Source organism: Lepidochelys olivacea (assembly GCF_965140295.1).
Source record: "Lepidochelys olivacea isolate rLepOli2 genome assembly, chromosome: 2".
NCBI lineage: Eukaryota > Metazoa > Chordata > Testudines > Cheloniidae > Lepidochelys > Lepidochelys olivacea.
The window spans coordinates 75,453,367-75,891,565 of record NC_140412.1 but is presented as its reverse complement, the minus strand read 5'-3'; the positions used below and the strand labels follow the sequence as shown (position 1 = coordinate 75,891,565).

The 438,199-nt window shown below is 42.3% G+C and overlaps 1 protein-coding gene, 1 long non-coding RNA gene and 1 pseudogene across 7 annotated transcripts; 2 read left to right on the top strand and 1 right to left on the bottom strand.

The window, feature by feature from the left end:
• The first annotated feature begins 25,594 nt into the window (after positions 1-25,594).
• On the top strand, positions 25,595-25,902 carry LOC311517290 (histone H4 pseudogene; annotated as a pseudogene). The gene has a single exon. The product of its transcript is annotated as a histone H4 pseudogene (transcript).
• A 67,219-nt stretch (positions 25,903-93,121) lies between these two features.
• Positions 93,122-101,679, bottom strand: LOC311516651. The gene is made up of 4 exons (XR_014710469.1): positions 101,493-101,679; positions 96,849-96,909; positions 94,903-94,972; positions 93,122-93,433 (listed from the first exon to the last, which is right to left on the bottom strand). It is a non-coding gene; the product is annotated as an uncharacterized lncRNA (long non-coding RNA).
• A 16,736-nt stretch (positions 101,680-118,415) lies between these two features.
• DTNA (dystrobrevin alpha) lies at positions 118,416-433,699 on the top strand. Of its 5 annotated transcripts, XM_084620950.1 has the most exons (23): positions 118,437-118,452; positions 181,987-182,055; positions 295,912-295,979; positions 302,606-302,686; positions 328,531-328,744; positions 340,787-340,872; positions 342,253-342,407; positions 357,349-357,454; positions 359,406-359,572; positions 362,153-362,277; positions 367,598-367,678; positions 370,155-370,244; positions 378,517-378,594; positions 379,271-379,363; positions 390,678-390,765; positions 393,613-393,713; positions 396,966-397,079; positions 400,434-400,530; positions 409,771-409,930; positions 412,552-412,641; positions 413,255-413,423; positions 414,415-414,547; positions 432,039-433,699. In XM_084620950.1, the coding sequence occupies exons 3-23, from the start codon at positions 295,913-295,915 to the stop codon at positions 432,195-432,197; spliced, it is 2,454 nt and encodes an 817-aa protein (XP_084477076.1). In that variant the 5' UTR covers positions 118,437-118,452; positions 181,987-182,055; position 295,912; the 3' UTR covers positions 432,198-433,699. The 5 variants fall into 5 exon arrangements, with proteins under 5 accessions (XP_084477075.1, XP_084477076.1, XP_084477077.1 ...); XM_084620949.1 differs by lacking the exon at positions 181,987-182,055 and having other exon boundaries at positions 118,416-118,452; XM_084620951.1 differs by lacking the exons at positions 118,437-118,452; positions 181,987-182,055; positions 378,517-378,594; positions 379,271-379,363 and adding an exon at positions 185,620-185,817.
• Positions 433,700-438,199: the final 4,500 nt, after the last annotated feature.

The window sequence follows — 438,199 nt, the reverse complement described above, 5'->3', positions numbered from 1 at the left end:
TGTGTAGACGTCTCCAAGGAGGCTCTTTCCCTGTTCTTTGTTTAAAATGCTTGGTGGTGGCAGGATACTGTTCAAGGACAAGGCAAAGTTTGTACCTTGTGGAAGTTTTTAACCTAAGCTGGAAAGAATAAGCTTAGGGGGTCTTTCATGTGGGTCTCCACATCTGTACCGTAGGGTTCAGAGTGGGGAAGGAACCCTGACACTCACCAAAGGCTCTTAGGCAAAATAAGCCATCATAGGATAAGAGGAAAGGTCCTCTCTTGGATCAGTAACTGGTTAAAAGACAGGAAACAAATGGTAGGAATAAATTGTCAGTTTTCAGAATGGAGAAAGGTATATAGTGGTGTCCCCCAGGGTTCTGTATTGAGACCAGTGCTGTTCAACATATTCATAAAATGATCTGAAAAAAGGGGTAAATAGTGAGGTTGAAAAGTTTGCAGATTATACAAAATACTCAAAAAAATTGAATCCAGAACAAACTGCAAAGAGTTAAAAAGGGATCTCACAAAACTGGGTGACTGGACAACAAAATGGCAGATAAAATTCAATGTTGATAAAGGAAAACATAATCCCAATTATAGATACAAAATGACTGAGTCTAAATTAGCTGTTACCAGTCAAGAAAGAGATCTTGGAATCATTGTGGATAGTTTTCTAATAGTATCTGCTCAGTGTGCAATGACAGTCAAAAAAGCTAAAAGAATGTTAGGAACCATTAGTAAAGGAATAGATAATAAGAGAGAAAATATAATGCTACTATACAAATTCATGGTACGCCCACACCTGGAATACTGTGTGCAGTCCTGATCGCCCCATCCCACAAAAGATATATTGGAAATGGAAATGGTACAGAGAAGGGAACAAAAATGAATAAAGGTACAGAACGGCTTCCATAGGAGGAGAGATTAAAAAGACTGGGACTATTCATTTTAGAAAAAATGACTTAGGACAGATACAATAGAGATCTATAAAATCATGAATGGTGTGGAGAAAGTGAATAGGGAAGTGTTATTTACCTCCTCACATAACAAGAGTACCAGGGGTCACCTAATGAAATTAACATGCAGCAGATTTAAACAAACAGAAGGAAGTAACTTCTTCACACAACACACAATCAACTTGTGGAACTTTTTTCCAAAGGATCTTGTGAAGGCCAAAACTATAACTGGGTTCAGAAAAGAATTACATAAGTTCATGGAGGATAGACCCGCCAATGGCTATTAGTCAGGACGGTCAAGGATGCAACCCGATCCTCTGGGTGTCTCTAGGCCTCTGACTTCCAGATGCTGGGACTGGACAACAGTAAATGGATCACTTGATGATTGCCCTTTTCTGTTAATTCGCTTTGAAGCATCTGGCATTGGCCACTGTCAAAAAACAGACTATTGGACTAGATGGACCCTTGGTTTAACCCACTACTGTCATACTTATATTCTTATTCCAAATTCTTGTAATGGTGGCAAAGGACAGACCAGCTAACTACAATGTTGTTTAAAATAATTTAAAGAGATCCAAGGCATGGACTACTAGGTAGAACAGAGAATTATATACAGAGAGATGGACATTAGTTTGTGAGGTTATAATTATTATTTGAAAACAGAGAATAAATGACTAGTTCCAGTTTTAGGTTTATCTATTGAGTCATGCTTTACACTAAGCAAAGCCTAAAACACCAGTTAAATCTAAGCAGCCCTTGAGTACTTCTGTACCTTTCCAAAATCTAGGGATAGTACATTTCATTTTCATTTCATTTTCATTTCAGATACTATCTTCCTTTGTGTTTGTACAGCATCCAGCACAATGAGGCCTGATCACAATCCTGTTTAGGGTCTTCGAGCACTACCAGAATATATATAAATAAAAATAAATTAGTCTGAAGTATACATATTTTCTTGTTCTCTAACACAGTGGTTTTTAAAACTTTTTTTCTGGGGACCCAGTTGAAGAAAATTGTTGATGCCTGCGACCCAACGGAGCTGGGGATGAGGGGTTTGGGGTGTGGGAGGGGTTCAGGGCTGGGGCAGAGGGTTGGGGTGTGGGCTGCGGAGTGGGGCTGGGACTGAGGGGTCCAGGGTGTGGGTGGGGGCTATAGGACTGGGATAGGGGGTCCCCCCAGCCCTTCTGCTGCCTATGCATATATGCACTTACAGGCCTATGCACTTACAAAGCCCTGGCTGGGATGATTTAGTTGGTGTTGATCCTGCTTTGAGCAGGGGATTAGACTAGATGACCTCCTGAGGTCTCTTCCAACCCTAATATTCTATGATAACCTGAGAGGGAACACCCCCAAAGGACAACTTCATGAGCCTGATTACATCCAGCCAGGGCTGGACAGGTGAGTCCATCATTATTCCTCAGTTGGGTGCCAGAGGATGACATTGGGGAAGCAGAGCTGTTTGCCAAATTTCTTTTCTCCTGCCCATGTACAACTCCTCATTCTCCCCAAATAAGAGAATGGAACCTTCTCCTAACTCTCACTGCAGGAGTTCCAGTGGTTACTAGGCCTCTGGTAACATCAGACACCAACAGGCTCCACATATGTCTGCTCAGGAAGAAGGAGGTAACTCATTTGGCTGAGCTACGCTCTTCCAAGAAACTCGACTCCTCCTTCTCACAGAACAGACAGAGACCCCTTTCTGAGTCATTTCCACATTGGAAATTACTGGCCTCCTGATCTTTATCGGGCACAGTTCAAAGCCTGATGAATAGTACCCAGGTATGGTCCTTAAGTGTAAGGGACCCTATGAAAAGAACATGAGGATCATGGTGGATAATCAGCTGAACATGCAGTGTGGCTGTGTGGCCAAAAGGGCTAATACAGTCCTTGGATATATAAATGGGAATATCAACAAGTAGAAGTAGGCAGGTTATTTTAACTCTGTATTTGGCACTGATGTGATAGCTCCTGGAATACTATGTCCAGTTCTGTTGTCAACAATTCAAAGATGTTGATAAATTGGAAAGTGCTCAGAGAAGAGCCACAAGAATTATTAAAGGATTGGAAAATAGGTTTTATAGGGAGACTCAATGAGCCCAATCATTATAGCTTATCAAAGAGAAGGTTAAGGAGTGATTTGATCATAGTCTATACATTCCTACATAGGGAACAGAAATTTAATATTAGTGGGCTCTTCCATTTAGGAGACCAAAGCTTAACGAGATCCAGTGTCTGAAAGTTGAAGCTAGACAAATTCAGTCTGGAAATGTGGTGCAAATTTTTAAACAGTGAGGATAATTAACCATTGAAACAATTTACCAAGGCTCGTGGTAGACTCTCCATGACTAGCACTTCTTAAATCAAGATTGGATGTTTTGCTAAAAACAGACTGGGAATTTATAGGGCCTCAGTTGTACAGACTAGATGATCACAGTGGTACCTTTAGCTTTAAAATCTAGGAATATTAAAAATAATATCAAATAGTTTGTGTAGAACAGCTTGTCCTGTGTTCTCCTACTGTCATTAATGAGGGTGACTCATACAGTTTTCCCATTATTTGCATGAATTCACTAGCTTTTTCTTTAGAAAATTTACAGTACACATAAAGTACTATACCTCTACATGTCTGATGTTTTACATGGCATATAGACTCGTATGTTAAAGCCAGAAGGGACCATTTTGATAATCTATCCTGACTTCCTGTCTAACACGGGACATAGGATTTCCCACAGTTATTCCTACGAGTCCAGTAATTCTTGGTTGACCTAAAGCAGTGGCTCTCAACCTTTCCAGACTACTGTACCCCATTCAGGAGTCTGATCTGTCTTGCATACCCCCAAGTTTCACCTCACTTAAAACCTACTTGCTTACAAAATTAAACACAAAAATGCAGAAGTGTCACAGCACACTATCACTGATAAATTGCTTACTTTTTCATTTTTATCATATAATTATAAAATAAATCAATTGGAATATAAATATTGTACTTACATTTCAGTGCATACTATTTAGAATGGAATAACGTCATTGTCCATATGAAATTTTAGTTTGTACTGACTTTGTTAGTGCTTTTTATGTAGCCTGTTATAAAACTAGGCAAATATCTAGATAAGTTGATATACCTTCTGGAAGACCTCTGCATACCCCCAGCAGTAGATGTACCCCTGGTTGAGAATCATTGGCCTAGAGCATCTATTTTGAAACAATATCTGGACTACAATTTTCTAGGGTGCCTATGGGAGTTAGATGCCCAATTTCTATTGCATTTCAGCTGGAGGTGAGCACTTAACAGCCTTAGGCTGCTTTATAAATCATAGCCCCATGCCTGATTTAGAGGGTTTAAATCCTCACTCTATTGAGGTCAAGGGAAGTCTTGCCACTGACTTTAATGAGGCCAGGATTTCATTGAATCAAAAAATGGAGAATTTGCCACATCCCTTAGTAACCTATTAAAATGGTCAATTGCCCTCACTGTTAAACAATTGCATTTATTTCCAATTTGAATTTTTGTAGCTTTCACATCGAGACATTGGACCTTGTTGCCAACAATTTTGTTTCACTCAATCACAACTCTTTTGTTAAATATACAGGTTGGGGTGTGCAGTAATAATCAACATCAATTTAAATTAAAGATGAAGAAGCAGTAGAGACTCTGTGAAGTAACCTAGGCTCATAACTGAATTACTTCAAAATCATTATAATTTGCCATGGAATAGTCTCTGGCTGCTAAATATCAACTATTAAAAAATATGCATCTTCATTTCGAACACTAATTAAAAAGACCCCAAATACCCAACAATCTGTGAGTGTAGGGCACTTTATCATTTATTTGTATTATGGTAGCTTCTTAGACCCCATTATGCTAAGCACTGTACAAACAGAAGAAAAAGGGTCTCTGCCCCAAAGGCTTTACAGTCTAAGCCCTGGTCTACACTAGTTTAGGTTGTTTTTAGCAGCTTTAGGACCCTGCACCCGTCCACGCGACCAAGCCTGTTTTGTCAACTTAAAGGGCTCTTAAAATCGACTTCTGTACTCCTCCCCGGCAAGGGGTTTAGCACTAAAATCTACTTCGCTGGGTCGAATTTGGGGTAGTGTGGATGCAATTCAACAGTATTGACCTCCGGGAGCTATTCCAGAGTACTCCATTGTGACCGCTCTGGACAGCACTCTCAACTCAGATGCACTGGCCAAGTAGACAGGAAAAGCCCCGGAAACTTCTGAATTTCATTTCCTGTTTGGCCAGCATGGTGAGCTGATCAGCACAGGTGACTATGCAGAGCTCATCAGCACAGGTGACCATGGAGTCCCAGAATCACAAAAGAGCTCCAGCATGGACTGAACGGGAGGTACTGGATATGACCGCTGTATGGAGAGAAGAATCCGTGCAGGCAGAACTCAATTCCAAAAGACAAAATGCCAATATATTTGCCAAAATCTCCAAGGGCATGATGGACAGAGGCTACAACAGGGACACAGAGCAGTGCCACGTGAAAGTTAAGGAGCTGAGGCAAGCCTACCAAAAAACAAAGGAGGCAAACGGTCGCTCCGGGTCAGAGCCCCATACATGCCGCTTCTATGATGAGCTGCATGCAATTCTAGGGGGGGGGCTATCACTATCCCACCACTGTCCGTGGACACCTGCAAGGGGGAAGTCTCATGCAACAGGGATGAGCATTTTGTGGATGAGGAAGATGAGGAGGAGGAGGAGGTTGAGGATAGCACACAGCAGGCAAGCAGAGAATCCCTTCTCCCTGGCAGCCAGGAACTGTTCATCACCCTGGAGCAAATCCCCTCCCAAACGGTCTCCCAAACAATGAAGCCGGAGAAGGCACCTCTGGTGAGTGTACCTTTGTAAATATAATACAGGGTTTAAAAGCAAGTGTGTTTAATGATTAATTTGCCCTGAAGACTTGGGATGCATTTGCGGCCAGTGTAGCTACTGGAAAAGTCTGTTAACTTGTCTGGGGATGGAGCGGGAATCCTCCAGGATTCTTTGCCACATGGTGGGGGGAGGCCCATTCATGCTGAGCTGTTTGTGTTTGGCTGAGAGGGATCTTCCCTGATACTAGCCACACGGTGGGAGGGGGGGAACATGCGGTGAAGCACATGTGCTATGTAAAGTGAAACGCTTGATTCAGTGTGAAATAGTCTTCCCTTTGTTCTCTAAAGTGCATCTTTTTAAATACTACTCTCCCTTTTTTCCCTCCCGCAGCTGCAAATGTTTCTACGCTCCCCGTATCATCTCTGACCCAGAAGCTAGCACAGATTAGAAAGTGAAAAAAAACTCACTTGTGATGACATGTTCTCAGAGCTCATGCAGTCCTCCCACACTGAAAGAGCTCAGCAGAATGTGTGGAGGCAAACAATGGCAGAGTCCAGGAAAGTGTTAAATGAACACAATGAGAGGAGGGAGGAGCACACTGAGAGGAGGCAGGATGCAATGCTGAGCCTAATGGGGGAGCAAATTGACATGCTCAGGTGTCTGATGGAGCTGCAGAAAAGGCAGCAGGAACACAGAACACTACTGCAGCCCCTGTATAACCACCTGCCCTCCTCCCCCAGTTCCATATTCTCTTCACCCAGACACCCAAGAATGCGGGGCAGGGCAGGGGGACTATGGGCACCCAGCCACTCCACCCCAGAGGACTGCCCAAGCAACAGAAGGCTGGCATTCAATAAGTTTTGAACTGTAGTGTGGCCTTGTCCCTCCCTCCTCCACCACCCCACCTGGTGCTTCCCTTCTCACCCACCCCTCCTGGGCTACCTTGCGAGTTTTCCCCCTATTTGTGTGTTGAGTTAATAAAAATTGCATGATTTTGAAATAATAATGACTTTATTGCCTCTGAAAGCGGTGATCTAAGGGGGGAGGTCGGTTGGCTTACAGGGAAGTAGAGTCAACCAAGGGGGCGGGTTTGCAGCAAGGAGAAACACACATAACTGTCACACCATAGCCTGGCCAGTCATGAAACTGGTTTTCAAAGCTTCTTTGATATGCAGGGCGCCTAGCTGTGCTCTTCTAATTGCCCTGGTGTCTGGCTGCGCATAATTGGTCGCCAGGCGATTTGCCTCAGCCTCCCACCCTGCCATAAATGTCTCCCCTTTACTCTCACAGATATTGTGGAGCACACAGCAAGCAGCAATAACAAGGGGAATATTGGTTTCGCTGAGGTCTAACCTAGTCAGTAAACTGCGCCAGCAAACTTTTAAATGTTCAAATGCACATTCTACCACCATTCTGCACTTGTTCAGCCTATAGTTAAACTGCTCCTTACTACTGTCCAGGGTGCCTGTATATGGCTTCATGAGCCATGGCATTAAGGGATAGGCTGGGTCCCCAAGGATAACTATAGGCATTTCAACATCCCCAATGGTAATTTTCTGGTCTGGGAAGTAAGTTCCTTCCTGCGACTGTTCAAAGAGACCAGAGTTCCTGAAGATGCAAGCATCATGCACCTTTCCCGGCCATCCCACGTTGATGTCAGTAAAATGTCCCTTGTGATCCACCAGTGCTTGCAGCACTATTGAAAAATACCCCTTGCGGTTTATGTATTGGTTGGAAGGTGGTCCAGTGCCAAGAGAGCGATATGCATTCTGTCTATCACCCCACCACAGTTAGGGAACTCCATTGCAGCAAAGCCATCCAGTATGACCTGCACATTTCCCAGAGTCACTACCCTTGATAGAAGCAGCTCAGTGATTGAGTTGGCTACTTGGATCACAGCAGCTCCCACAGTAGATTTACCCACTCCAAATTGATTCCCAACTGACCAGTAGCTGTCTAGCGTTGCAAGCTTCCAGAGGGCTATTGCCACTCACTTCTCAACTGTCAGGGCTGCTCTCATCTTGGTATTCTTGCACTTCAGGGCATGGGAAAGGAAGTCACAAAGTTCCATGAAAGTGCCCTTACGCATGCGAAAGTTTCGCAGCCAGTGGGAATTATCCCAGACCTGCAACACTATGCAGTCCCACCAGTCTGTGCTTGTTTCCTGGGCCCAGAATCGGAGTTCCACATCAGGAACCTGCCCCATTACCACCGTGATGTCCAAATTGCCAGGGTCCACGCTTTGAGAGAAGTCTGTGTACAAGTCCTCATCACTATCATGATCGTGCTTTCGTTGGCTCCTCACCTGCTTTTGCAGGTTCTGCACATACTACAGGATAATGTGCGAGGTGTTTGCAATGCTCACAACAGCAGTGGTGAGCTGAGCAGGCTCCATGCTTGCTGTGGTATGGCGTCTGCAGGAGAGCAGAGTTGCAGTGGAAGCGATGGATGATGACGGATGCCACAAGAATAGATGAAAGGACCTGCGAGGTGGATTCATGGCACCAGGAGAGCAGAATTGCAGCGGAAGCAGTGGAGGACAACGGTTAGCACCGTGCACATTTCCCAAGGAAGAACACAAGTACCCGGGAGCACATGACAGACAACATGGTGAAATTCACTATTGAGACAAGAGCAGCAGAGCAGAGTTGCAGCGGAAGTGGTGGATGACGAGGACGGTTAGCAGTCCTATTGCACCATCTGGTCTGCATGGAAAAATGGCACAAAACGATTGTCTGCCATTGCTTACACGGAGGGAGGGGTGATTGACGACATGGACCCAAAACCACCCGTGACAATGTGTTTGCCCATCAGGCATTGAGAGCTCAACCCAGAATTCCAACAGGCAGTGGAGACTGCGGGAACTGTGGGATAGCTACCCACAGTGCAATGCTCCAAAAGTTGACGCTAGCCACAGTACTGTTGACGCACTCCGCCGACTTAGTGCGCTTATTGTGGACATACGCAATCGACTGTATAAAATCAATTTCTAAAAATTGACTTCTATAAGATCAACCTAATTTCATAGTGTAGACATACCCTAAGTAAGCACTTTCGTAGTTTTGTTTTTCAGCAAGTCAGTCAGTAATGGAAGAGCAAGTTGGCAAACCCTATTCTGAGAGCTGTGCTATCATTATTTTTACATTATTGTGATACTAAAGAATGTTGTGATGAAAATATATATTGGCAGAAAAGATACTGACTTTTAAAGGAAAAGGGAAGTCTTTAATAATTGCCAAACAGGAAAGGACTAAGTCAAGAGGGAAAAGTGTTAGTTCAGGCCTTTAGTTATTTATTTTAAAAATTAGGGCATCAAGGATTCACTGGGAGTATCAAAAGCTACTTTTTGCTGTTCCTTGGTAACAGTGTGACCCTGGGGTCAAAATTTCAGAGCTCTAGCCTTAAATTAAATCTGTGAAGAGGAATATTTCTTGTTGCATGTGCTCAAAATTATGGACATTTGCACATGCAAGTAGCTGACCTGCATGCACAAGTTCCCAGTTTGTCCACACAATGCAGATCTTTCCACCCAGTTGTCTGTGTGCACACTGTTTTGTGGATGGAAATCTGTACAGGGGTCAGATTGCCCCCTGAAAACAGCATGTGAGAGTCCCCTTTGTGTGTTTCTTATCCTTTTCAGTGGAGGGGTAGGCCAAACATCTCTGCAGCCTGGTTTCCCCTTATCTCTGGATCTTCAGGTGGGTTGTCTGGGTCCAAGGATCTGTATGTAAAGGGGGTAAAAAGGGGTGGGATATGCACTATCTCACCCCAGCAGCTAGTAGTGAAATTGCTGAAGCTAGTACAGCCTGAAGCTGTATTAATATTTCTGTAAGCCCTCTTGGCATTGTGGGTCAGGGACGCTGGGGGAGGATGGATGAGGGGTGGAAATCCCTTGCTCTTTCTGAAGGGGAGAGGAGCAAGCTGTGCCCACACTAGCATTACTTAAGCAAAGCTCCCCTCAGGCAGTTTGCCTCCCACCTGAATGCTCTTTCTTGTGAGTTTTTTCCAAGGGAGGCTGAAGTCTCTGGTTTGCTCACTTTCAAGTCAATATCCAGAACACTCAGCAGCCTTGATAACTTGGCTCTGGTAATGGAACAGCATTTCATATCCAGAAACAAGCTAGCTTAGACTACTCATTGCCACCTGATAGCTAGGGTGACCACCCATCCCAAATTGGGCAGCACAGTCCCTAAATGCAGAGTTCAAGTCCCAGTCCAAATGACTCCGGGACAGCATCTGTCCTGGATTCCCTGTGGCACTGCTCTGCGTCTGCATCTTCCCAGGGCGGGGAGGGGGGCTGAGGTGGGCCTTAGCCCCCCATTGCCACAAGGCCCAACCCCCTACTCCTCTTCTCTCCCCCCCAAGGCCCTGCCCCTGGCCAGGTCAAAAACTGGAGCCAGGCAGTAGTAAGAGCCACCCAGGGAGCCCAGGCTGTTGAGCCTCAGATCTTCCACCTGCCCTAGGCAATGTGCCCCGGGGTGGTGGGGACATGGGCTGGGGGCTACTCTTGGGCACCGTGGCCCCAACTCAGGGCAGGTGGAGGATCCAAAGCTCCCCGCAGCAGCCTGGGCTCCCTTGGCAGCTCTTAACCACGGCCCAGCTCCAGCTTCTGGCCTAGCCAGGGGGCAGGGCTCCTGCATGTGTCCCGCTTTTGCCTTTTGAAAAGTGGGTCATCCTATTGATAGTGGGCTGATGGCATATGTAAAGTTAGTCTGCTGGTCTCAGTCTAGCTCTTAGAGTCCACATCACAAAACTCATGCTCACAATTAACACCCTTATTCACAGCCTCAGTGGGTAGGGTGAATGTGGGGAAGTTTGCACTGCCACTGCTCATACCATTGCTGTTCAACAAAACAAGCAGAGGACTTCAGTCATTGAAGTTGTCAAGCCAGAATCTTTCAAGAGCACCAAGTTCATTTATGACAGGTTTCAGAGTAACAACCGTGTTCGTCTGTATTCGCAAAAAAAGAAAAGGAGTACTTGTGGCACCTTAGAGACTAACCAATTTATTTGAGCATAAGCTTTCGTGAGCTACAGCTCACTTCATCGGATGCATACTGTGGAAAGTGTAGAAGATCTTTTTATACACACAAAGCATGAAAAAATACCTCCCCCCACCCCACTCTCCTGCTGGTAATAGCTTATCTAAAGTGATCACTCTCCTTACAATGTGTATGATAATCAAGTTGGGCCATTTCCAGCACAAATCCAGGGTTTAACAAGAACGTCTGGGGGAGGGTAGGAAAAAACAAGGGGAAATAGGTTACCTTGCATAAACACTTAGCCACTCCCAGTCTCTATTCAAGCCTAAGTTAACTGTATCCAATTTGCAAATGAATTCCAATTCAACAGTTTCTCGCTGGAGTCTGGTTTTGAAGTTTTTTTGTTGTAATATCACAACTTTCATGTCTGTAATCGCGTGACCAGAGAGATTGAAGTGTTCTCCGACTGGTTTATGAATGTTATAATTCTTGACATCTGATTTGTGTCCATTTATTCTTTTACGTAGAGACTGTCCAGTTTGACCAATGTACATGGCAGAGGGGCATTGCTGGCACATGATGGCATATATCACATTGGTGGATGTGCAGGTGAACGAGCCTCTGATAGTGTGGCTGATGTTATTAAGCCCTGTGATGGTGTCCCCAAATAGATATGTGGGCACAGTTGGCAACGGGCTTTGTTGCAAGGATAGGTTCCTGGGTTAGTGGTTCTGTTGCGTCGTATGTGGTTGCTGGTGAGTATTTGCTTCAGGTTGGGGGGCTGTCTGTAGGCAAGGACTGGCCTGTCTCCCCACATTTGTGAGAGTGTTGGGTCATCCTTCAGGATAGGTTGTAGATCCTTAATAATGCGTTGGAGGGGTGTTAGTTGGGGGCTGAAGGTGATGGCTAGTGGCGTTCTGTTATTTTCTTTGTTAGGCCTGTCCTGTAGTAGGTGACTTCTGGGAACTCTTCTGGCTCCATCTATCTGTTTCTTCACTTCCACAGGTGGGTATTGTAGTTGTAAGAATGCTTAATAGAGATCTTGTAGGTGTTTGTCTCTGTCTGGGGGGTTGGAGCAAATGCGGTTGTATCGCAGAGCTTGGCTGTAGACGATGGATCGTGTGGTGTGGTCAGGGTGAAAGCTGGAGGCATGTAGGTAGGAATAGCGGTCAGTAGGTTTCCGGTATAGGGTGGTGTTTATGTGACCATCGTTTATGAGCACTGTAGTGTCCAGGAAGTGGATCTCTTGTGTGGACTGGACCAGGCTGAGGTTGATGGTGGGATGGAAATTGTTGAAATCATGGTGGAATTCCTCAAGGGCTTCTTTTCCATGGGTCCAGATGATGAAGACGTCATCAATATAGCGCAAGTAGAGTAGGGGCATTAGGGGACGAGAGCTGAGGAAGCGTTGTTCTAAGTCAGCCATAAAAACGTTGGCATACTGTGGGGCCATGCGGGTACCCATAGCAGTGCCGCTGATTTGAAGGTATACATTGTCCCCAAATGTAAAATAGTTATGGGTAAGGACAAAGTCACAAAGTTCAGCCACCAGGTTAGCCGTGACATTATTGGGGATAGTGTTCTTGACGGCTTGTAGTCCATCTTTGTGTGGAAAGTTGGTGTAGAGGGCTTCTACATCCATAGTGGCCAGGATGGTGTTATCAGGAAGATCACCAATGGATTGTAGTTTCCTCAGGAAGTCAGGGGTGTCTTGAAGGTAGCTGGGAGTGCTGGTAGCGTAGGGCCTGAGGAGGGAGTCTACATAGCCAGACAATCCTGCTGTCAGGGTGCCAATGCCTGAGATGATGGGGCGCCCAGGATTTCCAGGTTTATGGATCTTGGGTAGTAGATAGAATATCCCAGGTCAGGGTTCCAGGGGTGTGTCTGTGCAGATTTGATCTTGTGCTTTTTCAGGGAGTTTCTTGAGCAAATGCTGTAGTTTCTTTTGGTAACTCTCAGTGGGATCAGAGGGTAATGGCTTTCTAGTGGTGTTGGAGAGATGCCGAACAGCCTCTTGTTCATATTCCGACCTATTCATGATGACAACAGCACCTCCTTTGTCGGCCTTTTTGATTATGATGTCACAGTCTCTACGTAAGAGAATAAATGGACACAAATCAGATGTCAAGAATTATAACATTCATAAAACAGTCGGAGAAGAACACTTCAATCTCTCTGGTCACGCGATTACAGACATGAAAGTTGCGATATTACAACAAAAAAACTTCAAAACCAGACTCCAGCGAGAGACTGTTGAATTGGAATTCATTTGCAAATTGGATACAATTAACTTAGGCTTGAATAGAGACTGGGAGTGGCTAAGTCTTTATGCAAGGTAACCTATTTCCCCTTGTTTTTTCCTACCCTCCCCCAGACGTTCTTGTTAAACCCTGGATTTGTGCTGGAAATGGCCCAACTTGATTATCATACACATTGTAAGGAGAGTGATCACTTTAGATAAGCTATTACCAGCAGGAGAGTGGGGTGGGGGGAGGTATTTTTTCATGCTTTGTGTGTATAAAAAGATCTTCTACACTTTCCACAGTATGTATCCGATGAAGTGAGCTGTAGCTCACGAAAGCTTATGCTCAAATAAATTGGTTAGTCTCTAAGGTGCCACAAGTACTCCTTTTCTTTTTTTGCAAGTTCATTTAGTTGTTTAAACTGCCACAATTCTCTTGATGCTCACAGTTGTGATGTGTTTCACAGCAGCATTGATGTCTGGGAACCAACTGAAAGGTTTGGATGTGTTTTTAGTTGCACTGAATTTTCTTTTATTATCTGAATTGTGGAAGTACCTAGGAGCCCTAGTGATGGACCCCACTGTGCTAGGCACTGTAAAAACAGAACAAAAAAAGAGGGCCTGGTGACAGTAAGCACAAGCTGCATTGCACCCTATAAGGTATCAGGCTAGAGTGTTGACATGAAATAAGTTAAATGGTTTGGCTTTGCCCATGCATAAAGTTATTTATATTCTTCTCTCAGAACCTTGAAAAATCTAGAAGCACAATTTACAGTTATTCTTGTTTTAATTTGAAAAATTAAATATAAAGTAAGATGCCATTGGTTATCGCTGACTTGAGGCCTAGTGTTTGCCTTTCATATGCATGTATAAAATAAGAGGGGAAAAAGCTACCATGATAGGAGACACAAAATAACTTGGTCTTAACACTTGTCAGAGACCTTAACAGCCGTTTAATTGTATAGTACTGTTTAAATCAGGCACAATAAGTATCTCTATGTAACATATGATGTGAATGTTACTTGATCTGGAAAACTCCTGCTCACAAGGAAAATGAAAAACTCTAAGAAAGTACTAAGGTATATTGACAAGTATCTGTCTGATGGTAAACTATGGATAGCTACTATGAAGAGAACTGCTAATAAACATTAAATGTATCTATCTCCTAGAAAAGTCATCATTTTATGCTATATGTAGCTATGTCTTTACATCAGTTCTACCTCAGAATGTCTCTCCTAAATACTGTTAGTATGATTAATTTACATACCTTTATTATACATCCCAGCTCAAATGCATAAGGGCTGAAATGGTCGTACATACCTGGTAAAAAAGGGTTCCAATCAAATTTTCAAAGCAACTGATTCTCGGATCTATTTTATAAAGAATGAAATGCCATAACTATTTAAAATAATGCCCCTGCTCCCCACATAAATACTAGTAGTTTGGAATAATGTAAAATATAGCAATAATAAGGGAGGTAAGATTAGTGATTGAGATCCACAAGCTAAACTATTCATTTCACTTACCTACCTCACAGATGATGTCTCTGTATACATGTTATACACAGGCAGGTTGAACCTGTTTGCTAGATCCACCTAAGGGTGCTCAACCACCTATGGGGTGAAAGGTCAGATCATAATGAATTTGCTCTAATTCACATCATACACTGGGAAATGTGCTGTAAGAAATCAAATAATGGAGAAACATAAAAAAAAGCTATTGGGTAAAAACTTTCAAGGAAAAAACTCTGATGGGGAGACGGCCACGTTGTTTTCTTAAACTTGTCTTTATTGTGCTTCCCACCACAACTGCACTACAATTGCACAAAAGGGGTCTAACATTCACTCAAAAGTTTAAAAGAAAATGTTTCCCAATCAAGTCTTGTGGTAGCAAATCAAAGGAAAATCTGGCCTGATGTCCAACAGAAAACTATCAAGTTCCAAAATTAAACCAACAAATGCAAAAAGGCAGTATGAGAAATAATCTTCCTCCACACAATTTAGATGTGAGAACAGCCTCACCATGCCAGAAATGAAAAATATTCTTCTGTGCTCACACCCTTGTCTGCAGACCACAGGCTATTTGTTTATGGAATGGCTTTGATTTAGGACTGTATAGATTCTGGGGCGTTGCAAATACCTTGACTCAATTTGCACATATACCAAGTTTCTCTGGGTTCAGAATGATTCAGATACCAAGTCCAAAAAAACATAAACATCTCACTTAGTCATCTGATTAACACCTATGTGCATTAATAGGCAGAGATTGTTCAGTCATCTTTGTGAATCTCTACAGGGCACAATGAGTGATAAATTAGAGTATAGTAAAGCATTAGAGGATTGGGGGGGAAATTTTTCCACCACTAATTGTGGTTCAGTTCCACTAGTAGCAGCCACTTTGGAAGCCCTAGAATAGACAAGGACCCCAAAGTCATGTGTGTTTGTAATACTGGGTCAATTATACCTAAGCAGGTTAAAGGCCCACATCCACAAAGGCACTTAGAAATCTAAGTCCTGGATTCAGGTGGAAGATGATCAAGAAGGAGACCAAAAGACTTGGTACATGGACTGGATATCAGTGGATCTCAGACCAATTTGCATGACAGCCTGGCATACAATCACAAGTTTTGGAAGAAAGCTATAGAAATCACTCATGCTGAAAAGAAGTGGCAAAAAAGGAGAGATTTCAATAGTTATTGGGTGAGAGATTCTCTAAGGCACTCATGTGGGAGGTAGGAGAACCACAGTCCAACTCCAATGACTTATTATCTACACACAGGTTTCAGAGTAGCAGCCGTGTTAATCTGTATTCGCAAAAAGAACAGGAGTACTTGTGGCACCTTAGAGACCAACCAATTTATTTGAGCATAAGCTTTCGTGAGCTACAGCTCACTTCATAGTTTCAACAGGAGAGACTGGCTAACTGCCTACTGTGCTGGCTTTTATGGATCCTATTCTTAGATGCCTTTCCCTGCCCAATGTGTTGTTTCAGGAGCCTAGGCACCTAGCCCTGGGTCTGATTCCAGGAATTTTCTAGGTGCCTACAATCTAGGTTCCTTTGGGGAGCTGGTTGAAATGATTCTACATAATTGTTTTATTGGAAAGTCCTGGGTTTTTAGATGATGAAAAGGAACTCCTTTCATGACATCTGACATGTCCTGGTTTTTCATTTCACTCGGTCAAAGCATTTTTTATAATTTAAAAATATTAGTTCAAGACACACTGCTGTAACAAATAGAATTTGCTCTGTGTTTAACAAAAACAAACAGCCCAGTGGAAAGAGTATTCAATGTGATGAACACAATCTGGAGTGAAGAGGTAAGTTGAATGAGTGTAGATACTATCAAAGCTGTTCTTTTGCTCAAAGTGAAAGTTAATGACACTTGTTTAGTTTTCATGATAAACTCATCAGAACACAGAGTTACTGGGGCAAAAAATCATCCATTCAGAAAAGTGTCCTTGTGGTGCTATTGAATCAGAAGCTGGTATTAGTATTTGAAAAATTCCTGGGTTTTTTTAACCTTTTGTATGACTATTTTGCAACCTAAAAAATTATCACTAGTAACGTGCCCCAGTTTTTGATTTAGAAATTATCACCTTAGTTACAGGCAACACTGTAAGAAAACGATGCTGGCCATTTGTGCCTTGACTGCCCTGGGACTCCTAAAAGTGCTACCACTGGTGGAACTGGCATGCTGTTAGGAATTGTAGGAATTTTTTTTGAATCAAAAATCACGAGTGCAGAATAGGCCAAGGGAGTTCCTTGGTGAGGAAGAGTAACCATTCTGAAGCTGAAGATACTTACTGTAATGATGGAATTTCTTAAGGGAATACTATGTCTGGCTACTTTGCACTAGCTATGAGAAAGTACGTTGAAATTATGCAGCCATCATTTATAATTAACATGCTGAATAATGGCAATCTAGCCACAAACACCTAGGGCCAAATTTGCAGAGAAGACTTAAACTATATAAAAAACTTACACCTTTCTATGGCCTCGTCACTGTGTAAATCAAACCAATTTCCACTTCCCTAAACTCACCTACTGACATATAATTTACACCACCATAATCTAAAATTAGCCACTGAATCTGACTGAGTCAGAGTTTGAATTGATGTAATTTACACTCAAATCCCTCTTTTCTGCCCCCTTTATCAGGAGGAATAAAACCTAAAAATAGGTCAGATTCGCTTAAATTTACATCTTCCATTTCCTCAGCATGTTACACCAACATAAGTTCCGATCCTACAACAACAGAACTCACACAGGGTTGTGCCTGGTCAGAGCTTGTTACTTCAGTGATGAGTGACTCCGGTGCCCAGCCATACACAGAATCAGGACCTTAGACTCCCTTTACTTAGTTGCTATTATGCAACATAGCTCCTTGTCTGTCACATCCAAACTTGGCTCTTAGTCATGCAGAAAACCATGGAAGAGTCTGTAGCCTGTAGGAGCCAAGGGAAGCCTGATTATCCAGAGTCCAAGATCCATATTCCCCTGGTAGAAATGATGATCAGCCAGTACCTAGAGTGGGAGATTTGGTCTTTAAGTAACTACTGAGACTTTTAGAACTTCAGTACAATACCCCATCCCATCCCACAATTTTTCTAATACTGTAATCCAGATATGAGTAAACTCACTTGGAAATGATACTGTCATATGTAGATGTCACAGGGTTTACACACCACTGTGGCACCTCCTGCTGGCCATCACAGGGATTAGCTTTGATAACAGGCAAAGCACCACCAGGAAAGGGCGCACTGGCTGTCATCACCGCCTGCAGACCCACCTCAGTCCCAATACTGCAGCATCCTCTTCATGACTTAGCCCTACAGCTATATCACTGTTCATGTTTTCCCCCTTCTGGAGGCGGTGGTGATGGCATCTCAGTTCTAGAGCCTAGCCAGTTCTCCAGTGGCAAGTCGGGGGTCCCAGGCCCACCCATTACTCCAGGTTCTGGTCCAGGGACCCTGTAGCTAGCAGCCTCCTGCTGCCTCTCCTTAACTTCTCACCAGTGCCATTTCCATTCCCATGACCACTTCCCTGCAGCCTCAGCACCTTCTTCACCATCTTCTCAGGGCCTCAGGCCTACAAGTCCCAGCAGCCAGCCAAGAGCTCTCTCTCTATCTCCCCCGGTCCCTGCTAGCAGCTGCCCTGTCTGAGGTGTTATCTTCCTACAGTCCTCAAGCAACCCAGTCCTCTCCCTTGGGCTTCCTACAGCAACTGACTACCGCTGGCCCTCCAGCTTTTTCATATGAACCTGCTGACTCCAATGTCTAAAAGCAGCCTCTATTGGATTGGCTGCTTTTAGACATGTGACTGTGGGATGATCAAGTGTAGCCTTTTCTTGGTCTCTCAGCCCACTTATTCATTAAAGATTTCAAAAGATAATTGGTGGTTCTTAATTTTGAGACTTCTGACAGCACACATACAGGAACCATCATACAGGATACCTTTCTAGCTTGCTAAATAAATGTCAGACTGCCAGAGAGAGCATCATCTCAGAAAGTTACACAGATACTATGAAATCAGCAAAAGGCTTTAATGACTGGACAGTGTCCAGATGGGCTTCTTTATTCACATCCTAGGCTTTGGTATTATTAATGATGCTTTATTAAAACAAGCCTTAAAGAGAGGCATGGTCAGCCTGAAGCTGGTCAGCCATGTTAGGCATTATTCTGCAGCTGTTTTTAATCTTCTCAGGCTAGAAAAGCAAGACTGGGCCTCTCTTAGAGCTATTGATCAGAAGGCATAGCCATCATGTTCAACCCCACATATATTACATGCTGAAAAGCCTGCTGAAGAACAAACAGGCTCCAATCATTTTCTGCTCAAAGCAAGCAAACAAGGATGCTGCCTTGGGCAGACTGGAGCAGGGCAGAAACTCTCATTTACATTCTTAAGGCATCTAAGCTACTAAACAGAATTTCCCAATGTGGAGTTTGGGCCCTCCAAAGACCTTGCCAGTCTGGAAAGATGTGGAGCAGAGAAAAGAAGCAGCAGCAGTGTGACATCAAATCTGTTCCACACGCCGCCTTGGCCAGGTGCAACTGAGAGCTGAGGCTATGAGTAGGGCTCTGTGTCTTGTCATGGAGGTCCATGGAAGTCACAGATTATGTGACTTCCTGCGACCTCTGTGACTTCTGCAGCAGCCGGTGTGGCTGACCCCAAGGCTGACCAAGCAGCTTGCCCCAGGGCCAACTACACCAGCCGCTGCTGGAGCAGCCCGGGGCTGGCCACTGCTCCAGTGGCTCTGGGCAGCTGGCCCTGGGGATTGCCTGAGCAGAGGTCGCAGGGGCAGTGGGAGCAGCCACAGCTCGGTGGCTCGCAGCAGTGGTCCTGGGGCAGCCAGAGCAGCCACTGGCCCCCCGGGACTTCCTCCCGGCAGTGTCCGGAGTGGCCGCTGACCCCCCCAGGGCTTTCCCCTCCCCCTGGCAGTGTCCAGAGCAGCTGCTGGCCCCCTGGGACTTCCCCACCCCCCCAGCAGCGTCCGGAGCAGCTGCTGGCCCCCGGGGCTTCCCCCACCCCCCAGCACTGTCCGGAGCAGCTGTTGGGCCCCCCAGGGCTTCTCCCTCTCCCCGGCAGTGTCCAGAACAGCTGCTGGCCCGCTGGGGCTTCCCCGACTCCCCGGTGGCGTCCGGAGCAACCGCTGGCCCCCCAGGACTTCCCCATCCCCCAGGAGCAGCTGGAGCAGCGGGTTCCCCAGGGCTTCCCCCCTAGCAGCTGGTGCCACGGTCCCTGGGCTCCCCAAGATTCAATCAGGGGTATTTATGGTATAAGTCATGGACAGGTCAGGGTCGTGATTTTTTGTTTCTTGCCTGTGACCCGTCCATTACTTCTACTAAAAATACCCGTGATTAAATGGTAGCCTTAGCTATGAGTGAAGGAACAAGCAGTTCCTCAGAAGCCTTCCCCTACTCCAGTGATTCTCAAACTTTTGTACAAGTGACCCCTTTCACATAGCAAGCCTCTGAGTGTGACCCCCACCTTATAAATTAAAAACACTTTTAAATATATTTAACACCATTATAAATGGTGGGTGCAAAGTGGGGTCTGGGGTGGGGGCTGACAGCTCACAACCCCCCCATGTAATAATCTCATGACCCCCTGAGGGGTCCCGACCCCCAGTTTGAGAACCTCTGCCCTACTCTCATAGCAGCCCTTCATGTAGCTAGCCACCGGAGCATCTCACCCATACAGGGCTGCAGGCTCAGGCAACAATCAGCCAGTTCAAGCTTTTCTCCTCTGCCCTATGGCACTCAGCTCAGCCACCAGAGCACAATTTCTGAAAGTTTTGTGTCATAAACAAAGGCAGCATAGACAGAAATATACATTACAAACAACACTGAAACCTCAAACTAACAAATATTTAGCAACTTCTGTGAGAGTTTCAGTTTGTGCATCAGTGCAGGCAGCCCTCAATACAAAGTAAAGTACTTCATTTAAAAATGCCCACAGTTACAGTGTCAGAATAATGTTATTACCTCCTAGGCAGGTCATATTTAAAACTCAAGTGCTTAATAGCAAGGAAGAGAATGATTTAAGAACATCAAACCTTACACTGCCAAGTAATAGTTACATTTCTAGACTTTTTAGGCCGGAAAGGACCATTAGATCATCTCTGACCTGGCCTGTAATTTCACCCAGTTTTCCCTGTGTTGAGCCCAATAACTTGTGACTGACTAAAGTATATCTTCCAGAAAGGCAGGCATTGTTTTTACCAAGTCTGAAAAGTTTTATGTCACAGTGTCAGATGGCCCTTTAAGGAAGCTAGGCTCAGTCTCAACCTGTGACTTATCAGCCGCCTCCCAGCTGGTGAGATAAAAGAGGAACAAGCAGCTTACTTAAGGGAGAGAGCTACAAGGGAGTAAGGAAGTTATTGCAGGAGACTGGGTCAGCAAAATGAAAGGGGCTTACAATGCCAGTTAGGTGAAAGATCTTGTTGGGGATATCTGCTGCGTAGGCCACAGCAGCAGCAATAAAAGCCACCCTTAGGAAGCATGGTTTGTCGGTCTTGATTGATATTGAACTGTGTGTTTGAACAATAAATGCATCCCTGGGAAGCTCCACCATTGATGGTGGTGGGGCTTCAATTAATGCTAGTGAGTTGGCCCACCAGCTTATAGGAGAGTGGGAAAACTGAGTCAGAGGCTGGGCTGGGGAGACCATGCTACAGGTCACATTTCCTCACAATGCAATAGTCTTAACCCTGACACATATAGTTTTCTGCTAACTTGATTCTGGTATCGATAATCTTTTAAGGGATACTGTTAAATAGGAAGTATCAATCACTTTACCTGTCATGTGACAGTAGTAATGTCTTATTAGAATAGTCAGCCACTGTTTCTTAAGAGTCATGTTACATGTGTAGCTTAGCAGGAAAAAATAGCATTGATTTAAGTTTAAAAGAGTTAAAATGCTGTATGGGGACTTTCATTTGGAGCTGATTAATAGACGATAATTACACAACTTCAGACTGATCTGGACAAACTGGACAAATGCTCTGAATTAAATAGGATGAAATTCAATAAGGACAAATGCAAAGTACTCCACTTAAGAAGGAACAATAAGTTGCACACATACAAAATGGGAAATGACTGCCTAGGAAGGAGTACTGCAGAAAAGGATTTGGGAGGTCATAGTGGATCACAAGCTAAATATGAGTCAGTGTAACACTGTTGCAAAAAAAAGCAAACCTCATTCTGGGATGTATTAGCAGGAGTGTTGTAAGCAAGACACGAGAAGTAATTCTTCCGCTCTGCTCTGCGCCGATTACATCTCAACTGGAGTATTATGTCCAGTTTTGGGTGCCACATTCAGGAAAGATGTGGACAAACTGGAGAAAGGCCAGAGAAGAACAACAAAAATTAATAAAGGTTTAGAAAACATGACCTTTGAGGAAAGATTGAAAAAACTGGGTCTGTTTAGTCCTTGTAAAAACATAAAAGGTTGTTACAAGGAGGAGGGAGAAAAATCGTTCTTCATCTCTGAGGATACGACAAGAAGCAATGAGCTTAAATTGCAGCAAGGGTGGTTTAGGTTGGACATTAGGAAAAACTTCCTAACTGTCAGGGTGATTAAACACTAGAATAAATTGCCTAGAGAGGTTGTGGAATCTCCATCATTGGAGATTTTTAAGAGCAGGTTAGACAAACACCTGTCAGCAATGGTCTAGATAATACTTAGCCATGCCATGAGTGCAGGAGACTGGACTAGATGACCTCTCAAGGTCCCTTCCAGTCCTACAATTCTAAGATTCTATGAACTTTTGTTTGCCCTTCAAAAGGATTGTTTATATTTTGAGTTGATTGATGAGAATTTATTTATTTATTATTTCCTTTGAGGGCTCTGGGAATTACTGCAATCAGCCTTGAGGACTTGTTGGGCTAAGTGTTGTACAAAGACATGGTCTCTGCCCCAGAAAATTCCATTTAATCAAAATGTTAAGAAAAATATTCCTGTTGTCTTAATCCTGCAAATGTAAAAATTCCATACTACATAGGTTCTTATGCTGCCCTTATCACCACAGTTTCTGAGCACCTTCCAGTAGTCATGTGACTACAATCTGTCTAGCAGGAGATTTTTCCTTTCTTTCCCTTTCTTGTAAACAAGAAGAGTCAAAATCAGCTTTATGATGGGAACCATAGCTGCAAGCCTAGCTATAGAGGGGTTATAATATAATACATCAGATGAGCTGGAACTTTTAGGTCTCTAGCTTAAAAAACATAAACCTCTGTCCATGGATAGAAATGAAGTGCACAGTTAGTTGCCAGTTACAAAAATACCTTTAATGCATCGAAGCAAAGCAACTACCTTCTCCTCCTTCAAATCTCTCCTCAAGATTAACAGAACTCACCTAGTGAATGGCTAGGCTGAGGGAGATAGTTGACATTTTATATTAGACAAGTTATTTAAGAATTGTAAATATGTGATAAAAATGAACAGATTGAAGATCTCCTTCCCACCCACCCCCCTTTTAAAGTTACAAGGCCTATTTGTAAACTCTTTAGGGCAGGCTCACATCTGTGCATGTGTTTGAAGAAGTCCTGGCCCAACTGAGCCTAGATCCTGACTGAGGCATTTGGAAAGTATGGTAACATACAAATTGCTTTTATGTTGCAACTACTCATTAGAGGAAAACATTCTCACACCACAACATTTTTTGGGTGCTAAGCTTGAGAGACCTAGAACCTAATTTCCAAAAATGCCAAAGACCTCCCACATGCACAGCAAAATCAGATCCAAGAATCTCAAGCAGGACACCTAATTAGAGACCAAGTTTTTTTTAAATGTTGGCTTTATTGTCCAGTTGAAGGCAATGGCTAAGAACTCCCTTTGATATGGACAGTTTCCCACTCAAACTCCATTATATAACTGGCAGTGTGTTATGCTGGAAGTAAAAGGCACAGTGGATAAAGATTCTCAGTTGAATTGTAGGAGAGGGGAATCTGTGATGTGTTGCAGTTTTGGCCATGGAAATATCCTGATTTCCCAGAAGACAAGATATAATTGCCACAGAGCTCTCAGTGAGCATGGAACAGCTCAAACATTACTCTGTACTATGTGGCACTGATACACACTAGAATTTCATCCTCATCTTGGCCAGGTAGACTTTCAGGGCATGGGACCTCCTATAGCTGCAGTTTTGGCTGCCAAATTTTAAATGGAATTGTGAAGGAGCAGAGAGACTGAAGCTGGGCACAGCAGGGGTTAAAGAACACCTGTGGGTTCAGCTAGCCCCGCCCCATTATACCTGAAGCCAGTGCCAGGCTTGGAGGGGGGAGAAAAGAAGGGAGCCTGGCTCAGTAAGGGGGTGACTGGTAAAGAGGCAGGAGCTCTCTCTGTATGCCTGCCTGAAGGCACAGACCAGCAACCTGCCTGCCAGTGCAGCCACTGGAAGCAAGTAAATCTTCCCCGGCCAAGAAGCCATAACTGTGGGGCAACTGGACTAGTGGGGCCACAACCCAAACTAAAAGGACTTGCATAGGGAGGAGGCCAGGAAAACAGTCCCTGAACTCCCCCATCCCCCAGCTGGGAGAAAGATCCATCTCACCTGTTTAGGGGTTGAGCAACCAGGACCCTGGGCCAGGACCGGAGGGAGAAGGAGGGGTCAGGTCCCCCTACAGCCCCCCAACCAATGATCTAGTTACTAGGCTGCCTGGCCACTGAGGACCCTATCACAGGCACTTTCTGGAGCATCTACAACCATACTGGAGCTGCCAGAGAACTTTGGGATCATTAAAGAATCATTTAAAAAACGATATTTGAAATTTAGTTATGTGCTAGGTGTCCCCTTCCCTTACCTCTATGCCATCTTTTCATTGCCATTAGTGAAAATATTTTCATGGCTAGTTAAGTGTTATCTTCAGAAGGCCACCTTTAATATACTTGGATCTAGCCTCTCACTGTCATGATTAGACTATTGTTCGTTACAAGCATTGCTGCAGACATCACTCAGATTAAATAAATATGAATGACAGAATGCATGCTAAACAGAAAGATCTGGAGAAGGAATGAAAAAAATGCCAGAGAGCAACATTATCTTCACTCTCATCAAAGTTACATGTTTGCGAGTGAACAATTAGAATTTCCAAATTCAGAATAGTGTTCAACTGATTGTAAAGCAACATTTTGATTCACACAGCGAAAGACTGATCTAAATGATGGACTCAACAGAGATATGGTATTTGATTTTTAGTATTAGATGAGTAGTCCCAATCAGCCATGAATTCTGTGTTGCTCCATTTTCCCATTAGTAAGTTGCTGAATGCAGCACCCAAGAAAAAGGGAGGGAGCCTCACAAGACATGTTCCTCTGTGTCACGGGGTCCACTCACCGCTAGGGGCACCTCCTCCTGGCCACTCTGAGGATTAGCTCCTTCCAGATCTGGGCTCCCTTTTGCTGCTTACCTCACGCCTGACGGCCGCTCTCTCTCTCAGTCTCTGTGACCATGAGTGCTCCTTCTTCATGACTTGTCCCTCCTCCAGCCAGGTCACTATCTGTGTTTCCCCCATTCTGGAAATCAAAGTCCTTTCTAAAGAACAGGCTCACTACTTGGATAGGGCCAGACTGCAATTCCCTTACATACATTGACTTCAGTGAGACTGCTGAAGGTACTATTCAACATGGTTAAGAGTATCAGTCTGGTCCATAGTACAATACTACTCAAGGCAGCCTCAGGCAGGCTTCCTATTCACTGCCCAACCAGTGACACTTCCCCCGTGGTTGGTAGGGGAACCTGGGCCCACCCTCTACTCCAGGTTCCAGATCAGGAACTCTCTAGTCACTAGCCAAGGTCTGTTCTATCCTATACCCTACTGCCTTTTCCCCTGAGCCCTTCCCCTTACCTTCTGGTTCTCCCCACTTCTCTGCATTTGCCAGCCCCACAACCCCCTTCTCCCAGGGAGTAATTGTAGGCTACTTGCCTCTATAGCCCCCAAATACACCTCCCTTCTTCCCGGGAATGACTGCAAACTACTTCCCTGCAGTCCCCTCTGTTATCAGCTTCCTGCCTTTATAAATCCAGTCTAACTCGTTCCTCCTCAGCTGGGCTCCCTCATTCAGTCAGTGGATTACTTAAGCCACCCGCTTTGTCTGTACACCTAGCTGACATGTCTGCTTGTGGCAAGGGAGGCAAGGGGCACAGAAAAGGAGGCGCCAAGTGCCATAGAAAGGTATGGAGGGATAACATCTAGGGCATTCTGAAACCAGCTATTCGTCATTTGGCTTGCCATGGGGGTGTGAAGCGTATCTTCGGCCTGATTTACGAGGCAACTGTGTGTGGGGGGGTGTTTTTGGAGAATGTGATCCAAGATGCTGTCACTTACACAGAACATGCCAAGCGGAAGACTGTAACTGCCATGGATGTTGTCTATGTTCTAAAGTGCAAGGTCGTACTCTGTGTGGATCTGGAGGCTAAGCCCATGCCAATAATTCAGCTGTGGCCTGTCTGGTTAATTGGCCCCCTACTTAGCCTACATTAACTCTTTCAGGGCAAGTGTGAGGTGAACACCCCATCTCACCATGGCAAATGACTAATATTTTGTGTCCGCTTTTACATACAGCATATGCCTAGTGAAGTCAAACATCATATCAAACTACACTTGTATAGTTTCTTTCATGCCTTGTATCCTAAAGCATACTACTAGAGTCTGAAAAATTAATAGCTCAGATATTTAAAAATAATAAGTCAACCTGCATTTAAAAGATGGAGCTATGTGAATATCTCAAAGTGACCAAGGAAAGGGATTCAAGGTCCTAGTACTGGGGAACTGACAAATATTTAGACGTTGTGAGACCCTACTGTAAGGCATACACTGAAGGGAGTGCACTGTGGTTGAACTTTTTGGACAACTCCCCACTACGTTTCCTGGGGGTGATAATTGTTAGTCTCTCCCTGGCCTTACACGCTGTGGTTGCTGTGGTATGGGGGTAGATTGTTTGTGTTGGAGCTCTGTTTTCACACACACCCTGGAGCTTCTGCTCCCTGTTACAGGTGCATGCTTACCTATGTCTCTATTGGTTGAGATAATAAAGAATCCTGTGTTTTTGGAGGACAGAATTTGCATTTTGAAGCATGTTACTCTAACAGACTGCTTCATACCCCCCTGAACCCACTAAAGCCACTGGGACTCTGTGCAGTGGTCTGTTCTCAGTGCAGGACAGGCACCTTAGTGTGGCATGGCTAATTCCACCACTGGCGTAATTCTGAACATAGGGCTCAAGAAGATATAGGATGGGCTTTTCCAAAGTGCCTAATGGCCAAATTTTCAAAGGTATAACAGTGCCTATACATGCAGATAGGTGCCTAACAGAATTTTCAAAAATGCCAAAACAGATTAGGTGCTTATCTGCCTAAATACCTTTGACAACTTGGCCCTAAGTGACTTAGGCACAGAAGTGAAAGTCAACAGGACTTCTGTGCCAAAGTCATTTAAGTGTATTTGAAAATCCTGCCTAGAACATCCATTCTTTCCCACTATCTGTGTCAAAACTGCAGCACTCCCCTTAGCAGTTTCCTTCATTGCTCATATCATGCAGATTTACTGCGGCAGCATGCTACATCACAACAGGTTTTAATTCTCTTTTTGTAGAGTTATTGCCAGACGGCAAACTGGTATCCTAGATAATTGTGTTGAATAATGCGAAGTTACATTTGATTGAAACTCAGTAAAAGCAGTTTAAAACAAAAGAAGATCTAGTATAGTCACCGGTTAATGTGCTTTTGAAAAAAAGCTAATAGTTAAAGAAACACTGTGGTTATTCAGCAAGATATTCCCTCTAGGTTTGTTGTATATCAGCTTCCATGTGATGAAGCAACATCAAAATATAACTACTAAAAACTGAACCACTATAAATGGACAATATTCAGTCTGCTCAATCCCTTAAATTTGTGCTCTCCCATACCATTGTGTCTCAAGGTGGATATGTGAAATTTCAATTAGTTACTTTTCAGCTTTCTTCTGCATTGACGGAAATAAATCAAAAAGGTTTTCATGAATCTATTCTGAAGACAAAGCACTGCAAATTCTCCGTGCAAAAGCTGCTCTCTCTTAGGCGCACAAATATGCACAAAGTTAACTAGAAATATCTCAACCTTTTCCACTTAGAAAGGATTGTTTCCCCACGTCTGTGCATATCACATGTACATGTAATGTAATGAATCAGCTCTGAAGAACTTACAGCTACTTATACGAGAGGGTTGCTCTTATCAGAAGGCTGCTCATGCCTCTGCAGTTATGCACATTTCTGACATGAAACTCATGGATATTTAGCTTTCCATGAATTCTAAAAAGTGCACTTACATCTAAATCTCAAATTCCTTAGCATGTGCATGTATTCCAAACTTATGGGCTGAGGATCTTCAATAGTACCCTGTCCTGATTCAGGCTTATTTTTTCCCTGACCTTCACCAAACAAACACTTTATTTTTGAGAAACTACAAACATTAAACAGCCTGGAAATACTACATTTACACACAAACATTTTTTTAAATGAAAATGCCACGAAACCAACCTTAACTCTGCCCCATATCAGGGCTACCTAGAACAAGAGAAAGCCGGAAGACAATCCTAGCCTCAAACCCATCCAATCCTCCCACATGCATCTTAATTTCATCAGTAATTTCCCCAAAAGTCAGGTAAATGATAATATCTGACAAAAAGAAAAACCATAGCTGTGCAGCAGCATTAAAACTGAGCTGCACCTGTCTATATGTTGCTGTAGAAAAGTATATCTGCCTTCCTGAAGGTTATATGCAGTCGCCAGAAAGAAGCAAGATTTAAAAACAACTATTCACCAGGAGGAGCATGTTTGGGAAAATTTCCCCAACGTGTGCATGGTTTCAAACACAAAGTGTGTTCAGACTTTAAGACGCACATACCTGCTACATCTTAAACTACAAACTTAATGGCCAGAGTAAATATTATTGCTTGTAAACCAGGAGCACAGGGTGGCAGGATATCACACTTACCAATCACAGGCATGTATTTACAAATCCAAAGTCACCTACTCCAGGGAAAATACACAAATAAAGTACTTTTCAGATGTCCACTGCCAGAGGCTGCAAACTTCTCAGAGTCCTTCATCCAAATGTCTCCACCTCACACAGAAGGCATGTGCACAAATTGGTGGGAGAGGATGGTAGAATGAAGGTGGTTTGGGTCAGGGATCCTCAACCTTTTTCTTTCTGAGCCTCCACCTCCCACCATACACACTGTAACCAGAGTGATCACTTAAGGTGCACTATTACCAGCAGGGGACGGGGGGACCTTTTGTAGTGATAATCAAGGTGGACCATTTCCAGCAGTTGACAAGAACGTCTGAGGAACAGTGGGGTGGGGAATAAACATGGGGAAATAGTTTTACTTTGTGTAATGATCCATCCACTCCCTGTCTTTATTCAAGACTAAGTTAATTGTATCCAGGTTGCAAATTAATTCCAATTCAGCAGTCTCTCGTTGGAGTCTGTTTTTGAAGTTTTTTTGTTGAAGAATTGCAACTTTTAGGTCTGTAATCAAGTGACCAAAGAAATTGAAGTGTTCTCTGACTGGTTTTTGAACGTTATAATTCTTGACATCTGATTTGTGTCCATTTATTCTTTTACACAGAGACTGTCCAGTTTGACCAATGTACATGGCAGAGGCACATGATGGCATATATCACATTGGTAGATGTGCAGGTGACCAAGCCTCTGATAGTGCGGCTGATGTGATTAGGCCCTATGATGGTGTCCCCTGAATAGATATGTGGACACAGTTGGCAACGGGCTTTGTTGCAAGGATAGGTTCCTGGGTTAGTGGTTCTGTTGTGTGGTGTGTGGTTGCTGGTGAGTATTTGCTTCAGGTTGGGGGGCTGTCTGTAAGCAAGGACTGGCCTGTCTCCCAAGATCTGTGAGAGTGATGGGTCATCCTTCAGGATAGGTTGTAGATCCTTGATGATGCGCTGGAGAGGTTTTAGTTGGGGGCTGAAGGTGACGGCTAGTGGCGTTCTGTTATTTTCTTTGTTGGGCCTGTCCTGTAGTAGGTGACTTCTGGGTACGCTTCTGGCTCTGTCAATCTGTTTCTTCACTTCAGCAGGTGGGTATTGTAGTTGTAAGAATGCTTGATAGAGATCTTGTAGGTGTTTGTCTCTGTCTGAGGGGTTGGAGCAAATCCGGTTGTATCGTAGAGCTTGGCTGTAGACAATGGATCGTGTGGTCTGGTGTGGATGAAAGCTGGAGGCATGTAGGTAGGAATAGCGGTCAGTAGGTTTCCGGTATAGGGTGGTGTTTATGTGACCATCACTTATTAGCACCATAGTGTCCAGGAAGTGGATCTCTTGTGTGGACTGGTCCAGGCTGAGGTTGATGGTGGGATGGAAATTGTTGAAATCATGGTGGAATTCCTCAAGGGCTTCTTTTCCATGGGTCCAGATGATGAAGATGTCATCAATGTAGCGCTACTTAGTCTCTAAGGTGCCACAAGTACTCCTTTTCTTTTTGCGAATACAGACTAACACAGCTGCTACTCTTCTTCCTTTCAGTAACTGGTATTTACAACTTTAACTGTCTTAATAAAACATCTTGCCTGGGATATAAAAATAATCTATAAAAAAGGCAGTGTTATGGGCTAAGTAGATGTGCAGTCTCTAAACTGCGCTGATCAGCATGTTCCGAGAGAGGCCTCGTCATGGCTCGGTTCAGCTGCTCTGAGTTCACAAATATCACCACATACTAGAAGCCCAACAGCAGGAATGAGGGCATGAAACCCCTTGTGAAGAGCAACAGGGTCCTCCTTCCTGAGAATGGTAAGTGTACAGAAGATGTCCCTGTTGTACCGGCCAGGGGCAGAGTTCACGTGTCTAGTCTTCAGGGCATTAGCAAGAGAAGCACTCACTGTTGTACGGAGGCCATCACCAGGATTACGCATTAAGCAGGATTGATACAGACTTTACTACACTGTAGACTGGCACTCTATGAACAAAATACTCTCCATTTAGACTAAAGAAGTTGCTTACCTCTAATCTTTGCATCCATAGTTATACAGCAAAACCTGGCTAATTTGAACTAATATCTTTGAGGCACACTGAAATTTACAGAATTGTGCAAATGAGCTAGTAAGTGAATGAACATTACCTTAAAAAAAAGAGGCAGAGATGATGTATCCCGAAATGTATTCTATATTTGGCAAGAGTGGCTTAGTTTTATTATATATAAAATTGTGATTTTTCTGTATTGTATTGTGTATTACACACACTTCACTGGCTGGGCAAACCCCCACTACAGCTCTGCTGTTAACTCTTTGCTGTGAGCAGGTGGTAAAAACTCCTTTATGTATAGATTATGGACTGTGTAGATTAGTGAACTTGAGCTAGCAGAGTACATGCAACACACATACATGTATATAGTATGCATTGCATACATATATATACAGTTTATTATAGGAGATGCCGTTGTCCACTGCTACATATTTTAAGAAAGAATGAATTTGATGAAAGCGATCATCAGACTGAAGAAACTGCAGTACAGTTTGTGATAAAGCCTTAAATTACATAGCTACTTCTAGTCCTTGTCACCACATACAATTTTACCTATCTGCAGTAGTGCTGTGAAGAAAAAAACAGCTGCATGTGGACTTGAGTATCACTGTTTACATTTATTTTCAGGTGGCAAATGGCACTAAATTATTTGAATCCCCTGAGTGTTAAGTTAACTGAATCTAAAGCAGGCTATCGTTGTATGAATTTTAGTAGAAAATGCTTGCTTGCACTTAGATATTGAGGGGGAGAGGAAATCAGCTGCAAAGCATGACATTTTATACTCTGCAAGTCTATACCAGCTTCTCAAAAGCCTTTGTAAATATTAGATCTCAAAACATCTGAGAGGTAGGTAAACATTATCGTCCTCATTTTCCAGATAGGAAGAAAGGTGAAGAATAGAGATACAGAAGAAGTAATGGAAGTGACTTGCCCAAGCTTATTCAACAAGTGTGCATCAGAGTCCAAAACCAGAACCCAGATCTCAACTTCCCATCTCGTGCTTTAACCACAAGACGAATCTTTGTTCTTCTTATCCCATCAATCTGTTTTGTGGCTCTTGTTCTTCATCTCCAAGTGTTCTTGTCAAGTTTATCTTCCAACAACCTTCTTCATATCATCCAACATCTCAAATCCTCTTTTCTGGGTCTTCCTTGTGATCTTTGTCCCATGACTACTAGCTCTGTACTCTCTGGCCAACGATCCCACATCTTGTAATCTCACGTGATCAAGCCATCTCAGTTGATATTTCCTCAACTTTTCTGTGATGGGGGCTACTTGTACCATGGCTCATACTGTTTGGTTGTGTAGCCTGTCCACCTGAGCATTCTCATGCTGGCAGTGTAAAGTAGAAGTTCTTCTCTTCCTCACCAGCAAGCAGTCCAACCTGTACCTCATAGTTGGCCTAGTCATGGTCTTATAATAGAATTCCCATCAACTCCCTCCATTTGCACTGAGTGCTCTTCATGCAGTTCCAAACATCCACATCCACATCCCCAACATGGCTCAAAACTGAACTGAGGCACGTGAACTGTTGCACAGGCTAACTCTATACCACCTAGTTTTACTGGCTTCTCAATGTCCCTCTTAATGAAAGGATTGCATGTGTTCTCTCTTTTGTCAACTGATTCATAAACCATTTTCGTCTAATGCAGCCCTCCATTGTTCTAGATCCCTTTCCAGTTTGTATTTATCTTTGTAACACAACACAATGTCATTAGTGAAAAACATGCACCAGAAAGCCTTTCCCCTTATCCATGTATCAAGGTGTCCATTACAGACACAAATAGGAATGGGCTTAAAGCTGATCCTTAAAGTAGACCTACCTTCATAGTCAATGACTCACAGTAGCTGCAGCTATTTCTCCCTGTTGTTGTGCTACCCCCATACACGTCCATGATAGTCTGAGCAAACCTCCAGCAGCCTGCACAACCACAGGCACCATCATATCAATTCTCTAGGAACTCTGTCATAATTCTTCTCCAAGTCTACAAACACTAAACATAATTCTTTACATTTCCACCTATACTTCTGCAATATTCAGTCTGCAAATTCTGCATCCATTCTGCATCCATTGTTGCTGTTAAAGGTTATATATCACACAGGCCACATGAGGCATTTTCTAGGCCGTGAGATCTCATCCTCAAATCCACTTGGGCTATGACAGCTCTTTAAGAGTTAAGGCCAATCTTTCTGTTCATTTTGAAAACTAGTACTTACTGTGTATGATCTTCTCACAAGCGACAGAAATCATGGATCAAGAATTCTGCACAAAGATGAAGACCAAACAAAATCAGTCTGAGAAACTCAGCCCTAAGATTTTATTTTTTATGATCTATTTGTATTTATTTTAAAACATGTACAAATATAAGAAATATAAATTGAGAAGGCATATGTCTAACTTTCATTACTTCGCTAAGACCTTATCTCCTCTTGATTTTTGGTTAAATTTATTTTATTAACTGTTAATGCCCACATACATTTCAGACCCTATTCGGAAACTTCTGCATGCTGAACTCCTAATATCTAAGGCTCAGACATTAAGTAGCATTTCTGATAAGCTTGTCTACCCTCTGATCCACACATACAACTCTTATTACATTCAGTGGGGGCAGTCTGCATAGATTGGAAGGCAAAAGTTTTCTCCGTGACTAGCAGTCACTTATAGATATTTTTCAGTGGCTCATATTTTATTTCACTTTATGCTCCATCAGTCATCTAAATTCATACACAATTATCTGTGGTACATATATGGGGACAAGGTACAAATTCTTACTGAAGCCAATAGGATTGCACCTATGAAAGGAACTTGTCTCAGACTGTATTTTCCAACACTGTGGATATCAAATTACTGCTCATCGCCATGCTCATAAGAGAATATACCTGCTAGACATATTGCTTTTTATAAACTACCAAAATACAGAAGCCCCATCTTCATAAATACCAATACAAGTCCATTTCTCTTCCACCATTAGGAACAAACTCCTTCACCCTCTAAGGGGGATTGTTAAAGAAAAATTGTTAAAAAATGTAACTGTCAGTTTACATGTTCATTTACTTGATTTGTGCATGCAGCTACAGCAATTGCATATGCGGATAAGGCATAGAATTGCAGATGTATTTTTGAACACATCATTTTGCACTTTTTAAACTTCAGTCCCTGTGTTCAAAGGTAAGAGTCAGATATAGTACAGACTGTTTCTAGGTCATCCATGGGCAGTCTGGGGCAACTCCTTCAGTCATCCTAGGAATGTCTTTAATAGGCTGTGAAGCAAAACAGATCATGGATATAAACTTTTGTTGCGGGAGGATTCCAATTAAGAATTTTTCCTAAAGTTGACCTCACAACAGGCTTCCCTTTCTATAATAAAGAAGACGTCCTCTGCTTCATGACCCCCCCCTTTTTTTTTAGCAGTTAGTATCTATATGCAATGTACTACTGAGCTGTAAATTTTACATTCATATTGCATTGTGTGCAGGAGCCCCCACCCCTAATGCAGCAAAAGCAATAAAAACCCACCCACAAACTTATGACTTCACACCCAGAGGGAAATTTCATCTCAACAAAATCATCACTATAAAAGAAGATAACCTCATCGTACTTGGCTCCAGTATTAGCAAGGAAGCAAATGAGACCAGCATTCACAAGTGGAGTAAAAAAGGTAAGAATCATTTTGTAGCAGGTCAAATATCTGTTTTATTTTCAATACACCTCAAATCTCTATTGGGGCAGTTCTCAGACAAAGGGTCTCTTAGCCACTGTCCTCTGAGACGCAATGGTCTAACATGGCAATTACAGCAGTTAGTTAACACTATATAAACCGCAAAAAACACCTGTAAAAACAACCCTATTCCCAAAGACCTGTGGAAAGGGAATAAGCTTCAGCATCAGCTTACACTCCTCACCTGATATTTCATATGAAAAGGTAATTACAAGTTCACTCACCAGTAAGACCAGTACACCCTTTTCACCTTCATTGAAATCCTAGCTCCACTGAAGCCCACAGGAGTTTGTCACTGAGTTCAACAGACCAAGATTTCAACGCTTCTCTTTTTTCACCACAGCCCAAAATGGAAACAGATTGGAATTCAGAACAATTTATATAATAAACATTTAATACTCCTACTGTGCTTTCCATCCAAGGATCTCAAAGCACATTACATTAAAACAATCAGGCCTGACAACACCTCTGTGCGATAGGGATTATGCTACATACCTATTTGATGGATGGGAAAACAGAAGCATGTGGGGGGAGGGGAGAGAGGAATTACTTGCCCGGTGACACATAGCAAGTCAGCAAGAGCGCAAGTAATAAAAATCCAAACTCTGACTCCAAAGCTTCTTTAATCACAACACTATTCACCAAGTATAAGCCAGAAGGGACCATTAGGCATCTAGTCTGACCTCCTGTATATCACAGGCCATAGAATTTCATCCAGTTAAACCTGTATTGAGCCAAATAACTTGTTTGGCTAAAGTCTAACTTCCAGAAAGGCATCCAGTCTTGATCTGAAGACACACGAGATGGAGAATCCACCACTTCCCTTAGTTTCTTCCAATAGTTAATCTCCCTCACTGCTAAAGATACATGCCTTATTTCCAATTTGAATTTGGTTGGCTTCAGCTTCCAGTCATTGGTTCCCACTATCAACGAGATTAAAAAACTCTTTACTACCTAGTATTTTCTGCCTGTGAATGTACCTACACACTGAACAAATCATTTCTCAATCAGTTTGATAAACTAAACAGACTGAGCTCTTTAAGTCTCTTACCACAAGACATTTTCTCCAGCCATCAAATCATAAGGCTCTTCTATGCACCCTCTCCAATTTTTCCAACATCCTTGTAAATAGGTGGACTACAGAATTGGATGCACGTATGGGTATCCCCAATGCTGTATTCAGAGGTCAAATTGCCTCCTTTCTCCTACTCACTGCTCCCCTGTTTTTACATCCAAGGATTGTGTTAGCCCTTTTTGGCATAGCATTGCACAGGGAGCTCATGTCGAGTTGCTTGCCCACTATGACCCCTAAATCTTTTCCAGCGTCACTGCTTTCCAGGATAAAGTTCCCCTTTCTCTAGGTATGGCCTGTATTCCTTGTTTTTCTATGAGTATTCCTCACTTGTTTAGATGAGCTTTGCATTTGGCTATCTTAAAATGCTTTTTGTTTGAATGGGCCCAGGTTACCAAACAGTCCCCTAGAATATCTCCTCTAACTCAACCAAGAAAATGTAAAAGCCTGGTTTTCAGAAAAGCTAAGGATCTGTCACTCTCATTGGTTCAGCACTTCTAAAAATCCTAATTAGCATCTCCCTTTTGCTTTCAGAAAGATGGATTTATATTCTCCAAACTCTGAATCAGACACTAAATATCTAATTTACACTAGGATTAGGAGAACCAGTGTGCATAAATTACAAAAGAAAGTGCTATGGCACAACAATCAAAGAGAAAAATATGCCCAAATAGAATATAACTACATTATTAAATAAGTACACAACTGATGACAAAACGACTTACAACTATCAACACAAAATTGACTATCTCAGAGCTAAGTCTACCTGAGAGAGAAAAAACTCCATGTCATGAGCAGCACATGAATCAATAGCACAGCCATTGACACTAATTGGTGTCAATTTTCTGCTGTTACTTAGAAATCATTTATATAAATGAAGAAAACATGACTGTAAATTAAATCAATTATACTGCAAAGGTTAAAGAGCATCCATCACCCTTTAATAACAAATCAGTATCAAATCATGTTTAGATAAAATACATTGATTTAATTGTTGATCAGCAAGTCTCAATAACACCCAATGTCCTGATCCTTTGCACAGGTAGGGCCCTGCTGAAATCAATGTGCTTCTTCTTAGCGTATGCGCAACGTGCCTCAGGTGACACGTGGCCAGGATTCATCACCGTTAGTGCAGGTGTAAGCAGAGTCAGGATGAGCTCCACCCTGACATCTGGTGGTGAGGTGTGGCAAGTTGTGGGGAAGAACTTCGGGGGCTGATCTCATTTGCATAGGCACACCCACCCCGCCTAGAATGAGGCCGTAGGTGCCCAAATGGTCACTTTGGCTGCTCTGGGATCCCCAGTGTCTCCATTATTGGGAGAGGAAGAATAAATTGTTATTACCCTGATTATGGGAATCAAGAACAGTGGAACTGTACTTGGCCTTTTGTTATGATAGAGGGACTCGCCATCAACTAAGTAACACTCGCTAGGCAAGGGACATGGGTTCAAAACTGTTAATTGAGAGAAGTTGGAGACAGGTATTAGTACCTGATGGTGTGGGCCCCTTTGTGAGGGCCTGAACCATCAATTGCACCTCTGTCTCTCTCCAGTGTGGAATATCAGAGCTAATTTTGGGTCTATTAGGAGTCTAGCTACAGGTACTGAGCTGAATTCACTTTGGCCTTATGGTGTACCAGCACTGAGGCTCCCCCTACTACAAGCTGAAATCCCTGAGCACTGTGTTAAGTTTCATAGAATATCAGGGTTGGAAGGGACCTCAGGAGGTCATCTAGTCCAACCCCCTGCTCAAAGCAGGTCCAATCACCAATTTTTGCCCCAGATCCCTAAATGGCCCCCTCAAGGATTGAACTCACAACTCTGGGTTTAGCAGGCCAATGCTCAAACCACGGAGCTATCCCTCCCCCAAAAATGTTCATGGAGAATGCGGGCATCGATCCTGCTACCTCTCACATGCTAAGCGAGCGCTCTACCATTTGAGCTAATTCCCCAGCTGTGAAGTAGGGGGGAGCCTGAAGATGCGGAGCAGAGCAGTTCGTGGGATAGCTGGATGGGCTGGCGGAGCAGTTCGTGGGATGGCGGGAGTTGCTTGTGGAGTGGTCTGTGGGACAGCTGGTGAAGCGGATTGGACTGGTGCCCTATGGATCTGCGGGGCAGTCAGCTTCAGATCATGTAAGGTGCCTCTTACCTCTTTCCCCGCAGGCACACATTTTCACCTGGACTGGGGAATAACACTCTGCAGATGAACTTTTGAACTCTGGGGCTGCACTTTTGGGTTGTTGGACTTTGGGTGACTTTTGGGTTGCTGGACTCAAGAGACGTTTGGGTTGTTGGACTCAAGTACCCGAGGGAAAGGACATGGCCCAATTTGCTGGGGTGGGTCTTTGCTCATGGTTTGGTTGATGAACCCTAGTTGTGGTGTTTTCCCAATTTAATGCTGATGTCGTTTACCTCATGTTATTAAAGATTCTCTGCTACACCGAGACTCTGTGCTTGCGAGAGGGGAAGTATTGCCTCTTTGAGGCACCCAGGGGTGTGCGTAAGATTTTCCCAGGTCATTGGGTGGGGGCTCGAGCCAGTTTTGCATTTGCTTTGATGAGAGGGAACCCCTGTGTACCGAACCCAGCCCTTGCTACTATCAACTCGGCCTGGCAGAAGGGTTACACTTCAACACTCTTAAATGTCTACACGAGCGATATGCGTGGAACAATAGTGCAAAAGTTTGTGTATGTTGGTGATTTGGCACTCACAACTCTGACCTGTAGTTTTAAAGACCTTGAAGTGACCCTTACATCTGACCTTAAGATCATACCATATCCAAGCAAATCGGTTGTCTTGACTTTCCATCTTAGCAACAGAATTGCACAAAGCACTGTCGAGAAACTGCATGATGACCCAAAGCCATCCATAGCTGAGTGTCATTCTTGACCGCACACTTACCTTTCATGACCACCTCAAGAAAGAAGCCTTGAAAGTAAAGACTCATGTACTCATTGGATAAAATTTCATCCAAAAATTAGTGGGAACAAGTTGGGGCTCAACTGCCCCCTGTGCTATGAGCATCAGCCTTGGCCCTGGTGTACTCAATTGCATAGTGCTGTGGAAAAGTGTGGACAAGAATCTGCCTTACCCAATTTAGGGATAGGCAGCTAAATCAGACCATGTGAATTACCCTGGGAACTTTAAAATCAGTGCCTCTGACATGGCTTTCTACATTAGCAAACATTGATTCTCCAGCTATCCATTGAGATGCAGCCACAGCACAAGAACTTAAAGCACCAAAAATTATCCCAAACTTCCCACCCATCAGGTTATGAACACCATACCCCAACAATACCAGAAATCATTAAAACCTCTGTGGACCACATAAGACCACCTCATGTCTCTGGATCTGGCCAGCAAATGGCAATGTGCTTAGACCTCACTGTTCCAAACAAGCACATTATCACTGACTCCACAAGCCACCCTCCCAGTTTCAACCTGCCACACAGGCTTTGTACCACACTGAAATGCATCCAAACAAATAATGGAAGATGCAACTACTTGATGCACAAGTGGAAAAATCAAAGACTCCCCTTTGTGCAATTGCAGTGAGAACATCCAAACCATCGAACACTTCATAATGCAGTGCACCAAATATGGATTCAAAGGTGAGATGGATGATATCCACAACATCACAGAGGAGGCCTTGAAATGGCTTATGGGTATACAACTGCATCTATACAATGTTGCGCTGCAGATGCCATATGTGAGAAGCCAGAGAGGATTCTCCATGCAAGGAGAATCCTCCACAGTCCAGTTGAGCTGGAAAAGCAATAGTGCAAAGCAGCCTTAAACTTACCAGAGAATCTTGTCACATAAAATAAATTATCTAGATTCACCCATTCTCACTGTATTAAAATTGTGAAGATATTTAAGAATTAATCCCTCCATCCTAGGCTTTCATTTTGTCTTTACTTATTACTTGCTTTGCAAGTCCCCAAGACCACAAATGCCGTCACAGGATTCTGCCTGTCCTGAAGTGCACTTGTCATTAGTGACTCACAGAAAAGTGAGTTGGTGTTCTGCCTTTGCAGTTTCCTTGATTCCAATGACTACTAGCAGAAGCTGTGGGCTTAGTTACCACTTTTGCTTGTCTAATTTTACAGTAGTCAAATTAATTTTCAACTTAAGATGATCATATATTCTACAAAGTAAAAAAGAAGTCTTTCATTGACTTAAACAAAAAGGCACAGTCACATTTAGGCTCTGGCCAGGCCTGGCTTCTAGGGTTCAGACAGGTGGAAGACGCTTCTTCTTTCCCTCTCTGTCCCAGTTTCATCCAGAATTGGACTCTGTCAGAGGTAGACAGCCCTTTTTATCTGGCCTGCCGGACTCTGATTGGCCTCTGACTGCTTCCAGCCCTTCTAGCTACTGGAGGGACAAATCCCACTGCTCCACAAGCAGCTGATCCTGAAAGGCCTCTCTAGCAATCCCTGGAGGTCCAAACTCTCTGCCCTTCTCTTCTTAAAAGACCGCTTTCTCCGGCTTGGTGTTCAAGTGTAAGGGAACTGTTGGCCCCTACTGAAACTTAGTGTGTGGGGGGGAGTTGGTTGACCCTCTCTCAGAACCAAAAGAAAGGGGAAGGGCCAATGAGAAATCAAGACCCTGAGACTGACAGTCCCCAGGGCCAATGGGGAGAGGCCAATGTGCCATGTCAGCCTGATTGACAGGGCAGGCAGGCCATTGAGGGTACCAGGAGGCCAGGGTCCCATCCTCTGTGTGAGCTGGAGCTGCCTGAGCCAGAGCAGGCAGAGCTAAGGAGAGAGCAGGGGTCTGAGCTGAGCTGGGAGTGGAGTTGCAGCAGCCCGAGCCAGAGGGGCCAGAGGGCGGAGCGGGGGCAGAACAGCAGCAGCGCTGAGGCAGGGTGGAGCTGGAACTGGAGCAGTCTGGAACCAAGTGCAGTGAGCAGTTGGGGAGAGCGAGGGGGGGCCCTGGGCAGCGAGGGCTCAGCACAGGGAGATGCCACCAGACAAGAGGTCTTGCAGGCCAGACTGGGAGGGGGATCATAACCCTGACAGGAGATTTAATGCTGGGAAGAAGGATCTTGCAACTTAGAGCCTGAGGGCATGTGGCCACCTCCAGAGCAAGTGTCCGACTTGCTGCATCCCTGCAACGCAGCCAGGGCCTGGGAATGAGGCCTGGAACAATGTGAGGAACAGACTGAACTTCCCTTATATTCCAGAAACTGCTGTTTGTTGTTCTCCACACCCACAGAGTGTGATTACTTGTTTCCTTTCACCTTTCCCATTTTTTCCTTATTTTTTTATTAGTGGCTGTTTAATATATTTTATTTGCTTTGAACTATATGTAATGGTCAGGGAAGCATCCAGTGTGGAGAGAGCACCTTGGCGTGGGGACACCCTAGCCCCTGTCCTAAGTGATCATTACAAGATTGGGGGTTGACCCCCACCCAGCAAGCCTGGGCCCAGCCTTTTTGGGGTTAAAAGGACTCTGCCACACGGGAGAGCAGAAGGGGAGTCCTCAAGGTCCGGAGGGCCTCTGGATAAAGGAAATTGGAGTGAGGACTCAGATCCTTCTGCTAGTCAAGTCCACCGGGGTATTGTATAAGCCAGGACAGTTTTCCACAATAGCGGGGACCATTCTCCCGCTTACACAAGGCAGTGAAGTCTCCAGCAGTGGGCAGTGAATGCCTGGTACTGCCAGGCGCAATGCCCAATTAAAGATATCTCAGACCTAATTCTGCAGGTATTTCACAGCTCCACACACTGAACTTCAGTGGGAGTTTTATGCACAGTGATAGTAGGACTTGGGTCTATACAGTATATGGGGCAGATCTTCCACTTTGGTTCAGGTGCTTGTGGTCGAGTACCACAAAGCAACCCTAAATCTAGCTAACCAGCCATCTGAGGAGTTTCCTAGCCTAGGGGAATCTCTAGGTGGTGTATGCCCACTATGTGACTCCTTTCCCAACCCATTCCCACTGCAGTTGCTGATGGTGGAGGGATAGCTCAGTGATTTGAGCATTGGCCTGCTAAACCCAGGATTGTGAGTTCAATCCTTGAGGGGGCCATTTAGGGATCTGGGGCAAAAATTGGGGATTGGTCCTGCTTTGAGCAGAGGGTTGGATTAGATGACCTCCCGAGGTCCCTTCCAACCCTGATAGTCTATGATTCTATGTGGGGCATGGCTGTGGAAAAGAGGGCTTTCCCGACTACCAAAACAACACCAGAGTATTATGTTCACAGTACACACACAGACATTAGAGAAAAACCTTAAATGCTCTTACTGGAAGGTTGTAACATAACACTAGAATTCAGGATGATAACACACAAGAACTTAAAAGCTGAGACACAAAATAGGCTGCTCCCTAAAAAGAGAGAAGCACAACTCATGACCCTACCTTACTCTAGACAGGGTTTCTGAAGACTGACTGCTAGGCCCATATCACATGCTTCCCTACAGAATCCCCTAGCCTGCAAGCTGGACCAGGAAACCCCACTGAAAATTTAAAGTGATAGATCACAATTTTGACAGTTTTCAATACAGCACATTTGGGCTAACAAGGACAGCTGGCATAAGTTGCAGCAGCCCTGAGGCTGATCTGATTTATGTTGAAGACCGGCCTAATGGCCAAAGGGCCCAGACCTGGAAAGTTGGTGGGCAATGCAAAGGTGGCATAAAGCCCTGGTCACAGCCTTCTGTGCTGGTCTTCCTGAGCAGCACAGCAACAGAATCTGGCCCCAATACTTTTATATTGTTTTAATTAGCTTGGCTATCAATGACACCTTAGACATTTAAAACTAAAATCTGTTTTCAAATCAAATTTACCTTTCCTAGTGGATGTTCTAGCAGACTCCACTGGAATCCTTCAATTGCTCTGTGAGTTTCTGCTGAAGAGCCACTAGCTCCAGGAATCTATCTGATCTAAAACCTACTTACCGGATGGGAGCAGTAGACGCCCTCTGTAAATTTGCAACTGAGATTTCAACCTCTGCTTTCCCAGTTGTGAAGCTCTTGTGCTACAAAGTGTTAAAATGGAAGCAGCATTGCTGACATCTTGATACTCTCTAGTTCACATGTGCCAGAAAGGTGATAACAGATGCACTCCTCTGGATTATATTTTTTTATTCCTTCTCCACTTGAACTGCTTAAAGAAGCAGTTTTTGATACAGTAGAATGACTGTTGATACTTCAGAGATGTGAATGTTTAATGCATTGTATGGCTGCAATGTTATCCAGTAATGCTGGGTAAGTAGGATGTGTTAATGAAGTTATTAATAACATTCCACATGCTTGTTATGTACTGCAATTACAACAGAATAACAGCACTCTACAGCTATGATAGCCCTCAACAGCTACACTCTCCTGGAAGAATGACATTGACAACAGCAAGCGTGAGACTAGCAAATGCTAGAGACAGAGCTTTCTTGGCAGCAGGCCCACCACAACTGTGGAGCTCCCATCCGGCACACATCAATGAGCATGAGCCTTCGGAACAAAATGTAAAGCACACTTCTTCAAGCAGGCTTTCCTGCAATAACCGCACACTCAGGGTAAGAGGCAAACAAATTTCCCTTCGCCTTGGGGACAAGTAGAGATCTTACATGTTATTTTTAAAATTTGTCAGGCACTCACACTATGGTGAAGAGAGCAGTATGAAGAGTAAACAGAGGCTTGGGCCACCTGCTTTAATCTAGGAACATTAATGGGGATTATGTTCGTACACAGTACTGACAAATCCGTATGGTCTAGTGCCACCTAGCTAACTCCACAAGGCAGCATGCATCCCTGCAATTTCTTCACGTTTTACTATGGTGCAATTTTAAATATAAATTAAATTTAACAACTTTATCTCCCCGAGCAGCATCAGTTTGTCTCCATTCCTTAAATACCAGTGACCCTGTTCTCCCTAACCCTGGCTGACTTCCTCCTCTGTCCTGAACACCCCCTTTCCTGTATACACTCAACTTGGGTGTTTCCATGTACTTCAGTGGGAGTTGGATTGAGCCCAGGGTGCAAAACATTCAATTATTGGCTGTAGCATTAAAATACAATCTTGCCACAATGTTGTGGGTGGCTTGTTCAGCATGCCGCTACTTCTGGCACCAAAGAATCTCTTCCTTTTAGTGCAGTTACAGCCACACGCTCAAATAGCACAGCGATGGGTGCTACGTTGGTACCTGAAGAGTATAGTACCAATACCTAAATAAATAGTTAATGCATGTATACCATTTTCATGCAGCATTATTGTTCAGGATCTCCCTTTCATTTACATTGTCATTACCTGTTTAACATTTCTCTCTCTGTCCCCCTTGAACTGGAAATCTTCCTGACCTCACTCAATGCTTGTTCATCGTTCTTCCTCCCCCAGCCCTATCAGATTCACTATTTTCTGTCAGTCTTTAACCCTCATTCTCTAGAGCTGCTTGTCCTCAGTCACTTGCTGTCACTCTCCCACCCTGTCTTAGTATGTTAGGACATATCCTGTGCGGACATACTGAGTTAATCTTTAAAACTGACATCTTATATTCAGGCTAGTAGTATTAAGTGAGAGCAGTCATTTGCTTTCAGAAACCAGCTAGAGATGCCAAGATAGTTACTGTCTCTCCATGAGTTACTGAAATGAGTTTTTACACAAGGTTTTGCCCTTTGACTTTTGATTTTCTGCTGTAAAAACTGCTAGGTTCCAAAGAAACAGTGAGTATTGCCATGACGTCTTTTTTCTGTTACAGGAATTTACTACTTGAAATATCCACTTCCTTTTAGGGTTGCCAATTTTGGCTGGATGTATTCCTGGAGTTTTCATCACATGACACTATCTTTAATTAAAGATTAATCTTTAATTCCTGGAGACTCTAGGGCAATCCTGGAGGGTTGATAACCCTATTTCCTTTGCAGAGAAGTAGGCTTAGAATACAGGTGGAGAGGAGCAGCAATGCAGTCTCTCCTCCCTCCCCTCAACAGGGGCACAGCAACAGCAGGGACCGACTCCAGCAGCCCTGCAGGTGGCCAGTGCTGCCAGAAGTAGCAGGGAGGTGCCACTAGCCACCTTTCACTTTTTGAAGATTTGGAAACAGAAATGAGGGAAATTTTCTTAAATGTGGAAGTGAGGCTCTGACTCCTCCCTAAAACCTGTGAGGCTGCTAAAGGGCTGTTGTCTTACAAGGAAGGAGTCCTGAGCCCCCTCCTTGCTCTTGCAGCCTCAGTGCCACCTTCTGGTCAGGAGGCCACTTCACAGCTCTAACAAGACTAAATGGCAAGAGCTCTCCCACCTCTCCTCTCCACCTCCCTGCTAAAGCAGGTAGGAGCAACAGGGGCATCATGACAACAGCTTATTTCAAAGAAATGGATGTCTGATGCCATTGGCACTTCCTCTTGCTCGGCTCAACCCAACCTATCACAGTCACTGTTATTACCCTTTCCATTGCTGTTATGCCACCATGCTTCCCTTATGACATCAGGAACACACTGCACCAGCTCTCTCCATTCCCAGGACTCAGCTAGGTTCCTGCTCCAAAAGGTATTCAACAGACCTACCTTTCTCATGGCATCTGGCAAACCAGACAACTGTTCCTCCCCTCAGCCCATCCACTTCATTGTCTACTGCAGTTGAAATTGGGAGGGACTATCCAAGGAAACAGAAAAGCAGACATAAGAAACCAGATTCCACACATTTAATACTTACACGCTGCACCAGCCCGTTACTCAGACATAGTCCAGAAGCAGACAACATAAAGCATCGTGAACTAAAGTTGATGCTGATCTATGCAAGATCTACTGCCAACAAAAAACAAACAGTACACAACCTCCTCACCAGTGAAACACCCAATAGAGCCTGACACCTAATCAGTGTTGGTAGGGAAATACCCAAGACTTGTCCTCAGATTTCAACGTGCACACAGACAAGGCAGCGGATGTCAAAGCCCAAAGCTCATCTCCTCATTTGCCTCCTTTGGACTTTCATAGATTATGGTCTAGTCCACACAGCTGGTCACACCCTGGACCTGATCGTCAGCCTAGAAGTCAACACCAGAGGTACCACAGCTCAGCCACTGTCTTGCACAGATCACCATCTCAATAAGGCAATCTGAAAATAGACGTAAACTGCAGAAGCAACTTCTGCAATCAAGTAATGCTTTGTGGCCATTTATTCACCACTACCTAAAGATTTGGAGGGCTCAATGATTCATTGCTAGTATGTTGTGTGCCTCTTAAGGTTGTTATTGAGTATGGCTGCTTAGGAGTGTTTACAGTGTCGTGTCATACTGAAAAATAGTAACTCACATCCAGCTGCACTATTTTGCTATATAGTAGCTACTATCCAGCTTCATTTGTGTTAGGAAGCATTATTAATTAATTAGCAAACATCTTTTTGATGATAAAAACACAAATTAATCCAAATGAACTGAGGGGCCTGAAGCCACTGCCTGGCTGTTAATGATTACACCTTGCCATGTTTTAATACTGTCTCATGAAGGACTGTATCAGAAACCTTGGAGACCTTGGTGTTGGGCTTTATACAATTTTCTTTTGAAGTTTCCACTCAGTTAGTAACTGGATGTGTGGCCTAAACCCATGGCCAGAAGGGAGAGGGTAGCAGATCCCTGTCCAAAAAGAGGTGACGGCTAGAGGCCTGAGAGGGCATTCCTGGAGGAGACCATGGAGGGCATCAAAGATGCAGATACCCTGAAACTCTGACAATGGCTACACAGATAAATGAATTTGTAAGTTTGATGTGACATGTTATAGACTGCACTCACCACCAGGGCACCCATCATGTCAGCTTACAGAACTGTAGGGGCTTTTCCTCTCTAGCACTAACCATGTGTTGCTTCTGTGGCCTAGCCTTCCAGCAAGGTCAGCTTTCAGTCCATTCCCCTTCCAGGGCAGGGATGGCGTTAGGGGGTAGGAAGCAGGGCAATTGCCCAGCACCCCACACCACAGCGGGCTTATGGGGGTGGGGCTTAGGCTTCAGCCCCACACAGTGGGGCTTGGGCTTCAGAAATGTTGCAGAAATCCAATGTGTGAGCAGGTACGGGAGGCAGGGTGGGGGCCCAGTCCTTAGTTTCTCCCCTGGGCCCCAGTGAGTCTAACGCCAGCCCTGTTCCAGGGTTAACAGAAAACAAATTAAATCTCAGCTCCAAATAGCCACCTGGGTGTTAAGTCCATTATATCAACACTAGTCCTGCAAGGACAGCCACGGCTAGTGTTGTCAAGGCTAGGACCCTGACAAGGCAGATTCCTTTGGTTAGAACAGTGAGAACCTTCCTTCCCTGTCCTGGCTTCACCCAGAACTGGCCCCCAGTAGAAGCAGCCAGCTTTTTATCTGATCTGCTAGGCCCTGATTGCCTCTGCTTCTTCTTGGCCATTCTAGGTGCTGGAAAACCAACTCTCACTGGTTCTGCCTGCAGCTGATCATGGGAAGCCTCTACAGGCATCCCCTGGAGGTCTGAATTCACTGCTCTTCCCTTCCAGCAGGGCATTTCCTTAGGGAGTGGTGGGCCAAGGTAGTAGGGTTGCCAGCCATCTGGTTTTCGACCGGAACACCAGGTTCAAAAGGGACCCAGGTGGCTCCGTTTGCCATTAAAAGTCCAGTCGGCGGCCTGCCCTAGCTCCGTGCAGCTCCTGGAAGTGGCCACCTGGTCCCTGCAGCCGCCAGGTGCATGGGTGACTAGGGAGGCTCTGCATGCTGCCCACACCCCAAGTGCTAGCTAAGCAGCTCCCATTGGCCGGGAACCACGACCAATGGGAGCTGCGGGGGCAGTGCTTGCAGATGTGAGGGCAGTGTGCAGAGCCTCACTGGCCACCCATGCATCTAGGGGCCTCAGGGACCTGGCGACTGCTTCCTAGGAGCCGCAGTAAGTGCTGCCGGGACCCCATACTCCCTCCTGCACCCCAACCCCCTGCCCCAGCCTGGAGTCCCCTCCCGCACCCAAACTCCCTCCCGGATCCTGCACCTCACAATCCCCACACACACCCCAACCTCCTGCCCCAGCCCAGAGTCCCCTCCTGCAACCGAAACCCCTCATCCCTGGCCCCACCCCAGAGCCCGCATTTCCAGCCAGAGCCCACACCCCCTCCTGCATGCTGAACCCCTCAGCCCCAGCCCAGAGTCCCCTCCTGCACCCCAAACTCCTCATTCCCAGCCCCACCCCAGAGCCTGCACCCCCATCGCAGAGCCCTCACTCCCCCCAGCACCCCAGTCTCCTGCCCCAGCCCAGAGTCCCCCCCTGTACCTGAACCCCTTGTTTCTGTCTTCACCTGGAGCCAGCACCCTCAGCCAGAGCCCTCACCCCCTTCTCGCACCCCAACCCCTGTCCCAGCCCAGTGAAAGTGAATGAAGGTGGGGGAGAGCGAGTGACAGAGGGAGAGGGATGGAGCGAGCTGGGGACAGGGCCTCAGAGAAGGGGCAGGGCAGGGGCATGGCCTAGGGGAAAGGGCAGGGCAGAGGTGTTCAGTTTTGTGCGATTAGAAAATTGGGACTCCTTCAAGGCAGCAGGAGGCTGTGAGTGCCTGGTACACCATCACACATGTACAAAAGTGACACAAAGATAACAGTCCCCCATGTCAGCTGATGTGGGTTCACAGGGCTTGGGTTGCGGGGCTGCAAAATTGTAGTGTAAACAGTCGGGCTCAGGCAGGACCCTTCCCCCTCGTGGGGTTCCAGAGCTCGGGCTCCAGCCCAAGCCTGAACATTTACCCTGCAGTTTAATAGTCCTGCAGCCAGAGCCCTGTGAGCCTGAGTCAGCTGACCTGGGCCAGCCGCAGCTCTTTTATTGCCATGTAGACATAGGGCCAAACTTAGGGCCAAAGTTTTTATTCAGTCCTTATTGAGACAAACTCCTTGTTACTTCAGTGGGTGTTTGCCTGAGCAGGGATTTCAGAATCTGGTCCTTAGAAAGCAAATTGGAGATCAGACTTAATTTCCGCACTCATTATTCCAGTACTGATCCTAACAAAAGGGGCAGCCGTTGAAGAGGCTTAAGTTCCATTCACTTCAATGGACTTGTCTCAGATGTTAGCTGCTAGACAAGAGCTATAGGACATTATAGTGAGACTGGTGCCTTCACAATGTGGTGGGACTGTTCATAAAGAAAGATGTTAAATATCTTTCAGCTTTAAGAGCCTGACCCAAAACCATGTGATAACCTGTCCATTGACTTCAGTGGGCTTTGAATCAGGCCCTAAGTTAAGGCAGTTCCATCTCACAGCTCCTGTAATCAGATTTTTTATATCCCCTTTTGCTAATTACAGTTTCTGGTGTAGTTGTAAGAGCCCCCTTGCTGTACTTTGGAAAACATGGCTTTGCTGGAAATACCGAAGTGAAGCAGAAGCCCTTCTCCTATAGGAGAGGGCTTCTATTGTTCTAAATGCAGAAAAGGAGAGAAACTCAGAAGGAGGGGTTAGGAGCATCATTAAACCGGTCCCCTGTTGTTCACCATTGGACAGGCACTGCTGCGGGAAGAGTGGCTGTGGCTTCCTATTCAGTGCACCAGTGGCTGCAACCATGGGCAGCAGAGAAAAAGCTTCTTGCAGCCCTGTCAGGCTGTAGGGGAAAGAGCACGGGGAGAGGCAGAGAAAACAACATTAAAGACTGTTTCCCCATGACACATGACAGATTCTAGGGGAAAGTGGATGTGTTTTTACCATACTGTGAGGAATTTGTTTCATTAAAATGAAAAGACCATTAATTTGTGCACAACCAGAGCGCCACCATGTGGTGCTTCTTTTCTGAATTCCTGTATCTAGAGGAAACAAAGAACGTATATTAGTGATGTTACTACAAACATGCATGCTTTGCAAATTAACTCTTGGGGGAAGTCTGACACAAAATGACAAAAGCCCCAAAATCTAATTCAAAAGAGATGTTCCTTTCCTTAACTCATGCCAGATTTTTAAAACAGCATAGTAGTTATGATGTGAATTACAGACACTAACTTTGAATGTCTTGGCTTTTGTCAGTCTGCCACAATCTCTATATATGAATATTTCAGATAAACACACATATTTCGCCTTTTACTCTTTTAAATAAAGGGTAATAAAACATTTTAGAAACTATGTACTACATATTCAAGCATTATTTCCCCATTTCATACCTTGCTAAAATAAATGCTACACTATTCAACAACCACAACTACTACAAATAATAACTAAAATAAACTTCCATGTTATTCCTTCCTCTTGGTCTCCTAGTGTGTTTTGTCTTCTGTCAGTGTTTTAGGGCTGGATCCTGCCAGCATATGCATAAATAGCTTTACTCACATAAGTACCACTCCAGCTGAAGTCAATGGGGTGTGTCATGTGAATAAAAATGTGACTGAAGGAATGAACTCTTGTATGGAAAGCTCTCCACGACCGGAGCAAGTTTTGTTTTGTGGCATGTACAGCCCCGAGCACACTGTCAGCAATTAATAAATAATGCTCACTCCATAGCAATGAGCTAAACCACAGCAATTTAGAATAGTATTTCTAGAATGATTATAGTTGTTACTTATTTTTATAGACACCAGGAGGACACAAGGACCCTATCCCACACCAACCATTCCCTTGCAGGAGCCAGTCAGAATTACAATTCTTGAGCCTTTCTCATCACGGTTCCCTGCTAGCTCTTTCTCTGGTGCAAGACACCCCAGAAGCAGTGTGGAAGTATAGGGACCATACTCCACTCATCACCCTTTTATATTTATATTGTTCACGTTTCCTTTCTAAGCAGACTTGTTCCAATGGTCTATTCCCTCATTGTCTATCTGTATTATACCAGATTGTTCAACTATCATATTAATTAATCTCTTTAAAAGGTATGGATTTTATATACTAATAGAAGTTTTAGGGCAAAATCCTACAGAAAGCAAAGCCCAAATAAAAGGGGTTTGCTCCCCATAAAAAATGTTGCACGGCTGAGAGGTGGCATTCTCAATTCCAAAGAGCTAGCCTGCCTGCTCAGTTGGCTACATCTGATATTGCAAGATATGAACACCAGGTGCCTGCTCTTACTCTTTCCTGCCTAGGGCTAGATCCAGTGGATTCACACATTGCAAATGAGAGGCCAGCAGACCTATGCAACACCTCTGCCCCACTCACCATTTTCCACTTTGTGGGCAGAGATTGAGCCTCCTTGCAGATAGTATTTGGTGTGTTCAGTTTCTCCCCACCTTTCTCAGATGACATGCTTGCCTGAAGTCTCATTGACACTAAGATTCCTTAAAGTGAGTATAAATAATGTAATATAAATAATGTATACTTTAAGGTCCCTTTACACTGCCTGCATGGTGTAAAGGAGACAGGATATGTCTACACTGCAATCAGAGGCGTCACTGAACAAGCCTGCCTGGGAACCAAGAGACTTAGTTGGGCAGCTAGCCAGTGCTATGCCACCACAGGTTGACTGCTATTGTTATTTGAGCTAACTCCATCCAAGCTAGCACAAATCTGTCAACTCAACAAGTCACACCTCTGACTGCAGTATAGACATACTATTAGTGTAAAAATGAGAATCGGGCATGTAGTAAGTCACTTTGTGGTCTTCTTTGGTTGTGTAGGATACCCAAGGATTGCTCCAGGGCTCCAAGTGAATATCATCCTGGCACTTCTAGAGGTCCACCACTCTGCAGAATTTAAGCTTTCATTTAAGTAAGGTGTTCCTATGGAAGTTGATACAATATGATGAAGTGCTGATTAATATTCATTATGTCTCTTGGTGATCAGCATATCTAAGAGTTGCCTTTGGAAGTATGTATGGTTAAAATCTCTGTTCCCTCCCCTCAACTTTTAGTGGAAAGACGACCTTGTGGGGATCGGATTTTGTAGTCAAATCCAATTTCTTTACAAATGCAATAAAAAAGAAGGGCCTGCTTGGGGCGGGGGGGGGGGGAGGGGAGGGAATTGTGGATAAAGGCAAAGCTTTGGGGCTCTTATCTTTGACATTCATGTTATGTTGTATCATGTCCTTACATGACATTTATGTGGCAGAAAAATAAAGCAATCAATTGAGAAAAAAGGTTACAAGGATTCTTCAGGCATGAGGTCATATCTAAGTAATATAGAGCTGCTGCAGTTTATAAACAGGATATATCATCATCCAGCTGCATCCAGCTTTGATTTTTCAGTCTAATAATAGTGTTAAAATAGGGAAATGGGCCAACTGCTAGATTTACAAACTTAAAGACAGAATAGACCTTCCTAAGGGTGATGTTATCAGATTAAAATATGACAATATAGATCATTGTTGCAATCACTATTATATATTTGCAACAAATCTTGTACAAACTGTGGCATGTACGGTATCTATGAAAAGGTTATAATTTGCTGGTTATGATTATACTATCGATATGCATGTATCATTTTTGTATTTTAAGTTATGAATATTAGCTCTATACCTGGATTTCAAATATTTGCTCCTGGGGTAATGCCCCCAAAGTAGTTAGCCAGCACATCTTGGAGGGACTATTCAAATTGAGTGACCCATCAAAAGAACATTTAATTGACAATGGACCATGGGAGACGCCTATCTACACTTAATGGAATTTCAGCTGTGACGAGGCAAAATGCCTGGACATGTGACTTGCCTATGTGACTCCAAACTCCATCTTGTTGCTGAACTTTGGTGACTGTGTCCTCACCCATGACTATTTCACATTTGGGGACAATGTATACCTTCAAGTCAGCTGCACTGCTATGGGTACCCGCATGGCCCCACAGTATGCCAACATTTTTATGGCTGACTTAGAACAACGCTTCCTCAGCTCTCGTCCCCTAATGTCCCTACTCTACTTGCACTACATTCAGGGTCGGCTCCAGCTTTTTTGCCACCCCAAGTGGCGAAGAAAAAAAAAAAGAAAAACCCTATTGAGTTGCTGCTGAAGTGCCGCCAAAGAGGAAGGGAGGGAATGAAGGACCCACCGCCAAATTGCCAATGACGACCGGGACATGCCACCCCAATAACTGACAGTGTGCCGCCCCTTTCTATTGGCTGCCCCAGGCACCTGCTTCCTTCACTGGTGCCTGGAACTGGCCCTGGCTACACTGATGACAGCTTCATCATCTGGACCCATGGAAAAGAAGCCCTTGAGGAATTCCACCATGATTTCAACAATTTCCATCCCACCATCAACCTCAGCCTGGACCAGTCCACACAAGAGATCCACTTTCTGGACACTACAGTGCTAATAAGCGATGGTCACATAAACACCACCCTATACCGGAAACCTACTGACCGCTATACTTACCTACATGCCTCCAGCTTTCATCCAGACCACATCACACGATCCATTGTTTACAGCCAAGCTCTAAGATACAACTGCATTTGCTCCAACCCCTCAGACAGAGACAAACACCTACAAAATCTCTATCAAGCATTCTTACAACTACAATACCCACCTGCTGAAGTGAAGAAACAGATTGACAGAGCCAGAAGAGTTCCCAGAAGTCACCTACTACAGGACAGGCCTAACAAAGAAAGTAACAGAACGCCACTAGCCGTCACCTTCAGCCCCCAACTAAAACCTCTCCAGCGCATCATCAAGGATCTACAACCTATCCTGAAGGATGACCCATCACTCTCACAGATCTTGGGAGACAGGCCAGTCCTTGCTTACAGACAGCCCCCCAACCTGAAGCAAATACTCACCAGCAACCACACAACAAAAACACTAACCCAGGAACCTATCTTTGCAACAAAGCCCGTTGCCAACTGTGTCCACATATCTATTCAGGGGACACTATCATAGGACCTAATCACAACAGCCACACTATCAGAGGCTTGTTCACCTGCACATCTACCAATGTGATATATGCCATCATGTGCCAGCAATGCCCCTCTGCCAGGTACATTGGCCAAACCGGACAGTCTCTATGTAAAAGAATAAATGGACACAAATTAGATGTCAAGAATTATAACATTCAAAAACCAATCGGAGAACACTTCAGTCTCTTTGGTCACTCGATTACAGACCTAAAAGTGGCGATACTACAACAAAAAAGACTTCAAAAACAGACTCCAATGAGAAACTGCAGAATTGGAATTAATTTTCAAACTGGACACCATTAACTTAGTCTTGAATAAAGACTGGGAGTGGATGGATCATTACACAAAGTAAAACTATTTCCCCATGCTTATTTCCCCCCTCCTACTGTTACTCACACCTTCTTGTTAACTGTTGGAAATGGGCCATCCTGATTATCACTACAAAAGGGTTTTTTTTTTCTTCTGCTGATAATAGCTCACCTTAACTGATCACTCTCATTATTGTGGGTATGGCAAAACCCATTTTTTCATGTTCTCTGTGTTCTACAGTATCTTCCTACTGTATTTTCCACTGCATGCATCCGATGAAGTGGGTTTTAGCCCACGAAAGCTTATGCTCAAATAAATTTGTTAGTCTCTAAGGTGCCATAGGTACTCCTCATCTTGTTGCTGTAATTTTCCACGGTAAGAACAATGGGTTTCCCTCCACATGGCAGAGGATATAAAAGGCCCTGGAAACCCCTCCATTTTGCCTGTATCCTGCTCCAGCCTCTGGACTATGAATTTATACTAATGTCAGCATTCTAACCAATGGTCCGAGGACCTCGCAATGATTTGGAAGCAACCAGAGACTTGATTTAAGTGATTTAAGTCCATCACTGCTGAAAGCCTGATCCAAGAACTTTGCAATTACTGTATGTATTTGCAAAAAGAAAAGGAGTACTTGTGGCACCTTAGAGACTAACCAATTTATTTGAGCATAAGCTTTCGTGAGCTACAGCTCACTTGTAGCTCACAAAACCTTATGCTCAAATAAATTGGTTAGTCTCTAAGGTGCCACAAGTACTCCTTTTCTTTTTGTGAATACAGACTAACACGGCTGTTACTCTGAAACCTGTATGTATTTGATTCCTTTAATCAATTTTAACTCTCTCCTTTCTTTCTTTTTATGATTAAACCTTTAAATTTTAGATACTAAAGGATTGGCATCAGCATGATTTTGGGGTAAGATCTGAGTTAAATATTGACCTGAGTGTATGGCTGGTCCTTTGGGGTCAGAAGAACCTTTTATTTGAAGAGACTGGTTTTAAAAATCCACTCACCTTTAAATCCAATGTTTTCGGTGGTAATACAAGAACTGGAATGCCCAAGGAAACTGCCTGTATGACTTCTTTTTAGCCAGTGTGGTGAAACAGAAGTTTACTTTTGTTGTTGGTTTGGTATATCCTCTGGGGATTTGCCACCAGTCTTGGGGTATATCTGCCCTATTTCTCAGCAGTTCACCCTGAATTTGGCATTCTCAGTTGTGGCCCACTGAGGCACGGTTACACTAGGCCAATGTCTCTGTTATCCTCTCTCGTACACCCCTCCTCCTCATCCTGTGTATGGAGAGGACCATTTATTTTTGGGATCTTAATGCTTCTCTATGCAATGAAGCCTAAACTGTACCTGCTGCACTGTTTACTTTCCCTTCTCTCCCCATTAAGCATTGCAAAGTCTTTCTGTGACTCCTGACAGTAGTGGAGGTGGAGATTGGGTGGATTGAGCAGGCTGCAGGCAGAACCGGGTGGGATGCACACAGTTACTCCACCTCTGAGCCACTCATTCACTGGAGAAGGTAATCACATTGTCACCATACCTAGGCATTCGAAAATCATGTGTCAAGTCCCCCCAAATCATAAGATTGGCTTAAATATCATGAGAATTTTTTTTAAAAAGTTTGGGGGTTTCTTTTTGTGCTATCTGGTTCCTGAGCCTTTAGGTTGCACTCAGGTCATGTTTTCAGGGTTTTCTCCTCAACAATAAGGGGAAGAAACTGACTTACTTTTTAAAAAATTAATATCAGAATCTTTTGCCATCTCTTTATTCCAGAAACTGAGGCCTTAACAAATAGTCCAAAAACGGCAGGACTTTAAATAAAAAACAGGTGAGTTGCCTATACTGTAATCCCCATTAGTGGTCTCAGGAGCTTCACAGAGAGGGGGACTGTCACACTGTCTGGAGTGGCTCATGACTGTGAGTGTTAGCCTCAGGGCAGACTGTCAAAAGCAGGGCAGAGACCCCAAACTGGTGGTATATTCTATAATTAGAGTACACCAACCCAGTAACAAATGTGAATTCCTGGATCGCTATAAGAGGCTTCCCATAGAGTCACAGACAGTGCCCTCGGGCTCTCCAGTGTATCTTGCCACCCTGGCAAGCTGGACTTAGTGATAATTGGTCACATATACCAAAGATCACAAGATATTCACGTTACTTCCAGTCCCAAGGGACCAGTCACATACTCGGATCAGTTTGTACCTCAAATCTCACACCAAAGCAAACATTGTAGCCAATTCTGTAATAAACTAAGTAAGGTTTATTAACGAGGAAAAAGAAACACAACAGTTATTTACAAGTTAAAGCAAGCATGTACACACAAATGAATTACCATCTATGGTTCCCAAAGATGACATAGATGTAGTAATCTGTCAATTTAAAATGTCTATCAGGGCAGACCCCGGGGTAACCCCTGGGATCTCTGCCTTAGTTCAGTGTCTCTGGCCTTGTGAGAGTTTAAACAGCAAAGAGATTACAAATTTTCTTGTGACTCTGTTTTATCTTTTTACATTTAGCCTTCCAGTCTCTGAGTCCCTGGCACATAGCATTTCCAAGGTATGATAGGACTATTCACCAATCCTTTGGTTAGTGATGTTCCTTAGTGGCCCCTTTAATCTCGTTAGGCCTCCTGAATGGACCGGGGGATGATTCCTGTGCCTGGGTTCACAAGTTTAGAGCAAACATTTTCAAAGTTATAAAGAAAAACATACATAGTTCCTTTTAGCATGGAATACAGATATTACAAGCGAGATTAATGCATGCAGAAACGTACACACATTTCATAGAGTCTAAATACTAACTACATTCTAATAAGACGAACACCTATTCTGAACAAAACTAACGTACAGGTGAGCTGGTCTGGTTTCCAACTCTGAGTTTGTCAGTGCTCAGCTGATGCCTACAGATTTGGCAAGAGCTGGCACCTGGTTTGCCAGTGTCACAGGAGCATCCAATAGAGCCACACAGCCAGGAGAAGGGCCTCAGCCCTGGGCTAGAGTCAGTGGAAGAACATGGAGCCTCTATGTGGATGGCTCTGGCCTTCTGGGGATCCGCCAGGATTTTCTAGGTTTGAAGGCTGGCACTATGGCTTTGTCCACAATCTCCACCCTCAATGCGTGAATGTGGGGAATCTCCCCACGCGAACCCTCACAGAGATTTCCTCCACAGAGGCATGGGTTTTACCACAAGAGGGGCTGATCCGTGCCAGTCTGAAGATTATCTTTGGGCCAGTCCTGCAGATCTTGCACAGGCAAGGCTCATGAGAAAGAAATATCAATCCAGCTGGACTGTGGAATGGTTTTATCAACTCTTGGGGATGTTTGGGCAATGGACTGCATCGCTTGAAGAGCCAAGGGCACATCCTCCCCATGGTTCTTGCACATTAAGTTGACTCTGCCACATACAAGAAACAGAACAACACTAGCACTTTCAAACATACTGAATGGAATATGCCCTTCAAAGAAACAATGGCAGAGTAAACAAAGAATTGTTCATTTTACCTTATGCATAGATAATGAAAACAAAGGGATTGCCTTTGTTTGTGCGAAAATAGAATTCAGTTGTTCTGAGGCTCCAGAAGTCATCTGACTTGCGAACTAAAATAATCTTTAGAGTTTTTCATAATACTGCATTTCAACACAGGATTAGAAATTTCTTGATTGTTTTAGCCATAGTTCTGTCTGCGTGCATATCTGAGAGTATCACTGCCTATAAAAAACATGCCTCTCGGAAACAGTGTCTGCTTGTTATGCAGTGGAATGACAGTCAGAATCTAGCAAAACAAGAAAAGCTTTTCATTTTTCAGATCTGAAAAGCAAATAACACATTGTGCATGGTGTAAAATCTGTGCTTCATTGAAATCTAACACACAACATGAGTTTTGTTTATAAACAGACAGCAGTACAGACACTTATGTTTGAGCCTGCTGCAGTACCAATTAAAACTAGCTGTCCTCAATTTTATATTGAAAAATACTATTCCATTCCATTTGGGAGTTTGTACATTATTTTTTAAAGGCTTTCTACTTCTCTTTTTGGCTTTCATTTCATCCTTGAGGGCCCTGTATAGTCTCTCATACAATTAACGATGCATAACATTTCTTCCTTTGCATTTCATATAGAGTCTGAGCCTGCAGCCTTGACTCACATGAGTAATCCTTACTTAAGTAAGTACCACCTGATTACTTACAAAACTAGGGATTCTCAGTAAAGGTTACATACCAAGTGTTGCCCTTAATGAATGACAGATACAGGTAAGGAAATCCAAGAGCTGCTAACCATCCGTTATATTTGTGACAATTTCAAGCAAAACTCATCCATCTGATTCTAAATGAAGAGTCCCTAAAGTGATACAAGCTTGAATGTTTGGAATCAATTTAAAGGTTATACGTAAACCTTATGGCCTGAAGCACCAGAGAGGAAAGAGGTCTCTACTCCATTTTTTAGTGGAAAAGTGCAGCCATAGAGAGCTTCATTTGCATAGGCTACCTACCCACCACTTCTTAGTAACATTTGGCAGATCATCATAACAATATATAAGCTTGGATTTGTGGGTCACTGGGCTCTCAGAGAAGGAGAAAGAGCTCTTACCTTGTGGTAAAGAGCACACTTCCAAACAATCAGGATTTTGTTCAAGGGTCCTAACCTCTTCTTAGCTTCCCTTCCATGTGGACTTCATGGTGAGAGATGATAAAGACTGGGGACTTTGCAGCAAGAGATGACAAAGAGGACAGCAAAAGAACTGAGCAGAAGTTGACCTGGGCCTGCCTACCCAGCACTTACAATAATGTTGAATCATTAAGCTGAATTAGGTGATGGTGGGGCCAGATGGTGAATCTGGGAAGTAGCTTCCCTTGGAAATGGAGACAGATGTACATGGAGACCACATGACCTTACAAAATGACACGTTTTTATTTCAAATGAGATGTATTTTGTGAAATTTATCTCAGCACTCTGGATGCACTCTGGTGATTGAGCTGTTTATAGAGGAAATATAATATCTGCATTTCAGTGCTGCAAGTCCAGATATGCCATTCAAAGGAACTTCTCACTAATGACTCCCAGACTAACAGGCTGACTCCAGCTTAACTGCATTGTGTTAAGTAGGAAGTGGTTTATTTATGAGTCAAAGTGCACAGTCACTGCGACAAAGAAAAAATATTTATTCTTTTAGTCTTTGATTCAGTAGTCTACCTGGTTTTGGCAAAGTATTTAAGCATGTGCTTAACTCTCAATGACTTCAATTGGACCGAAGCACGTACTTAAATGCTTTGCTGAATTGGGGCCTCAGGATTAATCCTGCAAGGTGCTGAGCACCTTCCACCACTACTGATTGCAGTGGAAGTGGACAGCATTCTGCATCTATCCAGAGAAATCAGCAGTCACAACATCAGGCTGTAATAGAACAAAGGAGATGACCTAAGAATAGTGACACTTACGTATGAAAGGGGGAAAAGAAATGGACATACTATATGGTTCTGTTGAGCAAATGCGGTGTTGAAATGCAGGGCTTTATTAGTAAGGTTTGCGCTATTATACATTTGCCACTAATATGTGATATTAGTATGAGTTGCAGTTTGTGGAAGGTGTTAGATGAGCTAAGCAAAAAGCAGAAACAGGGTCAGAGAAAGCATGATACTACAATTTAAGATACTCAGCAAGTTACATGGTATAAGATATGCAAATAACATCAGGAAACAACGGTGCTCATGAAACCTGAGGGGCTGGAAAGTGAGCACCTCTGTTTGCTCATTGACATAACAGGCTGCAGGCAGTCGTGTAATGTGATTTTGCCTTATGGGTGACCTTCTTCTTGAACTAGGGAAACCATCACCTCTCCAGATGATTCAGTCTTCACTCTTGTCCAGCCCTGGTCATTGCATCTACAGAGACTATCATCTCTAAAATGGTTTTCATGCTTTAAAGTGCAAGGAACTGAGTTGAGACCACGGTACTTATTTTACTGATGTCCCCAGGCTGGACATGAATCATGATGACAGTTCTAGCCTGATAGCCATCTTGAGATTCATACTTTTTGTTTTGAAATTACCTATAAAAAATGCCCAGACACCCCTTCAGATCTTGAAAGGAGAATACAATATGTCAAGACTTAATAATTTATCCTAAATAGGACCCTGTCATTAAATATATATAGGTTCCACTGCTTGGTACCCTTACAGTATTGTAGAATTAGAGCTGAGGGAACAGCAAATGGACAGTCAGAATATAGTTGAAAGTTATATTACAAAATTGATTAAATGAATGATGTGATGAGTATCATCTCACCAGCTTGACAGATCATTGTAAAACTTAGAGCTGGAAAGGAAAATACTATAATTTTGTTATTTTACTGATTAATACCATTACAGTACAGATCACCATATTTGGGGTCAGGAAGGAATTTTCCTCCAGGGCAGACTGGCAGAGGCCCTGGAGGTTTTTCACCTTCCTCTGCAGCGTGGGGCACGGGTCACTTGCTGGAGGATTCTCTGCACCTTGAAGTCTTCAAACCACGATTTGAGGACTTCAGTAGCTCAGACATAGATTGGGGGTTTGTTACAGGAGTGGGTGGGTGAGATTCTGTGGCCTGTATTGTGCAGGAGGTCAGACTAGACAATCATAGTGGTCCCTTCTGACCTTAAAGTCTATGATTCTATGATACAGTGTATCATAAGCATGGAAATTATACTTTAGTTTGTAGTCAAAATACTTCCTTGTTCTACTTCTTTATCAATAACATTCTTAGAAGGAATAATTAAGGCTAGAAACATAACATCTTCAGGCCACAGGCTCAAGATAAATCCAAAGGTAAGTGAAAACCATCTGTGTGTTGGCCTCTGGGAAATGAGTTGGGGTTCAGTCCAGTTCCTAGTATGCAGGTGTCCACATCACACAAAGTACCATCATAATTGGATAGAACGGCTAGCCTTTGTTATAACAGCTGAATTGGCAGATAGACCAACCTGAGTAGAGAGCAGGCCTATAAGCGATGTTTATCCTGCTGCGGCCTTTTCTGGGTGCACATACAGAGCACTTCATTTTCCAGTTCTATCAAGCTGGCATCTCTCACGAATACTACCATCATTTTTTAAAATGCTGATAGCTACAGTATCAGAGGGCAGAGTTCCTGGATTCCTTGCTGCCAACAGTCCTCATGCATTCCCATGGCAAGTTCAATACCCTGTGCTTTATTTACAATGTGCTATACATGTCCTGTCCCTCCTCCCCCCCATGTAAGGATTTTACCTTCTTCCTAGACACAGGGCAAGAGAAAGAAGGGATTTCACCTCCCTGAGATGCTGGGTGTCTCTAGCCCTTCTTCTGTCTCTAGCCCTTCTTCTCTAGCCCTCTCTCCCCCTTCCTGTGTGTCTTTTAACCATCCTCAGCACATGAGCTTGTTGATTGCCTAGAATCTGGTGCTTCATCAATTATCGCTTCAGCGCATGTGGGGATGCTTAGCCAGTGCACAGAATGGCAAGTCAGCCTTAGGCTACTCAAACTCTGTCACTAATGGCTATGTAGATTCTATTGGCTCTTCACCACAGAGTCTGAGAACATCATGCACGTTACTGAATCCATCCTCACCCTGTGAGGCAGGGAAGCATTTTTACAGATGGAGAACCTCAGCACAGAAAAATGAAGGCCCCAATTCTGCCAACACTTATGCATGCACTTAACTTTAACTATATGAATAGTCCCATTGAAATTAAGTACATATGTAAGTGTGTGCAAGGTTGGGGCCTACGTGACTTGAGAGTGTGGTTGGTTAATGGAGGTGGGGGAGATCCTGCCATTGATGAGGAAGGAGCTGGATGTGTTAATTCACAAAAACACTGAATAGTATAAGGGAAATCTAGCTACAGTTCTAGGTGCATATTAACAAACACTTTCACAGACACAGCCAAAATGCAAATTCAGCTTTCCCCACAAATTCCACGTGCTCAGAATACCTCTTAAAGTGCCGGGAGCGCTTACTTATTGCCCCACCATCTCTTGTACAAAACGACCAGTTACTTGTCCATAAAACACATCAACATTCAGTATACATGCTTGTACAGACTTCATACTACATTAAAAGGGGTGATTGTTGACTATATTAACTGTGGCTTATTTTTCATCATTTTGACAGCTGTTAACTAAACAGAAACATTGCAAATTCAGTTTCTCATGCTTAAAAAAGACTCGCATGAGGAATGGGAAGCTTGGCCAAATTGTTATCTGTGGTTTCTTTTTTGAACTTTGTAGATTATTTTGACAAATGTACGCTGGAGCTACACAGCTTCATAGTGTAAATGTGAATTTTATTCACAGGCTGAAAACTTTGTGAAGGTAGATTTTAGACTGTAAATAAGTAGACATGGGCTCAAGTCAAAATTTTAAAGCAAAGTTGGGGGATATTCACATCTAGCATTTTGGTTTGGCCCATTAAAAAGATAGACGCCATTTCCAGAACTCTGAATTTGGATTTTTAACTGTCCCAAAGTTCAAGTGGGTTTGGCTCCAGTGCTTTGGTTTGGGCCACAGCCTATAAATAAATGTGCATTAAATCATCACAATGCTGTTACTCTAAAATATAGTTTCAGAAAATGAGGAAATTCATAGTTAAGATTCCACAAACAACTTCAATTCTGGATCATAGCCACACTCTGCCTTCACCTCTGTACAAAATCTCATATTTATTTCCAATAAAGGCTACAAGAACAGGATTTTCAAAACTGCCAGGTAAATTAGGAGCACTCGTCAATAGGAGTTCTCCTTAATCACTTAGGTACTTTTGAAAATCCCACTCCAACCCTTCAAAAGTTACTGTCCACTCATCGAATATTGTCCACAAACTTAGCCTCACCATCCTCCACTTAACCTGGCCTTGATGGGCAAGACACACACACATTTCCCTTGTGCAGATCAGAGACTTGATTCTTCCACATCCCACTTCCTACTATGTCAATAGATCACAACATATCACATCTTATTTTCCATGTCGTTCATCAGCTACACCTTCTTCCATTCCACTCTGAGGCAGCCCGAATTACTCTATTCTTCTTCCCCATACAAATCAGAAACCACACAATACCTTCCATATTCATCCCCAAGCTTTTCACATGAATCAGCAATGCCTGCAAGTTCCATGCACCCTAACTACTGGTCATGTGGAATGTATAAATTCTTGAAGGCTTTGCCAGCAGAGTTTGGAAGTTCCAAATTTGAAATATTGGGATGAAAGTATTTACCAGCTGCATTAACATCACCAAGGAAGCTTACAATTTTTGTCATCCGTAGGTATTGGCCTCCTAGAATTTACAACATACAAGCATTGTAAATTCCATGAACATTCGCTATGGAGCTTACAGATTCCATGATATCAGCAAAGTATGATGTGTGAATGACTCAGAGAGATTAAAATATATTATTCTGATCTCAGTTACCCCAGAATAAAGCCAGGATATCACTGAAGTCAATAGAGTTATGTTGGATTTAGTATGACAGAACCAAGGGCAGAATCTGACCAAGGGTTTGCTTGCTCAGTTTGTGTGAGACACTGATGTGAATTACAAATGGTGCCAGTTTCCCAGAAGAGCTTCTAAACTCGATGAACCCTGACGTGATAGAGGGTCATTATAAATTTCACCACATTAGTGAAAGAATTTACACATTTAGTGAGCCCTGAAATGGAAGAGTTGTGGGGATCATACAGGCTTCTGTTTTGTGATCCACCAGTGGTATGTGTGGTCTTACAAAGCCTCAGAGTATAATATATCTGCAGCTGAAATTGCCACTCCCTCATTTTCTCCATGTGTACTTCCCTTGCCATTAAGATGCACTCCTTCTGAAGTATCATATAGTTCAAAGATTATTCACTAGACAGAGGGATCCACTGAAAGTTTTCAGCTTCCCTACTACAAGTTCCTTTTCTTCTCATCAGCTGGAAAGCATCCACCTGAATCACTTTCAGTCTGTTCACCTGAATTTCACTCTGATGGAGGATGTGGGTGGTAGAGGTATTGGAGTAAGGGAGTGGGCAAAACACTTGTCTGTTTGGAAAATAGCCATTTTCAAATAAAAGCTGAGTTTTAAAATGTAACTGTGCCAATTAAATTATAAATTCAGCTCCAATATTAAAATAGAAAAGGCTTTTTAAATACAAAAAATAGACACATTGTAAAGTTAAACATTCACTGCTAAACCACAGAAAACAGCAAGTAGAACTTTTCTTTAAGGATCCTTAAAGCACAATAGGCACTAATTGTGCAAACTAAATTTTTATAATGATTTTATAATGAAAACATAGTATGTGATTATGTCAGGACTGTATCGTATACATAAAATATTTTTAAGTGCAGTTATACACATCAGATTGTGCAGTTGCCAAAGAGAATTAGCAGCCAGCCCCATGCCTCACAGCCATCGTGAGCTTATATGACATACACACACACACACACACACACACAATGTTTAAAAAAGTTCTTGAGGTTGCAAATTTCAGCACTTAAAAGTTAGGATTTGCCACAATTAACACTGGCTATGCAACCTTAATTTGGCCCCCTTTTTGCATAAGCATTATGATACAGTCCTGACACGATCACATACTATGTTTTCCCACAGGCCTCTTGCCTCATTCAATGCACAGAATGAATGATGCTCACGCGCACTTATTCAATATTTTGTTTATCCTCATTGTTAAACGTGTAGCCCCTGGCCTTATTTACTGCACAGTGTTCAAGTCCTGCTCTGAATACAGAATTATTAATTTTCTGTGGTGCTCATCACTATAGTATCTGAGTATTTCACAAACAGTAATGAATTTATTTTCACAACACACCTCATAGACTTTAAGGCCAGAAGATCATCTAGTCTGACCTCTTGAACACTGCAGGCCACAGAACCTCACCCACTCACCCACTCCTGTAATAGACCCCTAACTTCTGGCTGAGTTACTGAAGTCCTCAAAGCATGATTTAAACACTTCAAGTTACAGAGAATCTGCCATTTACACTAGTTTAAACTTGCAAGTGACCCTGCCCCATGCTGCAGAGGAAGGTGAAAAAAACCCAGCGTCTCTGCCAATCTGACCTGTGGCAAAATTCCTTCTCGATCCCAAATATAGCGATCAGTTGGATCCTGAGCATGTGAGCAAGACCCACCAGCCAGACACCTGGGAAAGAATTCTCTGTAATAACTCAGAACCCTCACCAGTGTTCCATCACTGGCTGTTGGAGATACTTGTGGCTAGCAGTAGCAGATGGGCTACAAGCCATTGTAGGCAGTCCCATCAAAACATCCCTTCGATAAATTTATCAAGGTCAGTCTTGAAGCCAGTTAGGTTTTTTGCCCCTACTACTCCCCTTGGAAGGCTGTTCCAGAACTCTGACGGTTAAAAACCTTCATCTAATTTCAAGCCTAAACTTGTTGGTGGCCCTTTGTTCTTGTGTTCACATTGGCGCTTAACTTTAATAACTCCTCTCCCTCCCCGGTATTTATCCCTCTGATGTGTTTATAGAGAGCAATCATAACTCCCCTCTGCCTTCTTTTGGTTAGGCTAAACAAGCCAAGCTCTTTGAGTCTCATCTCATAAGGCAGGTTTTCCATTCCTCAGATTATGCTAGTAGGCCTTCTCTGTATCTTTTCAGTTTGAATTCATCTTTCTTAAACATGGGAGTCCAGAACTGCACACAGTACTCCAGATCAAGTCTCACCAGTGCCTTGTGTAATGGTACTAACACTTCCCTGTCTCTACTGGAAATACCTCACCTGATGCATCCTTGGACTGCATTAGCCTTTTTCACGGCCACATCACATTGGTGGCTCATAGTCATCCTGTGATCAACTAGTACACTCAGGTCTCCTCCTCTTGTCACTTCCAACTGATAAGTCCCCAGTTTATAGCAAAAATTCTTGTGGTTAGTCCCTAAATGCATGACCTTGCATTTCATCCCATTTATATTACTCCAGTTTCTTCTTGTATGATAGTCCGGTCCTGCTCCGTACTGGCAATACTTCCCAACTTTGTGTCATCTGCAAATTTTATTAGCACACTCCCACTTTTTGTGCCAAGGTCATTAATAAAAAATGTTATATAAGATTGATCCCAAGACCAATCATTGAGGCACTTCACTAGTAACCTCCCTCCAGCCTGACAGTTCACCTTTCAGTTTGACCCACTGTAGTCTCCCTTTAACCAGTACCTTATCCATCTTTCAATACTCATATTAATCCCCATCTTCTCCAATTTAACTAATCCTTTCCTATGTGGAACTGTATCAAATGCCTTATTGAAATCCAGGTAGATTAGATCTACTGCATTTCCTTTTCTAAAAAATCAGTTACCTTCTCAAAGAGGGAAATCATGCTGATCTGGCACGATCTACCTTTTGTAAAACATATTGTATTTTATCCCAATTACCATTTATCTCTACGTCCTTACCGACTTTTTCTTTCAAAATTTATTCCAAGACCTTGCATACAATTGAGGTCAAACTAGCAGGCTTGTAGTTTTCCCTTTCTTAAAAATAGGAACCATATTAGTAATTCTCTAGAGCAGGGGTGGCTAACCTGAGCCTGAGAAGGAGCCAGAATTTACCAATGTACATTGCCAAAGAGCCACAGTAATACGTCAGCAGCCCCCATCAGCTCCTACCCCCCGCTACCAGCATCTCCCACCTACCAGTGCCTTTCCCTCCCTCCCTGCACCTCCCGATCAGCTGTTTCGTGGCATGCAGGAGGCTCTAGGTGGGAGGCGGGAGGAGCGAGGGTATGGCAGGCTCAGGGGAGGGCAAGGGAAGGGGTGGAGAGGGGGCAGGGCCTGTGGCAGAGCCAGGGGTTGAGCAGTGAGCACCCCCCGGCACATTGGAAAGTTGGCGCCTGTAGCTCCAGCCCTGGAGTTGGTGCCTAGACACGGAGCCGCATATTAACTTCTGAAGAGCCTCATGTGGCTCTGGAGCCACAGGTTGGCCACCCCTGATCTAGAGGGTACAACCCCCGAGTTTACAGATTAGTTAAAAATCCTTGCTATTGGGCTTGCAATTTCATGTGCCACTTCCTTTAATATTCTTTGACGGAGATTATTCAGGCCCCCCAATTTAGTCCCATGAAACAGTTTGAGTTTGACTTCCACCTCAGATGTGGTAATTTCTATTGCCATAACCTCGTTCTCATTGCTCCTTATTGCGCTTATTAAAAACTGAGGCAAAGTATTTGTTTAGGTGCTAGGCCATGCCTAGATGATCTTTAATCTCTACCCCATCCTCAGTGCTTCTCTGTCCTACTGCTTCTTTCCTTGTTTACTTTTTATTTATATGGCTATAGTACCTTTTACAGTTGGTTTTAATTTGCCTTGCCAGTTCCAACTCTGCTTGACTTTTGGCAGTTCTCACTTTGTCCCCACACTTTCTGACCTCCAAGAGATAGCTTTCCTTGCTGATCCTTCCCATCTTCCATTCCCTGTAGGCTTTCTGCTTTCTCTTAATCACCTCTTTGAGATGCTTGCTCATCCGTCTTGGTCTGAAATCCCTGCCCCCACCCCCCCCCCCGCCCCGGTTTAGGATGCAGGCTTCAGATAGCTTCTACAACTTTGACTTAAAGTAACTCCAAGCCTCTTCCACATTCAGATCCTTGAGTTCTTCAGTCCAGTCCACTTCCCTAACAAATTCCCTTAATTTTTTAAATTTTGCCCTTTTGAAATCAAGGGCCCTCCTTGCAGATCTATTTTTGTTTATCTTTCCATGTAGTTTGAACTGAATTAGCTCATGATCACTCAAGCCAAAATTGTCCCCTTACAACCAGCTTTTCCATGAAGTCCTCACTACTCACCAATACCAAATCTAAAATGCCATCAGCTCTCTTTGGTTCGGTGACTATTCGGTGAAGAAATCTGCCTGCTATCACATCCAGGAAAATCTGGGCCCTATTATTATAGTAGCACTTGTCCTTCTGTGAGATCAGGAAGTGGCATTAGCCCCATTTTACAGATGGAGAGCTAAGCCTCAGAAAGATTAAGACAAAAAGTATTCACTAATTTTGGGGTGCCCAATCTGAGATACCTCGGTCTGGATTTTTCAGAGCATTTAGCATTATATAGCACTTTATCTGTTCAAAGAACAGCTCACATTGACTTCAGTTGCAGCTGTGAGTGCTCAGCTCCTCTGTAAATCAGACTTCAGTGTCTGAAGTTAGGGACCCAGAAAATGAGGAACACATAATTTAGGGACGACTTGTAAAAGTTTGGTTTAAGTGACTTACCCAGCATCACACAGGAACTCTTTGCTAGAGTCAGGGCTAGAATCCAGTTCCCCTGAGGCAGCATTCAGTTGCGTTAACCAAGAGAGCAACCTTTCTCTTCCTCAAGTCCCTGCCTCCTCATTCACCACATACTTTCCACCTTCAGCAACAAATGAGGCAGAGGTCCTACAGACAGCCGTCTCCATCACTACACAACCTTGATTCATCCCCAGAGCAGGTCCAGTCCGTGCTTCTAGTGAGGCAGGAGTCCTATGGAAAAAATAGTATGTGATCATGTAATTAAAGACAATATCATTATGTACTTATGCACAGTCAGCCTTAATTCTGGCATTTCCTAACTTCTCAGTGCTTGACTTTGCAACATACTAATGTTCTTTTAACACCGTTTTTTGTGTGTAATTTCCTAGGTTTCTATACAAGCAAACTGAAAAAACCCCAGCAGTTCCATCATGTGGCACCATATTAACACATACATGGGTCAACAGCAAGGCTGGGCTCTTTAAAGCCATTACACAGACCTGTGCCACTTGAGCTGACGGAGTAACTGATAGCAATAGCAGGTGTCATCCAGTCACAGTTTCCACACACACACCCCAAGCTCCTTTTCCCATTCTACTCCCCTCACCTTCCGCTTAGGTCCAGCTCTTGTCCCCTGTGCATTCAAATCAGGCAACTTCCTCCTTCTCATGCCTGAGTCGAACAGAATACTCAGTGAGATCAAAGGAGACACAGGTTTCCTGCTCTCAGTTCACATGATTGGACCTGGAGTTGGCGCAGCCCAGAGGTGCAAGTAGAGGGAATGTCCTGCTCAGCCCCATGCTGGAGCATGCTCAGTGTAGATGGGCTCTTTGGGGGAATTTAGCTGCTAAAATCTAAGTGTTTTTGAGAATGTGGAAACTACAGTTTTTCAGAGGCTTATAACTTGGCCAAATGTGAACAGATTTTCACAGGGATGACAAAAGGCACATCCCAGACACAAATTCCACCCTCTGCCAGATTTCAAGGCTCTGCTCCAAAGCCTGGGGGCACTAGAGCATTTCAAGGAAATTGTCACCCAATTTTTTTTTAACATGGGCAAAACAATGTCTTTTCCCTAACCTCGTTCTCAGAAACATCCAAAACATTTTCACTGAAATTTTCCACGCAAAAAAATTCAGCCTGAGGCAGGAATTGATCATTTCAGTCCAAACAGTTAAAGTCTGACAAAGTTATAAGCCACTGAAAGCAGGGTCTCAGAATGGGAACAGTTAGACCACTTTAATAGGTGGTTCTACCAGCCCTGTCTATAATATCTGTACACCCTGTTGTGTGATGTTGTTCATTACAGTAAAAACCACCAAAAAATGTATGTAACATTTAAAGGAGAAAGTGCTTATTCCTTTGTCTGTGTTTTCAGCTCCTCAGAAAACAGATATCAGTTCTTGTCACCAGGCAGCTGTTATGCGGAAGGGGCACTACTAAGCTTTACAACACTTCTATCACAGAGTGCAATGGTTTATTTCCCTGGGTTTCCAGGCATACCATGTTATCTCTGCAATAGTGGCTTCCAAACTGACAAGTCCCTGTGCATGCCTGAAATTGGTCTCTGGCACAACTGAAACTTGCCTTTCACATCCTGCTTTTTTGATTTAATCATACCACAGTTAGCAGTGTTGGAAAGTTAATGTGACTGGAGTGCTGGCTGCCACTAGCTCAGAGCAGGTCCAATCAATATGGTGTGTAAAACAGTGTCTGTACCTGCCAGCCCGTCCACAAGAGCTCCCGCTGTTGCTAATAGCATCGGAGCTCAACCAGTCTTTATAACAGTGAGGATTTTTTGAAAAATTTCCCTTGTGAACATTGAAGCTAATCAAACCACCAGAGAGCATAGGCCTAAGTAATAAGTGGAGATAGTGGTTCAGGTAAAATGGCACCCACACCGGAACGAACCCTTTGTCCACCTCTATTAGTAAAGAAGTTTTTGTTAATGCAACAGGCTTACAGCATTCTTACTAGAGCTGGTTGGGACATTTTCTATTAAACAAATAATCTGTGGGAAAGTGTCAATTTTAATGAATCTCTCTCAGGCCCTGTATGGAATCTCTGGTCAAAATCAGGGAGGGAGAGAGAGAACTAGCCAGAATCCCAGTAATTACAGAACTTACCTGGGTTCGTATTCATGCTCCAAGTGAGGAGCTGATCCTGTGACAGCCACGTTGAAGCCCTGCCATGGTTCTATTGGCTAGCCTTATGGTGCTGTACCCAGCGAAAGGTCTCAGTTTTGTCCTCAAAAATTTTCTTGGGCTGGGAAAACCATTTCCTACCTAGCTCTAATTCTCACTCCCCTTCCCTGGGCCAGGCAAAGTAGCTTGCAGATAGATGATTCAGTGGTTAGGGGATAAGCCTACAGCTCAGGAGGCCCAGGTTTGAGTGTCTGCTCTATCGCTAACTTCCTGAGTGACCTTGGGTAAGTCACTTAGTCTTTCTGTGCTTCACTTGTGACATGGCAATGATAGCCTCCCCTACAATGCTGTTGTGAGGAGAAATGCACTAAAGGGCTCAGAGCAGCACTGTGTGGTACTCTGATCATGGAGGCCCTCTGAGAGAAGGGCAGTTATTATAAACTGTGAAGGTGGGTTTCACCCCTCATTACAAATATGAAGTAAAAACTGGAATCCTGTCCCTGTATCTGCTTCTCTAGGTTTATTGGTATAATTCATTAATGTCTCAGTCAGCCCCAAACAGAAGGTAGTATGACAGCACTTCAGTGCATTCCTTGCGGAAACACAGCACGATTTATTTAGAAGAGATCCCTTTAGATAGCAAATTAGTTCTAATGGACAATAACAGAGATACTGGAGATATTTTTAAAGAAAAACTAAATTCCCTTTCCACAACACATTTGCCATCTCACACCAACAAATTTCTTCGGGAATAACAAGAATATTTGAGAAAATACAGTAACACTTATGCTGAGTTCCCCCTAGTACCCTTCCTTTACTTAAAAACCAAGGGCTAGATTCTCAAGTGATGCAAGCAGTCATGCTGACATTGATTATAATGGAGCTATGTTGGCTTATAACCGCTGAAGATATGTGCCCCCATCCAATCTTCACAACAAATGTTAACATTACATCAGGCTTTGTTTTTTGTGTTAGTCAACTCAGAGCAAAATGCTGTCATGGTATTTAGTTAAAATTGGCCCAGAGAAGAATTTAATTTAGAAAGGAAAACAAAAAAAATCAGCCATATTAAAATCCATGCAATATCTTCAAATTACAAAGGGTTAGCTCTTTAAACTGGCCAGTTAAACAAGACACCAGTTCTCTGATCTTCTGTGGAGTTGTTTCAAAGTAGCAGCCGTGTTAGTCTGTATCCGCAAAAAGAACAGGAGTACTTGTGGCACCTTAGAGACTAACAAATTTATTTGAGCATAAGCTTTCATGAGCTACAGCTCACTTCATCGGATGCATAGTTGTTGGCTCTGATGTGGGAGACAACATTAAACCAGTGTCTTGTTTTCACATCCTGCCAAAGGTATATAGCACTCAGGCCAAAGAATAAAACAATAAAGGCCCATATACATATTTCCCCTAACTACACTGCAATCTTTCCTTGCAAGCTTTGGTAAATTCCCTTCAGCTCAGTTATCTCCATTTGTGAGGTGGTAGACGTATTCTGCTGCGTTCTTGGAAGACAGCCTACTCAACCCTGCTTCTTCCCTATGCCAAAATCTTTAAGATTTTTGTCCCTTTGACCTTAGGTTCAGGTCTGGGAAGAGTAAACCCTGCCAGCCTGAATCAGGCAGGGGTTGTTCCCTACTTAATAGCTTTCCCATTATTTCTTCAAGGACTCTTGGTGTTCTCTAAACTGTAGCTTATCTTTGACAATGGTTCATTTCCTGTTTATTTTCTCCCTAACACTCTCCTTTGATTTAACCCCTTGCTGTAAGACAGGGTAATATCACACAGGTGTACTGTAGGGCATATGATATTTATAAAAAAAAAAAGGCACATAAACTCCCTCATTCTCCATAGGGGTCGGAGGATTTCCCACTAAAATAAATTGGCCTCTTTTCTTCTCAAGTGTTTGTGAAGAAAAATTATTTGCAATGGTATGCAGCCCTCTTCTTTCAGAGCCATTATTCTTATACTCTTGAACACTGGACAGCATATACATATCTATCTGCCTTATTGCCATAAGAATTCACTCAAATCTTCAAAGTGTTCAGTGGTAGTATCCTTCACATGAGGTTACTGCATCAGCTTGTGTCTATTGCTAAATCAATGAGAAATAAAACTCCAAACACTACCAGACTGATGTTTCAACCAATAAAGATTCACTCTGGTTTGCTGGATCATCCTAATTAACAATATTAATAAAAATAAAGTAAGTAGATCTGATTTATCAGAAAATCTTTTTTTTCTCACCAAAATGGGAACTTGGTAATGCCTGGAGTTTTATTTGTCTGTGCTTTATTCTTTAATTGAAATTGACCAGCTGAGCCCCTGTTCATAACTACAGCTCTCCCCGTAACAGAACATCCAAAAGGGCTTTGAGATGTACTGTGGTAAACTGTAAGGTACTGGAACCAATCACTGAGGCAAGGATGCAATTAATATCCATTCCTGTGTCCTGGAGTGTTCAGAAAAGGATTGACTGGTAATGTTTGTTGCCTTTCCTACCCTGGTAAAGCTACTGGTGACAGATCTTGATCGTGCTCCATCCCCTTTTTGACACCCTGGAGGCTCTAAGGTGATGAAAAGCTGGTTTCAACAGCTGGCCAGCCTTACATAAGGGAATACCTGGGCAGCATAAAGCTGCTGTAGCTTGCAAAATGCCCCACCCTCCACCCCATAGACGGTCTGTCAGTAGTTGGGAGGACACATGTCCAAAATGCTCTGGCACTTCTCTCCAGCGTAATGGCCCCCGTGGAGCTGTTCCCCATCAGCAGAATTTAGCAATTAATAGGGGCTCTTTTTTGAATCAGAAAATAGCCAGATCCCATCCTAATGCAGGCCTATATTTTAAGACGAGGTCTTTGAACTGAATCTAAAATCAAACAGGGAGCCATTAGCGAGCAGGAGGCATTAGAGCTCTGCTCCCATTTATCTTCCTTGCTCAGTAGGCAGACTGCTGTATGTTGTACTAGCTGCAGTTTCTAAATTAATTTGCCCAAACCAAAGAGATTGCAATAACCCAATTTAGAGCATACAGAATTATGGAGATGGGTCCTCATCTGAAAGGAGCAGATGCCCAGACAAAGGTGAAAGAAACCATTTCTCATTGTGGAAATTTTGAATCCAATATGACATCAAGACTGGGCACCGCCATGACAAATGATGAGCAGATGTCCTCAATAGAAGTTCAAGTCAGTGTTCTGGAAGTGCTTCTCCCTTCCTACCAGCATAACCTCTATCTTCTCCAAATTCAGTTTACTCCAACTGCTGTCTTCACCCATGTGAAAAACTAAGTTATTGTAACAAGTGTGCGACAGCCAAGAAAGTGATGTAGCCTTGGGTGCTATTTGTATATTGGTGCACATGACCTAAATCTTGTGAGGACAGCTGGTCTTTTAGCCAAAGATGGAAGAAATTTTGTTAGATTTCTGCTCTTTTGGGCTCAAATCTGCACATTCTGCTTGTAAGTTTTCAGTGCTAGCCAACCTGCACAGAGACCTCATTTGCCTTGCACTTCAAACTGGCTTTATAGTTGGCCTGGAGCAGCCAACCTCAGGCCTCAGAACCTTCACCTCAGGCTACCTTCAGTATCAATATAATATATCACCCAGAGAGAAGGGTTCACTCTTATTGAAATTATTAAGAGATTTTGGGTGAGACTTTCAAAAGCTCTCAGCATTAGCCAAACTTTACTCCCATTGAAGTCAATGGTAAAACTCCCACAGATTTTGAAGGGGGGATATTTACATCACCATGAAGCACTTTTGAAAAGCCCATCCCTTATACCTCACAACCTGTTACATGTCCTGTAATATGAGCTGTGTACATAAGGATTTCAGGAAGAGTTCAGTGTCAATGTCACTTGGTACTTTGTCATAGCTCAGCACACTATGCCAGGTATTGTGAGATTTTTCATGTGAAGCACCATTTTCCCATTAGGATGCAGGCTTATGGGGAGGGCATACATAAGTGTAGTAGTATACTTGAACTTTTAGATTTCTGGAAGCTCTTGAGAAAATCGATCTTCCTGACAGTAGATCCCAGTACTGAAAACCTAATCATCCAGACAGCCCACACATAATGTCTTTTGTACTCCAGAGTACCAGGAAACATTTAAAAGCCCTCCTGGGTATTGTGACTATTCCTAAATTATTCAAAGATTATTATTTCAAGGAAGACACTGAAAGTAAGAGGAGGAGGTCTTTTACCCTAAGAATGTTGAACGTGCTGGTTACTTTGATTTTCATTTCAGTTTGGTTTAAACTGCAGATTTACACCAAATAAAAATGATGGATCGGAGCGTGGCAATAGAAGCATCATTGAGAATCAGTTAATGGAAGTGATTTTGTAAAGGAAGTGGCAAATTCTGGAGTCTACAAAATAACTTTAAAGGGTAAAATATGCATGAAGGCATAATATTTTATGACAAGACTAATTACTCGGGGTACCCATACAGCCTCACATTAGTGATGCTACAGTAACAATGGGGGAAGCACTTTCATTAGAAGCCCCTGAGACTGGGTGCTTATAATTTTTTTTTTAATTATACTTTGAGGAGAAGTGTCTCATTCTTATTCTGAGCGCAGAGTAAATCTTTTTAAAAGTTTGCTAATAATTGGTGGTTGAGTTAGCAATGTGTGATTTATTTGTTTTTATTTTATATTTACAGTGGTTTCTACACATTAGGACATTTTTAATGCTTTTCTTTGTACCCACATAAACAAAAATGGCCAATGAAATGAATGTAAAGACTGCCTTGTACTCTGACTGCCATTGTAGTTTCTTTTAACAATTTGTACACTTCCCTACAGTACAAATTTCTGGGCCTCTCTCACATTCTGGGCCTCTCTCACATTTTATTTTTCCCCTCACTATATGGACAATGGTTATGTAAACAGCAGAAGATCAAACACATCTGATCTGATGAGTAGGAAGTGTATTTTGCTGGAGTTTTACTGGTGATGTAGTTCCCATTCAAATTGTTTTTTTAAGCCACTTTGCGGTGCTAAACCTCAGGAAAAAGAAGCATCCTCACAAACCAGAACTATCTTTCAAAACCCCACGAACACATGCCTTTGCAAAGGTTCTAACACAAATAAATCTTTGCCTCCATATACTTTCATTCAGATGGATGAGGAAGGCTCCGATTCACTTCATAACTCTGGACAGTGACCCTTTAAGTAGCTATAACCTGCTCTTATGATACTTTCCCTCCAGTTCCTTTCCCGCTATATGATTTTTACTGTAAGGTGATTCAGCCCTTTATATTTTTAACTAATTAAATATTTTTAATATCAACTTTCCTTAGGGGGTGGATTTGGGCCTTCCTGAACAGTAGGAAAGTAAATAATAATTTGCAGTGTGACACCATTGCCATCAAATCCAAAGGTATACTTCTATGTACTTATAAGGAGAATCAAATGTAAATCTAGAGGTAACGGTATTCTGCACAGCTCAGGTACAGCCACAGCTGGAATATTGTGAGCAGTTCTGAGTCATACATTTTATATTTAAAAAGCAGGGCAACAAAAATTATACCAGGACTAAAGAATAAAATACATGAGGAATGCTGAAGACAGCTAAATTTATATAGTCTAGAAGAGAGAATACTAGGGAAGACATGAGAAGAGTCTATAAATACCATCAAGCTGATAATATAAATGAAGGGAATTATTTAGTCTCAGAAGGTAGTAGGTCAAGGAGAAAAGGCCTGAAGCTATGGATGGGAAAATTTAGGTTAAACATGAGGAAAAAGTTCTTAATAGAGCAATTGGGCAGTGAACTACAGACATAGGAAAGGAAGGCCTGTCTTCATTAAAGAAATTTACACCAGTGTAACTACATCAGTGCAAGCCCCTAATGTAGACATACTGCATCAGGATAAAGCAGGGTTTACTCTGGTGCTACTTAATGAAGTAACACTCTGAAGTAAGCTGTCTGAAGTATGGGCTCAATTCATGACTGCCCTGCACATCATGTAGTCATTTACACCAGTGCAAAGTGGGTGTAAATCACTCCTCAGTGGACTTACTAATGTTGTACATGCATTTTGCACTTACTTTACACTGGTGTAAATGGCTGCCCAGAGTGGAAGGCAATGGTGAATCAGACCCTGTCACTGCAGATATGCAAGTGCAATTTAAATTAGATGGTAGTGGAAATGATGCAGAGAGTTGTTCATCAAAGTGCATAGGGTAAGATTAACTGTCCCGAGTTCTGACACAATATCTGTTCTCCCAGGGCATGCCTGTACTGCAGTTGGGTGGGAGCCTTCCTGCCTGGCTAGACAGACTCATGCTAGTGGAGCTTGAATTAGCATGCTAAAAATAGCAGTATGCCCATTGTGGCTGGGGTACTCAAGCCCACCTGAGCCCCTAGGCTCACTCCCAGCCGCAGTGTAGACATAGCCCAAAAACCTGATTGTTACAGATGCAAAGCTCCCAGTGAAATCAATATAGATTTTTCTTTTTCTTTTTTCCCCTCTCTGTTTCTTATGGACATAAACCCAAACAATTCCATTGAGTTTTCTTCCTTGTTTTCATGAGTATCTGTGATGTAATTAGTAACATCAACAGGGGCTCTGGAAACAGAATTTACAGTCTTATCCGACACTCCTGGATCAGACAAAATTCCTATTTAATTAAGTGTGAGTTTTGTCTGAGTAAAGAATGGGGGATTGGATCCCAATTTGTTAATTTGACTTTTCTCCACCTGGATAGCTTTCTCTCTCTCTCTCTCTCTCTGCAAAAGCACAACAAAAATCATGCATAGAATGACTATTGTGTCAGAGCTTATTTTATTTTTCAGAGACAAAGTAGGGAATTTAATAAAAATTAGTTATTTAAAACCTAGAGCACATTCCTCAGCACATTAGAATGGTCTTAAGGCATTTGGTTTCAGACTATACTGGGGTCCAAGCTTGTGCTTTAAGACAGGTTCAAGCTTTGAGTCCAAACTGATAATGTTCCTTTAAGCTCAGTGTTAATCATCATAGTCAAAACGTATCCTTTTGCATAAGCATGAACTTTTCCATCTCCCAGATTCTCAAGATATGTACATTTTGATGGGATCATTTTTAATAAAAACTGTAAAATAAAGATACGAACAGCTCTGTAATGTAGATATAGTTTGAAACTATTTATCAGAAATTAATAATGAAGCATGTAGCATTAGACCATTTTCTTCAAAGTTAGCAGTGCTAAAAGCTCTAACTTGGGTCTTAAGAGTCTCTGAACTGGTTATAAGGTTTGGTTAACTTAATTGGCTCCAGAAGACTCCCACAGGCATTCATATGTTTTAAAGTGGAAGAAATAAAATACATTCAACTAATTCTACAGTTCTAGATTCAGTGAAAGATGAAGATATATGTGCTACCTCTGGTCTGAAAATATTTCTGAAGAGTTAATTTTACTGATGAAAAGATATAATGGGTCTGAGTCTCCCTTCATTTGCACCAGCATAAATCAGGACTAAATCCACTGAAGCCAGGCGATTTATACCAGTTTAAAGCCAGTGTAAATTAGAGCAGAATAAGGATCAATATTACTCCTTTCTCACATCTGGTCTCCTAAAATAACTCTGTCAGTACTGTCAGTTCAGATTAGCCAATCAGTACTGGCCAGATACCTTGTTTGTAAATTTCACTCATTATAAATTGTTAACTTCTACTGCATTAACTAAAGGATTCAGTATTAATAAAATTATCAGCTGTCCCAGGGTCAGATGTCAGATCATCCCATAGACAATACTGGCATCCATCAAACAATGAAGACAGATAAAAGTTGGCATGTGAGATTATCTACTTTGATAAGATGCTAGTACCCAATTTGTAACCAAACGGAAATTCATTACAAAGATGCTAGAGAAAGACAGATTACCTTGAATTTATGAGACGGTAATCCTGTTCATTTAAGCCCTTGTAATGAACAACCATTTTCTTCCTTCTTTTACTCTTTTAGCTCACTCTGAAGTTTTAAAGAAAAAGAATGGGTTGTAAACTGCAGTGGTGGTATTGCTTAGGGTAGAATTGTCCCCCTCTCTTGCTTTTTAATCCTCTGAGCTTCATGCAGGGAAGTCTTGTTTATATTCATTCTTACTGAGTCTTTAGCAAGTATTTTATCAATTAATTATATAGGACAACATTTTAAAAAATGACAATTGATTCTGAGTGCCACAAAGGGGCCTGATTCATACCCACTCTCTGAAAATCACAATCCCTTAACAGTGTATCAAATTGGGGACCCAAAATCCGTTTAGAGGAGAAGGGGCGGAGGGAGATTGGAAGGTAGCTGGAGAGACAGATGGGGACAAGGGCCTGATTTTTGAAGGTGCAGGAAGTTAGAGTATATTTGTATGCATAGGGGAAAGAGCCAGAAGAGAAGGAAAGGGGTTGGGTGAGGGAGAGGGAAGGAGCAAGAGAGGAGGCAAGTTTGACAGTTAGAGTGGGAGATGGCAGCAAAGCTAATAGATGGCAGAAGATTCAAATAGCAAGCAAAACTGGGGCTCTCAGCAAACAAAATGGTAGCAAAGTTGTTAGTACTGTTGCAGCAAGCAGCAAAGCAGTGACAGTACACAGAACAACTGGACCCAAGATTCAGTCTGGCCCACAAAGAATTAGGGATGCTTCCATGTATGTTAAAGCAACCTTTATTTCACATATTCTGTTAGATGTCTTTCCTGCTACCACCTATCCCCTACCAGTGGGGGAGGTTTAGGTTGGATATTAGGAAAAACTTTTTCACTAGGAGGGTAGTGAAAAACTGGAATGCATTACCTAGGGAGGTGGTGGAATCTCCTTCCTTAGAAGTTTTTAAGGTCAGGCTTGACAAAGCCCTGGCTGGGATGATTTAGTTGGGGATTGGTCCTGCTTTGAGCAGGGGGTTGGACTAGATGACCTCCTGAGGTCCCTTCCAATCCTGATATTCTATGATTCTGTCCTCTTCCTGCCCCCTTAGTGTGAATCCCTGTGGCCTGCTGCTGATCTCATTTTTTTATCTCAGTTTTGCATCATGACATTATTGTTATTATTTATTATTAATTATTATTATTATTTGAATTACTGCAGTGTCTAGGTGCCCTAGTCATGGACCTGTGCTAGGCACTGGACAAACACAGAACATGCTGCTACCACCCTTCACATTTCTGCATCACTTCAACACACCCTCTCCCAGAACTCTGCCCCAAGGTGTGAGACTCGTGGTTTACCGTTTAATTCTCTCACAAGTCATACGATAGTTGTGAAGCATATAACACAAAGACACTTTGTCCATAGTCTAACATGCTATTTCTCTTTTGCTTAATAGATAAAGTATAAGAGAGTACAGACCATTTAGAACACAATAAACATCTTAAAAACAATGCCTCTCACTAGGTCATCCTTCCCTTGGGAGACTGTGTTGAAAGCATGTAGGGTCCCTGCTTCAAGCAAGCCCCTATGTGTTGGATTGCTTCTCTGTTATGGAGTACTCTTCCCCAGCTTGCCTTCTCTCCTGTCCAATGCTTCCTGTCCCAAATCTTCCTTATGCCAGTGCTGCTCTTGCCTGACAGCTGCTGTAAGTGCGCTGACGTCGGCCCTTAAGATCAAGGGGCTGCCACAGACCTCCTGGTGCCCCGCTTCCTCCTACACCAAGCAAAGCTTTGGCACAAGAGAGAATCTAACTCTTGTTATTTTTCTGCCTTACACCAATATTTCAGCCAATTTGCACCCTCCCCCCTCAGAATAACATTATCCCTCTCAAAAGTGGCATAGAAACCTGCCCTGGCAACATATTTGTTTAGTCAGGTCACTCCTTTTTCACACAGGCCATTAAATCTTCCTCTGTTTGGCTATGAATCCTAGTCAAGCCCCTCATCACAATATCCTGTCAAAGAAAGAGGCAACCCAGAATTCAAACACTCAGCAGCTAAGGGGAAGATTTTTCCTTTTCCTTGTTATCGTTTGTTGCATATAGGAATAATTTTCTCTCTCTCTGCAGTATGCTGGCAACAAATGCTTTTGGAGATTGATTAAATGCCTCATCTTTGCTTGGCCTATTAATCTCAGCAGCCATTTATTGCTTCGTATAGTACAGTGCATTAGGGATTATCCCTTAAGTACTGTGTGTAGAATGCATGTACTAGTGAGATATAGATCGTGTGAATTGGAAATGTTCCTCTGGAAATATGGAAATGTAGTTGCCAATAAATGCTCTGCTGCCTGGATGCCTCAATCTTTTGTGCCTTGTACTGTCCCCACTCCCCGCCTTTGATTTGGTTAACAATTCCAGTCAACAGTTTGGTCAACAAGAGCAGGAATTAAACCACCCCAATCTCCAGTGAAAGCTACAGCATGAATAAGTGAGAAGTGGTGTGTACCAGCTGGTACAGCTGAGTTCTTAATCTGGTAAACTCTTACAGTTACCGCCAAAGTTTGGGAACCACTGTCATCGTATTAAGTATATGTATTGTGGTAGTACCCGAGCACCATTTTGCTAAGCAATGTACAAAAACAAAGTAAGAGTCCATCTTTGCACTGAAGCTACAGGTCTGAACAAACTAGAATCTAAATTGATCCCGCTATTGGACCTGGAGCCTTTGACTAATATTTTTTATTGTCTCGAACAACCTGGGCTAGATCCTCATCTGGTGTAAATCAATATTAACTTCAAGTAAGCTATGCCAATTTACACCAGCAGGCTCCCTGTTTCTGGGCCACTTATCAATGCCTTTGAAACCTCATCACCTCAATACTTTGTCTAAAACCTTAGGTGTCCAAAGCAATTATGGCTGGTTACAGCTAAGTTGCCTTACATTTCACCAACACAAAAGGGGATAGTCACATGGGTCAGGCATGAATTCCCTCTCCTCATGACTGATAATGTTAATTTTTTATTGTTATTTGTGTAGCACACATGGCATGGTAGGCACTTTTTGGGGAGAGGATACCGTCCCTGGCTCAAAGAGCTTACAGTCGAAACAGACAACATGCAGATAAGGAAGGAGAAAAGCCAATGTGACTGAGCAGCGACATTAAGCACCTGGTCTTGTAGTTCCAACATCTTTGTATTATATTCCCTCTGACGCATCAGGTATTGTCCAACGCAAGGCAGGCTCATGATATTAATTATCATTCCTCAGGTAATATTTATATTGCAGTGGCAACAAGAGACCCCCATTAGAAACTGCACCACTTCGTGCTAGGAGCTGTACAAAAACATGCTCCATAACCCCAAAAGCTTACATTCTAGGAAAGCGATGAGCCAATGGCCTCATCTATTGTCACAGATCCCAAGAGAATGCAGGAATAGAGGGATAAGTCTTCAGAAATGAAGGGACAGAGTACAAAATGTGCATTGGCTTTCTTTTCAGAACAATCAGATGGCGTTTTGCATTAAGTAAGTAATGATTTTGCTATTTCTTTCCCTAGCTCAGTAGATCTTTTGGATGATAATTACTTTTTGTGCTTGATTAGAATGGCTCACATTTGCTGAAACCTTTGTTGGGGTAATGGATCAGCCAGTTTGCATTTGGTAGAAATAATCACTCCACGGTATTCAAAGCATCTCTAAAATATTTTTTGGGGGGTGGCTTGTAGTAGGGAGATGGGGTATAAAAGAGGGGAAGAGGGTTTTGAATCCAGTCTGGAATTTAACTGTCTGCTGATGAAGTCTCCACTAGTATGTCCTATACTCACAATATTTGTTAAAGTTATTTACCTAAATCAAGTTGCTGTGATGTTCATGTATCTTTACAATGGCATAAGTGTATGCATTCAGGCCAATAGCAGTAACTCAGGAAATCAGCAGCCAGTTGTCTCTGTGACTACATCAAGCAGCAAAAACCCACACTTAGCTCTGGGACCAATCTTTGCTTCCTCAAACCATGCGGCCTGGTAACCACCATTATTTTAAGGTTTTAAGGGAAATGAAATAGCTTAAAAGTGGCTAATGTGATGCATATGACACAACCCACATTAACCCGCTTGAAAGCTGTTTACTTCCCTTCAAATAGTTTAAAGCAGTGTTTCCCAGACTTGGGACACCGCTTGTTCAGGGAAAGCCCCTGGTGGACCGGGCCAGTTTGTTTACCTGCTGCGTCCGCAGGTTCAGCCGATCGCGGCTCCCATTGGCCGCGGTTCGCTGTGCCCGGCCAATGGGGGCTGCAGGAAGCAATGATACAGAGTGGAAGACTGAAACCAGATCTAAGTAGGGGTCTTTGCTTCATAGGGCTTGTTTACACAGCACCAGCAAAGCTCTCTAGAGGGGTGTGAGTTGAAGAGCATGCTAACATGTTGCACTCTATCTGCCCCATGTAGGCCCTGCTGGTGCTCTCTAAAAGGTACCTAGTTCTCATTGATGTGGTCCTGTTTCAAACATGAACTAGGTACCTTCTAGAGTGCACCAGCAGGGTTTCCACAAGGCTGCTAGAGTGCAGCACATTAGTGTGCTTTACCAGTCATACCCCCCTGACACACTTTGGCGTGGAGTGTAAAAAAGCTTTAAATGTGTCTGCATAGAGACCGCTAACTACGTTTGCAAGAGCTAACTGTAGGCTGAGTGACCGTACTTATGGCTTTTTACGAACATAATAACACTGCAGCAACTTCATTGAGATAAGGAACTTTGACTAAGCAGTGACCAGTACAGTGCATTGCAAAATGAATACATTGAGAAAATCCCTGCAAAATCTCTGCCTACATTGTGCTACATGTGAAATCCCCACAACTGCCTGAAAACCTGACAATCTTTTTCTGTGGTCTTTGGTTATTATTTACTGAACACTCTAACAAGAATTATTCAATTATAAAAACACTTGGGGGTATATTTTGTGTAAAATATGAATTATTAAGGGTATTAGAGCAGGTCAGTCTTTAACATCAGGTTTGTTATATTACTTGAGTTCTGATACTTTTAATGGAGCTTTAATTGAAGCAGCCTGCTAACAAATTTGAAAGATGCATTTTTATAGAGAGATCAAAGATCAACGTGATTTAACCCACTGCCCTGGTGTCTGTGCTCCCATTCGGCTCACCATAATAATTGAAGCAGTGCTAGGGCTTTGTCTTTGTTAATGGGATTCAGCTAAAAAGTAGACTAATACTAGCTTAGGCCTAACATTATTAAAGCCTGTTATTTCTGTGCCTTCCTTGTCCCTAATTTGTAATTCACACTGGTCAGTATCCAAAGAGCCTGCTGGGAGACTTTCTAAGTACACTTTCTTTGAGAACCATTTGCTGCTTTATAACAGAATGGGGTGGAGCTGGATCTGCCAATCAATTTGAAAGGGCTTTTTGTAAGAATGTTATGAACCACTGCGTCATGTTTAGATCTGTCATTGCTTTTGAAAGGATTGTTTTTTCATACTAGATTCCATTCTGTCAAACATTGTCAGAGCTTACTTGTTTTCTTGAAATACTATTATCCCTAGGGTTCTTGATGTGGCAACTGTAAAAAGACTAAATGAAGCTGAAAACATATCAACTGATCAGCTGATGCAGATGATTTCAGCCGCATTATGTCATGTGATAGTATTGATACTACTCTGCTCCAACTCTATAATTATCTGTGCTGCTGTTGGTGTGGCAGGCAGCAGTCGAGAAGGGGTTAAAGAGCTCCTCTGGGCTCAGTCAGCCCCAACCCAGGGCACTTGTAAGGTTTGTCAATGCTGGAGAAGGGCAGGTCCTTAAAAGGGAGGATCCTGGCCTAGACTGAGTGGCATTCAGGAGCAAACAGAGGAGCAAACTGAGGAGCAAACAGAATTAGTGCACAGAACTCCCCGGCCTCAGGGAACAGGGTCTGTCTCTTGTGGAAACTGCATGACAGCACCAGCTTCCCCGAGTCCTCTGAGGAAGCAGAAGGACCAGATTTTCCTTACTTTTATTTTTGGAGCTCTGGGACTCAGCCTTGGTGGTTTGGACACACAAGGGACAAGGAGCCAGACCTTCCTCCCAAGGACTATTGGTCTGTACCCTGCATGAGACCATGGGGAACCAGCCCTCTTCATGGACTGTGGAGGTATTTTGCCTTTTTCTTTTGGACTACTTCAACACACACCCCTTCCCTCTACCAGAAGGGGGAACTCCCTAAGAGGTACAGCTGGAGGGCTGTACCCCAAGTCTGGGACCCAGACCACAATCATGTTGCTGTCCAGAGAAGGACATCCAAGACAAGAAAAGTGCCGCACTCAGCCCAAGGGGGAGCCAGAGAGGTAAAACCTATCACAGTTGAGGTACTGATTAGTTTAATTATTCTGCTTAATCTGTTTGCTGTCTTTAATGCAATGGGTTCCCAGATCTTTTAAAGCTACCTGCTCTGATTATTTAGCTGATCAGTAGCAATGATAGGTAGGTAACCTCTTTCTGTAGGTAACCTCTTTTCATCAGCTCTTAGCTCAGTTGTATTCTGGGTTCTTCATGATTTAGTTGTGGGTCACCTCGAGACCGGACCCACATTATGCAAGCACCTGTGCAAAATAAGGTTGGTCCCTGTCCACTCCTTCTGTCACTGTAGTTGGGCCTGTGATTTTCTGGCTGTTTCAGGGTGTGCATACAGAGTTTGGAAACGAATGGATTTCTTAGGTAGCATAAGGCCGTCACTGGATAAGAGAACAGAGCTGTGCATGCTGGATCTGTGATCACAACATAAATGCTCAGCTATTTCTTTGTGGGACCTGGAATTGAAACTGTGAATGAGTCAGAAAATATCAGTTAAAAATTAGCAAAAAGAATTATTTTTTTCTTAACGCCATCTTAAACATTTTTTGTTGATTTGTCTATGTAGCACGTTAAATTGTTTAGAACATCAGACCACACTGCTGTTGACAAGGCTGCATGGATCTGACCCAAGGTCAGATAGAAAATTGCCCTAATACTACTTGGTGAGATTTCTTTAAAATATGTCATGGCTATGCAGGCAACATACAAATTTAATTGCTACCAAATACATGTAACTTTACAACTGACTGTTTTTATAAATAAGAGGCACCTGGAGATTGGTGATGGGTACCCATATAAATATCTCAGGGGCCCAACACTTTCTCATGTTGAGTCCTACTGTTGCTAGTGGTCCCACTGTGAGACTACTCACCAGAATAGGTACCACTCAATGTAAAGGTTGCTGAATCAAACCCAGATCCTTAATGGTATGTAGGTCCCTAACTTCCATTGACATTAATGGGAGTTAGGTGTGTAAATACCTATGAGGATCTTGACCTCAGTCCCTAACTAAATAATGCCCAGCCTCACTCTTTTCCTGAGTGTTTAATTTCAGACTGACTCTTGAAAGGCAATTATATTCTTGAAACTGAGCCCTGATCACAATGTGAGTCTAACCATGGAGTTTACTCACAAACACTTCTCTCTTATCATTAAATGGGTTCAGTTTTTATTTGCCTCTGTTGTTAAAGACCATGGGATAATTATGGATTCCAATTTAATGCTCTGTGAACACAAGGGCTGTAACTAACTGCATTTTTTATCATCTCAGAAATGTAAGTTGAAATAACATTTTTGTTCTGCTAGTTACCAAAGCTATTTACTGAGATTATTTGCTGGTTGGGCTATTTAAGACCTAACCCAGCAATGATTTAATAGGCTACTACTGGTATTAACACAGGAGTGGTGTGCTATCCATGTTCTCAGTGTGCACAAATGTAAAGACACAGGCCTAGCAGCAGCAAGGAAATCACAGTATAAAACCTGCAATGGTCCAGATACCCTTGATAATGCATGTGAATCAAGGGCTCAGCATAATCATGATGCATTATTTTAGGTAGTTCTTATTATACAACTTGTGGAAGAAGAGAGCTTCAAGGAGGAATTTAAATGGAGAGGAAGGATGTTTGGTAGTAAGTGGGAGATGCATGAAGAAGAGTATAAATGGGCCTCTCATATCATATCAGCCAGCGAAAGGAGTCAGAAGTTGGTAATATTTTGAACTAAGCTTAAAGTTCTACTGCTCACCTTAAGAACTTTTCAAGCACTTGTTCCTACCATGCTCCCCTTCCATCACATGATATTTTAATTGTTAACACTAATTCTCCAAAGTGTGGTTTTTTTATTGGGTTTTTTGGTTGTTTGTTTTTTTATTTAAACTCCCTGAGCACTAGTCAAATCTTGGAAAAACAGCATGTACCTGGCAGTTTACTGGTTATTTAAGCTTTATTTCAGCTTTCTAGCCTAAATTACAATTTAGTAAATTCTGACTTGGGGGAAAAACCCTATCCATCATAGTGAAATAATATTCTTTCGTATGGCAACTTGAAAAGCAACATTAAATTCAACATCCAGGTTTGTCATCTACTCTATGGCTTCCAGTGACATGGGATGAATCAAGGCTGTCCCTCTGGAGAAGGATTTTAGAGAACAGCAGTTCACAAGATGTCCCATGGTTTGGCTGTCTTCTCCATATTCACATATTGAGCTGTCCATGTGTGTGGTAGATAATTGTAATGCCTGTCCGAGGTTCTGATGTAGTTCTCTGTGATCCATATCTTACATGGTATGGTGAACCCAGGTGGTTGGTCTACAGGATCTGTGATCAGGTCTTGATTCTTGACCCCATTGTTTTCCCACAGCCTCTGCCATTTGTCTTTTGGCGACAATCTTTGACTGCTAATTGGAAGGGGTTCCTAGATTTAAGGTGGCATCTCAGGAGCAGAAGAGAAGTTGGAGATCTTCATAGATGGGCAAGTCTGCGTTTGTTCTCTCACAGTCATATTCTTGTAGTATTACTGTTTCTCTTTTGAAAGATGATGGTAAGATATGCACAAGGATGGCAAGCCAGACTGTCAGTGTTGACTTCAGCACACCTGTGACAATTTTCATAGAAGTATTCAGTTGCAAATCAACAAGTTTCACGGGTACACTATTTGCCATACTGGCATGCAATATTCAGCTGCGGAGAAGATGAGGGCCAAGTAGGCTGTCTACAAGGTGTGAGCACCTGCTCTCCAACTGATCCTGACTAGTTTGTGGATTATATTGTTCCTAGCTTTTATCCTGGCAGCGGTGTCATCAGATGTTGGTGACATGTGAGACTATGATCCAGAACCACTCTAATATATTTCAGGAAATTCTTGTGCCTGAGTTTGATGTTGCAGAAGGTGACATTCAGGCACTTTGTATGTTGGTTGTTCAGGTGAAACATGGAGACAACTGTTTGAGTGTTTGGTTGGAGTCACCATAACCAGTAGTACTCCAGTTTTTTCAGATCATCTCTGAGGATGCATTCCACTTGGGTGAAAGTGCTCATTTGGATGGCTACCATGAGATCATCCACATATCCAGATTTCCATGACTGGATCAATGGCATGTTGTTGATATACATATTAAAAAGCTAGGAGGCCAAGATGGATCCCTGTGGGAGCCTGCTGTTCGATTAAAAAAGTCTGCTGGTCTGTCCCATTAGATGTACATGAAACTTGCGACTGGCAAGCATAACTGTCTGGAAGCATAGCGGTGTTCTTCAATCCACTATTTTTGACACTTTCAGAAGTAGGCCACCCTGCCAAACTATGTTGTATGCCAAAGGACACGTACACAAAGACAGCTGCTCTTTTGAGCCCATGGTGATGGCTAGCTTTGATGTAAGTCATCAGTACTATTACCTGACTGGGCATGCGCCATCCCAGTCTAAACCCAGATTGCTTTTAAGGGATGTAGTCCTCAAAGATGGGTGTACGTCTTTGGAGTATTATAATTTCCAAGAGCTTGAAAATTACACATAGTAATGATGTCAGCTGGTTGTTTTTCAGATTGTCAACTGTCTTCCCTGGTTTCTGGAGGGTGGTCACCTTTGCTGATGCCATATCTTAGGTGTTTAGCAAAGGGCATGCATGTTGGCCAAAGAAGCACATCATACAATTGCAGCCATGCTGAGCTAGGTTTTTCAGAAATTCTGGGAAGTTGCCATCTGGGCCTGCACCTTGCCAAGTTTGTGAGTGTTATGGCCTTCTCCACTTCTTTTCTAGTGAATGGCTTTGATGTTTTTGGGCAGTCAGATAGGGAGTGATAAAGCTCTTTCTTCATTTTCCTTTTAGGATGACAGTCTGTGTGAGCCTTGGAATTCAGGAGCGTTTGGGTGGGATGGCATCAGCTGTAACATGTGGCACATTCCTCTGCGGAGGGTTAGCATCACCAAGACTGTGGAGAAGTCTCCAGGCTTTTCTGCTTGACTGGGTGAAATCTATGCTCTGCATTGTTATTATACCTCACTCTTGTCTCATGAAGTTCAGTGATTCCAGGAATGTGATTGCAGCAGCCGGGTTACCTGTTGTCCTGTACTCTTTAGGAGTGCCTCACTCTCTGCCAAGGACCGAGTGTAGGCTTTCCTGTAGCCACAGTAGATGTCCCTTTTCACAGCCACTTTAAGGAGGTTGATAAAGTTGTCATAACTGGCTATGTTCGCAGGTATTCGCTAAATCACTTTTTCTGTGGTTTCCATGTGTCCATTCCAGTCAGCCTTCCTAATGTCCCAATGCAGGTTCAGTAGTGATGTGATGAGGAGGAACTTGGAGACCAGTGTGTATGACAACAGGGTGGTGGTAACTATGCAGAAAATCACCAAGGACAGTTTCTTCTGCCACTAGGGGCCGTGAGTTCTGGTCACAGGACATGCAGCACAAGTCCAGCAAATAGTCTTCTCCATCTTGTGGAATGGAAAGTTCCTGGCTGCTTAGAATCAAACAGGTTCTTGTCTGTTCAGAGTTTATAAATAAGGAAGGTAAGAAATCATCCTCCTTATTTCATTTAAGGCCAGATTGTGGGGCGGGGGGGGTTGTTTACTTGAATGATCTGACTGAAATCAGTGGGATTATTCATGGTGTAAGTGCTCACCAACAATATGACTATTTAAAAAAAAATCCAACTATTTTTCTTGACTAAAGTAGGTGGAAGAATACTAAGACCAAAAGGAGTGATCAGTATCACAGTAGATAAACAGATGTGGCTCGGATCATAATTCTCAATCAGTCATGCTCTAGAGTAGAGCCAATAAATCACTGTTGTAACCAACTGGATATCTACATTCAGGTAATAATAATACTAACCAGCATTTCCCTGCATGATTATTAGGGAGGCACAGCTGTGTCTTATCTTTGCCTTGCTATTTTTATCCATTGTTTCCATGTAATTGTGCACAAAACTTTAACCCATCTGCTTGTTCTTTCTGTTATCCCTAACCCTATGGGCCCTGTCTGTCTATTTCTGTCCCTTTCCTCACAAGATAAAGATAAATACATCATATAATACTGCACTGCAGCTGTCACTTGACTTTGTAGATTCCTGGACATTTCCTTATGCTATTCAGTCTGTTCTAGTAACATCTAAAAGCTATTCCATAGGGAAAATAACCTTTCCGTGTACGTGACTGTGTATGTCTTATATCACACACTTGGCATTAATGTCTAACAAGAAAAATTTTAATGATTGGTACATCAAACTTCACAATCCAATTTCTCCCCTCGTGTCCAGCTAACTGTTTCCATCAAGAGCAATCCTTTGGCAAAATTATATCCACTTTATTCAGTTCCTTAACTAGTTCTGCTTTAAGGTTGTATACCTTTGATACTCCACTCTCACGTCTCACTCTTCTTCACTTGCTTTTGCAGTTCCAATGTTTCAAGCTTCTACTGCAAGAATTATATTTCTATCAAATAATGTTTGACTAGCCAAGATCATTTAAACCTAAATGTTCAAGTGTTCAGCTGAGCATAGTCAGATTGTAAAGACTCTATTTTAAAGTTCCAAATTTACTCTGTATAATCTCTCTCAATCTGCATTTAAAGATACTGAACTGTATTGAGTAGAAAAACATGCCAATGTACTTACATGGATATTTCAAAACAACTCATGAGTCATGTCTTAGTACAGCGGCCAGTACGAAGGAACTGGAACACTGATCTGATCTTTCAGCTCTATGGCAATACAAATACGCTAATATTTATAAATATTTTTAAGCGTATACCCTGTCATCAAACTTTGCATTCTTTTTGCAGAGGAAGATGTAAAATCAAGGACAAATGAAGCGTGCTGGGAATAAGGCTTTAAATTTATTGATGTTTACGTGTAGACAGTTGCTTTAAAAGAATGCTCAAATGGTGCTTTGAAATAGATTACTTTCTTATATCCTGGTTTGTCTTTAAAGTATAGGCTTTAAAAAATTGACCTACCTTGAAAATTGTTCAGTTTTTTTTAGATTTCGATAAGTTCAAAATTAAAATAGATCAACCCCATAAACAAAGGTTTTGTGAATTGTCAAACCACCTTTGTAGTGCCCCTATTTAACAAGGAATTTCAGAGTGGATAAAAATTTACTTTAAAACATCAGATTTTTAAAAATTTAAATATCCTTTTTCTTTTTAAAAATAAACCTATTTAAAATTTAATTTGAAATTATAACAATCTGTGTTATGGCCTAAACTTACTATAACCTATTGAAATCATTTAATTTAAATTTAAAAATTAATATTCAGCAGTACATGGTTGCTGCTGAACTTTAATTAAAAGTCAACGCACTGAACTGGTAGAAGTCATGGCTAAGCACCTGGAACCAGAGTTTGTTGAAGTGCATGTTAAATCAACTTTTGACAGCAGTAAACTCTTCTTCAGGTGCAGAGAGTATATTTTCTTCTTTTCACTTTATTCAGCTAGCTCCGTTCAATGCCTCGCTCATTCAGTTAAGAAACTGATTGGGAGCTGACACAGCAGAAAAACTTGTTTTCCTCTCACAGTCTGTGAATAAAAACTAGATGTGAGAGGATGGCATCTATTAGTTCTAAAATCTTGAAGGACATGGTGACCAGAAACACTCCATTCAATTAGTAATTAAAGATAATACTTCAATTGTTTAACAGATCAGTTAGTTTAAAATGCAAAACATGTTTTGAAAAACTTTTTCGTATGTATTCAGCATACTTAAGATAGTTTTTATTTAACTATTTTTTGCATGCTGTCTGCACATTTTTAATTGCATTCCAATTTTCATCCAAATAGATCTTTTACAAATCACAAACAAAAAAATTAATTCAGTAAATAAAGGCATCTGCCATTTTCTAACTTAACAGAGAAATGTAAAAATTATGAATCTGAATAAATTTACTTAAACAATTATATAGCATAACATACACATGGATAAATATAGGACTGGTTCACACATACAATTTAGGTCAACATAGTTGCAACACTCAGGAGTGTGAGAAGTCCACATCCCTGTGTGCCATAGCTATGCCAACCTAGCCCCCAGAGTACATGCAGCTAAGTTAACGGAAGAATGTTTCTGTCAACCCAGCTACCATCGCTTGGAGAGGTGGAGTTTCTACAGTGATGGGAAAAACCCTTTCTGTCGCCCTAGTCTGCATCTACACTACGGAGTTATGGTGGCTATGGTACATAGCTTTGCTGCTATAGAACCTGTAGTGTAGACATGGCCATGTCTACATCATCCTGGTTAGCAAAAAGAAGTACCAAATTTAGTGTAAAGGCTATGTTTAGTTGCAAATCAAGCTGAGGACTGACTGGCTAAGCAGCAGTTCTGCAGAAAAGGACCTGGGGATTACAGTGGACAAGAAGCTGGATGTGAGTCAGCAGTTGCCAAGAAGACCAACAGCATATTGGGCTGTATTAGTAGGAGCATTGCCAGCAGATCAAGGGAAGTGATTATTCCCCTCTATTCGGCACTGGTGAGGCTACACCTGGAGTATTGTGTCCAGTTTTGGTCCCCCCACTACAGAAGGGATGTGGACAAATTGGAGAGAGTCCAGCGGAGGGTAATGAAAATGATTATGGAGTTGGGACACATGACTTATGAGGAGAGGCTGAGGGAACTGGGCTTGTTTAGTCTGCAGAAGAGAAGAGTGTGGGGGGGTGCGGATTTGATAGCAGCCTTCAACTACCTGAAGGAGGATTCCAAAGAGGATGGAGCTCGGCATTCTCAGTGGTGGCAGATGACCAAACAAGGAGCAATGGTCTCAAGTTGCAGTGGGGGAGGTCTAGGTTGGATATTAGGAAACATTGTTTCATTAGGAAGGTGGTAAAGCACTAGAATGGGTTACCTAGGGAGGTGGTGGAATCTCCGCTCTCAGAGGTTTTTAAGGCCTGGCTTGACAAAACCTTGGCTGGAATGATTTAGTTGGTGTTAGTCCTGCTGTGAGTAGGGGATTGGACTAGATGACCTCCTGAGGTCTCTTCCAGCCCTAATATTCTATTATTCTATTCTATGATTCTATGTTTTAATGGTTACCAACCAATGAGAATCAACTCTTCCTTAGGAAAATAATGAAAAAGTACAAATGCCAAATGAGATTAAAATCAGTTATTTAAATCAAGGTTTCCTGCTTGCTGATTTAAATCCTGATTAAAATCTGATTAAAATTGCTTTGATTTAAATCAGTCCACCTTGAGGAATTTTAAGGCAAAAATCACAATAAACCTAAAATGAAAGTACTCTTTTTAGTATAGACAGAGCAAAATATAGAAAAGTGATCTCGAACAGAGGTGAATAACTCATTTTGTCTAAACTAATTATCTTTCTAGACGTTTCTAATGTATCTAACACCTTGGTATCTGAGCAAGGTTTGAGATATATTCCCCACATCCTCAACGCTTAGCCACAAATTTATCCAAAACAAACCAACAAAAACCCACACTTTCTGGAGATTTTTTTTTTTTTGTGTCTGACCAAAATTTGCTCTTTAACCTATGCTTTTCTAAGAGCAACCTGACACTGACCCTTACCTTGAAATGGAGAAATAATACAGATTGTAAGTACTGTTGGAGACTGTTCAATCCTGGCTACTGCTCATTTCTCTTGTACCATACATGCACTGTTTTAAAGATAATTTTTCTCTTAAGTTCAGAGGTATTTTGAAACAAGGAAGACAAGTTTTAAACATCAAAGGACAGTTGTCTGGCCCTTACTCTGTTGCTGCTTTTCTGGTTCCATGCCACAAAGGGGCCACAGGGCTGTTTTAAGGCAGCTGGGCATTCCCCTTGTGTAGGGGACTGCATGGGAGATGTTGCCCTCTCCAGCACTGGTGGGGGATGTGTATGGACCCTTCCACCATTGGAGGGTGTGGGTGGGTATCTGCCTGTCTCTCAGGGGCAGGAGTGGGGGAATGACCAGAGTGCTCCAGCAATTCGTACTGGGGTAACAGTATCTAGGGCCCTGTTACACACCAGCATGTGTTAGATGAGCAATCTCAGGGCTACAGCTTTTGCTGGGGGCAGAAGTGGCTTCAGCTTATCCAGGGCTGAGGAAGCACGAAAACCACCTTTGCCATCCTTCCCACCCCTATCAGGAGTGCAAGAGAGATGACAGAAAGAAAGGTGTTTATTTAAATCTTACCACTTAATTGTGAAGATTGAGACCGGGTTTACATAGGAAATGATTTCATAGTTCATATGCTTTTAAAAGTATAAACATACACAAGTCCACAGTCAGAGTGTTTTGCCTGTTTTATTTACCAGTGAAAAGATGGGGGGTGGGTGGCATGCGTATGCCATGCTTCTACAAATTAGATTTAACAGTCTGGACAATGGGGTGTGTTCATTCCTTATTGACAGAGCTGGAATTCTCCACAAACCCTGATTTATGGTGGTAACAAAATAAAAACTTCGTCCCTTTGTGTTCCCAAAATAACTGGCTAGCATGAAAGGAGGGAGAAATTGGAGGAAGAATCAGCATCTCACTGCAGCCTGGTTGCTTTTGTGCCACTGAACAGTGACATCATTTCTGCTCTCAAGTCATGGACACTGGAAAAGAAGGGAAGGAAGATACAAGGATACAACAAAATATGATTTTTCCCCCATGCACATATGCTTTTATGACCGTGCTATCAAAGCAGTTTGAATGTAAGGCCAGATCCTCAGCTGATGTAAATAGCTCTAGTGAACTTAGCAGAGCTGCACTGAATTATTCTAGCTGAGGCTTTCCCCACCATTTTCACATTCAGATCTCCATGGCCAACATTCTACAAAGCAGCAGCTTGCTATGAGCATTAAATACATCACAAAAACAAGCGTTTCTAACATTTCATTTCATATATTTAATTTGATCCAGATTTGGGTTTAGACCAATTCAGTCAACAGATATTGACAGAAACAAGTCTTGAATATATTACTGCTTTGTTAATTTATTTAGCACCTCAAGGTATGTCTACACTGCACACTAAGCCCAGGGTTGTGTGACCCTTTCCTACAGACTTGATGTTTCCAAGCCTGTGCTTGAGCGACCACACTGCACTGGACATGCAGGCCTCACAACCGTGCTGGGGCATCCATACTGCGCTACACAAACCCAGGTCGGAACTTCAGCTTCTGTGGGAGTATTCTATAGTACCCCAGGGTTTCTAGCACCTGTGCCAGCTGAAGCCACTCTAGGGCTTGTTTCATAGTGCGTTGTGGGAGAACTTATCTGTCCCTCCTATGGGAGGTGACCAGAAGTGCTTTGGGTGGTTTTAGCCTGGGAACACATCCAGCCGAGTTATGTGACCCCGCATGCTCCCAGCAGCTGGAGCCATCAACACAGCTTCTGCCCCATGGAAGAACTTCTCCACCTCATGCTCTCAGTCCTATTTTGGGAAACAAAGCGAGATGCTCCTGGACATTTTGGCAGCTGTTTGTGAACTGTCGAAGGCATCTCTGGAAAGAGCATACTCTGACACAGCTGATGCTGCTCATGCCTGTTGCCTTAGCTGCAGATTCCTCCCATGTAGACTGGTGCTTCTGGAGCAAGGCCATAAGCACAGACTAGGAGGATCCATTGTCATGCAGACCTGGGATGACTAACAGTGGATCCAGAACTTTCACAGGAAGAAGCAGATGTTCCTGGAGGTTTGTGACTAGCCTGTCTCCACCCTCCAGTACAAGGACACCCACATGAGGGAGACGATGCTGGTCCAGAAGCAGATTGCTATAGTTATCTGGAAGCTGACTACCCTAGACAGTTACAGGTCCATGGCTAACCAGTTTGTAGTTCCCAAATCAAATGTGGGAGGTGTTGGGGCAGAGATTTGCAAGCAATCAGGACTGTGATGTACCCACAGTGTTAAAAATGTTCCTGAAATTACTGGTGGCTTTGAGATAATGGCCTTTCTAAACTGCACCAGGAAATCACATGCCTATAGTTTGCCCTCTGCAAAGAGCACATAAACTGCAAAGAGTACTGCTCCATTGGTGTGCAGGCCCTGCTCAACCACAGGGACAGTTTCATGGTCACTAACCTGGGATGCACTGGCAGGGTGCATAATGCCAGGGTGTTCTTGAGATCGGGACTTTGCCTTCATGGACAAGCTGGGAATGAATGACATTGAATGACATTGTTATAAAAGGAGTCATTGTCCCCACTGTTATTCTAGGTAACCCTGCTTACCCCCTGCTGCCACTTCTTATGAAAACATACTCTGAGGATGGGGTGGATGTGCATATGGCAGACTGAAATCCCATTGGCTCTGCCTTCAGAACCATTTGGATGCCAGTGTTAATGTAGTCCACATTATTGGGCCTGCTGTCTCCACCAACCATGCGCAGAACACTGGGGGAAACTGACTGGTGCTGTAACCATGTGCACGATGGAAATCAGGGAATGAAACAATATTTGAGATTGTGCTGTGTATGGGTATGGGGCAGCTGCGGAAAGAATTTTGTAAATGTGTTGGTAACATGAATTCCATAAACACGTGGATAACATCTTCATAAATCTGATCACTACTGGCCATAAACTCAGTTTATAGATTATCATGATGACAGTGTATACATTTTTATTACAAAAAATATTGAGAAGGGCATGTGATGACATTCTTTACAGTTGGTGCCACTTTTAACATTACAAATAATAAAACTTGCTGTTACAGCCTTGTGTAAAATCAACCCCATATTTTATATAGGTATTTACTTACCAGCATAAGAACTCAAAGCACAGACCAGTTTCCATCAAAACAGAGTTTAATAAACAAACTCAGTACCAAAATAATGAAAGGTTCAGGTTCCCAAATAACATGTCCAGCTATTCCTGGGAGTCCCCTCTGTTCCCCTTGGCCTTTCTTGTGTGTTTTGTACGTACAGGTATGATAAGGAGTGTTCCCCATACTCTCCCTGAAGGGGTTAATGTAGGCCAGAGGGGCCAGTTAACCTATAAGGTTGCAAGAAAGCAGGGGGATAGGTAGGCTGACAGGAAAGCCTTAATGATGGAGCCCAGCTGGAGAAAGGACTTCTATAAAGCCAGGAAGCTGTTAGCAGAAAGGGAATGCGGGGAAGTGGTATGTAGTCAGTGCCTGGGGGAAGGGAGGTGTGTTTGGGGATATGGAATTTAGTCTGCAGTTTGGGCTGGCAAACCCAGAGAGTGGGGGAGCCAGAAGGTGTAGGAAAGATTCAGGAAAAAGGCAGCAAGGCTGAGGATGGTGCAGACCGTGGTTGCTGATTAGAGGGTCCCTGAGCTGGAAACTGGAGCGGAGACAGGGCCTAGATTCCCCTAACAGCCACTGGGGAAGTGGCACTATCAGGGCAGTGAATGAGAATTTCCCTGAGACCATTTGTAAGGAAAGACTTTGATACCCCCGTAGGGCAGGACCATAGTGACCTGGCCAGAGGGCCAAGCCACAAAGACAGAGCACCCTGAGTCACAGAGAGTGGGAGAGAGACGGCAGGTCGTGCAGCAAGCAGCGAAAGGGGGCACTGGATCCAGAAAGGGCTGATCCCCTGTGTGGCAAGGAGGAGGCTCCCCTAGCAGTGAGTGGATCCAGTGAACAGGCCACAGCTGGACTGGGTCAATGAATGCAGAGGGTACCTTTTTTTTAATTCCACGTGCTAGTAATCTTTGCCTGTGACGTGGTCCAGCCATCCTCTGAATTGACAAAAGGCTGCATAGTCTGCAGCACATGATAACATGGAAGGTACTCAGGGCATTGGGCGGGAGCAGGAGCTGAAGGTTGCCCTAGAGCCCATAGTCTGGTAACCCTGAGCACAGGTAATAGCTCAAACAGCTTTCTACTGCACTCTGTTTCCTCCCCCACGTGGCAGTCATGCTCCATGAATCCATCTACCGATATCTCCTCACACTGTGCAGCCTCTCTCGCCACCCTTCTTGCATCATTGTCCTTTTGTCCATTTGGCCCTTCTTGAACTCTTATTTGCCAATTCATTTTATCTCGCAACTCTCCCATCAGCTCACCTTGGACTCTTTCTCTTTGCTTGCAGTAGGTGGGTCTACTCCCCCAGGCTGTCTGTTTGCCCTATGGAGGTGGAGGGCATGGAAATGAGAGACAGAGCACATTATTGTCAGACCACGGATAAAAAAAACAAGTTACATGTCCCACTTTCTAACAGGGGTTGCTTTAATTCAAGGTAAAAAAAATGAAGAAACTTTTTAATCCATTGGCTGTATTTTAGTCACACAAGACACTGGCCACTTCAGCCATCTTATGGAGTAGCACTGAAAACCATCACCCATCATGGTAAGGCATGCCTTAAAACTCAGCTGAAATGATTTTTATATCCTCTTCATTTTTTCCTGAAGGAGGTAGGTGGAACTTGAGGTAACCAGGATCTGAATGAATTCTTCCCTGACAGCTAGCTGGGAGGGGGGAGAGACTTTAGGTGTGTTCATGCAAATACAGTTTGCTCCTGCTCTCCTTAGATATCCAGCAGATAGAGCCGTGTTTTGCTTAAAGTGATCAACCCTGGCTGGTGTTGGGTTACAAATCACTTTAGTACTGAGTGCAGGGGTAGTGAAATGCTGTTATCAATGTGTTGTCGTTATGGTGTGAATGAAGAGGAGCAGAACTGTGCTTAACCTCTCCCAAATGAGGGGGTCACCCTCAGCTGAAAGTACCTCATTAAGCCAGGGGCTCAAATGCAACAGCCCTGGAAAAGCAAGAGGGGGTAGGGACATATGTTCTAGCTAGGTAGTATACTCTCCCTCAAGGGTCCTCCCTGGACTCCTTTAACCTGTTCTTTCATCCCCCTTCCTCCCTCAAAGAAAAAGCTAAATAGGCTTCATTAGAGGCCTCTTTGTTATGTTAAATGCTCAATCAGAGCTAAAATCAGTTGTGGTAGGAGTGGGTTTCTGCCCTGCCTACAAAGAGCTGAAAATTACAAAGAGACTGATGTGAAGAGATCACAACAGAGAAGCAGGTGGCATCAGAAGGTGACTGACAGCAAACTGGAGAGGTGCAGCTGGAGAGGCATGGTGAGAAAAGTGAGAGGTGGCCACCAAGAGCAGCTGGCAGAGGGGGGCAGTGCAGGCAAGCAGCCACCAGGGCAGCTGGCAGAGAGGGGGTGGCAAGCAAGTGCCAGAGAAGCAGAGCAAGTAAGGTGCCTCTTTACCTCCCCTGGCCCAGGGGTGCTGGGAAGGTAAACATCTGCAGATGCACCTGTGAACTCTGGGTCTGCACTGACCAAGGACAGCAACTGTGAGTGGGGTGCAGAGAAGGGTTGGGGATATAAAAGGGACTTTTGGATTGCTGGATTTAAGAACCTGAGGGGAAAAGGACACTCCCCAACTTACTTGGGGGTAGGTCTTTCATTTATGAACCCTGTTTGCAGTGTTTTCCCAAATTAACACAAAGTTACTTCCCTCCTTTTATTAAAGTTTCTTTTCTACACGCAGACTCTGTGCTTGCGAGTGGGGAAGTACTGCCTCTCAGAGGCACCCGCGGTGGTGTAATTTTTCCAGGTTACTGGATGGGAGCTCAAGCCAGTTCTGTGTTGTATCAATGGAAAGGAACCCCCTAGATATTGAACCCAGCCCTGGTTGCTGCTGGCTCCAGCTGGCAGAAAGGTTACATTATGAGTAAGGCTAAGATTTTGTCATGGTTATTTTTAGTAAAAGTCACAGACCGGTCACGGGCAATAAATAAAAATTCACAGAAGCAGTGACCTGTCTGTGACTTTTGCTGCTGTGGTTCCATGGTTTCCCCCACCAGCACAGTGGCTGGGAGCTGTGGGGTTCCCTCTCCGCCCACAGCAGCTGAGAGCTGCAGGGTGACCATATTTCCCAAAGAGAAAACGGGACACCCCCAGCCGCTCACCTGAGGCAACCCCCGCCTCTCCCCCCACACCAGGCTGTTGCTCGTCGCTGGAATCCTGAGGAGCAACCCCTCAGGCAGGGCTGTCCTTAGGATTTATGGGGCCCTACGCAGTATTATTAAACTGGTGCCCCTATGCCGGACAGCAGCCTGAGCTCGCAGCCCAGTGGTGGGGGGAGGGAAGAGGCAGTAAAGGATAACAAGATGCCCGGCCCGCATCATGCTGGTGGAGAGTCACAGTTACCCACAGAGACCCCCGTACCCTTTCCCTCACGCAGAATGGACATGCAGAAGGTACCTAATTAAACTTGGGAATAAAAAAATGTCAGTCACAGGTTTTTTGATATGCCCTGAAGTTTGCCAGACATTTATTTGCAAAAACTTTGTAGTAAGGGTGAGTCAGCTGTCTTGCTAAACACAACATTAAATATTATGGAATACATGATGCAGCTTTTCTCTGTTTTACATTTTCTTAATCAGTATTTCTAAGCTGATTTTTATATTTTAAATGTACTCTTAAACCTTCATAAAGTAATCATTCCAGATTACTACATATTTAACTCACTGAAACAAAGACATAATTTTAAATTAGTTACAGAGGTTTAGTGTGTTTATAACAATGTTCATTGCTTTAACACGGCTGCTACTCTGAAACCTAATTGACTTTGTGTGATCTCCATAACAATAGACATGTTTATGAAATTTCACCAACTTTAAAAAATGTTTCTAAAGATTTTAGGCATAACAAAGGATTTTATATCTTACTAAGGTACTGATTTTGCTGGAGAGTTCTCTTAAAACTAGTTCATCAGATAGTCAGAACTAAAGAAAGGGAAACTCTTTATCCAGCTATCTGGAAGGAAAGGGGTGTTGTCCCTTTAAAGGCTCTGTTTAATGAGGGAGACAGGGATGGACAGGAAGACTTTGGAAGTAAATTTGTTTGTTTTTGTTTTTTTACTATAGTAATTAAAATGTGTATTTTAGATAAGGGTGGTCTTTTGAAAGATTTTATTTAAAAAACTATAGGTCTGAAAATCCAAGCACTTAAGGCTAAAGATGATTGTGCATCTAAAAATCTATGCAAGGATTTTTTAGAGATGTGATTTTATAATCTTCAACAGACTAATTAAATATTTTTAAAGCAAATTGTAAACTAAGGTCCTGTAGACTGCCATGTTCTGAGCAAATATTACAGTAATGCACAACTGTTTTTTGTCAGTAAATTCAGAAACTGACAGTATATACCTGGGGGTTGGCAAATGCCTGTTAAATGGCTTCATTACTTCTTGAATGGCTCTTTAACAGTTTCAATGTTGTGCTAATAGGTCTGGCAGGCTGGAGGCTTTTTCACTTTTAACTACTAGATCCCCTCCTGAGGAAGACTCCCCAGGCTGCAGCAGCCAGCTGTGGGAGCCTGCAGGAAGGGTCAGAACAGGGATAGGAGAGCCAGGAGGGTGGACACTAAGACCCAGCAGTTCCCCAAATTTTCAGGGGCCCTACGCAGCTGCATATGCCTAAGGAGGCCCTGCCCTCAGGAGTCTGTCACCTGTCCCTGGAACATTGCAGGGAGTTGCCTGTTGCTAGAACGCTGCCAGGGCCCTGCTGGCTGCCAGCTCCAGAATCCTGCAGCCCCTGGGGCTGAAGCAGAGAATGTACCAGAGGTCTCTGGAAGTCATGGATTCTGTGATATAAACAGGTTTCAGAGTAACAGCCGTGTTAGTCTGTATTCGCAAAAAGAAAAGGAGTACTTGTGGCACCTTAGAGACTAACCAATTTATTTGAGCATGAGCTTTTCGTGCATCCGATGAAGTGAGCTGTAGCTCACGAAAGCTCATGCTCAAATAAATTGGTTAGTCTCTAAGGTGCCACAAGTACTCCTTTTCTTTTTGTGATATAAACGTAACCTTACTTATGAGTGGTCTAGTTACTAGCTATGGTTCTTCCATCTTCTCAGGCAGGGCAAGCTTTGGAGAACATTGATATTCTGGAGGTTCCTGAGTGGAAGCATAAACTTCTGTTCCAGGCCAGCAAAGGACAGACATCTGTGTATGGTAAGAAGATGTTTAGCTGTCTAGTGACAGCATATCTCAGAATGGAGGGGGCTCATAAGTTAGAGGCAGCCCTAATAAATATGCCCTGCCTCAGAACATAACCAACCATCTGGAGTTCCTGCTCCAGGAGATGTTCACTTTCATCACCAGCCTTCAATGGATGAAAAATTCATTGTAAAAGCAACAAAATGCTGATTAGAACAGATATGCAATACAGCCTCCTTCCAAGCACCTGCGTCCATGCACAAACTCAACTTCTTGCCAGCCCTGGGGTATTTTAACACAGACTGCCACCCTCCAATGTAATTGGGACTCTTTAAAGCCAGTGATGGACCAAACACACACACTCTAGTCTTATTTGGACTCATACCAGCCAGATTTTATTGGGACTCAGTTTACAGGTGGTCCAGGACAGTGCAGGCAAGGCAGATTTACAAGGTGTGCTGTATTAGACCGGAGGGGTCTGTACAGCTAATTGTGACACCACAACCCAAACTCATATCCATGAGGAACTTATAAAAATGTCATAACTGCATGTTTAACTTTCTTCTTCATTCCCCGGTGTCCATTTTGAATCTCATGTGGTGCAGGTGGGGGCACTAGGGAAATGGCATAGGTTCTGCCATGGACAGAGGCGCATCAAAAACCCTGCTCATATTAATAACTTTATAGGCCCATCTGCCAGAAATCCCCCCCAGCCATATATTAATCATAACAAACTTGGTGGCAGAAACTCACCAGGCACTTGTGCTTGCTCTGATGCTGGTTCTGCAGCAGGCTGCTCCCCAAGGCCATTCCCAAACAGCTCCTTTGATTACAAACCTAAAATGTGCTTTAGCTGCTCCAGCAGCATAGCCTCTTTGGGTACTGGCCTCAGCACCAGGGTCACTTCTTGGCCTTCACCTGGTGGCTCGCTCTCCTCAGGTGGTGCCTGGAACAGGGGGTGGGAGTTATAAGGTTACTATCCCTGTGCAGTAGATTGTCTTGCATCAGTCTGGGATCAGTGCTTGCTACCATTCCCAATAACCAGTCCAATTCCTTGTAAAAGAGGCAGGAAGACTGGGAGTTCCCAGAGGTGTCGCTAGCATCCTAAACTTCGTAGTACTTGATTTGCAGCAGCTTGTTTCACTCTCTGCATTTTTCTGCTGTCTGGTCGATCCCCAGCACTTCCAACCACTCAGATATAGTTATGTAAAGATGATGATGATTTCTTGTGCTATTGCTGAAGTAGAATGGCTTGCTCACCTCAAACCAGAAGTTAACCAGAATCCGGCAGTGTTCCTCTGGCCAGCTAGCACTTGATGCAAAACTTCTTAGAATTAGCTAGGCTAAGGCAAATGAGGGTTGACTGTGTTCCCAGTTGACCACGCCACATGGAAATGAAGGTTTGAATGCTGAGCAGCTGCATTTAAACCAGGAGGTTGTTTTTACTTTCCAGGAAATGAGTGGGAAGTTTTGGGATTGAAAGACTGGGAAGCACAGTCCCAGGAGATTGTAACGTAGTGTTAATGGACTCAAGATCTGAGTCTGGCGACCTGACTTGAGTCCACATGGCAAAATGCCTGAGCTTTGTCACACATGACAGTGGGACTCTGGTTCTGACCCACCTCCCTTGCAGTTGACTTGAGTCAGAGGGGTTTCTGGCAGAGTCTGACTGATTTCTGTGTGGGCTTAAACCAGAGTCAGAGTCCAAGTTTAGTGTGCTGTGTAAAGAGACAAACCTTTACCTGCTAGTAAGAAGAAAAGGAACCTGTAACAGAGTACACTAACTGAAGTGCAACCTCTTCATGGCTGGGTCTGGAGATCAGCTATCATCTGGTCTAGAGCCCTCTTCTGTCACTCGCTCATCCTGTGGCCCCTTCTCACTCTCCAGGACTCAAGGTGCTCTCTCTTCATGACTCAGCCCTCCAACCAGGTTACTATACAGTCTGTTCCGTGCACCCCCTCCCTTCCAGGGTATCAAAGCCCAGCTAGGTAAACTGTCCATATGCCATCTCAGGCAGTCCTCCGTACCAATTCTAAGTCCGTGCTACTTTCCCAGTGGCTGGTAGGGGAACCTGGGGCTACCTGCTACTCAAGGTTCTAGTCCATAAACCCTATAATCAGCAGCCAAGGTCTCCACAGTCTCCACCCTCGCTGTTCTTTTCCTGGGCTTCTTCACACTCTACCTTCCACAGGCTTTCTTCTCCACAGTATCTCTGGGTAAAACCTTCCTGCAGGGCTAGGATCTCAGGCCTTTTACCCTCTGGATTTCCTCCTACCCACCTTTCTGTGCATGGAGATTGACTGCAGACACTCTCTCTCTACAGTCCCCTTCTGCTACAAACTTCTTGGCTTTGTACTTGCTCAGCCTGCTCAGACCCAGCTTCATCATCAATAAGCCTTTTTCAATCCCTGGCTCTCCCCAATGTCCAGCCTGTATGGTTAATAAGTCCCTTCTGAGCCAGCTTGGCCCTCTTCAGGGCTGGGTGTGGGTGAACATCCCATCACAGAATCTGATACTGAAAATTCTTACTGACAGGCTTATGCTAGTGACCCCAATGAGTAAGGACTACTAATAGCGATGGAGGTTTACAGGCTTGAACCCAGATGAGAAGAGAAAAGAAATGACAATATCTCATGACAGGTACTGGTAAGTCAATTTATTAACTTTCCACTATTGTCCTCAGCTATGTTGTCAACACTGCCTCAAAAGTTAGCTGACTAGAGTTGATTAAAAATTTCAACTTTTTAATTTTAAAAATAAAACATTACTAATGAGTCCCTAGAGTTTAGACAGGATTTACTGTTATATACATTTACCTTCATTTTCCCTTATCAAATGTTGCCTTCTATTTATCTGGCTGGCTCACCTGTGGCATGCAAAATAGCAAGGTTCTAATGAAAGGCTACATGCAGCCCCATATTGTTACTATTGATTATTTCAGTGCTTAAATTGTAAACTGGGAAAGGGACTGTGTCTTTTTAGTTTGTGTTTGTATACCATCTAGCACAATGGGACCCAGATCCTGATTGAGACCTCTAGAGGCTTAGTACAAATAATAAACAATAATAACAATATACTTACACATAGATTTTCAATAACAATTGTATGGGTCTACAGAGTTCTTGCTCTTTTAAAAATGACATGGATCAGTCATGAGTGTCTTATTTCTTGAAGATAAAATGCAAAAGCAAGTAAGTCTTGAATAACATTTCTAGTTAATGTATCCCTCTTAAAAATATACCCTCTTGGACAAGCTGAAATCTAATTGTTTTAAAGGAAAATAATTTAATGAAACAATCTGTTTTCTCACAGCCACTTGTAACTCTGTGCTTCCAGCTTTGTGCTCTAAGTTTCTAATTGCAAGGGTTAATATTTATTTTTTTCTACAAAACATTTTGAGTGTCCTTTATCCTCCCCTGAGAGTCTTTATTCTCTCTGGCACCATGGTAGAACTGGTGTGGCACAGGAGTGAGCCTTTTATAACTGAACTTGGGGTAGTCACATAACTACAACATGAAACAGAAGACAGGGATGTCTCTTGGTTTTTCCACCTCCAAGAAATATTTAAGAACTCACACAGTTTTTAAACATTTTAAAAACTTTTCTTGGAACAGAATAGGCAATACTTAGAGCAGCTGCTTGATATTTCCTAAGTAGGCAACTGTAGCCTCACACTGCAAGCAAATAACTAAATGTCCATTGCAATGTGGTTTTGATGCCCTCTGCCCTCTCTGGAGGCTGCCATAATCTTCTGCATAAATCTCATACAGCTGCTGCAAAGCCATTAGTTTGGTAAGACTATTTAAAGTTCCTATTCTAACTCCCACAGCTGGGAGAAAGCCTTAGATCACACTGGTTACTGATGCAATCTGCACATATTAACCCAGCCAGACCTTTTCATTTTGGGGAGAGAAAAATAAAATCAATGGAAAGATTATAAAAGATGTCCTTGTTTTCTTGCTAACATATTATCAATCAAATTCTTAAATATCCACATACTAATCAATTCTTAATGTTAAATACTATAAACACTTAGATGGTAAATTCCCGGGGACAGGGGTTGTGCCTCATCCTGTAGTCTTCAGAGGAGCAGCCGTGTTCGTCTGTATTCGCAAAAAGAAAAGGAGTACTTGTGGCACCTTAGAGACAAACCAATTTATTTGAGCATAAGCTTTCGTGAGCTACAGCTCACTTCATCGGATGCATGCTGTGGAAAGTACAGAAGATCTTTTTATACACACACAAACCATGAAAAAATGGTTGTTTACCACTACAAAAGGTTTTTTGTACTGTGGTCTGTACTGAGAAAAACAAACTATTGGCACACTAAAAATAATATAGCTACTTTAACTGCTAATATGTAACAAAGTCTTAGGCCTTGTCTACACTTGCAAGTTTCTGTACAGTCAAGGTGTGCACACTGCCAAGCCACTTAGTGTGGAGAAACTGCGCAGCTGCAGCACTATAAAAAAAAAAAAAAAACACTCCGACGAGAGGCCTACAGCTTTCTGCACCGGGGGTACAGCGCCGTGGTGCCGGTGTAGACACCTTGGTCGATTACAGTGCTGGAATTGGCCTCCAGGAGGTGTCCCACAATGCCTGTTTTCATCTCTCTGGTCATTGGTTTGAACTCTACTGCCCTGCCCTCAGGTGACCATCCGTTATTCCCACCCTGTAAATTCCTTGGGAATTTTGAAAATCCCCTTCCTGTTTGCTCAGTGATGCGTGCAATGGTCTCAGCGCATCTTTCCAGGTGGCCATGCCTGCTCCACGCAGCAGGCGATCCCCCGCTTGAAGCAATGCTGAGCTGCTGGACCTCATCAGCATTTGAGGAGAGGAGGCTGTCCAGTCCCAGCTGCGCTCCAGCTGTAGGAATTATGATACCTATGGACAGATTTCATGATGCATGACAGAAAGGGGCCATGACCGGGACACGCTACAGTGCAGGGTCAAAGTGAAGGAGCTGTGGAAGGCCTACCACAAGGCACGGGAGGCAAACTGCCACTACGGTGCTGCGCCCACAAGCTGCTGGTTCTACAAAGAGCTGGATGTGATTCTCAGTGGTGACCCCACCTCCACTGTGAAGGCCCCTGTGGATACTTCAGTGGCTCATGTGCTGGTGGAGTGGATGGAGCCAGAAGGAAATCTTGGATGAGGATGTGGAGGGGCAGGCGGACCCAGAGGCAGAGGATGACTCTGAGGTCAGAGATGCAAGCAGCCAGGAGCTCTTCTCTACTCCAGAGAAGGCTAGCCAGTCACAGCTGTCGGAGCTTGGCAAAGTGCAAACAGGAGAGGAGGCCCCTGGTAAGTGGATTTGATTTTTTGAATCACTGAAGCGAGTTGTTGGGGGCAGGAGGGTTGCAGACTGCAGGCTTGTGTCTGTATGATGTGCCTACCACCACATGCCTAGTCTGAGTGGTGGAACAGGTTGTTGTCTGTCTGCCTCAGAGACCTCCAGGAAACTCTCTTGGAGATACTGGGCAATCCACTGCCGCAGGTTCTTTGGCAGAGCTGCTTTGTTTCTTGCTTCATTAACGGTAACTTTCCTGCACCACTCTGCTGTCACTGGGGGTGGGGACCATTGTGGCACACAGGCGAGTCGCAGAAGGGCCAGGGCGGAAGCCACAGTCTTGGAAAAGACCCTCCCTTGATTCCCTGCTCACCCTCAGCAGCGAGATATCTTCCATAATGAACACAGCCTGTGGAAAACGTGGAGACAGGAATGATTATAAGCCCCTCCCCACCCCAGTGCTGGCTCTCTCCAAGAGTCAGATGGCCAGTGTCCCGTAGGGTCTGGAAACAATGATTTACCCTGCCCCTGCGGCTACTCACCATTTTGGGGGGTTTGCGGTTCATGTATCCTTGCCTGAGGTCAGCCAGTTAGTGACCGGTATGTGAATAGTGGCTGTGTTTTAAATCATTGGTCTGTGTGTTGCAAACAATACTGCTTCTGTAAAATGTTATGTTTTGGCTTCACAGATATGACTTTGACAGCCCAGCCTCCCTCTTTGTTATCAGCGGCTGAATGGCTGCGCAGAATTAGGAAGCAGCCACGAAGAACTGAAGAGGACTTTGTCTGTGATGTCATCACTCCGTGGCCAAAAAACAAGAATTGAAGGAGTGGCAGGACACCGAGAAGAGGGACCGAAAGGAGAACGCAACGCACCAGAACGAAGCCACGGAGCGGCTCTTAAACGTTATGGGGCGCCAAGCAGAAATCCTCCAGGCTCTACTAGCACTGCAAACCGAGCAGCTCAACACCCGTCCTCCCCTGCAGCCGCTGTCGCAAAACTCTTTCCCATGCGTCCCCCCAGACACACTCTTCTCAACCTCCTGGCTCCAGTCTGAACCCACTGCATTCCATTCCTGCCCTGTCACAGTCCAGCCCTGTGGACTCCCAGTACCCACTGCACTCATCACCCGTCCCTCTGCAGTGTAGCCCTGCTGAAGTACAGTAACCTCTGCACTGTACTCCAAAGGAGAAGGCTGGATAGGATACCTGGCTATACACAAATCTTTAACGGTCCCAGGACCCCACCTCCTACTGGCACCCTCCCTTCCCCCATCCCCCTCAGTGCTGAAGTGTTTTTTTTTTTTGTCTCTCTCCTCTGTTGTTTTTTAATAAAAGAATTGTTTTGGTTTGAAAGCAATCTTTATTCCACTAATTCAAAGCAAATGGAGCCCTGCAAAGCAATAGGCAATTTTCTTACACCTTCATAGTGCACCATCTGCACCAATCACAATCACCTCCTAGCATTACAAGCACTGCACTACTGAGCATAACAACAAATATTAGTGGCTTTCAACTTCAGATTGCTGCCTCAAAGCATCCCTGATCCTTATGGCCCTGTGATATACCCCTCTAATAGCCCTGGTCTCTGGCTGTGCAAATTCAGCCTCCAGGCACTGAGCCTCAGCAATCCATCCCTGAGTGAAGCTTTCACCCTTCCCTTCACAAATATTATGGATTGTACAGCATGCGGCTATAAGGATAGGAATATTGTCATCAGCCAGATCCAGCCTCCCATATAGGCGGTGCCAGTGGGCCATTAAACGGCCAAAAGCACACTCAACAGTAATTCTGCCTGTTGTTGAACCACTCCTTGCTGCTGTCAAGGTGCCCCGGGTATGGCTTCATAAGCCACAGCATTAAGGGGTAGATAAAGTCTCCCAGGATCACAATGAGCATTGCGACTTCCCCTATGGTGATCTTTTCGTCCAGGAAGAAAGTCCCTGCTTGCAGCTTCCAGAACAGGCCAGTGTTCCGAAAGATGCGTGCATCATGCACCTTTCTGGATGAGCCTGCGTGAAACGCCCACGGTAATCCACAAGCTCCTGGAGAACCATTGAGAAATACCCCTTGAGATTAATGTACTCGGTGGCTAGGTGGTCTGGTGCCAGAATTGGAATATGCGTGCCATCTATTGCCCCTCTGCAGTTAGGGAAGCCCATCTGTGCAAAGCCATCTACAATGCCATGTACACTGCCCAGAGTCACAGTCTTTCGGAGCAGGATGCAATTAATGGCCATGCACATTTCTGTCAACATGAGTCTAATAGTCAACTTTTCCACTCCAAACTGGTTAGCGATCGATTGGTAGCAGTCTGGAGTAGCCAGTTCCAAAGTGCAATCGCCATACACTTCTCTGATGGCAGGGCAGCTCTTATTCTCGTGTCCTGGCACCGCAGGGCTGGGATGAGCTCATCACACAGTCCCATGAATGTGGCTTTCCTCATCCAAAAGTTCTGCAGCCACTGCTCGTCATCCCAGACATGCATCACGATGTGATCCCACCACTCAGCGCTTGTTTCCCAAGCCTAAAATCAGCATTCCACTGTGGTCAGCACCTCCGTGAATGTCACAAGCAATCTCGTGTCATAGCTACTATGTGTGGCGAGATCAATGTCGCACTCCTCTTGCCTTTGTAGTTTAAGGAATAACTCCACTGCCACTTGTGACATGTTAGTCAGAGCGAGCAGAATTTTGGTCAACAGTGTGGGATCCATTCCTGCAGACCAAAAAGGCATAGCAGAGTGTGCAGTATACAAACCGTTGAAGGATGGTGCCAAATGCAGACAGAAGCACAGGGATTGCGGGGATGCGAAGCAATGCATCACGGGGCATTGGGACAGGAGCCAAGATGCCCCGCAACCTCTTCTGCCTTCCCACAACTCTTAGCGGCAGAAGAGGAAGAGATGCTCTGTTGGATAGCTGCCCAGAGTGCACCGCTCCGAATACCACTGCAAGTGCCACAAGTGTGAACATGCTATTGCACAGGCAGCTGACAGTGTGAACACACAACAGTGGTTTCCCTTCAGTGCTCTCTGAACGGTGCTGTAACTCCGCCAGTGTAGACATACCTTTAGTTAAAGAAAGGAGTAATAAACACATATTTCAATCGAAAAAAACTCTGTTTACAGCTTGGTTTCACAGACTGTTGATCTTATAAATTGAGGCCTATCTGTCACAGTGATAGGAGAACTAGGAATATTTTAGATGCATTAACTCCAACTCCAGTTAAAACATGAAAACCAAAATATCCAAGTGTGGTTCACAAGTAACGCACCTAACTTCACATCTAGGCACCTATGTAAAATGGCTTGATTTTTAGAGGTGTTGAGAACTTGCAGCTCTCATTCACTTTTGGGGGTGTTGCGAATGCCCAGAACTTCCAAAACTCAGGCCACTTTTACACAGTTTCCTAAGGATGGAGTTAGGTGCTTTAAGCAACACTATGCGAAAAATTTGACCTTACATTACACCCACAGCAGGTGGGAGAAATAAGGGCGCATCCGACACAGAAGATGTACTACATGCAGTGGGAGAGGGAGTCGGAGGACACTTCCAGCAGAGAGAATGACACACGCAGTCTGAGGGTGGAAAATAAGTAACTTCTGGAACAGAGGGGAGGGTAACTGGGTGGGTGTAAAATACGGACAGCTCCAGCACAGAATATGTCAGATGCTCAGCGTGGGAGAAATGAGGCCATCTCCAGCACTTTTGCAGAGACTGAGAACCTGATCCTCAGCTGCTGTCTATTGGTGTGTGTGTGAGAGAGAAATCAGGGCACCTCCAGCAAAGAGGCTGCAGATAGCACACACAGTAAGTGGATGCGGGAGAAATGAAATCCTGGTCGGTGGATCCTTAACTCAGAGGGAATCCCCTCCACTGTGCTGCAGCTGCCAACATGTGCTGTGCTTAAGAGAGACCCAAAATGGGGGCAATGCTCAGAAAAACAAAATCACTCCTTCGAAGCCAGGCAGAGACTGCAAAGCCTTTGTGCAGGTGGCTGGGGCTGAGCTGGCTCAGGCTTACCCCTGCTTAGCACATAGTGGCACTGTGAACTGGGAAGGTGCCGGGGCCCCTCCATTAACACAGCACACACAGCTGATCCAGGAGATGCAAGGAGGACAGCAGCAGGAGTGAAAGAAGGATGGAGGAGGTAATGCAAGGCAATGTACAATAATTGGCAAAGTCAGCAGGAAACCGTCAACCCACCTTTTGCACCTGCCTCCAAATGTGCCTGTTAGCCATCTTAGCTTCTGGCAATAAAATCTATGGGTTGCAAATTCTGAGGGCTATAGGACACCCTGAAATCTATGGGCTGTAAATTGTGAAGGCTGACATACCCTTCGGACAATGCCTACGCTTCAGTTTGCTCCCTTGAGCCCTGATTTACAGCTGTCTGATTCCAGTTTTATGCTAGTGTATTTTCACTTAAATAATTGTTTTCCACTGAAATCTATGTAATTTACCTATGTAAAATTGGAGTAAAGCAGTGGTGAACCAGGCTCTTGGTCCATAAGTAGGTACACATAGTGATGTACAATGGTGTACAATTTGTACACCACTCAGGAAATACCCACACATCTGTTTTCAACTCTGTTCCACAGCAAGGCACTTTCTGAGCTGTATCAATCTAATATTCTTCCTAAATGTGATCCTTCATTTGATGTAAACTTTTTCTGGCTTTGCATGCACACTTCAAACTGAAAACAATCACTCTGGGCCAGACTGAAATACCCATTCTCAAAGGGAGTAATACTTTACTCCATAAGTAGTGTCATTGATTTCAGTGGGACTACAGCTGGAGTCATGTGTTATCAGTGTCAAGGCTGATTCCCCACTCTGGCCCTTTGAGTGCAGAAGGTGGGGGCCCGCAAGGATTCTAAAAAATAATACTGGCCACTCCAGGCGTGTATTAAACTCCCAAGGTTACAAGTTTTTTCTGACCTTGGATGGGTAGATGCTGCTACCACCCAAGTGCAAAAACCCCTTTGAGGACCCAGGAAGGACACTTGGGAATTCCTTCCTGTGGGGTACCTTCAAGCCCTTTCACCTCCCCTCTGGGGAAGAGCTGAAAAAGAAAACAAAGGAAATCAGCTGTTGCCACCAACTAATTAAACAAGATGTGCACAAACCTCTTAGGGACACACAAATCCAATCCTGTTCTTAAAAAAGATAAATTTTAGTAACAACAACAAAAAAAGAAAATACATCCTCTAACTTAGGCTTTTTGCTAGATTTGGAAAAAAAACAATTACAAGGATTAAGCATCAAGATAGCTTCTTGAGGTCCAGCTTAAAGGTTACAAGCAAAACAAAAGCACCTAGGATTAGCACAGAGGAGTCCACAAGCCATAAAGAAATAAGAGAGAAATCTAATCGCATCTTCCTAGACATTTCCTGATCTACTTACATATCTGGGGTTTCAAATGAGTAATTTCTAGGTATGACCTGGTGATTTTTCATAGCTGGCCCAAAGCTTTTTACAGCATAGTTCCAGCCCTGTCTCTCTCGCCAGGAGAATAACACAGACAGCAAAGGGGAAGTTTTTCCCCAATTTTAAAAAGTTCTAGCCTTCCCATTGGCTCTTTTGGTCAGGTGCCCACTGCCTTCCTTTTAGCTATGGGCTTTTTAACCCTTTACAGGTAAAGCAAGTATAGAACAGCTACTAACAGGGGTTTTATAGCTAACTGGCTGGCTAGGTGTCCATAAAAGGGAGCTCCCCCCCATTCATTTATCAAAATCTGTTTTTCAGTTTTCAGAATGGAGAGAGGTAAATAGTGGTGTCCCCCGGGAATCTGTACTGGGACCAGTACTGCTCAACATATTCAAGGGGTAAACAGTGAGGTGATACAAAGTTACTCAAGACAGTGAAGTCCAAAGCAGACTGCGAAGAATTACAAAAGGATCTCACAAAACTGGGTCGCTGGGCAACAAAATGGCAGATGAAATTCAATGATCATAAATGCAAAGTAATGCACATTGGAAAACATAATCCCAACTATAATACAAAATGATGAGATCCAAATTGGCTGTTACCACTCAAGAAAGAGATCTTGGAGTCACTGTGGATAATATTTTGAAAACATCCACTCAATATGTACCAGCAGTTTAAAAAAAAGGGGGGGGGGGCAGGAGAGGGAACTGAATGTTAGGAATCATAAGGAAAGGGATATATAAGAAGATAGAAAACATCGTAATACCACTATATAAATCCATGGTATGGTATGCCCATACCTTGAATACTATGTGCAGTTCTAGTCACCCCATCTCAAAAAAGATATATTAGAATTGGAAAAGATACAGAGAAGGGCAATAAAAATGACTAGGGGTATGGAACCACTTCCATGTGAGGAGAGATTAAAAAGACTGGGACTTTTCAGGTTGGGAAAAGGGACGACTAAGAGGGGATATTATAGAAGTCTTTAAAATCGTGAATGGTGTGAAGAAAGTGAATAAGGAAGTGTTATTTTCTTCTTCACATTACACAAGAACCGGGGTCACCCAATGAAATGAATAGGCAGCAGATTTAAAACAAACAAAAGAAAATACTTCTTGTAGCGGGACAGATACCCTACTCCTGGGAGAAAAGAGTAGGCTGATTGGGGAAGTGGCCACAGAGATGGGCCTAACTACCTGGGAGCACAGGGTGACGGAAGCAGAACAGTGCTGGGGGAGGGTGAGCAGAGCTGGGGAGCTCCAGCCTGGCAACTCCTGTCATAAATATAAAGGGAAGGGTAAACCCCTTTGAAATCCCTCCTGGCCAGGGGAAAGCTCCTCTCACCTGTAAAGGGTTAAGAAGCTAAAGGTAACCTCGCTGGCACCTGACCAAAATGACAAATGAGGAGACAAGATACTTTCAAAAGCTGGGAGGAGGGAGAGAAACAAAGGGTCTGTGTCTGTCTGTAGTCGTCTTGGCCGGGGATAGACCAGGAATGGAGTCTTAGAACTTTTAGTAAGTAATCTAGCTAGGTATGTGTTAGATTATGATTTCTTTAAATGGCTGAGAAAAGAATTGTGCTGAATAGAATAACTATTTCTGTCTGTGTATCTTTTTTGTAACTTAAGGTTTTGCCTAGAGGGGTTCTCTATGTTTTTGAATCTAATTACCCTGTAAGATATCTACCATCCTGATTTTACAGGGGGGATTTCTTTATTTCTGTTTACTTCTATTTTTATTAAAAGTCTTCTTGTAAGAAAACTGAATGCTTTTTCATTGTTCTCAGATCCAAGGGTTTGGGTCTGTGGTCACCTATGCAAATTGGTGAGGCTTTTTATCTAACATTTCCCAGGAAAGGGGGGTGTGTGCAAGTGTTGGGAGGATTGTTCATTGTTCTTAAGATCCAAAGGTCTGGGTCTGTAGTCACCTAGGCAAATTGGTGAGGCTTTTTACCAAACCTTGTCCAGGAAGTGGGGTGCAAGGTTTTGGGAAGTATTTTGGGGGGAAGGACGCGTCCAAACAGCTCTTCCCCAGTAACCAGTATTAGTTTGGTGGTGGTAGCGGCCAGTCCAAGGACAACGGGTGGAATATTTTGTACCTTGGGGAAGTTTTGACCTAAGCTGGTAAAGAGAAGCTTAGGAGGTTTTTCATGCAGGTCCCCACATCTGTACCCTAGAGTTCAGAGTGGGGGAGGAACCTTGACAACTCCCCAGGCTGAGGCCTTGGTAAAGGCCTAGGGAGGTACCAGGGCTGAAGGGAAAGGCAGCTGGTCCAGCCCCCTTGCCAGTGATGAGTGGCCATTACAAACTGCATTTTTACCCCAGTGAAAGAGGGCTAGATGACAACTGGCAGTAGCCACAAAGGCAAGGTGGGCCTAGAGGGTTTGGGGTTCCTCTGGGAGGGGAGACCCAGAGTGTGGGGGTACTGCTGGGGCAGAACCCCAAGGTAAAGGGCACCGGGATCCAAGACAGACATGGGGCCCTGAGGCAGGCGAGACACTGGCCAGCAGAGGGTGCTCTGAGGTTGGAAAAGAGCTAGTGCCCAGATGACCAGCAGGAGGTGCTGTGCCGGTGAGCGTTGATCTGCTACACTTCTTCATTCAACGTGCAGTCAACCTGCAGAACTTGTTGCCAGGGGATGTTGTGAAGGTCAAAACTATAATAGTGTTCAAAAAAGAACTAGATAAATTCATGGAGGATAGGTCCTTCAATGGCTATTAGCAATGTGATATTTTCTGCCTTATTATCTATCCTTATGGCTTTTTTGACTGCCGCTGCATATTGAGGGGATGTTTTCAGAGCACTATCCACAATGACTCCAAGATCTTTCTTGAGTGGTAACTGCTCATTTAGACCCTATCATTTTATATGTATAGTTGGGATTGTATTTTCCAATGTGCATTACTTTGCATTTATCAACACTGAATTTCATCTGCCTTTTTGTTGCCCACTCACCCAGTTTTGAGAGATCCTTTTGTAGTTCTTCGCAGTCTGCCTGGAATTTAAATATCCTGAGTAGTTTTGTATCATCTGCAAATGTTGCCACCTCAGTGTTTACTCCTTTTTCCAGATCATTTATAAATAAGTTGAATAGGACTGGGCCCAGTACAATCTCCTGGCGGACACCACTATTTACCTCTCTACATTCTGAAAACTGACCATTTATTCCTACCCTTTGTTTCCTATCTTTTAACCAGTTACCAATCCATAAGAGGACCTTCCCTCTTATCCCATGACAGCTTACTTTGCTTAAGAGCCTTTGGTGAGGGACCTTGTCAAAGCCTTTCTGAAAATCTAAGTACACTATATCCACTGGATTCCCCTCGTCTACATGCTTGTTGACTCCCTCAAAGAATGCTAGCAGATTGGTGAGGCATGATTTCCCTTTACAAAAACCATGTTGACTCTTCTCCAACAAATTATGTTTATCTGTGCCTGACAATTTTGTTCTTGACTATAGTTTCAACCAGTTTGCTTGGTACTGAAGTCAGGCTTACCGGCCTGAAATTGCCGGGATCACCTCTGGAGCCCTTTTTAAAAAAATTAGTGTCACATTAGCTATCCTTTAATCATTTGGTACAGATGCTGATTTAAATGATAGGTTACAGACTACAGTTAGTAGTCTTGCAATTTCACGTTTGAGTTCCTTCAGAACTCTTGAGTGACTATCATCTGGTCCTGGTGACTTATTACTGTTTAGTTTATCAATTTGTTCCAAAACCACCTCTAATGACACCTCAATCTGGGACAGGTCCTCAGATTTGTCCCCTAAAAAGAATGGCTCAGGGAATCACGGCTGGGGATGTGAGGGAGAAGACCGATGCAAAGAATTTATTTAGTTTCTCCGCAATGGCCTTATCGTCCTTGAGTACTCCTTTAGCAGCTTGATCATCCAGTGGCCCCACTGGTTGTTTAGCAGGCTCCCTGCTTCGGATATCCCCCCTATGCCCCCTAGGTTCTGCCAAAGAAGAGCATAACACCAGGCTATCCTCTGTGGTATCTGCCATGCCTGTATCACATCCTTTTACCATTCTCACTATGCACCTTCTTTCATTGTGTCTCCTATTGCCTTGGACTCCTCTCTTGATTATGGACCCGATTCTCATTTACACAAAGGATTTATTCACAGGGTGTGGTTTTTGCAGATTAAGCTAACTGTTTCAAAACAATTGCATTCACACAGCTGGGTTTTACCCACTTCCCTCTGAATCAGTGCATACAAACAGCACTGACATATTTAGAAATAAGTGCTCAGCATTCTGGGCAAATATCCCATTGTGCTTTGTCCAACTGCTGGGATCTATGAATTGTGGGACACTAGAACGGTGTAAAAGGGCCATTAAATTGAGTGTAAAGGGTTCTAAAGGTAAATGAGAATCAGGCCCTCAATCGCTAATGCCTCCCCTCTCTCCTCTTTTACATGCTTTCCGTAAAATTGCTCTTTTTAAGGTAGAGCATCATATAGACTATTCATATATTCACATATATAACACCCCAAAATACCTCACAACCCATATTTTGGCCTGCAGCATAATCATACTTCCCCTCAACCAGTTGTCAATGTGCTTGTGCTTGTCATTGTGTTGTCATTGTGCTTGTATTAATTAAGCCCCCAATCCTACAACAAAGTACACTTAGCACAGACCCTTCTGCCTACAAAGAATCCCCCTGAAGTTGTGTGAGGAGTAATGACTGGCAGCATCAGTCTCTCAAGTGTTCTTTGTTCTGACATAAGCAGTGGAGCTAAAGAATTACACACAATGTCAGTTAACAATTTTCATGTGTAGCCCAAAGCAGATGGGAAAATCTGCAAAAGCAGAACAGAAACATCACTTTCAAATATTATTGTTTGAAACACTGCATGTATTAGATCTGTCATAAAGATAGCTGCTTCTAATTTTCAGGTAATGTGTGATAGAGGAAGGAGATGAGCACTTTAGAACCCGATCCTGCCAAGTGCTGAGCCTTGAGCACCTTGCAGTATTAAACCCCCACACTGAATGGGTTCCGAACAGTTGGACAAGCCATGTTTGGGGAGCATGGGAATCACATTACTTTGATACTAGGGCCAACATTTTCAAACCTGAATGCCTAATGTTAATTCTCCTAAAATCATATTTAGGCTTCTAAGTGTAAGTGTCATGATTTTCAGAAGTGCTGCAGTCAATAGAAGCTGTGACTGGTTCATCAACATCGGGCTACTTATAGTGTGAGGCTGCAATCCTACACTTATACACATGCTCACCTTTCCTCATATGAGCAGTCCCATTGACTTAAAGGGAACTGCTCATATGAATAAAGCTAAGCACACACGACTCCCTACAGGAGCAGGGTCTAAATCTGTATGTAGGTTCATGCGTTTAAAGTTGGGAAATAGGACAATGTGGTTCTATACATACTGTAATTCAATGTACTAAGGCTTAAATCTGCTCTTCCCACTGTAGCTCAAATAAGAGGGCTATATGAGGACTGAGTGTGGAGGTGAAAAATGTGATTCAAAATACATTAGCACTTAGGAAAGAAAATACATTAAATCTTCAAGGTTCTAGTACTATAAGTGGCTTCCCTCTCACAGGAAAAATTCTGTTCAGGAAGGGTTGTAATATTTTTTGTTAACTAATGTCATGAAAATAGCTTATCTGTCAATTTAAACAGACACAGATATTACACATCACCAGAACAGGTTTATAAATTTTTGCAAAATAATGAGGTGGAATTGACAAAGTACTTCATTAGCAAAACAATTACTAACATTTATACAAGGTGGCACATTTTCTGACATTAGTAGAACCATTACTAATTAGGGAGACCACATGCAAATTAGCAAACAAATATTAAAACAGCCAAACATTTGAATTAATAGGTGACCAGGAAGTCACTAAAAAGTGAACCTCTTTCTTCTATAGCTTTACTGATTCCCTTGTACAATGCAGGTTCTAAGGCCCTTGGAACAAAACCTGCCCCTCCTGGGAGGTAATGTTCAAGGGGAAACAGGGTGACGTCACTGCCCAGCTAACAATGGATCAGAAGAGGGGACGAACTCGGGTTCCAGCACAAGGGACATTTCCTACGTGATGCGCTGTGACTTTGTATGTCACTCCGCATTTGGGTTCGGATACTGACAATCCAGCCCCCCCACCCCCAGTATGTGCAGCCCCCGCCTGATCTGCTGCTCCTCCATCAAGCCCCCCACGCTCGGGCTCTGCCTCTCTACCCGCGCACCCACCCCACAAGCTGCGCCCCCCTCACCACCCCCCCCCCCGACATCCCCAGCTGATCGGCCCCGAGCTGCGATCCTGCCAATGCGCCCCACTGACCCGCTCCTCCCCCGATCTGCTCCTGCGCCCCCCGCGGCTCCTAAATCCCCCGCACCTGAGCGCCCATCCCCCGACCGCTTGGCCCCCGATTTGCTCCCCCCACCCCCAGATCTGCTGCGCTCCCTGCCCCCAGTCCCACCTGCTCCCCCATCCCCCAACACGTCCTCCCGCCGGCCCCTTGCTCCGCTCCGCTCCAGCGCGGCTCCGGCAGGGCCACGGTGCGTTCGGGGAAGGGCGGCGAGACTCCTCCAGGCGCAGGGCCGGGGCCGGGCAGCGGCTTCCCCGTGGCTTCCCGGGCCCACTAGGCATGTGCAGAGGCTGCGCACACGCCCATGATGAGGGCGAGCGCGGGGGCCGGAGCATGGGCAGACGCGCGATGGGCACCGTCTGAGGCAGGGCAGCTTCGGCCCTGACACCTGCCGCATGTGCCAGGAGCTGCAGCCGCATCAGCAGCCTGCGCGCGGTGCCGCCTCTCGGCTCGCAGCGGGAAGCGGCGGCAGCAGCTCCCTCTCTCTGCCTCTCTCCTGCTTTGCACTCTATTTCAGTGGGTGCATGGTGACCTTACAGAGTGTGCATTACCTCACAGGTAAATATCAGCTGATCCGCTGTGACAGCAGCAGCAGCAGCAGCAGGAGCAGGAGCAAGCATCAGCCCACAGAGCCTTTCTGGAGGTAGCAATTCATTCATTCCTTCACTCATCTTGTCCCTCACCTCTCCTTTCCCTCCCCCCCTTTTCCCAGGCAAAAGCCAAAAGGCTCGCAGAGGATTCTGAAGCCTCCATTAAGGATGGTTCCCACCACTGCAAAGAGCCTGAGGAGTATTTAATATTGGAGGGAGGGAGGGAGGGATGAAAATTTCTGAGCCAGAGGCGGCTGCTAGTGTTGCAATGCACTGCGGTGTCAGTGGAAATGGCTAAGGGGAAGGATGTGCTGGCAGGGAGAGGGTTATTCAGCCTGTTGCCCACTTAGATATAAATATATTTTGGGTGACTCATATTTGCATTGGTACGTTGTTATGCATTCATTTTTCCAATGTATGAAATACCCAAGCTGGAGTTGCCCTGCTACACAGAGAGAGGGATGCTGATACTGAATTCTTGAGGTGGTAAGAAGGGGGAAATGGGGGTGATAACTTGGTGTCTGCTATTAAGTAGGTCCCGGTGGGAGAGCTCCCTTTTTGATAAGGTCTGATGGTTATTGGCATCATGCATTCCATTACCAAACATTACCAATATATACATTCATGTGCAGAGAGGGAGAGTGTGTATGTGGGGAGACGGGGGGAGCACAGGGAATTTTTCATAGGCCTGCGACATATGTTATTTGACTTTTACTGTACTTCAGCTTTTCTGTGGGGTTGGGTTTTTTTCAATGGTGAAGGTGCACGTTGCCGGTCACTGGGCTTTAAACGTACTTGCCGTTCCATTGATGATTCTGGCAGTTGTAAGATGTTTGTGTATGTGTGTACATACAGGCCGATTGGAAGAGGGACAGATGAATCTAGCTCTGATTAATAAAATTCTAGCATCTTTAAACACCAGCTCTGTAAGTTTTTTCTAGAAATTTAACTTAGTGGAGTCTATAATTTTTACCAAATGTATCAGGGAGCACTTTCACGGGTGTGCTATGAAGTATTATCATCAAGTAACTGAAAACTGGCTAAATAAATGATTGAAATATACTTGATAATGCATTATTTTTGTATTTGTAATTGTCTGTCCACTTACTTGCTAATTCACAAACTTTAATAATTTGCAATGAATATCCTAGTCACTGCAGAATAGTTAGATCATACTATACTGTAATAGCCTTTACCCATAGAATAATTATTACTTAAAAATTAAATTAAGCTTTTAGAGGTACTGTGGTCAGATGAACCTCATAAATGTGCATAGGAATTCATTTCTTAGTATATGCAATGTTTCAGATGGTGTTTAAACACTAGTGTGAATAAATGTCACTTGATAAATCCTGATATTTATCAGTGACCTAGAAGGTTTTGAAATGAGAGGTTCATGAAATAGAATGTGTTGAAACAACATCATAAGCTTATTATTTCTAGACTTTCAGTCCTGTCTCAAGCTCAAAGTTGTGTAAGTTACTGTTCTCTTTTGAACACTTTGCTACCATTTTTCCCTATTATTCCAGCATTGGGGATGGTTATATAATATTTTTTTAAAAAAAGGAAAACGTTTTCAGCTTTAATTCCATCATTGCTGTAGAATCCAACAGTATTTTTCTAAGCTTTCAGTTGAATGTTAGCATATATTGCATATGTATCACCAACACCATGGGACAAACACATTATGGGGATCTGTCACACTTTTGACACCCGGTACACTATTCACTAATGAAGTGATAAAAAGTGTAAAAAATTAGTGCTGTGTCCTTTTTTTTTAAAAAAGGTAACCTGTTGACAAAAGATGTGTTAGTGTGTGTTCAAATTCAGTTCCATAACTTATGACTTTGTACCACCTCTTCAATGATAACCACTGCCAACTCTTAGAGCTTGATCCTGCTCCCACTAAAGTCAATGGCAAATTTCCCATATTTACCCAATATCAGCACTGAATGTATTGGTAGTGTTTATTGTTTTACCACAAGAACAGAATTTATGGTCAAGTTATGATTATGATTGCAATAAAATATGAAAATGAATTCCTCATGTTTATAAACAGCAGTGCATAAAGTGCAAAATTCTGTACTGTCCCATTAGAGAGAGATTTAGTTATAACCAAAATAAGTAGCTACACTCATGCAAGAGTAGGAGTAAATACAAAATTACCCCTCACCCACTGCCTGAGCACATAAATTATGAATGTGACACTGTGTATGTGGCCCCCCAATTGTGTCTCATTGTAATCTGCTCCATGTACAGTTTTTGTGTGTTATAATGTATACCAACAATAGTTTACATCAATGTTATGCATACGCAAACATTCCTGATTCTGCTCTCACTTATAACAGTATCAGGCCCTGATCCTGGAAGGAGATGTGCTGGTGACACCCACAAGGAATCCTCTTGATTTCACAACCTAAAAACTGCTGAAAAACAAGAGAGTGGTTTTGGGAATCTGTTAGAGGGAAATTTATTAAATCTTTTAGAAGAAAAACAAGGGGACTTTTTTGTTTTTGAGACCTTTGTTCTTCTCAGCTAGTTTCCTCTGAATTTTATTTGTGCATTGTAAAAGGCTGTACAGCTCATTTTCCCCTCACACCATTTTTACACAAGTATAAAATTCTGCTGACTTCAGTATGTAAAGGTCAGCACCTGCACATCTGTTTCCAGGATCAGAGCCTTAATCAGCTATAAGTGTAATGAAGTCAGTGGAAATACACCGATGTAAAATTGGTATGACCAGAGAATCAGCTCCATAATCTTTTACTCTTGTACAGTTGAAAGTCAGAAGGAATTAGCAGTGAAGAACAAAGGCCACAAACAAACACACCATGTCCTTCTTTAAAAAGTTTAATAAATTGCCATCTAACAGCTGTCCAGAAAGTTCCTCTCTTTTATTTTCAGCAGTTTTCTGAACTACAGTCTTGGAGTTAACATTGTTCTGGAACAACTTTTTGTTTAAACTGATTAAGCTCCATGCCCTTAATTTTGTGGTGTTAAGCATAACTTGCAAACTCATTATTAACAGTTGGCAAAGACTGTTTTTCTTTAAAAAGGCTGCCTAAGTATACTGCCAAGTGTATCATGGTAAATCCTAATGACTATGTTTTAAACTATTGTTTTTTACATTAATTATATAAGTCCCCACCCACTCAGCACAGTTACAAAATGTAAGTATTGTGGACTGTTACAGACTGATTAATTGTGCTATGAGATTTAACTATTCATTAACGTGGGCTACACAGTTCATGACTAGCTGTGTGGGGTACTCCGTGAGTGTTTCTACCAGCTATGTTGTAGGGGGGAGAGAATCTTGGGTTTGAGTCACACAGGTATAAAACTGGTGTACTGGAGTCATGAGTCAGGCCCTTTACGTTTAAGTTTCATACTACTGGTATGTATGTACTGTGTGTATGACATTCATTATGAATCCAGGCAAGAAACTAACATAAATGCAGTTGAAAAAGTTACTGAACACTTAGCCTTAATGATGAGCCCTCATATGGCATTTCTTTATGGGCTTGATCCTGCTTCCATTGAAATCAGTGGTGCAAGATTAGGCCTTATGTCATGATATATTAGTATGTCAAATATTATACAATACAATAAAAACTCCAGTTTCTTATACAGTCTGATGTGCCTAGCACTTATATTGCACTGGCTGACATGTAGATATCAAAAAGAAAAGGAGTACTTGTGGCACCTTAGAGAAAAGTACTCCTTTTCTTTTTGTGAATACAGACTAACACGGCTGCTACTCTGAAACATGTAGATATCAGTGTGCTTGACAAAGCTGGGTCAGTCTCTTTATCACCATTTTAAAAATAAGGACACAGATTACAGAAAGGTTAAATGAACTGTCCAAGGTTGCATGCAAGTCAGCGGCAAAAGTAAGACTAGAACATAGGTATACTGACTCCAAACTCTACCCATCTATCAGCCATACTATAATATTCAGCTGAGTTTGTCACTGAATAGTACTTTCTAAAATAAGCCTTGATCCTGGAATTTCTCTGCGGGTGGACTGCTTCACCTGCTTGGAGCCCTATTGATTCCAGTGTAAATTGCCGCTGGGACATTAGTTAGGTTGTACTCATCATTAATAAAATCACATTTAAACATGAAACCTTAGCTCACTTTTAAAACATCTTAGATACCAGGGGTAAAACTCCTGGCTCCTTTAAGTCAATGGCAAAGCTCCCATTGACTTCAATGAAGCTAGGATTTCTTCCCAGTGAATGTCTGCAGGGCTGATGCCAGACACTTGTGTGCCCTAAGTAATGTAACATGAGAGAACAACATTGCCCTACAGTTTCACTTTTCTGTCACCCTTTCTCATACCTTTATTGCCTTGTTTCTTTGAGGTCTGTGCCTCACTGCTCTTGCTAATAGTGCTTAGCACATTGCTAACTTTAACTAATTAGTAGTGTCAGCATCCCTAAGAAGTAAGTAGTATTAATTTCATCATTTAACAGCTGGGGAAATTGAAGTAACTTGGTCCAGGCCACAAAGGAATTAGAATGCAGGAATTCCTTGCTCCAAAATCCCAGACCTCTGCTTAGACCATTAGACCGGGCTGCCTCTCACAATATTGAGTGGTCTCTCCTTGTGGCCTGAAGCCACATTAATTGCTCTGCAGAGGCAAGCAACTGGCTGGCAACTGTGACAGAGCTTTATTCCTGGGGGAATTCTGCATCACTGCACAGGCACATAATTAATGAGCTCCGCATATTTTACATTTTTTGCACGTAGAAAAGCTTCTGCTGAAAAGTTGCTGCAGTTTTGCCTTTTTACACCAGAGGGTGCTGTGGGGATAGAACACAGCAGCCACTCCCAGCCAGCAAAGGAAGAGAAAGAGTCTGCCTTCTTCACAGTGCCTGTCAGGCTAGATCAGGAGACAGAGAGCGTGGGGTGCTGCGGGGTCAGACAGGGGCTCATAAGGACTAGTGTGGGAGGACAGACTGGGGCAGGGGCTGAATGGGAGTGGAGGTGCAGGACTACAGGCGGGAGGGAGGTGCAGTGCCACATGGTGATGGGGAGGGGGTACAGGGCCACATAGGGACAGGGGTAGCTGAGTGGGGGCACAGAGACACATGGGGATGCGGGGAGTGGGTGTCTGAGTGGAGGTGGAGGGACACATGTGCCTGACTGAATGGGAGAGGCTAAGGGTCAGCCAGAGTCTGCATGGGGGAAGCTTCCTAACAGTTCCTCCCTGCCCCCGCCCAAAAAAACTATTCCATACTTTTCCCACCCATACCCAGAAACCCTCCAAGTTCACACCCAAGCTCCTTCCCAGCAATTATTTCCCTCTCCCTCAGCTCCTCTGATACCGCTGACTCCCCCCAGCCTTTGCACTGCTTCTGGGGAGTATGGGAAATATGGTTCTGTATTGTAGTTTAAATGAATTATTATCTCAGAGTTCTGTATTAATATGCCTAGTAAGGAATCTATTTGTCAAAAAACATTTTCTGAATCTTTTTTGTTGTCTGTATTGTTACAGACATACTTGCTGACAGGTATTTTGGAATAAATGACCAAAAATAATTGAAACTGGTGTGATTATATTGTGTTATTTTAACAAATAAAATATGCAGAAATTTGTAGAATTTTAAAATATTGTGTGCAGAATTTTTAATTTTTTGTTGCAGAATTTTTAATTTTTTGGAGCAGAATTCCCCCAGGAGTAAGTGCTTGCTGCAGTTCAGAGAGGCCAGTTAGAGCATAGCATATAGTTTTTAGTTGATCTAGGGTCCTCCAAGAATGTAGGGAACCACGGCTGAGTGTCTTTCATGGGCCACAAAGGCCAACGCTGGAAGCTGTGTATGTGACCATGAGCAGTATGAACCTGAGTTTTCAGGAAAAATCAGTGACAGACTTTCACAGAGTAAGCAGTTTACATGAGGCTACATCTTCAAGGCTAAGAGGCGTAGACTGAAATTCTGGGTCTACTTTTGCCATTGACTTCCATGGAGCCATGAGTTCACTCATTTTGTAAATAATGAAATTGGAGACTGGCCTTAAGACTTTTTACAGTTCCAAAACTGGACCCAGGAGAGGAGACGGACCCAGGCCCCAATGGTTGACTCTGGTAAGTGACTTTGATCTGTCTAGGTGATGTTAAGAAATGACAGCTTTGTTCCTCTCTCCAGGGGAAACTGATATTAGTTCTAAATTAAAGTAAATAACACCCAAGTACTACAGTAACGATAGCCTCAGCAATATGTAAAACAGTGACAGGGAAGATTTCACACTAAGCTGTATTCAAAAACAAAACAAGACATCTACAGTACAGTTATCTTGAATTAGAAATGTATTCTGAACTTGCTATGGCACTTATCTTCAACAGATAACAGAGCATGTGAGTTCCTTGATTTAGAATAATTTGGGAGTGGCTGTTTGAAATAAATTTTACTGATACAAATACCACAACAATGCAATTTTGTAAGAATCTGTGGAAATAGAACCTACAACTGTAGAGCCTGGGGCAGCTGATATTGCCACTTGGAGACTATGTAGGTTAATTAGGCACTGCAGGAAGTACCACCCAAAGGATCCAGAGTGACAGCACCCTGTAGCCCATGCTCTCTATTTAGCCCTGGAGGGTGGCCCAGGATGTTGTCTGGGTAATCACATAGATTTTTGGCTTGTTCTGACTCTAGACCTCACCTTGCTTTCTGATCTCCAGTCTCCAACCTCAGCCTGACTCTTGCCATCTGAGTCTAGCCTAGTAGCTACCTCTGATCTCTGGTTGTGAGCCCAGCCTGACACTGACTCTTGTCTCCTGATTCCAGCCTGGCAGTTACCTCTGGTTTATGATCCTGGCCTGGCTCTGACCCTGACTCTTGCCTATTGATCCCAGCCCTAGTGATTACTTTGATCCCTGCTCACTGACTACTGCCTTGTGGCCATCCTTGACCTGTGGACACCAGCCCAGTTATGACTGCTGGGCCAGATAGCCTAGGCCCCAGTCCCTTACAGATTATAATTGAAAATGTAAGGAAAAACAATTGTTTGGGGCAATGAGAATTAACCGGGAGAGTCTAATGTAAGGTAGCTCTCTCCTTATTTCACACAACTGATTCCCCTCTGCAAGCAAGTTGGGGAACCTAAATTACAACAAGAATTACCAGTCATAAGTCTAACTGGTTTGGGTTGTGGTTTTTTTTAAACAACCCCAAAACTTCTGTTTTAATTCATAGTAAAACATTACTGATCTGTAAATTTTAAAATATATTGTGTAAAATATCCAACTGATTTCTGAATCTCACAATTATCAACCCAATTCTTTTTATGCATGTTTTGTAAATCAGCTTCCTTTTGAATTTGAATCCATTTCTGGGAGCTCTCGGAGAAGAGGAGAGCTGTCTTTTGAAAGCATCCTAAACCTGTAGAACTTCAGGACTAGACTGGTTTAGAAAATGTACAGTAAGGAAACGTCTGATTACAGCATGGTAATTACAGCATATGAACAGTATTGATTTTTAATTGATAAAATATACATATTGTAGTCTCTGGATGCATGTATATTGTAGAATTGCATACATTAAAAAAGTTAACCCAATATTGGCTGAAGAGAACTCAACAATCTCCCTAAGAGAGGAAATGAAAAGTTTTGTTAAACATCCCACTCAGGAAAAAACCCACATTAGGGTATGTCTGCACAGCAGTTGCATAGTGTAATTTCCACCCTGAGTAGATGTACTTTTGCTAGCTCTGCTTGAGCTAGCGCACTAAGATTTGCTGTGTAGCTGCACCTGTGCCCAGGGGTTGGATGGGATTGTACTCAGGTGGCTAATCTCTCTGTTGTACTAATCAAGATGGAATATATGTGGGCCAAAGGTGTTAAAATAACTCAGTCATTGTCCAGCTTAAACACTGTTAACCAAGGACTGGGGTTTGATATACAGAGACCTTAGTGTGTTTAATACCATGACAAACACACTGTAACACTTGGACCAAAGGTTAGAAAGTTATTGACTGAAATACACAAAAGGAAAAGAATCAAAATGAGGTAAAGATCATTAGAACTGAAACTGTTTCTGCAAAACAAACAATCAAAACTGATTAAAGTCCTTTCTGGGGACAGTGAATGTTGGTTAAAGTCTCTTATTCAGTCAAACAGTCCTTCTTGGTGGGGAAGAAAGGGTTAGTTTCTGAATTGCAAATGACAGTCATTTTCCTGCCTTAGACAAAACAGACAGACACAGAAGGGAGAGAAGAGAGAGGATAATAAAGATGAGTAAAATACGGCTTTTACTGCTGATCTCAGTATACGGCGCGGCTGGTCAGTCACGGATGGATGCTTTGGGCTGGCAGGTCAGCCACAACAGCTGTTGCTCTGGACACTGACTCACCTCCCCATCAGAAATGTATCAACTGGTTGGCTAGTCAGGTCCCTCTCCTTCACTGGTCCTTCTCAGTCTAGGCAGAGCTGGATGGACTGCCTTATCTGAACCGTACAGTTGATTTAATGATCCAGTGAAAAGCTGAACAGGGTGGGGGGAGGAGGGACAGAAAGAAGCACACAAAGGAGGGGAACACAGAGCAGGATCTCTTGTGTATCAGGTTGGGTTCCTCACTGGTGCAGCGATGATGGTCAAATGTCGCCGGTGGAGTATCAAGGTCTGGTGTCATGACAACAATCCTTCTGCTGCAGTGATGGTAAAAGGTCTCCTTGTTCTCCCCCATGGTCTCTTTTTAAAGACACCGAAGGGAGTGATGAGCGAAATAGCCATCCTCTCATTATTTTGACCACAAAGTAGGCCTAATTTCCAGAGTTGGTTCCTTGATTTTTGGTTTTCTGCTCTTTTGTTTACCAGTCATAATCTTAACATAGTCTTTGAGTGGGATCAGTAAACCCTCTTTATTCAGTCTTTGTCTCCTCACATCTTTTTTTAAACAGATTTATACAAGTGATCATTGTGAAAATTCATGAATCTTTATCTGCTTTTCACCAGTTGAGTTTACAATTAGAGTAAAGTTGTAGGCCCACTGATCACAACATCTCCTGCTGCGCAGGTAGACATAGCTACACTGCTAATTTTAGTACGCTAGCAGAGCTAGCCCATGTATGTCTACCCAAGAGATGGGAATTACACCTCCCAGCTGTGTATAGCTATACCTCTTCCAGTTTGTTGCCAAAAGCAATCTAAGGGTATGTCTACACTGGCAGAGTTACAGCGCCGGTAGTTACAGCATCACTCAGAGAGCACTGAAGGGAAACTGCTCTTGTGTGTTCACACTGTCAGCTGCCTGCGCAATAGTGCGTTCACATTTGCGGCACTTACAGTGATATTTGGAGTGGTGCAGCTATCCCACACTCTTACTCTTCTGCCGCCAAGAGTTGTGGGAAGGCAGAGGGGGTCGCGGGGCATCCTGGGTTCTGTCCCAATGCCCCGTGATGCATTACTCTGCAACCCAGCAATCCCTGTGCTTCCGTCCACATTTGGCACCATATTTCAATGTTTTGTGGATCCCAAACTGCTGACCAATATGCTGCTTGCTCTGACTAACACGTCACGAGTGGTAGTGGAGTTATTCCTTAAACTACAAAGGCAAGAGGAGCGTGACATTGATCTTGCCACGTGTACTAGCTACGACACGAGATTGCTTGTGGCATTCGTGGAAGTGCTGACCACAGTGGAACGCCACTTTTGGGCTTGGGAAACAAGCACTGAATGGTGGGATCACATCATTATGCACATCTGGGATGACAAGCAGTGGCTGCAGACCTTTTGGATGAGGAAAGCCACATTCATGGGACTGTGTGATGAGCTTGCCCCAGCCCTGCGGCGGAAGGACACAAGAGTAAGAGCTGCCCTGCCATTGGAGAAGTGCATGGCAATTGCACTGTGGAAACTGGCTACTCCAGACTGCTACCGATCGGTCACTAATAGTTTGGAGTGGGAAAGTCAACCATTGAACTCGTGTTGATGGAAGCGTGGAGGGCCATTAATCGCATCCTGCTTCGAAAGACCATGACTCTGGGCAACGTGTATGACATTGTGGATGGCTTTGCACAAATGGGCTTCCCTAACTGCAAAGGGGTGATAAATGGCACAGATACACCAATTCTGGCACCAGACCACCTAGCCACCGAGTACATTAATCGCAAGGGTTATTTCTCAGTGGTTCTCCAGGCGCTTGTGGATCACTGTCGGCGTTTCACGGACATTAACGCAGGCCGTTCCAGAAAGATGCATGACGCATGTATCTTTCGGAACACTGGACTGTTCAGGAAGCTGCAAGCTGGGATTTTCTTCCTGGACCAGAAGATCACCATAGGGGAAGTCAAAATGCCCTTTGTGATCCTGGGAGACCCCAACTAGCCCTTAATGCTGTGGCTTATGAAGCCTTACATGGGACACCTTGACAGCAGCAAGGAGCAGTTCAACAACAGGACAAGCAAGTGCAGAATGACTGTTGAGTGTGCTTTTGGCCGTTTAAAGGCCCGTTGGCGCTGCCTATATGGGAAGCTGGACCTGGCTGATAACAATATTCCTATGCTTATAGCCACATGCTGCACACTACATAATATTTGTGAAGGCAAGGGTGAAAGCTTCACTCAGGGATGGACTGCTGAGGCTCAGCACCTGGAGGCTGAATTTGAACAGCCAGAGACCAGGGCTATCAGAGGGGTGCAGCGCAGAGCCATAAGGATCAGGGATGCCTTGAGGCAGCAATTTGAAGCTGAAAGCCACTAATATTTGTTGCTATGCTCAGGAGTGCAGTGCTTGTAATGCTAGGAGGTGATTGTGATTGGTGCAGATGATGCAATATGAAGGTTTAGGATAATTGTCTGTTGCTTTGCGGGACTCCGTTTGCTTTCCATTAATAGAATAAAGATTGCTTTCAAACCAACACAATTCTTTTATTAAAAACAACAACTGGAGGAGAGAGACAAACAAAAAAACACATCAGCACTGCGGGAGATGGGGGAAGGGCAGGTCCCAAGAGGACGTGGGGTCCCGGGACAGTTAAAGATTTGTGTACGTCCAGGGATCATACCCAACCTTCTCCTTTTGAGTACAGTGCAGTGAGTACTGTTCTTCAACGGGGCTAAACTGCAGAGGGACGAGTGTTGAGTGCAGTGGGTACTGGGAGTCTGCAGTGCTGGACTGTGACAGGGCAGGAATGGAATGCAGCGGGTACAGACTGGAGCCAGGAGGTTGATAAGAGTGTGTTCGTGGTGTCTGGGGGGACATGGGAAAGAGTTTTGTGACAGCGGCTGCAGGGGAGGGCTGGCGGGAAGCTGCTCAGTTTGCAGTGCTAGTATCTCCTGGAGCATTTCCGCTTGGCGCTCTATAATGTTTAAGAGCCACTCCGTAGCTTCATTCTGGCACGCTGCGTTCTCCTTTCAGTCCCTCTTCTCGCTGTCCTGCAAATCCTTCAGTTCCTGTTTTTCGGCCACAAAGAGCATCATAACCTCACGCAGAAAGTCCTCCTTAGTTCTTTGTGGCCGCTTTCTAATTCTGTGCAGCCATTCAGCCAGTGATATGAAAGAGGGAGGATGGGCCCACATGGTCATCGCTGTGAAGCCAAAATGCAACATTTTACAGAAGCAGTATTGTTTGAAACTCACAGAACACTGATTCAGTTATTTAAAACAGTGGTTTTCAAACTGCAGGTTGGGTCACAGAATGTAAGGCACGGGTTGCGGCGGCTCTGGTCAGCGCCGCCAACCAGGCCATTAAAAGTCCCGTCAGTGGTGCTGCCCAGCTAAGGCAGACTAGTTCCTACCTGTTGTGACACTGTGCTGTGCCCCAGAAGTGGCCAGCAGCAGGTCTAGCTCCTAGGTGGGGGGTCACGGGGCTCCACGCACTGCCCCCATGCTGAGCACTAGCTCCGCACTCCCATTGGCCGGTTCCTGGCCAATGGGAGCTGGGGGGTGGTGGTGTCTGTGAGCAAAAGCCATGAAGAGCGCTTATGCGCCTCTGCCTAGGAACCAGACCTGCTGCTGTCCGCTTCCAGGGCGCAGCACAGTCCACGGTGCCAGGACAGGCAGGAAGTCTGCCTTAGCATCCCTGCTGTGCTGCTGACTGGAAGCCACCTGAGATAAGTCCATGCACCAATCCCACACTCCAATTGCCTGCCCCAGCCCTGAGCCCCCCCAAACCTGAAGCCCCTTCCTGTACCCCAAACCTCTCGTCCCCAGCCCCACCACAGAGCCTGCACCCCCAGCCCAGAGCCCTGACGCCCTCTCATACCCTAACCCCCTGCCCTAGCCCTGAGCTCCCGCAAACCCAGAGCCCCCTCTTGCACCCCAAACTCCTCATCTCTGGCCCACTTCAGAGCCTGCACCCCCACCGCAGAGCCCTGACCCCCTCTCATACTCCCCCAGACCAGAGCCCCCTCCCACACCCTGAACCCCTCATTTCTGGCCCCACCCCACAGCCCTCACCTCCACACCCCAACCCTCTGCCCTAGCCCTGAGCCCCTCCCAAACCCCTCATCCCCAGCTCTACTGGGTCGCGGGCATCAACAATTTTCTTCAACTGGGTAGCCAGAAAAAAAAGTTTGAAAACCACTTATTTAAAACATAGCCACTGTTCACATACCTGTCACTAATTGGCTGACCCCAGGCAAGCACACATGAGCCACAAGACTCCCAAAATGGTGAATAGCTGCAGGGGCAGGGTAAATCAGTGTTCCCGGACCATAATGTACACTGGGCATGTGGGAGGGTCTTCTCCAGGACTGCGGCTTCTGCCCTGGCCCTTATGCAACTCTCCTGTGTGCAGCAACAGCCCCCCCCCACCCCAACCCCACCCCGTGATGGCACAGTGGCACGGGAAAGTTACCATTAATGGGGCAAGAAACAAAGCAGCTCTGCCAAAGAACCTGCAGCAGTGGATTGAACTCAAGTTGCAGTGGGGAAGGTTTAGATTGGATATTAGGAAAAACTTTTTCACTAAGAGGGTGGTGAAACACTGGAATGCGTTACCTAGGGAGGTGGTAGAATCTCCTTCCTTAGAGGTTTTTAAGGTCAGGCTTGACAAAGCCCTGGCTGGGATGATTTAACTGGGAATTGGTCCTGCTTTGAGCAGGGGGTTGGACTAGATGACCTTCTGGGGTCCCTTCCAACCCTGATATTCTATGATTCTATGATTGCCCAGTATCTCCAGGAAAGTTTCCTGGAGATCTCTGAGGCAGATTCCTGTGAAGTGAGGGAGTCAATCAACAGCCTGTTCCACCACTCAGACTAGGCATGTGGTGGTAGGCACATCATACAGACACAAGCCTACTTTCTGCAACCCTCCTGCCCCCAACAACTCGCTTCAGTGATTACCAAAATCAAAGCTGCTTACCAGGGGCCTCCTCTCCTGTTTGCACTTCGCCGGGCTCCGACAGCTGTGATTGGCTAGGCTCCTCCGGAGCAGAGAAGAGCTCCTGGCTGCTTGCATCTCTGACCTCTGAGTCATCCTCTGCATCTGGGTCCCCCTCTCCCTCCACATCCTCGTCCAAGATTTCTCCTCCTGGTTCAGTCAATTCTGGACTGGCACGTGAGCCACCAAAGTATCCACAGTGGGCTTCTTAGTGGAGGTGGGGTCGTCACCAAGTATCACATCCAGCTCTTTGTAGAACCAGCAGCCCATGGGTGCAGCACCAGAGCAGCGGTTTGCCTCCCGTGCCTTGTGGTAGGCATTCCCCAGCTCCTTCACTTTGACCCTGCTCTGCAATGTGTCCCAGTCATTGCCCCTTTCTGTCATGCATCATGAAATCTGTCCATAGGTATCATAATTTCTACAGCTGGAGCGCAGCTGGGACTGAACAGCCTGCTCTCCCCAAATGCTGATGAGGTCCAGCAGCTCAGCATTGCTCTGAGCTGGGGATCAGCTGCTGCGTGGAGGAGGTATGGCCACCTGGAAAGATGCCCTCAGACCATTGCACACATCACCGAGCAAACAGGAAGGGGACTTTCAAAATTCCAAAGGAATTGACGGGGTGGGGATGACGGTTGGTCTCCTGAGGGCAGGGCAGTAGAGTTCAAACCGATGGCCAGAGAGGCAAGAATAGGCATTGTGGGACACCTCCCGGAGGCCAATCGCAGCGCTGTGATCGACCAGGGTATCTACTCTAGCACCGCAGCGCTGTACTCCCGGCGCAGAAAGCTGTAGGCCTCTTGTCGGGGTGGTTTTTTTTTACGGCGCTGCATCTGCGCAGTTTCTGCGCACTACGTGGCATGGCAGTGTGTGCACCTCGGGACTTAAAAGGTAGAAAGCTGCTTTACTGCGCAGAAACTTGCCAGTGTAGCCAGGGCGTAAGTACGAAAATTATTTTTAAAGATCATCTTGTGGTGTATGCTGGTGGTGATGGGGGAGTTAAGAGAGTTCCACAGAAGTAAAGTAGGAAGTTTAGGTTAGAATTTTCTCGGGTAGTATCCTAGAGTTCTCCCCTCACAATGTTTAAAAACAAATTTGATCTAAAAAACACACTGATTTTTCTGTTCTCTTGGTTCTGACAAATTCTGGCTTGGTTTTGTTGTCTAAAATGGTAACAGCAATTAAAACGTGATGTGAAAGCAGCTTCTAGAAACTTTTGTGATGTAAGAGTCATAATATGAAATACTCCTGACAGGATGAGAATTAAGTGAAGAAAGGAAATCCCTCTGCATTACACAGGGATTTTCAGATTTCTCAGGAATTGCTTCCCCATTACGAAACCCCATAACTGTGGAGTCCAGCTTTTGGTTTTAAGTTAGTATAGCTGGTAAAACCCTGCCAGAAGTAACTTTGGCCATGTCACTTTAAACTAACAGCCTGAATTTCTCCCCTGCCTTTGGGCCTGCTGGGGACAGAGCAGCTACTAAGTTAGTACCAAAACTGGCTCATCCCACTTATGCGCGAATAGCTCCATTGAAGACTCTGAGAAACTTGGAGCCATTCATCTTCATGTGTGCAGGAGAGTAGAACTACTTTTGAACTACACTAACTCCAGCATGGAGCATGGGCAAACTGTTTCTTATTCTCTTTGCCCACCGAGTAAGAGAAGAGCCATCATGATAAGTGGTCATGAGGCAGCCTCCTGCCTCATGGTGATGGAAGAGAGATAAAAGTAAAAAACAAACAATGCAACACTTTCTGGTGTGCCCTTAAAAACCAAACCACTATCCACCTTTTTTTTCAAAGACTAAAAAATGTGTGAAAAATAAGGACCAGATTTAATTAAAAAAATGCGTGGATTGTAGGAGCAACTCCTTGTAATGTGCTCTCTTCCTGCACATGATTTGGGATGAAATCAAGTTCTGATACTGGTTGTGCCTGGCTCAAACTCCAGGCTCATGGAATAACTTTTGCCTTCTCCCTTTCTTTGCCCTGCATTAAGCACAAAGTTTATCACCTCAGCATGTACATGCATGAAGGATTCTGATGGGCTCAGGCTAACTCATGTAAGTAATTGTATGCCCTTGTGTCTTATTAAACTGCTCTTTAGGTTGGTGGTCCATGTGTATTGAGCTTTGTCAAATCACATACAGTAGAACCTCAGAGTTATTAACTCCAGAGCTACGAACTGACCAATAAACTACACACCTCATTTGGAATCAGAAGTACGCAATCAGGCCGTATCAGAGACAAAAACCAAACAAACAGGTGTTCACATGGCACTGTTGTAGCTGGCGTTGCAAAGTATTTATGTGCCAGATACGTTAAACATTCATATGCCCCTTCGTACTTCTACCACTATTTCAGAGGACATGCCTCCGTGCTGATGACAGGTTATGCTCGATAACAGTCCAAAGCAGTGTGGACCGACACATGTTCATTTTCATCATCTGAGTCAAATATCACCAACAGAAGGTTGATTATCTTTTTGGGTGGTTTGGGTTCTGTAGTTTCTGAATCGGAGTGTTGCTCTTTTAAGACTTTAACAGCACGTTCCACACCTCATCCCTCTCAGATTTTGGAAAGCACTTCAGATTCTTAAACCTTAGGTCAAGTGCTGTAGCTATCTTTAGAAATCTCATATTGGTACCTTCTTTGCATTTTGTCAAATCTGCAATGAAAGTTTTCTTAAATCAAACAACATATGCTGAGTCGTTGGTATTCATTCAAGAGTTCTGAAGGAACTCAAATGTGAAAATGCAGGACTACTAACTGTAGTCTGTAACCTATCATTTAAATCATCTTCTGTACCAAAAGACTGGAGGATAGCTAATCTGACACCAATTTTTAAAAAGGGCTCCAGAAGTGACCCTGGGAATTATGGGCCGGTAAGCCTGACTTCAGTACGAAGCAAATTGGTTGAAACTATAAGAAAGCACAAAATTCTCAGACACATAGATGAACATAATTTGTTGGGGATGAGTCAACATGGTTTTTGTAAAGGGAAATCATGCCTCATCAATCTCCTAGAATTCTTCGAGGGGGTCAACAGGCATGTGGACAAGGGGGATCCAGTGGATATAGTGTATTTAGATTTTCAGAAAATCTTTGACAAGGTCCCTCACCAAAGGCTCTTAAGCTAAGTAAGCTGTCATGGGATAAGAGGGAAGGTCCTCTTATGGATTGGTAACTGGTTAAAAGATAGGAAACAAAGGGTAGGAATAAATGGTCAGTTTTCTGAATGGAGAGAGGTAAATAGTGGTGTCCCCCAGGAGTCTGTACTGGGATCAGTCCTATTCAACATATTCATAAATGATCTGGAAAAAGGGGTAAACTGCGAGGTGGCAAAATTTGCAGATGATACAAAACTACTCAAGATAGTTAAGTCCTAGACAGACTGTGAAGAGCTACAAAAGGATCTCTCAGAACTGGGTGAGTGGGCAACAAAATGGCAGATGAAATTCAATGTTGATAAATGCAAAGTAATGTACATTGGAAAGCATAATCCCAACTATACATTTAAAATGATGGGTCTAAATTAGTTGTTACCACTCAAAAAAGAGAACTTTGAGTCATTGTGGATAGTTCTATGAAAACATCCACTCAATGTGGATGCTGCAGCTAGCCAGAGATGTCAAGAGTAACAAGAAGGGTTTCTTCAGGTATGTTGGCAACAAGAAGAAAGCCAAGGAATGTGTGGGCCCCTTACTGAATGAGGGAGGCAACCTAGTGACAGAGGATGTGGAAAAAGCTAATGTACTCAATGCTTTTTTTGCCTCTGTTTTCACTAACAAGGTCAGCTCCCAGACTGCTGCGCTGGGCATCACAAAATGCGGAAGAGATGGCCAGCCCTCTGTGGAGATAGAGGCGGTTAGGGACTATTTAGAAAAGCTGGACGTGCACAAGTCCATGGGGCCGGACGAGTTGCATCCGAGAGTGCTGAAGGAATTGGCGGCTGTGATTGCAGAGCCACTGGCCATTATCTTTGAAAACTCGTGGCGAACCGGGGAAGTCCCGGATGACTGGAAAAAGGCTAATGTAGTGCCAATCTTTAAAAAAAGGGAAGAAGGAAGATCCTGGGAACTACAGGCCAGTCAGCCTCACCTCAGTCCCTGGAAAAATCATGGAGCAGGTCCTCAAAGAATCAATCCTGAAGCACTTGCATGAGAGGAAAGTGATCAGGAACAGCCAGCATGGATTCACCAAGGGAAGGTCATGCCTGACTAATCTAATCGCCTTTTATGATGAGATTACTGGTTCTGTGGATGAAGGGAAAGCAGTGGATGTATTGTTTCTTGACTTTAGCAAAGCTTTTGACACGGTCTCCCATAGTATTCTTGTCAGCAAGTTAAGGAAGTATGGGCTGGATGAATGCACTATAAGGTGGGTAGAAAGCTGGCTAAATTGTCGGGCTCAACGGGTAGTGATCAATGGCTCCATGTCTAGTTGGCAGCCGGTATCAAGTGGAGTGCCCCAAGGGTCGGTCCTGGGGCCGGTTTTATTCAATATCTTCATAAATGATCTGGAGGATGGTGTGGATTGCACTCTCAGCAAATTTGCGGATGATACTAAACTGGGAGGAGTGGTAGATACGCTGGAGGGGAGGGATAGGATACAGAAGGACCTAGACCAATTGGAAGATTGGGCCAAAAGGAATCTGATGAGGTTCAATAAGGATAAGTGCAGGGTCCTGCACTTAGGACGGAAGAACCCAATGCACAGCTACAGACTAGGGACCGAATGGCTAGGCAGCAGTTCTGCGGAAAAGGACCTAGGGGTGACAGTGGACGAGAAGCTGGATATGAGTCAGCAGTGTGCCCTTGTTGCCAAGAAGGCCAATGGCATTTTGGGATGTATAAGTAGGGGCATAGCGAGCAGATCGAGGGACGTGATCGTTCCCCTCTATTCGACATTGGTGAGGCCTCATCTGGAGTACTGTGTCCAGTTTTGGGCCCCACACTTCAAGAAGGATGTGGATAAATTGGAGAGAGTCCAGCGAAGGGCAACAAAAATGATTAGGGGACTGGAACACATGAGTTATGAGGAGAGGCTGAGGGAGCTGGGATTGTTTAGCCTGCAGAAGAGAAGAATGAGGGGGGATTTGATAGCTGCTTTCAACTACCTGAAAGGGGGTTCCAAAGAGGATGGCTCTAGACTGTTCTCAATGGTAGCAGATGACAGAACGAGGAGTAATGGTCTCAAGTTGCAGTGGGGGAGGTTTAGATTGGATATTAGGAAAAACTTTTTCACTAAGAGGGTGGTGAAACACTGGAATGCGTTACCTAGGGAGGTGGTAGAATCTCCTTCCTTAGAGGTTTTTAAGGTCAGGCTTGACAAAGCCCTGGCTGGGATGATTTAACTGGGAATTGGTCCTGCTTTGAGCAGGGGGTTGGACTAGATGACCTTCTGGGGTCCCTTCCAACCCTGATATTCTATGATTCTATGATTCTATGTGTAGCAGCAGTCAAAAAAGCAGACAGAATGTTGGGAATCATTAAGAAAAGGATAGATAATAACACAGAAAATATCATATTGCCGCTATATAAATCCATGGTACACCCCCATCTTGAATACTGCGTGCCAATGTGGTCGCCCCATCTCAAAAAAGATATATTGGAATTGGAAAAGGTTCAGAAAAGGGCAACAAAAATTATTAGGGGTATGGAACTGGCTTCGGTAGGAAGAGAGATTAATAAGACTAGGACTTTTCAGCTTAGAGAAGAGACAACTAAGGGGGGATATGATAGAGGGCTATAAAATCATGACTGGTGTGGAGAAAGTAAATAAGGAAGTGTTATTTACCCCGTCTCATAACACAAGAACAAGGGGTCGCCAAATGAAATTAATGGGCAGCAGATTTAAAATAAACAAAAAGGAAGTATTTTTTTACACAACGAACAGTCAACCTATGGAACTCCTTGCCAGAGGATGTTGAGAAGGCCACAACTGTAACAGGGTTCAAAAAAGAACTAGATAAATTCATGGAGGATAGGTCTGTCAATGATTATTAGCCAGGATGGGCAGAGGTGGTGTCCCTAGCCTCTGTTTGCCAGGTGACAGGGGATGGATCACTTGATGATTACCTGTTCTGTTCATTCCTGCCGGGGCACCTGGCATCGGCCACTGTTGGAAGACAGGATACTGGGCTAGATGGACCTTTGATCTGACCCACTATGGCCGTTCTTATGAGTCTGCTATTACGCGAAATATATGGCAGAATGCAGGTAAAATCACAGAGCAAGAGACATACAATTCTCCCCACAAGGAATTTAGTCACAGATTTAATTAATGCATTATTTTTTTAACAAACATCATCAGCATGGAAGCATGTCTTCTGGAAAGGTGGCCGAAGTATGAAGTGGCATATGAATGTTTAGCATATCTGGCATGTAAATACTTTGCAATGCTGGCTACAAAAGTGCCACGTGAACGCCTGTTCTCGCTGTCAGGTGACATTGTAAATAAGAAGTGGGCAACATTATCTCCTGTACATGTAAACAAACTTGTTTGTCTTAGTGATTGGCTGAACAAGAATTAGGACTGAGTAGATTTGTAGGCACTAAAATTTTACATTGTTTTGTTTTTGAGTGCAGTTATGTAACCAAAAAAAAAATAATCTACATTTGTAAGTTGCACTTTCATGATAAAGCGATTGCACTACAATACTTGTTATGAGGTGAACTGAAATATACTATTTCTTTTGTTTTTCTTTTTTACAGTGCAAATAGTTGTAATAAACAATAATAATATAAAGTGATCACTGTACACTTTGTATTCTGTGTTGTAATTGAAATCAGTATATTTGAAAATGTAGAAAAACAGCTAAAATATTTATAATAAATGGTATTCTATTATTGTTTAACAGTGTGATTAAAACTGCAATTAATCACAATTAGATTTTTTAATCTCATGATTAATTGCGATTTTTTTTTTTATAATTTGACAGCCTTAGTTTATTTCTCTGTAAAGGGATTACTTTCTCTCAGAAATGGTGTAGTTAGTGGTGCATCTGTTTTGCCACTGAATCATTTCCCACTGTAACCACAGCAATGCCATATGCCTTGATTCCAGGCAGAAGTGCCTGTAAACTCTCCTCTTTTCTTTCACTCTTGAAATATTCTTTGGATGGGCTGAGTGTCAACAAGTGCGATCATGTGGCGTGGTGCACAAGCTTCAGTTCTGTTGCCGAGGAGTGCCTCTCTAAAGAAAGAAATGGCTGTTGGCTGCCCATCCTGGTTTGGCAGTCATGCTTTCATGAAATGGTCTGACCAACTTGTCAGTGGGCAGAATGCCATCCAAACAGAGAGATATTAGCGAAAGCAGTCAGCCAAACATATATGTATGTCATGCATGTATGTACATGTATTAATAATTGGGGATCCTTAATGTGAAAATGACAGCTTCTGAACTGAAAGGCTGACCTTTTAAACTATGCGCCAAAATAGACTTTTAGCTGTTAAATTGTTCAGGTGAAGAGATTGGTCCCTCTTCTTGTTGCTTTGCGTTATTTGTAATAAAAAAATAAAGGGGCTCTTCGGCTTTTTGAATCCACGCACTCTTGTCACTACAACTGGGAGAACATGAACATAGAAAATGGCATCTACTTCAATGAATGTCCTTCCTTAAACCTGTATGAGGCTTGCTAGTAACTGGGAAGCTATCAAAGCATTTGCTAATCAAACATGAGATCTGGGAGAATCATTGCTTGCCAAGATCTTGATTATGAAGTAATCACAGCATAAAATATTTCGTTGAGAGAGCAAGAGTTGCATAGAAATTGCAGACACTTGTACAGGATATAATGAGCCTTTCTCGTCTGTTTGCTTTTCTGTCCTAGCAAGGTTACTCATACATATGTGTTTCTCTGCCAGCAGACAGTGACAGCAAATAACTAGCAATTAAAGAGTGGTCATTGTCCATCAGAGGAGAGTTGGCTTGCATTCCTTAGTTGCCACTGTCTACCAAGTAGAACAGTATCCTTTTTGGATAAACTCAATCTGTTTCTTTGGCTCTTCAGTCTAGATCCCCAAATGTCTTTAGGCACTGAACTTCCACTGATTTTAATGGGAGTTAGGCACCTAAACACCTGTGAGGATCTGGGCCCTAGAGCCTAAGTTCCATTGATATTAATTAGACTTAGAAGTCTAAATTACTTTTCAAAATGGGATTTATGGTCCTTAGTCACTTAGGTGGTTTTGAGAATTTTACCCAAAGTCAGCCTGAGCATTTTTGAGTGGGTCTGCGAACAAATTCATTTCTCTATGCTTTCCCAAAACTTGTGAACAACTCTGCTCCACAATGATCACACCACTGTATATGGGTTTGGCCTAAGAGTTTGGGTGGGTTACTAAAGTGAATGTGTGGGTTACACCACAAAATGAACAGATTTGTTTTATATATATAGTATGTGTGTGAGAGAGAGACCATTTCTTCTGCCACAGTGCAGCCCAGATACTTTTATTGGGGTACATATGTAGTTGCTGATATTTTAAAAATTTCTGCAGTGGACAGTTGTTAAAATACATTTGTGCATGCATGTGTGTCTGGGAACCACTAGCCCCAACCATATGGATGCTAGTGACTTTTAGCATGTGTATAGGCTCTGCAAACATTGGGCACAATCATCACCAACCCCTCTTCTGAGGTATTTGTTTGTCCGTCCATCTTAAAATGAGGATAACAAGACAGAAAAGTTAACGACTTGAGGGAGTCGTGAGAGCTGGGCTTAGAGTGCAGCAGTCCCTGAGTCCTGTGCCTAATCTACTAGATCAGTGGTATGGACCTGCCTATCTATGTGCCAGAGACCACACTGGCATCTTGGTAGAAGATCCAGCACTCCTGCTGGGAGAAAGCAGTAGGGCCACTACAAGCTATCAGCTGCAGTCTGCCCCAGAGCCGCAAATTGATCTGGGATCCTCCCAGAACTCTGATGGGCCTGGGACCATAGTTTGCACTGGCCCTAAAGGTATCTGAATAAGCTGTCATCCTTAGGCAAAATCAAGCTTTGACCTCTAGAATTAGTTGAAATAATTTTACCTTTCCAAGGCTATCTTCACAACGAGAAGGCCAACAAACATCTTCTGTTTGTCAGAATGAAAGCTGAGCTTCTCCATTATATTTCTAGGCCCAGAACATTCAGGGGGACCCATGGCTGCTGGTTTCATGGGTCCAAAGTCAGGCTCTCTCTTCACAAAGATAGGCTGAGCTGATTCGGAGTAGCAAACTCTCTCTCCGAGTCTTGGGGGTAAACTGCATCTGCGGGACCTGAGGTCACCCTTTTTGTTTAAACGGAAGATGTGGCAGCATTCTGTGTGGCTCCGGAAGCAATCCAGCAGTTGCAGCCTTCCTTGTACAAACAGAAGCTTTGCAAGCCAGTTTATAAAGCCAGAAGACATCCAGGCCAGTATGTTTCAGTCTTCAGTGAAGGATCAGGCCTTTGATGGAAGGTGAGACTTCCCTCCATTCATCAGTGGTGGCACCGAAGCATTAGTTACTTTAATAGACATTATGCATTATGTCTAATGCATTGAAAAGTAAAATGAAATAACCATGCTTTTGTCTGAATTCAATGAATTATACAATGTCTGACATAGGCATATTGTTATTGATGCTAATGCTGTAAGATTTATATAACTCGTCTTTTAATCTTTCAGAAACATTCATCATGTGGTTCTGTTCTTTTATTTATACACACGTGTGCACACACACTTGCACATACATAGTAGCTCTGGACAGCAATGATGACACATCCAGAACAGGCAGTGTAATTGTGGTATGCATGTTAAAGGAAGTTACACAGATTTAAATTTGGTGCATAAAGATTCTGCATTTCCCTGCCTCTTTCATCACCACTCATTGGCCTAATTGCTAATATTCCCTTGTGGGGAGTACAGGAGGATCACATTTGTGCTTCCTGCGCTTAGTGCTTCCTCTACAAACCTGGGAGCTTATGGATCCTATAATTTTTATCAGTTTTCTTATCAATTTCATTCAGCTGCTCCTGGTGGCATTTCTAGGGAAGAGCTTTGTTTAGTAAGCAGAGGCACAATCCTTCAAAAGGCTGGGTGAGGGTAAGGGAAGAGAAAAACAGGACGGAGGATGAGATGTTAGGAGAGGAGACTGATGTAGAAGATCAAAAACAAGGATAATGGGATCTGTGGTGGAGAGGGAGAGGGAAGGCAGAAGGAATGGTAGAGGGAAAGAGATGGGAGGCACAAAACAACAACAAAACCAAAGGGAGAGAGAATGAGCCGGGACAGACAAGAGGCTCATAAAATGAGTAGTGCCTGGTGATAATGAATACTAATGTGAGCCCAAACTTGGTTCCATTCTCTGTAGGGCCTAATCCTACAAAACTCCTTAGGTGAGTAGCGGCATTACCTTGACTGGGACTACTTGCCTGAGGAAGGGTTACTCTCTTGAGGAAAAGCTAATGGAATCTTATGGGCTTAGTGAAGCAATGGGCTAAAGTTACGGTGAATGCAACACTCTAGCGTGGGAATATACTGTGTCCTATCATAAAAAGGCACTGTCTGTGCGATAGATCTTATGAGGAATTTGTAGAGATACTTGAAAGGATAAAACTGTATAAATTCCTCAGGATCAAAGAGAAAATACCATTCAGGGTGAAATGGGGAGCTCAGCCCAGCGGCAGCTTAACCGTACATGACAGATCCAGTGCTAATTCCTGAACCATCAGTGTACCTGCCTGTGGAGCTCAACAAGGAGCCCAATGGAAGAACTAGGAGAAAGCCTTCCAGAATTCCGTCTTTTCGGGTTTAGAGAGAAGCAACTGTGTGCCGTACATGTGGTTCTGATCCTGCTGGCAGAGGAAGTATAGGGGGAGGAGAGGTTTAATGCCTTTGTGTAACTACGGTTTGTTAAGTATTTTGTGAGAGAATTACTTTTAATCAGATGAATACATATTTTTGTAGGCTGCGCCTGATGTAAGTCCGGAACAGTGGGTGTATTAATTTAAAATAGGAACATGGCGTACAGGGCTTGGGTAAAAAGAAAAGGAGTACTTGTGGCACCTTAGAGACTACCAAATTTATTTGAGCATAAGCTTTTGTGAGCTACAGCTCACACAAAAGCTCATGCTCAAATAAATTTGTTAGTCTCTAAGGTGCCACAAGTACTCCTTTTCTTTTTGCGGATACAGACTAACACGGCTGCTACTCTGAAACCTGTCATTATGCAAGGGCTTGGGTAGTACTTTTGAGAAGTGGTGCTTTGTGCAATCATAGGCACATCAAGTGCATTGGGACAGTATTGCCAGCTCTAAAGAATTCAAAAATCATTAGTTAGATCTCCCCAACAAATCGCGAAACTGGCTTAAAAATAATGAATCTTGGCCTGTGCCTGTCTTATGGTGTTTTCACTTTTAGGGGACGCTGCCCTCCCATGACCTGTGTGCAATCATTTTAGCTGCAAAAGTCAACCTTAAATACACACAATTCAGCCTTCCCTGTTTGCTGCTGTGTTACCCTATCCTATCCCTTGGGGCGTGGGGAGCTGCCGTTCTGTTCCTCTGCCCAGCTTTGCAGAATAGGCAGCTGGCCCATTCACATCCTACCTCCATGTTCCCCACAGTTTCCTGGCCTGCACCTGCACCTCACACTCATTCGCTCACTGGCACACTCGTCCACCATATTTTCCTTCACCAAAACATTCCAGACAGAACTAGAGATGAAGGAAGCCCAGAAGCATATTCACACGTAGAAACCAACATCTAAACAAAGAGGATGATGAAGTGATTGTCCCTTCTGGAAAATTTGCTGTGTTTTTTCTGTAATCCCAGTACAGCACCTGGACCCAGTCACCTCCCACCCAGCTTCCCCTGAAGCTCTCAGTCACCCCCACCTATCCCAACTTCACACCCAGATATCCTCAGCAACCAAGCACCTCCGCCCCGATTCCTTTCCTGGCACTCCCAGCCAGCACCCAGCTCGTCCCACAAACACTGTCCAGAATGCACCCTACTTCCCCTCCCACCTCAACCATAGTGCCAAATTTTGTGCAGCTCAGTGTTTTACCTCCAACGCAGCTTGGGGCAGCATGTGGTGAAGTTAAATTGAAGTGCATAGTTAAATGCAAATGGTTCACAAAGATGCAAATCAGCATATAAAATAATTTGCTTAAAATCTCCCATGGAGTAGCACTAACCTTAGCAGCTGTGGCAGTGTACTGTTGTTGTAGGAGATGTGCAGGGATAGCTGCTGTGATACTCTGAGGCAAGGAATTATACAGAAGCATTTTAGCAGTCTTATTGACAGAAATCACAGTGAAACTGTGGACAATGTTTCAGACTATTTATCAAAGCATTTGCAGTTACCATTTCAAGAAAGATGAACAGTTTGAAGTTAGAAAATGTATCCAGAGTATTTTAACATTAAATAAAATTAGTATAAAGACACTGAGCGAAATGCAGTCTTGGTAAACTGGGTGTTGTAAAACCACTGCTCGGTGAAGTTGCACATGCGTGTAGGCCTCAGTTAGGACTTTTGGATCTTGCTAGCTTGTGTGGGCCTTCAGTTTTGATTGTAAGTGAGAGAAGGGGCATGGATTTACATCTTTTTATTTTGAGGCTAAAGTAAAGGTTACATCAAGTTTAAGGGTAACTTCTTAGCTTTTTTTTACTGTTTTTTTGCTTCATTTTTTAAAAGTCTGTGCAATAATGTTTATTGAGCATTCACAGCAGATGAAAAATGACTGCTATTTTGTCTGAGAGTCAGTATCAGCCAGTTTCAAGGACATGATCTAATGCAGTCCTTTGAATCTTCTCTTATTTAATTAAGAAGGCCTCAGGACCTTTTGCATCCCACTGAGGCACGCACATTAGCTGCTCTTTTAACAGGGAGTACAGCAAGATCCATTTCTTCATGTGTGTGCTATTTTGGTGACCAGTTTCTTTATGTATTTCTAATGCACCCATGACTATAGTCATATATGCAATTAAATATGTAATTAAGAAACACATTAGTTCTGTCCAAACAGGATATAAACAGAAACAAGCTAGGGTTGGCAGGTGTCCGGTTTTCAACCGGAAAGTCCAATAAAAAAGGGGGCCTGGCAGCATCCAGTTAGGTATACTGACCAGACACCAGAAGTCCAGTTACCACAGGTGAGGGAGAGTGGGGAGGTGCTGGGTCATCAACCCGCACCAGCCCCTGCTCACCTGGGGCCACCTCGTACATGTATCTTGTGGGCAGACAGGCAGCAGGCTCTGTGTCAGGCTTCAGCTCTGATCCCAGCCCCAGAGCAGAGGGAGCTTAGCTGGCCAGTGAGGGAGGATCAAGCAACAGGGGTAGGGGAGAGGGGACCAAGTGGGGGGTGAGGCCTTGGTTGGGGGAAAAAGAGGTGGAGAAGGGGTGGAGCCTGGGGGGGAAGAGGCAGGGCAGGGGGATCTGTTTTTCAAAAGTTAGTAAGTTGGTAACCCTAGAATCAACTCTAGCAGAAACCTTAATATTCCTGCTCCATGAATGGATAAGGTGTCTTGTTTGTTTCTTCAAAACTAAATGGAAATTTTTAAAATGTAAATTAGGGTCTCTCTGGTGCCAGGTTTTGTGCCTAAAAGTTTCTGTTCCTAATGATTAGCTCTTGGGGAGATTTGTCCTTGAAACCTGAATTTCCCCTCCATGAACTGACATGCATTTTGCAAGACCTTGAAATTCAATTACAAAACAAAAGCAGAAATCTGCAGCCAAACCTACTAGATGGTCATGGTTATTTAGAACTGACCAGAAGCTTTAATTTCATGCACTGGTGTTCTTCAGATTGAAAACTCCGGAACTGCCATGCAGGGCAGTAATTGAGCAGAGCACGTTTTGGTGCCTCCTTGGTCATGCTGGGTAATGTAGCTTTGCCAGAGAGAACAGGACACAGATGCATCATTACTTCAACTTGAGCAGATTGTTTAATCAATTTTGTCTTAATGAATCCAGAGTTTATTACAATATGTGCTCTTTATGTCAGTGTCGTCACAGGTATGGCTCATCAGATATTGAAACAAACGCCGCTACATTTAGTTGTGTGTGCATGTCGCCATACAAATGGAAGGATGCGTGCAAGTATCTGGGTAACTGTGTTGAGTATGTGCATAAATCACTGGTGTATTAAATCAAAGTTATGTAGTCCTATTGCAGTGTTTGTCTGAAACACCCCACCCTCTTGCCAGATGATGATCTTGGTAGGAAAGGATGCATTAGGGTCTGCTGTCTCAATGGCGCAGGTGCTCACTGTCCCATTCAAATGGAAGGAAGGTGGGAAGGGCTGATGAGAGAGAGATAGAAGATCAAAGACTTGCACTGAGCAGTCCTGAGCTGGGAGACCTAAAAGCAGCCAAGTCTGGGAGAAGGCTTGAACTGAACTTTGACAGTGTTAGTTTTTGTAATAAAGCCAGCCCACCAAGAAGGGCTGAGTATTGGCTGGTTTTAGAGGAGGATAGCAAAAGCACCCACTTACTCACTGATTAATGAATCATATCAATAGTGTTCGTTTCAAGGTATTGAACTAGGCTTTTATATCAAGCCCCTCACCAGGTAGTCTGAGCATCTACTTCTATAAATGTTTTCTCAGCCACTGCTTTTTTCCTTCTAGCAAATCATAATCTCAGGTGAGAGCCACTTACAGGGGCTGCTATTAAAAAAAAAACAACTGTGGTAAATAGCTATCACGCTAATCCCACTGTGGTTTTTTTTTCTATTTTTTTTTTTAATTTCTTTTAAAAACAAAACAAAAGGAACAGTTAACAGCAGATGCAGCAAAAAGCCCCACAATCCAGAAAACTGTATGGTAGAATACAAAGCAGTAAAGCTATTGTAATTCCACAAATACAAGTGCTGTATGACATATACTTATGTTCTATGGGACAGACCCTCAGCTGGTGCAAATTATCATAGTTTCACTGAAATCAAAGTGAGCTGTAGCTGACGAAAGCTTATGCTCAAATAAATGTATTAGTCTCTAAGGTGCCACAAGTACTCCTTTTCTTTTTGTGAAATCAATAGAGTTTGCCCTGGGTCTCATGCTGTTCCCACCGAAATTATTAATGCCAAAACCCTAGTGAGTTCAATGGAGCAGGACTGGAACCTAAGTACATCTCTCAAAATGAAGCAGGGAAATGAACACCTGGGTGTCTGTACACGGATGTGCGCACACAGACACGATGATTGGGTGGTGGTAGAGTACAGCATTAGTGATGAAAAAGGGAAGACGATCATACATTTTAAAACAACTCATTAAAATTAGGGATAAATATTCGAGCTGCCTCTTTGAAATATATTCTCTTTGCAGTGAATGACAAAAATGAGGTCAAAGTCTGAAGCATGATCTTCTTTGAAATGGTAAGAGGCCCTTTCAAATATATGCAGTCCAGTCCCATATTAATCCCCAGCCAGCTTGTTAAAGGGTGTAAGGATATTTTGATTTCCAAGGAATTGTTATATCACGTTGGCCGTCAGTAAAGATAAATTAAAAGTACACTTGTGTCAGATGGAGACATGTTTGAGAAGAAAGTTAATCAGAATTGGTAAAAACAAAACTGGAAGACATTTGACAGAATTTTTGATTTCTGTCGATTTCAAACTTTTTGAAAATTTTCAACCAGATCTAATGTATTTTAAGTGTAAGGGAAAACAGTGATATCACAGATAATGCTGTTTGATAACTTGTCAAATACTGATTTTTAATGACAATCATGGTACATTTCATACTTTATAAACTAAGCTGATTTGGAATGATCCAAATGCAAAGAAAGCAGGGTGAATGGTAATACGTTGGCAGTTTGCACATTTCATCCAGTGATTTCTTTTTTCTTTTTCTGGCCCCTCAAATAACCAAAAATAGCTGCCAAACTGTTTTTGAAAGACACCTTTTGAATTGACAACAAGCATGGGGTTTTTTTCATAGGGTTAAAAGCACAAATGCCTTAGCCATAGTTTCTCAGCCCTGGTTAAGGTGTCATGTCTTTGGTGCTCTAATATACTTTAGGACCATGGTGAGCCTGAGTTTACATCAGTTTGTGCTGGCTTAAGTTCACGTATAGACCCCAGTGGTACAGCAGGAGGAGGATTGTGGCTCTGCAAAGTGTTTGAAATCTCCCTTCCACCAGCAGACCAGCAGAGCTCAAAAAGTGAGTGGCGCTGGGTGGGAACAGGACATGGCCAGGGCAGCTAAAAATCCCTGATTCAAACACACATAAGTCAATGGGAATCTTTGTTGATTTCAGTGAGCTTTGGATCAAATTCTTAATGTAGCCTCCCAGCAGCCGCTACCTGTAGGGCTCCTGTGGAGTCAGCGCTGGAACTGGGGGAGCAGCAACACCCCTCTGACTTGAAGTGGTTTCCATCAGCGTTTACAGTTTGGTTCAATGGCTCAGCACCCCCACTATAAAAACTGTTCCTGCACCCCTGCTTAAAACTAGCCTCTCCCAGCAGGAGTAACCCAACATAGAGTATTGAGGGAGGGGGCAGGCAGTCGTTTCACTGCTGCCTTCCTTTTGGGTGAATCTCCCCTGGGGAAAAGGCCAGGCTGGGGCAAGGAGGAGTAATTCGCATTTCTTACCATATCGCTGAATGTGGCCCTTTTTCTGTATGAAGGTACACTATGTAACTTATGGACAGGGGGAAATACTTTAAAGTTCTAGGATGAAAAGGAACTGTAAAATAACAAAGATAATCAGCAGAAACCATGGTTATTTACCCTGTTAATTGACCAGTGCTCTTTTCCTTCAAGTCTTTTGATTTTGATTGCCATATTTGAGCTTGTGTTACCCAAAAGTGTATGAACTCTGTGAGTAATTCTCACCTGGACTATTTACAGTGTGTGCCCTTCATCCTCCTACACACAAAGCAATCATTAAGTCTCTGCTCTTAACCTCCAGTAAGTGCAGCAGAAGTGTTCCTGAACAAGTACAGCTTGCACTAAAGGTCAACCAACCATACAGTATGAACACCTAAAGAAATCCGTTAGTGTCCCCCACTGCAGAAGTGTCTTCAAAGACTGGAGTTTAACTACTACAATTAGATGAGTCATTTGTGGCACTTATTTTCTAAAAATTGTATCGCTCGTTTTCAAAGCAGAGAAAGAAGCAGCTGCGATGAAAAGGAAGGAACAATCACACACAGTGGATTTTAAGATACAGAAATACATTGTGGTGCTAAAAAAATTGCCATGTCTTTATTCTTGAAAAAATTAGATACAGAGTTGTTGTTTAGAGGTGTTACTCATATTTTAGACCAGTAGTTCTCAAACTTTTTTTTTCCCCACAGACTACTTGAAAATTGCTGAGGGCCTCAGCAGACCACTTAATGATCTTTCCAAATGTTGTTTGTACCATTAGCTAACTATTATAAAGCACTTTGGATAAAAGCACTATATAAAAAACCCTATAATAATTAACGTTTTTTGTTCTACAAATAAAAGCACACAACTCATATTTTAATATCAGTAGTCTTACCTTTCTAATGTGATGGATGTGCCCTCTCTCCCCCGCCGAAGCAGCCCCTGAGCTAGGCTGGGAAGGAGGGGGGTCTCTCCCTCTCCCCCACCGCGGCAGCCCCTGAGCTGGGGCTAGGAAGGACGGAGGTCTCCCCCACCACAGCAGCCCCCGAGCTGGGCTGGGAAGGAGTGGGGGGTCTCTCCCTCTCCCCCACCATAGCAGCCCCTGAACTGGGGCTGGGAAGGAGAGGGTGGTCTCTCCCTCTCTCCCGCACCATAGCAGCCCCTGAGCTAGGGCTGCGAAGGAGGTGGGGTCTCTCCCCTGCCACAGCAGCCACAGAGCTGAGGCTGGGAAGGAGGGCCGTCTCTCCCCAGTAGCTACAGCTCTGGAGCTGGGGAAAGTCGCCTCTTTCTCTGGCTGCCGCAGCCCTGCACATCCCAAATTCTCCCCACCCCCTCTTCTCACCCCACTGTACCCTATTGCCTCCTACCCCCTGATGCCCCCCAAGGCCACTACCTCACCTTACATGTGCATCTTCTCCAGGGTCCAAGCACCTAATTAGTGGAGTCACGCCTGCGCTGCAAGGGTGGCCCTTCATTCTCTTGTGTGCGGCCGCCCAGGTGCGCACCTTAGAGGGAACTATCCGCGGACCACCTGAATGGAGCTTGCAGACCCGGAGCACAGTTTCAGAACCTCTGCTTTAGACAGTTAATAGCAAACATATGCCACTCTGAACATACAGAGTTAAAGTTCTGTCCTAAGTTATGTTCCATTGCCACACTATTGATTTCCACTGGGATTCACTGCGTATAAACAAAAGTAAAATTTGTCCCACTGCATATGAATATGGTTTTATGTTTAGTTCTGGAGATTTTCAGGTATCTTGTGTTGTTACTGAAGTAAATATGTTGCTTTTTGGTGTATGAATGATCAGAACTGATAGCCCAAATTTTTCTTTTATACCTCTGAAAATGAAGATTAACTCCATTGATTTTGATTTTACATTAATGCAATTGGCAGCAGGTTTTCTCTGAATGAGTGCAGCGTAGAGCTGGTTGAACTGTTTGACAGAAATTTGAGTTTTCAACAATATGACATTTTCAGGAAAAATGCCTACTTTTTGCAGAAAATTTCAACTTTCTGTTGAAAACACAACACTCAAAAACCAAAAATTTCAGCTGAAAACTGACACTTTCACTTTGGAAATGTCAACATGTTTCATTTTGACTAATTTGATTGAAACAAAACATTTCAGCATTCCCGAATTAAAATGTTTTGTTTCAGCTCGGTTTGAAATTAGACTGTGGCCTTCTGAGCCACTGTGGTGCTTCATGGGAGTTGTAGTTCAGATACCTCATGCTCCCATTTTCCTCTGTGGGTGGGCTTCCCAGTCAGGCTATATTTCCTATGATGAACCATGGGCATGAGACTCCCATGGTATACACCAATGGCTCAGCAAGACAGGAGACTGCAGTGCATCACAGTAGATGTAGTCTAGCCAAGAAGCCCAGCCCATGACGGAGAATGTGGCACCCAAACTCCCATGAGGCACTGAGGCAGCACAGGCTGATACAGTCGAGTGTGGAACTGCCCCAGAACAAAACATTTTGATTAAGTTTAACAAACCAAAATGTTCCATTCTGGTCAAACTGACTTGGAATGAAATACAATAAAACCTGCCTTACAGAGGCCCCCTGTCACGAGCGACTATTTGCAGAGGCCACGGAACACCACCACTCTCTGGTGTGCAAACCTTTTGTCAAGGTTCCTCCCCCACTCTGAACTCTAGGGTACAGATGTGGGGACCTGCATGAAAAACCTCCTAAGCTTATCTTTACCAGCTTAGGTCAAAACTTCCCCAAGGTACAAAATATTCCACCCGTTGTCCTTGGACTGGCCGCTACCACCACCAAACTAATACTGGTTACTGGGGAAGAGCTGTTTGGACGCATCCTTCCCCCCAAAATACTTCCCAAAACCTTGCACCCCACTTCCTGGACAAGGTTTGGTAAAAAGCCTCACCAATTTGCCTAGGTGACTACAGACCCAGACCCTTGGATCTTAAGAACAATGAACAATCCTCCCAACACTTGCACCCCCCCCCTTTCCTGGGAAATGTTAGATAAAAAGCCTCACCAATTTGCATAGGTGACCACAGACCCAAACCCTTGGATCTGAGAACAATGAAAAAGCATTCAGTTTTCTTACAAGAAGACTTTTAATAAAAATAGAAGTAAATAGAAATAAAGAAATCCCCCCTGTAAAATCAGGATGGTAGATATCTTACAGGGTAATTAGATTCAAAAACATAGAGAACCCCTCTAGGCAAAACCTTAAGTTACAAAAAAGATACACAGACAGAAATAGTTATTCTATTCAGCACAATTCTTTTCTCAGCCATTTAAAGAAATCATAATCTAACACATACCTAGCTAGATTACTTACTAAAAGTTCTAAGACTCCATTCCTGGTCTATCCCCGGTAAAGACCAGCATATAGACAGACACAGACCCTTTGTTTCTCTCCCTCCTCCCAGCTTTTGAAAGTATCTTGTCTCCTCATTGGTCATTTTGGTCAGGTGCCAGTGAGGTTACCTTTAGCTTCTTAACCCTTTACAGGTGAGAGGAGCTTTCCCCTGGCCAGGAGGGATTTCAAAGGGGTTTACCCTTCCCTTTATATTTATGACACCTTTGAAGAGAGAACCTCTTACAAGAGATCACTTTTGCTAACTCCCATGAGTGGTCGCTCTTGGCAGGTTTTACTTTTGTTTAGATTTTTTGTTTAGATTTTTCGAAGGGAAACTTAGTTTGCAAAGTTTCAGAGTAGCAGCCGTGTTAGTCTGTATTCGCAAAAAGAAAAGGAGGACTTGTGGCACCTTAGAGACTAACCAATTTATTTGAGCATAAGCTGTCGTGAGCAAAGGAAAGTTGAAATTTCCCACAAAAGAAAACCGCCGTTTTCTGATCAGCTCTAATCTACCGACTTCTTATCCTTCTTAAAATGGTTGCACGTAAAAAAGTTCCTTTTGTTTTTGAAAGATTCTGCTCTTCTCAGAGGTGTTCCCTGTATCTATAAAACGGGGAACACTGACAGAACCAGTGCCATCTCTCAGAATGGAAGAAATGTTTGAAGTGCAAGCACTGTATTTTACTAGATTTCAGAGTAACAGCCGTGTTAGTCTGTATTTGCAAAAAGAAAAGGAGTACTTGTGGCACCTTAGAGACTAACCAATTTATTTGAGCATAAGCTTTCGTGAACTACAGCTCACTTGCTGTAGCTCACGAAAGCTTATGCTCAAATAAATTGGTTAGTCTCTAAGGTGCCACAAGTACTCCTTGTATTTTACTAGCAACATGCTATACAGTTATTGAAAGCCTTGGCCAAGTCTGTGTTCAAAGAACAAAAAATTGCAATGTGTGTGTGAGAGAGACAAACCCCACAGATGAGTCATAAATACTGCATTACTAATGACTCTGCCCACACCACAGCTGCTGAACCCTTCTGCAAGGCAAAAGCTCCCTGCCTCCCGAGCTGCTGAGCACCTCTCTTCAACATCCCTTCCAGCTAACTAACTCTGACAGGCATTCAAACCTGGTCCTAGCCTTCCAGCTGATGAGCCTATTCACAGAGACTTTCAGAGCTATCTCCTCTGCATCCACACTATCAAACAAATCTTACATGAGCGTTCTCACCTAATTACTGACCCAGCCCACAGCCCTGATCCAGCTTTCCTTGAGTTCTACCCCCCACGTGTTGAACCCTTCTTAAATAACAATTCTGACGCCAAAATCACATGTAAACTGTGAAACTGGGGAGAAAGAAAATCCCAGGGAAGTATGAGAATGTATAAAATTACAATAAACCACCATAGAGGATATGGAAATTCACAGTGATTCAGGCAGGGTTTTAATTATGTGGTTATATGCTTAATATTATACTTTGATGTGATAACTTTGCTTGGATAAAGGAAGTTGAATAGCTTTGATGACCTTTACATGGGCATGTTATTAAACGAAGGTCAACTATTAAAATATTCTTTTGAGTTGGATAAAATTTCTTTCAACTGTACTCACTAAACAAACAACTTTTCTTCCAGGACGGGGAAATGTGAGTGGAAAACAGGATGGTAGAAGATAAGATCCAGAGAATAAACAAAGTAAATTTTCAGCCTGGAAAGAAAAGATCAATAGATACAATCGATATGAAATATTTGCTGTATAACAAAATGTAAATAGTGGAAACAAATTTCAGTTTGGTTTAAAACATTCATTTTTTGTAGCATTAAGTTTGTTTGAGGTTTTAAAAAGTAAAGCTCCTTTGTAGGAGTGATATTTCATTCACAAAAGCTTATGCTCAAATAAATTGGTTAGTCTCTAAGGTGCCACTAGTACTCCTTTTCTTTTTGCGAATACAGACTAACACGGCTGCTACTCTGAAACCTTTCATTTGCTGTGGATGATGATTTGAAAAATAGATATAAGTGGGGGTTTTGTGCCTCTGTAGACTTTCACCCATATGACCATATGTTCTCTCTCCATGTTTAGTCCAGGCGTGGTACTGAGTTCTTGCCCCTTTATTTTAGGTTTATATTTACCTTATGTGTGTTTTAGATATTTTATTTAGTGTCTGAATTGTTGCATGTCTTAAATTCCCAGACCAACCCTGCTCTTGGTTCCAGTATCATCATGACTGATCTGGGATCACAGAGAATGAGTTTAAGCAGTTTGCTTTGTGACCCTTCACGTTCCTAAAGTCAGTTCTGTGCACACCTGCTATTTGATGTGTCTTGAAGAAGGCTGTTCCCTGGTTCTGTGTGCCAGGCCATTACCCAAAAGGAGGACAGGCACGCTCCACTTCACCTGACCTTCCTCGTGCTGGAGGCCATGAGAGCCTGACCCTCAAATCCCTGCTAAATTGAAGAAGCAAAGTCCCTCAGTGCAGCAATAGTAGCTCCAAGCATACTGAGCTCCGGTTAGTGACTGATAATCAGAGAAGTCCCTGACACCAAAAAGAGCCAATTCTGGTGCCTTAGAGACCAACAAATTTATTTGAGCATAAGCTTTCGTGGGCGACAGCCCACTTCATCGGATGCATAGAATGGAACATATAGTTTACTATATGTTCCATTCTATGCATCCGATGAAGTGGGCTGTATGTTCCATTCTATGCATCCGATGAAGTGGGCTGTCGCCCACGAAAGCTTATGCTCAAATAAATTTGTTGGGGCACCTTAGAGACTAAGTACTCCTGTTCTTTTTGGAGATACAGACTAACACGGCTGCTAGTCTGAAACCTGAATTCTGGTACCGAAGCCCTTCATTGCATTCTGCTCCCAGAGTGGAATCCACCAGTGTGAAAGGACCCTTCAGTCCCAGAGGTAGATTGGAGACATGGATGCTGACCACCTCCCTCCCTTCTATTTAACTGTAGAATCTTAGGTTAAACCCATCGATGTAAGTTTGTTTGTTTTTTCCATATTTGTGTTGAAGAAATTACGGCCAGAATTTATTCCGTTTCTTCCTTCTAGCACGCTTATCTGAAAAGAGAATCACTTTGGTTTTCAAGGGGCACTGGGCATCTAAAACCAAAAAGTAGTAATCATATTTTAAAAGGCATATGAAAATCACTACCAGCTCCACTTTCTGCTGATGGAGCTGAGCTTTGATTATTATATATTGTATATGGGATGGTTTGAATTGCAGGTTAGAGCAGCAGAGAATTATCTTGTGTGTTTGTGAATTTATTTAGTAAGGAGAGCTGGGAACTGGAGAAGGGAGTGGTGAGCTGGGGCGCTGGATTTCAGTTCTGTCTTCAGAGAAAGCTCCCACAGCAAGAAGAAAAATGATTTTCCTCTGACATTTTTTAGTTTTAGACAAAATATCAGTTTAGAATGATTTCCGATCTTGGCTAAAGATGGATTTAGGAGGAGGAGAGCAAGGGGACTTGTAGGGAGAATTGTTGTGCAAGGGCAGAGCTGTGTGGAAAAGCCTGCACTGTGTCTGACCTTACCAGTGCTATCAATCTGTCATTTTTCATGAACATTAGAGACACCATCAACTTGAAAAATCACATTTTAAAATTTGTGTCCACTGTTGGTTACAGATGATGCATAAGGTAAATATAGCCAACAGAGATTAGAGGAAAGGGTTATTTCCTGTTTGTGTCTCTCTCCCCTCCTTCTGCGTGTATTTTAGTTTGTGTATTTGGCAGCACTTTGTGCCTAGTCAGTTTCATTTCCCATCTCATGCACTCACATGATGACATCACTCTCAGGGACTGCTCTGGGGTGAGCACACATCCCAGTAACAGCAGCAAAACTGAAAAGGGTAGCACAGGCAGATAAGTGACTAGAGAAGGAGAGGGGGTCAGAGCAGGATTGGTGGTGTTCTCAGCACTGCCCTATTATCCCTCGCTGTCAGAACCTTTATAAATATCAGCAGATGAGCAGAAAAATCCTTATCATATTAACAATGACAAGCAAACTACAGGCTATTGAAGGAGCCCCTATTAGAAGCTTGAATTTTTTCAAACACAACAGTTTTCAAAGGCAATAAAAAACTAGACAGTTTGAAAAATTCAGTGTGTGCCTTTGAATATACTTAATTCACCTGAATATTTAGAATACTGAAAAAATATTCATTGGACTTGGACATGAGCAGGACAAACAGAATCTAGGCCCCAATCCTGGAAAGATCTACAAACATGCTTAACTTTATGCAGTAAATAGTCCATTGACCTCAGTGGGACTACTCTTAAGGTGTCACATTAAGCACATGACTATTTCTTTGAAGGATCGGGGCCAGGTGTGTAGCTGAACACCTTTATCCCTATTTTTGCAAGCAGTTGCTTGTGCAGAAAAATGCCACTGAAGGATATTGTGTCTGATGCCTTTTAGATGAAATCTAATATTGGTTTTTTGCTGCTCTTCATTAGAGATCTTACAACTGGATTGCTATTGATTGCCTTTTAAGCCTGATTCTGCATTTAAAAAATGGCAGTGTTGTATATCTGCCCTAATAGCCTTGGTCAGATATAAAAGCAAAAGCAATTCATCAATGACTTGTTAACGTCCGAGGAGTTAATGACAGTTCACTACCCAGGGCTCTGATCCTGTAGACATTTAAGCATTTACATGTCTTAGTCTTTGCTCACACGAGTAGCTACTTTGAACACTCTGGGAGTGCTTACATGAATAAAATTATACATATGCTTAAGTGTCTGCACAATCAGGACCTTAAATACTACTCACGTGTCAAAAAACTATGATCAGGTAATGAAAACCAAAGTCATAGGTTAGAGTCTTGGGGTTTAGTATGATGATAGCTGTCATAAACGTAAAGATTCAGCTGTTCTTTCCATATTATAAAGCAGACCGTACTGGCCAAATTGCAAGGATAATGCATAAATGATGTAAAGCTTGCAGGGATTCATTATTCAGAGTTTATTGCCAGGATCATGACTAGTTAAAGACCCTGGGGATAATCCGGCTCCATTGAAGTCACTGCGAGTTCCGCAATTGACTTTGATAAGGTCATGATTTCACCCACTGTTGTGTATTCTATACCTGGTCATTGTATTATGCGTGCATGATCTTTTCACTATTGCTGGCATGGGTGACATCTCTCTTTATTTTACCCAGCAGTATAATAATATCAGACACATTCTTGGAAAATGCTGAATTTCCTTCCATTCCCAATGCACCCAAAAGGAGATGAGAGACAAAGGGGATGAGTTAATATATTTTATTGGACCATCTTCTGTTGGTGAGAGAGATCTTACATAGAAAACTTAAGTTTTCCAGAACTGAAGAAGATTGCTGTGAAGTTGGTCCAATAAAAGATATGACCTCACCCACCTTGTCTCTCTAATATCCTGGGACCAATATGGCTATAACACTGCATACAACAAAAGGAGTTAAGGGCATTTAGCACATCTCAGGAGGTATTCAGCATCTTGCATGATCAACTCATTCTTAACTTTCTTTTGTATATATATACACACACTATACTAGAGCTGGTCAAAATTAGTTACTGGGAACATCGTTTTCAATGAAAAATGACTTTTTTCAAAAATGAAAATTTATGAAATATATAGAAAAATGAAACATTTTTAAATTTCTTCTTTTCTGGAATTTATTTTTTCCTCCTTGGTCCCCTTTTTGATCTCTTCTCCCCACCCCCTTTTCCATCTGCAAATTGGAAAAGGAAGAAGAGGAAGGGGGGACAAAAACTGAAAGATTTTTGTTGAAATTTTTTTGACAAACTTAAGTTGCATCAAAATGTGAAAAACTGAAAAATGTTTCTTTTTTAAATCTGTGGAACAAAATGTATTTAGAAAAATTTAAAAAGTTTTTGCAAAAAAAGCAGCATTTTTCATTTACATGTAATATATTCAGTTTTATTGATTGGGTAGTGAATTATTGTTAACAACTTTGAAAGCTAAAAATGCTCTTAGATCATTAGTTAAATCTCTGAAGGCGTTAGGTTACATCAAAGTTAAATCTTTATGCTGTGATTCCTTAGTTAACCCTTGCTTATGTTTTCAGTTGCAATTTTTACTTTCCCAAAAATGGTGTGATGCTACAGGCTGGTTAGAGAACTATTCTGATGTGTGAATGCCACTTAATTGTTAGACTCTAGAATGGTTTCAGAGGGGTAGCCATGTTAGTCTGTATCAGTAAAAACGAGGACTCCTTGTGGTACCTTAGACTAACAAATGTATTTGGGCATAAGCTTTCATGGGATATAACCCACTTTATCAGATGCATCGAGTGGAAAATACAATAAGCAGGTATAAACATACAGCACATGAAAAGATGGGAGTTGCCTTACCAAGTGCGGGGGGGTGGGGTCAGTGCTAACGAGGCCAATTCAGTTAGGGTGGATGTGGCCCATTCCCAACAGTTGACAAGAAGGGGTGAATATCAACAGACGGAAAATTATTTTTTGTAGTGACCCAGCCACTCCCAGTCTTTATTCAGGCCTAATTTGATGGTGTCAAGTTTGCAAATTAATTCCAGTTCTGCACTTTCTCGTAGAAGTCTGTTTTCTAAGTTTTTTTGTTGAAGAATGGCGGCTTTTAAGCCTGTTATTGAGTGTTCAGGGAGATTGAAGTACTCTCCTACTGGTTTTTGAATGTTACGTTCTTGATGTTTGATTTGTGTCCATTTATTCTTTTGTGTAGAGACTGTCCGGTTTGGCTAATGTACATGGCAGAGGGGCATTGCTGGCACATGATGGCATATATTACATTGGTAGATGTGCAGGTGAACGAACCCTGGATGGTGTGGCTAATGTGGTTGGGTACTATGATGGAGTCCCTTGAATAGATATGTGGACAGAATTGGCAACAGGGTTTGTTGCAGGCGTTGGTTCCTGGGTTAGTGTTTTTGTTACATGGTATGTAGTTGCTGGTGAGTATTTCGTTCAGGTTGGGGGGGCTGTCTGTAAGGAAGGACTGGCCTGTCTCCCGAGGTCTGTGAGAGTGAGGGATCGTCCTTCAGGATAGGTTGTAGATCCTCGATGATGCGCTGGAGAGATTCTAGACTCTAGAATGGTGTTTGAGTGCAGAGGGCCAGGATTGGGCAGATTTAGTTCAAATAGCACTTGTCTGCCCACACTGGTGTAGGCAACACCTGAAACAACGTGGGGAGAATGAAAAAAAGAAGTGGGGAAAAATTGGCTGCATTTCCTCCTCTCACCTGACTTCTGTTCAAAATCATTTAAATCGTTCTGAATGTGTAAAGGCAAATTATTGTTTTACACTACACAATCCTAAGAAGGAATTGAGTAAGAAACTTGGGTGGAATAAACAGTGTAGCACATGACCAAGCTCTCTCACCTCCCGTTGCATGCATGTGGTTATCTCACAACCATGGCAAAGTGTGTATTTTCTTACTTTATAAGATTACTTGAAGAATGACATCCAAAAATAACCATTCGAGCTGGTCAAATATGTTTTTTCACCACAGAAAATTAAGACTTTTCAGTGAAAAAAATCAAAATCTGAAATATTTTGACTGAAACCAAAATATTTCAATTCTACAAGGCCACTGCAGTGCCTCATGGGAAGGGAGTCATAGTTCAGGTGCCTCTTACTCCATTCTCTTGTATAGGCCAGGCTCCCTGGTTAGACTACATCTCCCATAATGAACCATGGTCTTCCCTGTTAATGAGAGGAGGCATTTGCGCTCTCTCTCACACACACACCCCTCTCCCCCCAGCAAGTGTAGCTCAGAATTTTGTTCCGTATGGTCTGTCAGCTACGAGGGCATAACATACTTACTATTGTCTCAGTAAAATAAGACTACATCTGTTACAGTAGAACCAGCAGTGGATGTGGTGTTGTTACGTTGTTTTTCTTTTAAAGTGAAGCCTCATTACATGAGCTCTCCATAGACTTTAAACAGACACTTTAATGTTTGTATTTATGGTTTATCGCATATAAAAAATTGGCTCCTCCAACCATTACTAGCTAGTACCATGTGACAGCCTATCTGTCTGAATTACCATCCACGCACAGAGACTACATTGAAAACCCCAGGCAAGCTCACATGAATCAGATGTTAGAGATGGCAAAGACTTAGTCATCTAGATCATTGCCCTGTCTGTATAGAATTATTCTATATTGTAGAATTACTATTTTTTTGCTAGAGTAGTTTTAAGTGATCAAAGTGATGTGGCTCCCACCACTTCCCTTGGGAGACTGTTCCAAAGTATAATAGTCCCACTGTCAAGACATATTTGTTGATACTCATTTTTCTTTTTATTAATTTAATCCTTCTTCCCCATAGTACCCCATGTGAATTTTTCCATGACAACTTAGGATTTTTTGAAAGGCTCAGTTCTGCTAATATATGCATATATTTGCAGTAATTTTATATGCACATACATATAGGTGTACAAATGGATCTCTATGGTTATTACAAATGTGGCTTGTGTCTAGTGGTCATGGATAAGTAAAGCCACTAAAATGAATTACCTCATTTTAGAGCTGCATGTTTTAATGACAGCTCTAGAAGTAAGTACAAATGATGGCTAACATTTTCAAAAGTGTGAGCCAAAAGTTAGTTTCCTAAGGCCTTGTCTACACAAGACAGTTGTCAGTTTAAGTTGATACAGTTAAACTGATGTAAACCCCTCTCTAGACACCAGTATTTGTTTTAGGAGTGGCTTTTTCCAGTTTAACTTAAACCTGTACCCAACTGATTTAAGTTAAACCATTAAAAGGCACTCTTACATTGAAGTAGAAGTGTCCACATAGGGCTTGCCCTAGTTTAACTATATTCGTTTTAAAACTGATTTAAGTTAAACTGGTGCAACTTTCCCATGTAGATAATCCCATGTTCCTACGTAGCCATGTAATTAAATGGTTTGTCATCCAAAAGTGCTCAGCAAATCTGATTTCTCTCCATCCCATCTGTGGAACATGTTCACATTATCAGCCTCATGACAAACTCTAGATCTTCTGTCCCTCCTAGCCTTGGCCTTTCCTGCCCTGCAAAACTTTCCTCCTTGCTGCCAAACCCTCATTCTGCATCTACTGTTCACTCCCACACCAGTCTCTAAGTTGTGACTTTTCCCATGCTCCTAACTAGGCAGCTCTTGACTCCTTCCATGAAATCCCAGTTTCTAGCTACTCCCAGTTTCCTCTCTTCCCATTCCAACAAGGAAGTAGTCTTGATGTCTTAACCTTGGAAATAAATCTGGCTGGCAGGTGTCCTTCAGTTGGAAAATAGGTATTGTTCTAAGAGGTAAAGCTCAGCAGTTTTATTCTTGAGCTACGATGTTTGCCTTGTGAAGTGATTTTATCTTTTATGTGATTTAGATTTCTCTAGAAAATTCTTACAATAACAATGAAGAATTTAGAAAAGGGTATATTGATAACTGTGGCTAAAACTGAGCATTCAAATAAATGGAACTTGATGTTATGTGACATCTTCTCTAGTTACAGCATCCATCTTATAGTGAATGAGAGAAATACTGGTAATGGAGACTGGGAAGGCAAATACGGCTGCTCTCATATGCTCAGCAACAACTCTCACATAGCCCTGGAACTTTAGAACTTTTTAAAGGCCTGATTAAAAGCCGATTGAGGTAAACGGGAATATTCCTACTCGTCACAGGGTCGCTCACCACATTGGCGCCTCCTACTGGGCATTTCAGGAATTTGCTCAGTCCCAGCGGATGCACCCTCAGGGTGGTGGTGGCTCTCCTGTCCTTGCCTCTGCCTACAGACCCATTATGGCTCCTTTCTCTCAGCATCTGCTTCATGGCACAGCCCTCCGGCCATGTCACCATCCGGTTTTTTCCCCGCTTCCGGAGGACTCCTCTGAGAAGAGTCAACCCACTCCTCGCAGCAGCTTGGCAGTCCACAGTTGGGTTGCTCCTTCAGCAGCTAGTCAGGGGGGGACGAGTGGGGCAGGCCCTGCCACTACTCTGAGCCCCAGCCCAGGGACCTTGCAAACAGCAGTTTCCTGCTGCCTCTTCCTTCCAGCTCACTGTCTCTAGTCCCTGGGACACTTCCCCACAGCCTCAGTTCCTTCTGCTCCTGCCTCTGGCTCCAGCTCCTTTGCCTTCTTTCCAGGGCCTCGAGCCTGTAAGTCCTGGCAGCCCGTTGGGAGCTCTCCTGATCCCTGCTAGCAACTTCCCTTCTCTGGGTGCTGGTCTCTCTGTAGCCCTCTAGGAAGCCAGTCTTCTCTCTAGGGCTCCCTGCTCTGGTTTGCAGCTTCCTTTTATATGGGCAGGCTGGGCCCTGATTGGCTGGTCCAGCCGCCGCCCTAATTGTCTGCAGCCACTGTCCTAATTGGCTGTTTCCCCTGTAGCCACTCCTTTGGCTGCCTGCCGCTCAGGCTCCCTAGCTGGTTTGAACCCTCTCAGGGCCAGTGCGGGGCAGGTGCCCCATCACACTACTGAATTCTGTTGGCTTTGGATCCATTCCTTGCTGAAAATGGGAATGTTGGTAAGGGCTGAGGCCTACTCGTTGTAAATGTTCTGAGCAAGCTGTGCCATGGACCCCGGAGGTAGGTAGAGGGGACTTCAGTTTCGTTCAAATGTGAGAGAGGGCTCTGAGTTACTACAGAGAATTCCTTCCCAAGTGCCTGGCTGGTGGGTCTTGCTCACAAGCTCAGGGTTCAACCGATTGCCATATTTGGGGTCGGGAAGGAATTTTTCCCTGGGTCAGATTGGCAGAGACTGTGGGGGGTTTTCATGTTCCTCTGCAGCATGGGGTACAGGTCACTTGCAGGTTTAAACTAATGTAAATGGTGGATTCACTATAACTTGAAGTCTTTAAGCCATGATTTGAGGACTTCAGTAACTCAGCCAGAGGTTATGGGTCTATTACAGGATTGGGTGGGTGAGGTTCTGTGGCCAGCAATGTGCAGGTCAGACTAGATGATTGTGATGGTCGATTCTGGCCTTAAGGTCTATGACAACAAGTTAAAAAATAGAACATCCTAGCTGTCTCAGTCTACTTAGCCAGGGTACCAGCATAAGCTGTATTACAAATGGAAAATCGCTCTTCTGAAACAATAACAATGGGCCTAATCCTAAAGTGCTTGCTTAGTCTTTATTATGAAGTCAGCATATGTTTGACTGAGCAAAGGCAAAGTAAAAGCGAAGTGAAAAGTGAGTAAGGCCTTTTGGGATTTGGCTCAATAGCTGTTCAAATTGGGACTGCTAAGGTTAGTGTGAATATTGTACAAAAACTACAATAAAATGTTCATTGTTTGAACAGGATTTCCCACAGCTTAGCTGCACATGCTATATTTACCTAGACTATGATCATGTTGTCACTGGATGATCAGACTGTCCCTTCTGTTAACTAGAGACATTATTTAAAAGGTAATTGTTCTTTTTACAAATTAATTGGATCTTTAAACTTTATCTGATATAGCTGACTGTACAAATTGCATACAACAGCATTAGTGTGTACAGTATAACTGACCAACCATAAAATTCATGTAGTGAATTAAATCCTGATGAATGATTCTTCAGTCTCTTTTCTTCTAATTGAAATCTGGTTGTACATAATATATAATAACTCCAAATACTTACAGGCTTAATAGGATCCATGCTAAACTTTTAAAAAATACATATTTTGGGATTTTCAAAAGCACTGAGTGTTGGCCTAACTCTGCTCCCACTGAAGTCTAACGTAGGCTTCAGTGGGAGCAGCTAGGCCAATGCTGAGTGCTTTTGAAAATCTCAACCATAATGTAATTGTTGCTCACTGGAGTTGTTGCCAGGCAAGGATTTACACATAGCAAATTTGATATTGAGCCAGGGTGAATCGGTTTAGAAGATGACGGACAATTTGCTGGGGTGCACCTTTTTCTGAAAAGAATGTGCTGATGAAGGATGAGAAGAAGGAGTTGGCTTTGTAAGCCACGAACATGGCCCCCAATGGTGAAAGTTACTCCAGTGCAATGGGCTTGCACAAGCCTTATGCAGCACTTCAATCCAACTCAAACTTACTACCATCTTCAGATCTATACTGGGATCTTCAGGATTTTGCTCTTTAGGTTTCATTATCTGTTCATAGCCTCCATGTATATTCAAGGATATGTCTGTGTTTAGATAAGGGTAAATCTGAAGACCTGCAGGAATTCTGAGTTTATGTTGGTACATGAGTGCAGGTTAACAGGATTGGGTCTAAGTTTGAATCTTTGAACAATGGCAAAAATTAAGAAAAATATGTAAAAGTCAGTGTAACAGTGAAAGAATAAAAGTGGTAGAACTGGCTCTATAATAGTCTGCAGGATAGAACCTTCTACCTGTGTTGAAAGTAAATATTCTCTTTTGATAACACATCTTCCCTACCAAATAGATTCTGTAGTGAAGCCATTATGGTGAATTTATGACCGCACAGTGAACTCCATGGCAACACACTAATGTCCAGGATTATGAAAGTATTGGAAGATTAAGAGGAAAGTTTGAGTTTGGAACAGCGATTGTTCAAACATGGCAATCTGCAGTCTAAACTACAGAACAGTTCAATGAAAAATTACTTGCAAAGTAATTTGCTTGCTTAGTTTGCTCCAGGAAAATTCTTCTTCAGATATTGGCGAAGAGTTTAATAGAACAATAATAACAATTTCCAGTCCTATTTGATTCAGAGAGAGCAAACTTTTTTTAGCATGTGAAAAAGCTCCTTCTTTCATGTACAAATGAAGTGACATGTTTTTAAAGAGAGAGAATAGTTCTTTTATTTATCCATGTCTTTCCACAAAATTACAGATTGAGGTAGATTGCACATTCTTGACAGTTGTATGTCAGAATATAGAGCAGAAATTCAGAGATTGGCAAATGACTTTAATTCAGCCATTTGGATACTTTATATGCAAATAATCCATACAATTAACTGTGTGTAGCACCTTCTGTTGGTACTTCTGTCATGTCACTAAAACATTGACCCTCAGCAAACAGGGTTAATTATTTTTGGTGTCCTGATGCCTTTTGTATAACAGAGATATCAAGTAGAGCAGTGGTTCCCAAATTTGTTCCGGCGCTTGTTCAGGGAAAGCCCCTGGCGGGTCAGGCCAGTTTGTTTACCTGCCGTATCCCCTTGTCCCGCGCCGGTGCCAGCAGCTCCCATTGGCCTGGAGCAGCAAACTGTGGCCCGCGCCACTTCCAGCAGCTCCCATTGGCCTGGAGCAGTGAACCGCAGCCACTGGGAGCCGCGATCGGCTGAACCTGCGGACACAGCAAGTAAACCAACTGGCCTGGCCCGCCAGGGGCTTCCCCTGCACAGGCGGCGGAACAGGTTTGGGAACCACTGAAGTAGAGAATTACTGAATAGAATTTTCAATATGTTCTGGCTGGATTATTCAAAATGTTTTTACAAAACTCAGCAAATAAGCTTTCTTTAGGCAGCTGATACAAATAAACCATACCGCCGTCTTCATTTTCTTTCAAGAGCAAACTATTTGTGTTTTGGTGAAAAGACCTTGATTCAATCACATCAGAAATAACTATTTGAAGTAGTTAGTAAGCTACAAGTAGATTTTTATTACTAGCACAGGGTCATAGTAAATGATGGGAAAATAAAAATAAAAAAATGTCTTGAATATAAATCATTATCTGATAAAAATGACTAGAATATCTCCCTGGAGAATACAGACCTGATCTTCTACTCACACCTTAGTAAATAAGTCCACTCAAATAAAACCTATCTATCTGAGAGAGAACTGAATCCTATGAATGCTATGGACAAAAATAGAGGTAATAAATGCACTAATTTTTCACCCTACTAGTCTAAGGAATTCAGGGAAGGGTCCCAAATTGATGTGTGTCAAATGGGGTGGATGTAGGCATATGGGTGGATTTACCCCTCCAATCAAAGCCAGAATAAATGGGCTTTATATTGGACATTAAGCAGAAAATGGGAGAGATTATATTTGCATACATCCCAGTCCATGGGCAGGACTCCCACTGCTACTGTTTTGTAGTCATTATCATTACAAATGAACATGAATAAAATAATAATATTGTGGTAGGGCCTAGGAGCCCCAATCATGGGCCAGAACCCCATTGTGCCAGGCACTGAACAAACACAGAACAAAAAAACAGTTCAGAATGGAGGCGACTGCTGCTATGCATTTGTGGGACAGTGGGTCCATGTTGTCACAGATCCCATGGCGCTCCCCTTAGCCTGGTCCTAAATCTTCCTACATGTCAACTTGTTTGTGATTGGCAAGGATCCTTCCTTTGTGATGTATGAAGGGCTGCATAGTGCCTCCCTGTGTGGAAGCTCTGCCCCTTATCTTCCTCTGCACCACCCCATTCTTGGTCTTATGTGACGCAGGAGGCCTTGTGCAGGCCTTGAGAACCCTGCATTAATGGGAATGACACACATACATTTCTTGCAGAATTATTGCCATTGACATTTGTGTGCTATGTAGATAAATCCTCTGGACATCACTAGGGAGAATATAACCTTAAGCATACACAAGTGGAATTTAACTGTGGCTGTTAACCCATGAGACGCAGAGTCCCTATGCAGATTGCTACTTTCCCTATTTTATCTACTCTTTCTATATCTTGGATTTGTTTCTGATATAAGGGCTTGTTACACAGGGAGTTATTCCAGAATTGCTATTCCTGATTAACTGCATGTGTGGACACTTGTATTCTGGAATAAAAGCACCATATTCTGAATTAGTTGAATCTGATATGGATTAAGTTAATTCACAATAAGGCGCTCTTATTCCAGAATGTCTATACATGCAGTTAATCAGAAATAGTTAATTTGCTTTAAAATCAAACCCTGTCATATTCTGGATTACCTTTAATGTGCAGAGAACTCCTTGGATACACAAAGACATCTTTCTTTCAGTTTTGTGAAATCTGGACACAGGCTTGTGTGCTTGAGATCCAAACTGAGCCTTTATATTTGTTGGGCAATGCAGTGTATATCAAAGGTAAAAACCCCATCTTCTGTTGATATTGCTGACATACAGGTTGAACAATTCTTTTAAACAAATTGATAGCCTAATATGAATCATTCAAGTCTTTTTTTTTAAAGGTAATGTTATATTCTTTTGTTCTTAAGAAAACTGGCATGAATGAAAGGAGTTGTCTCCATTTATGGTAATCCTAAAGCCCTTGAATTGTATTGCATGGCGTCATCATTACAGGTTTCCTCAAACTCTCTTGTTAATGCCTCAACATTCTGACTTGGAGACAACACCACCTTTAGGGATCTGGGATGGTGGGGAAGGAGTGGATGGGCTATGGGGATGCATATCACCCCCTAACCCCAGCAATAGTATGCACTGAATGTTTGAGGATAACTTCTCTTACCTTCCTCTAAAAACATAATGCATGAGGCCAATTGTGCAATGCCTTACCATTCGCGTAGAGCTTGGTAGCCCCCTGCTAGCAAAGCGTTTGTGCCCTGAAGCATAAAGTTTGAAGCTCTTTTTAACCTGCTGGCATAACTGCAAATATTACTGTTTTCACATAAAGATACAAATTCACCCATGGGCCCATGCAAGCCCCTTCATACTGTAGCAAGGCCATGCGTGATAATCACAATGGAAGGGAGGGAGGCCATGGTGGAGTGGTGACCCAGTGTAACGTCTGCACTGACTGCATGCCAGAGAGGTAGGCTTCATGTTGGCTTTGACTGTGATGAGACGGAGATGTGCATGGAGGGTATGCTTATAGGAGGGGCATGAATGTGGGCTTTGTGGATCCATTGCCTGGTGTAATGGAGGAACAGCAGGCTGAGGGTCTGTGCAGCAATCTATAGTCCTGCACAATGGGGGGATGGAAGGAGCTGTGCAGTGGAGGATCTCCTGGCCCTACCCATTAAGGCTGTGTGCTGCTGCTGCGCAAGGAGGATACATGGATAAGGTTGATGTAAATGGGTGCTTTGGCACTGAACTCAATAGAGTGCCTGTCTATCTCTGGCAGAATTTGGCTCTTTATCTTCAAATGCTGCTAGACATAAAGGGATCATAATTTCATGGATTAAAATAATGTATTAGAAAACAGTGCTTCATTTTGCACCCATAGGACTGTAACTTTTCCTTGAAATTTAGGAAACAAAGTTTTATAAATAAATCTTTTTAGATGAATGTCACTTCAGCATTAATTTAACTCAAAAATTTATCCATAAAATGTTGCTGAATAAAGAATCTTTAAAAAAGGGAAGAAGGAGGATCCTGGGAACTACAGGCCAGTCAGCCTCACTTCAGTCCCTGGAAAAATCATGGAGCAGGTCCTCAAAGAATCAATCCTGAAGCACTTGCATGAGAGGAAAGTGATCAGGAACAGCCAGCATGGATTCACCAAGGGAAGGTCATGCCTGACTAATCTAATTGCCTTTTATGATGAGATTACTGGTTCTGTGGATGAAGGGAAAGCAGTGGATGTATTGTTTCTTGACTTTAGCAAAGCTTTTGACACGGTCTCCCACAGTATTCTTGTCAGCAAGTTAAGGAAGTATGGGCTGGATGAATGCACTACAAGGTGGGTAGAAAGCTGGCTAGATTGTCGGGCTCAACGGGTAGTGATCAATGGCTCCATATCTAGTTGGCAGCCGGTATCAAGTGGAGTACCCCAAGGGTCGGTCCTGGGGCCGGTTTTGTTCAATATCTTCATAAATGATCTGGAGGATGGTGTGGATTGCACTCTCAGCAAATTTGCGGATGATACTAAACTGGGAGGAGTGGTAGATACGCTGGAGGGGAGGGATAGGATACAGAGGGACCTAGACAAATTGGAGGATTGGGCCAAAAGAAATCTGATGAGGTTCAATAAGGATAAGTGCAGGGTCCTGCACTTAGGACGGAAGAACCCAATGCACAGCTACAGACTAGGGATCGAATGGCTAGGCAGCAGTTCTGCGGAAAAGGACCTAGGGGTGACAGTGGACGAGAAGCTGGATATGAGTCAGCAGTGTGCCCTTGTTGCCAAGAAGGCCAATGGCATTTTGGGATGTATAAGTAGGGGCATAGCGAGCAGATCGAGGGACGTGATCGTTCCCCTCTATTCGACATTGGTGAGGCCTCATCTGGAGTACTGTGTCCAGTTTTGGGCCCCACACTTCAAGAAGGATGTGGATAAACTGGAGAGAGTCCAGCGAAGGGCAACAAAAATGATTAGGGAACTGGAACACTTGAGTTATGAGGAGAGGCTGAGGGAGCTGGGATTGTTTAGCCTGCAGAAGAGAAGAATGAGGGGGGATTTGATAGCTGCTTTCAACTACCTGAAAGGGGGTTCCAAAGAGGATGGCTCTAGACTGTTCTCAATGGTAGCAGATGACAGAACGAGGAGTAATGGTCTCAAGTTGCAGTGGGGAAGGTTTAGATTGGATATTAGGAAAAACTTTTTCACTAAGAGGGTGGTGAAACACTGGAATGCGTTACCTAGGGAGGTGGTAGAATCTCCTTCCTTAGAGGTTTTTAAGGTCAGGCTTGACAAAGCCCTGGCTGGGATGATTTAACTGGGAATTGGTCCTGCTTTGAGCAGGGGGTTGGACTAGATGGCCTTCAGGGGTCCCTTCCAACCCTGATATTCTATGATTCTATGATTCTAATTGCTCTACGACTTTAGATCAGTGATCCCATCTAATTCAGTTTTTTGTCCCTGACAGTGACTGGGGTCAGATGTTTCTAAAGAAAGCACAAGAAACCTTGTAATGGGCAATTATGGAATAACCTACTAAAAGGGGAAGTTTCTTCATAATCCTTGACAATTAGTGGTTGGTTTATGGTTGGCTTTCTTAAAGCACAAAGATTTATATCCCATCTCTTTAAAAAAACTAAAACCAAAAGTTTATAATATAATCCTTGATGGTCTCATGATCCATATAAGTGTCTAACTTTTTTCTTAATCCTACTAAACCTTGGTTCCAATGATACCTTGGTGTGGAGAGTTCTACTAAGCTCTGTGTTTTATTTTCTCCATTTTAAAATTGTTGTCTTTCAATTTCATTACACATCCTGTTGCTCTTGCATTGTGAGAGGGTAAACATGAACATTTAATCTCCCTTTCTTATAACATTCATTATTTTGGATACCTCTGTGATATTCCCTCTTATTTGTCTCCTACCTAAACAAAACGGTACTAATCTTTGTTCATACAGAGGTCTTTCTATGTTTCTAATGATTAATGTCATCCATCTCTGAACTCCTTCTATTACTCCTCTGTCCTTTTTGAGCTAGTGTTGCTAGAACTGAACATGGTATTCCAGGAGAAGGCATATTAGATTTCTAGCCATTATTTGTAAATGATGAGAATTTCCATACACCCCTTAAATGCAGAGCTGTACACTTTACATTGTCACTATTATCACCAATGGTATGTATTCGAGTTAAAACAGGTGGTATAGTTGGTCTGCAATCACGCCGGGAGAGGATCGTACATTCATTCTGTCTCAATGATGGATTTGTCTGACTTGCTCCAACTAGAGCTGACTTTGTTCCCACACAATGAAAAGTCTTAAAATAGAAAACAAAAGAGAGCAAAGAAGAGTTTTCATTATTTACCAGGCAGGTAGACTCCATCCCTTTTGTAAGGAAGCTTCTTTTGTCTTCTTTGATTTATTCACTTTTCATTCAGCAAAATTTTCATCTTTGTGCTTGCCAGTGATTCAGATGCTGGGGCTGATTAAAAAGACTTATGGATCCCCCCTTCTTTTCTCTTAAGTTAGTTGATTTCCTGTTCAATAGACTGAGTAAAAGCTACTCTCCAAGCTATTTTGCTTATTATTTTCATGACAGTAGCGATTAGGTCCCAGCCAAGATCATTGTCCCGCTGTTCTAAGCACTGGATAAGACATAGTAAGCTAGTCCCTGAGTCCCTGCCCTAAAGAATTTACAGTCTAAAGACACAAGGCAGACAGATGGTGGGGAAAAAAGATGTGTTGTCCTCACATCACAGATTGGGAATTGAGGCAAAGAGCCTTCACCAAGGTCACAGAGGAAGTCTGTGACATTGCTGAGAATTGGACCCAAGTATCCTAGGTCCCAGTGCAATATCTTAACCACAGACCCTCCTTCCTCTACTATATTCAGCCACATTTGTAAGAGAGCCACTTTGATTACAACACAGCCAGCGTTGAAGCTATGTACTTATTTGGCTGACCGTGGTGCCCAGTAACTGCCTGCACTTTGGAACGGTATTGCAGTTACACAAATGTTAAATCTCACAAAACAGCCTTCAAATCACTCCAAAGGCATTGATGGACATCCCAGCCTTCCCATGAAAGCAGCGGAGATGTCTACCGTTTTGTGACCCCTGAGGAGTTCATACAGTGCATACAAAGAAAGCAAGCTAATCTAAAAAGGGATCCGTAGATTACTATAAACATCCACTGCTGACAACATGAGAAAATGAGGAGTCCTGGGCTACAGTGCAGGCTAAAAATTTTGTATACAGCCCTTGGGTATTGTATATTGGTTATATTTTTAGGGCCAAGTTGTGACATTTAACTACTGGCCTGCACTGGGCGGTGAGGTAAAGCTGCACAGCCCCAGGTGGAGCTCAAGCAGAGACACTTCCTCCCAGGGCACAATCCCTATCACAGTTCCATGGCATGCAGAAGGAGTGTACAGTCTGCACCAGCCCCTTTGGGTGATGCAGCCTGTCTCGCCTCTTCGTGACCAGCTGGTGTCAAGTCTGTGGACAGCCATACGTAGTGGTCAGAGTCAGAGCCCACAGCGAAGAGTCAGCTTGGTCAGGATAGCAGGAGATCAGAAGCCGGAGACAAACTGGAGATCAGAACCACAAGTCAGAGGTCAGGAGTCAAGCTAGGTCAGGACACTGGGAAGTCAAGCCTGGGGAAAAGGAGGCACAAGATACACAGTCCTGAGCATGACGGATCCCACTTGTTCAGACAGCTTCCTGTTCCTGGCTTAAATAGGGCCAGCAGGCTAATCAGTTGCTCTGTGACTCTGCCAATAGTATCTCAGGGCAGAGCCTCAACCTGGGGCTGGCCTTCATGGGTCCTGGGTGAGCAGTTGGCAGCAGGTTGCCAAGTGGAGGGTTGAAGCGTGGCTGCTCCTGTGGACCTGGGTTTGAGGCCAATGGGTCACCATGACAGCTAGCACTGTAGTGTGATATAGAGTGGGGCTGGCTCCATGGACTCTCTTCCTTCCCATCCTTCTGGGAGAAAAATGTACCACCCAGGAGTACATGAAGGGAATATCCCCTTGTAAAAGGGCAAGAAAGGAACAAACAGAAAGGGAAGAAGGGGCAGCAGGCAGAAGGTTTCTTAGGTTCCACCCCTTTGTGCAAGCATATTTAAACCCAGGGACAACCCTGAGCAGTGTTGGAAAAACAATTCCCTTTGTATTCTTAACCTGAAGCTCATATTTTATTTACTTTGAGTACCAATATCTGCACGACATGTATGGTTTGAAAAGCTGTCTCCTGGATTGCATGACATGCCTCGAGGAACCTGAATGCCTATCAATATTGTCATGTCATCTCTTTTTTTTATAAAATAATACGGATAACCGGAAAAGTGAAATATGATGGTGTCCTAGAGAAAAGTCCTTTCATTATCCTCACCATCATTGTGCCTGTGGATATGTTAACTGACTACTGTATGTATGGGAAAGCATGCCTTTAATAAATCTATCCCAGCTGCCTTTAATTTCAACTCCCCACGGCATTCAGTGTTCATTCACAAAGTCCTGGGGCAAGGGTTCTGTAGCAGAAACCATAATAGTTTACATTGTAGTGTCTAGGGCTCTTATATCGACTGTACGGTATTCAAAGCTGAGAAAAAATAATTCTTTCTTTCATTTGGGATAAAAACACCACTGATTTAGGAAACACATGATGAAGCGCTGTAATACAGGAACATGTTCATTCAGGACAGTTACCTGCCATCTGAGTGACAGTAAAACTGCCTGTTGTGTCTGAGTGCTGTTTGTGTGGGTTTTATAATGGCGTTTCTTTAAGGAGACACCGTTAAGATAAGATAAGTTTTTTTTAAAGTCCTAACCTCGGCTAATAGTGTTACCTCAGATTAACAACAATAGAAGGATTTATCAAATATAACTTTTCACCATCCATGCTGTTAACTAACTTTTTTTACTTTTTGTACACCAGTGAAACTAGATCTAACTGGTTCTTGACAGTGCTAGTTCAAGCAAATCTGGGCAACCTGAATTGGGCCCAGTGTGCCCAGACTGAAACCAAATTCTGCCCTTATTTGCACTCATGTAAATCTGGAGTAACTTCACTGAACTGGATTATTTCCACCTGCAGCCTACCCCAGATCTGCACACACATGTTACCTTCCACGTGAAGATCTCCCCATTCTCCTATTGGGGGGCAGCTGCTTTAAACGTGAAATTTTAAACAGCGCTCAGCATTGCCCTAACCCTGCTACCATTGAAATTAAGAGAATTTAAATTGACTTCACTGGGAGCAGAGTTAGGCCAATGCTGAGCACTTCTGAAAATCCCATGCTAAATATTCACAAACTACTGAACCAGTTTTCTTCAAACTTGCCTTGTTCGATAGATCCCATTGATATTTAATCAAGCCAAGCCTGATGACTGTAAGTAGTGTGGTACAATTCACTTTATGAAGGTTCTATAGGAAACACCAATTTTTTTGTATTTTGTTAACTGATAAATAATAAGAGATAATATTTTAAGGCATACGAACAAGGGAACACAGCTGAACACTTAATTGTAACATTGCATTTCCACACTTCAGTAATTTATTACTCAATATCAGCATGGTACTAATAGTAGTTTTGAGGGTTTTCTTGTATAGAGTATTTATAATTTCACTGAAAGTGTGAAATCTGTGTATGATGATTCTTTCGAGGCAAACAAATCTGAATTGGTGCATTCTACTCCAACCTTCTTCATCCCTTTCATGTCCACATTCTCTTCCTAGAACTATTGCATGATAAATAAAGTATTTCATATATTTATTCCTTCCCATTTGGGTTACTTTGTACTTTCTCACAAAGCTTGTTAAAAAGATGATTTCTGTCTTTGAATCATAGAAGCATGGAATATCAGGGTTGGAAGGGACCTCAGGATGTCAGCTAGTCCAGCCCCCTGCTCAAAGCAGGACCAATCCCCAACTAAATCATCCCAGCCAGGGCTTTGTCAAGCCTGACCTTAAAAACCTCTAAGGAAGGAGATTCCACCACTACCCTAGGTAACGCATTCCAGTGCTTCACCACCCTCCTAGTCAAAAAGTTTTTCCTAATATCCAACCTAAACCTCCCCCACTGCAACTTGAGACCATTACTCCTTGTTCTGTCATCTGCTACCACTGAGAACAGTCTAGATCCGTCCTCTTTGGAACCCCCTTTCAGGTAGTTGAAAGCAGCTATCAAATCCCCCCTCATTCTTCTCTTCTACAGACTAAATAATCCTAGTTCCCTCACTCTCTCCTCATAAGTCATGTGCTTCAGCCCCCTAATAATTTTTGTTGCCCTCCGCTGGACTCTTTCCAATTTTTCCACATCCTTCTTGTAGTGTGAGGCCCAAAACTGGACACAGTACTCCAGATGAGGTCTCACCAATGCCGTTCCTCGATCTGCTGGCAATGCTCCTACTTACATAGCCCCAAATTCCGTTAGCCTTCTTGGCAACAAGGGCACACAGTATCCAGCTTCTCGTCCACTGTAACCCCTAGGTCCTTTTCTACAGAACTGCTGCCTAGCCGCTTGGTCCCTAGTCTATAGCAGTGCATGGGATTCTTCCATCCTAAGTACAGGACTCTGCACTTGTCCTTGTTGAACCTCATCAGATTTCTTTTGGCCCAATCCTCTAATTTATCTAGGTCCCTCTGTATCCTATCCTACCCTCCGGCATATCTACCACTCCTCCCAGTTTAGTGTCATCTGCAAACTTGCTGAAGGTGCAATCCACACCATCCTCCAGATCATGACTTTGAAACTGTCTCAAATCTAGTTTGGATTATTAAAAAATCAGCAGATCAAATGGAGAAGTTTGATATAACTGAAAAATTACTCTAAAGATCAGCTGAGAACTAATATGGAGCCTAAATATATCTTTTTAAAGTACAAGATCTCCAATGGATTCATAGGAAAGCTTGTATGGCAATTGCTGATGTGAATTATGGCTTGTATCTAACATGGCAGTTTCTCTACCTTCAAAAATATTGTGTACAATACGTTTATTGACTGTTCACATTCAGGTTGTTACAGGTTAAAAAATCATCCTCTCTGTAAATCAGACTGTTAATTTCCAAAATATTAACTAAATCCTTTTTTTATTTCCCCATTTTTGTTTAAACTTCATTTTTTAAATCCACCATGGCATTTGTGTTTTTTTCCTTTTGATGCCTGCAATGAACCACAGGATGTGAAGCATTTATTGACTATATTATATAACTTGTCATTCTACAGCTATCAGCAACTATGCCTGGCCAGCTTCAAGTGAATTTCTTCACAGAGTGAGCAGTGCAGCTAATCACGACATCCATCTTTATCTTAAGATGAGATCATTATCTATAATAAGACACCAATTGTAAAGAGAGGAGTTCAAGCTCAAGAAAAGGCATTTTCTGCTACCTGCTTTCCACCATTCTAGGACTGTGGGGTTAGCTTCCTGCCAGAAAGTAGAGAGAAAGAGTCAAAGCTTTAAACACATAAAAATCTGTTAAGCATCATCTCATTGTTTTTTTCATCGGTCCTGATTTTCTTTATCCTCTTTTCAGATCTGTCTGTGTCTGTCTGTCCTGTGCTTATGAAAGATATCAGACAGCCCCAAATACTGACATTTGGGTTTTATCTACAGAACTGGTACAGCAGAGGGAGCAAGCTTCCTTCAGATTATTTAGTCCATCTGCTTCAACCTTGGCTTGGACCTTTAGGAGAGAGAGAATACTTCAGTCTAAAACTGTGGTTCCCAAACTGGCTTTTGGGAACCACTGAGGGTTCGCGAAATGTTACGGGGGGGGGGGTCCTCAGGAAAAAAATCCCTAATGGTGGACAGAGTTGTCCCTAGGGATCCCGGGCACCATGGGGCCAGCAGCCCAGAGCCCCTGGACTTCCAAGAGCTAAGCAGATCAAAGCAAGCATATCTATCACTCTGAGGAGATTTAAACTTCAAGACTGCTTATAAGAAATGGAAAGGGAGGTGGATATTTTTTGCAATTTTTAAAATTAAATAGGCAGCTGGTATTGTTTTAAAAATTATTGTGAAGAACAAGTTTAAGCTTTGTTGTAACGTGCGTTGTTTGCCCGGACTGCTCAAGACCTGAATGCTCATTGTTTTCCCTTCTTTCCCAAGCTCTTCCACTGGGAGGTTGAATAAAGTTAATATCAAATTTTATATTAGAGAATTAGTGAGAGGCTGTTTTGTTTGTTTTGTTTTATTCATGGGCCAAGTAGAAGAGAGGTTCATTTGAATTGTTTCAGGGATTATCCCCTTTCCATTCTGGACAGTTGTGTGTGTGTAAATGTATTTATTTGCCTGCCTGCCTGCCTGCGTACGTTCCTACTTAGTCCTGCCATGAGTGCAGGGGACTGAACTAGATGACCTCTCGAGGTCCTCTCCAGTCCTATGATTTTATGACTCTGACTTTGGCCAGATTTACACTAAGAGCCTTTGGTCATCTGTCCAGGCAAAAATAAACAAATGGCATTTGTTGCTTCTGCTGTGCTAGAACATACTGGGAGTCTTTCTTCTGTGTGGAAGACAGCGCTTCATTGATAACTGTGCTTTAGATTCAAGGATGAGTGAGGACCATTTGCTTGACAAAGCAATTCTCACTCTGCTCTTGATCTCTGATGAGGCTAGTTTTAGTGCTTTGATTTGTGCTTACTCAGGCCGTTCTGTCTCTCTCTCAAGCGAGGATTGCAGCGTGGTGTCTCCTTTAGTAGTGTGATGCTTTATGCCAAGCGGTCTCAAACTTCATTGCACCGTGACCCCATTCTGACATCAAAAATTACTACATGACCCCAGGAGGGGGGACTGAAGCTTTAGCCCACCCAAGCCCCGCTGCCCCGGGTGTGGGGGCCAAAGCCAAAGGGCTTCAACCGTGGATGGGGGGGTCTGTAATGTGAGCACTGCCACTCAGGGCTGAAGCCGAAGCCTGAGCCCCTTGGGCTTCAGCTTTGGCACCGGCGGTGGGGCTCAGGCTTTGGCTTCAGCCCCAGGCGGTGGAGCTCCGACTTCAGTTTCAACCCTGGGCCCCAGCAAGCATAATGCCAGCCTTAGCGACCCCATGAAAACATGGTTGCAAACCACCTTGGAGTCCCAACCCACAGTTTGAGAATCGCTGCTTTATGCTGTCTTCACATCCTTGTGTATGTGTGCTTGGTTGCAGTGGAACCTTTAGAGCAACAAAGATTCCTACTGTGCTCAGGTGAAAGGAGTCATGTGCTGTAGTTAGCACTGCATTGAAACTTTTAAATTGTCTTTTTTCATAGACTTTTTTATAGTTGCCACTTTCGGCCTTTTGAGACATGGAATCAACAGTTGACGATATGCTTTTGTTACTTATCCACAGGCCCCTCCAGCACAGAAAAGACTTAGTGCTCAGTGGTATGGGACTCTGTGTACCCATACTAATGATTTATTTTCTATAGACCACTTATTTCTTTCAATTTTATAAAGTCAAAAATTCACCTACCACAAACTATAGTGTTTGAAATTTTATTGTATTTTAGAGACATTAGATCTTGGGTTTGCCTATCAATGTGGTCAGTTTCCAAATAGAATTTTCTCCTCATTGCAGTGGCAGATTTAGAGTTAGTGGGACCCTGTGCGCAGCTTCATTTTTGCCCCCCCCCTTGGGACCCAGCCAAGAAAAAGAACATTCTCTCTTATCTCTCCCCCTCCCTGTTTTCATTCTTTTTTTTTCTTCATCCTCCTCCTATATTATAAGTAATGGGAAGTAAATGAAAATAAAGTGAGGTACCTTGATTGGGGCAGGGGATTGGGGTGCAGGAGGGAGTGTGGGGGCAGTCTCTGTGAGGAAGTTTGGGTTCTGGGTTCTGGGCTGGGGCAGGGGGTTGGGGGTCAGGAGGGGAGCAGGTGTGTAGTGCTTACCTTGGGTGGCGCGGCTCTCAAAGACACCGGCACCCCCCCCCCGACAGTGGTTCCTAGGCGGTGGGGGAGGGTATCTCAGTGTGCTGCTGCCCCCACAGCTCCCATTGGCCACAGACACTCCCACCCCCTTCAGGGGCCACAGGGACATGCCGGCCGCTTCCGGGAGTGAAGCAGCATGGAGACAGGGAGGCAGAGTGGGCAGGGAGCCAGGGGTGCGCAGCTTCTGGGAGCGGCATGGGGCAACCAGCCACAGCATGCACGCAGCCTACCTGCCTGAGCCCTGCTGCGCCGCTGGCCGGGACTCAGGGGGCAGGTTGTCAGATATTTGTCCTGCATTTTGGGGGGCCCCCTGTCATTGGGGTCCCCATTGCCACCAAATGGTTTATTTCATGGTAAATCCACTCCTGCCTCATGAGTGTTTGGAGCAGGTGTAACTGAAGCACGAGTTCTCTGGTAGTTCTGTCAGGGAAACGTTGACACTTAGTTTCTAAAGACTAGCTCCTTCGGTACAGTGCTGGTCTTATTGCCTTGATATAAAACTGTATCAAAATGTAGTAAGTGAGTTTCAAACAAATTGAGTGTACAGCTATATCTGGTAAATAATGGTTTTAGAAAGTACAAGATATGTTCTCATGGTCTTTCAGTAGCTTCTGGTTTCTTCTTTATATTTTGTTGTATTTTGTGGCTGGGTCAGTAGCAAGCAGTGTTATCATGGCCTCATGCAGATTTGATAAGCTTTGCCTCTTGTAGAAAAGAAAGTGCTCACTGTTTCTATGGCATCTCTTGGGTTGGCAGAAAGGGTGCTAGGAACTACTCTGTATGCTTTTTCCATTTTTGTTAGTTTGCTTGCTGAAAGATGTGGAGAGAATACTAGTATCTTTTAAAAAGTTGGGTAATGTTGGATTTTTTTAATATAATAAATGCTGTATTTTACTAAGGAATAGATTTTTTTTAAAGCTGTGTCTGATATGTATTTGGCAAATAGCTCTATAACACTAATCCTCCTCTTTGTCACTCTGAGACAGAAAGCTGTTCCATTCATGGCTCCTAATTAGCTGGAAAAATACTTGCTTGGTATAACTAAGAGTGTGTTTGGTCCCTGAGCATTTGGTTGTTAGCCTGCTGAGGACCTTGGTTTAGCACCATAGTCTGATGGCTCATGCATGCTGCATTGTAATCTTGCAAAATTTGTATGATTCTGGTGCATAACAGGGTCTCTTTACATAAACTGGGAAAACTTAATATTGTTAATCAAGAAGGGCTGCATCTTTAGAAGCAATGAGGATTTAGAAAATGGTGTTAGCCATTCGATGAAGGGAGGGAATGAGATCTGTGTTTTAAAAAGAGGGCTTGATCTTCAGCTGCTCTGCCTTTCCACCTCCCTTGTTTCTAGGCAGCCAGGAGTAGAGCCAGCCCAAGCATAAGATAGAACAGCCCCAGGGCTGGTCTAACACTGGCTGGCAGGGTCTCCTAGAGGCCATTCTGGCCTAATATGCCCAAAACACAGCAAGATCTGGGCACACGCCATACAGATGCATCTCCATTTCAGACTATCTTGACATATCCACTATACAGAGATAGTGAGCAGGTGGCCTAAAGCCTGCTACCTGGAGAATCCTTAAATCAGGGGAATTATCAGCTGCTCCCATAAAGCAGCTTTACATCCTCTTTGAACTGCTGGAGAGGTGCGAATGGGATTAGTGTGGGCTGAACATGTGGCCCAATGTTTGGGAAATATATAAAAAGGGTAGACTTGCTTGAGAGTAAGCCATTTATTCATATTTTTCACTTCAACAAAATTAGTGACCTGAAAATATGATTCATTCTGGGGAGGTTACATTTGTGACCTGAGGCATCTTAAATTTATGCCACCATGATTGAATCCATACACAGAATCATAGAAATTGGAAATGAAGAAATCCAGTCCAACCCCTATCAATGCACGATTGCTCCATAAAGTAGATTGTAAAGTGCTTTGTCCCATCTGGTTATTAACATGTATTATTATTAATAATATAACTTGGATAGCACCTTAACTTTAAATATACTGTATAAGTATAGGATATGATTCTGCAAAACTGTTTAATAGGCTGGCAGGAGATGTTCCTACTGGAAAATGGTAAGTGGATTTTATTGACTCACTGGTGAAGGTGGGTCAGTAACCCACCTGGATATTAAAGAGGTCAGAGTGGCTGAGTAGTTCTTGGGGAGGAACTCTGAGCCTCAGAGTGGATTGTGGAGGAGCTTGTCTAGATTAATTTAAAGTAACCATGAATAAAGTCAGATGGGGATATGTTTGGATCACATGGTGGAAGGCTCCTACTCACAACTTACTCTTAAAGAAGCTAGTTGAGGTGTTCACTGGACCATTAATTTTGAGTAAGGGCAGGTCTACACTACAGCCAGGATCGACGCTCTGAGATCAATCCACCGGCAGTCCATTTAGCAGGGTCTAGTGAAGACCCACCAAATCGACAGCAGATGGCTCTCCAGTCGACCCCTGTACTTTACTACCGACGAGAAGAGTAAGGTAAGTTGATGGGGGAGTTTCTCCTGTTGACCCCCTCAGTGTAGACCCTGCGGTAACTCGACCTAAGGTACGTCGACTCCAGCTATGTTATTCACGTAACTGGAGTTGTTTAGCTTAGGTCGACTTACCGCAGTAGTGTAGACATAGCCTAAGTCTTGGAACACTGGGGAAGTTCCAGAAGTCTGGAAGAACACTAATGTGCCAATATTTTAAAAGGGGAAATGGAGTGACCTGGGTAATTATAGTCCTGTCCGTCTGACATCAATCCCGGAGCAGCTGATATGGGATTTTTTAAATAAAGAATTAAAGGAGGGTAATACGGTTAATGCCAATTAACATAGGTTTATGGAAAATATATCCTGTCAAACTAATTTGATTTTTTTATGAGATTACAAGTTTGGTTGATAAAGATTATAGTGTTGATGTTATAGACTACTCTCAAGCATTTGACTTGATACCACGCAACATTTTGATTAAAAAATTAGAACAATATACAATTAACACGGCACACATTAGATGTATTAAAAGCTGGCTAACTTATAGGTTTCAGAATGTGATTGTAAATAGGGAATCATCACTGAGCAGGTGTGTTTCTAGGGATTGGTTCTTGGTCCAACTCCATTGAATATTTTTATCAATGCCCTGGAAGAAAACATAAAATCATCACTGAAGTTTGCAGATGACACAAAAATTGAGGGAGTGGTAAAGAAGGAACAGGACAGGTCACTGATACAGAATTATCTGGATTGCTTGGTAAGTGGGCATAAGCAAACAATATGTGTTTTAATATGGCTGAATTTAAATGTGTACATCTAAGAACAAAGAATGTAGGCCACACTTACAGGATGGGAGACTCTATCTTGGGAAGCTGTGATTCTGAAAAAGATTTGGGTGTTGTGGTGGATAATGCACTGAACATGAGCTCCCAGTGTGTTGCTGTGGCCAAAAGAGCTAATGCAATCCTGGGATGCATAAACAGGGAATCTTGAGTAGGAACAGAGAGGTTATCTTACCTTTGTATTAATTACCACTGCTGGAATACCGTGTACAGTTCTGGTGTCTGCAATTCAAGAATGATGTTGATAAGTTGCAGAGGATTCAGAGAAGAGCCATAAGAATGATTAAAGGATTAGAAAACATGCTGTAAGTTGTAGATTAAAAGAGCTCAACCTCATAGATTTTAAGGCTTTAAGGCCAGAACGGATCATAGTGATCATCTAGTCTGATCTCCTGCACATGGCAGGCCAAAGAACCTCACCCACCCACTCCTGTAGTAGACTCCTAACCTCTGTCTGAGTTACTGAAGTCCTCAAATCATGATTTAAAGACTTCAAGTTACAAAGAATCCACCATTTACTCTGCCAAATATCAGATCAGTTAGACCCTGAGCATTTGGGCAAGACCCACCAGGCAGAGACGTGGGAAAGAATTCTCTGTAGTAACTCAGAGCCCTCCCCATCTAGTGCCCCATCTCTGGCCACTGGGGATTTTTACTACAAGCTGTCGCAGATGGGCCACATACGATTGTAGGCAGTCTCATCATTCCATTCCCTCCATAAACTTATCACGCTCAGTCTTGAAGTCAGTAGGTTTTTTGCCGCTGCTGTTCCCCTTGAAAGACTGTTCCAGAACTTCACTCCTCTGATGGTTAGAAATCTTCATCTAATTTCAAGCCTAAAGAGATTGATGGCCAGTTTATATCTATTTGTTCTTGTGTCAACATTGGCACTTAACTTAAATAACTCCTCTCCCTCCCTGATATTTATCCCTGTGATGTATTTGCAGAGAGCAATCCCCTCAACCTTCATTTGGGTACGCTAAACAAGCCGGGCTCCCAGAGTCTCCTCTCATAAGGTAGGTTTTCCATTCCTCTGATCATCCTATTTATCTCAACGCAGAGAAGATTAAGGGATGACTTGATTACAGTATATAACTACCTAGATGAGGAACAAATATTTGATAATTGGCTCTTCATTCTAGCAGAGAAAAGTATAACTCTATCCAGTGTCTAGAAGTTGAAGCTCGACAAATCAGACTGGAAATAAGGCAACACATTTTTAACAATGAGGATAATTAATAATTGGAACAATTCCAAGGGTTGTGGTGGATTCTCCATCACTGGCAACTTTGAAATCAAGAGTGGCCGTTTTTCTATAAAATATGGTCGAGGAATTATTTCGAGGAAGTTTGCTGGTCTGTGTTATACATGAGGTCAGAATAGATGATTGCAATGGTCCCTTCTGGCCTTGTAATCTGTGAATCTTATAAGCAATCCTCACTCAAGTCATCCCACTGAGGTTAATGGGACTACTTGTAAGAGCAAAGACTACTCTTGTGAGTAAGATTTGTGCAGGATATGGCCCATAGGGTAATTCGCATTCTCTGCTCCAGTGATCTCAAAATCTAAGATTGTCGAGACAAATAAATTCAAGACATTGGAAAACAAGAGAAGACAAGGAATAAATTTTGTGCACTTTGTAAATAGTTGAACACAAAGGGACAGATTGTGCCAATTAGGCACGGGCCTAAATTAGGGGTGGGACAACAGTCAGACTGTCCCCAGGCACAGGAGAGACTGTGACATGTCTATGCTTGTTTTTCCTATTAAGAAAAACTTGGTATCAGCATATAGTCTAATTATATATATCAATTCCAGTAGCATAATGAGCATTGATGTGCAATAATGCTTTGCAATTCTAAGCCTTGCATCCTGCTACAAGGTAAGTAAACTTTATTCACAGGTCACAATTTTGGGGAACTAAGACAAAGACAAGTTAAATGGCTTCTGCAATTCTACAATGACAAGCTTTTCATTTGGTGGCGTTTTTAAAGCTCTGTGTTCACATATGTGCAATGTTTGCTAAAGGTGGCAAAGGTTGGGGATTTGAAACAGCTTGTTTGACTCTTGAGGCGTCTTGTTGTCAGCTAGTACAGTCTTCAATATTTGTATATTACTGCCAGTTCTTCCAGAGTACTGAAACACAAATAAACTGTAGCAGACTCTAATTTGTGAGGAGCTTCTAGTTTAGTATATGTGGGACTTAAAGTGGAAATGGCTATGCAGTCCTTTGTTTTTATCAAACCTTACCTCCCCCAACTGCTTGCAGAAGGGCAGATGAGTAGTACAAGATTTGCACATTTTCAACAATGAGGACTGACAGCTGCGGTAATGGTTATTAGCTCACAGGAGATAGTGCAGGTGTACTGCCTTCCCTACAAATACACACATCTTTACATTCCTAAGATGACTGCCTTTTAGGTCTTGTCAGGAGAAATTTCTGTTGTCAGAGGATCAAGAGTCTCTACTGACTAATAGTCTTGGATATGTGCAGCAACAAAATGGTGATGTTTATTACCAGAGTGATATTCTGTGGAACTGTGGGCACTTTCCAGTATAGATTTGTAACCCACACACTTCCTGGGTGTGGTATTCTGTCCCTTCTAGTGGCACTGAGACCACTTAGAGATTAATGAGTCTGTTACAGCCTCAGATAAGGGCTAAATGGCTTTTAACTCATGCAGTAGAGGCTCAGGCATTTAGCTCCAGAGGTCCCAGTTTCAATCCTGACCACCGAGGTCTGTCAGTGTTACAGACTCACTTGCAAAAGCCTGAGCTGTTTTCTTTGTTAGCATGAATTATTGCAAATACATGGTAATTTTTGTTACTCAGACGGTTCAGTCCCTCAGCCCCAGTGTTCTGAAATATTTGGGACCTTGTCTGAGCTACAAAATAGAGCCAGTGCTGACAACAGTTTTTTTCAGCTGAAGTGGTGCTGAGCACAGTTTGTCTACACTTGTCTACAGTTGAACTTGGCCTGTGTTCAGCAGTGGTTCAGCTGAAAACTTGGTTAGCGTCTCTTATCAGCAACAGTTCTATTTTGTAGATCAGACAAAGGCCTAAGACTCTGTAAAATGTAAAGCTTTGCTATGTTATCATTGTGTGCAAATTGGCTTGACTACAAATTGACATTTTTCAAGATACATCTGAAAATGTTCAGTAATTCAAATGCTTTACCCAGAATCTTGTGGCTTGTTGCATTCTCACTTAGTGTGACATTTGAGATAAGAAACTCTTGTTTGCAACCAATATCTAACTGAATGCATATTTACAAATTAAAAAATGGGTAATATTAAAGGGTTTGTATCGGCACGCATGACTGCTGATTATTGCTATTATCTGCTAATATTATTGACTTTCTGGGTTGTCACCTTGTATGCTATCATTAATCAGCTGTCTGTATATTTCATATGCAGTATCAGGGTGCTGGCTTCTGAACAAATATGCAATTTGTGGTAGTAATTTATCCGTAGGCAGATACAAATTTACTAAGGGGTATTTCCTAGATGTTTTGTGTTTGATATCTGGTAAGATGATCTTTTTGTTTTTTACACACTGTCCCTCCATATAGATCTCTCTGCACAGGCAGGGCTGCTGTAAGCTTCCAAATACGATCTCCTGCCAAAGCCTGATATGACAACTATGTGAAACAGCACAGAGAGGTTGAGAGGCTCCTCCTTCCCTCCCTCTGGAACTGCCTGCGTTAGTAACCATTTGTAGATAATGCTGACTTGTGATCTTATTTCATAGAGATATATAATCAGTGATTCCAGGATTCAAACTCAAAGGCATTGCCGTTGACTAATATTAGACCTGGCACAAGCAATACTATCAGCTACCTCTCCACTGCCCATAGGCAGGCATTGACAGTTTGCCATTTCAGTTTTGATGTGCTGCGACAGCATGTTTTCCAAATCCTATGTATTTTTAAAACAGGTTTGAAAGGAAGGCTTGGATTTTTTTAGTTTATGCAAGCTAAGTTAGTTTCCTAACTGTAAAACACCATGTTCAGTGGAAAATGTGATTAAAATTGCAATTTGATTTCTGTAAATAGTGCTTCTTGTAATTTGTAAAAGAGGGGGTTGTTTTATTTAAATGAATACCTTTAAAAATCCTGCGTGCAGACTACATTGTATTAATTTTGCAGGTTTAGTGTTCTGAGAAACAGAATAGCTGTTGAGCGCTGTTGCTGCAGGCTCTCAGGAATGTCAGTCACAGAACATTCCTTCCCTGGGCAGCCAAGTTTGGAAGTCAGTTAATTCCTGGGTGCAAAAGAGTGTGTCTGTGTGGAGGGGAGACAATGAGAACAGAAGGCTTTGTTTTCCGTGTCTGTCTATAACAACACTCGGTGAAAGCATCTCCTTTCATCCTGCAGAAGACAGGTAAAAGACAGCTGAATGAATCTGTATTAGACATCTAATCTAAGAGGAAGTAGAAAAATCGTGGGGGTGAGTATGGGGGTGGAGTGGCAGGGGAAGAGAGAAAGGGAGTGTACCAGAGTGCCTGTGATTGGTAAGCTTTGCAAAGGCATCTGCCAGCCGGACTTCAGTGGAATGTGAAACCAAATCATTTACAAGTTAAAGATAGACACAGAATACACAGCATGTTGAGCCAGGATTAAATTCACCCCTCTCTGCCGAGCTTCTCACAGAGTTCTGTTTTGTCAGCTTTCCTCTGTCTACGTTAAGGACTTTATTAGTACTTCTTTAAATATAAAACAACTCTGGATTCATTGGAATTATTAAGGTGGCATAGGAAATCATGGTGCATACTGAAGGGTAAGTAGAAAGTTGTCTTTTGGATACAACTTCATTACAGCAAGTTCATGGGGCTTTTCTGTCTTGGGATTCATGACAGTTCAGCAGTATATTTAAGATGAGATATGTTTTTAGGTAATGTTCCTTGTTGCCATTCATGACTTATTTGGATTTTATGTTTCAGTGAGCTGGAATTACACAACTGTACTTGTTTTGACATGTTTAATACATTTTACACTTTCATAATCTCAGCTTTATAACTGTGAATGGAGTTTTCCTGCGATTTTTTCCCTACCCATGCTTTTAGTCTATTCATTGGTAAGATTTGCTGTTTGTTGTAAATCGTGCTTCACCAAAGTTGAAATAACCTTATTTTTCCATGGTTAGAAGGAAGGTAATCATTACTGTAGTGTTCTTGTGATTGTGAATTGTTCATTGTTTCATTTATCTGCCATTTTCTAATGTGTAAATTGTGAACACAACACAGGTTTCATTACTTACGCTAGTCCTCTTGTCTCCTTTCCCCTCTCCCTGCAAATGCTATTACTTGTCATTGTACAGCTTTCACTGTGGGCTGTTTTTGTTTTCTCTGAACAAAGTCATTTTTAGGTTAATTCAAAAATATGGTGATATTTCCTTAAAAAGTGTGGAAATATAGAAAGGTTTAGGATGCCATTGTTCGGTTTAACAATTTATCAAAAATAAGTAGGTACTATATCTCACAGATGTGCCGTTTTATTGAGCAGAGATACTTTGAGCTTTTGTTTAAATAATTTCTTATATGTTTCTGACAAAGCTGATGGTTTTTGTATGAGACAAAATGGGCTTTTTAGTATCAGAAAGTCAGCAAGGCGTTTGTTTCCTAGTAAGAACTTATATTCCAAGGATTTCATATAAAACTGATATTTTATCAGAATTTTGGAAGTGCATTTTTCAGCATACGGTGTGCAAATTTGACTTTTGTAAAATGTAACTCCTGGCTTAAACTTTTGAGTCAGCATACCCAAACTTATACAGAATTTCTTTGGCATAAATGCTGCCCATAATAGTCGTGGGGAGCAGGGTACTTTTTATAGAGAAATAAAAATCCTGCCATTGTTGCTTATAAACAGAGTGTAGCTTAAGAGTTATTTAATGCTACAAGTCAGTCTTTGCCTTGCAAAATATACTGAGCTGCACTTGACTGAAATAGAAACATCTCTCTTTCATTCGAAGGAAAGATGAGGTACCTAGTAGCTGTTACCCCTTTGCTGATTGACTCATTTCATTTATATCAGTCAACTTTGCAGAATTTTATAATATCGTTGGAATTTTTTGTGTCAGCAAGTCAAATAAAAGATAATTTCTGCTTTGATTATGTAGGTTGTATTGAATTGCATGAATTAAATCAAGAGGTGGGGGCGTGGGAGAAACTGCAGAACTCTTAAGGCAAATCTGAAAACAAATGTAAGAGGAAGTAATGACAAATACACTACTGTGGTGTTGGGGCAGATGCTCAGCATTGAAGTCCGTGGAGCTATGACGGTTCACACCCACTGAGGATCTGTCCCATGGAGCTCTTGTAGCTAGGTCTTATTCTACAATGGTTATTTACATTATAGCATCATTGTAAAAAAGTATTATTTCTTAGCTGATGAAACATAAAGGAACAGACGTAACCTTGACAAGAAAGGATGGTATTGGGAGTGAAGCAATGAATTGGGACATAGGAGATCTCTGTGTCTTTGGACAAGTCATATAATCTCTTAAAGCCCCTGTGAAAAGAACAATAATACCTTTCTCACATACTTTGTCCATTTTGTCTATTTAGATTGCAAGATCTACGGGCCAGGAACTGTCTTTTACAGTGCCTAGCACAATAGGGTTCTGTTCTCAGGTGGGGCCTCAAGGTACAATTGTAATACAAATATAAAAAGAGACTAGGGTTGTTGGCTTTCTAGATGAGTGTGTGGATTTCTGTGGTTTTTTGTTAGCTTCCAAACTTGAAAGAGGGAGGCTGACAATTAGAGCTGAGAGAAAATCAGAATTTCCATCTCTTGAGAAATTCTGATGTTTTAATAATTTTGTTTTCATCTCAAATTGGGATGAAAAATGTTGATATTTCAACTTGTCATGGAACAAAATATTCCTAAAAATGTTGAAAACATGAAACATTTTGTTTTGACATTTTTGATCAAAATCAAACTTTATGGAGAGACAAGGTGAGTGAGGTAATATCTTTTATTGGACCAGCTTCTGTTGCTGTGAGAGAGAAAATTTTGAGTTATACTGAGCTCTTCTTCTGCATCAAACATTTTGACGTTCCCAAAATATTTTGCTTCAGTTTGTTGAATGTTTTATTTTGAGTCAGTTCAACATTAAATTTCATTGCTCTATTGTGGTGTTTTGCCTCACAGGAGTTGTAGTACTGAAGCATGATATCCCCATTCTTCCTTATGGGTGAGGCTCCTTGGCTGGACTATCACCCATGAAGCATCCACAGTCACGTAACACCCATGATGCACCATACAGCTTTGTCAGAGGGAAGTCCATATTGCATCCTGGGAGATGTAAACCCCTAAGGAATCTAGCCCATATGAGAGAATGGGAGCCAAAACTACAACTTCCACGAGGCAATGCTCACAATAGAGAAATGTGTGGGTGGGGGTTTACACATTAAACATTTTGGGTCAGTTCAACACAATGAAATATTCCAAATTCAGTTGAACTCACTTGAAACAAAATATTTCATTTAGAGTTTTCCAATGAAAAATTGAGAATTATTGACAAAATTGAAATTTTCCAATGGAAAATTTTGATTGTGCAGAAACTGCATTTTTCTGTTGGAAAATCGTTATGATGGAAAAATCCTGACCGGCTCTGCAGATAATATTGTAGTGAACCAGCTGGTTTATATGTGTTTTACTGAGCTCTAGTGGAAGGGATTAACTATTGCTGTAACTTTGCAATACTGTCACCTAGTGAAGATTCTCTATCTTGAGTAGTAGAGACTTGTGCTTTTGGAGCAGGAAGTTCACCATGGAAGTCACCATGAACTTCTGAATGGCTATGGTGTGAGACACAGGGAGAACCATGCAATCCAAAGTGGCTATGGATTAGTTATATTTTGTATTAAAGTCTATTAATCCAGTCCATGAGAACCACCCACTAGCTGCAGTGTAGGAATATGAAAATCCTTCTTCTCTGGGTTCCACTTTCACATCTTTTCTTTTCGCCCCTGCATTCTCCCTTTCCCTCCTCTGCATACTTTCTCTTCCTTCCTTGGTACTTTATGTAACTCTTCCTTTCTTTCTGGCCCCAGATCTTCCACTCACTATGTCCCTGAGTGTCTTAAACTGCTTTTTGCCTTTTCCCTCACCGTCACTCTGTTTAGCTGAGCACCAAGTATAAGGTGCCTGGAGGTAACAGAAGTTTTTTTAGGAGTTCACTGCTCATATCTAGGTTCCCAACATCTTTAGAAATTGATGTGTAAGACGGAAATGGATCCTTGACAATGCAGGTATTTGTTCTGGGCCTCAGTGCCCCTAAAATACCTCTGCAGTAACCATTTCCTTCGGTATTAACAAATTCTACTCTGAGAGCTGGTGCCATGTTTATTTTGGCAGGATCTGACCCGCAGTGCCTGCTGGGGTTCACTGCATCCTGGAGAATCTCAGATTTATAAACTCAGAGGTATTTCCTTACAGTCTCAAACTATGATGCCTACATGGCCATCTTTCTAATCCCTGATTCAATGTGCTTTCTCAATTCCATTCACGAGAGAGAGATCACCACTGAAATCCCTCCATCCATCAAGTGGTTTTCAATTTCTGACTGGTTATTGATCAGATTGTTTTTGTAGCAAGCAATGAGGTAGTTCCTGAGCTAGCTTGCTGACTTGATGCTAATTTATTAGGGGGCAGGACATGAAAGTATAATGAAGCCTCCCATTAATGGGATGCTGAATATTACAGTTGTGGTAGGTGAGAGAGATCCTAATAGGCTTTGTTTTGGGGGGGAAATGTAACCGAGACAGCAAAATCTGAGTCGATGAACTCAGATTTTGCTGTCTCTGTTTGAGTCCTGGCTTGGTGTGTCATCTCTTATTGTATCTGGCAGTAACAACAGGATTTTGGGATCTTTTCAAAGAACCAAGATCACAATGGATAAGCTGTGAAAATAGTCCCTCTGAATATTCACCTATGTATCTTAGTATCATGGATCTGTGTGCTGAATTGTACCATTTCTGAGGCAGAACTGTTCAATGGGATGAAGTGAGCTGTAGCTCACGAAAGCTTATGTTCAAATAAATTTGTTAGTCTGTAAGGTGCCACAAGTACTCCTTTTCTTTTTAGGCACTAGACTGAGAGTCAGGGTTTATGTTTCTGTCTTTGGCTTTAGGCAGGTCACTTAACTAATTTGTGCCTCAGTTTCCTCTTCTGTAAAGATGAGGATCATTAAGTTTGCCCAGCTTTGTAAAGTGCTTTGAAACCTATGGCTGAAAAACACTTCTTTTTTTTTATTATCACAATAAAACCCCTCTCCAATAATATGCTTTGCTGTACAGTTGTCAAAGCTTGGGCACTGCACTGTAATATAAAGAGAAGGAAGTGTATAATACTGAAGTTTTATACATGTAATTAGACTTAAAAACACATGCTTGAGCTCTGACATGGTAACCTGTTTTTTGAAAGAGAACTAAGGCAAAACAGAGGAGAATCCATCTGGGTTATCAGAGCTACCCTTTGAGTAGCCATTAACAAATCAGAAGAATGATTTGCAGATAAAATTAGTCAACAAGCTTATCCTGACTTGCCACATTTTAAAAATATAATATTTTAACAAGAATGAATACTTTCTACTGGCTATTACCTTTTCTGTCACTGTTCCTACATGATGGGATGTTTTCTTTGGAAAGCAAGCAAGCACACTGGCATTACACTGGAATGTTCTTGATTCCTAGGAGATTTTCAGGCCAGGAATGTGTTGGCTGCAGCTCCGTATTTTTATGTTTCTCATCTGTACCTGAGTGAGAGAGATACTGTGTCATTCATTTTAAATACAAATGAATCTCCATTCCTTGGTGGTCATGGCTCACTCTTTGTTCCTGTAAACTGACATCAAATTGACCGCTATTACTAAAAAAACCCACTCTGTTAAACAGGGCCATACCCAGCCAATTCGGTGCCCTATGCAGCCCCCCTGCGGAGGGACTGTGTGTGACCCCAGGCCTCCCCGGGTGGGTGCGGGGGCGCTGGGGCAGAGCAGGGGCGGGAGGAGGTGGGGCTGGGGCGGAGCAGGGGCGGGCACCATGGGGAAGAGGTGAAGCAGGGCTGGAGCAGCGTGCAGCTGTGCAGGGCACCAGGAAATTTTGTGCCCCAAATTTCCTGGTGCCCTACGTAGCTGCATACTTTGCATATGGATCGGGATGGCCCTGATGTTAAATTGCACAGGCAACCTTAATGTGGGCATTTCCTAACTTTTGAGTTCTTGACTTTGCAACCTTAACATTCTATGTAACATAGTGTCTTTAAACATAATTTTATATTTAAAAAAAAAACCCTGAAGAAACAGAAATTCTATCATAGGTCAATGAAGTTCTGTGTAACTTGGGTCATGAGCAGGATTTGGACCATTGTACCCACAGCACAGACTTCTACTTGAATTAATGGAGTCTCTGATGCCCTCCCTGTGGACGAGCGCTAAAGAGGGATGAAACACTTACTTTGCCAGTGAGACTCAGCATGCCTGGATTCAATTCCACATCCTGGAGTGGAGTGAACTCTAGTGACCCTTCTGCCTCTGTGCCCCCAGCCTGTCTGTCTTCCCCTGCACCTATTCTGTCCCCCTCCCATCACCACCCCCACCCCGGTTCCTGTTCCTCTTCCCCCAGTGCTCCTGCCCTGCCCACCGCCTTCCAGCTCCTGCCTCCCTTCCACTTTGTTCCTGGATATCCCCAAGCTCCTGTCTCCCTTCTCCTCTGCTGTCTCTCGTCTTCCCTCACCATTCCTTATAGGGTTGCCAACTTTGGTTGGGTGAATTCCTGGAGGTTTCATCACATCGCATTATCTTTAATGGAAGATTAATCTTTAATTCCTGGAGACTGCAGGCCAATCCTGGAGGGTTGGCAACCTAATTCCTTACCCTTCTGCATCTCTGGCTTTCCCCTTCTCCTTCACACTGCCTGTGCCCCTGTAGCAGAACCTCATTCAGAGCGTCTCCCTGCTCCCATTTCCAGTGCCCCACAGCTGCTGGGAGGAGCAATTGCAGGAAATGTCTGTCTCAATCCCTGCAGCTCTAGGCTGGAGCATATTCAGTGCAGATAATATTCAGTGAATTTAGCTGCCAAACTCTGAAAAGTCTCCAATGAGCATGTACAAACAGATTTTTTTTCAAAGCCTTATAACTTGGCCAAATTTGTTTTCATGGGGATGGCAGAAGACTCATCCCTAACATCAGGACAGCAGTCCCAAAAAATTTCAAGATCCTGATTCAAAACAAGGAGGCTTCTCAACAAAACAGTGGTAAGATTATTTTTTTTTAACATGGACAAAACAATGTATTATTCTCTAACCTTCTTCTTAAAAATGGCTGAATTGTTTTAGCTTAAGATTTAGAAAAATTCAGTCTGATCTAGTCACCCGGATTGGGAAACTTCAGCCTGAATAGTTTGACAAAGGAATTGAAAACAGGGTCTTATAATGGGAAGTGTCAGGAATTCTTAACTATAGGTCGCTACCAGCTCCGCCTGTATTTTGTCTGAGATTTTAGGAAGTAAAAGAAGGAATCATGCCAGTCCAATAGGTAATAAATACAATCTATTGGGATAAATTGCCCAGGGAGGTTGTGGAATCTCCATCATTGGAGATTTTTAAGAGCAGGTTAAACCTGTCAGGGATGGTCTAGATAATACTTAGTCCTGCCATGAGTGCAGGGGACTGGACTAGATGACCTCTCGAGGTCCCGTGATTCTGTGAATTTGTAAACTCTTACGAGGTTGTATCTGAATTAAAAATACTTACATGGAACAGCTAAATAAAGTGGTTGACCATGTCAGTTTTAGAGAGCCCAGGCAGATATGAGAGTTGTATATCCACTGCAAGGTTACTGAGACTCCTGAGATGGACGTTGAAATCCACCATTTGGAGGCCAAAGATTATTTTTCCATTTTCAACTGAATCCATGACAAGATGATGCATTTCTCTGGAAGATGTCAGACAGCATGGTCATTGGAAAAGTGAGAACCACTTTAGGTAACTTCTCTGCATTGTGAATATAGTGCATCAAATACCATATGGTGATGAGTACATTATAAAGCAGATTTCCTTCTGAGTTTCAAAGTCACAGTAAAGAAGGTAACAACAAGCCAGCATGGGTAAGCCACTGACATGCCCTCCCTCCCGCACCACAAACACTTCCAACAGGCAAAATCACCAACGGGAACAAAGTCTTTTACACCTTAAGAATGACAGTCAACACTGACACCCCCTTCTACTCAATAAACCCCTACCAACCAACCAAAACCAGGACGTTAATAAAATCTAAAAAGTCAAAAATAAAACCCCTACCCTAAACAGAGATTTTGTTCCATTAATGGAGAAATGCTGGAACCTCCATGGCCCACTAGGGACTTTCCTAGTGAAAGGAAAGTGCTCATATGTGAAAGATGCTCACATACTACTGCGAAAACCTTAGACAGAAAGAAAAGGAAACCTTTGCTCTTTGGGGCAATTTAAACACACACCTATCTTAATCTGTTAAATTAGACATTTACAAAAGGCTGGAATTGAACTGTACGGGGGAGAGATTTTGGGCTCAGTCATCCTCATCTGTCCTGAGTTTACATTCAGTGCATTTAAAAAAGATTGTTTGGGGCAGAGGGAAAATGGCTGCAATCCACATATCTCCAGCTGGGATCTAAAATGGCCTCTGACATAACTGTGAGTAGCGTAGAGAGGCTACTCTAAATAGCTCCACTGGTTGAGGTTCAGGAAGAGTGTGTTGTGCTTGGGCATGCCATTGCTCTAACCTTAGGATGTCCACTTGGTTGGGGGAATCCTTCTGGGCAGCTTTCTGGCTGCTTTGTGCTTCTAAGGTAGCACACAACAGCCATGTCAGTGATTAAGCCCCGTGTCTGTTCCAGTATTTGAGAAGTCTTTTCGGGTATGTCTACACTGCCATTAGACACATGTGGCTGGCCCGTGCCGGCTGACTCGCGCTCACGGGGCTCAGGCTAAGGGACTTTTATTCAGGCTTGGGCTGCAGTCTGAGCTCTGGAACTCTCCCACCTCACAGAGTCCTAGAGCCTGGGCTCCAGCCCCAGCCTGGATGTCTAAACCAGAATTAAACAGCCCCCTAACCCAAGCCCCGCAAGCCCAAGTCAGCTGGCATCAGGACAGCTGTGGGGTTTTAATTGCAGTGTAAGTACTGTAGTGAACAGTCTAGCACTTTCAGCAGCATGGCCTGTTTGATCTAAAAGGTCTCTTCCATCTCTAACTTCTATATCTGTATATATGCCTGTGCAAGCTGAGAAACCTACAGATTTATTAATGAGAAGCCCTTGCTCTAATTTGCGAGTAAATTAGCTTAATCTGTGCTGGTTTTGCTATTTAATATCGAGAATATATTCTCCAGGAAATGCGTATGTGATAAATAAAGAGACTAGATAATATATCAATACTCACTTCTTCCCTAAAATGGAAATATCTCCTTGAGTACAAGCTTCCTGCCTACTTAGTATTCATAACTGAGCATGCAAGCTTCTGTATCAGCCAGCTACTGTGTTATGTCTATGGGATACTCAAGCTTTGGGATAAACCAAGCATAGATTAACCTGCTCTGACTGTACCTATTTCACAGGACATTAATTTTGCCCTTTCTCTGTTGCATGCCACTGTAAATGAATGTTAGGGTTTATAGTACACATAACCACATATACTGGTGAGCTCAATAAACAGGAAGGAAATAAAAATTGGATTCTTGTCCTTTGAAGAAAATATTTTAAAAAGCTTTTTCCACCCTATCTCAAGCTGATTAAGCACCAGAATGAAAGAGGTGAAGGTTGTTCAAATATTGGCCAAGTCCTTGCTGGATTTGTAGTGTTTTTGACTGTTTTATATAAGAGCTACAAAGAGATGCCTTTGAACACAAATCAGATTCTTTCATGAAACACCACTGCAACGGCACTCTTGGCTCACTATGAAAATACAAACTAGCAGCTTGGTTTGTTCCAGTTGAGAAGTGTACTCATAGCACTATGCTGATAGTTCCTGACGTTGGCAATAATGCTGCAAATTGAATCTGTTTTGTTGTTGTTGCTGCTGTTCAACAAAACATATGCTCCAAAGTCAGGTTTCAAAGATCTCTGAGCAACATGTGTGGTACAAATGAACTGATGTGCACAGGAATTTAACTCTCATACACACTCCTCACTTTAAAAGTTATTTAGTTGGTCCTTACTAAGTTATCAAATTTCTGTCTTTGAAGTTCAGTTTGTATATGAACAGTCTCAAATATCTGTGGACACCAGTCTCTCAGCCACTTAATAAAGAATCCTGAATTTGAAACAAATCTGGGGATTCTTAAAATTAAATCCTGCCCCTTCTGAAATCAATGAGAGTTTTGCTGTTGATTTCTATAGGGCCAGAATTCCACCCATAGCTTCTGATCCTACAAACAGTGACGCACATGCTTAACTTCACTGCTGTCGCTCCAAACAGTGAAGCAAACAAGCAGCACACATTTTTAAAATTAGATTTAATTAGACGTGTGTTTTAGATTTTGATACTCCATTTAATGTAATGTTTCATTATTAAAAGAGGGAAGTGATTTTTTTCCAAATGTGTTTTCTGTTGACAGTGACCATATTATTTGAATTTAATATTCCTGACTGGTATAAACTTAAATTAAATAGTTCTTTAGGTTGTGGTAATACTCTATAGTAAAATTCATGTGTTCAGATCCTTAACTGATATAAATTGGAATAGCTCAGTTGAAAACATTTAGCTCTTGGTTACACCAGTGTAAAGCCAGAGTAAATCCATTGACTTTAGTGATGTTACTTTGTACACTGGTGTGACTAAAGTCAGAGTTTGGCCTTTAAATGTACAGTATTTTGATGTAAAGGCTCGGTGCTGATCTTAGGTATGTGAGTTTACATGTTTCATGTGTCAAAATCCACAATTGCTTTTGAGCACGTTTGTGGCAGGTTTCTCTAACTCTGTAATGCTGTGTCTTGCATAAGAGGTAACCATACAGACGTGCAGTTAGAATGAAACCCATAGTACACAAGTGTCAGAATTTGGGCCCAGAGGGCATCTGTTGTTAATAACCATATAATGTTATCTCTGACATTAGAAATATAATTAAATCAGAATAATTTGAAACTACCATTGGAGGAAGAGGACGGAGAGAAACAGTTTAATCCCCACCGCAACATGTTTTCATTGACCTACTGACGGTGGTGAAGAAAGTTTCCCTTCCCAGTACAACAAAATGGGTTTGCTCAGCAATTTTATAATGCAACTGCACACGAGGAGATTGGCTGATCCCACTAGTCCAGGAGGACTTGGAAAGGAGAATAATGTTATTTCAGACACTTAATACTAGGAAGTAGAATTTCTTGTCCAATCTGTAATATTGCTAACCTAAGCAGTGCAGCTTTAAACACTCGCTGATGAAAACAAAAGTATTGAGCAGAATAGGGGGAGCTCCAGTAAGTACAAAAAATATTTTGTTCTGGATAGGCAGAATATGTCAGGTGAGCTAACACCAGCAGAAAGCTGTATTACTATGTCAGGATCTTTCCCCATTGGTTTGGAAAAGTGAGTAGTTGATTGTGAACCCAATTTATGCAAGTGAACCTTCTACTGGCAATCACATTTTCATCCTCTTTATTTTCCTGGAGGTTAAATTCCTGTCTCTCCCATGATCCCTTTTCTCAAATACATTGCATTTTCAGTGTTTCCGTTGAAAAGCTGAAGTGAATAGGCTTGATTGAAGGTTCTGCTATTGTTTCTAGCTCCAGTTCAGTTAAGTAGCTAAGCTCATGCTTAACTTTTAAGTACATGAGTAGTCCCAGCGAATTCAGTGGGACCACTTACATGCTTAAAATTGGGCACATGCTTCAGTGCTGTAATGCAAAGCCTATGTAGGGTTGCCACTGGTAGCAATTTGTCCTGTATGATAACTATGTCATTATAATATGCACAATGACGCTGTCTGAATTCTTATTTATTCTTTTACATCCCGCAAAGCTTTGCTCACTTCAGTAGCCCTTTGACTGCACTATGACCTCATGCATGAGTGAAGATTTGCAGAGTTGGGCACAGCCCCTGCAGGATGAAGGACAGACTTGCCCAACATAATGCTCCTTTGAAATTTAGAATAGGTGACATGAACATCCCTAATCCTGTCTGATGAGGCAGCCCACTTCCAGAACAGCACATCACAGTGCATATGCTTGGAAACCTACTGGCATAGCAAGGCTATTCCCCTCATAAAAACCTTAATTCTGCCATTTTTCCACAGCATGTGGGGTTCAGTCTGTTGTGTGCTTGGCTGCTCCCCTCCTGTGCGAGAGGCAACTGTATGTCAGAGCAGTTGTTTGTGTGTACGTAGTCTGCACTGGGACCCTGAAGATTGAAAGGTGCTATAGCAGTGTCGTTATTTTGTTATGGTGTTAGCCCTTCTGAACCTTTATTGTGTCCTACACCCAAACTAAAATGACACAATGTGGGGCTCTGGCTGAGGGAAACCTTCTAAGCACGAAACTGTGCCTTTGAGTGCTCCTAAGTGCTACTGCCGGCCTAGAAGCTGCACAATGACCAAATAATGCTTGTGGCAATACCTGTTAAGTGCCGCTCCTAGGCTTGGGAGCAGATGTCTGATTCGTTTCCGGAAAAGTGAATATTAATTAACATTTTACAGATGCTGCATGAGCTCATAACAGTACTAGAAAAAAACAGAACCTGTGCAGGCTGTTTTCAAGGCTGCCTTGTGAATGGGAGACACCTGCACTGATTCAGGTCGATGGTTGCGTTAGGAATGATACGCAGACCTTTTGTGGCAACTGTGGAGATCCAGGTCAGTGCCTGTAAAAGGTTAATTAATATTTCCACCTTTGGGCATATTGCTGATGCAAAGTCGGCACAGGACAGGCTCTGTTAGCATTTTGAATGGTTTATGCTACACAGGCTATTTCACATGAGGAGGGTCTTTGGCAGGTAATTCTGGATGATTTCCTTTCAAAAGGAATAATATATTTTGAAAGTTCCCCCAGTGAGGTTCCTCCTGGCGGCAGCAACAGCAACCCAAGTGTCACAAGCTGCCTTGTCAAGTGCCAGCTGGCTCAAAACCTTCACTGTGCATTGTCTTAAAGTGGCCCAGATGCATATGAAGTCTAGGACAGTGCTATTTAGCAGCATATTTTAGCCTTCCAAAAACATCAAGGTAAAGTGTTCTCTTAGCTAGGGAGACGCAGGGAATGGGAGGAGAGGCTAAGGTAAGAGAGCTAATGGTTTGATAAGAATAGTTTTTCTACAAAAATCTGCTGCTCTTTTAGAAGTCAGGTATGCTAGGAAGTAATTAATGAACAGCTCACTTGGACATTCTAGGTCATATTTTCAGTAATGAGGAACAATGGGTGTGGTGTGCCCACTAATCAAGTGTGCTCTTGCATGCAAGTCCAGCAATAACGCATGGATGCAAACCAGTGCTTTTGTGTGTAGTACTCCATCTGCACCAGTAATGCAGGGGTTTCCATCACACCTAAGTTTGGAAACGCAGCTCTTGCTGTGGGCATAAGAGAAATTAAGTAAAATTAACAGGAGAGCTGACTGTTTTGTTTTAAGGCTGTTGTGCAGCTTTGAGTGTACAACAGGTTTTATTTATTATTGTATGTCGGGGTTAATAAACCATCTGTATTTGAAAATAAACACTTGCAGTTAATCCTTTTTATGCTAATCAGGTCACATTCCTTACAAGGTACTTTTTGCTAATTTAATATTGTCAGAAACATTAGTCATGGCAGCGTTCGCTTAATAAGACACAGTAGGAGTGAGCTGGAATTAAGAAACAAAAAAGATTTTATGCATTTATCTCCAGTGTTTCACATGTAGAAAAAATTAATTAGAAACAGAGCAGTTCAGTCATTTCAAACAGTTACATGTATTTTAAAAATATCCAGCCATGTTAGGCAATGGTCAGCTAGGGTTGCCTTGGCCCCTAAGCCAAGGCTCAGAAACCCCACATGAGAGTTGTGAATTGGGGAGGGGAGAGAGCAACTTATTATTAATTGTGTCTTCTTTAATGTCCCCATTAAATGGCTATCTAGTGCTGCTGTTTTCTCAACTAAGCTTCCTTTGCACTGGAAATGTTTTTGATCTGAAGAGTGTGGGTGTGTAATATAACCTTTATAGATTCATAGAGACTAAGGTCAGAAGGGACCAGTATGATCATCTAGTCTGACCTCCTGCACAACGCAGGCCACAGAATTTCACCCACCCACTCCTGCGAAAAACCTCTCACCTGTGTCTGAGCTATTGAAGTCATCAAATCATGGTTTAAAGACTTCAACGAGCAGAGAATCCTCCAGGAAGTGACCCGTGCCCCATGCTACAGAGGAAGGCGAAAAACCTCTAGGGCCTCTTCCAGTCTGCCCTGAGGAAAATTCCTTCCTGACCCCAAATATGGTGATCAGCTAAACCCTGAGCATATGGGTAAGATTTACCTGCCAGATTCAAAAATGCTAACCGCTAGATGCACTGACAAGGAAATGAAATTAACGGACATGCTGTTAAAACTACAGAACTTGGAAAAGCACAGGAATATGAACAGCTTTTAGGTGGGATTCATTATATACTTTAAAAAATGTTCTGGTACGTCAGTTTGTTTTAACCTAATTGTTTTTTTTTTTAATTTTATTGCCAGATGGTGTCCAGCAATTTCAGATTAAGATACTCTCGGTTACCTGTACTTCCATCCCTGAGTGATTGTGCACTCTGATGGATCTCTTTTATGCTTCTTCAGCTCAATATTCCAAGACCTTCCTGTACCCTGACTCCAGCCCCGGGACCCAACTACCCTCAGCAATTAACTCCACTTACCCTGTTGGGTGGGTCTGATCTGAGGAAGGAAGAGAGCTCTCAGAGGAGCATCATTTTCTTTGGGTGTGCTGCAGTTAAGCTATCTTCATCTTGAATTCTTGGGGATGGGCAATAACTTAAAGAAATACAATTTACACTTGCCCATTCAAAGTGAACGCAAAGTCTGTGTCAAACACCATGAGATCAGAGTGGCAAAGTTCGACATCCACTTTGAAATGGTGTCTGTCACGGTGACTGGCGTGGCTCACAACTTTACTGGTGGTATATTCTATAATTAGATATTACCAATCCAGTAACCAGTGTGAACTCCTAAAGCACAATAACCGTCTTACCATGGAGCCACAGACAGTCACCTTGGGCATTCCAGTCTATTTTGCCACCAAGGCAAGCTGGACTAGGTGATAAATGGCACTTACACCAAAGATCACAGAAGACTCAGGTTGCTCCCAGTCCCAAGAGACTACTCACTTACCCCAGGTCAATTTGTACCTCAGATCTCACACCAAAGACAACACTTGTAGCCAATCCCTTAGTAAACTAACTAAGGATTTTATTGACTAGAAAAAAGAAATGAGTTATTTACAGGTTAAAACAGGCAAGGCATATACACAAATGAGTTACAGTCTATAGTTCTAAAATGTGAGAGATGTAGTAATCTGTCAGACCTGAATGTCTTTTAAGGCTAAGACAGGTTGACCCTGAGGAGCTCTACTTTTGTTTCCTAGCTCCAGCCCTGTGAGAATCCAAACAGCAAAGAGATGAAGAATTTTTCATGTCAGCTGTGTTTATTTCCTTCTTCCAGAATTCAAGCTGGGGGGATGAGTTTTCTTGCACATGGCACCTTCAGGTGTGGGAGAGGGCCACTGACGCAGTGTTTGTATCATGACGTTTCCCAATGGCCCACTTAGCTTTCATAGTTCTTATTGATGGGCCGGGTATTCTACCCCTCGTGCCTGAGTGCACAAGTTCAGAGCAGGCATTTTTACAGTTATAAAGCAAAACTTACATATTATTTTATAGCATGAAATACAGACATTACAAGTAAGAATAATGCATGTAACAATTTGCAAGCATTTTATAGCATTTAAACACTAAATACATCTTAAAAAGTCTAATGCCTGTCTTGAACAATACTAACATACAGGTGAGCTGGTCTGATTTCCAGCTATGAATTTGTCAGTGCTCAGCTGAGGCCTACAGCCTTGGCAAGAGCTGGCAACTGGTGTACCAGAGTCACAGTGGCACACATGTGAAGGACTACATGGTGTAGTGGAAGCAGCAGAGAATGCCCTATAGTGCCTTTATTTTTGATCCATTTATCCACCCATATGTAGTTTGATAGGAAAACACTGGAATTTTCAAAGGATGTGGTTCTAAAGCTTATGAAGCATAAGGTGTTCCCTGTACAGTTTCTACTGAGGCTTTTCATCTCAGAGGGTCAGATCCTGAGAGGTACTTAGCCCTTCTCAGGCCCTTTTGGAACTATTATGTAGAAATTAGATCATCACCACCATACTGCTGACAGCATAGGTTTGTCCCATATGGAATGGTTTTTTAACACTTTGTCCATTGATTTAAATTTCCTCAGCAATGAACTTCCATTATTATTACTTATATTATGGTAGTGCCTAGAGCCTCAACTAAGATCGGGGCCACATTATGCGTAAACATGTAGTGATAGACAGTCCTTGCTCCTTTACAATCTAGAATAGACAAGATAGGCTAAGCATCAGGGGGAAGACAGAACCACAGGAAAGCAGAGTTCTGTTCCCAGCTGAGCCACTAGCCTGCTGTATGCCTGATGTCATACTGCAGGCTAGGGACTCAGCTTGGGATAGAACCCAGTTTTCCTAGATCCTGGTGTGGTTCAACTATCCAGTAGATAGCATTTCTCAACAAGTGGGTTGTGATCCACAAGAGGAGGCATGAAAAGCAATCATGGGGTTGCAAGGCATTGGAAATGTCATTACGTTCTAAAGCAGTGGTCACCAACTCGTCAGTCACGATCGACTGGTCAATTCTGGAGCCTTGGCCAGTCGATCGCGATCTCTGGGCTGCTAAAAGTCTGGCAGCACAGTGGGCCTAAGATGCTGGCTGCTGGCATGTCTCTGCTGCCCCTGGTGGAAGGTGCGGGGTGAGGCAGTTCTGCGCACTGCCCCCACGCCCAGCACCGTCCCCGCAGCTCCCATGGGCCGGGAACAGGCAAATGGGAGCTGCAGGGGTAGCGCTTGCAGACACGAGCAGCACACGGAGATCCACTGCCCCCTTCTCTCCCAGGGGCCGCATGCAGAGACGTGCCAGCAGCCAGCCACTTCTGGGAGTGGTGTGGGGCCTCAGCAGCCAGGCAGCCTGCCTGCTTGAGCCCCACGGTGCTGCCGACCAGGAGCCTCCTGTGGCAAGCACCTCCTGGCTGGAGCCTGCACCTCGCACCCCCTTCTGCACCCCAGCCCAGAGCTCACTCCCAGACCCCGCAACCCCTCCCTCACCCCAATGCTCTGCCCCAGACCGGAGCCCCCTCCTGCACCTAAACGCCCCCCCAGAACCCACATCCCTCACTCCCTCCTGCACCCCAATCCCCTGCACCAGCCAGAGCCCCCTCCTGCACCAAGCTCCCTCTCAGAGCCCGCACCCCTCACCCTCTCCCACATCCAACACTCTGCCCCAGGCCGGAGCCCCCTCCTGCACCCAAACTCCCCCCAAGAGCCCACACTCCTCACCCACTCCTGCACCTCAATCCCTTGCACCAGCCCGGAGCCCCATCCTGCACCAAACTCCCTGTCAGAGCCCGCAACTCTCACCCTTTCCTGGACCCCAAAAGTCTGCACCAGCCTGGAGCCCTCTCCTGCACCCAAACTGCCTCCCAGAGCTTGCACCCCTCACTCCTACACCCCAACCCCCTGCCCCAAGCTCAGCCCCGAGTCCCCTCCCACACTCTGAACCCCTCAGCCCCAGCCCAGAGCTTGCACCCCCTCCCGCACCCCAAATCCCTGCCCCAGCCCAGTGAAAGTGAGTGTGGGTGGGGGAGAGTGAGCGACAGAGGGAGCAGGGAATGGAGTGAGCAGGGCGGGGCCTAGCGGAAGGGACGAGGTAGATCCTGGGTTGATCTTAAGTTCAAAAAGTGATCCTGTGTGTAAAAAGGTTGGAGACCACTGTTCTAAAGCAAAGAAAATCTCTCCTCCAATTCTTATACCCTTTTGCCCTTACAAGTCAAGTATTCTCTGTCAATCTTTCAAAACACACACTCAAATTATATAGACTTATCATATTCAATTCATAGACAATTATCATAGTCGTCATTGATATTTTTGTAGTAAATGTAAGGGAATTATGCAAATCTGACTTCAAAGAATGGGTTGCCAACCTGAAAAGGCTGACCAATGCTCCACTAGATTACACTGCCAACTCTGAAGGGCCATCACTTCCCTGGGGAGACTAGACCAGTGGTTTTCAAAGTTCAGGTCGTGACCCAGTAGTAGGTTGCCGGATGCAAAGCACTGGGTTGCCTTGCTCAGCACCCAGGGACCCTAGCAGCCGGGCAGTAAAAACTAGTAGTACCTACCTGTTCTGACACCACGCTGCGCCCCTGAAGTGGCCAGCAGCAGGTCTGGCTCATAGGCAGGGGGGCCACGGGGCTCCATGCGTTGCCCCCACCTCGAGCACTGGCTCTGCACTCCCATCGGCCAGTTTCCAGCCAAAGAGAGCTGGGGGGTCGGCCTGTGGGCGAGAGCTGCACAGGGCGGCTTGCGTGCCTCTGCCTAGGAGCCAGACCTGCTGGCTGCTTCCGGGATGCATCATGGTCCGCGATGCCAGGACAGGAGGGAAGCCTGCCTCTGCACCCCGGCTGTGCCGCTGACTGGGAGCCGCCGGAGGTAAGCCTGTGCCCCAACCCTCTGCCCCAATCCCCTGCCCCAGTCCTGAGCCACCCCAAACCCAGAGCCCCTTCCTGCACCCCAAGCTCCTCATCCCCAGCCCCACCCCAGAGCCTGCACCCCCAACCCAGAGTCCTGACCGCCTCCCACACCCCAACACTGTGCCCCAGCGCTGAGCCCCATCCTGCACCAATTTTCTTCAACTGGGTCACTAGAAAACAAGTTTGAAAACCACTGGACTAGACCACACTCTAAGAGATCTCACAGTTAAGAGGAATAAGATAATTCCTCTTCTTCTTGGGTGTTAGCACTTTTCAAATACTTGTTCAACTGGAAATATATAATATCTTCAGATTTAATTTTGAGGGCTGCTGTTTCATCTATTGCACATGTCCCTTTTAAAGAGTATGTTACAGATTTGTACTTCTGCGGTTGAGATATTCAGATACAGAGTTCTCCGGGCAGTTTAGACCTCAAATAATTCTTCCTTTCTCTCCTCCAAGTTATATTACCGTAAATAAAGGCATTGCTGTGTATAAAATATGTACAATTATGGATCAAAAGAGCACAATGGCATTTTGTTACTATTTTCAACTTTGCATTTTCCTTCAACTGATCTAGTGTGACCTTGCTATAGGTAAAATGTGTTCTGCCTCTCATTTTGGTGTTTGCTTAACAAACTCTCTCTTTAAAACTCTTATTTTAGCTATCATAGTATTCTGGTAAAATGGTTAATCCTAAGTTGTTTTTTTCTCTGTGGATAGTTTATAATCATGTCAGGGTCAATCTTTTTTAGGATGGGAACTCCCACAGATGATAGACATGATTACTGGGTAATGCTTCAAGAATCATTGCTTGCCGATTTGGTCACTGTTGCCTGTGCCATATTTTATTGAGATAAATGGGGAAGCCCTGCTGCACTTGAGATCTTAGATTTGAAAAATAAAGTTATAGGTATAAATATATTTATTTTGCAGTTATTAGCACTGTCACGGTAATAACTGAAAATCCCCATCAAGTTTATGTAGGCAATGACAGTGGAACTAACTTTACTCCAGTTACTACCATGACTTTTGATTGCACTGGTACTTTAAAAGCTATTAGAGCTATCCTGAATTCTACTAAGCCACATGCCTTGGGAATGTAATTTTTTTAGATAAGTAGAATAGCGGTAGTTCTTTCCTGATTCTCATCAATCATTATCATAAATATTCTGTGACTGCACTGGTAAATTTTCATAAGACTTCTACTTCTTAGTAACGCTGGGGTATAGGTTTGGGAAGCAATAATAGGGTCAACCCATTGCATTCAGAGTCCACTGGCCAGCAGGATACATATTGTATGCTTCCTTAAATAATGTTCCTATGTTTAGATATTTATAACCACTTGTGAGGTTAAATTTGTATACATTTTCATGGGGGCCAAACACATTCTGAACATACTATAAAAGGCAGTGAGCATAGCAGATGCCTTCCTTTTATAGTGGGAATTTATCTCCCAAGTAAGAAATGATGACATTTGAAGAATATATTTTCAAGCATATGACCTCTGGGACATGTGTGAACCTTACCTGCTCAGTTGCTATATCTGAATCTGGGTCTCCATGATTTATCATTGGTACTTAATATTTCAGGCCACCCTGATGTTTAGAGTTACATGTGTTTTATACTGTCTATTATTAAAGCCAAGGGTGGCGCGTGAACTGTCGGCTGGGGGAGGCTAGCCCCGAGCCCTGACCCTTCCGTGCCCCCTGCCACAGCTCCCTCCCATCACAGCCCCCAGCCTCCGCCTCCAGCTACAGCCCCCAGCCCCTGAGCACCCCGCAGACCTCCAGCCCCAGAGCACCGGGAGGGTGGGTGGTGCGGCCCCAGCTGTCCCAAGCGCCAGGAGAGCAGGCGGTGCAGCCGCAGCCCCTTCATCCCTGAAGCGACGGGAGAGCAAGCAGCGCGGCCCCAGCCCTGGAGCACCGGGAGGGTGGGCGGCGTGTCCTGAGCTGGGGCCATCCTACGGGGAGACTGGGGCCGGGCCAAGCAGAAGTAGGAGGGAGGAGCTGGGGGCAGTACATGGGTGGGGCCACACCTGCTTGTTTGAGGAGGCACAGCCTCTGCCAGTCTATGATACCAGCCGCCCATGATTAAAGCTAATGCTATTATTTATTCATGCACAATGCAGATATCGTCTGTAATGCCCAACTTACTTTTAAAAAATACTTCCCCATCAACTCTCTTTATGAGCCAATTACGAGATAACGTGCATATTAATCACAAATGAAACTATTACCCGACTGGATGTTCATTATGAGTGGGAGAGCACTTACAGCCAGTACGGTACATTAATCATTTATAAGGAGTGAGCCATTAAAATGAATCTCTCTTTTTAATATTGTAAGATGAGCTCCAAGATGATATGAAAAGCTTTTCCAGTGAAGATGTTCAAGGACTCTTCAAACTTCCTTTTGCTTAGATTGTCTTAGGGTTCCACAGTTACACACTTGCCACAGGGAGACGAGAGAGCATGAATGTGTCAATTATTTGGATAACTCTGGGTTAAATTACACTTAATGTTGCTATGCATACTACAAAGTACATATGTATTTTAGGCCTGATCCTACAACTGTATCTCTGTAGGTTGGTCCCCAAGTCTACCTGGCAAACTATTAATTTCCGTTGAGCTTTGCATGGTGTGACAATTGGGGAAATCTGTATATACAATTTATGAATTCTGTTTGATAGTGTGGGTTGTTTATATGTATCTTGTCAGACTGCAGACATCCATTTTGCATGTGGGGTTCTTTACCTTTTGTTTCCATGTTACCTCCATGTTGGACTGGAATTCCAAAGACTTGTAGCAAAGGGCTAATGTTCAATGAAGTGCTCTCCCATTGAAATGGTATCAATCTAAACAATAGGCTGGCTCCTATTCATGAGAACTGCTTTATCAGGGAAGAGGTCGCCTAGCAGTGAAGTCACTTAGTAAGGGTCTGTTATCACCTCAAGAGGGTGAACCAGGAGTCACTTGATAAAGACACTGAAAAGTCATAAAAGGACTCCTGGGGGAAGACTGGGGACGGGTACAGGAAGTATGGGACAGGATAGAGGAAGGAAGTGGGCCATCCAAGATCAGAGAAGGCTAGGTCACTTAGAAACAGCTCCGTGTTTCAGAACAGAAGTCATGCACTGCAGCCGAAGGACCTAGGATGGCCACAGACAATTCTGACCCCAGCCCAAAGAATGCTATGGGATTGTGAGGAAACTGAGGCAGAGAAATACGTATAGGATTTGTTGTTTTTGTACAGAGCTGTGTATTTCTCATGCTATTAAAGAAATAGCAATGGTGTTGTTGAATCCAATGGAAAGTGTCTGTTTTTCATGTTACTATATTCTCATGCCCCTTGAAGAAGTGAACTGTGGACCCAGAACACCATTTGGCTTGATTTCTAGAAGAGGATGTTTTTAAGCTACACGGGAAGTCTGCGGGGTCAGCATTGGTTCTAAGGAGTGGGCAGTGGGCCATGTGACCTAACCTCTGAGAAAAGAGTGCCAGACAGAAGATCTGCACCCTTATTGTGCCCAGAGGCTCTAAGATAGGGACAGTGCCTAGAGTCCATTCAGAATCTGTGGGTTTAAAATACCTGGGGAATGCAGTGGCTGGATCCCCTCACAACCGCCTGGGGAGTGGCCTAGAGGGGATGCTTAACTGCAGCTGTGACACATGGGCCATGGGGTTTTGCCTGCACAGATGCATTTGCAGAATAGAAGCCGAGGTATCTTTTGTACCAAGGATATCATTACTACTTAGGAAATCCAGACCTACCTGCTTCAAAATGTCAAAGAGATAACAGAAATCGAAAGAAATGTCACAAGAATAAAGATGGAGGGCCCCATTTCTCCACTCTGGCTGAGTGGTGCTTACTCTCAGTGGAGAGTGGGAGTCTCAGGGAGCCAGTGATGGCTCCCTGATCTGAGTTTGCCCAGCCCCTTTGGGAGTTGGGACCATAGGGGCCTACACTAACTTCTGCCAGTGACGTAAGATCTGTAACAGACCTTGCACCAGGGGTCAGTCAGGTGTAACTGAGCTTTGTTTCCATACAAATAATGTAGGACAGTCCTCCTATATTATTTGTATGGTACAGTTTGCATTTCAACTAGTTAATAAGAACCAACTCCTTATCTTTGGTCTCTTGGTTATTGAATGTTGTACTTGTAAGTTATGAACTTGTACTTGTAAGTTATCCATATATGATTCTGCTGCATACAATTCATGATCCAGAACAAGGGTGGTTATATTGACCCTATATAAAGTTGAAAGATAGAATTGCTTGAAAATAACTTCTTGTGGAAATCTTATTTAAAAAAAAACATTCAGCAAGTTATTATGGAATTGAGAGTCCGATTCATTCATTTGTCCAGTGGAGAATGGAAGGTCAAACTAAATCTGAGCCCTTAGTAAAGTAGTGTCACTTCATATTAGTATAACAAGGGGAAAAGAGATAAAATCACATATTATTAAAGCTAAGAGGTCCAAAAACCCATTTACAAATTCAAAAGCAACAACCTATACAAGTATGGTTATTATCCTTAAAATGATAGCTCTGACCTGTATAGTGGAAGAAAGAGAATTTCTGGCTCTTCAGAATTTCTCTTGACTTGATACAAAAACTTCATTTATATAACCTTAAGGTTATGACGCTCAATGGAAAAAAGCCAGGAAATTAAATATACCATTGCAGATTCTAATGCTGTCTTTAACATGGCTGTACAATAAGTGTATTAACATTTCCTTAAAAAGCTATTGTGCAACGGGCAATAACCACTTTTTAAAAGATCCTAATATCACACCTTATTCAGTTAAAAAATAAAAACAACTAACACACATGCACACTACAAAGCTTCCCAGGCTGTATTTTGTTTACTTTTATAATATATTCTTTATACATTATAGGAAAATAAATTCTAAAACTGTCCAAACTGGTGGGTTTTGCTTTTGTTTGTGTAATTCTGAAAAAGTCCATGCTGTGTATTTTACAGTATAGTCAAAAATTTTGCTTCTACACTGAGAACTTCTGTGTCCAGTGTGTATTGTTAAAGCAATTTGAAACTCATTTGGGTGAAAAGGGAAGTGGAGTTCACTGCTGAACTGTTCTTTTGGGCATCACAAATAAAGTCTGTACTTTCTGAGGTAATTGCATAGCTCTGTAAATACATGTCCACTATTTGGGAAGAAGGTATGGTTTTGCTCCTCTTTCTCTAAATACTGGTTTGTGTGAAATCTGTATTATGTGTTCCTTTCAGGACGAGAATAGAAGTGTATGTTCCAAGTATCCTCTTTCTTGGATCTAACATGGGCATCCATCTCAGATTGCTTTTTCCACTACTGAAATATGATTGTACTAATTTTATCTCATCAGCCTGTATGGTTGTGTTCAGATGATAGTGCCAAACTGTCTAGCTCTGTGGGTTTCAGACACATGACTTTGGGAGAGGGAAAAAATAATCATATTGTTCAAGCCTCCTGTATCAGTTCTGAGTATGCTTTATAACATGTCATATATATCCATTTGCCCCAAACTCTTCTTGCTTTGTGTCTAGTCTGGCCACAGATTTTCTGTGGACTCATTCAAGTTCAGCCCACAGCTCAGTGGAAACTATCTAGAGAAACTCTGCCTGGAGGCATGATCAATTAAGGCAGGGGTCCCAACCTACAGCCCGTCGGCTATACATGGCCCACCAGAGCATTTCATAAGGCCCACAGCCTGCTTCAACACAAAATACTAACGGCTGATTCATAAGTGTTTTGTCATCAGGTTTACATAATTTTAGTTTACACAAATGTGTAAAAAGACAAAACTGTCCATAGAAACAACCTATCTAAATACATACAAAACAAGCTGAACTTAAAATATTAATCAATACAGGTGACTTTAAATCTTATTAAAATATGTAGAATCTGTTTGGGCCATACAAGGTTGTGCTTAGGTTTATGTGGCCCACATATGTAATAAGATTTGGGGACCACAGGATTAAGGGCCCAGAAATAGGCCCTACCTTTGTAGAGCACCCCACACCAGCTTCCTCCTCCTGGTATGATGGATGGATGGTCGTCTCGGCCAACACCAGGAGATTGACAAGGAGATCTTGTGACTTTGTGGGGCCACGTAGGGGATGCGAGTGGATCAGGGGGTGCAAGTGCAGCCAGAACCTCAGTAAGAGGTTCTGGAGGAGCCGGAAGAGGAGCTGCACTCTGATGCACTCTGTGCAGATGTGCTTGAAAGATGCGTAGTGAATGAGAGAAGTGTTTGCTGAAAGAGAAAGGAAGGTATCATGGCTAAGATAGATGAATACTTCCCTGGAGAATTAGATTCTATCTTTGCCTCAGCTTCAGAGTTCCTAAGCATGTAATTTAAATCAAACTTTTTGGAGGCAGTCATAAATTGTGTGTTCCTCACTTTCTGGGTAAACAGCTTGAGACCCTGAGGCCTGAGTTGCAGACGTGCTGAGTGCTCACAGCTGTAACTGAAGTCAGTGGGAGCTGTACTAGAATACATAAAGTGCTGTATAATGCTAAGTATTCTGACAAATCAGGTTCTAAGCATCTCAGATTGGGCACCCCAAGTTAACGGATACTTTGGGCTTCAATCTCTTGTGCCTCAGCTCCCCCCATCTGTAAAATGGGGATAATACCACCTGTAATGGGTTTTGTGAAGATAATTTATGTTTGTGAAAGACAGATAGATATCATACTGATAAGCAGCAGAGAAAAACCCATGTGGAAGTTAGTTAATCTGTCTTCAGAGCAGAGTTTGAATAGTGTGCAGTAAATAAGGCCTGGGGCCACACATGGGACAATGAGGATAAAACAAAATACTGAATAGCTGCTCATTGATTCAGCACCATCTATCCTGTGCACTGAAAAAGCAGGGGTACAGTGGAAAAACATAGTATCTGATTAGGTAATTTAAGACTGTATTATAATGGATGTACAGAAAGAAGCTCAATTAAGATTGCATAGGCAACTTTAATTCTAGCATTTCCTAACCTTTGAGTGCTTGACTTTGCCACTTTAATGCTTTTTTAATGAAGTTTTTATGTGTGTAATGTATGTGTGTATATATATATATATATGTATACACACATACATTACACACATATATATGCATACATATATATGCCATTCACTCCTCAAATTCTGTTGAATAAGTGTGGCAGAATGTACAATGATTTATGTACAGCAATAATACTTAGCTTTCAAAGCATCTTTCATCCAAGGATCTCAGAGTGCTTTACAGAATTTATTTAGATAAGCTTCATACTTCCCATGTGAGGCAGGTAAGGGATATATAGGGATCATTTAACCCACCACTGAAATGCAGCCAATACTGGAATGAAATGTGGCAGCTGTTTAACAAAGTACAGCATCATTACACAATAGGTTAGGCTAAGGAGGGAAGAATAATATTGTTCTCAGGGAAAATATTTTGTGAAAAAGTATTTACAGTAGCAAGTGTTTGAGTTGAGTCTTGCTAAGAAGCTGTCTTTAAAAATCTTTTAGACTTTTGATTAAAACACAGAGCCCCTAACTGTACAACACTAGAAGAAATAAATATGTACACTGAAACCTGGGCTACAGAATATTAGCCAATAGTATCTAGGAAATAATCCAAATGCTGTAGATTTATTTGGCTTTAGACAGCATCATTCTTCTGCTTTGGGATTAGAAACCACTTCTTGTTTTTCCTTTACACATCATTCTGCAGGTCTTTGAGCTGTATCTCTGCTCTGTACCCCATGAGATCTGAGTCTTTTTGCTTTTAAGTTTTCCTTTGCTTTTGTAGTCAAATAACTGTCCTCATTCATTTCCTGCTTAGTAGAAGCTCCATACTTAGAAAGGAGTTATGCGTGCACTCACATAAATATCCTTTTTCGTTTGAGAACAATATTGAAACAGCATATAAGGGGGAAGATGTGTCTTTTCACTTTCTTCCTTCAACATGAGGCTGCTGGATCCCTTTCTCTGTCAAACTTCAGACCTTCATGTATCAATCAAAATAAATTCTCTATTGTGAAAACTGACTTTAAAATTTAATGCTTGGTGTCACTGTGCATTCTGCAGGCTTTTTAATGTTGTACTCCCCTTCCCTGCCTCCTGGCTGGTTGCTGCTACTCCCATGCCCTCTGTTATCTTGGGTGGTTCAGGTGTCCCAGGGAAGAGGTCAAAGGCGTACAGATCACCCCAAATGCGACCTCCCATCTGACCTCCTGCTGACTCCTTGAGAATCAGGCTTTGAATGGGGAGGGGTTGGCCATAGACTCTACCACACTTTGTAGATATGCCTATGGGAAGAGAAGTGACTTGAGAGGGATTCAGCGGCACAAGTTTTCAACTACAACAAGCAGATCATCTGCTTAGTGGATGTTCTGTCCTGTTTCTGATCTCCTTCTGATCTGGTAGGATTTTGGGGCTACCAACCCTTACCCCAAAACATATGCAGCCTTTGGCATGACTTGACTTATCAGTGGTCACTCTGACACCTAACGTTACATACAGTATGTGGAGTACCAGAAGAGATGTGGCCATTTCAGAAAGGGACAGAGAATATGAATCTCTGTGGTTGCAAAGAGAGAAGCAGCTGAAGGCTTGAGGAAGACTGAGTTGGAGCTGCAGTTCTCTGGAGCCCAAAGAGAAGAAAGTGGAGTGCATAGAGTGCAGTGTACAATCATCATAAATTCTGAAATTCATTATCATCACGCCCAGGAACCACAGTAAGACACTCAAATTCTCTGGTGATGGGACTGGTATAAAACTGACATTGATAGACTGTGCTTGTGAATAGAAAATACTGCATCTGTTCTCTTAACAACTAGCAAGAAAATAATAAGTTGACTGAATTCTATTTGCAGACTAAATTAAAGCTTCAGTTTCCAAGTGGACATTAGTAGGAGAAGTTAAAAACAAAAAAGCCAGAGTTTTAAATAATAAGACTGTAAACCTTGAGAGTGGCCTACTGTTATGCAAAATTTCTGAACTGTGCATTCAGCAACCCTTAAAAAGTAAAGTCCTTCTGATTGTTATATTCACTGGGAAACAGGGTTAATATCTCTAATGTTGTGGTCTCACTCAACCAACATTACACATCACTTTGTAGTAGTGACTTTACCTTAGGCTAGATGGTGGAGAGTACAAAATTCCTTATTTCAATTAAAATTCGCAGTTCATAGTGTGCATTATGCTGTAATACATGCTTCTTGTCACATGAACTCCAACATTGCACTAAGCAATATAGATACTATTTTCTTTTAGACATAAGAATTTAGGACTAGAAGGGATCTCCTGAGTCATCGAATCCAGTCCCCTGCTATTGCAGGCAACCCTGTCATAATAATCCTGTTCATAAATTTATCAAACTCCATCTCGGATGTGTTTCGTCTCAAAAGTGTCATGGTAAACACCACGAGTTATTTGGCATCACAGCAAAACATCTACCAAACCACTTCCTTTGAAGAATATCAGTAATCCATCTGATCTAATTTTTTTCTTTGCTGGAAGAATATAGCGTTTACAGTCCATCTACACACAGGAACATAGCTAATATTTCTAAGAGAACCTCTTCTTTGAAGCATGATCTGTGCTTCTGGACTTAACTGTTGTTTTTTTCTCTTACCTCAAATCTGTACCTTTTCATTTAACAGCATCTATTAGAAAAAAAGATACACGAACCTCCTTTAATGAGTTTTAGAGAACATATTAAAGCTGAAACAACTTTTATGAAGCATGGTAGTTTTTTAAGAGGGCTGTAGCAGCCATCGTTTAGATATCCAAATTTGTCGTGTCTTCTTTGCGCCTATCTTTTAGGCTATGAATTCTTTATGACTGTCTTTATCTTTGTGGCTTGTACAGCCCCAGCATACTGTCATTGCTAAACAAATAGGCCAGAATTTTGTGTGTGTGGTTGAAATTCCGGCTGCCTTAATTTTTGGGTACCCAGCCTGAGACAACTTGGCATGGACTTATTTTTTAATAAAGTAACACAAAACAGAGAGTTTAAAGGATATGAAACTGATCCTTATCAAAGTAATTTTTAGCCCAGAGCAACCCTTCTCAGGACTTTCACAAATGTATTGCTACTGAAACATGGAAAGTCATTGTAGACGGATTCTACTTGAAATTGTGTGGGGTAGTGATGTTTCTTTCTGATACGGCAGCCCTCTGAGGATTTTTGCTGGTGAAGTAGGGCTTTGTGGAGATGTCTGTCTACAATCCAGTCGGACAGTAGTGTAGCCATTCTTGGGGCACCTTTATATAATATTCAGAATGCATAAGGATGATTTGTCATTGTAAATAAAACTTCATATATTTTCAAAGAATTACTTGTAGCATTTTCCACTAAATTCTGGTAGTCTAATATCGAAGAATCCCTAGATCAGTGGTTCCCAAACTTGTTCTGCCACTTGTGCAGGGAAAGCCCCTGGAGGGCCAGGCTGGTTTGTTTTCCTGCCGCGTCTGCGGGTTCAGCCGATCAAGGCTCCCAGTGGCCACGGTTCGCTGCTCCAGGCCAATGGGAGCTGCTGGAAGTGGCGCGGGCCGAGGGATGTACTGGCCGCCGCTTCCAGCAGCTCCCATTGGCCTGGAGCAGCGAACCGCGGCCACTGGGAGCCGCGATCGGCCGAACCTGCAGACGCAGCAGGTAAACAAACCGGCCAGGCCCACCAGGGGCTTTCCCTGCACAAGCGGCGGAACAGTTTGGGAACCACTGCCCTAGGTAATAAAGCACACTGCTTCTTATTAAAATAAAAATAACTTGAGCCGTATCCCTAGCCTCTGTTTGCTACATGCTGGGAATGAGCAACAGGGGACGGATCACTTGATGATGACCTGTTCTGTTCATTCCCTCTGAAGCACCTGGCATTGGCCACTATCAGAAGACAGGATACTGGGCTAGATGGACCTTTGGTCTGACCCTGTATGGCCATTCTTATGTAAGTACCAGGAATGCTCTTAGTCCAAAGTCATAACTGATTGAAACCCATGATGGTATCATTCTTTATTTCATGAGGCGCACACTCTTACATAAGAACATCCATACTGGGTCAGACCAGTGGTCCATCTAGTCTAGTATCCTGTCTTCTAACTGTGGTCAATGCCAGATGCTTCAGAGGGGATGAACAGAACAGGGCAATTACCTAGTGATCCATTCTCTCTCATTCAGTCCCGGCTTCCAGCAGCAGAGGTTTAGGAACACCCGCAGCATGGGGTTGTATCCCTGACCATCTAGGCTAATAGCCATTGATGGACCTATCCTCTAGGAACTTATCTAATTTCTTTTTTGAACCTAGTTATGCTTTTGGCCTTCACAATATGCCCTGGCAATGAGTTCCACAAGTTGACTGTGCTTTGTGTGAAGAAGCATTTCCTTAGTATGTTTTAAACCAGCTGCCTATTAATTTCATTGGGTTATGTGAAGGGATAAATAACATTTCCCTGTTCACTTTCTCCACACTATTCATGATATTATAGACATCTATCATAACCCCTGTTAGTTGTCTCTTTTCTAAGTTGAAGATTCTCTCCTCCTATGGAAGCTGTTCCATGCTCCGAATCATATTGAACGCTCTTCTCTGAACCTTTTCTAATTCCAGTACAACCTTAGATTCTTAACCTTAGTATCATGTTTGAGTCCCTTCCTCAAAGCTTTGGAGACCAGGATGACTGCAGAAGAAGTGTGGAGTAGTATTAAATGGTATGATAAATGGTATTATCAGAAGTTACTTCAAAGACCAGCACAAGGCCATAAGGCACTTAATGCTCGCCTAACTCATCTCCCTTTGCATTCAGAGGTAAAACACCCATTGACAGTGTGAACAGAGTCAGGCATGTGGTGAGTGCTTTTGAAAATCTCACTTGAAATGTATAGTTTTATGATAAATTTTAATCAGTTTTATAACTTCTTCAATTTCCCACTGGAATTATTCACAGCAAATAGGGCTTAAGTGAGACATAAGTAGTGTGTAGGCCTTGAGCTTGCTGTCTGCACAGGAGTAAGCTACACCACAAATGCTTAGCATATTACACCACAGAGAGGGTCATGAAATATTGAGGGAGAAACACAGCAACTGGTAGGTGGACAGATGCAGAAACATTAAGGTAAAGATGTCATTAAGTAATTCCAACCTGTGAGTTAAATTTGTTGGTTTTTTTCTATTTACTTGAGGTAAAGAGTTTTAGAATTTTCTTACAAAGGCTATTTCTGGGGCTGGAATTGGAACATAACTCTGAATGTCTTTGCCTTCTTGCGCAATAAAGCACACAATAGCTGTATGATGGACCTAAGCCTCCAGACAGGTGCACAGAGACACTGCTCCTTCTGTCCTCTTGTACCATAATTCCACACTTGATGCTCACCTAAAAGAACAGTCTAATAAGGAATAAAACAAACAAGGTGGTTCTAATTACTCTCCTGTGTGTTTCAAGATGTTGCTTTCAAACTCTACTGCAGATTGTAATAGATTGTTCCATAAGTCTGGGCAAACTGCCTCCCACAGCAGTTGCCCAGAGTTAAGTTGGAACAAATCTTCAGTGAGAAATGCCAGTTCTCAGCTTGATCACTTGTCTCTTGTCAGGGAGAATCTTGCTATCACCAGGATTTTTTAGAAGGCATTATGGATTTGCTTTCAAAATCCATAAAAACATTCACCAGGAAATCTTGTCACGGAATGAAAGAGAGTTATCTCTTGGGCCTAGAATTATTGTAAGTACTCTGCTGTAAATGACTGAAGTCTTAATTGGTTTTAGCCTAGAGTATATATTTTCAGAGGCTCATACATCTTCTGCTTTCATCATACTATTTCCTAGTTAGAAATCCATAGTTCATACTTTCTGATTCTTAGTTCTGGTTCTGTATTCAACACTCTTAGATCTCAGTAAGACACTCTTAAAAATATATAATAAGTTTTCAATTTTGTTTATATTGGAGAACCTGTGTTATAGGAAGAGCAGAGCATTCACTGACTGCTGGAATTAATGGTGTTCCAAATTCCTGTTCATTTGGAATTGTAGGGATTTTTTCAGTTCATGAACAATAATTTGTACTTGCATTTTCAGCGCACATACATGATGTGGTATTTTAAATACGTCTATATAGTATTGCTTTCCCAAAACGGTGGGATATAATTGGTACATGTATTCTAATAAATAAACATTTTGATGGGGGAAATTGCTTTTAGAAATAGACTGAACTTCCAGGGATTTTTAGACTATAGATAAAAGGTCAAATTCTGGCTGGAGCTGCACATGGACATAGATCAGAGTAGTCACAACCGAGAAACTCACAGAATGAATATTATCTGCAACAGTTCTAATTACTCTTTAAAGGCCACTATTTGGGAAGGCACATATGCATGTGCTTAACTTTGATTAACTCCACATGTGCCAGTGGGAGTCAGGGTATGTCTACTTTGCAAGAAACGGTGTATTATTCACTCAGTGTTAGCTAATCCCTGTTAGCTAATTTGGGTTAAAACAGCAGTGAAGACACAGCAACCCAGCTTTTAACTTGGGTTAGCAGCTCAAGTTCAATTCCAGGCTCCCCTGTAAGCTTTAACTCAAGTTGTTAACCAGAGTTAAAAGCCAAATTGCTGTGTCTTCACAGCTATTTTAACCCAAGTTAGCTAACCTGGATTAGGTAACCTGAGTGAAGAACATCTTTTTTGCAGTGTGGACATACCCGGAAGCACATATTTAAAGTTAAGCATGTGTTTACAAGTTTTCCTGACACAGCTTTCCTTTCTTCGCCATTTTACCCTCTATATTGAAATCTGAAAATTTGTTGGCTGGGTCATTAGTTGGGCATCCCAGTCCACATAATCAGACCGTACCAAAGCAATCCGAGACCACAGGGATGGGCATGGTGTAAAAGCTGTAATAAAATAGAGTATTTCTAATTCTTCCTGACTCACTAAGATGTATATACTGTACACTGAAATGCTCCTGCTACAGGGTGTCATGGGGTAACTCTTTAAGAGGGAAGAGGCCAATGCACCTTTGATTGATTAGTTGAGCCCTGTTTGGCTATAAGAGAAGGCACCTGGGGACTAGAATGGGGGAGGCCAGATGAATCTGCCTGAGTCAGTTAGTAATGGGGTAGAATATGAATGAGAGCAGATATAGGACTTGCACTGCTTGGTCTCTGGGCTCAAGGAAAGAAACAAAAAGGTCTGGGTAACAGGAGCAGGTATATCAGGAGGCTCCAGGGGAGTGGCTGTGATTAGAATTGCCAACCCTCCAGGATTTTCCTGGCCTCTCCAGGAAGTAAAGAGTAATTTTTAATTAAAGATCGTTGTGTAATGAAACCTCCAGGAATATGTCCAACCAAAATTGGCAGCCCTAGCTGTGATAGATGCCTGGGAGTTGAGGCAGAGAGAATCTGCGGGAAGGCGCTCTAGGGAGAAAGTTGTAGGAGGTGGAACTCAGCATGGATGGAAGAATCCTGCAATAGACTCTGAAACTGGAAGGACTGAGAGAGGTAAAGGGGGGGAACCCTGGGAGTTGTAGCCCAGGGTGTGCTGGGGAGCTGTTTTTGTTTGACTATATTTGGGTAATAAAACTGCCTAGAAAAAGACTCTGGGTGTGGCAATGTGCCCTTTGTGGGATGGGGACAAACTAGGACCTTACAGGTCCCCATTTCAGAATGATAAAAAAATCAATTAAATCAGTAGTATAATTATAACAGTAATCATAGTGAAGTTTTTTTTACAAAGATGGATTTAAGTCTTTTTTTTTTTTAATTTGACTGAATGATCAGGATAGTTTTATACATTTCTTTAGTGTAAATCACAAATTTAATTTGGTATTTTTATGCTTTGGTCTAAAACTTCCTGTTTAGTTTGCAAACATTTTCATCCCTTTTAGATATTTTAATTTTTCTTGAACTTTGTGACACAGTAGTTGTGGTTTCTGGTTTAATGCCCATTGTCTTATATATGTGTAGCTAATTTCAAGAGCAGAGTGGTAAAACTCATCTTTGATGTTTTCATAAGTGTGCATAGTGCCTGTAAGATACAAACAGAGCAGAACTGTTGAATCAGAACTTGCTCCACAACCTAATATGGCTATAAAATGTATCTGGCCTCAGAGTTTGAGAACTAGCCTGCCAGAATTTCAGTTTGGACCATTCTAAGCAGTAAACACAAAACTGTATAACAGTCTAAATAGATTGTCCATTCCCTATGTTGCTACTGGCTCAACATTTATTTACTTGAATTGCATGGGTTTTATTTTTTTTCAAAATAGTGAGTTCATTTTTCATTTTGTTGTCGCTTATTGCAAACTTGTACTATTCTTAAGAGTGGTGTGTGTTTGGGGGGGCGGGGTTTAGTGCAAAATGGGGGAATAAAATTCTAGGCCCATTCAAATCCAAGTAACCCCTTATTACGCTGCAGTTTTTGACAGTTGAAATCTATGCCTTTCAACCTTGTACTGTTCTTTCTAATACAATAGGCAGTAATACTTGGTTAGAACATACTGGAAATGTAAGTTGGTTTGTTTTTCCCTAAGAATGTTCTAACTCCTGTTAGAAAGTTCTGCTGAACATTGCAAATTATTTTATCTTTTAAAATATTGGATTATCTGAGTCTTCCAACAACTACTACTGCTAACAACTACTAAAAAAGTCTATTAAAAACAAAATGTGCGTCTCCTAAATAAAAACACATTTGGTAGAATACTTCTGTGGGAGACCTAGGTTTGATTTCCCAATTCTGGCCTCTTGCTCTACGGCAGAGTTTCTCAACCCATGGGTAAGGACCCAAAATTGCATCACCAGAATGTTTCAAAGGGCTGTGTGGCAGCTCCTGTCCCATGGGTCTGGCTGGGCTCACCTCCCTCTTCCAGGCACTGCAGCCTCTGGGGTCCCAGAGCCATTTAGGTTTGGCCCAGCCATCATGATGATGGGAGCCCGGGTAGGCCAAATTTGAATGAGTGGCACTGCACCCTGTGAGCCAGGTCACAACTACACTTGTACAAACTGTGTCCAGTCGGGGGAGGGGCCAAATTTCAGCAGAGCTGCAACTCTGGAGGTTGTAAGGCGGAGCGGAGAGTCTGGAGCGGAGAGTCAAACCCACCCAGCCAGCCCCACAGTACAAAAGCTGCAAGAGTCACCACTGTGGGGTGAGTATTGGGCAGGAGCTAACCCGCCTGGGAGGCAGGATCTGACCAAAATCACCCCAGGGCCTCCACCCCCAGACTATTTACTGTGTCTTGACAGGCCATAAACATTTACAAATGGGTCCTGAGTCCGAAAAAGTTGAGAGCCATTGGTTTATAGGTTTCAGAGTAACAGCCGTGTTAGTCTGTATTCGCACAAAGAAAAGGAGTACTTGTGGCACCTTAGAGACTAACCAATTTATTAGAGCATAAGCTTTCGTGAGCTACAGCTCACTTCCTCAGATGCATATCGTGGAAACTGCAGCAGGCTTTATATATACACAGAGAATATGAAACAATACCTCCTCCCACCCCACTGTCCTGCTGGTAATAGCTTATCTAAAGTGATCATCAGGTGGGCCATTTCCAGCACAAATCCAGGTTTTCTCACCCTCCACCCCCCCACACAAATTCACTCTCCTGCTGGTGATAGCCCATCCAAAGTGACAACTCTTTACACAATGTGCATGACAATCAAGTTGGGCTATTTCCTGCACAAATCCAGGTTTTCTCACATCCCCCCCACCCCCATACACACACAAACTCACTCCCCTGCTGGTAATAGCTCATCCAAACTGACCACTCTTCAAGTTAAAATCCAAGTTAAACCAGAACATCTGGGGGGCGGAGGGGGGGAGGAAAAAACAAGAGGAAACAGGCTACCTTGCATAATGACTTAGCCACTCCAAGTCTCTATTTAAGCCTAAATTAATAGTATCCAATTTGCAAATGAATTCCAATTCAGCAGTTTCTCGCTGGAGTCTGGATTTGAAGTTTTTTTGTTTTAAGATAGCGACCTTCATGTCTGTGATCGCGTGACCAGAGAGATTGAAGTGTTCTCCGACTGGTTTATGAATGTTATAATTCTTGACATCTGATTTGTGTCCATTTATTCTTTTACGTAGAGACTGTCCAGTTTGACCAATGTAAATGGCAGAGGGGCATTGCTGGCACATGATGGCATATATCACATAGGTGGATGTGCAGGTGAACGAGCCTCTGATAGTGTGGCTGATGTTATTAGGCCCTGTGATGGTGTCCCCTGAATAGATATGTGGGCACAATTGGCAACGGGCTTTGTTGCAAGGATAAGTTCCTGGGTTAGTGGTTCTGTTGTGTGGTATGTGGTTGTTGGTGAGTATTTGCTTCAGGTTGCGGGGCTGTCTGTAGGCAAGGACTGGCCTGTCTCCCAAGATTTGTGAGAGTGTTGGGTCATCCTTTAGGATAGGTTGTAGATCCTTAATAATGCATTGGAGGGGTTTTAGTTGGGGGCTGAAGGTGACGGCTAGTGGCGTTCTGTTATTTTCTTTGTTAGGCCTGTCCTGTAGTAGGTAACTTCTGGGAACTCTTCTGGCTCTATCAATCTGTTTCTTTTCTTCTGCAGGTGGGTATTGTAGTTGTAAGAAAGCTTGACAGAGATCTTGTAGGTGTTTGTCTCTGTCTGAGGGGTTGGAGCAAATGCGGTTGTATCGCAGAGCTTGGCTGTAGACGATGGATCGTGTGGTGTGGTCAGGGTGAAAGCTGGAGGCATGCAGGTAGGAATAGCGGTCAGTAGGTTTCTGGTATAGGGTGGTGTTTATGTGACCATTGTTTATAGGGTGATTGATAGAGAGCATTTCAACCACTGCTCAGCAGCAAACCTTACTAGCTGATTTTTAAGAATTAACATTTACTCTGAGAGTTCTGCCATGATGCAGAACTTGCATGTTTTAACCTACATGTAAAATGTAATTAAAAAGTAATTGGAAGGACCTTCCAAGCTCCTTCAACAAAGACCCTTGACAACAACCTCTTTGGTGAGGTCATTATTAACCTCATGTGTTTTAATGGCTTGAGGGGACTCCCACTATTTCCCCTTTTTATTCAATGCCTTTCTTTCATAGGCCTTAAATTGCTATGGCCTTCTCTCTCTTGAGCAGGGGTAGACCGTTCTCTCTCCAAATCTCACCTGTGTTTTTCAGCTTAACTTGGCCTGCGGGTGTCGCTGGAAGATGACACACATTGCTTCTGCCCTGAGAGCTAAATGAATTGCCTCCTCAGAGTTTCCAATCTTTGCTGACTCTGGCAGTAAGGAACTCCACCTGTAATCTTCTGCAGGGTAACGTCCTGGATGGCCCTGAATAATGTGCTTTATTGAATGGCAGTAGTCATTTTAATTCTGGGGATAATTAACCTCCATGTCCTTTGAGCACCTTAGCATGTCATTAGCAGCAACAATGGGATCATTTATTTAAAGAACCTAATGACTGCTAAGGTTGAATTTGAGATAAAAGAACAAGAGCTTAAACCAGAAGAAAGTACTTGTACATCTCTACTGAGATTCTCTTTGAGACAGAAAATGTGTTCTTTCCCTCTCCATCCCTTATATGATTGATTATTTTGGGGAGTAGGGAATACCTTTCATCATAATATTATAGGGATGGAAGGAGTTCAAGAGGTCATCTAGTCCACCACCCTGTGCTGAGGCAGGACTATGTATACCTAAACCATCCCTGACAGTATTTGTCTAACCTGTTCTTAAAAAACCTCCAATGATGGGGATTCCACAATGTGTCTTGCTAATGTAGTCCGGTACTTATCTATCCTTACAGCCAGGAAGCTTTTTTCCCCTAATCGACCCTAAATCTCCCTTCCTGCAAATTAAACTGATTACTTCTTGATCTACCTTCAGTGAATATGGAGAGCAATTGATCACCATCCTCTTGATCTCAACGCTTAACAGAGTTGAGGACTGTTAATCAGGTTCCCGCTCAGTTGTCTTTTTTTCAAGATTGAACATGCCCAGTTCTTTAACCTTTCCTCATAGGTCAGATTTTCTAAAACTTCTATAATTTTTTGTTGCTCTTCTCTGGACTCTTTCCAATTTGTTCACATCTTTCTTAAAGTATGGTGCTCAAAACTGGATATAGTTCTCCAGTGGTGGCCTCACTGGTGCAGAACAGAGTGGAAGAATTGCCTTCCTTCCGTGTCTTACATATGACACTCCTTTTAATGTACCCCAGAATTATGAGAGTCTTTTTGGCAACTGCATCACATTGTTGGCTCGTTCAATTTGTGATGCACTATAATCCCCAGTTCCCTTTCTGCAGAACTACTGGCTATCCAGTTGTTATCCATTTTCTATTTATGCATTTGATTTTTCATTCTGAAATGTAGTATTTTGCACTTGCCTTTTGTTTTTTAAATTTCCTTTATTTTAAACTTTTCTCTTAAAGAAGGAATTAATTAACCCTGGATAATGATATGCTAAATATTTTATAGGGATGGGTATGTATTGTTTGAGATTCCCCACTGACTTCAGGCCCTTAGGTCTCTAGCCCAGAGAATTTACATTCTATGTGTTTTCTGTGAAGAGCCTAGCCCACTTGTGGGTGCTGTAAAATAATGGAGTGCAGCCCATTTGCTCTTTGAGTCCCTGCGTCATAATACATTGTATTTCTTCCTGTTGCCCAACCATTGTTAATTTTTTTCTAAAGCACAGAGTCTTTCCCAATGATTTAGGTTAGGGTTTTCATTTCTGTTTCTACCCTAAGCACTGATCCTGTAAAGATTTAGGTATGTGCTTAACTTTTAAGTATATAAATAACCCCATTGTGGTTAAGGATTGCTTGAGTGCTTTTGTTTAAAAGAGAGGTTTTTCTCCCACAAAACTCTTGCATCAAAGGTATTTGAACTAAGGCAGGTGACTAGTAGGTGCTGCCGTTCTCTGAAAATCTCCTTAGCCTTATTGACTGTTTCTGATGCCTCTTACAAGAGAACAAAACAACCAGTCAGTCTGTAAGACAATACTCTTCTATAATCTCCACCCTTACCCTCTACATTGTCACATGGTTATCATGTAGAATTATTATTTAGTAACTATCCACCAGTACACTACACCCTTGCTATAATGTCCCTCATAATTAACGAATCTTCGGCTATAATGAGCCCAGTCCTGGAATTGAACCTGGGGCACGGCAGGGGGCTGAGAGCTCCTCTGGCCGAGGAGGAGCTGTTGGCCCCCATCATGGCCCCTGGGCTCAACGTGTCAGCCCCTTTTCCCTCTGTGGCAGTGCTCTTTTGCTATAATAAACAAATTGCTCAGATCCCCAGGGCTTTGTTATAGCAAGAGTGTACCGTAGTTATCAGAGTAAAGCTAGTGTAAAAAAAAATGGGGCTTACATTGAGTTCTGAAGGTGGTGGAATTCATTCCGATACACGGTGGGAGGAAGCAGCAAGACAGTGGCCAACCAAACTTTTACAGATCAGGTGAGAGGTGGGTATTTTGTAACTGTGATGGAGCCTCTGCCCCACGCTGGCAGGGAAAGGGTTAACAGAACCCTGGGGAGGCTGTGTGGAAACAGTCAATAGGAGAGGGGCTGCGAGGAACAGCCAGTCAAGGTCCAGCAGGCCCATATAAAAAGAGCTGCAATGCAGAGCACCATCAGTTGCTGCTGGGAGCCCAGGGAGTCAGGACTGCTTCCCTGGAGGGCTGAGAGAACTGTAAGCACCTTGGACAGAGCAGTGGCTGGCTCCTGGGACTGAGCAGCTGAGGCCCTGAGGCGAAGAAGGTGCTGGGGGCATGGGGAAATGACCCAGGGAAATAGCAGCATTGATAGAGGCTCAGGTTACAGACGTGTAGCAGGAGGCTGCTATTTACAGGGTCCCCAGGTTGATGTCTGGAGTAGTGGGCAGGCCTGGGTACTCGCTCACTCATCACTGAGGAAGTGGCTGGACTGTTGGACAGAGATGCCATCCCCTACTCCCCTGGACAACCTAGCCAGACTGCTGACTTGAGCAGAGAACGCTGCAGTTCTGGGAGCTGAGAGAGGCGCCATAGGCAGGAGCAGAGACACAGGGCCAGTGTGCAGACCGTGGACATGGGTATTGCCCTTGAGCTAATCCCCAGCACAACCAGGAGGAGGCGCCGGTCTGCTGATGAGGGCTGCACCCCATGACAGTAACTCTTCCTCCTCATTTTAATTTATTTAGCTTTCTTCCCACTAACATTTTCATATATCCTCCAAACTGTAGCTGGTAACCTTGAACCTTTATTACCTTACCTTAAAGGGACATCATGAAGTAGTGATGCCTAACATTCAGATATGGTAAAAACATCTTCATGAATTTTTAAACAAATGTCACTAAAAATAGTTGAGATCGTGTTAGTCCATAAAATATATGTATGTTAACGACAAAGTTTGAGTTAGTCCATGAAAAATCTCGGGAGTGAAATTGACTAGGTTAGCTTCACTATCTGAGTGAAATGCAATCCTAAATTACATTGGAAATCTATCATTTTTTGAGTAATGCTTATAGGGACTTTGTCAAGAATAATTTTTTTTAAAAATGTCCTTTTAAAGGACCGTATGGGAAGTTGATCAAACCACCTCCTCCTGTTATCCTGTGCTATATTATTCTGACCCTAGAGATTTAGTTAGTGGGACTGTGTAATATCCATTCTTAGTTTCCTTTGAGGGACTAGTGACCTGTTTCTGAACATTCTACAACAATAACTCATAAGAGATTTTAAAACAAGAATTCTTGAAGCGGTACCAGTACCCTGAACCGAAAAAACACTTTCTCAAGTTGCCTTTTCAACTCTGTTTGTGTTTTTTTTTCTTTTGTTTAGTTTAATCACCTTGAAGGGGACTAGAAATTCACCTCTTTAAATAACTCTTACATTACAAGTTTAAATATAAATGTTCTGTTCACCTCCTATATGATCGTGTTATTAAGGTAAGGATTGTAGACTTGGAGACCATTAACCAAAGACTTCTAAATCTGTGAAATTTTGTTTACCATCTGCTCAATGTAAGGGGCAGTGTGTAGCTGTGCTAACCCAAGAGGAGAGCAGGGAAAAAATCATGCCTCAGAGATCCCCTTCCTTGCTCTGGGTAGAGGGTAGTGATTGGCTCCTCGCCCTCCTATATAGCAGAGTAGTAGTCTCTGGGTGGGTAGTGGCTTTACCCACAGCCAGCCACCTGCTTGAGGAGCAGGGATGAAGATGGGAGAGGAGTCCACGCAAGGGTGAAGGAAACTGTTGCACAAGTACCAAACTCACTCCAAGTTAACAAATAAAAAAAGGCAAGGGCATGGCTGAATGACTTCTGCTTGCAAAGGACACAGACTTCCAGTGAGCTGAATGAAACAGCTGACTTTGAGGGACTTCGTGCTAGTTTTCAGCTTTCCCCTCTTGTTGTCATGAGACAGATGTTTGTTCTAGTCATCCTGGAACCCTGAGGCAATCATAGGCCCAGGTTCTTTCAGTCGCCTTTGAGAAAATCTTACTTAACAAAAGAGCTGCAGTGTGTCTGGGTCTGGGATGTTGCAGTTTTAGCTGCCCATTCTAGGAAATTGGGGGTGGGGGGGTCTTCCTGGTCTTCCTATTCAGAGATGGTTGGGAGGTATCTCTTAATGCTGTTTTGCTAATAGTCCGATCCACTTCCTCCTGCTGTCTCACATACTCCTTTAATGAGATAGTTGAAGGGTTTCTATATGAAACTCTCCCCCACTGCAGCTTTAGTTCTCACCATCTTTAGACTGATTCTTTTTCCAGAGGTGCCTTTTCCAGGGCCCTGGCAGTTGGCTGTGACTTGCTTTCAATCGTCTTTCCTGCCTTGCACTACACTAACTAATAAAGACCTTCCTTTGTTTACACTGTAAGCATTGCAGTGAGTGATTATAATTTTTCATTGTCAAGTTCTAACACCTATGGTCAGCCTTCTGCTTCTACCAGGGCTTATTACAGAGCTCTTATTACTCCCTTTGAAGTAACTCAGTAGTGAGCAGTCCCTTGCAGCCAAGGCTGTTCTCATATCCTGTTGAAAGCATGCAAAAATACCTATTAGTGATCACTGGCATAAGCCAAGCTCTGAATGAGCTCTCCCCTGCCATCTATTGAGGAACTGGGGGCGGAAAGACTTCAGGAGCAGCCTGTATATGCAGAGACACATCTACTTTGCTGAAGTGATTAATGGACAAATTCACTTTGCAAAAGTGATCAATTCAGGGTTAAAATTCACTTTAATCATACAATAAGGATAACATTTCACTTCCCCTTGTTCAAGGCTAAAGGGCAGCAGAGCTGTACTTAACATGCCCTACCTGAGTGGGTCACCCTAATAGCCTGACTCACTAAGCAAGGGGTAAAGAAGCCAAATCCAAGTGAAAGTCAGTGGGGATGGGGGACAGACGGTCCTGTGGACTCTGTTTAAAGAGTCCTAGGTACCATTTCACCCTTCCACTGTGGTGTTTAAAGACCAATCAGACTTACTGGAGTGTCTTTGCTTCTGCTCAGTGATCGCTAGAGGTTTAATCACTGATGAGCCAGTCTCGGGACTGAACATTAGACCTGGTGTAATGTTGCCATAAAGGACAGTGGAGAGGATGCAGAAGCAGTGAGGGTCCCCACTAGCTGGCGAAAGCACTAAGAACTGGGCTTAGTGATGAAACCTCAGAACATGGCATTGCAGCTAGAGGCAGTTGCTGTGGCCGACAGCAGCAGAGACAGCAGTGAGCAGCCGCAAAGGCAGTAGAGACACTGACAAGCAGTGGCAGAAACAACAGCGACAGCAGGGAGAAGTGGCAAAGGCGGCAGCAGCAACAGTGGCAAACAGCACCAGTGGCTAGCAACAGCAGCAGAGACATTGCTCAACCTCCCACTTCAGAGGTGGGATGTGAACCCACATGAATGCACCCTGAATTCTGGGACTTGGCTGACTTTGGACAACCAACCATGAGTGGGGTGCAGCAGAGGGAAGGAGGAGTACTCTGTGAAAGACACTCATCTATCAGACTTTCACATCGCCAGGTGGGAAACTGAAGCAGAGGACTACTGCCTGACATACCGTGGGGGAGGGCACGTGGTGGGTTATGTATGGTTTGCCAATTTTTGAATTATTGTGGTATTTTCCCAAATGAATGCTCAGTTCCCTCTCCCCTTCCAAAGTTTTTTCTTTTGTTACACACAGACTCAGTGTTTGCATGTGGGGAAATATTACCTCTGAGAGGTGCTGGGGGTGGTGGTTAACTTTCCCAGATTTCTGGATGGGGGCTCACGCCAGTTACGTTGTGTCATGTTAAAAGCTATCAAACTTGGCCCTTGTTTCTGCAAATGCCGCCTGGCAGTAGGGTTACGCTAGCAATTCTAATGGTGTGGCTTCATTTTATTTTCTTCACTTTGCTTTTTAGTAGGGCTGTACAAGGTTACTGAGGCATTGTTTATTTAACCAGCACACACAAGCACCTCAGACCTAGAACAAAGCAGCTTCTTGTCCCAGGGAAGGGCCAGTCTAAGGACCAAATTGCAGCACAGGGCAGTGTGGCACCCACTGCCCCAGGGGAAGCTCTGGAAGGGATTGCGCTTCACCTTTCTGGGTGGCCTTCTGTATAGAGAAATAGCACTAGAGGCTGCACTCCCCTTTATATGTACTATGCTGATTAGGACCTGCAACTCTCCATCTGTCCCCTTCCTGGGGTCGAAGTGTGTCCCTCCAAGTGTCCGGCCTCATGCCTTTACCTATCTCAGGATGGAATCCCACTCCTAGACCAGGCCCTATGCTACGGTATGCTGTGCATCAAATGTGCTTACCTAGAAGGTCTGAATGAGTTCTGGCCTCTGCAGTTATTCCCCTCAGTTGTCTGTGACCAGTGGCAAATACAGTAATCAGATTGCCTTCTTAAAAACTGAAGTATTGTTTAATTTCAGCAGTAGGAACAAAATATAAGACATGCATGTAGACTGTTTGTTGTTTTAAAATCTTGCCTAAGGTTCATGATTGCCTGGGCAGGTCTACCTAATGGAGTCCTGGGTGTCAGCCTGAGCAGCTCCCCAACTACTCTTTTAGAGAAGGAGAAGATCACTTTTAATCCAGACAGAGATCCTTTTGATCTTGGCCATGTGTGGCAAAACAAATTTTAGAATGTGGCAAGAGCCAAGAGGTAGAACTTTCACAGCTAGTAGCTCAGGCATTGTCTCTTAACATCCCTGCAGTGTTTACTGGATTGGTGGTAGTGTGGCTTATCTAGAGTCATTGTTTAATGTCCTCACGTCCTGCTGGTTTTTCTTGCAACGTCCCTATTGAACTAAACCAACTTATTCATACAATGAGCATCCCAATAAGCAGGTCACATACAGTATTCATAAATTATTACAGAGCAGACCCACATCAGTCATAGGACCCTGTAGGAGAATATAGTTTTTTGAAGTCCTGTTGTGCCAAAGATTGCTGGCACTCCAGTGACTCATCAGAGAGCAGAACTGTCTTCCCTCCAGTTCTGAATAGAGTACAGGTACCTTAAATAGGATTGTTGGCATAGATGCAGGTGACCTGTGCATGCCAACAGCACAGCCTCTCATCTTTGTGCTTCCCTGGCAGCTCCATTCCTCAGGTACCTGCTATGGATTTAAGAGATTCAAGGTAAGTGAGGCAATGTTTTTCATTGGACCAACTTCTCTTGGTGGAAAGAGACAAGCTCACACAGCACTTCTTCAGGCCTGGGAAAGATACTAGGCTGCAAACAACATGGATATGGATTTTGCTTGCTAAGATGCTTAAGCACAGGGTTCTTGACAAGGGATGGCACCATGTGCAAAGTTGTCGTGTTTTTTTTTTTTCCTTGTGAGTGCAAGCACAGCACACCGGGCTTCCCCCTTTTAAAGCGATGTTAGCAGGCCCAGCCCTAATAGGCTTTTTTATTCTATTCTGTCTAAACAGGGCATACATAAAATATGCATGGGAAGAAGAGGCACTCGCTTAAGGGGCTTGTCAGCCTCAACTATGCTGCTTTTTTCCACCTTAAATTCTTTAACTTAGTTTTAAAAAATTCCTGGAGGTTGTATGTGTATGTTAGGGAGTGTGAGTAACTTGACTTAATATGGTCAAAGCAGCTGAATCACTGTCCGTGAGCTGCCATGTTTGCCATGGTGATAATTTGACAGTGTGCCAGTGACTACTGCCTACCGTCTCTGGAAAAACTGACCTTGTAACAACATCAACATTCTTTCTCTTGCTTTCGCTGACATGCTCCAAGCTCTGGAAACTGTTTTCAAAACAAATATATAATGAAGTATTGTACTTGTAAAAGCAATTGTGTTTCAGTCCATCAGATTATTTTATGGTGTCAGGTCTGCCAAAGGGTATGCATGAAGAATACAGTTATTCAGAAAGCGAGTGAAGGTCTGTAGTTACAAGGACAATAAGAATCAAATAGAGCCTTTCTGAAATAAGTTTCAGAGTAACAGCCGTGTTAGTCTGTATTCGCAAAAAGAAAAGGAGTACTTGTGGCACCTTAGAGACTAACCAATTTATTAGAGCATAAGCTTTCGTGAGCTACAGCTCACTTCCTCAGATGCATATCATGGAAACTGCAGCAGGCTTTATATATACACAGAGAATATGAAACAATACCTATTCCCACCCCACTGTCCTGCTGGTAATAGCTTATCTAAAGTGATCATCAGGTGGGCCATTTCCAGCACAAATCCAGGTTTTCTCACCCCCCACCCCCCCACACAAATTCACTCTCCTGCTGGTGATAGCCCATCCAAAGTGACAACTCTTTACACAATGTGCATGACAATCAAGTTGGGCTATTTCCTGCACAAATCCAGGTTTTCTCACATCCCCCCCACCCCCATACACACACAAACTCACTCTCCTGCTGGTAATAGCTCATCCAAACTGACCACTCTTCAAGTTAAAATCCAAGTTAAACCAGAACATCTGGGGGGCGGGGGGGGGGGAGGAAAAAACAAGAGGAAACAGGCTACCTTGCATAATGACTTAGCCACTCCAAGTCTCTATTTACGCCTAAATTAATAGTATCCAATTTGCAAATGAATTCCAATTCAGCAGTTTCTCGCTGGAGTCTGGATTTGAAGTTTTTTTGTTTTAAGATAGCGACCTTCATGTCTGTGATCGCGTGACCAGAGAGATTGAAGTGTTCTCCGACTGGTTTATGAATGTTATAATTCTTGACATCTGATTTGTGTCCATTTATTCTTTTACGTAGAGACTGTCCAGTTTGACCAATGTACATGGCAGAGGGGCATTGCTGGCACATGATGGCATATATCACATTGGTGGATGTGCAGGTGAACGAGCCTCTGATAGTGTGGTTTACAAGCCATTACCCTCTGATCCCACTGAGAGTTACCAAAAGCAACTACAGCATTTGCTCAAGAAACTTCCTGAAAAAGCACAAGATCAAATCCGCACAGACACACCCCTGGAACCCCGACCTGGGATATTCTATCTACTACCCAAGATCCATAAACCTGGAAATCCTGGGCGCCCCATCATCTCAGGCATTGGCACCCTGACAGCAGGATTGTCTGGCTATGTAGACTCCCTCCTCAGGCCCTACGCTACCAGCACTCCCAGCTACCTTCAAGACACCACTGACTTCCTGAGGAAACTTCAATCCATCGGTGATCTTCCTGATAACACCATCCTGGCCACTATGGATGTAGAAGCCCTCTACACCAACATTCCACACAAAGATGGACTACAAGCCGTCAAGAACACTATCCCCGATAATGTCACGGCTAACCTGGTGGCTGAACTTTGTGACTTTGTCCTTACCCATAACTACTTCACATTTGGGGACAATGTATACCTTCAGATCAGCGGCACTGCTATGGGTACCCACATGGCCCCACAGTATGCCAACATTTTTATGGCTGATTTAGAACAACGCTTCCTCAGCTCTCGTCCCCTAAAGCCCCTACTCTACTTGTGCTATATTGATGACATCTTCATCATCTGGACCCATGGAAAAGAAGCCCTTGAGGAATTCCACCATGATTTCAACAATTTCCATCCCACCACCAACCTCAGCCTGGTCCAGTCCACACAAGAGATCCACTTCCTGGACACTACAGTGCTAATAAACAATGGTCACATAAACACCACCCTATACCGGAAACCTACTGACCGCTATTCCTACCTGCATGCCTCCAGCTTTCACCCTGACCACACCACACGATCCATCGTCTACAGCCAAGCTCTGCGATACAACCGCATTTGCTCCAACCCCTCAGACAGAGACAAACACCTACAAGATCTCTGTCAAGCTTTCTTACAACTACAATACCCACCTGCAGAAGTAAAGAAACAGATTGATAGAGCCAGAAGAGTTCCCAGAAGTTACCTACTACAGGACAGGCCTAACAAAGAAAATAACAGAACGCCACTAGCCGTCACCTTCAGCCCCCAACTAAAACCCCTCCAATGCATTATTAAGGATCTACAACCTATCCTAAAGGATGACCCAACACTCTCACAAATCTTGGGAGACAGGCCAGTCCTTGCCTACAGACAGCCCCGCAACCTGAAGCAAATACTCACCAACAACCACATACCACACAACAGAACCACTAACCCAGGAACTTATCCTTGCAACAAAGCCCGTTGCCAATTGTGCCCACATATCTATTCAGGGGACACCATCACAGGGCCTAATAACATCAGCCACACTATCAGAGGCTCGTTCACCTGCACATCCACCAATGTGATATATGCCATCATGTGCCAGCAATGCCCCTCTGCCATTTACATTGGTCAAACTGGACAGTCTCTACGTAAAAGAATAAATGGACACAAATCAGATGTCAAGAATTATAACATTCATAAACCAGTCGGAGAACACTTCAATCTCTCTGGTCACGCGATCACAGACATGAAGGTCGCTATCTTAAAACAAAAAAACTTCAAATCCAGACTCCAGCGAGAAACTGCTGAATTGGAATTCATTTGCAAATTGGATACTATTAATTTAGGCTTAAATAGAGACTGGGAGTGGCTAAGTCATTATGCAAGGTAGCCTGTTTCCTCTTGTTTTTTCCTCCCCCCCTCCCGCCCCCCAGATGTTCTGGTTTAACTTGGATTTTAACTTGAAGAGTGGTCAGTTTGGATGAGCTATTACCAGCAGGAGAGTGAGTTTGTGTGTGTATGGGGGTGGGGGGGATGTGAGAAAACCTGGATTTGTGCAGGAAATAGCCCAACTTGATTGTCATGCACATTGTGTAAAGAGTTGTCACTTTGGATGGGCTATCACCAGCAGGAGAGTGAATTTGTGTGGGGGGGTGGAGGGTGAGAAAACCTGGATTTGTGCTGGAAATGGCCCACCTGATGATCACTTTAGATAAGCTATTACCAGCAGGACAGTGGGGTGGGAGGAGGTATTGTTTCATATTCTCTGTGTATATATAAAGCCTGCTGCAGTTTCCACGATATGCATCTGAGGAAGTGAGCTGTAGCTCACGAAAGCTTATGCTCTAATAAATTGGTTAGTCTCTAAGGTGCCACAAGTACTCCTTTTCTTTTTCCTGAAATAAGTGTTTAATGGCGAGGTGATGTATTAACTCACATTTAACAGTGATGGAACAGAGCTGAATTTGGATCCACAGCAGTATACATAAAAAGTGATGTATAAAGCAGGGGCAGTAAGCACAGCTACACAAACAATGCAAAGAACATCCAAGGCCCAAGAGCAAGGAAATGTCTTGATTTCTCATTTTTCAGAATCAAGACATTGCTGTCTCTCTTTGTATAGACAAATAGAAAATGTTCTCTGCCTAAAATACCAATCCATGTCTGTAGTCCTTATTGTAGAGGAGCCAGTTGGGCCTGGATTCTGAGTCCAGCTTGCATTGGGCATAACAGAAATGAGATAAGGGACTGTCAGAGACCCAGAGATCTCTCCCATTCTTTTTGGTCCCAGCCCCAGGTCCGGGTTGCTGTGCCTGTAACCTACGTCAGTTGACAGGGACTGCCCAGTGACGGGATTGCTGAAGCACTTTGTGTTCTAACAACTCCCACTGTCCCTCTCCTGCCAACATGCCCTTCTGTGCCCCTAAAATGCCTTCCATGCCAGGAGCTGCAGAAGGCGCAGGGCAGGAGTTGGTTTCACTGGCTGCGCACCAGCTGAGGACTCCTGGATCCTGACGCAATCTCCGAGAGGGCTGTTCCAGTAAGTCTCTACTGCTCCCTTTGTGCTGTTTGAACAGCTGAAATGATGTCCAGTCAGCTGTCTTTCCTCATCATAAATCCTGAAATGGGAATCGTGCTTCCCTAGCACAGATTCCATCCCCCTTAGAAGAAAGCAATAATCAAACAATAGAGCTGCCAGTACAATTTGAGGTTCATATGTATGTGCTGTTTATACAAGAATTGGTATCCCAATTATTTTCATCCTCCGTTAAACAGAGAGCAGAGCGAGATGTGGAGTAAACCTGAGGTGAGGAGAGTTGGGGGAGCAGGAGGGTTGGGGCAAACAGCCAATCAGCACATGACAGTTCAGTCAAAACTAGAAAGTTACGTAAATGTCCTAAGGTCGCTGCCTTGGCTGCTTCTGTATCTGTTCCTACCAGCTGCTGTCTCCAGCCAACTCCCTTGCAGTTCTCCCCGCCCCCTCTGGCTGGGGAGGGGAGGGAGGAGGCACCACCTGGGTTCTCACTTTCCCGAGGGTGGGAGGGGATCTCCCATTCTCCCTGCCTTCTTTAGAGACACTCTTTTCCTGTGTTGATACCACAGCTGTTATGGGGCTAAAAGGGCTGATGGCAGGGCATATTCTGTGACTATGAGAACTTGACTATGGGACATGCGTCATACAGTACCTCAACCCTCTTTGAAATGATTGAGCCCTCAGGGTATGTTGCAAGGCCTATGTATTCTCCCAGGCTTTTGAATTGTGGGGTAGGAGGTGGAGTTTGCTGGAAATTGTTGTTCCTAATATATATATTACATTACTTCAGTTTGATGAAAGAAGTAATAGGGCTAGTTTACGTGAGTGTCTTTGTGCAACAATCCAGGGTGTGAATCTACAGTGCACTAGCCTGCCACCCACTAAGTCACCATGCTCTATGGAACTGAGTGTGCCGTACCAGGGTCCGTATGGCCACTTAGTGCACAACAGGCTGGTGGGCTGAGTGTCGCAGGCTGTCTTACTACACACTAACTCTCCATGTAGACAAGCCCTCAGTGTCTGAAAAAAGAGTTTTGGCTGTCTGAAACTTGTAGCAGAAACTTGGTGCAAGATTTATAAAACAGCTGGCCTATCTGAGTACATTAATAGCTTTCTGAGACATTACTAAAATATGTACAGTGTATTTTTCAGACAGTGGAAAAAATTAAATCCTTCAATGTTTTTAAATGAACTCATAATCTGATTTTAAACACTCAGTGCAGCTTCTCTTTACAAGCTGGGGCTAGAGTTTTGTTCAAATTACTTATTAACCTACTGTACATTAACTGCATGTAACAGGCATGCCTGCCTTCCTCCTTGGCAAGAAACACTTTTTATCAAAAGACATTCAGAGCTAAGCAAGTTCTGAGGAAATACTGTAATGCCAGTGAATGACTTTCTAAATTTTACTGACTTTCTCAGGTTTTTTCCTTTTTTTGTTTTCTTTTAAAACATAGTTTAAAGTGGTTTTGAAATTTTGTGCAGGGTACTAGTTTGCAAATATAGCAATTATAGAAGATAGCAATTACATTCACACACAGGTATAGCAATGTTTCAGGAGAGTCTTAATGAATGTTTTGTGGAGGAGGATTATATGGCAGAACACCTTGAGTGTTCAGTTCTTTCATTCCCATAAAAGGTGGGGAGGGAAGACTCCCTCATCTGATCTTTGAACAAAAAAAATAGTTCCTCCATCAGAGCTGCATTTAGCTCACCAATGGTTACACAAGCCAAGGAGGCAGAGAGTTAATTGCTGGATGCATAGGGTTGAATAACCAAGTTGGGCAGTGAAAGGAGAGAAGAAGAGCCTCTGAGGAAGTAGAGCTGCACACCTAGCAGCCAGAAGATCAGGTTGTACACTGAGCTGGTCCTTTTCTCTTTTGTTTATATCAGTGGTTCCCAAACTAGAGGTGCCGCTTGTTCAGGGAAAGCCCCTGGCAGGCCGGGCTGGTTTGTTTTACCTGTTGCGTCCATAGGTTCGGCCGATCACAGCTCTTAGTGGCTGTGGTTTGCTGCTCTCGGCCAATGGGAGCCGCAGGAAGCAGCACGGGCTGAGGGACTTGCTGGCTGCTGCTTCCCGCAGCCCCCATGGCCTGGAGCAGCAACCCGTGGCAACTGGGAGCCACGATCAGCAGAACCTGCAGACGCGGCAGGTAAAACAAACCAACCTGGCCCGCCAGGGGCTTTCCCTCAACAAGCGGTGCCCCTAGTTTGGGAACCACTGGTTTATATAAAACTCATTATAATCCGTGCACTTTAAGCCTTTTGAGGAATAAACATCACCGTTTGAGAGACTTTGTTCCCAGAGCAAGGTGCCTACTCCACCATTGCAGACTTCTTAAAAATGATTACTGATTTTATGTATTAGTTGATGGATCTCCTAACAGTTACAGTATGTGAAGGCCTCTTAGGCAACCTACATTAATAAGTAAAAGCAATACTTGGACTGGACTGTAAGATAGTTTGTACACTGCTTTTGAGAGGTAGACCCTTCTATTTTGATCTGTACTAAATGATAAGCATGTACTGAATCTTTTTCCAGAAGGAACCTGTAGATGATCAATGATGGATAACCATAACAAAGATTCCATTTCTTTTTCTTTAAAACCAAGAAATCAATAAGTCACTTTGAGGAGGCAGGGGGAAGATTTTTGTTTCTGGTCCATGGGGAAGTTTGTGAAATGTTTGTAGCTGCGCAGCATGAAATGTCCTCCTTGACACATGTGGTGGTTGCTAACAGTCAAACCGGCATTGTGAGACAAGCGCTTGTGTTGCGGCATTCTGAGCTTCACAAATATGGAGAATAGCTGCTCTAGTGTGTCAACCACCCTTATTAGTGTTTGCAGAATGGTGCCAACCTGTGCCTCAGACTGTCTACTACTTTGCATTTGCATTTTAATTAGGACTTCCCTTTCCCATTTTCTGCCCATATGCACTCAGAAGAAATGTCTGAAGGGCTCTGGATTGTTGCTTGGAAAGAACAAAGGATTTTTACACATCAGAAAAATGTTTTTATTTGGTAGAGAAACCTTTGCCAGCACTCCAAGCCCTCAAAACCAACCTTGCCTGCATCACGGAAGTGTATGAGGAAGCAGAGCTGCCCATAGGTTAGGCTATGTCGTCTTTAAAAAAAACCCTTCAGCCTGCTCAGCAGCTGTGCACATGTAGGGTTCCCACTGAATTCATCGGGGATTTGGCCCACATAACTGATGAAATCAAGTCCCAGGTATATTTTAAAAACAAAACTAAAAAGAAAATCTAGCAACATGCAAACAGTGGCGTTATGACTGCCCAGTTTAAGGTGTGAGCATCACAGACAAAGTCTAGAGCTCACTGCTGGAGCTATACTTCTATCCGATACTGCCAAAGCATCCCTGCTGAAAAGATTCCCCAATGGCCTGTTCAGATCAGCCCTCTTACATGAGAAGATTACCCATAGTGTGTCACACAAAAGAATTCATCTTCCCCTTTGTTTAAACACAACCTTGTACATGCAATAGAGCTAACCAGGCAACTCATGATATTGTAATACAAAAATCATTCTTGACTACACATTTTAATTTCCCCAATTGCAGGCAATATCTCCCAGATGATTAGCAGGGAGGGGGGCCATGTTGGATGGATAGGGTTGGCCAGAGCATAATGCACTCCAGCAGTTCTGACTAGCCAAGCAGCCTCATGAGGGTGTTATCCTCAGGTGCAAGGTAGGGCAGCCCTCAGGTTAAGTTTCCAAATGGAATACCCTCCGTACCCAACCTGAATGAGCTGGGGTCTGACACACCTATATATAAAAGAGCAGCCCCAGATGGACTGGAAAAATAGCCCTCCCCCCCACCCCCCGTTGCTAAATATTGTGGACTTTATCTCAGCGGACATTGCACTTGAGTGGCGAGTCCTAAGGGAAATAGAGCCAATGTAAAAATCTGTGCTCCATCGTCTAAGTAGTCTGATAGTAGACTTGCTAGACAGATCTCTCTGCATTATGATCTTGAAGGTACAGAAATATATAATTTACCACGTATTTGCCTTTCTTCATCCATCCTTGATTTATACCCTACAGTTTTGACTCTAGAAATAGTTCTGTTTGTCCCGTTTGTCCCAGAAGTTAAGCATTTATGGGGTTTCTAAAAACATGGAAGTGTTTATCCCCACTCGCTTTATTATGGAAAACCTTGCTTTGGCAGTTTCAAATTGGCTCAGGTCAGTTGCTACAGAAGGATACAGAATAAAAGTCCAGTGGAATCATTGCATTTATACAAGTGGATTCTGCTTTTGATTTACACTAGTATCTCACTTATGCTGACACAATAGGTCCCACATCTACATGTGACTCATTTTTTGGAGTAGAGTAGAAACTCTTGTGATAGATTTCAGAGTAACAGCCGTGTTAGTCTGTCTTTGCAAAAAGAAAAGGAGTACTTGTGGCACCTCAGAGACTAACCAATTTATTTGAGCATGAGCTTTCATGAGCTACAGCTCACTTCATCAGATGCATACCGTGAAAACTGCAGTAGACATTATATACACAGAGACCATGAAACAATACCCCCTCCCACCCCACTCTCCTGCTGGTAATAGCTTATCTAAAGTGATCATTAAGTTGGGCCATTTCCAGCACAAATCCAGGTTCTCACCCTCCGCCCCCCCTTCCCCCACACAAACTCACTCTCCTGCTGGTAATAGCCCATCCAAAGTGACCACTCTCCCTACAATGTGCATGGTAATCAAGGTGGGTCATTTCCAGCACAGATCCAGGCTTTCTCACCCCCCCCCCCTCGGGGAACGAACACACACACATAAACTCACTCTCCTAGCAATAGCTCATCCAAACTGACCACTCTCCAAGTTTAAATCCAAGTTTAACCAGAACGTCTGGGGGGGGGGGGGAGAGGAAAAAGCAAGGGGAAATAGGCTACCTTGCATAATGACTTAGCCACTCCCAGTCTCTATTAAGCCTAAATTAATAGTATCCAATTTGCAAATGAATTCCAATTCAGCAGTTTCTCACTGGAGTCTGGATTTGAAGTTTTTTTGTTGTAAGATAGTGACCTTCATGTCGGTGATTGCGTGACCAGAGAGATTGAAGTGTTCTCTGACTGGTTTATGAATGTTATAATTCTTGACATCTGATTTGTGTCCATTTATTCTTTTACGTAGAGACTGTCCAGTTTGACCAATGTAAATGGCAGAGGGGCATTGCTGGCACATGATGGCATATATCACATTGGTGGATGTGCAGGTGAACGAGCCTCTGATAGTGTGGCTGATGTTATTAGGCCCTGTGATGGTGTCCCCTGAATAGATATGTGGGCACAGTTGGCAATGGGCTTTGTTGCAAGGATAGGTTCCTGGGTTAGTGGTTCTGTTGTGTGGTATGTGGTTGCTGGTGAGTATTTGCTTCAGGTTGTGGGGCTGTCTGTAGGCAAGGACTGGCCTGTCTCCCAAGATTTGTGAGAGTGTTGGGTCATCCTTCAGGATAGGTTGTAGATCCTTAATAATGTGTTGGAGGGGTGTTAGTTGGGGGCTGAAGGTGACGGCTAGTGGCGTTCTGTTATTTTCTTTGTTAGGCCTGTCCTGTAGTAGGTGACTTTTGGGAACTCTTCTGGCTCTATCAATCTGTTTCTTCACTTCCGCAGGTGGGTATTGTAGTTGTAAGAAAGCTTGATAGAGATCTTGTAGGTGTTTGTCTCTGTCTGAGGGGTTGGAGCAAATGCGGTTGTATCGCAGAGCTTGACCGTAGACAATGGATCGTGTGGTGTGGTCAGGGTGAAAGCTGGAGGCATGCAGGTAGGAATAGCAGTCAGTAGGTTTCCAGTATAGGGTGGTGTTTATGTGACCATTTTTTATTAGCACTGTAGTGTCCAGGAAGCGGATCTCTTGTGTGGACTGGACCAGGCTGAGGTTGATGGTGGGATGGAAGTTGTTGAAATCATGGTGGAATTCCTCAAGGGCTTCTTTTCCATGGGTCCAGATGATGATGTCATCAGTATAGCGCAAGTAGAGTAGGGGCTTTAGGGGACAAGAGCTGAGGAAGCGTTGTTCTAAATCAGCCATAAAAATGTTGGCATACTGTGGGGCCATGCGGGTACCCATAGCAGTGCCACTGAATTGTGATAGAATTCATCTCTCGTAACAAGCTAAGATCGTTTTGAGGTCTCAGCAAAGTAGGAATGGGAAAATATTAAGATTTGTGAATTGTTTATTCTCCAGATTTTGCAAAAGAGGCCTAGTCTCGATGAGCATCAGCCAGAGGTGAAAGTAAGCCAGTTTGGTACGGTGTACCGGCAAGAGCCGGTATGGCGGACTGGACTGGACCGGACCGGCTTCCCAGGCAGGCAATTTAAAGGGCCCGGGGCTCCCTGCACCGGTGGGAGTCCCGGGCCCTTTAAATCACCTCCCGAGCCCTGGGGCAGCAGCTGGAACTCTGGGCCCTTTAAATCACCACTGGAGCCCTGCTGCCGCTAATCTGGGGCTCCGATAGCTGGGCTCAGACAGCAATTTAAAGGGCCCGGAGCTCCGCTGCAGTAGCAGCGGCTGGAGCCCCGGGCCCTTTACATTGCCCTGACCCCGGGGGCTTCCAGCTGTGATTTAAAGGTCCCTCCTCTTCCAGTTGAGGCCCACCCCTGCTCAGGATTTCTGGCATACTGGTAAGTCCTTTAGGTTACTTTCACTCCTGGCGTCAGCACATGCTACCTTCTGCTAATTTGAATTACTGAGGTGTTCAGGAGATGGCAAAAAAATCCAGTGCACACAAAGAGGCGAATCGCAATATTGAAAGTAAACAAAGACTTTTCTCATAGGCTTTTACAGCAGCTCCATGTGGAAACTGAATCTTAGTCTTTGCATGTGAAGTCCTTATGTCAATTCCCCTATCAACATGCTCTTTTTGTTGAGGTGAGTGGGGTTGGAAGTTGCTTCATATATATTTTTAAGTTACTGTATAGTCTTGATAACCTACAGATCTTGATTTATTGCATCAGTAAATAAATGGTTCAGTCAGTAAACAAAATGGGAGAAGACTTTTTATCCATTGTATATGACTAAAAAGAAAAGGAGTACTTGTGGCACCTTAGAGACTAACAAATTTATTTGAGCATAAGCTTTCATGAGCTACAGCTCATGAAAGCTGTAGCTCACGAAAGCTTATGCTCAAATTTGTTAGTCTCTAAGGTGCCACAAGTACTCCTTTTCTTTCTGAGAATACAGACTAATACGGCTGCTACTCTGAAACCTGTATATAACTAGGAATCCTAGTACTGTATCTGTGTGTGAGTTGGTTGGCAAATCTATACATTCCATCACTAGATTATACCTTTCATATGGTTTGGATGGGAAACATGGTTTTCCACAATGGCATTGTTTGGAAAGCAATTGCAGTGCTTTCAGCCTGTTTTTATGCGAGAGCTGTATTTGGCCATTATTTCTTTTTAAAGTCCTGCTAGCTGGGTGGTATTTTACTTTTGAGTAGTAAGGACTGAGAGTTAAGCACAATTAACTACAAGGCCCAAGGCTTTTGCAGTTGTTCTAAGGAGCTGGAGGGAAGGGATAAATTTGAAGGAGAGACTAGATTTATTGCTCAATTAGAAAGCGTCTTAACGATTGTATGAGAAGCTTGAGCGCTATAAATTTTCTTTTATTAACCGCTTCCATAATAACAGCCTATTTTATAGACTGCCTTTGCCTCTTCATGTCTAGGGGAAAATGTTTACTAAAATAGCTTTAAAACGAGTGGGTTAGAGAGGGAAATAAAGTACCTTTATACCAGAACTCAACTTTTTCTGGTCACTTACATTTTAACAGTGAATCCTGTGCTCCAAGCCAAGTTGTAACAGTAGTTGCCATTCTCTAGTCTCCTTTTATTATGTAGTGTTTTAGGGAGAAGTCACTGGTGGTATAGCTGATGGAATACTAAGGGCTAAGTGTTCAGGTCATTCCGGTATATTGAATGAGTGAGAGGCAAGTATCAACTGGTTATTTGGTTTCCATCAAATTGTTAGGAGCATAAATATCTTTGTTAATCCTAGTAGTGGGAGTGACGGCTGATCAGAAAAGGGGGCTTTACTCTTATTTGGCACTAACTCTGCAGAGATGGAGACAATGTGTACATTATGTGGGATAGGTTCATTGTTGCTTTGCATATTTGTACAGTGTGAGAAGAGACCAGTACAAGTGACACTCAGGCTTTATAGAACACACCCTGGGTTTAATATGTCTACTCTGCGTTCAGCTTCCTTAGGGTGAGCAGGCAGAGCCACAGGTCCTGGTTATGGTAAAGATGGTCTGCCACTGCAACCTTCCCCTCCAAGTCCAGTAAGGACCCTAAGTCAGCAATGGAGCTTAATACTGGCTGGCAGAAGCTTTAACTTGCGTCTGAGCCGGCACTGGCTATGAGAACTAGGGAGCTGGAACTGGCTCCCTAATCTGCTTTCCCCACCCTCACCGGTGCAGGAGAAAATTGAGCCCATTATCTTTTATAGCAGAAATATAGAAAATTGTACAGCCTTCATGAACACAGAGTGAAGCCAAATAAAATAGAACAGGTTTTCTTCGAGACCAGCCCACGGTATTGGGGCCTCAGTCTTCAAACATTTAGTACTGGGTGCATGGCGGCGCTTGTTGCCATAAGTAGTCCTTTCAAGTCCATTGTTAAAAATGATTTCCTTCTGAAAGCCAGAAATAATACACCCAGACATGAAATGTTGCCTTTATTTTTAAAGTTATTTCAGTGAGGTGAAAGAGGCTTGCTTTACAGGCTAAGAAATTCTATAAACGGCTTATGAAATTAACAGACAATTATTTATGTGACAGTTATCTTTTCCATTTTGGAGCATTTATACAATAGGTACCATACTCTTGCCATTGAAGCAGTTTATGCTGTGCGTCCAACGCCACTTCATTGAAGTGGCTGTGAAATTTTGCTGTCAATTGGAACAGGATCATGCCCTATAGATGCTATTTGCTGTGGTTCCTAGAAAGGAGAAAATTATAAAACACTGTTTTTCCTCCAGTATTTGTAGTCTTGATTTTTAAGTAAATACATCAGAAGAATTCTGAGCTGAAGACAAATATTTGTTAAGGTAAACGTGAATTCTGCTGATTTGTAAATCTTTTTTTTTTTTTAAAAAACTGCTTTTACGTTATTGTGAATCTGAAATGTTTATCACAGTAAAAATCTATTGCATATAGTGTAAACATGTCCTGGTGGACTGATGCTAGATTTTGTAATAAGGTTTATGGCATATAAAAGGCTGTGGGGCATGTGCAGTTGGAAGTGATGCAGTTTATATTTTGCCGCTGGCCCTGGAGTATCATGGTGTAAAAATATTTCTATATGCGGTCTCTATTGGGAATTACTCTGTTCCTAGAAGGCCTTCATTTTTAAATGCAGTCCTCTTGGTCTGTTTTGTTATGCATCTCTTCACCACAGTTGAATGAACTGTCATACTCATGTTAGCTATGGTTGTTTGGAACTGTGATGCTTTATGATCTGCATATTTTCAGAAATGCTGCAGTTTCCGTAATGACCACTGCATAGCTCGAGAAAGCAAAATACCAGGATTCGCGCATATGTCATATCACACAAACAAATACTTAATTTGTATCCTTGCACACTAGTCCTGATGGAGTCCTCAATACTAGTAAAACTGAAACTGTTTTAATTAGCTGTGTTCATCGCTGTATTTAACTTGGTTACTTCAAGTTCCTAGAAATTTTTTTCCTCCCTCCCTCCCTCACTTGCACTCTTACTATTCACCCAAGCTATTTATATGGAGATCAGCATAGCAATTTATCAGCCATTTCTAATATGCTTGGATCCCAAGAGGACAGATCATCTCTGGCTTGTTGGTCACATGTGTGCAACATTTAATTCATCGGACCGTAGAAATTTGTAGGCTGTAGCGCTCAACATGGAATCATCCCCAAGAATGAGCAAATGGTACAATGAAGGGCTTCTGTCCCTTCAGGGAGGGTGTTTTTTAAAATGTGGCTGGATTCTGTTTTGTTTTTTTGTTTTCCTGCTGATCCACAAAGTGAGTGTCCTGGTAAGTAAATAGCCAGACTTGGTAGTTCAGATAGCTCTTCACTTATTTGGGCACAGGGAAAGCTATCTTGGGGTCATGAAGGAGCGGTGTTACTTGTGGTGAGCACTGCTTTTAAGGAGTTAAAACAATAGTTAGCCATTGAAGGAGGGAGTTCAGGCTGACTCAGCCCCCTCTCTTTTTCCTTGCAACAGCTCTTTGATCTGCTGATTTGGATGTAATCTTTGTTGCTGCCCTTACCCCCACCCCCACTCAAAACCCGCCTTTCCTTTAATGATGGGAGGGGTGGCACTTGCACTGGAAAGTAAGTGTGTGTAGTTGTTGTTGCACTAGAATTTTGAACACTTTAGAGTTTGTATTTGAGGTAAACTGCACTAGTGAGGAACCTTTCCTCTTATGGCTGATGTTTATATATCACTCAATGTGCACAGAGGGGGAGGGAGAGATCGTTGGTCCTTGCATGAATGGGTGAAAGTTTCATAATGTTATAATTCTCTCTGGGTAAAAACTCCACATTGCCTTTTAAATTTAAGTAGTCAGAAAACAGGACTCAGACTGTTGGATGCCATTCCACCAGACATGGAAGTGGAATACTCATTAAACTCAGGCCTTCCTGAAGATGAATCTTGGAAAGGAGAGGGAAAGCAGGCCACTAGGCATCCTCTTGAAGATATGGATACAGGTGGGGTATGGTGGGTAGCAAGATGCTGGCTTGGTCTCTCCTCCCTCATAGAAATCACACAGCAGATAAAGGTGGGCTTATTGGATGTGGGGAAAGGAGAGCAAGTTGTGCATGGAGTTTTGTAAGGCCTGTTGAAGAAATTGTCTTGAACAGGTCTACACTGGAATACACAGTTACTCCTGGGGGAATTCTGCGCCACTGCACAATGCAGAATTTTGCAGAAATTAACACTGTGTGCATAGAATGTCCTTTCCCCACCACAGAAATGGGCTGCAGTACTGCTAGCTGCCACTAGGGGCCACTGGACCCAGCAGAGCCCAGCTGGCACACAGAAGAAGCTGTTGGGGGGAGGGAGAGGGGAGCTAGAGTGTTCCAGGCAGCTGCAGTTCCCAGCATGCCCTGAGGGAAGGAGATGGAGGTGCACAGGAAACTCCATGCAAGCCTGGGACCAAGCATCAGGCTGTTTCTTCCTCTGGATCTTTGGGCTCTGCGGGGTGGACGGGGGGCGGTATCAGGCAGCTGCAGTTCCCAGCATGCCCTGAGGGAAGGAGATGGAGGTGCACAGGAAACTCCATGCAAGCCTGGGACCAAGCATCAGGCTGTTTCTTCCTCTGGATCTTTGGGCTCTGCGGGGTGGACGGGGGGCGGTATCTGGGCTGGGGCGTCTCACGGCTGGGCTCTGTTGGGGAGGGGGTGTGGGTGTCTGCCCCTGTCTGGGCTCTGCGGTGGGGAAGGGGTCAGAGAAACAGGAACTGGGTTGTCATAGGGGGTTTCTTTAACTCTCTACACCTTGGGGAATTTTTGTGTATCTAGATTGTTACAGACATACTTGCTGACAGGTATTTTGAAATAAATTACCAAATAATTGAAACTGGTGTTTTCTAGGGTTGTTGCTTAATCGCAGTTAACTCACATGATTAACTCAAAAAAATTAATCCAGATTAAAAAAAATTAATCGCAGTTTTAATCACTGTTGGACAACAGAATAGAATACCAATGGAAATGTATTAAATATGTTTGGATGTTTTTCTACATTTTCAAATATATGCAATTAAAACACAAAATACAAAGTGTACAGTGCACACTTTATATTTTGATTACAAATATTTGCATTATAAAATGATAAAAGAAATAGTATTTTTCAATTCACCTCATACAAATACTGTAGTGCAATCTCTTTATCCTGAAAGTAGGGATAAGGAGGTTTTAGTACCGTTATATAAGGCACTGGTGAGACCTCACCTGGAATACTGTGTGCAGTTCTGGTCTCCCATGTTTAAGAAGGATGAATTCAAACTGGAACAGGTACAGAGAAGGGCTACTAGGATGATCCGAGGAATGGAAAACTTGTCTTATGGGAGGAGACTCAGGGAGCTTGGCTTGTTTAGCCTAACTAAAAGAAGGTTGAGGGGAGATATGATTGCTCTCTATAAATATATCAGAGGGATAAATACCAGAGAGGGAGAGGAATTATTTAAACTCAGTACCAATGTGGACACAAGAACAAATGGATATAAACTGGCCACTAGGAAATTTAGATTAGAAATTAGACGAAGGTTTCTAACCATCAGAGGAGTGAAGTTTTGGAATAGCCTTCCGAGGGAAGTAGTGGGGGCAAAAGATCTATCTTGCTTTAAGATTAAACTCGATAAGTTTATGGAGGAGATGGTATGATGGGATAACATGGTTTTGGTAATTAAATATTCATGGTAAATAGGCCCAATGGCCTGTGATGGGTTTTTAGATGGGGTAAGATCCAAGTTACCCGGGAAAGAATTTTCTGTAGTATCTGGCTGATGAATCTTGTCCATATGCTCAGGGTTTAGCTGATCGCCATATTTGGGGTCGGGAAGGAATTTTCCTCCAGGGCAGATTGGAAGGCCCTGGAGGTTTTTCGCCTTCCTCTGTAGCATGGGGCACGGGTCACTTGCTGGAGGATTCTCTGCTCCTTGAGGTCTTCAAACTACAATTTGAGGACTTCAATAGCACAGATATAGGTGTGAGGTCTTTTTTAGGAGTGGTGGGTGAAATTCTGTGGCCTGCATTGTGCAGGAGGTCAGACTAGATGATCATAATGGTCCCTTCTGACCTAAATATCTATGAAAGTACAACTTTCAAATGTAAATTTTGTCCCATAACTGCATTCAAAAATAAATCTAAAACTTTAGAGCCTGCAAGTCCAATCAGTCTACTTCTTGTTCAGCCACTCACTAAAACAGACAAGTTTGTTTACACTTACGGGAGACAATGCTGCCCGCTTCTTATTTACAGTGTCACCAGAAAGTGTGAACAGGCATTTGCATGGCACTTTTGTAGCCGACATTGCAAGGTATTTACATGCCAGATGTGCTAAACATTCATATGCCACTTCATGCTTCAGCCACCTTACCAGAGGACATGCGCCCATGCTGAGTTCATTTTTTAATAATAATAAAAAAATTTTTTTTGCGACAGAACTCCTTGGGGGAGAATTTTATATCTCCTTCTGTTTTACCCCCAGTCTGCTATAAAAATGAAATTTATGGCAGTCTCAGATGATCCAGCACATGTTCTTTGTTTTTAAGAACACTTTCACTGCACATCTGATAAAATGCAAAGATGATACCAATGTGAGATTTCTAAAGATAGCTACAGCTTCGATCCATAGTTTAAGAATCTGAAGTGCCTTCCAAAATCTGAGGTGTGGAGCATGCTTTCAGATGTCTTAAAAAAGCAGTTCAATGTGGAAACTACAGAACCTAAACCACCAAAAAATAAAATCAACCTTCTGCTGGTGGTATCTAACTCAGATGATGAAAATGAACATGCATTGGTCCACACTGCTTTGGATCGTTATCGAGCAGAACCCATCATCAGCATGGACACATCCTTTGGAATGGTGGCTGAAGTGTAAAGGGACATATAAATCTTTAGTGCATCTGGCATGTAAATATCTTGCACTGCTGGCTACAAAAGTGTCACGTGAATGCCTGGTCACGCTTTCTGGGGACACTGTAAATAAGAAGCAGGCAGATTTAAATGTACATCCTGCAAATGTAAACAAATTTTGTCTGAGAGAGTGGCTGAACAAGAAGTAGGATTGAGTGGACTTGTAGGCTCTAAAATTTTACATTGTTTTATTTTTAAATGAACTTTTACGTAATTCTACATTTGCATGTTCAAATTTCATGATGGAGATTGCACAATAGCAGTTGTGTTAGGTGAATTGAAAAATACAATTTCTCGTTTTTTACAGTGCAAATATTTAATCAAATATAAAGTGAGCACTGTACACGTAGTATTCTGTGTTGTAATTGAAATCAATATATTTGAAAATGTAGAAAACATCCAAAAATATTTAAATAATTGGTATTCTAGTTAACAGCACACTTAATTATGATTTTTTTAGTTGCTGGACAGCCCTATTATTTTGACAAATAACATTTTCAGAATTTTTAATTTTTTGGTGAAGAATGCCCACCAGGAGTAATATTCATGTGATTAGAATGAAAAATCTGAGAATGTAGACGAACAGGCGCAACTAGATTTAGCTTGTTTATCAGATGATTGTTGGTGAGTGGAAGATGGTGGGATTGATGAGCTAGGATGACTTATATTAGCAGGTCTGTACATGGAAGACATCACAGCACTAGGACATGGTCATAGCTATTCTCCCTTTATTTTTTCATGAGCACCAAAATCAGAAATCTAGTTTTAGTATTTTTGAGACTGCTTTTTGCACTCAAGTGGGAGGTTCTCCATATGTTCCCAATAGGGAGTTTGGAGCAGAGAGGAGCCTTGAAAATAACAGCATTGGAGGTTTGGGTGGGTTGTGGTGGTTTGTTGCCAAATCCAGATTGAGCACCCAAGTATAAACTACGCCAGATATTTGTTTTCACAATTTTCTTTTGGCAAAATAAACGAAAGCTGGGCCTGAATACAAAATGCCTCATTCAGCAATAAACTGATAAGCCCTATTTCCAGTGTTGTTTTGACAGCATTTAATGAAGTCGGTGCACAGTTGAAGATATCTTGGCATGGAGAGATTAGGTCTACATGCTGAAGCTGTTCACGAACAAGACAGCCAGGGTAAATTTTGGCTCAAGACAGAAAGGAATCAAGGTTTGCCAAATGAAGAATCAGTTTTAAAAGAAAATATCTTCAAATTTCCCAGTTGGTTCTAAGAACAGAGTGTATAAATTAACAATGACACTGTTAATTTTTACTAGTTTTATCTTTAAATGTCAGGCGGAAATCTCTCCTCCTAACAAGGAACTCTTATAAACTAGAAGTAATAGTAGGCATCCTTCAGTCTGGAGAGACCATGGGTATATGCAGGCCGTTCTTTAGGATTTATGGAGCCCTATGCAGTATTAAACTGGTGCCCCTATGTCTGACTTAGGGCACAGCCACCACCCTCGCTCACGGATCTGCAGAAGAACCCCCCACCCCATTGCTGACATACCCTGAGTTTGTAGGCAGCAGACGCTGCAGCAGCCTGGCAGCGGGTGGGGACGAGGCAGCAAAGGATACTGAGCTACCCAGCCCACCTCATGGTGGCAGAGAGTCACAGTTCCCTGCAGAGACCCCCATACCCTTTCCCTCACGCAGAATACCAGCGCATTCGGCTCAATGAATATGGCCTCCGCCTAAGGAGACTGCAGCACATGCTGGGTGTGCAGGAGCCAACCCACTCTTACCTGCTGTCCCGGTGGTGCCCCAAATTTTCGGGTGTCCTACACAGCAGGCATACTCAGCGTATGCTAAGGATGGCCCTGGGTATGCGTCCCTGCAAGGTTTACAAACTTTACTCAGTTGGTTTTATGGTAGCTGTGACTGTGGCTGAAGAGACCCACTCGAGAGAGACCCTCTCTGCCACATCTGTCCCATTTAGAGGTGATGTTTTGACCCTTTGGGCTCTGCCTTCTGCAAGTTCTTTTCACCTCTGCTAAGCTGGACTGCTTCCTCTCTCATAACCCTGGAGACCTTTGTTAAGCTCTTGTTTCCAAAGGCTGTGGTCTTGAGTGTGATTTACTATAAATACAATTTGAGTGGATTGTATTTTTAAGTGATCAGGGGTCTGGTCTTAAGGGTTATCACTAGGAGAGGAAAAAAAATCGGCAAAAGCACAAACCAGTTCATATAAGAATTTTTCAATTCTCCATACTTAGTTTTATTGTTTTTATATCTGTTCCTATCTGCATCACTCCCACTATTTCACACTTTGGCCTCTCCTAGGCAAAGACTGCTGATCTTCTCAATTTGAGTGGGGAATTTTGTGGTGTAGAAAAGCAGTGAGAGAATATCAAATTTATTTATGTTTGTGAATAAGTAGGAAAAGAACCCAGATTTCTAGAGGTGAAAATGAAGCACATTAGCTGACTTAAACCCATATTATAATTTATAAATTAGTAAGATAGTTGGAGTAATTCTAAAATCAATACCAAAGCTTAATGTTCTAAAATCTTAACCAAAAAGATGTATCCTTCCTCCCACCCCTGCAAAAAAGAGCTCACCTGTTCTAGCAGCTAACTTTTGGCAGAGTGGACCCCTGACTCCAGTGCTACATTTCTCATCCATTGTCCTTAATGTGTGAAAATATGCGCTTGTGATGAATGAGGGCAAACTTACAAGTGCGGCCCTCTTTACAGGACATCCAAACCATTAGTTTGGACACTGAAATTAGCCTGTCCTATATCTAAGTGCCCATATGAGGGATTTGGAAGTTCTGCTGAAGTACCCACACCTGTAAATTGCAAACTTCAGAGGATGCTCATTGTACTTCATCGAGTGTATAGAGAATTCCTGGAATATTCAGTGAAACAGAATAATCACCTAACAGTGGTGGTTTTAGAACTCCTGTTCCCTTCCCTCCCTAAAGAACCCTGCATTTCAGTACAGTCCCAACAGGAATGGCAGGCCTATTTTACCTTAAGTCATGTGATTCACCCAGTCTTCATAGTCGCATCTTCCTCAAAGTTGTCACTAGGGAGGTTTTTACATTCATCACAACTCCATTTCTCATACTTCTCTTCCATGCTACTAACAGACTGATGCGGTAATGCTGCTACATTATTGTAATTGTTGCCTGATGGTGGCTTATATATTTCATATTCTCTTTCTGAGTAGTGTAAAATTTTCTGGATTCATCTATCTTTACTTTTTTATTAATTTAAAAAAAAATCAATATCCCTTCAGAGATTTAGGGAAAATACTGCATTCCAATGCATTAATTTAAAAGTGCAACAAGCCCTTGAATGATAACCAAAGGTTTATTTCTGTTTAACAGGGGGATCATTTGCTATGGGGAAGGAGGGCAGTTGTCCCCATTGACCTTGGCTGCCCCCTCTCCCCAGATTTTTCATAATTCTTTGTTCCATTAGGTCTTCTACTCTGCCCCTACTCCGCAACTTTGCAGCATATAACCACAAATAATGTTCTATATGCTGGCCCAACTTTTCCCCATCCCAGAATTATTCTGAAATGGTGTCCCTGCCATTTAATTGTTAAATCTATGTCAATGAAGGACTTAGACCATATTTAATGCCACTCAGTGGGCTCAATGAGACTCTACACATGCTTATCTTTACACTATGTGAGTAGTCTGAGCAGGGTCGGAGCCTTAGTTAGCTCCATTCAAGTACAGTAGTAAGGAGACTCAAATATCGGAAACATTTTGTCAGTATCTCCTTCCTATTGGTCTTCCAAACCTGCCTAGAAGTAAGTTACTTGAGAAGAGAGTGCGAAGTTTCTAGCTAATGAAGTCAGAGGGGAAGAAGTAAAGAGACAGCAATTGAAATAAAATAGTAACATCAGTTTTAAAATTACAGAAAATATTTCCTCCAGTTTCTTGATTTCAAAAAGGTGAAAAGGACTCTGTCAACCTGAAATCTACTCGGCTTAAAAACCAAAAAAAACCCAGCTAAAAGTAGTTTCATGTACTGTCCTTGTCCCTCAACTCCCTGCTCATATTCTTGATTTCACAATCCCCTTTTCTTTATTTTAAAAATGTTTTGTTCCTTTCCCCTGTTATATGGAAAGCCCACATAAACAGGGTAAAGAGTGAAACTGACTAGACATAACAGGCTGTCAATAGCTCAGCGCAAACTGAAAAAATCAGAGGAAAATATGTATTTCATTAATCTCTTCAATGGGAGTCATTTTAGGTGTAACAGCAGATTAAAATGTTCAGACAAACATGGTTTTGGTTTTAACTTGACAGTCCCTTTTCAGGGCTCTTTTATAAAGATAGTTTGGTCCTTTTTAGAAAACAAAATCAACTAGGCAGGTTATTGCACCTTTAGGGCAAAAACCTCCATAGCACTTACTAATTTAAAAAAATAAAGGCATGCCATTACAGCTCCACAGCACAATACAGATGCTGCTTGAATGGGGATGATAACACTGCAATCTAGAAAGGAAGCGCGCTTACACAATCTGCTAGCTGTCTAGATATTTGTACTGTGCTCGTTGCCATGGTTTTTGAGCACTGGTTACCTCAACTATTAGAGGAATCTTTGCTAGTCTCCCATAGACATTATAGGCCCATACTTAGGTTCCCCAGCTCCTGGAATCTCATCACGAGGCTGGAATCTCAACTTTCATTTTTTAAGGAAGTTTCCCAGCCCTCCTGGCTGCGAAAAGCTCAAAAATGTGAACTGAGCATAACCCATTCGGTAATGCTGCCTGAGTCTGCAGAATGCCTGAAACTAGGTCTGGAGATGTGAACTGGCCCATACATCTCAATGGAGTGTTTTAAGACCCAATACTATGGACAGTTCTGTCACCATGACCCCAGTAGAGAACTCAAGCAGAGAAGAATGCAGTGGCTCACACACACATACACTCCAGCTGCTGGGGTAAGTACTGTGGTGAACCCCCCACCTCCCCAGGGGGAGGAACCTTTACTGTTGTAGAGGATTGGTGTGTCCCTGCTTCCACCACTGTAAGGGTGGAGGTGGGTAGATCACTGGGGCAAAGCCCGGAGCATGTCATGCTGTGGTGTGCCTAGTGCCCTGGGTTGCCTTAATCCAGTCCTGCATCCAGCATCTTCAGCTGTTCTTGTATAGAGTTTGCGAATTGTTCCAAATTTGTATGTTGACCTGGCAATTCTAACAAATGAACACTGGGATGAGCTCACCTGTAGGCAGATGTAGCCATAATAACCATGAGGTAATAGCCTAAGGATTCCAAAGTGCTTTACAAAACTTTACATATGGGAATCTTTATACCTTCTACTTCCAGAAGAACACCAAATTTATGGTCCAGAAGTGAAGAAGAATGTCCAATCCAATTGAAACTGCAGGATGGAATTATAGCAAACAGAATCTAGTTGCCAAAATTACAATTTGTGTCAGAACATCAAAGTGCAATGGGCTCTTTAATGATAGGTGATCAGAATCTTTGCTTTATAACATGATTTTTGGCAAGTAATTGATCTTTAAATATTCATGGTAAATAGGCCCAATGGCCTGTGATGGGATGTTAGATGGGGTGGGATCTGAGTTACTACAGAGAATTCTTTCCTGGGTATCTGGCTGGTGAGTCTTGCCCATATGATCAGGTTCAGCTGATCGCCATATTTGGGGTCGGGAAGGAATTTTCCTCCAGGGCAGACTGGAAGAGGCCCTGGAGGTTTTTCGCCTTCCTCTGTAGCATGGGGCACAGGTCACTTGCTGGAGGACTCTCTGGACCTTGAAGTCTTTAACCACGATTCGAGGACTTCAGTAGCTCAGACATAGGTGAGAGGTTTATTGCAGGAGTGGGTGGGTGAGATTCTGTGGCCTGCGTTGTGCAGGAGATCGGACTAAATGATCATGATGGTCCCTTCTGATCTTAATATCTATGAAACCCCTTACTGGAATGATATATCAGCACTGACTCAGGGGAAGAGTGCCACCTACTGATTCACAAGCACACCTTCTGGCATCCCAGTTTGTCTTTGTGGTTTCTGTTCAAAGATTGACAAGGCTTGACCCTTTCTAGCTTCTGAGATCTGTACCACTCATAACCTCAGGTAGTATGACTACAGCAAAATAGATCAGTAAATTCATAAAAAAACAAACAAAAAAACCCAAACGTGTTAGTACTCTCTCAATCGCCTTGGAACAAGAAGAGGTTCTGGGGAGTGTATCTTCTAGGCTTGTGCTGATTGAGCTCTAGATTCCTATCACTGAAAATTTTATCTTTAAAGAGGGAAGAGCTTCATTTATTTGAAGCGGACAGTAGGTATACGGTAGTAAACTCCAATCCATTGTATATGTGTGTTTGTGTCTTCAAACACTGTTTATCATCTGACTTCTGAAAGACCCATACAGCCTGTAGAATCATACATGCTCTATTTTAAAAAATAAAATCTATTGTAGATCATGGCTGTTTGCTCCTAAAAACATGCATGTGCGCGCACACACATCAGGCTTAATGTGTATGTGCTGCAGAACTGTTGTGGTTGCCTAGCAACCAGTGGGAGAGATGTCAGAAAGCAAGAAGAGCTTTAAATGAATTAACAGAAGCATTCCCATTAGTTTCAGATGGGTGGCAGGAGACATATTGCTGGATTGACTAGCCCAGATGGTTCTATGTGCTGATTATGCCGATGCTCTCCTAGAAGTCACATGTTAAAATACAAAGATGAAAATGTTGGTGTTGAATATAATATTCTCTTCTGGAGCTTGTTAGTGACCATAGAGGCAGAGGGACCCAATTTCTTTGTAAATAACTTTTTAATAGTGTGCATTAAGAAATGCTGAAAGAGTCAGTTGTCTCAACAAAGAGTTTCCTGAGATGATGGTGATCTTGCATGTTTGTTCCAATTTCTTGGAGATACTTTAATTTTCATTCTGGCAACAATACTAAATAACAATCTGCAAACACTTACTCCCAAGCACACCGTTGTGCTTACTATTGTGAGAGGTGCCAAGGAGTTCATTGGGGCTACTGGACAAAGAAGGCACTATATTTAGTAGTGAATATTTTCAGGAATGGGTCATGAGTATGTAGTCTCTAAAGGCAAGAAAACCAAAGGCAATCCTGATAGTCTAGAGGTGGAAAGTAAGTTGGGGTAAGTCGACCTAAATTACACTACTCCAGCAATGTAAATAATGTAATTTGGGTTGACGTAGCTAGGTTGACTTACCCCAGCGTCTTCACTGTGCTCTCCCGCCGACTTACCTTACTCAGGGAGCTGGAGTACCAGTCGACAATTTAGCAGGTCTTCACTAGACATGCTAAATCAACATCCGCTACATCGATTGCAGCAGCATCGATCTCTCATCTTAGGGCAGGTCTTCACTACTGGGGAGAAGTAATCTGCCATTCTTCCAAATGCAAGCAAGGGATCACCGAACACTGAAATGTACCTAAGACTGCAGTGCATAGCCAGTTCAAGTTCTGTGAGCCAAGAAAGGGGAGATTTTTAAGGTGTCCTTACATACTCTGAATAACTACCCAACTTTTTCCACCAAATTCTGAGAAATAGTTAGTCAAGTACTCGAGATGTAAGGGTTCAATTCCCAGCTGTATCACAGAGTTCCTATGTGTCCTTGGACAAGGAGTTTAATGTCTCCGAACCTACATTCCTCATCTGTAAAATAAGGATAACAATGATTTTCTACCCCTCAGGAATGTTGTGTGAATAAACTAATTCATATTTAAGGAGCTCGGTGATAAGGGCTATATACACAGCGAGGTAGATAGAACCCTTCTGTGCAACAGTGGAAGTTCCATGGAGTTAGGCAGTTTCCTGCACTGTGGGCTAACGGGAATAATATCTTGTGCCATAAAGACGTGAAACATAAGAGTTCTTTGGCCCTGTCAGCAAAATGGCTTGAAATGTGCAACATACTCAGAACTAGTTGTCAAGCCCACTTACCAGCTATTTCTCACATTGGTTTAGGGTTATCATATTTGAAGTTCCCGCTTTCCAATTGCCCAGGTCTGAAGGCAGCACCGTTGCCAGAAGCAGCATAGAAAGGCGGCAGTACCATACCAGGCACCCTTACTTTTGCGCTGCTGCTGGCAGTGGTACTGCCTTCAGACCTGGGTGCCTCTGGCTAGCAAATGCTGCTGTCCAGCTCTGAAGACAGTGCCAGAAGTAAGGGTGTCAAATCCAGTAAACATGCATGTTGCTATTAGGGCATACTAGGACTTGTAGTTCTACCAGAATCAATGTTGGAAAAAGGACAAGCAAGGAAAAATCAGGGACATTTGTTCATATTTCAAAAATCCACCCAGAGATCAGAGGACCAAAAAAGGTGTCATGTCCAGGAAAACCAGGACATATGGAAACCCTACATTGGTTGTTTCTAGCATGGTCTGTCTGTGTCCAATGTCAAGAGGGAGTTTTCTGTTTTTGAGAACCATGCTATCTACCCTCCTCTCTGGCAGTCATGTCTTGTATCCACCTTAGGAGTGGACACACAGTGTTGTACCTGTGCTTGGCAGTAACCGTGTAGTGTGAAAAGTTTCACATGTGGTTACAGCTCATCAGCCCTGTTTACACTAGACTCATAATACTTTTCAATAGTGCTACCTACCACTCTTGCACCTGCCCTCATGTTGGCAGTGGTGAGAGCTCTGGTGTACGCTAGCCACTGGTGCCATTTTAACTGCAATGTCTCCAAACCCTATTTAGTGGACACAGTGGTTAAAATAGTGACACCCAGTCTGTGCTAGTGTACTCTCCCACCTCTGGAGCTGTATATTCATAGCAATCGTTGGGAAACATTAAGAAAAAAATCTAGCATAGATACAGCCATAAGTAAACAGGACATTTGAACTTTTTTTTTTTTTGCAGTTTACATAGGTAGGCCACTGATGTCAACGTTTCTGGTGGATTCAACCCAATGAGTGCACACAATATTGGCCCTCTTACTTCAGGTACTTCTAGCTAGCAAAAACTGTAAAATCTATTTGACAAAAAGGTTTCATGTTAATTCGTGACACTGGCTGTCTTTTAAAAATCTCCATGGAGACAGATCTTGTTAGATCAGGTTTTTAAATGGTTTTCTGGTGACCTGAATAATTGTGTACTTTCATCTGAGGTTCTCAAAGCGTTTTACAAATATTAACTAAGCTTCACAACAGCCCTGTGAAGCAGCTAAGGATTATCCTCTTGGCAGACAAGGAAGCCTGAGCCACAGAGAGGTTAAAGGCCAGTTTTGAACCCCTTTACTCTCACTGGCAAGCGGGTGTACAGACAAGTAGTCCCACTGGAATTATGTGAGTAGCTGTTCGCCAACATGTAAATAAGAGTGAGTTGCCCAAACCAGGCCTCAGTGGCTTGTCTCAGGTTAGAAAGGAAAAATGTGGTATGGCTGGGAACTGAATTCAGATCTCCATATTCTTAGGCTTGTTCTTTAACCATTAGCCCTTCCTTCTATAAGACTTCAAGGACTGAAAAAAATTGTGGCTTTTTTTATTAGTGTCACTTCAATTCTAAAGGACTCTCTTGCTCACTTTCTCTCATCCTGCAGCATGTAAAATACTTGTGCATATTAAATATATTTAATGTGCACATGAGGTTCTCTGTGCCCTTTTCATGTTCAGATTCAGGACAAGGATGCAGGGCTCAGGCGGTAGATTACTGCTTTTTGGCCAGATCGGCAGTAGGGTTTATCCTGGTGGCAGTTCAAAGCTCTCCCTCGCCCTGGAGTTTTCATCCCTTCCAACTTGGACTGATTTTGAAGCAAAATCTTCTTTTCAGCATTCAGACTGACAAGAGACTACTTGCTTATTGTGGCCACACTCCACAATCCTAAATTGTTCAAGATGCTTCAGTTCACATTTGATGCTGGAACCACAACCAAGGGTGAAGTCAGGGGAGGGATATGCTAGTCATTGAATGATCAGATTCACTTCTCCCATACCTTGGTCCAAAATAGGCTGCATTTGTTGACATGCTGCAAGAGTGATCTAGTTTCTCTGGCTTGAGGGGATACCTGCAGGTATGGGGCATTTGAAGTCTCCAGGAAGGTGTGACGTTATACTCCCTATTCTTTATGAAAATATGCTTGTTGTAGGAATATGACATAACTAAAATATGCTTTATGCAAGATAACTCTTGTAAGGTATCACAGGAAGACTAAGCTCTTTTACAGTCCATTGTCTCTTGCTGATGGGCTTTTTCATTGTTGTACCTGAAGTGTTAGCAGTGGGCGTCACCCAAAGTAGCATAGTTGAAATACAGATACATAGTCAATATTCCTAATTTCAGATACAGAAACGATACATGCATGCAAATTGGATAATCACATTCAGTAAATTATAACCTTTCCAATGACACTTTACAAGAGTTTTCTCTCATAAAGCATATCTTAGTTATGTCATATTCCTACTACAAGCATATTTTCATAAAGAATAGGGAGTATAATGTCACAGAAGGGACTATTTACTTTATTTAGCTGCTCAGGCGATTAAGCCCTCCTCACTTCTCTTACTTATTTGGCCCTGCTCAGATTGCAACTGGTTGGAGTCGGGGTGATGAGAGCAAGTTGCTATTTTCCCAATACACCCTGCTGGGAGCAAATGGATAGGAAGGGCATGATGAAAAATGGGTACGTGAGTTTGCCAGCTCTCGCAATTTAATTGCAAGCATCATGATATTTAGTGTTTTTTCTTAAAGTCCCAGCTTTCGTTTGGAGTTCATTTAGTTTCTAGCCTTCATTGTTGCAGAGAAGCCTGGATGTGACCTGAGTGTAACCTAAAGGCTCAAACCAGAAGGCAAATAAAACCAAAAATGTATGAGTTAAAAAAACTCATGGTTTTTAATCATTCTCCTGATTCTTTGAGGCCTGAGTCATGACTTTTAAATGTTTGGGGTTGGCAGTCTTGAGTATGGGAATGATCTGTGCTTCCTCCCTACCACTCACTGGCCTGAGTAGCTGATTGGTGTGTAGGGAGGAATAAGTTCTCCATGAAAACATGGTAAATGAAGTAATTTACACACTTCGTAGAGCAAGTAGGGAGGAAGTGGGACTCTTTTCTGCTCCTAGTATAGCACAGCTACTCACTGCCCCATGCAGAAAACCAATCCTAAAGTTATAGTCTACCCCAACTGCTGACCTGGGCTAGATTCATACAGCAGTTGATTGTTTTGTTTTATGCGTCATGGTTGGTTTTGCTAGTTTTATTTTGTATGGTGTGGGTATTTCACATAATCAAGTGCTGCTATAATGGTAGGAACAGGTGCCTTTTATAGAAATAGCATTTCTAGCAGGAAAAATATGTGCAAAACAAATACATTCATCACAAATATAAATAGTAAATTATTTTATTAAGCAACAATGCGCTTGATGCGGTACAAGAAAAATTAAGTCCAGAAGCAGAATGTATTTAAAAGAAAGCAGACTTACCTTCATTTGAATATATTTCACATTGGCTCAATGTCTTCTCTCTCTTCTTCCCCCTCCCCCCAGAGGAAATTAACTTACTGTGTTCCACAACAATAAGCACTTGTTGCTTAAAACCACAATAGAACCTTTCCTTTCAAAAGCAAACACCATCTGGAAGCTAGTTCCTACATGCAGCAGGAACACTTTTTTAACAAAAATGCCTACCAGTTTTACAGATAGTGAAGGTTTCAGAGCTATTCCCTAGACTCACAATGAATGGGGAATACCATTCAAACTGGCAGTTCTTCTAGAAGAAAAGAATTTTTTCAGTGAGCCCACTATAGTTAGACACAACTCAAAAACAAACAAAAAAACCCACAGGGGAGGGGGAGGAAAGAGTCTTGGGGGAAGCAGTAACTGTGAGTGACACAGTCTGCTTTTAGCTCTTGCACTCCAGAGCAAACATGAATTATTCAAAATGTGGCTCTATTAATCTTTGCTTCATCTCCCTGTGTGTAAAGAGATAGCAGATGCTGTATTTCCAGTGCAGTCACTGCCTTACATGCCCACTCAGTAGGGTATTGCCATGAATCATAGGCTATGGAGTGGGACTTTCAATCACCTGAACTGGGTTTTTTGTTTATTTCAGAGAGAGGAAATACTGCTATACAAAGCCTTTTCTTCGTAGTCATTTTCTGTTGAAACAGGTGACTTCCTTTTAATACTCTATTAAGCTGTTTCAATAGACTCTCTTTTTTGCCTTGCCTGCTTTCTTAAGCCATCAAAAATAGCCATGAAAGATAGTAAAATAGGCATCCTCCATGGGAATTTCACTTTGCTTGCAGCTTTTATATTTTGTAACTTTTCATTTAACGTATTAATCAAAGGGCTTGTAAGTAAATGTATAGCAACTGGAACTGTATTCAGATGTGTAACTTGAGTGTGTTTTAAAGCCTATCAATTCCCCCAGATTTTTCCTGAGGTAAGGGTGATTTAGGGAAGAAATTGTCTGGAAGGGGATACATGAGAGGGTAAAATGCCATTCTGAGAATGAGAGGGTTAATTGTGGTTATAACTCTGTTCTCTTCCATATCTTGTCTATTTTATCCATACATCTAGAATACCAGGTAGCCTAATTTAAAGTAAATAAATAGCTGCATGTCTTTGAGGCATAGAAGGTGATTCATCCAGGAAACTGCATTGCTATTTTCAAACTTGGGAGGCTTCTGTGACAGAGATTCACCTGGGGCTCTGTACACCCATAAAAATATAGTAGATCCTGAGCTCAAACTAGCTTTTATCGGTTGTTTTAAACTAAAGATGCCTCCATTGGTTTTGAAAGTTTCTTCATTTAAACTATAGGAGTTAATTTGGCACTAGATTGGCTCCTTTAATAAATCTGTGAGTAGGAGATGGTGGTGGTAGCTGGCCATCTTTCAAGATACACCCCTCCACCCCCCATCTCGTGCTACTGTCATATGACTTCTCTGTGGCTTGGCTTTCAAATTCAGGCATAGGACCGATTGGGCAGGAAAACTCATAGCTTGCGGCCACAGTAGTAATGGAAATTTTGCTCTTACTTTGGGCTTGCTTCATGAAGGGTTGCCATGCTTCACCCTTGAAACAGTTTTTGTAACCCTGGGAACAAGAGAGAGAGACTCTAACTCAAATACCCAGCACATCAGTGCAGAACATTACTGCTGCCGCAGCTCTTTAGACTACCTTAAAGTGAATTTAGTTCCTATGAAACATGACTGACAGCCCTGCCAATGTGCCGTAAGCTTGACTTGGAGGAAACACCTATTGGTGAAAGGTGCCCATGTCTGTCTAATTATAGTGTGTCTCCTGCTAAAAATGATGCTAATTAGAATGGCAGTCATGCTGAGGACACCTGTACATTAAGGATTTATTTGAGACCTTCTGTTTGCATAGGTCTCTGAACAACCTTCAGATGGTATCTGCTTTTAGCCTCTGATTTTTGGCTAGATTCACGCTGGTAATTAAGGTTATGTGAGTCTCTGCACTATAGCAAGTGTCTAGCCTAATGGATCCAGTTTCAGGATTGGGGCTTGACAGTTGAAAGAGTCCATATTCTGTGACTATTCCAGAACCATCCAGTGTCCAAAGACCATATTTTACTATTACTATGGCTAGTGTTACTATGAAAACTGTCATCTGTGAATTCATATAGAAATGTAAACAATCCACATTTGAATCAAGCAATTTCGCTGTCGTTAGTGGTAATATAATGGTAATGAATAGTAAAGTCTTAATGTAGATTCCTTCACATTTTCTGAAGCAATACCGTTCTGTTCGACAATTAAGCAACAATGTACTGTAAATCTTTCCCAAGGCCAACATGCTAGAAATAGTGCCTCTGACTTATTTCTGTATTTGATGATCTTCTTCACCTACTATGCAGCTTTACTGTTGTAGTTCTGTTGAGCGTGGTTATGTAACTGCATTTCCTACAGAGGCAGTGATCTGAATTTTGAAACTGCTAAATGGCAAAAAGGAAAGGAGTACTTGAGACTAATAAATTTATTTGAGCATAAGCTTCCGTGAGCTACAGCTCACTTCATCGGATGCATTCAGTGGAAAATACAGTGGGGAATGCATCCGATGAAGTGAGCTGTAGCTCACGGAAGCTGATGTTCAAATAAATTTATTAGTCTCTAAGGTGCCACAAGTCCTCCTTTTCATTTTGCAGATACAGACTAACACGGCTGCTACTCTGAAACCTGCTAAATGGCATGAGCAGATAGATAATAAGCTGTTTAAGGGATCAGGGCAATTTTACATCACTCAGTTTTCTTAACTCCTTTCACCCTCCCCTCCCAAAAAATGACATTTTCAATTTTACAGTTTCTTTTTAGACTTTCACAAATTTAGGTCTTGTAGGTTGCAGAAATCTATTTGGATTAGATTACTGCACAAGAAGAGCACCCTGACTTTTACAGGGTGGGTGAAGGGGAAAAAAATTAACTTTTTGTGACTCTTTTTTGTATTGCAGCAGCTGGATTCAGTGCTGCTATGGCAACACACCACATGATGAGGTGTATTAGATTGCTCTGCGCTGAGTGTAAGGGGGAGAATGAACACAGCTTTTTATTGAAGTTTAAATATTACTTTAGAGTTTCTTGTGTAGAAATGTGTAAGGTCAAATGCTATAGTTCCTAGCATATTTTGTACTCAAAGAGAAGGATTAAGAGCGTGCTGCTATATTAAACCGCAGACTAAGGTAAGGGACAACTGTGTATCTATTAAACTTATGTCCTCTTACCTTCTCTGAGGCAACAGCAGAACTTCCTTGGGTTTTTCCTCTTAATTTTTCCCCAAATATATTACCTACTGATTTTGCTAATGTGGGAGTGTGAACATGTGGTCAGATGTTTATAGATTTTGGGAGATTTGTTTTGTACTGCATAGAGATGAATATTAGAATCCTAGGTGGTGGTTTCCCTCAAATCAGTGCGAAAGTCTGAGGATTTTCATTCTTGTTAAAAAAAAAAAAAATCTCTTGAAGCAAAACTGAAACAATTACATTTCTTAACTGCAGAGTGGTTCAGAATAGCTCTGTCAGTCAGAATCCAGAAATATATTTATCTGGAGATGTCTTGCTAGCAACATTTTTAGCAGTCTGTTGCATTTATTAAGACTTTTTTTTCTTCTGCTTCATAAATGCATCTGAATTCTCTTGTTGTTCTTTGCTTCAGATTTCATGATGTCTGCTTAAAACTGTCAGTTCTTTTGTGTAGTTGAACCAAACTTTAGCACACTCGTAGGGATGAGACAGAAGCAAGAACTGAGCAGTGCAGTTGAATATAAAATGTTTGCCCCTGTTGACCATTCATCCAGGGATAGGCAGATATAAACTGTTAGTGGCATGGGATTAACCTATTTAGTAAGAGCATAGTCCCAGTTCAATGAAGCATTAAACTTCTGTATTTTCTACACAGGATTTTTTTTCCCCAAACATACCTTTCTGAAAAGGGACAGGCTTTCAGAGGCCGCCATCCAAAAGGTGCTATTTGAAATTGGGAAGGCAAAACTCTCACCCAAAGATGGGCTTGGAGACCATTTACAACTGTGATTAATAATCTAATTCGAGTTAGATTAGGCAATGCCCATCCTGCCTGCCCTGAGGAGCCTCCAATATTTTGGAAAATGTCTGACATGACATTTCAGACATAGTTCTTCCTCAGTGTTGTACCCACAACTCCTCCATTATATAGTTGCCCTTCTCTCATGAAAGACCAGAGGCAGTTAATAGAGCTTCACATAAAAATAACTGCCCTGCACTTTGACCCTCCAGAAATGCTGCCTCCATAGAGAACAAAACCACAGCAAGGGCACCTCCATTATCCAAATGCTGTTTATATTGATTTGGGGTCAACGAGGAGTCTAAAGATGTGTGGCTGTTTATAGTTCTGTCAAAAATACAATATGCAATCACTTTTGAGAGGACAAATTCTATCTATTTGGGCAGGGAGATGGTCAGTGTGACAGCATCATGGAGTCTCTCAGTCAGATTCTGACAAAGTAGTAGGAAAAGATGTGCCCTCCTCACTCCTTCCACACAGTACATAACAAAGTGGAAAAACATGCTGTCTTCACAGCCTGAATAAAGGGTTTTCAGTGCCTAGTCTGTACCTCCTCTCCCAGTATTACAAAAGATTAATATCACCGGTTTAGAGAATGCGTCGGAGGAAGAAGTCTCTCAGTCTCATTGCCACAGGAATGCTTCTGATTTGGCTCCAGTGGGAACTTTCAACTGGTGTAAAGGTGAGGTTTCCCATCCCTTTAATGCTTCGGGAGCAGCCTCAATTATGGTATAACTGAGAAAAGAAGCCTGAATGGTAAGGAACTTGCCACAAGGAAAGAGTAAGTGACCATTACCCTAGATCATAGGGAATAAGTAGGCATTTCACAAATTTTAAATTAGATTCCTTCTGTAGGCTTCTGTAATGACACGACTTTTAGCAGAGCCTGAGAAAGAAGCAAGCATTTTATTGTGCCTGTCTGCTCACGAGACAGGAGTTATGAAATAAGGAAGCTCATAAATGAGTAGTCCTGTCATAGTCCCAGGATGAAATGAGTTAGTGGGAGTTGAATTATCTGACAAAAGCAAAATTTGATTAACATGGAATCTTTAATGTGGAAGAGTTAGCCAAAAAGGGAAGATAGTCAAATGAAATGGGTCATGATTTAGTTCTGATTCCACTAGCCCAAGTAAAACATGGAAAACTTAAGTTCAAATTATTGAAGCAATCAAAGAGGAAACTAAGTTGACCCCTTCATCTTTTTCTAGCATTAGGAAACTAGTCTAATTCTGTGAATGAGTAATCTAGTTCAGAGACCCAGGAGGGCTTACCCATAGTAAAATACTCACTCTTTCATCACTGGTGTAACTGCACAAATGTTCCCATCTAACTGAGTGGCATGGAGTTACTAGGTATAGGAAGTATAAGACAATTTAGATAAGTATGTCCTCTCTGTGAAATGCATCTACGCCTGTATTAAGTTATTAAGGGGAGAGGAATTAATGGGCTGTGTATTTACTGTTCTGTAACATATTCTCATTTTATTGTCATGTGTTAAAAGGCATTCATGTTTGCTATAGTAGCACCACTGTCAAAACAGTCATTTCAATGTTGGAAGACCATAATCTCTATGGGACCCAGCAGACAAAAACACTGAGGCTTTACTCAGAAAATAGCTATTAAGCTTTTTCCACTACAGTAGGATCCGCTGTGTCTTTTATAGGATTTCTAGGGTCACCTTAGAACGGACAAATCTCTTCTCCCCCTTCCCCCCCCCCCGCAAAAAAAAGCCTGGTTTTGAAAAGTGATCAGCAAAAAAGTGGGTAACTGATTTCAGACATTCAGACTGCAGCCATTGTTAGGCTATGTATGTGCACAAACTGAAACCTTTTCTCCTTCCCTTCTATTGTCTGTCTGTTGCATTTTGTTTAAACTGCATTGCGAACTCTTCATGGCAGGGATGGTGTTTTATGTGTCTATATAGTGCCTAGCACAATGAAGCCTCGGAGTACTTCTGCAATAATAAATAACTCGATATAATGTATGGATGTCTCATGCCCACTGGCCAGTTGTGGGAAACACAGAGGACTGCTAAGATTTGCTTATTGTGAAATGCTTTTGTTGATTCGACATTAATCTGCTGTTCAGATGCTACATTGCATTGAGTATTACTGTTTTGATACCGGCAATGCAATTGCAAGAAATCTATCACATCTACCCATTTTGAGAGTTTATGTATAAGGAAAGTCTCTTCGGCAGTACCATTTCAACATAGATCATTCATTGATACGATCAGCTCTTCACTATCCTGGCTTGATGGAAAAAAAACCCAGAAAGGACAAACTACAGACTTGACCATGAGGAAGGTATCTCTCAGAAGAAAGACGCTTGAAAATGCAATCAGCAATCTGTTGGTGAACAAAACAGATTCAGAATTTACAATCGGGTCAATTTCCCAACTATTAAGTCTGTGTCTTATATGCAAATAATAACATGGGAAAATTTCCATTTAAGGAGGGCTACTAAGTCTCTCCCTGTCACTGAAACCACTAACAATGACTAATAAATGTAGAGATCCACACCAGGCACCATCATCCAATCCCTCATTTGGTTGTCAGATGATTGTAATGTTTTTCAAAGGATAAATATGTACAAGAGTGACTGTATTAAGAGATGCTCTCTTTAAGAGTTTGGGAGCCACATCTGAATGTTATCCAGCTCAAATCAAAATAGACAGAAGCAGTTCCAGTGTGGGCACAAAGTTCCTGAACCATGTTTTTCAGATCTGTTAGGCATATGAACAAGCAATCCAATGATTCTTCTGAACTAGCAAGAACTCCACACTCAAGGCCTGATATTACAAATAGATCCATGCAACCTAAGCCTATCCCTATGGATACTGAAAGGAAGTTCCTTCCAAAGAAGAGTTGTTCTCACAGGAAAATAGCCACACTGAAACCACCACTGAAAGCTAATTCAGTTTTCATGGTGCTCAGGAGATTGTGGTATCACTTGGCAGTCCAAAGAACTAGAAAGTTTTTTATATCAGATCTCCGTTATTAGCTTCAAGCATCATTTTTACCATATTTCATTTCAGATTGAAGGGTCAAAAGACTTCAAAATCATTAGCAAAATGGATCAGACACCTGGAGAACTAGCAGTCCATGGTCTCTTGAGGGAATTGAGGCCCTTCCTACAACAGCAATGGCAAATTTTTGAGCAAAGGAGGTTTGTGTATGAGAGAGAGTGTAAAGGAGAGAGAGAGAAAGTAGCCAACTGGTCTTATTCACCCATCACCAGCCCTGCTGATCATTCTGAGCCATTAGGGTTGACTTGCTTCACGTTTTCAAGATTTTCTCTGCAATCATCAGCACAAGAGTCTTACTTCATTTTTTTTTAAATGAAAGCTGAGATTCCCATGCAGTCTCTTGATTCCAGAAGCTGGAGCTGTGAGCTATGGTAACTCCCACACCCCCTAAATTTAAAGTAAGAGCAACCTTATCTTTTGTGCATCATATATGTACAGCCAGGAGGTGAAGCCAAATTGTAACCCCTAAAACAGGGAAAGGGGAGGGCAGGTTAGCCATGATCCATTGGCACTGGAGTCAGCTGGGTCTGGAGATAGGGAATTTTAGGACTGCACTTTGTCACATAGGATGTGGGCATATAGTCCAGCCTCCCGAAAGAGTGGACATTCTTATGGTCATGTTGGTTGGTTAGAAATTAACATCCCACAGTTGGGGGGAGGATATTTCCCCTCAAAAGCTCAAGATGCATTATGGCTCAGGGAAATGTTGGCTCTTGAAGTGGAAGAGGGAGCATTGCTGTTGTGCCATACTTGATACTGCGCATGATTATTCCCCACAAGTCCACTGCTCCGCACATCCTGGGGAGTACAGGACTGGTAGAGGTGCTAGACTCAGCAGTCTAGCTCAGGGGACCACAAAGAGTAAAGTCAGGCCCAGATCCTGTGCTAGGGAGGTTCCCTGCCCTATCCATTGCATCTCCATCTTTTGTGTACTGTTCAGAGAGCAAGGAAAATCAGGCCTTAATATTTGTTGCGGGGTGGGAAAGGGGGGAAAGAGTGTCCGTGGTGTAGTGTTATGATTTTCAGTGGGGTCAGTTATTTTTCAAACCACTTTTAAAACCCTCACTCTGTGGGTGAAAACTCACTGCTGGTCACTTTCTTGTGATGCCTGATTCAGGAATATTTCTTTTCTTGGCAATTTTCCATTTCAAAGATTTTTTTTTTTCCTCCTTCCAATGTAACGATCACTCTTATGTGCAGAGGGATGGGGGGGGGGAGGAGGTGGGCACGATTTTTTCCCGCACATTCATGTCTAGAGTTGTACGTCATTCACTGTTGTAAATCAGCAGGCACAAAATTGGGATGAATTGCTCCGTTTTTTTCATGGCTTGAAATTATAAAGGAGTGAGGAGAAGGTTTAATGTGGTGAATTGTTTTAGAAGTGACAGTCTGATTTCGCACTGCTTGGAGGTGAGTGTGGAACAGCCACAGGTCACAAGCTTCCCCACCCCTTAGGGAATGGATAGACTGCCATTTGTGTCAAATTATGCAATGACTCTGATGCAACCACATAATCTGCACTGCAGATTGGTCTGTCTTCACCAAACTCATTTCACTTGTGACCTGACATTGGATTTAAAGAAACCGGGTTTGCAGCAATGAAAGGCAAGTGCTTTAACCCACTGGGTCACCTACCTACTAGCTGTAATTAAGAATGCTACTTTTGGTACATTTGTGTCATAAGGTGAAAACTAAAAGCCTGTTAGCTGCCTTCACTTAACAATATTTTTGTGTGGAACTGCAGTCAGAATTAAAAGTGGTAGATTAGACTTTTGAGCACCTGTTTGATAACTGCAGAGAAGCTGATGAGCATGTGTTTAGCATTCCTCAACTGGAAAAATAGGACCATCTAGATTTTAATTCCGCTGAAGGTAGCAGAGCAAAATAGAAAAATAAGTTTTTGTTTTTCATATCCTTCAGAAATGCACCACTCTTCCTCACTGTCAGTTTGTACAGGAAATCTCTGCTTGTGTGTCACCTAAGAAGTTATTGGCCTTCCAGTCAAACTATCTTTTCATTTATGTTGAAGGTTTTTGATTTTTTTTTACCAGTTTTAAATGATATAGGAAGTGAGCAGATGAACACTGAAATTAAAAGGTTAATTGAAACTGAAATATTACACTTGAACAGTTCATTTGTTCAAGTTTGTATTTGTTTGAATAATTATAAAAAACAAGACCAAAAGATGTGTGTAAAACAAATGTGGATTGGCTCCAAGGGCAGTGAACATTGCTTAAAGGAAAGAATAGTCTACGAATTTTTTTTAACCCAGGGCCTATTTTTTTTGTTTCCCATGCAAAGACCAAATTATTTTATGATCTAGAATGTAAATGCACACTGAAGTCTTCAGAGGTGTTATGGTAAGGAGGTCACCTCATACAAATGTTTGGGCCAGCCAGTTTCCCTGATGTCTTCTCCTCAACAGGAGTTGATCAGCCACTCTCTCCTCATCTTACTGGTGGGTTTGAGCTGACCAGCCAGGTCCTCATGCGCAAGAGATATTGAGAAATCAGCCAATTTTTATCTTAATCAGGAGGCTGGAAAGACTGTCGGATCTCCTCTTCCATGGGAAGGGTTGAAAGAGAGCCTGTTAGCTCCACTGGCAAGAAGCCAGTTTTCATGTTGGCGAGCCTTTTGGGAGGTAGCCATCTTAGTGAAGATGTCAGATAAAGATTTTGGGCCTTCAAAGAGTGTTATCACCGTTTAGGAGAGCATAAGGGCAACTTGCATTGTGGTCATGTGACCTATTTTTATACCCAGTCTAATTGGGTATAAAAATGTGGTTATTTATAGATGCAAAGAGTATCTGTAATATATTCCAGGATAAGAACTATGTATATCATTTGGAATATGTGAAATGTACATTAATATCAGAGGAGTAGCTGTGTTAGTCTGTATCCACAAAAACAATGAGGAGTCTGGTGGCACCTTAAAGACTAAGGGATTTATTTGGGCATAAGCTTTCGTGGGTTAAAAAAACCCCAACTTCTTCAGATGCATGGAGACTGTAGGTCTTTAAGAAATTTGTTAGTCTGTATCCACAAAAACAACGAGGAGTCTGGTGGCACCTTAAAAACTAACAAATTTCTTAAAGACCTACAGTCTCCATGCATCTGAAGAAGTTGGGGTTTTTTTAACCCACGAAAGCTTATGCCCAAATAAATCCCTTAGTCTTTAAGGTGCCACCAGACTCCTCATTGTTTTTGTACATTAATTTGACTATTTTAGAGAGCTTGTTTTATCTTGTTTGAAAATGTTTGAGGCTAAATGAAAATTGCGTAATTTCCTATTCAACTAAATGTTGTTGCCCTAAATAGTAACACAGATAGAAGCTTTTATGCAATATCTAATAGATGGAATATTTTAAATTCTACTTTATCCCCTTATTAGTTCTTTTGACAGGCTTTCTATCATCAGACTGTAGGGAACACACTAAAGAGCTGAGCTCTTAAACCGTGGGAATTTTTAATCTTTAACAAGTAGCCAGACAGACCCTATCTGCTTCGTAGCATTTAAAGCTCTCTTCCGAATTTACCAGGCATTTTACCCACTGTAGGGTTGCCTCTGACACACAAATGGCGCTGCCAGCACAAACTCATCCCACAGACATCAGCATGTGGTACGGTGAGACTTTTAGTCACATAAAGTAATGTTGCAAGTTCTGCCCATTAGCATCTTACAAACTAGACATGCAGGACACGAGATTGCCACATTAAAAAACAGTCATGGACATTGGGTAATTCTTTACAGTACCCTTCTTTCCAGCCTAGCCTGTACTCTTTAACTAGCTCCCGGTTTGACTTTGGTCACCTATCTAGGAAATCTTTTATTTTCTAGGCATAGTGCACACAGCTTCTATAGTACAAGTTATACACCAATATTGATGGGAGAATAGACCCCTACGTTGGATAAATCTTCCTCAGTGCTTTGATCCCTTCTGTACGTACCATGCTTATGCCTAAGCAATTGTCAACAAATTAATAGATTGACATGATGTGCATGGGTCCTCCTGTTGCACTATGTATCTAGGATTCCCACTACATATTGGAAATACATTTTTTCAAGTGCAGGAAAACTGTTTACTAATGGTCTGATCTGTGTGATGTCATTGGACTTTGAGGCAGATCCTAATACTTCAGAATGTGAGGGAATTGAGTCTGAATTGTTTTTCCTCTTTGCTGTTACTCCTTTAGTAAAGAGAGAAACTGTGCAGGTATTTGAGATGGACTTAATGTATTATTTACTATGTTTAAGTAAATATTTCCGATAGTGTTGATTCAGGCTTCAGCTCACCTATTGCATCATCCAGTTTGTGATAACTGTTAGTCCTTATTTTAAACTTCATTAGAATCTCTAATGACCTTATTTACGTGGACATAGTGTCTACCTGACTCCAAGCCTACATCTACACTTGGAGTTGCAGGTGTGATTCCCAGCTTGAGTAGACATAGAATCATAGAATATCAGGGTTGGAAGGGACCTCCGGAGGTCATCTAGTCCAACCCCCTGCTCAAAAGCAGGACCAATCCCCAATTAAATCATCCCAGCCAGGGCTTTGTCAAGCCTGACCTTAAAAACTTCTAAGGAAGGAGATTCCACCACCTCCCTAGGCAACACATTCCAGTGTTTCACCACCCTCCTAGTGAAAGTTTTTCCTAATATCCAACCTAACCACCCCAAGTATATGTCATCACTCACTGCTGCTGCCCATGCTACCATGCTGCACTACCTCAATGAGAGCTAGCACAAGTATGTCTACTCAAGCTGGGAATCACACACCTGCAACTCCAAGCGTAGACATAGTCTTAGTTCTTGTAGATAACCATGACAGCCTTTTACTCTGCATCATTCAGTTAAATTAGTGAACTCTTCTAACTGCTGCTTCTTTGACTCTACTTATTCTGAAAAAAGGAGTACTTGTGGCATCCAATGAAGTGAGCTGTAGCTCACGAAAGCTTATGCTCAAATAAATTGGTTAGTCTCTAAGGTGCCACAAGTACTCCTTTTCTTTTTGCGAATACAGACTAACGTGGCTGCTACTCTGAAACCTACTTATTCCGAGTTCTCCTCCATTATTGGCTGATTCTTCATCAACTTCTCAGTCTCTGCTCTCTAGCTACCTGCAGGCTTCCCTCAGGTTTCACTCATCTGTTCCCTGTCTCCCTCTTGAGAACCTCATCTACTCCCATAGTTTCGACTTGCACCTCTCCGCAAATGATTTCCAATTCTACTTCTCCATCCCTGGCCTTTCTACTTCTGTCTACTATGGCATCTCCTTGTGTAAGCCTTGTGCATAATCAGCTCAGATTTAAATCACTAACCTTTTCCTTTATGGTCCCCCTTTATGTTTCTTCAATCAGTCCACAGTTCTGCTGTTAAAATTTCCACCCCCGTCACTCTGCACACATCAGCCCTTCCTCATAAGCTTTCACTGCTACATGTCCATGGTAAGTACATTCTAGCTCATCCTGACCACCTAGGCTCTAGATAAGGATAATATTTCCTTGAAAGTGAGGATAGTCCTTCAAGTCCCCTCTCCGTGTTCCATAAGTGTGTACCCACTAACTTCAAGACTCTTCATATTTTCCCTACATCTCTTCTCTCACTCCTATGCCTGTACTCTCACTATGCTCCTCCCATCTCCTCCTTACTGTTCCCTTCATTCCCCCCCACCACCCCCTTTCTTGCCTCTAAGCATTCTGTTGTTCTGTTGCCTGTGCTTGCTGGAGCAGATTCACATTTCCTGATTGCCAAATACTGTCTCTTCAAATATTTGCTCAAAGAATCTTTTTCTTTCTCATTCTCCCAACCAACAATCTCTCTTCTTTCCCTTCTTTGAACTGTTTTCTGTGTCTTGTCATGCGTTTGTCTTGTCTTTAATGGCAAGCTTTTTCTGCACTCTGTAAATTTATGGCTCTGTATAATTAATATTCTTGCTGCAATTATTTTTACCCTTTCTGTTTTTGCCAGTTAGTAATCATTCAGAGGTATGAATGTGACTTTAACTATTATGCATATGTATTTGTTTTTTTTCTTATGCATGAGAATCTGATATAGCAGATTTCAAATTATTTGTGTGAAATAAAGCTTTGCCGTGCCCTAAGGAAGACTGACTTGTTGATTCTAATGATCCACGCACACAGAAGGAAATTTCCTTTTGATGGGTATAATTTGTGAGTTTCTAATTTATATGGCACTTGTTTTCCTAAAGTATCCAGGAGTTCTGTACTAATTACTATATAGGTGGAACTCACTTCACTAACAATGCTGAAGTGCATCCACCTCAGGTTTTACAGTGTTTCTAAGAAGGAAAAGCGGGGAGGGTGTGTAAACAGAAGGTAGGGTGATGCATGTCTATTTAAACCATGGGCTATTTTATGTTGTCAGATTGAATATGCCTGAGTTGGGGTTATGGAGTTTCAAACCATCCTGCACTTATAAAGAGGGCCATGCTTTCTTTAACACTTAGCTTTCCTGGTGCATCAGATACCATTGTTTGTTTCTTTGTGAAGTGATTTTATTCCAATGGTATGTTCCATCCAGCAAAGTAATATAGCATGCAGCCATGATTAGAACCTATAGAAAGAAAGTTCCAGTTAGTTACTGGAATGTGAAACAGTCTACCTAGTGGTGGATCATGTAAATAACTTAACAGTAAAAGTAGAATCCAATACTTATTTATTTGGGGCCAGATTCTGACTGTACATAGCCCATGGATAATTCTCCTGATAAAAAGGAACTCCTAGCAGGAATAAAGCCAATAGAACTGGCTCCCACAACAGCCCCCACATCCCAAAAAAGCAAGAGCATTCAGGGGGCAGGGGTGGGGCAGAGCTTCATTGCACTGATCTTCCACTAGTTTAAGGTCCCATAGACTGCTCCAATTTGCACTGAGGTTGGGTTGGCACAGAGTCAGGGAAGCATAACTGGCTCCCTGATGGCCCCACAAACCACAATGAGCAGAACGTGGACACAGAGAATCGTGCCCTTTAGTTGCATTTTTAAAATGCATGTACTCTGGTGAAGGGTATTGTAAAAATTGCTGGTTTATTGTACCAGTCTGTCTGCCCAAGTCTATTGATCTTCAATATGTGCTGCAAGGAACATCTCTTTCTTAGGAGCCTAAGCAAGAGATGGTCCTTGCTGCATATATTGAAAATCAACAGACTTGCGCTGTATTAGACCAACAAAGAAGCATATTCTAAAGCTGAGGGCCACTCATCTTGTCCACTAGCTCTCCCTCCTAGTTAAACCAGGGGCTGTCAGCTGAAGTGGTTCAGCTGATCTCCGTTGCAGAGATACTATGCAGGCGGAGACCAGCAATTTAAATGTGCTCAAATGGTAGGAAATACTTTCTGGAAGGCAGAGGATGAACTGGGTGGATCTCTCAGGCTACTAGTAGTGTTTCTTTGATCCACAGAGTCCTGTTCCTTAAGCCTTACTTACGGTTCCAAATAATTAGTTCAAATATAAATTCAGACTTTAACCAGGACATTGTATTTCTTCCCATTCTTCTATCCAAAACCTAGGAACAACATGGACCTCAAACAGCAGTCCACTGGTACAATTAGTTGAAGCTGGGAAATTGTTCCTGAACTTAGAGTATCACTTAGATTTGTAGCCATTTGCTACTTTGCTAAGAGCTCCAAGAAAAGCCATTTAAAGATGATTTTCCTCCATTTGACCCCAGCACAGGTGGTTATATCTTTAAATTGTTTCTGCATCACAACAGGATAATGTACTCTACTAAACAGATTAAGGGAGATGTACGCAGTGGCTTCAGAAATCTGAACAAAAATTACATTTTCTGTCTGTCCATGATGTCCTATCCATGCTTTTAATACCTGCTAAACTTGAGTTTTCTGTATAAATTACAATTCCTAATAGAAATGAAATGCTCTAGTCAATGTATTTTAAAGTGAATATTGTACCACATAAGAAATGTTTCCCATCATATCTGTTTAATGATGCTACTGATCTTGAGTAAAATGTCAATCCAAGATATAAAAATGTGTGCTATAATAAAAGTTGGTAGTACAATGTAATGAGTCACATCAGTCCCTGTTCTTCTTCTTCCAGATTCTGAAGTTTTAGTTGAATACCAGCTGTTTGTCTGACTTGTAGGTGCTGTCCATCTAAGGAATGTTTAAACCATGGTCCTTTCTAACACAACTGGCCTGGTGAAAAATTAAAAATCCCTCTGACATGATTTAGAAAGAATAGGGCATAACTCTAATGCCTGGAACAATATTCTTTCTCTCATTAAAACAGGTTGTCAAGCCCAAAACTCTGTGTGTGACATTGGTAATTAAGAGTCCTGGCCCTTTAAAATCCTTCCTGCTGTAGAGGGTGAAAAATGGAGTTCCTGTTATATGTAACTACTTGCAGGTCAAGAAGTATTTTTAAAGCACTATGTAGTTAAAAATAACTGTCAATGTTTTTGTTTTGTGTTCAGTTTTTCAAAGATGTTTTAAAGATTTGTTGCATGAAAGTAGCCAACGTTTCCAACTTTTGTCTGTAGTGAGAGCATCATCTTCTATATCTATGCGTTTTCTTCTTTATCTTTATTTGCCACTTATTAAATACACTTTTCTTACCAAAATTCTGGACAGCAAAGAAGTAGATGAACTTTACTGGCATGAGTGACTAAAATTATTACAACAACGTCACTAGGTTAATTTCCTATCTTTGTCAAACAGCATATAATTTTAAATCCTAAATTACCTGAAGTGGCTAGAAATACAGAAAAATAAGCTGATGTAACGATGCATGAAATCGCCCTTCAGTGATTGTGTCACAGCTGTAGCAGGAAGTGGAACATTTTGCAACACTGGCCTTTTTCATTGGGAATATTAAGACAGCTGAAAAATATAAGTGACAGTCATGCCACATGCTTATATTAATTAATTGCTTTGCTAATTTTGTGCTGCAGTAGCTCAGTTCTGTCTCGACAGTGGTCTCTTCACATTACCATTTAGTGCTGCAGCATTCCAATCTATTTCAGTACTGTAATGCTGCATAATATATTTCCGGCAGGTATGTTCTCTGGGAGCTGTGTGCATTACACTTAGTGTCCTACATTGCCAAAAATTACTAGTGATTTTGGGTGCCCAACTTGAGACACTTTGAAGGGTTATTTTCACCTGATTTTTTTTTCTGAGGATGGATGCTCTGCACGTTCTGAAATGCAGGACAACAATGGTGTCTCACGTTGGGCACCCAGAAATGGAGACACCCAAATAAGTAGCTTCTTTAGAAAATCTTGGCCATTATGGCTACTGTTAAATTTATGAAGTGTGAAATCGTGGCCCATCTGATGTCAATGGGAGTTGTGCCATTGATTTATGTGGAGCCAGGATTTCATTGAAAAGTCATATAACTAGACTAACTGATTCTCTCTCTCACTCACACCCCTCTCCCTCTTCCTTGTTGGTTATAAATGTACAGTATTAAAGAAAGAGCTAATTAAATTCATGATCTTTATGAAAGATGTTATGCCAGTGGCAGAGATACATTAATAAATGAAGCACAAGTATTGTGCTTGTATACATCAGCCAATATTTTTCATTCCAAAGATTTCATTTGCTACTGCAGATAAAACCTCCTTCACATTGATTTTTTTCAGTTAATCTTCAAAAGGTTTAGTTTCCCAGTCTACAAGTAGAAAATGCAGACATTTTCATTGATACTTTCAAATTCTGTGTGTGACACTTTAATGGTACACAAGTTGCATATGTAAAATATATATTGTTAAAGCAGCTCAGAACAATGCATCAGGCATAACAATGAGAGGGAAAATATCTGCTCTCAGCTAAGCAAATAAGCTCTGGTTACATTGAGAACAAATGTCTCTCCAATTTAAAATGGAAGCAGGTGTTGCACAATTACACACTCCTTTTCTGCAAGCTTCTCCATGCAGGCAGAAGTCTACTGGTATAGGGAAGTTTGCAGGATCAGGACCTATTCTGTTTCCGATATTTATAATGTGGGGTAGCCTGCTGAACTGGAAACAAAGGAAAGCTGAACACTGCATTATACAGAGGGTGACTTTGAAAAGGAGACTGTACCATGGTGCCAAGTTTTCTACAATAAGGTTTCTGTACACAAGGAATGTAATTGTGTCAAAGGAACTGTTCCCTATTTAAGATCATACTATAGATTACTGTGGTCTACATTCTGCAAATGCACATGGACTTAAGTTCACTGATGTAAGTTATCCCATGAATAAGTGGCCCAGATCCTACAAACAAAATTATCTACAGTGAGCGACCTTAAAAAGCAAACATATTTACCTTGCAATACAAGTTCATTTTTGGAGTAGAAAGAAAATGCTCCAGTTCACTGTGCGGAAAGTTAGTGCCATGACCAGGGAAATTTTTCCATCTCAAGGACATGCTCTGAAGGCTGAATGTTCAGCTTTCCTTTGTTTCTAAATCTACAGATACTCTAATTATAAATATCTGGATCAGACCATTGTCCCCATCCTGCAAAAACTGATGCATGTGCTTAAATTTGCCAATGTGAATAGTCCCACTCAAGTCAGTGGGATTATTGGCATGTGGAAAACCTACGCGTGTCTTTGCAGAAGGGGAGTTATCACCTGTGCTAGGAAGGTCTTACAGGTGGTGGCAGGTCCTCTCTCGAATCCTAGGACATTTAGATAAGTGCTGATTAGTGGTTGCCACTGGAAGGCTTTAAAAAGTACTTCAAAGATTTGTTTTATGTGCATTCATTTCAGGTGTTCCTCTAGTTTGAAACCACTGTTTGCAGTACTGGGGAAACAAATACAAAACAAAAGATTCTTTGTGTCCCAGCATATAACCCAATGTACGCACATGTGATCTGTCTGTTCAGAATGTGCAAGGAAAAGAGCAGGAGAAAGGTGGGTGGAGGAAAGAGTTGGCTACCTTTGTAGCCATTAGAAGCACTAGTGTGTGCAGAATCAGTGCAGCGCGTGTGTGTGTGTGGAATCGCATTTATTCTTTTAATAAAGGGTTGTGGCTAACTGGACTAAAAGTGACACCCCCTTGTTGGAAGAGACATTTTTATAATGTAAAATATTCCTGTGAGTAGGAAGAAGAAAAAATCCCCTGGGCAGCTAATGTGACAATCCATGCTCTCTGACCTGGCTGAGAAGCACCTAGTTTGCTGTGAGTGTGTGTCCTTACAGATTTCTTTCCAGTGAGCCAACAGAGGACTGTGACTGACAAGAATTCTTTTCTCTGGACATTTGAGAGAGCAGAAATCTTGTACATTTTTAATTCGTTGCAATGTCACAAAAACTAAGCTGGCAAGAGAAGGACTCACATGATGTGATCGAGTGCATTTACGATCCTGGCAAATGAATTACCCAGGTCTGATGGTGTTTTGCCTCACTTTGATGCTAGGATTTTAAAGGTGAACTGAAGGGTCTTTGACTCAGGAAGCACTGGTTTTGGTGGTCCAGTGTTGTTCCTCAACTGTATGTCATTTCATACTTAATGTAAAATAGTTCAGGGAACTGAGTTACCTGCACTGTTTAAATGTTTAGTTAATGTAATTAACTCTTGCTAGGAAGTGCAGAAACCAGAACTTTGCACTTGCCAGAGGTAAACCAGGCCCTGCTTTTCCAACTATTTTGTCTGACACGCTATTGATTTGTAATTTTTATGTCTGCACATTAGTGTGACCTTTTCAATCCTACATTTTTACAAGAAAGCTTTCTAGTTCCTCTCCAAAATGGTAGGACCTCTTAGTTTTGTATTTCTAATAGCTGGTGTTTATACGTTTTGAAAGGATCATTCAGAAAACAGGAAATTTTTGGCATGTTTCTGCTTCTCAATCTTGACCACTTTTTTTTTTTTCATAGCCAGCAGCAGTTTCAAAAAGTACATTGGGGTAATCTTGAATTTAAGACCTAAGCTGCAAATAAATTTTTATGGGAGATCTCCCCCCCTCCCCCCCATTATCTTGACAGTGTTCCCTTATTAATGTCAGAGGTTATATATGGCCCTGGGAGAGCAATAACTTCCATTTAAAACCTTCCCAGGCAGATTGATTCCATGAGGAATCGCCTGCTTGAAAGCATTCTAGTGTTGCTGCTACTGTGGAATATGATCTACCCCACCCTTGTCTCGTGTGACTCCTTCGCTGCCTCTGAATTGAGAGGGAACGTTCATGTAACTCTTGTTGCTGATAGGTGGCTTTGGACCCTGGAAAAAACTGTCATGAAAAACCAATCCTTGCTCTGCCTGATTGAAATCAAGGACTTAAATGCTGGTCTCCCATACCCCAGATCAGTGCCCTACCCACCAGGCTATTCTGGGGTGAGTTTCTCTCCTCTCAGAGCTGTTCAACTTTATATAAATAAGTAAGTAGGGACTTACCTGAAATGTGGGAGATGAGGGTTTAAGTGCCATGCCCACTGGGCAATAGATTCAGTTTCTTGCTGCCCCCATTCTGGAGGAGATACTTCATTTTAGCCTATGCACCTGATTGCTCCAGAAGTTTTGCTGTGAGGGATGAGCCCTATTGATGTGTAAAGTAAACACCTTGCAAAGAATGTAGTGCTCATAAGACCACTCCTAAAAACTATCTCTGACAGAATTCCCCATAATAGCAGATGAAAAGTGTCTAATGGGACAGACTCTTGTCATACAGTTTCTCCCTCCCTGCAATCTGCCTAGGCCTCCTACAAGCCTGCCCCTGTGCCTTGTCTCCCCATCAGTGTCTTCCAATCTGTTTACTATAGCTGCAAAGTGAAAGTTAGACAACTCTGGTCTCTTGTTCCTTGAAGTTGGCAGTGCACATTCAGCACAAAGGAGGTGATCAGAGCCCAGTGTCCAAGAGTCCAGCTGTGTGTTCTGCTCCGTTCCTTTATGACTCTGCACTGTGGGCTGCAAAGTGAAACAGATGAAATAACTGTCTTACTTTTATTTAGCTGGTCTACAGCAGGATAGCACCACTTGGTGAAATGGTATGAGGGAAAACTATAAGGGGGAAATCAAGAGAGGTGACATGGGAGGCATCAGGGGAGAGGAATTCGAGAAAGGCAACAGAAGAAACTATGGGAGAACTGGGTGGAGCTGGTGCTCTGGTCAACGTACCTCTCTCACATTTTTCTCTGCCCACTTCATCACTGAGAAGATACACAGTTGTTAAGTAGCTATTCCCATTAGGACTGCTGCTGAGTCCAGGCTTTCTTACAATGACAAGGAAAAATGCTTGGGGGGGGGCGGGGCGTTCCTTCAAAGAAGGGCAACTCCAGCAAGTCTTCCCAGAAGTGGCATGGCCTTGACAAAACAACGTGTAACTTTGGGCTGGTGCCTGGAAGTAGCATCTTCACTACTAATAGCTCGACTATTGTCTTGTAATTACCCTTTCTCCCCCACACAGACTCGGGCAGATACCATGTTTTTAGAGTTACGCTGTCAGGATTTTTGCAACCTTGAAAACTTAAAAATAAATCCACAATGAATGCTGAGATTTTGATGTCATGTGAGTCTGGTTGCTAAGTCCAAGGTACATGCCTGGGTGAATCCCAACTCCTTAAGTGGGGAACCAAACCTGAGGAGCCCAGCCGAGAATGTGGTCCTACTTCGAACACAAACCACTGTCAGTGGCATCCCATTTTATCCCCAAATGGGTTCAGCTTAGTTGGTGGGTGGCGCTTGAAAAGTGTCACACTCCTCACTCAAGCTGTGTATGACAGCATGCAGTCTGGCTAATTTGAAAGTGACTTGGAGAGTCCTTGGAGAGCAAAGCGTTGTGCAAAACTGTGACTGATTTCCCTCCTGGTTTTAAATCTTAGTGCAACAGGTCTTCAAGGACAGTGCAGAAAATGAGGATTGAGTGCTCTTTGTGTTGCACTAATGAAGGAGGCAAGTAGTCCTCTTCCAGATCCTTTTCACCAAATCTCCAAAGCATGATTGTAATATTTGGTAAAAGCCTTTGAGTCTAATCAACTGCTGATGTTATGGCAGGGGTCTCGGAAAGGAAATAAATTCCTGGATTAGAATTTGCATTTCCAAAACTGATTTTGTGGAAGGGGTTTGAAAGACTCCTACTGCTGAAAATAAAATCAGCAAAGAGTACAAAGTACATTAAAAATAGGATAGACTAGAAATTAATACCTTTTTGAAGCGCTCTACTGTGGCGTTTAGTGCAGTTGCACCTGTTGGCACCAAAGATGATTGTGCTTCAAGCACATTTTATGATAGCCATTCTGCATGCGGGCTGTTTGCTCTTCTAGAGGAAGTAGAAACAAGCAGTGCATACACTCCTAAGATTACAGGGACTGTTACCTGGCCATAAGCAGCTGTGCAAAGGTTTGAATGCATCCCTCAGCCCATACAAGGGCAAAACACAACATAGTAGAAACAGTGCATGTGGCCTCCAATATCAGTGCATGATGGGATGCCACTTTAACTGTTTTTATTGGGTCAGATCCATGATCCTTATTCATTTATGTCGAGCAGTGCCTTGCTCTGTGAATATTCCCACTGAAGTCTCCTGGAGCAAGGTAGTACTCAGCACCACTCACGGTATCAGCATCTGACTGTTAATTTGTCCCAGTACTGAAGGAGATTCAGCATCGTATGTTTATTATCTTTCATTGCTTTGTCTGCATTTACATAAAAAAGGTAGTTTGGGTATTGAAGTGCATTACATGTACGTGCAATGTAATGGACAGCTGAGCAGAGGTAAAAAGGAAAATGACTAGCTATAATCTTTGTATAGGGAGAAAGGTATTGAAATATTTTGAGGTAGATGATATTTGTGCTGAGCATGACAAAAGAACTATACTGACTGTGCATGTCTGTTATGTGTATTGTATCTATATTTTGATCCTTTTTGGAACAGGATGTTCATGCTACTAATGTGACTTTTCCACAAAAATTAGGAAGGACATTTTGTGCATCCTAGAACAATACTAGCATATGTGTGTCTGTGCTCTTGTTTTACCCTGATCTGCCCCTACAACAAGGTTCTAACCACAATCTTATGTGCATTACATGAAGAACAGCAGCTCTTTGGGGTTTCTAAAGAGCATAAGACATCTTTTCAAAAATAACTGCCGCTTTACAGCTGCTTTTCTCATGGGCTTTCCCACTCCTCCTCCTCCCAATCCCCTCCCCACCATCTGAAAGGTAAATCCAGGACACGACTATTTATCCAGCTACATTTCTGCAAGCAAGGATGAAGGCATGAGAACATATTTCTACAAGATGAAATGTTTATGCTCTGTAGTAGAGATTTTTACAGCCTAAAAGCTGTTTTACTGAAAATGTTCCCAGCACATTTTGTATTTACTATAGTAATTGTAGTTATTTAGCACAACCTGAGGTGTGCTGGTAGCAGTGTGTGTGTTTTCGAGGAGTTGGAGCAGTGAATCAGTACGGAGCAGTGCTTTTTATTTTAGTTTATTTTTTTGTCCATTTACTAGCGAACCAGGCATTAGCTTTGCATGTAATATTTCAGACATTAGTTTTGCATTCTGGCTTTTGGTAAAAGTCCATTTTCTGCCTAATTATAACATTTTTCCCCTGTATGCTCTTGTAAAAATATTGCATAATAACATGTCCGATTTTAATTAGGTTAAAAGTAATTCAGTATATTAAGCTTTTTTTATTTGGGAGCATAAACTACTCAGTGGGGCGCATTTAACTTTCCATTCTTTTAGTTAGCATTTACTTTTGTGTGCCGCCATCCTGTACCTGCTGAAATAAGGTGTGTTTTGCTCTTGAATTATTCATTATTTCAGTTTTTCACTGCCGGATGGCTAACACAATATGTTGTAGTGATGACATAGGAAGCCAAATGTATCCTGCATTAAATCCATAATTTTTGCTAATATTCTTGCCTCCACTAAATTTTCAGCTATTCATTAATCACGAAAAACTAATCAACCAGACTGAAATATAGCAAGATGAATGGTAATCCAATGGCTAATTCAGATACCAGAGGGCCTGGATTTGCTGTGAGGCAAAGACTGAATAGATTTGCATCCAGAACGTCTAGCAGGGTGGCCACAATCTGAGATCGCTGCGTGGTCAGGAGTTTGCGTCACAGGCATCCTACGCCTCTTGCAGCCCCCTTCAGCGCTTCACACAGTCTCTGTGGTGGGTCACAGCATCCCTATCTGGGGCAGGTTTAGTATCAAAGTTCACACAGTCCTCATTCCGCATCCTTAATCACAAAATTAATCCAAACAATGCCCAGCATGAAGTCCAGAATCATAATTCAACAGTTCATACTTAGCTCTGTCTCTTTTGCCATACTCAGAGTTCGTCCTCTGACGATCTGGTCCATCCAAAGCTGCCAGGCCCAGCTCTTCCTGGCTGGAGTTCAGCCCTCTGGCCCTGCCTTCCATCTCCTTCCATGTCTCCTCTGTTCTAAGGAGAAGGCAATCTGTGTATTGCGCTCCTCCAGAGAGCTCCTTCCAATTCCCTGGAAGAAAGGGAAGCTCTGCCCCCCACATGTTATAGGACTCCTGAACCCAGGCCTTTAAAGGAACAGTGTCTTCGGGTTTGTGCACCCCTCATCCAACTCCTAATTCCCCAGGACCACTTCCTCTCTTCTGCTACCAGGCCATTTTCTGGCCTTTGTTCATTCCAACACCTGGAACAAGGTCTTCTGGCCCCCTTTATTCTTAAAGGGCCCATACACCACATTACGGACAGCTTTGTAACAGAAGAGCTTACATTAACCTTCTGTATTAGGATATGCCAGGAACGTAAGCCTTATTTGATGGACATTAAGAAGAGTTTGCTTCTTCAGTTCTCTTGTGCTGGGAGAACATAAACTGAAGGTCCCTGAATCACAGCCACTTGTGTTCTTCAGCAAATATTGAAATTTAGAGGGCATGGGGCAGAAAAAAAATTTCTTCTGTTTCATCTCTTGCTTTTCCAAGAAAACTCTGCACCCCAAAGACTTCTATATTCAATAGAACTCTATTCCTTACTATTAAACATGTCCTGGCATGTAATTATGGGCTCATACATGCCATAATGATTTCTTAGTTAACTCTATATTCAGGGCCAGTGGCGCAATGGATAACGCGTCTGACTACGGATCAGAAGATTGTAGGTTTGACTCCTGCCTGGCTCGGTGTTCTTTTGTGGGGAGGGATAGCTCAGTGGTTTGAGCATTGGCCTGCTAAACCCAGGGTTGTGAGTTCATGGCCCTTGAGGGGGCCATTTAGGGAACTGGGGCAAAAATTGGGGATTGGTCCTGCTTTGAGCAGGGGGTTGGACTAGATGACCTCTGAGGTCCCTTCTAACCCTGATATTCTGTGATTCTAGCTACTTGTCTCTCTATTACATGGCTTTTCAAAAAGCAAAAAGAGTATTATCCTACTGTATTTGTGCCCCAAACATGCTGTCCTTTTTGTCATATGTTCATTCTAGCCTCAATTTAGAGAGAAACAATAATCTAATCAATATACCCCTGATTCAACAGTCCATCTCTAGTCAGCAAAGTACTTTATATGCATCTGTTTAAATCCCACTGACCAACAGAATTTAAGCACATGCTTACAGTTAGGCATATACCTAAAGCTTTGCTGAATAGGGATAGTTTGCCATATATCTTCTTGAGTAGTTATCACACAGTTTCTTTAGAGGTTGTTTATGATTTACAAAGGAGATGAAACTGGTGGTTGTCCTACAGTAAAATAGGCATCAAATCTTTGTATACCAAAAACTAGAACCAGCACTGAAAGTCCCTCCCCAACCTAGTTCTGTCGCTGCTAGCTTATTATAAATGAATTTGGGTTTAATTGTACCAGCACAAGGAAAGCTGAGAAATCCTTTTAGCTCTGTAGGAATTTAATTATGTGTGCAATGCTCCTGCCTGCCTTGTGGCACTGCACTGCCAAAGAAGAGCCCCAAGTGAAAGCAGGAGTCAGTATGCTTTGTCTCAAGGAAAGAGATTATTAGCTACGTTATGCGCCTTTTCAGGACCCTTTGCCATCTTATCACTTGAGTTTTACTGGCCCTATTGAAATCAAGGGTAGAACTCCCATTGACTTCACTGGGGACAGGCTTTCATCCTAGTGTTTAAAAACTGGCACAGACAAACAAGCCTGACATATTGCATGTTAACGTTTTGTTTTATTAGGAGATGTATTTTCAATGTGTCGAAGGGAATTGAAAGGTACAAATTTAAGTTACTGTTAGGGGGAGTTACAGGCTACATTTCTCCCCACCATCCCCAAATGAGCAGTAGCTTTGACATTTCAAATTCGAGTGGACGGGAAATTGGTATTGGCACTTTTGTTGTGAAATTCTTAACAAAACTTGGAGCAAGTACAATAAGTTGTAAGGAACCAGTGTTAGGAATGTGGAGGTCGCAAAGAGCCATTGAGGGTTATCACTAAATCTACAGGCGTTTTTTAAAAGAAAGTTAATCTGTTACACATTATATTTGATGTAGGTCAAGCACTTCTGAAAGGCCCCTCAGAGCTGATTTGTTCAGTCAGTGAAAAGCATTTGAGGTGAGTGTATTTAGAGCACAAACATGAGTAGTGTTACCTCTGTCCAAGTGTTTTTTATTACAATATTTTAGTTCTCTGTAGATTAGCTTTTCACAGGATCTCACCTAATGGATAACTGGTCATGCTACCTCTTAAGATTCAGTAAGCCAGTGATAGGGCAAGGCTGGAAAACCCCTTAATTTATCCAGCAATTTGTGCAGCGCACAATGTTGTCAAATCTCACAAATGTATAATGAATCTAACGATATGTGGAGTTTTTCCTTAAAGGTCCTGCTCTTGGAGCAGTGAGAATCTCAGCTTATATCAAAAAAGAGTAAGTTCCTAGTCCTCATGGTTGTGGAGAAAAGCTGTGTCCTGAGTCTACCCTAATGGCCCATAAACCAGAAGGCAAAGAGAAATACTATCCCCGCCCCGCGCTCCCCTCCCAAAAGTTTAATGTAACTATTTAGGCTCTCATAATTATTTTTGGCCTCATTCATGATTTTTGAATGCTTGATGTGGACATGACGGTGGATGATGGGGTGACTGCAACTGGTGATTTGCTCATGCCCTGAAGCCTGAGAATTGTGGTAGCCTTTAAGTTGCTGGTTTTGTAGTGTCCATTAGTTTTTATATTGGTGTATTTGGACTTTTTTCAAGTGTCTCATCAGGAAACTGTTTCCATTTCTTTTTGGTGTTGTGCTGGTTTAAATGAGGATGATTTTTTTTCTCTCTCTCCAGACTTTAAGGGTCAGTTTTTCAAAAAGGCTCAGACTTAGCCCACTGCTGCTCCCATTGAAGTTCATGGCAAAACTTCAATGAGAGAAGAATTATACCAGTGCCTTGTACTTTTGAAAAGCCTATCCTATGTTTAGGCAACTCCCAAAAGGGAAACTAATGAACAGTCCGCGATCATGTTCGTTCTTAAAAATGAAGAAAAACATTTTACAAAATGTATGAATCAAGACACGGAATTTTTTTCTTTAAATTTAGAAGTTGAACAAGACAAGCAGTTGAAGAGTCAGAATTGCTGAGGCACACATTTGACAAGAGCTTAGTAACTGCTTTTTTTTTCTCCTGCACTGTAAGTAGCTCATCTATAGGAAGTACAAACAAGTACTGTAAGTGCAATGCAATTATACCTAGCCTCAGGAAAGAGCACTGAATGATTTTATTATATTGCCAAAGATGAGTGCTGGAATGTAAAGCTGAGAGAGACCGATTAGAGGCCTAATTCATTAAAAGAAATGGAACAAGTCCTTCATAAGGCACCAATAAATCCATTAAGTGGGGAAAGGGTCTGAAATGGCCCTTCTGGATTCTAGTTATTAACTTCAAGGATTGCTGAAGTTGGGGACTTTGCAAATATGGTTTTACCCAGCACTTAACCTTGCTCTCAACCTCCTACTCACCAGACCAAATTCATCTCTGAAGTAAGCACAGATACGACTCACTGCAGTCAGCAGAGTGGCACCCACTTTCATCAGCGTTGAATTTGACCCACAGTATCTATTTATGGAAGTGAGAGGGAAGGAGAGGGGAAGAGGAATTAATGTGAAATTACGAGGAGTCCTTGTGGCACCTTAGAGACTAACACATTTATTTGGGCATAAGCTTTTGTGGGCTAGAACCCACTTCATCAGATGCACGGAGTGGAAAATACAGGAGCAGGTATAAATACATGAAAGGATGTGAGCTGCCTTACCAAGTATGAGGTCAGTCTATCGAGACAAATCAATTAACAGCAGGATACCAAGGGAGGAAAAACCTGAGTGGCCCATTTCAGACAGTTGACAAGAAGCAACAGTAGGGGGAAATTAGTATTGGGGAAATTAGGTTTAGGTTTTGTAATGATCCAACCACTCCCAGTCTTTATTCAAGCCTAATCTGATGGTGTCCAGTTTGCAAATTAATTGCAGTTCTGCAGTTTCACGTTGGAGTCTGTTTTTGAAGTGGGTTTTTTGTTTTTTTTTTAAGAATTGCCACTTTTAGGTCTGAGTGACCAGAGAGACTGAAGTCTCTAAGGTGCCATAAGGACTCCTTGTTTTTGCTGATACAATTTCACATTACAGGTTTCAGAGTGGTAGCCATGTTGGTCTGTATCTCTTACATTACCATAGACCATGCGTGGGTATTGGCTGCAGCTTTCAAGGTCTATTTAAAATAACTATAGGCTAGATATTGGAGGGTAGCTTCCTTTTCATAAATCAATATTTCTGGTATTACTAAGCATTAGAAAGAAATAATGGTTTACAGTTTGTAGAGGATGATTTAAACCAGAGTTTAACAGCAGTTGATGGGTGCATGTGTAAGGGTTTAATCAATTTACAAAGAAGAAATGTGTAAATAATGGGTTTAAAGACCGAAAGTCCTGTACTGAAAACGGAATATTATTGCTTAGCCAAAGCTGGTTTAAAAAAATTGACTAGCTTTGTAGAAAACTGCATTTCTCATTTTGTCTAGTATATAGCAGGAAAGTAACATCATTCAACCCTTCCTAAGGCCTTGATTCAACAAGGTGCCCAGGAACATGTAACTTTCATCCCCTTCCAACAAGGTATTGCTCAAGAAGCCATCGGAAACAAGGACAAGAAAACTGCTTGTTTAAGAGGTGCTAACACCTTGTCCTCCTAAAGGAAGGTGTTGATTATTGATGTGCGGAAAACAGTTTTTTTGTCCCATGAAGATTTTAGAGGCTTCAGAAATTTTCCATTCAGCTGTGGGACGAAACCAAGCCGTTTAGAAAATGTTCACAAAAAGCCAAAGAGAGAGAGAGTGACTAGAATCCAAGCAATTAACTGATTGCATAGGCTTGTGATGAGGGTGCTCACCTGGGATGTGGGAATAGCCAGAGCAAGAATGTGAATCTTCATCTCCCACATCCTTGGAGTGTCCTAATCACCAGGCTATTGGCTATTGTAAGGTGGGTCTCTTTCAATCTCTCCTGTTGGAGCTGTGTCCCACTTTGTATAAATTAATAAAATTAATGTTGTGCCCTCACCTGCATCATACCTATTGCATAGGACTTCATAATTTCTTTATGCCATGATTGATCAAATTTAGTGCATGATTTTACTCATGAGCACTCTTGTTGACTTCCTTTATGCTTATTTATCATGGACCACGCCTCTGAGAGAGGCCTTTGTCAAAATGTTAATTGGGTGGTGTCTACCAGACTATAGAATGAGCAATAAATAAATTGGGCATATATGGTGATTTATTTGTTCCTTTCTAGGGTTAATGATTCAAAACAAGACCCATAGCAGTGCTACTTGACATGCAAAAGACCTGCTTCATATAGCATAGTTCAAGACACAGAAATGTACCAGTAGTAAGAAGAATCACTATAGAACAGAGATGATTAAAATCCTCCATTTCTACAATAGCAGTCCAACTCATATGAGATGAACTAGACATATTATATTAGGGTTGCAAGGTGTCTGATATTTTTACCATAACGTACAGTTGAAAGGGGAAGTTGGCAGCGTCCAGTCAGCTGTTCGGTTGGCCAGTGGGGCTGCCTGCAGTTGCTGAAAGGCTTCCCAGAGCTGGACTGGTGGCGGTGGCCGCTGCTCTGTGGATTCGCATTGCCATCACATTGGCTGCAGGGCTGATGGACAGCTGGAGCCTCAGGGTCACCTCTTGCACTTCATCCTTGCCGCGAGGGGGAAGGGGATGTGGCCGTTGCTGGAGCCCTAATAAGTTGCCCCTTGGCTGCGTGTGAGGGGAAGCTGGTGCCTGTTGCTGGGGCTTCTGAGATGGAAGGAGGGTAAAAGTTGCCCTGGCAGAGGGCAGTGTGGCCAGCGCGATTGCGGGGCAGGATACTACATGCCACAGGGTGTTTGCAGGTGCACTTTTTGGGGGGTAATGTAGGGCTTGTGGCAGGGATTTGCGGCAGGGCTTTTGGGAGCTGGGCATTGCAAGCTGTGCATTGGACAGCAGTCAGTATTGTGGGGTGTTGGGGTGTAATTGTTTTGGGAGGAGAATAAGAAAGGTGTGGGGGAGGTCTGGATTTGGATGAAAAGTCCTTCGGAGCTTTGGGAGTTGTGTATTCCAGGGTGTTTGTAAGGGGTTAATGAATATTGCAGGGCCCATCTTGTTGGGGGGCAATAAATAGTGCAGGGCTTTGGGGTGCAAATATCATGTGGCTTAAGCAGGGGGAAGTTCAGCTAGCTGTATTTGGTTGTGACCTCCAGCTCTGCCTTGAACGGGTAGGACAGAGGATTGCATGTGGGGTCCCCAACTCAGGAGGGAGTGGGGCTTGACTGGAGAAAGGCAGGCACTCCTGGGCACTGTTTGGGAATCAATCCTTTCCCCCTGTAGCTGTGGAAAACTGGTTTGGTTTGGGCTCTTGGGGAAAATTCTTTTTAGGGGCAGGGTCCTTTTTGTTCGATTGGCTTGGACATAGGAGGGTGATCGGTGACCAGCCTCCACTACTGCAGGGTGGGAAGAGCAGCGACTGTAGCTGAAGCCACATGGAGGAGCTGCTCTCTGCTCAGCTGCTGATGCCTGACACAGAGCAGTGGCTGGCTTCTGGACCAGACTGGAAGAGATAGATGTTGCCACCCGGGGGGGGGGGCGGGAATCTTGTGCCCCGCCATGCCCTGATTGCTCCAGGCAGGCTCCGCGTCAACTCCTCCCAGCCTGGCTCTGCAGGCAGCAGGTGAGTCCCAGGAGAGTGGGGAGTGAGTGGAGAGCAAGGAACAGAGGGAGTGGGGGAGAGGAGTGAGCAGTGGGTAGGGCCTCAGGAAGAGGCGGGACCCCAGGGCGTGGGGCAAGGTTGTTCAGTTTTCATCAATTATAAAGTTGGCAATCCTAATCATAGTCTGTTACAATATTTATAAATGAGAGCCTCCTAACAGCAAGGAGATGGGGAGGGGGAGGAGGGAAGAAGTATGTTTAGTTTTCTTATTCTTTTCTGCAGCATTTAATATTTTTTCCTGATTTTACAAAAAGAAAAATTTATAAAAGTGTTCTTGATGCTGTAGGGAAATAGAGGAAGAGATTGCATTTGAAAGAGTCAGATCAGACTCAGTCAGGACCAAACCATTTATTTATTGTATTTCCTGAAGCTGGACTGTCGTATACAGTGAACATAGAAGGCATCAGCTCAGCATATCAATATAAGTTAAATATTATTTTCAGAGGCTGGAAAACATGAGTTTTGAAACAGATTTTGGGATTCTGAGCAAGAGAATCTGCAATACATTGAAGTTTACTGCCTTGCTCATCAACACCCTTATTAATTAGCCCATGAAAATAAGTCATTAGATGCACTATAGGTGTTTGTCTTATCTGCAGTAGAAAAGTTCTTTCCTGTTGAGAAGAACCTTAGAACATTAAAAGCTATTTTTCTGTGAACTGTTGTCTGCTATAAGCTCAATAGAATCAGTGGAGTAAAATAACATTGCAGCAGCAGCTGTCTGGGCTGATAGTGGGGATTGACCTGAAGATGTCCAGAGCTGAAAGCATGAGTCTCTACAGCTTGTGCTAAAGAGTCAAGCTGAGTGGTTAAGAGCTGAAACAGATTTCCCCCTCTGTGCCCAAACCACAGAAGACTGGGAGACACAGCACAATGACCAGTGGGTTATAGTAACATCTTGATTTCATCAAGGGTTTGGTGCATACTAGTTTTGTGAATTCATAATATGGAAAGATGATTTTGAAGATGTGGGATATGACTGAATTTCTACAAGTGGGACTTGAAAAATAACTATTTCTTAGCTCTGTGTAACATAAGATACTTTCTTTTGCAAGGATAGGAAGCAAAGTACAAGATGAAGAATAAGAAGCAACTAAGTGAGATTACTGCAACTCGTTAGTTTAGTGACACCTGTGAATTGCATTGCACACAGAGGCAGTCTAGGCAATAATTTGTCTCATTGTTACCTTACCGCCTCACATCCTGTTTCACCCACCTGTTGTATCCTGTCTTTTAAGACCGTTTGGGGCAAGGACTGTCTTTACAATATATCTATAAAATGTCTAGCACAATGAGGCCCTCGCCTGGTTGAAGGCTTTATGGATTAAAGTATGTAATGAAAATTAATAAAAATGAGCCTATTTATAGAAATTAAAGATCTCAAAAGCATGCCTTCTGTAAAAAGAACAGCTGTAACAATATAACATTCCAGGAAAAGAATGGTGGTGTGGTTAAGGTGCTACACTGATTGGGTCTCAGGAGACCTGGATTCTGCTCCTGGTTCTGCCATAGACCTTTTGTGAACCCAGCAAGTCGTATAATCCCTGTGTGCCTCTATTCCCCTAACTATGAGATGGAGTTAATAATACTACTTCAGATCACAGGAGGATGAATTCATTAATGTACGTTGGCTGCTCAGATACTACCATGAGTACCAAAGAACGCCTGTACAGAAAAACAAACAAATACAGGCAAAACAACAGGGTGATGCGGTGGCATGAAAAAGGAAATCGTTGCTAAACTAAAGGATTTTTCAACCAGGAAAAGATGATTTTAGCATTATGCTGCTGGAAGAAAATGGTACATGTGGTTTGGAAAATACTATTTTTTCCCTTCAACAGAGAAGGCCCTCTCCTGTGGATGGCCACACGTGAGATCGAAAGGGAGTACCTTATCAAACACTACCCTTTAAACCAGACATTGATAACTAGACCAAGGTAAATGCCTTAAGCATTTTTCTGCAAATAAAAAAGCCCCTGACATTTGTGCCCCTTTTGCATTATTATATTTTTTTGCGCAAATGAATTTCCTGGCATTGTAGAAACAAAGCATATTATCAAAAAGAAAAGGAGTACTTGTGGCACCTTAGACTAACCAATTTATTTGAGCATGAGCTTTCGTGAGCTACAGCTCAGTTCATCGGATGCATACTGTGGAAACTGCAGAAGACATTATATACACAGAGACCATGAAACAATACCTCCTCCCACCCCACTCTCCTGCTGGTAATAGCTTATCTAAAGTGATCATCAAGTTGGGCCATTTCCTGCACAAATCCAGGTTTTCTCACCCTCCGCCCCCCCCCCCCCCACACACACACAAACTCACTCTCCTGCTGGTAATAGCCCATCCAAAGTGACCACTCTCCTCACAATGTGTATGAAACTCAAGGTGGGCCAGCAAGGTAGCCTATTTCCCCTTGTTTTTTTTCTATCTCCCCCCCCCCGACGTTCTGGTTAAACTTGGATTTATGCTGGAAATGGCCCACCTTGATTATCATGCACATTGTAAGGAGAGTGGTCAGTTTGGATGAGCTACTGCCAGCAGGAGAGCGAGTTTGTGTGTGTGTGTGTGGGGTGGGGGGGGGGTGGAGGGTGAGAGAACCTGGATTTGTGCTGGAAATGGCCCAACTTCATGATCACGTTAGATAAGCTATTACCAGCAGGAGAGTGGGGTAGGAGGACGTATTGTTTCATGGTCTCTGTGTATATAATGTCTTCTGCAGTTTCCACAGCATGCATCCGATGAAGTGAGCTGTAGCTCACGAAAGCTCATGCTCAGATAAATTGGTTAGTATCTAAGGTGCCACAAGTACTCCTTTTCTTTTTGCGAATACAGACTAACATGGCTGTTACTCTGAAACCTGTCATTATGCAAGGCACTGCATTTAGCCGTATGGAGTGGAAATCTATCAACTGCATGAAAAAACTTGTACAGATACAGACATCATCTTCCTTTCCAAATGCAAACAGATGGACATTGTACCAAAAGGACTGAAGGTAAAAAATCCATTACAATCTACATACCACACAGACTATGCTGACAGCTTGTGCCACACGCTCTCAAAGAAACTGCGGAATCACCTGATCAACATCCTCTACAGCAAACAGGGAAAGATTAAGAATGAGCTCTCAAAAATGGATACTCTCATAAAAAACCAACCTTCCACACAAACTTCCTCGTGGCTGGATTTTACTAAAACTAGACAAGCCATTTGCAACACACACTTTGCTTCTCTACAAAAGAAAAAGGACACTAAACTTTCTAAACTACTACATGCTACAAGGGGCCACAGCAATGGTTCCCTCAACCCACCCAGCAATATTGTTAACCTATCCAACTATACTCTCAGCCCAGCAGAAGCAGCTGTCCTATCTCGGGGCCTCTCCTTCTGCCCCTCCACCCCCACGAACATGATACAGTTCTGTGGTGACCTAGAACCCTATTTTCGACGTCTCCGACTCAAGGAATATTTCCAAAATACCTCTGAACAACATACTAATCCACAGAGGCCTCCCTACCAACATTACAAAAAGAAGGATTCTAGGTGGACTCCTCCTGAAGGTCGAAACAGCAGACTGGACTTCTACATAGACTGCTTCCGCCGACGTGCACGGGCTGAAATTGTGGAAAAGCAGCATCACTTGCCCCATAACCTCAGCCGTGCGGAACACAATGCCATCCACAGCCTCAGAAACAACTCTGACATCATAATCAAAAAGGCTGACAAAGGAGGTGCTGTTGTCGTCATGAATAGGTCGGAATATGAACAAGAGGCTGCTCGGCAGCTCTCCAAAACCACTTTCTACAAGCCATTACCCTATGATCCCACTGAGAGTTACCAAAAGCAACTACAGCATTTGCTCAAGAAACTTCCTGAAAAAGCACAAGATCAAATCCGCACAGACACACCCCTGGAACCTCGACCTGGGATATTCTGTCTACTACCCAAGATTCATAAACCTGGAAATCCTGGGCGCCCATCATCTCAGGCATTGGCACCCTGACAGCAGGATTGTCTGGCTATGTAGACTCCCTCCTCAGGCCCTACGCTACCAGCACTCCCAGCTACCTTCGAGACACCACTGACTTCCTGAGGAAACTACAATTCATCGGTGATCTTCCTGATAACACCATCTTGGCCACTATGAATGTAGAAGCCCTCTACACCAACATTCCACACAAAGATGGACTACAAGCCGTCAAGAACACTATCCCCGATAATGTCACGGCTAACCTGGTGGCTGAACTTTGTGACTTTGTCCTTACCCATAACTATTTTACATTTGGGGACAATGTATACCTTCAAATCAATGACACTGCTATGGGTACCCGCATGGCCCCACAGTATGCCAACATTTTTATGGCTGACTTAGAACAACGCTTCCTCAGCTCTCGTCCCCTAATGCCCCTACTCGAGCTATATTGATGACATCTTCATCATCTGGACCCATGGAAAAGAAGCCCTTGAGGAATTCCACCATGATTTCAACAATTTCCATCCCACCATCAACCTCAGCCTGGTCCAGTCCACACAAGAGATCCACTGCCTAGACACTACAGTGCTAAGCTAATAAACAGTGGTCACATAAACACCACCCTATACCAGAAACCTACTGACTGCTATTCCTACCTACATGCCTCCAGCTTTCACCCTGACCACACCACGCGATCCATCGTCTACAGCCAAGCTCTGCGATACAACTGCATTTGCTCCAACCCCTCAGACAGAGACAAACGCCTACAAGATCTCTATCAAGCATTCTTACAACTACAGTACCCACCTGCGGAAGTGAAGAAACAGATTGATAGAGCCAGAAGAGTTTCCAGAAGTCACCTACTACAGGACAGGCCTAACAAAGAAAATAATAGAACACCACTAGCCGTCACCTTCAGCCCCCAACTAAAACCCCTCCAATGCATTATTAAGGATCTACAACCTATCCTGAAGGATGACCCAACACTCTCACAAATCTTGGGAGACAGGCCAGTCCTTGCCTACAGACAGCCCCCCAACCTGAAGCAAATACTCACCAACAACCACATACCACACAACAGAACCACTAACCTAGGGACCTATCCTTGCAACAAAGCCCGTTGCCAACTGTGCCCACATATCTATTCAGGGGACACCATCACAGGGCCTAATAATATCAGCCACACTAGCAGAGGCTCGTTCACCTGCACATCTACCAATGTGATATATGCCATCATGTGCGAGCAATGCCCCTCTGCCATGTACATTGGTCAAACTGGACAGTCTCTACGTAAAAGAATAAATGGACACATCAGATGTCAATTATAACATTGATAAACCAGTCGGAGGACACTTCAATCTCTCTGGTCACGCAATCACAGACATGAAGGTCGCTATCTTACAACAAAAAAACCTTCAAATCCAGACTCCAGCGAGAAACTGCTGAATTGGAATTCATTTGCAAATTGGATACTATTAATTTAGGCTTAAATAGAGACTGGGAGTGGCTAAGTCATTATGCAAGGTAGCCTATTTCCCCTTGTTTTTTTCTCCCCCCCCCCCCCCCACGTTCTGGTTAAACTTGGATTTATGTTGGAAATGGCCCACCTTGATTATCATGCACATTGTAAGGAGAGTGGTCACTTTGGATGGCCTATTACCAGCAGGAGAGTGAGTTTGTGTATGGGGTGGGGCGGTGAGAGAACCTGGATATGTGCTGGAAATGGCCCACCTTGATGATCACTTTAGATAAGCTATTACCAGCAGGAGAGTTGGGTGGGAGGAGGTATTGTTTCATGGTCTCTGTGTATAATGTCTTCTGCAGTTTCCACAGTATGCATCCGATGAACTGAGCTGTAGCTCACGAAAGCTCATGCTCAAATTGGTTAGTCTCTAAGGTGCCACAAGTACTCCTTTTCTTTTTGCGAATACAGACTAACACGGCTGTTACTCTGAAACAGAGCATATTATGCAAGTGTTGGAGAACTTTTGTGGAAAACACATTCTGAATATGTAAATGAGTGGCCTTACTCTGACTTAATAAGCTAATCTAGTTAGGAAATCAATACAGAACTATATGACCCCTGTGCCAAATCAACACTAACCAATCCAGGTCAAATTTTGACTATCAGCTATTTATAATGAGTTGTTCACAACTAATTATTTGTCTATGTACTGTTCATAGAGAATATTTGGTGACTAACTTTCAATAAAAATCAACTTAAATTGTAAACGAACAACTCATAAACAATGAAAAGAGGCTAAATTCAGCTAATTTATTCACTATGAACTGTTTGCTCAACTCTGATTACTGAAAGATGTAATCTTTTAATGGGTTTTTAATCAGCAGGCCCTTAGATCTGTGATGACTTCCTACAAGCACTCATGTATACTATTAAAAGTTCAACTAGAAATATCCATGGTAGTGGGGAGCTCCAGAGATAGTTAATGAGATTACATAGCCTTTCATTTTATGGGCACTGGTTTGAATTCAGCTCTGGTTAGTAGAGGCAGAGAGATTACACCTTCCGATTTCTTCTCTCTTTATATAATTTACCAATAAGATCCCCTTATTTAGGACACACTACATTGAAAGCAAAATCTAGGCCAAGGAGGAGAATGCGAGATCTGTTTTTCTCCCAAACAGTGCTACAGCAGGGCTAGCAAGGGCTGATGTTCAGCTTGTGGATATTTAAATATTTTCTGGTGATTTTTGTCTTTTAGAATGATTGAAGATTGCGGGAAAAGAGGAAATACCATGGCAGAAAGAAGGCAGCTCTTTGCCGAAATGCGTAAGTACTGTGTTTTTAGAGATCTAACTGTTTCATTACAAAAGATGAACCAGATGCAACATAACATCAGTGAACCTTATGTAAAGTATCTGTCCCATTCTCATTTTAAAGAATTGTGTTTTTACTGTGAGAAAGATAAATTGCAGGAGAGTGGATTTAATTAACCTGATACTGCAGAATAGATCTTTTCCATCCCTGATTTCTGTGATCTTCTGAACCAGGTTGTTACTTTACCTCTGTTTCAATAACATCTAATTCATCTAAAGAAGTATAAAATACTGATAACTACACAAATGTAATCTATGGAGAAAAAGAAAACAATCATCCCCAAAACACCAGGTTACTAAGGAGCAGTTTCAAATCCCAGATACATTCAAGTGAGGTATCTTTTTTTCTTTTATGGTCTAAATGTATCTGTTCTATAATAAACCTATTTGCCGTCCCCGAAATATCATATGAACTAGAGTTGCCCCTATTCCTAACTACTCCTCACTCCTCTTATCTGCCTTGTGAACAATCCATTGTTTCCTTTGGGAGACTGTTTTCCTTGTATAAAGTTTGGGATCTTCCTGATTTTACTAGATTTTCCTAATTTTTAGGACAAGAATGATCAGGTATATCCCTTAGCTCTATTACGGTCATAATATAATTTATATCCATGAGGTGTAGTATTTTCAAACTAGTAAATGTTGACAGAACAAGGTACTTTGTAAACTCTTAACAGACTTTGAAGGAAAAATATTAAATATGTCTAACAAATGTCTAGCAGATTACCTGTATCTATGCCATTTTTCAAGGTTTTGGAGCCTCCATCTAAAAAGTACACAGAGAACTGAGAGCTGAATATTAAAAGTGATTTTTAGAAGTGTTCAGTATTGGCCCAACTCTTGTCCTGGATAGGTCATGGTTGTCGGGGTTTTTTTTACCATTGACTTCAGTGGGAGTAGAGTTAGGACAATGCTGAGTGCTTTTGAGAATCCCTCCTTAAAAGTCCTGTTTTATCTTAATTTTAAATCCTGAGGGAAATTCTGGAAACCTACAGCTGCATTGTGTGTCTGTACTGACCATTTGAATACCCAAGTTCACTGTTGCAGAGAATATACTTGACACCACCCTGATTATGTAGACATGGGCCAGACTGATTGATTCTGGTATATGTTGGTGCTGCAACTGTGTTGGAGGCTCTTTCAAAGGTGTGGCAGGATTTTTCATTTTTGAACTTTTGGGGAAAGGGTCAAATGCAAGCTGGTATGACTTTGGGTTTTCCCACACAACTACCTAAGTCCTTTCGGGGGTTGGGCCTTGATAGGGATGCACCTGTTAGAAAAGTTGATTTCCCTCCTTGTTTTACGGTGTTGCCCAATAGTGTGATCAGCATGTTCCTTCTGAGCCAGACTTTAACAGGTATGGGATCAAACCCTCAGTAAAGTATTGGACATCTTGACAATGGAGAAACTTACCATCCTATATTATCTTGCTATCTGGCCACAGGATATTATTTTTTTTTCAGTCTAATATAAACACTTCGAAAGCAGAACATTTTATTTTATTTTGGACCTTAAGAGTTTTTGATGGTTTGTTTACAGCTTGTTTCAAGGTTTGTTTTTTGCCTTTGCCATATGCAAATAGCTATTATACACCATTTTCTACATATTGAAATGTAGAGTGTTTTAATGTTTTATTTCCTTATGTATGGTTATGTATTTAAAGTTTTCTTCTCCTTGTTGTTTGCAAAAAAAACCCCAACCATGCATTTAAAGAGGAAAAGATTAAAGATGAGTAAGACTTGCGAGAGACAAGGTGGGTGAAGTAATATCTGTTGTTGGACGAACTTCCATCAATGAAAGAGACAAGCTTTTGACCTTACATGGAGGTCTTCTTCAGGACACTTAAGGAAATGCTTACATGCTCTCCTAAATAGGGAGGTTTTCCTGCACAATGGCATAGATTTTTTTTTTTTTATGATACTCATATTTTACATGGTAGGTGGATTCTGAAGCTCCTCTGTATTTAGTGTTTACACACTACTCCTAAAACAATTTTGTTTTCCTATGGAGGGGACATCCTTACAGCTGCCAGTTAAAATGTTCTATGAATTCGTTTCAGAGTAGCAGCCGTGTTAGTCTGTATTCGCAAAAAGAAAAGGAGGACTTGTGGCACCTTAGAGACTAACCAATTTATTTGAGCATAAGCTTTCATGAGCTACACTGCATGCATCCGATGAAGTGAGCTGTAGCTCACGAAAGCTTATGCTCAAATAAATTGGTTAGTCTCTAAGGTGCCACAAGTCCTCCTTTTCTTTCTATGAATTAGTGTCATATCTAGTATTCTCTTATCTGGAATTCTGAGGTCAAAGTTTACATGGTCTCTTACAACTCAAAAGGCACACTAGGGTGTCAAAACAAATGGAATACCAGTAGTTTTAGCTGACACATTTACAGACATCTAGAGGGGAATGAACTGATGGATGCACCACAAAATATGGTGAACAGAACATGGACCCACTTGGGGCTGCCAGCATAGATTATCCAGTAGACATAGAGTACTGTTCCAAAGTATGGAAACATGAGACAAAGCTTGCAGTTTATTGCTTTATTCTCTTTTCAAAGTGCCAACAATATGAAATGTGATGAGAATTCCCAGACAAAACCTCTAATGCTGCAGCTGATCAGATAGTATGAGAAACTATTGGCAATAATTTAGGCAATTTAGAAACTGAAGTTTGATTTGCCTTTTCACCACCTGACATCTTTCATTGTTTTTCACTAGCGTCAATGTAAGTAACGTATTGTTTTTGGAAGAACAAATTTCAGACTGGAGCCAAAATTTGAACTGAGATCACTAGATATGTTTGGGACAGAAGCAGGAGTAGTAAATTTCCTGCATTGCCCAGCCAATACATTAAAAAAAATGTTTTCACCCAACTCATTAAAAAATCACTCTGCAAACAGCAAAAATGGCAAAATGTATTGCGTATAAGTTTTCTCAGCTCTCCTTATTGTCTACAAAATACATATTGGAGATTCTCACTTCTGCACCAGACCCTTTACATCTCATAAAAGGTCTCTAGTGGTATAAAGGAGCCCTGAAACCAGGGGAGAATTTCCCCACTACAGGCACTGTGGGACCACCTCTAAAGTTACCTACTGAGGAGCGCATCTCAAGCCCCAGCATAAGGAGTGTGGTGCAGCTGATGGAAGGAGGGGTCTGTCGGGGGTGGGACTAAAGCATGTGGTGCTGAGAATATTCCTGGCAGCACAGTGGACCTGAGTGTAACTTGGAGAGGGTGTCATAACTTAGGCTCCCAGTTACTAGTGACACAGAATCTTGCCCATTGTGTAGGAATTATGTTCGTTTGTTGCCTATGCAATATGAACATTGTGGTTATAGCAAGTAACTAGGAGACATGATTGCTGACTTCTCTTTCTGGTTCTCACCAATTCACTATGAACCTTGGGCGAGTAGCATAACTTTTCCTCTGCAGTTTCAGTCTGTAAAATGGATATAATACCTACCTCAGAGACTTATAGAAAATTATTTAAGCCTTGTAACAAGATCTTTGAGAGGCACTCCAAAGCCATAGTTGAATGGCACTATAGAAATACACTAATATTACTTGGTTTATGTTGTTGCAACATTGTAAAGAAAAATATAATGAACCATAAAATGATCTCTCAAAGCATATTTAATAAGATTCAAGTGCCATGCAATAACACAGGCATAAGACCTTAACAATCAGTTCTAAGTTATTTCCCAATTATCCCAATTCTTATGGGGTAAGCAAAGGTGATCTATATAGCAATCTGTTTTATCATACATGAATGGCTACAAAAAGAGGAACTGGTTTTCTTAATTGTTCCTAATAAAAAAGGAAAGACTCTGTGTTAAAGAAATTCCAGTATCCTGCCTCAGATATTTCAGCTTTCGTCTGTGTTGTCAGCAAAATGTGAATGGAGAAGAGAAAAACTGCCTCTGTTAACAGGAAAGCATGTCATGAGAAAAATCAAAACCTTTCAGGACCGGATGCTAAGTAGTTCAGAGTACGTTTTGCCAGGAACAGATCGTATTAAGACAGCCAACTGTGGAAAAGGAACTAGTAGAGTACTGGGAGGGTGGTGTGGGAGAATCTGGTCAGCAGCGGGGCAGGAGCTGGGGCGAAAGAAGAGATCAGTGCAAGTTTGAAATGTTTGGATCCAACCAATGCCTAATCGCTCATCAAAGAGTGGGTGAACACAAGCATAATGTACAATTATAAAGCAGTGGCAGATCTAATCATGTTGGTATGTATGTCAAAGAAGGGATTTGTGAAACCAGTTAAACAGGACAGCCATATTTTCACTTCACTACACTTTATTGACAGTTTAATTTTACACTAGTTGTATTTAGAATGAACATGAGTTTGGACAGTTCTTCAAGCAGCTTTGAAGTGTGTAACTCTCTGTTTTAGTATCTATTCCAGAGATGAAGTTACTCAAGTTGATGGGGCAAATTCTCCTCTTTTTTTACATAGTTGCAACCACATTCAAAACACAAATATCTGAAAATGTCATTGACTCTATATTAGTAAAAGTTAATATGCCACATGGTAGTAACAATTGCCTAGATCTTGTATGACATGTCAGCCTGGGAGTAAATAAGAAGAATCTACTCATCTGCCTTTGAGTTATAAAAAATATAAGTAATGAATAATGGCTCGATGCTTAAAGATACTATGCCAGATTCTCACCCTCATTCTGACCCCTTTCTGGCTACTTGGGTGGTACAGAGAAGCTCTCAGTGGGAGTAGATCCATCCTAGTTGGCTCCTACACTACCTCCCCTTCCAGCCCTGGCAAAAGGGAAAAGACATGGGCAGGAAAAGCACTGCTGGCAGCTGCTTTGGGGACATTGCCAGCTTTGTATATTTAGAGCATCCAGGGTCAGTCTGGGCATGAACTGACTCCTTGAGGCTCCCCCTGCGAAAAATGAATCTCCGCATCAGTGGTCAATGTGGCCCACTCTTTTGAGATATATTTTTTGCCCTAAAGTTTGTCATCTACCAGTCTCTAAGTTCAGCTGTTTGTATTGTTTCTAATTTGGTCTTCTGGCAATACCTGGTTTTGAGCTGGCATGACAGCTGAAGATATTTATTGTGAGCTTTGTTGTTAAAAATTAAAATGAGGAGGTTTTCCCTTATCTTGGAGCTTGGCCAGTTTGTCTTTTAGCCTGAAGCTTGACCAGATTGTTTCTTCAGAGTGTCAGACAGTGTAGGCTTACTATTCCTTAGCTTTCTTCATGAATGTTTAACACCAGGACACTTCCCCCTCTTCCCCAAAAATAGGCAGTCTTAAAAATGTCGGACAGCGTGTGCTTCTATGTCCTTTCTCCTATGTGTCCATTGTTAACAACAACATGCGACGGGATCCCTAGGATGCAGCCTGGGACTGTGGGACCACTGTACCCCTTTATCTCTCCAGCCTGGGCTGTCTTTCTCAATGCTTTGCTGGTGATAAACAGCAAACTCCTTCAGAAGCTGTGATCGCACAGCACAACAGCATGTGGAGCCCCTCACCCAGCTATATGGCATGAATGCTCCCAGAGCCACTCACGAATTACGTTGAGAGAGGCACCAGCCAAATCCCCCCCAGCTCCCAGGACTGTACCTCAGGAATATATCGTCTTGCACCGCTCAAGAGGAGCAGTGCAAATTTATTGATTGGTTCACCACTTCATCAATGGAAAGTGGACATACACCAGCCTCTGCAAATCTGAGCAGATTTACCACACACTTCAGGCAAACTCACTGGTAAAGATAAACAGTTAAATTTCTTGACTATAAAAGATTGATTTTAAGTTATATTAAGTGTTAGGCAAAAAGTCAGTCAGTTACCAACAGAAATAAAATATAAGCACACAGTCTAAACTCTCAACCCTATTAGTCTGGGCAACAACTAGATTAAGCAGTTTCTCTCACCTCCACTGGATATTGCAGTCCTTCATATACAGGTTTGTCCCCTAAACTTGGGCCAGTCTCCTCTGTTGGAGTCTTCGGTCTTTGTCTTTGTTGCTTGCAGCATAGATGGGTGAAGCATGGGCCCCCTGTGTTCTGTTTAATATCTTCAGTCCAGTGTGCTTGGAGAACACAAGTCCAGGCATGTCTGGTGGGCATTGCTGAGTCCCCAGGCAACTTGAGCAATCCCCCTGGTGCAGCCTTATGCAGGTGAGTCATTGAATTGCAGCTCCCTTGCTGGACAATGGCTGTTGATGGTGGTTTGACACCCTGCCTGGGCACTGGTTACTTTCCTTGCTGTTGTCTCTGGGGAGCTAATATCTGGCTGATTCCCCAACTTTTACAGCATGTTTTAATGACAACCATACAACAGAATTCTCATAACTTCATATGCGCTAAAGATATACATATTTAGATAGAACAGTGGCTTTGAGCAGTTCATAACCTTTCCCCTGATACCTCACATGGCATGCTTTATATATAAGATCACAATTGTTTATATGAGGAATATGGGGGTTACAAGACACTCCCCCAAGGTATAGAATGTCACAGTACGCATACGTTTCATTGTACTTGCAGACATTGTGGACTTTACCCCAGGGAAATGTCACAGCATATGCATAATTCTCTTCCACTAGGGGCTCAAGATCTGGATCGCATCCGTTTATCCACCTACAGAACAGCATGCAAGCTTAGATTTGTACAGAAGAAATGCAACTGTAAGTATGTCAGTTGTTAACCGCAAGTACCATCTTTAGTCTTACCACTGTAGGATCTGTTTCTTCTCCAGTTGAAAGAAAAATATGGGTTTATTTTAATGTACAGTTAGGAGACACTAATAAGAATGCCGGGGTAATAAAGAAATGTATAATAATTCCATACTGTTAATTATCCTCAAAGTGTTAGTGTGGAAGTGTTGCTATTGTGGGGTTGGGGGGGTGGGCAGTTTCTTTAATGCTGCTTCTAAATGTGATTTTTCTTTTAAAAACAGTTTTTCTTAGCAGGTTATGAAAAATGCCAGGAGCTTTAAAAAAAAAAAAAAGCCACCACCCCATAGACTTTGCCATTTGTTTTGCAGATTTTTTTTGAACGTTTCTCACTAAGCCTGTTTACGCTGGGCTATTAAAGAAATCTCACCAATGTATCTCCTCTAACTGTCACAATGACTGGTCTAAACACTTGTGCTGCCACCAGAAGAGCTGCACTGGAGGGAGTTTAAAAAAACAAAACAAAAAACATAGACATGACCTGTGCAGCTCAGCAGCGAGCTCTTTGCTTTGAGGTTGTGAATATTGGTGCTGCAAGAAAATCTTCCGCTTGTGGCCTCCAAATATCGGCAAAAGGCCAGTCGGAAAAGCTTTTAAAAGAAAATGGAGAATGGATAGAACACGCAGGAGGTTACTAGCCATGGGTCAAATCCTGCAATCACCTCTTTAGCGTACCTCTCATATTAATAGGCATTTTTAGCTTGTGTAAGGACCATAGGCTTGGTCCATGTCACAAGCAGGCTGCCCAGTACAGTTTCCTACAGCTACAGTAGTTCAGTCTTGCTCAGTTCAGAAGGAAACATACTGGACAGAGCTGCTGTGATCATGTTTCCTTAAAAAATATTTTATTTTTAATTTCAGAGGATGAAATTTTCACTTAATTTCCATGGTAACTGTATACACTGGTCTTGAGTGTCGTCCGTCTCCCTCCCCCCCCCCCCAAAAAAAATCTAATTGAGCTTATTTTAAGTACAAGGATATAATAGCCTCATCGTAGGGGAGATTGGATGGCTGAAGGCATTGGTAATGGAACATAGAACAATAATTAATATTTATGAAATGTGTAGTGTTTGTGTAAACATACAAATAGTATTTTTTATAATAGAATATAGAGTCTGACACCTTTTGTCACTACTTTGAACAAAGCCAGTCAGTGATTAAAAATCAATACCATCAGCGTTTTCTTCAGTAACTTGTGTGAAACAAGTTGGTGGTCTCGGTTCTGTTCTTAATGGATAAGGTGTCCAGACTGTAAACAACATCTTTGACTGGCTCTGTTGTTGGCTGCCTCAGTGGGAAGGAAAAGGAATGAATGCTTATGGAAACTGAAATACGCTCGTACCTAAAAGGAGTGAAGGAAGAAGGTCTTTCTGGATAAAGGCTGAGGCACCGTGGTAGGACATTGTGTGGAATATCTGCATTGTAATTTGAGCAATGTTGTATAAGTGTACCAAAGGTCCAAAAACTCTGGTCTCTATGGCTGTCAATCTAGCACTATTTATGAGCACTAAGTGCACTTTTAAAGGCCACCCTCGGAAAGAAGTGCTATCTTAGGGAGAAGGGTACAGTAATGTCTACTGTTCTCTTGTGGTACACTTCATGCATGATATCAGGACCATAATGCTAGATAGCTCAGAGGAGTAACAAAGAAGCAAAGGCCATATTATGTGTGAAATTTTACTTTTATGTGACTTTTGCTGTAGGGGGAATGGATAAGACCTGAGCTCTGAGCCAGGAGGTGGCTGTTCACCTACCTACAGCAGGATTTTAATGCAATTTTAAAACATGGGCACCTTGCTAGAATGACACAACCCCACAGCGAAATGCTCAAATTCCACGTGAAATAAGCATTGATGTGGAAATCAGTCAGGTGTTCATGTGAACTCCTGGTATCGCTTTTCAAGAATTAACAGCTTTGTGTCTAGGCCTCCTCACATACCCAGTTCGATAGGCATGATCCAAAGCCCACTGAAGTCAATAGTAGCCCTAAAAGAGGCACTAATTTTAAGACGGTGGGCAAACTATGGCTGAGCACATAGTGTATGATTTTCCATTTGCCTACATGGTCATTAACTTATTTTTGCTTTAGGATATTTTGAGCCTAAAAGGTGCTACATAAAAACAAATCCTCTTCTATAAGGAAGACAGATGGCAAATAAAGGAGGAGTGGAGGAAAGCAAATGAGTTCAAGAATCTTCATTTACTCTCTTCATTCAGCTGTAAATTTTTGAATGCTTCCTTTAAATACAGTAACCTAGGGTACCTTAACCTTTATATATCCTATTGAGTTTTCCAAATGAAAAAGGAGAGTGTAGTGATTTATTTTTTAAGTTGATTGTGTCATTTAAAAGCCCTCACTCCTATTTGTACCAAAATCCCCATGTATCTAGCTCTAGACACAGGGATTTAACCAAAAGTTTACCCTTAGAATGAAGGTCTGTGTGAAACTATTTCCTTCTCAAGCTCTTCAGAAATTATTGTTGCTCTGAGATGGTTGAACCATGCATAGTTTCCATTGTCAGAATAGTTTTCCTTTCTTTCCTGGACTTTTACACTACTAGAGTGCTGTGATTGCTGAGGAGAGAGTTACAAATGTTTCAGGGAAATTATCTAAGTTCTGAACAATGACTGTCCAACATGGAATATCTAGACACCACAAGACTTTACCAAGTAATGGTTCTGAAGTGGTTGTTAATACAGTCATCTCGCTAACGTTAGCAATTCATTTTCCCCGCTGAAATTGCTGTGGAGTATGTGCTGAGCAGTAGTGAATTCAGGAGACAAAAGTGGAAATGGGGAAAAAATAGTTCAGCTATATCTGAGCTGCTTCATTTAAGAGTGGCTGTAAAAAGAAAAACTCAAAGACAACTCTACTCTTATCCCAGCTTTTAGGAACCCCTGCCTCTCAAGCCATCTCTGTTCTTCTTTCAGCTGTGCTCTTCTGCTCTGCCCCCTGAACCAGCTCCTCTCTGACTCTCACCAGAGTAGACTTTTTATGGAAAAAAGAGGCGCTGTGTGTATTTAAAGGGCTCTTTTAAAAGAACTAATTTAATAAAGTGAAGGGAGCTGCTGTCAGCTGCAGGCTCAGGGTGTCTGGGGAGCAAAGCAGTGCTTGTTTGGATACCAGAGGGGGCCATGCTGGCAAAGGCAGAACAGAGATTTTATTAATGCCACAATATTTATGTAAAGATGCTCATTAGTATATAGTAGCATGTGATCTTTTCCTTCTAGGATATCATTTAGGCTGGTACGCTGTATAATGAACAATCCTATGTTTGTTGCAGCTGTGCTTTATGCAAACACACACCCATGTGCTCATCTCTGTGAATTCTTCTCTCTGCTAATATAAAAGAGGGCTCTGGAGCAGACTACAGGAACAGAGTGAGCAGTTAGTTTTCCCTGATGATGTAGATATTGTGTAATGGGTGGTGAAGTGTGTGAAACAGCTGTTATGTTACAGAGATCCATATCTTCCTACCACTAAACTATTGCCTAAAAGCAGAAAGCTATAAAAGGGGGAAGGAATGAAAAGGAAATGCAGTTGGATAAGTTACTTTTCCAAGTACCAATGCTTTTGTGTAGTTCAAATGAACTGCTATATCAAATTTAGGTAAATTTAGGTGACAGCTAATTTTGTCAAGAGAAAAATATCAACAATATTTAGCAGATATTTTTTTAAAAATTGCAAATACAGACCTTGAAGGTCAGGCTGTAAAACTGTAGGAAAATTCTCGCTATGCACAAGTTTTTTGCTTTAAAAAGCTCTCCAAGCACTTGAGCCTAGGTCGAGCTTAACTAAAGTCACTCCTCCCCCCTCCCCCCAGTAAGTCATTGCAATTCCTTGTCAACCATGATAAAATCAGATCCAGTCCAGCCTCATTCTCCTAATGAATTCAAGAAATTCTGCATACGGAAATGGAAAAGATAAACAGAAAAAATTGAAAAATATCAGCTGTTGATGCCCTGTGTTGTATCAACACTTCATATTTAATTACAATATCCCTCCAAAGTTAACAAGATATTTCTTTACATACCTCTCAACTTGCCAGTGTCCAAATGTGGGATGAAATGTGTGACACAGCCCCAAATTGAGAGGAACACAAAATTGTCATGCAGGAAACTTAATGCCCTGGAATTCATTGCTTTAGTGTGGATAACTCTTTTTGTAAACACACTTTCATGTTTTTTTATTTCTGCTGTAAATTTTTCAACCATAAAAGTGAGGGGATAATAAATTTGTGAGAAACAGATAATTTTGGGACTAAAATGAGTGATGTCCCTCTTTGAGGGATAGTTGAAAGTTATGTTTGTGTATTACTTTGCATAGCTCCTGTAGTCATAACAGGTAGTCCCTAAGTTCTAAAGATAGCTCAGTGGTTTGAGCATTGGCCTGCTAAACCCAGGGTTGTGAGTTCAATCCTTGAAGGGGCCATTTGGTATCTGGGCCAGAAATTGGGGATTGGCCCTGCTTTGAGCAGGGGGTTGTACTAGATGACCTCCTGAGGTCCCTTCCAACCCTGGTATTCTATTCTATCACACACACTAGATATGCCATCCGCAAAAGCAAAAATACCATAAACTAAACAAAATGTTTTGTTATCATAAGCTAAATGACTTGAGATTTGGGCTCTGATGGACTGCAGAGGTGAATGAATTCTACATGTGGGGAAAGGGGCCCTCAGCTGAGGGGTCCTGGCTGCTGATCATGTGGGGCTACACCCACCAAGCACTTAACTGCCATTTTAGAGGCCTAAGTCCAAAATTTAGTTCCTTAAAACCCCTAGTTATCTACCACCAAACCCTGTAGCACCAATCTTCTCTAGGCACCCCTATTTCTGTGGGCAGCTCAAAGCTGCATAAGTCCTGACGATGACAAGCATTCACCTAGATCCTTGCAGGATTCTCAAACTCAGCATTTCCCAGCCTGTGTTACCTCCAGGGTCTGATCCAGAAGGTGATATCAGAGCACACCTACTCTTCACAAATAGAGGAGGCAGTGGTGCCATCCCCACTACCCCCAGTAACCAGATGCTCCCCTAGCATGTGGGAGACCTAGGTTCAAATATTCTGTCTGATGTGGAGTTGGGACTTTAACTTGGCTTCCTGACCTCCCAGGTGCATGCTGTAACCCCTGGGGTATACGGTACTCGACTGGGGTTTATTTTTTAGATGCTCTTGTACCTTATGAGGCAATCCAGTGTTTTGTCTCCATCTGTGTACTGCCACATTTCTTACTCCATTATAGTTTGTTTCCATGACAGCTACATCTTTCTCAAAACCCTTTTTAATGTCACATGTTGTCCTCCTGTTTTCCAACTCCCTCCAAATGGTATCCAGTAAAGGGCTTGTCTAGCAATAACCTTTTGACGTCCATGCAACATGACCAAACCACTTCCACTTTCTTTCTTGAATCATTTTCTGTACAGTCTGTTGGCCAGTCCTTTGTAACCAGAGGCAATGCATAGGGTGACATGTGGGGTCAAGTGCCCCCCAGATTGGCCTGTCTGAGGGGAGGGAGAAGGGCTCCCTTCTCCTGCTGCGCCTGCCCCCGGGTAGGGTGACCAGACCGAAAATGTGAAAAATCGGGACGGGGTGGTGAGTAATAGAAGCCTAAATAAGAAAGAGCCAAAAATCGGGACTGTCCCTATAAAATCGGGACATCTGGTCACCCTTCCCCAGCATGCTCAGCCCCTGTCCCTGGCAGCCAGGCTTGGGCAGGGAGCAGAAGGGGTGGAACTAGCCACTTACGATATCGGCTGCTGGGAGGCTGCTCTGTGCAGTGCAGCAGCTGCCTGAGAGAGAGCCTGGCTGGGGAGGTGGTGGCGGCGGCCCACTCCCTGCCTAGGCTTGGCTGCCAGAGATGGGCTGAGCGAGTCGAGTCCTCCCACTCCCCCAAGTCACGTTTCTGGTTTGCTCAGCCCCTGTCCACAGCAGCCAGGCCCAGGCAGGGAGTGGGCCACTGCCACCAGACTCTCTCAGGCAGCTACTGCACTGCGCAGAGTAGGAACCAGAGTGGCCAGCTTCCACAACGTGAGAAGTGTCTCCATCCTGCTCCCCGCTCGAGCCTGGGTGCCAGGAAAGTGGCCAAATGTGCCAAGGTGACGTGCAGCAGGCGAAGGACAGAGCCCCCCCCTCTGCTCCCCGCAGGTAATATGGGGTGGGAAGAGTCCAGTGGCCCCGGGCTGAGTGCAGGGGTCACTGGGCAGAGGAGGGCTGTGGGGGTGGTCACATGTCCCCGTATGGGGAGGCATGAGTCAACCAAGTTTGTAACACATCAGCATTAGATACTTTATCCCACCAGCAGATGCCAAGTATTCTCCGCAAGCATCTCTGATGCAATGCGTTACATTTCCTGTTGTGGGCTTCCAGCATTTGCCAAGTTTCAGAAGCATATAACAATGTTGGTATCCGAATGACATTATATTACTTTATCTTGATTCTTATGTTAATTTTCTTATTTTTCAAAATATTTACCAGTCTCAAAAAAGCTTCCCTTGCCTTCCCAGTTCTTGCTTCAATCTCCTTATGGAGTTGGCCATCAGCACTGATTATGCTTCCATGATATGCTGTATTCTTCACTATCAGTCACATACGCACAGTCATTGCTGACCATTCTTTCAACAATGATGACTTTTATGTTTTCTTTTGGCTGTTTCTTAATCCTGTTTTGGTAGCAGCATCACATTCAATTGATAGTGGTCTTTTTCATGCCGCCATCATCATCATCTTCGTCCAACAGACCAATGTCATCTGCCACGTCAAGATCTTGAAGCTTTCTTCTACTCCACCTAACTCCCCATATCTTCCTTTGATGTTACTCTTTGCATCACATAATCTATCACAACGTGGAAAAGTGGGGATGATAAAATGTAACTCTGCTGTACTCCAGTGATGATATCAAATAAATTGGTCTCTCCACTTTCTGTCTTTGCATAGCAGTTTTAGCCTTTGTACAGCATCTTGACTAGTGACACTGTCTTTCTAGGAAGCCCATATTGTTGTAAGATGTTCCACAGCGACACTGTGAATGCAGTCAAAAGCTTTGGTGAAATCTATGACGTTCAAGACTAATCTTCTCTGGATGGCTAGCCCTTTCTCAATCAAACATCTCAAGATAAAGATGTGATCTACAGTAATAAAGTCCCAGATTATTCCAGGCTTTTAATTTAATTGAACTTCACCTGGCAGCAAACAAAGCCAGTGAAGAAGCTTGAGCAAAGCGTAACATACGGCAGCCTATGCCATTCAAGAGGTGGTCAAGTGAATTCCTCACTCACTGCCGTTTATGGGTGGGCTTAAAGTAAGTAACACTCACTACCAGAGTCAAGAGTAGAGATGGCAAAAGTGTGGGTAAGTATTATGAGATTGCCAGAATTTGGAAGCCATTGTGGGCCATTGCTGCTATGGAAGAGTCTAGGAGCAGCAGAGGATTCAGCTGAACTCAAGATACACACCCTCAAAAGAGAGCAAAGACAGTGTTCCACCCAGACCACTAAATGTTCCCCACTACGACATCAGGATAACTTCTGCCTTATCAAGTGTGAGTTGCAGCTAGTATTTTTAGCCATAACTTTGTCTCTAGAAAAGTGCTGAGACTCCCAAAACTGGGGAGGACAAGTGACTAACCACCACCGCCAAATGTATGGCGCGTTCTCCAGCACTGAAATTGACAGGGTGTGAACGTACATTGTCTTTGTTTAGTTTGGTTTGGGATATCTTTATAGAGTGTGTTTTAATATTTGTTTTTGTTGCATGTATTAAAAAGTGATTAGTTTATCCAGAAAAGCATCCTGAGATGAAATATCATGTTCTCTCGCACATTCCCTCTGGGCCACAGAGGCAGAAGCAGTGGAACGTAACATATCATAATAAACCATTATACAATTAAACATAACTGAGCAATACAGGACTGTACAGCTGGCAAGCTGTTGCCATCCTTGATGGACTTTGCTCAGCATGTTGAGAGATTATTCGATGCCTGCAGAAAAAGCAAATGCTGCTGATTTCCCTAGATCAGAATAAACCATTGGCAGTTGAAAGCCTTGAATTTAAAGCCATGCTGATTATTGTAATATGGGGCTTAATTAAAGTAGACAAATAGGGAGCTCATTTCTCTGATTTTTAAATCCCCCACCTTGGGTTTTCAGTTTTGTTTTTTTTCTGCTTTGTCTGCTCCGAAGCATAGTACAACTGTTTTCATATGGATGGAGCTGCTGCCAGTGACTGTGATGGTGACCTTGCTAATTTCCATGCTTCTACACTAATACCTCTTTTCCTCTTCCTTTCACTGAGTTCAAACAGTTACCCCTAAGAGGCACGTAGTCAAATCAGCTTGCTTTTGGTCCCCTTTTGATCTGGCCTGCCATTTTAAGTTTGGTTTAAGTTAGGCTAATGACTCACCCTCCTAATGTATAATAATTCCATATCTGGAATTGAAATATAATTGCCTATAAACATACCAATTTCAGATGTTTCTCACTCTGTGCCATGATTCTCAGTCTGGCATTATAGCAAACTGTGCTCAACCTGATATTATCAAGCCAGCGCTAGAAATTGGCAATTTGGGTATCAAACATGTGATGCTGTTTGTGCAAATGTGCAAGTCAGGCTTGCTGTGTAATGTGTAGCCAGCTATAACTCTTAAATGCCTCTCATTTTACTTCTGCTGATACCTGCATTCCACACAGATTTGGTTCCCCCATCATTGTTCTGGTTAAAAATCTTTACCATGGAAATAAAGGAGCAAGAAACTATGATTATCGAGATATCCATAAAAAAAAAAGAATCCTGCAGCACTTTAAGTTTTCTGAATGAATAATAATTTTTTGTCCCTCATTATGAGTCTGTCATGTATTGCATCCCATGTGGACCTTGGCAGGTTGAGACTCATTGCAACAGGCTTCAGGGCAGCCTGGCATGAGATCCTCCTCCACCAACAGCTAGAACTCCAGAGTACTGTCTCTCATGCCTGCCTTCTACTACGCGCAAAAACCCTTCTCTTTGGACTAAACACTTCATTTTTAACAAAATGCCACATGGGAGCTGTAATATGTCTGTATTGAGCAGGCAGGACCACTTGCTGCAGGGTCTTACTCTTTGAGTAAGAGACATCTATACCAACAGAGAAAGTAAACTGCAGGTATACAGTGTACCTCCCATGAGAAACCCCAAAGGCCTACCTTGTTGGAATTTAAAACTTTTCCCTGGGAGTCCAGTCTGAATCCTGAATCAGTGTTGCCAACCCAAATTCTTTGAAAAATTGTGAGTCAGGCCTCTAAAAATAATGAGATTCACTTAAAAATCATGAAATGTAAAAACAAAGCAAAACATTTTGGGTCTTTTTTGAGCCTGTGGGGTATGCTTAAGTCACATTTTCGAACCTTTCTTTGTAACCATGATGGTTAGAAACTCCAGGGGTTTTTTTTGTTTTTTTTTGTTTTTTAAAGAAATGCCAGATTCTCTCACATTCACATGACACCAAGAGATGAGACTTTAAGAAGAATTTGAAATATCAGGAGACTTACGATAAAATTATGAGAGCTGACATCTGTGAAGTTCTAAACTATTCCCAACTTAGTGCTTTCAGGTGCTCTCATTTTTTCCAGCTATTTAGTCAGGGACCTAATGCTCCCTAAGACAGCCTAGTGCCTTGTGAGTTTCTAGTCTTTTGGAGTGGGGTGGAGGGTTGTGCACATGCTCAGTTTTTTAATCAAAAGTTCATGAGGATTTATTTTAGCACATTCACTGCAGCCAAATACTTCATGGAGATTTACATCCAGAAGTTATTCACTGGCAACACAATATCCTGAAACTATTCCAAAGTGTCTTAAAAAAATCTGTCTTTTTAAAAGTTCATGAATATGGTTATGTTTGATAGCATAACAGCTGGTGAGTAATGTGTGTCTGAAATTCTTGCAGAGAGGTGCCACTAAAAACTCAACATTTATCCATAGTTACCACACAGTGGAATAGGAGAGAACAGTGGTGTATCGGATGCTACTGTGGGTAAATGTTGAGTGTTTTCTTTTAATGGCCAGCGATGGAACTGTCACACCTCAGGAATAGTGATGCGTTGCTTACCTGATCATTGGGTTCATTTTATCCCTCGAAAGGAGGTGTGGAAGTGAAATGTAGATCTTCAAAAGGTTGATTTGTTTAGGGATTGATTTTTCAGCTGTACTGACCACCCCCAAATCCAGTTGACTTCAGTGGAAGCCGAGAGTGATCAGCACCTCTGAAAATCAGGTCTTAAATAGTGTCCTGGTGAGTTGCAGAAACCCTTCTTCTTTTAATCTTTCACTTACAGTGACCAGTGGCTGAACTGGCAGTCCTGCTGAAGTCATAATTTAGGCACAAGTGTGAGACAAACAGTAGCAGTTCAAGTTTTCTCCTCACTATGCCCCACTAAGGGTGCCTCAGGCCAGGCTTGATGTGATTTCTTGTAGTTCGAACATAGTTCAGTCTGTTCTCACCTGTTTCTTGCCCTCTCTGCTGAAACTGCCAAAAGCACGGTGCTACTTTGTGGTTGTTTTTGTGATGTAGGAATTAAAATGGGACAGTCAGATCATTTCCTGAACTGAGGGGTCTCAACAGCTGTCATGTGACCTGACATGATTTGAAGTAGATACCCAGAAATGAAAGGTTCCATATATCCCATTGCCTATCATTACCTTTCAATCCCCTTGAATACTTCAAACAAGGAGCGGGGAGGGGAATTATTCCTGTTTTTCTGTAGTATTTGTTTTAAAAATACTTAAACACTAAAGACAGCATGAAAGTATACACACACTGTGATGTTCACTTTATCAACAGTTCTGCATTCTCTGCAATTCTCATTCTGCACCTTTGCTCACTGTCCCTCCCTTTGTACTCTTGATTCCATGCATTTCTGCTTCAGCTATATCCTCTCCTTAACAGTTGTGTCCTTACTACCACTCCTTGGCCTGGTAGTCCATTGCACTATAGCATAAACTGGGCTCTCCCCTTGTATCTCTTCTCTATTCTTGCTTCTATACCAGGGGTGAGCTTTGGATCCTGTCCGTGGGATTGCCCCCCATGGTGCTGCGGGCCCTGCGCCGCTCTCAGAAGTGGCCAGCACCATGTCCCTGGGGCCCCGGGGGGAGGCAGAGGGCTTCATGCATTGCCCTTGCCTCCAGGCACCACCCCACGCAGCTGCCATTGGCCGGGAACGGGGAACCGCGGCCAATGGGAGCTTCAGGGGAGGTACCTGAAGGCGTGGCAAGGGCAGCGCCTGGAGCCCTATCCCCCCAGGAGCTGTGCAGGGACGTGGTTCTGGCCGCTTCCCGGAGTGGCGCAGCGTGGGGCCAGGGCAGGCATGCAGGGAACGTGCCCTGGCCCCGGTGCACACCACTGCCACCCCGGAGCCACTTTAGGTAAGTGGCGCGGGGCAGGAACCCGAACCCCTCCTGCACCCCGCCCTCCCAACTCCCTGCCTGCACCTCGCACCCCTCCTGCACCCAACCCTTTCCCTGAGCCCCCCATATACCCCGCACCCCTCCTCTGCCCTAATCCTTTGCGCTGAGCTCATTCCTGCACCCCACGCTCCCTCCCGCACCCCAACCCCCCTGTATTTAGCTTATCACTATATGGCATGTTTTCTAATCCTTTAATCATTCTTGTGGCTCTTCTCTGAACCCTCTTCAATTTATCAACATCCTTCTTAAATTGTAGACACCAGAACTGGACACAGTATTCCAGCAGCGATCTCACCAGTGCCAAATACAGAGCTAAAATATCCTCTCTATGCCTACTCTAGATTCCCCTGTTTATGCATCCCAAGGATCACATTAATCCTTTTCACCACAGCATCACACTACATGTGAAGCAAACCCACAGCCAGTCCAGGGCTGTTCACTCAGCTGCCATGATTCACCCTCCATAGAGCCTGCAGTGACTCATATTCAGGCATGCTGCAGCAGCCTATCTCTGGGCAGGGCCTGTGTCAGTTGACCTCCTGGCACAGGTATTTCACTGACCCCTCTAAAGCGACAAGTTAGTCCGTGCAACAGCACTACTGGACCAGGAACCCTCCAGCTGCCTCAGTGTTACTGAATCCCTAGGCTTCCAGCCTGCCCTTGATCAAGTTCCTGTTCCTGCCCCAGACTTCCCCAAGCCTAGTTCCAGCCCAGTTCAGCCCATGCCCATGCACTACTCTGACCCTCCAGCCCTGCATTCACCTTCTGACCACCCAGCCTCTCAGATTCACTCCCACCCTGCTTCAACCTTGGCCTGTATTTGGAATCCAGACTCTGACCTCGGTTTCAATGCTGCCCCCATCCCGGTCCCAACTCTAAAGCTGGCTTCGATCTTTGTACCTGTTCTTACTACTGCTCTAACCACCAGGCATGACTGCCTTGAACCCAGAGCCTGACACTAGGAGCACATGTTCAACTGATTATCCACCAGGACCCCCAGATGTTTTTCATGGTCACTGATTCACATGATAGTCACCCATCCGATAATTATGGCCTACAGTCTTTGTTCCCTAGGCGTATACATTTACATATATTAAACAGCATACTGTTTCCTTGCACCCCGTTTACCAAGTGATCCAAATAACCCTGAATCAGTGACCTGTCCTCTTCATTACTTACCACTCCCCTAATTTTTGTGTCATCTGTGAACTTTATCAGCAATTTTGTTTTTCTCTAGGTCATTAATAAAAATCTTACATTTTGACTGAGTTACAGCCGTGACCCAATGTTGGCTACGGTGGTGTTCCAGAGCTGTAACTGAGAGTAGAATTTGGTCCTTAATATTGTTTAAAATGTGGATAATTGCAACAAAAAACCTGTACACTTTAAGCATTTTCTAAGGTCAAGTCTACAGTAAAAAGTTAAGGTGACCCAGCTAGGTCATTCAGGGGTGTGATAAATCCACACTCCTGAGTAACCTAGTTAAGCCAACCTAACCCCCAGTGTAGACATCACTAGTTATTGCTTCCAGGGGTGGTGGATTACCTACTATGGTGACAGAAGAACCCCTCCCATCACTGTATTGAGTGTTTACACTGAAGCTTAACAGTGGTGCAATGGCAGCAGTTTAAGTGTAGACATGGCCTTTGTTCATGATCTGGATATAGAGCCTTATTATAATCTATTTTTATACTGATTTACAATTAGGAGTAACCCAGTTGATGTCACTGGAGTTACCCTAGTTTAAAAGGGAGGTAAGTAAGAGAAGAATCAGGCTCTTAATGTATACTTTGAAAAGATTGTGTTCAATTTCTTAAGAAAGGAGTAGAATCTAGAATCATACCGTATCTCCTCTGAAGCTTTTGATCTTTCCCTGGCTTCATTTTTCACTTTTCATTTTGTCTCCATCAAATCTAAAGTTTTCTTCTTTTTTGAAACCACCTTTTGTCTTGGCTTTTCAGGAATTCTTAATTTTGCATGTGTAAAATAAAGGATGACAGATAAGCAACCATGTGTATCAAGACTCTTACGCTATCTAGGGATTCTGGCAATATCATTAAAGAGCTTCTGTCACACTCGGGCAAAGTGTAAATATGTAATACTTTACCTAACCTCCATCTATTTGTCACTTTTCTATTTTATACTGATTCTTTACATGGTTGCAGATTGTTGAGGTATTGTGTGTCAGTTGAAGCTTCTCTCCTTTCCTCAGACTGTACCTAATGCCCTGTCCATTCGGTGATGCAGCAATTCAATGACTGACATCACAATTGCTGAAATGGAGAGGACTGTGTGGTAGCACTGGGTTTTGGTGTTACCAAATATATCAGCTAGGGGAAGAAGCTAAATGGAACATAGTTATTTTTGAGACATGTACCTTGGAAACTGGCACTGATGGGAAAGCAAATCTAGAAAGAGTATGTGACATCAAAATAGGGTTTTAGTAAAATGTATTGTACAGTTTGCTTTAATGAGACAGTGACTCCTTTAAACTGCAAGCTTAAAGCAGAGAAAAGGATAGTTGTGTTCCCATATCACAAAGCCTATACCACTGACTATAGCAGTAACTAGCATTCTAGTTGCCAATCTCAGCCAAGGATTAAATGGGCTTAGAGAATCTCGCCTCTAGGGCCCTATGTATGTCAGAAAAATGTTCACCAGTGTACCTATACCAAGGTAAGCTACATTGGTGTATGCCCCACTTTACACCAATGTAGTGACTATACATCACAGGTTGACACTAGGTTACTGTAGTTACACACTACAAATTTTCCTACTAATGATTGGCCCTAAAAGTAGTGTCTCTGGATTGAGCAATATTAGTAGAAAAAGAAGGGGAAAGCTTACACTGTCTCTCCGTGCTGTGTCTGTACTGTGGATAAACAGAGAAATTCAGTCATCAGGACTGTCTGTTTGGCAGCTTTCCCAAGCATAAGTTCAGGTTAAATATTTTTTAAGTTATTTAAAAATTAAGTGAAATCTTGATAGGACAAATTCTATCAGGAAAGCAAAAATAATTGGATCAGTTTAAGAATTCCAGCCATCTAAGTGAATCCATAGAAATTATATTACATTGTAAAATAAATGTAACCCTTCTGCCCGTCAGAGTTGGCAGCAACAAGGGCCGGGTTCAATATCTAGGGGATTCATTCCAATAACACAATGCAAACCAGCTCGAGCCCCCCACCCAGTGACCTGGGACAAATATATACCACCCCCGCTGGGCGCCTCCAAGAGGCAATACTTCCCCTCTCGCAAGCACATAGTCTGAGTGTAGCAAAAGCCTTTTAATAACAGAGAGAAACAATGTGGCATTATGTTGGGGAAACACCACCAACAGGATTCATAACACAACCCATGAGCAAAAACAACCCCACCCCAGGCAAATTGGGGCATGCCCTTTTCCCTTTGGTTCTTGAGTCCAGCAACCCCAAATCACCCAAAGTCCCAAAAGTCCAATGCCCCAAAAGTCTCTGTCCCTGGTCAGGGCAGCCCCAGAGTTCGAAAGTTTATCTGCGGAGCTTTACCTCCCAACCTGGGTGGAAATGGGACGGGGGTAAGAGGCACCTTACGTGATCTGAAGCTGACCGCCCCACAGCTCCATAGCAGCGCTCCGCTCCGCCAGCCGCCCCATGAACTCCTTCGCTCAGCTGCGCTCCGCTCCGCCAGCCGCCCCACGAACTCCTTCGCTCAGCTGCTCTCTGCTCCGCCAGCCGCCCCACGAACTCCTTCGCTCAGCTCCACGGCCCACAAGCAGCTCCTGCCATCCACACACTGCTCCGCGTCGAACTGCTTCACCAGCCGTCCCGCAAACTGCTCCACAATATATCTTCAGGCTCCCCCACTACTTAACACAACACTCAGTGATTTCAGCTCTTAGGTGAAATCAGCTTGTAGTAGGGGAGCCCCAGTGCTGGTGCACTATTAGCCCAAAGTGAGCTCAGCAGCCTATAACTAGACTTCTAATGAAATCAAAATTAGCTCTGATATTCCACAGTGGAGAGAGGAGGAAGTGCAATTAGCATGTAAGGCCCTCACCAAGGGGCCCATGCCACCAAGTATTAATACTTGTCCACAGCCTCTCTCCATTCACACAGTTTTGGAACCCATGACCCTTGCCTAGCGAGTGCTACTTAGTTGATGGTGAGTCCCTCCATCATAACAAAGGGCCACGTACAGTTCCAAGCACAGTTCCCATAATCAGGGTAATAACAATTTATTCTTCCTGCCCCAATAACATAGACACTGGGGATCCCACAGCAGCCAAAGTGACCATTTGGGCAGCTATGGTCTCATTCTAGGCGGGGTGGGTGTGCCTATACAAATGAGATCGGCCCCTGAAGTTCTTTTCCACAACTTGCCACACCTCACCACCAGATGTCAGGGTGGAGCTCATCCTGACACTGCTTACATAAACAATGAATATTTGGGCCCAATTCATCATTGTTCTGCCCCTTGTGCAGTTGTTTACAGCACTGCCAACCCTTAATGTTAAAAAATCATGAGTCAGGCCCCTTCCCCAATCATGAAATCTGCTAAACAATCATGAGATTTTTAAAGTATAATACATTTTGCATTTTGTTTTAATTGCCCTTTGATTTCTGACCCGCTAGTGCACACTCATGTGAACATTTTCAAGCTTTTCTCTGCAGCCATACGGGCTGGAAACTTTTTTTAAAATGAAAATTGAGATCCCCACAGAATCAGAGCATTCCAAGAGATGGTGCTTTAAGAAAAACACCAACTATCCTGGGACTCACAATAAAAATCTCAAGAGTTGGCAACACTGTTCACATCAGTGCAAAATACTAACATTCTGCTTTGGCTGCATTTTACATACCCTGCACTCATTTTGTACGGGTATAAATGGCTGCACAGCATGCAGGTCAACAATGATTTGGGCCTAGTATATTAGATATTTTCCTGTATTTTTCTCGGACATCAAAAATCTTAAAGTTCCACAAAAGAGGAAAGTGTGGTGTTCTCCAGGCCTAACTTTTGAAAAAAGCATACAGATAACTCTGTAAGAGGTTTTCTCACCATGATAACGATATTGAAGCCAACATAAAAAATATCTGCTATTTGCTCTTCATAGGTTGTCCTGGGCATTATCCTTCATAAGCTACTCACACTGCCAAATCTCTAAGCTTACTGTGTTTGTTCAAGTAAATAGACAGACCAGGCTATCTTCAGGAGGGAGCAGCAGAAATCCACAATGTTTGATTTGTGTTCGTCTGCCTGATGTAATGCCAACATACAGTTAAAAATCTGATAGCAGATACATGCCACGCGCACTAAAATATGCATGGTGCCATCTAGTGGTTATCACTGTTAAAGTAAGGTTTTTATGCCCAACGTCCTGCTTATCTTCCTGAATTACTTCTGCATCAAGATATTACACTGAATCCAATGGCTATGCCAGACAGTTAAAATGTGTGGCTTTCTTCTGAAATGTCCTAGTATCAAGTTCAAGCTACTGCAGTCTTTCAACTTAGCTTGATCTTTTAGCATTCCTTCTAAAATTGGAGGTTCCTTTTTTAAAAATTTTGTCAGAAAATATATATTTAAGTCCCCTTAATTCAGTTTCTATCATCAAGGGAAGCTATTGCAGTGAAAAGGAACTTCCTCATTCAAAGTTCAATTATTACATCACTGTTTGATACTGTGTGGACACTTCCTCCTCTCTCTCTCTTCCCCCCGACCCCTGTCCCCCACCTTTTGAGCTGTATGTGAACTTTCCCTATAATACATTGTGTGTTTGTTTAAAAATTATAAAAGGCTACAATGTTGCTGTTTGAACCACAGATGTGGTATTCACCTACATACAATATGTTTTAAGGGAAGTGAGAGAACTGTTTTACATTACAAGGTGACAAAATACACCTGAATTCCAAGACCGAATTCCCTTGTATTTTTCCAGATATTGTTTTCAAAATACATTTTTTTAAAGGAAACCACCTCCTCATATAAAAGGCTGATCCTGGATTTCTTGTGCGCTCAGTGTTCCTATTTCTCATTTTAATAAATGAATTAGTGTCATGGTGGTGTTTCAGTAATAATAATAGGACATAATATATCAGTGTCTTTGTCTCCATCTATTTGCTATTTTATGGGTATTTGCTAAATGTATAGCTATGAAATACTTACTCAGTAGCTCTGTTATTGCATGTATTGTACTGTAGTTTTATAAACAAAGAAGGAGCTTGTCCAAATCTTCAGCCCAGTTTTGGTAGTTTGATCTATTTACACTACAGATTTTAACCTTGGTGTTACCAAGTCAGTAGGCAACTATATTGTAACTGAGTTCTGACTTCATTGTGATCATAGTGTTAGTTTATTTTATAGAACGTTTTGCTTTGTTCAGCTTTTGAATCTATGGTTTAATGATGGTTGGTCTGTTTCCATTTAAAAGAGAAAAGGAATGACCATTTTCCTAGTCTTTGGTTGAGGAGCAAGTGACAACTGCTTCCTCAACCCAACCTTTTGAAAAATTGACTGACATTGGTGCTGATGGTGGGAAAGTCCAGTAAGTGCCTTTCCCATCACCTCCCTTCAGTTTTCAAATAACTTTGAGTGACAAAAATTCTCATTTTCAGGAAAGAATGGCAGGGAGGAAAAGGAGCTTTTATGGCATAAAAGAGAGGATTTACTGCGGCAGTGTATTCCTTCCTAAGCCACAGTGGGCCAGGGTGATGCAAAAGTAAGAAAAAAAAAACATTTCAGTGCATTAATAACTTAATGGTGCTCCTATTAACTCAGTAATAACCAGAGCCTGAGTTGATAATGCCTTCTGCAGACTGAGTTTATGCATTGTGCTCCTGTGATTATAACTAATCCATAGTTAAAATCCAATAAAATAGCTTTTAGTCCATGCCAGGCAAAGTAGGAGGGATATAGGCATTAGGTTAGGAGGAAGTCTCTTGAGACCTGGGAAGGGAGGAGTGAAGGGGTCGAATCACCTTTGGCACCTCCTCCTGGCCAGGCATGGTGTAGCAGCTCTCTTTCTCTGCTGGATGTCTCCTGCCAATGGCAGCTCCACCTCTGCCATGGCCTGCCTCTTCCTGTGACCTGGCCCTCCAACCAGGTCACTTTGAAGTCTCTTCCCTTCTGGGGTAGTCTGCGAACAAAAAGCAAAGGGAATTAATGCAAATAAACTGAATTAGTAGGAGAGAAAGGGGAATGATTCCCTCTCAGGATGCATCAGGAGCTGGCCCTCCCTTCCCTCAGGGAGGGGCCTTCAGTCAGTGGTTATCTGGGAAGCTCCTGCCTTTCTTGGCTCTTTCCTCAGGAGCTGAAGGTCTGTTCTCTTCCCTGGTCTTCCAACAAGTGAGCTACTCTGCTCCTCCTCAAGTCTGTGCAGGTGTGGTGCGGGGCACGGTGGAGCTGGCTGAGCCCAGAACCCCTCCTTAACCCCTTGTTATCCAGTGAGGGGGGGGTTTGTATACCCCATCACAGAAGATCAAAGATTTGGCTAAGTCGGATAACCATCTTCTCCACTAGTTGCTTATCAGAATGGGACCTCTGAAACATTTGAATAAATATGAATTGATTGAGTGACTCTGTTTAAAAAGCATTACTTTATAATGGATGGAAAGTAAATATTAAGGTGCTCTCCTTCTAGAGTGTCACAGTTAGAGTGGGCAGGTTGATCTGAACTGCATTTCCCTAGCTTCCTACTGAATATGCACTTCACAACATTGGAAAAAATACGACTCTTCAGAAGCAGGAAAAGAGGAAGCCATGCTGAGAAAGCTAACTGAAACAAAGGGGTGCCTCTGAGGTTCTGGGGGATCAAAGGAAATGTAGGTTGAGTGCTTGGTCATCATAAAGGTTCTATATGGGCCTGATACAACTCCCACTGAAGTCAATGGAAGTCTTTCCAAGTCTTTCTAAGGAGGAAGCTGAGCACAGTATACATGTGCACTATTGCAATGAAAGTGTTTAGTGCTGATTCCTTTCTACTAAAAAGTTGGTTTTTTTTTAATAGTATGATACACTAGAATATAATATAAACATCCTGGCACAGGATTTGAGATTGTCATTAGGTCATGGCATGGAAGAAGTTATGTACCATTGCATCTGGCTGGTTGGTTTACTTGCTGGTAAAATACTGAGGTAGTATTTTCAGTTTAGGTGCTTTATCGGATTGATGGGAAGAGCAGCCTGGTGATGAACAAATGTGCTGTAGCTGGAAACCACATCTAGTTGCATGCACTATTGTGAAGCTGTTAGCAGGAAGAAGAGAGGACCAGCAATGTTGTGAGTCTGGTGGCTTGGCTTGGATTTGCTTGACATGGCTTGGTCACGCTGATGATGCTGTGTTCCAGTGCTCTGATATGTGATAGGTTCCATAGTCTGCTCTAAAAGAAGAATACTCTTAACCCATTTTGTAATATTTTAAAGTTTTGCTAAACATGAGAAACATGAAATGTTTTCACATTTAATGAAACCCACATGAAAATATTTTGCATACGTTTAAGGTCCATTGACTTCAAATGGGACTACTCACATAAACTTATGCTTAAACTTAAGCATGTGCTTAAGTGCTTTGCTGAATTGCTTTCATTAAATATATATTTGTTGGTTTTGGAAGTAATTTTAATATTTATTGAAAAGTGGTTCCTGTTTCTAAAGACACAAGCAAAAATCTGTGGAGTAAGATTTCTCTCTACTATTGACAGTATGTGTTTAATTTACATTTAGTTAGGCCTAGTGTATGTTAAGTAAATTTGAATTGATTATTAAGCCCTGTTTCAGTCACTTCCCATCACTGATTAAATGTAAAATCTCCCTCTCCAAATTCATTTAGTAGAGCTCATAATTTCAGATAGAATGCAAAAAAAGGATTAGGAATTCAGAGCGAGCAAATCCATTTCATGTTCAAAAGTCTTAAAGACACCAATTATTTTTAAACTTTTTTTTTTTTTACTTGCAGGTAGCAGACTTTTATTGACAGGTGATACTTGAGGTAATCTGCCTCCCTTCAAATTTGTGATGTATCTAAGATTATATCTCCTGGGCACACTAGAGTTCTAAAGAAACTATGTGATAGAAAAGAATGTCATTTCTCTGTGTAAATAACACTTTATTTATTTTGAATATGAATGAGAGTTGTTTCAGTCCATCTCTCTCTCTCTCACTTCTTTCATATGTTGGGGTGTTTTCTAAAGGTATTATTTTAAATACCTAACAGAAAATAATCAGTCCACTAGAACACTGAATTAAAAATATGAGGATTTCCAACTCATTGAGACTAAAGACAGCTGAAGACTGGAAGGAAGATCATAACCAACAGAATTGGTTCGTGTATTTATAATGTGAAGAATTACAATTTTCCTCTAAATGATACAGAAATTAAGCTGTTGACTGAATTAAAAACCTATTTCCATCATCTTGTATTTACTTTATTTCGGTGTGTAGATTTTATTATAACAAAGTGTTGAGAGAAGTAAAAAGTGGCCTGAAAAGAGTGAAAATAGAAGGATGAGATATAAAGTAACTGGGGCATCCATATGCTGCTTGATATGTGGGGAAACAGAATACCCTTTTCAAATTGATTCAGCATCCTCCCCCTTATAGTTAAATATGTTCAAATGGCTAATAGTAAATGCAGCTCTCACATTTTACCTACATGTTCACTGCGTTACCAGTGTCAGAATTTTAGTGTGAAATTTTCTGCAGACATAAATTGATTCTGCACCACTGGCTTCCATGGAACCATGCCAGTTTAGACCAGCAGAGAATTTTGGTCTAAATTCTGTCACCTTCTATAGTACACAGGGTTACCTGAATATAAAAAGTGCTAAATAAAATTAATATGCTTCTATAATCGGGCACAGTATTTGGTGTTTCAGAGTTGCTCTGTCTTTGAATCATGAATCCAAAATACTCATGCTAGGCTAGTGTCTTGTTGCCTAATATCTGATTCGGTTTTCTTTTTCCTGTTCGGTGAATCCTTTTTGTTCAAATTGCTCATCACCACAAATACCTAATCACCAGTAGTTTTGCTAGATGACTTGAAAACAAAGCTGCTAGCTTAAATGGAGTAGAAGGTGGCAAATTGTGGTTATTGCTGCTGATTTGGCTATAAATTGTGCCCACTTCTATTTTATGCTAATACATCCTATTATTTTTGTTCCCCCATTTTCCTGTCCCAACTTCCCACTTATTTGCTTCATCACCTGTTATCTATTGAGGTTTAGATTAAGCTCTTTGAGGCAGGGACTGTCATTTACTATATGTTTCTCCTGTACAGTGCCTACCACAATATAAATTATTTATGCAAGTATTATTTGTATTAATAAACAATACAGGCAGTTATCAGTCAGATCAAAGCTGGCAAGGGGTAAGATATTTAAAGTTCTGGTCATACAGATATCTATATCTAGATAGATCTATGTGGCATCATTATTATTATTTGAGAATGTGGACTGCGACATACGCTCTTATTAGTACAAAATTAGAAACCTGGAGTCCCATGTTACTAATCCTTACTCAGACAAGTAGTCTTATTAACTTCATTTGGGCTACTTGCATGGATAAAGACTAGCAGAATCACTTCCCAGACTGTGCCATGACAAGTCTGGGGACCTGTGAGGTAACATGCATTGTATTTGAATTGTATTTTACAGTGTGCTTACTCTTGATCCTCTAGGATCCGTCAGAGTATGTTAGTTACTAGAATTGAAACAATATGAAGATAAATAGTGCTTGGACTAGTTGCAGAGGAAGTGAACAGCAGCGAGTAGTAGGTTGTTCATCTGCTTAATCCCACCTCTATCAGATTTCAGAGTAACAGCCATGTTAGTCTGTATTCACAAAAAGAAAAGGAGGACTTGTGGCACCTTAGAGACTAACCACTTTATTTGAGCATGAGCTTTCGTGAGCTACAGCTCACTTCATCGGATGAGCTGTAGCTCACGAAAGCTCATGCTCAAATAAAGTGGTTAGTCTCTAAGGTGCCACAAGTACCTCTATCAGACTGAATTAATAGTTTAATGAGTTTTTTTTACACTAACCATTAATTATCTTTAAAAGAACCAACTAGAATATGGAGCTCTCCAGGATGGTATTTATAAATTTCTTAATCTGTGAGAGTTAATTTAACAAAATAGTATTTGTCTCTCAAGTTCTAATGGTGACATTTTGCTTGTCATTGACTCCAAAAATGACAAAGCAAAGATACAATGGTAACATATAGCTTGGCTATTGATGGCAAAATGACACACTTTTTTTTTCATATTTGGTCAAATGAGGGATGATTTAGTTTAGATGATTATCTATGCTGTTCACCACTTATGAGGCCTTTTTGAAAGGTCTCTGAAAAATGCATGGTACATATGCTTTGCACTGTACTGCACAGGGATGTTTGATTTCAAGTTTCATGATTAATTGCAGTTTTAATCACACTGCTAAACAATAATATAATACCAATTTAAATTTATAATAAATATCTTTGATGTTTTTCTATATTTTCAAATATGTTGATTTAAATTACCACACAGAATACAAAGTGTACAGTGCTCACTTTATAACTTTTATTACAAATATTTGCACCGTAAAAAGGATAAAAGAAATAGTATTTTTCAATTCACCTCCTACAAGTACCATAGTACAATATCTTTACTGTGAAAATGCAACTTACAATTGTAGAATTTTTTTTTACATAACTGCACTCAAAAACCAAACAATCTAAAACTTTAGAGCTTACAAATCAAAGCCTGTAGTGGTGTATGAATGTTTAGCACATCTGGCAAGTAAAGACCTTGCAATGTCCGCTACAAAAGTGCCATGCGAATGCCTGTTCACGCTTTCAGGTGACTTTGTAAACAAGAAACAGGCAGCATTATCTCCTATAAATGCAAACAAACTTGTTTGTCTTAGCAACTGGCTGAACAAAAAGTAGGACTGAGTATATACCCACACCCTTCAAGAAGCTTTGGACGCTGGTAAACCATGTTCACTGCGGGGCCCGACCTCTCCCATTTCATTTTATTCACACAGGGATTACAGTCAATTTTGGGAGGCGGGCTGAGTTTGGGGGGGGGCCTCAGTATTGGTACAGTTGTTCCCCCTTTCCCTCCTTCTCATCAGCCCTATATATACCAGCTAACTTTGACCACTAAAATGCACTACTTGAAGCTCAGTTGCAGTATAAGATCCATGCGGATTGGTCTGGTTGAATTGCTGGTTGAATTGCCTGCTGGCCCATCCAGTTGGTCTGGGGTCTGGACCAACCTGAAAACCAGACCTCTTGTTTAGGTTTGTCTAGAACTGCTGCTGAAACTGCACACTTAACTTTGTTGCCTTTTGTCTGCACTTACCTTCTTAAGGCCATCTAATTTGTGTATTCTAAGCCCACCTGTCCCATCATTTGGCAGCTTGCTTTCGATTGCCTGTCTGGCCCCCCTCCATTACTGGGTCAGAGTAAAAAAAAACAAAAAAAAAACTTGTGGATAGTTCCATCTCCTTGACCCTCAGCTGGTCTAGCATCTGGCTCCCCCTTTCTTTCCCCAGCCTGACTCTAGCAGCTGGATTTAAGTACTAGTCGTGTCCTCAAAGTTGTATTTAGATTTACTACTTCCACAGAGACAAACTGCATGTAGGGGTGGCTGGCCATCTGAAGAGATGGAAGCTTCTTTTAAAACAAGTTGGCTTTACCTTGGTGGCTAGTTGCAGCTGAAAGGAGTTAAGCCAGTTGAGAGGTCCAGATAAAGGAGACTTGGGATCCACTCCAAATTTCTACCGGAGTGACACTCTCCTCTTCCAGTTGGAGGATAGGAGAATAGGATAGGTGGCAAGAGCATCAGAAGGAATGAACTTCCGGCGGTGTGTTCTGTCGGCCTAGCCTAGTCTAGGAGGATGCTCAATCTAACCTGCTGAAAAGGGAACTTATAGGGGTTTTCCTTGTGTTACAAAGACCTAAGATACCCACTAGGTCTGACCATGGAATTACATCATGCAACCTTTCCCAGTGTTTTGCTAACATATGGCAAGTGGAGCAGGAAAAGTGTCTGTCTAGTACTTACAAGGAGGTTATGCTGTCACTAAGTTTACATTCTCTACCCTCTGTCCATTGGCAGTAGAGCACATGCAAACGGGAGCAGAGCACCATAGATACTATTGTAGAAGATTAGAAATAAAGAAATTCCCTCATATAAAAAAGAATTACAGACCATTTAAAGAGGATTAGGGTGATGTCTTTATCCATAATAATATACATTTCTTTCAAGGTGCAGATGTACCTCAATATGTTGTAAGATATAAAGACAATGCAACATTTATCACTGTAATGAAAAAATCTGTACTGTAACCTTGTACCTTTACTGTATGCAACTTATGAAACAGTAACCGTTGAGAAACAAATACTACAAAGGATAAGAACAGCTGGAACGTTACCTTGAATTAGGATTTAGATGAATCCAGATTTTTGAACTAGAGCAATTTTTGAAAACATATTGAATGATCCTCTACCGCTGGAAATTTTGACTTGTAGTGAACCTGATGTCACACTAGTAACATCAAGATACACACAAGGTTTTCCCTCTGTCACTAAATTTTGGGGTTTTATTTATTTATTTATGTATTTATTTTATTTTATTTTATTTTGATCATTTTAAGCTACCCTGGTGAAAAGACAGAGTGAGGAAGTTTAGATTGGGCAGGGAATCTAAAGAGAAGGGAAGATTTAACAAAACACTTGGCAAATGTATTTAAGAGAATGAAATATGATTTGAAGAACACAACTGTACCTTTTCTTTTTAAAACTATAAGTTAATCTGTCCAAATGCAATTATACTTTTTATTCAGTTTTTGTAAAGCACTTTGACTCTGGCACAAGTTACTGAACAGGATTTTCAAAAGTGCCTGAGTGAGTTTGAAAGTCAATGTGAGATAAGTACTTAACTTTCTTTGGAACCTTTGAAAATCCCACCAGCTCTGTAAATTAATAAGAGTAATTTTCAAGCTGCTACCCATAAAGTTATAATTCAGGAAAACACTCGCTTAATTTTAAGCGTGTGCTTAATTTCTGTAGACTTAATTGAACTTAAATTCACACTTAAGTGTTTTCCTGAATGGGAAATGCTTTTTTCCTGAATTAGAGCCAAACTCGCAACTTCTGATGACATTTCAACTAAACTAATATTTTATTTATGATTATTTTATTAGCAGGTATGGTGTTTTCCTTGCTCTTTTTCTCCTGATTGGTTTAAATACCAAAGATGGGGAAAAAATATTTTTTATACATAAAATATCCGCTGAACTATGTGTACTATGCCAAAGTACAAGCGCATGAGTCAATTTTGTTTTTTTCAATATGTGAATGCGAGTATCTGACAACTGTTCTTAAATTGTATGTAGTACATCTGGTGGACATTTGGAATGTTATAGAAGCATTGCGAGAAAATGCATTAAACAACTTGGACCCAAACATAGAATTGAATGTGGCTCGTCTGGAAGCTGTGCTTTCAACTATCTTTTACCAGCTCAACAAACGGATGCCAACAACTCACCAGATCAATGTAGAGCAATCCATCAGTTTACTGCTCAACTTCCTGCTAGCAGCCTTCGATCCGTAAGTTTCCCTCTACTATCCATATATGTTTCTCTTTTTCCTGATCAGTGGAAGGATTTTGTCTGTCTGTTGTGTCACTTTGAAAAACAGATAACAAACTAAAATTTCTATCCCAAATAACGAATGTTTAAATAGAACTAATATTGCAAGGGGAACTAGCATAAAGGAGCTAGGTTCTGGTCTCATTTATACTCAATTTATATCCAGATAATTCTGGTGTATTCCACAGAGGTACTCCAGACTTACTCAGGTAAGTGGGAATAGAATTACTGACAGAGCAGAGTGACTCCACTCTTATCTTGCACTGTTACGTATTGAAATATCAGAGACTGAAATCACTGTAATGATTCTATGGTAGTGCCATAAGTTAATGGCTCATTATTTATTTTTGCTGCAAGTTCTTGCAGCTGCAAGCAATTTTTCTGATTCCTGGTAATGCAGCCTGTTATAAGACCATGGCAGAAATAAGATAAGGATCAGGAGATGGAATAAAATTAATGTTGTCAGTTACTTCCTAGACCATGTGTCAGAATACCGGTGTACAACGGGTGAGCTCAAGATGGAGAGAATTTCCTAGCTTAACATGTGTTAAGTGATGTGATGAAGTGAGCTGTAACTCACGAAAGCTTATGCTCAAATAAATTTGTTAGTCTCTAAGGTGCCACAAGTCCTCCTTTTCTTTTAGCTTAACATTATAGATACATATTATGGTTATTGAATGCAGAGACATGAATATGTTGTTGCCATGCTTAAAAGCATCTGAATAGCTTGAATTCTCAATTTAGTTTGACACATGCAAATTGCCAATTTCCTCTTTACCATTTATATTTTGAAAATGCACCAACTGAAAACATTTTTTGAGAAGCCTTAAAATAAGTATCTTCCCCCCTCCTCCCATACACACACTTGATGGACTTCTTGTTTGGTATTGTGCACCTTTTCAGAGCCAAATCAACTGGTATGGCTCAGTCACCATGGTAACAGTTGCGGGGGGGAAGGGGGGAGGCAGTCGTTTCACATGACAGAGCTGCAAAGGCACAGTGTGTCTGTATTGTGCATCCCGTCCTTCCCTCTCCGAGGAAAAAAGTCAATAGGTTCTGAAACTGTAGCCTTCAGGATTTTTTTTTTTTTAAAGGCAGTAAAAACACATAACGGGGCATTTTAATTCATGAAAAGCCTTGAATTCGTGACTTGACAAGAACAGGAAGGAAAGAAAATGAAAGCACTTGGACATGTGCACTGGTAGGTGCTGCACCCCTGCTGTAAAAAAGAGGGAAAGGTTGATGGCTGTGAAAGTGAGACCAGTGATGATGTGTTTTTGTTTTGGAGCTCATCAGATCTGGAGTAAAGCTACCAGCCATATATCAGGATTCCTTACAAGGGAAATGGTGGGAAGACTTTTACTCCTCAGTTCTTAAATGGTGACACTGAATGTATTTGAAAGGTTTCTACATTCCCTGGAAACATTAGACGTTCATATGCTCTGACCCACACCTAGGGAGTACCTTGGGGGTTACTGACTCAAGCCTCAGAGCAGCTCCACAGCCTCTGATTCTGCCTCTGATCTGGAATGCCCTAGGTGGGACCTATCAGTATGTCAATACCCCCCGCCCCACATTTCTCAAGGGAATCTCGCATGGATCCACATAACAGCAGAGCCATCAGACTCCTGCCCCAAGTACGCAGTGTATAGCATGGGGCGGGGCTCTGAGGCAGGGAATTCACATCTCTGCTCCTGCTGCTTCTGCCTGTTTAGAAGAACCACATGGTTCTGCTGTGGTGAAGTCCCTGTGTCCTAGTACAAGAGGGGGCAGGGTTTTTCCCGTAAATGCCCAAGCACAGAAACAATCAGTGCAATGTGTTTGGAAAAAACAGACATTGTACTGCTTTTATATATGCTGTAAAACCCAGTAGAAGGCAGTAAGGCTGGGTAAAACCTTGACTATGTCTCATCCCCAGATTAGAGTACCTGGTCTGGATTCATATTTACACTGAGGTCCCTGTACTCTGCTCTGGCAGTGTGAAGGAGACTTAAAGTAGATGTCAATCACATTGAAATCCTAAATTTAACCCCCTAGTAACCCTGTTCTCCTTAACTAAGGATTACAGGGCTGTCTCTTACTGTCTGTTTAGAGGGGAGATTTGCACTTTACAGTCCTCAGTCTCCAATTAATTTGGGAGATTAAATCTTTTTTAAATTAAAATTTACATTAATATATAACTGACTCAGACATTCAATTTTGTGCATCCTCGGGAGTGCCCTAATAATCTGAATCCCAATTTTTCCAAGATTTTGAGTGTTTCCTGAGATCTTCCATTTGGAAAGGAGGAAAATAAGAGGAACTACAATAATACAGATATATCAATCCTAATACAATAACGAGGGAATTCTGTAAAATTTAAAAGTCAAAATTAAAAGGACATTTGAATCTATTCAGTGTATAGTTAGTGTGTGAAACTCACTGTCAGGTGATAGAAGAGCTTAGTATGTTTCAAAACAGCATGAGGAGGTCAGATTTCTAAATACTGTGCAAATGCATGCCTAATTTGTTTATGTAATTAAGAAAGGAGATTGCACATGAAAACTGGGCAGTTGCATCTACTTCAAGGCATAAGATGATCAGCTGGGATCAGGAAGAAATATCTGCCCTTCTACCACTCTGTGGTACATTATTACACAACAGGATGGCTAGTTCAAACCTCTCAACCATTTAGTGTAGGCCATTGTCAGAAATATGATATCAGACTACATGGAATGCTGGTCTAATCCAGTACAATAGTTCTTGAAGAGCTCTCGATTGATAGTGTGAAATATGTTACAAACTGTCCTTATCACACTTGCTCAATATTGAAATGTGGATGCTGTCTTCACTGACATGGAGACTGCAGTTTGTTATGCTCTTTGGGATACCTGTATTAGGAAGCAAGCTTCTGTCTCCAGGCTATGAAAGATACAGGACATAATTGGAGGGGCTTGGTTTCACCCCTCTCTTTAAACAAATGTCTTTTCTAGAATTAAAGTCAGTCTGTGGAGAAGCTCAATACCTGTCCTGAAAGCAGCTTCTCATTTGCCCTTCCATTCAGAGTCGCAAAATGTTAAATTCTTTACTCTCTCCAGCTTTGTCAATCAATGCAAGTTATCTAGTCCTGCTAACCATTAAAAAAGAAGAAAGACCTGCAAGAAGTGCAGTTCAGAGATTTGGTCATTGTACGTATTGCTCAGTTGAATGAAAGAGCTCAGCTTGATTCCAATTAATTTCCTTACTGAAATATTTCTAAGAAAGGAAACTCTTAATTATACACTGTGACAATTCAGAGTTCACTGTCATGATTAAGGTGTTAAGAGCCCCCATAATTGTTTGAAGAAATTCTGTTCCCCTTGGAAGTGATAGTATGGTTTAAAAGCCTGTTTCATGTCTAGTCAACTATGAAATCAGAGTTTTTGTGCCCCTCTAAAGGAATAAATTTGTTGTATTTCAAAACATTCAGAAGATACTACTGTAGTTTGTTTTTCTTTTGGTCTATGCATTAGACTTCTATTTTCTTTATGGCAATTTCAGCATAAATATAACTGGATAGTTTAACAGGTGTCAAAGCAGCTCTTTTGGTACCACTCTCATACTTGGCCAGAGGGCTGCAGGCTCAAGTCCTGGACTGAAACCTGGCCTCATACTCATTTTTGGCCATAGAGGGCAGTACCCCTATGCATTAAAAAGAGGATCTTCTGCTCCACTCTGGCAATTTAAAAGCAAGTGGCAATTTTTGCAACATAGATTCATAGATATTAAAATCAGAAGGGACCATTATGATCATCTAGTCCGACCTCCTGCACAACGCAGGCCACAGAATCTCACCCACACACTCCTGTGAAAAACCTCTCACCTGTGTCTGAGCTATTGAAGTCCTCAAATCGTGGTTTAAAGACTTCAAGGAGCAGAGAATCCTCTAGCAAGCGACCCGTGCCCCATACCTCAGAGGAAGGCGAAAAACTTCCAGGGCCTCTTCCAATCTGCCCTGGAAGAAAATTCCTTCCCGACCCCAAATATGGCAATCAGCTAAACCCTGAGCATATGGGCAAGATTCACCAGCCAGATACCCAGGAAAGAATTTTCTGTAGTAACTCAGGTCCCACCCCATCTAACATCCCATCGGGCCTATTTATCATGAATATTTAAAGATCAATTAATTGCTAAAATCATGTTATCCCATCGTACCATCTCCTTGATAAACTTATCGAGTCTAATCTTAAAGCCGGATAGGTCTTTTGCCCCCACTGCTTCCCTTGGAAGGCTATTCCAAAACTTCACTCCTCTATGGTGAGAAACCTTCATCTAATTTCAAGTCTAAACTTCCCAATGACCAGTTTATATCCATTTATTCTTGTGTCCACATTGGTACTGAGCTTAAATAATTCCTCTCCGGTTTTTATCCCTCTGATATATTTATAGAGAGCAATCATATCTCCCCTCAACCTTCTTTTGGTTAGACTAAACAAGCCAAGCTCCTTGAGTCTCCTTTCATAAGACAGGTTTTCCGTTCCTCGGATCATCCTAGTAGCCTTTCTCTGTACCTGTTCCAGTTTGAATTCATCCTTCTTAAACATGAGAGACCAGAACTGCACACAGTATTCCAGGTGAGGTCTCACCAGTGCCTTGCATAACGGTACTAAAACCTCCTTATCTCTACTGGAAATACCTCTCCTGATGCATCCCAAGACCGCATTAGCTTTTTTCACGGCCATATCACATTGGCGGCTCATAGTCCTCCTATGATCAACCAATACTCCAAGGTCCTTCTCCTCCTCAGTTACTTCTGATTGATGCATACCCAGCTTATAATTAAAATTCTTGTCATTAATCCCTAAATGCATGACCTTGCACTTCTCACTATTAAATTTCATCCTATTACTATTACTCCAGTTTACAAGGTCATCCAAATATTCCTGTATGATATCCCAGTCTCTCTCTAAATTGGCAATACCTCCCAGCTTTGTATCATCCACAAACTTTATTAGCGCACACCCACTTTTTGTGCTGAGATCAGTAATGAAAAGATTGGTCCCAAAACTGATCCCTGAGGAACTCCACTGGTAACCTCCCTCCAGCCTGACAGTTCACCTTCCAGCATGACCAGCTGTAGTCTCCCTGTTAACCAATTCCTTATCCACCTTTCAATTTTCATATTGATCCCCATCTTTTCCAATTTAACTAATTCCCCATGTGGCATGCTATCAAACGCCTTACTGAAATATAGGTAAATTTGATTCACTGTGTTTCCTTTGTGTAAAAAATCTGTTACTTTCTCAAGGAAGGAGATCAGGTTGGTTTGTCACGATCTACCTTTTGTAAAACCATGTTGTATTTTGTCCCATTTATCATTGACTTCAATGTCCTTAACTACCTTCTCCTTCAAAAATTTTTCCAAGACCTTGCATACTACAGATGTCAAACTAAGAGGCCTGTAGTTACCCGGATCACTTTTTCCTTTCTTAAAAATAGGAAGTATGTTAGCAATTCTCCAATCATATGGTACAACCCCTGAGTTTACAGATTCATTAAAAATTTTCTTGCTAATGGGCTTGCAATTTCATGTGCCAATTTCTTTAATATTCTTGGATTAAGATTATCTGGGCCCCCCCCCCCCGATTTAGTTCCATTAAGCTGTTCGAGTTTTGCTTCTACCTCAGATATGGTAATATTTACCTCCATATCCTCATTCCCATTTGTCATGCTACCATTATCCCTAAGATCCTCATTAGCCTTATTAAAGACTGAGGCAAAGTATTTGTTTAGATATTGGGCCATGCCTAGATTATCCTTGACCTTCACTCCATCCTCAGTGCTTAGTGGTCTTTCTTTCTCTCTTTCTTTCTTTCTTTCTTTCTCTCTTTCTATGGCTATAGAACCTTTTACTATCGGTTTTAATTCCCTTTGCAAGGTACAACTCTACTTGACTTTTAGCCTGTCTCACTTTATCCCTACATGTTCTGACCTCAATAAGGTAGCTTTCCTTGCTGATCCCTCCCATCTTCCACTCCCTGTATGCTGCTTCTTTTTCTTAATCCCCTCTCTGAGATGCTTGCTCATCCAGCTTGGTCTGCAACTCCTGCCTATGAATTTTTTCCCCTTTCTTGGGATGCAGGCTTCCAATAGCTTCTGCAGCTTGGATTTAAAGTAATCCCAGGCCTCCTCTGCCTTTAGATCCATACGTTCTTCAGTCCAATCCACTTCCCTAACTAATTTCCTTAATTTTTGAAAGTCAGCCCTTTTGAAATCAAAAACCCTAGTTGCAGATTTATTTTTGTTAATCCTTCCATTCAGTTTGAACTGAATTAGCTCATGGTCACTTGAGCCAAGGTTGTCCCCTACAACCATTTCTTCTATGAGGTACTCACTACTCACCAAAACCAAATCTAAAATGCATCCCCTCTAGTTGGTTCAGCAACTACTTGATGAAGGAATCCATCAGCTATCACATCTAGGAAAATCTGAGCCCTATTATTATTACTAGCACTCATCCTCCAGTCTATATCTGGGAAGTTAAAGTCTCCCATGATGACGCAGTTTCCATTAGTATTTACTTCATTAAAAACATTAAAGAGGGCTCTATCCATATCCAAATTAGATTCTGGCGGTCTATAGCAGACCCCAAGCACTATCCCAGGGGAGGCTCTTGTAGTTTTCTTCCCCAATGTAATTTTCGCCCAGATGGATTCTGTCTTATCCATTCCATCGCTTCTTATTTCTTTACATTCTACCTCATCATTGATATACAATGCTACTCCATCACCTTTACCTTTATTTCTGTCTTTCCTAAACAGCACATACCCTTCAATACCTGGAGTCCAGTCATGACCACTATTCTTCCATGTTTCTGTTACCCCTATAATATCTGGTTTCACTTCCTGCACCAGTAGCTCTAGTTCTTCCATTTTGTTACCTAGGCTCCTCGCATTGGTGTAAAAACATCTTAATTTTTGCTGTTTGGCCTCGCTCACATTCTGTACCCTATTAGGCATGGTCATTCTACAGCCAGTATAACCTATTAGACTGGTATCCATACTGCCCCTCCTCCTTATATATATTCTCCTACCCACGGCCGTATCCTTTCTTTCTTTGTTTTCTTCCCTCTCAATGCTAAAATCCGGTGTGGAGATTACCTGGACATCTCCCCCAGATTCCTAGTTTAAAGCTCTCTTAATCAGTTGTGCCAGCCTCCATCCTAGAAGTCTATTTCCTTCCCTACTCAGATGAAGTCCATCCCGAGAGAACAGTCCTCTGTCCATGAATGCCTCCCAGTGGCCATACATCCCAAAGCCCTTCTTATAGCACCACTGCCTAAGCCATCTGTTGATAGTCATAACCTTGTCACACCTTTGTTGCCCTTCTCTAGGAACAGGCAGAATCCCACTAAAGATCACCTGAGCCTCGATTTCCTTAAACGTCTTCCCCAGCCTAGCAGTGTCTCCCTTAATACTTTCCAGCGAGAATCTAGCCGTATCATTTGTTCCCACATGAAGGATAATTAGGGGGGTTTTTTCCTGCTCCCTTCAGGATCCTTTTCAACCTCAAGTCTACATCCCGTATCTTAGCACCTGGAAGACAGCATACCCTTCTATTCTCTGGATCAGCTCTGGTTACAGGCCTGCCTATCCTTCAGTAAGGAGGGTGAAATTCTGTGGCCTGCGTTGTGCAGGAGGTCGGACTAGATGATCATAATGGTCCCTTCTGACCTAAATATCTATGAATCTATGAGTCCCCGATCACGTAGACCTGCCTTTTCCTGGTGATGGTGCTATTCTCCAGTCTATCCCCTGTTCCCTCTGGCTGCAAGTTCTTTCCATTCATATTCTCCCTTGTATCTTCTTCAACCCATCCTGTATCCTCCTGGAGCTCATATTTGGTGTAGTCTCCATTGACTCTTCCCCTTTTCCTGTAGGACTAGCTGCTCTTCTCTTCTTCCTTGCCCTTCCACCTTCAGTGACTACCTGCTGAGCCCCTTTGTCATTTTTCTAACTCTACAAACCTGTTCTTGAGCTCTCTTTCTCCTTCACTAGCCCATCTTTTTTCTCTGCCTGGTTCTTTTAGTCACATGCTTCCACTGACCACTTTCCTCACCCAGTCTCCCTTCCAAATTCCTCAGTCCTGCTTCCATCTGCAAGTCGGAGCTTTTCCCTTCAGCTACCTCATGTCTTTGCTCCATAATCTGCTCGAACCCCCTTCTAAACTCAACCAGACTTTCCACCTGCATCTCCAAACCTCAGATCTTTTCTTCCATCAGCTCTATCAGACAGCATTTCATGCCGACAAAACTCTTACCAGATACCCCCTCCAGGATCATGTACATACCGCAGCTTCCACATCCAGTCATCCTCATTGTGTCTTCCACGACATGGGTCACTCCCACTGCTGCCTCTGTATCTGTCATAGCCTCCCCACCTAAATCCTGTTAATCTGGGAAACACAAACCACACCAAAACAACACCACCCACAGCAAAAGCAAACCCCAAACAAGCACCACAAGACAAACTCCCCTTTCAAACTCCCACTCAAACGCCCCTGTTTACAGCTCTGGTTGCTGGCTCCTGTGCCGCTGCAGTTGTTCCAGCATTCCCTTATCTCAAAACTCTGCTGTGCTGTTGCTTAACACGTACAGGCTTCTATGTTTGTACAGTCACTTTTGCTTCAATACTATGAAGCATTTGAGGGATACCTTCAATATGAAACAAAAAGAAAAGGAGGACTTGTGGCACCTTAGAGACTAACCAATTTATTTGAGCATGAGCTTTCGTGAGCTCCAGCTCACTTCATCGGATGCATACTGTGGAAACTGCAGAAGACATTATATACACAGAGACCATGAAACAATACCTCTTCCCACCCCACTCTCCTGCTGGTAATAGCTTATCTAAAGTGATCACTCTCCTTACAATGTGTATGATAATCAAGTTGGGCCATTTCCAGCATAAATCCAGGTTTTCTCACCCTCCGCCCCCACCACACATACACTCACTCTCCTGCTGGTAATAGCCCATCCATAGTGACCACTCTCTCTTTACAATGTGTATGATAATCAAGGTGGGCTATTTCCAGCACAAATCCAGGTTTTCTCACCTTCCCCCCTCATTCAGAATTCATTTTCAAATTGGATACTATTAGTTTAGGCTTAAATAGAGACTGGGAGTGGCTAAGTCATTATGCAAGGTAGCCTATTTCCCCTTGTTTTTTCCTACCCCCCCCCCCGATGTTTTGGTTAAACTTGGATTTATGCTGGAAATGGCCCACCTTGATTATCATGCACATTGTGAGGAGAGTGGTCACTTTGGATAAGCTATTACCAGCAGGAGAGTGAGTTTGTGTGTGTATGGGGGTGGGGGGTGAGAGAACCTGGATTTGTGCTGGAAATGGCCCACCTTGATTTTCATAGACATTGTAAGGAGAGTGGTCACTTTGGATGGGCTATTACCAGCAGGAGAGTGGGGTGGGAGGAGGTATTGTTTCATGGTCTTTGTGTATATAATGTCTTCTGCAGTTTCCACAGTATGCATCCGATGAAGTGAGCTGTAGCTCACGAAAGCTTATGCTCAAATAAATTGGTTAGTCTCTAAGGTGCCACAAGTACTCCTTTTCTTTTTGCGAATACAGACTAACACGGCTGTTACTCTGAAACCTTCAATATGAAAGGTACTATACAAAATCTTTTGTGCTCTCTGTTCTTTCTACGAGTAAAATTGTAAGTCTCTTTCTGTTAGTCAGCCTGCGAGGTGTTATGAACACTTCAGTTGAGGCACTCTGAATTCAATCTATACCTGCATGATGCTATCAGCCTGTGGCTGAGGTATTTACTCCTGTGTGGCAGCACTTTACTCAAGAGGTCCTACTACTGCTAGTAGAGAGGAGTTATATACTACAGAGCAGAGTTGCCTGGAGCATTTCTGGGCCCTGGGGACTTTGGAAAGTCCTAGACCCATTATCAGGTCCAATTATCAGACGTGTGTGTGTGAGATATATATATATATATATATATAAAAAAATAAAACTTTGGGCAAATTGAATTTACACTGGCTCTAATTTATGTATTTATGAATACAAATAACTGATACAAAATAGTGTCAAAACGAATCAAATCAAATTGAGAGTTCCAGAACCTATATATAATATATTCCTTTCCCACCTCTCCTGCTCCCATAACCGTTCAAGTGTGGTAAAAGCCTCTGTCCCTGGGGTGGAAAGCTGAAGGCTAACTGATGTGTCTGCCATTCAAAAAAAATAATCCTGTAAGTAAATATAAATAAACCCATGCGGGGAGCGGGGGAAGACACTGGAGGTCAGAGACTATCTAGTTCCCCACAGTGACACAGAATCTTATGGCCTCACTCTGCCATCCTCATACTGAGTAGTACCCTGTTCTGTTATTAGTCCCATTGCTGAAACTCAAAAGAAAAATGGGTTTGTCATGCTGTAAAATTGAAAAGAAAGGAATTGGCTGACTGTGAAACAATAATTCTCTTTATTAGGATGAGAATATGCTCTCAGTGATTTAGTTAAACAGAGAGATAGGAACCCATTAAACGTCTCCACGGGTAATAGGTAAATGCTGCCCCAATGTAATTTGTATCTTAACTGCCCTGAGGGAAGGTGCTGAGAAATCCAAAGAAAAAGTCCATTTGAAAATTGAGACCAAAAAAATTGATGCAAAAGAGGAGGAATTTTATTATTTTTGGTGATATTGTACATTTTAGCATGTTCATGCTTCTGCTTGTAATAGCATAATTCCTTTAAACAACCTGTGCTAGTTTTTTTTTTCATACCAAGGGAAATGATTTTAGAATTTAAAGCAGAGGTCATTCTAATGAAGATAGAAAATACTGGCTCAGAAACTGGAATGTGCTAAGGTTTCTGTATGATAAATCACTGAGGTGGCTGCAGAATAATTGGTATGGAAATGGGGCAGCTGAGTTTTGTCTTAAAATAGTTCAGTGAAAAGATCAACAATTCATAAAATGTGTACATTGTGTATGGACACTGCATATACAATATACAGCCTTATTCCTTCCAAGGAGGAAAAGATCTAGGGACGTGGCTAGATTTGTAGGAAAATTATTATAGAACTTTTTCACCCTATATCGAATACCCTCATGTGTGTTAAATAGTATTGAATAGAATTTGTGTGAAATTAAATATTCCAGATGTGTAGCTTCTTGATTAACCAATGGATTGTGCCATCGCTCCTGCAGGGAAAAGTGTGGGATTCTGCTTGGTCATATGGGACTAGTGAAACCCTTTATAGTATTATGTCAATGCCTTCAAAATGGTAAATTCTGACCATGCCAAAGGGTGATATTTAAAAAGAGGCTTTTCCTGAAGATAAGATGGTTTTAACATAGGGCCTGATCCAAAGTCCATTGAAAATAAATGGTCTAATGTTGACTTCAGTGGGGTTTGGACTGGGCCTTAGTGTCAGTGTTTTAACTAAATGCCTTCTAAGATTGTGTGTAAATCAAGGGTATAATTGAAAACAGCAAATGGCTTGGAACCATTAACTTGTACAATAGCTAACCTGGATAACCACATGTTCTTTAGCCATTATCCACATCCTCCTTTCCCCACTATTGCTTTTTGCACTCACTTGTTACAATTTAATTTGAAACAGGATGTAAGCTCCTAGCATAGTGGGGCCCTGATTTTTATTGGGGCCTTTGAGCACTACAGTAGTACAAATAACCATATATAAGAGTAATCAGCTTAATGCAGAATGTGCTAACCAGCATTCAAATGTTGTTCTGATAAGCTTAATATTAAAATGTGCCTTGTTGATGTTCTTAGACGGTCTCTGATAGCTTTACAGAGAAATCTGCCGTTGTATGTCCTCTCAAAAGAAAACAGTAAAAATCTGAAAAGAAAAATGCATTGATCTAAAGATTTCTGTGAACCTGCATATAATATGTGCCTGGTGTATTATGTCATGTCAAAGAGATGCAGTTAAAATGTACATTCATGCTGGTCAGATCATGCCATATAACAACTTCTTATTATCAAACAGGGAAGGACATGGTAAAATTTCAGTTTTTGCTGTCAAAATGGCTTTGGCAACTCTTTGTGGAGGAAAGATCATGGACAAATTAAGATGTAAGTCTTGTTTTGTCTGTCGTTCATCCCTGTATTTTTGTAAGATATCAAATTGTGCTAGAATGGTAGGTGGACCTGATGGGATTATAGCATTTTTATATTTGGTGATGGTGGGGTTTTGCTGAACCAATTTGCATCTTCAGATAAGTTCACTTTTTGGATGGACTCTCAACCAGTTTTGGAGCCAGGTCACACATCTCTAATTCTGATGAACACAGTACAAATTTGATTTCTGATCAAATTGATTGAATTCAAAGGTTATAAGTACAGTTAAGTACAGCAAATGTCTAGCATTATGAAGCATCATCGGACAATTTTCTCTTTCATGATATCTCTCTCATTTTCAGTTAGAAAAACAATACCGTTTAAACACTGTTTATATTTCCTTTCCAGGGGCACATGTCTATCCCTTCTACTTTACAGGATTTATCTCATTTTCCAAACAAAACTAGCCAAGATTTATTCTAGCTGCAGAAGCATTGAGAGACTTCCTTTTAGAATTCTTGTCCGTCGGGATCAGCTTCATCTAGAGTACAGTGCTTAGTTCTCCCTGTTCTCTGATGTTGTGAATAAGGATAGCTATTGATTCCTTGAGTCCATAGGCTGTATGCAGTGGCAGGATGTAGTGTGATACTGGTTTCCCAGCAGTGAACTGCAGGGTCCTTCACTTGGAATTTCCCTCCGGATGTACCCAGTATGGTATCTGCCATCTAGAACAGAGGTGGCCATAACAGCCTGAAAAATTATAATGGTCCCTTAGTCTAGCATCCTCCACTAAGTTTTGGATCCTTTTAAACTTTTTTTTTTTAGTAAGAAAGTGAAGTCTATCATCAAGGAAAATAAAAAGAGTAAGGTGCAGCTATAGAATAACAAATTGTAATATTTACATGACAAATAATTTAAGACAAAAATGTGATAAGAATCAAGTAATGAATTTCAAATTTGTTGTGTTCTACATGTCCAAAAAAATAATAAACAGCCTCATGAACTCACTGCCAGAATGGCACCAGACAAAAAGTTGTAGTTGATGTTTTGCATTTCGTCCAATTGGATCCATTCTATCTGCCTAAATTACTCTCTCATGTTACGCATCAAGCACCAGCTAAAAAGGAACGACACCGCAGAGCCACAAAAGCAGGAATATTTTAATATAGAAATCTGATAGTTTTCTTACATGTGCATTTTCCTTTTGCCTCTGGCAAGTTAAGCTAAAATTAAAGGTGCAATAATGTTTTCCATAAGCAGAATACATTATATATAAAATCTCATTACTTTAAGTTCAGATCATATGTTGTTGAACTAAGAGATCATCTGCGGTTTAAATGAAGTAAACCTCTCCTTTCCTTGCTTTTATTTTTTGTTTTGTTTTAATTTCCCCAGATATTTTCTCAATGATTTCAGACTCTGGTGGAGTGATGGTTTATGGAAGGTATGATATGTTTCTGCGGGAGGTTCTCAAACTTCCCACTGCAGTTTTCGAAGGTCCTTCATTTGGTTACACGGAGCAATCGGCAAAATCCTGTTTCTCTCAACAGGTAAAGAAAGATGGCATCGCTGACATGCTGTCAGTCACATGACTAAACAAGTTTTCTTTTGTTCTTTTCTTTTTTTCCTTTACACACACATACGTGCGCGCACACAATCATGCTGCTCCTCTTTCCTGCTACAGTTGTGAATACCTGACCTTATATCTCCATCATGGTGAAATCCAATTCTCAAACCAAGTATCTAATTGCTCATGTCTATGATGAAGGAACAGATACACTTGAAATGCTCCAGTGAAAAAGAACTGTTTCTCACCTCTTCTCTGTTGGAAATGGAAGCCTACAGGCAACTGAACATCTGATTTTCTCTTGCAGAAATTCTTAGTAGGATCCAAGAAAGCACTGAAGTTACTAAGAAAGGAATATGGCATTTGTCACAGCACATCAGACTCTGGATGCATTGAGTCTGATATCTTTCCAGTGGCCAATACCTAATGCTTTGGAGTGGGGGCAGGGGGAAGCTCCAAAATACCCAATACTACATCTAGCTGATTGTGCATTGCTCTGGTGTAATGGAAGAAGAGAATTCCTTCCTGGGAACTGCATTGATTTACACCCTTAGAAAAATATTTGATTATACTTAGCTTACCACCCATAAGAAATTCACGAGTGCAATACATGCAAAGTAAGGGAAGATGTTGAAGCTGAGAAGACATTGGGAACAAAGAAGTATTTTTCTTCTCATCTTTACTGCCAAAATATAGATCTGGGGAATTTACACTTCCTCTTTCCCTGACAAGCAGGATAAACATGATATGATATATTTATCTTCCTGTCAAAAAACTGTTATCGCTATAGCAGAGATTTAAAAAAATTAAATCTACAGTAGTGGAACTAAAAATGTGTCCTAACTCTGATGTGCTGTGGCTTGGACAAATGTTGTTCCACAACCTAGTGACATGGAGATGTCTACTCACTACTAGGGTATCTCCTTCTGGTCACATCTGGGAATTAGCTCTGCCAGCCAGATGCCCTCTTCTTGCAGTTCCTCAGCCTGTCATCTCTCACTCTCACTCTGTAGCCCTTCTCTTGCACTCAGGAACTGAAGTGACTCGCCTTCGTGGGTTAGTCCTCCTGCCAAGTTGAAATAGCCCTCCCCTTCCAGGGTAATAAAGCTAGTCTAGTTGGCATCTCCATGGTGCCTATGCCACTTCCCAGTGGCTGGCAGGGGGAACCCAGGCCCCTCCTCTACCCTGGGTACCAGCCCAGAGACTCCATAACAACCAGTGAAGGTCTGCATAATCCTCCCCCTTATGCTGTTTCCATGGGCTTCTTCCTACCTAGCTCTCGCAGGCTTTCTTTCCCGCACAACTCCTCTGGGGTTGACCCTTCTTCTAGGGGTAGAACCCCAGGGTTTATTCTCCTTCTTGGGTTTTCACCTGCCTTCCTCTGTGCTCCCAGAGAGTGACTGCAGACTCTGTCTCTGCAGCCTCTTTCTGTTGCAAACTTCCTGACTTTATAATCCAGCCTAGTCCTGCCCCACTGAGCCTCTTGTTCAGTTAAACCTGACTCTCGCTACAGGTACAGCCAGGTACCCTAATGGGCCCCTCAGGCCCACAACCTGTGTAGGCTACAGAACCCATCACCCCTCATTTCACAGTGTATATTTAGTTTCAAGTTTCCAAGCAATTGATAAAAACTGCAGGAGGAAAAAAATGACTTTTTTAAAGGTATGGAAATTACTGTCAGTGTCCTTTTAAGGGACTTTGCTTCTTTAATCCATAAAATCAGTGACCACCAAAAGAGTGCAACCATAAAGCTGTCAATGAATCAGAAATTACTTTATTTGGTACAAATCAAGTTTTAATTTATAGCTAGGACTCTACCAAATTCACGGCCATGAAAAATGTGTCACGGACCATGAAATCTGGTCTCCCACCGTGAAATCTGGTCTTGTGTGCTTTTACCCTATCCTATGACTAGGTTATAGGTTACCCTTACTGCTGGTTGTCACTCTCTGGGATAAACTTTGCTGGGCAGGAAACAGGAATGGCTAGCTTCTGTTTCATTGGTTGCACTGCTCTGTGATATACCAGTAGCTGACATAGATCCAGTTTGTTTTTTATAGATGCTGTCTTTCAGATAACCTACCAAATGGACAATAACCAATTTATTAAATATTACTGTGTTAGGATTTAGTATTGGTAACCAGACACTGAACAAGATTGTTTTGAATAACATGTGTCTTAGTTAGGATTCAGTGTCATGGACCCAAATTATAATACAATAATACAGTTGCTTTTACACAGTACCCAAATTTATCCATATTTTGATGTTAAAGATTTAAAACCACTGGCACATGAACTTACTTTGCTTAATAATATACAGTTTAAATGACAGACCTGGTCCAGCGAGGGGTTTTTAGCTGATTGCTTACTTAATTGTTTGTGTGGTAGACTGAGGTGTAGCTGACCAGTCTGTTTATAAAGCACTTAATTTTTCTTTTCTTTTTCTTTTCTTTTTTATGTTTGTGGGTTTGGGTTTTTTTTACTGTGTACTGATATCTCTGGTGTCTTTGGCATGTGATATTTTCTGGTGTCTTCGATTTGTAGGATGCAACATTAAACAGCTTAAGTTAGTTAATATAATACAGTTTTTGCTTGTTTACATTTCTCTTGTTTTCAGTAACCAAAATTTAATACGCAGATTAGCTTAGTTTGTTTACAATGTAATGGGAACCAAGTTTTTTATCACACAAGCTATACTTGTGCAATTGTGTAAGCATTTATTTTCACTTGAGGTGCATTACTAATATTTTATACAAAATATAATATTTAACTCTTAAAATAGATGTTCACAGTTTTTGTGAGAAGGTGTATTGCTTTCCCCTGCTGAACACTTTGTTATAGCATAAGAGTTAGTAACAGAATTTTTACCCAAGTTTTTCAGAGTTAATTTGCTTGTGATACCAGTTCCACTTTTGTTAACTATTTAGGAGCACAAACTTTAACAACCATTACTTCCTTTTAACACGACCTAAAAGAAAAGTATATAAATGAAAGCAAAATAAATTTTAAATGCAGGTTGTCATAAAAATAAAGGGAAGGGTAAACCCCTTTGAAATCCCTCCTGGCCAGGGGAAAGCTCCTCTCACCTGTAAAGGGTTAAGAAGCTAAAGGTAACCTCGCTGGCACCTGACCAAAATGACCAATGAGGAGACAAGATACTTTCAAAAGCTGGGAGGAGGGAGAGAAACAAAGGGTCTGTGTCTGTCTGTAGTCGTCTTGGCCGGGGACAGAACAGGAATGGAGTCTTAGAACTGTTAGTAAGTAATCTAGCTAGGTATGTGTTAGATTATGATTTCTTTAAATGGCTGAGAAAAGAATTGTGCTGAATAGAATAACTATTTCTGTCTGTGTATCTTTTTTGTAACTTAAGGTTTTGCCTAGAGGGGTTCTCTATGTTTTTGAATCTAATTACCCTGTAAGATATCTACCATCCTGATTTTACAGGGGGGATTTCTTTATTTCTATTTACTTCTATTTTTTATTAAAAGTCTTCTTGTAAAACACTGAATGCTTTTTCATTGTTCTCAGATCCAAGGGTTTGGGTTTGTGGTCACCTATGCAAATTGGTGAGGCTTTTTATCCAACATTTCCCAGGAAAGGGGGGGTGCAAGTGTTGGGAGGATTGTTCATTGTTCTTAAGATCCAAGGGTCTGGGTCTGTAGTCACCTAGACAAATTGGTGAGGCTTTTTACCAAACCTTGTCCAGGAAGTGTAGTGCAAGGTTTTGGGAAGTATTTTGGGGGGAAGGACGCGTCCAAACAGCTCTTCCCCAGTAACCAGTATTAGTTTGGTGGTGGTAGCGGCCTGTCCAAGGTGTAATATTTTGTACCTTGGGGAAGTTTTGACCTAAGCTGGTAAAGATAAGCTTAGGAGGTTTTTCATGCAGGTCCCCACATCTGTACCCTAGAGTTCAGAGTGGGGGAGGAACCTTGACATGGTGGCACAGCGGTGGGATTAACCTGAAATCATTTTGAGATCCAGTTGAGATTTTTTGAACTAGAAATACAGATTTTAAAAAGGAATTTTTAGGAAGTCCAGAAGGCAGCTTTGAAACTGAAAGCAGCTTGGTTTCTCTCTGCTTTGTGGCCAAGCAGAGACAAAAGGGGATTATCTTGTGAATTGCAGGTTTTCTTTGCCTGGAGGCAGGGTACTTAACTCCTGCAGGGAAATTCACAGTCTTCCAACCCAGAGGTTTTTTTTTTTTTCTTTTCTTCCTAAAAGTAAATAGGGGGTGTGTGCTCTACCCATTTGCCTGGAGACAAAAGTGGCAGGGTTTTTTTTAGGATTTTGATTTTTTTTTTTGTTTTACAAGGAGCACAGGTTTGAAAAGAAATTTTTTTTTCTTCTTTGGGCTGGGTAAGCAGGTTTCCAAGTAGTTGGAGGTTTTTTGCTTTAATTTGGGCCCAGAGCAGAGACAAGGGAATTGTCTTTTTCTGTAGGCTGACAATCACTATCAGAGAATAGGTATTCTATTCCAGCACAGCAAAATTTTACAGCCAAGTTTTGTTTGTTTATTTCTAAACCTCGGGTGTAAAGTTAGTTAAAAACAGAGAGGTTAGAATGGCCAAATCCTCAGCTCGACTACAGCTGGAATTAGCCAAATTTCAGGCTGAGGAAAAACAAAGGGAACATGAAAGACAGATAGAACTCATGCGGCTGAAGGAGGAGGAGAAGGAAAAAGAGAGGAAGCATGTGGAGGAGATGGAGAGGATAAAGGCCCAGCAGAATATACCAACAAACCCTAGCAATCCTTCTCCAGGTACCACTTCCCATCCCAGAAAGTTCCCCACCTACAAGGCAGGTGATGATACTGAGGCCTTCTTAGAAAACTTCGAAAGGGCCTGCCTTGGGTACAACATCTCTACTGACCAATACATGGTAGAGCTGAGGCCGCAGCTCAGTGGACCCTTAGCTGAGGTGGCAGCTGAAATGCCTAAAGAACACATGAACAAGTATGAACTGTTTAAATCCAAGGCGAGAGTCAGAATGGGGATAACACCCGAGCAGTCTCGTCGGAGGTTCAGAGCCCTAAGGTGGAAACCAGACATGTCATTTACCCGACATGCCTACCACATTGTAAAACATTGGGATGCCTGGATATCAGGAGCAAGTGTTGAATCTCCAGTAAATTTGCCCTTCCTAATGCAAATGGAACAATTCTTAGAGGGTGTTCCTGAGGAAATAGAAAGATACATCCTAGATGGGAAACCCAAAACTGTAATTGAGGCAGGAGAGATTGGAGCCAGATGGGTGGAGGTGGCAGAGAAGAAGAAAACTGGTCGCAGTTGGAGCGGAGACCAGAAGGGACCACCCCAGACCACACCCTATTACCGGGGGCCGCCCAAAGCCCCACCTACCTCCCAAAGAACCCTCCAGACCCCTTATCGTCCCACCACCCCGTTCTCCAGCAACCCTCCTCGCCCCAGTGACCCGTCAGCTGGACGATGTTTTAAGTGTAACGAGCTGGGGCATGTAAAGGCCAACTGCCCCAAGAACCCCAACAGATTACAGTTCATTGCACCGGAATCACACCAGAGGTCCACAGGCCCAGATACCTCCCAGATACCCTTGGAGCGGAGGGAAACTGTGAGTGTGGGTGGGAAGAAGGTCACCGCGTGGAGGGACACCGGAGCACAAGTGTCAGCTATCCATGCTTCCTTAGTGGACCCCAATTTAATCAACCCAGAGATCCAAGTGACGATTCAACCCTTCAAGTCCAACTCTTTCAATTTGCCTACAGCCAAGTTGCCTGTCCAGTACAAGGGCTGGTCAGGAATGTGGACTTTTGCAGTCTATGATGATTATCCCATCCCCATGCTGTTGGGGGAAGACTTGGCCAATCATGTGAAGCAGGCCAAGAGGGTGGGAATGGTCACCCGCAACCAGGCTAAACAAGCCGTGAGGCCTAGCTCTGTTCCGGAAACTTCTATCAGGACCCAGTCAGAGGTGATGGACCTGGACCCCAGGCCAATGTCTGCAACAGCAGTAGTGGATCCAGTCCCAGAGACCCAGACGGAACCAGTCCCAGAACCGGAACCAGCCGAACAACCAACACCAGACCCCGTGTCAGCACTGAATCCAGTACTTGCAACCTCAACACCAGAGGGCCCCACCGAACCTGAACTGGCAGCAGCCGATAACCCTACACAAGAGGCTCAGCCGGAGCCTGAATCCCAACATAGTGCACCAGCGGAGAGCGGTTCACAGTCAACAGAAACAGCTCCATCCCCTATATCGCTTCCAGAGGGACCAAGCCTAGGTCCACAATCCCATGAGGAACTGATGTCTCCAGCATCAAGGGAACAGTTCCAGACCGAACAGGAAGCAGATGAAAGCCTCCAGAGAGCTTGGACGGCGGCACGGAGCAACCCACCGCCTCTCAGCTCTTCTAATCGATCCAGGTTTGTTGTAGAAAGAGGACTTTTATACAAGGAAACTCTTTCTGGGGGACACCAGGAAGACTGGCATCCTCAGAGACAGTTGGTAGTTCCAACTAAATACCGGGCCAAGCTCTTGAGCTTAGCCCATGATCACCCTAGTGGCCATGCTGGGGTGAACAGGACCAAAGACCGTTTGGGGGGGTCATTCCACTGGGAGGAAATGGGCAAGGATGTTTCTACCTATGTCCAGTCTTGTGAGGTGTGCCAAAGAGTGGGAAAACCCCAAGACCAGGTCAAAGCTCCTCTCCAGCCACTCCCCATCATTGAAGTTCCATTTCAGCGAGTAGCTGTGGATATTCTGGGTCCTTTTCCGAAAAAGACACCCAGAGGAAAGCAGTACATACTGACTTTCATGGATTTTGCCACCCGATGGCCGGAAGCAGTAGCTCTAAGCAACACTAGGGCTAAAAGTGTGTGCCAGGCACTAGCGGACATTTTTGCCAGGGTAGGTTGGCCCTCCGACATCCTCACAGATGCAGGGACTAATTTCCTGGCAGGAACTATGAAAAACCTTTGGGAAGCTCATGGGGTAAATCACTTGGTTGCCACTCCTTACCATCATCAAACAAATGGCATGGTGGAGAAGTTTAATGGAACTTTGGGGGCCATGATACGTAAATTCGTAAATGAGCACTCCAATGATTGGGACCTAGTATTGCAGCAGTTGCTCTTTGCCTACAGAGCTGTACCACATCCCAGTTTAGGGTTTTCCCCATTTGAACTTGTATATGGCCGTGAGGTTAAGGGGCCATTGCAGTTGGTGAAGCAGCAATGGGAGGGATTTACACCTTCTCCAGGAACTAACATTCTGGACTTTGTAACCAACCTACAAAACACCCTCCGAACCTCTTTAGCCCTTGCTAGAGAAAACTTACAGGATGCTCAAAAAGAGCAAAAAGCCTGGTATGATAAACATGCCAGAGAGCGTTCCTTCAAAGTAGGAGACCAGGTCATGGTCTTAAAGGTGCTCCAGGCCCATAAAATGGAAGCATCGTGGGAAGGGCCATTCGTGGTCCAGGAGCGCCTGGGAGCTGTTAATTATCTCATAGCATTCCCCACCTCCAACCGAAAGCCTAAGGTGTATCATATTAATTCTCTAAAGCCCTTTTATTCCAGAGAATTAAGGGTTTGTCAGTTTACAGCCCAGGGAGGAGACGACGCTGAGTGGCCTGAAGGTGTCTACTACGAAGGGAAATGTGCTGGTGGTGTGGAAGAGGTGAACCTCTCCATGACCCTTGGGCGTATGCAGCGACAGCAGATCCAGGAGCTGTGCACTAGCTACGCGCCAACGTTCTCAGCCACCCCAGGACTGACTGAACGGGCATACCACTCCATTGACACAGGTAATGCTCACCCAATTAGGGTCCAACCTTACCGGGTGTCTCCTCAAGCTAAAACTGCTATAGAACGGGAGATCCAGGATATGTTACAGATGGGTGTAATCCGCCCCTCTGAAAGTGCATGGGCATCTCCAGTGGTTCTAGTTCCCAAACCAGATGGGGAAATACGTTTTTGCGTGGACTACCGTAAGCTAAATGCTGTAACTCGCCCAGACAACTATCCCATGCCACGCACAGATGAACTATTAGAGAAACTGGGAAGGGCCCAGTTCATCTCTACCTTGGACTTAACCAAGGGGTACTGGCAGGTACCGCTAGATGAATCTGCCAAGGAAAGGTCAGCCTTCATCACACATCTCGGGCTGTATGAATTTAATGTACTCCCTTTCGGGCTGCGAAATGCACCCGCCACTTTCCAAAGACTTGTAGATGGTCTCCTAGCGGGATTAGGAGAATATGCAGTCGCCTACCTTGACGATGTGGCCATATTTTCGGATTCCTGGGCAGACCACCTGGAACATCTACAAAAAGTCCTTGAGCGCATAAGGGAGGCAGGACTAACTGTTAAGGCTAAGAAGTGTCAAATAGGCCTAAACAGAGTGACTTACCTTGGACACCAGGTGGGTCAAGGAACTATCAGCCCCCTACAGGCCAAAGTGGATGCTATCCAAAAGTGGCCTGTCCCAAAGTCAAAGAAACAGGTTCAATCCTTCTTAGGCTTGGCCGGTTATTACAGACGATTTGTACCGCACTACAGCCAAATCGCTGCCCCACTGACAGACCTAACCAAAAAGAAACAGCCAAATGCTGTTCAGTGGACCGGAAAGTGTCAGAAGGCCTTTAACAAGCTTAAAGCGACACTCATGTCTGACCCTGTACTAAGGGCCCCAGACTTTGACAAACCGTTCCTAGTAACCACAGATGCATCCGAGCGTGGTGTGGGAGCAGTTTTAATGCAGAAAGGACCTGATCAAGAATTCCACCCTGTAGTGTTTCTCAGCAAAAAACTGTCTGAGAGGGAAAGCAACTGGTCAGTCACTGAAAAAGAATGTTATGCCATTGTCTACGCTCTGGAAAAGCTACGCCCATATGTTTGGGGACGGCGTTTCCACCTGCAAACCGACCATGCTGCACTAAAGTGGCTTCACACCATCAAAGAAACTAACAAAAAACTTCTTCGGTGGAGTTTAGCTCTCCAAGATTTTGATTTCGACATCCAACACATCTCAGGAGCTTCTAACAAAGTGGCTGATGCACTCTCCCATGAAAGTTTCCCAGAATCAACTGGTTAAAATCGTCCTTGAGATGTGGAAAATATTGTTAGTCTTTATGTACTTGGTAGTATATTTAGAGATGCATGTGTCTTATTAACTCTGTTTTCCTAGAGCTCCAGGAAGAAATCCCAGCCAGTGTTTCACCCTAGCTGAGATTTGGGGGGCGTGTCATAAAAATAAAGGGAAGGGTAAACCCCTTTGAAATCCCTCCTGGCCAGGGGAAAGCTCCTCTCACCTGTAAAGGGTTAAGAAGCTAAAGGTAACCTCGCTGGCACCTGACCAAAATGACCAATGAGGAGACAAGATACTTTCAAAAGCTGGGAGGAGGGAGAGAAACAAAGGGTCTGTGTCTGTCTGTAGTCGTCTTGGCCGGGGACAGAACAGGAATGGAGTCTTAGAACTGTTAGTAAGTAATCTAGCTAGGTATGTGTTAGATTATGATTTCTTTAAATGGCTGAGAAAAGAGTTGTGCTGAATAGAATAACTATTTCTGTCTGTGTATCTTTTTTGTAACTTAAGGTTTTGCCTAGAGGGGTTCTCTATGTTTTTGAATCTAATTACCCTGTAAGATATATACCATCCTGATTTTACAGGGGGGATTTCTTTATTTCTATTTACTTCTATTTTTTATTAAAAGTCTTCTTGTAAAACACTGAATGCTTTTTCATTGTTCTCAGATCCAAGGGTTTGGGTTTGTGGTCACCTATGCAAATTGGTGAGGCTTTTTATCCAACATTTCCCAGGAAAGGGGGGGTGCAAGTGTTGGGAGGATTGTTCATTGTTCTTAAGATCCAAGGGTCTGGGTCTGTAGTCACCTAGACAAATTGGTGAGGCTTTTTACCAAACCTTGTCCAGGAAGTGGGGTGCAAGGTTTTGGGAAGTATTTTGGGGGGAAGGACGCGTCCAAACAGCTCTTCCCCAGTAACCAGTATTAGTTTGGTGGTGGTAGCGGCCTGTCCAAGGTGTAATATTTTGTACCTTGGGGAAGTTTTGACCTAAGCTGGTAAAGATAAGCTTAGGAGGTTTTTCATGCAGGTCCCCACATCTGTACCCTAGAGTTCAGAGTGGGGGAGGAACCTTGACACAGGTTTATGCAAACACTTTGAGTATTAAACTTCCATGACACTTTGTTGTGTTTGTGAGCTAAAGGTAGGAACTTGTTGAAATTGTTTGCTTAGCTTTTACATTTTGCAACATAATAGGACAAAGCATACATTGTTAAATTTTTAGCATTTTTGCTATAATATTTTTATAACTGTATATTTAATACTTGATAAAAGCATAGAGAAGTTTATAAAACCCAAATACAAAATTGACATTTTGTTAATATTATGTTTGCCTTAATGTTGATTTTCCCCTTACATTTTTTCCTTTGAAATAAAAATCCTGTGATTAGTAAAAGAAAGTCCTTTGTGTTTGCAATTGCATTATTTGTTGCAGCAGAAATAGATGTACATATATTTATAACTAAGACCTTTTTGAACTTTGCAAAAAAAATTGGTATTAATAATATTATGATGGTTACACCAACCATAGTATTAAAACAGTGTGGTACCACGTATATTGGAAAAGTACAAAATTGACTTTTTTGTTGCAACAAAATAATAATAAAGCAGTTATGTGACACACACAACATACAACACAGGACAGACTTACAATTAAAAACAAATGTGACAGAATTCTATTAACTATACAAGATAAGACATTAAGAGCTTAATTACTAAAACGATATCTTAAAGAAAACAAACAGGTAAGCAAAAGAGTTAAATATTTAAATAAGGAAATTACCACCTTTTCGTTTATCAATTTTTATTAAAAGTTTTAAACATTTATATTAAGTTATTTGCCAAATTTGTTGTATTAATTTAGTAGTTTAAGGCATTTTACATTATTTTATATTAATTTTATTTTAAAACCCTGCTATATGGAAATAGGGAAAACCCATGTTTCAAATATTAGTCAGTGGTTAGGATTAGAAGCAGAGTCTGCATATTTTTTTTTTTTTTTTTGGCTAGGCAACCGTATAGTCAAGAAAGTTAGGAGTATTTTCAGCTGTTGCATTCCTGAAGGGTTAAAATAATTAATTTATTGGATTTATTTCAAGTAAAGTTTTTACCCTGTTTTCTCTTTATTGTGTTCTGTTTTTAATTCCTTTATCTGTTGGAGGTTTGTGTAAAAACTATAACTTTTAAAACAAAGAGAAAGCAGAAATGAGGAGGAGTGAAGAGCAACCTCAGAAGGGAGGAACACCTGAACCAAGAGAGATTAAGTGTATATGAATGAGCAGTACTGTAACTAATTACAAAAAAATTATATATAAAGGCCTCATTTGTAACGTCACTACTCCAGATTTCTGTTTTACTTCTTATACATACAGCACTGTGAAACATACTGTAATAATGCCTATCCCAGTATTTCAAAATACTCAACCTACTACTAATAATAATGCAGCTGGTAATTGTAACTTCCCTAATAAGAGTGTGTTGCTATCTGCGGTACCAGAGTAAAAGGGACAGACTACAACACCAGATTGGAAAAAGATTGTTATGCTTGGATATGAGGTACTATCATATGTACACATATATATATTTATATACACACCCTACTAATACAAATACCATATCCATATTATCCCTCTATGTTAATTATTTGGGCGTGCCCCCAAAGCTCAATCATAACACTGTATTCCTCAATCAAAGTTCCGGGCCTACCGTTCCCAGGCCTACCATAAAGGAACTAAAAACAATTGGAAAAATCTATCTATCGGTCATATGAGGGAATGTGCAGACCAAGGGACAGATGGGGCATAAAAGTGTGAATGGTAGTGTAAGGTAGTGTATGGTAGTGTATAGTAGTGTTTAGTCCACTGGGTCATATTCAGTCCATGCATTGTGTTTTTCCAGGACAATGGGTAAACATCCTCCCCATAAAAAGACACAAAGTCAGGAAATGTAGTAGAAAAAGAGCACCTGAAGCATGGGCCTGATGCAAAGTCTGAGGCGTGAACCAAAGTCAGCAAAAGTTATGCTATGAACAACAGTCAGGCCCTGTCAAAAGCAGATGCTTGCCAGCAAGTCAGTGTCCAGTACACAGACTCAGCACCAGTATTTCTAGCATTGCTAAAACACACTGAACACAGTCCAGTTGGCCAGCACAAGAACACCCCAACCTAGTACACGATCAAATGGTGTGACGAAAGTGCTGAGTAGTGATATTTTGTCTAAAACAGGAGTAAAAGTACAAAGCCACGTAGTGAATAGGAATGTTTTGTCTGACTCAGGAGGAAAGAACAAGGGGAGGTAACAAACAGGTCATGAAACGTGTAAGGTGACACGTAAGTTGTTTATCCCAGATTGTTTCTCAGTCTATAAATGTTGGGATCCCTCACTTTAACCCTACATCTGGCCAAGGGGCAGTGGAAAGTCCTACCACTGAGTGAGCTGGTTCATTGTCACAGGCACACATGTGTTTGTGTACCTGTAACCATTGAGGCGGGACATTAGCACCATGCTTCATTAGCAGTAAGCTTGGCCAGTGCCTTCGCTACTAAACCAAGTCTTGTGGTCTTATTGGGCAGTTCAGTTGGAGCCTGATCTATGAACTGTCTGGCTAGAGCCATTGTGACATGCAGAAAGAACACACGCAGCCGAACATATGATGACACTATACACTGGGTGCTGGAGAGTGGCGGCTGCTGACTGAGGGCCCAGCTCTGCAGGAAGCAGCACAGAAGTAAGGGTGGCAATAGCACACCATGCCATCCTGTGCTGCTGCTGGCGGTGGCTCTGCCTTCAGAGCTGGGCTTGAAGCTGGCTTGAGCTGGCTCCCGGCCAGCAGCTGCTGCTCTCCAGCTGCCCGGCTCTGAAGGGAGCGCCGCTGCCAGCAGCAGCGCAGAAGTAAGGGTAGCAGTACCCTTACAACACCTATACCCCTCCCCACAATAACCTTGAGACCCGCCCCCCACAACTCCTTTTTGGGTCAGGACCCCTATAATTACAATACCGTGACATTTCAGATTTAAATAGCTGAAATCATGAAATTCATGATTTTTAAAATCCTATGCCCGTGAAAGTGACCAAAATGGACCATGAATTTGTTGGGGCCTTATTTATAGTTCCATTCCAAAGAGAATTCCATTGTGGAAGAGCTGTGCTTGCCTCTGCATCTGTTTGCTTGTTCAGAGCACCACTGTGTGTGCAGCCAACGTAGTCCCTCTCCAGGAGCAGAGAGAACACTTTACGCTACTTGATTATTTATGAAATGGGAAATTGGATGATCTTTCATTCACTAGTTTTCTTTCTGCCCATCTCCTCCTCTTTTCAGCTCTGCTGCTGCTAATAGTGACATAAGTTGATGGCAATGGTCAGCAAAGCCATGACCAGCATCCACAGTAGAGCCCTAAAAGGCAAATCCATTATTCTGTGAGCTGGTGCTTAACAGCACAGAGTTCCTGTTTATTTGGGAAGAAATCACTCATTCTCAGATGAGGGGAAGAGCAGGAGTATGGTAAACAGATGTTAACCATCCTATTAACATGTTTATTGATATGGACTAATTTTTGGTACTGATGCAGCTCCTTGTTTACTATTGGTGACTTTCAGATTAAATTTGTAATTTACAAATTTACACTTTACACTGAACATTTACACTTTAAAATAGCAAAAAACTGGGGATTACTGTATTTCTAGGGGACCTGAAATAGAAAGGTCTTGTCATTCAATGAGATGAAAAACTGAGTTTCTGGCTATTTCTGTTCATTAAATATCCCGTGACACTTTTCACAAATGTTAGTTGGGATGGTTACATGCTGCCTGTATATATTTCCTCTGCAGTTACAACAGGGTGCAGCTTCCTTCATTACTTCTACTCCTAAAACTTCTGTGTAGTGAGGCTGTGCACTATTGAACAGCTGCCATTTCACTAATGGGTAAAAATGATGGTTTGTACAATCAGTTAATATAGTCTGGGAAGCACTTTGGGATCCAAATGAATGCAATAACCTATACAAACAAATATCACTGTTTTTTATCTACAAATATTCCAGACAGGACTCAACATTTATATATGATCAACTTCTTCATGGGAAGGCATTAATTCTTAATTTCTGTCAGTAAGATTTACTGTCAGTAAGTCTGTTGCATACTATGAGAACTATATTAAAAGGTAAAGAATTTGTCTTAACAGTGGACACATCTCAGAGAGGAATCTGTGTACAGGTCTTAAACATTAGAGTAAGATTTGAGTTAAAAAAAAGTTCAAAAATGCTCATGTCCCATTCTCCAAAACCAAAAAGACTTGGGTCATTTAGGAGTCTCAGCCTCAATGAGAAACAATAGGACTTAAACCTCTAAGTGTCTAAGTCACTTCTAAAAATGGAATGTATACACTGTTGAAAATGTTAATCACTGTCTTTATTTGTCTTTTCATTTTTTTAACTTTGGTAAATACTGGAGTGGTGTCTGTCACTCTGTGGATGTGAATGGCTTTTTGTTTGACACATGTGCGTTAGATAGGACCAATGCCTTATAGTAATATGGACAGGTTGGGAAACGGATGTATTCAGGAAGAATCTTTGGTATTTTGGGGGACTAGCTTTAGGTCAGAACCCTTAAAGTGAGTGATTACTTAATAAATGGCATCAACTCCTTCCATGAAGAGAACTGCTGGTTACAGGTGGCAGACATTATAACCACTAACACCTTCATATTCTGTTTTTACAACCTTTGGCAGTGTCACTTTCTTCTCAGTTTATGGCTTGAAATTTAAGAACTTCATTTCTTCATTCCCAAGTGCTTTTATAAAAACATGTTCAAGTCACCCTGATTTTGTGGTTACTGATTTTTTTTGTGTGTTTGTGTTTATTTGAGCAGAAAAAAGTCACATTAAATGCTTTCTTGGATACTCTCATGTCTGACCCCCCGCCACAGTGTCTGGTCTGGTTACCACTCCTGCATCGATTGGCAAATGTTGAAAATGGTAAGTGATGGCTGCTCACCAAGTTTAGTTAAAGAATAGCAGTTGCAATGGGGACATCTAGGCTATATACGATGAGCTTCTCAGTTTATGGATGACATTATAAGAGCTACTGTACTGAGGTTATTGATTCCAGGTGCCATCCTATAGCTGCTAATCAAATAGGATGGCTTAGTGTCACTCATTCCACTTGTAGCCTTGTTTAATTTTTTGCTGTGCTCTGGAGTTTGTCCTAATTTTTTCCTCGCTTTTGATGCCCTGGACAGCCAGAGAGCTTCAGTAGGTGGCCCACTCGTGACACACACACATTTGGTAAAATCAAAGACCGTGACATTTATTAGCTATGACATAACAGCACTAAAGGAGGAACAGCAAGGCAGCTCCTTCCCACACAATCTACCTGGCAGGCTAAGTCCAGATTCCATAGCAGAATGCAGACCCTGTCGCAGCACTGAAACTGCAGTCGCAACCACAGAAGGACCCCAGTACTGTGGGTACATGCCATCTTCTCTCCACCCCTCCAAGCCCTATATATTTTCCCAAATAGTTCTGGCAGATTCCCACACAGTTCTCTTATGCAAAACCATCTGCTTCTGCTGTGCACAATGACCTGTATTTGACCTTAAACAGGAAAAGGATACATAATAGTAAGGACACTTTCAGTGTCTGTCGGAGCAGAGTACACCTGCTCCTAACACGGTATTTCCTCCACATGGTTCTTAAGGGGAGTTTGGCATCTAATCCTTTGCAAATGTCATTGACAATATATCCTTTCATGTTGTGGATCTAGATGGAATGGAAGATATAAAACCTGAGGAAACATGTTAAGCCTTTATATTTAAACATTCAATTAACAATATGAATAAATCTTCAAAAAACAAACAATTTTGTTTCCCCATATTTCCCTTGGTAGGCGGGGGGGAATCTTCTCTCTCTTTTGAGACTCTGTCTAATGGCTCAGCTGCTAGCTCAAGGAGCAGACATGTTTGAAAATAAACTTAAGAGCCTCACTTCCTTAGTCAGGAGGGACAAGGGTTGTTGTGCAGAGGATTTTCTCTTACTACCAGAGGTCATTGGGAAAGTGTTGCCAGCTCATTTCCTCTCGTGCTCCCTCCCAGCTGTCTACAGAGCATAACGAGCTTCAAAGGGGGAATGCATATATGTATTCAGTTGCAGGTAAATATAGTGTACGTGCTGCAGTGTGCAGAGACGGGCAGAGGCAATGGGAGTGCCAAGTGGGGGGAAAAAACACAGCTCATAGCAGCATGAATAGTAAAAGATGCCATAGATCAGCCTAATATTCTAGGGCAGTGCTTCCAGGTGACACAAATCCTCCTTATATATTTTTGGTTGGAATGGTGGACAAAATGGAGCCCATTCTTAGGGACAGATTTTCAAATGTGGGTACTAAACATTGAGTGCTTAAATCCATATCCATCTATCTAAATGTGGTTAGTTAACTACATCAGCCGTAGGTGATTAAAATAGGTATCTAGATGCCTTTATATAGATTTAGGCACCTAGCTTTAGGCACCGTGTTTGAAAATCTGACCCCTGACCCTTAGGCTCACCAATCCAACTGCTAATGATAACAATAAAAACCTATTAGAGCAAGGTAGATTTCCTCCTAATTTCCTCTACAATAAGCTCAGTTTGCTTTGTAATTTAAACATGTTTCTGAGGCTGTAGGAAGGAACTGTGCATGTTGCTTCAGAAGTGATAAAGGATTTGGAGTTGGGAATGAAGCAAGTGCAGTTTGTACCCTGGAAGAGACCCACAAAAGACTTGTGAAGTTTTCACATATATATTTTCCTCAGCCTAAGACCATGAATGGCATTTGATGTTGAAAATTACTTCTAACAAAGGAAGGATTCAGTCACCATTTGGGACTTCATTCTTAATCTTGTTCTTATTGTTTCTTTTGTTTGTTTTGTTAAATTTCTCTCCCCCACAGTCTTCCACCCTGTTGAGTGTTCCTACTGCCACAGTGAGAGCATGATGGGATTTCGCTATCGATGCCAGCAGTGTCACAATTACCAGCTCTGTCAGGACTGCTTCTGGAGGGGACATGCTAGTGGTTCCCATAGCAACCAACACCAAATGAAAGAATACACATCCTGGGTAAGGGAAGGTTCATGCATTTGAACTCCAGCAGTTAGAGAGAGAATCCCAAGGATGGAGTAGGAATTGGCCAGTTCAGTCATTTTATATAGCAAAATATAAAACTTTGGTGGCCAATTTAGATAAGTATGGAGAATCCACAGTTGTGCTCCTTGTTCACCATTAAGCTCTGAGACAAGAATTTCTCTTCTGAGCGTGGATTTGAGCAGTCTGACAGTTTAATACTGTGCTGGATGTCAGGACAACTGCAGGAGGGTGTTGGAATATAATGCTATTTTCACAGTAAGTTTTTCCATTTTTGAAGGACCCATAGTTTACTATTTGTTAGGCTTTCTCTCTGTTTCTCTGATTCATATGCTAATGATTACATGTAAATGAAATTATTGGGACTACTGAAGTATCATTCAGCTGTCCATGAAATCTTTTCTTTTTTTAGGAAGTATTTTAAGTTTGTGTGTTCAATATATATGTATTATGTTCCCATTATAATAGCATTTGAGTACATTAACATAATTACATCCATAATAAATCATACAGCCTATATTAAGTAACAAAAATAACCACCCACCTTTACATCATGTTAAAAAAAAAAATCCACCGCTTATACGCAGCTGGCACAAATGCTTCACCAAATAGTTCAACTTCTCCCTGAAATCTGGGCTCTAGCAGAGCCAAAGGAGAAGCAAATTTCCAGCAGAGGTCCCAACACTAAGAACATGCCATCTTCAGAATTCAAATCCGGGGACTGTCAGCAGAGGCACTTCAGCTGATCTCAGAGGTGTCAGTGGTGCATTGTACGTGGAGAGGAGTGGTCTTTTAGTCAGGAAGGATGCAGACCACAGTGTGTGTGTGGACACGTGTTTGAACCTAAGTTTTCAGAACCATGTTTAAAACAATTAAAACTCTGCTTCTGTGAAAGTAGCTGCCTGCCTGATGATGATATTGCACCAAACAAGCAAGGGTTAACTATAAAAGAAATACTGTTTGATGATCAGTATGCCAGGCACATGACTCTACTCTGCCTCACAATAGATCTAGGTGGACAAATGCCCTCTGGGCTCTCACTTTGTGGACATAGATGACTTGAGTTTAGACTCTGGATAGAAAAGTATGTGCCACCTGGATCTTTTTCTCATCCCTTAACAGACAGTGTATTTGTGGAATGATGTATCTTGCTGTAGGAAGTGTGCTGCAATGGTAGGGAAGGAATCTGGTCATTTCACTTGAAAACTGTTTCAAAACCTTGCCAGACTCAATAAAAAGCAACATATGAATACATGTCTAGTTGCCCCTACTGCCCAAATGTTGTTTACTTTCTGACTGGAATATTTCAATTCAAATCTGAAATTGCCTTACTGCTGTGTACATGGGTGTGTTTCTTTCAAAGCAGATTTGATAACAATGGCCTTAACACTCCCTGTGTATGAATGTTCTATATATTGGGCCTAATCTTTAAAAGTTAGGTACATGCACACACCCGGGGTGTGCCTAACTCATGCAAATATCTCGGGTGCGTGTGTATACTGGGGATGTCCAGTAGAACTCAATTATGGTGAATTCAGAGTGAAACTCCATTTATAATAAAGTAGAGTGAGAGTCCTAAATTGTTCAGATTCATTGTTGTGTATAATTTATAATTCCAGAAATAAAAATAATTAATATCCTTCCTTGTGAGGATCTCAAAGCACTTTAAAAACTCTAGCAACTTAAGCTTGATATCCCTTTTTGATTGGGAAGTAGTATTAACCCCATTTTACAGATAGAAAAACTGAGTCCCAGAGAGATTTAACTGGCTTGTCCAAGGTCATGCAGGAAATCTGTTGCAGAACCTCGAGCAGAACCCAGCACTCACAGCCCTATGCTACAATCACACAGCCATCCTTTCTTCACTTAGAATGAAGCTGTTATCTGGGGATTACTTATTATAAAAGAGTTTCACTGTCTATAATATGTCGTTATGTTTACAAAAGCTGAAGATGTAGCTGTCCTAGTGCTTTAAAACTAGCATTACATTGTGTTGCACTGTGAAGACTTGTGGGATCCCAGGATTCAAATGCGTGGTGTTTACACAGTGAGAGCAGAGATGTTAAGCTTTCATTGCTTCCCAAAAAACTGATCAGTCTCTTCTTTTAGCTTTCTGTCTCCAAGTCCATGAAACTCCATCAGTATTGTGTATGAAATTTCATTTGCCCTTATTGTAGCAGAGGCAACAGCTTCTAAGGCAGACGAGAGAAGCTGTAGATTAAAACATCTAAAGAATGAAGAAAGCTAGTGAAACAGCTAGTGAGGAGGAGAGGGAAGAAATATAGTGCACTGGCTTGTATGCATGCCACTACCTTCGAATAAACAGCATCTCCCAGGGCCTGATCCAGAGCCCACTGAAGACTATGGGAATCTTTCCATTGACCTAAATGGACTTTGGCTCATTAGACCCCTAAAGAAAGGAGTGGAGGGAGGAAAAAGTTAAGAATATTTGATTGTAAGTGGTAAGGTTTTGTTTTGCACTTCCTGTAGTTTCAATGTAACAACCATTTGCACCTTACTTGTCCACATTACTTTTACCTTCCTTGTTCCTCCCAGAAATCACCTGCTAAGAAGCTAACTAATGCACTTAGCAAGTCTTTAAGCTGTGCTTCCAGTCGTGAACCTTTGCACCCAATGTTCCCTGACCAGCCTGAAAAACCTCTAAACCTGGCTCATATTGTGTAAGTATCTGTGTGCTGTAGAGAAAGTAACCTTTGTTCCAGTTGACATGTACAGACTGTATCTCCAATGGCTCTGGAGGCAATGCATGATGGCTGTTTCATGTCTCATGCAATGAATCAACTGCTTTGTATAAAATCACAAGAAGGGGCTTTCTGTTAGCATGAATTTACCTTGGTGTGCCAGGCCACATTTAAACTATTGAAAAAACATATGGATGGTGATACATACAGGTGACACAGATATGGGACACAGTCATAAGTGGGGAGAGAAGAGAGTGAAAGTATTTAAATTTTGTGTAGTTTTCATGGTTTAGTACATTTAGATATATTCACGATTCAGCTCTCTGGATTTATTCTCATGAGTCTCCAGACTTCAACGTAACACTGTATTGTCTTGAACTAAGGTGCCAGACAAGAGGTGAAATCCTGGCCCTCTTGAAGTCAATGGCAAAGTTCTCAATGACTTAATGGAACCAGAATTTCACCCATCAAGTCTTAAAACAATGCAGCTGAATTTTCATCTTATTCTAATCTTGGATTTCAGTTTATTGATCCTTTTTAATTTACTCAATATTGTAGTTTGTCTCTAAGTTTTCCCTTTCACTCTCTTTTTTTATTTAAAGTTTATCAATTGGTCATGCTTTCCTCCCTACCGGTCAAAGCAGAAAGAAGGCTAGATTTGCATACAATGGGGAAATTGCCACTTCAGATGATATGCATTCATTGAAGGGCCTCCATCTGGGCTGGTAGTAGATCAAATATTTGTCATCTGGTTAGGTGACATTGACTTCTCTGGTGACCTGTGCTTTCTTCGTCTCATTTGACCTAAAAGTGACACGCTTTCCCAGGAATTCACAGCAAAACTAAAGTAACAATTGGAAAAAGGTTCCAAAGCAATTAGATGTGCTGAAATGATTTTAAAGACATTTTATTTTAAAATACTTCTCATGAAAAGTGCTGCAAGCATTGTTATTAAAAAAAAAAAGTCAGTCTTTTAACCACCTTCATCATGCTGCTGACTGAAGCAGTGCAGGCAAAAACCATAAAGGCTGTGGGAACCCTTTCTTAACCTGCTTCGACATTTTAAAACTAAATCATGCTGATGATGGTCTTTGGGTGGTCATAATGGGAGTTTTCCAATGCAGCACGACTGTCCCTCTTTTTTTAAAATGTGAGGTATCTCAGACAGATGTTTAATTTTGTGTGATGGTTACAACTGATTATCTCTTAAAATAAATGTACTGCTTTGATCATAAGGATAGAATAGTGGCAGATTGTACCAAGAAACAGAATTAGATGGATTTGCTCAGATACCATGATGATCAGCATGGTATAAAAGCCGAGAGACATGGATGGATAGATAATAATTTCACATGCAGAAATTGGGCATACATCAGAGAGATAGAAAGAGAGATCATGAAAGTAAAATTACAGCCTCTTCCTCATGCTATCTAGAGTTTTTGATTGTGGGACATTAATACTGGCTCCAGTAGGAGGATCTACCTGTATTCTGACATGAGAGACAAGGTAGATGAAGTAGTATCTTTTGTTGGATCATCTTCCAACAACGTGGTCTAATAAAAGATATATTACCTTGCCTATCTTGTCTCTCTCGTATCATGGGACCAACATGGCTACAACACCACTTCAAACAACAACAATGAAAAACCTTTTAAAATAAATTTGTTTCACAGCATGATTGTAGTACCCTGCAGCAACACTGCAAACATATATTCTTAGATAGCAAATAACATGGATTATTATGAAGGAATTCAAACAAAGGGAAAGATACAGTAATTGAATAGGATCTGTTCCAAAAACTTTGCTGTAAAATTAGGATCTAGTCTTCATTCTAAATACATAGATATAATTTAGTGTGAATGGATATGAGGATGAGAGACCATCTATTTTGTTTTATAGTACAGTTTCTCACTTTAAATTGAAAGCAATATAACTGTATTGAGTATAATGATGAATGAAAAACGTGCAAGTCGTGGAAATAGCAGGCTCTACAGTGTAATTCACATAAATTAACTGAGGGGAAAGATATGCTACAGTAACTCATTGAGAATATCGTCTTGCTGGCACAATTTTTATTTTTAAATATAATGGAAGATAAAAGGTATCAGGAGAAACAGATCTGGGCAAGAATCCAAGCAAAGGGATTTTTTTCCATATACATTTAATGGTAGACTTCCTATGACAAAGGAGTCCTCTGTTCTCAATAGTTGCTACTTTAAATAAGGACAGAGACCTTCTGTATTGCTGTGATTTTTTTAAAATGGTAGTAACCCTCCTTTTCATTGTACCCCTTCTCATCTTGGAGTACCCAGAGCCAAAGATCTGTCTAATTTTTCAATGTTATGGACCCAACTCAACATTTATAAATGAAACTGCAATATAAGGCAAAACATATCAAATATACATGTCTACAGACCATTCACAATGATGCAAGAAATAATAATGTGTGTTATGATAGTCCTAGAGGGGGAATCTCATGACTGAGATTTAAGCTGATGCAGGGCCTTTTTGTGGTATTTTTGTCTACCACAAACATAATTGCCAACCAAAAAGCCCCAAATATAAAGAGATTCAATAGCATAACTAGCATCATAGTGAGATTCTCAAGTGCACTCAACAGTGGTCTGCCTTTGCTCCCACTGAAGTCAATGAGGCCAGCACTGAAAACTTTCGGAAATCTCATCCATAATTTTGTCATTTAGTATGTTACACTATATGCTACTCCTGGGGGTATTCTGTGCCAAAAAAATTAAAAATTCTGCACACAATATTTTAAAATTCTGCAAATTTTGTCAAAACAACATTACATAATCACACCAGTTTCAATTATTTTGGTAATTTATTTCAAAATACCTGTCAGCAAGTATGTCTGTAACAATAGAGACAAACACAAATTCCCCCAGGAGTGGAGAGTTAAAGAAGCCCCTATGATAACCCAGTTCCTGTTTCTCTGCCCCCAGAGCCCAGCCAGGGGGCCAAACACCCACAACCCCTCCCCTCCAGAACCCAGTCGTCAGGTCCCCCCAGCCTAGGTAACAGCACCCCTCCCCCTAGAGCACAGCCGTGGCACCCCCAGCCCAGACACCCACCACTTACCCCTCAGAGTCCAGGAAGGCGGAGGGAGAAACAGCCCGATGCTGAGTCTCGGGCTTATGTGGAGTTTCCTGCGCGCCACTGTCTCCTTCCCTTAAGGCATGCGGGGAACTGTAGCTGCCAGGAATCCTCTAACTCCCTCCTCTCCCCCTGACAGTGTCATTTATGTGTGAGCTGGGCTATGCCAGGTCCAGGGACCCCAAGTGGCGGCCAGCAGCGCTGCAGCCCATTTCTATAGGGGCAAAGAAACTTCTGCAAAATTCTGCATTGGGCAGTGGCATAGAATTCCCCCAGGAGTAATATATATAGGTAGATAGGCTTGGCAGAATTTTATTTTTATTTTTTTTATAATAACTAAAAATATTGGTTTATTTTTAAGCATTTTTTCTATTTTTATCAATTTACATTTTCACGGTTATGGGAAATTAAAGGGGGAGACAACAATTATTTATTGAGAATAGATATGGAGATTCAAAAAGTTAAAGATTTGTCACCATTAACACTCAAATTCTCTACATCACATGTCAAAATAAACAAGGTAAATATCCTTAAATCAAACGCTAATAAGTTCTCAAGCAGCATATTTCTTTCTTTGCCCACCTATAAATTTCCATTATTATAGATGGAAATATTTTTTGTTCATTTGTGTGTGTACAATAAAATGGACATTTACCAATGTTTCTAATCTAATCCTTCCAAGCCTATATATAAAGCTGTCTGAATATCTGATGTATGTTTTTGTTTTCCTTGCAGTACCAAAAAGTAAACAAAAATTGTTTGGGGTCAAATGAAACACTTCATCCAACCCAAAATAAAATGTGTTTATTTTTTTCAGCTTTTTTAAATTATTTTTAAAATAAAATGTAAGTAAATTTCAAAATGAAGAAAAGTCATTTCAAATCAAAAAATCAAAACATTTCATTCTGAAAATTTGAAATGTTTTTGATTTTTTTCAATTTTTTTTGACATTTCAACAAATATGACTTGTATTGTTCTTTTAATACAAGACTGTTCCATGTTCATGGGTCAACCTCTATATACTCAGGAAGTTGTAAATTCCATAAACAGCTGCAGAGCTAAAAAATATGCATCCAAGATTAGAATTTGTCCTTGATTTTCTAAAAAGTCTGCTATACACAGTTCTGTCACCCCAAATGTCCACTTTGTGTATTTAAACACACACATAGTGTTAAAGCTGAACTTGAGAAAAGTGATGACAAATACTCTGCAGAGCGCAGCAGTAGCTTTAAGGAGCTCACCCTGGCAAAGCCTGAATTGGTTTCAATGCCAGTTTTCTTGATTTGAGAATTGACAAGAAAACAATGGCCTGTTTTTATCCGTATACATTTCAAAATGCCATCTTTATTAATGGTCTCTTTTTTTCAATTTCATTTTGGCTGCCAAAGAGATACCTGGTAAGTATTTTGTTCTCCTTTAGTACATTTTCATTGTTGTTCAAAGAATGTTTAGCAGAGTCCAGCACCAAGTGTGTAATAATCTTTGAATAGTCCAGTGTTTTTGTTGTCCAGATAAAGAATAAAATGCAGAATATATATAAATCTCATGTAGCTGATATGAAATGCTAACTAATACCGCTGTTCACTGGCAATACATAAATTTCCAGTTTAAAATTCCCAGGCAATTAGTATCTTACCAACTAAACAAACTGCAAAAAGATGAGATTTTTTTTCACCCTCTAATCTCAGTTTCAGTAACAATAGTAAGTAACCATATCAGGCAGAAAAGTCAATGTATTTTTTTTTAAGTTGACAATGTCCCTTTAAAATGATTACAGTACATTATTTTAAAGCCGAGATGGCAGCAGGGGTTTAAAGTCTGTTGATAGAGGTTCGCCATTTTTGTACTAATTATATTTTATGGGGCATTTCAGTGGACTTGGTAAAAATTCTGCACAATAAATTATTTTTCCAGAGTAGGAAAAAGAATCAAGTAAATGGCTCAAAATGTGCCTCAGAACATATAAAAACCTGATGTTCATCTATCTCATTCCTGTTATGGCTTTTTATCCCCTGTTTTTAAAAGAAACAAATAACCCTTTAGTTTGGAGTGATTGGTTATTTATAGCAGAAGATATTTGCTGTCCCTTTACCGTGAGCAAGAATATCATTAATCTCTGTGTAAATACTGTTGCTGATGGTTTGTTAAATACAAATAAAATATGCTTAGCTATTTTGCCTTCTTTTAGGCCTCCCAGACCTGTAACCAGCATGAATGATACGCTATTCTCCCACTCTGTTCCCTCAGGAAATACTTTCACAAACAGAAGGTGAGAGCTCATCCTTTCTTACTTTTAAAACAACTCACGTGAATGGAAAATAAATCCCCGATTTGTTAGGTTCTTTGCATTTTACTCAATGAAAATGTTAGTAGAACACGGTCTCAGAAATATTCCAACCTTTTGTGGATTGAGTTTCAGTTATTCAGATGGGAAGGCCACATTTTAAATGCGTGCCCCTGAATTTGGGCACCCAGTTCCATGTTGGCATGCTTACATGGGCACTTAAGATGCTACAGTGCATGTTTGGGTGCCTAATTTTCATTGTTAATGCTCAAATGTAGAATTGGGCACCCTGATTTTTATATGCTGATGTTTGAAAATTGGACCTCAGATCCTAAGTCATTTGGCAGTGTTGGGCAGGGAGTAGAAATTGGAATGTGAGGGTGCACATTGCGTTAACAAGTTAGTAACTTGTTATCTTTGGGGATCTGAGTTAAAATTTCAGCCATGTCATTAATGGAAATGAGTTTGGTGTTCTAATTTAGATCACAGAAACTCTTTGGAGGATAAGTAAAAGAAAAGGAATTCCTTGAATTTTTAGTATACTGCATAATTAATCTAGCAAGCATTTAAAATTTTGCGTAGGGCTTATAAAAGTTGGTCAGGATAGTTTTTATGTAATATATAGAGAGTATATTTAGGATCCATGGATATGTTTCTTATACCCAGTGTTCACTTGGTATTACTAGAGATTGAATTGAGTCAAGACCACCTGGAACAAGCACCCCTGAACTGGGGCGGGGGGAGAATTCAAATCCAGATCTGAACTTGATAAGTTCATTTATAGTATTCATTGCAAAGCCTTGTAACATAGAATACCAAATGGAATGAAACTGCAGCTACATATTGACTCAATCCCCCTATGGCCCAGAAATGTAGTTTAACCATTGGCACTACTCTGCAAATATAGTAGTGACCTCAAGGCTTCTGATTGGCTCACTCATACAGCCAGTAGAGGGCAGGACCATGTTAAGTCAATGTTTGGAAAGATGTTGAGACATTCCTTTACCTGTTAAACAAATCAGAGAGGTCCCTTCCAACCCTGATATTCTATGATTAAAGGCCACAACAAAGAAAGAAGTGTCTTGAAATAGGGTGGCCCTTTAGGAAACAAAGCAGAAAAGAACAGTCTAAACACATCGTTCCCAGAGAAAAGGGGTATGTAACCCCATACACCGTTATATGCCCAAGCAGTCAAAATATCTGGGCAGCATTTACTACCAATTACATAATCTACAGAAAAAAACTGTAAGTAAATGGTCATAGTCAGGATACTGGAAGGAGAAGCACTTCTCACTCTAATGGAGAAGGTAAGCAAAGTGTAACCTTTGGCTGCATCTGATTGAATTGCTCTTGCTTTAGGTTTCAGTGCTCAGAGACCTAAAATTACCAACTATAATCTTGGTAACATAGGTATTCATGGTTATTCTTTCAGGACTGAAAACAAAGCCAAAGTATATCACACTACAGTATAGTCTCAAGAATAAAGATGTTTTGCTCTCCTAATAATTAACTTTTTGTTATCTGTAAACTATCATTGTTACTAAAGTGTATGCAGCCACCAAGAAATCACAATGCTCAATCAGCAACGCAGGGTGCATAGTATTTTAAGACAGGTGCCCAATAGATGATTTTTAGTTACAATATTTACAGTGAAAAGAAAAGGAGTACTTGTGGCACCTTAGAGACTAACCAATTTATTAGAGCATAAGCTTTCGTGAGCTACAGCTCACTTCCTCAGATGCATATCGTGCATCTGAGGAAGTGAGCTGTAGCTCACGAAAGCTTATGCTCTAATAAATTGGTTAGTCGCTAAGGTGCCACAAGTACCCCTTTTCTTTTTGCGAATACAGACTAACACGGCTGTTACTCTGAAACCTGTCAATATTTACAGTGGTATTTATTGTGCTACATCTTTCATTTTATACAAAGAATTACTGATACCTTTTTTGCTTTAGTTTCTTTGTTAATTCAAGTCCTTGTCTTTCATTATCAGGATCAAATGAAGGTACATTTCTGGCACTTTAGAATTCCTTTTCTCCTGGAGGAAGGGAGTGTCCTTTACACATGAAATCAGGACTTATCAATGGAAAATGCCCTGCAGGACATGAGGAATTTTAAAAGCCAGAGTTCTAGATAGACCTTTTGGTAGGTGGATAATATGGCATCTTTCTATTATGAAATGTTCTTGTGATGTCATGGACATTCCTGGTTATTTTAGAGTTAACAATGCCCTGAAATGTAAAATAATATCCTATATTAAGCCTCTCATAACTTTCTGCATTGCAACTTGTTTTTGTTTTCAACCCTAATTCATTTGAATCATATCTTTTTTATTTTGTTTAAAAAAAACAGTATTCTATCTAAAATGGTTGTGAATTGAACACACTGACTCCACTGTCAGCCTGCTAATTTGTGTATTTGCATAGGATATTAACAAGGTTTCATTGTTTGAATTATTCAGGTTACTTGAGGGTATAAATGTAGCCAGTCCTGTAGCAGATGAGCATTCTCTTATAAAGCTGTATGTAGATCAGCTTCACAACAATTCACGGTCAGTATGAGAACACTAAACCACTAATAGCTATAGTTCAATAGCTGATGCACTAAATCATTAGCAATTTAGCAGAATTACCAAAGATTCTTAAAGGAGGATCCTTTATTGATAGAGGACTTACGTGGTTTTAATTAGACTTTGATTAAACTTCACAACTGGCCTTAGAGTTTGCAAAGCTTTCTGGCTTTTGCACAGCACAAATCTTTCAAATGTTTTAATAACTCTAAATAGGACTATGTATGACACATGTATTTTGTTCAAACGGACCTGTACACCTTTAAATTTCCATTTTCAGTATGTACCGCTGCTTTTCCACACTCCACAGAGGCCTGAAAGAGAAGCACATAACAGGTTGAAAACCATCCCAAGTTTCACAATGATCCTGTTCTTCCTCTTCCAGGGTTTTTGCTGCTGGTGACTTCTTTGGATCAATTCCACAATACCCCTTTCTCCTTCCCCTCATACCCCTCCTCCCCCATTGCTCCAAACAGGAATATTTTGCGTTCCTTGTCAAATTGGTCCACAAAGGGAGAGATCCAAATCCTAATGAAGTCAATGGGAGTCTTTCCACTAAAGTCACTGAGCTTTGGATCAGGCCCAGGTGCTTGATCACCGCACCCTTCTTCACCATTCCCTCTCATTTTAACAATCTGAATGAGGCTTTGTTTCATTTGGTACAAAAGAAGGAAGTGGTGCAGCTGGGCAAGACCAGTCTCCCAAATTGTTTTCTGTGGAGTATAGTCACCTCTCATTTTCTGAATCAGTCCTTGAGCATCAGCTATTCTACAGGGAGAAAGCATTGGTGCTGAGACGCTGCTTTTCTGAATACCATGTTCCTCGATCCATATTAGAGTAGTAATAGCACCTTCACTCATTCTCTTAGGTTTTGTTATTAGTGCCCTGGTAAAATCAGTCCTCTTAGGGGAAGTTTTTCCTATCATGCATCAAAAAACAGGTTTTGAAAAGTCTGTTTGCAAGTCTGCCAGCTTAATACTAAATAGTTAGTGATTCATGTTTCAGTCAAAATTGTAAAAACTCACCACTGAATCTCTAGTTGATCATCATAACCCTAAAAGCTATCCTGACTGTTTTCCACAGGCTGTGTTTTCCAATTTGTGGTCACTTTAATGTGTGTTGTGGTCTGGTTCAAACAGTTTTGTAAACTTTGAAGAAAGATTTTCACACAAATAGATCCTTTTTACAAAAGGCAATTTATATGGTCCGTCATTTTCAGTATTCCCTTTGCAGTTGTTTCGAGTATTTGTATTAGTGTGCAAGCATTCTCCTTCAGAACCAGCTTCTCAGTTTGCTCCATCCCCCAGTGCATCTAGAATCCTGAGTGCATGACATCAAAGTCCTTTGCTTACAGAAATGAATGTGGCATCATACATTCATCACTATGTCATCCTAATTGCTGGATTAAATGAGACAGAGAAAATGCACTGGGAAGGAGCAAACCTTTGTTAAAGAAAAATTATGAAGAACATCTGAAAGATAAAATGGATGTTTTTCATTGTCTGCTATTTGAGATGGGATCGAGCCATGAAGTTTGGATTCATAATCAAGCTTTTCCAACATTCAAAGGTGTTCAGATTCAGGTTTTTGATTCAACCAGTTTTCAACTGATCTATTAGTTTCTCTAAGCCACCCCAGAACAAAAGCCCCTCTTAGATTCATTTAAACTGTCCTAGTTTGGGCCACAATGGCCATCTGAGAGCAGCAGCTGGAGTAGGCCTTATGCCAGCTGTGAAATCTGTCATAAGGTACCACCAATGGTGCCATTTGTAGCTATAAAATGTATCAAAAATACTGTGCTCAGATAATTTTTTTACTCTTCTTTGTGCAGTGCAGGAGCCACATTCAAATACCATATTTTAAAAATAGGGAACAAATAACCAAGCACACATTGTGACCATCTGATATAAACATAGTCATTAGTTGTGCTGCCAACTCACAAATAATTAAAACCACAAGTCCTATATTTTCCTTGCTTGGCTAACATTCTTTTGTTGTGATCTGGGGCTACCTGGAGGGCTGCAAAATAATTTAGTGGCTTCACTTGTAGTGCAGTAATCAGGGAAATGTTAATGTACAGTGGGAAATACCCATATAAATTCAATGAACTGAATATCTGGCCTAGTGTAAAAATAAGTAAATTGGGCATTACAGAGCCTGTTGGCCAATTCAGGGTGGATAACTTTAAACACTGTTTCAACTTAATTAAAATCTATTTATTTTTTTCCTCTGGGTAGCTCTGCACTCTATCTGCGGTCTATTGGTGCTGATCCAAGGTGTTCAGAAACCATGGTGAGGGGTGCAATAGCTCTCTTGCTCTTTCTTTCTCTGTATATATCTGTTTCCCTGGAATTATCAGTGTACAGGGCTTGGGGAAGGGGCAAGTACCAGAATGATTAACTACATTCCCCCCCCCCCCCGGTAAGTTGTTCCTTCTTTAAAAAACTAGGACTGGAGTGAATGGGAGCTAGTCAACACATTATGATTAACTTTAAATTGGCTGCAATTGTGTGTCAGATTAAAACTTGTCATGGTGGTATCAGTTGCCCAAATCCTGGATGAAGTCACAGGGTAATTACTGTTGAGTCATTGTGGCAGGTGCCTCTTGTTAACTCCAAACAGGATATAAAAGGTGTTGGATAGTCCCTCTAGGCAGAAGTAATTGGGGCAAATGAGGTCAAGTACAGACATGTGCAAGCACACACAAAGGTTAGGCTAAGGTATATTGGCTACCGGTGATGTCTGAGTTACCTCCTTTTGGAGGTCTGGTCACTTGAACTATATATAGTCTTTAGATGTTCTGTTCAACACAGGGTGGAAATCCTCTTGCCAATTCTCTGGTCAAATTGGCCAATGATCAGCCTGCTGATGGAAAGGTTTGTAAATTCTGATTGTGTATATAGCTAAATACAACCTAAAAATGGTGCCATCTGTGTAAATGTGAGATCATTTAGGAAGTTACTTCTGCTCAAAATTAGGTTTTTACCCCTCCTTTTGGTGGAAAATCATTTTTTAGTAACTCATTTTCCTCTCTTAGCAAACTCTGTTTTTGTATTCAGTGTTCTTAGCTATACTTTATAATGTATGGTATCCTGGAGTTCTCAAGCATGTGTATATATTTACTGGAAATACAGTACTTAATAATTTCACAACTTCCGTTGTTGCTCATGCTTCTTCACACTGATGCACCCTGTGCTGCCTTTTTTCTACTAAATCTATATGAGCAAATTCGGAGAGTTGAAGTGGATGTGTGGTTGTATATACATACTGTGTACTAAGATACCTATGCTAGATAAATGCACATCCTAGATATCCTCTCATCTATACATCTGTTGAGAGAGATGAGAGGATATCTGGGTCCTATATTTGTCTAGCATATGCAGAACAGAACACAGCACTTCCAAGATGAATGGAAAGAGGTAGAAAGATAATGTAGTGTACTGTATTGTCTGATAAAACATGTGATTTGTGTAATAAGGAGGGTGGGGACACAACCAATTTGAAATCTAGTGAATTTAAAAAGATTTATAAGTTTGATTTTCTTTTACCCTTGAGTTCCACAGCTGTTTGTGATTTTGCAGTTACATTTTCTTCTTTTTACAAATGTTTTTCTCTTCCCATTGTTGTGTAAAAGCCTCACATATGTGGGAAACTGACAGACACAGGCCTTCTTGTGCAAATCCTTAAACACATGAGTAACCTCACTCTTGCAAATATGTACATTTTCAGTGTGTCTTTGTGTTTGCAGGACCAGGCACCTAACTGGCTATAAACAAAGGGCCAGGTTCTCTCCCTATCTTCTGTCCACTTTGCACTGAGTAAGGAGGGGCACAGTGTGGCAGAATCTGGCCCTAACTGGCCTGCTGAGAATTCTGCTGGCATAGAGGAGCTCTCAGCTAGTATAAAATGACATAACTTGTTCTTCTGACAGTTGCCTCTCCCGATCCTGGTGTAGTCAGAAGGGGATGTATTGGAGGTAAAGTGGAGTTCACCTGCACTTTGCCTGTCTGAACTGATATAAGGTCCCTTGAAAACCATAATCAGCTGGGGTAAGTTAGCACTTCGGCACTTATGAAAGTATCCCCCACAGCCTCAAGTTGGCCTCTAAGTCTACTTTCCCATTTTGCACATGCAAAAATAGGAGACACCTGTTTTGTGTTTGTGAATCCCACGTCTGGCTCATGAATTATGTAGCTGGGCATCCAGCTGCCCAATTTCCCTGTGAAAAATGGGTGTAAGCTCACTTTTATAGGCAAAATCAGTTGTGCACCCAATAGTGGGCACTCAGAATTAGAAGCTGAAAGTTCAGCCCTAAAAGATACTTTTTGGGGGCTCTGTGGTGCTTTTTAAAACATTATACTTCTATATGGATGATCTAAATAAGAGAGTCTTCTGTGGACCCTCTGGCAAGCCATGGGACAGGGAGGGCATCAAGGGTGGGGCTGCAGTATGTAGCATTGTAGAGATTTTGGTCAGTGCTGTGGTCCATAGGCAGTGAGAGACCGGCTGCTGTAACTTAGACAAACTTGCTCCAGGGAAGCGTAAGTTACACTGGAGCCTTCTCCAGCCCCATATTGGGAGAGCACAAAGATGGTTTCAAGCCACCCTGGGCTGCAAGTTTTGTGCTACCCCTCTTAGTGATGAAGCACAGAATCTCACCACTGAGGGGTGTTTAACTGGTGTTTCAAACCATGTTAGCTACCTGATTTTTAAAAGTATCTTTTTGTCATCTAGATGGAGCCAGTGCATGGAGAAATCAAGTCATGTCACCGTGTCATGGCTAGAAATCCCCCAGGGCAGTAGGTCACTAAAATTTTTCCCAGGGTTATTCCCTCCAGAAGGGTAAAAAGAGAGGGTCAGGAACTTCTCTAGCAATATCAGTTACTGCCATTTCAGATGTTCTACAAAGTGGGTGTAAGTTCGCTTTTGTAGGCAGAATCGGTTGCCCACCCAATAGTGGGCACTCAAACTGGAAGCTGGAGCTGAAAGTTTGACCCTAAAAGATTCACTTCAGATGTTCTACGAGATGTTTTTAATAAAAATAATTACAATTAGCTGCCATTTTTCAGAACCTCAGAAGGGGAATTTTTTCTTGTTCTTTCCTTTGTCAGATAATGTTCATTGCTCTGTTTTAGTGCCGGCACCTGCCCATTATATAGTCATTTTGGAACAGTATTGTTCATTGTCATTGCTTTGCTGCTGCTTTTCTTGCATCTGACCCAGTGAATGGTAAAACATTTAGGGTGCGGTTCTGTCTCCAGTTAAGTCAATGAAAGTTTTGCTGTTGACTTCAGTGGAACCAGAATTTCATCATTAATTTTCTTAGATATCTAGTTTTAAGAGTTAGGATGAAGGGCAGAGCTAGTGCAAATATGTATTTTTATCAAGATGACTGGCAAAGAGGGTGGCGGAAAAGTTGGTGAAAGCACAGAGTTTAGTTTTCCATAATAGATGAATGCTTCATCTTTTGAGTTATTGAGTGGCATGGTACCATTTCTGTCCTTCTTTTTAATGCATTTTTTCTTCCATAACTAGAAATGAAATGCAGTGAAAATTGTAGCCTTCCAGCGTTTATCTGGAATTTTGGTTGAAACTATAGTAAAGAACAGAATTATTAGACATGTAGATTAACACAATTTATTGGGGAAGAGTCAACACCGCTTTTGTAAAGGGAAACCGTGCCTCTCCTATCTATTAGAAATCTTTGAGGGGGGTCAACAAACATGTGGGCAAGGGTGATCCAGTGAATACAGTATATTTGGACTTTCAGAAAGCCTTTGACAAGGTCCCTAACCAAAGGCTCTTAAGGAGTCATGGGATAAGAAGGAAGGTCCTCTTATGGATCAGTAACTGGTTAAGACAGGAAGAAATGGGTAGCATACATGGTCAGTTTTCAGGATGGAGAGAGATAAATATTGGATCTGTACAAAATATTCATAAATGATCTGTAAAAGAGGTAAACGGTGAGGTGGCAAAGTTTGCAGATGATACAAAATTACTCAAGATAGTTAAGACCAAAGCAAACAGCGAAGAGTTACAAAGGGATCTCACTAAACTAGTCGACTGTGCAACAAAATGGCAGATGAAATTCAATGTATATAAATGCAAAGTAATGCACGTATAAAATGATGGGGTCTAAATTAGCTGTTACCACTCAATCAAAAGATTTTTTGAGTCATTGTGGATAGTTCTCCGAAAACATCAACTCAGTATGCAGCAGCAATCAAAAAAAGCTCACAGAATATTCGGAACCATTAGGAAAGGGATAGATGATAAGGAACTAAATATATTGCCACTATATAAATGCATGGTACACCCACACCTTGAATACTGTATGCAGTTCTGGTTGCCCCTTTCAAAAAAGATTTATTAGAATTGGAAAAAGTACAGAAAAGAGCAAAAAAAACAATTAAGGGTATGGAACAGCTTCCATATGAGGAGAGATTGAAAAGACTTGGAGTATTCAGCTTGGAAAAGAGACTATTAAGGAGGGATATGATAGAGGTTTATCAAATCGTATATGATGTGGAGAAAGTGAATAAGGAAGTGTTATTTACTCCTTTACGTTACTCAAGAACAAGCGGTCACCCAATGAAACTAACAGGAAGCACATTTAAAACAAACAAAAGGAAGTACTTCACACAACACACAGTCAGCCTGTGGAACTCATTGCCAGGGGATGTGTGAAGGCCAAAACTATAACAGGGTACAAAAAATAATTAAATAAGTTCATGGAGGATAGGTCCGTCCATGGCTCTTAGCCAAGATGATCAGGGATGCAACCATATGCTCTGGATGTCTCCGAGCCTAACTGCCAGATGCAGGGGATGGATCATTTGATGATTGCCCTGTTCTGTTCCTTCCCTTTGAAGCATCTGGCACTGGCAACTCTCAGAAGAAAAGAACGGCCATACTTGGTCAGACTAGTCCATCTAGCCCAGTATCCTATGTTCTTTATAAATATTCCAGTGGGGATTGCGTAAACAGATAAATAAATAGCAAACAATTTTTCTCCTGTGCACAAATGACTTGATCTAGATCCCACTCAGACTGTCATAAAGCAATGAAGTTAGGGTCCTTGGAAACACTCCTTAATTATAATCCTTTGAAAACCTGATTGATGAATGATGACTTAAACTTCCGTATGGGAGCTGATAGAGTGGTGGCAGAGTGGGATAAGACCAGCCTCAGGGAATGATTAATTTGTTATACAGTGGATATTTTTACTCTCCAGATCATCAGAACCTTGTCTACTCATATGTACCACAAGCAGCTGACCCTTTGAGTAGCATTACTATTGTTCTTGGAGAAATCCCTGCAGCGCACTACTCACAGACAGACACAGACAGACAATCTTTGGTCAGAAGATGCCTGAATGTCAGTAGCCAGACCCCAAAGAAGATTGGTGACTAATTCAAATGGAGAGAGAAAAGAAATAATTTTCACAAAAAATGCAACAGCATGAGAGATGAATTAAGATTTAAATCTCTCCATTTTTATCCAGTATCTTCTTTTCTTCCCCGGGCACTCAAGTATTTCAGCATCAGGAAATTACTGTGACCCTTTAAATATTTAAACCTAAAAAGAAAACATGACTGAAAAATGGATTATAATGAAAAATAGCAAATATATTTGATGGCATAAAAAGAACATAGTACCTCTTAAAAATTAAATTGGAGCTACTCCACAGAAGGACAGATTCAATTAGATGTAGACACTTCCTTGGCTACATCCACATTGAGATCCACATATAATACTTCTGGGGACGATGCCCAGAATCTCAGGATTTAAAAACTGACTCCTGTCTTCCCTCCTTCTTGGTCAGTGACAACCACCAGTGCTACCTTTGCTGACTTGGGGAGATGTATGTCTCCACCATATGCTCCACATATAATAGCAAAAAAAGAGAAAACATAATTCAACAGGAATCATTCCAGAAATACCCTGTCCATTGTAGAGGAGTTTTCCCCACTTGATGTAAAGGCTTGGTATGCTAAGATTCAGCATCAAGTATGTAGCTCAAACGTCACCTGAAACTACAGTAGCCTCCAAACAGCCATTTTTTTATTGAAGCTTGTTTTGTTAGGTTCTTCCGTTGCTGTAGGTATTATAGTTTAGAAGGGGAAGAACCTCGACAAGCTTCTGGCTTTTGGTTCAGCTCAAGGCTCTTGAATGAATTTCCCTGAACTCTCCTTTAATGAACTGCAATCGTCATTGTTTACCCTCTTCATAGTTTTCCTGTCTTATTAACTAGCTCTCCTTACAAGAATAATGAAGTAGAGCAGAACAAATTGCTGGCTAGGGCTGCTCCAGCTTTCTTGAAAGGCAAAGGGTAAGTTAGAGAGTATACTGGTAGCTTGCACTAACACAACTACAGAAAAAAATCTTCTGTCTTTCCCTCACTTTTTTCCTCAAGAAAATTACAATATCTCTATAACCTAACTAACCCACTGAACTAAGTAGGCTTTGTTTAAATGCATATATTTCTATACCTATTATCTTGATCTGACACTTCCAAACATACTTAACTCTTGATTTCAATCTGTTAATCATACGTACGTGTGTGTGTGTGTGTATATATACTACATAAATTATTTTTATTATCTATATAATGTGTATTATATATAAAACCTATAATATATTAAAATTGGCAAACTTCATAATCTGTACTATTTTTAAAGTAACTTTCTTTATAGGACTACACATGGCATGATCCTGCCTGGTGCTGAAGCTCCTTCAGCTCCCATTGACTTCAACAGGAGTTGAAGGTGTTCTGCATGTTCTAGCAGGTTCTCTCCATCTTGCAGGATCGGTTGCCTAATCAAGTTCAATTGTACCATTTTAAACAACTAGAGTAAATAAGAATTTCAACACTTCAGTTTTTTTCTAAGAACATTTATTGCTCATTCTTAAATTCCCATTTCACAGTCTTACTTGCTCCTGCTTTTTCTGTTTATTTCTCTCTGTCTGTCCGGATCACACCCTTTCTTTCCCCAACCCTGTTTCAGGTTACAGTACAGCCTCGATGTTGCAGACAGGCTGGCCGATGAACATGTACTCATCGGGTTGTATGTCAACATGCTCCAGAGCAACCCCTCACGGTTAGTGCAGGTTTGGCACCTTTGGGGGTTCTTTAGCAAAGGGGCATTGATCTGCTTAAATTAAATCACAACCCAATGCTCTTAGTATTTTCTAACCTCTCTAGCAGAAGCAGATATTTTAAAACATTAATCCAAAGAGTAGATGTTTGTGCTTTCAAGACATGACTCCTCCCAGTGCTGGCGGGTCATGGAATTGCTAGCATTCTTTCTAGGAATGTTAAAGAGCAAAATACTGTAAATATTTGCTTGGCTAAAAATTACCATGCAAACTGGCTTGTGACACAATTTAGGAGTCAGTACTGTACTTGTTGATGGTACATAAACCTATCCACACCAGTGATTTAGAAGCTTTCTCCTTTCAAGGAATTTATTTTTGTGGTGGCACATAATGTGCAGTTCCAGTTTATTGTGTAAGTGAGAAACGGTGGTGGTACAGTCAAAAATAGGAAATGGCTTATTAGCTCATCAGAAGAGCAGCATTGTTTCAGTTGTCTCTTTGTACATAAGTCAGCCATTCTTCTTAAATCTGGCTGTCTTCTGCCATGTATAAGCCTGTGTCTATATATTTTTGCCATTATCTCTAACTCAGAGCAAAGTAGGGCCAGTTTTGAAGCAGGTAAGCTGCATATAGTTCTTTTCTTCTGCCTACTAAACTTTTAATGCTATGTCCACTCAAAAATATCTGCTGCCATGGGATGGTAGCCTCACCACAGGCCAGCCTAGGGTGAGGAAAAGCTGGCCTGCTGTGCGGTGGCAAGGAAACCTTCCTCCCTGCAACTCCACACCAGGAAGATGGGGAGGAGTTTAATATGCAAATACTTATAGATTCTTCTTTGAGTGCTGGTCCCTATTTGTATTCCATATGTATGTGCGCATGTGCACCGTATGCCTGAGACTGGAAATTCTTGCAATTCTGTCCACGCCTGCCCCCTGAATCTCCTCGTGCTCAATACCAACAGTATAAGAGGACGTGCAGACCATCTCTCTCCCTCCAATTCCTTCTTACTGTTTTATGGCCTTAATCCTAATCCTCTGTGTCTGGAGTTACCCTTGTAATGCCTCTGTCTCTGTAAATATAATTGTACACAGTTGGTTAGTGGTTTCATCATGGTTTCTATAGTATTCTACTAGTTAATGTAGCTTAGTATTTTCTCTGTCCCCACTTTTAGAAGCAGGAGTATGCCCAGAATCCCAGGATTTAAAAAGTGACTCTACTGACTTGAGGAGATGCATGTCTCTACCAAGTGCAATATTTGTTGCTCCTTCCCACCTCGGACCGAAGAGCATAGAGGGAAAGGGCTCTACTCCAAGTATTTCATAGTTCCTCCCCAAAAAAGGGGAAGATGAAGGCCCATTCTCAACCTATGTCAGCTAAATATTTTTAATCACAAATTAAAATTCTGCATGGTTACACTGGCATCAGTAATTCTCTCCTTAGAAAAAGACATGTTTCACAGCTCTTGTCATCAAAAAAGCTTACTTTCATGCTCAAATGTTAGTCTCTAAGGTGCCACAAGTACTCCTTTTCTTTTTGCGAATACAGACTAACACGGCTGCTACTCTGAAAATTTTCATGTGGACATTCACTCACCCCACAAAAGGTTCCTCAGATTTCTGCTGGGCCAGGAATGCTATCAGTTCAGGGTACCATGTTTGGGCTGGCAGCAGCATCCAGGGTCTTCATGAAGGTCTTCTCGTTTGTGCTGCTACCACTGAGATAAAATGGCTACACTGTCTTCACATACTTTACTCCGGGGGGAATTCTGTATCACTGCATGTGTGCAGAATTCATGTCCCCTTCAGATTTCTTTGCTTCCCCACAGGAAAATGACTTTCTGAAGGGGAAGCAAAGGGAAGACTCGAGCAGTCACCTGCTCCTCCCCAGCAATGTGGGCGTGTCATTTTGGGCACCTGGAGAAGCTGGCAGAGAGGTAAATCACTGCAGGGAGAGGTGCAGGAGGCCAGTGGCTCCTACTCTGTGCCAGGCTCATCTGCTAGTCCTGGCTGGGCTGGAGCAGACAGGACTTGCTCTTCCTCTGAAATGAGTGGCCGTAGCCAGATCAGACCCCCACCTAGAAATCTCCCCTGGCTGCAGGAAGCTCCGCGTGCGCACACACACACTCCCCACCCCCGTTGCTCCTCAGCCACACGGGCAGAGGTCACTGTATGGGGAGGTGCTCCCCCGTCCACCCAATCCCTTTGCATCTGGACCCTGCATACCAAGACACCATCCCCTACACACAGAACCCCCCCCCACTGAGCCCCTACACCTGAACCCTCACCCTGCTGAGCCTCACCTCCTGCAGTCAGACCCCCTCCCCCCCCACTGAATGCCATCACCCTTTACCCAGACCACCCCTGCTAGTGAGCCCCCTGCACCCAGACCCCCAACCAGTTGCACCCGGACCCCTCCCCCAGCACACAGGCCCCCCTGCTGAGCCCCATTGCCCCTGCACCTGGAACCCCCCAAAGAGTTCCTGTGCCTCCAGATCCCCTCACCCCCCACGCTGAGCCACCCGCACCCAGATTGCTCCACACAGAACCCTCTCAGCCCACACCTAGATCCCCCGACACACTCTTGGATCCTGCGGGCTTTTTAAGCCAGCCTACCCACCCCCCACTTCTACTCCCCGGTGCACCTGGCATAGAGGGGCAGGGCCCTGAGGCCTTTCTGAGGCAGGCCTGGCCCTTGCTCTGTGTCAGGGTAGGTGCAGCCCCATCACCGAGTCCATGTCCCTTGGGGGAGGTGCAGGCTGATCTCCCACCTCTGGGCAAGCAGTGGTCTGTGCTCCCTATTGCCATGCTGAAGCCTCCACATTTTATTTATTGACAAATAAAATTTGCAGAATTTTAAAATATTGTGCACAACATTTGGGTTGTATTTTTTTTTGGCAAAGAATTCCCTCAGGAGTAAAAATTGCTTTCAACAGGTAGATTCTGTCCAGAGAGCAGTTTTGTCCTGGCTTTGCCTCCTGGCATCCATGGGGATCTGCCTAACCATGGAAGAGTCTGCTCTGGCTCCCACATTACTCATAGACTTTATAAGGCCAGCCCTCAACTTGACTGCAGCAGGAGCATACCTACAGACTTTATGCCATGAACAGTGTGATAAACCAAGTCTCTCTCAAACCCCAAATAACAGTCCAGGTCTTTCTCAGCTGGGCCACAAAGCCTCCTACTATGGTTGCGGGTGAGGACAAAGTCACAAAGCTCAGCCACCAGGTGTGCCAGGGCCTCATCAGGGATACTGTTTCTCACAGCTTGTAGTCCATCCTCATGTGGAATATTGGTGTAAAGAGCTTCTACATCCATGGTAGCCAGGATGGTGTTTTCAGGAAGATCACCAATGCATTGTAGTTTCCTCAGGAAGTTGGTGGTGTCTCGAAGATAGCTAGGAGTGCTGGTAGCGTAGGGTCTGAGGAGAGAGTCCAAATAGCCAGATAATCCTGCTGTAAGAGTGCCAATGACTGAGATGATGGGGCGTCCAGGGTTTCCAGGTTTATGGATCTTGGGTAGCAGATAAAATACCCCTGGTTGGGTCTCTGGGGGTGTGTCCATGTAGAATGGTAACATACAAAAACCAGTAGGAGAACACTTCAGTCTTCCTGGACATTCTATAACAGATTTAAAAGTAGCTATACTTGAACAAAAAACCTTCAGAAAGAGACTTCAAAGAGAAACAGCAGAACTAACATTCATTTGGAAATTTAACACCATTAATTTGGGCCTGAATAGGGACTGGGAGTAGCTGGCTCATTACAAAAGCAGCTTTGCCTCTCCTGGAATTGACACCTCCTCCCATCTATTATTGGGAGTGGACTACATCCACCCTGATCAAATTGGCCCTGTCAAGACTGGTTCTCCACTTGTGAGGTAGCTCCCTTCTCTTCATGTGTCAGTATAATATTGCCTGCATCTGTAATCTTCACTCCATGCATCCGATGAAGTGGGTTCTAGCCTACGAAAGCTTATGCCCAAATAAATATGTTAGTCTTTAAGGTGCCACCGGACTCCTTGTTGTTTTTGTGGATAAAGACGGCTACCCCCGCTAAGCTGTATAGAGTTTCTTAGGAAATTATGCCCACCATTATCAATTTTGTTTTTACTTCCAGACTTTCCTACTGCTGTAGCATGTCACTTTCCTACCTTCTGTAGCATGTCACTTCAGCTAATGCACTAGGAAACGTTGTGTCAGAACCCTTTTTATAAAGACAGTGAGCGGCTTCCCTTTGGAGAGTGAGTGCAGCGGCTCTCTAAAATGCTAGTGTCTAATTCTGCTCTCAGACTTGTATGTCACTGCTACTGAAGCCAATGGGAGCTATCGATGGATATTGGAGGAAGGAATCTGCCCAAACCTTTAGTGTAGTCCAGAGTCTGCTCCTGGACTATGGGGCCAGTCTGAATTTACTGTGCTCCATTGCTGCTGTAATAAACAGCAGACTGAATTTGTTTTGGAGTGAGAAAATCGGATAACAAGCCTTTCAAATGCTACTATCCTGTGGAATTTCATTTGTCTCCATATTTCAACAAACAAGACTTTTTTATAATGTTTGCTTAGCAGCTGCCAAATAATTGGACGGAAGTGTGTTCAGAGTGACTCTCTCTTCCTAGGCTAGTGAAACTTGAATGTGTCACATTCATGGTGCATTTTTATTTCAGAGCAGAACACCAGCCAGAGTACTCTGTCAATGTTCCCTGCTGGCTTTTGTCTTTTATTCTCCTAATTCTACCTGATATCAGTAAAATTTCTTCCTATTATAGTGGCAAGTTCACATAAATACAGTTAAGGTTGTCTCCACGTGTGCAGCAAAAACAAGATATAAATTGTGCTATAGCACATCCCTTTCATGTTTCTGAAGGGTAGCTGGGGAATGAATGACAAAGTCCTTGATTTGTGCAAATAATGGAAGCAGACTATAGTACAAAACATCCAATTACTGACATTTAAAGGTCACAGTACTAGCATCCTTGATTAAAAAAAGCTTCAATCAGTTACATGAGCTGCCAACTTGACTTTGACATGGAAAATTAGCTTCAAGAGACAGTAGTCTTAGCCATGCAGCGAAGAATGCCCGCCAGTAGTCTATTACATTTTTCTCTGCTACCAAGTGAAGAATAGAGAGGAAAAGAATAGTTACACCTTGGGAAAGATAAGAAAAGCAAACATTCAGAAGCTTCCTGGTGTTTCTGTATGGTTTCACCGCTATAGACACTAGCGTATCCTCAGATGAGCACTATACTCCCTGATAACTAACTGAAGTTTATTATCATGAAGTGCTAAGTGACGTCTGCTTTCAAGACTGATATGATTACTATTAATCATGTTATGGTAGCTCACCTGCCATATGCCACATAATTTCAAATAGTGTTGCGGCTCTTGCATCTATTCAGATACTACTGGCAGTCTAACACAAACCCATACCAGCAACAAAATTAATGATATGGGCTGGAACGTCACCTGGAACTCAAGTCATTGAGCCTAGGTATTGCAGCACATTTCATAACAAATATCTGACCCCCATCCCCCGTGACATAATAGTCACAAGAAAGTAAAATAAGAATGCATTGGTAGCCTTAAAGGGACACCATAAACAAACCCCAAAACCTTAAAGGCCCAGATCCCCAATGGGTGTAAATCAATGTTCTTGCAGGGTCAGTGGAACACACTGATCTAGATCAGCTCAGGATCAGCTCCAATATTTTTTCAAAATACTTCTTATGTGCATTGGAAATAAATTTGATTTTTAAAATTACTTTTCACTTCATATGTTTACTTCTTACATTTCATTTTCTATCATTTGGACACTGGAAGTACAGCCCCCAGGCTCATCAGTTGCACTTTCTGTTTCTCACACGCTTGTTCAATGTGGTGATGTCTGATCCTCAGTACTTCAGAAGACTATATAAACAAAGAAATAATCTATTTATAAAAAACTAATTTGTCCAAAGCATCCCTTGTCAATATGTTCTGGTCCCTGCAATTTTAAAATGCAATACAGTTTAAAAATATGTAAAACATTATCATTTATTTCTTGAAAATGTTTGATTCATTTTAGATTTCATAAAATCTTTGTTCCGATATCAATAAGCTATTTCTAAATGCCCCTTTAATTCTGAAATTTCTGGGTTTTGTTCATTTAAGTTAGACACATCACATTTTAGTAATTTAGGCAAAAATTTAATGTGTAAATAGGAGGGGATCTTCAATTGATAGTAAAATGGTTTCTCGTGGTTCCTAAAGATACCTGGATGTACTCTATAGAACTATATTGATTCACATTTCTATGCTATTAAAGACTTAAGAGGGTTAAATATATTCCACGTTACTTTATAAGATACTAAATGTGCACAGAACTCTCACCAGCGTTCAGATAATAAAATCTTGGTGATTTTAAAATTTAAAAACTATTACAAACCTTAAAAAAAAAAAAAAATCAGACCGCTCCCAGTTTACAGTGTCTAAGTATACCTCTTAGAATATGCTTTTGGTGTCCAGAATTAGATATTCAGTTTATTCACATTTGGAAGAATATCCCTACAGATGTGATGGCTAGAAAATTACCCTTTATGTTTTTTAAATGAAGGCTTAAGTTCTGTAGAATAGGAATATATCATGAAGCCCTTATTTGATACCCCTATGGCAAGACTGTGGGTGTTTGGTGTTCTGGAGGCATTTGTAACCAATAATGACAACGTCAAGCACATAATGAGAAGCCCAATATTACCTACTGGCTAATGACTTTGTTGGGCTTGTGGGGCAAGCTGATGCTCATTTCAGTTTAAGCTATTGCACAATTCTGATCAGACTTACAACAGGAAGTCCCACAATGTTCATGGTGCAGCAAATACTTCAGTTTCCCATATTTAGGCTGAAGAGATTAAACCAGAGTGAGCTCATCTAACTGTCTTAAGAGACACTGCTTCAGTAGAAAAGAAACCTTATGAGAAATATCATTAATTTGAGCTATTACCTGATGCCAGAGAACAGTGTCCAACTCAAGTGAAAGGAATAGGAGATGATAGTGGAGGTGAGGGATCAACCTTAATACACCATGGTCATGCTCTCTTCTTTTGATAAAACTAGAACAAAGTAGATTCCTTTATCCACAAAAACAACGAGGAATCCAGTGGCACGTTAAAGACTAACAGATTTATTTGGGCATAAGCTTTCGTGGGTAAAAAAAACCCACTTCTTCAGGCTGCATCTGAAGAAGTGGGTTTTTTTTACCCACGAAAGCTTATGCCCAAATAAATCTATTAGTCTTTAAAGTGCCACCGGACTCCTTGTTGTTTTTGAGGATGCAGACTAACATGGCTACTCCTGTGATACTAGACTCTTTTAGATTATTAACAGTTAGTTGGATTCAGTGTCTCCCCAAGAAAGACCTGCAATAGAAGCTAGGAGCCTTAGTCTTGTGGAACCCCTAGCTAATGTGGTGTCACAAAGAGCCTGCTCCACCTGCAGCAGCCAAGGAAAAGAGAAACAACAGCTTGTTTTAATGGATTTGTAAACACTAATATGGGCTTGTTGAGGCAGAACAATTCTGTCTTTGCAGTAGTGGTTCCTGGCAATGTACCTGTAACTATAGGAAATAGTTTCTGTGAATGTTACATGTAGTGTTGTTGAAGCCAAGTCGATCCCAAGTTATTAGAGAGACCAGGTGGGTGAGGTAATATCTTTTCTTGGACCAACTTCTGTTGATGAGAGAGACAAGCTTTTGATCTTACACAGAGCTCTTCTTCAGGCCCGGGAAAATAACTCCAAGTGTCACAGCTAAATACAGGATGGAGCAAATTGTTTAGTTAACACACATTTCAAGGGACCATTCAAGGTGAAGTGGTCTGTTGACACCCCTCTAGTCATAGGGAGGAAAGGGAGTGAGGAAAGAAAAGCAGCTGCAGGGGAGTGGGCAGGAAGTTGGTAGTGGGTTACAGATAGTTGTAATAAGCCATAAATCCAGTGTCTCTATTCATTCCATGATTTTTAGTGTTTAGGAAAGTTACAAATTTAAGTTCCCAGGCTCATCTTTTGAAAGTGTTATGCACACCGCCAGCGTTAGACTTGCTGGGGCCCAGGGCAGAAACTAAGGAGTTGGGCCCCCAACCTGCCTCCCTTACCTGCTCACACATTGGATTTCTGCAATGTTCTGAAGCTGAAGCCTGAGCCCTGCCACGTGGGCCTGAAGACAAAGGCCAATCCCGGCAATTGCCCTGCTTGCTACCCCCTAATGCTGACCCTGGCTGTTCAGGTTCCTTTGAGGATGAGGACATTTCCTTGACTGTAGCAGCCTTGTCACAGAAATGAGAAGCCAACAAAAACTTAGGGAGTAGGAAGATGAGGTGGGAAGTTAACTGTTATCAACAGCATGGACTTCAAAGCACCAACTCTGGTTGTTCTGTGAGCTCTTTGACAGTACAGTTTTAAGTTGATTCTCCATATAATTTTGTTCTTGGAACAAGTCACGGAAGTAAAGAATAGGATAACACAATAAACAGCCTTTTGTCAAGTCACCCTCCTAAGACGAGTAAAGAAAAATGTGAAAACAAAATCAGCATTTGCCAGTAATATTCATACAAAAGTTCTCTTTGAAAAGGGGAGAAATGCTACAATTTGAGAGTTCAGGTAAAATGCCTGATAGTCTAATTTTCCCAACCCCAGCTCCCTACTTTAGCAAAACTGAGGGTACAAGTCCATCCATTAGGTTTCAGAATCAGTATACTAGCCAGACAAATATTTGAAGCTCATCAATTGTTCATATAAACACTTTACGTCAGAAATGTTGAAATCATGAGATTTTTCAAAGGGATACCTCATTCACCCTTGTGAATATCCCAAATTCTACACATGTCCACATAATTTGTGAATATGCTTTAATATTGCACTCTACCTTTATTCATGAAGTTGTGGGGAAAAATATAAGCGTATGAATTGTGGCACATCATAACTCTGCAATTTAAAATCTTGGACTGTCCAAATTAAACACATTGTTCATACACGATGGTGAATGATCATGAACACAGACACATTTCAGAATAAAATGTATCTTGGCCATTATATTTCTTCTGATTCCACAACATTTTGAGGCATTACTAGCCCACAATTCACACACTGCTACAATATGTACCATACTGTATGCATCTATGTGTAAGTGCATGCCCCAAGGCATTTAATATACAGTGAGATAACTATAAGAACCAGAAAGTTGAAGTGACTTTATGCATTTGTAAAATTATTTCAATTAATCCTTTTAACTACACTGCAGATTTATGCTACTCTGTCAATCTACATCATAATCTGTGATTTTTTCAGGGTTTATAATATGGTTGTAAATTGCTACACAAATGACAATTGAAGCTGGAATACCCACTTTTGTTACAGTTGTTATAATATGATGTCTTATTGCAAAACACTGAAAATGAACTATGTAGTCACTAAATTAATCTTTATTACATGGTTTGTGTAATTTCGTGGGGCTGAGAGTTATTCCCCTGGGGTGGGGGTCATTGTTTTTCACTTGGGTAATATAGTGGTACTGTAGATTACGTATGTAGAAGAAACATAGCTGATTATAAACTGGGAATTTATTCAATTGTACAATCAATAAAAAGGGAAAATCACTTTGAGCTTGGTTCTTCCTTCACATGACTGTAAACCAAGAGTACATCGCAATTGGTGGTGTAAGTGAGAGTAGAAATAACTCTCTTGTATATACAGTGAAATATATTAAACAGAATTTTTACTAAACTAAAATGACAATTAGTTCTGATAGTACTAGGAGTAGAAAAGAAGTGGAATGAATAGTCAGCCACCAAGGCTTAGTTCACCCAGCACGCATCTCTGGTTAACTCTTCATCACTTTGTTGAATTTCTAACCTTCACTCTGTTAGTCTCACTGGTATTCTGAGGATAAGACAAAGACAAAGTTTCCTTTTCTCTCTTCCTATTATCTCAGCAAGTCAGAACAATTCAATATGACTTATGGCTCCAGGCTGCCAACCAATGAATCCAAGCCACTACCCATCCTTCAAGCATAGCTTCTAGCTCCCAGTGGAATCCTTCAAGCATTAGACCCCCCCACCCCCCAATGAAAAGATGCACCTTGTGGTTCCTTGAGTTACTGTGGGATCTCTCCAATTTCTAATGCATCTCAAAGCAGAACACACTTATATAACAACTTTTATTATGAGTTACTATTTCTTTTCTCTTATCTATAATTAAAAGCCATACTCTGAGCTGAAACTTGGTTTCTGAAGGTATTATTTAGGATCACGTCATTATTTTCATCTTTCTTCCTTTTATCTGGTTTTGGTCTGCTTGACTCTTTTTTAAGTTGTGACTATTTAGAAAATTCAACAGGTTTTCAGTTTTTTAATTTTGCAATCATTTGACTAAAACATGGCCTCCATTGAAAACAGCATTTGTCCAGTGACTAGCCTATAAGGTGAATGATCTGATTTGCTTTTGATATTCCTAGAATAAAAAATATAAACTGTTGAGATATTTTAAAGTGATTCTAGCATATAAGCAGTAAATTTTTTAAATATTTTTCCTAATAACAAATCTTTGTTAAGATTCTGAATGAGGGACCAAAGTAAACTTTTAGAAAATGTGGTGCCTAATATAGCTGTAAGAGGAAGCAGGATTGTATTAATTTTAAAATCAATAGAAGTGGTGGGGCAATGGCTTATCCCCACATGACGATCTGAAAATTTACTTCTAAGTATCAGAAACTGAGAGAGGAGGCTGAAACCGGTTATGTTTATAGATGATTCAACAAAGTTAATATATAAAAAGCACACACTGATCAGTGATCCTGGACTTGACTGGTCTCTGCAGATTTCACCCTCCTGCATCAACAGGGGCTACTGGACCCTAGGAGGGATTCACCCCTTTGGAATTTAGAGAAATTTTGGAGGTTCCACCTTAGGGAGGAAGCTTATATACTGACCAGCTGCATATCTGCCCTCCCCCTCAATGGAGTCAATGAGCCATTTATGCCACCACACTCACTTCACCCAGACTTTCCGCCAGGAGAAGCCTGGGTTATACATGCAGCAGCCAGCGTAACCCAGGGTGAATTGAGCCTTCTCCTGTCGGTACCTGTGTACAAAGCAGGGTAGGTTATTACTTAAGGGCAGCCTTCATTTCATTTATTCAGCATTTGTTAGAAGCTAAACCCATGTTTTCATGTAGTTCTGAGTATTTTTCTTGTAAATTCTGGAATGAGAAATTATGGACTCTGATAAAGTGACTGTACTGTGCTTTCTAAACACTGATGCCTCTCTCCTTTTCCCCCACCCCAACTCTGAGCAGCATGCTTGACAGTGCAGGCCGTCTAGATGAAGAGCACAGACTGATCGCCAGGTATGCAGCGAGACTAGCAGCAGAAACTACTGCATCAGTAAGTGGTTTTAATTGGGGGAAGGTAAAAGTTTCCTTTTGTTGTTTCTGAAGAGCAAGGGCTTGTCGCAATCAGAAAATTTACATCTGACAACCTTGATGGTTCACAGATTATTTTATTGAGGATATTGTTATGTAATAAAGAACAAGAATGCTTTCTTGCAGCTACCTTAACAATGTAGAGTGTATATATTAACCTAGTGATGTTTAAACAATTCAAACTAAGGAAACTGACTGCTGCCCTCACCCACCGTTATTCTACCGTCTCCAAATCCAAAAACAGGAAGACAACTTGGGACCCCTGAACTCAAACTGGATCGGAAAATATTGCCTAGATTGACTTTGGTTATAAGTTAGCGATTTACTTTAAAGGTAAAAACTGAGGTGGTAAATCTATTTCATTCCTTAGCTCAAACACCAGAGCCTTAAGTGCTCAGTATTTTAATTAATGGATGACTATAATGACCCATTACATTAGCCTTGGCTCTCATTTTCATTTCAGAGAAATGATTATGCTACTCTGTGAATCACAGGATAGAAAGGGATGACAGGCTAAAAACTTACTATATTCAGAATTAAAAGACATTGAAGCAGGAACCTAATTGAAGTGTATAAAATCTTAAGTGGCATAAATAAGGTCAACCCAGTTATTTTTTTCCCCATCTCAGCGCATTTGATAGAACAAAGAAGCATAAATGAAAGTGAAGTGAAAAGTAGCTCTGTACAGAATAGCAGGAAGCATATTTTCACTCTTGAAATATATACTGTGGGGTCAGCTGAAAGAGCCAAATAAGGCAAGGTTGTTCATGTTAAAACTGTGGGCCACATTCAAATCAGGTGAAGGCAGTTGAGCTGCTGTGGAGATGAATTTGGCCCATGGTTTTTAGCCATCTATCATATAAGACTTCATAACATTGAAGGAGCGGGGGCAGCAGGAAGGAATGCACACAATCTGATCATCTCACTGTCTGTTGCCTGACAATCAGTCACTGTCAGATTCAGAATGCAGCGCCACTCAGATTTAAGGCAACCTCTTATCTGTAGCTGATTCATCGTATAGCTGAAGGATGGTAATTCTTTAGCTAATCAAAATGCCCTGCGAATTATGTGTGTGGATGGAAAACCCTTCCTGAAGACTGAAATATCATCTGTATCTGTCTGAGTTTTCTATACAGCACCTATCATCATGACATCTTAGTGCTATGAATCCCCATGGAGCCAGAGTATCTACACAAACACGAAAAAGATGTGGTTTGGATGGATACGCTAAACTTTCCGCTCCCCACCAATATACCACATTTTTTTATGTCTTTTAAATATACACTACAAAGGAGAAAGCAAAGAAAGGCCTTCTGTGAACAGGAGCTCTCAGAACAAATGTGGCAACCACAAATTCTGAAGCTCACTTTAGCAGCCAACTGGAAGATTAAAAAAAACTATTAAAAACATTGTGCTTTTCAGGCAGCCAAGCACATTGCTAAGGCTGGACATGCAGGGCTAAAGGGCCCAGTTATTTCAATGGTACAGTATATCAGTTTATTTGTTTGGTCTCCTCTTTGGATGTGCTGCAGTTTTCCTTGATGGATAGAATATTAGTGGGAAAATATACAGGTAACAAAAACTAAAGTTTTAAAATTAAGTAGCTAACTAAAACCAGAAATGTATTTCCCCTAGGTGTTATGTGGAACAGAGTCTAGCAAGAAGAGGAATATATTTCCTTTTTGAGGGCTAAGTCTGCCAAGTACTGTAGAGGAGATGCTCAAGATTAGGCCCCATGTGTCAAAGTTACACTTCAGATCATTCTTAAAGTGAGAGACAGTCCCATTTGCAGTAGCTGAGGGCACTACCTCATGATCCATTTTTAAATCTTTATCTGTACACCATGGAAGACAAAACAATTACTTGGATGTCTTTCTTGATTAGGATGCTTCCAATGGCTCTATTAATCCCTGCACTGCATCATGTATAAAATGTATAAAATAAACACAGTGACTTTTGATTATTGCTGGCAAACATGACAAAGGGAGTACTCCAACAAAGTGGTAGTGAGACTGGTTTGAAATCCCCTGATGGGAAAATGGTTCTGTTGTACATTAAACGCTATGGAACAGCTCTTCTGAAAGTGTCAGTAGAGGGTGTATCAGAGATTCAGTCACATGGACCATGCACTGAACTGCAGCCTGAATGAAAAGTGGATGATGAATGAGGATTTAACATGGAGAAATCTGCTGTTCTTTCAAAGAATTAAAGGTTCTTGGGACAAGTGGAAAGCAAATGTCTTTTCCTTTATTTGGGAGGTGAAGTGGGATGAATTTTTGTCTTGGTTTTTGTTTGAGTAGAAATTCCTTTTTTCTCATGTTGCAAGTCTCAAGAGCCTTGTCTACAGCATAATAATTAGGAGTCGTATTATAGCAACTGCCAGTAACCGTACACCTTCATCAGTGTGAAGCCACTGCTGCAGATGGGGTCAGGCATTTTTATCAGTTTTTCCTGGAAAGCTCCTTGGAACAAGTTGGAATGACATGGTGGTAAACATTCAAGCATTATCTAGCTTAGTGCTTTCACTGGTATTACTAAATTGTGCTGTTGCACCGTTGGTGGAACATACTGTAATATGGATTCTTGTTTAGTTTAATTTATTAATTTATTTTTTTTATTTTAATGTAGAGGGCCCAGGTCCTCAATGGCATTTAGGCTCCTAGGTGTCTAAATAATATCTTTGAGGATCTGGGCTGACAAGTCTAACATGATGCTATTGGCAAGCAGATTTCATTGAACAACCATTGATCACACTTTAGGTGCAGATGAGTGCATGGACATATTTAATAACAGCCAAACTCTTTTGCAGCAGCAGCAGGGGCAGCAGAGAGGTGCCTCGGATATCTCTTTCACCATTGATGCAAATAAGCAACAAAGACAGCTGATTGCAGAACTTGAAAACAAGAACCGGTAAGAGTATCCAGAAAACGCCTGCCTTTGTTGAGTACCGCACAATGTACGTCTGTTTGTTTTTAACATTTCATAGAATCATAGAATATCAGAGTTGGAAGGGACCTCTGGAGGTCATCTAGTCCAAACCCCTGCCCAGAGCAGGACTAATCCCCAACTAAATTATCCCAGCCAGGGCTTTGTCAAGCCTGACCTTAAAAACTTCTAAGGAAGGGGATTCCACCACCTCCCTAGGTAATGCCTTCCAGTGCTTCACCACCCTCCTAGTGAAAAAGTTTTTCCTAATATCCAACCTAAATCTCCCCCACTGCAACTTGAGACCATTACTCTTTGTCCTGTCATCTGCTACCACTGAGAATAGTCTAGATCCATCCTCTTTGGAACCCCCTTTCAGGTAGTTAAAAGCAGCTATCAAATCCCCCCTCATTCTTCTCTTCTGTAGACTAAACAATCCCAGTTCCCTCAGCCTCTCCTCATAAGTCATGTGTTCCAGACCCCTAATCATTTTTGTTGCCCTTCGCTGGACTCTCTCCAATTTCTCCACATCCTTCTTGTAGTGTGGGGCCCAAAACTGGACACAGTACTCCAGATGAGGCCTCACCAATGTCGAATAGAGGGGAACGATCACGTCCCTCTATCTGCTGGCAGTGCTCCTACTTATACACCCCAAAATGCCATTGGCCTTCTTGGCAACAAGGGCACACTGTTAACTCATATCCAGCTTCTCATCCACTGTCACCCCTAGGTCCTTCTCTGCAGAACTGCTGCCTAGCCATTCAGTCCCTAGTCTGTAGCGGTGCATTGGATTCTTCCGTCCTAAGTGCAGGACTCTGCACTTGTCCTTGTTGAACCTCATCAGATTTCTTTTGGCCCAGTCCTCCAATTTGTCTAGGTCCCTCTGTATCCTATCTCTACCCTCCAGCGTATCTACCACTCCTCCCAGTTTAGTGTCATCCGCAAACTTGCTGAGGGACAATCCACCCCATCCTCCAGATCATTAATGAAGATATTGAACAAAACCGGCCCCAGGACCGACCCTTGAGGCACTCCGCTAGATATCGGCTGCCAACTAGACATGGAGCCATTGATCACTACCCGTTGAGCCCGATAATCTAGCCAACTTTCTATCCACCATATAGTCCATTCATCCAGCCCATACTTCTTTAACTTGCTGACAAGAATACTGTGGGAGACCGTGTTAAAAGCTTTGCTAAAGTCAAGGAATAACATGTCCACTGCTTTCCCTTCATCCACAGAACCAGTTATCTCATCATAGAAGGCAATTAGATTAGTCAGGCATGACTTTCCCTTGGTGAATCCATGCTGACTGTTCCTGATCACTTTCCTCTTGTCTAAGTGCTTCAGAATTGATTCCTTGAGGACATGCTCCATGATTTTTCCAGGGACTGAGGTGAGGCTGACTGGCCTGTAGTTCCCAGGATCCTCCTTCTTCCCTTTTTTAAAGATGGGCACTACATTAGCCTTTTTCCAGTCTTCCGGGACTTCCCCCGATCGCCATGAGTTTTCAAAGATAATGGCCAACAGCTCTGCAATTACATCCTCCAATTCCTTTAGCACTCTCGGATGCAACGCATCCGGCCCCATGGACTTGGATTTCTTCTCACTTGTTTCTGCGTACTTGCTCTCTCTAGATCTAGATGTATCTATTTATCAGGATGGGAGACTGGTTGCCTAAATAGCCAGTACCAATATCCGTATGGCAAAATTGTGGTGAGCCACTCTTAAGGCATTACAGAATCAGCCTGTGTTTTTAAAAATACATGGTTACATGCTGTGGGGTAGTTGTGAATATTTTTACTGTTTGCAGTTACCTTTGCAGAGGGTTAAAATAAAAATCCCATTCTGATTCCAAAACCAAAAAATCTTTGTTTTTCTATTTATAGAGAAGAAAATAAAAATCTCCAGAACACAGTCTGTGTAATAAATAGAAGAAGCAGTGATTGTAAAAAGACGAGCAGAAAATTAGGCTTTTGATACAGAGGTAGCTGAAATTGGGAGACAGACAATGGGAAGTTGTGGATGTTGTGAAGGCCAAGACTATAACAGGGTTCAAAAAAGAACTAGATAAATTCATGGAGGATAGGACCATCAATGGCTATTAGCCAGGATGGGCAGGAATGGTGTCCATAGCCTCTGTTTGCCAGAAGCTGGGAATGAGCGACGGGATGGATTACTTGATGATTACCTGTTCTGGTTGTTCCCTCTGGGGCACCTGGCACTGGCCACTGTTGGAAGACAGGATACTGGGTTAGACTGACCTTTGGTCTGACCCAGTATGGCCATTCTTATGTTTGGAACTAGGGGTCAGATGCCCAATTGGAGTAAGTCAGCCTAGTTTCATTGATTTTAGTGGAGCTGCATTGATTTACACCAGCTGAGGATCTGGCCCTTGTCAGACCCAGAGTCACTGAACCGTAACTTACGTTGTCATACAGAGCTTTGTTCTGTGTTCTCTGCTTTTACTGTTGGGTAGATAAGGACTGGCCAAAAACAGATGCCTTTCTATCACAGACTTCTGCGAAAGACCTTCTTTCGCTGTAGTACAATTCCACCAGCTCTAGAATTAATTTGTCTTTCATAGCTCAAGTCTGCTTTCTGAGTGTCTGATGCCCACGAAAGTGTAATGAAGAAAGAGTCTGTCGCTAACATCAATAAGCTTCACCCCTCTTCAGCAAAGCTCTGCAGCTCTGTTAGCACTCCTATGCATCGATTCAGCTACAGTAAATCCTATTAAATGTACTTTCCCCTGAAGAGCTGCTGTCTCTCAGATCCATAGCTAAATTAAAAGCATTTTGAAAAGTGCAAATGGTGTGTGCCTGATTGATGTAGAAGACAGGATAGATATTATTCTAGTTTCTGTTGATTTCATGTGGGGCATAGAATATTCACATGAGAGAAGGATGGTGAGGAATTCGTTAGTTGAGCCAAACAGGATCTATGTCCCTGCTTTCCACAGAGCATCTGAAATTCAGGCTCTAGTTTTATGGTCTGTTTTATGAGGGTCTTGCAGAAATGCTCTCTTTCTAGGACTATAGCAAACATCAGCAAACCTGTTCCAGTGATGACTATGTCACTAAAGCTGAGATATTCTGATGTTTGGAGCCTAGTCATGGTATCCTTATTGGTTCAGAGCTATAGATAGTTCATCGTCATCTTCTAATAGTGAGGTTCTAGGCTGGTTCTATGGAAATGCACTGACCTTTAGTCTTTTACTTACTATCCTCCCCCAAGAGAAATCTTACAGGAGATCCAGAGGCTGCGGCTTGAACATGAGCAGGCATCTCAGCCCACACCAGAGAAGGCACAACAGAACCCCACTCTCCTTGCAGAGCTCCGACTCCTGAGGTAAGTGAATATGCCATGAAGAATTCCTGGAAACAGATTTATCTAGATAAGGGTAAATACATAAAATAGTCCTATCCCATTATTGTTCATTTAAAAAAAATGAACAGTGTAATTTTGTTTCTGTTTAATTTAGATTCAATTTTGGCCTTGGGTGTGAACACAATGAAGTATATGCTTAAAATTTCACATGTGAGTAGTCCCGTTTACTACTCATGTGCATAAAATTAAGCATGTGTGTAAGTGATGCCAGATCAGGTACTTAGGTTGTAAGCTCTTTGGAACAGGAACCATGTCTTGCCCCAATATGTATAAATAACACCTTATCATAATCATGTGGTGGGGAAATGATGCTATTTCAGAACAAATACTTCTACCAAAAAACTGCCAACACCTTTTGGGCCAGATCCGAGGCTCCCTTAGAGCCATGGACCATCCTATAGTGTGAGAGCTAGGAATGAAATGGCCCTTTTGCAAGGTTCCATTGGTCATTTTTGCTTCAACAACCGAGAAAGTCTTGGCTCTTTCAGCTAGAAGGACAGTTGACCAGATTGTCACAGTGGCCAGCTTCAGTATAAACACCCTCCAAAGTGAATGTACTAATCCTGAAGAGCATAGTGTGAGAGCCAGACTGAGCATCAGATCAGAATAATTTAAAACTAGTTCCTGTATACAGAGACTAGAGTGTGTGTAAATGCTTCCTCTCGAGTTAAAACTTTCATATTAACTTTTCAATCGAGGAGATTTTAGAGCACACAAGGTAAGAGAGGACTTCCTTGCAACTTTCCTTCATGCAATAACCTGTTGCTGGTACCATTAGTCAGCCACCTGATAGCTGAAGGAAATCTTAGGATGAAACTGTGCAGAAAAATCTTTGTTTACAGATGCTGTATGGTTTTAAATGTTTAGCCTCTTTTACCTGAAAATAAATCTTTGTTTTGCTAATAATTACATTTGCCATATGATCTTAAGATAAACTAGTTGGAAACAGAAATGCTTTCTTCTTATGACTGATTTGCCTATGTAATTACTCTAGATACCTAGTGTAGTAGCATATAGAATTACCTTCTGCAGCTGGGCAAGTGACATTCAGCACAAGCTTCAGAAATAAGAATTGAATGTCATCAAAATACACATCACAGAATATACTATTCATGTAGCTCCTTCTGTGCATCATGCCTAAAATCTATTGTAAACATGTTTACATTATTAGTAAATATTACTGAATGTTAATTTACTATTCAGTTGACAAATCAAGTTCATTTTTATTTTTGTTTAAATCCAGTGATTGATGTAGAGCTAGCAGATTAATTCTATTGAATTTTGCAGCACAGATTAAAAATGGATGGCCTTAAGGCACCTTAAGGCACCACTACTGGGTTCTGTCAACTGAGATCTTTCCTGTTTTAATATATAGTGTCAGAGTAATCAGATAACTTTAAATCTATGCGTCAGTACTGCTTTGCATGCATTCAGATTAATGCTCATCAGTTAAGAGTAAAAAAGTTTTCCTTTAACTGTTTGTGCAATTTTGGCAAAATCCCAAATTCCTGTACATTGAACAAGATATTGGGTGAGACCTTTAGCTAGTATAAATCAGCAGAACAGCAAGGTACTCAGTGGAGCCATAGTAATTTACTCCAGCTAAGAATGTAGCCCATTGACTTCAGAACTTGGAGCAATTATGGTTTATGACAATTTGGGTCTTATAACTCCAAGAAATGTTGGAGTTTTGCAGATCTGTAGAACGCATCTAACGTCCCTTGTAGTGATTTTCTGCCTTATGTTTATACTTTTTTGCATTTGATCTCCACACTTCAGACATATCTCTGGCCACCTGTCTGTTTACCCACACCTGAATTTTACATGACCCTCAATTTTTCAAGGAAACCATTCTCCAGAATATTTAGCGTCAGATTCTGTTCTGGTTTTGAGGAATTTCCAATTTCCTCTGGTATAAATGAGGGCAGAATTTCACCCTTGATCATTTATTTCTGTCCATTATTAAATTGTGAGGATAAAGTTTCAAAACTAAGGTTATGTCTGCACTAGACTTCTTTTTTCCTGAGTTAATTGATTGCCAGTTACTCGAGGTACTTCACACTTTTGTAAATGCTAGCATGGACACTCCCCAGCTTAGTAACTGGCACTACCATGTGGGGAGTATTTGCAATAGCCTACGCAAAATGTAACTCAAGATAACTGACAATCAAGTAACTCTAAGTAAAAAAAAGTTTAGTGTAGACCTATATCCTGAGGTGTGCCCATAAAATATGCATGCAAACACAGTTAACTGCAATGCGGGTGTTCCTGAAGCGATGAATTATGGAAATGTAGCCCTTACAATCTACAAAATAGGACAGATAGCAGAAAATATAGATCAGTTCACTAAGAATGGAAGTTCTTTTCCCTACACCCACAACACATGCCCAGTTAGAGTTGGCACTGTATCATTTATTCGGATGCCTCAATATGGGACTTACATATATAGTAGAGTGTATAAAATATCACCTAATCTAAAATATGACTCTTTAAAATAGTATTGTCAATGATATTGTAACTTGCAGGGGGCAGCAGCTACAGGTTAAATATGACAGAGGCCTCCCCAAAATCTGATTATGTATATTCCATAGGCCTGATTCAACCCTCTGTTGTATGGGTGTAACAGCTGTCAGTGGGACTTGGACTTGTATAGCTGAAGGCAGAATTTTACCACATTCTCCTGCTTAGATTACCATAGGTTGTACTTGTACAGAATCAAAATCTGCTCCAAGTTAGTGGGCTTAAAGCTAGAGTAACCTCCCCAACATGCATGGAGTTACTCAGGATTCAGACAGTCATAAATGAGCATAGAATTCAGCTTGCAGCATCAAAAGCTATTTTCAAAAGAGTTAAAATTGAAAACATATAGTAGCTTGGACTCCAGCCTCTGAAAAGCCACAATGCTCTCTGCTGTTCTGGCTGAATTTCTGAATTCTCTTGGGCTTTCCCATCTCTACTTGTCCAGTGTCAATAATCCTGCCAGACTCTCATGTCCTTAAGTCAACTCCAAACATTCTTCCAAATGTAAACTAACTTGTGTGAATCTGAAAAATTCTTCCTCATTTGGTGTTTTGGGGGGAGAGTGTCAGTACTTATTTTACCCCAACCAGCATACTGACTATATTCTTAACTTTGAGAAACTAGGAAGTTCCTTCATCTCCCCTGATTTCTGGGCATTATATTGAAATCAGAGAATGTGTTCACTTTCCAATAGCCTAATATACTCTCCACAGTTGAACTGAAAAAATTATGCAGTTCAGAAATTGTAAAGCTAACTCTATGAAGTCTTAGCTCTGATCCCAATTTATTTTTCAGACAGCGGAAGGATGAGCTCGAACAGAGGATGTCTGCTCTCCAGGAAAGTCGGAGAGAGCTGATGGTACAGTTAGAAGGCCTCATGAAACTACTGAAGGTAAGGTGCTCCACGTGAAAGTCAAAGGAAATGGACAGGGGGCCAGTCAAGGAGTGTCGCATAGGAAAGAGAGATTCATCATATTAATAAAAAACTACAAAATTTGAATATTTCGTCCCACAAAAGCTTTGTTTCCCATCAACTTTCTCTCTTCGCTTTCGCCACTCTAATACATAGGTTTTCAGGGTCAATAATGTACCCAACTGATACTGTTCCTGTATTAGCATCAGGTCTGTGTTGTCATCCTACCGCTAAACGAATTGGACAACACTTGAAAGCAGTACAGTAGACTAAGTATTACTCAAAAATCATTGAAATTCACTTGGATATGCAAACAAAGCCCACTGTGGTGCAATACTACCTTGCTAGTTAGTGAGAAGAGATCCAGCAATGCTGGTCGATCAGGTTCTTGAGCAGCCATACAAAGATAATTAAAACAAAGGTTTTCATGACATGTTCAGTTTCTGGTTTATTTATAGTTTGCTCCACTGAAAACGTATTCAATATAGAAAAGGTGGATGTACAAAAGGCAACAAAATAATTCATCCCCAATGGTAAATAGCTATGCCAACACTGTACGGTGTATAGCCTCCTATCCTGGCTGATGGTACAGAGCTAGTTTTTCTAGTTCCTTTAGCTTTGTTCCTTTCATTAGTCATTCTATCAGACAATGCCATTTGACAACGCAGCCCCTCTGACTATAGGACTCTGGAGGGATCTTCTTGACAGTACTTGGTCCTTTTCACTACAAAAGAAAAAAATCCCTTGTAAAATACACTAAAAGAAAGAAAGTACTTTCCTGAAGGATCCCATTTCAAAAATGCAGACAGCAATATACAAATGTATTTCTAAGGTTAGAAAGGAAAGCTGAAAAATGCTTTTTTACCTTCCCAAGTTGCAAAAGAGGCCTCAGCCGTGCATTATCCTTCTGGCACTTTAAATCCTGCATGGCCCATCAGAGCTAGCATGCAACTGAAAATGGGCCCTCCCAGCAGTGCAAATAGACCGCCTCGAAGTGGTGGAGTTTTCCCTTCAGACATATATTTTCTTCTTCAAGAAAAACATAAACTTCTGTGGAAGGGAATGGGCAGGGAGGAGGAGAGGAACTGGTGTGGAGTGTACAGCCTCCAGTACGGATGCCCTTTGCACTGAAGTATCAGTAATATGATTGTCTAGAACTGAGTTTTGACACAAGAGTCATGCTCTGTCTTGAGTTACAGGGGTGGTCAGTCTCAGTGCATTTTTCAGATACAAAGGATTTGTACTATAATTAGAATAGGGAGGATGACTAGCCATTCGAATTAGACTATGACCCCAATGTGCTTCATTGCAGACAATCTAGGAAGTCCCTAATTTTGGGACCATGTGCCCTATGGTAACTGATGGCTCCCCAACCTTCCTTGACCCCGGGGGGAGGGGGGAGGGGGTTCTGTCCCTGAGGGATGAGAAGCCCTGCAGGGAGGGAGGTCAGGTCATGCCCCTGGGGGCTGAGGGCTCCAGGTCTGTTGGAGAGTGAGCCCATCCCTCACTCATCCTACAGTGGTTCCTGTCCCATGGAGCTGACCCAGCTCCCCGCTCTGGCCCATTGGCTCTCACCACAGCATGCAGAGGGGCCCTCCCCCCATGACACACGACTATGCCCCCTTCCTGCCTGTGGGCTCTTTGTGGTGAGCTGTTCCCCCAGTGGTCAGGGGCCTGTGTTAGTTAATCCAGGACTTCTGACCTTGTTCCCAGGTTTGCATTTATTTTTCTCTTCTTCACTTAAATCCTGGCTAATCTAGCTCTAATGATCCAATTTTTCTTTAGGAAGAAGAACTGAAAGAGGGAGTAAGTTATTTACCTTATTGTAGGTCTCACTAACTCTTCGATGGGGCTACAATTCCATGGTTTATATTATTCCAACTGCTTGAAATGTGTGCTCATGCCTTGGACTGAGGATAATGATGATGTGTTGCACTTCTTTAGCATGTTTTATTGAGCCTTTCAAAGCACTTTACAAATTAAACCTTACAGTCCCCCTGGGAAGTAAGCAATGGCTTGATAGAATCTTTTTCTCACTCCTGTAAAGCTACATCTCCGCTATGAGCTAGAGGTGTGATTCCCAGCTCACACAGGCATACATCCACTAGCTTTCATTTGAGCTAGCACCCTACAAATAGCAGCGTAGCTGTGGTAATGGGGCAGTGGTAATGGCAGCATGAGCCAACCACCCCAAGTACAAACCTTCCTGAGCCCCATGAGTACATACTCCGGACAGCTAGCCTGTGCCACCGCTGCCCATGCTAGCTGGGAATCATACCCCTAGCTTGTAGTGTAGACATAGCCTAGATGAGGCCACTTTAGGGGTGAAAAGCAACAATTGTTTAACTGCATACAACCATAGTACACCACAACTTAGAACAGGGAGTGAAGAACACCACCACCATTCATAGCCATGTGAAACTACCATGGTAAGTTCAGTAAGCAGAATATAATTACCTGAGTTGAAATTAACCCAGGATAATGGATTTGGAATCCGTACTCATTCAGAAAGTGCCAGGGGACTTTTCCTGTCCACAAGCAGTCCAGATCTTGGTTTTTATTTCTTCAAAAGATGGCACTGGCTTCAGCAGCCAGGTGCCCCTTCAGAACAATCACTTCACTTTCAAAGCAGCGTGAGAGTCTATATTAATAGTATTGACTTTTGGAAGATTAAATTGTTTTGTAGCCTTTTCTAGAATTAAAATGGACACTGTCGAGGTTATTAGGTTAAATATATATATATACCTGATCTGCCCAGACAGCAATCCTATTTAAAAGAGGAGTATAATGAGGAATATTTCATTGTAACACAATAACGTTGAACCCCTCAATTTCAACAAAAGAGGTCAGTGCTCAGTACAATTAACAGTCTGATGCACACTGAGTATGGTAGGAGGGTTAGCCATGCACCAGTTTGTTTGTTGCTGGTGCTCAGCCTTGTTAGACTAACAGTTTTGCTACATTTTGGGATGGAGAATGAATCTGTTGCAGCAAGACCGTTCTGATTGTAATCCAGAGGGGAAGACCTATCAGAAGACCCCTCTGAGTAGGTTTGTTGCTTTTTAATTTTGCCTAATAACGTTAATGGCTTTTTGTTGAAAATTAGATGCCCTAAAAGTGAACAGGGTTTTTTTCTTTTAAAAAAAGCATCGTACAAAAATAGTCTTTTTATTGTGTTTATTAAAAATCTATGTTGAGGACATTACAATATGTTTTCGCCTTCTACAGCGTAATATTCAGATCCTTTTAATACTAAATGAACTTTCAGAATGGTAGGAGATTATGCTAATTAATTATTTACACTAGTTCTCATCATTTCCATAAAATGTTCCCCATTGATCTCTTTCATAGGCTATTTACAGATGTAGGGCTAAATTCATCCATGGAGTAACTCAGTTGGAATTAATGGTCTTGATAAGTTTCTAGTGCTTATGTACTTTCCATTTCTGTATTACCACAATGATGCTTCCTCCCAGAAGGGTAATGAAGTGATCACATATGTATTGTTTTCCTAGTTGTCATGTTATAATGTAACAGTATAATTTTCCTGGGCAGACTTCCATGTATGTGAGCTAGTTTCAGCTCCAGCAGAGGGAGCAGTGGACTACAGTTTCAATAAAAACAGTCTTCACTTCAAATGTATTATACTGAGTTATGTGTGACACTAGGTAACATAAACCATTTTCTAGTCTAAAAAGGGATAATTAAAATCCTTACCACTTTGATCTAAGTATGATGAGCTAAATCGGGTACATGAAGGTCTCATAAAAGGCACTTGGATGCTGACAGCTGCAGTCAGTTAACAAATGAAGGCTGAAGCCTTCTGTCACCTCAGTGATAGTGGCAGCTTTCCACAAACTCCCCTGTCAACATGCCTCAATCCTGATCTTGTGGGTCTAACTAGGGATTAAAAGAAGTTCAATCCTTGGTCTTTACGCTGAGACTACGAGCAAGTCAGTCACTTAGCGTCAATTGTAAGCATAGTTTTTCAGACATTTACCATCTGTCTCCTGCAAACTAGACTAAGACCACTAACCGCATTTCACATATGCCGCTAGACAGACGTCCAGTGGTAACAACATTCAGTTGCCACGGATCTGGGCTGAATTTGATCTAGCAAAGTAGAATATAAAAAATAGCTGCAACCTTTTAAACCACATAGTCTCTAGATCTTTACATATTTCAACTTTCTGTGGGTTGATTTTGTCCAAATAGTTAAAAGAAAAAAATCTTATCTACATAGTAGACGGAAACCCCAAAAACCTAAAGTTTCTCATGCCTTGCAAAGGTCTTGTTCCAGAAAATGAAAGTTACAGTTAACGGTGCATTATTTACCTTGCATAGCAGATCAGTGTAGCAATTAGAGTATGTATTTTAAAATGTTGAGCTCTAGTGTGTAGTTCTTCTTTGAGTATATGTCCCCATGAGTGTGCCACTGTAGGATGTGCATGCACCCATGCACTCTTGATCAGAGACCACAAAGTAGTGCTCCTGAGCAGAACAACACCCCATGCGCCACACAAGGGGATATAGGCAGGCACAAGCCTGCCTCCACTCAGTGCTTTCTCGACCACCTGTGGCTCAAGACAGAGCCTTTGCTGTTAGCTGTTTCAGCTTCCCGCCTTTCTTTATTCATTATTTTTGTTTCTTAGTTATTTACTTTACTTTACTTTTATTTTATTTATTTTTGAGCTGCCGGAGGGGGGGTCTTTTACCTTCTCCTTCTGTACCTTTATTTGTGCTGGAGCACAGTTTGTTATGCCTAAGACCCCAGTGTTTAGGCTGTGACAGACTTGCCACAGGTCTTTTCCCCACAGTGACAGATATTTGAGTTGCCTGTGATGTTTGACTCCCAAATCCCCTCAAAGTGCAAGGGGGATTTAAAGGCAGGTCCAAAAGAGAGAGGGAGGCTAAACTGAAACTCCTCTTAATGGAATGTTCCCTAGCTCCAGTGGGATCCACTTCCTACTACCCCCTCAACATCACAGGCTGCTTCAGTCACCCATCCAGCTTCATCTGTGACCATGGACATGAAGACCTCAAAAAGGAAGAAGCACACTTACCCAATTAGAGAAATGAAGAAAAGGGGTAGATCACCCTATAAAGACCCACACTCGGGAGACCTCACATCCCTTAAAAGAGTACTGTAGGGGCTCCAACTTAGTCTGGTACCAAAGTGTCAGTACCACATAAGAAGCCTCATCTGCACTCATAAGCACTCTACCAGACAACCTACCACAGCGGCACTGCCTGATCCTCCATGGCACTATGATACACATAGGGCCACTGTGCATCCCGTGGTATTGACTTCTTTCCCAAGCTCTGAAGTAAGACAGGACTTTGCTTCAGTTGTGCAGCAGTCTCCATCTCACTGATCCACAATTTCACCTCTGGTAGTGACTCAAGCCTCAACTATAGGCTATCACGGCCCTCCAGCTCCTTCCAGGTTTCTGTCATCTGAAGATCTCATCATTGCAGATGAGCCTGAATCTCCATTGTAGCGGAGATCTGTCAGAGCCCCCTCAGTGACTCCCAAGGCACCTGCAGACTGAAAACCTGCCCCCTCACTGGTTGTTATGCCTGAGGCACTTAGCTGGTCATAATGCCTCAGGTACTTAGCTCAGGAAACAAATTATCGGACTCTGAGATCTCAGTACAAGAATCCATCCCAGTACCATACCATCCAGCTCCCAAGAGTCGCTCTACTGAGGAGGATTCTAGAGAATCTGCCATTCCCAGGGACTCTGACTAGTGGGGACTCTTTCACTATACCTTCCAACGGGGTTACTGGCATCCTTGGAGTCAGTTTGGTGACCAGTTTTATAGGATGCCAAGAGGAGACTACAGGCACCACTACCACCCTTATGTGCAGAGTCACTAAGACTCTGGAACTGGTGCGTTTCCCATTGAATAGACATATCAGTGGTCAACCTGCCAGGCCTTCAGAATACAATTGCAGACTCCCTGAGCAGATGCTTCTGGCAAGACCATGAATGGTAGCTCAAAGACTCTGTCTTTCACAACGTCTGCCAGACCTGGGCTCTACCACAAGTAGATCTCTTTTTCCATCCCGAATAATTCCAAATGTCACCTAATTTGCTCCAGGGGAGGTGACATCCTCCGTACTCTGGGAGTATCCTTTTCAGAATGAAGGGCCAACCTGTTTCTATGCAGCATGTGTCTAAGTGGGTTTCAGGTTGTATTTTGACCTGTTATGAAAGAGCTGGGATACAGAGTGACGGCGCATTCCACTAGAGCTCAATCCACATCCATGACTCTACGAAAAGACATTCCCATAGCATAAATCTGCAGGACTGTGACTTGGTCTTCTCTTCATACCTTTGCCAAGCATTATGCCATCTTACCTGCTTCCAGAGATGACGCTTCCTCTGGTGATGCAGTTCTGCAAACAGTGTCTTGATTTACCTCCCCAGCACCCACTTCGTCTGTGAATTACTGCTTGGGAGTCTCCTACAGTAGAGCACCCACAGGGACATGTGCTCAAAGGAGGAGGAAGGGTTACTTACCTTACAGTACCATGAGTTATTCATGATGTGTTTGTCCTTATGGGTGCTCCACCTCTCGCCCTCCTTCCCCTCTACTGTGGAGTCTCTGGCGTCGTGGCTGAGAAGGAACTGAGTGGCAGTGGGCTTGCTATATATCCCCTATATCCCCTCATTTGGAGCACGGGGCGTTCTGCATAGGCACAGGCCTACAACTACTACTTTGCAGTGTCCAGTTAAGAGTGCACGGGTGCGTTCATGTCATATGGTGGAGCTACAGTACAACAACCATAGAGACAAAAACACCTAGATGATCTCTAGCTACTGTAAGGTAAGTATCCTCTCCTTTCTTGTCTTCCCCGTGAGGATAAATTCTAGAAAAGGAATGCCCAAATGTCCATCATTTTAAGGAATTAATGGACAAGCCAAATGCCCATCATATGATTTGATAGTTCTTTAAGTGTGATTTATTGGACAATATTTGTATAAACTGCACTTTCTTCAACATCCTTGAGAGTTCTTGTTGGTTTTCTGTTCTTCCTTAGCCTCCCAGTCAGTGGGAAGGAAACAGAAAATGGACAAGTACAACATGGAACTATGGACAAAATCTGCCAAAATCTGTTCAGTGGAGTAGCAGGGAGGCAGTTTGCTGCTCTCTGGTGTTTTGTCTGATCTGCTCTGGGCATGGCCCCAGTGGAGTTTAGAGAACCAGGTTACTCTAAATTCGGCCAGCTCGTAACAGTCCCCGGGGGACTAGTTATGCAAAGTCAGCACCAGCTGAAAACTCCCCTGGTCTGGCAGAATTCTCAGCTGGCCAGAACCAGCTACTTTTGCCCCCCTTTGCACTACAAGAATGAGACAGAAGGGGCCAGAAAGCAGGGAGAGCATTGGTCCCTATGTGTTCAAATTTCCCCGCGCTCCTAAAAGTTTTAACTCCGAAAGAAAATATTAAAATCATACTTGCCATTTCTTGTCAGAAATGAGTGTCTCACATAACGGTAACTTTCCCTTGCAAAGTCCTGCTTCAAACCTCTTAGGTAACTTCTGCTAAGCTCATTGTAGTGTCAACTTCCATAGCATTGTTTTTCAGCAGTGGCAGTGTCCTTTAAAAAAAAAAGTGTATCTTGATCAATTTGTTGGAGGTTAACCAGCAATAACAATGCTGCTTCTCTTCTGATCAGACCTATTTCAGTAGGGGCAAGGGAGGCATGGTTAGGGCCAAAATCTAGAAAACAGAAGTTGGCTTACAAATCTAAAAAAAGAAAAGTCGACCAATTTTATAAAGGATTGTAGCCGCATTTTTTGGCATGCAGTTGTCAATATCTGATCTTCATCTCTGAGGAAACAGTCACCAGAACATAGAAGGCACGTGACACTGAAGGGGCTAAGGAATCCAACTGATTTTTTTTTTAATTGATACTGCAGGTCCAAATAAATTGGTGGGGGGAACCTCACTAGAGATAATGTAATTTTTCACTGTAAACTAACACTCATGAGCACTGGTTCCTGTTTAGTGACACTCATGTTATCTTAGTCATAGGCCTCTGCTGAACCCCAATTCCTAATCATGCTAAATAGGGTATGGTTTGTTTGGTTGTTTTTCTTACGTTGACATATATTCCCAGGAACTGTCAGGCCATAAAGGAAAAGTGCATTAATTCACTGTGTCCCCTGGTATCACTCACCCAGCTGCACTTTTAAAAATTATTGTTCTTCAACGTATGCTTGAATTTCAGTTAAATGATACTAACTCTCAGGTGCTAACAGCATGACATTTTATATGACTGGTGTTAAAACATTTTAACTTCCAGCTACTGGGCCCATAACAGGAATTTAAATTGCCTATCTGAACAGTACTTTGGGAGAGGCTGAGTATATCCTGTGGCGTGAACAATTTGAAAGTGAATGATTTAGTGGTGGCTAAATAGCTCACAAACCAAGAAGAAAAGCACAAATCTGTACTATTTGTTGGGAGGGTAAGCTTTTATTTCACTAATAGGTTTAATTTACATTCCAAAACTTTATTGCATGGATTCCTTCTGGTAACAGTGGTTGAGGTGTAAGGGCACGAACTTGATCAGCTAACATGGAAATATTACACCTCCAAGAGTAGCTTCAACTCCTCCTTACCTAGACTGAAAGTTGTCTTTGTGCCAGCATCCTTCCACTTCCTACAGACTGCAAGAGTTGTCTTTCTAAGAATGTCTGAATATTGCCAACACTCTTAATTCTTTCACGGAAAAAAGTCCCAGACCTTAGATTTAAAGACAAGAAATATCTTTGAGACTAACCAATTTATTTGAGCAGAAGCTTTTGTGAGCTACGAAAGCTTCTGCTCAAATAAATTGGTTAGTCTCTAAGGTGCCCACAAGTACTCCTTTTCTTTTTGCGAATACAGACTAACACGGCTGTTACTCTGAAAGAAATATCTTTACATTTTTATATCCAACCTAGCCTGCCATGTTTCAGGATGACCTTCTAATCTATCTTTCCTACATACTACACCTTTACCATAGGTTGCTGTAGCTGTTTCCTAACAAGAAGTTGGATGTAATAGGTTTCCATCAACTGATTTAATATTACCCTATTTTTCTACATAACTGCATGATACCAGCTGAGGTTTCACTCAGCCAAGCTAAGGAATGGAATGAAGATGACTACAGCTGAGTGTTTTCTCTTGGAAAGACCTATTTAACCACTTGTTCTTATTTTCCAGACTCAAGGAGCAGGCTCCCCTCGATCTTCACCCAGTCACACTATCAGCCGACCTATTCCTATGCCGATCAGGTCTGCGTCTGCCTGCTCCACCCCAACCCATACACCTCAGGACTCTCTGACGGGCGTGGGAGGAGACGTGCAAGAAGCTTTTGCACAAAGTAAGTTGCATTGTTAAGTTATTAGTTACACCGAGAGCATATGCAAGTGTCTGGTGGGGAACTGAGGCACTGGGAGGAGAAGTGACTTTGCACAAGGTCACCCAGCTGTCCAGTGACCAAGCCAGGAATAGAACCCAGATCTCCTGAGTCCTATTCCAGTGCTTTATCCATTGCAATTCAACCTGTTTGCCATAAAATAAAGACTTGTCATTGACCATTGTAAGTTGGTTCAACAAACTGGGCTATGGGGGGATGGGAGGGTGATGTGAGAGGGAGGAAGTATTGTGCTGCTTCTCCTAAGAACTGATGGACTTTTCCATTGTGTCTAATGTTTACCAGAGCACTGCCATTGGCTGCTGTGCGCTTTTCATTCCCCTTCCGTGTTGTTCGTCAAATCGCAAAAGGATGGAAGATTTATCCTTTGCTCACTGATTGTTTGCGTTGAAGTTCTAATATCACAGATTAAATAATATGCTAAATATAAAAGAAAGTGAATACTTTATGTGACCTCCACCCATGGAATTACTCTCTTTCCCAAATGCTTGCATCCCTGCAATTTCCGTTTTTCTTTTCCTTGAACACAAAGGGCCAAATTTTGCTCTCAATTACACCATTGCAAATTGGAATGTCAGTGGATCCCCCTAGATATACCCTGCTGTAACTGAGAACATAATTTGCCCTCCTGGGCTCAATTCTGCCCACCCTTGCAACTTCCATTAATTTCAGTGGGAATTGTATTCATGAATTGGATGACAAGATTGAGCCCTAAGTGCAATCAAGGTTTTCCCTTTAAAGAACTAGTTAATTCTCATGTTAAACTCTATCCGGCTAGAGGATTGATCCTTGTCCCATGGCACCAGGTTGTTCAACGTGTATTCTGTGAGAAATGAACACACAGTGTGACATTTTCTTCTTTAAACCTAAAAAAACTGAGAGAGGTGTACAGACATAGAACACTCTCTTCAAGAGTGGTTTCTCTCAGAACTTGGACAAAGTGAGAGAATTTAGTAGCTACAATAAAATAGCCATAAATAATGCATGGGCTGCTTCAGGCCACTGCTTTTTGTCACAGCAATGTGTTCTGCTAAAGTGAAACGGCAATGTAAGAGTATATTCTCATATGTACAGTGATCACACTTAAAAACAACTACCTTTGGTATATAAAGGGTTTACCCTCAGTATTTATCTTATTCCAGTTGTATAAGGCAAATCTGGGCAGCTTTTAAGAGCAGTCCTTGTGTAATGTGCTGGTATGTGGGAATTCTTTTTTAAGCAAACAGCTATACTGTCAGAGTTCTTTTAATTTGCCCATAGTGAAGGCACTCCATGGAGTAGAGCACTAGCTCTCCTATATTTTCTCTTCTTAGAGAATAGATGTAAAAGTCTGTATAGATGTGAAGCTGAGACGGCATTACAACTCTTCTCAAAGTGTGGGGTGCGGGGGAGGGACAGAGGGAGAGGGCAGGCTTTGACTTACTAAGGGCCGTCAGTTTAAAAGACATTCCAGATGCCAAATCCTGCCAGTTTCTATGCATCATCCCCTGTGAAGTTAGCGAGGATTTTAAGGGTTGAGTCTATTTATATGTAGTTGGTTCAACTACACTAGGATTATGAGTTTGGGACTCTGTGATAGCATAGGCTGGGAGCACGCTGTACCAGCCATCACAACCCTAAAAGTATTGTACTTTGCTCTCCAGTAACCTTCCTTGATTGATGCTTAAAGCAGTACTGAGGAGTTCTGCAGGAAACAACGTCTAGACCCTCCTGTATTGGAAAGAGGGTCACAGCAGCACAGGGCTGTTGATGAAGGGGGTAGTGGCTTTCAGGGTAGGCAGAAGTTTGCTGTGAATGGGGAGTAGGAGGGAGAGCAAAGGGAGCTACTCCGTCTCGGCTGGGGAGCAGCCAGCTCCAGGAAGGAAACTGGGGTCCTTGTGGTTCCTACCTGCTCAGCAGCTGCTGTAGCCCCTCTGAGTCCCCCTCTCACCTCCATCCGCAGGTGTGCAGGAGTTGGGGGGGCAGAATCCCTACCAATATTTCCATGCTGGCTCCCAACTGCCCCCCCACCCCATCCCATTCCCCTGACCCTGCTGGTTGGGTTCGTTTGGTTTTTTTTAAATGGGAGTCGATTATGGAAAATACAAGATTCCTGAGCTCCAAAAGATACCACAAAGGGGTGGGAAAGGAAAATCCATATAAGGCCTAATGAAATCAACCATGTTTTTTCAACATTGACCATATTTATACAATAAGAGTCATTAAACAGAGCCATGGAAACTTAGGGAGAAATAACTTCAGTCCACTTCCCCCAGACATTTCATCTCTTAGCCTCGGTCTCCTAGTGTCACCCCACAAAAGTGAGTTTGATTGTAATTAATAACTTCCAAGTTTCGGACACTGTGAATAAATGAAGCATGATGTTGAGCTGCTGCTGAGTGCGGTGTTAGAAAACGAAGCTGTTCTGCATATAAGTTTTGCAAGTGCCCCTTTGGAAGGACTTGACTCCTTGAAATTATGATGTTGGCAATTTGATGTAAGGTTAAAAGTACTTCATACACAAAGCCATAATTTGTCCCTTGAGAAAAATCTTAGCTTTGTGTTTTTTTTTCTTTTTCCTGCCTCAGGCACAAGGCGAAATTTAAGAAATGACTTACTAGTGGCAGCAGATTCAATTACCAATACCATGTCTTCTCTGGTGAAAGAGCTAAACTCAGGTGCGTGAGGCTTAAGAGCATGATCACGGTACAGTCATTTACCATATATTTAAAAATAAATAAAAGGGAGCTGAGAAAAAAAAACACCTAAATGGTGTTCTGGATATTTTTGTATTTTATGGAAAGAAAACCTAAAAGTGGTCGTTTTGAAAGCTACAGACATCCAGATGCAATTAAAGCTTAGAATTTTTTTTTCAGAATATAACATTTTGGTGCATCTGTAAATACTATCACAGGTAATTGTTTTTAAAAAGATGTCAGTAGCACAACAATGCACCTGTATCCTGATGTGCAATATCCGAGTTCTCCTGAGTCTAGATTTCTAGCTGTGCCAAATGGCATATACTGTGGTCTCCTTTTTTAGCAACATATGCAAATGTCTGCAGAGGATCTATTATGCTGTACCGCCACAGAAACAAGAGATGGCTCTGCAAATAGATAGAGAACATATGGCCACAGCATCCATGTTGCCTGAAACATACTGGTGTATTCACGATTGAGAGAGATTGGAACTCTAACTTGGAGAAACAGAAGAATATTTAGAGAAATGAACCAAGCCTACTAGCACATGTGAAAATTAAATGTAGCCATAATCACCTTTTGTGGCTCACAGAGATGGGCAGCGAGACGGAGAGTAATGTGGATTCTGAGTTTGGTCGGACTCATTTTGATGATCTTGTTCCATCACCGACTTCTGAAAAGGCTTTCCTTGCACAAATCCATGCCCGGAAGCCAGGATATATTCACAGTGCATCTGCCACTGGCACCATTCGCAGTGACATGTGGGTACCTTCTCTATTTTTTTAATTCATTTTGTATTGAAATTGTGATACGAATGTGCATGTACAGATTTCCCCCCAGTAATATAACTAAATCTAACTGGGGGGTGGCTCTTTGCCTATATAATAATAATGAGCTCTCAAAGCTAAAGGAGTCAGGGCAAGAAGTGATCAGTTAATACTCTCGATTCCAGTCTGAGACTTTTGTGAGCCCATAATAAGAAGCAACCTTACTGGATTTCCATTAGGAAATTCAGCAGCTGAGGCTTTTTATTTGTGAGGTTTTGCTAGAGTACGGCTGGCAAATTTTAATGATTTAACATAGAGCAGGCTGAAAGATGACAATTCTGTTTTACGACAACTTTCAAGATTTCAAAATTTGTTTTTGTTGCACTGTGGAATGAAAACAAAGCCTTTCAAAGGTTTTCACGAATTAGAGTTGTATTGAAACTTCCATTTTCAGATCGAAAGGGTCTCTTTCTCTGTCTCACCCACCCTGACCATCCCATCTATACCTTCATTAAAATCAGTATGACTTCATGAAATGTTTTGCTGTCAATGAAATGGCATGTTTCTTCAGAAACTTTTCAATGAACTGTAATTTAGGGTCAGATCCAAAATCGACTAAAGTCAATGGCAGTCTTTCCATTGACTCCAGTAGGCTTCGGCTCAGATCCTTAGAGCCAAATCTTGCTCTCAGGGAAGCTTTTGAGAATTTTTTTCATTGACGTCAATGGGAGCATGATTGGACTGTGAATGCACATTTAGTAGGGCATGTCCCTTAATCTCTTTCATGGGTGCTAAATCACTGCAAAGATGGGACTTGAGGAAGGGCTGCAAAAATAAAAATAACTTCAAGAAAATGTTCATGGAGTTGAAAACATATTGTTTCATTAGATCCTGCTTTCCTCTCAGTTTTCATTCAAATAGGGAAGTTCTTTTAACATTGAATGTAATTTGTCTTAGGAGGCTATTTATTAATAATTGTCTTTAGGGTTACAGAAGATGGAGACCCCTATGTTAGAGCAGATGATGAGAACTATGAAAATGACTCTGTCCGCCAGCTGGAAAATGAGCTCAAGATGGAGGAATATCTGAAACAAAAGCTGCAGGATGAAGCCTACCAGGTAAGAAAGGAACCCACCAAATAGTCCCCGGGCTTATTGTGCTGCAGTAGCCCACCATCTGCAATTTCTTGTCAGTGGCTGGTGCTTCCAGATTTTAAAAATATATTATTCTCAAAACTCTCCCCTCTCATGCCTCCCCTAGATAGATTGATTGATAGATCTCTCTTACACACACACACAAACGCGCACGCACACACAAAGTGCTCAAAAAGAGCTCATCAATTGACTTGCTTAAGGCTGATATTAACCTTCACAAGGTCATTAGCTAATCCTTCATAATTGCCACTGCCAATCAATTTCTACCAAGCCACCCACACAAGAATGCTTTGAACTGTAGAGACGGTATTGCATGTTGAGTTCAGTTTTTTGTTTAATAACATAAAGCATCTATGATGTTCTTTCCTTGTGAGGGGACTGGAGCCCGCTGAACCAGTCCTTTTTAAAACAGGATGGTTTTGTCATAATCTGGGATGGGGGAAAGGGTCTGGAGTGAGTCATGGGATGTCAGGGTTCCCTCCCCACTCTGAACTCTAGGGTACAGATGTGGAGACCCGCATGAAAGACTGCCTACGCTTTTATTTCTACCAGCTTAGGTTAAAAACTTCCCCAAGGCACAAATCCTTCCTTGTCCTTCGATGGGTACTGCTGCCACCACCAAGTGAGTTAGACAAAGATTCGGAAAAAGGACCACTTGCTGTAATCCCAAAATAGCCCCAGAAAGACAGCACGTTAAATCCTGTCCCCATTGAAGTCAATGGAAAACTTCACTGGGGCAGGATTTCACAAAGGGTGAATATTACACGTGGCTTGTTTCCACTTGAGGAAAAAAAATAGAAATTAAATACAGAAAAGAACTACCTTTTTTAAAAAAATGATTAAATTGGGTAATATGAAATGTTCATCCCAGAAGAAGAGTTCAGTCTATTCATGTTTCCTGAGGAAACATAACACTTTGCCTCTAAGCAGTAGAGTACTACTCAGAAATTATTTGATAACAGCAAACATTTTGTTTTCTAGAAAACATTTTCAATTGATGACTATGGCTCCTAGTATGCAAACCTTCAATCGTGTTAGTAGCCCTTACTAACGTGAATGGTGCCATTGGGACTACTTGAGGAATAGCTGCTAGGATGAATAAGAGTTAGCAAGGTTATGTGCGTTTGAGTCACTAGAACATCTGACGTGGCCTTGGTGCTCTTCTCTGATTTGGGTTTAAGGCATAGTATTTCATTATTCAAGACCTTTTCCCACTGATATCCCAGGATAGCTTTAAAGTCAAAGAATACAGAGCTAGCGTTATCTTTATTTTTTTTAAAAAGAAGAAAAAGCCAGTAAATTTAGTTTTCAAGTGTTCCAGGGAATGGTGGTGGGAAGAACTGTGTAGTTTGAATCCAGCCTCTAGAAAGTAATGTGATATTTCTTACTGATGTTCACATAAGTTTCCCATTCGACTAAATAGTCTAAAACAAATGATGGCTGTAGTTGCTCTCATAATACAACTGTCAACTGAAAAAATCTGGTAAGAAAATTACTGCTACTAGGCTTACAGTATCCTTTGTTGGTTCAAGAATGATATTAGATGTATTTCTCTGTCTCACTATATGTAAAAGCAGTACTTTTAGATGGACATGCAGACTTCTTATTGCATAGGAGATGATGGCACAATACCCAGTGTTTCTGGTCTGTGTGACCTTCAAGCAAGCTTTTGCAAATGAAACTCTGAGACACTAGAGTTTAAATGAAACCAGATAGCAGAAAAGCACTCTCTTGGCTGGCAATGTGGCAGCAGCAATACGCATGGTACATGAGAGAGTCTGAGACAAGAAGCCTCAAAAGCATCATCTTTTTCCGCTTCCTCTTAAGCATGTAGCAAATAACAAGTGTTATCAGGAGGAATACATTTAATGCACAAACCTAAACGCTAACAACGCTTACCCTCCCATGTCAGCTAGCAGATATGGTCGTCTTATAGCTTCTTGATGAATGTATTGTATGAGCCAGTTTTCCTTAGTCTTATTTCCTGACCCCATTATTGTTCTCTCTTATTTCCTCTCTTGTGCATGGCTTTATTCCAAATAATACACTGGCCTGGCTGCTCACTGGCTTAACTTGTCATCTTCTTGTTTTATGTCCTTTGTTATCTACAGGTCAGTTTGCAAGGTTGAATGCAATATCCTTCTATCACTCTCCTCTCAAGTAAGTATTACCTTAATATAGGAGAAAGTTTCCAACTGGTAACTTGTAATTCAGATACACTGTGCCTTCTGCTTTATGTGCACGTGTGATGATGCTGTTTCCTCCCTTGCTTATTTCCAGACATCCAAGCATGAATTATCTCTAAACCATGCCTAATAAGCCGTCAAAGTCCTGAGGATCATCCTCACACACTCTTTTATTACCTTACTCTGTTACGCAGGAGGGCAAATGGTCTTCTTAGCTATCAGTGACAATGCATGAATTGACCATGAGAGAGAGAGAGAATGATCCAGTGATCAGGACACTAACTTGGAATTCAGTAGACATGGGTTCAGTTCCCTGCTCTACGCTTCAGTTCCCCCTGTCTACTTCCGTAACTCACAGGGATGTTGTGTAGATAAATACATTACAAATTGTGAGGCACTCAGGTACTTCAGGAATGGGTACCATACACAGGCGCCGGCTTTCTGATTTCCCTGGGGGTGCCCCACCCAACCCCAACCCTTCCCTCAAGGCCCCATCCCGGCCCCTCCTCTTCCCACCCTGTTCTGCCCCCTCCCTCGAGCACGCCCCACCATAGACAACTGGTACCTCCCCATACTGAGGGGGTGCTATCTAAAGGGGAGGTCACATGACCGGTCACATATTCCCCTCCCCATGCCAACCCCCCATGCTCAGCCTAGCACCACCATGCTCTCCCCGACTCATGTTATCTGCAGGGGGGACACTCTGTCCTCCCACTGCACCTGGCTCCCCAGCATGTTCTGGCAGTCTCCCTGGTGTGAGGGACCCCGGGTGGGGAGAAGGAGGGAGCCGCTTCTAACAGCGGCCCCTCCTGATGGCTGCTTTGCAGCCCAGCAGCTGCTTGAGAGAGCCTGGTTGGGGAGGCAGCTTCCACTCCCTGCCCAGGCTCAGCTACCGGGGACTGTGGCTGAACATGCCAGAAACGTCCCAGGGGTTGTGGGGGCACTGGCTCGCTCGCCCTGGTCCCCAGCACCTGAGCCCGGGCGGAGAGCAGAAGCTGCCTCCCCAGCCAGGCTCTCCCAGTCAGCCGCCGGCCCGCCACACTGCCGAGCAGTGTCCCAGCAGCCAGAAAGGGCTGATCCTGCCACTTTTGCTCCTGCCCCCCCCCCAAATCTTTTCCACTCCCCAGCATCTGGGGATGTCCCCCTGACGCATTGCCCAGCCCCGCCCTTGCTCTGCCTCTTCCTGCCCCTGCTTCTCCTCTTCCCCTTCCCCCCAGTGCCTCCTGCACACCACTGAACACCTGATCTTCGGTGGGCGGAGGCGCTGTTGGGGGAGAGGTGGAGGGGCCCGCCGGTGGGCGCTGGGCACCCACTTTTTTTTCCATGGGTGTGCCAGCCTGGAGTACCCACGGAGTTGGCACCTATGGTGCCATATAAGTGCTTAAGATGGATAGTTAGTACTCATGTATCAAATGCCATCACCCACGGCTATCACTAAGTACTCATCATCTCCAATGAAGTACAGTTTGTCACTTTTGAGCTTAGCCAGTGCCCCAGTATGGCATTAAGGAGCACTTTGCCTTGCTGGTGGAGCCATTTGCAGATGAGAAGTAAAACCAGTGAGCTGACCCATGCAACCTCTCACAGGAGTTTAAGTTATGAAACGAGGCTTCCTATACAAATTCTTATATGATGAAATAGATTTCCACTGTTTAAATCCCCTCTAGAGTTTCAGATGTGTATGGCATCTTCTCTTTCTGTTCCAAGTAGTGTTGATGTTCACTGTTAATTGGCTGCTGTGTTTCATCCGAGAGGAGGCTGCGTTTTAGTCATTGGCAAAGTACTTCTTGTTTATATCAGTCTGATGGCAAAATTTGGCCCTCAGCTACTTGTGTGCAATTCTCAGTGAGTTTATTAGGAATGATATGCCTGTAACTGATGCTAGAATTTGGGCCTTTGTTTGTAAAGCACTTTGGGGGATGGGGATTAAAAGCTGCTGGCTATGTATGTATTTAAAAGCCCCTCTCTCAAATACTAGCAATCCCACAAAATATCACAACACTGAATAAGTACACACCACAACACACTTTCCTATTACATACCCCCATCAGGTTATACTCACCTCCTCAGCAGCCTTGGTATGTGCCTGGAAAGTTAGCTGCTACAGAAACACATTTTCTTCTGTCAACATACTGGAATTGTTAGTTACCTGTCAAGTTACTAGAATATGAAAACAGACCACGCTGCAATAATGAATGTCTATAAAGTTCTTAATTATTGATTTTTGTTTGTTTAAAAAAGTTCAGGTAACTTCTTTTAATATTATAACTTTAGCGAACCTCTACACTTTCTGCTTCCAGCTAGAAACACCAAGGCTAAGTTACTGTTGTAAGAAAAGCCAAGTTACACAAAAGTACAGATTATCTGAAAATTTGCATCCCTGCCCTGGTTGGTGGGCTAGGAAGGTTCAGTTAACATCTCATCTCTTGGATCTTTTCTGAAACATTTGAACTTAGCACAGCACATTATGGGTGGGATTTTTGAAAGCGCTCTGTGTTGACTTAATGCTGCTTCTACTGCAGTCTACGGTAAAACACCTGTTGACCTCAGTGGGAGCAGTTAGGCCAACACTGAGCATTTAGAAAATTTCATCCTATGAGGGAAAACTTGCCTCATTGAAGGCAATTGCAAAACTATCACTGACTTCACTGGAGTCAGGATTTCACCCTGTACTTTTATCCTAAAACAGCAAATTCTTGTTTCGTCGATGCCACATCTGCACAGGATCGTGTGACACAATCTAAAATAGCCCCCTCAAGTAGTAGGTAGAATCCATTGCACTCAAGCCCATTTACTTCTGGGAAAAACAATGTATCCTTTGTACTTTATTTGTTATTAATATTTCATCAGTTTGGAAAGAGAAACGCCAAGCAATTTATACAGGCTGCAGTGGTTAAAGCACTATCTTGAGTCCTGCCAACTGCATAACTATAGCAGGGGGCTGTCAGATCTGCATTTCTATTTCTTGGGAACCCCTGCTGTTGAATATAAAAAGCAGTTATTTTTAGAGATCGTATTAGCCAACAAATTCTGTATAGAAATACTATCAGCATTGTATTGCACAGGTGTTAGGTGAAAGGCCAAGTGATTTTTCTATCCCAAAACAATAATCCCCTGGAACTCTTATAAAATGAAGTTTATTAAGAAGAATGAGAGGGCAGGTCAGACCAGTGCATTATAGACATTAGTACAATTATATGATTGACAGACTGTCACAGAACTCCATTTGTTTCCTGATTTATAAAGCTATACACTTTATCATTATTATTTAAAATTATTATATCCTATTTGCATTTTGGAATAATGCTATGGGAAAGTCTCTGGAAGTGATCCTGAAAACATCTGGTATAAATATAACAAATGCATTCTCAAGAGAGCAAGTGGGTTCTTGTAACATATAAAATATAATGTAATCATGTTTTCAATTTAAGTTTTTCATATTAAAATAAGTGGCAATAATATATATATATATAAAATTAATGGAGCAACAGACTAACATTGTCTAAGCACAAGGTGAAAAGTGTTTTCAGCTTTCACTGGATGAAACTAAAAATAGAAGTTGAAATTGTCTGAGCATAAAAAAATTTTTAAGTTATTTTACTTAAAATAGAGTATTGGCCTAATCTGGTTCCCATAGCTGCCAATGGACTTTTGCCAATGGCGTCAATGGGAACAGAAGCAGGTCACTACTGAATGCAGGTGTGACATATTAAAGGGGGGGCTGACTTGTGGTGTGAGTGTGGTCCCACATTAACTTCAACTTATTGTACTTTTTAAAGCAATGTCTTTGTTGGTGATGCCATGGCAACATTTACTGAGTCACATCCATGTCATTTTTCAATTAATGCTTATTGTTTTTAAAACAATTGTAAGGTGTGAAAAGCTCTTTAAAGCCATGCTTAAGGTACTAGCGTGTAGGAGAGTACACTGAGAAGGGGATTCTTTATTAAGTCTCACTTTAAATTATTTTTATTTGCATTTTAGTTCTCTGCTATAGTTGAGAGTCAAATCCAACACCCGTTGATGTCAGTGGGAGTATTTTCCTTTGACTTCAGTGGCCTTAAATCAGGCCCTACATTATGAATGTGAAAGGAACAATTTGCCCATATGTTCCACCCAGGAATATTACACTCAACTCAGAAAAGGAGTGAAGCTAGAAATGACAAAAACATGTCTTGCTTTTAGATTTCTGTGAGACTTTAAAGCAAGATAAGAGGGAAGAAAGTTCAGTAGTTTTATTTTATGAATGTTTAAAGTCAGAAACGTCACATGTGCACACTAGATTGTTTTGTATACATTTTTTTCAGATGCATTGTAATGATGTTTTGGTTAACAGTATATTTAGGACACCCTTACTCCACTGGAACTCAATAGAGCTTGTAAGCTCCACAAGCCAAGTAGCTTTAGGTCCACAAACTTAATAGGTATAGTGACAGTGATAAACTCAAGGAGTCAATCTATTAAGGTTATCAAAGAGACGGTTAAAGGGTAACTTGATCACAGTCTAAAAGTGCCTACCTGGGGAACAGAAATTGGATAATAGAGGGCTCTTCAATCTAGTAGATAAAGGCATAACAACATCTGATGGCTGAAGTTGAAGCTACGTAAATTCAGACTGGACTGAAGGCACAAATTTTTAACAGAGGATAATTAGCCATTGGCACAATTTACCAAGGATTGTGGTGGATTCTCCATTTGAAATCAAGATTGGATGTTTCTCTAAAAAATATGCTCTAGTTCAAACAGGAATTAATTCAGCAAAGTCCTATGGCCTCGGTTATACAGGAAGTCAGAGTAGACAATCACAGTGGTCCCTTCTGGCCTTAGAATCTATGAATCCTATGAATCAAAAAAAAAAATCATTAAAGGATGTGTACAATTAAGTCAGCTCTATTTAAAGCCATCAAGATGAGGAGACTTCTCTCTTCCTTTGTGCATTTTTAAGTGTGTCTGCCACACCTGACTATGGGTGAGAGTGCTGCTGCACTAAGGAGTCTTAAGCATGGGTCCAGAACCAATACACTTACATGTAGAGCTGAGCAAATAATTTATTTTTTTGGTTTGGTGGCTGAACCAGAAAAAAAAGGGGGGTGGGAGGGACGGTTGCTTTGAACCAAACTGAAAAATTTAGTTTTTCTCATCAAAACAAAGAAAAACAAAAAACAATTGAACAAAACATTTCAAATGTGGATTTGGATCGACAGAAATGACATTGCCAAAGGAAATGTCGATTTGACAAAAAGTGTCAGAACAGTTCATTATGACATTTGGCAAATGTTTGTTTTCAGATTTTTTTCAGCCAAACTATTTGTCGAATTTGACCTGAACTTGCAAATCGTTTCGGGTCCCTGAAAAATAGAAGTCTCTCTGCAAATATACTACTTGCCAAAAAAAAATTGCATTTAGCTCTACTTACGTTTTCTGCTGGCAAAACTTGTAGGATCCCAAAGCCAAATAATTCAAGGCTTGTATATTATCCTAAAAAGGCACATTAAATATAAAAATAGCATTACATGGAACATTAAGTTTGAAAAAGAATCAAGCTCTCACTATGTAATAAATTTCAAAAGTTCGGTTATTCCCATCCTGCTATATTAACTGAGCTACAGACCACATGTGTAATATTTTCTTTTTCTTTTTAATCTCACTGTTAATGTATTCTTGATTAGTAGTATATAACATAAAAATGTCAGATGTGCAATGCGACCAAATTAACTTTGGGAGGAGTGACCTTAACTTTCAGTGCATCATTTTTCAACTTTAATGTTGCATGAAAACTAGGATTTTTTAATCATTAAATTATAATACAACAGGAAATAAACTGTAGCTGAAGTTATAAATACTGGGGATGAAGGGGGGGCCTCTGCCATTACTAATCACTTGAGCTTCAACTTGTGACTGATTTATGTCGTTAGTAGAACCTTTCAATGTATTTATAATTCTGTAATTCAGTGGTACTCATTTCTTGTTTACAACCATCTCTTCATCCCAATGCCAGGTCTGGAACAAAAAGGAGCATCCTGGAAATCTATAATAATCCCTCCTCATACCCACAAATACTCAGCTAAGGCATAGAGTGTGTACAGTAAATTAAAAAAACTGAATTATATACAATGCTATAAATGGATCTTAATGTTCTGGCTGCCTCACACATCACTTATACTTTGCGCTTGTGGTTTATAATGATGCTATCAAAAACTGTGAGCTGTATCTATATTTATATATCCTTAAAATTACCTAAAGAAGAACCAACCTAAACTGCAGATTGAAACTTTGAGGTTTAAACAAATTCAGATAACTGCCCTCTTCCACTCCTTTGTGTTTAATTTTCAGGCCCTTATAAAATTCCTCATTCTGGCTGAGATCTGAAACTGAAGTGGCAAAATGCTCCCCAGAATTCCTGTTCTTAGGATTTCCCGCGAGTTTTGCAAACTTAACCTCAAAAGCTATTGAGATCTTCCCCTCACAACTTTATAATGCACTTTTTTCTTTCATTTTTCAACAAAATAGCATTAATAATAAGTCTTTTGTAACTGACTGAAAGGAGATACTAAATGTAAGATCAATATTCCATTTTAACGCTGTTCAGGTATTCAAGAATCCTATAGCAGCATCTGTGCTTGAAGAATGGAACAGAATTAGGGTATGTCTACACTACGAAATTAGGTCGAATTTATAGAAGTCGGTTTTGTAGAAAGCGGTTTTATACCGTTGATTGTGTGTGTCCCCCCACAAATGCTCTAAGTGCATGTAGTCGGCGGAGTGTGTCCACAGTACCGAGGCAACTGTCAACTTCCGGAGAGTTGCACTGTGGGTGGCTATCCCACAGTTCTCACAGTCTCCGCTGCCCATTTGAATTCTGGGTAGAAATCCCAGTGCCTGATGGGGCTAAAACATTGTTGCGGGTGGTTCTGGGTACATATCGTCAGGCCCCGTTTCCTCCCTCCTTCCGTGAAAGCAGGGCAGACAATCGTTTTGCGCCTTTTTTCTTGAGTTACCTCTGCAGACGCCATACCATGGCAAGCATGGAGCCCTCTCAGCTAACCGTCACCGTATGTCTCCTGGGTGCTGGCAGACGTGGTACTGCATTGCTACACAGCAGCAGTTTATTGCCTTTTGGCAGCAGACAGTGCAGTATGACTGGTAGCCGTCATCGACGTAGTCCTGGGTGCTCTTTTAACCGGGCGCCTGGGCAAACATGGGAGTGACTCAGCCAGGTCATTTCCCTTGTTCCGTCTCGTGGCAATTGAGTCCTACCGGCAGTGCACTGTCTTTTAACCTGCAGCTAGCAGAAGATGATGGCTAGTCGTCATACTGCACCGTCTTCTGCCGAGCACCCAGGTGTTGACGATGGCTAGCAGTCGTACTGCACAGTCTGCTGCCAGCAAGATGTATAAAGATAGATGAAGTGGCTCAAAACAAGAAATAGACCAGATTTGTTTTGTATTCATTTTCTCCTTCCTCCCTCCCTCTCTCTGTGAAATCAACGGCCTGCTAAACCCAGTTTTGAGTTCTATCCTTGAGGTTTTGAGTTCTATCTGTGATGGGGCCATTCAGTTTCTCACAAAGCCACCGCCTTTGTTGATTTTAATTCCCTGTAAGCCAACCCTGTAAGCCATGTCATCAGTCGCCCCTCCCTCCATCAGGGCAATGGCAAACAATCGTTCCGCGCCTTTTTTCTGTGCAGACGCCATACCACAGCAAGCATGGAGCCTGCTCGGATCACTTTGGCAATTAGGAGCACATTAAACACCACACGCATTATCCAGCAGTATATGCAGCACCAGAACCTGGCAAAGCGATACCGGGCGAGGAGGCAATGTCAACGCGGTGATGTGAGTGATGAGGACATGGGCACAGACTTCTCTCAAAGCACGGGTCCTGGCAATGTGGGCACCATAGTGCTAATGGGGCAGGTTCATGCTGTGGAACGCCGATTCTGGGCTCTGGAAACAAGCACAGACTGGTGGGACCGCATAGTGTTGCAGGGCTGGGACGATTCCCAGTGGTTGCGAAACTTTTGCATGCATAAGGGCACTTTCATGGAACTTTGACTAGCTTTCCCCTGCCCTGAGGTGCAAGAATACCAAGATGAGAGCAGCCCTCACACTTGAGAAGCGAGTGGCAATAGCCCTGTGGAAGCTTGCAACGCCAGACAGCTAACGGTTGGTCGGGAATCAATTTGGAGTGGGCAAATCTACTGTGGGGGCTGCTATGATGCAAGTAGCCCACACAGTCAAAGATTTGCTGATATCAAGGGTAGTGACCCTGGGAAATGTGCAGGTCATAGTGGATGGCTTTGCTGCAATGGGATTCCCTAACTGCGGTGGGGCCATAGACGGAACCCATATCCCTATCTTGGCACCAGAGCACCAAGCCGGTGAGTACATAAACCACAAGGGGTACTTTTCAATAGTGCTGCAAGCACTGGTGGATCACAAGGGACGTTTCACCAACATCAACGTGGGATGGCCGGGAAAGATACATAACGCTCGCATCTTTAGGACCTCTGGTCTGTTTCAAAAGCTGCAGGAAGGGACTTCATTGCCAGACCAGAAAATAACCATTGGAGATGTTGAAATGCCTATAGTTATCCTTGGGGACCCAGCCTACCCCTTAATGCCATGGCTCATGAAGCCATACACAGGCAGCCTGGACAGTAGTCAGGAGCTGTTCAACTACAGGCTGAGCAAGAGCAGAAGGGTGGTAGAATGTGCATTTGGATGTTTAAAAGTGCGCTGGCGCAGTTTACTGACTCGGTAGACCTCAGCGAAACCAATATTCCCACTGTTATTACTGCTTGCTGTGTGCTCCACAATATCCGTGAGAATAAGAGGGAGACATTTATGGCGGGGTGGGAGGTTGAGGAAAAGCGCCTGGCTGCTGGTTACGCACAGCCAGATACCAGGGCAGTTAGAAGAGCACAAGAGGGTACGGTGCACATCAGAGAAGCTTTGAAAACCAGTTTCATGACTGGCCACGCTACAGTGTGAAAGTTCTGTTTGTTTCTCCTTGATGAAACCCCCCGTCCCTTGGTTCACTCTACTTCCCTGTAAGCTAACCACCCTCCCCTCCTCCCTTCGATCACCACTTGCAGAGACAATAGTCATTGTTGCTTCACATTCATTCTTTATTGATTCATCACACAAATAGGGGGATAACTACCAAGGTAGCCCAGGAGGGGTGGTGGAGGAGGGAAGGACAAGGCCACACAGCACTTTAAAAGTTTGAAACTTATTGAATGCCAGCCTTCTGTTGCTTGGGCAATCCTCTGGGGTGGAGTGGCCGGAGGCCCCCCCACTGTGTTCTTGGGCGTCTGGGTGAGGAGGCTATGGAACTTGGGGAGGAGGGCGGTTGGTTGCACAGGGGCTGTAGCGTCGGTCTGTGCTCCTGCTGCCTTTCCTGCAGCTCAACCATACACTGAAGCATATTGGTTTGATCCTCCAGCAGCCTCAGCATTGAATCCTGCCTCCTTTCATCACGCTGCCGCCACATTTGAGCTTCAGCCCTGTCTTCAGCCCGCCACTTACTCTCTTCAGCCTGCCACCTCTCCTCCCGGTCATTTTGTGCTTTCCTGCACTCTGACATTATTTGCCTCCATGCATTCATCTGTGCTCTGTCAGTGTGGGAGGACAGCATGAGCTCAGAGAACATTTCATCACGAGTGCTTTTTTTTTTCTTTCTAATCTTCACTAGCTTCTGGGAAGGAGAAGATCCTGTGATCCTTGAAACACATGCAGCTGGTGGAGTAAAAAAAGGGACAGTGGTATTTAAAAAGACACATTTTCTAGAACAATGGGTACACTCTTTCACGGTAAACCTTGCTGTTAACATTACATACACAGCACATGTGCTTTCGTTCCAAGGTCGCATTTTGCCTCCCCGCACCACGTGGCTAGCCCCTCACCTCTCCCCGTGGCTAACAGCAGGGAACATTTCTGTTTAGCCACAGGCAAACAGCCCAGCAGGAATGGGCACCTCTGAAAGTCCCCTGAAGAAAAGCACCCTATTTCAACCAGGTGACCATGAATGATATCACTCTCCTGAGGATAACACAGAGAGAGAAAGAACGGATGTTGTTTGAATGCCAGCAAACATAGACTGCAATGCTTTGTTCTACAATGATTCCCGAGTACGTGCTACTGGCCTGGTGTGGTAAAGTGTCCTACCATTGTGTATGGAATAAGGCTGCCCTCTCCAGAAACCTTTTGCAAAGGCTTTGAGAGTACATCCAGGAGAGCCACAAATGGCAGGGCAAATTAATCATTAAACATGCTTGCTTTTAAACCATGTATAGTATTTTAAAAGGTACACTCACCAGAGGTCCCTTCTCCGTTTGGCGGGTCCGGGAGTCAGCCTTGGGTGGGTTCGGGGGGTACTGGCTCCAGGTCCAGGGTGAGAAACAGTTCCTGACTGTCGGGAAAACCGGTTTCTCCACCTGCTTGCTGTGAGCTATCTACAACTTCATCATCATCAACTTCCTTGTCCCCAAAACCTGCTTTGGTGTTGCCTCCATCTCCATTGAAGAAGTCAAACAACACGGCTGGGGTAGTGGTGGCTGAAGCCCCTAAAATGGCATGCAGCTCATCATAGATAGATATTTAGGTCAGAAGGGACCATTATGATCATCTACTCTGACCTCCTGCACAACACAGGCCACAGAATTTCACCCACCACTCCTGCAAAAAACCTCACACCTATATCTGTGTTATTGAAGTCCTCAAATTGTAGTTTAAAGACTTCAAGGAGCAGAGAATCCTCCAGCAAGTGACCCATGCCCAATGCTACAGAGGAAGGCGAAAAACCTCCAGGGCCTCTTCCAATCTGCCCTGGAGGAAAATTCCTTCCCGACTCCAAATATGGTGATCAGCTAAACCCTGAGCATATGGGCAAGATTCATCAGCCAGATACTACAGAAAATTCTTTCCTGGGTAACTCGGATCCCACCCCATCTAATATCCCATCACAGACCATTGGGCCTATTTACCATTAATATTTAATTACCAAAACCATCTTATCCCATCACACCATCTCCTCCATAAACTTATCGAGTTCAATCTTAAAACCAGATATATCTTTTGCCCCCCACTGCTTCCCTTGGAAGGCTATTCCAAAACTTAACTCTGATGGTTAGAAACCTTCGTCTAATTTCTAGTCTAAATTTCCTGGTGGCCAGTTTATATCCATTTGTTCTTGTGTCCACATTGGTACTGAGCTTAAATAATTCCTCTCCCTCTCCGGTATTTATCCCTCTGATATATTTATAGAGAGCAACCATATCTCCCCTCAACCTTCTTTTAGTTAGGCTAAAGAAGCCAAGCTCCTTGGATCTCCTTTCATAAGACAAGTTTTCCATTCCTCGGATCATCCTAGTAGCCCTTCTCTGTACCTGTTCCAGTTTGAATTCATCCTTCTTAAACATGGGAGACCAGAACTGCACACAGTATTCCAGGTGAGGTCTCACCAGTGCCTCGTATAACGGTACTAAAACCTCCTTATCCCTACTGGAAATACCTCTCCTGATGCATCCCAAGACCACATTAGCTTTTTTCACGGCCGTATCACATTGGCGGCTCATAGTCCTCCTATGATCAACCAATACTCCAAGGTCCTTTTCCTCCTCCGTTACTTCTAATTGATGCGTCCCTAGCTTATAACTAAAATTCTTGTTATTAATCCCTAAATGCATGACCTTACACTTCTCACGATTAAATTTCATCCTATTACTATTACTCCAGTTTACAAGGTCATCCAGATCCTCCTGTAGGATATCCGTGTCCTTCTCTAAATTGGCAATATCTCCCAGCTTTGTATCATCCGCAAACTTTATTAGCACACTCCCACTTTTTATGCCGAGGTCAGTAATAAAAAGATTAAATAAAATTGGTCCCAAAACCGATCCTTGAGGAACTCAACTGGTAACCTCCCTCCAGCCTGACAGTTCACCTTTCAGTAGGACCCGTTGTAGTCTCCCCTTTAACCAATTCCTTATCCACCTTTCAATTTTCCTATTGATCCCCATCTTATCCAATATAACTAATAATTCCCCATGTGGCACGGTATCAAATGCCTTACTAAAATCTAGGTAAATTAGATCCACTGCGTTTCCTTTGTCTAAAAAATCTGTTACTTTTTCAAAGAAGGAGATTAGGTTGGTTTGGCACGATCTACCTTTTGTAAAACCATGTTGTATTTTGTCCCATTTACCATTGACTTCAATGTCCTTAACTACCTTCTCCTTCAAAATTTTTTCCAAAACCTTGCATACTACAGATGTCAAACTAAGAGGCCTGTAGTTACCCGGATCACCTTTTTTCCTTTCTTAAAAATAGGAACTATGTTAGCAATTCTCTAATCACACGGTACAACCCCTGAGTTTACAGATTCATTAAAAATTCTTGCTAATGGGCTTGCAATTTCATGTGCCAATTCATTTAATATTCTTGGATGAAGATTATCTGGGCCCCCCAATTTAGTCCCATTAAGCTGTTTGAGTTTCACTTCTACCTCAAATATGGTAATGTCTACCTCCATATCCTCATTCCCATTTGTCATGCTGCCATAATCCCTAAGATCCTCTTTAGTCTTATAAAAGACTGAGGCAAAGTATTTGTTTAGATACTGGGCCATGCCTAGATTATCCTTAACCTCCACGCCATCCTTTAGTGGTCCCACTTCTTCTTTCTTTGTTTTTTTCTTATTTATATAACTATAGAACCTTTTACTATTGGTTTTAATTCCCTTTGCAAGGTCCAACTCTACATGACTTTTAGCCTGTCTCACTTTATCCCTACATGTTCTGACCTCAATAAGGTAGCTTTCCTTGCTGATCCCTCCCTTCTTCCACTCCCTCTTTGCTTTCTGCTTTTTCTTAATCACCTCTCTGAGATGCTTGCTCATCCAGCTTGGTCTACAACTCCTGCCTATGAATTTTTTCCCCTTTCTTGGGATGCAGGCTTCTGATAGCTTCTGCAGCTTTGATTTAAAATAATCCCAGGCCTCCTCTACCTTTAGATCCATAAATTCTTCAGTCCAATCCACTTCCCTAACTAATTTCCTTAGTTTTTGAAAGTCAGCCCTTTTGAAGTCAAAAACCCTAGTTGCAGATTTATTTTTGTTAATCCTTCCGTTCAGTTTGAACTGAATTAGCTCATGATCACTTGAGCCAAGATTATCCCCTACAACCATTTCTTCTATGAGGTCCTCACTACTCACCAAAACCAAATCTAAAATGGCATCCCCTCTAGTCGGTTCAGCAACTACTTGATGAAGAAATCCATCAGCTATCGCATCTAGGAAAATCTGAGCCCTATTATTATTACTAGCACTCGTCCTCCAGTCTATATCTGGGAAGTTAAAGTCTCCCATGATCACACAGTTTCCATTAGTATTTACTTTATTAAAAACATTAAAAAGGGCTCTATCCATATCCAATTTAGATCCTGGCAGTCTATAGGACACCCCAAGCACTATCCCATAGAAGCGGCATGTTTGGGGCTCTGACCCGGAGTGGCTGTTTGCCTCTCTGGTTTTTTGGTAGGCTTGCCTCAGCTCCTTAAGTTTCACGTGGCATTGCTTCGGGTCCCTGTTATGGCCTATGTCCTTCATGCCCTGGGAGATTTTGACAAATGTTTTGGCATTTCGAAAACTGGAACGGAGTTCTGATAACACGAATTCCTCTCCCCATATAGCGATCAGATCTCGTACCTCCCGTTCGGTCCATGCTGGAGCTCTTTTGCGATTCTGGGACTCCATCATGGTCACTTCTGCTGATGAGCTCTGCATGGTCACCTCTGCTGATGAGCTCTGGCCAGCGTAGCAAGCTGCAGGTGACCATGCAAACAGGAAATTGAAATTCAAAAGTTTGCGGGCCTTTTCCTGTCTACCTGGCCAGTGCATCTGAGTTGAGAGTGCTGTCCAGAGCGGTCACAATAGAGCACTCTGGGATAGCTCCTGGAGGCCAATACTGTCTAATTGCATCCACAGTACCCCAAATTCGACCTGGCAAGGCCAATTTATGCGCTAATCCCCTTGTCGGGAGTGGAGTAAGGAAATCGATTTTAAGAGCCCTTTAAATCGAAAAAAAGGGCTTCGTCGTGTGGACGGGTGCAGGGTTAAATCGATTTAACGCTGCTAAATTCGACCTCAACTCCTAGTGTAGACCAGGGCTTAGATAACTTTGGGAAAGGGAAGAAAAACTCTAATTCTACCCAAACTTTGTCAGTTCACCAGACTTAAGTTAGCCATTGTTCACAAAAACAATGTGCATATGAGCTCTGAACATGTCGAACGAAGTTTTAGCCCGATATAATAGAATGCTGTCCTATATGTTACCATCAGCAGTACTCTAGGTAGTTTGACTGTTCTAAATAGTTCAGGGAAAGAGGATAAGATAAACCATAGTCCCTTTAACTTTGAAGTGGGGAGGTATAAAGAGGAGGAGAGAACTATGTTCCCCAGGAGGAATATATCAAAAGAACGTGTTCCCTGTATTGCCCAAAACTAGTTCCTCAGACACGCCTTGGAACATCAAAAGTTTTCCATTACTGAATAAAACTTGGAAGCGTCCAATTCTGGAAACACAGGACGCCATTGATTGTGCAGGATATGAAAGCATTCATCAAAGAGGAGCATCCTGTTTAAGAGAGGTACAATCCAGCATTGTTTTTGAGCTAGTTACATTCTTTGCAGATCAACTTTTACACCCATAAGGTGAAATTCACCTGAGTATGTAGGTCCAGTGCAAGGTTCTCCACCCTGCTTAAATTCCCATGCGGGGGCTGTCAGGGGAGGTGCTGCTAGGCGATTGGCTGCACATGAGGATCTGCACCTCCTGCGCATAGTGGAAATTATCCACACCAGCCCAGCCAGCATGGAGGGCTACACCTTGGAGTAGGAAATGGGAGCATCAAGAGATCTGTGTTTATGCAATTCCAGTTGCCCCAGTACCCTGTATAAATAGCATAGAAGGTTTCAGGCCACTACTTGTACCCACCAGAGCTGGAAGAGTGCAGAGCAGTCCTAAATTCTGTCCCTGTTTTGTGGGAGTGGATTCCCACTCCTATGTAATTTCACCTGCATAGAGCTTGAATAGTTGGTTTCCATAGGTGTAGTGGGTTTCACCTTTAATACCTAAGTTGTAACCAAGAGAATTGCGTGACTTTTTGTTTTCTTGATAGTGCAACAGGTGCGGATTTTGTTTGAAATGTTTGCGTGTATGTGTTTTAAGACAACTTTTCCTTCTAAAAGTTCTCCTAAACGTTGTTTAGCAGGCAAGCTGCAGTCAGACAGACAACGAAAGCTATGTGAGAACTGACGATGAGGAGAGCTGCATTCGAACTGATGACGAAGAAAACCTGGCTGCAAGCTTCACAGAAGAATGGAACCAACAAGTGCAGCATCTCTTGACAAAAAAATCAAATGACTAACTAAGTTCCGAGGACTGTAGCACAGTGCTTTTGTTCTAAGAGTTGTAGTTTGTAGGTGTGTGTTTTGAGAAAAAGACTTTTGTTTAAAGCTAACTTACATTAGCTACATCTTCTGTAACATGGCTCATTACCGATGAAGAAAGCAGGCTGAAATGTGTGCTGCTGTTACAAATAATAGCAGTATCAACAAAACATGTAAACCCTTTGCACACTATGTTGAACCTTTTCAGTTTACAATGACAATATTAATACTGTTTATAGATTGCAATTTGATTTCTGAATACTTGGAGATTTTAGGAGAACAATTTACTATACACTGTACATTTTTCTTTCACGGAAGAAATAAAAAGCTACAAATATGCATTTAACACTGAATGATTATACTCCTGAGTGTATATATTTAGTAGCCCAAAGCAAAGTACCAGACTATGTTTGCAATTTGTTTAAAAGTCTTTTACATAAAAGACTTGTACAAAATGCACTAAAAAAACCCTTTAATTTAGGGCTAACATGTAACTTAGGAATGTTTTCTTTCAAAATAATCTAACAAATCAGCCATAGAAGTTAGTGTAAATATTTTTTTCCAAATAGATATCATATACAAAAGGCAACATTCAAATTATATAGAATCTAGTTTTTAAATCAGCACAGATCTTCTTAAAACTGTGAACTATGTTTTGAAATACTCGTTACTAAAGCTGTTTATAAACCACAGGTGCCATAAGATCCCTAAACTGACTGAAGTTATGTATAATCTTCCATGGTATTGTTTCATTGATGTTTTAGCTTTAGTAAACATGTGTTCAACAAATCGGCTCCTTCCATTTTTTCCCCTTCCCATCATGTTATTTTTGAGGCCTTCAGCTTTAAATATATAGGCTTAAAGTGCGCTTGCAACTGTTTCCTTTCATTTCCAAATATGTATTGCCTTAGCCAGCCACCAGATGTTCTGCATGCGTTCTTGGAAATGTGTAGTGAGACTCTCAGAGCTGAATGGAGACTTAGCAATCAGTGAAATGCACAAGGAGAACAGAGTTGTTGTTTTTGAAAGAACAGGCATAGGGTTACAGAACTAGAGTATTGTCTCTGCTGGTAACTCTTAACTTTTTATCTTACCCAGGGGAGAACTATGAGAGAAAGTGGGCCTTGTCGATCATGCAGGATAACAAATTGAAAATGTTAGTTGTACAGTGCTTGTCTTGCCCTTTCTATTATCCTACATGTAGTTTTGACCAGAGTTTGAAGTGAAATAGCTGGTAATATCTCACCCAGAATATTCCTTAGGAATGAAGTGACACTGTTTAGCAGTCCTGAAAATTCTAGGTTTGCATACAGGTAGCCACACCTGGCACAGTCTGCCTGCAGTGAGTGATGAGGTACTGATGTAAAACAGGTTAAAGCATGTCTGTATAACCTTTCTTTCATGGTAACATTTTAGGATGTGTCCTGGATTGCTCCATAGCTTGTCCCAATAAACTCTCTCGCTGTATGTCTGTACGCAATCTTTAGTCTCATGGCTGTTTCATTGAGATTGAGTGTTTGGTAATGTATATCTGTATGAAAGTTACTGCTGTTTTTTTTTTACTTTCATACAGTATTATTGCTTATACAGACCTTTTGCCCACATCTCCTTGTATATCTGAGCCTGGACTCAGATACCCAAATTGACACTCCTGCAACCAGCTATCTTCATGTAGGCTCCCCCCCATTCCTCCCAATCACTGGTCTTTGCTCCTGTGGTATAGGCCAGCCTGAAAAGGTAGGCACCATACCTATGATGGCATATGTCTCCTACAGCCTCTTCTCAGGAATGGGTGAGCCTTCCACTAGTGCCTAGCACTCAACACTGAAAACTACTACAGTGAAGTTACAGCCAATGCTGTCAGCTCAGGATTCTAGTCAAGCATTTCCTGAGCACAAACAAAGCGAGCTAGCACACAACTACATGCCATGGCTGACTGATTCAACAACCTATGTTACGTTGAATGGCATCTGGATTAATAACTACCTTACATAACTCTCCTGTCTGTATACACATCATCATGCTGAAAGTAAGTGCAATCGTATAAATCCATTGCCAGGGCTCCAGGATTAATATAATGAAAAATGTTGACAAGCTAACCAGCTTTCTCTCAGGCTGGTGTTAGCAAGGCAATCCCAAACAGAGTTCTAGGTGACCTCTTCTACTTTAGAGCTCTGAGATGAAGCACTTTTTAAATTTAAGCTTTTTTTTCCCCCCCCAGTGGTAAAGCTGGCTACATTTTAGCACAGCTGGTCTTTGACTGTTTGTCTGATATTATTTTGGTTGTGGCTTATGGTCATTAAACAAAGTTACAGAAATGGTCCCCAGTACTGGCCTTTTCTAACTACAAATGGCCAACCACAGCAGTCAGAACTCCCTGAGTGGTTGACTACCACTGGAGGGAAGGACTACTCAGTAGTTTGCAATCAGGACACAGGGACATGAAGATAAATAGGGTTCTTGAATGTTGAAAGTTGAGGAGGAGAATAGGTTATCTGTAAGTAGTAATGTTAACTAACCTGCATAATAAGGTGTGTGGCCTTTGTTGTGATATATGTATTTTCTTATATGCATGAGCCAAATTGTTAAATCATTATTTAGCACAGGTGTCTGCCTTTTCTTTTAGTCATCTTCTCCCATCCTTATTAGTTCTTGGAATTATTGTAGATAGACCTTGTAAATATTGCAACCTCAGGTTGCTGCAATCATATTGGTTCAATTCAATAGAAGGAGCCATGAACAACAAGCACTCCACTGTGTCCTGAAGAGAGAGGGCATTTTTATCTTTGAACCAAAAATGTATGAAGAGTTACATCTTGAGGCTAACAACTGTAAGACATTTTTAAACTACTGTACTTGACACCACTTGAGACAGATGTAGAAACACTGAAGATTTCACACTATTCATTGGTATTGTAACAGAACTACTATTGTATGGGTTTTTTGTATTGCTGTTAAGTATTGTTTTGTGTGTGTGTTGGAATCTACTGGGGACATGTTATATTTTGAAGTGATTAAACTATTTAATTGTGTGTCTATATTTTGGAATGGAATTATTTCTTCATTAAAAAGGATTTTTAAAAATAATTTTTCAAGACTCATGTTTGTGCTTTATTTTGGGATTAGCATGTGTGTTTCCTGAAGCTCGAGTGGACCTTTCTTCTAGAATAAAGGAAAGCAGCATTGTCTCGTTCAGTGATCTTCACCTCTTTTTTTCCCACAACCAAAAATTCATTGTTTTTTAAATTCTGACTCCACGTTACAGAATCCTTCACACCAGCTTCCCTCAAGCTGCAAACTTGTCACTGATTTCTGCAGTGATCAAGGCAGGTCCTTCTCCCCATTCTGGTTGCATGCATGCTGAGTAGCTCCATCACCTCGGGTTGAAGCAGCCCATCCTGCCTCTACCCATACACCCTCCCTCTCGCTGCTTGATGGGAATGAAATTTTCCATTATTTCCCCCCTGCCTCCTGACTTCTTAGAGGAAAGAAGCTCAACTCTTTACCACCAGTCAATTCAGTGTATGATTCCTATAACACAGGTATTTTCAAGGTATTTTACTTCAATAAAAATGCAATTATTTTTAATATGTTAGCAGCTAGATGTCCTATTGTGTTTCCCTTGTGCTAGGAACTGTACAGATACATAATAAGACAGTCCATGCCCCCAAAGAGCTTACAAGATGTGCTAGGGCAGGAAAAAGAAAGTATTATCCTCATTTTAAAGATGAGAAACTGAGCCACTAACTGCCAAAGGCTGCCTTTTTAATAGCTGCACTGTATATACAATTCACACATGATCTTGCACTGCAAATGGACATGAAGGTACAATTTTCTATTTAATGTTTTAAGAGGACAGCTCTCTGCAGCCCCAAGTCATCTGCTGGTGCTTTCTAATGGTCACTAGCCTAAAGAAATTCTAATTTACAACAGAAATTATTTATAAAGATTATTTTCCCCATAAAGCAACACTTTTACATGTATGTTGTAGGGTATGCATGATCTAAAGCTGCTAATATTCAGAGGCCTATTTATGTCCTGTGAAGGGCAATCTTCCTTTTTTTCCTGAAGTGAACATCTTAGCTACTATACTAGTCCCTCCACTCAGGAAGTAGGCATTAGGCAAAAAACACAGGGATGCAACAATGAGGTTTTTGCTGTTTGTGCTGGTTTGAAATAGCCTGTGGTAAAACAAGTCCATAATTCAATCTATTGAGAGTATGCATTTGATTGTTACAAAATAGCAGCATATCTTCAGAGGAATCAACTACATCTAGCCATTGCAAAATGGCACTTATTATACACTCAGCAGTATTCACACTGGTACACTGGATGTTGCTAAATAGGCAACTGATTATATCTGGTGGGGCTATTTGAAGAGAATGCATTGACAAAGGATCAGGGACATTCTGTACTCACCATCATATAGTTTCAGGAGACCAGATGCGAGAAAGGAGGCAGTAGATTGGAGTCTCGACTGCTGTGTCAACACTAACTGCAAAGCTCTAAAGCTGGTTTGCCCTTAACTCCCAGGTCTGGTTGGAAATGTTCTTCAAACAAAGGCAATCACTTTACACTGTAAATTTGTTAGAGTTGCGGAATTATGCAAAGCAGATGATAGACATCATGTGATACCCCAGGTATAATTCCACATTGGTTTCAATTCTACTATTTTTTCCTCATGGGCTACATTTGGACCCTTGCAATTTGAGAAGCAAATATGGTAAACAGCCTCTGGCTACAAGCTGGGCACTCCTGGCACCACACCTCTCAGTTTTCCCCACATCCTCCCCAAAGAAAGGCCAAATTTGTACTGGTAACAATAAATCAATCCCAATTGCAAAAGCAAATTGAGTCTCCTTTTATTTCCTGGAAGTAGGTACCTTCCTTAGGACAGTCCTACATGATGTGACTGAAAATGTCTAGAAACTCCTGGATGGTACGTTGGGGTACATGCAGCAGCCTATAAATCTAATACATTGCTTCTTATTTATTTCAGAGGCTTGTTACTTAGCAGGTCCATATTTTATTTGAAACGGGCGTTTGCGCTCTGTGTGGAGTGTTTGAGACAACGCGATTACTACAATGATAGGAACAACCAGCACATTGCAGAGATTGTTTGTACCTCAAAAGGTTTGGAAAAAACCTTCTCTATTGTTCCAGTCAGAAGCAGGAACTGAAGAGTTTTATGTATTTTGGGATCACTTTAGCCAAATGCCCAGATAATCCATAGATTAAAGTCTTCCCTTGTCTTTTTATGAATAACGGCCATGCATTGGTCATGTGGGGATTAGCATGGACCGTCTATAGTGCAACCACACCATAACTGTTCGTGTGGTTTGCAGCAGAGAAAGCCACAGGCATTCAGGAGAGTCCTGGGAGAGTCAGAAACTAAGGGTACTCCTTTGAGAATAGTCCAGATGGGGTCCTACTCTTAGATATGCATGTTTTCTGGCCCAGGAATTTGGACCCTTCCCTATCACTAACAGTGTCCACTGGGACCTGCTGTCCCTTCATCCAGGGGTCCAAGGCCCCAACCTCTTTTTATTTCCAGCTGCCTACCCAAGGTGCAGGGCAGGCTGTGCTTACTCAGTGTCTGCTCGGCTTCCTGCGTGATTTTTTTTCTGCTGCGTTAGTTACTTTTTGTGTCACGTTAGCTAGTCAGTCGGTTTTCATTTTAAAACAATGCTTTAAGCCACTCCAGTCTTGAGTCCTGTGTGATGCAGATGGGGAAAAGAAGGCACAATCAAACAGAACATATTGTGAACCATGTGCACATATTAAGCATCATCCGGCGCCTAGCCCTATTGATCTGCTTCCCCTTATGTTGGGCTGATTTTTTTCTCCATAGGTGGTGGATCTGCAAAGAAATACTGGCTAAAGTAGCTATTTGCTCAGCATAAAAGACTGATTAACGGAGACCAGTGCCTCCCTCTGGAGTCCTGCCTCCCACACACTGCCTCCCCCACTGTCATCCTGC

Coding starts and splice junctions, on each gene's coding strand:
- DTNA (XM_084620949.1), top strand. CDS start 295,913: ATGATTGAAGATTGCGGGAAAAGAGGAAATACCATGGCAGAAAGAAGG. Junction 359,573..362,152: donor TGAAAGAATACACATCCTGG/GTAAGGGAAGGT, acceptor TGTTCCTCCCAG/AAATCACCTGCTAAGAAGCT. Junction 412,642..413,254: donor GGTGAAAGAGCTAAACTCAG/GTGCGTGAGGCT, acceptor TGTGGCTCACAG/AGATGGGCAGCGAGACGGAG.